This window comes from Pituophis catenifer, unplaced genomic scaffold (genome assembly GCF_029215685.1).
Source record: "Pituophis catenifer annectens isolate HBS135680 unplaced genomic scaffold, rPitCat1.0.hap2 SCAF_1, whole genome shotgun sequence".
NCBI lineage: Eukaryota > Metazoa > Chordata > Lepidosauria > Squamata > Colubridae > Pituophis > Pituophis catenifer.
Window position 1 is genome coordinate 340,371,707 of NW_027256881.1, and position 559,171 is coordinate 340,930,877.

The following is a 559,171-nucleotide window of genomic DNA, read 5'->3' on the forward strand; positions in this document are numbered from 1 at the left end:
GATAACGGAAGCGCATGCGCGGAAAAGCGGGCTGGTGAAAGATTTTATCTGCGCATGCGCTTCAGTTACCGCGCGCCCTCTGCTGGAGAACTGGTGCCCGGCGCGCATGCGCGGAAAGGGTACCGTTATTTTTTGAGGTTAGATTGACGGGATATATAAATACAATTAAATACGAAACCAGACTGTATGACGCATGACTAAATGTTATTCCTTTGCAACTTTTACGTGGAATATTTAAATATATTAACATTTGCATGTGTATTCTGCATTAATCGTCAATTTTATTTATAGCCAAATAGCTTCATTTTCCCAAGTTTTAATGTTTTTGACACGATAGTGCATTGCAGCTCTTAATAAATCGATCTTCCGAGTACTTCAAGTAAACTTAAAAGGTGCTCATAGCTACAGAACTACGTGTTTGTTTAAAGTGTCAAAACAAGGAAAACAAAGTTGAGGAATTTTTTAAAAAATACATGGTGTAGCTTGACACTCATTTTTCACAAAACATTGTCAGTATTTGCTTACCCAAGATTTAAATACAAATTTGCTGGTTAATAGGAATTACGTCATTTTTGTATGAATGACCAAAATTTGATCCAACCGAAAATGGAAAGGTCTTTACTGGGCTTGGATTTCAAAACAATGTGCTTTTGCTATGTCCCTCCTTTGGTGAATACTAAAATCGACTTTGATTTCTTTTGCAGAAAAGAAATGGCATCCGATGAGGGAAAATTATTTGTTGGTGGACTCAGTTTTGAAACCAATGAACAATCACTTGAGCAAGTGTTTTCTAAATATGGACAGATATCTGAAGGTAAAAAAAAAAGCCCTAATATCCTTACTTATACTGCTGGAACTTTATAGAAGATGGTTTCTCTTTTGAAAATCCAAGGGTGTTTAGCCATACAGAAATTTTGTTCTTATGGTAACATTTGTCACATGGAAATTTTATGAGAATAAAGTTAAACACACCTCCTCTTCTCTTCTCTATAGTTGTCGTTGTAAAAGACAGAGAAACACAGAGATCCAGAGGGTTTGGCTTTGTAACTTTTGAGAACATTGATGATGCAAAAGATGCAATGATGGCCATGAATGGGAAGGTGAGGAATTCTTACTCTCACTTTTAGCAAGCAAGGGAGACAACATTTTCTATGTTGAATAGATCCATAGACTTCGTGATTGGTTAATGTTTCATATTTACTATTGATTAAAAACCCTTTTTTAAATTACCACATAGATAATTTCTGTAGACACAGCAAGATTGATTCATAATCATTGTCATTTGATACGAAAACTGGTGTTAGTAAAAACTAATATTAACCTGCAGAAAAGAGGCTTGTGAACCACCCTGTTGATTTAAAGTTTCATTGTTTTTTAGTCTGTTGATGGCCGCCAGATCAGAGTTGATCAAGCAGGCAAGTCCTCTGAAAACCGGTCTCGTGGATATAGAGGGGGATCAGCTGGAGGCAGAGGCTTTTTCCGTGGAGGCCGAAGTAGAGGCCGTGGATTTTCTAGAGGTGAGGTTTTGTTTTCCAGTAATTTGTAGCATCTGATTTGGAGTTGGTTGAATTTATTTCAATGTTTGCATTGTTCTCTCTTCCAGGATCTGGAGACAGAGGTTATGGGGGCAGCAGATTTGAATCTAGAAGTGGGGGATACAGTGGATCCAGAGACTATTATGGAAGCAGGTAATGTACCTGACAAGTGAGATGCAGTGTAATCTGGAAGTCCTGCGTACTTTGTAGTTACTGACATGCTTAGTGAACCTGTTGCCTTCTTTCTGCCTTCCTTAGCAGAAGTCAAGGAAGCTATGGAGACAGGCCTTCCGGAGGATCCTATAGAGACAGTTATGACAGTTACGGTAAGTCTTAAGTCACGAGGGAAGGCGGATGTGCTGACATGGGAATGTATGGAGCCACTCTTGATCTTGCAGTGACAACTTTGGAAATACTTTAAGGTTTGCTTGGAGCTTTTGCTGGCAGCCTTTCTCTACCCGTGAGAGGCACCACTCCTTTGGCAGGCCCTAAGCACTTGTGCCACGGAAAAGCAAAAATCCTCATTTAATGCATGTGTAGCTCTAGTTGGATCCAAAGGCAAAGCATCCATAACTAGTTTTCTGAAGCTGAAAAGAACACCCAGAATCCTCAAGGCCAGAAGGAAAAAATACAAAATGGGTGGGACGAGATAGCAAGCTAGTGTTTGAAGTGCTTGGCAAACAAGTAGGGGAGGAAAAATTGCTGGAACTTGTCTGTGCTTCAGTGCCTTTACAACTCTGCCTGCTTCTTGTCCTCAGCTACACACAACGAATAAAAAACCTTCCTGGCTCAAGATCGTCCTTCCATTGGCTGTATTTATAAAGATTTTTGGAGCTTCGCTGAAATCGTTCTTGTGTAGTCATCTCCTTTGTATTCTCACTTTTGTAGTAAACTCGCAATTCTGATCTTGTGAATAACACAGCCTTGACAGCTTCTAATATGTAATGGTCTGTTCAGACTCAAAGAAAGCGTTGGGTTTTTCTCGAGTGTTTTAATTTTTTAAAGCACTTAAGATTTTAGTTCATTTGTGAGCAAAGGCGTGTATGTGTTTTAGTTTTTTTGTGTTTTTTTTAAAAAAGAAAAGACCGGAAGGTTTGGGGCCCCATATCTGTTTTTCATTTGAGCAAGAAAGGACCTTAATTGTTCAGTAGAAGCTGAGCAAGCTGTGAACTCTTTTTGTTTAGTCAATCGTTTTTGTTAAAAATTTAATCAACCTTTAGTGTAGCAAGGTACTGTAGCCTGGGTATGAATATTAAAAGGCAACCCACCTTGATATATCTAAAGAAATAATTTTGCTTGTATGTTCAACCTGCATTAAGAGACTTTAACTTGTATGCCATAAAATTTAACCCAGAGAGACTCCGCAGATTTTACTACCCAAAGGGTTCATTGGAAAAATGTTTGTTTCTATTGTCCTTTTTTTACTGAAAGAAAGTATGCCTAATTCAATTGTTGTAACTTTGAAGTGGTGAAAAAGGATTTCTTGTACAGTTTTCTTTGGCTTCACGAAGCCTATTAAAAGTCCATCTGAAAAAAAAATCTGCTCTTGAAATGTTACATCTTGCTGCACAACACAAGTCTGGATGAACGTTGAAACTGTACAATTAGATAGGAACGAAATAGTAAGTGGAAGGCTATAACTGAGGGAGAAAATCAGGCCCCACATTTCTTGTGAACAAAAATGTAAACAATCCTAATGCTGTACTTTATTAGGCCTAATGACATCAATCTGGCTGAGGATGAGTGAAACAAAAGTACTGGAAGGACCTCACAAATTTTACCCTTAAATCACTTAGCTTTGGCTGGAATTTGTTCCAACCTTTGAAAGAAATTAGATTTCACTCATTGCTATTTTAATATGCTATTAGCAGAGTAAGATGGGTAGCTCCATACTAATTAAAACAAAAACTATAGCTTATTAACTGAAAACCAGCCAAACATTTAGCTAGCCCATAATGGAGTCTCTTGTTAACTGGGTCAGCTGCCACTAGTCAGTGTTCCAAGGCCAAAAATTGTGACCTAATTTAGCTAGCTTTGTCGTTGCCTTTTAAGTTCTAAGAATTTTCTGCTAGCATATGGAAAACTGCAGTGCCTTGGCGAAAAAGAAGTGTTGTGCCTCCAACAGAGAGAACCTCTGAGACGAAAGCTGCTCTCTTGGCTAGTTCATATGTGGGGATAGTCCTGTAATTCGAGGTAACTCTTTTCCTCATGTCCGCATCCTTCCTCCTGTTGAGAGCTCATATATATATATATATATAATTTATTTTTGGAAAGCCTGTTAACCTATGTGAACCACATTTTTTTCTGCCAACCTTGTTCAGCTAAAGCATTTTTTAATTTTTTAAAATTCTTCCTTACGATGAGTCTTTGGCTTTTATGGCATAACTTTGCTGTGGGTCAGAAGGGGGCATACGTGCAGCCATCTCTTTGCCAGTAGAGTTAGATGAAAGATGGGGAGCTGATTTCTGCTCATCTCTGGAAATTCTTAAGATTAAGTCACGTAACCTTAATGTTCTTTGCCATCTTGTTTGCATTTTAACTTTTTCCCCATAGCCCACACTGTTCTTAAGCAGCCATTATCAACCGTGACTAACTGCTTTTTGAGGGATCAGGTGCCATTGGCCGGTCCGAGGGAAGCGTCTTGGAACAGTTGGCCCAAGCTGGGTTCTTGTGTTACCTTTGTGGAAACCCTTTGTAGGAAACGCTGCTTGTCTTTGTTGAAGGGTGGGCAGGGTAGAAATTGTAGCATTTGCTCGGTGGATACAATTTTTTGTAACACAAATTTGTCTTGGCAGGTTGATGGAAGAAACGGACACTTGAGCCGGAAATGGATGTTTCAACGCTGAGGACCAAAGTCTTTAACTGAAACCGTCAGCTTTGCACACAGGTATTGGTCTTGTGCAAGGTTTCTCTGGCTCCTTGGTTGCTATGGCAGAAAAACTACAGGAGTGGCTGCTTTTAGCTACCTTTAAAGGAAAAGCCCTCTTTAATTTCAATTCCAAAATTGAATTAATTCAAAATTAATTGAATCTAACAATGTAGAATCAGATTTTAATACTTTTTTGCTCAATCTTTCAGCTGCATGTTTCTTGGAAGAGGATGGAGGAGGATCATGACAATTCTGAAGGAAAACAGGATTGTGAATTAGAATGCTCTGAATGATCCAAGAGGACATGTACAGAACTTAATAAAACAATAGGGCTAAAAACTTGGGTGGTGTGAATGTTTATAATTGTGAGGATAATACTTTAAGATAAGACTGAAGAAATTCAGTCCTGTATTCCCTTTTTGCAGACCTGTCAAACTGGTGACCCACACAGGCCACGCCCATCCCGGCTCCACAAAGGCAAACATCACGAATATGGCCCGCGATGCAATCGGGTTTAATACCCCTGCCTTTTTGCATGAAAGCCAGCTGGGTAACTCCCTCAGCCCAATCCACCTCATCACCTAGGCTGGCTGTGAGAGAAATAGGAACATACGTTTGCCACTTTGAATTATTTACAAAGGTGTGTGTGTGTGGGGGATTAAATTATATATTTGGTACTAAGTAGAAATTGAACATACGTTGATAAGGGGGAGAGCAAATGAGTCCCACAAGTACCCTTTTTGCTTAGAGTTGACTATCTCCCAAATGAGACATGGCAAAATGCAGTTAGGTAGCCAGTTTTACAGTAATATCTTTCTCCCAGTTTAACATAAGCTAATGTATTGAAAGATTTACATATTAATACAGAATTAAGTCAGTGTTCTTGGTTTAGTTTATAACAACCTAGTACATTAAGTTGAAGTTACTTTTCATTGTTTATTTTCTGCAGAATAGTTAAGCATTCCTCAATTTACAGAGCTTTAGCTTTTTTTTAAAAAAAAAACATGTTCAAGTCACTCTCACACAGTGGTGGGTTCCTCCCGGTTCAGCTGAGCTGGTAGCGGTGATGATATGACGTCACCAAACCAGTTCTCTCTGTCCGGGAGCTGGGCCCTCCCACCTGCCCCCACATTATTCTTAACTTTTATTTCTTTTTTTAGCCCAGCTGATAGGTGCGGCAGAGTGGATTGCCGTACCACAGCTGGGCAGATTCCTAATGTGCTTGCGCTGCAATGGTACACAAAGCGCGTGCACGAAGAAAACCGGTAGTAAAGCCAGTTAGAACCCACCACTGCTCCCACATTTAATATAGAAAGCTTATCTTGTTTGTGGGAAGCCATAATAAGAAAGTACTGCTCAAAGACTGGCTTTGGAAGTATAGCATTCAGTTCCCCCCTCAACAGGTTGAGAAACAATTTTGGCAGCATATGAAATCAGTTATATGCTCCTTTAAACAAAGCTGGCTCAACCTAAATAATGGAGTTGAAGAACAGGTGGAGAAGCAGCCCATGAGGATCCTAGTTTGTCCCTGTGAAATGAGCTGCAGAGCTAAGTGTCCAACAGATGGGTGCCATGTCTGCAGCTTCTGAGGAAAGGTTATAGGAAATATGGCGGACTAGTTGGAGAGGGGGAAAACCCTTTCACCAGCAGATCAAACAAGCTGGCTTTCATGGGGTCAGGCTTTGTGGCTAGCTATAGCTTGCATAGTTTTGCAAAAATGCAGCTGAGCATTTCCATGAGGCTGTTGGTCTCATTGGTGCTTAAAGAATTACATAACTAGGTTTGGAATTGCAGGTTGATAAGGTAAACTTTTACTGATGAAAGAACAAGGTGTTCAGAGGCCCTCAACCTCCTGTGTAATGGGGTGCTTTGTCCCACTCCTGGATGCTTAGCAGTTCTCAAGCCAAGATTTAAGCCCGCTTGAAGCTGGCTTGGATGTGCAGTTTCTAAATGTTAATCTACAATAATCACCTGAAAAATTGCTGGTACCTTTAGATGACTAGTTGTAGAAAGGCAATCCTTGGATGGAGCTTCTATTTTCTTGCTTCTAAACAATGAAATTCCCTGCATAATATTAGTGGGGAAACCTCCCCGTTCTTAATTCTGCAGAATCTTTACATAAACATCTCGATTTCCTGTAGGACAGATGGGAGGATTATTGGGGCTTGTGTTAAAATATCTAAGGAGTTTGGAGCTTAGAAAAGCTAAATCTACCATAAACATGCATTACCCTATATTTTTAGCCTGCCAATCATTTAGCCCACTTAAATCCTACAAAAACATTTGCTATTTTTTTCAGCATGTTGAAAAACAAGATTTTTTTGTGTGGCTCCTCCATGGAAGGTTTTCCCAGTTTATACATGTGTCCAGAGATGACTGACCAATAATGGGCATCCAAGGGGATAAAGCACTTAAACAGGGTTTAGTAGCTTCTCCCATTCTAACTTGGTTCTTAGATGCCATTCTCCTGTATGGTTCCTGCAATCAATGCTGTGGGCTCCTTCAACAGATAGTTGTGTCCTTGCATATTTCAGTCGAGGCACATTGAGAACATAAATTTTCATCAAATAACTGACCATGCAGGTGTACATGTTCACAAAAACACATGAGACCAATAGTTGTCTACCACCTGTTTTATTCCCTGTTCTGGACAGGTGGGGTGGACTCCTGTCCAAATGCATCCTGTTGTACCAATTCTAATTTTCCAATTGCGCTTTGGAGTCCAGAAGCATCTTGATTCTGTTGCTGAAGCTTGGCAACTAAGATATGGCTTTCCAATTCCCAGAATTCCCCAGTCAGCATGGCTGATGGGAATTCTAGGAATTGAAGGCCATGTCCCATTAAAGCTGCCAAGTTTGAGAGTCGGTGCTGTGGATTGACGGGGAAGGAGCGTCCATGGACCTTTTGCAAGCCGTGGTGACCTTACTGGGCAAAATCCTGTCTTCCGTATCTCCATAAGAGCAAGGCTTCCAGTTAGGATAGGCCACATGTGAGTAGCAGAAATGGATTAATCCACTGGATCTCCACCTCCTGCAGCTACATCTCCCGAGAGAATTCACTTGGCACGTAAACTCATTTTCTCCCTTTTTTATTAGACCGAAGGCTAGATACAGGTAATGTAGTTATGACTCTTAATGGGTTTGTCCATCATGGTCATGAACTGAGTCGCCCATGTGACTGACTCAATTTTCTAAATGTTTTTGTGGCAGTTCAGCAAATCGCTGGTGATTAAGCGAAGCAATGGTTTGCTGTGGGTGTGGTTTTGCCAGAAACACATTTACTGCAGGGTTTTGGCAAAACCACACCCACAGCAAATCATCACTTTGAAATTGTCTTGTTTTTGGCAAAAACGTCATAAAACGTGGGATACTGCAAATGGCCGTAAATGTGTCCCAGTTTTAAGCACCGGAAGTGCGGGGTGTGACCATGGAAGGGGGACACCGTCAGAACTAACAGCACTGAAAAAAGTGACTTCTGACCGTTTTTCACACTTGCAGCCATTGCTGCATCCCCATGATCACGTGATCAAAATTCAAGCTCCAAACAAACCTTAAAATTCAGACGCTTTGGCAACTGGTTCCTATTTATGACGGCTGCAGTATCCCAGGGTCATGATTATCTGACAAGCAAAGTCATTGGGGAAGCCAGAGTGACTTAACAACGGTGTGGCTTACTTAAGAACTGCAGTGATTCACTTAACAACTGCGGCAAGAAAGATAATTAAATGGGGCAAAGTTCCACTTAAATGTCTCTGGAACAGAAATGTTGGGTTCGATTGTGGTTGTAAGTGGAGGACTACCCTGTGTCTTCCTCCATTGAGTACCAAACGCAACAATGGCAGTGAGATACTTATCCTTCCCAGCAGAGGGCGCTGTCTAGCAAGAGATACCATTTCTCTTGTTTTCTGTTCAGAAAAACCAGATGGTTAAGAGAATCCTTTAGCTGAGCTGGAAGAGACCTTGGAGGTCTTCTAGTCCAGCCCCCTGCTGAAGCAGGAAAACCTATACCAAGTGACTGACTGTAGACTTCTTAAAAACCTCCAGTGATGGAGCACCCACGATTTCTGGAGGCAAGCTGTTCCACTGGTTAATTGTCCTCACTGTTAGGAAGTTTCTCCTTAATTCCAGATTGCTTCTCTCTTTGGTTAGTTTCCAACCATTGTTTCTTGTCCTGCCCTCTGATGCTTTGGAGAATAATTTGACCCCCTCTTCTTTGTGGCAGTCCCTCAAATACTGGAACACTGTTACCATATCCCCCCCCCCCAGTCCTTTTCTCTAGACAGGCCAAGCCGAAATCCTGCAGCCGTTTTTCATATGGTTTAGTTTCCAGGCCTTTGATCATTTTAGTTGCTCTTCTCTGAACTTTTTCCCCAAAGTCTCAACATCTTTTTTTTTTTTTTTTTTGGTAATGCGGTGACCAACATTGGCATCCGGATGAACGAGAAACTTAATTCAGCCCTCTTGTGCGCTGGGTGCAAGAAATGAGATGTGAATTATTCCCGCACCAGGCAAAGTTTATTTTAACGGTTTTTTAATTTTTGTGATGGGTTTGTTTTAATATGGCTGTACACCGCCCTGAGTCCTTTGGGAGAAGGGCGGTATAGAAATGTAATAAAATAAATAAAATAAATAAAGGGGAAGGGGGTGGCTTGTGCCTCGCTTGAAGACGGTTTATGGTTTGCAGCTAGCCAGATTCACCTTCGGCGGATTGTTTTCCAACTTTTTGTGAAGCGACGTGGCCCCAACCATTGCCAAGCGCGAAAGATACCATTTTCGAGAAGAGATTTTTAAATTATCTGGATCAAAGCTGAACTTGTGGCCTTTTACATTGCTTTGTCTCCCAGTTTTGGTTGCTCCCTGGATTTTGGAAGTCTAAAATTGTTGCTTTTTCTGCTAGGCTTCAAGATTTCCCAACTTGAAGATGGGTGGACTTCAACTCCCAGAATTCTGGGAGTTGAAGTCCACCCATCTTCAAGCCGCCAAGATTGAGAAAACCTGCCGTAGGAGCTATTCTGAGCACGGAATCACCCTTTCCAGCGATGTGTGTTTTGCTTGAGAGAATCCGTTCCACGATTTTTCCTTTGGGACCGCTGCCTCTTTCTATTTTTGCCCATTGAAAACACCGGCGTATTTTCCATTCTGCCTCCCTCCCTCCCCCGGTATTCAAATGGTGCCGGTGGAGGCAGCAAATGGAAATTCTGACAAATTAACCGGAGGGTTTCTAAGCCCTTGCAGATTCCCTCTCTCAGATCTCTCCTTTTATTCCAGGCCAATGGGATTATTCGGGTCTTTCTGCAAAGAAAAATAAAACGAGGAGGAGGTACGGAGGGGTAAAATTTAAGCTTCCGCAGATCCTGCAACAAGAAAAAAGAAATCAAAACCCATCTCCTTTTTTAGTCAACAATAACGTATGCAAGAATGATACTGGCCTACCTTCCAGGACTGTTGTTATGGCATTCAAGAGAGAATTCTAATCGGCTCACAATAGCTTTTATTTATTATTCATTTGTATCCTACTTTTGTTATTTTTGAAAATAAACTCAAGGCGGCCAACATACCCAACACCTCTTCCTCCTCCTATTTTCTCCACAACAACAATCTGTGAGGCGGACTAGACAGAGAGAGATTGACTGGCTCTTTAGCTTCAATAGTTTGATATAACCTTCATTTTCCAAAGTCCTGATCCATAACAGATGCCAGGGACTAGTAACTTGGTTGGTCCCTAAATGGTAGCCTGTAGGCTATTTTTCAGAAGACTACAAATGAACTACGCTGATAGTTGTTGCCACATTTAACCTTGTTCGAAAGATCACTGGATATTCTTTCTGGGAATATCTGTTTTAATAGAATAATTTGTTTGATATCCCCATTTTGTCTGGTTTAATGGCCAAAGCTTCTCTAGCAGCCTGGCTCAAAGCCAATCTTGACTGATCTTGCAGCAAAAATGAATCGAATGGAGTTAGCATTAGGATGGGAGACCACCAGGAAATACAGAAATGTATAAAATAAAGCTTGGAAGTTTTTTTTTTTTTAAGGAACATAATTTGTGAAGGAAGGAGTAGCAACCATTTTCACGTGTTTTCTCTGGGAAAGTCCACACCTGCAATAACAGAACTGTTCATTTGTGTATCAAGAGTGGTCATGTGACTGGGTGGGCGTGACCAACTCAATGTCGCTCACATTGTGCCTCGCTGGCCTCTACTCGCCCCTCCCCTCCCAGCCACTCCTCGCCTGCCAGCCTGGGCTCCTTAGGGCCCCAACAGGAAGCAGTGGTTGGAGCTAAGCAGCCACCATGAGAAAGAGTTGGCAAAACAGCCCAGTTCAAATTGGATCTGACCGAGAAGGAGGCTCAGCAGAAGCACCTCACTGAGGACTAGGGGCATAGGTTTTCCAAGCAGAGGGAAGACCTGCGGGAGTGCAAGGCCAGGTACCAGCGCCTGGAGGCTTAGAGGGCTGAGATGGTCAGCCAGTTCCAGGCCATGAGGCAATCCCACTGGAACGAGGCCCTCCGGCTCTTTGCCACCAGCGGTGCTTCCCTCCACCCTTTGCCCAAAGCCCCACACCAGGAGGCTGAAGCAGACCCCAAGTCGGAATTTCTGCCCCCCTCCGACCCACACAAGAAGACCCCGAAGGGGAAGACTCTCTGCAGCAACACAAACGTTCATTGCACGTATCTGTCCCAGGGGCCGTAGTTTGAGGGCCCCTGATTTAGTGCAATATTAAAAAATGCAAATAATTTTTTCTGCAGACCACCAAAATTGTCTCACGGACCACCAATGGTCCACGGACCACCCGTTGGTGACCGCTATTCTAGTCCAACCCCCTGCTTAGGCAGGAAACCCTACATACTATTTCAGACAAATTTGTCCAAGATTTAAGGACTCCGGCCTCAGGCAAGGGGGTTGGCCTAGAAGATCTCCACGGTCCCTTCTGATCCTTTTGAGTGTAAACTTTCTAATCAAAGGGTAATCTGCGTTTACCCATCCCGATTGTCAAGTTTAGTTAGGAGCAAACTTGCTGGCGGTACTGCAAAACAGCCACCGGCCAGTTGATGGCGCCCAAGAGAGACTGAAACTCTTCTCCTGCCATCAGGCGGTGGAGCCCATCTTTGCAAATCGAGGCTCCTAAAAAAAAAAAAAAACAGCCACCATGATGCATTTCGGAGCACTCGGCAGCAGCCTCGGTTCTTTCTGCACGTTGCTCTAGAGCAGTGTTTCTCAACCTTGGAAGCTTGAAGATGGGTGGACTTCAACTCCCAGAATCCCCCAGCCAGCAACGCTGGCTGGGGGATTCTGGGAGTTGAAGTCCACCCATCTTCAAGCTTCCAAGGTTGAGAAACACTGCTCTAGAGGAGCCCACCTTTTGAAACCCAATCGTATTTATTGCAAAAAAAAAAAGGAGTCGATCTGGCTAAATGGGGGATCCAGTTCGCCCTGTTTGCCTAGGAAAGCGGGTAACACGGATCGGGATCTTCCCTGCCTGGCAGCCCTTCCTGGAAATCGGGCGATGCAACACGATCACAACAACACTTGGCCATTTTCAAAAATTGCCTTTTACATAACCCCCCCCCCTACCACCCCGCCCCTCCCCTTATTTAAATTTCCGTCCGGGCTTGGTCCAATCAGAAACGGCTCATCGTCTTTGAATGGCACCGCCGCCCCCGCGCCGCTCCCTCTCTCTCTCCCTCCCCTTCCTCCCCCCCACCACCCGCCTCTAGCTGTTGTATGAAAGTGTGGTCACGTGGCCCCCCCTCCGCGTTCTAAAGTGGGTGGGTCCCTGTTCATTCATAAATCCTCGGCCCCTCTTAAATCAAAATTAAGGTGTTCAAGAGAGACGGAAAGGGGGACTTCCTTCCCCAAGACATAAAAAAATAAATAAATAAATTGCAACCTCCGCCGCTTCGCTTTTGGATCGCGCAGGGATCCACGAATTCGGTGAGTCATTATTATTTTTTCCCCCTCTTCCCTTTCCTGTATCTTGTATTATTCTTATTATTCTTATTCATATTCTTATTCTTATTATTATTATTATTATTATTATTATTAAAGTTGGGGAGTTTGATTTGGATGTCCAAACCCGATTCTTGCAAACCCGATCATTCTCCCTTCTTTCTATTTTGCTGCTTTTCTCTGCTCTCCTTTTTGGGGAAGGGTGGGGGGGGAGATCTGTCATTTTCCTTCCTTTAAAAAAAAAAAAAATAGGGAGGGGGAAAAAAAAAACAACAACCCAGGATTTCTTGCCATTAAGAAATCCACCCCAATGGAATCGGGGAGTCGGGGTGGGTGAGAGAGGGAATATGGGGAGGGGGAGGTTTCCTCCTCGTTGCTTGGATTTTTTTTCTTCTTCTTTTAAGCTGCTTTTCTTGTATTTCCTTTGCTTGTTTGTTTCGTGGAGGGGGGGGTAGGTGGAGAAAAAGAGAGAGAGAGAGAGATCTGGCGCTTCTGTGAAATGGTGTGGCTGGAATTGGGGCGGGGGGAGGCGGTATATGTGTGTATAATTTGGAAATGGAGGGGGCGAAAGGAGATTTCCTTCTCTCCGGCTCCCTCCGCTTGCTTTTCTCCCCTTCTCCTCCTGTCGGATGGGATCATCGTGGGGCGGAGGGGCGTACGATCCCCTCTTATTTTATAAACCTATCCAACTTTTCTACCTCCTTCGATCCCTCCACGGGATCCAGTTAGGCGGGGGGGAAGAGAGTCCAGTGTGTGTTAAAATTGCATCTCGGGGGGGGGTCCCTCTTCCGAGGAGGAGGAGGAGGTGATGAAACCGATGAATAAATAATACGAATAATCCAATCGGCGAGGTTAACCTGTTCCAGGCGATGCCAGTGGTGGCGGGGGTGGAAAGGCGAAGGAGGGGTTGGGGTGGAGGGGAGGGGAGGGTTTTTTTTGCTGAGACTGGGATCCCTAACAGCGGATTCCCTTCCCCATCGCCAAAATGTTTAAAAACATCGATCGGTCCGGGAAAGCTTTAGCGAACGGCTTGAGGACTTTTTGGATCAGGCTTGGGCTTGGAGGGGATTGGTCTTTTTCTGGGCTGGGTTAGGGATTTATTTTATTTTTTTTAAAAAGTGAATGGACGCTTCGGTGTAGGTAGGAAATGAAGTTAATGCACCGATCGGGCTCCGAGTCTTACAACACACACCAGCCACGATCGGGTTTATATATTCCCTTTCTCCCTCCCTCCCTCCCTCGGGCAGGGATGGGATTGTGGGGAGGTGGGACACACGGGCAATCTGGGGTCGAAATTGCAGCTGTTGTGGGCGGCAGCTGTCCTGGGCGATCTTGAGGCGTGTTTACTCGGGAGTCAGCCTGGCACGATGGGACACCGGGTAGCCTATAGGTAGGGAGAGAGAAAAAAGGGAAACCGGGTTTAAGGTTTCCCTTTTATTGGAAATATTGGGGTTTGCTCACCTCCAACCCGCAGGATCGCCAATTCGGCCAAAGCCCAGCTGGGGAGATTTCCCTCCCTCCCCCTCTCCAGATTCCTCCATTCCCCCTGAGATCTTGTAATTGCTGTAACCCAGCATTTAATAGCTGCAAAAAAAGATCCTGCTTAGCAAATTCCCCTTTTGTTGCTGATAAAAAAAATCATACACATACATTTTGACTTGCTCTTTTTATGCATCCAGGGTGAAGTGAGCAGGAATGGAGGCTGGAAGGGGGGGGGGGGTCACAGATTAGTAACCCCTTTTTTTGCAGCCCCAGAGTCTTAAAAGAGCTCTGGTGGCTCAGCAGACTAAAGCACTGTTATTAACATCCATTTACATTTGCTGCCTGCAATTACTGCAAGTTCAAATCTCACCAGGCTCAAGGTTGACTCAGCCTTCCATCCTTTCTAAGGTGGGTAAAATGAGGACCCAGATTATGGGGGGCAATAAACTGACTTTATATAAATATACAAAAGGATGAAGGCTATTGCTTAACCATTGTAAACCGCCCTGAGTCTCCGGAGAAGGGCGACATATAAATCAAATTAAAAAACAACAACAACAACAAAAAACTCATCCATCCTTCCTTCCTTTATATCCATCCATCCATCCTTCCCTCTTCATTCTCTATTTATCATGTTAAGTCTATCTCTCTCTTTTTTTAATTATTTATTTATTCTGCTGGTCTTCCTGGGCAGCCTCGGCTTCCCCCACCCCCAATTAGAAATTGAAATTTTCACCAAGCATGATTAGGCATGCTTTAGTCAATTCTCTTCTCTTCGAGCCTCTGTGGTTAAGGGCAGTCTACCTGCCAGCACCAGAGTCCTGGGAAATGAGCAATATAAGGGGGACTTGCAAACTATATTCATGTAGACTTTTTCTAAAAATATTTGGCAATGATGGGAATAAGATGTGACAAGGCTTGTATGTTGATGATGATGCCGTATAATGAACTTTCTCCAGTAGAGGCTGCATTGAGTCATTTGAAAAAAAAACTTATTTTTTTTTTTTAAAGGGGGTGTTCTGTTTAGAAACGGTCTCCCTGCTTCTCCTGAGCAGATTCTGCTTTAAAGCAGGGGTCTCCAACCTTGGCAACTTTAAGCCAAGAATTCTGGGAGTTGAAGTCCTCCAGGCTTAAAGTTGCCAAGGTTGGAGACCCCTGATTTAAAGGACCATCTTCTCTCCTCCCCACAATTCTTGCCTCCAGGAAACCTAGCTGTCCCTTTAACTACTTGCATTCACATGGCCATGGCTAGCCATGCCTCTGTTGCCATTTTTACCTTCCCCGGACAGAGACCGAATTGCTCCCGTGGGAACAGAGGTGTTAAGAATCCGGTTTCTCCCCAGTGGGTGAAAGACTAGTCTCCTGCTTCTCCCTTGGACATCACCATGGAGATGTGAAATTCTTCCATCATCAGGGGAAGGAGGTCTTTTGCTCTTCACCTTACCTCTGTGGAAGAGGCTGGGCTGGCGAGGAAAGGATCCCTACCATTCTGGGCCTTTGAAAAATCCCTTTCAAAAAATGCTCCGATTCCCATGGCAAGAAAAGTCCCACGTATTTGGAATTGGCAGAGGGTGTGTGCCAAGTGGATAAAATTTAAATAAATAAAATAAAGCTTACTCCTGTGCAATGGCCTTGTGTAGAATTTCTGAATGGGGAGGGGGCCTCTTGAGATCATCCAGTCCAGCCCCAGCCGTCAGGTCTTCTGCATTTGAACCATGAATATTTTTGCAGGCTGCTTTGGTTATTCCCCCAGAGAAAGACTATGTAACCATTCAGGCGAAGGATGGGGATTTAAATAACTCCCCTTGGCTATCTCAGCTCAATCGTGCAATTCAGTTTAATGTGGTTTAGTTTCTATTTAATTTGTAGGGATAGTTCTATGGGGCTGATAACCTATAACATTCTGCACACGGATGCATCACTAGTGAAGGTAAAACCCTTCTTAAAAAGGAAAATAATTAAATTTGCCAATCTAAACCAGCACTACAGTCAAGCAATGGTGGTGTGTGTCCCTTCCTAAGATAGATTTGCAGGAGCTGGCCTGGTGGCTGAATTTTTACCCAAATAAACTTTTCTTAAACCAAAATACAAAGGTATTGTATTCACTACGGACTATATAACCCTTCGTAGCCTAGGCGGCTAAACAAATGAAAGGGCTGCCGCTAGCTTCCTTACCAAAGGAAGCTTGGAAGCATTTTCTCAAACAAACCCAGGGAAATCTTGCAGGGGGGGGGAGATTTTTAAAACATATTTGCCTATTGCTGTTGCAAATGGACCGGATAAATTATAATCCCTCTGCAGCCTTTTGTGTTTAAGCCTCTTTTCAGATGTTGATAAACCAATGCTAGCACCCTTCCTCAACTCCAGATGTGTTGGACTGCATTTCCCATAATGCCTAGCCGGCAGAGAAGATGGGAGCAGGGCTCCACTCCTGGAGGAGATCCTCCAGCCTTCCACCATAGAGTGAATACACTGGAAGCCAGAGGAGAAAAGGAAGGGAAGCTTAGAATCCACCACCTGTTTCAGGCAGTGCCTTGCACTGGTTTAATCTTTAAAATTTCATTTTCTCCCTTCTCCCGGGGGTGGGGGGGGGTGGGCAGCCCAGGCCTGGCCAGTCCATCCTTGTCACTGCAGCTTGGCTGAGCCCAGCGTGTCCCTCTCTACGGCATCTCCACCGCCACCCCGTCCTCCTCTTGCTCATTCTCTCTCGGCTGGTGGGTTCCTGTGAGTCACCTCTCACATGTGTGGGCTTTGGAAGGCCGCTGAGCTGGTGGCGTTTTGGGTTGCATTTTTAAAAGCGATGATGAGGAGTGGAGGATGAGTTCATTTCCATTCTGCGGGGTGGCTGGCCGAGTGGGTGGCAGCGGCTGAGTTTCAGCGGGTTCCTCAGCTGGGCTGTATATCCGAAAGAAGGCCGAAGGGAGAGGCAAGGGAAGGGCTTCTGTGGCTCTTCACGCCTGCTTGGATGCCTTCGGCTCCTAGGTAGCTGTTGCAAAGCAGGGAGGGGGAAAAGCAGAATAAGAAAGTGCAAGGGAGAAAAAAAACAACCCCAAACCTCAGAGAAAACAGATGCTCCCCTCACCTCTACCTGTTTTGGTCCCCGATCTTTCCCTTCTCGCCTCCTCCTTCTTCTTATCTCCCCGTTCTCCATCTTCCTCTTAAAACCAACCAACCAGAACGAAACCTTCTCCTTCCTTCTCCCATCACCACCGACAGCCCTTTCTCTCTCCTTTCCCAGCCGAATCTGGTGCTGCCAGGAAAGAAATCCAGCCACGGAGAAAAAAGGAACTGAGAGAGGAGAGACGAGACGCTTGGTCCATCTCCTCGGGCATCACCGGAAGACGAGGGACGTGAAGATGCTGTGAAGCCTGAGCAACCCATGGTGACTCTCTTCCCTCCCAAACATGTGAGCTGCAAGAAAGAACGAAACGAGAAGCAGGGATAAGAGCTGCGGGAGAGAGGGAGCGAAAAAAAAAAAAGAAAAGAGAAGAAAAAGACTGCAGTCCCGTCGTTGTTGTTCCTCCTTCTTCTCTTCAGCCCGCTTGGATTGATGTATATACATCTGCTTTTCACTCTTCTTCATTTTCCTGAGTCTGTTTTTTTAAAAAAACCCAACTACTAGTTTTGATTTATATGCCCAGCTACTCTGGCCACAAACAATGAGCGATGCGTTTACTTCATGGGCAAATACGACAACTGAAGGTGTGACGGTGAGTGTGCAGAGGCCAGGCCTGGGTGGGGAATGGGGTCCTTTTTGGGAGGGGGTGCATGCTCTCTCCTGCTCTTCCAATGTTGCCCCCCCCTCCCCTATTGCTTCTGTTTGGAGGCCGACTCAGGAGATGAGAGGCCCATTATTAGCAAGTTTGGCAAAACGTGTTTGTCTGCATGCATGCTCATGTATGTTGGAGGTCTTCCACCAGACACGTGTTTAGTCTCCTCACCCTCCCCATTGTGACAGATATTGTGGGGAAATGCTTTCATTAAAACAATATCACAGCTCCTCTGAGCATGCACCGAGCGGTTTTTTTTTTTCCCCCTCGCTGCCGCTCTTCTCCAATTTGACTTTTGTTCTTGGCCATCCTGGAGGAGGTTGATGGGAGTTGAAAACTTCTGGAAGGCGCGAGGCGGCCTGGCCTTGTATAACATTTGGGGGTTCAGGGGAGCACTGGGGGGGGTTATGATAGCTGTGATTGGGCAGGGCAGATTGGAGATTTCACTGCCTAAATATAAAAGACACCAAGGTGGGGTTGACAGCTCTGTGGTCCCAGAGTTGGCTTAAGTACCAATATCTTGAGAATATTTGTAGCTCAGGGCTGAACTGTGGGGTCCATGGAGCTATATCCTCCTACTACTGATAATGTTACATAGTTGGGTCATGAAATATCTGCAAGAAAACAACGAAGCTCAGAGAGCACCAGGGACCCCACAGTCCTCCTCCACTCCCTTCTAGCACTGATGACGTTACCTAGTTGGGTCACAAAATGTCTACAAGAAAAGAGCCAGCTGTGTGGGAGACCACCAAGGACCCCAATAGCTGTCTTAAGTCATGCTTCTAGGTTCAGCAGACTTGGGGGCAAGGAAGGGGGATACAGGGCTTAGGGTCAGCTGTCCGAGGGCAAGGCTGAAGAAACTTGTTCAGCTGTTACCCAGGATTGGTATTCACTGACTTTCCCCTACCGGTTTGCAAATGTGAGCGTGCCACTTCCTCACATGCGCACAATCTTCCGTGCATGCGCTTTGCTTGCGCGCACGCCTTCTGCCCGTGCGCCTGGCCTCAAAAACATGTCGAAATAAGACGGCATAGAGCCGAGGCAGGGGACGCTACCGGTTCGGGCGAACCAGTCCAAACCGGCTGAATGCCGCCTCTGCACATACCCCCCCCTTTCCCACCCACATACACAAAGGCCCAAATTGCACAGCAGAAGTTTGCTGGAGATGAGACGCTCAGTGGGGGAAAGCTAAATAGTCGGACACTTGCTTTGCACACTGAAAATCCTGGCCCCACTTCTGACAAATCTCCCTTTTTTCCAAAAGGATCGTGGTTAGAGGGGTCTGGAGACAGACCCTGCTCTGGGCAGAATAAAAGAAGCGCCAGAATGTCTTGAGATTCTGAATTGCTGAGCCAACATGGCAGCTGACAAGTGGCCAGGCCAGAGAGCCCAACAAGGCAGCTGCCTACGGACTCAGCCGTCAGCTGTCTCCCCTCCCACAGAGTGGGCTAGCCTTTCCCAACACAGAAAAACTCTCTTATCTCTTGGCAACTGCCACGCTCAGTTTATCCAATGGGGAGGAAGAGAACCGTGCCTCTTTGTCCCTTGCGATACATGGAAGGACTTCGACGAGTGATTACAGGTAGTCCTCCACTTACGACTGCAATTGGAGCCAAAATTTGTTAAGTGAGTTCGCCCCCGTTTTTACGAACGTTCTCGCCACGTTTTAAGTGAATCAACTGCCGTTCTTCAATACGGTTGTGAAGTGTGAATCTTGGTTTCCCCCATTGACTTTGCTTGTCAGACGGTCCCAAAAGGGGGGAACTCGCATGATTCCAGTCCAGTAGCAACCGTCATACATGCGAGTCAGTTACATCGGAATTTTGATTCCGTGACCCTGGGGAATCACGAAGTGTGAAAAATGGTCATAAGTCACCTGGTTTTTTTTCAGTGCTGTTGTAAAAGTTTGGTCACTAAATGAACTGTCGTAAAACGAGGATTACCTGTATTGCTTACGTTTTTGCCAGACTTAGGTCTTGATCTGGTAAAACCTGAAAGTTGTGTGAGCATTTAAGATGCTGCAGCAGGGGTGAAATTCAGCGGTTCTGACAGGTTCTGGAGAACCGGTAGCGGAAATTTTGATTAGTTCGGAGAATCGGCAAATGCCACCTCTGGCTGGCCCCAGAGTGGGGAGGGAATGGAGATTTTGCAATATCCTTCCCCCAGGAGGGGGGTGGGAATGGAGATTTTGCAGTATCCTTACCTGGCCACGCCCACCAAGCCACACCCACCAAGCCACGCCCACAGAACCGGTAGTAAAAAAAATGGATTTCACCACTGTGCTGCAGGCATTTGCATTTCTGCTAAAGGTGAAACTCTGGGAAGTCGTTTCAGAAGAGACACAAGTGTGAATTGGAGAGGCCAGGTTTAGTGTCTTATGTAGTTCAATATTCCTGCACCTGCTGAGGACTAGTTGATTGCCAAGCTAAAAACAGATGATGCTCCCATGGGGGAATATTTTATCTTAGCCTTTGATAGCTGAGTATTTGACTTGGCTTCTGCTGGGGATTTTGGAAACCTGGCTAGCAGAATCACAAGTTGGGCATTGGGACCTGGGAAAGGTGAGGTCAAAATATTTCCCTTTCCAACATTTCTGGATTAGAAAAGGCTCCTTCTCTTTGGATTTTGGCGGAAGAGCCCAAAATTAAAGAGGGAAAATGTTTCATGCTTGGAAACAATGCTTGTTCGGATGGAGACTGAACAAAGGGCGACTCTGTTTTAAACATCATATGACCTAAAATAGTGTTTTTTTTCAATTTTAGCAATGTTTGGACTTCAACTCCCAATTGTGGGAGTTGAAGTCCAAACATCTTAAAGTTGCCAAAGTTGAAAAAATGCTATCCTAGAGTGTTGAAAACCAACTGTTTGGGGGAAAAGAGTTACACAAATAGCCCTTGATTTACAACCATTCGTTTAGTGACCATTCAAAGTTATAGCGGAACTGAAAAAAAGTGACTTGTGACTAGTTTTCACATTTGCGACTGTTGCAGTATCCCTCATAGACACATGTTCAAAATTTGGGCACTTGGCAACTGACATACGGTAATAAATAAATTAACATTTGCAGGGTCACCTGATCACCCTTTGTAATAACCTTCCCAGCTGGTTTAAGCGAAGTCAATGAGGCAAGCCAGATTCGCTTAACGGCCTCATGATCCACTTGACAACGGCAGTTTTTTGCTTAGCAACTGTGGCAAATAAGTCGTAAAATGGGACAAGGCTCACTTAAAAACTGCCTTGCTTAGCCATGAAAATTTTGGGCACAATTGTCGTAAGTCGAGGACTAGCTGTAATCCACCTTTCTAGCGTTCATTGATGCGATTACCTTTTCTTTCTGATGCTCCCCCACTTATTTTTTTACTAATTGGCCCCACCCACAAACTTTAAAGCATTTTAGTCCTTAGTTTCACAAAAACAGGGTTTGGGAGGCCTGCAGAGTGCTCCTGGGGCCTGGGGAGGGCAAAAACCTTAGTCCCCGGCATCTATGTGCAGTTTCCCCAAATTTCCATGCGACTCTGCGACCTCCATTTAAGCTGAGGAATGATGGGAGCTGAAGTCCAGCTCCCAAAGACTGCATCATGTTGCAGAACGTGTTATTTATACACTTAACTTTAGAACAACACCACTGGGCAACTGATTCATATTTATGATGGTTGCAGTGTCCTGGGGGGGTCACGTGATCGCCTTTTGCAACCTTCTGACAAGCAAAGTCAATGGGGAAGCCAGATTCACTTAACAACCGTGTTACTAATTTAATAACTTCAGTGATTCACGTAACAAACGAGGCAAGAGAAGTCGCCAAACTCACTTTAAAAAAGTCTCGCTTAGCAATGTAAATTCTGCGCTCAGTTGTGGTCGGAAGTCAAGGACTACCTGTAGAGCAGTATTTCTCAAACTTGACAGTTTGAAGCTGTGTGGACTTCAACTCCCAGAATTCCCCAGCCAGGATGTTTTAAGATATGTGGACTTCACATCCTGGCTGAGGAATTCTGGGAGTTGAAGTCCACAAACCTTCAAGCGATTCACTTAACAATCGTGTTACTAACTTAAGAACCGCAGTGACTCACTTAACAATTGTGGCAAGAAAGGCTGCAAAATGGAGCAAAATTCACTTAACCTTAGCAACAGAAATGTTGGGCTCAATTGTGGTCGTACGTCGGGGATGTCTGTATGTTGCAGAACAGTGGTGGGTTCCTCCTGGTTCAGCCCGGTTCTCCCGAGCCGGTAGCGGTGACGATATGATGTCACCAAACCGGTTCTGCCCCCCGGCCACCCCCCCACATTATTCTTACCTTTTATTTGGTCCCACCCCCAATCTATTGCTGCCTCCTGAGTCCCAGATGATGACTAGAGGGAAAAAAACTGTTTAAACTCTTGCCGCGGGGCTTCAAAGGGCCGCCCTACAGCTGATCAGTGTTAAAAGCAAACAAATGAGTAGACCAGTGCCTGCAAAAATACATGAGTAGATCAGTGCCTGAAAAAAATAAATGGGTAGCTTGGTAGAACTCTGCAAGCAGTTAAAAGCCTGGTAGACCAGTACCTCTGCTAAATCCTAAAGAATTGTCACATGACCATCAAGCCACGCCCACAAAATAAGCCACGCCCACAGAACCGGTAGTAAAAAAATTTAGAACCCCCCCCTGTTGCAGAACCTTACAAAACTTTTACAAGCCTTCTAGTCACTTTGAAATACAATCCGCTTTTGGACAAACAGTATGAGTTTTGCAAAGAGATGTTTAATAAACAACAATAATGGATTTCTTTCTGCTTCTCTTTTTCTTGTCCCCATTTATCATCATCGTCCCCTCCCCTCCCATATCTTCCAGACGGTGCCTGGCGAAGTGAGCCCCCAGGACGGTTATGTGCTACTTCTTGTGCTTCTTTCGATCTTTATCGGGGGCACGTTGGTGCTGCTCTTTGGCGTCCTGATCGTCTGCCGGCGCTGCTGCGAAACAGACCAAAGGCACTCCAGGTATGGATGGGAATGGAAGGCTGGGGGATCCGGTGGCATGGGGAGGGTCTGTTTGGGGTAGGTAGGATATAGATCATTTTTTAAATGATTGACTGGGAGGGGGCCTTCTCTAGGTAGGGGCCATTCTGATGTATTGTGAGCAACACAGCAAGAATCTGCAGCCATGCTGACTAACGATTTTGGGAATTGCAACCAAACAGAGCCAGAAGGGAGAGGGTGAAAAAATATCCTGCCCTAAAACTATTAAAATTTCCTTCCTTCCTTCCTTCCTTCCTTCCTTCCTTCCTTCCTTCCTTCCTTCCTTCCTTCCTTCCTTCCTTTCCTTCCTTCCTTCCTTTCCTTCTTTCCTTCCTTCCTTCCTTCCCTCCTTTCCTTCTTTCCTTCCTTTCCTTCCTTCCTTCCTTTCCTTCTTTCCTTCCTTCCTTCCTTCCTTTCCTTCTTTCCTTCCTTCCTTCCTTTCCTTCCTTCCTTCTTTCCTTCCTTTCCTTCTTTCCTTCCTTCCTTCCTTCCCTTCCTTCCTTTCCATTCATTCATTCATTTATTTTCATCACCTCCAGGCAGCATCTGTATATTGTCCCTCCCTCTCAGCCCAAGAGCCAATCAGATGCTTTAGAGACCCAGGTTCTACTCCCCACTCAGCCATGGATGCTCATTGGCTGACCAGTCTCTCCGTTTCAGCCCGAGAGCCAATCATGTATAACAGGGAAGAGGCTGGACTAGGAGAGGGGAGACACAGGATCTAGGTCCGTGATGGCGAACCTATGGCACGCAAGCGTTGCCCTACCATAGTCCAGCACGCATGTGCGTGTTGGCCAGCTGATTTTCGGGCCTTCCGGGCCCACTGGAAGTCGGGAAATGGGATGTTTCCAAGCCTCCAGAGGGCCTCTGGGGGGGTGGGGGGAAGGCTGTTTTCTCCTTCCCCAGGCTCCTAGAAAGGCTCTGGAGCCTGGGGAGGGCAAAAAATGGACCTACCGGGCCCACCGGGCCATCACATGCCAAAAGTGGGGGGAGGTCATACGTGCATGCGTGGGGGGACGGGGCGCATTGAATTATGGGTGTGGGCACACGCGCATGCAACCCCCCCCCCCACACTACGCCCGCTTTTGACACGCAATAGCAAAAAGGTTAGCCATCACTGATCTAGGTCTTCCTCTCAGCTGCAAAAGCTCATTGGCTGACTTTGGACCAGTCCCTCCCTCTCAGCCCAAGAGCCATTCAAGTGTAGCAGAGTTCTCTGATATTCTGTTTTTCCCCACAATCACAATCCTGTGAAGTGGGTTGGGCTAAGAGAGAGAAATTGGCCTGAAGTCACCCAGCCAACCTTTATGCCTAAGGGAGGACTGGAACTCAGATCCTCTGGTTTCTAGTCCAACAACTTGAATCCTACTTACACCAAACTGGCTCTCATGATAAATTAACATTATTTCCAAGTTTCTGATTGGAGAAGGTCTGGACTAAGAGTGGGGAGACTTGGGTTCTAAACCCCGTGGAAGCTCATTGGCTGAATGTAGGCCTGTCCCTCCCTTTCAGCCCAACAGCCAATCAGATCTTTTTGGGGAGGAGCAGCACTAGGAGGGAGGAGACTGGAGTTCTATTCCTCACTCAGCCACAGCAGTTCATTGGTTGATTCTAGATCAGTCCCTTCCTCTCTGCTCAGGAGCCAATCAGGTCTAATGGGGAAGGGGCAGCACTAGGAGGGAGGAGACTTGGTGTTCTACTCCCCACTCAGCCACAGCAGTTCATTGGCTGATTTTAGATCAGTCCCTCCCTCTCTGCTCAGGAACCAATCAGGTCTAGTGGGGAAGGGGCTGGGCAACGGGGGGGGGGGGCGGAGACTCAGGTTCTAGCCCCTCTTCAGCCATAGAAATTTGAGGGAGATTCTGGACCAGTCCCTCCCTCTTAGGTTAAAGGAAAAAAATGAAAGAGGGTGGTGCTAAATATAGGTAGTCCTTGACTTATGACAGCTCACTTAGTGACCGTTCAAAGTTACAGCAGATCCTAAAAAAACTGCTTACAACCTGGATTTGAACTGCTGACAGCCACAGTCACATGACCATACTTTGAGTGCTTGGCAACTGACCCTCATATATTGTTTGCAGCATCCCATAATCACATGACTGCAATTTACAACATGTTTGCCAGAAACCAGTGTTCAATTCTAGTTTCTGGCAAAAAAACCCAAAAAACAATCCATAGTGAACAATGGATTCACTTAACGCCCATGGTGGGTTTAGTTAGCAACTACAGGTACTTCTCAATTTACAACAGTTTGTTCAGTGACGATTCAAAGTTACAACGGCAGTAGAAAAAGTGATTTATGATCGTATTTCACGCTTAACAACCGTTGCGGCATCCCCATGGTCACATGATCAAAATTTGGATTGCTTGGCAAACTGACTCATAGTTATGACAGTTGCAGTGTCCCGGGGTCATGTGATTCCCTTTTGCGACCTTCCGACAAGCAAAGTCAACGGGGAAGCCAGATTCACTTCACAACCGTGTTACTACCTTAACAAGTGCGGCGATTCATTTAACAACTGTGGCAAGAAAGATTGTAAAACGGGGCAAACTGGTTTAACAAAGGTCTCACTTAGCAAAAAGAAATGTAGGGCTCAATTGTGGTCGTAAATTGAGGACTATCTATATTTGGATGCTTATCTTGAGATGCTCAAACCAGGACAGATTTGTGCCTGTGTTTATAATATCTACATACTTTTTGGAGTATAAGATGCACTTTTTTTCCCCTCTAAAAGAGGATGGAAATGTTGGTGCGTTTTATACAGCCATTTTTGTCCTTCCGAAACCTCGCCCTTCTCATCCCATTTTTGGCAAAAACTGGCCCATTTTTCACAAAAAGGGAAGACACAGAGGGTTTGGGAGGCCTCCAGACTGGTCCTGGGGGCTGGGGAGGGCAAAAATGCAATGTGATGGGGATTTGGGAGGCCAAAAACGGGCCAAAAACCTCCCAAACCCCGCACGCGTTGTGTTTTTGCCTCCCCAGTCCCTAGAAGCAGTCTGCAGGCCTCTCAAACCCTCTGTGCATCTCGTTTTTGCAGGAAACGAGCCCATTTTTCACAAAAACAGGGTACGCAGAGGGTTTGGGAGGCCTGCAGAGTGCTCCTGGGGCCTGGGGAGGACCAAAACCGGACATGTGGAGTCCAAAAACTTTTTTTTTCCTTTAATTTCCTCTTCGAAATCTTGGTGCGTCTTATACTCCATTGCGTCTTACAGTCCAAAAAATACAGTATATCATCTTTTTCCTATTTTCAGAGCCAGCGATGACCCAGAAAAAACCAACACCACCTATCTGGATGATTCACAGCCGGCACAAGGTGAGGACATTAAGACCAACCCTCTCTGCTCCTATCAGGAATCTGATTTAAATCACTGTTGGTGGAAGCCCTTTTTATTTCAACACCTCCCACAAAGGGGAATGATGAAGTTTGAATCAAATGTTCTCTATGTCCCAGAGTGCGAGCAAACCAGAACATCAACTCCAATCAGTGATGGGATTCAAATAATTTAACAACTGGTTCTCTACCCTAATGACTGGCTGCGTGGGTGTGGCCATGGTGGGTGTGGCCAGGGTGTGTGACAGGCAGCATTCGGCCTCCTGCACCCCCCCTGAGAAAAAACAGGCCGTGGGGGGGGACGCACCGCTCCCCCCTGCGCCCTGTTTTGGGTCTAGTAGGCCTCCCTGCACTTATCTGGGAGCCAAAATGGGGCGTGTGAGGAGTCCTGGAAGGGGCGGGGCAATTTAACTACCGGTTCTCCCGAACCGGCCCGAACCAACTGAATTCCACCACTGACTCCGATTGTATCAGATATGTTCCTTATTTTTAAACTGAGGCAACTGGGAATTGCCAGTTTTCTGGGCACGTATAGGTAGTCCTCGAATTACAACCGTAATGGAGCCAACCCCTTCACAGTCATAAGTTGTGAAAGTCGTAAAATCAGTCATTCATGTGACGGGCCTGATTTTATGGCCTTTTTTTTTTTTTTTTTTTTTTGCAGCAGTCATAAAGCCAATAACGTGGTTGTAAAATGGTTCGCTATGGAGGTGCTTTGGCTAAAAACCGGAAGTGAAGGCGGATTATCAGCAAAACTATTGTAAAAGGTGGTCACATGACCCCGGGAAATGCAGCCTGGTTGCTAAGCGACCAATATTTGGTCATGGTCATGTGACTAGAAGAAGGGCCCTAATCGTTGAAATTTTGAATCCTTCTTATAAGTAGTCCCGGATTGGTCCGTTTTAACTTCAAATGGTTGCTTAGCAACCTGGCGTAACTTGAGAAGTTACAGGTAGTCCTCAATTTACAACCCTTCATTTCATGACAGTTCAAAGTGGCACTGAAAAAAAAGTGACCTATGACTGCATTTCACACTTACAACTTGTTCTGGCATTCTCAGGGTTGTTATGTGATCAGAATTCGGAAGCTTGACAAATGATTCATATTTATGACGGTCGCAGTGTCCCAGGGTCATGTGATTCCCTTTTGCGACCTTCTGACAAGCAAAGTCAATGGGGAACCCAGATTCGCTTAACAACCGGGTTACTAACTTAACAATTGCAATGATTCCCTCAACAACTGCGGCAAGAACGGTCGTAAAATGGGGGCAAAATTCACTTAAGTGTCTCACTGAGCAATGGAAATTTTGGGCTCCATTGTGGTTGTAAATTGAGGACTACCCATGTTTCTCTGTAGGGATAGAAGCAGGCTGCTGCCGCCACATATTCACACCTCCACTCTTCCCCTCCCCTTCCTCTTAGACATCACCATTAAAGTGGATGACCCAGAATGCATGTCCAGCTCCAGCTATCGAGATGCCGAGAGTGAGCGGTTTCTGTCTTCTGGCAGTGCCATGGGGCGGCGGGTGTCTTTCAATGAAGCTGCCCTGTTTGAGCAGAGCAAGAAAACGCAGGAGAAGGGAAGGAGGTGAGTCTCCAGGCTTGATCAGGAACCAGGAGGCTGTGCTGGGAGTTGGAGGTTCCACATCTGGGGGAAGGAAGGGGGAGCTGTGGTGTTGCATCTGAATAACAGAATAACAGAGTTGGAAGGGACCTTGAAGCAGGGGTGAAATGTTCCCGGTTCGGACCGGCTCGGGTGAGTAGGCAGTGATGGCGGCGGGCAGTTCGGAGAACCGGTAGCAAAAATCCCTGCCCCCATCCCCCATGCCCAGCTGAGCCGCGCGATCATCAGAGCTTTTTTTCTCTTTTAAATGTCTCTGACGATCCAAGCTCTGACGACCCCAGCTGAGTTGCCTGCTAATCGGTAGCAAAAATCCCTCCCCCTCCCCACCTCAGCTTGCTTACCTTAGCTGCTGGTCGCAACGCCTTGCTGTAATCCCTGCAATCCATAGCATCAGCAAGCAACTGAATCTCCCTGCCTGCAATCAAGCAGGCAGGGAGTTGTGGACTTCAACTCCCAGAATTCCTCAACCAGCAAAGCAAAGCTGGCTGAGGAATTCTGGGAGTTGAAGTCTACAAGTCTTAAAGTTGCCAAGGGTTAGGGTTAGGGTTAGAGACCCCTGTTCTATTGGGTAAGTTTTTTTCCCCTTTGGGAGCTTTAAAAAAATAGTTAATTGGGGGGTTTTTTTAGTTGTTCTTTTTTTAGACCTAGCCATTTAAAGTTTAGGAAGTTTTAAATTTAGCTGCTTTTATATAAAAATAAAAATAAATTAAAATAAAATAATATTTCTGCAGCTTTCTGAGATTTAGTGTGTTTCTGTAGTGTTTCACTCTAACTACACAAACACACAAAATTTCACAAAGCTGTATGTGGAATTTTGTGTGTGTGAAGTGTGAAAGTTGGTTTTTTGGGCTTTTTGTGGCTGTGTGAGGTTCCTGCTTGTTGCAGGGGCCATTTTGGGTCTAGCACAGCTGCTTTTATATTGTGGGTGAGCCAGTTGTGTTGTGTTGTGTTTTGTAGGTTAAAAAGGGCAAAGAAGTGACATTGACCTGGCCACGTCCACCTGACCAACAAGCCACGCCCTCCCAGTCACCTTACCACTAAGCCCCACCCATTAATTAAGCCACGCCCACAGAACCGGTAGCAAGAAATTTTAGATTTCACCCCTGCCTTGGAGGTCTTCTAGTCCAACCCCCTGCTGAAACAGGAGACCCTATACCGGGGTGGGTTCTGTGGCTGATGGGGGGACTAGAAACCGATCTCCCTGATCTATATCTGATTGGCTTTTGAACTGAGAGGGAGAGATTGGCCAAAGTCAGCCAATGAACTTCTGTCTAAGGAGGGACTAGAACTAGGCTCTCCCCGCTCCTGGTCCAGCACCTTCCCAACTATATCTGATTGGCTCTTGGAATGAGAGGGAGGGATTGGCACAAAATCAGCCAATGAGCTTCTATGTCAAAAGAGAGACTAGGACTGTAGTTGCAACACATTGAAAATGTGACTTATAACCATTTTTCACACTTACGACCATTGCAATATCCCCAGATGATCACATGATCAAAATGCAGTCTCTTGGCAACTGGCGTGTGTTTATGACAGTTGCCCTGTCCTGAGGTCATGTGAGAGCCAGGCTTCAAAAGAAATCCAGTTATTTATTAGGAGCTTCATGTCTGCACATTCCCAAGTGAAGCCAGCTCTGACCCTACATAATTTACGCTCCAATTATGACCCTGTTTCCCCCCTCCCCCCAGGGTGTGTCATCAATCACATTCGCCAACGGAGCGGGTTGTAGAGGTCACTCCCCTCCGGCTGCTGTAGGTAACCCTGAGATACAGCCTTGAGAGAGATAAGCATGGAATATGCATCTGTCTTTGGCTGCTGTGCCGTTTCCCCATCTCCCCTGGCCTATGGCAACTCGAGAGCAGGCCACGGATGCTTTGCGAGTTCACACCCAGATAGCTTCCAATGGGGAAAGCCAGATTCGCTTAATGACCACTTGATTCGTTTAACAACTCTGGCAATAAAAGTCATCAAATGGGGCAAAACTCACTTCACATCTGTGTTTCTTACCAATGAAAGTTTAGGGCTCAATCGTGGTCATAAGTCAAGGACTACCTGTACTCTTTTTTTTTTTTTTCTCCAGAAGCAAAATATGGGATGTGTTAAGATGTCTTCGGACTTTCTGCTTCATTGTGGGTTTTTTTCTGCTTTTCCTGTTAGGTACACTCTGACCGAGGGTGATTTCCATCATTTGAAGAACGCCCGTCTCAGCCATCTGCCCCTGCCACCCTCGGCTGCCCTTAAAATCATCACCATCCACGAGTGCGAAGCCAACGAGAACAGCGTCATGATGACTCCCCGCCTCCCACCTGCCAAGCCGAGCCTTGCCATTTTTCACGTGAGCCCCTCCTCATCCCTCCAGGGTATGGGGGTGGAACTGAATCAGGCTGGGAGGGATCAGTAGGTGGTATTCAGCTGGTTCAGACAGGTTCGCCCAAACCGGTAGCGGAAATCGCAGGTGGGTTAGTTAGTTATTTCATGATTTCTATTCTAATCTTTTTGTTTAAATTTATTTATTTATTTTATTTATTTATTGGTTCGATTTATATGCCGTCCTTCTCCGGAGACTCAGGGCGGCTTACAATGCGTTAAGCAATAGCTTCATACTTTTGTATATACCTGCTTAGTAGGGCTTTCGCCCCCCCCCCCCCAGCGGTGTTCTTTTTTATACAAAGTCAGCTTATTACCCCCACAAACCGGGTCCTCATTTTACCTACCTCGAAAGGATGGAAGGCTGAGTCAACCTTGAGCCTGGTGAGATTTGAACTTGCAGTAATTGCAGGCAGCTGGTGTTACTTAACAGTGCTTTAGTCTGCTGCGCCACCAAGGCTCTATTTAATTTATGTAAAACATTTTGCAGACAGCCTTTCAAGTGCAAAAGCTTTCCAAGGCATCTTACAGAAAGGAGTAATGGGTTACTTTTAAAAATACTGTCTGGTTGCAAAGAACACCTTAAAATTACTTAACGCAGATTAATACATAGCAATTGTAGTATTCACACAACGTGAGATGTTCACACAAGTAGCCAAGAGAGCTGTATGCTATATTAATAAATTAAACTGATTGGTAGGAATGCACGTAGCTAGACAGATAGATGCTAGATAGGTAGAGAGACAAAGAGATAATGGTAGGTTCAGCAGATAGAGAGATGATGCAGATAATGAGAGAGAGAGAGACAGAGAGAGAGAGAGACAGAGAGAGATTGAGAATTATACATACACACAAATACATATCAGGGGAAGTAGGCTAAAATACGTAAGCTTTATAAATTATTATTTATTAAATTTATAACCTGCCCACCTCACTACCCAAAGTCACTCTGTAATAAATTGTTATAAATAGAAGATGTGCATGTTGTAATTCAGTAGGAAACTGAAACTTCTGCATAACTGAAATGAAACCTGTCATATATATACACATACACATACACACACACATATACATATATATATACACGCATACATATACATACATATATATATATACACATACATAGAGAGACATCCATATACATATATATACCCATATACATATATACATGCATGCATACATACAAACAAACATACATACATATGTATATGTAGTCCTCAACGGAGCCCAAAATCTTTGTTGCTAAGAGAGACATTTTGCCCCATTTTATGACCTTTCTTGCCACAGTTGTTAAGTGAATCACTGCAAAAGTTAAGTTAGCAACATGGTTGTTAAGTGAATCTGGCTTCCCCATTGACTTTGCTTCTCGGAAGGTCTCAGAAGGGGATCGCAGGACCCCCAACACACTGCAACCATTATAAATACGGGTCAGTTACCAAGCATCCGAATTTTGATCTGCAATGATTGTAAATGTGAAAGTCACATTTTTCAGTGCCGTCGTAACTTCCAACGGTTACTAAATGAACTGCTGTAAGTCGAGGACTTCCTGTCTATATAATTGCATCCAATAGGAGCTTTACGTAAGAAAATACTTAAGATAAGTTTTATCGTGTTTCCAATGGAGAGTTAGGCTAGCAGACACTTTGCCCAGCAAATGGCTGAAAAGCTGGATTGATAGTTACTGGGTTATGCTTGGCCATCTTCCTCCTCCTCATCCTCCTCTTTGTCCTTCTCAACAGCCGAGTGGAAGCCCCCTGCCAAAGACGGCGCTGACCAGCCATGGGGGTCTGTGTTCGAGTTCAACGCTACCAGGGGACACTTTTAACTCCAGCGTTGAAGCTGCTTCCTCCGTTTCCTCTGACTCGGGCGAGGGAGTTGCGGTAGGTGAACCTAATACAGTGCAAAAGGCGGGCCGTATGAATTGCATATCCAGGTAGTCCTCGACTTACATCAGTTCATTTAATGACCACTCACAGTTAACAACGGCACTGGAAAAAGTGACTTATGACCGTTTTTCACAGTTACGAGATCCCCGTGGTGATGTGATCAGAATTCAGGGGCTTGGCAATTGGTTCGTATTTATGACGATTGCCTTGCCCCGGGGTCACATGATCCCCGTTTGCGACCTTCTGACAAGCACAGTCAATGGGGAAACCAGATTCATTTAATAACCACGTTACTAATTTAACGACCGCAGGGATTCCCTTAACAGCTGTGGCAAGAAAGGTCATAACATGGGGAAAAACCCACTTAACTAATTTCTCACTTAGCAACGTAAAATTTTGGGCTTCATTTGTTGGCATAAGTCAGGTCCTTGACTTACAATGATTCATTTAGTGACTTACGAAGTTACAACGGCACCGGAAAAAAAGTGACGTTTTGCACACTTATGACTGTTTTAGCATCTCCACGATCACATGATCAAAATTCAGACTTTGCTTAGCAACTGGCATGTATTTAGGACGGTTGCAGTGTCCTGGAGGTCACTTGGCGACCTCCTGACCAGCAAAGTCAATGGGGAAGCCAGATTCACTTAACAACCGTGTTACTCACTTAACGACTGTCGTGACTCACTTAACCGTGACAAGAAAGGTTGTCAAATGCACTGGTCAACTGGCATGTTTTTACGATGGTAAACCCGGGGTCATGTGATCGCCATTGGTAACCTTCCCAGATGGCTTCCGACAAACAAAGTCAGTGGGTGAAGCCGCATTCGCTTAACGACGGTGGTGATTTCCTTAACAACCGTGGCGAGAAAAGTGTCAGGGTTCCAAGTAACACACTCCCCCCAACGAAAGAAAACTCCGAAGCTTGAATTTCCTCAAAGTTACACTGACAAAAAGGTAGTAAAATTGTGTGCAACTCTCTTTAATGACTGCCTTAGTAATGGAAATTTTGGTCCCGATCGTGATCGTAAGTTGAGGATTGCCTGCATTGGAATGGGATACGGCGCTGGGCATGACTAACCCTTTCCTCTTCTCCATCCGCACAGACTGGCAGTGCAGTCAAGGCCGCCAAAGGAACCGCCATGGCTCCTCCACAGGAGCCCACCTCAGCACCTCCCCAGGGCACCGTCCTTCATTTCCTGACCCGCCTGCGCCGTCACGCTAGCCTGGAAGGAGCGAGTCCCTATTTCAGAATCAAGAAGTGGAAACTGGAAACCAGCCAGCGGGCATCCAGCCTGGACACGAGAGGTGGGTGTCTCTCCCTAAGTCTGCAAGTCAGAGTCCTAATATTGAATGCAGTGTATCTCAAACAGGGGTGCGGTGGCTCAGTGGCTAAGACGCTGAGCTTGTCGATCCAAAGGTTGGCAGCTCAGCAGTTCGAATCCCTAGTGCCGCGTAACGGGGTGAGCTCCCGTTACTTTTCCCGGCTTCTGCCAACCTAGCAGTTCGAAAGCACGTAAAAAATGCAAGTAGAAAAATAGGGACCACCTTCGGTGGAAGGTAACAGCGTTCCGTGCGCCTTTGGCGTTTAGTCATGCCGGCCACATGACCACGGAGATGTCTTCGGACAGCGCTGGCTCTTCGGTTTTGAAACAGAGATGAGCACTGCCCCCTAGAGTCAGGAACAACTAGCACATATACGCAAGGAGAACTTTTACCTTTACCCCAAGTTACAACTACCGTTGAACCCGAAATTTGTTGTTAAGTGAGGTTTGCCACATTTTACGACTTTTCCTTCCACTGTTGTCAAGAGAATCCCTGCAGTTGTGAAGTTAGAAATGTGGTTGTTAAGTGGATCTGACTTCCGCCTTGATTTTGCTTGTCAGAAGGTCACAACAGGGGATCACATGACCCCGGGACTCTGCAACCGTCATAAATACATGCCAGTTGCCTAGTAGTCCAAATTTTGATCATGTGACCATGGGTTGCTGCAACGGTCATAAGCAGAGGTTGTATTCAGCCGGTTCGGACCAGTTTGAGTGAACTGGTAGTGGAAGTTGCCCGCCCAGACTCTATGCTGTCCTATTTAGGCACATTTTTGAGGCTGGGCGCATGCGCGGAAGGCGCGTGCAAGCAAAGTGCATGTGTGACAGGCCAGGCACATGTACATGCTCACATTTTCAGTGCTCGGCGAACCGGTAGGTAAATTATATGAATCCCATCTTTGGTCATAAGTATGAAAAATGGTCAAAAGTCACTTTTTTCATTACCGTTGTAACTTTCAACAGTCACTAAACGAACGGCTGTAAGTCGAGGACTATCTATAATGCTGTCCAAAAGATTGCTGGTCCCTGAATTGAAACATGGAACAGGAGCACCTTGCACCTGGTACCCGTACTGCAGGGACAAACGGAGTCAGATATTTCAGTGCTTGAACGGAAGGAATCAAAACTCTGTGGGGACCTTGGTGCTCTCTGAGCTTGGTTGTTTTCTGGCAGACGTTTCCTGACCGAACTAGGTAACATCATCAGTGCTAGAAGGGAGAGGGGTTTGAAGAGTGGAGGAGAAGGAAGAGGAGGATTGTGGGGTCCTTGGTGCTCTCTGAGCTTGGTTATTTTCTTGCAGATGTTTCCTGACCCAACTAGGTAAAATGGTGCTGATCCATCAGCACTAAAATGGAGTAGTGTTTGCTCTTACTAGCACTGATAATGTTACCCAGTTGGGTCATGAAACATCTACATAAATATCACCATGGTCAGAGAACGCCAAGCACCCCTCATTTCAATCCCAAGCTACAAATATTCTCCTTTATCAATAAAAACTCCAACTCCAGGGGTTCTCGTAAGAAGGGGACAGGTTTTTTTCCCCACCTCTTTTTTCCAAAAATACCGAAACAAGTTTCAGAAAAACATGACTCCTGCCTACGCTTCAGCGCCCGTCTCTTCCTTCCCTCTGTTCAGGGTCCCCCAAGCGTCACCAGTTCCAGCGACAACGAGCTGCCAGTGAAAGCATGGACCAAGATCGCGATCCTCATCAGACGGACATTATCCAGTATATTGCCCGGACGGACGATGTGGTTTTCCGGCCCGTGGCTGGACCGTTCTTGCCTGCTCCGGCCAGTCCAACATTATCTCTCGGCAGGTATTTTTCAGTAGATAAGTGGGAAGGGGGCTGGCGTGGAGTGGAGTGTATGGAGGGCCCAGAGAATAAGAGCCGGATGGAGAAGCCTTCGGCAGCTCTGGAATGGAAAAACAAAATGAGAACGGAAGTTGTAGGAAGTCCTTGACTTGGGACCAGAATTTCTGTTGCTAAGTGATGTGTATAAAATAAAGGTAGCCCTCGACTTACGACCACAATTGAGCCCAAAATTTATGTTGTTAAGTGAGAAATTTGTTAAGTGAGTTTTGTCCCATTTTACGACTTTTCTTGCCACGCTTGTTAAGCGAATCACTGCAGTTGATTAGTTAGTAACCATGTTGTTAAGTGAATCTGGCTTTCCCATTGACTTTGCTTGTCAGAAGGTCACAGAAGGGGAGCCCATGACCCCCTGGGACACTGCAACCGTCATAAATGTGAGTTCAGTTGTCAAGCATTCACATGTAAATCATCATGATCATGGGGAATGCTAAAACGGTTGTAAGTGTGAAAAAACGGTCATAAGTCACTTTTTTCAGTAGTGTAACTTTGAACGGTCACTAAAATGAACGGTTGCAAGTCGAGGACTACCTGTAATAAGTAAAATAGATAGAGCGACTGTTGTTGTTGTTAAGTGAGTTTTACAGCCATTTTTGCACGGTTAAGTGAATCACTGCAGTTGTTAAATGAATCACCTGATCACTAAGCGAATCTGGCTTTACTGAGTTTGCTCGTCGGAAGCTGGCTGGGAAGGATGCAAATGGTCATCACATGTTTACCATGTTTACCATGTGGTAAGCTGCAGAAAGGAAGGAAGGAAGGAAGGAAGGAAGGAAGGAAGGAAGGAAGGAAGGAAGGAAGGAAGGAAGGAAGGAAGGAAGAAAAAAAGAAAGAAAGAAAGAAAGAAAGAAAGAAGGAAGGAAGGAAGGAAGGAAGGAAGGAAGGAAGGAAGGAAGAAAGAAAGAAAGAAAGAAAGAAAGAAAGAAAGAAAGAAAGAAAGAAAGAAAGAAAGAAAGAAAGAAAGAAAGAAAGAAAGAAAGAAAGAAAGAAAGAAAGAAAGATGCCAAGCACCTGATCATATGGCTGTGGGGAATACTACGATGATCGTAAAAGCAAGGACTGGTTGTAAGTCACTTTTTTCAGTGCCATCGTAACTTGGAACGGTCGCTCGCTACATGAGTATCCATAAATTGAGGACAGTCTGTACCTCCTTTTGGTGAAGGGGATAATACTCTTGTGGAATTCAACATTGGGAATTTTCCAATGAATCAATAAAAGCTGAAGGACGGGTCAGAGTCCTTGGTTATCTGCCTTGGACTGTTGGGGTGCCTTAACATGTTTTGAGGGCCCTCACAAAATGGCTGCCTACCAGCTCCGGCCGGTGAGTTTTTAAGTGCTGATGGCAGGAATTTTTCCTTCGCTCTGCACGTTGAGTTTGCTGAGGTCCGTCTTTTAAAGATCAAACAATATTTCAGCCCCTTCATTGTCCTAAATAATAGATGGACGTAAATGGGAAGCTATTTTAAACCAGTCTCTCTCTTCCGCAGCAAGTTCTCTCAAACCTTCGCCAAATGACTTTTATTTCCCGTCACCGTTGCCTAATTTTGAATTTTTTTAATTTTTTTTTTAATAACCGAAAATGCTTGGATCGAATCGGCTACGTACCTCAGAGTTTCTTTCCCCTCAGCTGAGCTGCTAGACCCGGGGAGCTATGATTGGAAAGCTAAGATTGTTTTGTTTCTTGGATAAAAACCTGAATAATGGATGAACGTGTAGTGACCAGATGCTTTACCTCTTCCTTGCTAATGTACTCTTAAAAAACCACCGCCATCACCACGTCATTTAAAAATAGATTTGGAGGCAATTATTTGCTTCCCACCCCCGCTTCTTCGCTTAAAAGGGAGGCCGAATCGGTTTGTCTCCGGATGACAGCTGGACTTCCAGATGAACAAAGAAAGGGAAAACAGACTGGATCAGGCCATCCGCTTATCGTCCAGTTTTCTCATCGTCCAATGTTGCACTGAAGCAATAGCAACAGCACTTAGTGTCAAACTCAAGTCTCAAACTCTGGCCCGACGGGTGCTTAGATCTGGCCCACAGGCCGCCTTAGAAACGGCAAAGGACCGGTCCGCAGTGCCTCTGCCAGCGAAAACGGAGCCTCCGCGGGCTGTGGGCGGACCTCCCGAGCTCCCATTTTCGCTAGCAGAGGGTTGCGGGAAGCTGTCGCAGCTGAAAACGGAGCTTGCAAAGGCCGCGAGTGGCCTCCCCACTCCCGTTTGCCAGCTTCTTTGCATCAAGCCGTCGCAGCCGAAAACGGAGCTCGGGAGCCTGTTTCCACTGGCAGAGCACTCGGGCCCCCACAGGTGCCCCCCAGGGGTGGGCTCTAAAATTTTTTACTACTGGTTCTGTGGGCGTGGCTTATTTTGTGGGCATGGTTTGATGGTCATGTGACAATTCTTTAGGATTTAGCAGAGGTACTGGTCTACCAGGCTTTTAACTGCTTGCAGAGCTGTACCGGTCTACCCATTTGTTTTTGGAGGCACCAGTCTACTCATTTGTTTTTGGAGGCATCGATCTACCCATTTGTTTTTCGAGCGCACTGGTCTACCACCACACTGCCTTTTAACACTGATCAGCTGTAGGGCGGCCTTTTGAAGCCCCACGGCAAGAGTTTAAACAGTTTTTTTCCTTCAAGCCGATCAGCTGGGTCTCAGGAGGCAGCGAATAGATTGCGGGTGAGACCAAATAAAAAGTAAGAATAACGCAGGGGAGGGGCGGGAGGGCCCAGCTCCCGAACAAACAGAACCGGTTCGGTGACGTCATATCGTCACCACTACCAGCTCGGCCAAACCGGGAGGAACCCACCACTGGTGCCCCCAACATGAGTGACATCAAGCTGGCCACACCTACCCTCCCCCCCCCGCCCCCAGCCAGGGCCAAACACAACCCTGGTGCAGCCCTCAATGAAATCAAGTTTGACACTCATGACTTAGACTTATACACCACTTCACAGTGCTTTTACAGCCCTCTCTAAGCAGTTTACAGAGTCAACCTATGGCCCCCCAACAACCTGGGTCCTCATTTTACCCACCTCGGAAGGATGGAAGGCTGAGCCAACCTTGAGCCGGTCAGGATCGAACTCCAGGCAGTGAGCAGAGTTAGCTTGCAATAGTGCATTCTAATCACTGCACTACCAGGGCTCTTGAGAGAGAGAAAGAGAGAAAAAGAGATTGTAGATAGACCAAAGATACAGATAGATAGGTAGATGATAGCAATAGCAGTTAGACTTATATACGGCTTCACAGTGCTTTACATCCCCGTCTAAGCAGAGTCAGCCCATTGCCCCCAACAACCTGGGTCCTCATTTTACCCACCTCGGAAGGATGGAAGGCTGAGCCAACCTTGAACCTGGTGAGATTCGAACTGCCAAATTGCAGGCAGCCGGCAGTCAGCAGAAGTTAGCCTGCAGTACTGCACTCTAACCACTGGGCCACTTTGAGCAGCTCACCAGCTTGGTCTCTTCCATTGCATCTTTTCAGCTACATCAACCGCCTCACTTTCAGGAGGTCCAACTTGTCCTCAACTTATGACCATTCTTTCAGCGACCGTTCAAAGTTACTGAAACCTGTCCTTGCACGTACACCAATGTCCCATCCCCACAGTCCTGAGATCAAAATTCAGGCATTTGACAACCGGCATAAATGTACAATGGTTGCAGCATCATGTGATCGCCATTTGTGACCTTCCCAGCCGGCTTCCGGCAAGCCAAGTCAACCATCATCTTGCCTTTTTTGGCCTCGGTGGATGTCGCTGGTCCTGGAGGTCCCGCCTTGAAAAAGATGTGCAAACATCTGAGAACGGAACTCGGCATAGATTCCTAGGAGCAGAAATCCACTAGATTTGGTTGGTCGTTTCATGGATTGTTTCATGGAAAAATGTTCCGGGCTCAGCATAATTTTCAAGGAATTCTTAGAAGTCTCAGCAATGTGTGGTCACTGACTTAAAGGATGCGCCAAGAATCATTTTGCACTCTCTCCTTCAATGTATCTCAACCTCAACAACTTTAAGATGCGCGGACTTCAACCCCCAGAATTCCCCAGCCAGCATCCCTATTGCTGGCTGGGGAATTCTGGGAGTTGAAGTCCACAAAGTTGCTGAGGTTGAGAAACACTATGTCAGAAATGCCATCATACGCTTGAGCTTCGCATTTTCTATCTGTCAGTCTGCCATGAACCATGGGGGAGAGGGAGCCGGATGGGGTGGGTGGAAAGGCAAATATTTTACCTCCCAGAGACACCCTCTCAAGGTCAAAGCCCTGGAAATGGAATCCAATGGCTCACCAACCAGTCCACCATTGAAGAGACTGTTCCCAAAACAAGTTATTCAAATACAATTGGACAAAAAAGGGACGAATGGAGGGGAGGAACTGGATGGGAGAAAGTTAACCGGGAAACTCTGGCGCGCGAACATCAGTTCTGGCTTTGCTATATTGTATTCCACTTGGCTTTTAGTAAAATGTACCTTTCAGCATGGAGTCAAGGGTTTTTCTTGGTCCAAGTTGGCGCAGGTATGACACACTGGTCATTATTATTGCACACTGGTGTGCAAAGAAAGAAATACTGTATCATTGTTAAAGGCAAAGTGTATTTTTTTTTCTGCTGTAGGTTAGAGTCTTCCGAACCACCCAGCCCCACCCCACCCGAGCCATTGGAACAGCAGCCCACCCCCCTTTATCATGACATCTGGAGCTTACGGGCATCGCTAGAAAAATGTGTTTCATCAGAGAAGGGCAACGACCAGGACTCGGCACCTAGTGATGGTGGGGACAGCGTTTCCTCGAGTGGTGGGCTACCCAGTTTCTCCTCCTCCTTGGCCGATGAGGCTGAAGCTGGAGAGGACAGGTCCTTGTCGAAACCCAAGCAAGACAGCGTTGAGATGGAAGCCGGGACCCGTAAACTCTTGCAGATGGATAGCGGCTATGCCTCCATTGAAGCCCCCAGTGGCCGAGTAGGAGAAGACCAGACGGCCTCGGAGAAACGTTTCTGCTTCACCAGCGCTGGACGCAAGGCCACCATCTTTGAGAGCTTTGAGGGACAGGAGCCAGAAGCAGAGGAGGAAGAGGAGGAGGAAGAGGAGGAAGCAGCTGGCGCCGTTGGAGGTCTCCTCCCTTCTAGTCCATTGCTCTGGGCACCGTATGGGCAGATGTTCCCTGCACGAGAATCCTTCCCTCGCCGGGACTACAGCATCGATGAAAAAACAGACGCGCTCTTCAACGCCTTTGTCCGCCACGACCCCCAATTCGATGAATCCCCCCTGCGGGCCAAACACCGCTCCCGGACCCATTTGAGGAAGCAATGGCAGCGTACCAAGCAGTACAGCGACCCAGGCGTCCGCTATCCCACAGCTTTGGAGAGGCACCGGACACCCCTGCGTCGGGGCGACAGCGTCAACTACCCCCTGGAAGGCCGCTACCACAGCACCCTGCCACGTATTGTCAGCTCTGGGGACGAGGAGGTGGCCTCACCCGCCGCAGAAACGGGGGAGAAGATCCAGGTGATTGAGGAAGAACCCCCGGAGGAAGCCAAAACGGGACCTGACCCGTACACCAGGGACTGTCTCGAAAGTGGTCAGTGTCCGGGGCTGGGCACAGAACTCCTGGACAAGATCGCAGGGGGGCTGGAGGACATGTTTTTCACACCCTTGAAAAAACCACGAGAGAGTCTAGAGTGTGTGGTGATGGTGGCCGCCCGGGCTTCCCCTGAGCATAGCCCCGAATAGTGGCAAAGGGAAGCACTGGGATGACCCTTTCTCTGTCTCGCCCCGGGGCTGGGGGGTGCCACGCAGGGCCTGCCAGCCAGCCGGGATGCAGGGTGCTCCAGGGGCTCGAGGGCGCGGAGCAAGATCAAGGAACGCCCTCCTGCTCTGTCAGCCTTCCGCTGTGTATCAGGAAGCCCCACCTGGAGGTCCCCTTGGGGGGTTGAGAAGGTCCAGGGCTGAAGACTTGGCCAGCGGAGATCCCTGTGTCTCCGGCCACAAGATGGAGCCCACCGAGGACCTGGGGAAACTCTGGCTGGATCCATCCATGCCTTTCCAGCAGGGCCCCAGAAGGTGGGTGGGGGGGAGCACATCCCAAGAAGGGAGACCTTCCCTTTTTTGGGGGGGGGGGTCCAAAGAGAGCAGGGTGTCCGCTGGAGAGCCGAAGGGCCTTCTCTTCCTTCTGGTTAGATCCAGGGGTGGGGACAAGGGAGAGCTCAACCGAATCTCTCCCCCATTTCGAAGCAGGTTTGCCAAAGTCGGCGTTATCTCTTGCACAGCCAGGAAGTTTTTAAGTTTTCAGGGGCTCGTTCTCGAGAATAATAATAATAATAATAAATAATAATAATAATAATAATAAGAGAAAACAGCCCCCAAATCTACCGGAGGCCTGACATACCTCACACTCTACGAGCTGGTTGTAGCAGATAATTTCAGCTCCTTCCACCTTTTTACCCCCCGTGCACACCTTTCTCTCTCTCTCTTTCTCTCTCTCTGGTTTTTTACAAGCAATAACCTGTCCTCCTCCCCCCCCACCACCACCGCCGGCAAAGCCATCTTTGCTCGAGGGAGGGGCCGGCTTCGCCTTCCAGGTGGGGCAGGAATCCCCTATCTCAGCCCACGGACGGACAGATGGATGTTTCTCCACCTTTTTGCATTGGTGTGATGTGTGGAAAAGTTTACATTTTCTCGAGTGGAGTGAATCTGCCACTTCCTGGATGGGGTGGGGCGGCGGGTGGGATGTGGGGGGGGTGGAGGCTGGTAGGGAACCCCTGAAACAAAGAACGCTGCTTGAAGGGTGAATAGCACAATTCTCCGTTTCTCTCTTTTTTCTCTCTCTCTCTCTCTCTCCGTTCCCTCCCACCCGCCTTTCTACCATTTTTGAAGGCTCATTTTTCACACTTTTCCAGCTGTTCCTTGGGGTGGGGTGGGGGTGTTTCTCCCCCGTGGTTCCATTTTTTTTTTTTCCATACCCTTCCTTCCATGGTTCACTCTGCATCATTCAACCTGTCCTGTTTTGGTCCACCTCGCAGGGCTATCGCTTGCTTTTTGGGGTTTTCTTGCTGCTTTGATAAAAAAAAAAAAAAAGAGAGGACTGGTCGCATTTTGGGATGATGGAGAAAACAGTGAGATCGAAACCCAATTTCTGGTCTTCTGGACGGGTTGAAAAAACAGGCAGAAGGCTCTGTGTTAGCAACCGGTTAACCCCTTTCTTAGGCTGAAGGTGAATATTATCGTTGCTTTTTGGTGGTAATGGGATTATTACTTAGCAGGTATACCCCGGTTTCTTTCTACCCCCCCCATTCTTGGTTATTCCTTATTCTACAAGTTCCCCTTCTCCATCTATATATGCAAAACAGGTGTTGCTTTTGAGTATTGTTATTATTTATTTCTGTGTGCGTGTGTTTTTCCCAGGGCAGGTATTCCTCTCGTGGCATCCTTTAAGCCAGGGGTCTCCAACCTTGGCGACTTTAAGCCTGGCGAACTTCCAACTCCCAGAATTCCCCAGCCAATGGCTGGGGAATTCTGGGAGTTGAAGTCCGCCAGGCTTAAAGTCGCCAAGGTTGGAGACTCCTGCTTTAAGCAAGGGCTGAGGAACCTTTCCTGTATTATTTATTTATTTATTTATTGGCATGGCTTTTTAATTTAATCCTGCCGGAGATTGGCGGGTGAGGGGCGAGTGCCGGGGGAGGGGGGAGAAGGAAAGAAAGGGGGGGTGGGTGGGTTTCATTGCTCCTATTTCCTTCGGACCTACCCTCCTTCCAAACCTCCTTTTCCTGTGGCAATCCGTAAAAAAAAAAGAAAAAAGAAAAAGGAAAATCCACTTTCAATCTTTTTCCATTGTTTTTTTTCCGCCACCCACCTTTGAATGCCACTCTTTTCTTCTTGTCTTTAGGCTTCAGATCTTTGCAAAGGTATTTTTTTCTCGTTTTTTGTTTTTTGTTTTTTTTAAAAAAATTGCATGTCAGGTAAAAAACAAAAAGGGAACGATGCGTTCCACTTCTCCAGTTTGGAATTGTGCGGGTCCAAAGCTGTTTTTTGAGGTGTGTGTGTGTGTGCGTGTGTGTAATTGATTTTGTAGACGAGTGCCACAACTGAGGGAAAACGAGGGGCTGAGCATGGAGCATGTGGGCGTTGGCACACGCATGTATGCCACGCTGACGTACAATTTCCTTCTGTTTCGAATCTGCCTCGGCTGTTACCCTCCTTTGCCAGGGGGCTCGGCTGAGGTAAGCACAAAGCCTCTGCCCACCCCAGCCCCCTCAACTCGACTGCCCCGTGGTGGCACACGAGACCCGCAAACCACAAACCTCTTTCGAAAATGGACTTGATTAAAAAAAAAAACCAAACATGTGCCAAGAAGTGGTGTCAGAGCACAAATTGCATTTGTCTGGGAGGGCCTGTGTGTATAGGGGGGGGGCACCTTGACCGCCATCTTACAGAGAGTTTAGCCAAGGGAAGAGGGTGCCCGCGGGTGTCATTTCCTGGGACTTTCTGCCCATCAACCAGGCCTCTGGTTCTGCTTTGCGTCCGTTTCTGTCGCTTCGAAGATGCCACGTGCTGAAAGAGCAGGAGGTCATCTGCTTTGGGAGCATTCATTTGATTCTAGGCAGCTATTTCGTTTTAGGTCCAAAAAAGGCACTTTTGGGAAACTGATGTAGTCCCTGTTTGCCACCCCCCAAGTAGGAACTGATTCTCTTTGGGAAGGGCTCTGAAGCCCATTTTGGAAATGAATCCAAGGCAGTGCACATATTCCCTTCCTTCAGGGGTGAAATGCTCCCGGTTCGGACCGGATCGCCCGATCCGGTAGCAGTGGAGGCGGGTGATTCGGAGAACCGGTAGCAAAAAATCCCTGCCACCCCACCCCCCCATGCCCAGCTGAGCCGCGCGATCATCAGTACGCTCGCACAGAGTGGGCCTCCTCAGGGTGCCGTCCGCCAAACAATCTCGGCTGGCGACCCCCAGGGGGAGAGCCTTCTCTGTGGCGGCGCCCACCCTCTGGAACAACCTCCCTCCAGAGATACGTACAATAACAGACCTCCGGATTTTTCGTCGGGCCCTGAAAACCTATTTATTTAAACTAGCTGGGCTGGCTTTAGTTAAATTTTAAATTGATTTTAAATTGGATTGTTTTAATTACGGCCAAAATATTTAATTATTTTAAACAGTTTTTAAATTTTGTATGTCTTGTTTTTACTTTGGCTGTTCACCGCCCTGAGTCCTATTTGGAGAAGGGCGGTATAGAAATTGAAACAAACAAACAAATAAATAAATAAATCAGAGGCTTTTTTTCTTTTAAATGGCTCTGACGATCCCAGCTGAGTTGCCTGATCGGCAGAGGATTTTTTAAAAAGCCTCTGCCGATCAGGCAACTCAGCTGGGATCGTCAGAGCCTTTTGAAAGCATTTTTTTACAACCTCTTCACCAAAGAGGTTGTAGAAAAAATGGTTTTAAAAGTTAAAAAAAAAAATTGGCCATGCCTACCAGTCACATTACCCCCCCCACCCCACCCCCTCACCAAGCCACGCCCACAGAATCGGTAGTAACAAATTTTAGATTTCACCACTGCCTGCCTTCCTGAGGACCCAGATGGTTGGGGGCAATATGCTGACTCTGTAAACCGCTTAGAAAGGGCTGTAAAAGCACTATGAAGCGGTATATAAGTCTAAGTGCTATTGCTATTTCCGCTGAGCCTTTGGGTGTACCTATCGGCATGGAAGCATTTAAAGGTGGTCCTTGACATATGACCATACAGGTAATCCTTGATTTACAACCATTCGTTTAGTGATCATTCAGTTACAAGAGCACTGAAAAAAGTGACTTATGACTGTTTTACACACTTCTGACTGTTGTAGACTTGTTGACCCCATGGTCAAATGATCAAAATCTGGACGCTTGGCAACTACATGTATTTTAATGACTGTCGCAGTGTCTCGGGCTCACGCGATCCCCTTTTGCAACCTTCTGACAAGCAAATCAACGGGGAAAGCCACACATTACAACTGCGTTCCTAACAGTTGCAGTGGTCTACTTAACAACGGTGGCAAGAGACGTCATAAAATGGGGCAAAACTCACTTAACAACTGCCTTGCTTAGCAATGACCATTTGGGGCTCGAAAGAATTACCTGTAATGGAGCCTGCCCGTTATAGTGGTATGTCATGACAGTTTTAAATCGGATTAGTCATTTGACTGATTCAGATTATAGACCTCGTTTTGCAGTGGTTATTAAACAAAGGTGTCGGTTGTAAGATGAATACCGTGTTTCTTAAGCGAGGCCATTGTTCACTGTGGTGTGGCTTTCCTCAAAACTGGAAGTAACTTCCTGTGGGTGGAGGTCCAACCTTTGGAACAGGGTTGTAGCTTCTTTTTTTTTCAGGCCAGTCATAATATTGAATGGTCACTAAGTGGCCGGCCATAAATTGAGGATTACCTGTACTTCTAAACCATAGGAATGGGGGACTTTTCTTAGAACTGTACAGGAGAATCTTTAGGGTGTGATCAGAAAATTTAAGATGGCGGCCACAGAGGTGGAGTTGAAATTCTGCCTGCTTTTGTATGGGTGTTGCGAATTTTTAGGAACACACATACTACAGACAGACCAACACGGGTGGAAAAATGCATGTTTCCAACAACATGGAAGAGCTGAAAATTTACCATCCGGTGCTCTCTTTTCAAGGGGGCTGGGAATTCTGGGTTTGGCAGTCCCAGATTAGGGAGCAAGTGCCTGAAATGGTTAGGAATGCAATTGCTTTTTTTAAAAAAATGGATTCATCTTGCCTCCTATATTATTTTGAGCGGCTCCTATTCATTTAGGTGGCTCAGTGGCTAAGACACTGAGCTTGTCGATCGAAAGGTCTGCAGTTCAGCGGTTCGAATCCCTAGTGTTGCGTAACAGGGTGAGCTCCCGTTACTTGTCCCAGCTTCTGCCAACCTAGCAGTTCGAAAGCACGTAAGAAAAAATGCAAGTAGAAAAATAGGGACCAACTTTGGTGGGAAGGTAACAGCGTTCCGTGCGCCTTTGGCGTTGACTCATGCTGGCCACATGACCACGGAGACATCTTCGGACAGCGCTGGCTCTTCGGCTTTGAAACAGAGATGAGCACCACCCCCTAGAGTCGGGAACGACTAGCACATATGTGCGAGGGGTACCTTTACCGTTACCTTTTAAATGAGCATAGGGTCACCTTTCTGGGCTCACCTGTGCAGGTTGGATTTGAAGTCATGGTCCCGCTTATTTTGCAGCACCTCCAAATAAATGGCACTTCGAAGTGTTGATTTTTCAACCTCTGCCACTTGACGATGGGTGGGGACTTCAATTCCCAGAATCCTGGGAGTTGAAGCCCCCCACCCATCTTTCAAGTGACCAGGGTTGAGGAACATTGTTTCGAAGGTGAATCACACCACCCTAAGGATCTCCCTTGCAGATCATTACACTTAGACCTTCCATTGCTGGATTTTGTTAAGTTCCTGAGCAGACCACTTTGCAAAACTTGCAAGCGGGACCTGGGCCTCTTTTTCTCCTTCTCATAGCTGGACATCCTAGTTTGTTGGGGCTCCAGCAGGGAGGCAGGTCAAGCTTTCCTAGGAAAGAAACATGGCTGGCTGCAGAAATGAGATTGAAAAACACCTGTGGTGTCTGGAGAAAGCAGGATTGGGCCTGTGGCCAACCACTGAACAAGCTCCACTCCATCCTGCATGGGTAAAAAATTCAGATTAAAGCACCTTGGATGATGGCTGCCCAGCCCACTAACACAGCCATAGCCATCTTGTCGGTGGGATATGGGTTTTCCTGTCCAACTGCTCTTGCTGCTAAGATTTATTTTTTTTAAAAAAATCTTTCATTGGCATCTCCGGTTTTTGTGACTTAAAGCCGTTGTTGCACCTCCCCCTATGGAGGATGAAGACCAGGTCTTGAACATCCAGCAGTTCGAATCCCTAGTACAGGTCTCTTGCGTGAGCAGGGGGTTGGACTAGATGACCTCCAAGGTCCCTTCCAACTCACTGTTACTGTTCTACAATGCTTTTTCCCAACCTTGTTAGCTTCGAGACCTGTGGACTTCAACTCCCAGAATTCCTCAGCCAGCCATGTTGCAGCAGCAATGGATGCAGGCTGGCGGAGGAATTCTGGGAGTTGAAGTCCGCACCTCTTCCAAGCGGGCCTGGTCGGCCTACCAGATAATCCTTCAAGGATTTGAAGAGGGCCGTTTCCCGTTTTCTTAGCTTTTGCTCATCTAGGCTACACTTTTCCTTCAATGAATAAAGAGTTTGGTGGGTTTTGTGAGGCCCATTACAATCATATCAAGCCATTACAAAAGGGGCAAGGCCTGTAAAGTGTGGTTTAAAAAACTCAAGATGGCGGCTATGGTAGTGCCATCAAAGCTCCAGATATTTGTGTGTGTTGTGCATATAAAGATCACTTTGATCGGACCATAATGGCCATCTTGACTTTTTTGACCCCACCCAGGACTTTCCTAAATAACTTCCTGTTATTATTTCTCATTTGGAATGTAGACTTCTGCTAAAGTTAGCCCAAGTCTGTCTTTCCTGGCATCCATATCATCCATTTTCTCATACTCCCATGGTCAACTAGTACCCTAAAATCTTTTTTCCCCCCACACATTCCATTACAAAACTGGGGCATCCCCCCCCCCCCCGTCTCTCTTCACTGGATTTTTTGCTTCCAAAGTGATAAAACTCTGCACTTGTGTTAACGTTCAATTGTTACTTTCAGCCCATTTCAATAAAACTCTCGAAATCCTTTTGAATTTTATTGCAGTCTTCTACTCTGTATGGGGGGGGGGGAAATCCTACTTGATTTGGGGTCGTTGGTCAATTGCATCTTGCCGTTTCAAATTGCGAGAGACACGACGGAAGACGTTGCTCGCCTTTTCAGCAAACTTTCCGAGTTTTAAAAGGTGCCGGAATGAAAAGATGGAAGATTCAAACTTGGACTAGATGACTTCCAAGGTCCCTTCCGACTGTTACTTCTGTTAAGCTTCATGGTGACCCAAATGTCTCTGAACATTTCATGCAGCTCTAATATATACTAATATATATTGATCAAGCTAACCTGGGGGTTGAAAAGACAGAAGCTGGGTTTATATACATACCATGCTTAACTATGGTTTGGTTAAGAGTTGGAATTGAACTTGAGGTAAAATGCATGAAACAAGAAGGAATGTGTGGAAGCAGGTCAGAGGGAGATCCAACCTAGAACTAAGGAGAAACTTCCTGACAGAACAATTAATCAGTGGCTTGGCCTTCAGAAGTTATGGGTGCTCCATCACTGGAGGTCTTCAAGAAAATATTGGACAACTCTTTGTCCAGGATGCTATAGGGTCCCCATATTGAGCAAGGGGGGTGGACTAGAAGACCTCTGAGGTCCCTTCTACCCATATGATTCTATGAGCCTATGGATGGAAGCTGCAAGACGTGACACCAAATGCGATTGGCCAGTTTGTGGTTCAGTGTCGTACTGACAGCACCACAAAATTCTCCTTTAAGATACGGATTTGCACAACATAAATCTTGCTCCTACTGTATAGTATGTTACTAGCACAAGGATGCAGGGATTCCTAAGGAGGAAAACATACCAGGATTTTGAAAATAGCAAACCTTCACTCAACTAATGTGATGGTCTGCTGCCAGACAACAATGGGTACCTGCTTAGGACGTTGCTGAGTTGAGGTTCACCATCCTTATGAATGATTTGGGAATACCAATTCTGTATATATACTGAGTTCAAGTACTCCTTAATAGTTTGTTCCAAACCTGCTGCCCAGATAACAGGAGATTGCAAAATTATGGGGAAGAGAAGCTCCCCCCTCCCCCAGATTGCATCTGGAAAAAGCTAGTAGAGATGCGTCTTCAGATCGCCCTGAAGATCTTGGTCCTTTGCAATGCTCAAGGGCAGGAGAAGACCTAGGTCCTAGGAGATAGAATTGGTAGGGAAGCAGGTACTTCTAGCTTCCTTCCATTTAAGAACTACTCAACAGGGATGCAGCCTGCTAAGAGACAGTTTCTATTTTCTACAGTTTCTCAACCGTGGCAAGTTGAAGACCTGTGGACTTCAACTCCCAGAATTCCTCAGCCAGCATGCTTTAAGACAGGGGTCTCCAACCTTGGCAACTTTTAAGCTTGGCAGACTTCAACTCCCAGAATTGCCCTGGCTGGGGAATTCTGGGAGTTGAAGTCCGCCAGGCTTAAACTTGCCAAGGTTGGAGACCCCTGCTTTAAGATGTGTGGGATTTCAACTCCCAGAATTCCTCAGCCAGCATGCTTTAAGATGTGTGGGACTTCAGGGAAACACTGTTTTAACTGCTTTTGCAAAAGGTTGAGTGTTAAGATGAATTTTGGGATTCCTTCCAGCTCTAGAATTATTAATTCACAATTCCAGGTAAACAGCTCCTTTCTCACACCTGCACTTTCTTCCTTTTAGTGACAGGAAAGTCTCCCCACAAAGCCGACACCGTAGAAGCCACGTCTCCATTGAATCTTTATTTTCTTTTTAAAAAAAAAGGAAAAAAAAAACCCAGAAAAGCACTTTTCCCTTTGCTCCAGCCCTTATAAACAGCATGCAGATTTTTTTTGTGTATGTGTGTGTGTGTGTTTTTATTCAGAACGGAATGGGGAGGCTGTTCCCCATGTTTTAATTTTAAAATACTCGTTTGGGTTCTTGTCCCTTCATCCCCGCCCTTTCAAACGCATCGTAACGGATAAAGAAGTCTATTGTGAAGGAAAAAAAATAAAAGGAAGGGACGGGGGACCAAAAAGCGAAAAATATCTCATATGTATATATATATCTATATATATCTATATATATATACACAGTCTCACACACACACACACACATAATATATATATATATATATATATATATATATATATATATATAATATAACAGTAGTCTACTACATAAAGTGCGTGTTGATGGCTTGCAAGTTTCCAAACACACCTGGGAAGGTAGAAAAAAGAGTTTGCATGAAGGACATCATTCTTTAAACAACCATTCACTGCCCCTTCCCCCATCACTGCTCCCCAATGCAACCCCATAGAAAGAGTCTGGGTATATCTGGGCCACACACAGCATCACAGTCAAAGGGGGAGTCTGGGCTCCCATCCGACAAACCAGAGTTAAGCCTCTTTTGGGGGGGGGGAGAGGTGGGGGAAGTTACGTGGAAGGAGGTCACAGGTGGGTGCAAGTCACCGTCCAATTTTTTTCCCCCTTGGGTTTGCCTCATTAAAAAGACCAAACAAAAGAAAAAAAAAGGGGGTAAAAAAGAACAATAAATCTCCCCTTCTCCTTCTTCTTGGTTTGATTGCAAGCTTGTTCTACAAGTGATTTGCTACAGGTGGGTGGGTAGAATAGAGGAGACTCGGATGGACGAGGCTGCTTTAGGGGCAGCAGACAATCTGGAACTCGGGCTGCAAAGAAGAAAGAAAGAAAGAAAAAACAAATTCAAGTTTAGAAGAACATTTCTTTTTACATCTTTTTTTTTAAAAAATTTGATTTATATGCCGCCCTTCTCCGGAGACTCAGGGCGGCTTACAATGCGTTAAGCAATAGCCTTCATACTTTTGTATATTTATACAAAGTCAGCTTATTGCCCCCACAAACTGGGTCCTCATTTCACCTACCTTAGAAAGGATGGAAGGCTGAGTCAACCTTGAGCCTGGTGAGATTCGAACTTAGAGTAATTGCAGACAGCTGGTGTTAATCACAATGCTATCAGTCTGCTGAGCCACCAGGCCCTTATCTCTATGGAGATTCCCAGTCATCCAGGTCACGGTTGTCTCCAAGGTGCTTTTATTTCAAGAGGCAACTGGACTTCCTTGGTTTTTTCTCTTCTCATCCAAGAAGCTTCTTCAGCTCTGGATGGATGGTGGGGAACGGAAGGATTTATACTTCCTTGCAGACAGCTGGTCATTTGCATCCTTTTTAGAGAGTCGTTGAGGCCACTTGGAGGTTTCTCTGTGTCCTCAACAACTCTCTAAAAGAATGCAAATGACCAGGGGTCTGCAAGGAGTATAAATTATTCTAGAATTCTGAGAGTTCTGGGAGTTGAAGTCGACCCATCTTCAAGCTGCCAAGGTTGAGAAACACTGCTTTAAGCAATTTAGACTAGCGGTTACCAACTGGTGCTCTGTGGACCACTGGTGGTCTGCGCGAAAATTTTGGTGGTCCGCAGAAAAATTATTTGAATTTTTTATATTGCACTAAATCAGGGGTCCTCAAACAACGGCCCCTAGGACTGATATGTGCAATGAACGTTTGTGTTGCTGCAAAGAGTCTCCCCCTTTGGGGTCTTCTTGTGTGGGTCAGAGAGGGCAGAAATTCCGACTTGGGGTCTGCTTCGGCCTCCTGGTGCCAGGGCTTTGGGTGAAGGCTGGAGGGAAGGGCCGCTGGTGGCAAGGAGCCGGAGGGCCTCGTTCCAGTGGGACTGCCTCATGGCCTGGAACTGGCTGACTGTCTCAGCCTGCTGAGTCTCCAGGCGCCGGTACCTGGCCTTGCACTCCCGGCGGTCTTCCCTCTGCTTGGAAAGCCTATGCTTGTAGTCCTCAGTGAGGTGCTTCTACTGAGCCTCTTTCTCGATCAGATCCAATTTGAACTGAGCTCTTTTGCCAACTCTTTCTCATGATGGCTGCTTAGCTCCAACAACTGCTTCCTGTTGGGGCCCTAAGGAGCCCGGGTGGGGAGGCGAGGAGTGGCTGGCAGGGGCTAGTAGAGGCTGGCGAAGTGCCCCTTGACATGAGTGACATTGATTTGGCCACGCCCACCCAGTCACATGACCACCTAGCCATGCCCACCCAGCCGGTCATTAAGTAGATCATATTAGTGGTCCGCGGGATTTAAAATTATGAATTTAGCAGTCCCTGAGGTCCGAAAGGTTGGTGACCCCTGGTTTAGACTAAAATGAGATTAAACTAAGGACAATGAAACCGAGGTTATCATTCGGCATGTTTAGCCTGGAGGAAACCGAGAGATGTCATGTCCGCATTTCTGAAGGGGAATAAAAAAAGAGGGTGTAAACCCTTGCTCTCTGTTCCGGTCAGTGGGGGCCGGGTCACATTGAAAGGGATTAAATTACGGGAGGAGGAATTCTAGTTAAGGATTAGGAGAAATTATGGCAAGACAAGCAGGTCCCTAGTCGGGAAGGTGGCTTAGGAGGGGTTCAAAGGGCTGGGAGGGCCCCTGAAAGATGCTTTCTACCTCTAGACAAAGATAAGAAAAAGCCGATAGGATGAATCCCAGATCAAAGCCAATCCAATTCGCCATTCTGATCTGGGGGACCCATTGAGTTGCTGAAGGGATGGAGGCAGAACGAGAGACATGGCAAGAAGGCAAGCTGAGAGAGGGAGAGAGAGGGGTGGGGGAGAGAGAGGGAAGGACAGAAAAGGAGAGAGGGAGGGGGAAAGGGAGAGAGAGGTAGGGAGAAATAGAGGGATAAAGAGAGAAAGTGAGGGAGAGGGAGTGAGAGGGAGAAAAAGAGGAAAAGAGAAGGTTAGGGAGAAGAAAAGGGAGAGAGGGAGGGGGAAAGGGAGAGAGAGGGAGGGAGAAATAGAGGGATAAAGAGAGAAAGTGAGGGAGAGGTAGTGAGAGGGAGAAAGTGAGGGAGAGAGAGAAGAGGGAGAGGGAAGGACTGGGAAAGAGTGGGAGGGAGAGGAAGGGGAGGGAGAGAGCGAGAGAAGGGAAGGGAGAGGAAGAGAGGGAGAGGGAAGGACAGAGAGGGAGAGAGGAAGGGGGAAAGGGAGAGAGAGGAAGGGAGAAATAGAGAGAGGGATAAAGAGAGATAGTGAGGGAGAGGGAGGGGGGAGAGAGAGAGAAGAGAGGAGCGAGAGGAGTGTGGGGGGAGAAGCACATTGGATTGAAGTGTGCAAATGTGTGCAAGGCCAGAATCCCGGGGGCGGAAAGACAGACGCAGGAGGAGATGGATAATAGGGGAAGGATGGGGGGGGTAGGGGGGGGAGAGGAGAGATGCGTTATGAAGTAGGAGAGTCAGAGATGGCTTTGAAAAAAAGCATCCAGGGAGGAAACTGCAACTGGAGGGTGGAAAAAAAAATCAAACGAACCAACATCGGCAGCCGCCAACAGCCAAGAAAGACCGCCCCCCCAGCCCCAGAGCTCTGACGCTGTTTGTAAAGGGGGCTCCCCCGTTGCCTCCCCCCTCCCGCACAGCAGGGGCAGGGATGGCGGCCCCACCAGACAGGAAACAGACCACCCACCCACACCCAGAAGCACCTGGGTCTTCCCAAACCTTTCTGTCTCATCGCTTTGGAATCCTTTTTATCTTCGAAAAAGAAAGAATTGTGTTTGTGTGTGTCTATGTTTGTGCGTGTGCCTGCAATGTTCAAAAGCCCTGGGGGAAAGATTAAACTCATATCCCCCACACAGGGCCGCATCTGTGGCAGCAAATCAAATTAAATCTTATTCTGTGGAGTTTCAGAGGAGAAATGCCCTTTTCCCCCTCATTCTGCATTAATAATAATAATAATAATAATAATAATAATAATAATAATAATAATAATAAAAGAGGGGGGGTGTGGGAGGTTAGCTGGATTCTCTACCCCAAGTGGGAGGGTTTTCTTTTCTTTTCTTTTCTCTTTTTTGTTTTGAAAAACAGGTTTATTTGTTTATTTATTTATTTATTTTATTTTATTTTATTTTATTTAATTCAATTTGTATACCGCCCTTCTCCTGGTGGACTCAGGGCGGTGCACAGCCAGAACTAAAACACATACCAATACGAAATTTAAAATTATTAAAAGAATTACATAAACTTTGGCCCAAATTTAAAACGATTCAAATTAAAACCCATTGACAATTTAAAAAGCTAAAAAACTAAAAAAGACTAAAGAAGGGGGGGGGGTTTTCACGCCAGCCCTGCTTGATGAAAAAGAAAAGTTTTCAGGGCACGGCGAAAGACCCAGAGATCCGATATCCTTCGTATCTCCGGGAGCAAATCGTTCCAGAGGGCAGGAGCTGCCACAGAGAAGGTCGACATTGCCTGGCCAACGGCACCCTGAGGAGTCCCTCTCTGTGGGAGCGTACTGGCCGGTGGGAGGCTATCGGCGGCAGAAGGCGGCCCCGCAAATACCCAGGTCCTATGCCATGGAGCGCTTTAAAGGTGGTAACCAACACCTTGAAACACACCTGGAAGACCACCGGAAGCCAATGCAGCTCACGCAGGAGAGGTGTCACATGGGAGCGCCCCCTCGCTCCCATAATCCCCCACGGGGCCGCATTCTGCAACAGTTGGAGCCTCCGGGTGCTCCTCAAGGGGAGCCCCATGTAGAGAGCATGGTTTAGCCTCCGGCCTGCCTGGCCTGACCTCTTGATCTGACATGGGGCAAATAAAATATTCAGAAAAGGAAAATGGGAAGCGGACTTCAGAGTTTAAAATTGGTGTTTCTCAACTTCGTGGACTTCGACTCCCAGAATTCCCAGGTCGAGAAACGCTGCCTTAAACACAAGTATCCTGTTGGGGTGTTTTTTTTTAGCAGGAATGTTGAATCTTAGCTCTACCACCAGTCTTTAGTCAGGGGTGATGGGATGGCCCTGGCACCAGAGTATTATTCCTGAACCGGGAGGGGGGGGGTATTTTGTGCAAAGCCAAGGAAAGGAGCGGCACAGGTGCCATGGATGGTCTGTGGTTCTCTCTTGCTGCAGCGGAGAAGGGGTACCCAGTCAGCCATGCCAGGTAGTCCAGACAAGAAGCAGGCCCAGATGTGCTAACTCTTAACTGTAAGTTTATGTTAACAGAATCTTACAAGTCTGAAAGTATCACACACACACACCCCCCGCCTATACAGTCCAAGAAACTAGGGAAGGTCCCTTCTGAGATGTTTTCATGCCTCTTTTCAGTGGTGAAATCCAATTTTTTTTTACTACCGGTTCTGTGGGCGTGGCTTCGTGGGTGTGGCAGGGGAAGGATACTGCAAAATCTCCATTCCCACCCCACTCCAGGGGAAGGATATTGCAAAATCTCCATTCCCACCCCAATCCAGGGGGAAGGATATTGCAAAATCTCCATTCCCACCCCACTCCAGGGGAAGGATACTGCAAAATCTCCATTCCCACCCCACTCCAGGGGGAAGGATACTGCAAAATCTCCATTCCCACCCCACTCCAGGGGGAAGGATACTGCAAAATCTCCATTCCCACCCCACTCCAGGGGGAAGGATACTGCAAAATCTCCATTTCCACCCCACTCCAGGGGGAAGGATACTGTAAAATCTCCATTCCCACCCCACTCTGGGGCCAGCCAGAGGTGGTATTTGCCGGTTCTCCGAAATGCTCAAAATTTCCGCTACCGGTTCTCCAGAACTTGTCAGAACCTGCTGGATTTCACCCCTCCCTCTTTTCCTTCTGGAGCAGTGTTGACGAACCTTTTCGACATCAAGTGCCGAAACAGGGGCACGATTGTGTGTGCTGGAAACCGGAAGAGCCGCGGCCCAGTGCGCATGTGTGCGCCAGGAAGATGATCTTCCGGTTTCCGGTGTGTGCATGCGCACTGGCCACCTGGTCTTCCGGTTTCTGGCATGCATGTATGCGCAAAGACCAGCTGGGCGGTGTGCATGCATGCCCTGGAAACCGGAAGATTATCTTCCTGGCGCGCACATGCACACAGGCGGCTGGTCTTCTGGTTTCAGGGCGCTCCAGCGTGCGTGAAGACCAGTTGCCTGGTGCGCCGGAACCCGGAAGAGCAACGGGCGACAGCTTGCGTCCCCGGAGAGATGGCTCTGCATATCCACTTTTGGCACGCGCACCATAGGTTCGCCATCACGCTTTTGGGTGCCTCTTATCTGACTGCTGCTTAGTCTGAATCTCTCTTCCACCCGTCTCCCAAGGTCCTTTGCTCATTCCATGAGGCTACTTATCTGCTGTCTCGGAGAAGATGGGAGTCACATTACGACACAAAATTTTCCTTCTGAAATTCTCCGTTAAGGGGCTAATTGGGATCCTGAAGCCCCCACAGAGGTTTAACCTTGTTTTAACCCCTTTGCAATCCTGATTCCCTAGCCCAGGGGTCCTCAAACTTTTTAAACAGGGGGCCAATTCACAGTCCCTCAGATTGTTCGGGGGGGGCAAAGACCAGCTGGGTGGGCGTGGTTAGGTGGTCATGTGACTGGGTGGGCATGGTCAATTTAGCCATCCAAACAATACAAACAAATTAAACTTTAATTTGTTATGCTGCTGAGGGTGGAAAGCAGGATAGTGAAGGGATGTGGTTGCCTTGGGGTATGTATGAGGGACTTCTGTTTGTGTGTGTGTGTGTGTGTGTGTGTGTGTGTGTGTGTGTGTGTCTCTCTCTCTCTCTCTCTCTCTCTCTCTCTCTCCCCCTCTCTTTTGCTCTCTGGAGGCCGGGGAGGAAAAAACGGGCCCATTTTTGGCCTCCAGAGGCCTCCGCATGTCCTGTTTTTGGCTTCCCCGGCCTCCAGAAGGCGGGTGGGAGCCAGTGTGTAAGCGGGCGATGCAGGCGGGGCAGCCTAGTGGTTCTGTGCAGGCCAAATTAATGGCTTCAGTGGGCTGTATCCGGCCCCTGGGTCGTAGTTTGAGGACCTCTGCCCTAGCCCGATTCAGATCTTAGCTCCACCCACTTTTGGGAACTAGGGAGAGTCTCTTCTGAGACGAATCCCACACCCATTTTCTCTCTGAGGGCTCAGCTGCCTCTTATCGGTTGTCTAATCTGCCAATCTTCATTCACTCATACCAATCTTTTATCTATTTATCGAACTGTATGCCGCCTGTCTTGCCAAAGGTGGCTCTCACTACAGATAGTCTTCGACATACAACCATTCGTTGAGTGACCGCTCAAAGTTACGACGGCGCTGAAAAAGGTGACTTCTGACTGGTTTTTTCACACTTAGGACCGTTGCAGCATCCTCGTGGTCACAATGATCACAATCCAGACGCTTAGCAACGGGTTCATATTTATAATGGTTGCAACGTCCCGGGGTTTGTGTGTGTGTGTGTGTGTCACGCGATTCCCTTTGGCGACCTTCCGACAAGCAAAGTCAACGGGGAAGCCGGATTCGCTTAACCACCGGGTTTACTAACTTAACAGCTGCAGGGTTTCACTTAACAACGGTGGCAAGAAAGGTCGTAAAATGGATGGCAAAACCTCACTTAATTTTCACCTAGCAACAGACATGTCGGGCTCCGTTGTGAGCGTATGTTGCGGACGACCCGTAGAGACGCCTCCCCTCCCTGCCGCAAATCGGCCTCCGAATGCTGAAATTATACGAACCATGGTGGGCAGTCCAGCCGGGGTCACTGCTGCTTGCAGGTCGAGAGTTTGCGGATCTTGCTGCTGGCGGAAGAGGTCTTGCGGGAAGGGTTGGAAGAGGCGCTGGCCCGCCGCTCGGCTTTCGTCTTGCTGACCAGCTGAGTGGACTCCGTCCCGTTCATGCAGACCGGTTTGGGCAGCCCCCTGGTGCAGCTCTGCCCGTTCTGCCTGGTCTCATTAGGCACCTGCCCTGGAAGGCACAAAGAAGAACTTTCCGGGTCAGTAGAGATAAAACAGGGACGTGGTGGCTCAGTGGCTAAGACACTCAGCTTGTCGATGGAAAGGTCGGCAGTTTGGCGGTTCGAATCCCTAGTGCTGTGTAATGGGGTGAGCTCCCGTTACTTGTCTCGGCTTCTGCCAACCTAGCAGTTCGAAAGCACGTAAGAAAAAATGCAAGTAGAAAAATAGGGACCACCTTTGGTGGGAAGGAAACAGCGTTCCGTGCGCCTTTGGCGTTTAGTCATGCCGGCCACATGACCACGGAGACGTCTTTGGACAGCGCTGGCTCTTCGGCTTTGAAAGGGAGATGAGCACCACCAGGGGTGAAATGCTCCCGGTTCGGACCGGATCGCCCGAACTGGTCTGAACGGCGGGCGGCGGGTGATTCGGAGAACTGATAGCAAAAATTCCTGCAGCTCCCCCCACACACCATGCCCAGCTGAACCGCAGGATCATCAGAGGCTTTTTTTTTTTACACTTTTAAAAGCATTTTTTCTACAACCTCTTCCGACGAAAAAAAAAAAGCCTCTGATGATTGCGTGGCTCAGCTGGGATCGTCAGAGGCTTTTCAAAGCATTTTTTTTCTGCAACTTCTTGGCCGAAGAGGTGGTAAAAAAAATGCTTTGAAAAGTTTCTGACGATCCCAGCTGAGTTGCCTGAGTGGCAGAGGCTTTTCAAAGCATTAGAAAAAATGCTTTGAAAAGTAAAAAAAAAACAAAAACAAGTTGGCCATGCCCACCCAGTCACATTACCCCCCCACCAAGCCACGCCCACAGATCCGGTAGTAACACATTTTACATTTCACCCCTGAGCACCACCACCTAGAGTCAGAAACGACTAGCACATATGTGCGAGGGGAATCTTTATATTTACAGATAAAACTCTGGCCCCTGAGCATGTACAGAAAGCCTTTGACCTTCCTCCTGAGTTGCCCCCCACTTGGAATTCTTTCGAGAGTGAGGGGCAAGGGAAGCGAACTGCCGCTTCCAAAACCCAAATCCCAAGTCGTTTTCAAAATATGACATGATTTATTGTGGAGAACGGCATTATTCTAATGAATGAAACAGGACACACAACATTTAGAACAGATCTAGAACAGAATAAATGAAATAATTAGGCAGGACAGTTCTATTACTTAAGAACGTGCATCATAATTGTGTATAATAATTTTAGAGAAAACGGGAGGGGGGTCTGTGGAACACATGATCACAGGGAGGGCATCTGAATCATGTCATAATATAAGTGACCTTTTGTAGGGCTCTGTTCTATGAATGGCCATTTAGTGATAGGTCCTAAGTCTTAACTTACAACAGTTAGTTTAGTGATCATTCAAAGTTACAACGGCACCGGAAAAAGTGACTTACGGCCATTTTTCACAGTTACGACCATTGCAATGGGCCCGTGGTGCTCAAAATTCAGGCGCTTGGCAGCCGATTCGTATTTATGACGGTCGCAGTGTCCCGTGATCCCTTCTGTTTTGCGACCTTCTGACAAGCAAAGTCAATAAGGAAGAGCCGGATTCGCTTAACAACCGGTCACTAATGGATCAACTGAGGTGATTCACTTAACAACCATGGCAAGAAAGGTCGTAAAATGGGGCAAAACCCACTGAACAGATGTTTCACTTAACAACAGAAAAGTTGGGCTCCATTGCGGCCGTAAGCCGAGGACTAACTGTACTGCTGTTTCTTCTGAAAAAGGATTAAAAATAGGCTGCCAATTTACCCAGTTTGGTGCCACCATCTGTGCAAGACATCATACCGTGAAGTAAGTTTAGATACTTCTTTATTCATCCCTTTTTATAACGCTATAGTTTATGTCATTATTTTACATGTTCTTATTTATCTTTAGATGATATACTCACTGTTTTTCTGTGATATATATATATATACATAGAAGCATGTTAACAGTTCTATTATTGGATGTTTTAAAGAGCTGGCCGTATGGCGGTAATAAACAATTTGACTTGGATTCCATCTGAAATATGCCACCTTACTTTGAAAACATGTACACAGAGGAGAAACACACTCAGGTGGGCACCTAATAACGGTAGTCCTCAATTTACGACCATAATGGAGGCTGCCCATCAGTTACGAAGTTACATGACCAACCAGATTTTACAAGGTTTTTGTTTTTGGTGGCAGTCGTTAATCAAAGGCTATCGTCGTTAAGCAAACAGATGGCTTGCTGTGGGTGTGGTTTTGCCGAAAACTGAAAGCAAGCACCAGATTGGGACAAAAATGACATCGTAAAACATAATCATGTGCAATCATGTGCAAATGGCCGTAAACAGAGCCCAGGTGCCGGATGCCTGAAATTCGGTTGTGTTACTGCAGTATGGGTGTGGGTGTTTGTCAGAATTTCAGATCCAGGTCATACGTAGCCCCCAGGTGGGTCTGTTGTAACTTTGAACACCGTATCTAAGCGTCTTCTTGCTGCTAGTCCCGTTTTCTCTTTCTTTCCTCCATTCCCAGCATCAATGCATTTTCCAGAGAGCATTATGGGCCCAAAGAAGGAGAGTTTGTCCCTGATCGTTTGTGCCTTGAGTGAGAATCCTGGGTTAATTTCTTCCAGGAGTTACTGGTTCGCTTTCTTGACTGTCCGGGAGATTCTCAAGAGCTTTCGCCAACATCAACATTCCAAAATGTTATTTTTTTTTTCTATATTGTTTTCTTCCGAGTCCAATTTTGCTTTAAGTTAAGAGTTTCCCTATAAATATCCCAACTTTATTTTATACAACTCTAGATGGCACAGGCGTTTCTGCCTACTTTACCCCCCACAATCCCAGGCTTAGGAAATGGGTTGGGCTCAGGGGTGAAATCCAGCAGGTTCTGATAGGTTCTGGGGAACCAGTAGCGGAAATTTTGAGCAGTTTGGAGAACCGGCAAATATCACATCTGGCTGGCACCAGAGTGGGGTAGGAATGGAGATTTTGCAATATCCTTCCCCCAGGAGTGGGGAGGGAATGGGGATTTTGCAATTCCATTCCATTCCCTTTCTTATTCTTATTTTCATATTCTATTCTAATTCTATTCCTGAATCTATCAGATCCCATCAGTGTCTATGTCTAGGTGCCACATTTTTGGCACCATCTGAAGAAGTTTAGAAAAGAGACACGATGAGGGACTAGAAGCAAGATTCAAGGAGCTGGAATTGTTGGGAACCTAAAAGATTGCTACTGCTTTATAATGCCTTGGTAAGATCACACTAAAAGGGGACGTGGTGGCTCAGTGGCTAAGACACTGAGCTTGTTGATCGAAAGGTCAGCAGTTCGGCGGTTCGAATCCCTAGTGCCGCGTAGCGGGGTGAGCTCCTGTGACTTGTCCAAAGACGCTTCTGTGGTCATAAGGCCGGCACAATTAAATGCCAAGGCACACAGAACGCTATTATCTTTCCACTGAAGTGGTATCTGTTTATCTACTTGCATTTGCATGGTTTCTAACTGCTAGGTGGGCAGGAGCTGGGGCAAGAACGGGCGCTCATCCTGTCCCACGGTACTTGGGTCTCGAACTGTGAGCCTTTTGGTTGACAAGCTCAGTTGTCTTAACCGCTAGATCAGGGGTGTCAAACTCAATTTCATTGAGGGCCACATCAGGGCTGTGGTTGACCTTGGGGGCGGGGCGGGGGGGCAGCAATTGGGTGGGCTTGGCCAACTTGATGCCATTCACTGGGTGTGGCCGACTGGGTGGGCGTGGCAAGCCTGAGGCCACTCCCCAAACTGCTGGCATGTTTCCTCGTCACATTGGGTAGACAGGGCCGAAGCGATGCGGGGTGGCCCCTTACATTTTCCAAGATGGCCCCGATCCGACCACATCGCGGGCCAGATTCGGCCTGCGGGCCTTGTGTTTGACAGCCCTGTGCTGGATCTTAGCCCTGCTTAATTAGGCCTACTCTTTGTAACCAACCCTGTGCTTCCACTTGTACAAATCTCTCCGGTTTATTACTGTGTGCTTCTGAGAGAGATTAACTCTGCCAGTAAAAGCAACAAGGAATCTCCCGCCTTCTAAAAACATATGTTTGCACTGGAAACTTGGTGATGCTCAGTTGGCTGGCTGGTTTTAAAAAAATCTCCATCCAGCTCCAAATTCCACATTCCTGCAGGGAAAATACGAGAAGAGCAGCGAGAGAAACTAGATAGAAGAAGATATCTCAGGTAAATGGGCACTAAAAAAAAAGGGTGAGGAGAACAAGCAGCAGAGAAAACGATCAAGAGCGGATGGGTTGAAGGGGAAAAAATGGCAAAGAAGCAATCCTTACACTGGAGGGATTTCTTCCAAGGAGTTTAACCCTTTGCTTGATGGAAGATATCCACTGAAGCTCCTTTTACCTTTGTTATAAGGTACCTGGAAGTTATGTTAATGCAGGGGTGTCCAACCAGGGGTGAAATGCTACCGGTTCGCACAGATTCGAGCGAACTGGTAGCGGCAAGTGGTTTGGAGAACCGGTAGCGGCGGCAGTGCGATGCTCCACCCACCCACCCAGACATTGTTACTTCCTGGTTTTAATCAGGAAGTAACCTGTTTTTTTACCCTCTGCGCATGCGTAGGCTTTGCGCATAGGGTCCAAAATTCCATGTGATGCACACACACACACTCGCTTCACTTGCGTGCACGCATGGCACGCACACTTCCAAACCGGTTGGGAAGGTAAGTAGACTTCACCCCTGTGTCCAATCCTGGCAAATTTAAGACCTGGGGATTTTAACTCTGAGAATTCTGGGAGTTGGAAATCCCAAATTTTAAAGTTTCCTAGGTTGGACACCCCTGCGTTCATCTCTTTAGGAGTCTGAAGGTATCAAGAAAAGTTCAAGAATGTAGGGTTTAAGAGTTTAGTTGGGTGACTAATCAATTCAAATAAAGAAGAAGGAATTCTTCCAAAGGGGGTTATTTTTTTCAGTTAGAGGACCATGGATAATCAGGCCGGTGACAGTGACGGACAGATGGACAACAACAGTAAATGTCAGTTGCCTCATCCATCCACCGCCTCCAACAACGAATGCAAGCTGAAAATCTGTACCAAAAAGATCTCAATTGTGAGTTAGGGGGGGAAAAACAACCACAAAAGAAATAATTACATTTCTCAGATTGAAGATTTGGGCACGGTATTACCTAGCTGACATCTGCTGTTGGTTTTTGGCAGCTTCTTTGCTAGGGTTTGACAGAAAAACAGAGCAAATGGGCTTTTGATTAGCCCATTTGATCAACAGGTTCAACGAAAATCAAGGTAGGTTTGCAACTCTCTGCTCGGTTTCTTAAAAACTACTGATCGAAGAGAATATTTGTAGCTCAGGGTTGAACTGTGGGGGTCCTTGGTTGTTGTCTTGCAAACGTTTTGTTACCCAACCAGATAACGTCATCACTGCTGGTGCTGGTAAGTAGTACTGATGATGTTTCCTAGTTGGGTAATGAAACGTCTGTTGTGGTTCGCCCGCATTTGCGGAGCTGGCAGCGGAGTCGGACAGTGAGGAGGCTGAGGAAGAACATGGGCCAGTCCTGGAGGCTGGGGAAGGCCCAGATGAGGGCTCTGTGTCAGAGGCAGAGATGCGGCCAGGGCCATCTGAGAGTGATGTACGAACTCCAGAGCCTTCAGAGGCTGACAGCAGAGAGGCAGAGGAACAGGAGGAGCCTGTTCCTAGTGCACGTATGAGAAGGGCTGCCAGAAGGCAAGAACAGCTAAAGCAAAAAGGACGACTCGGGAGTAAGGCCAAGAGATGATTGGCCCCTCCCATAAGGCTTAAAAGACCAGCAATGACTCTTGAGCTCTTTGTCGGAAAACAACGTTGATAGATTTGTTTCTTGTCTTGCTGCATTTATTTCTTGTCGGCGTCTTCTGCTTCTGAACTTTTGCTAAGAAAAGCCTTTGGCAGTTTGCCACAGTAGACCAAGGTTGGTGATAAGGCTGAAGAATTGTGTTATGAAGAATTTGTTTTGAATTAGTTTGGACTACGCTGAGAATGAGTTAATTCTCAGCTGTTCTAATAAAGTCTGTTTGTTTAGAACTGATTGCGTCTGATAATACCTACTTGGGCCTGGATCACAACAACATCTGCAAGAAAACAACCAAGCTTAGAGAGCACCAAGAGACCCCGTAATTCTTAAAAATCTATGAGGCAATTTCCAAAGGACACGTTTTTTGATCGCAGACTGTCGTTATAGGTTATAATCCTGACTAGGTTTTCTTTTGTCTTTTTTTCCAGCAAGCAGGCAGTTAAGAGATTTCTGTAGCTTTGTCATAAAAGCTGCTTGATTTAGTGTTGTTGTTTTTTTTTTTTGCTTTCCATTCTGTTTTTTTTTTTTTTTTTGTGTTAAACTCTGATTCACTCAGGATGGGTCCTTGTGACAGTGGCTGTGAGCTGGGCATGACGATGATGTCTTAACTCGCAGCTTAAGAGGTGGCGGTGGGAGTTCGTTTGCGTCCTCCGGCAAAATTAGACATAATCACATCATGTCCTTCCCTTTGGGCTGCTGGTGCTGAGTCACCGGACTTGAAAAGACCCGGGCGCACGTCGTGGTATTTTCTCTCGGCATGAAAATTACCTTGGCAGGATCAGCTCAGAAAGGGGGAGGAAAGTGCTGACGGTTGGTGGGGGGTGGGGGTGGGGAGGGCGAGCAAGGACCAAACAGGATTTCTGCATCGTTCTGGAGCGTGCAGGATCTCTTCGGGGGTTGCTGAGCTAAGCAACTGTCTTCCAAGAGGCTTGCTTGCGAAAACGTTAAACGCCTTCTGGAGGCCAGATAAAAGTGAGCCCAAAAAGTTGGTTCGTTTTGATGCCGTAGGGCTAATCCCGGTGGAAAATAAATCTCAGCTTTGCTGTAACGCACACTCACACACAAATCAGAACTATGTGCTTTTTAACCACAGCAGCACGGCAGGCAGTTGGGCAAGATCCTGCTGGCTTCTCACACTGCCCAGAAGTGTCCACTGCTCAGGGTCATTTGAAGGACGTTGATGGACGCTTTAAAAAAAAAAAGGGAGATTCGCCAATGCCTGCAGATCTGGGTTCAAAGATTTGCGAATGCTGTGGATAGCTGCTGATCTTTTATTTATTTCTATCTCACCTCTTTTGTTGTTACAAATAACAAAGTGGAGGACATATCCAACACACCTTTGTCTCTTTGTTTTCCCCACAACCAATATGTGAGATGAGTTGGACTGAGAGGGACTGGGAGGAGGAGGAGGAGGAGAAGGAGAAGAATGGGTGTAGGGTTTCCTAGCTAAGTGGAGGGTTGGACTAGAACAGTGGTCACCAACTGGTGGTCTGTGAGAAAATGTTGGTGGTCCCTAGAAAAATTATTTGCATTTTTTATATTGCACTACATACTATTTATCTTTTTAAAAATATCGTACTAATGGTCCGTGGGATTTAAAATTATGAATTTAGTGGTCCCTGAGATCTGAAAGGTTGGACTAGAAGACCTCCAAGATCCCTTCCAATTCTGTTATTCTATTCTATTCTAAGATGGGAGGAGGAGGAAGAAGAAGGAGGAGGAGGAGAAGGAGAAGAGCAGATTGGGCAAAAATAAAATCTAAATTAGACCTGGCTTTGATTATTTTCCTTGCCTCGGTCATGCATTCAACAATCTTCGCTTTCTGCTACGTTCAAATTTTCAGCACAATCACATTTTGGAGGAGGGTGGGGTTACCCAAAGCTTTGAGGGGTGGGGGCCTCTGCCCTGCACCCCTCCTAGGAGAAGCGGAGAAGGAGAGGTCCTGGATGAAAACCATCCTGGACCAATCCAACCCTTCCCACCCAGGATTGGGGGGGTGGGGGCAGAGCTTTTAACGCCCCACCGGAAGCATCAAGGCAAGCGCTCCGCAGCCTCCAGCCAAGCAACCTGATTTTTAAATCACCGTTTCAGGGCGAAAGGGACGAGATGAAAAGGAGGAGCAGCTCCCTCCTGAAGGGGCCCCTTCTTCCTCTCATCAATGGGAGGCTTAAAATGCCTCCCCCACACCATCCAGAGTCCACCTCCGCTGGTGACTCAACGCTCCTTCCCGCCCCCCTCCTTGTTCTCCTCCTTACGCAGCAGAGGCTGCCTGCTGTATGCGCAACTCTGGCAGAGAAAGCGATTGTGCACTGAGTGGAGGGGTAGGTGGGTGGAGGGGTGAGTGGGTGAAGGGAAAAATCTCTTACTTTTCAGAGTGCCTGAGACGCCTTTCTATGGGGAGATTTGGGGAAGGGGGGGAGCTTAGCTCCCCTTTGCTCCATAAAGCCCACCTACGGCAATTGGAATCGTGCCGCAGATAGCGTCTCTTCCATTCCGTACCTTGGTGTGCTCACCTTTTGCTTAAAACATTGGCACGTGCCCAGCTTTCACGATGCTAGAAAAACGTGAGTGTCCCGGTGACCGTATTTTTTTTGGGGGGGGGGATGATGCCCTGACAGGGTGCAAAGCAGGGATGAAATCCAAATTTTTTCCCCCTACCGGTTCTGTGGGCATGGCAGGGGAAGGCTACTGCAAAATCCCCATTCCCTTCCCACTCCTGGGGGAAGGATGCTGCAAAATCCTCATTCCCTTCCCACTCCTGGGGGAAGGATGTTGCAAAATCACCGTTCCCACCACACTCTGGGGCCAACCAGAGATGGTATTTGCCGGTTCTCCGAACTACTTACAATTTCCGCTACCGATTCTCCAGCACCTGTTAGAACCTGCTGGATTTCACCCCGGTACCAAGCATCATACGGGTTCATTCAATTTCCCTCATGCATTAAGAGCTCGGAATAAATCTGCCCACTGTTTAGTTCCAGGGGTGTCAAACTCAAGGTCCTTAGGCCCGTGGGGCCGCTCTGGAAACCGACCCACACTGCCAGTGAAAAAGGGCTCCTGAGCTCCGTCTTCGGTTGCAACAGCCTCCTGCAACCCTCTGCCAGTGAAAACGGAGGGTTGTAGGAGGCCGTTGCAGCCGAAAATGGAGCTCTGGAGCCCGTTTTCACTGGCAGAGTGCTCAGGCCACCACAGGTGCCAACATGTGTGACGTTGAGCTGGCCAACCCCCCCCCGGTCACCCCAAGGTCAAACACAAGCCTGATGTGGCCCTCAATGAAATCAAATTTGACACCCTTGTTTTTACTCCAACGCGTTCTTCTTTCTTACGGGAGATTCTGCAAATTGAATCATACTACTTGCACTTAAGACTTATATATGGTGCTGCTTCACAGTGCTTTACAGCCCTCCCTTAAGCGGTTTTACAAGTGGCAGCATCTGGCCCTCAACGATCTGGGTCCTCGTTTTACCGACCTCGGATGGATGGAAGGCTGAGTCAATCTTGAGCCGGTCAGGATCGAACTCCTGGCGGTGGGCAGAGTCAGCCTGCCATACTGCATTGTAACCACTGCGCCGCCCAGCGCTCTTTGAATCATCTGCAAATGGGCGATGGGCATCCGAACGATCAACTGGCAGGGCGCACCTGGCACCATTCATGGGTTAAAATGGCTGCCTTTTGAGACAGCACAGAGATAGCAATATATACCGCTTCACCTCCCTAAGCGGTTTACAGAGTCAGCCTATTGCCCTCAACAATCTGGGTCCTCATTTTACCGACCTCGGAAGGATGGAAGGCTGAGTCAACCTTGAGCCTGGTGAGAATCGAACTGCCAAATGGCAGGCAGCCAGCAGTCAGCAGACGTAGCCTGCAGTACTGCATTCTAACCACTGCGCCACCGTGGCTCATTCCTTTAACCTTGCAGCCAATGGGGCATCTCGACACCACGTAACTGGATGAGAAGTTAAGAGGATGAGGAAAATTAGCCAGAATGGGATATAAGCAGGGGTGAGTTCTACTTACCTTTACTACCGGTTCGCAACGGGAGCATGCGCGCTTCTGCACATGCGCAGAAGCTTCTCTGCTTGCGCAGATCGTCAATTATGACGTCCGGGCAGGTGGGCGGAGCCTCCCACCACTTTTACTACCGATTCTAAAGAACCGGACAGAACCGGGAGCAACTCAACACTGGATACAAGTACATATATACCAATTAAAGAGATTATTTGTAGCTCACAGTTGAACAGCGTGATCCTTGGTACTCTCTTTCGTGCAGACATTTCAATACCCAGCTAGGTAAACGCCAGCCTAACCAAGGAACCAACAAGAAGGACATTCCCACCAATACTGACAGGACAAGCCACATACTTGACTTACATCCATTCGGTTAGTTATGGTTTGAGTCACTACGGCACTGAAAAAAGTGACTTGTGGCTGTTTTTCATATTTAAGACCAGGGATGGGATTCAGCCGGTTCGGACTCGTTTGGGCGAACCGGTAGCTACGGCCAGCGGCTGGGCCCACCCGCCCCAGCGCTATCCCATCTTATACAATCGCCGTGTTTTTGATGCAGTGCAAAGTGAGCGATTCTGGGCAAATTGGTTGTTAAATTATGTGAAGCCTCCCTCTGCTTAAGACCATTTCAGCATCCCCATGGTCATGTGCTACAGGAATAAGAGCCTTGGTAGTACAGTGGTCTAAGGCACCCTGTTATTAAGCTGGTTATTAAGACCAGCTGCCAGCAATTACTGCAGGTTTGAATCTCGCCAAGGCTCAAGGTTGACTCAGCCTTCCATCCTTTCTAAGGTAGGTAAATTGAGGACCCAGTTTGTGGGGGCAATAAGCTGACTTTGTATAAATATACAAAAAGGATGAAGGCTATTGCTGAGCACATTGTAAACCGCCCTGAGTCTCCGAGAAGGGCGGCATATAAATCAAATTTAAAAAAAAGAAATTGGTATATCTAGTTCAGAGGTCTTCAAACTTGGCAGCTTTAAGACTTTTGGATTTCAACTCCCAGAAGTCTCCAGCCAGCAAAGCTGGCTGGAGAATTCTGAGAGTTGAAGTCCAAAAGTCTTAAAGCTGCCAAGTTTGAAGACCTCTGGTCCAGTTTAATAAAAAGAAGGACTAGGGGGTGACAAGATAGCACTGTTCCAATATTTGAGGTGCTGCCAGAAAGAAGAAGGGGTCAAGCTATTCTCCAAAGCACCTGAAGGCAGGACAAGAAGCAATGGGTGGAAACTAATCAAGGGCAGATCCAACCTAGGACCTAGAGAAATTTCCAGACAGTAAGCACAATAAATCAGTGGCAGATTTTAAAGAAGAGATTGGACAGGCTTGGTTTCAAATGGTATAGGGTCTCCTGCTTGAGAAGTGGGTTGAACTAGAAGACCTCCAGGGTCCCTTCCAACTCGGTTATTCTGATCATAATTTGGATGCTACGCAACCGGTTCATATGTTACACAGTTGAACAACTGCAGTGATTCACTTAACAACTATGGCAAGGAAGGTCATGAAATGGGGTAAAACTCACTTCACTTGCTTTGCTTTGCAGTGGAGATTTTGGGCTCAATCGTGGTTAAAAGTACCTGTATACAGAAAGAGCAAATCCCACTCTTTACTAACACTGATGATGTTATCTAGCTGGGTAATGAAACATCTGCAGGCAACACAACCAAGCTCAGGGAGCACCAAAGACCCCCACAGGCATCATTAGCAATGTCACCAAACTTAAGAGGACCCCTTAAGAAGACAGTTTCTCTCTTACACCCCACCGCATTCAAATTCGCTTGGCAGAACTGGGGAAGTCTGATGCAAGTTCAAATTTTACTTTTTTGCCCTTCTGGAGCCTAATTAATTCTGAATTAATCCTCACGAGTGCATATGATTAATCTTCCCGCCTGCAAATGTCATTTTTGTATGCTCCAACTCTGTTGCAATGAAAGAGAGTGTTCCATACAGAACTCACAGGCGGTAGCTGTCAATCAGGGCCTGAAGAGGAGCGGAGGACAAACGACTCTCACCTTTACAATTTATGCGGCTGCAAGAAGCTAGAAATGGCAGCTGCTACACAACCTTCTTCAGCTAAAAGGAAGCAAGGCAAGGAACCAACCTACTCAGTGGTGGGATTCAAAGAATTTAACAACCGGTTCTCTGCCCTAATGACTAGCTGGGTGGACGTGGCTATGGTGGGCATGGCCAGGGAGTGTGACAGGCAGCACTCGGCCTCCTGCACCCCCGGGAGCAAAAACGGGCTGGAGGGAGGACATGCTCCCGCCATGCTCCATTTTGGGCCTAGTAGGCCTCCCTGAAGCCTCCAAGGAGCAAAAACTAGCCATGGTGGAGCAGGCTGCATCCCCCCACGCCTTTTTTAGGCCTGGTAGGCCTCACTGCACTTACCTGGGAGCCAAAATGGGCTGCGTGGGGACTCCTGGAAGGGGAGGGGAGGGGCCAGCCAGAAATTTAACTACCGATTCGCCCGAACCGGCCGGAACCGGCTGAATCCCACCACTGAACCTACCCTTCTTCCATGTTCAATCTCGTCACGATAACACAGTAACTGGTCTCCCTTGCACAACCAGCACTGAAGCTTTTAGCTAGCAGCTGCTTTGGCGTAACATCTGATTTATAGTATTTCTGTACCTCTGCAATAATCATAGTCTGTAGTATATAGACAAGGAAAGACAACTATCTAGCAAGGGTTGCTCAAATTTGGTAATGTTAATATGTGTGGACTTCAGCTCCCAGAATTCCCCTGCCAGCATGAGCTGAACTCCACACATCTTAAAAAGTTGTAAAATTACTGAACTGGCAAATCCAGGTTTATTCAAAACTGATTCAAACTGTACCCATAAACACGTAGGTAGTTTGTCTTTGAATTAATGAAGGGTCTTAAATCCTGACTTTGATGGGGATACTCCTTGCTGGAAATGGTTGACTGGATAAGAAGACCTCAGACCCCCATGCTGTCCATCCCCTTGGTCTTAGCTCTTATGTAACTCTTTTTAGGTTTGTTTTATATTTATCTTGTTATCATTTGTAAACTGCCGAGTTGCCTTATGGGTGAGATAGAATACAATAGAATCACAGAGTTGGAAGGGACCTTGGAGGTCTTCTAGTCCAACCCCTGCTTAGGCAGGAAATCCTACACTTCAGACAAATGGTTATCCAATCTCTTCTTAAAAACCTCCAGTGTTGGAGCATTCACCAAAGAGCCTCAGTGGTGCAGCGGACTAAGTGCTGTTAAGTGCTAGCACTTAGCTGCCAGCTGTCTGCAATTACTCTAAGTTCAAATCTCACCAGGCTCAAGGTTGACTCAGCCTTCCATCCTTTCGAGGTAGGTAAATTGAGGACCCGGATTGTGGGGGCAATAAGCCAGCTTTGTATAGAACACCGCCGCTTAGCCCCCCCCCGAAAGCCCTAATAAGCAGGTATATATAAAAAGTATGCAGGCTATTGCTATAATGCAGTGGGTCTCAACCTTCCTAATGCCGCGACCCTTTAATACAGTTCCTCATGTTGTGGTGACCCCCAACCATAAAATTATTCCTAAAACCATTGAAAATATGTTTTCGGATGGTCTTAGGTGACCCCTGTGAAAGGGTCGTTCGACCCCCAAAGGGGTCCCGACCCATAGGTTGAGAACCACTGCTATAATGCATTGTAAGCTGCCCTGAGTCTACGGAGAAGGGCGGCATATAAATTGGACTAATAAATAAATTCACAACTTCTGGAGGCAAGCTGTTCCACTGATTAATTGAGCTGACAGGAAATTTCTCCTTAGTTCTAAGTTGCTTCTCTCCTAGATTAGTTTCCACCCATTGCTTCTTGTTTTACCCTCAGGTGCTTTGGAGAATAGTTTGACTCCCTCTTCTTTGTGGCAGCCCCTGAGATATTGGAAGACTGTTATCATGTCTTCCCTAGTCCTTCTTTTCATTAAACGAGACATACCCAGTTCCTGCAACCGTTCTTCATATGTTTTAGCCTCCAGTCCCCTCATCATCCTTGTTGTACTCCTTCCAGAGTCTCCACGTCTATGGGTGGCATATACATTTACTAAATAAATAATACAGAATAACAGAGTTGGAAGGGACCTTGGAGGTCTTCTAGTCCAGCCCCCTGCTCGAGCAGGAGACCCAATGCCATTTCAGACAAATGGCTTCCAATCTCATCTTGAAAACCTCCAGTGATGGAGCCCCCACAAGTTCTGGAAGCAAGCCATCCCACTGGTTAACAGTGGTTAACTGTGGAACGGTTAAAATTTCCTAACAGTTAACAGTGGTTAACTGTTAGGAAATTTCTCCTTAGTTGTAAGTTGGTTCTCTCTTTGAAAAGTTTCCATCTGTTACTTCTTCTCCTGCCCTCAGGTTCTTTGGAGAATAGGTTGACTCCCTGTTTCTCTGTGACAGCCCCTCAAATATTGGAAATCTAACAGGTGAAATAGAGTTATTTCAGGTAAAAAATTAAGGAAAGAGAAGTGGACAGATGCTTCCTACTGCTTTGTGTAAGAATGGACACCCTCCCCACTTCCCACAAAGCAGAATCTGTTTTAAATCCTAGAACGAAGAATAATGAAAATGAAAAATAATAATGTAACCACCATATTTTGCAAATCATGCTTCACGACAAAAGTTCCTAACCTTTTTGGATAAAAATGGGCACAGTTGGCATTTTAGCATACAACGTAGCCTCATCAATTGTGTCATCCCCCCCCAAAAAAAGACTTATAAAACACTTGCCAGCATACAAATCACCCGTTTTCTAGATGGCAAACTGGTGGAAATTGTTCCCGTCACCCCTGCTAAGACATTTACAAATGACTCTGGCCTTAATATATGCATACGGTGCATTCAGAAAGTATTCTGACCACCTTCACTTTTGTCAATTTTGTTATGCTGCAGCCAGATTCTCCAGTTGTTAAAATTCATGTTTTTCCCTCTCATTAATCTAGACTCAGTACCCCATAATGACATAGTGAAAACAGAATTTTAGAAATGTCTGTAAATTTATGTTTTAAAAACCCTGAAATATCACATTGGGTGTAAGTATTCAGACCCTTCACTCGGTACTTTGTTGAAGGAATTACAGCCTCAAGTCTTTTGGGGTATGAGGTGTCAAGCTTCGCACCCCTGGACTGGGGGATTTTATCTGCCATTCTTCCTTGCAAATCCTCTCGAGCTCAGTCAGGTTGCATGGCGACCATCAGTGGGCAGCCATTTTCAGGTCCCTTCAGAGATGTTCAATAGGGTTCAAGTCAGGGCTTGAATGGGCCACTCTAGAACATTCACAGAGTTGCCCCTACCTAATCCACTCCTGTGTTGTCTTGGCTGTGTGTTTAGGATCGTTGTCATATTGGAAAGTGAACCTTTGGCCCAATCTGAGGTCCTGAGGGCTGTGGAACAGGTTCATATCAGGGGGGAAATGCTACCGGTTCGGGCCGGTTCGCTTGAACCGGTAGTTAAAAAAAATGCTACTGGTTCGCCAAACCGCTAGTAAAAAAATGTAAAAAAAAAAAGTTCCAACGATCAACTGAGCAACACATGATCGTTGGAACTTTTTTTTTTTTTTTACTTTTTAAGCATTTTTTTACTACCCGTTCAGGCGAATAGGTAGTAAAAAAATGCTTTAATTTTTTTTTTTAAAAGGCTCAGATGATCGTGCAGCACAGCTGTGATCAGCTGTGATTTTAATAAACTTTTTTAAAGCATTTTTTTTACTACCTATCCACTGAACTGGTAGTAAAAAAATGCTTTAAAAAGGCTAAAAAAAAAAAAAGGTTCCCAAGATCACAGCTGTGCTGTGCGATCGTCGGAATCTTTTTTTTTACTTTTTAAAAGCATCTTTTACTACCTATTCGCTCGAACCGGTAGTAAAAAATTTTTAAAAAAAGTTTTTAAAAAGGTTCCCAAGATCGTGCACCACAGCTGATTCCCCCCCTCACTGTTCTACTTACCTTCCCAAGCCTCCTTTTGGCGTGTACTGTGCGCATTCGGTGCGAACTGCACAGCGCGTGCTAGGCGCGGCCAGCGAACCGGTAGCAAACCGGTTCAGATTTCACCACTGGTTCATATTCCTGTACTTTGCTCCATTTAGCTTTCCCTCGACCCTGACCAGTCCCCCCCGTCCCTGCTGCTGAAAAACACCCCCACAACCATGATGCTGCCACCATGCTTCACTGTTGGGATGATATTGGGCAGGGGATGAGCGGTGCCTGGTTTCCTCTGGACATAACGTTTAGAATTGAGGCCAAAACAGTTTAATTCTTGGTTTTAATCAGACCAGAGAATCTCGTTCCTCACAGTCTTGAGAGTCCTTCGGGTGCTTTTCTGCAAACTCCAAGCGGCCTTTCACGTGTTTTGCACTGAGGAGAAGCTTCCGTCTAACCACTCTGACAGAAAGCCCAGATCGGTGGACAGTTGCAGTGATAAATTGTCCTTCTGGAACTCTGTCCCATCTCCACACAGGATCTCTGGAGCGGAATCGGGAGTGACCCATCAGGTTCTCGGTCATCTCTTACCAAGCCCTTCTCCCCTGATTGCTCAGCTTGACCAGACAACCAGCTCTTGGAAGAGTCCTGGTTGGGCCAAAGTTCTTCCATGTGAGAATTATGGAGGCCACTGTGCTCTTAGGAACCTTCAGTGCAGCAGAAATTTTACTGTAGCCTTCCCCAGATCTGTGCCTTGCAATAATCCTGTCTCTGAGCTCTGCAAGCAGTTCCTTCGACCTCATGGCTTTTGCTCTGCTACAGTATGCATTGTCAGCTGTGAGGCCTTCTACAGCAGGGGGTCTCCAACCTTGGCAACTTTAAGCAGCCTGGAGGACTTCAAGTCCCAGAATTCCCCAGCCAGCTTTGCTTCAATTCTGGGAGTTGAAGTCCGCCAGGCTTAAAGTTGCCAAGGTTGGAGACCCCTGTTCTATAGAGAGGTATGTGCCTTTCCAAATCATGCCCAATCGTATTTAATTTACCTCCGATCAAGGTGTAGAAACATCTCAGCAACTATCAAGAGAAATGGGAGGCACCAGAGCTAAATTCCCTGTGTTGTTGCAAAGGGTCTGAATACTTATGCCAATGTGATATTTCAGGGTTGGTTTTTTTTTCTTTTTAATAAATTTATAGACATTTCTAAAATGCTCTTTTCACTTTTGTCATTATTGGGTACTGTGTAGATTAATGAGGGGGAAAAAAACAGAATTTCAACAACTGTAAAATCAGACTGCAGAACAAAACTGACAGAAGTGAAGGGGGTCTGAATACTTTCTGAATGCACTGTACATATTCCTGAGTAGATGGGCACACGTTTTCTAATAAGTCGCTATTTTTTAAAAAATTTCCTAAAACTCTTCCAAGATTTTGTGAAGTAGAGTGGTGTTCTAGGCTGGTACTCTGAATCATGCCACTTACCTTTAAGTTTTTATGGAAAGCAACTTTTTAAACATTTATAAAGTCGAAAAAGGAAGAGAACCGTTATAGTTTTAAGATGATGTGAGAACTCAGTCAAGCATGTGGTTTATTTCGACCGATAATCTAGTAGGAGGTGTTAACGCAAGTCATAAGACGGTCTTTTTGAGATCTGTTTTAGTCTGAAGTTCACTGGGTTAACCTTTCCCCCAAATTTCTGCAACCTCTCTCCAGCTAAACTCCTGGATCTCTCTTGCAGGGCAAGAGGAAACCAATGGCACCATCTATTTTCTTCTAGCAATATTTATCCTTCAAACCAGGGGTCTCCAACCTTGGCAACTTTAAGCCTAGAGGGCTTCAACTCCCAGAATTCCCCAGCCAGCTTTTCTGGGAGTTGAAGCCCTCTAGGCTTAAAGTTGCCAAGGTTGGAGACCCCTGCTTCAAACAATTTCCATTTTTGTTAAGGGTCTTGGTGGGATGAGAGCTGCTGTGCTCCTTGAGCTCCAAATGATTACCCCGGTGACCAAGTCACAGCTAAGCTACTTTAAAAAAAAAAAATAACGAAAGGAGAGACATTGGCAGGTTCTGTATTGTTCTAGTAGAGAGCAATACTATTTTGCACTGGTGAAGGACGAGCAGTTTTGGAACTGCTGTTTATTTGTTGAAACTCTGCCCCAGTTAAGGAGGGAGGAAGAATGGAGAGAGTTTTGTGGTCCGCTGACCTTCACCATTTAATTCTTCTTTCTAAGTCTCTTTTTAAGGCTGTGTGGGCTGGGAGATTTCTGCACCATGAGAAAAAATGGGAGAAGCTGGAAATCTAACAGGTAAAAAAATGGAGCCCTTTGTTCAAACTTTCCTATTAAAAAAAAACGAGGGCTCCGGTTGGAAAGAGAATGTATCTTTCCAAATAGATAGCTGTCTCCTACTGCTTTTTGTTAAGGGACACTGGAGATCTTCTAGTCCAACCCCTGCCCACTTCCCACACAAAAGACCCTGTTTTAAAGTAGTATCATAATTCAGACTGTGTAGGGCAGGGGTGTCAAACTCAAGGCCCGGAGGCCGGATCCGGACCGCGAAGTACTTAGATCTGGCCTGTGGGGCCGCCCTGGAAACAGCGAAGGACCGGCCTGCTATGCTTCTGCATCGGGCTCGGGCTCCTAAGCTCCATTTTTGGCTGCCAAGGCCTCCTGCAACCCTCTGCCAGTGAAAACGCACGCGGCCCTCCCGAGCTCCGTTTTCACTGGCAGAGGGTTGCAGGAGGTCGTGGCACAGTGGTGGGTTTCAAATTTTTTTACTACCAGTTCTGTGGGTGTGGCTTGGTGGGCATGGCAGGGGAAGGATACTGCAAAATCCCCATTTCCTCCCGATCAGCTGGGACTCAGGAGGCAGAGAATAGATGGGGACAGGGCCAGTCAGAGGTGGTATTTACCGATTCCCCGAACTACTCAAAATTTCCGCTACTGGTTCTCCAGAACTGGTCAGAACCTGCTGAAACCCACCCCTGCGGTGGCAGCCAAAAACAGAGCTTGGGAGCCCATTTTCGCTGGCAGAGCTCTCGGGCCACCACAGGCACCCCCGACAGGAGTGACGTCAAGCTGACCACACCCACCCTGACCCGTCCACCTCAGCCCCCCCGCCGAGGTCAAAACACAACCCTGATGCGGTCCTCAATGAAATCGAATTTGACACCCCTGGTGTAGGACGACAGAAAACCTGGGATGGAGTCAAGAGAGGAATCAATGTGGAGTCCTTATGTTCTCATAAAGGGTCTAGCTTGAACCCCGTTTGAATTCCGTTAACTCTTCTCTAGCACCAATTTTATGTTGAAAGTTGTCAAAACTCTTTATGCATAGGCCTGAGCAATAAAGGACCTTAATTGGAACTTAATGTGTGGGTGTCCTGATTCTTTGCGCCTGACAGATTGACACCGTGGCCTGCAAAATTTGCAGCAGCTCATTCAATGGACCAAAGCATTTCAGCTGTTCTCATCCAGTCTTTCTTGGAGGTTAAGAGCTCATCGTTCTTTGATGCTTGGATGAGTGAAATGGGAGTTTCCTTACACTCCTCAGATCTTGTCCTGCCTTTCCTTGATCCCACCCATCAAGGATCTGGTAAAGATTGTAATCTCCCCTTGGCTTCCAGGGACATATACCCTATTCCTTTGATTTCCCCGTCGTATTTTCCATAGTTGGATCACTTTCCTTTCAATCTGTCCCATTTTGCCTGTGCTCTTATGGAAATGGGATCTTAGGATACCAATGCAGAATTGTCCGGATTAGTACAGTTTAAAAAATGCTCCTGATAACTATCCCAAAGGTGCTGTTTCAAAAGGCATTTTCCTTGAAGATGTTTCGTTTCTGATCCAAGAAGTTTCTTCAGTTCTGAAAGGAAAAACGAGTCCAGTTGCCTTTTGAAAAAGCACCTTTGGGACAAGGTGACCGAGAATCTCCAATAACTATATGAAGATGCTTTAGGTAGATCGACTTTAGAACGATCTACCGACATCTTTCTACAGTTTAGGATAGAGATTTCTTCCCTTTCTGTACTTGCAGTTTCTTTTTTAAATGGAGAACAAAATGTTTTGGGGGTTAGCCCGTCGTTTCTTGTAGCCTCCATTAGGCTGCCAAAAAAAGAAAAAAGAAAAAGTGTGTTTTTAAGTCCTTTGTTACTCAAACTAAGCTTCTGGATAGGGAACAAGGTACTGTCATCTAATATAAAATCCCACCCCTGCTTTCTCTGGGAAGAGTTTGCAAGATAATTGATCTGTACTCAACTGAAAAAGCTTATAAAATGAAAGGCAGGTTTTTTAAAAAAAAAAAAAATTAAGAAAAGAGAAAAGACATTTATTTTGCTCTTCGAAACAAAGCTGACTTTACCAGGTCAGGAAAGGTTGTAAAAAGAATAGCTTTTCTCAAAAAAAAAATCCTTAACAAAACAGGGACACAATAGATAAGAGGTGTGTGGTTGTGTAGGTGGGATGGGAGAACTTTTAAGAGCTTGCGTTACCCAGGAGAAACGGCGGAAGAGGCATTCAAGCAAGCAAGAGAGGCTTGCAAAAACCATCTTCCCCGTAATTGCGCATCAAGCCCACTGACTGACAGTTCCCAACCGGCTTTGAACAGAGGCTGTCTGCATAAGCAGAGGATAATAGCAGCGATTAATGCTGCCACAATCATTTGTTGGGCCCACAAAGGGAACCGCACTTGCCTCCCTGCAACAGGCAGGCTGAGGGAGGCAGAAACTGTGCTGCTGCAGCCTTTGTAAGATCCAGAGGCGAGTTGGGGAAACAGGTCTGAAATACAGCCCTTTAAAAAAAATAATAATAATAAGTGTCTGCCATAAGATTTAGAGCAGAGGCCTTCAAACTTGGCAGCTTCAAGACTTGTGGACTTCAACTCCCAGAATTCTCCAGCCAGCTATGGAGAATTCTGGGAGTTGAAGTCCACAAGTCTTAAAGCTGCCAAATTTGAGGACTCCTGATTTGGAGCAATGTTTCTCAACCTTGGCAACTTTAGGATAGGTGGACTTCAACTCCCAGAATTCCCCAGCCAGCAACGCTGGCTGGGGAATTCTGGGAGTTGAAGTCCACCTATCCTAAAGTTGCCAAGGTTGAGAAATACCAGATTAGAATGCAACCCTCAATTCTGAGAGATCCAGAGGGCAACCAGGTTGGGGAAAAGGGTGTTGTGATGCCCCCCTTGGGCAGATAAGGCAATCTAACCATCTTGCCTCTTCCTTGCTTAACTTCTAACATCTTCTGGTGCCCAGTTAAGAAGCAGCAAGGAGGTTGCTCCTGGTGAAACCTGGCCAGCTAGGAACCTGACAAGGCACCCGCCCCAAACTCAGCTTCCTCTAACCAAGCTGGCCAAATGGACGATGTTTGGTCGGTGGCCCACTGGTTGGGAAGGGTACAACCTAGAGTAAAAGAAGGTGGCATAGGAGGGGAGAAAGAAGCGAGACGGTCGTTGCTGTCCCAGGCCACCTCATTCCCACCCAACTAACGGAGCTGCTTGGCAGCCCTTTCAAACAGGAGGTTTTAAAGGGCCTCCTTAGAAAACTGAACAACAACAATAACAAAAACCAAAAACCCGTGTAGATTCTGCATTTTCTCCTCGCTGGCTATGCAAGGGGAGCGTTTCTGAGTTTCGGGGTTACTTTACGGCCGCTCTCCTGGTCCTGGGTTCCCACTATGTTGAAACAGGGTTGAAGATTGGTCTTCTCCCTTTGTCAACCATACCAAGGAGGCCGTCGTGCCCTTACCTTTCCCGGAAAAAAGACAGGGGTTGCCGGGCCAAGAAAGTGTGCAGGTAAAAGATGGAAAACGGGGATCAAAGAATGACCAGGCAGATGCAAGGGAATGGTGAGGCATAACTGGGGTTCAGGAAGACTTGGGAGGCCACAACACGTGAGGGAGGCTGCTTTGATAAACTCCCAGTGTCAAAAGCATCCCTATTAAGCAGGGGGCTGGATGGGCCCCTTCCTGTGCCACCAAAGGCCGTGGTACAGATACCCCATCACAAGAAAACAGCCCAAGGTAGGTAGGCTTGGCCGTGCGCCCCCCACCTCCCACCCCTCAGTTGGAAGAGAAACAAGCCGTCCTGGATTCGTCCTGCTCTTTGTGCCCTCTCGGGGCATCTAAGCTAAGCTTCTCACTCCTTCCTTCCTCCACGCCGGGCAGCTGGTCGCAGTCTCCGAACAGGAATGCAAGCAATCCTTCCTGCTCTGTGCTGTCCTCCTCCTCCTCTCTAAGCCCTGCCTCGCCTTCACCTGGGAAAAGGCAACAGGGGAGCCATCAGCAGGGAAAAGGGAAAAGGAGACAGAGGCAGACTCAACGCTCCTGCTTAAGACAGGGCTGGCTGGGCCCCCCCCCACATGAGGCACCCCGTTTGTTTTTGCATCCCAGCTTTATTTTTTTCACAAATAACTGGCATATCCAACATACTTTCCTCCTATTTCCCCCCACAACAACCCTGTGAGGTGAGTTGGGCCGAGTGGTCCAAAGTCACCCAGCCAGTTTTCATGCCTAAGGCGGGACTAGAACTCACCATCTCCCTGTGATTGGCTCAAAGTAACCTAGCCAGCTTTCATGCCTAAGGCGGGACTAGAACTCACCATCTCCCTGTGACTGGCCCAAAGTCACCCAGCCATTTTCATGCCTAAGGCGGGACTAGAACTCACCATCTCCCTGTGATTGGCTCAAAGTAACCTAGCCAGCTTTCATGCCTAAGGCGGGACTAGAACTCACCATCTCCCAGTGACTGGCCCAAAGTCACCCAGCCATTTTCATGCCTAAGGCAGGACTAGAACTCACCATCTCCCTGTGACTGGCCCAAAGTCACCTAGCCAGCTTTCATGCCTAAGGTGGGACTAGAACTCACCATCTCCCAGTGACTGGCCCAAAGTCACCTAGCCAGCTTTCATGCCTAAGGTGGGACTAGAACTCACCATCTCCTGGTGATTGGCCCGAAGTCACCCAGCGGCTTTCAAGCCTAAGGTGGAACTAAAAGCCTCCTGTCTTCTGGTGACTGGCCCGAAATCACCCAGCTAGTTTTTACCTCTAAGGCAGGACTAGAACTCACCATCTCTCGCTTTGTAGCCTGGTGCCTTAACTACTAGGCCACTCCTTTCTGGATTTGGCACTCCTTTCTGGATTTGTGTGTGTTCATATATTATCTGGGTGTGTGTGTGTAATGAGAGGCAGGAAGGGGGTCTGCGTGGAAATCTAAGGGAAGGACATGGTCTTCAGGGCTTTTGACAGAGGGGGGGGGAATTGTTTTTAAAAGCAGGTTTGTAGAGGTGGTGCCCACTCTTGTTGTGAGCAATGCCAAACAATGTATCAGGAGTAAGAAGGTAAGGGTGAAAATGATGAAGGTGTGTGCTTGCAAGTCAATGTTCTGCTTAGCCCTTCATCTGTCCCATGGTAGTTAAAAGTGTGTTATGCCAAAGAATGGCAATGGCAATGGCTGGCTGGGGAATTCTGGGAGTTGAAGTCCACGCATCTTCAAGCTGTGAAGATTGGGAAACACTGGCTTAAAGGATAATCTTTCAAATTATGGGCAGTTTTCTAATACAGCCATGAATATTTTGTTCTTGTGATTTGATCACCATGATTCTATAATTGGGATTACAATCGTGTTAGACTTTTTTGCAGCTGCTTCACACTGCTGGCTCATGATCTTTAATAACACTCACACAGATCTTTGAACCCGTGACTTTAATGGAGTTAAGCTTGGTGAACCCTCCAGGTGTCTCCTTTAACATTAGTAACATCCAAAAGCAGAATCCGTAAGACGTTCTGCTTAGCCCTTCATCCGTCCCATGGTAGTTAAAAGTGTGTTACACCAAACGATGGCAATGGCTGGCTGGGGAATTCTGGGAATTGAAGTCCACGCATCTGAAAGTTGCCAAGGTTGGGAAATCTTGATATAACAGTTGACATTTTTCAGATCCAATTATTATGTCACCCAAAAGGTACCGTAAGTGCATAATTCTGCCCACTGTTTTTTTTTTTTTAAAACAAAGACCTGGATTGTTATAAGTATTTTATGTTAAGGTACAGAACACACATTAGGCACTATTAGACCATTTAAACCACACAACACAGGTGTCAAAACGCATTTTGAAATGCTCAAAGTCAAGTAAGATCTTCTCTTCCTACTTGCACTGCTAATTTCATGTTTAGAGTTCTCCCCCTTCCCTTGCGGGGGGGGGGAGTTGGGAAGCATTTTCTTCCCAACTCCCCCCCCCCACCACTTCTCTCTCTCTCCCCCCCCCCCAACCCCTCTCAAATAAGAGCTTGGCTGCCATTAGCAATTGTGGCCAGCAACAGAAGCAATTTACAGTGGGATGGAAACGTAACCTTAATGGGAAAATCGAAAATCTCCTGAATGCAGTGCGAACCCAGCTATTTTAGGAGCTTGGCTTCCAAAATAAACTTCAGAAAGGGTGGAGGAAAAAAGAGCTTCCAAAATCCGTGGGGGGAAATAACAAAGAAATAAAGCAACACAAGAATCTTTGCAGCCTCTCTCTAACCTCACGTCCTCCCAAATGGGTGGATATGGCAAATTGGAGAATTCCTCTTGTCTCGTGCAGGCCTGGAGCTGCACACACCAGACACCTCTGAATGAAACCAGGTGGAAGCCCCGTCCAAATCCAACCTGCCCTAGTCATCGCCATCTGAGACAGAATCCAGCAATAATAAGGTCTGTCACCCAAAGGCTGCCTAAGCTAAAATCCTTTCAACCGAGGGAGGGCGGTTTCTCCTCTGTCTGCGCTTCCAGCCTGGCTTTCCTAACGCCCAACCAAATCTATCTTCCTGTTGACTTAGGCATTACCAGATAGTCCCTCCTTCTGCGGAGAAAGGCTTCTGCATAAACAGACCCCAAGTTCAAGGCAAAAAAAAAGCACCATCAATTCAGACTGGATTGCCGGAGCATTCAACGCCAAGGTCTCGAGCGAACGAAGGAGCCGGTTAAAATACGGATCTGGAACCGCTTTTGGTTCTTTCAAAATTCCCAAGCAACGCACCCCTCAGCATCTATGCCAAACGGACAGAGATATAAAGGAACTCATTCTTACCCCTGTGCATTTTATTTAAAGGGGGGGGGGGCTTCCTTTTCTTGCCATCCTGTTGAAAAGAGGGAAAGGACACGCAGAGGAGGGCCCGATCCAGAAGTGGCTTCCTCTGATTTCTTCTGGCCACCCCAGCCCCCTTATATCCTAAATGGACAGCTGGGTTCCCCAAACGCCAAGATGACTATCTCTGCAGCTGTAAGCAAGCCCTCCTGGCTGATTTTGAGAGAAAGCCACAGGTAGCCCTCGACTTACAACAGTTCGTTTAGTGACGGTTCAAAATTACAATGGCATTGAAAAAATGTGACCCATGACCGTTGTTCACAGATGCAACCTTTGCAGCATCCCCATGATCACGTGATCGAAATTCAGATGCTTGGCAACCGGTTCATACTTATGACCGTTGGCTGTGACCTGGGGTCATGTGATCCCCTTTTGCGACCTTCTGACGAGCAAAGTCAATGGGGAAACCGCATTCGCTTAACAATCCTGTTAGTAACTTATCAACTGCAGTAATTCACTTAACAACTGTGGCAGGAAAAGTCATAAAGCGGAACAAAACCCATTTAACAATGTCTCGCTTAACAACAGAAATTTTGGACTCAATTGTGGTGGTAAGTCGAGGACTACCTGTATAAGGACTGCTTGACTTATGACAACTGGGACCAGAATTTCCATTGCTGTGCAAAACAGTTAAGTGAGCCAGACCTTCTTACAGCCTCTTTTTGCCACGGTCCTTAAGCGAGTCATTCTGGTTCTTAAGTGACTCATGTGGTCGTTAGCTGAATCCCGCTTCCCACAATGACTTTGCTTGTCGGAAGTAAGCAGGGAAGGTCCCGACTGGCTGTCACACGACCTAGGATGTCATGTGCAACTGTTGTAAATACATGCTGGTGGCTAAGCACCCGAATTTTGATCATGTGACAGTCCTAACTGTGAGGACTGTTCATAAGTCACTGTTTTCAGTGACCTGGTAACTCTGAACGGTCGCTAAATGAACGGTTGTAAGTCAAGGACTACCTGCACTTAAGGCGGAGACAGATCTACAGCCTCCTTTTTAAAACGGAGCCTGAGCAGGCTGATACAGCTGCACACAAAGTCTCAGGGGAATCCCAAGAAGAACCCATCAGCCCCCAAAAGGCTGCAAAACTAGAGAAATCACCAAGCTCGCTCTGCTCCACTTAGGCTCCTCTGGGCCACCGTCCCTGTTTGCTTCCAGCCCCAGCTGCCTTCCTTACCTGGCATGGTGAAGTCCTGAGTGTAAATGATCTCGTCCTCCAGGTAGTCATCCCTTAAGTCGTCGTCCTCCTCCTCGTTGTAACCATGGAGGTCTTCCAAGTAAGGCACCACCGTCATGCTCCTCCACCGATCCTTCGTCTCCGGGCTGGGCGGGATGGCGATGGGAGGCTCACACTGAGGGTGCTTTTTCCGAAACCAGCTAAAGGAAACCAAGGTTTTAGTGCTTTGGGACCAGGGACGTTTCACTGGTTTTCTGCAGGCCAGTGTAATCCTTAACCTTGGCCACTTTATGATGGGGTGGACTTCAACTCCCAGAATTCCCCAGCCGACTGACTTGTGCAAAATGTTCAATGGGCCCCTTGTTTTCTCCAAGTACATTCACAATGGCCTCGCTGGACTTGCGTGAAGACCCGCCCAAACTCTATTGTTGGTTAATGGCAAAAAGAAAGTCATTTTTCCCCCATCTATTCTCAGGGACTGGTCAGTAAGGCTCCGCTGAGAAGTTGAGGTTCACACAGACTGGTTTTCAAGTTGTTGCGTCTCCCCAAGGTAACTGAGCCAGCAGCCTTCACTGTCCACAACAATACAACATCACACTTCTTGGTGGAACAGATAACACAGAGAGGAATAAATGGCACCCTATTCTCAGTCGTAAATCAAAGACTACCTGTGTTGTGTGAATCCAAACACGTAGGATTCATTCAGCATTTCATTATAAGTAGTCCACAACTTACACCCACAATCAGGACCAGAATTTCAGTTGCCAAGCAAGGCGGTCGTTAAGCGACTTCAGGGGTGAAATGCTCCCGGATCAGTCCGGATCGCCCGGTCCGGTAGCGATCTTGTCTGGTGGTTCGACGATCCGGTAGCGATGGCGGAGCAAAGCTCCACCCACCCACACGGGTGTCATTACTTCCTGGTTTTAACCTTCTGCGCACACGCAGGTTTTGTGCATGCACAGGTCTGCACACGCATGTGACTTGTGCACGCGAGCGGAGTCAGTATACACACAGTGCATGTGCTTCCAAACCGGTAAGGAAGGTAAGATTTCACCCGAGTGACTTTGTCCAATTTTATGACTTTTTTTTTTTGCCATGGTTGTTAAGCGAATCACTGAAGCAAATCATATGGTCATTAAGTGAAACTGGTTTCTCTCTCCTGCCCCCCATTGATTTTGCTTGTAAGGAAGCCAGCTGGGAAGGTCGTAAATGGCGATCACATGACCCTGGGACGCTGCAACCATCGTAAATACCTGCTGATGGCCACGCACCTGGATTCTGATCATGTGACTGTGGGGATGCAGCAGAGGTTATAAGTGCATGGACCAGTTGCAAGTCACTTTTATCAGTGCCCGTCACTTCCACTTTCTTCACCGTTATGGTCCACTGTGGACCCCCATATCAGCTGAAATATCTGAGCTCACCCTGGAGCTCCGAAGTTCGCGTTATTCCACCGTGACGCTGACCACGCCCTCCCCGCACTTCCAACAGTCACTAAATGAATGGTTGTAAGTAGAGGACTCCTGCACCTGTATGAGTCAAGCAGTTATTTCATCTATGATGTTAACAAAGCAAATGGGCTCATCGAAGTTAAAATTTGTCCCAGCTCAGCATTTGAAAACCAGCCACTGTGTCCTGGGTCATTCATACCGTAATAGGTTTGTGCAGTGATTCAGGTTTGTGTATAGTAACACTAGTTGGCAACTCCTTAAAGAAGTTGCGGGTTTTTTTCCTGGGATTGTGTGTGGTGCCCACGGGAATGGCTGTTGATTGGTCCCGGAAGACAAACTTGGTTTAAAGAGGGGTCTACAGATGCTACAAGCATGTCTCTGTCCATACCCCTTCGAATCAGAAGCACTGCAGAGAGCTAAGTTATAAAGCAGACTTTACAAACCACAATAGTTAGGCGTGACTGCTAAGCCCAAGTTAAATTTCCTTGCTTCCTGCAATGTGAATACCTGGCCGATTTCCACCTAGGCCAGCTCTACCTACACTAGCAGGCAGCAGCTCCAAGAATTATTTCTATTGTCTTCTCAGTGAGACCTGAAACTCATACCTTCTGAGGACAAAATAAGCATCCACTAGAGAGCTACAATACCTCCTTTACAAAGCACTTCAATTTCAAAAAAGCCAAATCATTAAAAAATAACCCTGAAATTGATTTTTAAACCAATCAATTTTTGTTTTTGTTTTTAAAAAGAGTTATTAACAGTCATTCTCAACTAATTATACACAGCCCGGTCAAAAGGCTAAGATGAGCTGGGCAGTAAGAGTCAAAACACAGGAATTTGTTGCTCTATTTTAAATATTGGTCTTCTGGTTCTACATGTTGGAAGAGTTAAAAATAGGTTTGGATGAAAGTGGAACCCTGCAGAGTGATATTGATTTTGATACTCTAGGCAAAACATTTGCCTGTGGATCTTCGGGGGGAAGACAAGATGACGAGACGGAGGGAAACAGAGAGGAACTAATTGTAATTCAGGACAAGTAAGCACAGACAAACAATAAAGATTTATTTTTCTCCTCTATGGTTAGAAGAAGCAACTTAAACCAGGGGTCTCCAACCTTGGCAACTTTAAGACTTGTGGACTTCAACTCCCAGAGTTCCTCAGCCAGCCTTGCTAGTCTTAAAGTTGCCAAGGCTGGAGACCCCTGGCTTAAACCACATATTTGTTTTTTTTCAGAAACACCCCAAACTGTCTGCATTCACAACCTTGGAAGCGTTCTTGAGACTAAGTCGAGGACAGATACAGAAAATCCACTGAATTGGGACCACACAGTTTAATTGGAGCTTCATAAACGATGACAATAAACATCAGTTTGCATATGACATGCATAGTTCTTAGTATAAACTTGGCAACTAGCATGTATTTATAAAGGTTGCAGAATCCCGGGGGTCATGGGATCACCTTCTGCAACCTTCTGACCAGCAAAGTCAATGAGGAAGCCAGATTCACTTAATAACCGGGTTACTAACTTATCAACGGCAGTGATTCTCTTAACATCTGAGGTAAAAAAGGTCGCAAAACTCACTGAGCAACAGAAATGTTGGCTCAAATTATAGTCCTAAGTCAAGGACTATCTGCCAGGAACTGCTTATCAATGTAGGACAGGGGTCTCCAACCTTGCCAATTTTAAGACTTGTGGACTTTAATTCCCAGAATTCCTCAGCCAGCTTTGCCGGCTGAGGAACTCTGGGAGTTGAAGTCCACAAGTCTTAAAGTTGCCAAGGTTGGAGAGTGGAGACCCCTGATGTAGGAGCTGTATAAACAGATAAACAGCTGTCAGGATCTGTTTATCAATGTAGCTGTATATGCTTATCGATCAAGAGTGAAAGACCAACCCCTCAGAGGCTTTTCCAAGAAGCAAAATGCAACGGGACATCAATTTTAAAAATTAGACTCGTTTACTAACCGTCAACTGCTTTTGTTTTAATGGAGTGGGAAGGGAAGAGTTGCTTGCATTTTGTTCCCTTCCCCAAAGTGGCAAATGAACAGAGACATGACACACAGAGCTTCACAACATCAAACAGAAGAATTGGGGAGGGAGGGGGGAAAGAGGGGAAAAAGAAAAACCACATAAATGAGCACTCACTTGTGGTGCCTTATCTGTTGTATTGAAAACCTCTTGGCTGGGTCGTATTCAAGCATTCCTGGAAAGGAAGAAAAACAGAGTGGGAACTGGATTCAGCTGGAAACCGAGGCACAAACAACTGGTAAAAGGGGGGGGGGGCTCAAAGTCCTCTCGCTCCCTCCCCCACAAGGAACATGAAAGAGTGGCTAAGCTTGGAATTCTGGGAGACGTAGTTGGAACATATCTGATGGGTACCATTATTGGGGAGGGCGGCTCAATATACAGGAGCATCATCCAACAGGAATGAGCTTAAAAAGGTTCCAAGACCATTTCAAAACTTTTGGGTGGGGGGAAGAAGAGATAATGACATATGCTTCAAGAACCTTAGCTGTTCCCACCCCAAAACACAACTCTTTCTTTTAAAAAGCACCTGCTGGACCCAACCAGTCTCCCCAGGGGCTGTTTCTTCAACAAGTGGTATTTGGTGGTACATTCCTCCTGAATATGGGGGCTCTCCTCGGATGAGGAATCACCAAAAGACTAGGGGTGACATGACAGAGGTCTTCCGATATTTGAGGGGCTGCCACGAAGAAGAGGGGGGTCAACCTATTTTCCAAAGCACCAGAAGGCAGGACAAAAAAGAATGGATGGAAAGTAATCAAGGAGAGAAGCAACCTAGAACTACGGAGAACAATTAACCAGTGGAACAGCTTGCCTCCAGAAGTTGTGGGTGCTCCATCACTGGAGGCTTTTAAGAAGAGATTGGATAGCCATTTGTCTGAAATGGTATGTTTCCTGCCTGAGGAGAGGGTTGGACTAGAAGACCTCCAAGGTCTCTTCCAACTCTGTTAATCTGTTATTCTGAGTCCACTTAATCCCTTGACCAAGCCATCTGAGCCAACGACTATCACTCAGCCATTAAACTGCTTATATTGGTTCTTGACCACCCTGACAAAGAATGAAATGCCTCTTCTGAGTTTTCAAGATTCTGGAGGTACGCAGAGAGGGGATGAAGCCAGCTGGGGCACTTGGCAGACCTGGGTTAATTAAAATACCGCTGCTTTAAACTTGCCTTGCAGAACCAAGAAAAGAAGAAAATATGCTTTTCTCCCCCAGCAGGCCCAAAGTGGTTCAGAGGGCCAGCTAGTAAATGCCTGCTCATTCCATTAGCTCCCTTCTTTTCTATTTTTTTCCTGCAGCACTTCAACTGTTTGCAAAAGAGGCTTGACCGCGGGTGGTGATGGGGACAAAATAAACAAGTGGCTTAAGTGCTGTGCGAGGCCACCATTGGCTCTTAGCTGTCACAAGCTTTCTGTCCAGGAAGTCATGCATTCTTGCTCAGTAAGTAAGGTGTTTATCTTGTGGAAAACGTCCATGCTCGATTGCTTCAGTTTCCTAACTCACTAGAGGCAAATGCATTTTTGAGTCTGATGAACACGCTGTGTGTTCGCACTAAATTCTCCCTGAGGGCCATGCTGCCTGCGGGATATTGAGAGCAGAAGTCCATACATCTGAATAGAAGCTAAGCCTCTTTGGGGTCCCCAACAAAGATTTCTGATTGCTTTTTAAAGGAGAGAAGTTGCTGAGACCTTAGAACTGTGATGGCGAACCTATGGCACGCATGCCATCTTTCCGGGCACGCGAGGTGTTGCGCGCGCCCCAGCTAGTGTTTGGGCCTCCAGTGCGAATGCAAGCAATTCTGGGGACCCAGCCGGTCTTTGGAGCTCTCCTGTGCATGCGCATGTTTGCCCATGTGCGCAAAAGTACTTGTGCGCAGCGCGTGCATGCATAGATGGCGTTCGTGTGTGCATTGCGTGCGTGCAAACCACGTGCACGCACAGATGGTGTGATTGCACGTGGAGCACACAGGGAGGAGCTGCACATTAGCGCTGATAGCACATGCGTGCGCAAAGCGTGTGAAGCACCGTATCTGTTCGGCACTCGGTGAGTAAAAGGTTTGCCACCACTGCCCTAAAAAGAGTGCAGAGAAGAACAGCAGCAATAATAATAAGGGGTCTGGAGGCTAAATCGTACCGTGAATGGCTAAGGGAACTAGGTAGGTATGTTTAGCCTACAGAAGAGAAGGTGTAGGGGTGACAGGATAGCTGTCTTCTAGTACTGTCACAGTTAATTAATTAATTAATTAATTAATTAATTAATTAATTAATTATTAGATTTATATATCGTCCTACTCCCGAGGGACTCAGGGCGGTGAACAGCCAAGAGATAAAACACACAGAATTACAAAATTTAAAAATAGTATAAAAACCTAATTAAATAAATTTGGCCCAGAACAGATTAAAACAACCCTAAAATTTTAGACAAATTTAAAATTTATAATTAAAAAGGGAGGTTAGGCCAGGCCAGCCTGTTGGAATAAAAAGGTCTTGAGGGACCTTTACGCAGAAGGTGTGTAAATCCGGGATCCTCCGTATCTCTGGGGGGAGCTCATTCCAGATAGCAGGTGCCCCCACAGAGAAGGTTCTTAAAGAAAAGATTGACTTATTCTCCAAGCATCCGAAGGCAGGACGAGAAGTAATGGGTGGAAGATGATTAAAGGGAGATCCAACGTAAAATTAAGGAGAAATTTTCTGACAGTGAGAAGAATGAATGAGTGGGAAAATTTGCCTCCTGGAGTGGTGGGTGCGTCATTGCTGGAGGTTTTCAAGAAGAGACGGGACAACTATTTGTCCAGGGTGGAATGAGGACTCCTGTCTCGGGCAGGGAGTTGGAGTAGAAGACTTCCAAGGTTCCTTCCAGCCCTGTGATTCTATGAGAGAAGTTTGAATGACTGCCTGCTGTTACTGATCTCTTAATGCAGGGGTCTCCAACCTTGGCAACTTTGAAGACTTGTGGACTTCAACTCCCAGAACTCCTCGGCCAGCAAAACTGGCTGAGCAAAGCTGGCTGAGGAATTCTGGGAGTTGAAGTCCACAAGTCTTAAAGTTGCCAAGGTTGGAGACCCCTGTCTTAATGAACACAAGCAGCTGCACTATGATCAGTCAGCCGGGTTCAGCCAATGCACTTTTTTCCAATACATCAGATCAACTTGATCTGTTCCTAAGCCTTCAGCAGCAAAGGGTCCTTTCGTCAGTTGATTCTATAACCAAAGATGTCAGGATATGAACCAGAATCCAAAACAAAAACTCTACTACTGAGCCAAGGACTCTCATCTAGAATTACAGGATACTTACCTGGTACCTGTTTATCTGCTTAGTTCCCCACTTAGCCTAGTGTTCTTTTCTATATTTAAGTATTTCCCAACGTATCTAAAATCAGGTTGACTCTCTCAGACACACCTCTTCATTTAAAAGCTATTAGTGCTTACTTTGCTACTCTTCACAGACAGGTTCTGGCCTCTCCTTTCTCGGTTAAATTTTTACTGGCTATGCATAAATGACTTTAAATAGTAACCAGGGAAGCACAATTATGTTTTAGACTGGAAATGTTTTTTTTTTTTTTTAAAGATGTGCCATCGTTGCAAGGGGTCACCAGGACTTCATCGAAAAAACAGCATCCGATTTTCTCCAGGGCAATTAAAGCTTTGAGAAAATATTAGATTTGATCTCTGGCTAGCGAACTGGCCAAATATTTACCACGTAGGGAAGAAAACTGTTGCTAGCTCTTGCTTGTGGCGTCAGAAGCTTCCCACACATCTATTTGGCTGGGGAGAGGACTTTGATCTCCACCTTTGTTTCCACTCGACACACCTTTCATTATTGCAGTTTGTGCCACCCAAGGGGCTCCGGGTGAGGGGGCGCAACGAGCCTTCCCGAAACCCAGCACAGATGGCTGGATGGTTTGGCTCAGTTCCCTTTGCTCCAGGCCAGGCAAGGGAGAGTCGTAGACTGAAAAAAATGTGTTGGGGAGGGGGAGGAGAGAAAAGGTGGGAGGAGGAAGGGGAGAAAAGGAAAAGGAGGAAGAGGGGAGGAAAGGAATATGAGGGGGAGGAGGAGGGAGAAGAAGAGAAAAGGAGGAGGGAGAGAAAAGGAAGAGGAGGGGAGGAGGAGAAAAGGAGGTGGGGGAGGAGAAAAGCTGGGGGGAGGAGGGGGAGAAAAGAGGGAGGAGGAAGGGAGGAGGAGGAAAGGAAAATGAGGGGGGAGGAGGGAGAAAAAGAGAAAAGGAGGAGGGAAGAGGAGGGGAGAAAAGGAAGAGAAAGGGAGAAGGAGGAAAGGAAAAGGAGGAGGGGAGGAGGAGGAGGAAGAAGAAGAGAAGAAAAAAGGGGAGAGGAGGAGGGGAAGAAAAGGAAGGAGGAGTAGAAGGAAATGAGAAGGAGAGGAGGAGGAAGAAAAAAGAGGAGGAGGAAGAAAGGAAGAGGAGGAAGAGGAGGAAAGGAAAAGGAGGAGGAGCCCACTGCAGCAATTGGAAACTTGCATGCAGTAGCTTGCCAATCCATGCATGCACAATGTTAAGTTCACATAGGAAAAATAAGTGAAGGCTTCCCTTTCCGTTGGCCACATCTTCCCTTCGGAAGAAAACAAAGAAGTAATCTATCTAGCTCCTTCCTCTCACTGGCCACTCAGCTTCTTAGCTGGTACCACCGCTGAGGCCCAGAAGGGCTGCCTTGAAGGGCCCCTGGCTCACTTGCTTCTCGTGGCTGTTAGGGCCACCTTCAAGTATGCAGGTCACTACAACCACACGGAGGAAGAGGCTCCTTCATTGCTGGCTGGGGACTTCTGGGAGTTGAAGTCCACCCATCTTAAAGTTCACAAGGATGAGAAATGCTATTGTAACTGGAAGATGAACCAGGCCTGGATGGAAAAAGTGACTGAACAGTGTCACTCTCTGTGGCAAGAAGGAAGTGGGCCCAGCCAGGACATCTTACCCAAGACCAAGACCCCCAACGTGGACTCAACTTTGCCTAAAAGACAAGAAGGCCTCGAAATCTCGGAAGACTTTCACACTTTATTGTCTGACTGCTGCAGGTGGAATTGTACATGCAAACCGAACCCTATTCCCTAAATGGGGTGCATCAGGCTTCCTTGCTACTCTGTGCAATGGTTAAAGCCTGAGCCACGTTGGAAGTCCGAAACCTCTGCAGAGGAAAAGATGGGCTGCCCCTAGATGCAATGATTACGTGAAGCGAGGTTTTTTCTCTCACTCTCTTCCACAGGGCAAGGCCTGAGGGAGATTTGTAGGAATGCTCAGCGTGTCTGGAGGGACCATGAGGGAAGCCGAATTGTGGGTGAACACACCTCAGCTGCTGGACAGCTGAAAATGAAAACTGTCCTCTGGATGAAAGGAACGAGAGACATCTACTTGAGGTTTAGTGTTAGCCATTGCAATGGTTTGCCCTGTGACCAAAAGTTGGGATTCTGGAGAAGCAGGATAGAAAGAGTTTCTGAGGCTTTTGGAACTTGAGGGTTGGAGAAGATTCCTTACAATCCCATGCACAGCCAAGAAATGGTCCGTAGAGATTCTCAGTCATCCAGCTCATGGTTGTCCCAAAAGTGATTTTTTTTTCAGGAGGCAACTGGACTTCCTTGTTTTTTCTTTTGAAGACATCTCGCTTCTCATCCAAGAAACTTCTTCAGCTCCGACAGGATAGTGGGGAATGGAAGGGTTTATATTCCTTGCAGACAGCTGGTAATTGAGTAGGAATGGATTTCCAGAGGAAAAATGGCAGACTACAAGAACCAGAAGCACCACTCAGTGACTCTGAGGACACAGATAAGCCTCCAATTGCTTCAAGGACCCTCTAAAAGGATGCAAAAGACCAGCTGTCTGCAAAGAATACAAATCCTTCCATTCCCCACCATCCAGTCAGAGCTGAAAAAGCTTCCTGGATGAGAAGCAAAACATCTTCAAAAGAAAAAAACAAGGAAGTCCAGTTGCCTCCTGAAAAAAGTACCTTTGGGGCAGTCAAGAAATAGATATACAGGTAGTCCTCAACTTACAACAGTTTGTTTAGTGACCGTTCGAAGTGACGAAGGCACTGGAAAAAGTGACTTGTGACTGTTGCAAGCATCCCCGTGGGCGCACGGATCAAAATTCAGATACTTGGCAACTGACTTGTATTTACGACGGTTGCAGTGTCATGTGATCGCCTCCTATGACTTTCGGACAAGCAACGTCAATGGGGAAGCCGGATTCACTTCACAAACCGCGTTACTAACTGAACAACTGCGCTGATTCACTTAACAGGTGCAGCAAGAAAGGCCGTAAAATGGGGCAAAACTTGCTTAACAACTGTCTCCCTTAGCGACAGAAACTGTGGGCTGAATGGCGGTCATTAAGTCAAGGACTCAAATTATCCTAGCTTGGACACACGACAAGAAGACCCAGCTGTCTAGAGAAAGCTCTGATGCTAGGAAATAGGACAAGCAGCGGCAAAGTGGATGGACTTAAGTTTGGGGAAGCAATGGATCTACCATGGGAAAGATCTGAAGGACCAGGACTGGAGACACAGGATGCTCCCTTCAGAGTCCATGATGCTCAGAAAGATGGAAGAGAAGAGCATGACCAGTAACATGATGGATAGGTTTAACTACAATAGTGAAGGGTTCATCCTCAGGAGACATGAAGGGACAGCTTGGAGCCAACTTATCCTGGGGGAAAAAAAATCTATCAATATGGTTACTAAGGGCTGACCCTGTCTTGATAGCACATGATCAATCATTCAGAAGTGGAGTAATAAGGCCCAACATCACAAGGGATCCCTTGATTTAGAATTACAAAAGGATCTCTCTCTCTCTCCCTCCCTCCCTCACCCCCCCCCCCCCCGGATGATCGGTGAGCTTCTTGGCTGAAATTAAAGGCTATTTAACGCAGTTAATGTAAAACTTAGCATTTAACTAACTCAAAAGAGATTTGCATGGCATGCCCAGTCTAAGAAAGACTGTCGAGGCTCAACCACGGTTGTCACGCTTATGGGGAAAGGGTAAAAGAATGACTGCAGCACTTATGGTGCTGGTGACAGCTCACAGCTGAGCTCTGCAAGAGTTGCCAGCTCTCCCTTTCGACAATAATGGCAAACCTGCCCAGCCCAGAGAGCGATGGGAACTGGTGAGCTTAACAGCCTCACCCAAAGCTCAAGGCAAAGTCTCCTACTCAAAACAGGGCAAGGCCTTCCAGTTTGAGCTGGTTTTTTTAATCAGAGGGAGTGTTGGGGAAAGAAACGATCACGGCGGAGGGGGCTCTTGCAGCCTCTGCTTTCATTCTATGGGGAATTGGGGTGAGCTGGGGGAGATGGGGGAAGGGATATGTTTGCATTTTAAGACGCTGTTCACCGCCCCGACTCCTTCAGTCAAAATAAACCCGGTCTCTCGAACAAGAGATCGCTAGCAAAAAGCTCCAGCATAGCCTCATGTAACAATCTCAGCATATAAGAAGGTCACATCAAGGGAGGAGGGGAAGGGGGAAAAAAACCTACAGGAAATATATGCAGAGTCAAAAATAGCCATAACATAACTCGGATGGGATAAGTGGTAAAGGAAAGAGAAGTATCAGGGTCATCAGCGAAGGGAGGGAGAGGAAATAAACTGGCTCCTATTAAGAGCTGTTTGTAAGGTGGTTTTAATGCAGAGAGAATTTCAATTAGCCCATCATGCAGCGCCATCTACAGCTGTTTTTAGGGAAGTGCAGCTTCTTGATAAGAGGCACAGCCTTGTTCAGAAGGACAGAGCTATGGTCTACCACTAACATCAGTCCTCGACTTACGACTGCAATTGAACCCAGAATTATGGCTGTAAATCGTAGCAGTTGTTAAGTGGGTGAGGAGGCCACGCCCAGTTTTATAGCCTTTCTTGTAATGGTTGTTAAGTGAACACGGCAGCCATTATACAAACACGGCAGTTGTTAAATGAACGTCGCAGTCATTAAAGACAACCCATTTGTATCTGATGAGCTTTTTTGGGGGGGGGGTGAAAACTACAAGTAAATGCTGGCTTCTGGCAAAAAATAAAATTAAATAAAATTAAAAAATTTTTTTAAAGCATTAATCATGGTCACATGACTGGGGAAACACTGCAAATGGCCATAAATGCAGGCTGGTTGCCAAGTGGCCAAAATGTAAACATGTAAACGGGGGGGAGTGCAGGGGAAATGGGAACTTCAAAGCCAGTTCAATAAGTACAGGTAGTCCTCGACTTATGAGCACAATTGAGCCCAGAATTTCGGTTGCTTAAGTGAGAAATTTGTTAAGTGAGTTTTGACCCATTTCACGACTTTTCTTGCCGCATTTTTTAAGTGAATCACTGCAGTTGTTACAGTAGTCACACGCTTGTTAAGTGAACCTGGCTGCCCCACTGACTTTGCTTGTCAGACGGTCGCAAAAGGGGATCACATTTATTAATTCAATTTATTTATTTCTTTATTAATTCAATTTGTATGCCGCCCCTCTCCGAAGACTCAGGGCCGAAGACTCATGACCTCAGGACACTGCAACTGTCATAAATATGAATCAGTTGTCAAGCATCCAAATGTAAATCATGTGACCATGGGGATGCTGCAACGGTCATAAGTGTGAAAAATGGCCATAAGTCATTTTTTTCCAGCACCACTGTAACTCAGAATGGTCACTAAATGAACTGTTGTAAGACGAGGACTACCTGAGCTTTGGGGAGATCCGTTGTAACATCTAATAGGTGCCAAGCAACCGGTTATAAGTCGAGGGCTACCTGTATGTTTATGTTTGCTTCCTAGGAATCTCTGCAAATCCTTCCGAGGTGGGTAAAATGAGGACCTAGACTGTTGGGGGCAAGATGGTGACTCTGTAAACCGCTCAGAGAGGGGCTGTAAAAGCTCTGTAAAGCGGTATATAAGTCTAAGCGCTATTGCTATTGCTGTTTTCCATCAGACAAATATACCTCTATTCAGGGGTGAAATGCTCCCGCTTCGGACCGGATCGCCTGATCCGGTAGCGATGGAGGCGGGTGGTTTGGAGAACCGGTAGCAAAAATCCCTGCCCCCCCCATTCCCAGCTGAGCCACACAATCATCAGAGGCTTTTTTTTTTTTTACTTTTAAAAGCATTTTTTCTACAACCTCTTCGGCCGAAAAAATATTTTTAAAAGTAAAAAAAAAAAGCCTCTGATGATCGCACGGCTCAGCTGGGATTGTCAAAGGCTTTTAAAAGAAAAAAACCCTTTTTTTCTTTTAAATGCCTCTGATGATCCAAGCTGAGTTGCCTGATCGGCAGAGACTTTTTTTCTTTTAAATGCCCCTGACGATCAGGCAACTCAGCTGGGATCATCAGAGCCTTTTGAAAGCATTTTTTTTACAACCTCTTCGCCGAAGAGGTTGTAGAAAAAATGGTTTTAAAAGTTAAAAAAAAAAAAATTGGCCACCCCCACCCAGTCACATTACCCCACCACCACCAAGCCACGCCCACAGAACCAGTAGTAACAAATTTTAGATTTTACCACTGCCTCTATTACAATGGGAAGTAAATGCTGGCTTTCTGGCAAAAATGTCGTAAATTGGGATTACATGACCTCAGGAGCTGCAAACGGCCACAAACGTGGCTGGTTGCAGAGCTCTCAAAATGTGATCACATGACTGTGGGGTGGGGTGGGAGTCGGGGAAGCTACTGAAACTTTGGTACCGAGTGGCAGGTAGCTTTGGGAAGTCGTCGTGACTTCAAATGGTCACTAAGCGACCTGCTGTAAATCAAGGACTACCTTATCTGTCCCTGACAAAGGGAAACCTTTGGCCTCAGTTCTTGGAGGCTGAAGAGAAGCACATTCTGCCCTGCTAGCCAAAATGAAAAGCCGGCCTGCCTGTCTGACGGTGATGCTAACGTTTCTACATCGTTATCTGTTCTTCCTCAGCCTCCTTGTAAATTGATTGACTTATGGCCGGAAAGCAAACACTGACATAAATCTGCTAACAGAGTAAGAACAACCTGTGATCAGGCAGGAGCCTGTAAGAGAGACAGTAGCAATGAATAGACGTTACTTGCTTCTCCACCTAACTTATTTTTTTTCCCATGGTCCCATAATATGTTTATTATGCAACTCATCTGCTGCAATATTATACGTCTCCAGACACCTTAAAAACTACTTAAAAGGATTAAGCACCGAAAAACAAAATGAAGAGGTAAAATACAAAAGTTTATTAACTTAAATACATTAATAAAGTTTATTAACAGCCTAAATATAGTCTTGTATTCTTGTATGGACTGCACCAGTAGAGGCTAAACCATTTTCGTTGTATACATGATGTACAGTGATAATAAAGGCTTTGACTTTGACTTTAAATGCATTAATAAAGTTTATTAACAGCCTATTGTGACATTTGGATATTTTTTTTTCTCCCGAATTTAATTATTTTCAATGTTCTTTTACTAGTAAGGGGGAACAGAAGGGAATCGCTGAACTAATAGGAAGGCAACAGCTACTATCCCTGACACCGCTGGTATCCCAGTCTGGCCTCAAACTGGATCTCCCAAGGTATTTTAAAATACCACCAGCTTTACTCATTGAGGCTGATGGATGGAGTAGCTGAAACTCACACCGTGACTAAGTTGGGAATGATCTGATGAACTGGCCTCTTTCTACCAATGCCCTTTGGACACAGAAAGCGAGAACAGGGACTTATAGATTATGAGGGCAGAGGGAGTTTCTCCATAAAAATGTATGATTTTATGAAGCACTTACCTCTAAGCAAATCCGAAAGCGGAGGGCCACAATCCTCAGGGATTACGTAGTCTCCTTTTCCAATGTTTTCAAATAATTTATAAATATTATCTCCCTCAAAGGGATAAAGGCCTGTTGTAATATTGTACCTGCCGGGAGGGGGGGGGGGAGGCAGGGAGAGCAGAGAGAGTGGAAAGAAGAAATGATTAGATACATTTAAGAATTCTTCTCTGACCCAAATAGGCTTTTTCAAAGGCAACTGGACTTATTTTGCTTTTTGTTGTTGTTGTTGTTGTCTGCATCTCAAACTGAAGCACAAATGGTTCCTGTAGTCTGCAATTTTTTCTGGAAATCCGTTCATATTCCCGCACCATTCAAACGGTATTCATTCCAAAACACAAAGCTAAATGACTATGGAGATTCTCAGTCATCCAGGCCATGGTTGTCCCAAAGGTGACTTTTTCAAGAGGCCACTGGACTTTTTTTCTCTCCCTGAAGATGTTTCACTTCTCATCCAAGAAGCTTCTTCAGTTCTGAAGCAAAATGTGTTTAAGGAAAAAAAAAAGTCCAGGTGTCTTTTGAAAAAGCAACTTTGGGACAACCATAACCTGGATGACTGAGAATCTCCATAGACAACCCCTCTCTGAGGGAGATGGGTGATTAAGAAATATGAATGAATGAATGAATGAATGAATGAATGAATGAAGAAAGGAAAGGAAAGGAAAGGAAAGGAAAGGAAAGGAAAGGAAAGGAAAGGAAAGGAAAGGAAAGGAAGGAAGGAAGGAAGGAAGGAAGGAAGGAAGGAAGGAAGGAAGGAAGGAAGGAAGAAAGAAAGAAAGAAGGAAAGAAAGAAAAAAAGAAAGAAAGAAAGAAAGGAAGAAAGAAAGGAAGAAAGAAAGAGAGTTGGAGATCAACCATCCCAGTCCAAAGGAGAGTTAAGCAGGGAATTAGCCTGGACTCCCTACATAAACATAAGAGGCCAAGGTCTGACCAATATCCGAGTGCCTTAGTGTCCTATTGAGTCTTTTCCAGGCAAATGCTGCCAGGCTGGGGAGATTCCTGTATTATAGGCAGAGAACAACAAAGTAGCTAGTTTGAACTCTGCATGTATGGGTCTAGTTCCGTGATGGCGAACCTATGGCACGTGCGCCACAGGTGGCACGCGGAGCCATATTAGTGGGCATGCCAGCTCAGCTCTGGGGCGCATGTGCACGCCGGCCAGCTGATTTTCGGGCTTTCTGGGCCCACCAGAAGTAGGGAAACAGGCTGTTTCCTGCCTCTGGAGGGCCGGGGGTGTGTGGGGAAGGCCCGTTTTTCTTTCTTACCTAGCTCCAGATCCTCTCTATGCATCTGGGAAGGGCGAAAACAGCCTTTCCCACACCCTTGGAGGCCCTACGGAGGCTGAAAGGGTCCATTTCCCGACTCCCGGTGGGACAGGAAGTGATGTTTTTTCCTGTCCCCAGCCTCCAGACTCCTAGAGAGGCTCCTAGAGACTCCTAGAGAGGCTCCTAGAGACTCCTAGAGAGGCTCCTAGAGACTCTTAGAGAGGCTCCTAGAGACTCCTAGAGAGGTTTTGGAGGCTGGGGACAGCAAAAAATGTCACTTCCTGTCCCACCGAGAGTTGGGAAATGGGCCCTTTCAGCCTCTGTAGGGCCTCCAAGGGAGTGGGAAAGGCTGTTTTCGCCCTTCCCAGATGCATAGAGAGGATCTGGAACCAGGTAAGAAAGAAAAACGGGCCTATCAAGCCATCATGTGCCAGGAGCGGGGGTGGGTGGGGTTGCATTTGCGTGGGCACGTGCGCGCACGACCCTCCCCCGCCCCCCCCTCTCCTGGCATGCGATGGCAAAAAGGTTAGTCATCACTGGTCTAGTTGTTCCCGCCTACAGGTGGCTATCCTACTCGTTTGAAGATTGCAAATCCTCCTGAATACGCAGAGGATGCAGGCCTAGGAAAAAGTGAAACTGTACCCCTTGCTATAAAAAGCATGGAGCCTGCTACTGATGCCAAACGGATGAAATGTAGACATTGATATTCACAATGCAAGTTCCATTATTTTGCACTTGCACCATGATCTCGCATTCAAGTACCCAAAAGGTGAGATTGTATCACAATGCACGTTTTGTCTCTTGCGCCAGTTCTCCTAAACAGGACTCTGCCAGTCTGCTAGTCTGGCAGGCAGCCCTCTTTGATGACCAAATTCACACCTGCAAAAGCCTCGGCTCTGCCTTCCCTCAACTGATTATGCCTTACTTGGAACAAGAGGGGAGATGATTGGATAGCTCCAGATATCAATACAAGAGAATATTTATAGCTCAGGGTTGAACCATGGGGTCCTTGGTGCCCTCAGAGCTTGTTTACTTGGGACATTTCATTACCCAACTAGGTAACATCATCAGTGCTAGTGAGTGTGGCTGAATAGATCAGGGCTGTCAAACTCCCGGCTCGCGGGCCAGATACAGTACGTCACACACTGGCCATGCCCACGCCCAGTTTAGCAAAGGGGAAAAAAGTCCCTATCAGTGGTGGAATTCAAATTTTTTTTTACTACCGGTTCTGTGGGCATGGCTTAGTGGGGCATGGTGGGTGTGGCAGGGGAAGGATACTGCAAAATCTCCATTCCCACCCCGCTCCAGGGGAAGGATACTTCAAAATCCCCATTACCTCCCCACTCCTGGGGGAAGGGTATTGCAAAATCTCCATTCCCACCCCACTCTGGGGCCAGCCAGAGGTGGTATTTGCCAGTTATCCAAACTACTCAAAATTTCCGCTACCAGTTCTCCAGAACCTGTCAGAACCTGCTGAATAGCATCCCTGGTCCCAATGCATCATGTGACACTGCCGTGACAATGTGAGTTTGATACCTCTGGACTAGATGATGTTACCTAGTCAGGTAATGAAACATCTGCAAGAAAACAAACAAGCTCAGAGAGCACCAAGGAACCCAAGACTCCAGTTATGAGAGATCACCCTCTCGGTACCACCACCTCCATTTTCAATGGGTGGCCAGCAGTTGAATGACTCTTCCTATATTTATTTCTGTAGAGTGGGAGGCAGGCCATACAAGATGGGAAAAGAAGGCCCATCTACATAGTCATGCCCTTAGCATATTGATATGTATTAGAAGGGAGAACAAAGTTTCATACAAATCTGAAATCGATCTACGAATCTCTTCAGAACATTTGAAGGGTGAAGATAAACAGAGTATCGTTCTGGAACACAGGGGATATTCACAAAGGGACTGCCCCTTTAAATTATTACCCCTGGTTAGCAGCTCAAGGAGTCCCAATGGCTGATACCTTCACAACTGTCACAATCATTCTGCTGCTGACATTAAGGGCTTGGGTCCTGCTTGGCATTCCCATTTACTTACAGTGTGACACCTGCTGACCAAATGTCTACTTTGAAGCCAGAAAAGGTATCAAGGCCATTGGCAATTTCTGGAGGCTGAAAAGCTGGTGACCCCTGGCTGGTTCGGCACATGTCGTCCTCAGCAAATGGATGCAAGGCCTGTGGCAAGCAGATAAAAAAAAGAGGCATTGCTTTGAGGGTGAAGGCAGATGTCTTCAGCAGCAACTGGAAAATTGGGGGCAGCTGTGGGTTATTTTTTTTAAAAAAAATATTATTTCAGCAGCAGTCATGACATTGTTCAACTGGGCAATATCAAACTGTTTCAGTTTTTTAAAAAAGAAACATTAAAGGGGAGATTAGCATTTTAAGGGCAGTAAGCCTAACCCAAGAATAAACACATTTTGTTACTGAAAATCAGTGGGAAATTGAACAGCTAGTGTTCTGCAATTGACTACTGTGGTTCCCTTGTTCTATTTAGGGCAGGGTTGTCTTGACCTTGGCAACCTTAAGACGTGTGGACTTCAACTTACAGAGCCTGAGTGGCGCAGCAGACTAATGCTACTGTTAAAGGTAGTATTTAGCTTCCAGCTGTCTGCAATTACTGCGAGTTCAATTCTCACCAGGCTCAAGGTTGACTCAGCCTTCCATCCTTTCTAAGGTACGTAAAATGAGGACCCGGTTTGTGGGGGCAATAAGCTGACTTTGTATAAAATATACAAAAGTATGTAGGCTATTGCTTAATGCATTGTAAGCTGCCCTGAGTCTCCGGAGAAGGGCGGCATATAAATCAAAATAATAATAAAAAAAAAATTAAAAAAATTCCTCAGCCAGCCATCCTGGATGGGGAATTCTGGGAGTTGAAGTCCACAGGTCTTAAAGTTGCTAAGGTTGGGCACCCTTGATCTAGGGGGTTCTGAAGGCCCCATGCAGCCCCACTAACTACCGCAGCCTCCAAGGTGTAGACTGGGAGTAAAACTGAGTTTCTGCCTTACTCAGTAAAAAAAAAAAAAATGCTTCAGAGAAAGAATTAAGTGGTAAATACTTTAAAGCAATCAACACCCAACATCACCATGACCTTAGAAAAGGGATTTGCCTCGGTTTGCCCAAATTTCTTGGGTGCTGGCTTTCAAAACAAACTGCTTGATGACGGAAGACAGCTGCCAACTGAAAAGCTTCAGAAGTTTAAGAATGAACATTGGCAACTTTGTTCTTTTTAGTTTTTAGATATACTGCAATTCCCAAGCTTGCACCTATCAGGGTGGCTGGGATGGGAATTCTGGGAGTTATAGTCCACTCATCTTAAAAGTTGCTAAGGTTGAGAAACCCTGCTGTAAACGTTCAGGGAAATGAATGTACGGTATAAAATATGACTAATCCAAGATCCAACCAAGGGCCGAGCAATCTGAGACAGCCGGATGAAGGCCCACAGCAGTGGGTTATCTTAGAGTTCCAAAGCAACTATTCTAGGCAAATACTGACTTTAACCAAAAGAAAAAAGCCCCTGAATTTAAGATTATTTCCTGTCTTCTACCTCAGAGGGAAAAATAAGCAATATAGCACATAAAACAGAGGTCCCCAATCCCCAGGCCACGGCCCAATCCTGGGCCGTGAGCTGTTCAAAACTGGGCCGCCTGAAGTAGCGGCCCAGCACACACGCATTTTCCCTTGCGTGAGCAGGGGAGCACATGCATGCACGCTCCATTTGCAGGAGTGGGTACTCATGTGTGCCACTCGTGCAAATGGAGCTGCTCATGCAGAACCATCCCCTCCTTCTCCCTGCGCCGGTCCGTAGAGCTGGAAAAGTTGGGGAACTCTGGCATAGAGCAAATAGCAATTTGGCGTACAGCAACAGCTCTTAAGGCTTATAGAGCATTCCATCAGCCGAGGGCCCAGGGGAGGGGCGGGGGGGGTGGCGGTTATTATTAACGAGGATCTGGATCCGAGGGAGACCACTGTGCCTCAGATAGCCGGATGTGAGTCCCTCCTTGTGAGGTGGGGCCGTGGGGTTCAGATGGGCTTGTTGCTTACGTACCTGGCTCCCTGCCGCGTGGCAACAGCCCTTCCTGAGCTACTCGACGTGATAGCCACGGTGGCAGTAGATACACCCAGGCTTTTAGTCATGGGTGATTTCAACTTGCCATCTGTCGGTGAAACGTCTGAGGGTGGCTCGGGAGTTCATGGCTTCCATGACGGCCATGGACCTGACCCAGTTAGTTCATGGCCCTACTCACAGGGGAGGTCACACTCTGGATCTGATTTTTGTCTCTGGCCAGTGGTTGAGTGGTCTTGTTATAGGGGATATAGACATGGAACCCTTGTCATGGACTGACCACTCACTCCTTCGCCTAGATCTTCGAACCGCGACCCCTCGCCGCAGGGAGGCGGACCCAATTAGATGGATCCGCCCCAGGCGCCTGATGGATCCTGATAGGTTCCAGACGGAGCTTGGGCCATTTCCTGAGGATCTAGCACATGACTCGGCCGAGGACCTGGTAGCCGCCTGGGATCGGGCGGCTGGTGGGGCCTTGGACCGAGTTGTGCCTTTGCGGCCTCTGACCCGATGCCGATCCCGGGTGGCTCCTTGGTTTACTGAGGAGCTGAGGGAAATGAAGCGCCGGAAAAGACGCCTGGAGAGCGGTTGGAGGGCCAGTCTCGCTGAATCTGATCGAACACTGGTAAGGTCGCATATTAAGGCCTACCTAGTGGCGATAAAGACGGCAAAGTCTAACTACTTTTCCGCCTCTATTGCGTCATCAGGGAATCGTCCGGCCGCCCTGTTTAGGGTGACCCGCGCCCTGCTCCATCTGGGAGTGCGGGAGGATCCCTTAGAAGGCAGGGCGGAGGATTTCGGACAATACCTGTATGACAAAATCGCTCAGATCCGGGGGGATTTGGACTCTGACTGGGTAGATCAGGGCAGGGTGACGAGGAACAGTCTTGAGAATGTTATCTGGGAGGAGTTTGATGCTGTGACTCCCGATGATGTGGACAGGATTTTGGGGAGACTTAGTGCGGCCACATGTTTACTGGACCCGTGTCCCTCCTGGTTGGTACTGGCTTCCCGGGAGGTTACACGAGGCTGGCTCCAGGGCGTTATTAATGCTTCCTTGAGTGAGGGTCACTTCCCCGCTGCCCTGAAAGAGGCGGTGGTGAGGCCTCTCCTCAAGAAGCCGTCCCTGGATCCAGCAATATTGGCTAACTATCGTCCTGTCTCCAACCTTCGCTTCATTGCGAAGGTTGTTGAGAGTGTGGTCGCGCAACAGTTTCCACAATTCCTGGAGGAAACATCCTATCTGGATCCGTTCCAGTCAGGTTTCAGGTCTGGGCACAGCACGGAAACGGCATTGGTCGCGTTGGTCGATGATCTCTGGAGGGCTCGGGACAGGGGTTATTCCTCTGTTCTGGTCCTATTAGATCTCTCAGCGGCTTTTGATACCATCGACCATGGTATCATGCTGCACCGGCTGGAAGAGTTGGGGGTGGGAGGCACCGTGTTACGGTGGTTCTCCTCCTTTCTCTCCGACCGGTCGCAGTTTGTGTTGGCAGGGGGGCAGAGGTCGACCTCGAGGCCTCTCATTTGTGGAGTGCCGCAGGGATCGGTCCTCTCGCCCCTTCTGTTCAACATTTATGTGAAGCCACTGGGCGAGATCATCCGTGGCTTTGGGGTGAGATACCACCAGTACGCTGATGACACCCAGCTGTACATCTCCACCCCAGGCCACCCCAACAATGCCCTTGAAGTGATGTCCCAGTGCCTGGAGGCTGTGCGGATCTGGATGGGGAGGAACAGGCTCAGGCTCAACCCTTCCAAGACTGAGTGGCTGTGGCTCCCGGCATCCCGATATAGTCAGTTGACTCCATCACTGACTATTGGGGGCGAGTCTTTGGCCCCCACTGAAAGGGCTCGCAATCTGGGAGTCCTCCTGGATAGGCAGCTGTCTTTGGAGGAACATCTGACGGCTGTTACCAGGGGGACCTTTTATCAGGTTCGCCTGATTCGCCAGTTGCGGCCCTTTCTTGATCGGGATTCCCTGTGCACAGTCACTCACGCCCTCGTCACCTCTCGCCTTGACTACTGTAACGCTCTCTACATGGGGCTCCCCTTGAAGAGCACCCGGAGGCTCCAGCTGGTCCAGAATGCAGCAGCGCGGGTAGTGATGGGAGCAACATGGCGCTCCAATGTAACACCACTCCTGCGCGAGCTGCACTGGCTCCCGGTGGTCTTCCGGGTGCGCTTCAAGGTGTTGGTTATCACCTTTAAAGCGCTCCATGGCATAGGGCCTAGCTATCTCCGAGACCGCCTGCTGCTACCGATGACCTCCCATCGACCCGTGCGCTCCCACAGAGAGGGCCTCCTCAGGGTGCCATCAGCCAAACAATGTAGGCTGGTGGCCCCCAGGGGGAGGGCTTTCTCTGTGGGGGCTCCCACCCTCTGGAATCAGTTGCCCACGGAGATAAGAAGAATCCAGGACCTCAATGCCTTCCGTCGTTCCCTGAAAACCTATCTTTTTCAGCAAGCCGGGTTGGCTTAAGAAGAAATTTTTAAAATTTTTAAATCCTTTTAATTAGTCTGCGATTTTAATTTTTTGGGCCAAATTTTATATATATTTTTAAATGTTTTAATATTTGTATTCTATGTTTTTTATCTTGGCTGTACACCGCCCTGAGTCCTCAGGGAGAAGGGCGGTATATAAATTCGAAATTAAATTAAATTAAATTAAATTATACACCACTCCATTGTGTTTTATAGCACCCTCTGAGCAGTTTAGAGTCAGCCTATGGCCTCCAATAATCTGGGTCCTCATTTTATTGACCTTGGAAGGATGAAAGGCTTGAGTTGGTCAGAATCAAACTTCTGGTAATGGGCAGAGTTAGCTTGCATTACTGCACTTTAACCACTGACCTCCCATTTTAAATATCAGTGGTAAACTAACCTTCTTTTTAGTGGGTACTGCAGTCAGTTTGCAGCTAGCATGCTCTAAACCTGCATGAAATCCAATGGCCACCCCAGTTAGAACTGTGTCGTTCAAAAGAGCCACAATGCGATATTTCCAGGAAACCCATGTGCGTCCTGCACGGGTGGCACAGCAGTTAGAATGCAGTACCTGCAGGCTAAGTCAGCGCTCACTCCCAAGAGTTCAATCCTGACCGGCTCAAGGTTGACTCAGCCTTCCATTCTTCCGAGATCAGTAAAATAAGGACCCCAGATTGTTGGGGGCAATAGGCTGACTCTGTAAACTGCTGAGAAAGGGCTTTAAAGCACTGTGAAGCTGTATATAAGTCTAAGTGCAAGTGCTAGCACTATTACCTGTTCCTGCTATGGCTCCCTAGTAATTCAGAGGTGTTCTGAATTCAGTGGTGGGTTTCAAAAATTTTTTACTACCGATTCTGTGGGCGTGGGTGCAGCATGGCTTGGTGGGCGTGGCAGGGGAAGGATACTGTAAAATCCCCATTTCCTCCTGATCAGCTGGGACTCGGGAGGCAGAGAATAGATGGGGGCAGGGCCAGCCAGAGGTGGTATCTGCCGGTTCTCCAAACTACTCAAAATTTCGACTACCGGTTCTCCAGAACTGGTCAGAACTTGCTAAAACCCACCTCTGGTTCTGATCCCAGAGGAAGCATTTTAACTTGGATGACCAGTAGCCAAAGATAGTTTTGTCCACCATGAATTTGCCCAATCCCGTCTTAAAAGCCATCTGTTTCGATTAGCTATAGCAATTCATATCCAACATGGAAGTTCAAAAGCATACCTCTGCCACACCTAGATCTGATATCTTTAGAGTCCCATTGGTTGTTAGCAGGAGATTTCCCGGTTTGATATCTTTGTGTACGATGCCCTGGCTGTGCAGATATTCCAAGCCATCTATAAGTTGGCAAAAGTACCTGCATGAGGTATGAGGGGGAGGCAGAGGGAAAATGAGGTGGGAAAAAAAATTGAGTTTCTGGAGAGCAAGCACAGTGCAATATCTACGTTATTAAGCAGTTAGGGGTTATCAGCTGTGATTCAGTGTCTGATTCTGAACAAGAATCTTACAATGTTTGTGCCATATCAGGAACCTTGAAGTAGAACAGTTACTGAGAATTTATAGAATGATGCTTGCATTATGTCATGAGCTGTCAGTTTGGTATAGTGGTTAAGGCACCAGGCTAGAAGGTGGGAGACCACGCATTCAATCCTGCCTTAGCAAGGAGCTAGGTGACTTTGGGCCAATCACCAGGAGACAATGAGTTCTAGTCCCGCCGTAGGCATGAAAGCTGGCTAGGTGACTTTAGGCCAATCACCAGAAAATGGTGAGTTCTAGTCCTTCCTTAGGCATGAAAGCCAACTGGCTGACTTTGGGCCAATCACCAGGAGACGGTAAGTTCTAGTCCCTCCTTAGGCATGAAAGCCAATTGGATGACTTTAGGCCAATCACCAGGACATGGTGAGTTCTAGTCTTCCCTTAGGCATGAAAGTCAACTGGGTGACTTTGGGCCAGTCACTCTCTCTCCAAACTACTTCACAAGGGTTGTTGTTGTGGGGGAAACAGGATGAGAAGGCTGTGTTAAAATATGTTCATCATCTTGAGTTATATATATATATATAATTAACAGCAGGATACAAATAAAGCAATAAAACAACCACCTCGCCGAAAGCCAAGATGGCCTGGAAACTAAACTGGCTTAGATCCAGCCAATGCTTGAACCCAAGACTGTGTGGGAAGCATGTGGATTTTTCCTTCACTTCAACAAGAGAAGGGGGAAAAAAAACAGCCTGAACTGCAAGTAATAGTTAAGTTCCCCTTCTTGTGATGATCATGATGAACACAAACCACCAGTCCAGTTTCCCTATTTCAGGGGTCCCCAAACTTGGCGACTTTAAGATTTGTGGACTTCAATTCCATAGCATAGCTGGCTGGGGAATTCTGGGAGTTGAAGTCCACAAGTCTTAAAGTCGCCAAGTTTGGGGATCCCTGCCCCTATTTCCACGGTGAGGCGTCCCTCAGTGAATGGGATTTCTGAGTGATGGGAACTGGGAAGCATGTACGCTACTTACCCGTGCGCTTGAAAGACTGGAAATTTTTTGTCAGGGACGCTGTCCAACATCTCTTGCATGCCGCAGACACAATACTCCATCACCATATACGTGAGAAAGAGTTAAGGAAGTTCCTGGGGTGAGACTTAATAGAGAAAGTTGCCCTCCACTGGTTGACAGTGGAGGGCACTTCACTGTCAACCACTTCAAGTCTACACTAAACCGATTCCAGCTCAGAGGCAGGAGAACCATCTGTCCCAACACCTCCTCCACGGATCCATTTTTAACTGGAGGCGTTGTGATTGACACAAGAGACTTTCTGAATGCAAAGGAAGTACTCGACTTTGTAAATGAATTATGGACGCTCTCCAAATAGCCCAGGCCAAAGGAAGGGAACTACAGTAATCTTGAAAATATGTAAAGACTGCAAACGAAAAAAAAAAAAGACATGTCGAAGGGGAAGCATGTCTGGGAATTATAATCCTAATATATTGGAAGGTACAGTAGCTGGTTAGAGGAAACCAAAGATAAACAGTGCTAAGACTTAACATTATACAGGTAGTCCTTGACTTACAACCATTCATTTAGTGACCATACAAAGCTACAACGGCATTGAAAGAAGTTATTTATGACCATTTTTTCACATTTTTTTTTTTTTAATTTATATGCCACCCTTCTCTGGAGACTCAGGGCGGCTTACAATGCGTTAAGCAATAGCCTTCATCCTTTTGTATATTTATACAAAGTCAGCTTATTGCCCCCACAACTGGGTCCTCAATTTACCTACCTTAGAAAGGATGGAAGGCTGAGTCAACCTTGAGCCTTGTCGAGATTCGAACCTGCAGTAATTGCAGGCAGCTGGTCTTAATAACCAGCTTAATAACAGGGTGCCTTAGACCACTGTACTACCAAGGCTCTTTACATTTAATAACTGTTGCAGCATCCCCATGGTCACGTGATCAAAATTTGGGTGCTTGGCAACTGATTCGTATTTATGACGGGTGTAATGTGATGCGATCACTTTTTGAGACCTTCTGACAGTCAAAGTCAATGGGGAAGTCAGATTCACTTAACAACCGGGTTACTAACTGAACAACTGCAGTGATTCACTTAACCGCTGGGGCAAGAAAAGTCGTAAAATGGGGGCAAAACTCACTTAATAATTTAGCAACAGAAACTTTTAAGCTCAATCATGGCCGTAAATTGAGGCCTGCCTTTAATTATAATTTGTTCTGGGCTTTAAAAGTTGGTACAAGGAACAGACTTTCTTTATTTCTTTATCCATTATTAAGAGACAAAGCATTTTAAGGTCTCTACTGGGGCCGGGGAATGTCATGCTATCAGCGAATTAGAGGTTTTACCCCAGCGGTGGGATTCACTTGCCTTTCCTACATGTTCGCAAATGTGAACATGCACGCATCTGCCCATGCGCACAGCCTTCTGTGCATGCGCAGTGCTTGCACATTACGTCCGGGCAGGTGGGTGGGCGGAGCCTCCCACAGTCGCCGCTATCAGTTCATCCAATCCGGAGAGAACCGGCTGAATCTCACCACTGTTATACCCTCTCATTTAGCGATCATGTCCCATTCCAATGCTTTGATGGTCAAGTGCTGCTAATGAAGGCACAACACAGAGGGCCTGGTGGCTCAGCAGACTGATAGCATTGTGATTAACACCAGCTGCCTGCAATTAAAGTAAGATCGAATTCCGCCAGGCTCAAGGTTGACTCAGCCTTCCATCCTTTCTAAGGTAGGTAAATTGAGGACCCAGATTGTGGGGGCAATAAGCTGACTTTGTATAAATATACAAAAAGATGAAGTCTATTGCTTAACGCATTGTAAGCCGCCCTGAGTCTCCGGAGAAGGGCGGCATATAAATCAAATTTAAAAAAAAAAAAGAGACAAGAGACAGAGATGCCTGGAAGATTAACTGGTCACTCTCTCTTATTTTGCAGTGTCCTGGGCCTGACCCGTTATTTTCCCTTTATTTGACCCCTCACAGGATAGAGAGACTGCTTAAACAAGCTGCCTCTCCCTGAGCTGATTTTCTTCACAGCACAAGACTTCCCCTAAAGCAGAATGGGACAACTTGCTACAGCCAGCTTGCTGCGGCCAATTCACCACTGCTAATTTCCAATGGTCAGTCAACTCGTTGCGGGACAACTCAACATGGGCAACTTATCACTCAACTCATTGAATTCAACAATTCAATGTCATTATTTAAAATAATTTTTAAAATACGTTTATTTTTGTCATTCCCTTTTCATTTTGTCCCTCCTTCGGCATCCTTTCTTTAATGATTCTATTCCACTATTTCTTCGATATTAGTGTGATGCTTCTCCCGCAGCAAAGTGTCCTATGTTGAGTTGGTCCTGGCGAGTTGCCCCGCAGTGAGTTAGCCGTGTCGAATTGTCCACAGCAAGTTAGCTGCGACAAGTTGGCCGCAGTGAGTTGGCGATGGCGAGCTGGCCGTGGCAAATTGTGGTAGTTTAGAAACTCAGCTCCGTGACTTTAGTCGATTTGAACCCTCCTACCCTGATCAGATCTCAATTTTTTTTTTCCACATTGAAGGCTTTTGCTGTCAGGCACACGAAATTTGATTGCAAATGTGAGGACAGGTAGGAAAATGATTTTTTTTTTAAATTCCAGTTTATTACCGTCATATTGGCCACATCTGCAGCTGTTCGCAGCATCATGCGGTCATGTGACCGCATTTTGTTCTAGTTTCTCTGAAAATCAAAAATTATTTCCGCTGTGGAGTTGAAGTCTACACAAAGTTCCCGAGGTTGGAAAACATGGCCTTAGAAGGGCTCTGCTGTGTTTTTTAGATTTGGAGAAGAAGGTCTATCATCTGCTTTGCATGCAGAAGGTGGAGATTTGGCCCTGGACATCTGCCAGGATCTTAGATAGCAGAGGTGGAGAGAATCCCTGCCGTCACTCATAAACAATACTGAGTGACGGATGCCTGTCTGGTAGAAGGCATCTAACTGTGGAAAGATGAAAACATCATTAGAAACCAGAGAGAGGCATGTGGAAGTAAGGAAGACAAAAAACCAGGGAATCCAGAATTCAACAGGGGAACCCAAAGGAAGGATATATTTTTTGCTTCTCTTCATTGTACAACACGTCAACTAGCTGGATCACATTTTTGTGCCGCAACCGCCGTAGGAGTTGTATTTCCCTGGAAGGGGGGGAAAAAAAAGAGAGGAAAATGTATTGGTGAAGAGACGAACCCAGCCGAAAAAATACAGTAAACCTCTTGCTCTATGAATGAATTTGTTATGTTTTGAATTGCTTATTGTACAAAGAAACATATATAGGTAATCCTCGACTTACAACCATTCGTGTAATGACTGTTCAAAGTTACTAAACGGAATGGTTCCAACTCGAGGACTACTTGTATATGTTTCTCTGTACAATAAGCATTGAAAAACATGACTTATGACTGGTCCTTGCACTTACAACCAGTCCTTGCACTGATTTACTGTTGCAGCATCCCCATGGTCACGTGATCAAAACTGCACAGAAGTCTCTACAAAATTGTATTATAGAGCAGGGGTCTCCAACCTTGGCAACTTTAAGACTTGTGGACTTCAACTCCCAGAGTTCCTCAGCCAGCAAAGCTCAGCAAAGTGCACAAGTCTTAAAGTTGCCAAGGTTGGAGACCCCTGCTCTAGAGAAACATATATAGGTATCCCTCAACTTAGAACCATTCGTTTGGTGACCATTCAAAGTTAAAACAGAACTGAAAAAAGTGACTTATGATTGGTTCTCACATTTATGACTGTTTCAGCATCCTCATGGCCATACTTTGCCTCCCAGGATGTGAAAAACCTGGATCTCCTTCCAGGCAATTCCACCAGAATTAATGCTGCAGGACTGACTGCCAATGCAAATGACCGCAGCCAGTTGCATTTATTTGAACACCATCATAACGATGATCCTTCAGATAAACCTACAGGTAGTCCTCGACTTATAGCCAGCCATTTAGTGATCATGCAAAGTTACAATGGCACTGAAAAAAATGATTCATGACCTGTTTTTCACATTTCCAACCATGGCCCATGGTCACATGATAAAAATGCAGGTGTTGGGCAACCAGCTTGTATTTATGACAGTTGCAGCATCCCGAAGTCATGTGATGGCCATTTATGACCTTCCCAGTCAGCTCCTGACGAGCGAAGTCAATGGACTGGATTCCCTTAATGACCACACCACTCATTTAACAAGTGCAGTAATTCACTTAACAAACTGTGCAAAAAAGGTTGTAAAATTAGATGTGCCAGACTTAATAACCGCCTTGATTAGCAACAGAAATTCTGGCCTCAGTTGTGGTCATAAATCGAGGACTACCTGCAGTTTGCCAAGGTTTTGCTGTTGGAACACCGACGTGCTGTCTGCCTATCAAATACCGACCTCAAAGACCATGCAGCCAGTAATGCACTCCCTACCCTCCGAATTCCTCCCCAGAGCAAACAGTTTCAACACACATTTTTCTTTCACAGCCAATTTTATAGACACAAAAAAACAAAATACAAAAAAAAAGATGGAAAAATGTGGGATGATCATAAGAACATTCCCACAGCATAATCTATGAGTGGGGAAGAATGCTGCAGAAAAGGAGCCTCACTTAAAAACACCCATAATTATTGGCTGTCTGACTGCAGCCACAGGTTCCAAGGATACTGTGCAGATCGTAACTCTTGCTTTTAATACCATTATACAGTCATTATCAAGACAGAGGAAAGGATCTAATCTCTTGGCCCCGAAGCCATCTGTTTATGGACAACTCCAGCAACAGGAATGTCATCAGCCAGAGGTGCTTTTTCTAAAAGGCCACTGGACTTTCTTGATTTATTTATTTATTTTTAACATTTTGCTTCTCATCCAAGAAGGAAAACATTTAAAAAAAGTTTTCAAAGTGAAATGTTTTAAAAAACAAGGAAGTCCACTTGCCTTTTGGGAAAATCATGAACTGATTGGATGATTGAAACTCTCCATAGACATCAGCAGCCATATTTAGTCCAGATATGAGCAAAAGTCTTTGCTGGACCTGGACTGAAGAAATCTAGATTTTCACATATTTAATCCAACAGGAAGTTTGTTGAGTGACTTTGTCTGTGTGTTTGTCATATGTATCTAATCTCACTTAATAGGCAGAAAATGTTTTACAATGCAGGAGGCAGAGAGCTGTGTATGAATTTACTCTCATACCATAAATAGTTTAGAAGCAGCGAACTACATACAATTGGCTAATTCTATTTTAGCTGGTTGATTACTCATTCTTTTCTGCCTCTGTCACTTCAGTCTTCCAGTTGGCCCTGGCAGAGTCCCCGAATTCTAATCCAGCAGAGTTGTGTGAGGCAATCACACGTTCAAATATTTGAACGGGCAGATTAAGCATGGCTGAAGAAACACTTTCAGATTTGAGCCCCATGGCTTATCCACGGGGTTCAATGGAACAGGCGTTTGGCAAACTGCAGAGTTTCAGCCGAGCTGATCCTTAGTTGGGTGTTATGAAGGTAACACAACCTCATTCACAAAGTAACAGTCAGAAGAGGCTCTTTAGGTCACAGAGACTAACCCCCTCCTCTGTGCAGAAATCCTAGAGTGTCTAGCCTTTGCTAGGGCTAATCCAATGAAGGAGACGTCTTAATTTTGGTTTCACTGCTGAACTGCTCTTATTGTAGGAACTTTTTTTCCCTCAAAAGTCTCCCTTAAGAGATAGCTTAAATCTATTATTTTGGGTCCTCCAGTCTGTAACAATGGAGGTTTTCACTTTCTTCTATATGACATCCTTTCAGATACTGTTATACAGGTAGTCCTCAATTTACGACCACAATTGAGTCCAAAATTTCTGTTGCTAAGCAAAACAGTTGTTAAGCGAGTATTGCCCCATTTTGCGACCTTTCTTGCCACAGCAAGTTAAGTGAATCCCTGCAGTTGTTTAAGTTACTAACATGATTGTTAAGTGTATCTGGTTTCTCCCATTGACTTTGCTGGTCAGATGGTGGCAAAAGGGAACAATTGCAACCGTCGTAAGTATGAATCAGTTGCCAAGCATCTGAATTTTCATCATGTCATCATGGAGATGTTGCAATGGTCGTAAGTGTGAAAAACGGTCAAAAGTCACTTTTTTTTCAGTGCGATTGTAACTTTGAATGGTCACTGTTGTAAGTCGAGGATTATCTGTATTATACTTCAAAGACTATTATATCGTTTCCTCCCAGTCTTCACTTCTCAAGGTTAAGCATTCCCAATTCCTGCAACCTTTTTTTTTTACTTCTTCCTTCTCCTTCTTACTCCAAAACTGTTCTAATTCCTCTCATCCATCCATCCACCCACCCATCCACCCACCCACCTATCCACCCACCCACCTATCCACCCATCCATCCATCCACCCACTCACCTATCCACCCACCCACCTATCCACCTATCCATCCATCCACCCACCCCCACCCATCCACCCATCCATCCATCTATCCATTTATAGAATTTATATGCCTGCCTCACTCATATAATGATCCTAGGAGGTGCGGAAGAATCAATAAAAACAGACATAAAAACAAAAACGCTCTTCCCACCAATACCAAGTTTTGGCCTCAGATTGACTGGTCTGTAGTTTGCTGGAAGGTCCTTTTTCAAAGAGCAGGGACATCTGCTTTCCACCAGTCACCTAGCACTTCATCGGTTCTCCAGGACTTCTCAGAGACATAAAGATTTTGCCAGGCCAACTCGTTCACTCATTACCCTGGCATGGAATTCATCCAGACTTGGAGATTTAAATTCATTTCTTGATCCCATTTCTATTGGTCTCAACCCTCACTTTTCTCTTGATTATCTTGTTAGTGTTTCACCATTTTCACGGAGATGCTGCTATTCTTTTCATTATTATTATTATTATTATTATTATTATTATTATTTCAAACATATCTAACTGAGCCTTTTTGTTGTTGTTGGCATCGCTTGCTACCTCAGTACATTCCAAAATTGCTGTGACAGTCTGCATTCAGCCACGGCTTCTGCTGACTGTCCATGCAGACTCCCAAATAAATGGTTTGGGTTAGATAACTGATAAAAGAAGCTGAGATTAGGAATTATTTTAGTTTCTTTTAAGAAAATGCTTCATCGATGGTGAAGGTGAGAGACTGGCATTAGGGTAGAATCTTAACATCGCCCGAAGCAAGTCTGGTTTGAAGTGGGGACATTTTGATGGATGAGGTACAATGACTTTCAAAACCTCAGGCGGATCTAAATAATGGTGGCTATTGAAAAACTATCCTTTTAGTAAAGGGTAATGGTGACTGATGGACCTAAATTGAATTATTTTTTATTTACTTTAAAAGATGTGCATTGCTGCCCATCTTAAAACAACTCTGGGCAGCTCGCAGCAATAAAACTAAAAAACAAAACAAAACAATTAGTTGTATACTGCTGAAGCTTTAGTGTGGGTTCAAAACAGGCCTGGAAAAATTATTTGCTAAAGGGACATGTTTAGAGGGAAATCCAGAGGCAGATTCCTTAAAAACCAGATGAACTGTGGAACAAGACCCTATCTATCTATCTATCTATCTACCTACCTACCTACCTACCTACCTACCTCTCTCCCTACTTACCTCTCTCTCTGTCTATCGTATGGCATATCATACATTGGCTAGCAATATATATATTAACATTTCATCTAGATTAGTAGAACACAATAAAATATAAATGTTAAAAAAGACCTGTGTTTAAATACCAATGTCTAGGCCATCTAACCATTGAAGCACATCATTGTTTATATTTTAAAAAATCAGATACTGGACCGGTATATGCCCTCAGCCTTCAGCTGGTCACGATGTGATCTACAGTTTGATGTGGGACCCCCCAGTCACACTGAGGTGAAGATACTATGCCCCATTTATATACAAAGTCCCGGTAGACACCATGTGAGGTGCAAGTCCTATTCAGCATTGTTCATTGCTGACGTGACAAGATTCTGGTTCTTCTCTGTGACAGACACTCAAATCTAGAAGGATTATCATGTCATCCCTAGTCCTTCCCTTCATTAGACTTGACATGGCTAGCTCCCTCAGTTGTTCATCGTAAGGTTTAACTCCAGACCTCTGATCATCTCTGTTGCTCTTCTCTGCAATCTTTCTATGGTCTCAACAACTTTTTTGTATTGTGTGGCCAAACTGGATGCAGTCTTTCCAAATGTGGTCTTACCAGTGCAGTATAAAGCGGCACTCACACTTCACATGATCTTGATACTATCCCTCAGTAGATGTAACCCAAGCACTACCTCTGGAAGTTATGGGTGCTCCATCACTGGAGGTTTTCAAGAAGAGACTGGACAGCCATTTGTCCTGAATGGTATAAGGCAGGAATGTCAAACTCAAGGCCCATGGGCTAGATCCGGCCTGCGATGTGATCCAATCCAGCCCTTGTGGCTGTCCCAGTCTACCCAGTGCGAAGAAGAAAGTTCAGGCCACCATGGCTTCGGCTCGTCTACCCAATACGAAGAGGAAACATGCCAGCAGTTTGGGGAGTGGAGACAAGCTGGCCATGCCCACCCAGTCAGTCACACACCCCATCCCCCATCCCCACCCAGAGGTCAACCACAGCCCTGATGTGGCCCTCGATGAAATTGAGTTTGACACCCCTGGTATAAAGTCTCCTGCTTGTCCCTTTCCAACCCTGTTATTCTAAGTTCTACGTTCTATTTAATGCAGAAGGATCCTTTGGGAATTTGAAGATGCCAAAAGATAAAACATGCTATTAGCGAGAACAGAGAGAGGGCACCAGTAAATCCCTGACTTTTTTCTAAAATAGGAAGTAGGTAATTACTTGGTATTTAGAAACAGAACAGTACATGTAAGCATTAAAGCAACGTTATGGCTACCACGTACACAGTATATATAGATATACAGTTACAGAAACCTCAGTCTACGATATTCAATAAGGGAGAAAAATAAACTATCTGGCAAGGCAGTTTAAAAAGCTGAGCTGTTGCCTTCTCAGTATGCAAAGGGGGGTGGGGGGGGAGGGGGGGAAAGGCACCAATAAGCAATCTGCAGAGCTAGCCTGGGGAAGATGAAACTAGGTGACGGCATTGGGCTTTGATGTGCTTTCTTAGTAAGAGGAAGGGGGGGGAATCCAAAATAGATGTTTTTGCACTGTGTTTTTCATCAAATTCCACAGATTCACGAAAAACTGCAGTCATACTTGCATTTTTATGACATCTGGAGAATTCTGGGCTACCTTGTATACTCTTCTTTTGTGACCTGTCGGTCTTTCAGCCTCCAATATGTGTCCTCTGTTCATTTCAGAGTTCGATTAAATTAGTGTTTCCAAACTGTAGCAACTGTAAGATATGTGGACTTCAGCTCCCAGAATTCCCCAGCCAACATGGCTGGCTGGGGAATTCTGGGAGCTGAAGTCCACATAGCTTACAGTTGCTAGCTTTACTAAACCTATTGGCTTTTCTAACATATACACTGGAAGTCCACATGGCTGTAAGCATTACAACCTTTGAACAAACAAGCATTAGGCAACGAAAGCCACAAACATCATAAGCCAGTGCTCATTTTTTATTTTATAACAAAAACTACCACTTTCTATCAATCTTTATCGAAGTCAGCTGAGACAGTTGCCTCTAGTCTCAAGAAAACCGTTCTAATCACCTCATTGGTTGCTTGTCCATTTTTGCATTGTTCCCAACTCTGCAATATTTGGGGGGGGAGGGGGACAGAAGGTACAACCGGACACAATGTTTCCTGGTGTAGAAGCAACAAAAGGCTACTTTGTAGGATTTACTAGCTCTCCCCAACTTCTGACTATGCTAACCTAGATAAATACTTTACCACAGACAATGCAGATAGGAGTGAATCACCAAATTCCATGAGTCTTTTTATTATTTGGAGGGCACAGTTACCTCTCCCAGCCCTTAAGCATCCATCTCTTCTGCGATATTCCTTCTTCTCTCCTTAGAATTTCTTTCATTACAAGGCCATGACTGTTGTTTCTAAATCCCACCAGTAGGAAGTCTCTTCACATCCTCTAACTGTGACATAAAGGTGCCTTGGTAAGTAACCATCATTACAGAATGTTTCCTTATGACAGGGGTGTCAAACTCAAGGCCTGTGGGCCAAATCCGGCCCATGGGATGCTTAAGATCTGGCCCGCAGGGCCACCCTGGAAACAGCGAAGGACCAGCCTGTGGTGCCTCTGCCAGCGAAAACAGAGCTTGGGAAGGGGAGGCCGTCGCAGTTGAAAACGGAGCTCAGGAGCCAATTTTCGCTGGCAGAGCATTCGGGCCGCCACAGGTACCCCCAACAGAAGTGCCGTCAAGCTGGCCACGCCCCTGCCCCCGAAGTCAAACACAACCCTGTTGCAGCCCTCAATGAAATCTAGTTTGACACCCCTGCCTTATGATGTCTCCTTTGTTTCATTCCCTAGCCCACCACAACGGTGGCAGATACCCAAATTTCGTTGTTTCCTCTTCATCAAACACAAATCTTGTGTGAACAGTCCACAGAGCATGGTGACTCCTGAGGCTAGAATGCTGGGCTGATTATTGGCAGCCTTGTGTTTGAGATCTGTTGCTGCCGCAGGCAGGTTTGAGTTCCTGTCACACGCTCCAGCTCCCGCTGACCCAGTGGTTCAAAAGCGGGCGACCGCAAGATTAATGGGTACCATTTTACTCCATTCATGGAACCGCCCTTCACGACCCATTTCAGCTTGGGCTATGGGATAAGCTGAACATCTAGCTTTCAAAAGCAGCTGGGGGAAGAGGAAAAGCAGATTTGGAAGGACTAATTTCATAGAATCATAGGGCTGGAAGGGACCTTGGATATCTTCTAGTCCAATCTCCTGCCCAAGGCAGTAGTCCTTACACCATCCCAGACCATCTCTTCTTGAAAGCCTCCAGTGATGGAGCATCCACAACTCTGAGAGGCAAGCCGGTTCCATTGATTGATTGTTCTCACTGTTAGGAAATTCTTCCTTATTTCCAGATTCGATCTCCCTCTGACCTGCTTCCACCCTTTGCTTCTTTGTACTCCCTTAGGTGCTATTTTTCAATCAATGAAAAAGCTGCACTTGTTCAATTTACTCCATGATCCTAGGTACTCCATTGCCTTCCTATGTTAGAAACCTGCAGGCTGGGGCACCTTTCAATTGCTGAAGCTCATCCTGCATAGGTTTTAAAGGAACTCACCACCCAGTAGAGATTAGTCTGGATGCCAACTCTGGAGAAGAGGAGGAACTGGTTGTTTACCCACCAGAAACACAAGTCCATGTTTTTTTTTTTTATAAATGTGTTCCAGAACATATCAGAATAGCTCTTTTCTGGAACAGTGTAAAACCCATGCCTCTTTGAATACAGCTCTTGGTTGCAAATCAGGGGAAGATTTGACAGATAGCTAAATTGGCCACTCAAGATGTGAAGTAACTCAAGATGACACGCACTGAAGATGTTACCTAGCTGAGTAACGAAGTATCTACCTAATGGGTGGCAGAAAATGGTTAAGAGGAACACCTAAAGTCTCTTGCCTCTGGTTGTTAATTTCATGCACATTTGTCTTCCTTTTTTACCAATCATTACTTCTGCTGTCAGTTTCTGTTATCAGACCTTTATTGTATTTCCTTTCTTTGAATGGCTAAATATTCATCCCCCCCCCAATATCAGCTGAAGCAAACTGATGTGCTGTTCTGATGTCTTCTTCACAGACCACTATGAACCTGAATTTGCTGCAATATATGCAGAATGTTTTTCAGGTAGGAAGATAAAAAAATGCCACAAGCATTACAAGTCACAATAGCAAAATTCTTATCCATTCATTTTCACTTTTGTTTCCTAGCTCACTACCAGCAGAAAGGTTTTGGGGTTTGTTTGTTTTTTTAAATTTCTTCTTGTTCTCTTCTTAGGCTAACTCATTAGCCAAGGACCAACTCTTGATTTAGAGGGAAGCTAGTTAGAGGCTCTTTTTAAAATGCCTCTAACAAACTCCTGTGTAACTGTCTTTGTTTCAGTTCCTTCAGTTCTAGCCAGTTCCTTTGGCTGGAAAGAGAGGCTACATCAATTACCAGGGTTTCTATCTGGCACAATTGTGGCAACTGGCTTTAAAAAAAAATGGGCAATTGGTGACTTGGAAATAGTAGGCAGCCTTCTCAGCACAACACACACACACATACACACTTCCAAAACACCCCGAAGTGAGCAGGCCTCCAGAAGTTGTAGATGTTTTAATACTGGAGGTTCTTAAGAAGAGATTGGACAACTATTTGTCTGAAATGCTTGAGCAGGGGGTAGGACTAGAAGACCTCCAAGATCCCTTCCAATTCTGGTATTATTATTCTGAATGAAATGGTTGCCTTGAGGCTCATATTTCAAGTTCCTGAGTTTTTCCCTTTAAGAGGAAATCTTCAATTCATTTAATCTTCCTCCACAATGAGCAAACCTACCCGAATCCCACTTACTCTAATGACAGGACATTATTAACTGCTTCCCTGCAGGCCTCAGAAAAACAAATATATTACATTTTGGGCAATGGTTGGGAGAAAAAAATCCTCATCTTAAATGAGCTGACTTGCTCTGCAGGTGCTGATGACCTATTTTGTGCTTTTCCCTCTTCGCTGTATTATACTTTCATTATTTAGCAGAAAGTTTGAAGGTTTGTGAGAAAAGGACTACTCACAGTACACTATTTTTGAGAAATTCTGTTAATTCCATTTTTTTTTCTAAAACTGGTTGGTTAGGTTAGGTCTAGCAAATTTAGAGCGTTAGGTTGCAAGGGCTCGTGTTTCCATAGCCAGCCTAGCAAAGTGAGCTCTGAAAGTGTGTGTGTCATCTACATTTCCTATTTCTTAACCATCTCTCTCTCTCTCTCAGAATAACAGAATAACAGTTCGAAGGGACCTTGAAAGGTCTCAAGCAGAACAAGTCCACTCGTAGGTGACAATACCACCCACTAGAACATTCTGCCACCTGATCATCTACCCTTCAAGAGTCAATCCCATTCCAATCATCCACCAAAAGTCTTCACCCTGTGCTTTTTTTCTTACCCAGAGCAAGTCATAATTGAAAAGTAACCAGTGTGCCTCCTTCTCCTTTTTCAAGATACCTCAAGAACTTCAGTCAGAAAGTCATTGTGCCTCCTTTAGGGAACTAAATGGGGTATCAGCAAATAGATTTGGGATATAATCAAAGCTTATTTGAGGCAGCGTGATGCAGCCAGCTTTTAAGGAAGTGGGTGGCATGCCACCTCCAGTGTTCCCTGGAAAACAAAATGTGTTTGTCTTTCACCCAATTGAGAAGTTAGTGAGGAATCAACTACAGATCATCTTAGAGGAAATTCTAGATCACCTCTAGAAGGGTTCAGGCTTGGGCATGGGGCAGAAACTGCACTGACCACCTTGACACAGAACCTTTATTGGACCTAATAAGGTATTGCACCCATCTTGACTTCTCAGTGACATTTGATTCCCCTGAAAATGGCACCTTTCTGAATCACATTTAGTGCTCAAGGCACCATATTACAGTTGTTCCACTACCTAAATATTTTGTTCCAATCAGAGTACATGGAAGAAAAACTCTCCAGTCCATGGATAAACCAATATGGGGGCCCCACGTGGTTCAGTGCTGTCCCCCAGGTTATTTAATATCTACTTGAAACCATTAGTGGGGGTCATTTATTAGTTCAAGTTGTCATTAATATCTGGATTATATCCTGTAATAATTAATCAACACCTTGGGCCAAGTTCGAATCCCTAGTGCTGCATAACGGAGTGAGCTCCTGTTACTTGTCCCAGCATCTGCCAACCTAGCAGTTCAAAAGCACATAAAAAATGCAAGTAGAAAAATGGGGACCACCTTTGGTGGGAAGGTAACAGCGTTCCGTGCGCCTTTGGCATTTAGTCATGCCGGCCACGTGACCACGGAGACGTCTTTGGACAGTGCTGGCTCTTCGACTTTGAAACGGAGATGAGCACCGCCCCCTAAAGTTGGGAACAACTAGTACGTATGTGCGAGGGGAACCTTTACCTTTACCTTTTTGGGCCAAGCCAGAGACGCTGCACATTGACTTAACTGGTCTCTGGAGGCTGTGAGGACCTGGACAAGGCAAAACAAGCTCACGTTTAATCTTACTAAGGCAGTTACTATTGTATGCATCAATAGCAATTCTTGAAGGAGTTTGAAAAGAGGTTACTCAGGCAACAGTACCAGGCTGTGGCGAGGAGCCATTTTGGGTCGGTGCACCATTTACAAACTTCTGTGTAACCAGATGCCCTGATGACCAGTAACTCATACCTTAACCACCATTCAGATAGATTAATGAAACAGTCTCGTGGTTCTGCATTTGGAAAGCCCAGGGAAGCTGCTTTTTGTATACAATGATAATCGTAGCAGGACAATCCATAATCTGGAGTAAGAATTTTGAAGTCACAGCAATGATTGCTGGTAGGCTTCTGAGTCCATTTTTTTTCTTTTCTTTTTTTTTGGGGGGGGGGGGGCTTATTAAATGTTTTTAATAACCAGAAGTCATGTGAGGATGGGGAAGGGCATAGCATAAAGGAAACTATGGTACTAATATCCTAAATTCACAATCACCTTTCTAGTTAGGAACTTCAAGAGGGCAAGGAATGTAGCATCTACTTTAGTTCTGAAATACATCAAGTACAGAAATGAAGAGAACTTTGTATTTGGCATGGCAAATTGCTTTTCTAAATCAATAAGTACTATATTTTCTCACATTCATTCATCCATTTCCATTAATCGTACTTATGTAATTGTGGTATTATTCTACATATTTGTATTAAGAGTGTGTTCTTTCATTGTTTAGTTGTTCAGTGTTTTTGTGCGCCATTCTAATAATCACAATATTATTTAAAAGTATATAGTGATACCATCTTTCAACATCTAATCTTTACTATTACTTTTAGTATATTACATAAAAATATTTGGGCTAAATAGGAAAAGATGTAGACAGAGACAAAAACCCAAGGGAGGAGTTTGGGAGGCAAGTCAAAAAATGAATAAGAATTGAAATACTAAAGCGGGCAAGAGATGACGGTTAGAAAGGGAATGCTATTTAATATAAGATTGGCTTTATTGAGAGCTAGAATAGAGGTAGAAACAAGATCAAGGGGCTTCTGAGTCCATTTCAAAGTACCGGTTATGGCACACCACCAGGATACATCACGGAAAGCCTTGTCAGAATAGAATCCACTTGGTTCATTTATCTAGAGAAGCCCTGAAGATCACCTCTCGTTGAGGTATATGATGAGGAGGCCAGTTAGAAAGCATTCCAATAGTATCCAACTTTTAGTGTAGACTCACAGAGGAACCGATGGCTCCAACCATTCTTGCATTCGATAAGCAAGTGAGACCTATATTATTCCAATAAACGTTTGGCCCTTAGTTTTGTGCTCTTTTTATGTGCTCTAGTCTAACCCAACCTAGAAGTAAAGAGAAATTTCCTGACGGTTAGAACAATTAATTAGGGGAACAGCTTGACTCCGGAAGCTGTGGATGCTCCATCTCTGGAGGTTTTGAAGAAGACATTGGACAGCCATTTGTCTGAAATGGTGTAGGGCAAGGTTGTCAAACTCGATTTCATTGAGGGCACCATCAGGATTGTGTTTGACCTCAGGGGGGGCTGTGGCCAGGATGGGCATGGCCATCTTGACATCACGTGTGTCGGGGGTGCCTGTGGCGGCCCGAGTGCTTTGCCAGTGAAAATAGGTTCCCAAGCTCCGTTTTTGGCTGCGACAGCCTCTTGCAACCCTCTGCCAGCGAAAATGGAGCTTGGGAGGGCCCTCCCGAGCTCCATTTTCGCTGGCAGAGTCACCACGAGCTGGTCCTTCGCTGTTTCCAGACCAGCCCCATGGGCCTTGAGTTTGACACCCCTGGCATAGGGTCTCCTGCTTGAGCAGGGGGTGGACTAGAAGACCTCCAAGGTCCCTTCTAACTTCGTCATTCTGTTGTTGTTGTTTTTTTAAGTATAATGCCTTTAATATTATTGTTCCTTTTGCTGGTCCCTGCTCATGATCGTTTTAGATTAGGGCAGGTTTAAATGTTGAGAGAAAAAAACCCTGAATGAATAGGAGGACTCACACACAATTTATCCAATGCTCCTGCTTTCCAGAGACAGCCCTCTCTTGATTGAGAGTGCCTGCCAGAACTGCTGTGGCTCATGATGCCAGCGCTTGGCAATACTTCCTGCCTCCTTTTTCCCCCCACCCCTCTCTCTCTCTGACACACAAAGCACCTCTCCCCCCCCCTCTATTGTTCCACAAATTCAAAACAGGAAGAAAAGCTCAAGGCTTGTGTTAGCCAGGGAAACAGAACATTTAATCAGAGGACTTCATTGGAACAGGGAAAAAAGAGAGAGAGAGAAACTGAAGGGAAGCCTGCTGTTCCACCTACCCAAAGAACGAAAGCCGCACAACACCAGGGACACAGGATTCTTCCCGATGGCTTGCTCTCTTTCTAGGACATATCGTCCTACCTACTCTAAACCCCGGCTTTGCCTCCCAGGATGTGGAAAAACGGGCTCTCTTTCCAGGCCATTCCACCCGAATTAATGCTGCAGGACTGCTTATGTAGATAGTCCTCAACTTACGACCACAACTGAGCCCCAAATTTATGTTGTTCAGGGAGAATTTGTTAAGTGAGCTTTGCCCCATTTCACAACATTTCTTGCCACGGTTGCTAAGTGAATCACTGCAGTTGATAAGTTAGTAAGCTCGTTGTTAAGTGAATCTGGCTTCCCCATTGACTTTCCCTTGTCAAAAGGTCGCAAAAGGGGATCACGTGTCCCCGGGACATTGCAACTGTCATAAGTACGAACCGGCTGCCAAGCATCTGAATTTTGATCACGTGATCATGGGGATGCTGCAAAGGTTGTGACTGTGAAAAATGGTCATGTCACTTTTTTCAGTGCTGTTGTAACTTTGGTCACTATATGAGCTGTTGTAAGTCGAGGACTACCTGCATAAATAACTGCAGCCAATTGTATTTATACGAACGCTATCATAATGCTGATCCTTCAGATAATCATAAAGGTAGCCCTCGGCTTAAAACCATTCGTTTAGTGACTATTTGAAGTTAAAATGACACTGAAAAAAGTGACTTGTTTTTTCACACTTACAACCGTTGCAGCATCCCCAGTTGCTGACCAAAATTCGGATGCTTGGCAACGGGTTCATATTTATGACAGCTGCAATGCCCTGGGTCATGTGATCACCCCTTTGTGACCCTCTGACAAGCAAAGACAATGGGGAAGCCGGATTCACTTAACAACCGTGTTAGTAACTGAACAAGTGCAGTGATTCCCTTAGCAACGGTGGCAAGGAAGGTTTGCAAAACGGGGCAAAATTCACTTAACCAGCTGTCTTGCTTAGGAACAGAAATTTTGGGCTTCATTATGTTCTTAAGTCAAGGACTGCCTCTATTTGAAGGGCTGTCTTTTTCCCAGTCGTATCTGCCCAACTCACCAGAACAGGGATGCAGGAGGATGTTAGGAGTCCCCTCTCCTAAGGAGGTCCATCTCTATTGTGTCAAAACTACAAGAATCCCAGACATTTTCAAAAAGTTACACTGCTGTTTCTGAAATAGAATAGGAGTTGGAAGGGACCTTGGAGGTCATCTAGTCCAACCCCCTGCTTAGGCAGGAAACCCTACACCACTTCAGACAAATGGTTATCCAATCTCTTCTTTAAAATCTCCAGTGTTGGAGCATTTACAACTTCTGGAGGCAAGTTGTTCCACTGATTAATTGTTCTAAGGAAATTTCTCCTTAGTTCTAGGTTGAATCTCTCCTTGATTAATTTCCACCCATTGCTTCTTGTCCTGCCTTCAGGTGCTTTGGAGAATAGCTTGACTCCCTCTTCTTTGTGGCAGCCCCTGAGATATTGAAAGACTGCTATCATGTCACCCCTAGTCCTTCTTTTCATTAAACTAAACATATCCAGTTCCTGCAACCGTTCTTCATGTTTTAGCCTGAATGAATGACTCCGTTTATCACACCACCATTGGAGGATGATTCTCAAAGAAAAAAGTGTAGATGTAGGTGTAAGGAAGACAGTTGAATGTTATGCTCCCGTGAATGGTGTTAATTGAAGAACTAAATATGAATTGGGGAACAAAATGGACCATGTTTTGAATGTATGTGATTCAGCAGGCAAAATATTCTGCTAGGTGACTGAATAAACGGGAGGGAATGAGATAACAGAGTTTATAAACAGTTATAGAGTTGCCAGTTTCTAAAATGTGATTTATGGATTAATCATACATACAAAAGGCAACTGAATACATATTAATTTACAACCATTAGTGATTGGAAAAGGAATTTCTTTTAATATTCGTCATCATCGAAAGATGGTAGAAAGAAAAGGGGTTGTGAATGAGCGGGCGTATCATTTGCTGGCAGTGAATTTTGAAAAAAGAAAGAAAAGGAAAGAATAAAACGAAACTAAAAATAGAATGACTGCAGGAAGAGAAAGCATGAAAGAGGATTAAGAGGATAAACCATTGTGCCAAAAGAATGACTGGGAAGTGGATTTAAGGAAAGAGGATGTAGGAATTATGCAGAAGAGTAACAAAAATTCTACTGCAGAGAACCAAAAGAAGTGTTGTGAGGTTACGTTGAAAAAAAGATGCTTAATGGATCGATGAAACAAAGAGGGCTGAGAAGCAGTAAGAAAGCTTTTCAAGGCTGCTGCAAAAATTTAGGCGACAGAAAGGTAATTGCACAAAATATAGTCAAAGAGAGCAAGGGATGTTGAAGAAAAGCAGAATGATTTGGAGGAACTAAGATACTGCTTTAAAAATGGGTAAAAAGGGTTTAAACAAGGAGCCTTCAGCAGAGTGAATGGGATTAAAAATAAAAGTGATAAAATTATTCAGAGTGAAACTGAAGTGAGAGAAGGCTGGAAGGACTATTTCAGTGATCCGCTACAGCAAATGTAGTGATATGGAATTGAAACAAATACTCTAAATATTAATATCCAAGTTTTTTTAAAAAATAATGAAAAGTCAGAGATGCTGTGAGAATGTTAAAAATAGTAACAGCGGCCCAGGTTAGAAAGTATAAGTAGAGAAATGTTAAAATATAGACTGTAGTAGAGAGTCTTTGATTCCAGTGGGATAGAAATGTGTAAAATAAATAAATAAAAATACGGAATGTGATAAGAGTCAAGACTGACTTGACCACACCTTATCACAAGGTGACTAGACTGGACACCCAGTCACAGCCACAAAGAGAAATGTAACCTGAGTTAATGAGAAAACCATACAGCCATTAGTTTGCTGGGGAAAGTAAATGGCAAAATACTGACTGACTAGCAATAATTCACAAAAAAATGACAAACACAATGTAGTTTAATGCAAACCAGATTTTGACTTGTCAGAGTCACTAAGAAATTGATGAATGCGAGAAAGTTTACTGTACATTTTTAGATTTGGAGAAAGCTTTTAAGACAGTGAACAAGGGTTGAAACATGGAATGCTTTATGTGGAAATGAACTGAAAACTGGTTACTGGACATGTTTAAAGGGTGGTAAAGGATGACAGTAAATGCCATGTGTAATGAATGGCACAACACTAAGCAGAGTGTAAAACAAAGATGCTCCATGTTGCCTTGATTGATTAATGTGCTTATAAGTAATGCTTATGCTAAAATGTTAAAGGTGTGTCGGTTGGAGACATGACGGCACATGTAATTTTGCGCCTGGATAATGATATATTTTAGCTGAAAACTGCAAAGTTAAGTCTATGGTTCTGAAGCATAATATATCACACAATCAAGGCTGTTGTGTTTCACAGCCAAAATGGAGCCTATGACTGCTATATATAAGTGGCGAAAAATGAAAGCAAATAATTGAATGTATGCACCTTGGTAGAATATTTATCAAACGTGGGAAAATAGGCAGAGAAACTGTCAAGATGTGCAAATGCGGATAGAATAGTGAGGTCTGGGGTGAGGCATGCTTGTTGAGGAAAGCAAAAAGAGCTGGGTATACACATAGTTCTCAACTTACAACAGTTCATTTAGTGACCGTTCAAAGTTACGACACAGAAAAAAGTAAGTTATCGTTTTTCACAAGACCGTCGCAGCATCCGCATGGTCACGTGCTCAAAATTCAGCTGCTTGGCAACTGACTCATATTTATGACGGTTGCAGGATCGAGTCATGTGATCCCCTTTTGCGACCTTCTGACAAGCAAAGTCAGTGGGGAAACCAGATTCACTTAACCGTGTCACTAATATAACAACTGCAGTGATTCACTTAACAACTGTGGCAAGAAAGATCGTAAAATGGGGCAAAACTCACTTAATAAATGTCTCACTTAGCAATATAAATTCTGGGCTCAATTGTGGTCGTAAGTAGAGGACTACCTGTACTATACAAATAGACATTTGGCAATTCAATTTGATTTAAGTCTGGGGTATGACTAACTGACAGTCTAAGTAATAGATTAAATTGGGGGTGTTTGCTTGGCCAGCTCTCAGATTCTGGTTACCTACAAACGGCAGAATAATCGCATTATTTTTACCCATATGGATCTCCTGTTTAATCCCCTTTCTCACCTCTATCTGCTACACACACCTCACTTGCTCACCATAAACACTGTGGTCAGCTTCACACGCTATGCTGTGGGGCGATGCGCATCTTATGTGGTTGAAATACAGGAAATCAGAAGGAGAGGAGATGATCAAAATAAAACAATTCAGGGAAAACCTATTTCTGTATAGATAGGACACCTCACTTTTGGCTAAATTACACCACCCTCAGATATTTTTCTACCATTGACATTAATTCATTAACATGAACAGCCTATTTCTGCAAGAAGTATCTGCTTGTAAAATTCTGCAAGGGTTTTTTTATGCTGTATTTTTTTATTCAGCAACAACTGGACAAGCAAGAAGGCAAACTACATTCTTTCTGGTTCTGTAGCTAAAAGTTGGCAGGATAATAAAAGTAAGAGGTCATCTATTATCAAGACAATGGCGTTCTTAGGACACAAGGCCAGCTGAAATTAGGGGCCATTAGCATACAGGTAGTCTCAATTTACAATCATTTGTTTAAGCTGCCAGTTATGCAGGTACTGAAAAATTCTGGTCCTTGCACTTATGACCATCACACCATCACCCACAGCTACGGGATTGCAATTTGGGTGTTGGCAATTGGCTTGCATTTTACGACTGGTTGCAGTGTCCTATAGTCATGTGATCACCATTTGAGATCTTTTTGTCAGTTTCTGGCAGTTCAGTTTCTTACGATTGAAGCATTCGCTTAATAATTGCAGCATTCACTTAACAACCATTATAACAATGGTCGTAAAATCAAGTCCTATTTGACTTAGAAATGCAATGACTTACGACAACTTATGTAGTCTTAAGTCAAGGACTATCTGTAGAACCCTAATAGACATGCTGTCTTGCTGGACTGCTTTTCCATTCTGTCCATCATTTCCCTTACTTAAGCCCCCAAAGAGATTCCTGTATGAGTCAAGTTAAGGTTCAAATTTTTTTTTTTTTTTTAAAAAAGCAATTCACAAGATTATCTGGGTCCTGTGAGCCGAGTAAGCCGTGCAAGCTCATGAATAGAAAAAAAAGGCCCCCGTGGCTTCATAGAAATTAAGCAATATTCCCCGCAATGGAAATCAGCAGCAGTTCTTGAGAAATCTGAGTCAACATTGAGGGAAGAAGGGTATATTCTGTGTATTCAACAAGTAGCCCAAGCTATTTATGCTAAACTGCGATTGAGGGTGGGGGAACCAGAAACTGCAAGCAAAAGATAACTTATGAAGAAGCCTTTCTAGGAAATTTACCCAACATCCAATGGTTTCTAAAACGCAAAAACAGATCTTGTTTTTAAATCCTAATCTTGCCAAAATTACCAGTTCCCAATTTCAAAAGTAAAGGAGCAACATGAAGTTTCTGGAGTGTAGAGGTTTTCATGGATGGAAGAAATAATCAATAATAGCATTTAGCATAATCCTAGAAATTTCTGGTTCTGCTAACAACCAGTTACCCCTGAAACAACAGAATGAGGCAGCTTTTTTTTCTGACTAAACCAACTTTATTAAAAGCTTCCAGCTTTCATGCGCGTCAGAGATATATGTAAGTCAATGCAGAGAGTGAATCTGAGGCAGTGAGCTGCAGCATCTCATCAAAACTTTTAGTAAAACCGATTAGGTGCTATCAGACTCTTGATTTTTTGCTACCCAACTCTCTTTCCACAATCCCTCAAGGAACAGGAATATAGGAAGCAGCTTTATTTTTTCTCGATTATAAAATTTATTTGCCACCCATCTCAGGTCAAACAACTCTGGACTCAAGTCTAGCAGAGACTCCCTGGTTCCAAATCTCCCTGTTGAAGAATACATTACATCCTCCAAGGCTCCTTAGTGCTTTACAGCAGGGATCTCCAACCCTGGCAACTTTACAACTTGTGGACTTCAACTTGGAGTTGAAGTCCACAAGTCGTAAAGTTGCCAAGGTTGGAGACCCCTGTTTTATAGCATTCTATAAGCAGTTTTACGGAGTCCGCGTCTTGCCCCCAACAATCTGGGTCCTTGTTTTACCGACCTGGGAAGGATGGAAGGCTGAATCAACCTCTGGCCCTGACTCCAGACTATGGGGCAGGGTTATGTTTTCAAGTCTGCAGTGGTTTTTCTTCTCAAGCCCCAACCTTTCTAATTACTAAAATAGATTATACTGGTTAATTTTTTTCTGAAATGGCAATCAACCAATCTCCCTTGCTTTTCCTTCCCACCCACAGTGGAAATTCTGCTTCCTATTTGTTCACCGAAGATGCCTGAAAAATGGGAGTCTTTGGTTCAAGGAGGCCTAATGTGAAAGAAGAAAAAATCCTTTTGGAAAGGAAAGGAGAAAGGGAAAGGAGCAACTATTAATTAAAATACTTTGCTTGAGGGTTGACAGGTTGCTGAACAGCTGTACTGGAATCCGGGGTGCGGGGTGGGGGGGGGGAGGTAGGAAGGAAGGAGAGAGGGTTGAGATGCTATGCAAAAGATGGTGCTGCTAATGAAGGAGAGTATTTGTAGCTCAGGGTTGAACCATGCAGTCCTTGATGCTCTCTGAGATAGGTGCATTAAAAAAGGGGACTATAACACATATACACATATTTTCCTCCTTAGCTGAATGCTATCAGTTGTGGAGCCAACCAGCAACAGGGAGCCGCAGCAGAGGGATGAAAGAGCCACATGCGTCTCCAGAACCGCAGGTTGCTGACCCCTGCACTAGAATATAAATTGAGAGCAAACCCCATTCCTTGCTAGCACTGATGATGCTACCTAGTTAGGGTAATGAAACGTCTGCCAGAAAACCACCATTTTCTTTTTAAGTCTTGTTTGTTGTTTTTTATATTTTGGTGTTTTGTATTTTAACTTTTTTTTTATTAATATTAAAAATAGCTTTTTTAAAAAAAAAAGAATTCCTTTTGCCACAAAGGAGAGGGGGCCAACCTATTCTTCAAAGCACCTGAAGGTAGAAGAAGCAAGGGATGCAAACTAATCCAAGGAGAGAAGCAACTTAGAACTAAGGAGAAAATTCCTGATAGTGAGAACAATAGCCAGTGGAACAGCTTGCCTCCAGAAGTTGTGAATGCTCCAACACTGGAAGTTTTAAAGAAGAGACTAGACAGCCACTTATTCAGAATGGTCACTAAAAGACCTCTAAGATCCCTTCCAACTCTATTATTCTGAGGTCCAATGAGAGCTCTGCCACTGTTTCCTAAGGAAGGTCTTCTAGTCTAGGGGTCACCAACTGGTGGTCCATGGACCACTGGTGGTCCGCGAGAATATTTTGGTGGTCCACAGAAAAATTATTTGCATTTTTTATATTGCAATAAATCAGGGGTCCTTAAACTACGGCCCCTGGGCCGGATATGTACAATGAACGCTTGTGTTACTGCAGAGAGTCTCCCCCTTCGGGGTCTTCTTGTGTGGGTCGGAGGGGGGCAGAAATTCCGATTTGGGGTCTGCTTCAGCCTCCTGGTGTGGGGCTTTGGGCGAAAGCTGGAGGGAAGCGCAGCTGGTGGCGAAGAGCTGGAGGACCTTGTTCCAGTGGGACTGCATCATGGCCTGGAACTGACTGACCATCTCAGCCCATTGAGCCTCCAGGCGCCGGTACCTGGCCTTGCATTCCCGCAGGTCTTCCCTCTGCTTGGAAAGCCTATGCTTCTAGTCCTCAGTGAAGTGCTTCTGCTGAGCCTCCTTCTTGGCCAGATCCAATCTGAACTGAGCCAGCTGTTTTGCCAACTCTTTCTCGTGGTGGCTGCTTAGCTCCAACAACTGCTTCCTGTTGGGGCCCTAGATGGGTGGGGCGAGTAGAGGCCGGCGAGGCGCCCCTCGATGTGAGTGACATCCAATTGGCCATGTCCACTGAATCACATGACCACCTAGCCACGCCCACCCAGCCGGTCATTAGGCAGTTCATATTAGTGGTCCACGGGATTTAAAATTATGAATTTAGTGGTCCCCGAGGTCTGAAAGGTTGGTGACCCCTGTTCTAGTCAAGAAACTTCCCTTTTTCCGGCCTGTTCTTGCCGACAGGTTCACACAAGGATCCCTTCTTCTGTTTACTGTCACCATGACGAAGCAGGATGTAAGAATTTGGATCCCTGCCAACTGCAGCCAGATGGCCAAATCAGCAAGGCGGTGGGGGGGGGGGAGAGGGGAGAGAAAAGGGAAAATAAACCTTCCCTCATGCAGGGATTGGTGTCTCTGACCTAGCCGGAAAAGCTACACTCACCCTAGTTGACCTTGGTTGCGCTTACACATATCCAGCTCTAGAGTGGAGGAAAATGCCAGCTCTTCCCTTTGGGAAACATATTTATATCTTGATTTTGTTCCATTAAGTGTCCATCAAAATAGGCAAACAAATCTATTTAGCTTTGTAAGCTCTCAGACAACGTCTGGGGTTCTTGAAGCTTTATTAGGAATGACTTGAAAATGTATGAGTTTCTCAATTGATTGCCTCTCCGCTCAATTGATAAAAAGCAGAGAAAAACCACTCCAAAGGGGAAAAAAAATATTTTCATTGCACCTCTATGATGTAAACTATGAGGATGGTCCTTGGCAGGGGGGGGGGTTGGACTGGAGAAGATCTCCAAGCAGGGGTGGGCTGCTGGGGTTCGGGGAGAACCTCTAGCTAAGATTCTGTGCAGTTTGGAGAACCCCCAAACCCCACTCCTGGCTGGCCGTGCCCACCCCTCCCCTCCCCTGAGTCCCCACGTGGCCTGTTTTGGATTCAGATAAGTGCAGGGTGCACATGGAGGCTCGGGGAGGGCAAAAAACGGGCCCGTTTTCGGCTTCCAGAGGGCCTCTGGAGCCTGTTTTCACCCTCCCAGAGGCTCGAGGAAAGCCTCTGGAGCCCGGCAAGGGCAAAAACGCCCCACCACCCACTGTGATGCAGGAGGCCGACTAGGCCACGCCCACCATGGCCACACCCACCCAGCAATCAGGCAGAGAACCCTTTGCTAAAATTTTTGAAGCCTACCCCTGCCTCCAAGGTCCCTTCCAGCCCTAGGATTCTATGATTTGAGGAGGTAACAAAGTTCAGGAATGGGAAGGCTGGCCTTTCAAAGACTTTTTTCCACCAGGCATTTCTCAATGTCCAAAAAGCCAATTGCAGCAGGGAGACGCAGAGACTCATCTATTTTTAGGCAATTCAAACTTTGCCTACCGAAAGACAGCAAACATGGGATGTGGACACAAACCACCACATTTCATATGTGCTAGAAATAAGCACATTCTCTCCCCCCCCCCCACACACACCAATTGATCTGTGAGCTTGTTTTAATTCCGACTGGAATACAGACAGGTAGGTGAAAGGGGAGAAAAAGGTGGAGGTATTATTATTATTATTATTATTATTATTATTATTATTATTATTATTCTTGCACTGAGTTGCAAAATCTGCTCCAAAACAGGTGCCATGCTAGAAGAATTAAAAATTCACAGACACACAGGAAGTCCTCGACTTACAACAGTTCATTTAGTGACCATTCAAAGTTACAACAGCACTGGAAAAAGTGACTTATAAATGTGTTTCACACTTACAACCATTGCAGCGTCCCCATGGTCACACGATCAAAATTCAGATGCTTGTCAATTGGTTCATATTTATGACTGTTGCAGTGTCCCGGGGGTCATATGATCCCCTTTTGCAACTTTCTGGCAAACAAAGTCGACGGGGAAGCCAGATTCACTTCACAACCATGTTACTAACTTAAAAACATGCAATCATTCACCTAACAACTGTGGCAAGAAACATCATAAAATGGGGGCAAACTCACTCAACCAACGTTTCACTTAGCAACATAAATTTTGGGTTCAATTCTGGTCGTAACTCGAGGACTACATGTAATCCAGAGAACAGAGAAAACTGGAACGGCTGTTCAGTGAAGTGGCATGAGGCTGGAGTAAGATGGGAAACAACAGATGCCATGGTCTAAACTTAGCATAGCAGCAAGACACTTAAATTGGGCTCTTCCCAATACTTCCTCCTCCCCTCTCCTGGAAACTATGCCTTCCACTTTAGCATAAATAAATATACTGAACTGATCAACCACCCCGTATTAATTTGCCAAAATGATCAGCTTTCTTGGGGAGGGCCAAAAAGTCCAATGCAAAATAATTTGCCGAGCAGAAACACAAAAATAGATATCTTTTTTCCCTATACTTTTTTTTGTTAAAAAAAAAATCAAGACTGTAACATACACATTTCATTTGTTTTGGCAAAACCTATGAAATTAAAGCCTGAACAGATGGCCTACAATTATTTAAGAAGCCCACACTCCATGTATGTGATGTCACTATAATGAATTGAGGATGTGCAAAATGTTTTGACAGTGAACACGCTTGTTTCAAATGGTCTGTTTTGATCCAACTGGAAGAATTTCAAGACCTCAAGAGTTTCAAGACCGCTATTACCTCCCAATGCACGACATGACAACTGCCATTCACTAACATGTTACGGATAAGCACTGCTTCTCTCTTCCTGCCAGGCACAAGTGAAAGCTAGAAAGCAAGCTGCAGGTATGGTAGTTCCCAAAGGTGCTTTTTCAAGAGGCAACTGGACTTTCTGGTTTTTCTTTGAAAATGTTTCAGCTCTTCAGAGCTGAAGAAGCTTCTCAAATGAGATGCAAAAAGTTTTTGAAGAAAAAAACCAGAAAGTCCAGTTGCCTCTTGAAAAAGCACCTTTGGGACAACCATGACCTGGATGAATCTCCACAGACATCAAGCTACAGGTAGTGCTCAACTTACATTCGTTTAGCGACTGTTTGAAGTTACAAAGCCACTGAAAAAAGCAGCTTACAATGGGTCCTCGCGCTTATAACCACAGCAACTTCCTCACGATTATTGATCAAAATTCGCTCCCACAGAGAGGGCCTCCTCAGGGTGCCGTCGGCCAGACAATGTCGGCTGGCGACCCCCAGGGGGAAAGCCTTCTCTGTGGTGGCACCTACCCTCTGGAACAATCTACCCCCAGAGATACGAGTGATCCCAGACCTCCGGACTTTTCGTCGGGCCCTTAAAACCTACCTCTTTCAGTTAGCCGGGCTGTCCTGATTTTATGATGGGGTTTTTAAAATTTGAAATTGGTTTTAAATTGAAATGTTTTAATTATGGGCCAAATTATTTAATTATTTTAAATCTATTTTAACTTTTGTATATAGTATTTTACTTGGCTGTTCACCGCCCTGAGTCCGAAAGGAGAAGGGCGGTATAGAAATTTGAAAAATAAAAAAATAAAAAAAAATAAAAAATTTGGGCACTTGGCAACCTGCATGTACAGGTAGTCCTCGGCTTACAACAGTTCATTTAGTGACCATTTGAAGTTACAGCGGCACTGAAAAAAAGTGGCCACATCCAGCCCGGCCACCCGAGGTCAAACACAAGCCTGATGTGGCCCTCAATTAAATCGAGTTTGACACCTCTGGACTAAGGATATCCAAGTCAAAGTATTCAGACTTACTGGATGACTCTGAACCAGTCATTTTCTCTCACAACCTAGGGTTGTTGCTATTGTTGAAGTGAGGGTAATAGAAGAGGAAGTGTTTTGAATACTTTGAACTCCAGGCAGGAAAAAAAAAAGATACAGCAGGTATATAGATAAAAATAACTTAACTATATGTATGTATCAGTGATGTCATCAGGGGACAAGCTCAACCCCAAAGCCTAGTTTACTTTCCATATGTATTTTTTAAAATAAACTAGTTGGTGGAAATCCTGCTGGAGATTAGAAGGACGTAAAGAAGCCAATAATCATTCTCTTAAACCTATTAAATCCTAAATGGCCTTGGTTCATCATACCCTAGCTAGTACCCAACATGTAGCTAGTTCTGCTTTCAAGGGCCTCAGGGCATTCCATTATATGTTATTAGAAGAGCTGTGGTGGCACAGGGGTTAGAATGCAGTATTGCAGGTAAACTCTGCCCATTGTCAAGAGTTTGATTCTGACCGGCTCAAGGTTGACTCAGCCTTCCATCCTTCCAAGGTCGGTAAAATAAGGAACCAGATTGCTGGGGGCAATAAGCTGACTTTGTAAGAAACACCGCTTATGGGGGGGCCAAAAGCCCTAATAAGCAGGTATATACAAAAGAATGAAGGCTATTGCTGTAAGTGTATTGTAAGCCGCCCTGAATCTTCGGAGAAGGGCGGCATATAAATTGAACTAATAAATAAATAAATAAATAAATAAATAAATAAATAAATAAATAAATAAATAAATAAATAAATAAATGTGCTGACTCTGTAAACTGCTTTGAGACAGCTGTAAAGCACTATGAAGTGGTATATAAGTTTAAATGCTATTGCTATTAGTCAGTGATTTTTTCAGGATAGGTTTATACACCTATCATACTGAGACAGCAAAAAAACTGAGAATAAGCGGCCCCCAAAGTCATCCAGCCGGTTTTTTGTGCCTAAGGCAGAACTAGAACTCACAGTCGCCTGGTTTCTAGACTGGTGTTTCAGAGGAGGGTCTATATTTGTTTTTCTATCCAAGAAAACGAACAGCCAATTTAGGGTTTAGCACATGGGCATGTCTAATTCAGCCCTAGGTGGGAGGGCAGTATCCTTGAAGTGCAGATTTAAGTGATATGGGATTAGTGCGTCCAGTCTAGTGAGAGATGCCTTCATTACTGGGTGTTTACTGTTTTTGCCCAGTTACAATAAACACTTTCTTAATCTTCTTTGGTTATATTTTCCTCCTTCACCCCAGCACTACTCTAGACCTAGACAATAGATAGTGGTCAAATCAAGATATTGCTGCTGCTGCTTTTTTTTTTTTTTTCTTCATTCTTTGCTGGTTTAACATTGGGTCCTGAAATGTGGCTCTCAGAACATTTTGAACAGAAGTAATTGCTGGGTTTACAGCAGTAAGAAAGGGAAGGAATGTTCAGAAAAGCTGTTCTCTCTCAGCCTAACCCAACACACAGGGTTATTTTTGTAGGGAAAAGAGGAGGAATGAATATTAAATATGTTCACACCTTAAATTATAAAGTACAGGTAGTCCTCAACGTACAATTCATTTAGTGACCGTTCAAATGTACAACGGCATGGGAGAGAGACTTATGACCATTTTTCACACTTACAATCTATTGTAGCATCTCCATGGTCATGTGATCAGAATTCAGACCTTTGGTAACTGACTCATATTTATGACGGTTGCAGTGTCCCGAGGTCATGTGATCACCTTTTGAGACCTTCTGACAAGCAAAGTCAGTGGGGAAGCCAGATTCACTTAACAACCATTACTAACTTAACAACTGCCGTGATTCATTTAACAACTATAGCAAAAGCAGCCGTAAAATGGGGCAAAATTCACTTAACAAATGTGAATTAACTTAGCAACAGAAATTTTGGGCTCAATTGTGGTCTTAAGTTGACCTCTAATAAATGCAGAATAATATTAAAACAATCAACCCCCAAGCCATTTCTCTATAGACCACAAAGCATTCTTTATGCCAGGAAACAGACATTTCAGAAGAGAAATACAGCATAAGGTACCAGACGCATCCAACTAGTATTTCATGAAGTCTGTCCATCTTTGTGTCAGAAGAACCTACAAAGCTAACCGAAGGTAAAATCCTATTAATAGTTTATTTCTATTACATGTATTTTATCCAGAAGCAGAATTCCACTTAGCAATACTTATACAAATTAAGGCCACATTCAAATGAAGAGGCAACATTCATCAAATGTTTTAAATTCTGTAATTATCCTCAGTTAAAAAAAAGAAAAGAAGTTGGAAACAATAGCCTTCCCTTTGAGGAAACTGAGCTGAATGCTCTAACTAGATTCTTGATTTTTGAAGCAGGACAATGTTTCTCAGCCTTGACAACTTGAAGATATGTGAATATGTGGACTTCACAGCTTGCTGGGGAATTCTAGAAGTTGAAGTCACACTGACCTTTGGTAGAATATTCAGCACCAGCTCCTTAGTTACAGAGCTTCCCTCAGCTCTGTTCAAATTTAGAACTGCTGTTCTAGAACTATTTGATGACTACCCAAGAGTTCCCAGTAATCTTTTCCTTTATTTGCCATAAGGTTTATTTCCAAATGGAAACAGATTGTTCTGTTCAGGCCTGCATAAAACTAAAGCAACGAAGCCACACACCATTACAAAAAAACAAAACCAGGAAAGACAGGATATCCAGCAAATGTGTAAATACGTTTGAAAACCACTGACTTGATGGAGAAGTAGTTTTATGTGTCATTATGTGATGCTCCTGGATAGTGGGAGAAATGGGCAAGCGCACACATGTGAAGCTCCACTCGCGCGAGCGGGGAGCTGCTCACGCATGAATGAATGAACATGAATGGAGCAAGAAAGATAATAAAATGGGACAAAGTTCACTTAACAACTTTCTCACTTAGTAACAGAAATTTTGGGCTCAATTGTGGTTGTAAGTCGAGGAGTACGTGTATGAAAAATATAAGAAGTTTTGCACACCCTGCCCATTACCAATTATGGTGATTGCGTATCTCTGAGTTATCCATGTTAAGGAAGATAACAGGGTCAATACCCTCACCTATCCACCACACAAACACAGGAAACAGCCAACATTCTTGCTATCTGTCTGTATACACACGTCTGAAGGTCATCGGCCTTTGCTCAGCATAATCAACATGATACAGGCAGGAAAATTTCCCCCTCCACACTGAAATGATAAGCAGCTCCCCAAATGATTTTAGTTAATAACAGGAATTGCAGTTTGCTGATCTGTGCCCATTTTATTATTTTTTAGTGGCAGCCAGATGTTCAGACTGGATTTGACATTTTTATCCACCTATCAGTCCTTCCCAATGACCCGGGATAGGCAGATGTTGATCTGAGAGTGTTAGAGGTATTGAAGGGTATAGCTGTTGCAAGTCGAGATGCCTTTTGCAATCAACTGATGATTTTGTCAATGCCGATGGTGCTCAAGTGGAGTCTATGGCAATTCGCCATGGCCAACTCACTGCGGGACAAGAGTTACACTATCAAAGAAAAGGTGAAATAGAATCATTAAAGAAAGAATGCAAAAAGAGGGACAGAATGAAATGTGAATGGCAAAAATTAAAATATTTTTTTATTTTAAATAATTAAATAGAATTGTTAAATTGTCCTGCAGCAAGTTGTCCCGTGGCAAGTTGACCATGGTGAGTTGGCCGCAGCAAGTTGCTTTGGGATTGCACTCAAGGCGCCTATTATCTTCGAGACCGCCTTCTACCGCATAGCTCCCAGCGACCGGTAAGATCCCATAGAGTTGGTCTCCTCTGGGTCCCGTCAGCTAAACAATGCCGGCTGGCGGGCCCGAGGGGGAGGGCCTTCTCTGTGGCTGTCCCAGCTCTCTGGAACCAGTTACCTCCTGAGGTCCGGACCACCCCCACCCTATTGGCCTTCCGAAAAGCAGTGAAGACCTGGCTTTTCCAGCGGGCCTAGGGCCGTTGATCTCACTGTTACGATCTTGTGAGATCTGGCCATGAATGGTGTGAATGGGTTTTAATGTTTTAATGTTTAAATGTTTTTATAATGTTTTTTTTTTTAAATGCATTGTAAGCCGCCCTGAGTCTCCGGAGAAAGGCGGCATATAAATTGAACTAATTAAATTAAATTAGATTATTATTAGGACAGCATTTACTTTTTCTTTAACCATAGTTGTCCTATTTCTATTTGCAAGGCCTTATATTTTGTTATCTTTTCCAGTTCTTTCTCTTCTCTTCTGTTGTCTCCAGATACTGGCTTGTCCACTATCCACATTTTTTGTCTTTCTTATTGATAACTGTCTGGGGGTGGGTGGGTTATATGACAGATTCCTGTCTGCTTGAATTGTAAAGTCACAGAGCACTTTCACTTTTTCATTTTCTATCATCATCATCATCAAATTTATTTGCTGCCCATATTGCAGCTCAAGGCAATTCTGTGCTTAGCTGCATTTTTTTTTTCTTCCAATTCAATCATGTCCAATTTTCAGAGTGTATCCAGACAAGTCCCTGCAATTTTCTAGCAAGGCCCAAACTTCCAGTTTTATTTTAGTCTTCTGATAACAGGAGCAAGCCCCAGAGTGTCCCAAGCCCAAAGTACAGACACTTCCATTATGCTTGAAGAGCATCCTGATTGTTTGGTCGGTCTTAATTTAGGAAAACATGTTAGAAGGTTTTTTTTTTTAAAAAATACTAGCATCCACTTTCTTGCTGGGGAACAACAGGGAAGCTGTGTGACAGGGAAAAGGCTGCATTTACCCACAGTTAATTTTGGTAAGGAATAAAAGAGCCTAGTCACAGTCAAAAGCAGCACGTTTTGGGCAACCTGTACAGATCAGACTTTTCCAACGTATGCTGGACAACTATGCCCAGATTTCCTCTAGCCATGCTGGCTGGGATTTCTGGGAATTTATCTTTACTTGGATAAATTTTAACTGTTTTTAATCCGTGTTTTTATTCATGTATTCAAATGTTTCTTTATGATGTTATAAATCATCCAGAGTCACAAGTGAGATAGGTGGTGTAGAAATTTCATAAATAAATTCCAGATCCATTCACCCAGGTGACTGTCCTATAGAGCAGTGTAGTTCTCGACCTTGGCACTTTGAAGATGTGTGGACTCCAACTCCCAGAATTCCCCAGCCAGCAAGATGTCTACAGATCTTCCAGCTGCCACGGCTGAGAAACACTGTTGTAGGGCAAAGTTACCCCAGTGCTAGGTCTCTCTGCTTGGAAGTTCATATTACAGATTATAGTGGTGAAAAGGAAGGAGGTCTGGAAGTTAAGGATGGACCATAAGGTCTTCTGGGATCTCCCCAATGAGCAAGCTAAGCAATGGCATATCTTTTGCCTCTCTTCTAGAATTTTTGATCGAGAAAGCATGAATCTGTGGGATTCTGTTTCTAACTCAAGATTATCACCCTATCAAACCTCTGCAGAGCAAGCATAACGCACCCCAAGCGTTAAGCTTCAGTGTATGATGACCCTCACAAAATAGTTACAGACGATGAGGGTGGTTTTTTTTCATCAAGCAGGAAAAGAGAAGCAGCAGTAGCAGCAAGCTGCAGTCATAAAACTCAGAGCTTGCAGCAGACCATCAGTCAACTTGCTGTCTTGCTTTGAACCAATTAAAGATTGGTGAGGTTTATCAGACTGTGTAAAGGGAGGCCCTGAGTATCATTTGCAAAGGGCACCTTGCTCAGACACCTGAAGTCCTGGATAGATTAGTGTCTCTTCAACGAGCTTCCTTAGCTCAGGAATATGAGAAAATGCTAAGAGTTGCAAGCAAGTGTGATAGAAATAGCAGCATTCGTTTAATGATGGCAATTGGGACTGAGAATCCCATCGCCAAACGACGCAGTCATAAAACGCAATGCCACAGGACCGAGCCAACTTGCGGCGGCAGTTCTGGCCGTTGCGATTGTGGTTGTTAAGCACAACGTCACGTAATCGTCATTTGCAACCTCCTGCCAGCTTCCTCACTTGCCTTCGCTCCTTAGAAGTCATCAACAAAAGACACCAAAGGCAACTGCAGATTTCCCAATTACTTGTATAGGGATTATTCTCTATACTATTTACACGTTGTTTTGTACTTTCTGTTACGGATTGCACCAGAAACGCTAAACCAATTTCGTTGTATATATGATGTACAATGACAATAAAGGCTATACTACTGTGGGACGCTGCGACAGTTGTTATTACACGCTGGTGGTGTCACGCCCAAATCATCCCATAACTGCGAGGATACTGCAACGGCCACAATTTTGAGGACTGGCTGCAATTCTCCTCTTTCAATACTGTTGTAACTTTGAACGGCCGCTGAATAAATGGTTGTTAACGGATGATTACCTGTAGTTGAATGTCATTTGTGGGCAGCAGGATAAATGCAGCAGAGAATTTATGAGCGTTTAGATTTTACAAGAAAAATCAAAGGGGGAAGCCTACTGAGACTCAGGCACCATATATGTTTTATCATCAATGGCCCTGCCTATGGGGAGCCTTTCCAACAACCTCATGTGTCCTCTTGCAAAGTCAAACTCTTGTAGCTTTCTTCCACCTCTCTCTAGTCCTGGTGACTTTCTATTATTCCTCACTGCAAGTAAATCTCACAATTCCCCTTCTCTGTTAGAAAAGCCACTATACAGGTAGTCCTAAACTTACAACCACAATTTATGTTGCTAAGTGAAACATTGGTTAAGTGAGTTTTGCCCCACTTTATGACCTTTCTTGCCACGGTTAAGTGAATCACTGCAGTTGTTAAGTTAATAACACGGTTGTGAAGTGAATCCGGCTTCCCCATTGACATTGTCAGAAGGTCGCAAAAGGGAATCATATGATCCTGAGACACTACAACTGTGGTAAATATATGCAGTCGCCTGAATTTTGAACTTGTGGCCATGGGGATGTTGCAAAGGACGGAAGTGTGAAAAATGGTCACAAGTCAGGTTTTTTAGGCCATTGTAACTTCAAATGGTCACTAAGTGAACTGCTGAAAGTCGAGGACTGCCTGTACTACTCCAGCTACGTTGCTATCCATTAAAAACCAGGGAAATAGCTCTATGGTATTCTGAATCTCACAAACATTGGCAGTTGTAGTGGCAGCAGCCTTCTTTGCAACATGCTCCCTGGGTGAGCTGACCCCTAATGGTGCTGAACTATTTCCCAAGGGTAGGAAGAACGGAGCATGCCTCATTCCAGCTCTCTCCCACAAATTTAAAAAAAAAAAAAATAGGGGCAAGCTACAACCAGAGGCTACTAAATCAAAACAGCTGCTCTCCAACCTCAAGTCCCGAAGGCCAACTTTTGCATAGAGGGATTTGCAAAGAAGTTACATATGTGTAACACAAAAGGACAGATAGACACATATGGTACTTCTATACCAAGCTTAGCAAACTATGCTTTCAGAATACCTGGCCAATCAGATACTGTAGGATAGCCATGGTAGCAAAAAAAATCAGGAATCTGTAGCAACTTTTCCAATTCACAACTTTTATCTTTCATGGGCTGAGGCTGGCTTCATCAGATGTAAAGAGTGGCTAAGCATCAGTTTATTAAAGCTCACCATAAAAAGCTTATATCTTTTAATAACATTTGTCAAACCAGAAGAGGATACCAGACTCCTGATTTTGGGGGGGAATTCGAGTGAGCTGTGTTACACAAAATGTTTCTGAATATAGTTTTTTACAAACCTGTGTGTTTAACTTCTGGATGCCAATACAAGAACTTTGGAGAAAATCCAACCCATTGCTTGGGAACTATTGCTACAAAGAATACCTCAGCAATGTAAACCATGCAGCTAAAGCAAGCACCACCGATTTGTTTGAGTTTTTAGTCTACCACGGAAAGCAATTCCTAGAAAGGAGACCTTCACCCAGCTCAGGCCCGTGCACAGATTGCACCTATCTGGCGGAAGTAAACAGTGTCCTTATCATCACAAGATTAGACAATGTAATTTACATAGGCTGCCCTTGGAAGAAAATTCAGAAACTGCAATTAATGCAAATCACTACAGCATGCATGCTGGTGAGTAGTACTACCGCAAGGATATTGTATTTTGGGCACAGCACTGGCTTCCCATAGTTTTCCAGTGATGACTTTAGTCTAAAAAGACTTTTATTGTTTGCTTACTTCACATTTTAGGATTGCCCTAAAATGTGCATTTCATTCAGGATAGGGATATTTACCCATCTTCCATAGATTTAAAAGGGTTGGTAGCCCTGAGATAGGGACTTTTTAGAATAGCCACCACACTGTAGAAGGACCTGCTCTGAGAGACCCAGCTGGCAAACTTTTGGAAGACAGTACACAGGTAGTCCTCAACTTACCATATAACAGTTCATTTAGTGACCAAAGTTACAACAGCACTGAAAAAAAGTGACTTATGATCATTTTTCACACTACTATGCAGCATCCCCATAGTCATGTGATCAAAATTTGGATGCTTGGCAACTGGTTCATATTTATGACAGTTGCAGTGTCCCAGTGTCACATCATCCCCTTTTGCGACCTTCTGACAAGCAAAGTGAAGGGGAAGCCAGGTTCACTTAACCGTGTTACTAACTTAACAACTGCAGTGGAAATTCATTTAACAACTGTGGCAAGGAAGGTTGTAAAATGTGGCAAAATTCACTTAACAAATGTTCCACTTAGCAAAAGAAATTTTGGGGTCAAAATTTACAATTATACAATTCCTATATACAATTCCTAGTATATAGACTAAGGCTGAGATTTATGCTTTTAACCTTATGTTTGAATTGGATGTATTGTATTTTTAGGTTCATTTGTACTATTTACAGTTACAAGTTAGTTCAACAAGACAGTCATAAAACTAATAAATCAAGTCCAATAAAAAGCAATAATTTTAAAACAATGTAAAATTGCGCTGGTTTGAAATGCTAAACAAGCGCACGTTTTCAGTCCTCTCATTTCCTTGTATTATTTTCCAGTTATCACTGGAAAAGCTAGATTTTATTTATTCAGGATGTATCAAATAGATAGCATTGGAAAGTAAAACTGGAAAAAGTTGAGGGCAATCACCCTTCCATGATCAAACCACAAGACTTCTGGTCCAGGAAACACTGTGTTTTTAAGAAGAGATAAACATGGCAGCAGAAAAAAAACATTTCTATTTTCAAATTTTAATTTGGAACATGGATAACCTCATATTTCGTGAACTTTAGCAGCATTAGGGAACTGCATGCATGCAACCCAAGGGAGAGGCAGCATGTAGAGCCAGTATGCTGTAGTAGTTAAGATACTGGCCTAGAGACGGTTTGTTCTAGTCTCGCCTTAGGCATGAAAGCTGGCTGGGTATCTTAGGCCAGTCACTTTCTCTCAGCTTAACCCACCTCATAGGGTTGTTGTTGTTGTTGTTGTTATTGTTATTGTGAAAACAGAAGGAGGGAGTATTATATATATTTGCCACCTTGAGTTATTTATAAAAAATTAGATGGAATAAATATCAAGAGTAAATAAATTAAATATTTAGCTGTTCTTGGAATGCTAGTCAATAATGTCTTCTGGCATCCCTATCTTATTCATAATCTTTCCTCCCATTTTAGACACTCATGTCACTGACAGATGTTAATATTTAATATCACTCAGAAATCTTTCTGAACAAAACAAAAATCTAAAACCAACAACCACAAACTAATAATTGCTTCCACCCAACCCCTACCTCTAATAACTATTTCATAGGGGCCCCCCACTGAATATCTATACAATGTTCTCTGGCAGCAGCTTTTTCTCTCCTTCACATTTCACCTTTGCAGGTACAAATGTTACTTTGCAAATGTAACATGTAAAGAAATCCTCAGCAAGTATTTGTTAAGTACACGCAAACACTTACTTTTTAACATTAGCTTCTCCATTGGGGATCCGTCGCAGTTTCTTCTTCTTAAGGATTTTGACAGCTCTCCTACAGAGAGTTTCAGAGTCCAGCATCTCTTTGACCTTGCCGTAAGACCCTTCCCCAAGCAGGTCCCCCATCAGATATTTGCCTATGAGTTTGGCCCTTTTCCGCCGCGGCTGGTAGATCACTTCCGTAGAGTCAATCCGGTGGATGAACGTGTCCATGCCCACTGACATCAATTCACCTTCCACAAACATTCCCAACTGCTGAGGCTCCTCTAGATCCATCTTGGTTTTTTTCCCCTAAGCAAAAATGTGTTATAAATCCAGTTCCTGATATATCCAATACTTTTTTGTGCCCAAAATCTTTTGACTGGAAAAAAAAAAGTTTCGGTGGAGGCAAATAAGAATTTTCCAAAAGACTGTACAGTTTTAACTTAAAATGAAAAATAAAAACTTATGAGAACTTTTCCATCAACTTAGAGGGATCCTACAGAGATCCAGCACATTCCAATTTACAGTGCCTCTTTTAAAAGAGCATGCAGAGGGGGGGAGAAATCAATGCAGCTGTTTGCTCAATTTACACTTAGCTTTAACTTTTTGATCTTGTCCTGCTATTCCCAGTATTTGAAATCAGTTTGTCTTCCTTAGTAAGTCCAAACTATTTTTTTTCCTTGAGACCTAAGTCATCTTCAAAAGACTGTCCACGTTTGAAATCAAAATATCAGAATTGCTATTTTTTAGGGGTGTGCCATTGCTGAGCAAGAAACGACAGCTCCTGTTTCCGAAGTGTGGTGTGGAAAATCGAGACACGACTTCTGCTCTCACCACCAAGGTACAACTTGTGTGAAGGATCCTTTCAGCCGTTGGGAAGCTGAAACCAAGTCTCTTTAAAGAAATTTTCAATACTGATTTTAACTGCTTCTTTTTCACCCTTGACAAAGGTTCTAGGCCTTCTGTATCTAGTAAGGGGCATCCTTCAACCACCTGGGGTCTACCTGACACATGATGTGTCACCCCACTGCTTCAGGTATCAAGGCAGGCAGGCAGTGCAAACCTTACTCAGTTTTCCCAGAACTACGGACCCACCATAAAGGAGGCTGGATGTGATTAAGATATCTTGAACAACACTTCTTCAGATTAAGTAAATTCCCTGGAAAAGGGAAAGAACTTCTAAGTTTTTTTTTTTAATTTGGCAAAAATCTATACTTTAAAACCATCAATTCAGAAATCTAACTTCAGTAAGCACACTTCAAATTATTTATTAATACCTGGTTCTGGCCTTTCTTGCTGTTGGAAATAATAAGCTCCCCCTGTCACACACACACACACACACTTTTTAAGCTAAATATTAAAAAATGACCTCAATAGGCCTATCAAGAAGGCTATTCCTAGGTAACAATAAAAAGAAACCAGCTCCTACTCTTAACAGCTAGATTGTTCCCATAAATTCAGAAAGCAAGGCACATGTCAAACATGTGAGGAAAATGTAAGTAAATCGACCCTATCTTCTTTCTTGAATAAGGCTTTTTTCAGTGTCTTGTTACCTCCACCAATCAGATCAATATTAATACGAAAAGTTGCCCTTAAACAGGGCTTACCTTTCCCCAAGTTTAAGGCAGTGAGATATCTCTTTTTGCCATAACCCAACTTAGCAGGAAATATAACTGCCCTCTAAAAAAAAAAAAAATTCAATTAACGACTTTCTTTACAATTGAGTGGATGCCGTGGAAATCAGCAAAGTTCCTTACATCCAAAATGCACACTTAACTCTAAAGACCTCCTCCAAAGGAGAAAATTTAAAAAAAAAAAAGAAAACATCTGAGAAAATTTATAATACTTTTATCTGCTTGCAAAAGAGAGGTCCATTGAAGGAATTCTTAAAACTGAACATGTAAAAATAACAATTCGCTGCTTTTAAAAAAAAATCGCTCATTGCTATCCATCCCATTCAGAAAAGAAAGCAAGTTAAGCAAGGGGCTTTTTCGTTATAGTTTTCTCTTTCCAGGGAAAGGTTTGTCTCATTCAAGAAGGGTCATTAATAGGCATCTCCCACAAAAAAAAAAAGGAGGGGAATAATTGCAGATTTCCTCCCCTCCCTGCACACACACACACACAAGTGCCTACAACATATGAAATTGGAGGGCGAGTGAAAATATTTCCTGGCTAAGAAGGGTCTCTTTTTCCTCAAATTAAGGGGGCTCAATTTACAGACCACCCAAAAAAATCCCTTCTTTTACCTCAGCACACACATATACATACCGCCCACCTTTCCCAAATAAGCCCCCCCCCGACCTCCCTGTCACTCACTCGCCTCAACGACACGACAAGGACGGGCTTCTCCCCAATGTGGGGGTCCTCCCTAAAGGCTCCCCCTCACACACAACACACTTCAAGAAAGAGAAGGCCGCGACGTCTCACTCATCTGAGAGACAAGACAAGACAAGAGCCGGGAAAGGGAGCCGCTCTTCTCGTAGGCTTCCCCTCCAACGAGCCTACGGAGGAAAAGGGGTCGCCTCCCCACCTAGGTGCAGCGTTGGGGGTGGGGTGGGCTGTTTGCTCCCCTTCCGACCCCCAACGTCAAACCAACGTCGCCCTCTCCTTGCCTTCCAGCCGCCGCAGCTAACACGCCGCCGCCATTTTGTTTACCTCCCCCCCCTCTTGCCCCCCGCGCCCTCATTGACGCTCAACCGGCTCCTCCCTCGCGCATGCGCGCGCGACCAAAAAAATTAAAAAAAAGACGGAGCAGCGTCTCCTTCCCCTCGCCGCTCGTTCTTTTTTTTTTTTTCCACCCGGCCTTCGCCTCCCTCCTTCTCTGATTGGCTCGAAGGGGTCCTCTGAGGCGGTTCCCCTCGTCCGGAGGAGAGGGCGGTGACTGGAAGAAGGCGGGAAGGGGCGGGACTTGATCGAGGGAGGCGGAGCGCAGGGGGAAAATACCGGTCGGGAGGTGGGGTTGGAATGCAGTAATTGAGGGGGTTGTCATGGCGACGGAGGAGGCCGCCGCGCCGGAGATGCCTTCTCCAACCTTGTGCCCTCCGGATTAATCCTGTGGCCAGTAGGATTAGCAATATGGCGTCTGGACGATAAATTCGTGTGGATGGCAGTGTCATAAAGACAGGAGCACTGTGTTCACACTACTAGTTGAATCATAGTTTATCAAACTAGCCACCATTAGTTGGGTTCACACAGTGCACTAAACCTAAGCCAAAGCCAAACCACCATCTTTATGGCTCAATGTGTTGCAGCGGTATCGCAATTGAGATGGGAAAAAAAAACATTGTTCACACATCATGCTAAGTCTGGGAATCCTTAACTGCAGTTTATGGAAACAATGACACTTAACTGTGTTTGTATGATACACTAAAAGTAGCCATGTCCAACCTTAGCCCCTTTGAGACTTATGTACTTCAACTCCCAGAATTCCCCAGCCAGCTTGATGGGCTGGGGAATTCTGGGAGTTGAAGTTCTCAACACATAAAAGTGGCCAAAGTTGGACACCCCTGCACTAAACCATGAATGGTGGCTTCCCAAAGCCAGTGGTTGAAGTCACACAAAAGGCTGAACAAAATCTAGATTATGCTAAGTGTTCACAAAAGGAGATAGCACACTTACATTCGTATTTTATTTATTCATTTATTTTGGAAAAGTTAGGGAGCCGCCCATCTCACATATAGGGCATGACTCAGAGTGATGTCATGGTTGTAAAGCAAACACCTCAGTTGTTAAACAAAACTGGTCATAAAACAAGAACTGCCTGTAATCCTCAAGCCTAGCCTTTCATTTATTCTGTATACTTATGCAAGTGCCGAAAAAGTTGTGCGGAAATGTCGCAGGTGTGCGCGCTCATCAAGGTCGCACTCCGGAAAAGCCGAACTTCTGAGTTCTAGTGCGCATGTGTGCTTGACAATCAGCTGGCCGGTGCACATGCGCAGGCCTGTTTTCAGCACTGCCACGTACACGAAGGGATCATAGTCCGGAAAAGCCGAACTTCTGGGTTCTGGCATGCATGCGTGCCCGACAATCAGTTGGCCAGGGTGCATGCGCACACCGGTTTTCTGCACTGCCGCACATGCGAAGGACAGCTGATCGTCATGTGCGCACCAGAAACCCGGAAGACAAACAGGCAAGGCCGCGTGTGCCGGGCGACATGGCTTTGGGTGCCACTTTGGCCATGTGTACCATAGGTTCGCCATCATGGGTCTAGCTTGTGAGGATAGTTTATGGTTCAGTGAGTTGCAACACCACTAGAATTAGTGGGAGCCAGGCAGTATCCAAATGCAATAAATTAAATAAAAATAAGCAACATAAAAACTGGGCTTATTGTTAAACATGATTATGGAAACATGATTGTATTCACTATGAGCAAGTGTGATGTTCAGACAACTCATGCTCAGGGGTGAAATGCTCCCGGTTCAGACCGGATTGCCCGATCCGTTAGTGATGGAGGCGGGTGATTTGGAGAACCGGTAGCAAAAATCCCTGCCCCATTCCGCCCCCACATGCCCAGCTGAGCTCAGAGGCTTTTTTTTTTTTTTTTTTTTTACTTTTAAAGGCATTTTTTCTACAACCTCTTCGGCTGAAAAAAACCCTTTTTTTCTTTTAAATGCCTCTGACGATCCAAGCTGAGTTGCCTGATCGGCAGAGGCTTTTTAAAAAACTCAGCTTGGATCGTCAGAGGCATTTAAAAGAAAAAAAAACCCTTTTTTTCTTTTAAATGCCTCTGACGATCCCAGCTAAATTGCCTGATCGGCAGAGGCTTTTTAAAGCCTCTGCCAATCAGGCAGCTCAGCTGGGATCGTCAGAGCCTTTTGAAAGCATTTTGTTACAATCTCTTCGCCGAAGAGGTTGTAAAAAAAATGGTTTTAAAAGTAAAAAATAAAATAAAATTGGCCACGCCCACCCTGTCACATTACAACCCCCCACCAAGCCACGCCCACAGAACCAGTAGTAACAAATTTTAGATTTTACCACTGCTCATGCTTTATTGCTTGTGTGAAACCGAGCACTGAAATCTGTATGACGTAAGTACATTGTGATTAAGTTTAACCATGAGTTTGACTAATTCTTGGAAACATAACTTATTTGATTTCAATTACTTTTCAGATAATTAAGGATGGATGCACCCCTATCTACAGTGACCCTATCCCTTGGTGCTGCCAATATCAATTATCCACACTTTCTCCTTTTCAATTAATTATATCTGGTGTATTATCTGGTGGCATTTAAATTTGGAAATTTCATAATATTTTAACCTGCTCATTCTCGACTACTTTTTAAACACTTACCAATTTTTCATTACTGGCACATGATAGTTTTTTCACAGATGTTCCAGTAAATCATTTTGGCAATTATGTACTCGTTGTTTAGAATCACTTTGTGCAATCTTCTTGCACAAGCTGAAGTACTGTTTCTTCTGCTTCTTTGCACAATCTGCACTTTGAATCATTCGACTTTTTCCCCCTCAGTTCTGGCTTTGATGGCATTAATTCAAACAGCTTAGTCTTGCACAACCAATATCAAGCATTCACTTTCCTTTTTTTTGTTCCAGTTATAAACCATTGCCTTATAATTTTGTATTTTTTAATGATTAAAAATCATTATTGCGATTTGTCGCAGTCAGGCAAATGTTTAGGCTGGATTTGGCATTTTTATGCATCTATCAAATCTTGGCCAAGGACCTGAGATAGCCAGATGTTGTATGATGGTCTTAAAGTTCCCGTTGCAGGATGTCAGCTATTCCAAACAAAGCTGCCTTTTGCAATTGACTGATGGGGATTTTGTCAATGCCGATGGTGTTTGAGTGGTGTTCCTGTTGTTTTGGGATTACATCCAAACTGCCTATTACTATTGGTACAGGTAGTCCTCGATTTACGACCATAATTGAGCTTAAAATTGATGTTGCTCAATGAGAAATTTGTTAAGTGAGCTTTGTCCCATTTTACGACCTTCCTTGCCACAGTTGCTGAGTGAATCACTTCAGTTGATAAATTAGTAACACAGTTGTTAAGTGCATCTAGTTTTCCCATTGACTTTGCTTGTCAGAAGGTCGTAAAAGGGGATCACATGATCCCAGGACATTACAACCGTCATAAAGGTGAGTCAGCTGCCAAGCATCCGAATATAAATCATGTGACCATGGGGATGCTGCAATGGTCATAAGTGTGAAAAATGGCCACAAATCACATTTTTCAGTGCCAGTGTAACTTCGAAAGGTCACTTAATGAACTGTACTATCTTTGCTTTCTTTTACCATAGTCATTCTATTTGCAGGTCTTTGTATATTATGAATTTCCTCAGTTCTTCCTCTTCTCTTCTGCTGTCTCCTTGCACTGCCATATCCACTATTCAGAGTTTTTATCTTAACCATTTTTTTAAGCCTGGGGTATTATGTGGCTGGTGCTTGTCTGTTTGAAATCTAAGTCCCAGAGCCATTTAACTTATTTATTTTCCATTATTTTGTCTATTTTGTGGATCCACCAGTTCTTGCTGACAGATAAATAGTAATTTTTTTTGCAAATCTTTGGTCACCACATTACAAAAAAAGATGTTGAGACTTTGGACAAAGTGCAAAGAAGAGCAACTATGATGATTAAAGGCCTGGAGACTAAAACGTATGAAGAACAGTTGCAGGATTTGGGTATGGCTAGTCTAGAGAAAAGAAGGACTAGGGCGGATATGATAGCAGTACTCCAGTATTTGAGGGGCTGCCACAAAGACGAAGGGGTCAATTTATTTTCCAAAGCACCAAAAGGCAGGACAAGAAACTATGGATGGAAACTAATCAAGGGGAGACGCAACCTTGAATTAAGGAGAAACTTCCCTAACAGTGAGGACAATTAACCAGTGGAACAGCTTGCCTCCAGAAGTTGTGGCTGCTTCATCCCTGGAGGTTTTAAGAAGAGACTGGACAGTTCTTTATCTAAAATGGTATAGGTTCTCCTGCTTGAGCAGGGGGCTGGACTAGAAGACCTCCAAGGTCCCTTCCATCTCTATTCTGATTCTAATAGTATCTGCAATACTGGTAGTCCTCGACTTCATTTAGTGACTGCTCGAAGTTACAACAGCACTGAAAAAAAGTGACTTATGACCATTTTTCCCACTTATGACCATTGCAGCATCCACGTGGTCACATAATTTACATTGGGATGCTTGACAACTGATTCACATTTATGACAGTTGCAGTGTCCCAGAGTCATGCGATCCCCTTTTGCGACCTTCTGGCAAGCAAAGTCACTGGGGAAGCCAGGTTCACTTAACTAGCGTGTGACTACTTTAACAACTGCAGTGATTCACTTAAAAAAATGCGGCAAGAAAAGTCGTGAAATGAATCAAAACTCGCTTAACAAATTTCTCACTTAAGCAACAGAAATTCTGCACTCACTTCACAACCGTGTTACTAATTCAAGAACGGCAACTTTTCACTTAACAAATGTGGCAAGGAAAGTCGTCAGACGGGGCTCACAAAACTCAGTTAACAAATTTCTCACTTACTTAGCAGCATAAAATTTTGGACTCCATTGCGGTTGTAAGTTGAGGACTACCTCTACTTTGTCATGCTTATGGTCAGTCAGTATGGTCTTCCCACAGCGACTAAACACATGGTCCACTGTTCCTTCAGCTTCTTTGCAGAGGTGGCATTTGCTCTCCGTTGCTGTCTTCTTCTCTGGCTTTGCATGCATTTGTTCTTAAGGCTTGGTTTTGTGTAGCCAGAATTAGCTCCTCTGTCGCTTTCTTCAATTTTCCTGCTCTTAGTCATTGCCTGATTTATTATTATTATCATTCACTGCACAGTCAGCCAGATGTTTATTTTTTATTTTATTTATTTTATTTTATTTTTTATTTTTATATGCCACCCTTCTCCGGAGACTCAGGGTGGCTTACAATGCGTTAAGCAATAGCCTTCATACTTTTGTATATTTTATACAAAGTCAGCTTATTGCCCCCACAAACTGGGTCCTCATTTTACCTACCTTAGAAAGGATGGAAGGCTGAGTCGACCTTGAGCCTGGTGAGATTCGAACTCGCAGTAATTGCAGGCAGCTGGATGTTAAATGCTGCCTTAGTAGGAGGCAGTAGCCTCCTATGCCACTCAGGCTCTATAGACTATAGATTTGGCACAGAGGTGGGATTCACTTACCTTCCCTACTGGTTCCGAAATGTGAGTGCAAGCGCGCATGCGTAGTAGTGGTGCATTACATCCGGGCCGGTAGGCGGAGCCTCCCGCAGTCGCCACTACCGGTTCGTGCGATCCGGAGAGAACCGGCTGAATCCCACCACTGATTTGGCATTATTATTACAGTTTGTCACACAGCCAGCCAGATGTTCAGACAGGATTTGGCCAGAGGTGGGTTTCAGCAGGTTCTGACCAGTTCTGGAGCTCCGGTAGCGGAAATATTGAGTAGTTCAGAGAACCGGTAGTAAAAATTCTGACTGGCCCCACCGCCATCTATTCTCTGCCTCTCAAGTCCCAGCTGATCGGGAGGAAATGGCGATTTTGCAGTAACCTTCCCCTGGAGTGGGGAGGGAATGGAGATTTTACAGTATCCTTCCCCTGCCACACCCACCAAGCCACACCCACCAAGCCATGCCACACCCACCAAGCCACACCCAAAGAACCGGTAGTAAAAAAATTTGAAACCCACCACTGGATTTGGCATTATTGCGCCTGAAAAAGATGTTTAGGAGAAATTATTTCAAAATTAATCCCAGTTTGCCTATGAGAAATATTCCGTTCAATCCTCCAATTCAAAAAAAAAAAAAAGTAATCAGGAAAAAGAGGAAGAAGTACTACCTTTATGTCTGATGCCGAAAGCTGCTGTCAACCATAATACATATAAACCCCTTCCTTTTTCATATTCCTCTAACCTCTTTTCCTGATCTATAACCCTGAACACTAAATTTAGCAGGTGTGAAACCTCAGCAATGTGCCTGCCTTGCTTCAACTTGGTTTTTCAAAGATGCTTTTCTTGGGGCGGGGGGGGGAGGGCAGGGTGAAATCTACTTACCTTCCCTACCAGTTCGGAACTGCATGTGCTGCGTGCATCACATGCACGCGTGGACCCTGTGTGCACACACAAATCCTTCTGCGCATGCGCAGAGGGTAAAAAACAGGTTACTTCCTGGTTTTAACCAGGAAGTAACGACGACCGGGTGGGTAGGCGGAGCATTGCGCTGCCATCGCTACTGGTTCTCCGAACCACCCGCCAGCATTGTTACCGATTCGGCCGAACCGGTCTGAACCAGTAGCATTTCACCCCTGAGGGCAGGCAGTCTTCTTGTGGCTTTTTAATAACTGCCTGACTGGTGGGCTAAACCAGATTGGAAAAGGCAAGAAGGAATTTTTGTTTGATTAGGGTGAGCGAACACCTGCTCTTGATGCCACAAACTGTACAGATGTGCTCATGAATGCATTCATCCCCTTCCAGTGATTTAAAGCAGAGTTGAAAACAGAGGACCGAAGAATCCTAGGTGGGCAGATCCAGATTACAAAGCTCACTAAAATCTCTGGGAGGAGGTTTCGAAGTATTTCTAGCAGGAGTACCAGATTCTGTAACAGCTTTGTTCCCTAGGCCAGTGATGGCTAACCTTTTTGCCATCGCGTGCTGGCGGGGGGGAGTTTCTTTTAAATGCCTCTGACGATCCAAGCTGAGTTGCCTGATCGTCAGAGGCATTTAAAAGAAAAAAAGTATCTGCCGATCAGGCAACTCAGCTGGGATCATCAGAGCCTTTTGAAAACATTTTTTTACAACCTCTTAGCCGAAGAGGTTTTAGAAAAAATGGTTTTAAAAGTTAAAAAAAAAAAAAATTGGCCATGCCCACTCAGTCACATTACCCCTCCCCCCACCAAGCCACGCCCACAGAACCGGTAGTAACAAGATTTAGATTTCACCACTGCTCTCCGTGTACATAAAAGGAAAAAAAGAAAAAAGAAAAAAATACATTCACCAAGAATCATTAGATACAATACCTAGTGATAGTCAGCGGTTACCAATAGGCAATCAAATCAGGGGTGAAATGCTACTGGTTTGGACTGGTTCGCTCCAACCAGTAGTAATAAAAGCTACCAGTGCGGGTGAACTGGTAGTAAAAAAATGCTATTCCTATCGTATTTCCTATGATCAGCTGTGCCGCACGATTTATATTCGCTAGAAAGCAAGAAATCCTGCTTTCTAGCGAATCTAAATTGCGCGGCACGGCTGTTCCCTCCCCCCGCTGTTCTACTTATCTTAGAAAAGGCTTCTTAATCCTCCTTTTTCAGTGCTGCGCAGTAACGCCTGCTGTGCGCATGAATGTGGAGCACACATTTGACATGCACTGCACCTGCGCACACGCAGCGAACCAGTAGCAAAGCGAGCCGGTAGCAGATTTTGGAGCAATTCACCCCTGAATCAAATCATACTAGGAAACAAACAGAACAATATAAATCATAAAAATACACGCAAGATTGTTATAGTCATAAGTGGTAGGAGATAGGTAATAGGAAGGATGAGAACAATAATAGTAATACAGTTGTCAGCACTTCAAGCTGCAGTTACTCTAGTGCTGACATAAGAAGCAGAAACAGGCGTCTGGAAAGGGACGTTTGACTTTTCACCTACTTATTTTCCCTGGAGATAATATCCCCTAGGAGATGGGATGGGAGGGGGAAATTCCTTTGAGCTGGAGTAGATTAGGGGTAGAATGACTTTTTTAGCCTTTTAAATTGTCAATGGGTTTTAGTTTGGATGTTTTAAATTTTGGGCCAAAGTCATATAATTCTTTTAAAAATTTTACATTTTGTATTGGTATGTGTTTTAGTTCTGGCTGTGCACCGCCCTGAGTCTGCTAGGAGAAGGGCGGGATACAAATTGAATAAAATAAAAAATAAATAAATAAAGATGGCCAATGAGTGCAGGGGAATGGGGAACAGAAAGGGAGGGTTTTGGGGCTGGAAGTCAGTGTTGGCTTCGATGGGGTCGGGTTTAGAATGCCGTGCTTAATAAATATAAGTTTTTCTTCAAAGACTTTGTTTGAAATGCAATTTATTTGAGACGACCTCGAAATTTGACAACAGTCTTAGTAAATAGTTTGACAGTGGTGTGGAATTAGTTGTTGTTGTTGTTTTTTAATTAGATTTATTATAATACAATACAATACAATCAGTCCGACAGTGTTATTTTTCTACACAGGTTAGATTAAGTCTTCTTATACATTTTCATCGTAATATAACATAATTTACATATGCATCTTAATATTTATATTAACTTGTTATCTGTTCTTTATTCGATTGTCAATCCACCTGTTGTTAGTTGTTAAGCAGAGTGATGCCGTTCGGGAAAAAACTGTCCTTGTGTCTAGTTGTCCTAGTGTGCAGAGCATCTTTTTGAGGGTAGGAGTTGAAACAATTTATGTCCAGGATGTGAGGGGTCTGTAGCAGAGGTGGGTTCTACTTACCTTTACTACCGGTTTGCAACGAGGTGCATGCACAGAAGCGTTTTGATGATGTCGGGGTGATGGGCGGAGCCTCCCTCCGGTTTTACTACCGGTTCTATAGAACCGGTCCGAACCGGGGGCAACCCACGACTGGTCTGTAAATATTTTCACAGCCCTCTTTTTGACTCGTGCAATATACCGGTCCTCAAAAGGGAATCCATGTTTCACGGTGCCAAGGGAGGCAGAAAGATTTCCTGTCTGGGAAACCAGAACAATGTTTTGGTTTTCTCTGCCCTTTGAGTTGCACTGCAGATAATTTGAGTGAACAACAACAACAAAAAAAGTCCAGAAATATATATCACACCTCCTTTTGCATCCTGCTTACTGTACGTCAGGCACACACCACTAAGAGGCAGTCAAGACACGCAAGGACTAAGAACCAAGTCCACTGGGTTTTTTCTCTTGCAGAGGAGAAGAAAGGAGAATGGCCCTTGTCTCAGCGCTCTAATTTTTCTCCTGTATATGTCATCTCTTGGTCTTGCTGCCACTCCATCATTCTTTCTCTCCATCGTTTTCGAAAACCTGTCATCAAGAAAGTCCAGTTGCGTCCTAGAAAAGCACATTTGGGACCCTCTGTTGCAATGGTGGGTTTCAAAAAGTTTTACTACCAGTTATGTGGGTGTGGCTTGGTGGGCGTGGCAGGGGAAGGATACTGTAAAATCTCCATTCCCTCCCCACTCCAGGGGAAGGTTACTGCAAAATCCCCACTTCCTCCCGATCAGCTGGGACTTGGGAGGCAGAGAATAGATGGGGGCAGGGCAAGTCCGAGGTGGTATTTGCCGGTTCTCCAAACTATTCAAAATTTCCGCTACCGGTTCGCCAAAACTGGTCAGAACCTGCTGAAACTCACCTCTGCTCTGTTGATGCAGCCCAGGACTGCATTGTAAGGTGACCAACTTTTTTACAATGAGAAGGAGGAATATGTGTGTGTGTGCCGTGTCGTGTTTCGGTAAGAAGTAAACAAAGCCACTTGCGCGCGGCGCACTCTCTCAAAACAATTCTCCTGTGCGGAGCACATGCGTCTCATAATCACGTCTCGCCGCACTGTACCGAGCCTTGACGAATCGTCATGTCAAATACAAATACCTCACATCATACGCAATGGATCAGATTGGCATCGATAGAATACGGAGATTTACAGATTAGTCTTCAAATATTGAAAAGAAGGATATATAGGAGAGCACTTTTCGAGAGAGGACAGAACTTACAAAAGAAGGACTGTCCTCCCTAAAGGAGGAGATTGGTCACCTTATATTGGCTTTTTGGGCAGTTGGAGCACACTATTGGCTCATATTCTATTGATGGTCCAATTGGACACCAGATCCATGTCACTATGCTTTTGGACAGATGTGAGGCTTATTCATCTATATCTCAGAAGGCTTTGGAATTAAAGGACCCTGGAAATCCAAGCCTTGATATCTTTGTCTATCTTGATGTTAGTTTGACTTTCTGAAGACAAACTATTTTTATTTTATTTTATTTACAGATAGTTTTTGATGTTCGACCACCACTGGGATCAAAATTTCCATTGCTAAGCAAGGCAGTTGTTAAGTAAGCCGCGTCCCAATTTATAATTTTGTTTTGCCATGCTTGTTGAGCAAACTACTTAACAACTGCTATTAAGTGAATCAGGCGGTCATGAAGTAAATCTGGTTTCTCTCAACGACTGCTTGTTAGAAGCCAGCTGGGAAGGTGGCCAATGGCAATCATGCAACCCTGGGATGTGTCAACCTACATAATGGTTATCTACGGGACCGCCTACTACCACCAACAGCCTCCCACCGACCAGTACGCTCCCACAGAGAGGGGCTCCTCCAGGTGCCGTCGGCCAAACAATGTCGGCTGTCGGCCCCTAGGGGGAGAGCCTTCTCTGTGGGGGCACCGACGATCTGGAATGAGCTCCCCCCAGAGATACGGAGGATCCCGGATCTGCGCACCTTCCGCCGCGAGTTGAAGACGCTTTTATTTCATCAAGCGGGCCTCGCCTAAATTTTCTCCCTTTTAAATGAAAATTTTAAATTTTTAATTGTATTTTAAAATTATGGGTATTTTAAATTATGGGTATAAATTCAGCCAAATTTATTTAATCTATTTTATTCAATTTTAAATTTTGTATATTTATGTGTTTTATTTCATGGCTGTACACCGCCCTGAGTCCTTCGGGAGTAGGGCGGTATAGAAATTCAATAAATAAATAAATAAATAAATAAATAAAGACATGCCAGTTGCCCAAGTGCCCGAATTTTTTGATGCTGCAATGCTCAAAAGTGTCAGGAGGACTGGTTGCAAATCACAGTGCCGTTATAACTTTAAACGGTTGCTAAAGAAATGGTTATAAATGGAGGACCACCTGTGCATGTAGTCCTCGACTTAAAGCCACAATTGAGCCCACCGTTTCTGTTGCTAAGTTAAGTTTTACCCCTGTTTTATGACCTTTCTTGCCACAACTGTTAAGTGAATCCCTGCCGTTGTTACTAAGTTAGTAACACGGTTGTTAAGTGCATCCAGCTTCCCCATTGATTGACTTTGCTTGTCAGAAGGTCGCAAAAGGGGATCACGTGATCCCGGGACACTGCAACCGTCATAAATATAAGTCAGTGGTCAAAGCACTTGAATTTTGATCACGTGACCACGGGGATGCTAAAACAGTCGTAAGTGTGAAAATCGGCCCTAAGTCACTTTTTTCACCATGGTGGTTGTAATTTTGAACGGTTGCTAAATACATGATTGTAAGTCAAGAACAAAAGGGATGAGGTGGCTCAGCGGCTAAGACTGCTGAGTTTGTCGATCGAAAGGTTGGCAGTTCAGCGGTTCGAATCCCGAGCACCGCATAACGGGGTGAGCTCCCGTTACTTGTCCCAGCTTCTGCCAACCTAGCAGTTCGAAAGCAGGTAAAAAATGCAAGTGGAAAAACAGGGTCCACCTTTGGTGGGACGGTAACAGCGTTCCGTGCGCCTTTGGTGTTGAGTCATGCCGGCCACATGACCACGGAGACGTCTATGAACAGCGCTGGCTCTTCGGCTGTGAAACGGAGATAAGCACTGCCCCCTAGAGTCAGGAACAACTAGCACATACTTTACCTTTACCTTTAAGTCAAGAACAACCTGTATTACTTTTGTACACTGCTCGCACCATGGCCAGGCCGCAGAGCAACCTAAGAGAGGAATCAAACCAAAAGCTGCCTACAACAAACCACCTGGGAAATACTCTCATTTCCTGGAATCTGCTGGCACACCTGAAAAGCAATGCAATGGGTCTCCCCCGCCCCCCCGCCCAAAAAAAGCCTCCTTCATCATCTTCTTTTGGTGCCAAGGTGGCCTCTCGGCTTGGGTGATCCATTTTTGGCCTCTGATTGAAAGTTCTGGAAACTGCCCATGAGCGAACTGCTGGGAAATCTACCTTCCAGGGGTAAGCTGGTTCCCAGAAGAGGGGAGGGCTGGATTAACTGGACTTGGCCGGAGAGGGTGCAAACCGCCAGGAGGCAGGAGCTCAGCTGCAACGGCCTGCATCGGCTGCATCTGAACAAGATACTGCCACCCCCCCACCCCGCCTCCTGAGAGCCAGCCTGTCTGTCTCTTTCTGCTGGATATGGAGCCGGGACAAAAAAATATCTCGCCAGGCAGCTGCCTCTGCAAAAACAGAAGCCGGCTTGTAGGGCGAGCTAACCTTGCAGGCTGTCTTGGAAGAACCAAAAAATGAAAAGCGTCCTTTGGATCTAGTGCGGGGGATGATCCTCCCTTCTAGGATAAAAGGCTAGATGGACCGTGACATTTGATTTTCAGATTGCAGAATAAGGAAGGGACCTTGGAGGTCTTCTAATCCAACCCTTGCTCTAGCAGGAGATCCTATACCAGGGATCTGCAACCTTAAAACACTCAAAGAGCCATTTGGACGCGTTTCCCACAGAAAAGAAAACACCGGGAGCCACAAAACCTGGGTGGGCGTGGCCAACTTGACATCACTCACTCTCATCAGTCACATGATCCCCCCCCAACCATGCCTACCAGGGGTGGGTTCTAAATTTTTTTACTACCGGTTCTGTGGACGTGGCTTATTTTGTGGGTGTGGCTTGGAGGTCATGTGACTAGGTGGGCGTGGCTAACTGGTCAGAGTCATTTCTGGAAGGTCCTCGCACTTACAACCAGTCCTCGCACTTACGACCCGACTCATTTGTTTGCTTTTAACACTGATCAGCTGTAGGACGGCGCTTTGAAGCCCCGCGGCAAGAGTTTAAACAGTTTTTTTTCCCTCTAGTCATCAGCTGGGACTCAAGAGGCAGCAATAGATTGGGGGTGGGACCAAATAAAAGGTAAGAATAACATGGGTGGGGGGGTGGGAGGGCGGGGGGGGAGAACCGGTTTGGTGACGTCATATCGTCACCGCTACTGGCTCGGCCGAACCGGACCAAACCGGGAGGAACCCACCACTGCTACCCAGCCAATCATTAGGGCAGAGAACCGGTTGTTAAAAAACTGGGAACCACAAAACCCTTTTGACATCTCTCTCTCTCTCCCACTCCCTCCCCCCTCTCCTTTTTTCTTCCCCTCTTTCTCTGTATCTCTCTGTCTCTGCCCCAGCTGCTTCTCCATCCCGCGCCGTCACCCTTACCTTCTCAGGCCAGGCGAGGAGTGACTGGGAGGGGAGGACGAGGGGCGGGGCCAGCCAGTGGTGGGATCACCCCAGTGGTGAAATCCAAAATTTTTTACTACCGGTTCTGTGGGCGTGGTTTGGTGGGCATGATGTGGCTTGGTGGGCATGGCAGAGAAAGGATACTGCAAAATCTCCATTCCCACCCCACTCCTGGGGGAAGGATATTGCAAAATCTCCATTCCCACCCCACTCTGAGGCCAGCCAGAGATGGTATTTGCTGGTTCTCCGAACTACTCCGAACCTGCTGGATTTCACCCTGGATCACCCGACAGCAGAGAGCCCAAAGAGCTGCATGTGGCTCCGGAGCTGCAGGTTGCTGACACCCGCCCTATACCATTCTAGACAAATGGCTGTCCCATGTCTTCCTAAAAGCCTCCAGTGATGGAGCAGCCACAACGTCTGGAGGAAGCCATCCCCTCCCCCCCGATGAATTGTTCTCACAGTCAGGAAATTTCTCCTTAATTCAAGGTTGGATCTCTCTTTCACAAGTTTCCACCCGTTGCTTCCTGTCCTACCCTCTGGTGCTTTGGAGAATAGCTTGACTCCCTCTTCTTTGTGGCAGCCGCTGAGATATTGGAAGACTGCTGTCATGTCACCCCTAGTCCTTCTCTTCATTCAACTAGACCAGAGGTCAGAAACCTGCGGCTCTGGAGCTGCATGTGGCTCTTTCATCCCTCTGCTATGGCTCCCTGTCACTCAAAATATGCGTCACAACCAGGGGTGGGTTCTAAATTTTTTTACTACCGGTTCTGTGGGCGTGGCTTATTTTGTGGGTGTGGCTTGGAGGTCATGTGACTAGGTGGGCGTGGCTAGCTGGTCAGAGTCATTTCTGGAAGGTCCTCGCACTTACAACCAGTCCTCGCACTTACGACCCGACTCATTTGTTTGCTTTTAACACTGATCAGCTGTAGGGCGGCCCTTTGAAGCCCCACGGCAAGAGTTTAAACAGTTTTTTTCCCTCTAGTCATCAGCTGGGACTCAGGAGGCAGCAATAGATTGGGGGTGGGGCCAAATAAAAGGTAAGAATAACGTGGGTGGGTGGGGGGGATAACCGGTTCGGTGACGTCATATCGTCACCGCTACCGGCTCAGCCGAACCGGACCGAACCGGGAGGAACCCACCACTGGTCACAACCACCAATGTGCGTCACCCACCGGCACGCAATTTATTGACCTTTTCAAACCCCAGTAGGCCAACCATGGATAAATCCAAGAAAAGTTTCTGAAGAAAACATAACGTTTAATTCAACTACATCTGTTAGTTTTGTGGCCGCTCAAGAAATAGTCAGGCACAGGAAGGGTTTTGTGGCTCCCGGTGTTTTCTTTTCTGTGGGAAACAGGTACAAATGGCTCTTTGAGTGTTTAAGGTTGCAGACCCCTGAACTAGACGTACCCAATTTCTGCAACCGATCTTCGTATGTTTTAGCCTCCAGTCCCCATTATCTTTGTTGCTCTTTAAGATGGATTTTTATTTGTTTTATTTGTTTAACTAATGTAGCTGTTGGGTGCCAGGATTGCTTGTACAGGTAGTTCTTGACTGACTGACTGACTGACTGACTTAAAGCTGTGGTGGCCCAGTGGTTAGAATGCAGTACTGCAGGCTACTTCTACTGACTGCCAGCTGCCAGCCATTCGGCAGGTCAATTCTCACCGGCTCAAGGTTGACTCAGCCTTCCATCCTTCTGAGGTCAATAAAGTGAGGACCCAGATTGTTGGGGGCCATATAGGCTGACTCTGTAAACCACTTAGAGAGGGCTGTAAAAAACTGTGAAGCGCTAAATAAGTCTAAGTGCTATTGCTAAGTGTTACTTACTTACTTATTTAGTTATTTTAGAACATTTATATAACTGCCTATTCGCTCAGCAGAGACTCTAGCCGGCTTACAAATAGTAAAAACACAAAATAGGAAAAAAAACTAAATATAAAAAAAAGATAAAAAACAATAATCCCCACCCATCCATCCTGGCCACAGCCCATGATTAAATAAATTATGGGCTTATGACTTACAACTGGTCGCTTAGCAGATGTTCAAACCTAAGACAGACCCCCCCCACCCCCAAAAAGCTACTTGGGACCCACTTTTGAAGTTGAGATGTCAGTACCTCCCCTCACCCCCTGGTCATGTGACTGCAATTTGGATGCTTGGCAACTGGCCTACTGCCTTTACGACCATTTGCAATGACCTGTGGCCATGTGGCCATAATTTAGGACTGCTTTGCCAGAAACTAGGGTTTACTCCTGGTTTCTGGAAGTGTTTACTCCTGGCTTCTGGCAAAAATTGGCTGAGAGCAAACAATGGGTTGGCTTAACAATCATGACATTCATTTAACAACCAATGCATTTGTTTTAAGACTGAAGCGTTCTTTATATGATTGAGGCATTTGCTTAACGACTGCCGCAGTTGTAAATATGAGAAAGGGCCATAAGTCACTTTTTTAACGCCGTTGTAACTTTGAACGGTCACTAAATGAATGGCTGTCAGTTGAGGACTACCTGTACCTCAGGGAGAGGGCGGAGGGCAGATCATTCCAGAGAAGAGGCCTTGCAACTTCACTTATCGTCCATATTTGTGTTTTCCGTCCTCATTTATCCTCCCCGTATGACTCAGACGCCGGAATCTATTTCTAGCCTGCTGGCCCCTCCCTTTTATACAGTAGTCAATCCATATCGCTTCAGCTCTCATTCATGCCTGGCTGATCTGATCTGGTTTGTCACCCACAGATCTTATCTCTCCCTTTTCCACTTCATTCAACTGGCTTATATGTTTGTTTGTTTTCTGATGTATCCGACTCTCAATACCACAAAGTCTGTGTCAAGGTTCCGACAGATGCCCTAATTAAATCATGAGTCTCGAGCCAAGCTTCAAAAGAAATCCAGTTGTTTATTAGGAGCTTCATGTCTGCACGTTCCCAAGTGAAGCCAGCTCTTACCCTACGTAATTTACGCTCCAATTATGACCCTGTTTCCCCCCTCCCCCCAGGGTGTGTCATCAATCACATTCGCCAAGGGAGCAATTTCGTGGGTTGTAGAGATCACTCCCCTCAGCTGCTGTAGGTAACCCTGGGATACAGCCTTGAGAGAGATAAGCGTGGAATGTGCATCTGTATTTGGCTGCTGTGCCATTTCAAGAAATTTCTTGATGTTCTCGACAAAGGGAAATAATTGTAGCTCAGGGTTGAAATGAGGGGTCCTCGGTGCTCTCTGAGCTTGTTTCCTTGCAGACATTTCATTACCCAACTAGGTAATATCATCAAGACTAAGGATGTTATCTAATTTGGGTAATGAAAGTTTGCAAGAAAACAGCCGAGCTCACAAAGCACCAAAGACCCCTTAGAACAAGATCTTCATATCATCTAAATCTGGGGTCTCCAACCTTGGCAACTTTAAGACTTGTGGACTTCAACTCCCAGAGTTCCTCAGCCAGCTTTGCTTTGTTGGCTGAGGAACTCTGGGAGTTGAAGTCCACAAGTCTTAAAGTTGCCAAGGTTGGAGATCTTGGATCTAAACCAGTGTTTCTCAACCTTGGTGGCTTTAAGATGTGTGGACTTCAAGACTTGGTGGCTGAGGAATTCTGGGAGTTGAAGTCCATACATCTTAAAACCACCAAGGTTGAGAAACACAGATCTCAACATCTCCAGTTCAACCACCTTGAGATTACGGGAACAGCCAGCCAGGAAATAATTTCACCAAGCAGAAGTCACAATTTAGGATCAACAGGTAAAAGAGTTGTACTTTGACACCTGACACAATAATCTGGAAAGCACCTTTTCCCTGGTCTCCAATTTCCGGAGTACATATTGCTGGTACTTCCTATTTTTTTCTGTATGGCCCTACAGAAAATGCCCCATTTTTATAGAGCCGGGAGCTTCCTTATCTGGTTGCTAAATTTATGTTTATGTTTATTCTCTAAGATGAGCTGTTCCTCTCTTGTGGAAGAGAGAGAGATTCTGGGCGTCATTCTGGGCTCAATTATGGCCATAAATCAAGGACTATCTGTATGACAAAAAAAGTGAAGGGGAGCTAACCTTGACTCTCCCTCTCTACTAGGGATGACTCCAATTTGTACTCCATTTTAACTTCAGACTTGCGAGATTCTGTTGAAAGTCTTACATTAAAATAGAATTAGCTCATCTAGTCATGTTCCCTGCCTTGTTTACCTGAGAGGACTTACCTGTGGCAGTCCCAGCCCTCTGGAATGATCTCTCCACAGAGATTGATGTCCGTCCTTCCTTCCTTCCTTCCTTCCTTCCTTCCTTCCTTCCTTCCTTCCTTCCTCCCTTCCTCTCTCCCTCCTTCCACCCATTCTTTCTTTTCCTTCCTTCCCCTCCCTCCTTTCCTCCCATTCTTTCTCTTTCCTTTTTCTTGTTCTTTCTTTTCCTTTCTTCTTTCCTTCCTTCTCTCTCTCTCCCTCCCTCCTTCCTTCCACCCATTCTTTCTTTTCCTTCCTTCTCCTCCCTACCTCCCTTCCTCCCATTCTTTCTCTTTCCTTCTTCTTGTTCTTTCTTTCCCTTCCTCCCTCCCTCCCTCCCTCCCATTCTTTCTTTTCCTCTCTTCTCCTTCCTCCCTCCCTCCCATTCTTTCTCTTTCCTTCTTCTTGTTCTTTCTTTTTCTTCCTTCCTTCTCTCCCTCCTTCTTTCCTCCCATTCTTTCTTTTCCTTTCTTCTCCTCCCTCCCATTCATTCTCTTTACTTGTTTTTTCTTTTCCTTCCTTCCTTCTCTCCCTCCCTCCTTCCTTCCTTCCTCTCATTTTACTCCTTCCTTCTTTTCTTCCTCTTGTTCTTTCTTTTCCATCCATCCATCCATCCTTGTCCATCTCACTTTTACGTGACTCTAGGCAGGTTGCAATAAAATACATGAAATACACAATATAAAAATAAAATAAAATGAAACACAGAGCAACTGAATTTTATCCATTCAGGGCATTCCCACAGCCAGGGGACAGCTCTATCTCAGGGCCCCAGGCTTGAGCACAAAACCAGGTTTTTTAAGGCCTTATGAAAGGCCAAGAGGGAGGGGGCCAACCTAATATCAGGGGGAGGGTAATGTTCAAAAGTGTGGGCTCTGCCAGCCAGCACTCCTTAGTTGATGGTCCCTGAATTTTGATCATGTGACTACGGGGATGCTGCAATAGTCTTAAGTGTGAAAAACTTGTCAGTCACTTTTTTCAGAACTGTTGTAACTCTGAATGGTCACTAAATAAGCTATTGTAAGTCGAGAGCTCCCTGTAAGCAGGGGCGGCTGCTGGGGGTTCGCAGGGGTTCGTGAGAACCTCTAGCTAAGATTCTGTGCAGTTCAGAGAACCCCTAAATCCCACTCCTGGCTGGCCCTGCCTCCCCGCCCCTCCAGGGGTGAGTTCTACTTAACTTTACTACCAGTTTGCACCGTGCCTGCGCGCATGCGCAGATCACATATGGTGGCGTCCGGGTCAGTGGGCAGAGCCCCCCGCCGGTTTTACTTCCAGTTCTTGCGAACCGGTCCGAACCGGGGGCAACCCACCACTGCTCCCCTCCCAGGAGTCCCCACGCAGCCCATTTTGGGTGCAGGTAAGTGCAGGGCACGCACGGAGGCTCGGGGAGGGCAAAAAACGGGCCTACCGGAAGTTCGGGAAAGCCTTGTTTCCAGCCTCCAGAGGGCCTCCGGAGCCTGGGGAAACCATTTTCACCCTCCTAGAGGCTCGAGGAAAGCCTCCGGAGCCCGGGGAGGGCAAAAACGCACCCTCCACTGCTGTGGTCCAGGAGGCCGATTAGGCCACGTCCACCCTGGCCACGCCCATCCAGCAACTGGGCAGAGAACCCCTTGCTAAAAGTTTTGAAGCCCACCCCTGCCTGTAAGTATTGGATGCTGGAAATTATAAATTAAATTTAAGCAGGAACAGTGAAATAAGATCTTTTTAAAAAACAAACAAGCCAAGGAGTGTCTGCAAAGATGAAAGTGAAACTCCGTGGGTGATGACATGAGCCTCAGAGAAGGCAGAGAGACTTGACAGGCTTTGTCTGAAGGAGAGAAGACATCCGCAAAAAACAAACAAACCAGCGAAGGAATTCATAATCTCAGGTAAGCCTGCAACCTAAATGTGGATGAAGAGGCCCCTCAAATCCGAACAGGTAGGAAGTGGGTCTGGGTTGACTTTTGGTAAGGAGTTTTCAGTTCCCCGGTGGTTTCATAACAGCTGATAAAAATTATTCTTCCACGCCTGCTCTTTACTACAACCAGGTGCCGACAAAAAGGAGGGAGAGAGGGGGGCAGTGAGGTTGTGTGTTAAAAAATGGAGAGACCTGTTGTGTGTGACCGTGTCGGTCCTGAGTTTAGAAACATATGGATCTTAATTTTTTATTTTTTGCCTGTCACTTTTCTTCCCTAAGCTAGGATATTTTTAGACCTCAGATATGATCTCCGAGCTCGGTTCAAACCGTCGTGAAAATGCCTTAAGAGCAAATTTGACTCGAGATTTCCTAGAACTGAACTCAGGAGGGTTGGTTTGAAATGAACTTTCTTTTTCTCTTCTCCAGACCCAGAAATGGGAGGAGGCTACCAGAGCTACAGAAGGTGGCTGCTGTAGCCATCTTGCCTCAGTTTCTCTTTTGTTTTCACTTTTGGATCTTGCTAACGGTGCCGTAGTAGGTTTCACCGACGGATTTGAAGCTGCTCTGTTTTTAAGTACGGCACCTAAAATCCACCATCGCTCTTTTTTTTTAATTTTTTAATTATTGTTAAGAAATATTAAAATGTTTGGCACTTTTGGAACTATCAGCAGCTGCTAATAGTGACGGAGGGGTAGTCTCAGGCTGGGTGGCTCATCTAGCACTGGGATACGGTGCTCACATTTTGATGACGTGACAAGGGAGATGCTGTGTATGTTGTAAGTGCGAGGACCAGTCATAAAGTCCTTTTTTCACTACGGTTGTAACTGCAAATGGTCACTAAACGAAAGGTTGTCAGTTGAAAATTACTGTATGCTAGAAGAAAAGGTGCCTCTTGGTTTCTACGGTGTTTCCCCGAAAATGAGACCCAGTCTTATTTTCTTTTGGGCTCTGAAATAAGCACTAGGGTAGTGATGGCTAACCTTTTTGCCGTTGTGTGCCAAAAGCAGGGATACGGCGGGGGGGGTCATGTGCGTGCATACACCCATAATTCAATGCGCCCGCCCCCCGCGCATGTGCATGCTACCCTCCCGTGCTCCCTCCACTTTTGGCACGTGATGGCACAGTGGGCCCGGTAGGCCCGTTTTTTTGCCCTCCCCAGGCTCCAAAGGCTTTCTAGGCGCCTGGGGAGGGCAAAAACGGCCTTCCCCGCCCTCCTGGAGGCCCTCCGGATGCCGGAAACAGCCCGCTTCCCGACTTCCAGCGGGACTGGAAGGCCCGAAAATCAGTTGGCTGGAGCGTGCATGCATGCTGGAGCTGAGCTAGGGCAACGCTCGGGTGCCCACAGATATGGCTCTGCGTGCCATAGGTTTTCCATCATGGCACTAGGGCTTATTTTAGGGAATGTCTTATTTTTTCCCCCATGTATGGGAGGCCCACTTCTTCTGCTTGCTTATGGTGGGGCAGGAGGTTGTGTGGTGTGTCAGTGCTGCTGCTGTGAGGCAGGGAGTGGAGGTGCCCCATGCACCCCGCGCTGGCTTACCTCAGGGTTCCCGCATCCAGGCCACCCACATCCCGCTTTGCCTCATGGTGACGACTCTGGCAGCCTTGTCCAGCAGGATTCCACATAGCCGCTGGCTCACTTCTGCTTGCTCGCGGCCGCAACAGAGTAGAAGGCCGAGCGACATGCCAGTGCTGCGGCCAGGAGGCAATTGTCGGGGCATGGATGGTCTGGCTGTGGGGGCCTTGAGGTAAGCCAGTGTGGAACACGTGAGGTAGATCCATCCCCCCTCGCCTCACCTCATGTTGGCGGCATCGGAGCAACCAGACGGAATGGGTGGGTGGGTGGATGCACAGGCACTTAAGTAGGGTTTACTTTGGCGGCAGGGCTTATATTATGCGCATGCGTAAAAAACATGCTAAGGCTTACTTTCGGGATAGGTCTTATTTTGTGGAAAACAGGGTAGGAGTGAGTCCTAGTTTGCAGTCAAATATTTTGCTTTCTGTTAAGAGAATTATTTTTTCTGAGCTGGGCGTTGGGCGAACTTGAAGCTCTCTTACAGTTGATGCACTTGGTGTCCAGTTTCTCAATTTAGCCGTTCTCAGATGATGCTTCTGTTTTATTCATGAACTCCTGCCAGTTCTTCCAATTCACGAGGAAGTGTATTAGATGCAAATACAGGGAGTCCTCGACTTACAACAGTTCGCTTAATGACTGTTCGAAGTTACAACGGCACTGAAAAAAGTGACTATTTTTTCACACTTACGACCGTTGCAGCTTCCCCATGGTCGTGCGATTTACATTTGGAGGTTTGACCGCTGACTCACATTTATGACGGTTGCAGTGTCCTGGGGTTGTGCGATCCCCTTTTGCGACCTTCGGACAAGCAAAATCAATGGGGAAGCCAGATTCACTTAACAACCGTGTCACTAACTTAACAACTGCAGGGATTCACTTAACAAAATGTGGCAAGAAAAATGGCAAAATGGGGCAAAACTCACTTAGCAACATACATTTTGGGCTCAATTGTGGTCGTCAATTGAGGACTACTTGTACAGATAGTCCTTGACTTACAATCAGAATTGAACCCCAATTTTCCATTGCTAAGCAAGATAGCTATGAAGTGACTTTTGGCCCTGCTTTACCTTTCTTGCCACCGTTGTTAAAAGAGTCGCTGCCGTTGTTAAGAGGGTAACACAGTTGTTTAATGAATCTGGCTTCTCCATTAACTTTGCTTGTCAGAAGGTCGCAAAAGGTGATCACATGATCCCTGGGCTTGGCAACCAATCACCAAGCATCCAAATTTTGATCACGTGACCATGGGGATGTTGCAATGGTTGTAAGAGTGAAAAACTGTCATAACCGCAGAGGTGGTATTCAGCTGGTTCACACCAGTTCAGACGAACTGGTAGCGGCAATCCCAAGTGGGTCTGCCCTGCCCTGGCTCCAAGTCATGCTGTTTAGGCACGTTTTTGAAGCCGGGCACATGTGCAGAAGGTGCAGGAGCGAGCAAAGTACATGTGTGGAAGGCCATGTGCATGCACGGCGAACCGATGGTAAAGGTAAGTGAAACCCACTCCTGGATAAGCCCCCTTTTTAGTGCTGCTGTAAGTTTAAACAGTCACTAAATGAAAGGTTATAACTCAAGGACCAGCTGTATTATTCAAAAAGAAGTTCAGGAAGAGATAATATCTTCGGGTTGCAGCATTGGCCCCAGAACAAGGATGAAATCATCCTCCATACCCACAGTAGATAATAATTGTAGCTCAGGGTTAAACTCTTACCCATACATTTTGGGAGATCTTGTAACAAAGTGTGCTTTGCCCAAAGAGAGCCCGAGGTGGAAAGATAGATTAAAATATATTTATGGACACAAATAAGGCAAGGCAGATATTCTGAAAGAGGAGGGAAGCCACTTAGAAATGTAGAAAATCACCTCATATACTGTTCAAACATATTGTGTTAGGAGCGATTTGCCGCCAGATGATGTGGGTGCTCTTAACACTGGAGGCTTTTAAGAAGAGATTGAACAAGCATTTGTCTGAAATGGTATAGGGCAGGGGTGTCAAACTTGTGGCCTGTGGGTTAGATGTGTCATGCGCTGGCCATGCCCACCCCCAGTTTAGCAAAGGGGGGAGTCACAATACGTCACATGACGATGTGACGATGCACGTTTGACATCTCTGGTATAGTGTTTCCTGCTTGAGCAGAGGGTTAGACTAGAAGACCTCCAAGGTCCCTTCCGATTCTGTTATTCTCCTATTCTATTACTCTGAATGAGTTCTTTCATCACTTATCATTCGACACATCTAGTGATCTAGTGAGCACGCTCAGGAACTTTATGCGTAACATGCAGCATTTCCTAGCATCCCATAATATTCTTAGTATGATCTTGTTAATACTTGTCATATTCAGGAGGTGTTCTTCCCACATTATAATGATTTTGCGAGTTATTAAAGTTCAGATCTATGTATGATTCTTATCCTTGGCAGGTTTGAACCGGTTCTTATCAGATTCTACATTCGTCATGGAGAACTTGCTTTCTTAACTTCAAGGAACTCAAAATATTAATCAAAGACATCCCTAGTTACTGAAAACATTACTCAAAAAGCCTCTCCCCCTTTCCTGCTACCATCAAAACTGAGGAGTTGCTGGTGCTCTCTGAGCTTGGTTGTTTTCTTGCAGAAGTTTCATTATCCAATTATTTACGTTATCTATCTAGTACGTAGGCTCTAGTAAGTGTGATGGAATGGAATGGAATGGAATGGAATGGAATGGAATGGAATGGAATGGAATGGAATAGAATAGAATAGAATAGAATAGAATAGAATAGAATAGAATAGAATAGAATAGAATAGAATAGAATAGAATAGAATAACAGAGTTGGAAGGGACCTTGGAGGTCTTCTAGTTCAGCCCCTTGCCTAGGCAGGAAACCCTACACCACTTCAGACAAATGGTTATTCAACATCTTCTTAAAAACGTCCAGTGTTGGAGAATTCACAACTTCTGGAAGCAAGCTGTTCCACTGATTAATTGTTCTCTAATTGTCAGGAAATTTCTCCTTAGTTCTAAGTTGCTTCTCTCCTTGATTAGTTTCCACCCACTGCTTCTTGTCCTGCCCTCAGGTGCTTTGGAGAATAGCTTGACTCCCTCTTCTTTGTGGCAGCCCCTGAGATATTGGAAGACTGCTATCATGTCTCCCCTGGTCCTTCTTTTCATTAAACCCAGTTCCTGCAACCATTCTTCATATGTTTTAGCCTCCAGTCCCCTAATCATCTTTGTTGCTCTTCTCTGTATTCTTTATAGAGTCTCAACATCTTTTTTACATCGTGGCGACCAAAATGAAGTTTGCTCCTTTTATATAGAATTGCCATTGCAGTGTTGGTGGGGATGTGGTTTTCTCCTTGATTAAATTATTGTTTTCTGTTTGTGGAAACTAATCAAGAAAACTCATTTAGTTCCCTGTGTTGTCTAGATCTGGAAGAAGTGTTTTTTTTATTGTTCACTGTTTCTTCTGACTCACAGAGACAGAGAGAAATGTAGCTGCAAATAGCATTGCTTCCATTTTACACCATTAAAAAAAAACAAAACACAACTTTGGCGATTTTAAAATAGGTGGACTTCAAATCCCAGACTTCCCCAGCCAGTATTGCAGCCTGGGGGATTCTGGGAAGTGAAGTCCACAGATGTTAAAGTTGCCAAGTTTTGAGAAACATTGCTCTGCCTGGCTGCTAAGGGCTGACACTTAACTTGATGCCACATAATCAGTTGACCAATGTTATGTAAACCATGATTTATTCATTAGCAGTCTGTAGCCCTAATAAGGAACCTCAAACTTCCATAGGTTTCATTCCCAATCAATACAAGTTGTGCCCTGCATACTTTATTGGGAGCATTATATATCCTTGTAAGCTTTGCTGACATTGCTCATAACATTATTACTGCAAAGGTTGCGTGTATATAAATCACGCAATAAATCAACAGCATTTCTCAAACTCTCCCATTTTCTGGCAGCGCCCCGCCCTCTCCTCTCTAGCCCCGCCCCCAATGGTCTGATTTCCGCATTTCTCATGAAATCGGAAGCAAGGAGATTAAAAAAGAACGGACAAAGGTTACACATCGACGACCGGTTTCTATTCCGCGACGAGGTATTTAAAAAGAGCCGCTCTATCCACCTCTCGGTGGAGTGAGTCGATGCTCCGTCTTTCCCCCTTTAGACCTCCCGATCGCTCAGGGCATTTGACTATCGTTGCCCTATCCCCGTGAGGAAAAGTTTTTTTTTTCCCCTCTTTTGAGTAGGGAACTCCACTCATCCTGTCGATTGGGAACCGGGCGTCCGGGTTGCGCGTGTGCGTCAGCTGTGGACTCCCACCTTGGGAGCGCGCGCGCGCCTCTCATTGGAGAACCCGGGGCTACGTCCCTGCGTCAGCACCTCGGCGCTCAGGGGGGAGAACCGGAAGTCTTGTCGTAGTCATCGGGCTTTCCCCTTCGCCTCTCCCCCCCCCGGGCCGGAAGTCCAAGATGGCGGCCGCATACCCGGAAGTTGGTCAAGGCCGGAGCTGCCGCTGTCGAGCTCGAAGCCGGCAGCCTTAAGTCCGCCGCTGCTGCCGCCGCCGCCTCGGGGCTTTTGGTTCTCCCCCCACTTCCCGGCCGAGGGTCCCTGTTCGTGTGTTGGGGGAGAGCGCGAAGACCAGGTGAGCGGGACCCCCCTCCCTTCAGTGACCTCACGAGCCCCCTCCCACCGGAGCCCCCCCTCCCTCTTTCTGGATGACGGGGGTCCCTTCCCTCAGGAGAAGCCCCTCCTCCTAAGAGACCCCCCCTCTATCTGAGCCCCCCCTTTATCTGAGTTTCGGAGAAAGACCCTTTAGGGCCTCTGAAATTGGGGAGGGGGTTAATTAGCCCTGCGCCCCTCAACCTCCTCCTGGCTCGCCCCTTTTCTCTTGGCCGCTGCCCCCCCCGGCAAGATCCCGGGGGGAAGCCCCCCCCAAACACTTCATGAAGGGGTTCCACTCGGAGGCTTCTATCTCGTCCAGGCTGCCAGGGAAAGTCCCAGCAGCGAAAAGGAAGTTTTTTTTGGGGGGGGGGTCGGTTGCCCCCCCCTCCCCAAAAAAAAGAGTCGCTTTCCTTTAGTTCAACCTGTTAGCACGCTTTCAATCCCCTGCTCAAAAAGTTTGTGCGGGATTACAGTTCCCACCATCCCCACCCAGCATGGGAGGTGTAGTCCAACTCCCCCCCATATGTTTGTGTGGGAGGAGTGGAAGGAGATTGTGTCAATGTGTGGGGAGGGGAAGGCAAGCCAATGGTTTTTTGTTTTTTTTAGAAGGATCCAGTTCTTTGGGGGGCAAGGCTGGGAATATGTCTGGGATCCCCTAAGTGAGATTGGGAGTTCCTCCTGCCCTTCTTTGCCTCTTTCCCCTCCTCCCTTCCACTCCCTCTTTCCCCTCCTCCCTCCAGCAAGCCTCAAATTGGGGGAAGCGGACTCCCCCTTTCCCCTTCCCCCCCCCCCCCCGCTGCTCTTTGCTTCCGTCCTTCCTGTTGTCACCTCCTGGTTGACAGGGGCAAAAGTGAGTGGCAAAAGAAGCCCCTCTTCAAATCCCACATCACGACAAACTTTCATGAGGTTGTAAGAAGAGCAAAGAGTGCTGGATCAAGCTGATCCAGTCTTGGATTCTTCTGTTTCCAGATCTTTTGGCGAGGCCACCCTTCCTGTTCCAGCTCTTAACAACGGGAATGTGGAATATGTGGGCTGGGATATTAGAGTTAATGGAAAGCCAAAACGATTAGGCTGCCCTGAAAGCCAGCAGCTTTCCCACCTCGATGTCCGTCACTAGATTCTTTGTGCAATAGCAAATTCTGCGGTTTAGGACATTTTCTCTGGGGGTGGGGTGGGAGGAAACCCTCTTTTCATTCTTGACTCTCTCATCATGCAATGTGTTGGACAGCCCCGTTGGATTCTAGCTTGCCCAGGCAGGAATACTGTAGTACTTTCTGTCTCTCATTTACCTATCCTATTTTCCTCTCTTCCTGCTGCTGACTTCTGGGACCTTGAGGGTACATTTGCTTCCTCGTTCTTTCTTTCCCCTTCAGGTAGGTTTTAAGGGAAGGCTTTGGGGAAGCAGAGCCTTCTGTTCCTCTTCAACTTTCCCCAGCTTGGCACAGTCACAGTGTATTGGACTTGAAGGCAGGACAAGAAGCAATGGATGGAAACTAATCAAGAAGAGAAGCAACCTAGAACTAAGGAGAAATTTCCTGACAGTTAGAACAAATTGCCTCCAGAAGTTGTGGATGCTCCATCCCTGGATGTTTTTAAGAAGAGATTGGGAGACCATTTGTCTGAAATGGTATAGGTTTTCCTGCTTGAGCAGGGGTTGGACTAGAAGACCTCCAAAATCCCTTCCCACTCTGTTATTCTGAATTTCCCAGGATCCCTCTGTTCTTGGTTGCTGAGACATTCTGCTCATTATGGCCTCATTGTATTTAGAGGCTGCCTGGTTGAACTTTTTTACCTCTGTACTGTGCCAAATAAATTGATTTGATCTTCTTGAGGTTGCATTCCAGTTCAGTTGCCCTCTCTCAAATGTTCAAGTACCACAGTTTTCTGTGGAATCTTCCTTGTCTTCCCTTAGGATAATATGCTTTATACCACTTATTTAATGGTGTATAACTACGGTGCATCCTCTCTCTATCTGGAGGGCTGATTGTGATAAGACTCCCCTTCATCCTCAGATCTCTTGGGAAGGGAAGGAGATAATCTTTCTGGGTTACAACACCTCAAGGGGATGTTTGCTGAGATAATTGTGTGTGTGTGCTACGAGGACAGAAAGCATTTCCCCATTCCTGAACAGAGGTCTTTGCTCCACCTGATTGAAAGGATAAGGAAGTGAATGAAGCCATAGAGAACGGCGCCTTATCTTTGCTAGTTTCTCTCTTGCCTGTGTTTCACCCTTGAGGCTTATTCATTTTGGGAATAAGGGGTTTAATTGGATGAATTATGTGGGCAAGTTTCTTGAGTCTGCAGAAATAATTCTTCCTGCTTTTTCAAAGTTTAGTCCTGTCAAGTTCTTTTCAAAAGCAAAGAGAACAGTCCACTTTACTGCTGCTGCTGCTGCTGCTTTCTTTCTTTTTGCATGTTTGATTTTGTTTTCTTGTTTTTTTGCTGCTGGACTGGTGGTATCCAGATGTTGCTTGCTGAGTTACAGCATCCAGTAGACCCGGTTGGCGTGGCTAAAGTGACTAATGGCAAAGTCTGTTGGAAATCGTCACCCGGCGACAATTTAAAAAGGTCATCAATTTCTAACATATGGGATGGAAACCTTTGCTAAGGTGCTGGTGCCTCTGCTTTCCTACCTGGTTGCTGATTAAGGAGGAGACCATTTTCTGATGGAAGGCAATCAGGGCCACAACTTTTTTTCAAAAGAAAGGCTTGTCTCAAGAGGCATCGAAAAACTCCATGTTGCATCCTTGGCCTTGATTCATTGGCCTGATAGGTAGAAATGAGAACAGTTCTTCCTTCTTTTCCAGCACCTTCCAATTCATTACTGTTGGTTATTCTCTTGCACCCTATCAAAGGTGGAGATTTTACAGGTAGTCCTCGATTTACAACCATTCTGAGCCTCGGTGGTGCAGTGGTTAGAATGCAGTACTAAAATGAGGGTAAAATGAGGACCCAAATTGTTGGGGGCAAGAGGCTGACTCTGTAAACCGCTTAGAGAGGGCTGTAAAAGCACTGTGAAATGGCCTATAAGGGTACTATTGCTATTCGTTTAATGGCCGTTTGAAGTTACAACAGCACAGGAAAAAAAAGAAGGGACTTGCAGCATCCCCATGGTCATGTGATCAAAATTGACCGTTTTGATCAAAAGAAAAGAATATACAGTACTGTAAGTACTTTTGTTGCTACCGGTACATGGAAACCGCTTCTGGACTTTGTGCTTGGGGTGGGGTGGGGGAAAAAAAAGAAACTTTGATTTTGGGTTTTACTGATTAGATTGATTATTTGTTATAGAAACGGCTAGTTTATATTATTATGGAAAAGGAAAAAGTTGATGTTCGATATGAATGCTTTATTCTGCTGCAACAGAGGGAGTCGGAAGTCAAAGCCTTTTTCTTCTCTTTTCTCCCTCCCCTCCTCACTTTTCTTTCCTTTTCTCCTCCCCACTGTGTCCTACTATTTGCTTCTGTATTTTTGTATTTTACTCTATAATAATAAAATGTTTTATTGAAACAAAATATGCATTTCTGATGGTTGCAGTGCTCCAGGGGTCGTGCGATGATTCCCTTTTGCGTCCTTCTGACAAGCAAAAGTCAATGGGGAAGCCAGATTCACTTAAGAATAGGTTTACTAACTTAAACGCAGTGATTCACTTAAGAGCCATGGCAAAAAAAAAAAAGGGTCGTAAAATGGGTCAAAACTCACTTAACAGCTCCTTTGCTAAGCGACAGAAATTTTGGGCTCTGTTGTATGTCGAGGACTACCTATGTCGACTATGTATGTCGAGGACTACCTATACTGTGATCGTTAAGCAAACCGCTGTGAGCCGTTTTTGCCAAAAAACTTCGAAGTAAAACGCCAATGTTTGGTAAAAAAAAAAAACAGTCACATGACCGTCATAAAAGTGGTTGCATAACTGTGATGGCAAGGCAACCATTTGTAACTTCGAATCTGCGTCGTAAGTAACCCCCAAGGAGGTCTGCTGTAACTTTGGTTCACTAAATCAGGAGTCTCCAACCTTGGCAACTTTAAACCTGGCAGACTTCAACTCCCAGAATTCTGGGAGTTGAAGTCTGCCAGGCTTAAAGTTGCCAAGGTTGGAGACCCTTGCACCAAACCACTGGTCGTAAGGCGAGGACTATCTGGATTGGTTTACCTGTGTTTTCCCAATTTCAGATCCTTTTGTTTCTGTTTGACCCCTTTCTCCTTTTCAACACCCCCCCCCCAATCATTGTTGAGTTCCATTGAAAATCTCAGGGAATACCCAGGGTGAGTCACTTCCTGGAATCATATTGAGGTTGCCTAGGGCCAAGGGTGTGACTTTGGGCTCCCTCTGATATCTCACCTGTCTCATAAAGGAACCTTGGGTGGGGCAGCTGACTTTTGTTAGTTTTTTTTGCCCAGGTAACATCAGGGCGATGGAACTTAAGGCTCCGGGAAGGTGCGCCCTGGATGCTGACCTATTCCTCAGTTGCTTTGGTATGCTTTGGCGTGGGTAGCTCAGTTTTATTTATTAGCAAAATGAGAGGCACTGATGTTGCTCCAGTTTTGCCTCTTGGTTTGTAAATTCCCAGCATAAGGGGTATTGCGGTTCTGCTCTTAAATCTGTGTTAAGAGCATAAAATCAGGTTATGGTGGATTAGAACTAGTTACCGTAGTTTTCGGAGTATAAGACGCACCTTTCCCCCCACCCTAAAAGGGGGTGAAATTTAGGTGCATCTTATACACCCAATGTAGCCTCGCCCACCCTTTGGCCTCTGCCCCCCAGCAGTTACCTCCTTGCAAGCAAACAGCAAGAAAAAACAGCTCCTTTCAGCTTCAGCACAGCCTAATTAGCACAAGGTGATTGGATCGGCCTCCCGACTCTCAGCTGTTTTGCGCAGGGCTCTGCTGCTTGCTGCAAAGAGGTAAATTGCTGGAGCAGATTTTTTTTTTCCCTTGTGCTAATCATGTTATGCTGAAAATGAAAGTAAAGCAGGCTGTTTGCTGTTTGCTGCAAGGAGGCAAAATTGCTCAGAGGCAGAGGCAGAGGCAGATTTCTTTCTGTATATACTGTTATATATGCAGGTAGTCCTCGACTTAACAATAATTCGTTTAGGGATCGTTCCAAGTTACAACGGCCTTGAAAAAGTGAACGATGACCGTTTTTCACACTTAACGACCATCGCAGCATCTCCACAGTCACATGAACAAAATTCAGACGCTTGGCAGCTGACTCGTATTTATGACGATTGTAGTATCCCGTGGAATTGCGTGATCACTTTTTGTAACCTTCCGACAGGCAAAGTCGATGGCAAAGCCAGGTTCACTTAAAAACCGTGGTCACTAATTTTGACAACTGCAGTGTTTCACTTAACAACTGTTGCAAGGAGGGTTATGAAATGGGGCAAAATTCAAGTGTCTCACTTGGCAACAGAAATGTTGGGCTCAATTGTGGTAAGTTGAGGATTACTTGTACCATACTATGTTTCCAGCAACAGGCAGGCCACTATATCTTATTTTATTTCTACTTTATTATATTTTATTCAGTGGTGGGTTTCAAAATTTTTTACTACCGGTTCTGTGGGCGTGGCTTGGTGGGTGTGGCTCGGAGGGCGTGGCAGGGGAAAGATACTGTAAAATCTCAATTCCCTCCCCACTCCAGAGAAAGGATACTGTAAAATCTCCATTCCCTCCCCAATCCAGGTGAAGGATACTATAAAATCTCCATTCCCTCCCCACTCCAGGGGAAGGTTACTGCAAAATCCCCATTTTCTTCCGATCAGCTGGGACTTGGAAGGCAGAGAATAGATGGGGGCAGGGCCAGTCAGAATTTTTACTACCGATTCTCCAAACTACTCAAAATTTCCACTACGGGTTCTCCAGAACTGGTCAGAACATGCTGAAACCCTCTTCTGATTTTATTAGAGTTGTGTGCTGCCCATCTCGTCTAGAGGCGGCTCTGGGCGTTGCCTCTTAAATCGATCCATTAGATATCTAGCATTTTTCCCCCTCCTTTTCAATTTGGCACCAACTGTGCTGTTCAGTGGTTTCTAAAAACATTTGGCTGACCTCATCTATGCTCAGAAGCTAAATAGGGTCAGGCCTGGTTAGTGGTTGGAAGGGAGGCCATCAGAAAATGACCAACCAGTCGACTAGACTGTGAAATCAGGAAAAAAACATAACATCTTAAGAGAAAAAAACCCACATCTTACCAAAAAAAACAACAAAATCTCCAGGAATTGGATTGACTCATAGGAGACTTAAGAAAAAAGAAAAGGCAACCATTAATTTACCGATCTAGAACTGATCAGGATGCTCAGTTCAGCCTTTCTCGCCTTAATGGTTTTTTTGATGGTATGGAACAAAGCGAAGAAAGCGGTCGGAGAGCATGTGAGGGCCAGAAATGGAAAACAATGTGCTTTGGGCATCCCATATGATGTTTTGAAGGAGACCATGCAATTTGCCTGATGAAAAAAAAAAAAACAAGACTTCATTTGGATGTAGCTGGAAGTACTTTAATTTGGCTTCAACCGGTGAGTGGGTTATTAGATTCAATGGCCTAATGGTCTCTTTCCAGTTCTGTGGTTGGGTTCCTATGGCTAGCTTATCTTATTTTAGCCTAGTGCAGTATAGTGTGCTAGTCCAGATGGATAACATTAAGACTTGTGGACTTCAACTCCCAGAATTCCTCAGCCAGCTTGTCTTCAAAGTTACCAAGTTTGGAGACCCCTGGCCTAGTGTGTTGTATGAACCCAAAAGGTGACTTCACATTTCAGTATGTTGTGTGAATCCAGAAAATTCGCTTGACTGAACTATGATTGATTTAAATTTGGGTAAATGACTCATTTGGCTATTGAATTTACTTAGCACTTTTGGAAACGTTTGAATTGGGTTATTCAATTAAATCAATATTCTGAGTTCACACTAAACACTATAAGAGCCTTGGTGGCGCAGCAGACTAAAGTGCTGTTAAGTAGCACCAGCTGCCTGCAATTACTGCAAGTTCGAATCTCACCAGGCTCAAGGTTGACTCAGCCTTCCATCCTTCCGAGGTAGGTAAAATGAGGACCCGGATTGTGGGGGCAATAAGGTGACTTTGTATAAAAAAGAACACCGTTTGGGGGGTGCCGAAAGCCCTACTAAGCAGGTATATACAAAAGTATGAAGGCTATTGCTTAACGTATTGTAAGCCGCCCTGAGTCTCTGGAGAAGGGCGGCATATAAATTGAACAAACAAACAAACAAACAAACAAACAAACAAATAAATAAATAAATAAATAAAGTGGAGGTTACCACATGATTTCCTTCCTTCCTTCCTTCCTTCCTCCCTTCCTCCCTCCCTCCCTCCCTCCCTCCCTCCCTCCCAAGTTACCTAACCCAATTTTGTGCTTTTTCCTCTTTTTCTTCTACCTCAAAACCCAGTCCTAGAATATGTTTTAATTACAAAATTTAATTGTCCCAACACAGATCAGTACCTGACCAACCATATCTGGATCCAGAAGCTAAGTAGGGTCAGCCTTGGTTAGTGCTTGGATGGGCTACTACTAGTGAATATGATAGCTAAAACCTCGACCGGGGAGTCAAAATACCACACCCAAAGGCTGCAAAGACAAATGATTTTCATGCCAAGAAAAGTGTGGTTTTATCGGAGGAATCATGAGAAGTCAAGTTTGACTTGTGGGCATTTGTAGCTTTACTTCACTTTGAATGCAGTACTGTATCCTCCTAGTAGTTTTGGGAGATCATTCTAAGCTGTATATGGTAAATAAAACAATAGCTCACATCACATCCCCCGGAGTGCTCCATGGATGAAGTTGTCCGCAAAATCAAAAGCACCTTTTCCCAAATGGTGTGTCTTTCCCTGTTGGACTACAAGTCCCAAGATTTAGAAACATGGCCAATGCTCTCTCAGGCCCTTCTCACAATCACTCCACCTCCCGCCTTGACAACTACAATGGGCTCTACATGGAACTGCCCTTGAAAAATAGCCAAATGTTTCTATTGGTTCAAAATGCAGCAGCCCACAAGGGTTTTCTACAGGTAGTCCTCGACTTAACAACAGTTCATTCAGTGACCGTCCAAAGTTACAACGGCACTGGAAAAAAAATGACCCTTTTTCACACTAGCAACCGTTGTGGCATCTCACTGGTCATAGGATCAAATTTCAGATGCTTGGCAATTGACTCATATTTAGGACAGTTTGTAGCATCCCAGGGTCATGTCATCGCCTTTTGCCACATTCTGACGAGCAATGTCAGTGGGGAGACCTGGTTCACTGAACGACCGTCTTACTAACTTAACAACTGCAGCGGTTCACTGAACCACTGTGGCAAGAAAGGTGAAATGAGGCAAAATTCACTTAAAGCCTGAGTGGCGTAGGAGGCTAATGCCTCCTACTAAGGCAGTATTTAACATCCAGCTGCCTGCAATTACTGCGAGTTCAATTCTCACCAGGCTCAAGGTTGACTCAGCCTTCCATCCTTTCTAAGGTGGGTAAAATGAGGACCCGGTTTGTGGGGGCAATAAGCTGACTTTGTATAAAATATACAAATTATGAAGGCTATTGCTTAACGCATTGTAAGCCGCCCTGAGTCTCCGGAGAAGGGCGGCATATAAAAATAAATAAAAATAAAAATAAATAAAATAAATGTTTCCCTTAGCAATGGAAATATTGGGCTCCATTGTGGGTCGTAAGTCGAGGACTACCTGTACCAGTCTAGATTGCCAAACGTGTCCCCTCTTTTGCAGGAGCTGCATTGGCTGCTGACTCGCCTTTGGGTCCAATTTAAGGTGCTGGTTGCCATCTTTAAAACCCTACATAATATGGGGCCAAGTTATTTGAAGGACTTTCTTTTTCCTACTTACATCTACCTGGGACCCACCAGATTGGGGAGTCGGGATCTGTTACAGGTCCCCTTTTGTGGGCCCACAAGAAGTATTGTAGTAACTGCCCCCCCTCCCATGTATTGTATTGTGGTTTTATTTCTTTTTCTTTTTTTGAAAAAAGTTTTTTTTTATTTTTTTAAAACATAAACATAAAACAGATCTTTTCCAAAACGAAGCTTTGATCCGGTCACAAATTAATACATATCACTAACAGATCTTAATTTTCAATTAACACAACTTAATCTTTTACTCAGTTATTTCCCTAAATTCTATCTATTTAACTATGCCATTATCCCAAAAACCCGTTACTTAAATCTTAAATCCTAACCAAATATCATTCCATTTTTCTCTTTTCTGCTTAGATGGATATATTTTAACAATGTAAATCATTACAGTTATTGTAAGCATTTAAAATATATTTTAACCATTGTTCCCAATTTAATCATCTTCGTTACTTTACTATTAATCCTAACACAATCATTTCATTTTAATCATTTCATTTTTACTGTGGAACTCAGCATTGTCATCTTTGTTTCTGTTGTTGAATCCAACTCATTCATTTCAGTTTTACTATTAATCTCATCACATTCCTCCTTATTTTGGCTGTCCTACCCAGCATAATAATTTTTATTTTTTGGCTGTTAATCCCAGCATAGTCATTTTATTTTTACTGTTAAATCCAGCATCATTATCATTATCTTTGTTGTATTGTGATTCTATTTCTGTTACCCACTTCGAGTGCCTGTGAGTGAATTGGTTGGCCATGTAAATTTTCTTAAGACAGGTATGGTAATCCTCAACTCGCAATCACAATAGTGCCCAAAATTTCGGTTTGCCATTCGAGACAGTTTGCGAGTACTGCTCCATTTTACAATTTGTGTGTGTGTGAGTTTTGCTCCCAACTTTTCTTGCCGAATTGTTAAGTGGATCGTTGCATTTGCCAAGTTGGTGACACAGTTGTTAAGTGAACCTGGCTTCCCCATGGAATTTGCTTGTCGGAATGGTCGCAAAAAGGGGCTCACCTGACTCCAGGATAGTACAACCGTCGTAAATATGAGTCAGTTTGCCAAGCGTCTGAATTTGGATCCCATGACCACGGGGATGCAGCAATGGTGATAAGTGTGAAAAGCAGCATTGTCATTTTTGTCCTCAGTGCCGTTGTAACTTTGAATGTCACTAAACGAATAGTTGTAAGTGGAAGGACTGAAAATAAAGAGGACTTGTGTCCATCTTTTTAGATGGAGATGTTTCGTTTAAACACTGCACTGTTGAATTTATGTTCTACCAACAAAGAAGGGAGACTAGTATAGATCTATTTCAAGCTATTTAGCTCTCATCAGCTAGCCATACCCTTCTGGGATTCGAACCCGGGCCACTTGCATATGAGGTAGATGTGTTAACCTCTAAGCCACAGGCTCTCCTCACTTTGACGGCTCTACCAGGGGAAAGATTGTTTTTTATCAGGGCAACCTGACCTACCCAATTATGGGATGGAGCCGCTTTCGCCTTTCAGCCCCAATTGAGGAGCCTTTGCAGGCAATCGCTTTTGCAACCAACTATTTTTCTGTTAAATTTATGTTTTACTGACTAAGAAATAAAGGGAGACTAGTATAGATCTATTTGAAGCTATTTAGCTCTCATCAGCTAGACATACCCCAGTGTGGGATTCTACTGGTTCAGACCAGTTCGGGCGAATCGGTACTCTGACAATCAGCTGGGTCCGCCTGCCCGCCCCTGCGTTTTACTTACCTATATCTTCATAGCTGATGAGTGCAGCAGAGCGGATTGCCCCGCCTCAGCTGATTTACTTCCCTAGCACTAACGCGGAAGGTGATTTTTTTTGTTCAATTGCGTATGCGCATAGGGTGCATCTGGCGAAGCACGCGATCACCGAACCAGTTGTTAAACCAGTAGGATCCCACCACTGGCCATACCCTTTTGGGATTCGAACCCGGGCTACTTGCATATTAGGTAGACGTACCGTGTTTCCCCGAAAATAAGACCCTTATTTTGAACCCCGAAATAATCGCTTGGCCTTATTTTCCGGCAGGTCTTATTATTTTGGGGCGCGTGGAGCAAGACGGGGCTCCTCTTGCCGTCTTACCTGATTTCCAGCTCTGTCTCTCTAACTCTAACCAGAGGAACCGGCTGGGACTGGCTTCGCATGCGTTTAAATATTTTCGGGGTGGGCTTATTTTGGGGGGAGGGCTTATTTTAGCGCATGCGCTCAAAAGCCCGATTGGGCTTATTATCCGGGGAGGTCTTATTTTCAGGGAAACAGGGTATTCACCTCTGAGCCACAGGCTCTTCTCACTTTGTCGGCTATACCAGGGGAAAGATTAAGTGTTTTTTTTTTAAAAAATCAGGGTAACCTGCCTACCTAATTATGAGACGGAGCTTTCCGAAAGCGGAACAGTATGCGACATCTCGTAATTGGGCAGGTCAGGGTGCCCTGATAAAATACACTTAAAACACTGTTCCTGTTGCTTAGTAAGCCTGATATTCTTGTCTATGGAGATGCTCAGTCCTCCAGTCATGGTTGTGTCCAGAGGCCTTTTGAAAAAGCGCCTCCGGGACCTGTCAATTCTTATTAAAAGCGAGGCGCCGTTGGCGTTCTCCACGAAACATTTCTACAACCACAAGCCATCGCAGCCAACCCTTCTCAGACAGAGACGAGCCAAAGGAAGGGTTTACGCTGGCTTGAACCTCTCCTCCTCTCTTTTAGCCGTCAAACCGTCAGCCCTGCTGTTCTTGCCCCCGGCCTACGAGGATAGCAGAACCTGTGAATCTTGCTCGGCTTAGCCGCCGGCAAGGGCACGGAGGCATAGATAAATCAGCAAAACTTGGCAAGGATTATTTGGCCCTGGGGAGAAAAATCTTCTCTGCGTGACTGAGATTTGAATGTATGATTTTTTTCCCCCCCCAAATATTTCCTTTCGGTCCCATGGGGCAAAGATTTAAATGGGGGTGGTGGCAGGGAGCGGCTCGCAGGCTACCTCCCAGGAGATTTAGTTGTGCAATCGTGGCGTGCGTGCGTGCAAAGTCGGTCGACTCCGCAGAAATCCCAGACGCTTGCTTCTGAAACGGGGATTGGTGTTGTACAGGTAGTCCTCGAGTTACGACCACAATTGAGCCCAAAATTTCTGTTGTCAAGTGAGACGTTTGTTAAGTGAGTATTGCCCCATGTTAACGACCTTTCTTGCCACAGTCGTTAAGCACAGTTGTTAAAGCAACTGCAGTTGTTAAACACAGTTGTTAAGCAACTGCAATTGTGGCGTTAGTAACACGGTTGTTAAGTGAATCTGGCTTCTCTGTTGACTTGGCTTATCTGAAGGTCGCAAAAGGTAATCACATGACCCCGGGACACTGCAGCCGTCATAAATATGGGTCAGTTGCCAAGCATCTGAATTTTGATTGCAACAATTGTAAGTGTGAAAAAGGCTCAGAACTCACTTTTCTTCAGTGCCACTGTAAGTTCAAACGGTCACTAAATGAACTGTTGTAAGTTGAGGACTATCTGTACTGGATTCAGGGGTGTGTGGGTAGGGTGATTCACTTTCAGCAGAAGGGGAGGTTGTAGGTGCCCCCATTCCTCGACTGGAAGGCCTTGCTTGCAATCACTTACATTTTAGTCACTTCCTGGTTGGATTACTGCAGTTGAGCTTTATATGGGGCTGCCCTTGAAGACCACTCCAGTTTACAACTGGTCCACAAGCCAATGCAAGTAGTCCTTGACTTACAACCATTTGTTCAAGTGACAACCCGAAGTTACAGCACCACTGAGAAAAGTTGACTTAACGACCATTTTTCATGCGTAACGACCGTTTGTAGCATCCTCGTGGTCATGTGATCAAAATTGGGACGCTTGGCAACTGGCTTGTATTTATGACGGTTGCAGTGTCCCGGGGGGGTGTCACGTGATCCCCTTTTGCGGCCTTCTGGCCAGCAAAGTCATCAATGGGGGAAGTCAGATTCACTTAACAGTCGTGTGGCTAACTTAACAGCTGCACTGATTCACTTAACAACGGTAGCAAACAAGGTTGCAAAATGGGGCAAAGCTCCCTGATCCATTGTCTTGCTTGGCAGGGGAAAGTTTGGGCTCAGTTGTAGTCGTAAGTCGAGGATTACTTGTAACATACCCACACATGATTTAGTCTTCAACCCATGTTGTGTCTTTATTGCGTGAGCTGTGCAGGCTCCTAGTTTCCTTCCGGGTGCAATTCAAGGTGCTGGTATGGGGAATTCTTGGAGTTGAAGTCCACACATCTTAAAAGTTGAAATACAGGTAGTCCTTGCCTTCCAACAGTTCATTTAGTGATGATTCAAAGTTACAACGCTACCGAAAAATGTGACTTAGAACCAGTGGTGAAATGTAAAATTTGTTACTACAAATTTGTAGCCCACAAATTTTAGGGCGTGGCTTGGTGGCAGGGAGTAATATGACTGAGTGGGCGTGGCCAACTTTTTTTTTTTTACTTTTAAAACCATTTTTTCTACAACCTCTTTGGTTGAAGAGGTTGTAAAAAAATACTTTTAAAGCCTCTGACGATCCCAGCTGACTTGCCTGATCGGCAGAGGCTTTTTTTCCTTTTAAAAACATTTTTTCTATAACCTCTTCGGCCGAAGAGGTTGTAGAAAAAATGCTTTTTAAAGCCTCTGATGATCCCAGCTGAGCCACGCGATCATCAGAGGCTTTTTTTTTTTTACTTTTAAAAGCATTTTTTCGACTGAAGAGGTTGTAGAAAAAATGCTTTTAAAAATTAAAAAAAAGCCTCTGATGATTGCACGGCTCAGCTGGGCAATGTGGGGGGGGGGCAGGGATTTTTGCTACCGGTTCTCCGAACCACCTGCCTCCATTGCTACTGGATCAGGCAATCCGGTCTGAACCGGGAGGATTTCACCCCATCTATTGACCCATTTTTCACAGCTACAACAATCTTTGTAGCATCCCCAGGATCACGGGATCGAAATTCAGAAGCTTCATACTTACCGCCGTTACTGGGTCCCAAGGTCACGTGATCGCCCTTTTGTGACCCTTTTTGACAAGCAAAGTCTGAACGGGGAAGCCAGATTCACTTAACAACCGAGTTACTAACTTATCGACCGCAGCGATTCGCTTAACCAATGTGGCAAGGAAGATCAGAAAATGGGGGCAAAACTCTTGTAACAACAGAAATTTCAGGCTCAGTTGTGGTCATTAAGTTGAGGACTTACCCGTATTGAGAAATATGGTCAGAGGTGGTTTTTCTGATGCCCCTTCACTCCGATGGTCAAAGGTTGAGTCTTGCACACACTTTCTATTTAAATAACTGCTGTCTCATTGGCTTGGAGGTCTTCCCTTGGCCAAGGGGTCATGCTAGCTGCAGCAATACCACAGATAGGGCAGGGAAACCCGTTGTGTTCAGCTACCATTTTCGTCTGTGTTTCCTAAGAAATGAGGAACCTCCCTTCCTTCCTTCCAGCCAGTCAGTCAGTAGTTTTGTTGCTTTCTTCATCCCCTTTTCCTGTTGTTACTCAAAAGCCGGTACAGCAGCAACTGTTCAGAAGCTGAGAGGGCTCGGATCACATCGTGGTGGCTGCCATCTTGACTTTTTTTGACTCCCATCGGGATGTGGAGGGACAGCTCAAAACAGCCTAAGTGGTCTCCTTTCCTTCTGATCGGAGAGCACCAGGTAGCATGGTGCACGAAACATTTAGAATAGAATAGAATAACAAAGTTGGAAGGGATCTTGGAGGTCTTCTAGTCCAGCCCAGGCAGGAAACCCTACACCACTTCAGACAAATGGTTACCAACATCTTCTTAAAAACTTCCAGTGTTGGAGCATTTACAACTTCTGGTGGCAAGTTGTTCCACGGATTAATTGTTCTCACTGTCAGGAAATTTCTACTTAGTTCTAAATTGCTTCTCTCCCTGATTAGTTTCCACCCATTGAATAGAGAATAACAGAGTTGGAAGGGACCTTGGAGGTCTTCTAGTCCAGCCCCCTGCTTAGGCAGGAAACCCTACACTCAGGGTGGATAAAAATCAATGATTTTTTTTTAAAAAAATAAAAAAAAATCAGATTTTTTTATTTAAATCGGATTTTTTTGATTTAAATCGGATTTTTTTGATTATCAAATTTAAATTTTAATAAAATGCTTTTGAAGTAAAAATCCATCTAAAGATACTCTTCTATTTAAGATACATTAATAATTTAGTTTATTCAGCATGAAACGGAGCTTAGTTATGTAGCATGAGGCTGTATATTCTGTAATATTGGGACTGTCAGCGAATCAACAGCAGGTCAGAGGAGGAGCCGCTGCGGGACAGAGATGACAGTTGTTCTTTAAAAATTATGATTTAAATCGAGTTGATTTAAATCAAGCCTTTTTACTGGTGATTTAAATCATGATTTAAATCGTGATTTAAATCGACTTGATTTAAATCAAATCCACCCTGCCTACACTACTTCAGACAAATGGTTATCCAACCTCTTCTTAAAAACTTCCAGTGTTGGAGAATTCACAACTTCTGGTGGCAAGTTGTTCCACGGATTAATTGTTCTCACTGTCAGGAAATTTCTCCTTAGTTCTAAATTGCTTCTCTCCTTGATTAGTTTCTTGGTGTCTTTTAGCCTCTGCAAGTTGCAGTTTTGAAAAATGAACTGGGGTGGGTGGGATTAGAAGTCTAGCTTAAGTCTGATTTATCTAGTTGGCGATAAATTCTAAGCATCTTCCTTTCAGTTTTGTTCATTTTCTGCAAATTTTTAATGTCAGCATATTGGCGTATGTGTTAATTAGGTGGGGAAGTTCTTCTGGATTTATGCTGCTGATAAAAATGGCTTTCGATTGTTGGCAATTGATGTTAGGTTTCCTAGGAAGTTTGTGGTTTTTTCTGGAAATGGAGCCGTATGCTGAGGACGAGGGATTCATTTAAACGGCCTAGCCTTCTGGGTAGAGAACTGTAACGTAAGATCAATGATAGGCTATGTTGGCTCAAAAGTGGGAAAGGCCCTGGTTATCAGGGAGATAACCTGGGTTTTAGAGGTAAGCCTTGATTTACGACCACAATGGTCTCCCAAATTTCTGTTGCTAAGCAAGTCAATTGTTAAGAGAGTTTTGCCCCATTTCACAACCTTTCTTTAACAGATCAACAGAGTTGGAAGGGACCTTGTAGGTCATCTAGTCCAACCCCCCCGCCCAAGCAGGAGACCCTACACCATTTCTGCCAAATGACAGTCCAGTCTCTTCTTGAAAGCCTCCAGTGATGAGGCTCCCACAACTTCTGAAGGCAACTTCTGTTCCATGGATTGGTTGCTCTCACTGTCAGAAAATTTCTCCCTATTTCCAGGTTGAATATCTCTCCTTGTTCAGTTTCCATCCATTGTTTCTTGTCTGGCCTTCAGGTGTTTTGGGAAATAGCTTGACCCCCTCCTCTCTGTGGCAGCCCCTCAAATATTGGAAGACTGCTATCATGTCTCCCCTGGTCCTTCTCTTCACTAGACTAGCCATGCTCGGTTCCTGCAACCGTTCATCCTATGTTTTAGATGAATCCCCACAGTTGTTATGTTAGTAACAACGGTTGTCCAATGAATCTGGCTTCCCCATTGACTTTGCTTGTCGGAACGTCGCAAAAGGGGATCACATGACCCCTTCACACTTACAACCATCATACATATGAACCAGTTGTCAGGCATCCGGGTGCAAATCATGTGAGCAGGGGGACGCAGCAACGGTCGTAAGTGTGAAGAACGGTCCTCAGTCACTTTTTTTCCCAGTGCCACTGGAATTTCGAGCGGCCGCTAAACAAAATGGTCGCAAGTTGGGGACTACCTGTGCTATATTAGAACTCTGGGCCACATCGTGAAATGGGCTAATTGGTAGCCGGCTCAGAGTAGGAGGAGGAATTTCTGTCTTCAAATAATTAATTCAATGAAAGAGTAATATATCTTGGTCTTTTACCCAGTGGTGGCATTCAGCTGGTTCGGGTAAACTGGTAGTTAAATTGCTAGCTGGCCCCTCCCCGCCCTACCCCTTCCAGGAGTCTCCACGCACCCCATTTTGGCTCCCAGGTAAGCGCAAGGAGGCCTCCTAGGCCCAAGATGGTGCACGGGGCGGGGGGAGCGGCGTTCCCCCCCCGGGTCCATTTTTGCTCCCAGGGTGGTGCAGGAGGCCGAGTGCTGCCTGTCACACCCCCTGGCCACGCCCCCCTGGCCACGCCCCCCCTGGCCACGCCCACCCAGCCAGTCATTAGGGCAGAGAACCGGTTGTTAAATTATTTGAATCCCACCAAATTTGGGTTTTAAAAAAGAGAGGCAAATCTATGGAAGCCCTGTTTGGCAGTAGCCGGGTCTCTGTAACACAGCCAGCTGGAGTGTTTCTGCGGTTGTCAAATGAAAAGTTAGCGGTTGCCTCTCCTGGGACCTAGCATGAAGCTTCGAGAGGAAGTCATTTGAAGGGGGTTATGGTTTGCATGCTACCCAAATCAGTTTCTTATTTATTTCTCCGAAAAAGGGACCTTGCCCAAATAGGAGATTAGTTCCCCAACTGCTTAGAATAGAAAAAGGAGCCAGCAGTGAAATAAAGGCCTCCTCTGTCTGGTACTCCAACGAGTAGCTACTCTCCTATAGGTAGCATTCGGCTACCTCAGTATTTCCTCACGTTGGCAACTTTGAGATGGATTCTGGGAGTTGAGGTCCACACAACTCAAGATGGCCAAGGTTGAGGAATATTGGGCCGGATGGGGATGGGGATGGATTTGATTTATGTCAGGATCCAAGTCAGAGATGGACCTATAGACTGAACCAAGTGAATAGTTTAGAAGTAGGCCATACAGTAATTTGTCAATATAGCCAGTTTGGTGTAGTGATTAAGGCACCAGGCTAGAAACCAGGTGACTGTGAGTTTTAGTCCTGCCTTAGGTATGAAAGCTGGCTGGGTGACTTTGGACCAATCACCAGAAGACAGTGAATTCTAGTCCCGCCTCAGGCATGAAAGCCCACAGGGTGACTTTGGGCCAATCACCAGGAGACAGTGAATTGTAGTTCCGCCTCAGGTGTGAAAGCCCACAGGGTGACTTTGGGCCAATCACCAGGAGACGGTGAATTCTAGTCCCGCCTCAGGCATGAAAGCCTTTCTGGGTGAGTTTGGGCCAATCACCAGGAGACGGTGAATTCTAGTCCCGCCTCAGGCATGAAAGCCTTTCTGGGTGAGTTTGGGCCAATCACCAGGAGACGGTGAATTCTAGTCCCGCCTCAGGCGTGAAAGCCCACAGGGTGACTTTGGGCCAATCACCAGGAGACAGTGAATTGTAGTTCCGCCTCAGGTGTGAAAGCCCACAGGGTGACTTTGGGCCAATCACCAGGAGACAGTGAATTATAGTCCCGCCTCAGGTGTGAAAGCCCACAGGGTGACTTTGGGCCAATCACCAGGAGGCGGTGAATTCTAGTCCCGCCTCAGGCATGAAAGCCTTTCTGGGTGACTTTGGGCTAATCACCAGGAGACGGTGAATTCTAGTCCCGCCTCAGGCGTGAAAGCCCACTGGATGTCTTTGGGCCAATCACCAGGAGGCGGTGAATTCTAGTCCCGCCTCAGGCATGAAAGCCTTTCTGGGTGACTTTGGGCCAATCACCAGGAGGCGGTGAATTCTAGTCCCGCCTCAGGCATGAAAGCCTTTCTGGGTGACTTTGGGCCAATCACCAGGAGGCGGTGAATTCTAGTCCCGCCTCAGGCATGAAAGCCCACAGGGTGACTTTGGGCCAATCACCAGGAGCCGGTGAATTCAAGAGCCTTGGTAGTACAGTGGTCTAAGGCACCCTGTTATTAAGCTGGTTATTAAGACCAGCTGCCTGCAATTACTGCAGGTTCGAATCTCGCCAAGGCTCAAGGTTGACTCAGCCTTCCATCCTTTCTAAGGTAGGTGAAATGAGGACCCAGTTTGTGGGGGCAATAAGCTGACTTTGTATAAAAAATATACAAAAGGATGAAGGCTATTGCTGAGCACATTGTAAGCCGCCCTGAGTCTTCGGAGAAGGGCGGCATATAAATCAAATTAAAAAAAAAAAAATCTAGTCCCATTTTAGACATGAAAGCTGGCTGTGTAACTTTGGATTAGTCCCTCTCTCTCAGCCCAGCCCGCCTCTCAGGGTTGTTGTGGGGATATTTTCCTAGTTTGGAAGAAGATTTGTTGGATATGTTTGGCGCCTTGAGTTACTTGTGAAAATAATAAAGGCTGGATATATACAAGTGTGTGTGTGTGTGTGTTTGTGTGTGTGTGTAATATCCCAAGGATTCAGCAGTGTGTTCTTCTGTTGGGTGTTAAGCTAGAAATAGAGGCTGGTTCTCCAGAACCGAGGTGACTTTTTCTTGAATCCTGACTTTCATGCCTGAGGAGTTTCCCCCCACCCCCCCACCCCTCCTTTGGAGATTTACTTTTTCGGGGCTGCAGGCAGTCTCTTGTCTTAGTTTTGTGAAGAATGTCTCCTGCACACCTGGTCTTACAAAGGTGGAATTGTTTCTTGACCCGGCAAGGCGTGAGGCATGCCTTCAATTAAATGCTTTATATAATGTTCTCCCCCTTTGGGGCCAGCGGCTTTTGGACATCAGAAATCCTCGTCTTACGGCCATAATTGAGCCCCAAATTGATGTTGGTAAGCGAAACACTTGTTAAGTGAGTTTTTCCCCCATTTTACACATTTTCTTGCCACCGTTGTTAAGTGAATCATTGCATTTGTTAAGTTAGCCACACGGTTCTTAAGTGAACCTGGCTTCCCCGTTGACTTTGCTCGTCAGAAGGTCGCCAAAGCGGATCGCACGACCCCACTGCAACCGTCATAAATACGAAGCCGTTGCCAGGCGTCTCGTCTGAATTTTGATCCTGTGACCATGGGGATGCTGCAACGGTCGTAGGTGTGAAAAACGGTCATAAGTCGCTTTTTTCAGCTCCATTGTAATTCTGAACGGTCACTAAGTCGAGGACTACTTGTAATTTCAAGAGTGCAGCAAAGCACGTTGGCAAAGCAGAGGTAGTCAGAAAGGAAACAAGGAAGAATTGGAAGAATTCTTGGAAGAAGACGGCCGACGATGGAATTAATCTTCCTTGCCTGAAGCAAATTGGAAAAATTTCCCCTATCAGAACTGTAGATTGAGCTGGAGGGACAAATTATCTGCAGGGTAGGGATTTCAGCTCACCCATCTACAGATAATCCTTGGCTTACAACCATTCGTTTAGAGATTGTTCAACATGACAACAGCACTAAAAAAATGTGCTGATTTATGACTGATAAATCAGTCTATTGTGACTGATTTTCGCACTTTAGGACCGTTGCAGCATCCCTGTGGTAACGCGATGAAAAATTAGATGCTTGGCAACTGGCATGTACTTATGACTGTCCACTGTCCTTGGGGTCACAAGATCCCCTTTTGTGACCTTCTGACAAGCAAAGCCAACGGGGAAGCCAGATTCACTTAACAGCCGTGTCACTAACTTAACAAGTGCAGTTCCCTTTATATATGTGGCAAGAAAGGTCGAAAAGGTAGGGCAAATCTCACTTAACAACTATCTTGCTTAGCAACGAAGGTTTTGGGCTCCATTGTGGTCGTAAGTCAAGGACAACCTGCAGGGGGCACTTTGCAATAGAAATGTTACCATTCAATCTCTGGCAGAATTTCCCAATTGATGGGAAAACATCCCATCGTCCTCGGCCCCCCAGATTTATCCACCCAGTTGGGTGGATAATTGTGGGGGGGGCCGAGGAAGATGACCCATCTAGACCGACAGTGAATCACATTTCATATGTGAAGGAAGGAATTGCTTGCCATCCTCAAAATTCAGAGCCTCAAAATTCAGATTACATTCCCACCGTTTAGACCAGGGGTGTCAACTCAAATCCTGTGAGCCGGATCCGGGCTGCGGGGTGCTTAGATCTGGCCAAGGGTGGGCTTCAAAAATTTTAGCAAGGGGTTCTTTGCCCAATTGCTGGATGGGCGTGGCCATGGTAGGTGTGGCCTAGTCGACCTCCTGCACCACGGCAGGGGCATACGTTTTTGCCCTCCCCGGGCTCCAAAGTCTTTCCTCGAGCCTCTGGTAGGGTGAAAACAGCCTCCCCAGGCTCCGGAGGCCCGCTGAAGAACTTCCCTTCCCAAACTTCCGGTAGGCCCGTTTTTCGCCTTCCCTGAGCCTCTGCGTGCACCCTGCAGTTATCTGCATCCAAAACAGGCCACGTGGGGACTCCTGGGAGGGGTGAGGTAGGCAGGGCCAGCCAGGAGCAGGATTTGGGGGTTCTTCGAACTGCACAGAAGCTTAGCTAAAGCCCACCCCTGGATTTGGCCGACAGAGCTGCCCTGGAAACAGCGAAGGACCAGCCTGCAGTGCCTCTGCCAGCAAAAATGGAGCTCGGGAGGGCAGCGTGTGGCCCTCCCGAGCTCCGTTTTTCCTGGCAGAGGGTTGCAGGAGGCTGTCACAGCCGAAAATGGAGCTTGGGAGCCCATTTTCACTGGCAGAGCTCTAGGCTCACCACAGGCACCCTCGACAGGAGTGACATCAAGCTGGCCACGCCGCCGCTGGCCACAGCTCCCCCTCCGGTCCCCCAAGATCAAACATAGCCCTGATGTGGCCCTCAATGAATTAGAGTTTGACACCCCGGCAGGGTGGATTTGATTTAAATCGAGTTGATTTAAATCACGATTTAAATCATGATTTAAATCACTAGTAAAAAGGCTTGATTTAAATCAACTCGATTTAAATCATAATCTTTAAAGAGCAACTGTCATCTCTGCTACTCCTTTGACCCACTGTTGACTCACCGATAGTCCCAGTGTTGCAGAATATACAGCCTCATGCTACATAACTAAGCTCCATTTCATGCTGAATGAACTAAATTACTTACGTATCTTAAATAGAAAACTATCTTACGATAGATTTTTACCCCAAAAGTTTTTTATTAAAATAAATTTGATAAAAATCAAAAAAATCCGACTTAAATAAAAAAAATCTGATTTTTTTGATTTTTTTTTAAAAAAACATTGATTTTTATCTACCCTGCACCCCGGTTTAGACCGAATCTCTGTCCACCCTCGTGTTTTCCAGCAAAGAAAACCGAAATCCCACTTAGAATAATGCTGTGGTAAGAAAAACTCAGTGCTGGGAAAAATGTATCAGCAGTTCAATTTTTTCTTGCCGGTCCTGTTTTCGTTCTTTCTTGGCCAAAAACGCTGCCTTGTTTTGCAATACCAAATGATGTTGTTATTTTTCTGGCTTGGTGGTCACAAGAAAGCACAGGGCTCTTCAACTTCATCCTTGGGCTCTGGAAGTGTTTTTGGTTCTTGGGGGAATGACGCAGAAGCTGCAGCTTGTATAAAATTCAGCGGGTCATGGGCAGCATCTGGAATTCAGAGAATCCTAGATCTAAAAAGTTGCTGCCAGGACAGAAAAAAAAATCATGGCGAAGTTCAGATCAGGACATTTAAAACTCTGGAAATGCACAACTTTGTGGTGCTGAGTGGCACATAGTTTTTGGTTGCTCTATCTTAACAACTGCCAGCCCTGGATGAAGCAGAGCCGAGACTAGGCTGACTAACTAGGCTGAGCTAAGGCAAATATATATATATATATATATATTATTCATCAAAATTATGTATTTAGCAGATTTAAACACCGCCCATCCCACTGTCCAAATGACTCGTGAAAATGGAAGTTTCGTTTACTTTACATTTGTGTGTAAGCCAAGTTACATGAATTCAGTACATGATGATTCCCATTAGTGCAATGATTTTATATCTCCTTAGATTTATTATTTATTGTTTTGGAGGTCTCGGGGATGATTAGGTGCCCAAGCCTTAAATAAATTGAGACCCAATTATTCCTTCCATGTATTTTATCTGCCTGGGTATTAAAGTTTGCTGTAGGAAATATCTTCATCCCACATTGGAAATTAACATTTTTTTCTGTAAACATGGCACCCTTAATTTAGAGTGCCTTCTTCCACTGTTCGTATATAGGTTAGACTTGGACTCGGAATAACTTTATTATCACTTTGAATGTACACTAATCGGCATACATTAAAATGAAATTACATTGCATTCAGCCCTCCCCCCGCTTTTGGCATGGTGGGCCCAGAAGGCCTGTTTTTCTTTCCCGAGGCTTCAGAGGTTTTCTAGTTTAATTTTAGTTTAGTTTAGTTTATTTGATTTGTATACCGCCCTACTCCCGAAGGACTCAGGGCGGTGAACAGACAAGCAATAAAATACATAAATACACAAAATTTAAAAACCAGATAAAATCAAATTAAATCATTTTGGCCCGGACAGATTAAAACACCCCAATAATTTAAAAACAGATTAAAATTTACATATTAAAAGAGGGAGGAGATTAGGCCAAGCCCGCTTGATGGAATAAAAAGGTCTTCACAGCGCGGCGGAAGGTGCACAGATCTGGGATTCTCCGTATCTCTGGGGGGAGCTCATTCCAGACGGTAGGTGCCCCCACAGAGAAGGCTCTCCCCCTAGGGGCCGCCAGCCGACACTGTTTGTCTAGGAGCCTAGGGAGGGCGAAAACGGACTTCCCCACCCCCCGGAGGCCCTCCGGAGGCCAGAAACAGCCCGTAAGGGCCAAAAATCAGCTGGCCGGCCCGCGCATGCGCACTGGAGCTGAGCTAGGGCAACGCTCGCGTGCCCACAGATATGGCTCCGCGTGCCACCTGTGTCACAGCCCTACTCCACTTTTGACAGATGGCAGTCCAGTCTCTTCTTGAAAACTTCCAGTGATGAAGCTCCCACAACTTCTGAAGGCAACTTCTGCTCCATGGGTTGATTGTTCTCACGGTCAGAAAGTTTCTCCTTATTTCCAGGTTGAATTTCTCTCCTTGATCAGTTTCCATCCATTATTCCTTGTCTGGCCTTCAGGTGGTTTGGAAAACAGCTTGAATCCACCACCCCCTCTCTGTGGCAGCCCCTCAAATATTGGAAGACTGCTATCATATCTCCTCTGGTCCTTCTCTTCACTAGACCAGCCATGCCCAGTTCCTGCAACGGTTCATCGTATATTTTAGCCTCCAGTCCCCTAATCATCTTGGTTGCTCTTCTCTGCACTTTTTCTAGAGTCTCAACATCTTTTTTTTATAGTGTGATGACCAAAACTGGATGCAGCATTCTAAGTGTGGTCTTACTAAGGCTTGATAGAGTGGTATTAGTACTCCCCTTGATCTTGATTGTATCTCTCTGTCTAGTATACATGTACATGGCGAGAGAAACAAATCTTGCAAGTTTACCAGATGGATGGCATAGTCACCATCCATTTGGTAGTTGCCGACTTACAACCATTCACTTAGTGACTGATCGAAGTTACAATAGCCATAGCCCTTAGGTTTACAGTATATACCGCTTCACAGTGCTTTACAACCCTCTCTAAGCAATGATGTAACTTACATCATAAGTAACTTACGATTGTTTTTCACACTTACGACCGTTGCAGCATCCCTGTGGTCGTGTCACTTGGCAACTGACTCATAGTTACGACGGTTGCAGTATCCTGCGGTCATGTGATCCCCTTTTGCGACCTTCTGACGAGCAAAGTCAACGGGGAACCAGATTTCACTTTACAACGGTGCTGCTAACTTCACAACTGCAGTGATTCACTTAACAACTGCAGCCAGAAGGTCGTAAAATGGGGCAAAACTCACTTAACAAATGTCTCACTTACCAACAGAAATGTTTTGGGGCGCGGTCATGGTGGTAAGCCGATAACCGTTCATTTAGCAACCGATCGGTGCTGGAAAAAGTGACTTCTGGCCAGTTTTCACACTTACGACGGTTGCAGAATCCTCATGGTCACATGATCAAAACTTCGGTGTGTTGCATCTGGCGTGTATTTATGACAGTTGCATTGTCCCGGATTCATGTGATCACCTTTTGCAACCTTTCCAGCCAGTTTCAGTCATTGTAGGAGAAGCCAGATTTGCTTAACAACTGCATGATTCGCTTAACCGCTGCAGTGATTCGCTTAACAACTGTGGCAAAAAAAAAAAGGTTGCAAAATGTGGCACAACTCCCTTATCAACTGCCTTGTTTGGCAGCAGAAATGTTGGGCTCAGCAGTGGTCATATGTCAAGGACTACCTGTATTTAGGTTAAAATCAGGGGTGGGTTCTAAATTTTTTTTACTACCGGTTCTGTGGGCGTGGCTTATTTTGTGGGCGTGGCTTGATGGTCATGTGACAATTCTTTAGGATTTAGCAGAGCTACTGGTCTACCAGGCTTTTAACTGCTTGCAGAGCTGTACCGGTCTACCCATTTGTTTTCGGAGGCACCGGTCTACCCATTTCTTTTTGGAGGCACCAGTCTACCCATTTATATTTTGCAGGAATCGGTCCACTCATTTGTTTTTGGAGGCACCGGTCTACCACCACACTGCCTTTTAACCACTGATCAGCTGTAGGGCGGCCCTTTGAAGCCCCGTGGCAGTTTTTAAACAGCTTTTTCCTTCTAGCCGATCAGCTGGGACTCAGGAGGCAGCAATAGATTGGGGGCAGGGCCAAATAAAAATAAAAATAATGCGGGGGGGTGGGGGGGCAGAACCGGTTCGGTGATGTCATATCGTCACCGCTACCAGCTCAGCAGAACCGGGCCGAACTAGGAGGAACCCACCACTGGTTAAAATGGATTTCAGTTTTGGGCCGGGTTATATTCGTACAAACCTTTTGAGTCACTTTGAGCGCTGCCTAATGCTCTTGGTTTAATTTGGCAACAGGGTTGTTTTATTGATTGGACCCCACCTTGGAAATGTAGGAGATAAAGCAGTGATGATGTATTCCAGTGTTTCTCAACCTTAGCAATAGCATTTAAGACTTATATACCGCTTTACAGTGTTTTACAGCCCTCTCTAAGCGGTTTACAGAGTCAGCCTCTTGCCCCCAACAATTTGGGTCCTCGTTTTACCCACCTCGGAAGGATGGAAGGCTGAGTCAACTTTGAGCCTGGTAGGATTTGAAGTGCCAAATTGCAGGCAGTCGGCAGAAATAGCCTGCAGTACTGCACTCTAACCACTGCGCCACCGAGGCTCATTAAGATGGGTGGACTTCAACTCCCAGAAGTCTGTAGAGACTCTCAGTCATCCAGGTCACGGTTGTCCCAAAGGCTCTTTTTTTCAGGAGGCAACTGGACTTTCTTGTTTTTTCTTTGAAGACGTTTCGCTTCTCATCCAAGAAGCTTCTTCAGCTCTGACTGGATGGAGGGGAATGGAAGGATTTATATTCCTTGCAGCCAGCTGGTCATTTGCATCCTTTCAGAGCACAGCTGGCTGGGAAATTCTGGGAATTGAAGTCCGCCCATCCTAAAGGCGCTAAGGTTGAGAAACACTGTACTCAAAGGAAGTAAACAACTACGAAGGCTAGATTTTTCTTTTGCAAGTTTAAATTTCTAGGAAGCTGCATTTCCTAACTTTGCAGCGCATTTTGCAAGGCTGCTGTGCTCTTACTGCCAGATCATTTGCAAAGCGCTGGTCAGAGCTACCGCTAGCAAGAAGAGAACTGATACCTTGAAGTCCGTGACAGACTGCAAGAAATCCTCAGCTTATGACCACAATGAGCCCACAATTTTCAGTGCTAAGCAAGACTATGATGACCTTTCTTGTCATAGTTGTTAAGCGAGTCACTGCACTTGTTAAGTCAGTGACAGGATTGTGAAGTGAATCTGGCTTCTCCATTGACTTTGCTTGTCAGAAGGTCACAAAAGGGACATGACCCCGGGACACTTGCGACGGTCATAAATATGAGTCAGTTGCCAAGTGTCTGAATTTTGATCATGCGAATGATCAAATGGGGATGCTGCAACGGTCATAAGAGTGAAAAACAGTCATAAGTCACTTTTTAAAATGCCGTGGTAACTTCAAATGGTCACAAAATGAGTGGTTGTAAATCAAGGACTACCTATATCCCTTCCGCCCTGCTGTGATGGGGCCATCTCTGCGGGCATGCAAGCCTACACCCTGGTCAGCTCCAGTGCGCATGCCTGTGGACCTGCCGCAGGCCAGCTGATTTTTGGGTCTCTGCTGGGAGACACATGTGCATGCACGGGGGGGTGGGTGGGGGGGTGGTGCAGCACCCCCCCTACGCCCCATTTTTAGTTCCAGGAGGCTTCAGGGAGGCCTGCTAGCATCAAAATGGTGGCTCAGCAGACTAAGCATTGTGATTAACACCAGCTGTCTGCAATGACTGTAAGTTCGAATCTTCCCAGGCTCAAGGTTGACTCAGCCTTCCATCCTTTCTAAGGTAGGTTAAATGAGGACCCAGATTGTCGGGGCAATAAGCTGACTTTGTATAAAATATACAAAAAGTATGAAGGCTATTGCTTAACGCATTGTAAGCCGCCCTGCGTCTCCGGAGAAGGGCGGCATATAAATCAAATTAAAAATAATAATAATAAAAAAATGGTCGTATGCGCATGCGCGGGGTGGGTGGGGAACACGGGGGGTCATGCACCCATGTGTGGGGAGCGGGGGGCCGTGCACGCATATGCAGGTGGGTGGGCCCTGCGGGGGGACATTGCATTATGGGTGTCGGCAAAAGCGTGCGCGCTATTGCACGCACTTGCGCACCTTTGGCACCCGAGGAAAAAAAGGTTCGCCATCACAGGCCTATAAGATTTTGTCTCACCTGAGATTATCACACTAGCCCAGGGATGGCCAACCTTTTTGCCATCGCGTGCCAAAAGCTGGGGGAGTGCGGGGTGGTCTCCGGGCGCGTGCCCACACCCATAATTCTATGTGCCCTACCCCCCCATGCATGCGCGTGCAACCTCCCCATGCTTCCCCCACTTTTGGCATGTGATGGCCTGGTGGGCCTGGTAGGCCCGTTTTTTGCCCTCCCCAGGCTCCAGAGTCTTTCTAGGAGCCTGGGGAGGGCAAAAACAGCCTTCCCCACCACTCTGGAGCCCGGAAAACACTTCCGGTGGGCCCAGAAGACCCAAAGTGCATGCGTGCTGGAGCTGAGCTAAGGCAATGCTCATGTGCCCACCAATATGGCTTGGCGTGCCACCTGTGGCACGCGTGCCATAGTTTCGCTATCACGGCACTAGCCCTTAAATATAAGCATAGCTCCTGTTTGTTTGGTTATTTTGGGGGGGGGAACCATGATGAATTGGACAGTCTGTGTCTTGCCTTTTTGGCCGTCCCACTCACGAAGGGCTGCTTCTGCATTTGTTAGTCTTTTATTCTTTTTTTTTTTTTACTTTGCCACTTTGGAAACAGAAGTTTGGAGGAGGAAGTTAGAGCTGAAAAGCAGCAGAGCTGAAAAGTTATCCATCTGTGTCGCTTTATTAGGAATTTGCGAGTAGCTGCTTCCTCCTGCGAGTAGGTGAGTGGGCAGCAGTGCGGAGTTCTTGAGAAGCTGGGTGCTGGGGTTGACACTCACATCCGTGTATGGCAGGGTTCCCCAAACTTGGCCACTTTAAGATGCATGGACTTCATCTGTCTCCATCTGTGCAAAATGATCAGGCGTCGTTTTTTTTCCCCAGTGCCGTTGCAACTTTGAACCGTCACTAAACGGACTGTTGTAATAAGTCGAGGACTACCTGTATTCCATTCAATTTGTTTCATTCAATTACTTTTATTACGGGGTGACCACGTTTTCGTCGAAATTATGGCAACTCTGGATTGACTTTCATTATTTGGTTATTATTGGCCGCGGTTCCATTGAAATTATTTATTTATTTATTTATTTTATTTTATTTTGAATTTGTATACCGCCCTTCTCCCTGAGGACTCAGGGCGGTGAACAGCCAAGTAAAAACATCAAGTACAAATATTAAAATACAGTTAAAATATACATATATAAATTTGGCCCCATTAGCTTTTTGGTTTGGTGAATTGTCCTGCGGCGTGTTGACTGCGGCGAATTGGCCGTGGCGAATTGTCCCACTTCTGGTTTATGATGCCCTATCGCCTTGATGGCGAACCTATGGCACGCGTGCCACAGGTGGCACGCGTAGCCATATCAGTGGGCACCCCAGCGCGCATGCCAGCTGATTTTCGGGCCTTCTGGGCCCATCAGAAGTAGGAAAACAGGCTTTTTCCTGCCTCCAGAGGGCCTGGAGTGGGTGGGGAAGGCCCGTTTTTCTTTCTCACCTGGATCCAAATCCTCTTTATGCATCTGGGGAGGGCGAAAACAGCCTTCCCCATCCCTCCAGAGATCCTCCGGAGGCCCGAAATGGCCCACATAGAATTATGGGTGTGGGCATACATGTGCGCGAACCTCCCCCGCCCCCCCTTCCTGGCACGCGATGACAAAAAGCTTAGCCATCACTGCTGTATCGTGTCACTTTTTTGCTGCATGTGCAGAAGCTGTAAAAATGTCTTTAATTCATTTCTCAAAGGTAGTCAAACAGAACGGGGCTGGAATTGACCTCGGAGGTCTTCTAGTCCAGCCCCCTGCTCAAGCAGGAGACCCTTTATCATTTCAGACAAGTGGCTGTCTAGACTCTTCTTAAAAATCTCCAATGATGAAGCGCCCACAACTTCTAGTGGCAAGCTGTTCCACTGGTTAATTGTCCTCACTGTTAAGAAGTTTCTCCTCAATTCCAGGTTGCTTTTCTCCTTGATTAGTTTCCATCCGTTGCTTCTTTTCCTGCCCTCTGGTTCTTTAGAAAATAAGTTTACTTCCTCCTCTTTGTGGCAGCCCCTCACATACTGAAATACTGCTATCATGTCCACCCCCTTGTCCTTCTTGTCTCTAGACTGGCCATACGCAATTCCTGCAGTTCAGTGGTGGGATTCAAATTTTTTTACTACTGGTTCGGTGGGTGTGGCTTGGTGGGCATGGCAAGGGAAGGATACTGCAAAATCTCCATTCCCTCCCCACTCCAGGGGAAGGATATTGTAAAATCTCCATTCCCACCCCACTCTAGGGGAAGGATACTGTAAAGTCTCGATTCCCTCCCCACTCCAGGGGAAGGATACTGTAAAGTCTCCATTCCCACCCCACTCCAGGGGAAGGATACTGTAAAATCTCCATTCCCACCGGACTCCAGGAGAAGGATACTGTAAAGTCTCCATTCCCTCCCCACTCCAGGGGAAGGATACTGTAAAGTCTCCATTCCCACCCTACTCCAGGGGAAGGATACTGTAAAATCTCCATTCCCACCGCACTCCAGGGGAAGGATACTGTAAAGTCTCCATTCCCACCCCACTCCAGGGGAAGGATACTGTAAAATCTCCATTCCCACCGCACTCCAGGGGAAGGATACTGTAAAGTCTCCATTCCCTCCCCACTCCAGGGGAAGGATACTGTAAAGTCTCCATTCCCACCCTACTCCAGGGGAAGGATACTGTAAAATCTCCATTCCCACCGCACTCCAGGGGAAGGATACTGTAAAATCTCCATTCCCACCGCACTCCAGGGGAAGGATACTGTAAAGTCTCCATTCCCACCCCACTCCAGGGGAAGGATACTGTAAAATCTCCATTCCCACCGCACTCCAGGGCAAGGATACTATAAAGGATTTTGTGCAATTCCTGCACGATAAAGTCGCTCGGATTCGGGATGGCTTGGACTCCGATTGGATGAGTCCACGGGAGGAGACGAGGGCAGGTCTTGAAAATGTTATCTGGGAGGAGTTTGAGCCTGTGGCTCCCGAGGATGTGGACAGGGTTCTGGGTAAGATTAGTGCCGCCATGTGTTTATTGGACCCGTGTCCCTCCTGGTTGGTACTGGCCTCCCGGGAGGTTACACGAGGCTGGCTCCAGGGGATTATAACTGTTTCTTTGAGCGAGGGTGCCTTTCCTGCCGCCTTGAAAGAGGCGGTAGTGAGGCCCCTCCTCAAGAAGCCTTCCCTGGACCCAGCTGAATTAGCCAACTATCGTCCGGTCTCCAACCTTCGTTTTGTGGCGAAGGTTGTTGAGAGCGTGGTGGCACGACAGCTTCCCCGACACCTGGATGAAGCTATCTATCTGGACCCGTGCCAGTCGGGCTTCAGGCAGGGGCACAGCACAGAAACGGCATTGGTCGCGTTGGTGGATGATCTCTGGAGGGCTCGGGACAGGGGTTGTTCCTCTGTCCTAGTCCTATTAGATCTCTCAGCGGCTTTTGATACCATCGACCATGGTATCATGCTGCGGTGGTTGAGGGGGTTAGGAATAGGGGGCACCGTTCTGCGGTGGTTCTCCTCCTTCCTCTCCGACCGCTCGCAGTTCGTGTTGGCAGGGGGGCAGGGGTCGACCTCGAGGCATCTCGCATGGGGAGTGCCGCAAGGGTCGGTCCTCTCGCCCCTCCTGTTCAACATTTATGTGAAGCCACTGGGTGAGATCATCCGTGGTTTTGGGGTGAAGTGTCACCTGTACGCTGACGACACTCAGCTGTACATCTCCAACCCCAGACCACCCCAACGATGCCCTTGATGTGATGTCTCGCTGCCTGGAGGCCGTGCGGGTCTGGATGGGGAGGAACAGGCTCAGACTCAACCCTTCCAAGACCGAGTGGTTGTGGCTTCTGGTGTCCCGATATAGTCAGCAGGTGCCATCGCTGACTATTGGGGGTGAATCTTTGCCCCCCACAGAGAGGGCTCGCAATCTGGGTGTCCTCCTGGACGCACGGCTGTCTTTAGAAGAACATATGACGGCCGTGGCCAGGGGGGCCTTTTATCAGGTTCGCCTGATTTGCCAGTTGCAGCCCTTTCTGGATCGGGACGCCCTGCACACAGTCACTCATGCCCTTGTCACCTCCCGGTTGGACTATTGCAATGCTCTCTAGATGGGGCTCCCCTTGAAGAGCACTCGGAGGCTCCAACTGGTCCAGAATGCAGCCGCGCGGGTGGTTATGGGTACAACCCATTGCGCCCACGTGACACCCCTCCTGCGCGAGCTGCACTGGCTCCCAGTGATCTTCCGGGTGCGATTCAAGGTGTTGGTTACCACCTTTAAAGCGCTCCATGGCATAGGACCCGGGTACCTTCGAGACCGTCTTCTGCCACCAATAGCCTCCCACAGGCCAGTTCGCTCCCACAGAGAGGGTCTCCTCAGGGTGCCATCAGCCAAGTCATGTCGGCTGGCGACACCCAGGGGGAGGGCCTTCTCTGTGGGAGCCCCAGCCCTGTGGAATGAACTGCCCCCGGAAATTCGTAAGATTTCTGACCTCCGGGTATTTCGCTGCGCACTCAAGACCCTATTGTTCCGCCAGGCTGGGTTAGCAACATAATTTTTAATTGGAAGATTTAAATTTTGGGGGTTTTTAAATTAAGCCAAATTCATTTAATACTTTTAAATTATTTTAAATTGATGTTTATTCTGTTTTTAAATAGGCTGTACACCGCCCTGAGTCCTTTGGGAGAAGGGCGGTATAGAAATAAAATTATTATTATTATTATTATTATTATTATTATTATTATTATTATTATTATTGTTGTTGTTGTTGTCTCCATTCCCACCCCGCTCCAGGGGAAGGATACTGTAAAATCTCCATTCCCTCCCCACTCCAGGGGAAGGATACTGTAAAGTCTCCATTCCCACCCCACTCCAGGGGAAGGATACTGTAAAGTCTCCATTCCCACCCCACTCCAGGGGAAGGATACTGTAAAGTCTCCATTCCCACCCCACTCCAGGGGAAGGATACTCTAAAATCCCCATTCCCACCCCACTCCAGGGGAAGGATACTGTAAAATCCCCATTCCCTCCCCATGAGATGTATAGGCTGCTGTTACTCTGGACGGCTTAATAAATAAATGTATATGTACATCAGTGGTAGGTTTCAAAATTTTTTGCTACCGGTTCTGTGGGTTTGGCTTGGTGGGCGTGGCATGGCTTGGTGGGCATGGCTTGGTGGGCATGGCAGGGGAAGGATATTGTAAAATCCCCATTCCCTCCCCAATCCAGGGGAAGGTTACTGCAAAATCCCCATTTCCTCCCGATCATCTGGGACTCGGGAGGCAGAGAATAGATGGGGGCGGGGCCAGTCAGAGGTAGTATTTACAGGTTCTCCGAACTACTCAAAATTTCCGCTACCGTTTCTCCAGAACCGGTCAGAACCTGCTGAAATCCACCTCTGCGGCAGTTATGTTTTTGTCTCTAAGACTTTAATCATCCTAGTTGCTCTTCTTTGCACTTTTTCCAAAGTCTCACCATCTTTTTTGTAATGTGGTGACCAAAACTGGATGCAGGATTCCAGGTGTGGCTTTACGAAGGCTTTATAAAGCGGTACTAATACTTCATGTCTTTTTGATTCTCTGTTTCTCTTTATACAGCGAAGGATTGTATTAGTGTTTTGGCTGCTGCCGCACACGGCTGGCTCATGTTTAAGTGAGTGTCCATTGCAGGGGTGGTTTCTAAAATTTTTTACTACTGTTTTTGTGGGCGTGGCTTATTTTGTGGGCGTGGTTTGATGGTCATGTGACAAGCAATTCTTTAGGCTTTTAACCGCTTGCAGAGCCATACCGGTCCACCCATTTGTTTTTGGAGCGCACTGGTCTACCACCACTCTGCTTTTTACCGCTGATCAGCTTTGAAGCGCCGCAGCAAGAGTTTAAACAGTTTTTTGACGCTCTGCCACCATCGAGAACATCGGAAACCGCTTTCAGGCAGCTTGGCCTCAATTGCCAATCTACCACCACCGAGCGGTTTACAAGGAGTGGATCGGTTCTAGCCGATCAGTTGTGAGGCTTCTTGGCTTCTCAATTTAAAGCGACGGTGTCTTTTTTTTTTTTTTCTTCTTCTCTTCTTTGTCAAGTGAGCCCTGATTTTTTCCTTCTAGCCGATCAGCTGGGACTCGGGAGGCAGCAAATAGATTGGGGGCTGGGCCAGGCAGAGGTGGCATTTACCGGTTCTCCGAACTACTCAAAATTTCCACTATCGGAGAAAGGGTAACAGGATTTGAGATAGTAAAGAAGGTTAAATATTTAGGGGTTTATATTATGACCACAAATATGAAACTATATCAGCACAATTATGAACCGTTGTGGCAAAAAATACAGAAAGAGATGGAAAAGTGGAAAAAATTACAATTGTCTTTGCTGGGAAGGATAGCGGCAGTAAAAATGAATGTCTTACCGAGGTTTTTATTTTTTTTTTCAAATGATACCTATACTTAAAAAAGATGAAAATTTGAAGGAATGGCAGAAGGGCATAAGTAAGTTTGTGTGGGCAGGGAAGAAACCGAGAGTAAATCAAAAGATAATGCAAAATACACGAGAAAGAGGAGGTTTTAAAATGCCCAATTTAAGATTGTATTACGAAGCCGCTGCCCTCTCAGCAGTTACTGATTGGATAAATTTAACGGAGGAAAGGATATTAAACATTGAAGGATATGGTCTGGTCTACAGCTGGCATGCTTATTTATTGTATGATAAGAAAATAGATAAGACTTTTAAAAGTCATATATTAAGGAATGCTTTATTGCGTGTCTGGAAGAAGTATCAATACAAATTAAATGATAAGTTACCAATATGGACAGTACCCAGACACGCGATAGAGAATATAAATGTAGAGCAAAAACAAGATAAGATTACATATAAAGAACTCCTTTATAAAGAAGGAGTTAGATTACAACTAAAATCTATGGAACAATTAAGAGAAGAAGGAATAATTAGAACTTGGTTTCAGTATGGACAGCTGCAGGCCAGATAGGGAGAAGATCAGAAAACTGGTATTTTGCAACAGGATGAGAACTTGATAAAACAAATAAGAGATAAAAGTCAAATGCATATAAAAAGGTTGTATAATGTATTAGTGGAAATAGATTCAGAAACAGAGCTAGTCAAGGATTGTATGATAAAATGGGCACAAAATATAGGAGAACCAATAATGATGGAAACATGGGAAAAGATATGGGTTAGAAATGTAAGATTTACACAAGGCCAAAATTTAAGAGAGAACTTTTATAAAATGTTTTATAGATGGCATTTCGATCCAAAAAAACTAGCCTGTATGTATCCAAATTTACAACCTAAATGTTGGAGATGTGAGTGTGAAGATGCTACGTATTTTCATATATGGTGGACATGTAAAAAAATTAAGGCTTTTTGGATAAAAATATGGTGGATTATTCAAAATATTTTAAAGAAAAAGATCAAATTTACACCACAGCTTTTTTTGTTGGGAATAGTTACAGATTGTACTGTGACAGAGACTAAGTTGGTCTTAAATTTAATAACAGCAGCCAGGCTACTGGTGGCACAGTATTGGAAGAAAGAAGACCCACCTACTATTGAGGAATGGACATTAAAAGTCGCGCATCCATTATATGGATTATAAATTTAAAGTTATTGTCTTTTTTTTTCTTTTTATAAAATGGAATGTATACATAGATATATGTATATTTTAGTAGAGTGGGCAGTGGTTCATATTTAGAATTGTAGTGCATGGTAATTTTACGGGAAATTGGGTTGAAATAGGTTAGCTTACTGATTGATTAGTTTAAGAAAAAGGATTTTTAAGCCATATATTTAGGGGAGTGGAGGAATTGGATAGAATCGAATAAATGTTAAATTTGGATGTGGGGAGAAGGCTGCTTTGAAATGTTATATTATTATATATAAAAGATTAAATGTTATGTTGTTGTAATAATATACTATAAGTTTGGGGGAGGAGAAAAAGGGCAGATTATTGCGAGAATGGGGGTTATAAGAATATTATGCTAAGGGTCAGTATTTTGAGGAGGGAGTAAGGGAATGCTAAAATATTAAGTATTTAGTTATGAATTAGCTTAATGTTGTGAAGAAGTCACAGGGGGGGGACGGGTGGTGAGGGGGGGTTAGGGAAGAGGGGGGGAAAAAGGGGGAAAAAAAAACTTGTATTTGAAAACTTTTTCAATAAAAAAAAAAAAAAAAGTCGCGCATCTGGCAGAGATGGCAAACATTTCATCATATCTCAAAGACCACTCAAACGAAAGATATATATCGGAATGGAAAAGATGGATTGACTATATTCAAAACAAGTACCAGACTAAGAAGTTTCATATAGCTTATGAATGAAACATTCTTAATTTTTTAGTTTATGTTTATAGTGTTTTGAGTTATAAGGAGTTAAAGACCTAGGGAGAATTGGAAGTCAACAAATTGTTAGCATATTTTAGTTTTATGTTTGTGAATGCTATACCCTGTGCTTGTTCTGGGAAGTCTAGGGAGGGGGGTGGGGGGAAGGGGAGGGGAAGGGTGGATGGGTGGGTAAGGGGGGTGGGAGGGGGTGAGGGGTGGGAGAGGGAGAAAATGTTTGTATCTTTTATAAAACTTTTCAATTAAAAAAAAAAAATTCCACTATCGGTTCGCAAGAACCGGGGAGAACCGGTAGCAACCCACCACTGCTCCATTGGGACTCCAATGTCCCCTCTCACAGTTACTGTTTGTGAGCCAGGTTTCGCCTAATCTGTACTTGTACCCACTCTAAAATCTAACATAGCTGCACCTCTGGGAGATGAAAAATAGAGTTTTCCTCCTCCGAAATTGTGACTGCCCCCCATGCCTTTGATGGCATAATTTACTGAGGATCTCTCTCTCCCTCCCTCCCTCCCTCTCCCCCTCCCCAAGACTGCTCCGAGCTCTCTGCGGCCAAACCTCTGCAGCCATTTGTCAGAGTCAGCCAAAAGTTTTATCAATGCAGCTAATTAAATGCTGCCTCTTCAAAGAACCGCTCCTGCCGGTTTAAATGCGCCCTGGGTAATTGGATACGGCCCCAAAGGGATTGTATTTCGGTGTCATAATGGAAATATTTCGCAGGGAAGCGTTGGTTAATGGTTAGGATGCTGGGTCAGCAGAGTTTTAGCTGTGCGCCGGCTGCAGGGTTCTTCAGTTCAATTTCAGTTCCTTACCCAAACTAGCTAACATCATTAGCACTGATGACATTACCTACGGTAATTTGGGTAATGAAACATCTGCAAGAAAACAAGCAAGCTCGGAGAGCACCAAGGACCTCTCCTGTCAACCCTGAGCTGCAGATATTCTCCTTTTTAAATTTCAATTCAGAATAGAGCTGGAAGGGACCTTGGAGGTCCTCTAGTCCAGCCCCCTGCTCAAGCAGGAGACCCTATACCCGGGGTCTGCAACCTTAAACACTCAAAGAGCCATTTGGACCCGTTTCCCACAGAAAAGAAAACACCGGGAGCCACAAAACCCTTCCCGTGCCTGACTAATTCTTGAGCAGCCACAAAACTAGCATATGTAGTTGAATTAAACGTTCTGTTTTCTTCTGAAACTTTTCTTTTCTTGGATTTATCTATGATTGGCCTACCGGGGGTTGAAAAGCTCAATAAATTGTGTGCCGGCAGGTGTCGCACATTGGCGGTTGTGACGCATATTTTGAATGACAGGGAGCTGCAGCATAGGGATGAAAGAGCCACGTGTGGCTCCAGAGCCGCAGGTTGCTGACCCCTGCCCTATACCATTTCAGACAAGTGACTCTCCAGTCTCTTTTTAAAAACCTCCAGTGATGAAGCACCCACAACTTCTGAAGGCAAGCTGTTCCACTGGTTAATTGTCCTCACTGTTAAGAAGGTTTTCCTTAATTCCAGGTTGCTTCTGTCCTTGATTAGTTTCCATCCATTGTTTCTGGTTTTGCCTTCAGGTGCTCTGGAGAATAATTTGACCCCCTCTTCTTTAGGGCAGCCCCTCAAATACTGAAATACTGCTATCAAGTCACCCCTAGTCCTTCTTTTCTCTAGACTAGACTTACCCAAATCCTGCAACCGTTCTTCATATGTTATAGTTTCCAGGCCTTTAATTATCATAGTTGCTCTTCTTTGCACTTTTTCCAAAGTCTCAACATCTTTTTTGTAATGTGGTGACCAAAACTGGATGCAGGATTCCAGGTGTGGTCTTACCAAGGCTTTATAAAGCGGTACTAATACTTCATCTCAGTGGTGGCACTCAGCTGGTTTTATCAGGTTCGGGCGAATCGGTAGCAGTGGTGGCAGGAGGCTCCACTAAACATGTTCTTTAAATTTTTGTCTCCAAGCCTTTAATCATCTTAGTTGCTCTTCTTTGCACTTTTTCCCCAAAGTCTCAACATCTTTTTTGTAGTGTGGTGACCAAAACTGGATGCAGGATTCCGGGTGTGGCCTTACGAAGGCTTTATAAAGCAGTTCTTGAGCTGATGTGACTTCACTCTCCTTTGAAGGAGCCTCACGGATAGTTCAGCAGCCAGTTTTGGGTTGGAGATTGTGTGGGGGAGAGAGGGTTCTCAGACTCAGTCCTTGATTTATAGCCATTCCGTTAGTGACCATTCCAAGTTACAATGGCACTGAAATAAATGACGAATAGAATAGAATAGAGTAGAGTAGAGTAGAGTAGAGTAGAGTAGAGTGAGTAGAATAGAATAGAGTAGAGTAGAGTAGAGTAGAGTGAGTAGAATAGAATAGAGTAGAGTAGAGTAGAGTAGAGTAGAGTAGAGTGAGTAGAATAGAATAGAATAGAGTAGAGTAGAGTAGAGTAGAGTAGAGTGAGTAGAATAGAATAGAATAGAATAGAATAGAATAGAATAGAATAGAATAGAATTTTTTATTGGCCAAGTGTGATTGGACACACAAGGAATTTGTCTTGGTGCATATGCTCTCGGAGTACATAAAAGAAAAGATATGTTCCTCAAGAATCATAAGGTACAATACTTAATGGTAGTCATAGGGTACAAATAAGCAATCAGGAAACAATATCAATATAAATTGTAAGGATACAAGCAACAAAATTACAGTCATACAGTCATAAGTGGAAGGAGATGGGTGGTGGGAACAATGAGAAGATTAATAGGAGTGCAGACTTAGTAAATAGTTTGGCAGTGTTGAGGGAATTATTTTTTAGCAGAGTAATGGAATTTGGGGAAAAACTGTTCTTGTGTCTAGTTGTTCTGGTGTGCAGTGCTCTATAGTGTCGTTTTGAAGGTAGGAGTGGAAACAGTTTATGTCCAGGATGTGAGGGGTCTGTAAATATTTTCACAGCCCTCTGTTTGACTTGTGCAGTCTACAGGTCCTCAATGGAAGGCAGGTTGGTAGCCATTGTTTTTTCTGGAGTTCTAATTATCCTCTGAAGTCTGTGTCTGTCTTGTTGGGTTGTAGAAACTTATGACCCTTTTTTTTTTTGCCCAACAGCTTCCCTGTTGTCATGTGATCAAAATTCATAAGCTTGGCAAGTGTCCTGTACTTACGACGGAGGCAGTGTCCCCGGTGGTCACATAATCCCCTTTTGCGACCTTCTGACAAGCCAAGTCGGTAGGGAAGCCAGATTCACCTCAAAACCATCTTATAACTTAACTGCAGAGGTGTTAAATTCTTCACAGAATTTAACAATCGGTTCGCCCAGAATCGAAAATGGGAGCACGCCTTGCGCACAAGCGCGCTGCCTCAAAAACACGGTGATTGTATAGGATGGGATAGCTTCTCTCGCGCATGCCCCTTATACACATGCATGCTGCGTTAAAAACACCGATTGTGTAAGACGGGATAGCGCCGGGGCAGGCGGGCGGGCCTAGCCCCTGCCGGTAACTACCCTGTTTCCCCCAAAATAAGACATCCCCTGATAATAAGCCCAATCAGGCTTTTGAGCGCATGGCAATAAAGCCAAGCGCTTATTTCAGGGTTCAAAAAAATAGAAGACAGGGTCTTATTTTCGGGGAAACACGGTACCGGTTTGCCCGAACCAGTCAGAAACCGGCTGAATCCCACCCCTGCTTAACTGTGGTGATTCACTTAAGATCTGTGTCAAGAAAGGTGGTAAAATGGGGGCTTAACAACCATCTTGCTTGGCAATGGAAAGTTTGGGCTCAATTTGTGGTCGTTAAGTTGAGGACCACCTGTACCGTTTTCTTCCCCTCTTTGAATCTCTCCACGTGGGCTGTTCAGCCCTTCCTGACCCGATGGTCTCCGAGGGCATTGATATTGTTTGAAATTCTGCTTTACAGTCCTAAAACAACTGGGAATAAATCTTCCTTGGCACTCGAGCTAATCTGCATTACATATTTCTTCCTGCTGCAGGCTTCAGAATTCCAAGAATTTGACTTTTCATCAGGGCCCGGAATTAAGAAAATAATCAAGGTCTTGGCTTTAAAAATAGGAGAACTCAGAAGCTCTTGGTTGCAGCTTGTAGGTCAGAGGAGAGTCGATAGCGGTGGACCCAGGACGAGTGAAAATATTTTGGGGCTTCTAGACTTTGTAATACTGGAAGAAAATTGGTCTTGTTTCCTTTTCAGAGTATTGTTGTGCTGTTCGGAACAGTAAACGGAATACTGACTGAGTAAATTGCAAAATCTGTAAGTTTGGCAGGGTGCAGAACTGTGGTGGGTTTGAAATTTTTTTACTACCGGTTCTGTGGGCGTGGCTTAGTGGGAGTGGCATGGCATGGCATGGCTTGGTGGCAGGGGAAGGTTACTGCAAAATCCCCATTTCCTTCCGATCAGCTGGGTTTCGGGAGGCAGAGAATAGATGGGAGCAAGGCCAGTGGTATTTACCGGTTCTCAAAATCAGTCAATAAATTACTGTGGCTAACAGAATCTAGAACCCGAGTCCCCTTGTTCCTAGACCGGCCGCTTCTCCATTGTACCCGATTGGCTCTTGGGCTGAGAGAGGGAGGGACTGTTCAAATTCAGGCAATGAACCTCTGTGCCTGAAAAGAGATTATAGGTCAGGGATGGCGAGTCAGGCCAGTTTTCGGCACTGCCGTGTGAGCGAACGGATCGCGCTCCGGAAAAGCCAAACTTTCGGATTCTGGCGCGCATGTGCACCTGACAATCAGCTGGCGGGCATGCATGCACACACTGGTTTTTGGCACTGCCGTGCGTGGAAAGGACCAGCTGATATTTGCGCACGCATATACACCAGAAACCCAGAAGACAAACAGGCAAGGCTGTGCGTGCCGGGCAACATGGCTTTGCATGCCACTTTGGGCACGTGTGCCATAGGTTCGCCATCACGGGTATAGGGGTTTCCTGCCTTAGCAGGGGGTTGAACTAGAAGACTTCCAAGGTCCCTTCCAACCATATTATTCTGTTTTTCATTACACCTGATGACAACTATTCTTGGAAGTGCCCCCCAGTTCTCAGAAAGGTTTGGAGGCCACACAAAATGGGTGTGCTCTCTTGTGGCCACTGGAAAGTGAAATATGTAAAGAATTGTCTCTCTTTTCTTTGTGTGTGTGTGTGTGTACAGTGGTGGGTTCCTCCCGGTTTGGCCCAGTTTTCCCGAGCCGGTAGCGGTGACGATATGATGTCAGCGAACCGGTTCTGCCCGCGCTCCCCCCACCCCCCGCGTTATTCTTACCTTTTATTCGGCCCCACCCCCAATCTATTGCTGCCTCCTGAATCCCAGCTGATGGCTAGAGGGAAAAAACCTGTTTAAACTCTTGTCGCGGGGCTTCAAAGGGCCGCCCTACAGCTGATCAGAGTTAAAAGAAAACAAATGAGTAGACCGGTGTCTGCAAAAATACATGAGTAGATCAGTGCCTGCAAAAATAAATGAGTAGACCAGTGCCTGCAAAAATACAAGAGTAGATCAGTGCCTGCAAAAATAAATGGGTAGACCAGTGCCTGCAAAAATAAATGGGTAGACCAGTGCCTGCAAAAATACAAAAGTAGATCAGTGCCTGCAAAAATAAATGGGTAGACCAGTGCCTGCAAAAATACAAGAGTAGATCAGTGCCTGCAAAAATAAATGGGTAGACCAGTGCCTGCAAAAATACAAGAGTAGATCGGTGCCTGCAAAAATAAATGGGTAGACAGGGGCCTCTAAAAACAAATGGGTAGACTGGTACAGCTCTGCAAGCAGTTAAAAGCCTGGTAGACCAGTACCTCTGCTAAATCCTAAAGGATTGTCACATGACCATCAAGCCACACCCACAAGATAAGCCGCGCCCACAAAACCGGTAGTAAAAAAATTTAGAACCCACCCCTGTGTGTGTGTATGTGTGTGTGTGAGAGAGAGAGGGAGGGAGGGAGGGGGAGAGTGAAAAAGAGAAAGAGACCATTCACACAAAACCACCCCGTCTCCACCCACAATCCCGCCAATCTGCAAAGCCAGAAAGTTTGGGGACTGCTGTCCTAAGGAATTCATGATGAAACTGAATGTGAAAACAAGATGGCAAAAAAAAAACAGGAAATCCGTAGAAGGCCAATCTTCATAAATATGAATCAGTTGCCAAGCTGTGACCATGGGGACACTGCAAGGGTTGTTCAGTGTGAAAAAACAGTCATAAGTCACTTTTTCCAGTCCTGCTGTAACTCAAGGACTACCTACTTAACGACCACAATGGAGGCCAACATTTCTGTTGCTAAGTGAGGCATTTGTTCAGTGAGTTTTGCCCCCATTTTACAACCTTTCTTGCCACGGTTGTTTAAGAGAATCGCTGCAGTTCTTAAATTAGTCACACGGTTGTTAAGTGAATCTGGCTTCCCCTTTGATTTTGCTGGCCGGAAGGTCGCAAAAGGAGATCACGTGACCCTGGGACGCTGCGACCGTCATAAATATGAGTCAGTCGACAAGCATCTAAATTTTGATCACATGACCAATGGGGGATGCGGCAGCGGTCGTAAGCGTGAAAACTGGTCATAAGTCACTTTTTTCAGTGCCGTTGTAACTTCGAACGGTCACTAAACGAACTGCTATAAATCGAGATCTACTTGTACCCAAATTTTCTAATACACAATCCTGTAGAAAGCAATCAGATAAAGAAGCAGTTCTCCGCCGCCTGCTGGGAGTTATAATTAGGCAATTAAAAAAACATCCCCTATTCGCAGCTCTCAAAAAGACCCAGCCTTTTATTGCTCGTCATCCTTTATTTATCGCAACGAATGTAAAATTAGCGGTCGCTTGCGGGAAAGCGAACGAGATACCAGAAAACCAAAAACGAGAAAGAAGCAGCCGCCGCCGCGCAGGGCAGCTGAAAAAAAAACTGACGTGAAGCTATTGGCACATCGCTGGATCCTTCTGGTTTTCGCCCACCCCACAATTTCTAAGTCTTAAGTAAGCAGTTCTGCTCCCTACCCCCCACCCCCACCCCCTCCTGTTTTCCCAAGTTTGTAACCGCATTTGATAGGAAATCTAGAGCCGGCGATTCCGGTAAGAGCTGCAAAGGACGAGCTTCACTTACTTACGGTTTCACGGAGGGTAACTTATTATTACGGAGGAGAGAAAATCAATAAAGGAGACGGAGAGTAACCTTCTTCTGCATTAGCTTGCTGTCCCTACAGCTGGGAGCAGTTAGGGTTTTCACTGGAGGGCTCTGACCAATAAGTAAAAGCCAGTCTAGAAGGGGTTAGGGTTAGGGGGTGTGTTTGGGGGGGCAACAATGGTGATTGAGAGATGTCCAGTGTTTAATTTAATTTAATTTAATTAATCATATTTCTACGCCGCCCAACTCCCAAGGGACTCTGGGCAATTTACAACAAAAATAATACAAACAATGAACATAATTTAAAAAAAAAAACATTATAAAAGCATTTTAAAAACATTAAAAGCCCATGCACGCCATCCATGGCCGGATCTCGCAAGATTGGACAGCGAGATCAACGGTCCCAGGCCTGCCGGAAAAGCCAGGTCTTCACCGCTTTCCGGAAGGCCAATAGGGTGGGGGTAGTCCGGATCTCAGGAGGTAATTGGTTCCAGAGAGCTGGGGCAGCCACAGAGAAGGCCCTCCCCCGCGGGCCCGCCAGCCGGCATTGTTTAGCTGACGGGACCCGGAGGAGACCAACTCTGTGGGATCTTACCGGTCGCTGGGAGCTATGCGGTAGAAGGTGGTCTCAAAGATAACCTGGCCCTGAGCCATGTAGGGCTTTAAAGGTAATAACCAACACCTTGAATTGTGACCGGAGACCAATAGGGAGCCAGTGCAGCTTGCGGAGAATTGGTGTAATGTGGGTTTGATGGGCGGTTGTCTGAATCAATGTGCTGAGCACATTGTAAGCCGCCCTGAGTCTCCGGAGAAGGGCGGCATATAAATCAAATTAAAAAAAAAAAAATCCGTAGTCTGCAACTCATTCTGGTTCCAGCAGTGATAGGATTCCAATTTTTTACTATCAGTTCTGTGGGTGTGGCTTGGTGGGCGTGGCTTGGTGGGCGTGGCAGGGGAAGGATACTATAAAATCTCCATTCCCACCCCACTCCAGCAGAAGGATACTGTAAAATCTCCATTCCCTCCCCACTCCAGGGGAAGGTTACTGCAAAATCCCCATTTCCTCCCGATCAGCTGGGATTCGGGAGGCAGAGAATAGATGGGAGCAGGGCCAGTCAGAGGTGGTATTTACCAGTTTTCCGAACTACTCAAATTTTTCGCTACCGGTTCTCCAGAACTGGTCAGAACCTGCTGAACCCCACCTCTGGGTTCCAAGGACCGGTTTCGGAAGAAAAATTGCCTTCCACGGACTTGGGTGGGTGGGAAATGGTTTCATTGTGCACAACCCAGAACCCCCCCGCACAGGCACAGATGAAGCTTCACTCATTCGCCTGTTGCTTCTGTGACCTGGTTCCCAAGAGGCTACGGACTGGTACTGGCCCATGGCTCAGGGGTTGGAGAGCCCTGATTGGGAACCCCAAGCAAGGAGAGAAGCAACCTGAAATGAAGGAGAAACTTCCTAACGGCGATGACAATTAACCAGTAGAACAGCTTGCCTTCAGAAGCTGTGGGTGCCGCTTCATTACTGGAGGTTTTTTGTTTTTTTTTTTAATTTGATTTATATGCCGCCCTTCTCCAGAGACTCCGGAGACTCAGGGCGGCTTACAATGCGTTAAGCAATAGCCTTCATTCTTTTGTATATTTATACATAGTCAGCTTATTGCCCCCACAATCTGGGTCCTCATTTCACCTACCTTAGAAAGGATGGAAGGCTGAGTCAACCTTGAGCCTTGGCGAGATTCGAACCTGCAGTAATTGCAGGCATCTGGTCTTAATAACCAGCTTAATAACAGGGTGCCTTAGACCACTGTACTACCAAGGCTTTAAGAAGGGACTGGACCGGGGGGGTCAAATTCAAGGCCCGTGGGGTGCTTAGATCTGGCTGTTGGGGCCGCCCTGCAAACAGCAAAGGACTGGCCTTTTACTGGCCCTCCCGAGCTCTATTTTTGCTGGCAGAGGGCTGCAGGAAGCCGTCGCAGCCGAAAACAGAGCCCAGATCACAGGTGGCCCCGATACGAGTAACGTTGAGCTGGCCACGCCCACCCTGGCCATGCCCCCCCCACCTTCCCCAAGGTCGAACACAACCCTGATGCATTCTCTCCCGGGGTCATGTGAGTAGCATCTGTATACGTGTGTGTGTGTGTGTGTGTGTGTATGTATATATATATATATATATATTTGTTTTCTCAGGTTTTCACGGGTGTTTGTATGTAGGACTTTGGTTATTCGGGTCTTCTCCCACGTAAAATTGGAAGTGTCTTGGCGACGTTTCGACGAAGTCTCATTCGTCATCTTCAGGCTGGTGTTCTCGGCTTCGTGCTTCCTGGAATATATATATATTTTCTTACTTCTTCATAGGATTTATGTGTGTTTTTCCTCTAGCCAGGTTTTTCCTACCTAACCAGAACCAGAACCGTGAGGAAAAAGGTCATAAAATGGGGCAAAACTCACTTAACTGCCTTGCCTAGCAAACTGAAATTTTGGGTTCAAATGTGGTCATAAGTCAAGGACTACCTATACCCGTGATGGCGAACCTATGGCACGCATGCCACAGGTGGCACACGAAGCCATATCTGTGGGCACACGAGCGTTGTCCTAGCTCAGCTCCAGCACGCATGCATGCGCCGGCCAGCTGATTTTCAGGCCTGCCGGAAGTCGGGAAATGAACTGTTTCCGGCCTCCAGAGGGCCTCCATGGGGGGTGGGGAAGGCTGTTTTCGCCCTCCCCAGGCTCCAAGAAAGCCTCTGGAGCTTGGGGAGGGCAAAAAACAGGCCTACCGGGCCCACCTGTAACCTTTTTGCCGTTGGGTGCCAAAAACGGGGGGAGTCCCGGGGGTCGTGCGCGCATGTGCGGGGGGGGGCAGGGTGCAGGGTGGGCATTGAATTATGGGTGTGGGCACACGTGACCCACCCTGTGCACTTTTGGCACGTGACCTCAAAAATGTTAGCCATCACAGCCCTATACCATTACAAACCACAGAGGCACCATAACTAAAGATCAGAAAGCCTGGCCTAAATCTAAAACTGTACAGTATCTAAAATAAAGGAAATTCTTTGGGATTATGCTCCTCAGCACCAAGGTCAGAATAAAAGAATAACAGAGTTGGAAGGGTCCTTGGAGGCCTTCTAGTCCAACCCTGTTCAAGCAGGAAACCCTACACCAGGGATGGCTAACCTTTTTGCTGTTGCATGCCAAAAGCGGGTGGAGTGCGTGTGTGTGTGTCATGTGCGTTTGTGACCACACCAATAATTCAATCCCCCCAGTACCCTGCCCCCCGCGCATACGCAAGCAATCTTCCCCTGCGCTGCCCCCACTTTTGGCACGCATCAGCAAAAAGGTTACCAGTGTGTCCAGAAGGCCTGTTTTTCACCCTCCCCAGGCTCCAAAGGCTCTCTTGGAGCCTGGGGAGAATAAACCTTTAAAGCGCTCCATGGCTTAAGACCTGGCTATCTACAAGACCGCATTCTGCCACCGATTGCCTCCCACCGACCGGTACGCTCCCACAGAGAGGGCCTCCTCAGGGTGCCGTCAGCCAAACAATGTAGACTGGCGACCCCCAGGGGGAGAGCCTTCTCTGTGGGGGGCCCTGCCCTCTGGAATGAATTGCCCCCGGACATACGAAGGATCCCCGACCTCCGCGCCTTCCGTCGTGCGGTGAAGACCCTGTTATTCCAGCAAGCCGCTCTGATGGGATAAATGATTTTAATTTGGTTTTAATGGGGGTTTAAAATTGGTTTTAAAATGAGAGTTTTAAATTCGGCCTATGATTTAATTATTTTAATCTGCTTTTAAATTCTATTTTGTACATTGTTTTATTATGGCTGTTCACCGCCCTGAGTCCTTCGGGAGAAGGGCGGTATATAAATTAAATAAATTAAATAAATAAATAAATAAATAAATAAATAAATAAATAATAAAAACTGCCTTCCCCACCCCCCCGAGACCCTCCGGAGGCCGGAAACGGTTTGTTTTCCGACTTCCGGTGGGCCCAGAAGGCCCGTTTTTCACCCTTCCCAAGCTCCAGAGGCTTTCTTGGAGCCTGGGGAGGGTAAAAACAGCCATTCCCCCCCCACACACACACGGAGGCAGGAAATGGTCTGTTTCCCAACTTCCGGTGGGCCAGGAAGGCCCGATCAGCTGGCCAGCGCACGCATGCACGCTGGAGCTGAGCTAGGTCAGCGCTCGCGTGCCCACAGATATGGCTCTGCGTGCCACTTCTGATACGCGTGCCATAGGTTCGCCATCACGGCCCTACATCGTCCCACACAAATGGTTGTCCAAGCTCCTCTTAAAACCCTCCGGTGATGGAGCACTCACAACTTTGGGAGGCAAGTCGTTCCACCGATTAATTGTCCTCACCATCAGGAAGTTTCTTCTTAATTCCAGGTTGCTTCTCTCCTTGATTAGTTTCCACCCATTGCTTCTTGTCCTGCCCTCAGGTGCTTTGGAAAAAAAGTTGACCCATTCTTCTTTGTGGCAGCCCCTCCAAAATTGGAAGACTGCTATCATGCCACCCCTAGTCCTTCTTTTCATTAAACCAGACAGTGTTGGTGAACACTGGCCTGTCATCCAAAATGTCATGGCTCTGTCATCTCTGACACACATGTCATAGGTTTGCCAATATTGATCGGATTGCGAATTTGGAAATTATCCTGGGAGAAGTGTTTAAGAAGTTGCTTACATATTAATTGCTAAGAAAACATGATGGATGTATCCATGAAAAGTCAAGCTCAGTTTGTAGAAATCTTTTAAAAAAGAAAAAAACAGCTGTCATTTTTTTGCCAAGTATTTGGCAATTTCTGGTCAAAAGGGGATTTATTCAAGAAAATGTTCCAAATAATTTTATTTTTATTTTTTAAATAATGCTACAATTGGAAGCAATTTTGTGAATGTTTGATGCATACAGTTGAGATCATTTTTTCTTTTATTTCCAGTAGAAGAGACTGCAGTTATGTTGGATTTCTTGGAAATTTTTTCCAATGTCCTCAATGGTCTGGAATCTAAATTAAGCATTATTGATGCCTTTTTTTTTTTTAGTAAAATAACTTGAAAATTACGCCAGATTAATTTTGTTTGCTACACAAACAGCTTAACTTTTCTTCCTTTAGCCCACAGTATTTCTAAGAATACTAGAAATACTAGGAATATTTTTCATTCAAATTAAATGACATGCGCTAAATGAGTTTCAAATAGCTCAGCAAATCAAGATTTATTTGGAAATTGTAGCGGTTTCAATGTATTATTTCAGTTAAACAAATGCTATTTTGAAAAGTTGCCAAAGTCATTATTTCCCTTTGTGATATATTTTAGATGGGAGAAAATGATACTTTGGGATTCAGCCAGTTCGCACCTTTTAGGAAGAACCGGTTGTTAACTTTCTAAGCAGTTCGGAGAACCGGTTGTTGGAAGAAATCTTATTTTGTTTTTTTCCACTTTATACAGGGCTAATCCTGTAAGGAAGGCAGGAAGGAAACATTCTGGTGTTGTTTCTAGCCTAATCTTTTTTGCCCTGCTTACAGAAACTGCCTCTCTGGTTAACCCTTATTACATTGTAACAGCTAAGTTGAAGCGCCCATCGACGTGAGTGACGTTGAGTTGGCCAAGCCCACACGGTCACATGACCATTGAGCCACGCTTACCCATCTGGCCATTAGGGCAGAGAACCGGTTGTTAAATTATTTGAATCCCACCACTGCATATAACTCTTAGTACAGGTCGTCCTCGACTTACAACGGTTCATTTAGTGACAGTTCAAAGTTACAACGGCACTGAAAAAAGATGTCCGCTTTTCACACTTACGACCATTGCGGCATCCACATGGTCACGTGATCAGATGCTTGGCAACTGACCCGTATTTATGACGGACTGCCTGCACATTTGCTCTGTTCCTAATCTTTTCCCTTTCTTTTTTTCCCCCTCAGGATATGTTGCAGAGGGAAGGGCCGAGATAAGGGATCTCCTTGGACCTCCAGAGACTGACCGGCTTCCGATTCCTCCATGAAGCAGCACAAAGCCTGATGCCCACTTTGCCCCTCACCATGGACAGGGGGAGGAGTTACCACCCGCCATGTACACACCAGCAGCCCGGCAATACACTGTATAGGACACCCACCCTTCAAACCCAGCTTGGCTTGCCCACCACTGAGGTGAGTGTCCCTGGGAGATGAGACCTCAGATACAAGGGATTTAGCCACAGGTCAGCCTTTCTTAGATTACCCCTCACCACAAGACTTGGTTCACCTCTTGCACTAAGTCCTAATTTGCTTAGTCTTGATTTAGCTGGATGCCTATGTTACGCTAAGCCATAAACCGTGGTTTACAAGCCACAGCCATTCAGGTTCACACATTATGCCGGTGTTTCTTAATCCTGGACACTTTTAGATGGGTGGACTTCAATTCCCAGAATTCCTCAGCCAGGAGTGTTTCTTGACCTTGGCCCCTTTGAAATAGGTGGACTTCAATTCCCAGAATTCCTCAGCCAGGAGTGTTTGTCAATCTTGGCCCCTTTGAAATAGGTGGACTTCAATTCCCAGAATTCCTCAGCCAGGAGTGTTTGTCAATCTTTGCCCCTTTCAAATAGGTGGACTTCAATTCCCAGAATTCCTCAGCCAGCCACCCCCTCTGAAAGTGGCCAAGATTGACAAACATTGAATTATATTCACCCTTCAAACCCAGTTTTGCTTACGGCATTGTGTACCCAGTCAGCATTACCTTCTAATACTACATTTACACTCCTGAGATCAACTGGTTTGATTCTTCATGTCAGCAACAACAGACCAATCTAGGATTTCCATCAAGATGTCCTAATCTTGACTAGAAGGTTTTTTGCCATCCTTTCGATTTCCTGCTACTTACTTTGCTTTGCTCTATTTTATTTGGCTTACTTTCTAGACATGTCCATTTTCACCAGTAGTCCTTTTGCTTTTATTGGCTTTTGGGCCTGCTTTTAGTGATGGTGATAGTTATCCTTTCCCCATTCCCCACACTTTTGGCCTGTTGCCATCACTGTAGGAGGAGACAATGATTGGCTAAAAACTCAAGAGGAATTTGGGAAGGGGCATCTTTTCCAATGAACAGGTTCATTTTCATGAGGTGCAGCTGATTTATTTATTTCATTTTTATCCTACCCGTGCTATTTTTATAATTAACTCAAGGCAGCAAAACTAAAACTAAATGAAACTAAAACTCCTAAAACTCCTTCCTCCTTCTATTTTCCCCACAACAACAACTCTGTAAGGTGTGTTGGGCTGAGAGAGGGGGACTGGCCCAAAGTCACCCAGATGGCTTTCATGCCTAAAGTGGGATTAGAACTCATTGTCTCCTGTTGATTGATCCAAGGCCACGCAATTGACTTCCATGCCTAAGGCAGGACTAGAACTCACTGTCTCTTGGTTTCTTGTCAGGTGTCTTAGTCACTAGACCAGTGTATCTCAACCTCGGTAGCTTGAAGATGGGTGAACTTCCAACTCCCAGAATCCCCCAGCCAGCGCTGCTGGCTGGGGGATTCTGGGAGTTGAAGTCCACCCATCTTCAAGCTACCAAGGTTGAGATACACTGAACTAGACAAAGTGGCTCTCAAATTTATGCACAAAAGCACATGCCTTTTAATGAAAACAGCTTTCCAATTCCAATCTCTTCTTTAAAACCTCCAGTGATGGAGCCCCCACAACTTCTGGAGGCAAGTCATTCCACTGATTAATTGTTCTCACTGTCAAAAAATTTCTCCTTAGTTCTAAATTGCTTCTCTCCTTGATTAGTTTCCACCCATTGCTTCTTGTTCTACCCTCAAGTGCTTTGAAGAATAGCTTGACTCCCTCTTCTTTGTGGCAGCCCCTGAGATATTGGAAGACTGCTATCCTGTCTCCCCTAGTCCTTCTTTTCATTAAACTAGACATACCCAGTTCCTGCAACCGCTTTTCATATGTTTTAGCCTCCAGTCCCCAAATCATCTTGGTTGCTCTTCTCTGCACTCTTTCTAGAGTCTCAACATCCTTTTTACATCGTGGCGACCAAAACTGGATGCAACATTCCCAATGTGGTCTTACTGAGCTGTTATAAAGTGGTATTAACTACTTCTATTCTGTTATTCTGTTACAGACACAAGAGTTTTATTAGTATACAGATTTAATCAAGGAGAGGACGGTTAGACGGATCTGTGCTTGAGTAGCATTTATTAGAATTCTTTTTAGCAGAGTAAATTCTAAGTCATTAAACTGAAATTACAGGCTCAAGAGGAAATTTAAAAAGGGAATTCGCTGCTTCCCATATTTCCATGTTTGGGGAAGCAGCACCAGTTCTGCGTTCCATAATGGTGTTCTTTATTTACGGTTTGGCTTGTTTATGAGATGTATAGGCTGCTGTTACTCTGGATGGCTTATTAAATAAATGTATATGTATATCAGTGGTAGGTTTAAAAAATTTTTACTACCGGTTCTGTGGGTTTGGCTTGGTGGGCGTGGCATGGCAGGGGAAGGATACTGTAAAATCTCCATTCCCTCCCCAATCTAGGGGAAGGTTACTGCAAAATCCCCATTTCCTCCCGATCAGCTGGGACTTGGGAGGCAGAGAATAGATGGGGTCGGGGCCAGTCAGAATTTTTACTACCGGTTCTCCGAACTACTCAAAATTTCCGCTACCGGTTCTCCAGAACTGGTCAGAACCTGCTGAAACCCACCTCTGATGTATATGGTCGCCCAACTCACTTACAGTGTCTCTGGGCGGCTTACAGAATTAACCTCCCCCAATGCAAAACCACCTTACCCTGGTGTCCCCAGGCCTGCTGTCAAAATCATGTCTTGAGGATTTTTTGAAAGGTTTGCTTACCAATCATGGCAAGAATGGTCCTAAAACAGGGTGCAACTCACTTAAGAATCGCTTTGCTAGCAATGGAAATTCTGTGGTCGCTAAGTGGAGGATTAACTGCACTGGTGAAATAAAGGGGGATCTTCTGTAACAAAGGACTTTGATTTATCATGCTTTGCTCTACATTCTGCTGTTGCTGTTTCATTCTTTGCTCCCAGTTGCAAGTAGATACTCAGTAACCCTTGTAAATTGAGTACCTACGTAGTTAAGTTTATTTATAAAATTTATTGGCCGCCCATCTTACCATGAGGTAACTCTGGGCGGTTTACAGACATACATACTGTACACATTAAAACCTAAATAAAACCAAACATTGATCGAGTATATATGTATGTATGTATGTTATTTATTTAGTTATTTATAAAATTTTTATTGGCTGCCCATCTTATTATGAGATAACTTTGGGAAAAGATATAAAAATGCATACACATTAAAACCTAAATAAATTAAAACCAAAGTTTGCCTGCCTGTCTATTTTTAGATAGATAGATAGATAGATAGATAGATAGATAGATAGATAGATAGATAGATAGATGATAGATAGATAGATAGATGATAGATAGATGATAGATAGATAGATAAATGATAGATAGATAGATGATAGATAGATAGACAGATAGATAGATAGATGATAGATAGATAGATAGATAGATAGATAGATAGATAATGATAGATAGATGATAGATAGATGATAGATAGATAGATAAATGATAGATAGATAGATGATAGATAGATGATAGATAGATAGATAGATGATAGATAGATAGATAGATGATAGATAGATGATAGATAGATAGATAAATGATAGATAGATAGATGATAGATAGATGATAGATAGATAGATAGATAGATGATAGATAGATAGATAGATAGATAGATGATAGATAGATAGATAGATAGATAGATAGATAAATGATAGATAGATAGATAGATAGATGATAGATAAATGATAGATAGATAGATAGATAATGATAGATAGATAGATGATAGATAGATGATAGATAGATAGATAAATGATAGATAGATAGATGATAGATAGATGATAGATAGATAGATAGATGATAGATAGATAGATAGATGATAGATAGATGATAGATAGATAGATAAATGATAGATAGATAGATGATAGATAGATGATAGATAGATAGATAGATAGATGATAGATAGATAGATAGATAGATAGATGATAGATAGATAGATAGATAGATAGATAAATGATAGATAGATAGATAGATAGATGATAGATAAATGATAGATAGATAGATGATAGATAAATGATAGATAGATAGATGATAGATAGATGATAGATAGATAGATAGATAGATAGATAGATAGATAGATAGATAGATAGATAGGCTGGGCAGCCAATAAATTACACACACATACCCTGTTTCCCCAAAAATAAGACATCCCCTGATAATAAACCCAATCAGGCTTTTGAGCACATGGGCTAAAATAAGCCCTCCCTGAAAATAAGCCCTCCCCGAAAATATTTAAACGCATGCGCAGCCAGTCCCTGCCATTTCCTATGGTTTCCTCCACGCGCCCCAAAATAATGAGACCTCCCCAAAAATAAGGCCAAGCACTTATTTCGGGGTTCAAAAAATATAAGACAGGGGTGTGTGTGTGTGTGTGTGTGTGTGTGTGTGTGTGTGTGTGTTTGTTTGTTTATTTATTTATTTATTTATTTATTGGTTCGATTTATACACCGCCCTTTTCCGGAGACTCAGGGCGGCTTACAATGCATTAAGCAATAGCCTTCATACTTTTGTATATACCTGCTTAGTAGGGCTTTCCCCCCCCCCCCCCAAGCGGTGTTCTTTTTTATACAAAGTCAGCTTATTGCCCCCACAAACCGGGTCCTCATTTTACCTACCTTAGAAAGGATGGAAGGCTGAGTCAACCTTGAGCCTGGCGAGATTTGAACTTGCAGTAATTGCAGGCAGCTGGTGTTACTTAACAGTGCTTTAGTCTGCTGCGCCACAAAGGCTCTTATACATATACATATACATATACATATACATATACGTATACGTATACATATACATATACATATACATATACATATACATATACATATACATATACATACATACATACATACATACATATATATATATATATATATATATATAATGGTATATATATATATATATATATATAATGGTTTACAGACATAAAAATACATACACATTAAAACCTAAATAAATTAAAACTGAAGATTGATTGATTATTTATTTATTTATTTGCCGCTCATCATACCATGAGGTAACTCTTGAGTGGTTTACAGACATAAAAAGTACATACACTTCAAAATCTAAATAAACTAAAGCCAAAGATTAAAGTGAAGGATATGTGGGGAAGGTGAGGATGGAATTGGGGGCGGAGGGGGGGAAAGAGGGGGGGAATCTGTTATTATTCAATCAACCTCCTCCATTGTGCTATTCCCCCACTGGAGCCCCAGGCCAACTGGCAGAGCCAGGCCTTTAGGCCCTTATGAGAGGATGGGGGGGGGGCAACCTCACATTGTGGGGGGAGCAAGATGTTCCAGAAGGCAGTAGCCACAGCAGAGAAGGCCCTGCTCCTGGACTCCGGCAGCTGGAATAATTGGGCTGACGGAACCCATAGCATGCCTTTTCTGCCAGCCCGGGTGGGATGGGCCAGTCCTAGTGGGGGGAGTTTTTGTGATTTTCTTCTCCCCAATTTTTTTTTTAATATTTCTCTGCAAACTTCTGGCTGCTTTCAATGCTTCTCTTGCTTCTCAGAAACATTGCTTCTGCATCACGTATTTGTCCTTGAATTATCAACTACGGATACTGCAGTTGGAGTCTGAAAAGGCTTTGAAAGTTCCTGAACGTACCGCACGTATTTTGAAACCTGCTTTGTCGTTCTGCAGAATTCTGCTTCCGGCTGCTGGAGTTCATCCCTGTTTGCACCTCCTTCGTATTCAGCACCATTTTTCCTGAATGAAAACCAGTAAGTGCATTTGTGGGAGATCGTAAAAAAACTACAGAAGAGAGCCGGAAGGGAACTGGGAGGTCTTCTAGTCTAACCCACTGCTCAAGCTAGGAAATGATCAGGGCTGCATGCTAGTTTGGGAAATTAAGAAAAAAAAAAAATCAAAACAACCCCAGAAGGAAAACAGTTGTCAAAATTTGTGTTGATATACAAAAATCAAAATGGCTCGGGATCATTTTGAATGATAAATAAATAAAAACCAGGCCTAAAAGATAAAGAAATAGAGCATCTTATTTCCACAGTGGTACCTTGGTACAGGTAGTCCTCGACTTACAGCAGTTCATTTGGTGACCGCTCCAAGTTACAACATGGCTGAAAGAAGTGACTTAAGACCATTTTTCACACTTGCAACCGCTGCAGCGTCCCCAGGGTCATGGGATCAAAATTCGGATGCTTGGCAACCGGTTCATAATTTATGAGGATCGCAGCGTCCCAGGGTCATGGGATCCCCCTTTTGCCACCTTCTGACAAGTCAGTGGGGAAGCCAGATTCAGTTAACAACTAAGGTTGTAAAATGGGGCAAAATCCACTTAACACCTGTCTCGAATCTAAATCCAGATTCTGGTAACTAATTGATACCATCTAGATCAGCTGGAAGGGACACGGTGGCTCAGCGGCTAAGACACTCAGCTTGTCGATCGAAAGGTCGGCAGTTCAGCGGTTCGAAACCCTAGTGCCACGGAACAGGGTGAACTCCCGTTACTTGTCCCAGCTCCTGCCAACTTAGCAGTTCGAAAGCATGTAAAAAATGCAAGTAGAAGAATAGGGGCCACCTTTGGTGGGAAGGTAACAGTGTTCCGGGCACCTTTGGCGTTGAGTCGTGCTGGCCACATGACCACGGAGACGTCTTCGGACAGCGCTGACAGAAACGGAGATGAGCACAGTCCCCCCAGAGTCGGGAACGACTAGCACATATGTGCAAGGGGAACCTTTACCTTTACCTAGATCAGCTGGGATAATGAGATCTCTTTTTCCTTTCTGTCCGTAATCATTCAAAGATTAATTCTGAATCTTTTCAAGCATCCCTTGTCAATGCTAGCGAAATACAGTCATCCTTTTTTGAAACATTCAGGTAGTCCACGACTTACAACAGTTTATTTATTTATTTATTTATTATTTATTAATTCAATTTGTATACCGCCCCTCTCCAAAGACTCAGGGCGGCTCACAATGCATTTAAAATCATTATAAAAAACATTTAAGAATTAAAAACATTAAAACTCATTCACACCATTCATGGCCTGATCTCGCCAGATCGCAAGAGCTCATTTAATGACCGTTTAAAGTTACAATGGCACTGAAAGAAGGAGCTGGTGACTATTTTTCACACTTACGACCATTGCAGCATCCCCATGGGTCGCCTGATCAAAATTGTCCTGGGGGTGTGTGTCACGTGATCGCCTTTTGTGACTTTTGACAAGCAAAGTCAATGGGGAATCCAGATTCACTTAACAACCATGTTGCTGACTTACCCACTGCTGTGATTCATTTAACAACTGTGGCAAGAAAGGTCGCAAAATGGGGCCAATATCACTTAACCAATGTCTCAGCAACAGAACATGTTGGCCTCAATTGTGGTCGTACATCGAGGACTACCTTTACTTAATTGCTTTGAAACGGATCGAATTTGATGCTCAACGCATTTTGACACAAAAACTTCGTCCTGATACTCCTCGTTTGTTTGATACGCAACGCAAAATCTAGAATTTGTCGATGTCGGCTGCCTTGTGACTCGCTATATTATTCCTTATGGGAAAAGACTTATTTGGTACTCCTTGTTTTTGGTACTCATTGCATCTCCTGAAACCAATTAAGGATGAGTACCGAGGTATCACTGTATAAAGATTTTCTTGCAGGAATCTTATGTAGGGAGATACAATCCAGTAATAAATGTCTATGGAGATTCTCAATCATCCAGGTCATGGTTGTCGCAAGAGGCAACTGGACTTTCGTGGTTTTTCTTTGAAGACATTTCGCTTCTCATCCAAGAAGCTTCTTCTGTTCTGCCTTCAGTCTTCAGCACTGAAGAAGCTTCTTGGATGAGAAGCGAAATGTCTTCAAAGAAAAGCGACAAAATCCAGGTGCCTCTTGAAAAAGCACCTTTGCTACAATCCAGTAATAAGCATGCTATATGTAGGAAGATATAATCCCTATGTGTTTATATAGTCCTCGACCTATGGCCGTTCATTCAGTGACAGTCCGAAGCTGGATGATTGGGAGTTATAACTAATGGGAGTTATAACTAATTATTGGACTTCCAGCTGTCCCGAACCCCCATCGTTACATGATTGTGACCTGGGCACTTGTCAAGTGGCTCACACTTAAATCAATGGAGCCTTGATAGTACAGTGGTTTAGTGCACCCTGTTATTAACACAGCTGCCTGCAATTTCTGCTGGTTTGAATCTCTCCAAGGCTCAAGGTTGACTCAGCCTTCCATCCTTTCTAAGGTAGGTGAAATGAGGACCCAGTTTGTGGGGGCAATAAGCTGACTTTGTATAAAATATACAAAAGAATGAAGGCTATTGCTTAACGCATTGTAAGCCGCCCTGAGTCTCCGGAGAAGGGCGGCATATAAATCAAATTAAAAAAATAAATAAAAAAAAATGGGGAAGCCATCAGAAAAGGCCAGGAATTGCTTGGATAAGTCTTCCTCACCCATGCACCCTCTCCCAGCTCCTGTGTACTCATGCCATGCCAGCCATTCAAGCACTCCTCCATACCTTTTTTGAGCCTTGCTACACCTCTCTCGCACCCTAGTGCACCCTCCCCAGCCAACCCGTGTACCCCACTCCAGCCAGCCACAACCACTTGCCAGCTTGCTGGTGTGGGACTTGCAATTTCCTGCTGGCTTCCCCACTGACTCGGTTGTGGGAAGCTGACAGGAAGCTGCCTTCCTTAACAACTATAGGTAATTCTCAACTTACGACCACAATTAAAAATTCCCTTTTTATGACCCTGTAATCCCTTAATTCGGGCTAGAGTCAGGGTGACCGAATGGAGCTGAGCATCTCCTGACCGGATGTCCTTCCTGACGCCATGTGATGTTCACAGCAGATGTTTTTTTCTTTGTGCCCTGGGAGAGGAACTGTGGTTTGGATGTTGTGGTTCTCTGCTAGTCAAGCATCCAGAGATGAGTCCAATCATGGCCCAGACTAATTATAGGTAACCCTCGGGTTACGACCACAATTGGTCCTAAAATTTATGTTGCTAAGTGAAACATTTGTTAAGTGAGTTTTGCTCCATTTTACGACTTTTCTTGCCAAATTGTTCAGTGGATCATTGCATTTGTTAAGTTAGTAAGACAGTTGTTAAGTGAATCTGGCTTCCCCATTGAGTTTGCTGCTCAGAAGGTCACAAAAAATGATCGTGTGACCCCCGGGACATTGCAACCATCATAAATACGAACCAGTTGCCAAACGTCTGAATTTTGATCATGTGACAATGCTGCAATGGTCATATAAGTGTGAAAAATGACCCTTTTTGGTGCCGTTGTAACTTTGAATGGTCACTAAATGAACTGTTGTAAATCGAGGACTTCCCAGGCAAGACAATGCTTGTTAATCCTGCTTCATTTCTCTAAGCCTACACTTTGAGCAATGTTTTTCAACTTTGGCCCCATTAAGATTGGTGGACTTCAACTCCCAGAATTCCCCAGGCAGCCATGCTGCCTGGGGAATTCTGGGAGTTGAAGTCCACCCATGCTATTGCAACCTTCCCAAAGAGACCTGTTCAGCAGATCCCAATTTATCTTTCGGGTAAACTGCTGAAAACAGTTGATAATCCAGCTAGCCGACACAAGACCAGCAACAGAACAGCTTCTCGTGTCTTTTGAACTCGGCACCGCTTGAAAAGAGTTTGCAAACGGTGCTTTTCCATCTAGGTCTGGGCATTGGGAGGCAGAGACGAAAGAAAGGCTTCAGTGCGGCAGCCTCAGCTCTATTTGCAGCTGGAGAGCTGCAGCGGACACCGCCTATGCTTGGAACAGAGCGTATAGGTCGTTTTTTCTCCAAGAGTATTACTGTAAATCCTACTTTCTGAACCCTCTTGGGGGTTGATAAGAGAGGTTCCTCTTCTACTTACTCCTACTACTTCTGTTTGCTGCGTATTGAGTAGCAGATGGTGGATGAAGGTTATTGATTAGGATTCAATCCTCCCTTTTCTCTCCCGTGGCTGTTCTCACCTGGCTTTGCTCAATGCCAGCGGTAGGGCTTAACGTAACCTCGGATTCCTTTGGCGCAGGTCGAGGATTCGGAACTCTGCACTACAGGCAGTCCTCGACTTACGACCGCAATTGAGTGAGCCCACGTTTCTGTGGTTGAGCGAGACATTTGTTAAAAGTTCTGTTGCTAAGTGGGACGTTTGTTAATAGCAATAGCACTTAGATTTATACACCACTTCACAGTGCTTTACAGCCTTCTCTAAGCGGTTTACAGCAGGGGTCCCCAACCTTTTGGACCTCACGGACCACTAAATTCATAATTTTAAATCCCGCGGACCACTAATGTGATCTGCCTAATGACCGGCTGGGTGGGCATGGCAAGGTGGTCATGTGACTGGGTGGGTGTGGCCAACTCGATGTCACTCACGTCAAGGGACGCCTTGCCAGGCTCTACTCGCCGCTCCTTGCCTCCCCGCCCGGGCTCCTTAGGGCCCCAACAGGAAGCAGTTCTTGGAGCTAAGCAGCCACCACAAGAAAGAGCTGGCAAAACAGCTCAGTTCAAATTGGATCTGGCTGAGAAGGAGGCTCAGCAGAAGCCCCTCACTGAAGACTAGGAGCATAGGCTTTCCAAGCAGAGGGAAGACCTGCGGGAGGGCAAGGCCAGGTACAGGTGCCTAGAGGCTCAGCAGGCTGAGATGGTCAGCCAATTTCCAGGTCATGATGTAGTCCAATTGGAACGAGGCCCTCCAGCCAATGGTGGGATTCAGCTGGTTCACACAGGTTCGGTAGAACCGGTAGCTAACTTTTTGTGCAGTTTGGTGAACTGGCTGAATAGCGTGCCTCGCCATGCCTGGCCCCGCCTCGCTTCACCCCTCCCCACCCAGCCACTCTTCGCCTCACCGCCCACCTGCTCGCCTGGCCACCTGGCCGCTCGCCCGGCTGGGTGGCGGGGCGAGTAGCTGGGCGTGACAAGGAATGGCTGGGAGGGGAGGGGAGAGGCGGGGCCGGGCCGGGTATGGCGAGGAGAGACTGGGCGAAGTGAGGTGCCCCTCAATGTGAGTGATGTCAAATTGGCCACACCCACCCAGTCACATGACCACCCAGCCACTTCTACCCAGCCGGTCATTAGGGCAGAGAACCGGTTGTTAAATTATCTGAATCCCACCACTGTCTCCGGCTCTTCGCTACCAGTGGCACTTCCCTCCAGCCTTTGCCCAAAGCCCTGGCACCAGGAGGCCGAAGCATATCCCAAGTCAGAATTTCTGCCCCCCTCTGACCCACACAAGAAGACCCCGAAGGGGGAGACTCTCTGCAGCAACGTTCATTGCATGTATCCAGCCCATGGGCCAAGGTTTGAGGACCCCTGTTTTAGTGCAATATAAAAAATGCAAATAATTTTTTTGCGGACCACCAAAATTTTGTTGGTGACCGCTGGTTTACAGAGTCAGCCTATTGCTCCCAACAATCCGGGTCCTCATTTTACCGACCTCGGAAGGATGGAAGGCTGAGTCAACCTTGAGCCTGGTGAGACTCGGACTGCGAAACTGCAGGCATCCGGGAGTCAGCTGACGTAGCCTGCAGTACTGCATTCTAACCACTGTGCCACCACGGCTCAGTTAAGTGAGTTTTGCCCCCCTTTTATGACCTTTATTGCCACCGTTGTTAAGTGAATCACTGCAGTGGATAATTTATTTATTTATTTATTAGTCGCATGTCTATGCCGCCCAACTCCCTAGGGACTCTGGGCGGCTTACAGCAAAAAAACAATGCGAACAATATCCCGTAAAAAATTATTTAAAAGAACATTAAAAACCCATACACTCCATTCCATGGCCGGGTCTCGCAAGATCGCCGTAGCGAGATCAACGGCCCCAGGCCTGCCGGAAAAGCCAGGTCTTCACCGCTTTCCGGAAGGCCAATAGGGTGGGGGTGGTCCGGACCTCAGGAGGTAACTGGTTCCAGAGAGCTGGGGCAGCCACAGAGAAGGCCCTCCCCCACGGGCCCGCCAGCCGGCATTGTTTAGCTGACGGGACCCGGAGGAGACCAACTCTGTGGGATCTTACCGGTCGATGGGAGCTGTGCAGTAGAAGGCAGTCTCGAAGATAGCCTGGCCCTGAGCCATGTAGGGCTTTAAAGGTAATAACCAACACCTTGAATTGCATCCGGAGACCGATAGGGAGCCAGTGCAGCTCACGGAGAATTGGTGTAATATGGGTGTATCTAGGTGCACCCACAATAGCTCGCATGGCTGCATTCTGGACCAACTGTAGTCTCCAAACACTCTTCAAGGGTAGCCCCATGTAGAGCGCGTTGCAATAATCCAACTGTGAGGTGACAAGGGCATGAGTGACTGTGAGGAGAGCCTCCTGATCCAAGTAGGATTGCAATTGGTGCACCAGGTGAACCTGTGCAAAGGTCCCCCTAGCCACAGCTTGTTCTGTCCCCGTCCCACACACGCATCCCCACAGACGGCCTGGAGTTAATAAGCCACACGACAAAGTCTTTGAAGATAAAGCTGGCAGCAACCCAGTGGCTAGCTGCCAATTCAGACTTTACTCACACAAAACAAAGATTAGACTGCAAGCATTCCCATAAAGCAGGCAAAGTTTCAGCAATACAAGGATTAGTCCAAATGCAGTCCGACAAGGCAGGCAGAAGTCCAGTAACGCAGAGATCATGGATTATTTCTAGTATTTGCTCGTCACAAACTGAACCGGCCACCACACCCACATTTATACCCTGTGGGGTGTGGTCCAGTGACTCAGCTAATCTCTGGCACACCTTCCCTTCTGCTGCGCACGCTTCTCCCTGCGCCGCTGTCGAGGATCCAGCCAGCACTTATCTCCTTCGTCGCTGTCCACCTGTGGCTGCGGGGACGTGCTTGGCTCTGGGCCTATCTCTTGGCCTTCGGTGTCCTCCGGAGGCATTGCCAGAGAGGAGGGTCCTGGAGAGGGAGGCCTTGCCAACTCCTCTCCCTCACTCTCAGAGTCTGCATCTGTCGATAGCCCAGGCTCAGGCAACGGAGCCACAACACTGCTGTCAGATGTTGTTCCAATCTTAGCTGTGAGTCCAGGAGAACACCTAGATTGCGAGCCCGTTCTGAGGGGGACAAGTTAGTAACCCGGTTGTTAAGTGGCTTCCCCGTTGATTTTGCTTCTCAAAAGGTTGCAAAATGGGGACCATGTGACCTCGGCACACAGCAACAGTCATAAGTATGAACCAGTTACCAAGCATCTGACTTTTCATCACACGGCCATGGGGATGCTGCAAAGGTCGTAAGTGTGAACAATGGCCATAAGTCACTTTTTTCAGTGCCGTTGTAACTTTGGACGGTCACTAAGCAACCTGCTTGTAAATCGAGGACTACCTATAGGGCAGTCCTCAACTTACAACCATTTGTTTAGCCGTCATTCGAAGTTACAACGGGACTGAAAAAGGTGACTTAAAATCAGTCTTTGCACTTAACAACCCAAGTTCAGGTGATCAAAATCCGGGTGCTTGGAAACCAGCATGCCAAATAAAACACAGACAATCCTCAGTTTATGACCCACAATTGAGCCCAACAGTGTCTGTTTTATAAGCAAGAGGGTTATAGTGTGAATTTTGTTCCCTATCGCAACCTTTCATGCCACAGTCGTTAAATGAATTCCTGCAGTTGTTAAATTAGTAACACGGTTGTTAAGTGAATCTGACTTCCCCATTGACTTTTCTTGCCAGAAGGTTGCCAAAAGGGGATGATATGATTCCAGACACTGTAACCGTCATAAATATGAACCAGTTGCCAAGTGTCCGAATTTTGATCACATGACCATGGGGATGCGACATTGGTCATGAGCATGAAAAACAGTCATAAGTCACTTTTTTTTAGTGCTGTTTTAACTTTTGACGGTCACTAAACGAATGGTTGTAAGACGAGGATTATTTGTATGAGAACATAATATATAACAATCATCCCTCATCCCAGTGGTGAAATCTAAAATTTGTTACTATTGGTTCTGCGGGCGTGGCTTGGTAGGGGGGGGTAATGTGACTGGGTGGGCGTGGCCAATGTTTTTTTTTAAAAAACCTTTAAAACCATTTTTTCTACAACCTCTTCGGTGAAGAGATTGTAAAAAAAAAATGCTTTCAAAAGCCTCTGACGATCCCAGCTGAGTTGCCTGATCAGCAGAGGCTTTTTTTTTTTTTTACTTTTAAAAGCAATTTTTCGGCCGAAGAGGTTGTAGAAAAAATGCTTTTAAAAGTTAAAAAAAAAGCCTCTGATGATTATGTGGCTCAGCTGGGCATGGGGGGGGGCAGGGATTTTTGTTACCGGTTCTCCGAACCACCCGCCTCCATCGCTACTGGATCGGGCGATCCGGTCCGAACTGGGAGCATTTCACCCCTGCCTCATCCTCATTTTAGCTATTGTCTATCCACTGCAGGATGAAGGCCTCTTCTTCATACTTCCAACCAATACGGTCCTGAGCTTTCTTTTGCCAATTGGGCCCGCAATACAGTTAGTCCTTGACTTATGACCACAACTGAGCCCAGAATTCATGTTGCTAAGTGAGACATTTGTTAAGTGAGTTTTGCCCCATTTTACGACTCTTCTTGTCTTGCCACCTTTGTTAAGTGAATCACTGCAGTTGTTAAATCAGTAACAACTTCCCCCTTGACTTCGCTTGTCGGAAGGTCGCAAAAAGGGATCACGTGACACACACCCCACCCCCCACCCCCGGGACACTGCAAACCGTCACAAATGTGAACCAGTTGTCAAGCATCTGAATGCAAATCACGTGACCACGGGGGACGCTGCAGTGTGAAAAGGGCTCCTAAGTCACTTCTTTCGGTGCCGTTGTAACTTCGAACGGTCACTGAACGAATTGTCGTAAGTCGAGGACTACCTGTTTTTTGCTGACGTCAAGAAGGTTAAAAACATTTAAGAAGTAAAATGCGAAAACCAGTGGCGGGTTTCAAAAATTTTTTACTACCGGTTCTCTGGGTGTGGCTTGGTGGGTAGGGCAGGGCATGGCTTGGTGGGCGTGGCTTAATGGGTGTGGCAGGGGAATAATACTGTAAAATCTCCATTCTCACCTCACTCCCGGGGAAGGATACTGCAAAATACCCATTTCCTCCTAATCAGCTGGGACTTGGGAAGCAGAGAATAGAGGGAGGTGGGGCCAGTCAGAACTTTTACTACCGGTTCTGTGGGTGTGGCTTGGTTGGCGTGGCATGGCTTGGTGGGCGTGGCTTGGTGGGTGTGGCATTCTCACCCCACTCCCGGGGAAGGATACTGCAAAATCCTTGGTAGCCTTGGTAGTACAGTGGTTTAATGCACCCTGTAATTAACACAGCTGCCTGCAATTTCTGCAGGTTCGAATCTTACCAGGCTCAAGGTTGACTCAGCCTTCCATCCTTTCTAAGGTAGGTTAAATGAGGACCCAGTTTGTGGGGGCAATAAGCTGACTTTGTATAAATATACAAAAGGATGAAGGCTATTGCTTAACGCATTGTAAGACACCCTAAGTCTCCGGAGAAGGGCGGCATATAAATTAAAGCCAAAAAAAAAAATAAAAAAAAAATACCCATTTCCTCCCAATCAGCTGGGACTCGGGAGGCAGAGAATAGAGGGGGGCGGGGCCAGTCAGAACTTTTACTACCAGTTCTGTGGGTGTGGCTTGGTGGGCGTGGCATGGCTTGGTGGGCGTGGCTTGGTGGGTGTGGCAGGGGAAGGATACTGTAAAATCCCCATTTCCTCCCAATCAGCTGGGATCGGGAGGCAGAGAATAGATGGGGGCAAGGCCAGTCAGAATTTTTACTACCAGTTCTCTGAACTACTCAAAATTTCCGCTACCAGTTCTTCAGAACCGGCTGAAACCCAGCTCTGACGAAAACCCACAGAGAGCGTAGATCAAACAGGTTCTTCCTGCACTTCTCCTGGCTGCGTTGGGAATCCCGGCCGGCTCGAGGAGAGAGAGAGAGAGAGAGAGCTAAACACATTTTCATAAATCGATCCGCCCTGGTTTTAGGGTCCTGTCTCTTCGGGCTTGGAACCCCGAACACAGGAGCAGTTTCTCCAGCAGGCCAGCTGTGGGGATGCACCAGCCTTCCTGCAGGGGTCCCCACATGCTCTCAGCCGCTCTGCAGGATGTAAGCTTTGGCGCCCTGCCTGGCCTTTTGTGGCTCAGCCCGTCCCATAGCAGCGCGCGGCCGTCCTTTTACTGGAAAGATGAGGCATCTGAACCGGGGACGTTCCCACCAGCCAGGCTGGGAGAGTAAAAGCAAAACTTAAGGTGGTGCCATGTGTCAAGCTTTGTGGGCAGAGGTTTCGGCCGAGCAGACTCACTCTTTCGACGGAGAGGATTTTAAAGGGTGGAAAGCCGGCGTCAGTGTCCTCCTCCTTATCGTGGCTTCAGCGCCCCCCCCCTCCGCCCGCTCTCCAGGATGTGAACTGGCGACTGCTTATCCTGCTTTGCGTAAGCCGAGGGGGCGGCTTTGTGTGCGTGCGTCTCTCCCTTATTGAAGGAGGACTCTTCAGGTGGCTGGTCCTCACCGTTGCCTGGAGGCGGAACTCATGAGTGTGTGCTTAGGCGACGGATGTGTGGGCAGGAAATCTAAAAAGTGAGGAACCTTAACACAGATCTTGTGGATCTAATGAAGCCCAGGCCACTTCTTTGACCCCCCCGCAACCAGATTTAATATTGAATTTATTTATTTATTTATTTATTTATTTATTTATTTATTTATTTATTTATTTATTTATTTATTTATTTATTAGTTCGATTTATATGCCGCCCTTCTCCGGAGACTCAGGGCGGCTTACAATGCATTAAGCAATAGCCTTCATACTTTTGTATATACCTGCTTAGTAGGGCTTTTTCGGGGGCCCCTAAGCGGTGTTCTTTTTTATACAAAGTCAGCTTATTGCCCCCACAATCCGGGTCCTCATTTTACCTACCTCAGAAGGATGGAAGGCTGAGTCAACCTTGAGCCTGGTGAGATTTGAACTTGCAGTAATTGCAGGCAGCTGGCAACTAAGTGCTACTTTAACAGCACTTAGTCCACTGCGCCACCAAGGCTCTAATCTTGAAGACTTGGCCTGCATTTATCCGGCTCTCAAGTTAAGCACCCGAGGGTTTAAAGGAGAGATAGGTTGTCCAACATACCCACTTCCTCCTTTGTCCTCAACTTACAACAGTTGGTTTAGTGACCATTCAAGGGGACTGAAAAAGCGACTTATGACTGTTTTTCACAACTATGACCTTGGCAGCGTCCTGTGATCAAAATTGAGACGCTTGGCAACCGGTTCATACTTAACGATGGTTGCAGACTTCCAAGGTCACGTGATCCTCTTTGGCCGCCTTCTGATAAGCGAAATCCATGGGGGTCCCCCGATTCACTTAACAACCGGGTTGCTAAGTTATCAACTGCAGTGATTCACTTAAGAACCGAGACGAGAAAGGACCGTAAAATGGGACAACGCTCAACAAATATCTCACTTAACAACAAAAATTTGGGGCTCAATTGTGGTCAGGAGTCGAATTTTGCTCCATTTTACGACCTCTTTGCCACAGTTGTTAAGTGAATCCCTGCAGCTGTTAAGTTAGTAACACGGTTGTTAAGTGAGTCTAGCTTCCCCGTTGATTTTGCTGGTCAGAAGGTCTCAAAAGGAGATCACATGAGCCCAGGACACTATAACGGTCATAAATGTGAGTCAGTTGCCAAGCGTCTGAATTTTGATTATGTGACTATGGGGATGTTGCAACAATCAAGTGTGAAAAATGGTCACAGGTTACTTTTTTCAGTGCCATTAGCCGTCACTAAATGAACTGTTGTAAGTCGAGGACTATCTGAAATGCCAGTGTGCAGGCTCCTGAATTTTGATCATGTGAACGTGGGGATGCTGCAATATTCATAAGTTCAAGGATGGGTCATAAGTCATTTTTTTTCCAGTGCTGTTTAATTTTGAACGGTCGCTGAATGAATGTTTGTAAGTCGAGGACTACCTGTAAAGTTTCGGCGAATGTAAATCCAGATTCTGATAATTAACTCACTGATACCATCCAGATCAGCTGGGATCTCTTTTTCCTTCCTGTCTGTAATCAGTCAGATGCTTTCCCTTTCAAGGGTGAGGACTAGCCTCTTGGTGAGTACGTAATTGCAAGCGACCAAAGCAATGGTACCTAGTAATTTCAAACTTCTGGAGAGCTGCTGATTGTGGGTAGAATGTAAGGGTAGAATCAGGTCATCTAAAACTTTTGGGGGCATTTGGGTAGTGATGTGCCAAAATATTTAAATGCGGTATCCTTCCAAGCATTCATTGTCAGTGCTAGTGAAATATAGTCACCCTTTTTTTTACACCCAGGTAGTCCTCGATTTATAACAGTTCATTTAGCGACCGTTCAAAGTTACAATGGCACTGAAAAAAGGGACTTATGACCATTTTTCACATTTATGACAGTTGCAGCCTCCCCATGGTCGCGTGATCAAAATTCAGACGCTTGGCAACTGACTCATATTTATGACGGTTGCAGTCTCCCGGGGTCACATGATCCCCTTTTGCGACCTTCCGACAAGCAAAGTCCACGGGGAACCCAGATTCACTTAACAACCGTGTTGCTGACTTACCCTCTGCTGTGATTCGCTTAACAACTGTGGCCAGAAATGGGGCAAATATCACTTAACCAATGTCTCCCTTAGCAAGGGAAATTTTGGGCTCCATTGTGGTCGCAAGTCGAGGACCACCTGTATAATATACATATAGAAAGGCGTAGTTCTTAGATACGTAAATTTGGCTGTTTCTTATTTATTTTTCACTTTTGATTGTGGCTTTGTGTTCCTTGTTTTTCCACTTTATTTTCTCTTTTGCTCTATTGGTTTGTTTTGTTTAGTTTTGTTTAAATAAAAGCCCCACTCCACCCCTGTTCTGAAGCAGGGGTGGGTTCTAAATTTTTTTACTACCGGTTCTGTGGGTGTGGCTTATTTTGTGGGTGTGGCTTGATGGTCATGTGACAATTCTTTAGGATTTAGCAGAGGTACTGGTCTACCAGGCTTTTAACTGCTTGCAGAGCTGTACCGGAGCTGTACCAGAGCTGTCTACTCAGTGGTGGGTTCCTCCCGGTTCGGTCCGGTTCGGCTGAGCCGGTAGCGGTGACAATATGACATCACCGAACTGGTTCTCCCCCCCCCCCGGCCCTCCCAGCCCCCTATGTTATTCTTACCTTTTATTTGGTCCCACCCCCAATCTATTGCTGCCTCCTGAGTCCCAGCTGATGACTAGAGGGAAAAAAACTGTTTAAACTCTTGCCGCGGGGCTTCAAAGGGCCGCCCTACAGCTGATCAGTGTTAAAAGCAAACAAATGAGTTGGGTCGTAAGTGCGAGGACTGGTCGTAAGTGCGAGGACCTTCCAGAAATGACTCTGACCAGCTAGCCACGCCCACCTAGTCACATGACCTCCAAGCCACACCCACAAAATAAGCCACGCCCACAGAACCGGTAGTAAAAAAATTTAGAACCCACCCCTGGGTCTACTCATTTGTTCTTGGAGGGACTGGTCTACCACCACGCTGCCTTTTACCACTGATCAGCTGTAGGGAGGCCCTTTGAAGCCCTGCAAGAGTTTAAACAGTTTTTTTCCTTCCAGCCAATCAGCTGGGACTCAGGAGCCAGCAATAGATTGGGGGTGGGGCCAAATAAAAGGTAAGAATAACGGGAGGGGAGTGGGGAGAGCAGAACCGGTTCGGTGACGTCATATCGTCACCGCTACCGGCTCGGCCGAACCGGGAGGAACCCACCACTGCTCTGCAGTCACAGGGCAAAGCGCTTTCAAAACGAAGTCTCCGATCCGATAATACTTTCCGTTCCTTTACAGGCAATATTTTAATGCCCCTTCGAATTTCTACACCAATTCCACCAACGGGCAGCTCTTCTCGGATCCCAACTTCGCACCTCAAGGCCTTGCTGATTTCTTACCCAGAAATGGCGACTTCGCTCAGGTAAGGAAGGCCAAACTTTTTTTTTTTTCTTTTGCGAAGGCGAAGCTTTGCAGGTAGTCCTCGACTTACGGCCATTCGCTTAGTGACCGTTTGAAGTTAAAACAGCGCTGAAAAACTAACCATGACTGATTCTTGCAGCATCCACCCCACGGTCAGGTGATCAAAAATTCAGTACGCTTGGCAACTGCTTCATATTTATGACGGTTGCAGTGCCCTGGAGTCACCTTCTATTGTAAATGCTCCAACGCTGGAAGTTTTTAAGAAGAGATTGGATAACCATTTGTCTGAAATGCTATGGGGTTTCCTGCCTAAGCAGCGGGTGGGACTAGATGACCTCTAAGGTGCCTTTCAGCTCTGTTATTCTAATAACATAAACCATTAATCTCTCCTGTAACCTTCCAAGCTGGCTTCCGAGAAGCAAAATCAATGGGGGAAATTGGATTCCCTAAACCGCCGTGTGATTCATTTAAGTGCATTTGTTCGCTTAACAACTATAGGACAAAAGGTTGTAAAACGAGGCAAAGCTCACTTAACAACTGCCTTGCTTAGCCATGGAAATTTGGGGCTCCCTTGTGGTCATAAGTCGAGGACTACCTGTAGTTACATTGCTGTTTTGTAAAAAAAAAAAAAAAAATCTACAAAATGCACCAGAACCCAGTCAATAGGTTCTGCTCTACCTAAAAATTTGATGCTGATGAAAATCAGGGATTTCAAGAGGAGCTGCTTCCTGTCATTTTCTGAGACTTACCTATTACATTGCCTAATTCAGGGGTCAGCAACCTGCGGCTCTGGAGCCGCATGTGGCTCTTTCACCCCTCTGCTGCGGCTCCCTGTCACTCAAATTATGTGTCACAACCGCCAATGTGTGACACCCGCTGGCATGCGATTTACTGAGCTTTTCAACCCCCGGTAGGCCAACCATGGATCAATCCAAGAAAAGAAAAGTTTCAGAAGAAAACAGAATGTTTAATTCAACTACATATGTTAGTTTTGTGGCCGCGCAAGAAATAGTCAGGCACGGGAAGGGTTTTGTGGCTCCTGGTGTTTTCTTTTCTGTGGGAAACGGGTCCAAATGGCTCTTTGGATGTTTAAGGTTGCAGATCCCTGGCCTAATTTATATAAAGGTAGTTCTTGAGTTATGACTGTAATGGAGCCTGCCCATCACTGTCATAACCTGTGACAGTTGGAAAATCATGGGACTGGCCCAATTTTACTAGCTTGTTTGCAGCAGCTGGTCATTAAGTGAACACTGTGCTCGTTAAACAAACACAGCGGTCGTTAAAACCAACGAGTAATTTGGTAATGGGCATTGTTTTAATCTGGAAATAGCAGTAGCAATAGCACTTAGACCAGTGATGGCTAACCTTTTTGCCTTCGTGTGCCAAAAGCAGGAGGAGCACGGGGGGGTCACACCCACGTGTGCCCACACCCATAATTCAGTACGCCTTGCCCCCATGCGCATGTACGCGCGACACCCCTGCGTTTTCCCCGCTTTTGGCATGCGATGGCACGGTGGGCCCAGTAGGCCCGTTTTTTTGCCCTCCCCAGGCTCCAGAGGCTTTCTTGGAGCCTGGGGAGGGCAAAAACAGCCTTCCCTACCCCCTCCGGAGGCTCTCAGAGGCTGGAAATAGCCTGTTTGCCGACTTCCGGTGGGCCCGGAAGGCCCAAAAATCAGCTGACCAGCACATACCTGCGTGCCAGAGCTGAACTAGGGCAACGCTCACGTGCCCACCGATATGGCTCTGCGTGCCACCTGTGGCACGTGTGCCATAGGTTCGCCATCACGGACTTAGACTTTACAGTGCTTTACAGTGCTTTTACCGCCCTCTCTAAGCAGTTTACAGAGTCAGCCTATTGCCCCCAGCAACCTGGGTCCTCATTTTACTGACCTCGGGAAGGATGAAAGGCTGAGTCAACCTTGAACCTGGTGGGATTTTAACTGCCGAATTGCAGGCAGCAGAAGTAGCCTGCATTACTGCACTCTATCCACTGCGCCACCGCAGCTCATAAATGTTGGTATTCGGCAAAAACAGAGTTACATGACTGCGAGTTGCTACAAACAGCCATAAATGTGAGCGGCTGTTGGAAGTTTGAATTTGGATCTTGGGTAATTCCCCCCAGGTAGCTCTGTCAAAACATCAATGGGTCGCTAAGCAAACCATTGTAAGTCAAGGACTACCTGTAGAGAAAAATAACTTCTATTGGTTTTTTTTACTTGAGCCTGAGGTTTCTCACTGGGAGTCTGGTGATCTCACTGGTCTTTTGCTTTGACACTTATGAATGAACAGGCAGATTTGAGGGTGTGTAACCAATTACCTGGAAGCAATTAAAGCTCGCTTAATTGTAAGCTGCGGATCAGGGCACCGGTCCAAGGAAAACAAGGGCCTTACCGTTAACAGCTTGTCTTTTGAATGATTTATGCTGTTATCGGGAGAGCTGATATAATCCTTGTAGGACAGGGAAGGGATAGCCCAGTTTTCCTTGCCCCACCACTTTTCAACAATCCCAGACATCTACAGGTCTTCGATTAGTGACTGCCTCGTTTAGCAACCATTCACAATTACGCCGAAAAAGTAACTTTCCAACCAACCCCTCACGTTGACCATCTGTGCAGGTTGGAAAGGAAAGCAAAGCAAAATGGAATTAAAACCTTAAGCCACGGTCACAGTTTCATTTAGTGACTGCTTTGCGTCATGACCAAGTTGCTCGTCCCAATTATAGTCACTAAATGAGAACTACTATGTTTCTCCGAAAATAAGACCGGGTCTTATTTATTTATTTATTTATTTATTTATTTATTTTATTGTTTAAATTTGTATACCGCCCTTCTCCCGAAGGACTCAGGGTGGTGAACAGCCAAAATTAAAATATATACAATATAAAATTTAAAATAATTTAAAAACAGAATTAAATCGAATTGGTTTCCCAAAAATTAAAACCCATTACCCTTAAAATAACCCATTAAAATTTTAAGCCAGCCCAGCTTGCTGAAATAGGAAAGTCTTCAAAGCTCGACGGAAGGTCCGGAGGTCCGGGATCAGTCGCATTCCTGGGGGTAGCTCGTTCCAGAGGGCGGGTGCCCCCACAGAGAAGGCTCTCCCCCTGGGGGTCATCAGTCGACATTGCTTGATCAATGGCACCCTGAGGAGGCCCTCTCTGTGGGAGCGAATTGGCCGGTGGGAGGTTATCAGTGGCAGAAGGTGGTCTCGTAAATAACCGGACCCTAAGCCATGGAGCGCTTTAAAGGTGAGAACCAATACCTTGAAGCGCACCCGGAAGACCAAAATTAAATTAATTATATTAATTTTTGCTCCAACATATGCATTAGGGTTTATTTTCTGGTTAGGTCTTATTTTGGGGAAAATACGGTACTAAATGCATCCATCTGGCTGACAATCTTAACTCGGATTTATTTGGGGGGTAGGGCTTATATTACGAGCATCCTGAAAAATCATGCTAAGACCTATTTTCCTAAGTTTGGTCTTATTTTCAGGGAAACAGGGTATCTATATGTTAATTCTAGGAATAGCATAAATCAGAGGTGTCAAACTTGATTTCATTGAGGGCTGCATCAGGGTTGTGTTTAACCTTGGGGGGGGCAGTGTGTGTGGCAAGCGGGGGCATGGCTAGCTTGATGTCACTCGTGTAGGGGGCATCTCTGGTGGCCTGAGAGCTCTGTCACCAAAAACGGGCTCCCGAGCTCTGTTTTCAGCTGCGAAGGCCTCCTGCAACCTTCTGCCAGGGAAAACAGAGCTCCCATTTTCACTGGCAGAGGTACCGCGGGCCGGTCCTTCGCTGTTTCTGCGGGTCAGATCTAAGCACCCCGCAGGCCAGATCCGGCCCACCGGCCTTGAGTTTCACACCCCTGTGATAAATGTTCTAGTATGCATGTGTGCTATTACACTATCTTGTTTCATCTATTTCATATTTTCCGGCACGAATATGAGAAAATAGACCAGGGTGTAGATCAGGGGTGGGCAAATGTGGCCCTTTTACAACCTGTGGACTTCAACTCGCAGAATTCCTGAGACAGCCAAGCTGGCTCAGGAATTCTGGGAGTTGAAGTCCACAGGTCGTGAAGGGGCCATATTTGCCCACCCCTGATCTAGATATGTTATGGTGATTTGGATTGCCTTTTATTTATTGTTTATTTTTATCCCACCTTTATTAATGTATAAGTAACTCAAGGCGGCGAATATACATAACATTCTTTCTTCCTCCTCTTTTCCCCCCACAACAACAATCCTGTGAGGTGGGTTGGGCTGGGAGAGAGTGACTGTCCCCAAATCAACCAGCCAGCTTTCACTCCTAAGGCGAGACTAGAACTCACCATCTCCTGGTGACTGGCCTAAACATATCCAGCCGGCTTTCATGCCTAAAACAGAACTATAACTTACCTTCTCCTGGTGATTGGTGCAAACACCCCCAGCCTGCTTTTGTCCTGTCACCTGGTGATTTACCCAAAAGTCACCCATCTGGCTTTTAAGCCTAAAATGGGACTAGAACTCACCGTCTCCTGGTGATTGGCCCAAAGTCCCCCAGCCAGCTAAAGTGGGACCAAAACTCACAATTTCCTGCTTTGTAGCCTGGTGCCTTAACTACGGTAACTAGACCAAACTGGCACTCTGAATGTATATTACAAAGACGTATATAATATCTTTTTCATATTCTTCTGTAACCAAGCTCCAACTTCCCCAGGCAGTCTGGGGAATCCACCGACCCACAAACCCGTCTCTAAAGAAATCCTTACAGTTTTCCAGATTTTAGTTCTCATCCTGTCCTCTGGAATATTTTATTTATTTATTATTTTATTTTATTAAAGTTCCTGACTGCCCGTCTTACGACAAGATCCCTCTGGGCAATTTAACAAAATTAAAAAGATAAAATTTTTTTACAAAACCTATAGACCAGTGTTTCTCAACCTTGGTAGCTTGAAGATGGGTGGACTTCAACTCCCAGAATCCCCTAGCCAGCAGCGCTGGCTGGGGGATTCTGGGAGTTGAAGTCCACCCATCTTCAAGCTACCAAGGTTGAGAAACACTGCTATAGACAATAAGAACAAAATAATAATTTTAAAAAATGGATGTTGATTTCTTTGTTCTCCTGTATGATCCACCATCAGGCGCTCTCTCTGAAGGAATTCCTGTTTGGCTTAAAATGCACTTCCTTCCATCTAGAATCCATGGGGATGGACGATTCAAAATTGGAAGTTTTCTTTTTTGGTCTTTGAGCTTCAACTGCTGTCTGGGTAGAGCTGGGGTCTCTTAAACGGTTGGAGTATGTTTCTCAAGTGTTGTGATCTGACAAACAGGAACCTGACACTTCAAAAGTGACCTGTGCAATTGGCTGATGCAATCACGGAGAAACAAGCTATGGCTTCCCGTAACACTGTAGTGGGTAGACTGGGGGGAGGGAGGGCATGTATTTGTTCTGCCTTGCCTAGATCCTGCTTGTAAATTCCTTAACCTTTCAGAAATGTTGACCTCCAGATGGATTGAACCAATGCTTTTCAAGTATGGCCACTTTAAAACGCCTGGACTTCAACTCCCAGAATTCCTCAGTAAGCCACGCTGGTTGAAAAGTCCTGGGATTTGAAGTCCACACATTTAGTGGCCAAAATAACAGACAGACAGAATATCAAGAGTTGGAAGGGACCTTGGAGGACTTCTAGTCCAACCCCCTGCTCAGGCAGGAGACCCTATATCCGTGATGGCGAACCTATGGCACGCGTGCCACTGGTGGCACACAGAGCCATATCGGTGGGCACGTGAGCGTTGCCCTAGTTCAGCTCTGGCACGCAGGTATGTGCCAGTCAGCTGATTTTTGGGCCTTCCGGGCCCACCGGAAGTCGGCAAACAGGCTATTTCCAGCCTCTGAGAGCCTCTGGAGGGGGGTGGGGAAGGCTGTTTTTGCCCTCCCCAGGCTCCAAGAAAGCCTCTGGAGCCTGGGGAGGGCGAAAAAACGGGCCTACTGGGCCCACCGTGCCATCACATGCCAAAAGCGGGGAAAGCGCTGGGGTGTCGCGCGCGCATGTGCGTGGGGGCAAGGCGTACTGAATTATGGGTGTGGGCACACGTGGGTGTGACCCCCCCCTGTGCTCCTCCCACTTTTGGCACACGAAGGCAAAAAGGTTAGCCATCACTGCCCTATATCATTTCAGTCAAATGGTTGTCCAATCTCTTCTTCAAAACCTTCAGTGTTGGAGCATTCACAACTTCTGGAGGCAAGTCGTTCCACTTATTAATTGTTCTCACTGTCAGGAAATTTCTCCTTAGTTCTAGGTTGCTTCTCTCCTTGATTAGTTACCTTATTGGAGAAGCTTAAGATGTGACGACTGTGGGTTTTTTTCCCCCCTGATTTTACAAGGCCTTTTCTGGGAATCTGACATTCTCATTTTGCTATTAATGCTCAGTATTCTCTCTCTCTTTTTAGCCTGGCGGTTTGCTGAATTGATCATTTTTCCTCCCACTAAGAGTGCTCTGGATTGGTCTTCCCTAACTTGATCAAATATATCCCAAAGGTGCTTTTTCAAGAGGCAACTGGACTTTCTGTTTTTTTCTTTGAAGACGTGTTTCGCTTCTCATCCGAGAAGCTTCTTCAGCTCTCTTGGATTAGAAGCGAAACATTTTTAGAATAACAGAGTTGGGAGGGACCTTGTAGGTCTTCTAGTCCAACCCCCTGCTTAAGCAGGAAACCCTACACGACTTCAGACAAATGGTTATCCAATATCTTCTTAAAAACGTCCAGTGTTGGAGAATTCACAACTTCTGGAGGCAAGTTGTTCCACTGGTTAATTGTTCTCACTGTCAGGAAATTTCTCCTTAGTTCTAAATTGCTTCTCTCCTTGATTAGTTTCCACCCATTGCTTCTTGTCCTGCCTTCAGGTGCTTTGGAGAATAGCTTGACTCCCTCTTCTTTGTGGCAGCCCCTGAGATATTGGAAGACTGCTATCATGTCTCCCCTAGTCCTTCTCTTTATACCCAGTTCCTGCAACCGTTCTTCATATGTTTTATCCTCCAGTCCCCTAATCATCTTTGTTGCTCTTCTCTGCGCTCTTTTTAGAGTCTCCACATCTTGTTTTCATCGTGGCAATCAAAACTGAATGTAGTATTCCAAGTGTGGCCTTACCAAGGCTTTATAAAGTGGTATTAACACTTCATCTGATCGTGATTCTAAGATCATCTTCAAAGAAAAAACACAAAGTCCAGTTGCCTCTGGAAAAAGCACCTTTGGGACAACCATGACCTGGATGACTGAGAATCTCCATAGACAAAATATATTCTGCCAGTTTCTAGCTTGCGTGGTGAAAAGCTAGCAGGAATTGGACTTCCAGTCCCATCATCCCCACCAGTAGCTGTGCAGCCTGAGGGGATTGGAAGCGGCCTTGGTCCAATGCAAGGCAGAGAAAGCTGATGTTGTTATAGCCCAGTGATTGTTCTTGTCTCCCTTTTTGGGGGGGCTCGGGAGGAATCTGTTCCACCTGACCCCAACATTATTTTCCTCGTTAGCTGATCTGCTAAAATTGGCACAATGTTCCTGATCGTCATCACTTTATTTTTGACCAGGTCTATTTGGTGCGATGATGATTAATCCCCAGACTCATGTACATTTCGGCTGTAGATTTTGTTGGTTGAGATAAATTTGGGTTTACAGAACGTCTTTCGACTTACAACCCAAAATTGAGCCCAAAATTTCCATTGCTGAGTGAATTTTGTTAAGTTGTTAACTGAATTTTGCCCCATTTTATGACCTTTCTTGCCACAGTTGTTAAGTGAATCACTGCAATTGTTAAATGAGTAATGCGGTTGTTAAGTGAATCTGACTTCCCCTTTGACTTCGCTTGTGAGAAGGTCACAATAGGGGATCGCATGACCCCAGGAACACTGCAACTGTCCTAAATACATGCCAGTCGCCAAGCGTCCAAATTGTGATCACGTGAGCATCCCCAAGGTCATAAGTGCGAAAAATGGTCACAAGTCACTTTATTCAGTGCTTTTGTAACTTCGAACCAGTAGTTGGTTTCAATTAAGTTTGCTACCAGTTCGCTCATGTCCGCGTGTTTGTAATGTTTCTGTGCATGTGCAGAAGCCTCCGGGTGGGTGGGCAGAGCTTCCCGCCGCTGCCGTTACAGGTTCGCACGAACCGGGGCAAACCGGTAGCAACCCACCACTGCTTTGAACAGTCACTAAACGAATGGGTGTAAGTCGAGAACTACCTGCATTTATTTTACCTAAGTAACAGTAAGAACTAAATAGGAAACCACTCTCCCCCACTGCATTTTGAGGGTTTGCTAAGCTTATTTGTCAAAACTGGGCCAGTTCCCTCCATTTTTCTGTCCGGAGGGCCTTCTGAGGCAAGGGCCCTGTAGCAGAGTCCCTCACGCTTCCTAGTGCAAGTTCTCTTCATTTTTGTCCCATTTTTGACAATACAGCTAGTCCTCAGCCACAAGTGAGCCCAACATTCCTGTTGCTAAGTGAGAAATTTGTTAAGTGGCGTTTATTTATTTATTTATTTATTTATTTATTTATTTATTTATTTATTTATTTATTTATTTATTTATTTATTTATTTATTTTATTAGATTTCTATACCGCCCTACTCCCGAAGGACTCAGGGCGGTGAACAGCCACAGGATAAAACACATAAACACAAAAATTTAAAATAGAATAAAAACGAATTAAATAATTTGGCTGAGACAAATTTAAAATACCCCATAATTTAAAAAAACAAATTAAAATTTACATTTAAAAAGGGAAGAAGATTTAGGCCAGGCCTCATTCTACGACCTTTCTTTCCACAGTTGTCTATGGCAGGGGTCTCCAACCTTGGCAACTTGGCAAAGCTGGCTGGGGAATTCTGGGAGTTGAAGTCCGCCAAGTTTAAAGTTGCCAAGGTTGGAGACCCCTGGTCTATGGAGATTCTCAGTCCTCCAGGTCATGGTTGTCCCACAGGTGCTTTTTCAAGAGTTGAAGAAGAAGTTCTGAAGAAGAGCTGAAGAAGCTTCTCGGCCTTCAAAGAAAAACCAAGAAAGTCCAAGTTGTCTCTTGAAAAAGCACCTTTGGGGTCTTGCCACCGTTGTTCAGTGAACCACTGCAGTCATGAAATTAGTATCAGGGTTGTTAAGTGAACCTGGCTTCCCCCTTGACTTTGCTTGTCAGAAGGTCGCAAAGGGGGATCACATGACCCTGGGACGCTGCAACCGTCATAACTGTGAGTCAGTTGCCAAGCGGTTGAATTTTGATCACATGACCAGGGGGCTGCTTGCAACGGTCATAATTGTGAGAAACGGTCATAGGTCACTTTTTTGGGTGATCTTTGAACCGTCACTAAGTAAAAACTGTTATAAGTTGAGGACTATCTGCTCTAGCTTAGAAACACCTGCAAGGATCCTTATTCCCACTGACTTACTCAGATTCTACTCCTAGATGGCAGCTGCCTTGGCTGCAGAATTGCTTTCTGAATCATAAGTTATTTTGCAAACATAGCATAAGAAGTTAAAGATAACTCTTGCTGGCCAAAAACCCCCCATGCTGCTCCTAGCGGTAGTCATGACTGTGGTCGATTATGGGAAGAGGTGTGAGCATTGGTGGCGGAGGGCTTCTGAGAATATGTACAGTGGACCTCTTACCCCTGAATGATTCAAGTCAGATGTCGGAGCCAGGATTTTCAAGAAAATATGTTCCTTACCACCTATCCTACCAATGATCAGGTTCAGGGTTCTCTCCTGAACTTTTAAGTTAAAATTAATTCAATTAAATTAGGAATTGCTATTTTTATGTATGCTCAAAGATGTCCTACCCGCTGTGAACTGAGCAGTATGGTCTTCACCATGTTTTCAGTCCCAAATTCCTCCCTCCCTCTCTCCTTCCCTCCCTCCCTCCCTCCCTCTTTCTGTCTGTCTGTCTGTCTGTCTTTCTGTCTGTCTTCCTTCCTTCCTCCCTCCCTCGCTTCCTTCCTTCCTTTCTTTTGTCTGTCTGTCTGTCTGTCTGTCTTTCTGTCTTCCTTCCTTCCTTCCTTCCTTCCTTCCTTCCTTCCTTCCTTCCTTCCTTCCTTCCTTCCTCCCTCCCTCCCTCCCTCCCTCCCTCCCTCCCTTCCTTTTGTCTGTCTGTCTTTCTGTCTTCCTTCCTTCCTTCCTTCTTTCTTTCCTTCCTTCCTTCCTTCCTTCCTTCCTTCCTTCCTTCCTTCCTTCCTTTCCTTCCTTCCTTTTTTCTCCTAACTGCCAAATTTCAACCTTGTATAGGTTGTAAATGCTGACCCCAAAACACATTTTTCTCAAGATAGGTTTAGGCAGGATGCTAGCTATTAATCCATAATTTACAGGTAGTCCTCGACGTATGACCACAGTTGAGCCCCCAAGTTTCTTTCACTAAGTGAGACATTTGTTAAGTGAGCTTTGGCCCATTTTACCACCTTTCTTGCTGCAGTCGTTAAGTGAATCCCTGCAGTTTTTTAAGTTAGTAACACGGTTGTTAAATGAATCTGGCTTCCCCATTGACTTTCCTGTCAGAAAGTTTGCAAAAGGTGATCACAGGACCCCTGGAGACCGCAACCATCATAAATATGAGTCAGTGGCCAAGCGTCTGGATTCTGATTATGAGATATGGGGATGCTACAATGATCATAAATGTGAAAAAGGGTCATAAAGGGTCATAAAGTCCCTTTTTTCCAGTGCCATTATAACTAAACGTACTGTTGTAAATTGTGGATTGTCTGTTTTGGCTATTGTCAAATTGTACTTATCATGAGAAAGTAAAGGCAGTCCTTGACTTACAACAGTTCATTTAGTGACCGTTCAAAGTTAGAACGGCAATGAAAAAAGTGACTTACGACCGTTTTCACACTTACGACCTTTGCAGCATTCCCATGATCATGTGATCAGATTTCAGATGCTTAGCAACTGACTCATGTTGCTGACTCATGACAGTTGCAGGGTCACGTGGTCAACTTTTGCGACCTCCTGACAAGCAAAGTCCACGGAGAACCCAGATTCACTTAACAACCGTGCTGCTGACTTACCCACTGCTGTGATTCACTTAAAAGCCAAAGGGTTACTAACTCTGCAGGGATTCACTTAACAACTGTGACGAAGTCAACTCCACACCAAAACTTGCCAGAACTGGCAAGCTGAGCATGAATCGGCCTTCAAACCTATCAAAGTTTGGGCCTTCATTCGGCCCACCGCAGTACAGACTTTTCTGGGTTACCTCTAATTCCCTTTGCGCTTTAATTTAGATGTGGAAAAGTTTGCTGAGTTACAGGGAATTCTGGGAGTTGGAAGTCCACGCATCTTAAAAGTTGCTAAGGTTAAGAAACACGCTGGATTAGACATTAGGAGGAACTTGACTGGAAGAGCTGTTTATAAAAATAAAAAATAAAAAAAAAATTAGTGGAACATGTTACCGCTTGCATTGGTTTCTTCCCCTTTACTGGAGCTTTTCTTTTTTCGCAGTTTAACATTTAATTGAGTTATAAAATACTGTAAAATACAAAATGCAAAAGTAAATGGAAAAGCAGTGGGGAGGAAAATGGGGAAGAGAGGTGAGGAAGGATAAGGGAAAAAGGAAAGGAAAGGAAACATTGACTTCCGACTCTCTCTGTTGCAGTAAAAGAAGGCATTAACATCAAATCACAACTTTTTGCTTTTTTTTTTCATAACAATATGAACCAGCCCTTTCTGTAAAGATCTATCAATCTACTCGGTAAAACCCAAAATCAAAGTTTCACTCTTTTCCACTTCAAGCAATGAAGTTCAGAAGTGGCCCTTTACTGCAGCTTTTCAAAGAGATGCTGGATCGTAATCTGTTTGAGGTTGGTGTAGGCAGTATTGCTCAATCTTGGCAATTTGAAGATGTGTGGACTTCAATTCCCAGAATTCTCCTGCCAGTGGGACAATTCTGGGAGTTCACCCATCTTCTAACTTGAGAAAGGTTGAGAAAGCTTACTATAGGGGGTTGAATTGATGACCTCTTAGGTCCCTCCTATGATTCTATAAAATCTGGAGGACACCACGTTGAGGTAACTTCCTGTTTATAAGTGGAAATAAATCCAAAATTGAATGTAGGGCGTCTGTATTTTGCACCCCTTCAAACAGAGCAATTTTATACCTAATCCAATAATTTTTCCGAGCAGGGATTTTTCTAGCCTGGTTTGAAAGTATTGCAAAGATACTGGTGGTTTTGCATCCAAAGAAGACAAAGAACCCAAAACAGTCCTTTGTAAAGATCCTAACATTTTTGTAAAAGTTTTTTTTAAAAAAATGTACTCTTTGATTATAGCCGATGGCTTTTCGACTTTAAACACAGCAGAGATAATCCTGCTTTTACAAGCTCCTTTTTTATGAGGGAAGTTGATCTCATGCCAAGGTTACACAATGCCCGGCTATACACGCCCCCAAAGGAATAGGACCCCAGGCAAAATAAGTTATTTAAATTATTTTCCTGTATTGTTAAATGAAATTCCAAGGAAAATATGCGGGTAGTCCTTGACTTAAAGGTAAAGGCAAAGGTTCCTCTCGCACATATGTGCTAGTCGTTCCCGACTCTAGGGGGCAGTGCTCATTTCCGTTTCAAAGCTGAATAGTCAGCATTGTCCGAAGACGTCTCCGTGGTCATGTGGCCGGCATGACTAAACGCCAAAGGCGCAGGGAACGCTGTTCCCTTCCCACCAAAGGTGGCCCCTATTTTTCTACTTGCATTTTTTACATACTTTCGAACTGCTAGGTTGGCAGAAGCTGGGACAAGTCATGGGAGCTCACTCTGTTATGCAGCACTCGGGATTCGAACCGCTGAACTGCCAACTTTTCTGATCGACAAGCTCAGCGTCTTAGCCACTGAGCCACTGTGTCCCTAGTCCTTGACTTACAACAGTTCATTTAGTGACCGTTCAAAGTTACAACAGCACTGAAAAAAGACCCTTTTTCACACTTATGACGTAGCATCCTCTTCGTCACAGGATAAAAATTCGAACGCTTGGCAACTGATTCGTATTTATGATGGTTGCAGTGTCCCCGTGGCCATGTGACCTTCTGACGAGCAAAGTCAGTGGGGAAGCCAGATTCACTTAACAACCTTGTGACTAATTTAACATCTGCAGTGATTCGCTTAACAACGGTGGCAAGTAAGGTTGTAAAATGGGGCAAAACTCACTTCACAAATATTGCACTTGCCAACAGAAATGTTGGGCTCCATTGTTGGTCGTAAGTCGGGGACTACCTGCAGTCAGTATGGTGACATACTCAATTTTCTTCTTTTGTCTGATTAAAAATCAGAACTGCAGGTCTCTGGAGTTATTTCCAAGGTGGTGATCATATTCAACTCCGGCGCCTGAGCTTAAGAATTTGTGGTTCACTAGAAAACCTGACTTATAACTTAAAAAAATATATTGCCCCATGCTGTTAGAGCAGTGTTTCACAACCTTGGTAGCTTGAAGATGGGTGGACTTCAACTCCCAGAATCCCCCAGCCAGCGCTGCTGGCTGGGGGATTCTGGGAGTTGAAGTCCACCCATCTTCAAGCTACCAAGGTTGAGAAACACTGTGTTAGAGCATAATGATTCAACCTTAGCAACTTTGAGACCTCTGGAACTTCAACTCCCAGAATTCCCTAGTCAGGCTGGAGAATTCTGGGAATTGAAGTCCCCAGCTGCCAAGGCAGAGCTATTTGTTTGTACACGTTCGTGGCTCATGCAAAACGATGCCCCATCATTTCTCTTCTGCAGTTATTGGAACCATTAATCACAAACCACACACTTTTTTCTTTCCTTTTTTTTTTTTTTAAAGTTCCTTTGTTCCGCTTTAGGTTCACCGAGGACTCAAACTCAGGTTAATTCAGGTCAGGGCACGCTGCTACCTCCCTTCGGGGTCCGGGTGCGAGGGACTCCTAGCTCCATGTGACACGGTTTTGAATTCTGCACCTCGTGGGTTTTTTTTTTTTTTTTAGTCTGGTTTCTCTTTCGGTCAGCTTTTCGGCAAGCCTCGTGACCCTTCTAATTTTAACCTTTGATGCTAGTTTGCTGGGGTGGGTGGGTGGGGAAAATGTCTGAACCAAATAAAGGAGGGGGAGAAAACCCCCGAATTTTAGGAAGCCAAGAACTCCAGAGTTCTTATGGCAAAAAGGAGAGAAGGGAGCAGCTGGGATTGGTGGAGCTGGTGGAGAAGGGGGACAAACTTTCTGTCTTTTTTTTAAAATTATTTTTTAATTCCAGCCCTTGGGTGCATATCTGCCGTGTTTACAGTGGCTCTGTGGTTTAAATTACACAGCAGTACAGTAATTCTGTGCTCATTGCCAGTAATTTCACTGACTTACCAAGCAAGCTTTATTTCCTGAAAATCAGGCGGGCAAGGCTTTTAGAGGAAGAAAGCGCCCGTCCCCTTGATGACTAAACCAATCACTACCAGCAGAGAATTTGCTTCTTTTTTTTTCTCTCTCTCTCTCTTTTAGTGGTGGTGGTGGTGAGAAGAGAAGAACCGGCTTTCTCCCAACATTGCTTGACATTAGATTCTTCTCTTCCTCCTCCTTCTCCTCCACTGCCACCATTTCCTCCTCCGTCTCCCTCCTATAAGATCCCATTCTCGGCGTGTCTTCTCTCTTTTTCGAAATTCATGCCAGATTTTCACCCTCCGTGGCTCTTTCGGGGCTGGACCCTGACACGCGAGCTGTCATGAGTCTAGCTTTGGCAACCTTCACAGTAGGAAACGTCCGCTTAGCCACTTTGCCGGAGTCCAGCCTGCTGCGTCGGTTTTCGTTGCATGCCGGCTTAACATGTCCCAGGTGCAGTTCTGGCTCAAGTACGCTTCGCTCTTCAAGGTAATTTTTTTCGACCTTCCCTGTTGAAGGAAGAAGGATGGCCGTGGATGTGTGTGCACATGTTTTGGGGTTTTTTTTGGTCTTTTCCTTTGAAGAGGGGTAGGTTGGAGGGGAAACGCAGGTGGTGGTGGCGGGCAGGTGGTGAAGCTCTGAATTCTCCGTTCACTTTGTTTCCTTGACAAATGGCAGGTTGGGTTGCCTTGCTGTGGCCAAGGTCTCCGGTGCTTTGCAGGAGAGGCGTCAACGGTCAAATGTTCGAAGGAAAAGACAGGGAGAGTTTTCTGCATAGGGGTTGTGTTTTTTTTTTTTGCCCAGTGGTTTTTATTTGGTAAAGAAAGTCCCAGAGAAAAACATGGCTTTTTGGTTCTGAAAAAGTTAAGCCAGCTTGGTTTGTTTTCTGAAATATTTTCCCCCTGGAGCTAGGATTAAGGGAAACTCTGCATCGGAGAAAAGGGCACGAAATGCTGGTTGTTTGCTTCTCTGCCTTCTATGGATTTAGATTAAGGTCTTCTCCCCCAAAATTGCAGGGACTCTTCAAAGGTTCTTCCATGTGTGATGGGTAGAAGAGGAAGCTTAGCCAGGAAATTGGAATGATTGGAAATGAGAACGTTTGTAAAAATACCCTCAACTTCAGTTTTCCTTTCTTGAAAACTCTTGCCTATATAAAGTCAGTATACTAGTATATTAGAGCTTTTTTATATTTCTCTTTCTCTTTATTTGCCATCATTGAATGAAAGGTTTGATGCCAATAAATTATTCTCCTTTTAAGTCCTTTTGTTGCTGCTCTAGATTAGTGGGGTGTGCTTATATCTAGAGCACCATTTCAGGTATATATCCGTGCCAAAACTCTGATTGAAATAACACAGAACCCTAGTGACATATCGTACAGTTGGGTGTCATAAAAAAACTGGATGCCAATCCTTGTTTTTTCCCTACCTCTTAGCCTGGTCCACCTTACAAGACCGTTGTGAGAATAAAATAGGATCTCTTGCTGCATGCATTGGATAAAAAGGATGAGAACTATAAAAATTGGACAGAAGGATTTTGATCTCGAAATACTTAGTTAAAGCAGTGGTTCTCAATCTGGGGGGTCTGCTGATCCCTGGGGTGGGGGCGCAATCATGTCACAGGAGGTTCACAAATTGTTTGTAAATTCCGGTGCTTTAAATTTTGAGTTAAGTCTTGGGGTTCCGTGGCCACAAAAGGTATTTAAAAGGGATCCATGATGAAGAAAAAGTTAAGAACCCCTTGAATTAAAGCATCACTTGGAAGGTCTCTCTTTTTATTAAAAAATAAATAAACAGCGTAAAACAAAAGCAGATGAATTAGCTGATGAATTATTCTGTCTTCCAGTGAGAAGCCTTAAAGATGGTTTTAGAGAAAGCAGATTAAAAAGATTAAAAGTTGAGCAGAGAAGCCGGTCCTCTTAATTTAGGCTAACTTTGATTAAATTTCTATTAAAATGATGCAGGGCTTAAATTTGCTTAGATCCGGAGGAGGAGAAAGGCACGATCAAAAGGCATACTTTATTTTTTATTTATTCTTTGTTCCCTGGAGATTTACATAATTAACAGGATAAGGGCGATTATGTTTAATAGCTGCTTGAAGTTTCTCTCTGGCCGCGAGCAGCACAGAAGTATTGTTAAGTTTCTAGCACACATTGGAAAACTAATTGGCTATTGAATGTTGATCTCCACCCTGCGTCTTTCTTAAAGCCCTTGAAACAGGTGCTGGCTCCGAATCTCTGTGAAATATGCAACTGGCATTGGGAAGAATGTCTTTAACTAAGAATCTCCTAATATAAAATTATTTCAATCATTTGGCTCGACCACATAGCTCCGGAAAGGCCTTGGCAGTAGAGAATGGAAATGTGATTTTTCACACCTCAACATCTTCCCTGGTTAATAACAAGTTTCCAAATTGCTCACCGATTTCATATGCACCCCTGAATTTTTTTGAGCCAGAAACTTGGCATGCCCGGTTTTAGCCAAGTTTCTTCTACAGTGTTTCGTCAAGCTTTGTCAGGCTGCAGTCTGTCTGGGATGGGTAAAAAAATAGGAAGTTGTCTGGAGTGGGAAGCAGCCAGGCAGCACTTTTCAAGGAAGAATTTAAAACACGGCCCCTTTTTTCCACTTCCCCAAAATGCCCCCTTTCCTGAATTTCCCTCCTAGTTCTGTTTTTTTCAACCTGGAGCATCCGATTATGGTGTTCTTGTTGTGACTAGCGACCGCTTTGTTCTTGGAAAGCAGTGCCGACAAAGGTGAATTCCATGTGAATTTATTCTTAGGATGCTTTTGATGTGGCTTCCTTGCAGCCTCACGGATTTCATGCAATGGAGTATACAGTATGTAGGGCTTTCTACATCACTAGGGTCTTAAATACAAGAGGAATAGAATAGAATAGAAAAACAGTTGGAAGGGACCTTGGAGGTCTTCTAGTCCCACCCCATGCTTAGGCAGGAAACCCTACACTACTTCAGACAAATGGTTGTCCAACATCTTCTTAAAAACTTCCAGTGTTGGAGCATTCACAACTTCTGGAGGCAAGTGGTTCCACTGGTTAATTGTTCTCACTGTCAGGAAATTTCTCCTTAGTTCTAGGTTGCTTCTCTCCTTGATTAGTTTCCACCCATTGAATGTAGAATAACAGAGTTGGAAAGGACCTTGGAGGTCTTCTAGTCCAGCCCTCTGAAATTTCTCCTTAGTTCTCAGTTGCTTCTCTCCTTGATTAGTTTCTTGGTGTCTTGTAGGCTCTGCAAGTTGCAGTTGTGAAAAATGAACTGGGGGGAGTGGGTGGGAATTAGAAGTCTAATTTAAGTCTGATTTATCTAGTTGGCGATAAATTCTAAGTATCTTCCTTCCTGAATTGCTCATTTTCTGCAAATTTTTAATGTCAGCGTATTGGCGTATGTGTTAATTAGGTGGGGAAGTTCTTTTGGATTTATGCTGCTGATAAAAATGGCTTTCGATTGATTGATTGATTGATTGACCCTAACCCTGACTAGGTGGCTCAGTGGCTAAGACACTGAGCTTGTCGATTAGAAAGGTTGGCAGTTCGGCAGTTCGAATCCCTAGTACAGGTCTCCTGCGTGAGCAGGGGGTTGGACTAGATGATTCCACCCTTATGACAGGAGACTTATCTATTTGTTGGTTTGTTCGTTTGTTCGTTATTTATTTATTCCGCCCTTATGACAGATAGTCCACGACTTACAACCAGAATTGATCCCAAAGTTTCTGTAGCCAAGCGAGACATTGGTTCTCTGAATTTTGCCACATTCTATGACCTTTCTTGCCGCAGCTGTTAAGTGTATCCGTGCAGCTATTAAGTCAGTAACGTGGTTGTGAAGTGAATCTGGCTTCCCCATTGACTTTGCAAAAGGGGGATCACGTGACCCAGGGACGCTGCAACCGTCATAAATATGAACCACTTGCCAAACGTTCAAATTTTAATCACGTGACCATAGGGATGCTGCAATGATTGTTCAGTGTGAAAAAAATGGTCATAAGTCCCTTTTTTCCAGTGCTGTTGTAACTTCGAACGGTCACAAAATAAATAGTTGTAAGTTGAGGACAGAGGGACGCGTTGGCTCAGTGGCTAAGACGCTGAGCTTGTCGATTGAAAGGTCGGCAGTTCGGCGGTTCGAATCCCTAATGCCGCGTAACGGGGTGAGCTCCCCTTACTTGTCCCGGCTTCTGCCAACCTAGCAGTTCGAAAGCACATAAAAAGTGCAAGTAGAAAAATGGGGACCACCTTTGGTGGGAAGGTAACAGCGTTCCGTGCACCTTTGGCGTTTAGTCATGCCGGCCACATGACCACGGAGACGTCTTCGGGCAGTGCTGGCTCTTCGGCTTTGAAACAGAGATGAGCACCGCCCCCTAGAGTCAGGAACGACTAGCACGTATGCGCAAGGAGAACCTTTACCTTTAAGTTGAAGACTACCTGTATACACCATTCATAGCCATTACCCTATTCCCTTTGGGAGTAAGGAACGTGATGCCAAGCCACAAGGAATAGAATGGAATGGGAGAGGGAGAGGGAAGGATAGGAATAGGATAGGATAAGATAGGGTGGGGTGGGATGGGATGGAAAGGAATAGGAATAGGAATAGGAATAGGAAAAGGAATAGGAAAAGGAAAAGGAAAAGGAATAGGAATAGGAAAAGGAATAGGAATAGGAATAGGAATAGGAATAGGAATAGAATAATAGAGTTGGAAGGGACCTTGAAGATCTTCTAGTCTAACCCCCTGCTTAGGCAGGAAACCCTACACCACTTCAGACAAATGGTTATCCAACATCTTCTTAAAAACTTCCAGTGTTGGAGCATTCACACCTTCTGCAGGCAAGTTGTTCCACTGATTCATTGTTTTCACTGTCAGGAAATTTCTTCTTAGTTTTAGGTTGTTTCTCTCCCTGATTAAGGAAAAATAGAAAAGAGCAAGCCAAATTAACTCATGAGAAAAAGATAAGGAAATATAGCTAAATTTGCCATATGCTATACTCACCTCTGTTTTTTTAAGGTCTTATCATCAACAACCTAAAATTGGATCCAAGCCAATTCTTTCATGGCAGACACTTCATATCCGCATCCATTGATTTTTTTTTTTTAACCTATGTCTTCTCATTTTAGCCCATTTGCATTCAAGTTTTTTTTTTATATTTATCCTGGAATAGCCAACTCTTCTTTCAATAAAACAAAATTGGCAATAGCGCGCTGTTAAACTTACCCAATTTAGCTTTATGTTTCCACAAACATCATCACTTGCCAGAAATCGCACGCTATCCGCTGTCTTCCTGTTTGTATTTTTTAAAAATTTCTTCATCCATCCTCCTGTCTTTAATAAACCTTCCACCAAGGCTACCCAGATTCATTTTCTGAATTTATTTGTAATTTTAACCTTTACAACTCCTCACTTGTGTGAGACTCAACAGTTAACATGGATGTTTTTTTTCCCCCCATTCAGTTGTGCTCAATTCTTGAAGTGTACCTGGACAAGTCCCTTCTGGTTTCTTGGAAAGGTTTTTGTAGAAGTGGTCTTCCATTGCCTCCTACTCAGGGCTGAGAGAGACTGGCTGGCTCAAGGTCACCCAACTAGTTTTCATGTCTAAGGCAGGACTAGAACTCACAGTCTCCTGGTGATTGGTGCAAAATCACCTAACTGGTTTTCATGTCTAAGGCAGGACTAGAACTCACTGTCTCCTGGTGATTGGTCCAAAGTTAGCCAGCTGCTTTTCATGCTTAAGGTGGGGCTAGAATTCACCATCTTCTAGTGATTTGCCCACCCAGTCAGCTTTCAGATCTTAAGGCAGGACTAGAACTCACAGTCTCCTGGTAATTGGTGCAAAATCACCCAACTAGTTTTCATGTCTAAGGCAGGACTAGAACTCACAGTCTCCTTGTGATTGGTGCAAAATCATCCAACCGGTTTTCATGTTTCAGACAGGACTAGAACTCACAGTCTCCTGATGATTGGCTTAGCAGCCTTTCATGACTATGGCAGGACTAGAACTCACAGTCTCCCAGTTTCTAGCCTGGTATCTTAACCATTACCCCAAACTGGCTCTCTTAACATGCATTAAAACAGTAGAACTAACAACAATAACAACAACAACGTTCCAGTGGCTCCAGAGCAGTGTTTGTCAACCTCAGCAACTTTAATATGTGTGAACTACAACTCCCAGAATTCCCCAGTCAGCCTTACTGGTTGGCGAATCCTGGAAATTGAAATCCACACTTCTTTAAAGTTGTTGAAGTTGGTTAGCACTGCTTACAGCAGGAGGGAAAAAAAGAGTGAAAGAATTGCAATTTTAGTATTTGCTTGCTGCAGAACGATCCTTATTAAGAGAGGGAATACAGCATTAATTATTACAGTCTTTATTTGTAAATGTAGTTATTTATTTATTTATTCGATTTATATATTTTATATAGCCACATATTCAGCACACAACTCAGGGCAGCGTACATCACTAAAAATATTAATAATACTCACTTCACTGAATTATAAATCCCTTGAAAATATACCAAACTGGCATTGTATATGTTGTTTTTTTAAATAAGGGTTTTCCATGCTTTCCAGCAGAATAATCCTCTCATTCCTTCTTTGGAAGAATCACAAATTAAATTAATCCTAACTAAATAAATTACATTAAACTAAAAACAAATAATTAAACTCCGCATCCTTTTGACCTTCTGTAAAGGCCTTAAAACCTGGCTCTTCTGATTGGCCTGAAGCCCAGACAGGTGGGGCATAGGTCTAGTGGATTAGAAGATCCCACCTCCTCTCTATTGTATATCCTTCCTACCATGTTCGCTATTTCTTTATTAATGTGCATTTACTATCTTACAGTTTTAATTCTTTTACAGTATCGTTTTATTGTAAGCCGCCCAGAGTCGCAGGACAGCAAAATAGGCAGCGAATAAATTTAAATAAATAAATAAATTCTCGGAGTATGTTTCCACCTCATGAATAACCCCATAAAAAAACTAAATCAGATGTGGAGTTTAGCTTTGTGCCACATCCGAAATTTGGGTTTTCTTATCTGTAGAACGATCAATAACTTACTGGCTGATCTCACATACCACTTACAGTTTATCGCTTTGTTAGTGAACAACTGCATGAATGGAGTGTGTTCAGTTTAATGTCCAGTGACGATAATTACCCGTACCTTTCATTGTTCTCCTACTTTCTCTATATTTCTTGATCATATTCCTATGTCTGAATTTTGATTACATGACCATGGGGGTGCTGCAACCGTCATAAGTGTGAAAAACGGTCATAAGTCACTTTTTACGGAGCTGTTGTAACCTCAAGCGGTCACTAAACAAATTGTTGTAAATACAGGTACTCCTCGACTTACAGTAGTCCATTTAGTGACCCCTCAAAGTTACAGTGAACGACATCGTCATTCAATGAATTTGGCTTTCCCCCCATTGTCTTTGCTTGTTGGAAACCAACTGGGAAAGTCACAAACAGTGATCACATGACCCTGGGATTACTGCAACCATTATAAATATAGATTAGATTAGATTAGATTAGATTAGATTAGATTAGATTAGATTAGATTAGATTAGATTTCTTTATTGGCCAATTGTGATTGGACACACAAGGAATTTGTCTTTGGTGCATATGCTCTTGGTGTACATAAAAAGAGAAGATACCGTATTTTCTGGCGTATAAGACAACTGGGCGTATAAGACGACTCCCGACTTTTCCTGTTAAAATATAGGGTTTGGGCTATACTCGCCGTATAAGACTACCCCTCTTCCAACACACACCAAATAAAAATTAAAAAACATCAACTGGCTCACCCACAATGTAAAAGCAGCTGTGCTAGACCCAAAATGGCCCCTGCAATAAGCAGGAATCTCACACAGCCACAAAAAGCCCAAAAACCCAACTTTCACACTTTACACACACAAAATTCCACATACAGCTTTGTGAGATTTTGTGTGTTTGTGTAGTTAGAGTGAAACACTACAGAAACACACTAAATCTCAAAAAGTTGCACAAATATTATTTTATTTTATTTTATTTTTATTTTTATATGAAAGCTAAATTTAAAACTTCCTAAACTTTAAATGGCTAGGTGTAAAAAAGAACAACTAAAAAAAACCCCCAATTAACTATTTTTTTTAAAGCTCCCAAAGGGGGAAAAAACTTACCCAATAGAACAGGGGTCTCCAACCTTGGCAACTTTAAGACTTGTAGACTTCAACTCCCAGAATTCCTCAGCCAGCTTTACTTTGCTGGCTGAGGAATTCTGGGAGTTGAAGTCCACAACTCACTGCCTGCTTGATTGCAGGCAGGGAGTTGCTTGCTGATGGAATGGATTCAGGCAAGCGAAGCAAGGCAAGCGTTGCGACTAGCAGCTAAGGTAAGCAAGCTGGAGGGGGAAAACTTTTTTTCCTTTTACATGGCTCTGGCGATCCCAGCTGAGTTGCCTGATTAGCAGGCAACTCAGCTGGGATGGTCAGAGCTTGGCTCGTCAGAGCCTTTCGGACTGGTATGCCTGGTTACAGGAGAATGACACCCGGCATATAAGACAACCTCTGACTTTTGAGAAGATTTTCATGTGTTAAAAAGTCATCTTATACGACGGAAAATACGGTACATTCGTCAAGAATCATAAGGTACAACACTTAATGATAGTCATAGGGTACAAATAAGCAATCAGGAAACAATATCAATATAAATCGTAAGGATACAAGCAACAAAATTACAGTCATACAGTCGTAAGTGGGAGGAGATGGATGGTGGGAACGATGAGAAGATTAATAGTGCAGACTTAGTAAATAGTTTGACAGTGTTGAGGGAATTATTTGTTTAGCAGAGTGATGGCGTTTGGAAAAAACTGTTCTTGTGTCTCGTTGTTCTGGTGTGCAGTGCTCTATAGCGTCGTTTTGAAGGCAGGAGTTGAAACAGTTTATGTCCAGGATGTGAGGGGTCTGTAAATATTTTTGACTTGTGCAGTATACAGGTCCTCAATGGAAGGCAGGTTTGTAGAAATGGTTTTTTCTGCAGTTCTAATTATCCTCTGAAGTCTGTGTCTGTCTTGTTGGGTTGCAGAGCCAAACCAGACAGTTATAGAGATGCAGATGACAGACTCAATAATTCCTCTGTAGAACTGGATCAGCAGTTCCTTGGGCAGTTTGAGCTTCCTGAGTTGGCGCAGAAAGAACATTCTTTGTTGTGCTTTTTTGATGATGTTTTTGATGTTAGGTGTCCATTTTAGGTCTTGAGATATGATATATGCAATACCAGTAGCACTTAAGATTTATATACCGCTTCATAGTGCTTTACAGCATTCTATAAGTAGTTTACAGAGTCAGCATATTGCCCTCAACAATCTGGGTCCTCATTTTACCGACCTCGGAAGGATGGAAAGCTGAGTCAACCTTGAGCCGGTCAGAATCGAACTGCTAGCAGTCGGCAGAGTTTGCCTGCAATATTGCATTCTAACCACGGCGCCATCGTGGCTCCTATATATATTTATTTATATGTAATACTGGTGTGTGTAATATTTATGTATTATAAGTTTATGTGCTCAAAGTTTGATCATGTGAACATAGGGATACTGCAATTGTTGTAGTGCGAGAACTGGTCATAAGTCAACTTTTTCAGTGCCATTGTAACTTCGGTTGCTAAACGGATGGTCTTAAGTCGAGGACTATTTGTATTTCCCTCCCTTTTAATAGCAGATTTATATGAAAAAGGGTTGGGCGACCCAATTACAGGAAATTTCAACTACATTCAGAAATTGTTTCATTTCTCCACATGGGTGTCTGCATCTTATCATTGACATAACAAACCCTCGCTTGGTGGGGATAATACATTTTTGTATAATCGGTTACAGACAGCCATCCTGCAAATTGACATTTCTTGGCACTTCCGGCCCTAAATTTACTCTCTCAGCAGAAATAGAGGAAATTTGAAAATAGAGGAAATTTGAAAAATCTGGCCTTGCGGTACTGTGTGTGCCAAATATTCTTTTGCTCTTTACTTCGTGATGGTCAAAAGACCAGCAGATTAAAAGATTAACCTACCAACACATGCAAGTGTGATCATACATTCAGGACAAATGCATCCAAAATAGTATAATAGAAATGATTGCCTATTATTTCAAAAAGCCCAAAACAGCCTCAGGGTTCTTTTAATAATTGCATCAACCAAAACAATCTTAGGATTCTTCTATTGCAGCGTCTCAACCTGAAAGCACAAGGATTTATATGCTATTATTCCAGGATCCCTGAATTTTTGTATTTCCAAGGATCCTGGGACCAATTGGGTTTAGTGTTTAAGGCACCTGGGCTTGAAACCAGGAGACTGTGAGTTCTAGTCCTGCTTTAGGCATGAAAGTCAGCTTGGTGACTCTGAGCCAATCACCAGGAGTCTGTGATTCTAGTCCCGCCTAAGGCATGAAAGACAGCTCGGTGACTCTGAGCCAATCACCAGGAGTCTGTAAATTCTAGTCCCGCCTAAGGCATGAAAGCCAGCTCGGTGACTCTGAGCCAATCACCAGGAGTCTGTAAATTCTAGTCCCGCCTAAGGCATGAAAGACAGCTCGGTGACTCTGAGCCAATCACCAGGAGTCTGTGAGTTCTAGTCCCGCCTTAAGCATGAAAGCCAGCTCAGTGACTTCGGGCCAGTTCCTTTCTCTCAGCTCAACCCACCTCACAGGGTTGTTGTGGGCAAAACAGAAGGAGGAAAGAATATTATGTGTATTCTCCACCTTGAGTTATTTACAAAAATAATAAAGATGGGATATATACAAACAAACAAACAAACAACAAATGATTTTTTTAGTCACTTTTTAGACTTTTTTAGTTGGATTCATCCTAAAATGAATGAATTTTTTTCTTTGGAGACCTTAAACTGGGAAATGGAGACCAGTAATAAAATTGTATTTAACTTTCGTAAACCTCTGAAGACCTACCTATCTCCAGAGCTTTGGGTGAGGCAGCTGGTGATGATGTGGTTGGTTTTTTTTTGAGAAGGAGTTATTTTTTAACTGGGCTGTCATGAGTTTACGAGAGACTGCTGTGAGTCGGTCAGCTCTATAAATCATTAATAAAATAAGAATAAGGTCTCCAGAGTTGCTTTGCAGAGTGAGATGGGTGACATATGCATTTAATAAATAAATAAATTTGCCGTTAAGGCTCCAGAAAGTGGGTTCGAAGCTACCCAGATCCATGGTGGCTGTAATGATGGAATAACATCCTACAAAGAACCAGACCGTGTATTCCTCTTTCTTATTTGTTTAGCGTCTGTTCAAAATTAAAACGGCACTGAAAAAAGGTCCTCGTACTTAAGAACATCCCAAAAGTGCTTTTTCAAAAGGCAGCTGGACTTACTGTTTTCTTCCTTGAAGACGTTTCGCTTCTCATCCAAGAAGCTTCTTCAGAACTGAGAAGTTATAAAAGTCTCCCTTTTAGAGAATAATTTCAGTCATGCCGTTCTTTACTCACTTAGTCAGAAATAAACAACACTGAACACTGGAGAACTTGCTTTTGGGTAGACAATAGACAGAACTCCATTGTACCCTTCTCATTCTCACAATCTACTTTATAAAAATAACATAGGAGGAGTGTATTTTAATTGGTGCTGATTTGCCAAGTAATTCTCTTACGCAGTTCTTGTTAACTTCTTCTTGGATGAGAAGCAAAATGTCTCCCAAGGAAAAACAAAAAGAGTCCAGTTGCCTTTTGAAAAATCACCTTTGGAACAACTGTGACCTGGATGATTGAGAATCTCAATAGGTATGGCACCATTCCCACAATTAGAATGGAAATGGGGATGGGGATGGGGATGCGGATACGGATAGGATAGGATAGGATAGGATAGGATAGAAAATAGAATAGGATAGAGAATAGAATTAGAATTAGAATTAGAATGGAATGGAATGGAATGGAATGGAATGGAATGGAATGGAATAGAATAGAATAACGGAGTTGGAAGGGACCTTGGAGGTCTTCTAGTCCAGCCCCCTGCCCAGGCAGGAAACCCTACATCACTTCAGACACATGGTTATCCAGCATCTTCTTAAAAATTTCCAGTGTTGGAGCATTCACAACTTCTGGAGGCAAAGTTGTTCCACTGATTAATTGTTCTCACTGTCAGGAAATTTCTCCATAGTTCTAAGTTGCAATCATATAATCAAAATGTAGGTGCGTGGCAACAGGCATGTATTCACGATTGCGGTATCCTGGAGCCATGTGATTACCATTTGCCGTCTTCCCAGCCGGTTTCTGACAAGCAAAGTCAATGGGGGAAAATTGACGTTCGCTTAACAACCATATGATTCACTCAACAACTGCAGTGATTTACCTAATAACCGTGGCAAAAAAAACATTCTTAAAATTGGACACAGCTCACTGAAGCAGCGCCTTGCTTAGCAATGGAAATTCTGTTCCCCAATAATGGTCGTAAGTTGAGGACTACCTATAAGTCCTGGTGCTGAGAAAAAATATCAGTTGCAGTTTTGCAAGAGCTGGCTGTCAATCAAAGCAAATGTGATTGCAGTGAACAGTCTCAGGAAAGGATCCCAGTTCCAGAGTGAAGAAACTGTTTCAATTTACATTAAGAAATTCTGACTGTGGCTGTGTTAGTGATCCCGTATCTGGTGTCATTTTGTCAGGTGTTAAATTCCAGTGAAGGTGATTTATTCTTCATACCTGTACACAGGGACCTACAGGCAGTCCTCAACTTACAACCACAATTGAGTTCAAAATTTCTGTCGCAAAGCGAAACATTTCTTAAGTGAGTTTTGCCCCATTTTACGATCTTGGTTGCTCCCGTGGATAATTGAATCCCTGCAGTTATTAAGTTAAGCACACGGTCGTTAAGCGAATCTGGCTTCCCCCATTGACTTTGCTTGTCAGAAGGTCACAAAAGGGGATCACATGACAACCCCGGGACACGGCAAGCGTCATAAATACAAGTCGGTTGCCAAGCATCTGAATTTTGATCACGTAACCCCCCTCCCCCCCCGGATGCTACAAATGGTCGTTAAGTGTAAAAAAAAAAAAATGGTCACAAGTCACTTTTTTCAGTGCCACTGTAACTTTGTTTGGTCACTAAACAAACTGCTGTAAGTCGAAGACTACCTGTAGTCCACTAAATTGGTGCTAAATAAAAGTGAACGGAATTCAAGATGGATAGAACTTGATAGAACATTTGTGAGAACGTAAAGATTCCAGGCTGATCACTCTCTTGATTCCACCCCTGTCTGTCCTACTGTACACATTTTCTTCACTTGACAAGATTTTTTAATTTTGATTTGATTTATTTGTACCCCGCCTTTATTATTTTTACAAATGACTCAAGGCAGCAGTCATATCCAACACACCTTCCTCCCCCTCTTTTCCCCACAACCACCACTCTGTGAGGTGTGTTGGGCTCACCCAGCCGGCTTTCATAGCTAAGATATGACTCGAACTCACTGTCTTCTCTTTCTGGCCTGGTGCCTTAACTACTAGACCAGACTGCCTCAATGACTAGTGGTTTCGTGCCAGGAGAGGTGCTTTGAACTAGGGACAAGGTTACGTCTAGAATTCACCGTTAGCCCTCAAACTAATTGTGTGGCTTCGGTTTGTTCGCATTAAGCTTAATGGAGCTTAAGCCCTCAAGCTAAATTTGTTTAAGCCACCAAGCTAATTTGGCTGCTTTAATTCGTTTACATTTTATAGCTATTGATTCACACCATTCTGCCTCAGCTTTTCTGCTCTGCCTACCTTATCTGGGGTCAGAGGTGGGTTTCAGCCGGTTCTGACCAGTTCTGGAGAACCGGTAGCGGAAATTTCGCCTTGCGCACAGTCACTCACGCCCTTGTCACTTCCCGACTGGACTACTGCAATGCTCTCTACATGGGGCTCCCCTTGAAAAGCACCCGGAGGCTCCAACTGGTCCAGAATGCGGCCGCGCGGGTGGTTATGGGCGCAACTCGTTGTGCCCACGTGACACCCCTCCTGCGCGAGCTGCACTGGCTCCCAGTGGTCTTCCGGGTGCGATTCAAGGTGTTGGTTACCACCTTCAAAGCGCTCCATGGCATTGGACCTGGGTACCTTCGAGACCGTCTTCTGCCACCAGTAGCCTCCCACCGGCCAGTTTGCTCCCACAGAGAGGGCCTCCTCAGGGTGCCATCGGCCAAATTATGTCAACTGGCGACACCCAGGGGGAGGGCCTTCTCTGTGTGAGCCCCTGCCCTTTGGAATGAACTGCCCCCAGAAATTCGTAAAATCTCTGATCTCCGTGTGTTTCGCTGTGCCCTCAAAACCATGTTGTTCCACCAGGCTGGGCTAAATGTAAAGATTTTAATTGGTTTTAAATGGGATTTTAAATTTGGGGTTTTATAAATTGGGCCTATTATTTAATAATTTTAATTATTTTTAATTTTGTCTGTCTTTGTGTTTTTAATTAGGCTGTACACTGCCCTGAGTCCTTCGGGAGAAGGGCGGTATAGAAATAAAATTAATAAATTAATAATAAATTAATAATAAATTTTGAGTAGTTCGGAAAACCGGTAGTAAAAATTCTGACTGGCCCTGCCCTCATCTATTCTCTGCCTCCCGAGTCCCAGCTGATTGGGAGGAAATGGGGATTTTGCAGTAACCTTCCCCTGCCACGCCCACCAAGCCACGCCCACCAAGACACACCACGCCCACCAAGACACACCCACGGAACCAGCAGTAAAAAAATTTGAAACCCACCACTGTCCGGGGTGTGTTTTGTGTATGGGCTCATAGGCATATTCAACTCCCAAATAGACTATAGACATGGCTGAGTTTCACTTACCTTTACCACCGGTTTACCCCGTGACGAGCACGCTTGCTTCACGCATGCGCTTTGCTCGCTCGCGCGCCTTCCGTGCATGCGTCTGGTCTCTTAGGAATGGGGCGAGGTCAACAGTAGACAGTTTTAGGTTAAAGTTTTGGGGGTTTTGGGATGAGATCCCTGTTGTAGACAATGCCTTTGCTTTCATCCAGGAAATGTGACTGGAGCATAATCAAATGTGGTCGGTGGTTTGTTCCCTGCTCACAATCCATTAGAGGCCAATATTTATTATTCAGCTAAATAAATCACTACAAATAAAAAACCAATAGCAACGTCAGGGATTAACGTTCCCCAGCCAGGTTTCGTTTAAGGTGATAGAAAGTAAAAGGGTAAACAGGTGTAAACAGGGTTGTGTAGAGTAATTGAAAAATATCAAGCTAGGTCTGATTTCTAGATGCTATAAATCAGGGGTCTCCAACCTTGGCAACTTTACGACTTGTGGACTTCAACTCCCAGAATTCCTCAGGCTGAGGAATTCTGGGAGTTGAAGTCCACAAGTCGTAAAGTTGCCAAGGTTGGAGACCTCTGCTATAAATCACTCACCTTTCTGCTTCAGGAATGTTCCAGGGATACGGGTAATCCTCATGCTGCTGTAACGAATGATGGGTAACGCTGGTTTGTTTGTTTTTCTACTAACCCTCCAGGATTCTGCATACCTCAATGAACTCTCCAACCATTCCCTCTTCTCCTCCCCCGCTGACTCCCTCTCGGATATTGCCGATGCTCAGGAATTCCTGCCTGCTGACAGCCTCAACCAGGTGCCAACGATATGGGACGTCAACGTCAATGTGCCACAGCAGAACCATATGGAGGTCAGCCCCTGATCTCTCTCTTTTTCTTTTTTCTATTGTTTTTTCTGTTGCTTTTTCTTTTTTGTGTTTGCTTTCTCTCTCCTTCTCCTCTTTCTCTTTCTCTCTTTCTCTTTCTCTCTTTTTCTTTCTCTTTTTCTCTCTCTCTTTCTCTTCTCTTTTTCTCTCTCTCTTTCTCCTCTCTTTCCCTCCCTCCCTCCCTCCGTCTCTTTCTCTCTCTCTTTTTCTTTTTCTTCTTCTTTCTCTTTCTGGTCGCCACAATGTAAAAAAAAAAGTTGAGACTCTAGAAAGAGTGCAGAGAAGAGCAACAAAGATGATTAGGGGAACTGAAGGCTAAAACATATGAAGAACGGTTGCAGGAACTGGGTATGTCTAGTTTAATGAAGAGAAGGACTAGGGGAGACATGATAGGAGTCTTCCAATATCTCAGGGGCTGCCACAAAGAAGAGGGAGTCAAACTATTCTCCAAAGCACCTGGGGGGAGGAAAAGAAGCAATGGGTGGAAACTAATCAAGGAGAGAAGCAACTTAGAGCTAAGGAGAAATTTCCTGACAGAACAATTAATCAGTGGAACAACTTGCTTCCAGAAGTTGTGGATGCTCCATCACTGGAGGTTTTTAAGAAAAGATTGCACAAACATTTGTCTGAAGTGGTGTAGGTTTTCCTGCCTAAGCAGGGGGTCGGACTAGAAGACCTCCAAGGTCCCTTCCAACTCTGTTATTCTAATTCTAATTCTCTCTCTCTCTCTCTCTCTCTCTCTCTCTCTCTTTCTTTTTCAGAATAGAACAGAACGGAATAGGGAAGGGACCTTCAAGGTCTTCTAGTACAACCCTCTGCTCAGGCAGGAAAACCTACACAATTGGAGACAAGTGTCTGTCCAATCTCATCTTAAAAGCCTCCAGTGTTGAAGCACCCACAACTTCTGGAGGCAATTAATCATTCTACTGGTTAATTGTTTTCACTGTCAGGAAATTCCTCCTTAGTTCTAGGTTGCTTCTCTCCTTGATTAGTTCCCATCCGTTGCTTCTTGTCCTGCCTTCTGATGATTTGGAAAATAAGTTGACCCCATGTCTCTTTCTCTGTCTCCCTCCCTCCTCCCCCCCCCAACCTGGTGTTGGATTCTCTTCCTCGGTTTTGTAATTGTAACATGTACAATTACCATAATCGTACTGTAATACGATATTGTGAAGAGTACACTTAGTCTTGAAAGAAACAATCATAGAGCTGCATCTTCCAGTCCAAACTCCTGCTGATTTTGGGCCAGTCACTCTTATCTCTGCCCAGCCCACCCAACAGGGTGCTTGTCAGGGGTGGGTTCTACTTACCTTGACTACCAGTTCGCAAACGGGATCTGCATGCGCAGATTGCTGATGATGACATCTGGGGCGGTGGGCGGAGCCTCGTGCTTGTCAGACCTCCGCTGCGGGCCTGTGCCAGTAGGAAAGAAAACGCTACAAGCAGCTTTCAGTTGCTTCAATCGTTTAATTCTTTGAACAGCCCCGTCATCGATAGGTGAACTTGAGCGCAATGCACGCAAAGTCGGCGTTGGGAGCGGCTGCTTCCCAACGCCTTTTAAATCCGCGCGCCAGCCCAGCAACGCCCTTCCGGGTATGACCTTCTCAGCGCATGCGTGGAAAGGACCATCTGACAGCGCAACCGATGTGCGGGACAGCAGAAGCCTAGAGAACCTCCCCCCGGCCGCTGGGTGACCGCCCGCCTAATGAGTAAACACCCCCCTCCACCATGTGAATAATAGAACCAACCGCCACCTCCCCCCTGTCTTCTCGCTGCTGTGGTTGAGCGCCAGGTTCTTTTTCGCCGCTACAGCAGGCTGTGTCGAGAGGAGCTAGTTTTACTACCGGTTCTTGCGAACCGGTCCGAACCGGGGGCAACCCACCACTGGTGTTTGTTGTGGAAAAAAATAGGAGGAGGAAGGAGTATTCGGTATATCCACCGCCTTGAATTACTTTCACAAAATAATAAAAGCAGGATAGAAATAAGTAAATAAATAAATAAAAACAGAAATGAATTATTTTCTTGAAAATCTCCAGTGAGATTTGCTGACTTGGTAAACCGCTTAGAGAGGGCTGTAAAGCACTGTAGAATAGAATAGAATAGAATAGAATAGAATAGAATAGAATAGAATAGAATAGAATAGAATAGAATAGAATAGAATAGAATAGAATAGAATAGAATAGAATAGAATAGAATAGAATAGAATAGAATAGAATAGAATAACAGAGTTGGAAGGGACCTTGGAGGTCTTCTAGTCCAGCGCCCTGCCCAGGCAGGAAACCCTACATCACTTCAGACAAATGGTTATCCAACCTCTTCTTAAAAACTTCCAGTGTTGGAGCATTCACAACTTCTGGAGGCAAAGTTGTTCCACTGATTAATTGTTCTCACTGTCAGGAAATTTCTCCATAGTTCTAAGTTGCAATCATATAATCAAAATGTAGGTGCGTGGCAACAGGCATGTATTCACGATTGCGGTATCCTGGAGTCATGTGATTACCATTTGCCGTCTTCCCAGCCGGTTTCTGACAAGCAAAGTCAATGGGGAAAAGTCCAGTTCGCTTAACGACCATATGATTCACTCAACAACTGCAGTGATTTACCTAACAATCATGGCAAAAAACATTCTTAAAATTGGACACGGTGTGATTGGAATTTGTCTTGGTGCATACGCTCTCAGTGTACATAAAGGAAAAGATACGTTCATCAAGAATCATAAGGTACAACACTTAATGATAGTCATAGGGTACAAATAAGCAATCAGGAAACAATATCAATATAAATCGTAAGGATACAAGCCACAAAGTTAGTCAAACAGTCATAAGTGGGAGGAGATGGGTAATAGGAATGATGAGAAGATTAATAGTAATGCAGACTTAGTAAATAGTTTGACAGTGTTGAGGGAATTATTTGTTTAGCAGAGTGATGGCGTTCAGGAAAAAACTATTCTTGTGTAAAGCAGTATGTAAGTCCAAGTGCTATTCCTTTTAGTTGTTATTATTTATTTTACAAATAACTCAAGATAGCAAACATATCCATCTAAGGATATGTTTTTTTTACAAAAATAAGGATATGGGTTTTTTTTAATTTTTACAAATAACTCAAGATAGCAAACATATCCATAAGGAGAATCCAAGACATCGGTGCCTTCCGCCGTGCCCTTAAAACTTTCTTTTTTCAGCAAGCCGGGCTGGCTTAACATATTTTTTAACACATTTTTAATTTTTTAATTGGTTTGTTATCTTAAATCGGGGCCAAATTAATATATATCCTTTTAATTGTTTTTTAATGTTTGTATTGTATGTTTTTATCTGGCTGTACACCGCCCTGAGTCCCTCGAGAGAAGGTGCGGTATATAAATTCGAAATAAAATAAAATAAAATAAATAAATCTTCCTCCTATTATGTCCCCCACAACAACAATCCTGTGAGGCGAGTTAGGCTGACAGAGCATGATTGGGTCAAGGTCATCTAGCTCAGTGGTCCCCAACCCCCGGTCCGCGGACCGGTGCCGGGCCGTGGAGTACCTGGCACCGGGCCGCGCAGCGGCCGGGGGACATGAACACTGCAGCGCAAAGGCTCCTGGGCCGTGCGCAATGGGCCGTGCGCAAAAGCTCCTGGGCCGTGCCCCCACCCCTGCGCGCGCTCAGCGGGCCGCGGCGATAAAAAGGTTGGGGACCACTGATCTAGCTGGCTTTCATGCCTTAAGGTGGGACTAGAACTCCTAGCCTCCTAATGATTGGCCCAAGGTCACCCAACCGGTTTCATGCTTAAGGCAGGACTAAAATTCATAGTCTCCTGGTGATTGGCCCAAAGTCCCCCGGCCAGTTTTCATATGTAAGGCAGGATTAGAACTCGCAATCACCTGCTTTCTAACCTGGTGCCTTAACCCAGGGGTGAAATGCTCCCGGTTCGGATCGGATTGCCCGATCCGGTAGCAATGGTGGCGGGTAGTTTGGAGAACCGGTAGCAAAAATCCCTGCCCCCCCCCTCCCCATGCCCAGCTAAGCCGCGTGATCATCAGAGGCTTTTTTTTTTTTTTACTTTTAAAAGCATTTTTTCTACAACCTCTTCGGCCGAAAAAACACTTTTAAAAGAAAAAAAAAAGCCTTTGATGATCGCGTGGCTCAGCCTCGTCAGAGGCTCTTAAAAGCAAGTTTTTCTCTGCAACCTCTTCGGCCGAAGGGGTTGTCGAAAAAATAATGCCTTTAAAAGCCTCTGAGGATCCCAGCTGAGTTGCCTGATCGTCAGAGGCTTTTAAAAGCAATTTTTTTTCTGCAACCTCTTAAGGTTGTAGAAAAAATGCTTTTAAAAGTAAAAAAAAAAAAAAGTTGCCACGCCCACCCAGTCACATTACCCACCACCACCACCAAGCCACGCCCACAGAACCAATAGTAACAAATTTTACATTTCACCACTGCCTTAACCACTAAAATCCAAACTGGCTTAATAGCTCTCAGAATCAGGAAATTCATCATGATTTCAAATTTGGAGATCTCCCTTGGTAAAAGCTTCCATTCTTGGAATCAGATACATTTTCTTTCCATAAATGCTTGAAATATTGCCCTGTTTGTTGAGAAAAAAACCCTGCCTTCTATTCAAAAATCAATCTTAAGATTGCCGACACAGCGATCCTTTAATTTGGGGAGGGGGCTCTGTCCATGTGAGGCTGTAGGGTGATTAGCCAACCGATTGAATGCTGCTAGGCAGAATAAAACATCAACAGCTGGATTACCTGTAAATTTGGAGTTCGTCAGCCTTGAAAATACGCAAAACTTCCCCTACTTTGCTGTCCAACTTCCTGCTGGTAATTGTGACTCAGACTTCCAGTAATGGAAGAGAGATTGTAAAAATGTTTTTTTTTTTTTGAAAAAAAAAAAAGGGAAATAATTACAGTATGTTTGTGCTTTTAGGGTTTATCCAGATTTCGGTTCAGTTTCAGGAATGCATTTTTATGCTTTTATAGATAATCTTCATCTGGTTATAAAAGTTGAAGAAGAATTTTTGAAAAAAGGCTTTTTAAAAAAACTCTAGCAATTGTGGGGCTGTTTTTTGTTTTTTGGGCAGTGTTGCTTCAAACTTAAAAACTACTGTGTGGTTTTGATTACTCAAAGCAACAATGGATGAATTTATAGTTACCGGACCCTTTTTCTTGTATTTGTGGTTAGATGCACACGCTTCCTCTTAAATATAGATAGTCCTCGAATTACAACCATTTATTTAGTGACAGTTCAAAGTTACAGTGGCATTGAAAAAAAGTGACTTACGACCATTTTTCACACTTGTGACCATTTACAGCATCCTCTTGGTTACGTGATCAAAATTCGGATGTGTGGCCCACACACATTAAATGATAAATTGCTATATTTCTAAGATCAGAGACAAGATTTAAATTTGAATAAATAAACGTAAGGAAGTTTTAGAAATGGAAATAATTTTGAAATATAAACATGTTTGAACTGTATTGTTACTAGTGAGGATTTAGGGTAAGAATTGTGAAATGTATTATGAGGTACTAATTGAATTAAGATTTAAGGAGGGTTAATCGAAGGGTAATTGTTTTGATTAGATAAATATGAGTAAACTTTTTCTAAGAAGGTATTGGTTGAGATATGTGAGTTAAGATTAAGAAATAAGTTATGGCAAAATAGAATATATAAAATGTTGTTAAAGATGACAAAAAATTGAACAAATTGATGACCGGATCAAAGCTCTGTTCCAAAAAGATGTAATTTGTGTATTGGGGGAAAAAAATAAAAAAAACAACTTTTTGCAAAAAAAAAAAATCAGATGTGTGGCAACTGACTCATATTTATGACGGTTGCACTGTTTTGGTGGCTCCCTAGGTGGCTCAGTGGCTAAGACGCTGAGCTTGTTGATCAGAAAGGTCGGCGGTTCGAATCCCTAGCATAGGTTTCCTGTGTGAGCAGGGGGTTGGGCTAGATGACCTCCAAGATCCCTTCCAACTCTGCTACTGCTTATCCCCAATTGCACATTAACATGTGTTATAAATAGCATGAATAGAGAACAATAAAGTGAGCATCTGAATGAGAGAATATTCAAATCTCTTCCGGTGCCAACATAAAAAAAAAAAAAATCCCATTTCCAAGAAGCATAAAAGTAGACATAAAAGTAAGATGGGTTGCAATTTATTTATCTAATTTACTTACCCTCTCCCCCGCTTTTAGAAATGTGACTCTGGGCTGTGCACAATAAAACAAGCAATTAAAATACTCTAAAACAACCCTCAGAACCAATTAAACAATAAATATAAACAAGGCCCCAGGAGGGAGGATATGTCAGAGTCTTCTGCATTGGGCAATTTAACATGCAATGCAAGAGGAAGAATGGAGGGGGAAAGAAGAGGAAGGGAAAAAAGAGATTGGTGGCAGCAACCCCCCCTGTTGATAAGTAGAGAGAGATTACCGGTACATTCTTGATATTCTTCTCTTTGGTCAAATGCTGGAGAGGAAAAAGTTGTGGATTCTTGGCAATGTAGATATCCCAGGGCTGTTGACATTTGGAGCCTGTGTGTTAATCCTGATTGGACAGAGTACAAGAAAGCAAATCCTTCTACAATATTGTCCACCTGGCAGATGGTGGGTCTTCCCCTTGTCAGGATTACGCCTACAGAAATTGAACAAATGAATGAATCAATGAACAAATGAATGAATTTATATAGTACCCAGAGTTGCAATAAGCAGGATAGATAGAAAGATAGATAGATAGATGGATGGATGGATGGATGGATGGATGGATGGAAGGTAGATAGATAGATAGATAGATAGATAGATAGATAGATAGATAGATAGATGATTGATAGATAGATGATAGATAGATAGATAGATAGATAGATAGATAGATAGATAGATAGATAGATAGCAGTAGCAATAGGAATAGCAAATAGCACTTAGACTTATATACCACTTCACAGAGCTTTTTACAGCCCTCTCTAAGCGGTTTACAGAGTCAGCCTCTTGGCCCCAATAATCTGGGTCCTCATTATACCGACCTCAGAAGGATGGAAGGCTGAGTCAACCTTGAGCCTGGTGAGATTCGAACTGTCAAACTGCTGGCAGCCAATGATTAGCAGAAGTAGCCTGCAGTACTGCACTCTAACCACTATGCCACCACGGATGGATGGATGGATGGATGGATGATATAGATAGATAGATAGATAGATAGATAGATAGATAGATAGATAGATAGATAGATAGAAATAGAAAGAAAGAAAGAAAGAAATAGAAAGAGAAAGATAGAGATAGAAAAAAAGAAAGAGATAGAAAGAAAGAGATAGATAAAAATAGAAAGAGATAGATAGATAAAAAGAGATAAAAAGATAGAGATAGATAGATAGATAGATAGAGAGAGAGAGAGAGAGAGAGAGAGAGAGTTTCTCCATTGGAATGAGCAACAAACCTATACCTTCCTTCTCCTCAGGGCAATCAAGAATCAAGCAATCGATCAATTGATCAACCAAAATCTATAGGTGCGCATTTATTTATTTATTAAGTTGATATGCTGCCCATTTCACCATCAGGAGCAACTCTAAAATTTTCCAGCCAAATAACAATTAGCGATTAGTGTTCAACCACTAGTTCATTCAGCCTTTTGCTGGGATGCTCTCAGGACTCCTAGGAACTCTTGGGAGGTTTTATTTTTTTTTTTTAAAACCTTGCCTAAAAGTTCTAGGGGTACATATGTGCCTTTCTGCCCTCAGAACAGCTATAGCACCTCCAGATATCCAACTGAAATAGACAATCACAAAAGTGGCAATAGAATAGGATAGGATAGGACAGGACAGGACAGGACAGGACAGGACAGGACAAAATTCTTTATTGGCCAAGTGTGATTGGACACACAAGGAATTTGTCTTTGGTACATACGCTCTCAGTGTACATAAGGAGAATAAAATACATTCATCAAGAATAATAAGGTACAACACTTAGTGATAGTCGTAGGGAACAAATAAGCAATCAAATCATATTAGGAAACAAATAAAAACAATATAATTGAAAGATACAAGCAACATGGTTATAGTAATAAGTGGGAAGAGTTAGATACTAGTAAGGAAGAGAAGAATAATAGTAATAAAGTCTTAGTAAATTATCTGACAGTGTTGTGGGAATTAGTTGTTAAGCAGAGCGATGGCATTCGGGGAAAAACTGTCCTTGTGTCTAGTTGACACAATGAGAAAAAAATCCAGCAAAGGAGTGTTAGAAACCCTCATTTCTCAATCTAGGGGTCTCTGGTACCTTCCCATCCACTGGTTAACATGATTAGCTTCTGCACCCCAATGAGGTTGGCTGGGATTTGCTCTTAACATGGTTCTAATTTCCATATTTCTTTTTCCGTTCAGGTCTTGCCTCCTGATTTGGAAAATCTAGAAGGCTTACAGGGAATAGAAAATCACATCACTGCCACTCAGGACATCCCTCGTCTTTCAAGCATTCAGGTAATAAAGGTAATAAAGACAGGGCAATCATTATCACAGGTAGTCCTTGACTTACAATAATTCATTTAGTGACCTTTTTTTTTTTTTTTAATTTGATTTATATGCCGCCCTTCTCCGAAGACTCAGGGCGGCTTACAATGTGCTCAGCAATAGCCTTCATCCTTTTGTATATTTATACAAAGTCAGCTTATTGCCCCCACAACTGGGTCCTCAATTTACCTACCTTAGAAAGGATGGAAGGCTGAGTCAACCTTGAGCCTTGGCAAGATTCGAACCCTGCAGTAATTGCAGGCAGCTGGTCTTAATAACCAACTTAATAACAGGGTGCCTTAAACCCCTGTACTACCAAGGCTCTTGAAGTTTGAAGTTACAACAGCACCGAAAAAAATGACTTGTGATTGTTTTTCACACTTAACAACCATGGTAGCGTTCCCATGATCAAAATTCAGACACTTGGCAACTGACTCATATTTATGACGGTTGCAGTGTCCCGGGTCATGTGACCACAAGCAAAATCAATGGGGGAAGCCAGACTCACTTAACAACCATGTTACTTAATAACTGCAGTGATTCACTTAACAAGGGAACGTGGCAAGGGAGGTCGTAAAATGTGGCAAAACTCACGTAACTAATGTCTTGCTTAGCAACGGAAAATTTGGGCTCCATTATGGTCTTAAGTCGAGGACTACCTGTATTATGGTTGAATGCATAGTCTGCCAGATCCAGATTGATTGCATTTGGCATTTTTATTCATCTTTGGAGTTCTTCCCAAGGACCTGAAATAGCCAGATATGGATATTTGATGGTGTTAAATGTCTCATCGCAGGATCTAAGCCGGGGTGAAATCTAAAATTTGTTACTACCTGTTCTGTGGCGTGGCTTGGTGGGTGGATGGGGGTAATGTGACTGGGTGGGCATGGCCAACTTTTTTTTTTTTTTTACTTTTAAAAGTAAAAAAGATTGTAGAAACAATGCTTTTAAAAGCCTCTGACAATCCCAGCTGAGCCGCACGAACTTCAGAGGCTTTTCTTTTTACTTTTAAAAGCATTTTTCCGGCTGAAGAGGTTGTAGAAAAAATTCTTTTACAAGGAAAAAAAAACAGCCTCTGATGATCGCGCAGCTCAGCTGGGCATGGAGGGGGGGGGCGCAGTGATTTTTGCTACCCGTTCTCCGAACCACCCGCCGCCATCGCTACTGGATTGGGCGATCTGGTCCGAACCGGGAGCATTTCACCCCTGATCTAAGCTGTTCGAAGTAAAGCTGCCTTTTGCAATTGACTGATGGGGTTTTTGTCAATGCCGATGGCTGCAGTCTATAAGAGGGAATAAATGAAGAATAGAAAAGAGACATGGCAAGGCAAAGCAAAGGATTACGTGGGCAGCACACACAAACACACACACACAATTGAAGGCCAAGGAAATAACAAAAAGAACTGGCAATTGTTAAGAGCAGGAAAGTTGAAGAAAGAGAGCAGAGAGGCTAATTCTGGCTGCCAAAGACCAAGCCTTAACAAGAAATGCACACAAAGCCAGTTGAATCGAGAAGACAGCAACAGATAGCAAGTACTGCCGTTGCAAACTTACTTGATTAGCAGCTGCAAGGAGATCACACAGACCGACTGCAGACAATGGCCTGACAAACTAGCCACAATGGGTGCATTGGAAGATCCGCAGGAAATTTACCTGCAAGCAGTGGTGGGTTTCAACTGGTGTTACCACCAGTTTGCATCATGCATGCGCTCCATGAAAGCACAGTGTATTACAGAACAGCTGAGACATGGCAATCCACTCTGCCGCGCCTTTCAGCTGGGCTAAAAACGGCCAAATATAAGGTATGTGTAATGCAGAGGCGGGTGGGAGGGCCAATGTAACAATCAGAGAGAACCGGTTCGCTCTCAGCTCACCATCATCGCTACTGGCTAGCCCGAACCGGGCCGAACCGGTAGAAACTCACCACTGCCTGCAAGGAAGAACTATGGGACCACAAAAATAGAGGAAGTAATAGAAAATGAAGAAGTTAAAGTGCTGTGGGAGCTTAGAATGCAAATAGAGAAGTACCTGCCACACAACAAACACACCAGACTTAACAATCGTTGAGAAGAAGGACAAAAACAGTCTGGATAGTGGACCGCAGCAGATAGTGGACATGTAGACAGCAGAAGAGAAGAGAAAAAAACTGGAGAAAAATCAGAAAATATAAAGATATGCAAATAGAAAATAAAATGATGTAAGTTTATTGTGGCCATTAATCAGCAAATCGAAATACAACGGTGGCAAAAGAAAGCAAAGGTAGTGATCGGCGCCTTGTGCGCAGTCCCAAAACTCCTGGAGCGCTGTTTGAACACCATCGGCATTGACAAAATCCCCCTCAGTCAATTGCAAAAGGCAGCTTGACTTGGAACAGCTTACATCCGACAACAATACCTTTCACACCATAATATATATCATATTACGATATATCTATATATATAAAAGCAAAAACCACTCACGCATTAATCACGAAATCTCCAGAACCGTAAAGCCTACAAACTTGAAATTTGCCACGTATCTTTCTCTTGGCTCCTAGGTCTGTGATGGCGAACCTATGGCACGGGTGCCACAGGTGGCACGCAGAGCCATATCGGTGGGCACGCGAGCTCAGCTCCGGCACGTATGCATGCGCCAGCCAGCTGATTTTCAGGACTTCTGGGCCTACCAGGAGTCAGGAAACACACTGTTTCCAGCCTCCGGAGGGCCTCTGGGGGGCTGGGGAAGGCTGTTTTTGCCCTCCCCAGGCTCCTAGAAAGGCTCTGGAGCCTGGGGAGAGCAAAAAAACGGGCCTACCGGGCCCACCATGCCATCATGTGCCAAAAGTGGGGGGAGCACAAGGGGGCAGCAGGGCACATAGAATTATGGATGTGGGCATGCGTGTGACTCCACCACACTCCCCCCCCGCTTTTGGCACACGATGGCAAAAAGGTTAGCCATCACTGTCCTAGGTGCTCACTAAGAAAGGATTTTTCGAAATGATCATCAGAGCATTAGTATTTCATATATTATTATAACATGCTCTGATGCTAGTATAATATATAATAACAACTGCCTATCCCAGATGCTTGGGAAGGACTCCGAAAACAGACCCACCCGAATAATACGCCCAACCCTAATTTTTTGGGGATGGCCCTAATATTACTCCTACCCCGAAAATTGGCCTGGGGGGATGGGCGTGGCCAGGGGAGGGGGGCAACTGTCTGGCTGCAGCTGCAGCCCACTGGCCGCGCAAATACCGCTTTTGCCCTTCTCTTTCTGGGCACAGTGCTTCTACTTGTTGGGCCGCTTCTCCAAAGCCGGCAGCTCTGCGGCCAGCTGCTTTGATTTTTCCCTCTTTTTGGGAGGGGAACGGGAGGCATTTTGGCAAACGGAAGGAAAATGGGGAGGGGTTTTTTCCTGCCTGCCATCCTTCCCTCAGTCTGTGCTGAGATTGAGGAATGGATGGCAGGCAGGAAAATTCCCCTCCCCATTTTCCTCCCATTCGTCAAAAAGCCTCCATTCCAAACACTGAAGGTTCGGAATGGAGGCGACGGTGCGTGCACGGCGCGTCCAGCTCACCAAGTCTGGCCTGCTGCACCTCAAAAAAAGTAAGACCTCTTTGAAAATAAGCCCAAGTGCTTATTGTCAAGTGTAAAAGAAAATAAGACTCAGTCTTATTTTCTGAGAAACACGGTAATAGTAATAATAGTAATAATAATAATAATAATAATAGAAGAAGCATATTTCCTTCTTGATTCTGAGATTTGATCCAGCCCACATTTTTACTCACTTCCTGATTTTGTTATGAGAAATAATGATATTTCCAGTTTCTTAATAGAAGTCAAGACTTTTCAACAATAGGTTTCCTGGTGCTTTGGCTTATACCGTTCAGAGAGTAATAACTACATCACGTGTATTCTTTCCCACTTCCTATATTTTGTTAAAAGCCCATGAACATGTGTTTTAAAACCAACAGCTGCCGAGACATTAATATTTTGTAGAGAATCTAATTTAAATAATGTCAGGCATGAACAATTAGGTCCACCTGTGAAGGTTTCAATTTCAAGCCCACATACAGGAATCTCCTCGGACTAACAGTTTGCACCTGTGTAAAACTAGGTAAGATTCAAAGGCAATCAAGGGACATTGGACTTTGTCTTCTTGTGACTATGTAGAGACTCTAAACCTGTGATGGCCAACCTATGGCACGCGTAGCCATATCGGTGGGCACGCAAGCTCAGCTCCGGCTCGCATATGAGCGCCGGCCAGCTGATTTTCGGGCCTTCTGGGCCCATCTGGGTCCACAGACCGTTTCCGGCCTCCGGGGGGCTGGGGAAGGCCATTTTCACCCTCAGACTCCTAGAAAGGCTCTGGAGCCTGGGGGGAGAGAGAAACGGGCCTACCGGGCCCTCACGTGCCAGGAGTGGGGGGAGTGTGTGTGTGTGGGGGGGGTCCCGCAGGCATGCATGGGGGCAGGGCACATAGAATTATGGGTGTGGGCATACACACACATGACACACACACATCCGCACTCCCCCCGCTCCTGGCACGCGATGGTAAAAAGGTTATCCATCGCTGCTCTAAGATAATTTCCCTCTTGACTCCACTCCCTCTCAATCTCTCTCTAAATCCCTCCTGTATCTTCACCTCTGATTCTGGGAGTATCACTAATGGATCACACACCTGCTCTGTTGCCACTTTGCTACTCGCCTGTCTGACATTTCTGTTTTTTCATTCCATTTCAGTCCCAAACTCAGGTAGAAGAGGAAGAGGAGGGTGACGATGACGAAACAGAAGAACTGGGTCATACAGAGACGTACGCCGATTATATCCCTTCCAAATGTGAGTGGGTCAACCCCAGGCATTTTCTCTTTTTATATATATATATATATATATATGTGTGTGTGTGTGTGTGTGTGTGTGTGTGTGTGTGTGTGTGTATTGGTTTTCTCTGTACATTCAACATGTGCTTAATGAATGGCATACTGTCTGAGTCCAATCGTTTACTTCTTAAATTCCTAATTTCTACCCCTGTAGTCCAACCATTGATAAAACAAGTCCCAAGTTTGAAAATTTTCCGTGTCTTCTTTTTCTTTTAACTTCAGTGTTAATCTGTCCCATTTCTGCACCGTGCAATATTTTTTTTTATTATATCTTCTTCCGTAGGTGTTTCCTCGCTTTTCCAATGTTGTGCACATTACAATTCTTGCTGCTGTTAGAACAGTGTAGTATCAAATATACATTCCCCTTTATCATATATTTCTGGTATTATGCCTAACGAAAATAGTTCTGGCTTAAAATCCCAGGCATTTTCTTATGTGGGTAGTCCAGTCTTCCCCAGCTTAGTGCTCCCAGATCTATTAGACTTCATTTCCCAGAATCCTCAAGCAGCAAAGCTGTGGCAATTTTAAGGAAGGGAAATTAATTAATTAATTAATTAATTAATTAATTAATTAATTAATTAATTTTTCAGATTTCTATTCCGCCCTTCTCCTTTCGAACTCAGGGCAGTGAACAGCCAAAGTTAAACATTTGTACACAAAAGTTAAAATAGATTTAAAATAATTAAATAAAGTTTGGCCCATAATTTAAAACATTTCAATTCAAAACCAATATAAATTTTAAAAACCCACCATAAAATCAGGACAGCCTGGCTAACTGAAAAAAATAGGTTTTAAGGGCCCGACGAAAAGTCCGGAGGTGTGGGATCACTCGAATCTCTGGGGGTAGATTGTTCCAGAGAGTAGGTGCCACCATAGAGAAGGCTCTCCCCCTGGGGGTCGCCAGCCGACATTGTCTGGCCGATGGCACCCTGAGGAGGCCCTCTCTGTGGGAGCGAACTGGCCAGTGGGAGGCAATTGGTGGCAGAAGACGGTACCGTAAGTACCCTGGCCCTAAGCCATGGAGCGCTTTAAAGGTGATCACCAACACCTTGAAGCACATCCGGAAGTCCACCGGAAGCCAATGCAGCTCGCACAGGAGAGGAATTAAAGAATTTAATTTAATCTTTAGATTAGAATTTAATCTTTCTAGAGCAAAGATTCCCAATCTTGGCCACGTTAAGACACATGGACTGTAACTCCCAGAATTCCCCAGCCAGCCATGAAGTCTTTGTATCTTAAAGTGGCCAAGGTTGGGAAACCTTCTAAGCAACCAATGGAAGGCAAGGGCAATGTTGCGTCGTTCAACTTCCTGACTCTGCAAATATTTGAAGCCTAAACTGTGTGGGTGGTAGTGGGTGGGGCAGGTTGTGTGAGTAGGAAATCCCCCAGAACTCCTCACAACCAAATCACCATTTCCCTCTTAGCGTATCTGTAAACAGGATAACCATAAGTGCTTCCTTGGTTTCAACATGATAGCAGCATAACAAGGGACAACAAAACCAGTGACTCAGTCACAACCTGTTTTGGAGAGCCTACATGTTCCTTGATTAAGATTCTTTACTTTGGACTCTGCATTGAGCCGAAGGTTGGACTGGACAGCTGCAGGAATTCCTTTCCATCGGCAGGATTTGGTGATGCAGGGAAGTAGATTCGGGGGTCAAGGAGAGACCTGCATCTCATTCCGTCCCACGCGATGAGCCTTTGAGTAGACTCCTACGTTGGGCACAGTCAAGAGTGTGGCTTGCATGAATTTGACCCTGGCATATTGTGTGAAACTAGTCATTTTGCCCCTTGCGAGATGTGGGGTTATGGCAAAGATGGACAACATGGGAAGGTTGGTGGAAGGAAGGCAGAATGGCTTTCAGGTCTTCCGTGGACATCACTGGGAGTGGTGGGACTGAATTTTATGGACCCAATTTTGGAGGGAGAACTAGTTTAGGGTAGCAGTACTAGCTTTTTGGAGCTAGTATCAATATGCAATAGCACTTAGACATATATATATATAACTTCACAGGGCTTTTACAGCCCTCTCTTAGTGGTTTACAGAGTCAGCCTCTTGCCCCCAACAATTTGGGTCCTCATTTTACCAACCTCGGAAGGGATGGAAAGCCGAGTCAACCTTGAGCCGGTCAGGATCGAACTGCTGGCAATCGGCAGAGTTAGTCTACAATACTGCATTCTAAGCACTGCCTACCAGGGCTCCTGATGAGCTACACTGCTCATTTCCTCACTTTTCTCTCTCTCTCACACACACACACGATTTAGTGTAATGCTTGAATAAAGCTTTTGACTCAAGAGGTGGGGGTTTGTTGAGATTCGTATTTGGGGTTTTATTTCTGTAAACCATCTGTAGTCACTGCGAATGAGTTCAGGCAGCCACATAAGCTGCCAAGGGGTGATTTTCTTCATCTGGAAGGGGGAGGGATTGAGGAGGGCTAAAATCTGAGGTCAAAATTTAGCAGATTTTCCCTGTGCAAAGCAGCCATGGATGAGGTGGAAAATACTCTTTAATCCCTGACTTCCTGATTTGGTAAACTCCTGCCTCCTCCTGTCTTAGATCATTGTTTGTCTTCTGGGCACGACTGAAGAGGCTGTTGACTCTTGCAGTTAATGCCCTGGCTAGCAGTTATGGAGAAACCATTGATAACCCTTAGGAGATTCGAAGGCTCAGAATAGGGCAATTAACAACAGCAGAGACTATCTCTGACTGGAAGAGATTGTTGTGGTCCGCCCGCAGCCGAGTCGGACAGTGAGGAGGCCAAGGAAGAACATGGGCCAGTCCTGGAGGCTGGGGAAGGCCCGGATGAGGACTCTGTGTCGGAGGCAGAGATGGGGCCAGGGCCATCGAGGAGTGATGTGCAGACTTCGGAGCCTCCAGAGGCTGACAGTAGAGAGGCAGAGGAACAGGAGGAGCCTGTTCCTAGTGCACGTATGAGAAGAACTGCCAGAAGGCAGGAGCAGCTAAAGCAGAGAGGACGACTCGGGAGTAGGGCCAAGAGATGATTGGTCCCTCCCTTAAGGCTTAAAAGACCAGCAATGGCTCTTGGCCTCTTTGCCGGAAAACAGGGTTGAAAGACTTGCTTCTTGTTTCACTGTATTCATTTCTTGTCGGCGTCTTCTGCTTCTGAAGTTTTGCCAAGAAAAGCCTTTGGCAGTTTGCCTACTTATCCCAAGGTCAGGTGATAAACTGAGGAACGATATTTTGAAGAATTTGCTTTAATTTAGTTTGGACTACGCTGAGAATGAGTTAATTCTCAGCTGTTCTAATAAAGTCTGTTTTCGAACTGTTTGTATTTAATACTAACTACTTGGGCCTGGGTCACAACAGCAATGGTGGCCAGAGATCAATTCAAAATGGACAGTGATTAATATAATATATATATATATATATATATATAGTTACTGCAAAAGACCCCTCACATAAGCCTGATGATGGCAGATGAGATTCTGTCGAAACGTCGCTTCTACCCATTTAGGGATATGTTCACAATTACACGGGAAGAACTGTACACACACACACACACACACACACATATATATACATTAATATACATGAATGAAACCTGGCTAAGGGCCCCAAATTCCCCCCTCAAATACGGTTTTAATTGAATTGTTGGCTTGTATGGTCTAATATGGCCTTTGATCCTTGCAGAGAACTTAAAGTTTCTCCAGAGAAGCTGAGAAACATTCGAAGGGTTGACACTTGTCTTTTTGCTTTGTCTTAAAGCGAAAATTGGGAAGCAGCATCCTGACCGAGTGGTAGAAACCAGCACGCTTTCCAGCGTCCCTCCTCCAGATATCACCTACGTCCTCTCTCTCCCCGAATCGATTGGCGAAAACGGGTTGCTCTCTGCGCTGCAACTGGAAGCTATCATTTACGCCTGCCAGGTACACACACGAAGTGGGTTTGGGGCGGGATTTACAGTAACAGAGTTGGAAGGGACCTTGGAAGTCATCTAGTCCAACCCCCTGCTCACGCAGGAGACCTGTACTAGAGGGATTCGAACCGCTGAACTGCCGACCTTTCTGGTCGACAAGCTCAGTGTCTTAGTCACTGAGCTACCTAGTCAGGATTGATGAAACACGGCTAAGACGGGTTGTAAGCTTCCGAGCGGCTGGAAGCCGCTCCTGTAGTGCCTCTTCACTCGATTCCTACATTGGGTTCCTTTCTGCTGGGATTTCTAGGAACACGAAAACTTGCTTCCCAACGGGCAGAGAGCCGGATTCCTGATAGGAGACGGTGCAGGCGTAGGGAAGGGCCGGACCATTGCAGGGATCATCTATGAAAATTATCTGAAGGGAAGGAAGAAGGCTCTGTGGTGAGTGATCACGTCCCTGCGTTCTGTTTTAAAGCTCTCAGAAATTGCATCTCTTTTCTGTATTCCTTTCCCAGTGTATAGGGTCCTCAAGGCTAAGGCCCCAACTTAGTTCAGGAAAGAGAATTTGAGTAGCCGTTCTATAATATGAGTTATTATAGATTCTCTCTCTCTCTTACATTCAGTTGCATCCGATACTCTTTGTTTGCCATTGTCTCCTTCCTAAGGCTTCCTAAGGCTGATTGACCCAAAATCCCCCAATTGGCTTTCATGCCTAAGGTATCATAGCTCCAACCGATGCCCTAATTAACTAACGAGCCTCGAGCCAAGCTTCAAAAGAAATCCAGTTATTAGGAGCTGTTTCAAGTGAAGCCAACTCTGACCCCACGTAATTTATGGCCCAATCTTGACCCTATTTCCCCCCCCCCCCCAAGGCTGTGTCATCAGTCACATTTGCCAAGGAGCAAGAGATCACTCCCCTCTGGCCACTGTTGGTAACCCTGGGAGACAGCCTTGAGAGAGAGATGTCTGGAATGTGGATCCCCCTTGCCTATGGCAACTCGAGAGCAGGCAAGAGATGCTTTGCGAGTTGACATAAGGTGAGACTAGAACTCATGTCTCCTGGTAGTTGGCCCAAAGTCACCCAGCTGGCTTTTATGCCTAAAATGGGACTAGAACTCAGTTTCTTTGTTTCTAGCCTTAACCACTACACAAAATCCCCCCCCCCCCCAAAATTGTAATTTGCTTCCTTAGTAGGTCTGACAGAGAATTATTGGTCTAAGATCACCTGGCTAGCTTCATACGTAAGACAAGACTAGAACTCACTGTTTCCTCCTGAGTTCTAGCCTGCTACCTTAACTGCTACACCAAACTGTATCAAGAAGAAATAGATAGACCGAAGATAGATAGATACCATGTTTTCCCGAAAATAAGACCCTGCCTTATATTTTTTTGAACCCCAAAATAAGCGCTTGGCCTTATTTTCAGGGAGGTCTTATTATTTTGGGGCGCGTGGAGCAAGATGGAACTCCTTTTGCCATCTTACCTGATTCCCAGCACTGTGTTTAAATATTTTCAGGGAGGGCTTATTTTTGGGAGGAAGCTTATTTTAGTGCATGTGCTCAAAAGCCCGATTGGGCTTATTATCAGGAGATGAGCCGAGGTGGCGCAGTGGTTAGAGTGCAGTACTGCAGCTACTTCAGCTGACTGCTAGTTCAGCAGATCAGCGGATCAAATCTCACCGGCTCAAGGTTGACTCAGCTTTCCATCCTTCCGAGGTGGGTAAAATGAGGACCCAGATTGTTGGGGGCAATATGCTAATTAGTCTTTGGTGTAAGCCTCCCAGAGTCCTTGGAGAGTGGGCGGCATAGAAATATGAATAATAAGAAATAATAATAATAATAATGTCTTATTTTAGGGGATAGATAGATAGATAGATAATGATGAAGAAGACGAAGAGGAGGAAAGAAAGAAAGAAAAAGAAAGAAAGAAGAAAAGTGAGTGAGTGAGGAGGAGGAAGGAAGGTAAAAGGCAAGAAGGAAGAGAGGAAAGAAAGAAAGAATATGATAATATATAAAGTATGATAATATATCTGATACCTTTGGAATATCATTCCTCCTGTGGTCAAATTGGCCCCAACTTTGATGACCTTCCAGTTCGAACAGTGTACCTCTAGACAGCTCACCAGAAACAAACAAATTTACTCAATCAATCATAACCACAACAAAAAACTCATTTGCCACCGGCCTTGTATTCCAACCAATTTTTCCGACTTTCTTGCAACCCCGCTGAAATTGTGATGTCGAATCCTTGAGGACGACTGACGAGATTTCTTATTAGAGTCTGCTGGGAGACTAAAGAGATAAGAGGCATTAAACCCTCAAATAAGGGTTGGGGGCACCCAGAGCTAGCAAAAGGGCTCAGGAACTCTGCCAGTTGTTTCTCTCCCCGCCCCCCCCGCCCCCGTAATATCCCAGCTGCCTCCAGCTGTTGAAGTGATGTTTTTAAAAAGGAGTTTCCAGCCACAGACGGATAATATTGTGAGTGAGAAGGAGGTTCTCTAAGTTTCATAAAATAAATACAGGTAATCCTCTACTTGCGACAGTTCATTTAGTGATGGTTCAAAGTTACAATGGCACTGAAAAAAAGTGACTTAGTTAGGACCGTTTCCCACACTTACGACCTTTGCAGCATCCCCCCATGGTCACGTGATCAAAATTCAGATCGTTTCTATTTATGACGGTTCTGGTATCCTGGGGGTCATGTGATTCCCCCCTTTTGCGACCTTCTGATAAACCAAGCCAAGGGGGAAGCCAGATTCACTTAAGAACCGTGTGTTCCTAACTGAACAACTGCAATGATTCACTTAACAACTCTGGCAAGAAGGGCCATAAAACGGGGGGCAAAATTCATTTAACAACGTAGCCACAGAAATTTTGGGGCTCAGTTGTAAGTCGAGGACTGGCTGTAAATGAAAGTATGGTATTTGAGAGGCCAGTCAAGCGGCTTCCTTTATAAAACCTCTCCCCCCTGTTCTTTTTGGCTCTTCCGCTCATCCACCCCACCCCTCCTTTCCAGGTTCAGCGTCTCAAATGATCTGAAATACGATGCCGAGAGGGACCTGAAGGATATCGATGCGCCTAACCTCCCTGTCCATGCTTTAAACAAGGTGGGTTTTTCCCCCCCTTTTGCTTCCTTTCTGTTCCCCCCACCCCCACCCCACCCTACCCCATGGGGAAAGTTGAGCGGGAGCACTGAGAACTCGGCACAAGAGATTCTGCATTTGCCCATATTTATCCCTGTTATGTTTGTTTATGATAAATAGATAGTTTCATTTAAAGGAAATTGAGATAATCACAGGCTCTCTTGAGTTTGGATGTTTTATTTGTGTTTTGGTGCTAAGCCTTTGAGAATATCTAAGCCTGTTCTAAGCCTTTGAGAATATCATAGATTGGATGGCATTGCATAGTTATTGAGAGAAAGAGAGAAAAATGCCCCTTCCTTCCTTCTTTCCTTCCTTCCTTCCTTTCTTCCTTCCTTCCTTCTTTCACTCACTCATTCACTCACTCACTAACTCACTCACTCCTTCTCTTCCTTTCTCCCTTTCCTTCCTTCACTCCTTCCCTCTCCCCTTCCTTCCTTCCTTCCCTTCTCTCCCTTCCTCCTTCTCTTCTTCTCTCCCCTCTCCTCCCTTCCTCCCTTCCTCCCTCCCTCCCTCCCTTCCTTCCTTCCTTCCTTCCTTCCTTCACTCACTAACTCACTCACTCACTCTCACTCCTTCCCTCCCTCCCTCCCTCCCTCTCCTTCCTTCCCTCCCTCCCTTCTTCTCTTCCTCTCTCCCTCTCCTCCCTCCCTTCCTTCCTTCACTCCTTCACTCCTTTCCTCTCCTCCATCTCCTTCCTCCCTCCCTCCCTCCCTCCCTCCCCGTCCTTCTTTCTTTCCTTCCTTCTTTCCCTCCCTCCTTCCCTCATTCTGAGTGTTGATATCCACACATTTTAAAGTTGCCAAGGTTGGCCTGGATTGTCCGGAGTCACCTTTGATTTCTCTGCCTTGCCGGGAATTCTGGGAGCTGTACTCTGTATACATCTTAAAATTGCCAAGGCTGAGAAAGCATTTCCTGCACAGAGTGAGAAAGCCCAAATGCCCGACTGTGAGGAAGGAAAGTTCAACTATTCATTTTTGCAGACGTTCACCCAGACTGGGTCACCAATAGCCCTGCATTAAATATGTCAGTGTGTTTGCCTGGCTGGGGAATTCTGGGAGTTGAAGTCCACCTGCCTTAAAGTTGCCAAGGTTAAGGAAACACTGAAATATGTCATCCATGATCCACCCCACCCCCCACCCCGAAGGACCTCGGTTAATTTACGTGGGCTGCATTTCTGTGTCTAAAATGTCAGCATTGTGAAAACCTCTCTCTCTCTCTCTCTCTCTCTCTCTCTATCTCTCTCTATCTCTCTCTCTCTCTCTTTTGCATTTTTAAAAATCTTTTTCTGATGTAGATTAAATACGGTGACACGGCTACCTCGGAGGGGATTTTATTCGCCACTTACTCCGCCTTGATCGGTGAAAGCCAAGCGGGCGGCCAGCACAGGACCAGGTTGAACCAGATTCTGGATTGGTGCAAGGACGATTTTGATGGTGTTGTATCCTAACAGAAATAAAACAGCCGGACTCTGTAGGTTTTGAGGCCTTGGCTAATACACAGGCTGCAGGTGGCCCTCGATTTACCACCATTTGTTTCCTGATAGTTAGAACAATTAATCAGAGGAACGACTTGCCTGCAGAAGTTGTGAATGCTCCAACACTAGGAATTTTTAAGAAGAAATTAGATAATCATTTGTCTGAAGTGGTGTAGGGTTTCCTGCCTAAGCAGGGGGTTGGACTAGAAGACCTCCAAGGTCCCTTCCAACTCTGTTATTCTCTTCTCTTCTAAACCTAAACTCAGTGATCATTTGAAGTTACAACAGCACTGAAAATAGTGACTGATGACCATTTTTCACACTTAACACCCATTGCAGCCATCCACGTGGTCACATGATCAAAATTCAGATGCTTAGCAACTGTCTCCTATTTATGACTGTTGCAGTGTCCCAGGTCACGCGATCCCCCTTTGCGACCATCTGACAAGCAAAGCCAATGGGGAAGCCAGATTCACTTAACAACCGGGTTTCTAACTTAAACAACAGTGATTCCCTTAAAAACTGTGGCCAGAAAGGTCGTAAAATGTGACAAAACTCACTTAAGAACTGTCTCGCTTAGCAACAGAAATTTGGGGCTCAATTATAGTTGTAAGTCAAGAACTATCTGTACTTTGGCCCTCCTTTTGGCACCTTACAGATTATAAGTGTTGGATTTATCGACTGCTTTAACTTTTTCTTATTGCTTTACAACGGGGGGTAGTTTTTTCCGTCCCGAACTCAAATCGGGCTATTTGTACTTTTGTGGCTGGATGCCATCTTGACTTTTTTGACCACATCTGCAGGCAGCCCTGCCCAGGATCGTGATTTACTCTCCTCTCCCTTGCCTTCAGAACTGGGGGTTTTTTTGTCATAAACCCCCTTCCTCTGTGTGCCAGGATCCCTCCATCCTTTTTGAACTGTTTCCCCTTAACGAGCCTTCCGCTCTCAGATTGTGTTCGACGAATGCCACAAAGCCAAAAATGCCAGCTCTACCAAGATGGGCAAAGCAGTATTGGACCTGCAGAAAAACCTGCCTCAGGCGAGAGTCGTCTACGCCAGTGCCACAGGTGAACGATGCGCATCGTGCTGAGCACATTTGCAGGGAGGAGTCTATAGCCAGTGTATCCTCTCTGGGCAGCACCAAATCGAGACGTATTGACACTTGGGGGTAAACTATTTCTGGATGTCAAAGCTCCATTCCTAACTCTACTAGGGCAGCATGAACCTAGCTGGAGAAGGCCAGCTTCATCCACCATTTCTCTTCCACACAAGCTTCTTGTTTAACACACCTTTTTCCCAAGTTTGTGTAGCCAGGCTAGCTCTGAACTTCCGTTTCTGGGGAACAAAGGATGTTGTTGTGTGGACCTGAAGTTAGGAGGAATAGATAGATAGGTAGGTAGGTAGAATGATAGGGAGAGAGGGAGGGAGGGAGAGAGAAAGAAAGAGAAAGAAAGAAAGAGAGACAAAGAAAAAGAGAGAGAGAGAAAGAGAGAGAAAGAAAGAGAAAGAGAGAGAGACAAAGAAAAAGAGAGAGAGAAAGAGAGAGAGAGAAAGAAAGAAAGAAAGAGGGAAACAAAGAAAAAAGAGAAAGAAAGAAAGCGAGAGAGACAAAGAAAGAAAGAAAGACAAAGAAAAAAGAGAGAAAGAAAAAGAGACAAAGAAAAAGAGAGAGAGAGAAAGAGAGAAAGAAAGAGAGATAATAGACAGACAGATAGATAGACAGACAGACAGACAGACAGACAGACAGACAGACAGACAGATAGGAATAGATTATAGATACAGATAGGTAGATAGATGATAGAGGTAGGTAGGCAGGCAGGCAGGCAGACACAGATGAGAGGAGAGGAGTTTCTCAAACTCAGCAACTTATTGTGGACTCCTCACTCCCAGAATTCCTCAGCTAGCATGAGAGTAGGTTGAAAGGATGTCCACACATCTTAAAGATGCCGAGATTGAAAAATGGAGGGAGGGAGGGAGGGGGAGTAGGGGATGGATGGATGGTTGGAAAAGATAGATAGATAGATAGATAGATAGATAGATAGATAGATAGATAGATAGATAGATAGATAGATAGATAGATAGATAGATAGAGGGAGGAGGGAGGGAGGGAGAGATGGACTGATCCACTGAAATAATGCATCTAACAATTCCTTCTCCAATCCAACCCACCGGCCTGTCTTTTTCTTCGGCAGGTGCCTCTGAGCCAAAGAATATGATTTACATGAGTCGGCTGGGGATATGGGGAGAAGGCACCCCCTTTCGCTCCTTTGAAGACTTCCTCCATGCCATTGAAAAGAGGTAAAGCTGCATCTGGTTATCACAGAACCCCAGAGTTTGGGGGGGGGATCTCCTGGAGCACCTCTAGCAGATGACACCTCCCCCCCTCCTTCCTCTATTTCAAGACCTCTAGTGAAAGAGAAGTCCCCAGTTCATGAGGCAGCCTGTTCCATTGGCCCAACAGTTCCTCTTGATGTTTGGTCTGAATGGCCTCCCTTGTAGGTAATGCCTCTGGGGCAGTGGTGGGATTCAAATAATTTAACAACCAGTTCTCTGCCCTAATGATCGGCTGGGTGGGCGTGGCATGGTGGGCGAGGCCATGGGGGTATGACAGGCAGCAGTCGGCCTCCTGCACTCCCCTGGGAGCAAAAACAGGCCGTGGGAGGAGGGGGTGGAATGCACCGCCCCATGCACCCTATTTTGGGCCTAGGAGGCCTCCCTGCACTTACCTGGGAACCAAATGGGGCGCGTGGGGACTCCTGGAAGGGGAGGGGAGGGGCCAGCCACCAATTTAACTACCGGTTTACCCAAACCGGCTGAATCCCACCACTGCTCTGGAGCATTAAAAATAAACCCACTGCATTTTCCATCTGACAATTTTTTTAGATTTGAATGCTAAAACTGACCCAAGCTCTCTTTTCAACCTGGACAAGGATATTATTTTGACCTAACTTCACCTATCTCCACCAACATTTTATCAGGCTGCAAACGCTGTTGCAGTTGTTTGTGTGGCCTTATCTTTGTTTGATCTGTTTGACTTGTGTGTCTGGCCTTTGACAGGCGTGGGAGTTTTATACCTAGCCATGTATTTTTCTAACAAACATTGACGTCACTCTCTATCTCAAAATTCTGCTTGTAGTGTTTATTCCGATTTGATTATCTTCTTTTGGGGAAAAAGGGCTTATAAATATGAATGAATGAATGAAAGAATGAATGAACGGTCTTGTGGTGGTGATGGAAAATCCGCAGCTCCAAAGGTCATCTGTATCTCTTGTCTTCCTCCTCCGCAGAGGTGTTGGGGCAATGGAGATCGTTGCCATGGATATGAAAGTGAATGGGATGTACATCGCTCGACAGCTCAGCTTTTCTGGAGTCACTTTCCGGATAGAAGAAATCCCACTGGACGCAGCATATAAGGACGTGTACAACAAGGCAGCGAAGCTGGTAAGCTTTTATGCTTCGGGGCTGTCTGATATAGCTGGACTCATTTGCTTGAGCCACCTGGAATCTATGGTCAGCTGATTTCTATAGACAGGAATAGGAACAGGAATAGGAATAGGAATAGGATGGCGGAGTTGATAGCAGATGTACTTCAACAAGACAAACAGGCGATAATTAGAGAGTTGGACGACGTATATAGGGTCCAGACAAATTATGCAAGAAGGAACAAGCTCCCTAGGGAAGTACATGTCCGCTTTGCAAGGAAAAAAGTAAAAGACATTCTATACAACATGACAAGAGAGGAACAGATAACGTATCGAGAAAAAGAAATAATAATCCTAAAACAGATACCAAGAAGAGTTCGGGAGATGAGAAAGGGATATAGATTTCTAGCAGCACAATTGAATAAAAGAAATATACTATTCAGGTGGCTCCTTCCAGAAGGGATGCTAATAACCTGGCAAGGAAGAAAAATTAAAATAGAGAGCCTGAGTATAGCACAAGACTTCCTTGACCAGTTGAGAGGTGTGGAAGAAGAGCAGGGTACATTAAAAATACATTCACCAAGAATCATAAAATATAACTCTTAGTGCAGAGGTGTCAAACTCAAGACCCAGGGGCCGGATCCAGTCTGTGGGGTGCTTAGATCTGGCCCGCAGGGCCACCCTTGAAACAACGAAGGACCGCCGTGCGGTGCCTCTGCCACAGGCGGCCCTCCCAAGCTCTGTTTTCGCTGGCATAGGGTTGCAGGAGGCCGTCGCAGCCGGAACAGAGATTGGGAGCCCATTTTCGCTGACAGAGCGCTTGGGACACCATAAGCGCCGACACGAGTGACATCGAGCTGGCCACGCCCCCCCCCCCAGCCCCCCAAGGTCAAACAGAACCCTGATGCAAATCGAGTTTGACATCCCTGAGTTAGTGATAGTCATAGGATACTAAATAAGCAATCAAATCATACTAGGAAACTAAATAAAACAATATAAATCATAAAGCTACAAGCAACAAGATTATAGTCATGAGGAGATAGGTAATAGAAAGGAAGATAAGAGTAATAGTAATACAATCTTGGTAAATAGTTTAACAGTGTTGTGGGAATTTGTTGTTTAGCAGAGTGATGGAATTCAGGGAAAAACTGTCCTTGTGTCTAGGGTAGGAATTGAAACAGTTTATGTCCCGGATGCGAGGGGTCTGTAAATATTTTCACAGCCCTCTTTTTAATTCATGCAATATACAGGTCCTCAGTGGAAGGCAGGTTGGTAGCCATTGTTTTTTCTGCAGTTCTACCTATCCTCTGAAGTCTGTGTCTGTCTTGTTGGGTTGCAGAGCCAAACCAGACAGTTATAGAGGTGCAGATGACAGACTCAATAATTCCTCTGTAGAACTGGATCAGCAGCTCCTTGGGCAGTTTGAGCTTCCTGAGTTGGCGCAGAAAGAACCTTCTTTGTTGTGCTTTTTCGATGACGTTTTTGATGTTGGGTGTCCATTTTAGGTCGTGGGTTTTGTAACACTGTTGAACTGGCCTTCCTTGAAGCTCCTCTATTTTGCTAGGTGCAGGGATCTCTTGCTTAAGCAGGGGGTTGGACTAGAAGACCTCCAAGGTCCCTTCCAACTCAGTTACTCTGTTGTAGAGCTACCACTGTAGCTGGTTTGGAAGAGGGGAGCCCAGGGAATGGACCCCCTCAGTGTCTCTTGGGTCCCTCATTGGGGTTTTGGGACAGTGTGGCATAATGGTTGGAGAAGGAGCCGTGAGATCTGGGTCCAAATCTCTGCTTAGCCCCAGAAACCCTCAAAGGGAACTTTTGGGCCAGACCCTCCCTCTCAGCCCAAGAACCAATGAAGCATAGTTGGGGAAAAGGCTGTCTGGGAGGAGGGAGATCCAGACTCTACTCTGGTGCAGAAGCTCATTGGCTGACCTGGGGCCAGTCCCTCCCATTTAGCCAGGAACTAGGAGAGGGAAAATCTAGTTTCTCCGCCCCTTCCTCCCTTAGCCGTGGAAACTCATTGGCTGACTCTGGGCCGGCCCCTCCCTCCCAGCCCAGGAGCCAATCAGGTATATAGGGGGGAAAAAAATCTAATTTTTTTCCCCTAAATAAATAAAATAATAAAATAAATAATAAAAAGATGGATTAGGAGTGGGAGGACCCAGATTCTAATCCCTCCTCAAATACAGAAGCTCATTGGCTGATTTTGGGCCAGTCCCTCCCCTCTGGGTAGCCAGTATAGTGAAGAAGGAGAGGAACGGTCCAGATCCTTGTGCTCCTCTCAAACTCATTGGCTGACTCTGGGCTGGATCCTCCCTCTCAGCCCAAGAACCAATCAGATATATAGGACAAAAAAGATAGATTAGGAGTGGGAGGGGCCAGTTTCTAATCCCTCCTCAGACATGGAAGCTCATTGGCTGGTTTTGGGCCGGTCCCTCCCCTCTCACAGGGTTAGATCTACTAAATAAAATCCTGAAAATGCTGTTATAACTGCTAAATAAAACATTCTCTCTCCCCCTCCCCCCCTTCTCGGCAGTGGGCAGAAGCCCTGGTGGTTTTCCAAAAGGCTGCGGACCTCATTGGCCTGGAGTCCCGGAAGTCTCTCTGGGGTCAGTTCTGGGGGGCTCACCAGCGCTTCTTCAAGTACCTCTGCATTGCTGCCAAAGTCCGGCGTCTGGTGGAGCTGGCCAAGGAGGAGCTCAGCAAGGGCAAGGTGAGGAAGGAGAACTTAGGAGCCTGCCCTTTCCTTTAGCTCTGCCTCTGATCGTTCATGAATGTGAGCGAGAAGAACGAGAGCAGATTTTCTTTGAATTGACCATTCAAATATTCTCCTTTTCCTCTTCTTCCTCCTTTTCCTTTTCCTTCTCTTCCTTTCCTCTTTCTTCTTCTTCCTCCTTTTCCTTTCCCTTCTCACTTCTTCCTCCTCATCGTACTTCTCCTCCTCCTCGCCTTCCTCCTCCTTTACCTCCTTCCCATTTCCCTTCTCCCCTTCCTCTTCCTCCACTCTCTCCTTTTACTCCCCCTTCTCATTCTTCTTCTCTTTCCGTCTCCCCTCTTCCTCCTTCTCCACCTCTCTTCCTCCTTCTCTTTTTCCTCTTCCTCCTTTTCCTTCTCATTCTCCTTTCCCTCCCTCCTCCTCTTCTTTCTCTTCCTTCTCCTCCTCTCCTCTTTCTTCCTCTGCCTTCTTCCTTCTCCCTGTCCTTTTCCTTTTCCTTCTCACTTCTTCCTCCTCATCTTACTTCTCCTCTCCCCTTCCTCCGCCTTTACCTCCTTCCCATTTCCTTTCTCCCCTTCCTCTTCCTCCTCTGTCTCCTTTTCCTCCTCCTCCTCCTCCTTCTCTTTCCCTCCCCCCTCTTCCTCCTTCTCCTCCACCTCTCTTCCTCCTTCTCCTTTTCCTCTTCTTCCTCCTTTTCCTTCTCATTCTCCTTTCCCTCCCTCCTCCTCCTCTTCCTCTTCCTTCTCACTTCTTCCTCCTCATCTTACTTCTCCTCCTCCTCCCTCTTCCTTTACCTCCTTCCCATTTCCCTTCTCCCCTTCCTCTTCCTCCTCTGTCTCCTTTTCCTCCTCCTCCTCCTCCTCCTCCTCCTCCTCCTCCTCCTTCTCCTTCTCTTTCCCTTCCCCCTCTTCCTCTTTCTCCTCCACCTCTCTTCCTCCTTCTCCTTTTCCTCTTCTTCCTCCTATTCCTTCTCATTCTCCTTTCCCTCCCTCCTCCTCTTCCTTTTCCTCCTCTTCCTTCTCTTCTCCTCTTTCTTTCTCTTCCTCCTCCTCTTCTTTTCCTTCTCACTTCTTTCTCCTCATCTTACTTCTCCTCCTCCTCCTCCTCCCTCTTCCTTTACCTCCTTCCCATTTCCCTTCTCCCTTTCCTCTTCCTCCTCTGTCTCCTTTTCCTCCTCCTCCTTCTCCTCCACTCTTCCTCCATCACTTTCGATTCCTGAGTTTTATCAGCCAGTTCTGTTCCACATCTTGATGTTTGTTCTTTTCCACATGCTGCCCATCCTTGGTCTCATTTCTGCCCGGCTTGCCTTCCGCAGTGCGTGGTGATCGGGTTGCAGTCAACGGGGGAAGCGCGCACCCGGGAAGTTCTGGACGAGAACGAAGGGCACCTGAACTGCTTTGTGTCGGCAGCCGAGTGAGTTTTTCATTGGGAGGATGCACATTTTGTAAATTCTAGCACCGTCCCGGCCCAAGATGTTGGGGCTATAACCCCCAAAATTCTGCAGAAAGCACGGAGGGAACCCCGAAGGTCACTGCTCCGTTGCATTCTGATAAAGGCAGGCATCTATGGACGTTACCCTTCATGCGGCTTTAAGAATTGCCCCCAGAGATACGTATGATCCCCAACCTACGTACCTTTCGCCATGCCCTTAAGATTTTACTGTTTGAACAGGCTGGGCTGGCTTAAATAACGAATTTTAATGGGTGTTTTAGGTTTTTGGTTTTTAATATACGGGCCAAATTATTTAATATGTTTTAAACTGTTTTTAAATTTTCTGGAGATGTTGTCTTTTTATTGTGGCTGTGCACCGCCCTGAGTCCCTCGGGCGAAGGGCGGTATAAAAATTCAAATAATAAATAAAATAAATAAATAAGAAACCCGGAACGTCCTTTCCATCATTGGCATTCTCAGAGAAGCTGCCCTTCCTTTTGGTCTTTTATTGGCATCCATGGAAATGCAATCAATTGGCTGCCCTAGAGATTCTCAACCTCTGCAACTTCTGTCTGAAACAAGCCGCTAAGCTCAGGCCACGCCATTCCCACAGCCACCTCATTTTGGTGTGTTTTTTTTTTTTTCTTTTTCTTTTCTGAGTGTGTGTGCTCACTGCTTTCTCCATGACCTACCGTGCATTTGGGGAGGTGGGGATAAAGATGGGAGACATCTCAAGGGCATTTCCCCCCCCTTCCCCAAAAGCTCTGTCATCAACATTGAGTCCATCCCACCACAACCCTCTTTCCCCTCCCCCTCCTCCCTTTGCATTGTTTAGTCCTTTCCTATCTGGTCTTGTGAAGACTCCTGTCTGTAGCCAAGCAAGAAGGACAAAGCATAAAGGTTGCCTAATTTGGAAGAGAGTACGTCGTTGTCCGTCCTTCTCATCAGCTGCTTGCTTATATAGGGCCTTACATCAGGGGTGAACCTACTGGAAGTACCAGAAGTCTGAAAACAGGCCAATTTCTGGCCTCCGAAGTCTGGGGAGGGCGAAAACACACCCTCCCCCTTGGTGGTTCAGGAGGCCGAGTAGGCCACGCCCACCATGCCCCCCCCCCCAGCACCTGGGCAGAGAACCAGTTGCTAAAATTTCTGAATCCCACCCCTGCCCACAATGCCTATATATCATAGGCAGGACTGCAAAAAACAAATGCACACTTATTTTTGAAAGAGTAATGGCTACCGATTTTCGTGCGGCTAAACAAATGCAAGTTCAAGACTTCGGAACCCTTTATTTTGCAAAATTAAAAAAAACCCTGTCCCTCCTCTGCAGCGCTGAGCCTCCTTTAGGTTGTTCTGTTTTAAGCTTTGATTTTTTCTCTGTGCCTTTTTTTGTTGTTGATGTTCATTTTCAAGTGAGCAGTTCGGTGTCCTGGGCAGCTAGAATAAAAATATCCCCTCTTAACTTTCAGAGGCGTCTTCCTTTCACTAATTCGGAAGCACTTTCCTTCAACCAAACGAAAAAGAGAAAGAGGAAGTATCAATAAAAGAAAACGTAAGATCCTTCTTATCCTCACCCCCTCACCCCTTTCCCCCCTTAAACAAAATCCTGATATCTCGGACCTTCTGCGGGGCACCTGCAGTTTGTATCCTGTTCTCTCCCTCCTCATCCTGTCCCCATTTTCCCCCCATTCCTCCATTTTGCTCTTCCAAGTTTCTTTTCTTTTTCACTGTTTTTTACTTTCTAGCTGTTTCATCCCTTCATTCGCGGCCAGGGCTTGTTCTAGGTCTGCTGTGCTTTTCACATTCACACAATTTCTGGCACGTTTTCCCATCTAATCCTGGCTTGTAGTCTCCCTTCCTCCTGACCCAGGGGGTGAAGAACCTGTCATGTCCCAAAAGTTTCTGATTTATGGGTAGTCCTTGACTTAACGACTTTTAATTGGGACCAGCATTTTCATTGCTTAAGGAAGGCAGTGGTTAAGTGAGTTTGCACCCAATTTTATAATGCTTTTTTTTTTGCTGTGGTTGTTAAGTGAGTCACTGCAGTCATTAAATGAATCCGACTTCCCCCATTGTCACTAACCGGCTGGGAAGGTGAACAGTTGGAGCCTCAACCATCATAACTACATGCCGGTAGCCAAGTTCCCAAATTTGGATCGTGTGACTGTGGGGATGCTGCAATGGTCATAAGTGTGAGCACTGGTCATAATTTGCTTTTTTTCCCCCCAGCACCGTCATAACTCCAAATAATCGCTAAATAAATGGTCATAAGTGGAGGACTTAAAAACAGCATAGACTGGTGATGTCACCAGCAAGTTGGCTCAAAGGAGATTTTCTGTTAGTGTATTAAAAATCATAATTTGGTCACACCATCTGCAGAAAACCCACTCAAAATGGACAGGGGCTCCAAGCGTCGCTTGGGCCTCAGGTTCTCCATCCCTGCCTTGATTGGAAACACTGTCCTGAATGTTCCTTTTTCCCCCCTGCTTTTTTGGATGTTCCCCCCCCCCCCCCCAAAAAAAAGGAAAGGGAAAAAAACCTCCATTCAGCTTATAGCAAAAATTGGTAGCTTTCGCTCCTTCTCTTTGAGGGAATCGCCCCGTGTTTCGCCTGTGCTGCTCCATTTTTCAGCTGCTTAGGCAATTAATATAGAAAATCCTCGCATACCGACTGCCTAGTTCCGTGATCATTCGAAGTTATGATGGGGCTGAAAAAGTAGATTTACAATCGGTCCTCAAATTCGTGGCTATGGCAGAATCCCTGCGGTCAGGGGGTTGCCCTTTGGGTGCTTAGCAACCAATGCACATCAACAACAGTTGCCGTGTCCTACGGTCCCACGATTTCCATTTGCAACCCTCACTGCTGGCTTCCGACAAGCATAGTCAATGGGGAAGCCAGCGGGAAGCCTCAGGTCACAGTCACATGACATCACGTTTAAGAGCTGCGGCCAGAATAGATGCAAGTTGGCCACAGTCACATGACATTTCAATTAGTGACGGAGTTGCTGGTCCCAGTTGTGGTTGGTAAGTGAGGACTGCTTTAATTCTTGTACACGCAGTGGCAAGATACTACAGAGAGCTAAGAAGCAGCATTAACATAAATATGTAACCGTAAGAGAGGCGAGAGCCAATCTGGTAGAGTGGTTAAGGGATTGGGTTAGAAACCAGGAGACCCTGAGTTCTAGTCCTGCCTTAGGCATGAAACCCAGGGTGGATAAAAATCAATGATTTTTTTAAAAAAAATCATTTTTTTTTTGACTTTTTTGATTTAAATCGGATTTTTTTGATTTAAATCGGATTTTTTTTATTTTTATCGAATTTATTTTAATAAAAAACTTTTGGGGTAAAAATCTATCGTAAGATAGTTTTCTATTTAAGATACATAAATAATTTAGTTTATTCAGCATGAAATGGAGCTTAGTTATGTAGCATGAGGCTGTATATTCTGCAACACTGGGACTATCGGTGAGTCAACAGTGGGTCAAAGGAGTAGCAGAGATGACAGTTGCTCTTTAAAAGTTATGATTTAAATCGAGTTGATTTAAATCAAGCCTTTTTACTAGTGATTTAAATTATGATTTAAATTGTGATTTAAATCAACTCGATTTAAATCAGATCCACCCTGATGAAAGCCAACTGGGAGATTTTCAGCCAATCACCAGGAGAGAATGAGGTCTCGTCCCATTTAGGCACAAGAGCCAGTTGTGTGATTTTGAGCCAATCACCAGGAGACAGTGAGTTCTAGTCCCGCCTTAGGCACAAAAGCCAGCTGGGTGATTTTGAGCCAATCACCAGGAGACAGTGAGTTCTAGTCCCGCCTTAGGCACAAAAGCCAGCTGGGTGATTTTGAGCCAATCACAAGGTGATCATGAGTTCTAGTCCCGCCTTAGGCAGAAAAGCCAGCTTGGGTGGCCTTGGGCCTATCCCTCCCAGGAAAACTGCAGCCGAGAATCAGGCACGATTGAGCAGAAAGAAAAAAATAAAGAAGACGAATAATTTCAGTTCAAGAACCAGTACCTTGGGGTGAACGTTGGATTAGATCCTAGTTTTTCTATCTTCAATCATCCAACTTTTGTCTGGCAGCTTCGTGGACTTGATAACGCCCTGTCCAAAACGATGCAGCCAAAGCGCAGGTTTTCTCGTCTCCGTTGCTAAGCCTTGCAAATTGCACTGCTTCTCCCTGCCTTCCTTCTGCATCTGTCTAAAGCCAGTGTTTTTCAACATCAGGGGTGTCAAACTCAATTTCATTGAGGGCCGCATCAGGGTTGTGTTTGACCTCGGAAGGACGGGTGTGGGTGGGTATTGGTGGGGGTGGCCAGTTCGACGGAGGCCATCACAGCTGAAAACAGGGCTCGGGGGGGCGCACACGCCCCCGCCCCTCCAAGCTCTGTTTTTGCTGGCAGAGGCACCATGAGCCGGTCCTTTTACTGTTTCTAGGCTGGATCTGGCCCGTGGGCCTTGGGTTTGACATCTCTGCTTACCGTGAACAACTTTAAGATGGGTGGACTTCAAATCCCAGAATTCTTCAGTCAGTGTGCTGACTGGGGAATTCTGGGAGTCGAAGTCCACTCGTCTGGAAAGTTGCTCAGGTTGAGAAGCTCCGATCTGAATTGAATTGGCCTTTCAATCCTTCCTGGGATTTTTTGGTTCTTTTTTCCTCCCCTCCAGTAAAGCAGAGAGTCCGAGGCCTTAACAAAGTGATGCGAATCGCCCACGACCACTACAGCGGTAGCAACGACATCATCAAGATCAGCTCCGAGAGCAGCACGGATTCTGAGCCAGGTTTGGAGAGTGATTTCAATTCCTCTCCGGAGTCCCTGGTGGAAATGGAGGACGTGGCCAGCAGATACAAACCCATCAATGGCGCCATGTGTAATGATCCAAGTAAGTGGGATCCCAAACACGACAAGCTGGGGGGTTTGGGAGAACCTCTAACTAAGATTCTGTGCAGTTTGGAGAATCCCCAAATCCCACTCCAAAGCACCTGAAGGCAGGATAAGAAGCAATGGATGGAAAGTAATCAAGGAAAGAAGCAACTGAGAACTAAGGAGAAATTTCCTGACAGTGAGAACAATTAATCAGTGGAAGAGCTTGCCTCCAGAAGTTGTGGGTGCTTCCATCACTGGAAGTTTTTAAGAAGAGACTGGGCAACCATTTGTCTGAAATGGTATAGGGCAGTGATGGCTAACCTTTTTGCCATCGCATGCCAGGAAGGGGTGGGGTGGGGGAGGTTTGCCCATGCGTGTGCCCACACCCATAATTCTATGTGCCCCGCCACGCACATGCAAGCGTGACCCCCCCTTCCCCCCCACACTCCTGGCACGCCCATTTTTCTTTCTCACCTGACTCCAGATCCTTTTTATGCATCTGGGGAGGGCGAAAACAGCCTTCCCCACCCCCTCGGAGGCCGGAAGTTGAGAAACGGGCTGTTTCAGGCCTCCGTGGGGGTGGGAAAGGCTGTTTTCGCCCTCCCCAGATGCATAGAGAGGATCTGGAGCCAGGGAGAAAGAAAAATGGGCCTTCCCCCCCCCAGGCCCTCTTCTGGTGGGCCCAAAAGGGCCGAAAATCAGCTGACAGAGCTGAGCTGGCGTGCCAGGCAACATGACTCCGCATGCCACCTGTGGCACGCGTGCCATAGGTTCGCCATCACGGGTATAGGGTTTCCTGCCAAAGCAGGAGTTTGGACTAGAAGACCTCCAAGGCCCCTTCCAACTCTTCTCTTCTACTCTACTCTACTCTACTCTACTCTACTCTACTCTACTCTACTCTACTCTACTCTACTCTACTCTACTCTACTCATCCTACAACTGATGCAAGCCACAAGGCTACCATTGCCCTACTCCGCCTTCCTGTTTTCCTCTCTCCGAAAAGAGAAGAAGAGCTACAATCTCTTTCTCTTCCCCTTTACAGTTGGCCTATATTGGCCGAACCACCAAAAGGAGATGAACGGATCAGGGACTCCGGAATGCGTGGAGAGCATGAAGCAGGAACTGCTGTCTCAAGTGAAGGAATTGGGCAAAGAGCTACCTCTTAACACTTTGGACGAGCTGATCGACTACTTTGGAGGCCCAGAAAAAGTAGCAGAGGTAAAACATTAGGGACCAGAGAAAGGGGAAGCATCACAAAAGGATTTTTGACTTCTATGCCTCACAAAATCAAATCACACTCAGATGGCCTATGCCATGAGTCTCCAAAGTTGGCCACTTTAAGACTTGTGGACTTCAACTCCCAGAATTCCTGAGCCAGCTATGGCTGTCTGAGGAATTCTGGGAGTTGAAGTCCACAAGAATGGCTGGCTGAGGAATTCTGGGAGTTGAAGTCCACAAGTCTTAAAGTGGCCAACTTGGAGACCCCTGACCCGTATGTTTGATATATAAAGGCATTAGAGACGGTGCAGAATTAGCATTGCTTCAGAGAGAAGTTATTTTGTGGGGTTCTTGGTGCACTCTGAGCTTGGTCGTTTCCTTGCAGACATTTCATGACCCGGCTAGGTTACATCATCAGCGCTAGGGAGAGGTTTGCTTCCTATTTATATGCTGTAACTGGCTCTGCCAAGGTTGTTGATCAGTTCGTCTCCATTTAAAGTTAAGCTTTCCTCTATTTCAGCTTTTGGCAGAGCCGCCCCATTTAAAATCAACTGGGAGAAAGTGTGAGAGCAGAGACTCGTACAGAGATAGATCAGGCACCCACCTTCATAGGAAGGAGCCATGAACTTAGTGACTCCACTCATTTGTTTCAAAAGCAACCTTACCTTCTTGAGATCCGGGGTTCAGGATCTCCTTCATGAAAGAGAATCTGGGGAAATCCTTGTCTGAAAAGATCATCTTGGTCTTAGCTATTTGTTTGTTTGTTTGTTTAAATTTCTATGCCACCCATCTCCTTTACAAGGATCTAGGACTGTGATGGCGAACCTATGGCACATGTGCCACAGGTGGCACGTGGAGCCATATCGGTGGGCACGCGAGCTCAGCTCTGGCACACATGTGCACACTGGCTAGCTGATTTTCGGGCCTTTGGATCCACTGGAAATCAGCAAATAGGCCATTTCCAGCCTCCGGAGGGCCTCCAGGGGGGTGGGGAAGGCCATTTTCGCCCTCCCCAGGCTCCTGGAAAGGCTCTGGAGCCTGGGGAGGGTGAAAAACAGGCCTACCGGGCCCGCCATGCCATCACATGCCAAAAGCGAGGGAAGTGCGGGGGGGGGTGTCACACACACATGCGCGAGGCGGGGCGCATAGAATTATGGGTGTGGGCACGCACAGCGCGCAACCCCCCTGCGCTCCCCCGTCTTTTGGCACGTGATGGCAAAAACGTTAGCCATCACTGATCTAGGACAGGAGTGTCAAACTCAGTTTCATTGAGAGCCACATCAGGGTTGTGTTTGAACCTCTTGGGGCCAGGGTGGGCGCAGGTCACTTGTGTCAGGGGCGCCTGTGGTGGCCCGAGCACTCTGCCAGCGAAAACGGGCTTCCGAGCTCCATTTTCAGCTGTCATGGCCTCCTGCAACCCTCTGCGAGCGAAAACGGAGCTCAGGAGGGCTGCCTGCGGCCCTCCCAAGCTCCATTTTCTCTGGCAGAGGCACCACAGGCCGGTCCTTCACTGTTTCCAGGGTGGCCTCATGGGCCAGATCTAACAACCCCATGGGCTGGATCCACCCCCCACCTCCAGGCCTTGACTTTGACACATCTAGGATCTAGGACACACCTAGGATCTAGGACAACTCGCCACGGCCAACTCGCTGAGTTGTCACTAAGAGTTACACTAACATCGAAGAAATGGCGGAATAGAATCATGAAAGAAAGGATGCCAAAGGAGGGACAAAATGAGATGCGAACGACAGAAATGAAAACGTATTTTTAAAATTATTTTAAATAATTGAATTGCTGAATGGCCCCATGGCAAATTGTCCCGTAGCGAATTGGCGACAGTTGAGTTGTCCATGGCATGTTGACTGCGGCGAGTTGTCCCCTTGCACCCTTGCAGGGTGACTCTGGCCGGCTACGCTTTTCTCAGGGAGAGATAGATAAAATAGATTCAATTAATTAATTAGATACGATTTGCCCATCTGAAATAACGTGATTTGGGGCGGCTAACCGTTCAAAGCGAAATAAAAACCGTAAGCAAAAGTATACACAATGCCATCAAAGAGCAGCCACGCCTCACAGACGTCCACACAGCCACAAAACAGGATCAACTCCCGTGTCCCCTTTTCCCTCTCGGACAGATGACCGGGCGGAAGGGACGAGTCGTGCGGAGGCCCGGTGGCTCCGTGGTGTTTGAATCGCGAGCTGAGCAAGGCCTTTCGATCGACCACGTGAACCTCAAGGAGAAGGAGCGTTTCATGAATGGAGACAAAGTGAGTGCTGGTGGGGGGCGGGGGGGGGGGGCTGCCCAGGGGGGCTGCCCAGGAATGGGATGGGGAGGGACCCCACCTTGCCAGAGTCATGAGAGGCATTGGACCCCTCTATGTTTTGACCTCGAGCTCCCCATGGCTGGAGAAGATCAAAGAAGCAGTGGTTTCTCTTGAGTGCTCATGCAGGCTTAATGCAGGTAGTCCTCACTTAAGGACCGATCGCTCAGAGATTGTTAGAAGTCGATAGAGGAAAATATTTGTAGCTCAGGGTTGAATTGAAACGAGGGGTCCTTGGTGCTCTGTGAGCTTGGTGGCTTTCGTGCAGACCCAGCTAGGTATCATTGGGACCTAGGCTTACTGAGTCATTACAATACACAATTAGTCCCAAACAAACCTATTTTATTGTAACAGCTGAGAATTACGCTCATTCCCAGCTTAGCCCAAATTAATTCCAAAACAAGTCCTTCGGAAGAAGTCCTTTGGGATAATCACCAACCTTTATCTTCTTTGACACCCTGCCAAAGGCCTTACTTGGCAAAGCCCCACGAAGTTCAGAAACAAACAAGAGACGCCGACTGGAAACAGAGTTAGCAACGTTGCTTTCCTGCAAAAAGGCCCAAATGCCTCTGTTTCTCTTTTAAGCCTTATGGGAGGGGCCACTCATCTCCTGGCCTTATTCCTGAGTCATCCCTTTTGCTTTAGCTGCTCTTGCCTTTTGGCAGCTCTGTGCATGTGTGCACTAGGAACAGGCTCCTCCTGTTCCTCTGCCTCTCTGCTGTCCGACTCTGGAGGCTCCGGAGTCCACGCATCACTCTCAGATGGCCCTGGCCCCATCTCTGCCTCCGATGCAGAGCCCTCATCCGAGCCTTCCCCAGACTCCAGGACTGGCCCATGTTCCTCCCCAGCCTCCTCACTGTCTGACTCCGCTGCCAGCTCCTCAACAGGTAGCATCATCAGTGCTAGTAGGGAGTGGGGTTTGGTCTCAATTTATACTCTAGTGGCTTGCCCTGTCAGTGTTGGTGGGGGTGGTTTTGGCGGTTCCTTGATTAGGCAGTTGTGTACTGTGGGACCCTTGGCACTCTCTGAGCTTGGTTGTTTTCTTGCAGGCATTTCACTACCCAACTAGGTAACATTATCAGTTTATATTCTAGTGGTATTGATGGGAGTGGTCTTGGCAGTTCCTTGATTGGGCTGTTTACTATTAGCTTGTTTGGCAGTTCCTCGATTGGGGTATTAGTATATGAGCCACGGTGGCACAATGGTTAGAGTGCTGTACTGCAGGCTACTTATGCTGACCGCCAGCTGCCTGCAATTTGGCAGTTCAAATCTCACCAGGCTCAAAATTGACTCAGCCTCCTTATCCCCCCCTTTGCAAACGATTCAACTCCACTTTCCATTTGAAAATGCACACTCCCCCCTGCCCGACGTAGCTCGCAGGGCAGGGGTTGAGCCAACTTGCTTGAAAACATTAAGGAGGCTGCCATGTTCCAAAAATCCAGCTGAGAAAATTGACTCTCTTCTCTCTCTCTCTGTCTCTCTCTTAGCTCGTAGCAATAATCTCAGAGGCCTCCAGCTCAGGGATTTCTCTCCAAGCAGACAGACGGGTAAAGAATCAGAAACGGCGGGTCCACATGACGCTGGAATTGCCCTGGAGTGCTGACCGAGCCATACAGCAGTTTGGTAAGACACTCAAGCCAGCTTTGGTGTCTCCTGTAGGAATGTCCAGAAGTAGGAAATCTAGTGTAGCAAAAAGAAAGACTAGGGGAGACATGATAGCAGTTGTTGTGACCCTGACTCCCGAGCCTGTCCTAACAGAGGAAGAGTACTCAGAAGGTGATGGGGAGGAACTGATAAGGCCTCCCTCTCCAGGACCCTCCTCTCTGGCAATGCCTCTGGTTCCATCCGAAGGCCAAGAGGAACAGCCTGGGATATGCCAGGAGGAAAGCATATCGGAACAACAACAGATAGGGAGCGAGGATGATGAATCCTGGCTTGATCCCAGGCAGCGTCGGAGGGAGAAGCGTGCGCAGCAAAGAAAGAGGCATGGGAGGGCCAGAGATTGAGCTGAGTCACTGAGCCACACCCCACAAGGGATAAAAGTGGGTGTGATTGCTCTTCAGGCTTTGTGACGGTCAAAGTTAAAAACCTGAGAGTCACATCGCGTTACCTGAAATTTGGCTTGTGCATATTTGGATTGGACCTTGGCAAACTATTGCTTCGTGGATTGCTTTTTGCTACTGAATCGGACTGAGGATAAACTCTCTCTTGCTTACTGTGAGTGAAAACTGACTTGGCAGCATTTCACAGTTTACTACCAAAACTCTTCATCTGCATGGGTGATGCTGTCTGTCATAAGATGCTAAGTCTGATTGCTTAATAAAATCTTGGCAGGCGTGCCTGGTTGTGTGTTTGCCTGTGTGGGGAAGGGGGACAGAACAGCAGTCTTCCAGTATCTCAGGGGCTGCCACAAAGAAAAGAGAGTCAAGCTACCGTATTTTTCGGTGTATAAGACGCTCAGGACTATAAGACGCACCTACCTTTTTTGGTGAGGAAAACAAGAAAAAGAAATCTGCCTCTGCCTCCCAGCAATTTTGCCTCATTGCAGCAAACAGCAAAGCTGGATTGTGCTGTGGGATGGTCCATTCACAACATATGAAGAACGGCTGCAGGATTTGGGTTTGGCTAATCAAAAGAAAAGAAGAATTAGGGGTGACATGATAGCAGTCTTCCAGTATTTGAGGGGCTGCCCCAAAGAAGAGGGGGTCAAATTATTCTCCAAAGCACCAGAGGGCAGGACAAGAAACAATGGTTGGAAGCAAATCAAAGAGAGAAGCAACCGGGAATTCAGGAGAAACAATTAACCACTGGAATGAGTTGCCTTCAGAAACTGTGGGTGCTCCATCACTGGAGGTTTCTAAGAAGAGATTGGACAACCATTTGTCTGAAATGGTACATGGTTTCCTGCTTGAGCAGGAGGTTGGACTAGAAGACCTCCAAGGTCCCTTCCAACTCTGTTATTCTGAGGCAGATGAAGAACGGTTGCAGGAATTGGATATGTCTCGTCTAGTGAAAAGAAGGACTAAGGATGACATGATAGCAGTCTTCCAGTATTTGAGGGGCTGCCACGAAAAAGAGAGGGTCAAAATTATTTTCCAAAGCAGGCAAGATAAGAAACAACGGATGGAAACTAATCAAGGGGAGAAGCAACCTGGAATTAAGGAGAAACTTCCTAATGGTGAGGACAGTTAGCCGGTGGAACAGCTTGCCTCCAGAAATCATGGGCGCTCCATCACTGGAGGTTTCTAAGAAGAGACCGGACAGTCACTTGTCGGAAATAGTATAGGCAGAGGGCTGGACTAGAAGACCTCCAAGGTCCCTTCCAGCTAATTGATTCTACTCAATCTGCTTTATCCTTCCAGGCCGCACGCATCGTTCCAACCAGGTGTCTGCTCCAGAGTACATTTTTCTCATCTCCGAACTGGCTGGCGAGAGACGGTTTGCATCCATTGTGGCGAAACGCTTAGAAAGCCTTGTAAGTTACTCTCTTTCCCTGCCTAAAACCCTTAAGAAAAGTCACCGTTTTCAACCTCCTGCTCTGTTCCCTTTGAGAGAGAATAATTTTGAGCCTATTTTACGGGGGGGGGGGGGGTGTCTAGGACAACTCACTCATTGCAGTCAACTCAGCATAGCCAACTGGCCTCAGCCGACTCATCATGGCCAATCTGCCACGGGGCAATTCCGTGCGTAATAGCTCCATGCGATCGATGTTATCTTCCACTGTTTCTTCGACATTAATTTCCATTTTTTGTCGATGGAAATAATGTCAAAGAAACATTTATCACATTGAGTTGAAATGCAAGGGCCTTGGTGGCGCAGCAGACTAAAGCACTGTTAAGTAACACCAGCTGCCTGCAATTACTGCAAGTTCAACTCTCACCAGGCTCAAGGTTGACTCAGCCTTCCATCCTTCCGAGGTAGGTAAAATGAGGACCCGGATTGTGGGGGCAATAAGCTGACTTTGTATAAAAAAGAACACCGCTGGGGGGGCCCGAAAGCCCTACTAAGCAGGTATATACAAAAGTAAGACGGCTATTGCTTAACGCATTATAAGCCGCCCTGAGTCTCCGGAGAAGGGCAGCATATAAATTGAACCAATAAATAAATAAATAAATGTCCGTGGTGAGTTGGACCGCGGCAAGTTGGCCCATTCCGGTTTACAGGGGCTTGTAAAAGTTTTTATCTGGGAAACGTCTTTTATTTCTTAAATTTCTATGCCAGCCGTGTCACTTAGTGCAGCAATTCTAGGTGGCTTACAAAGTAACAGAAAGTTAAAAAGTGCAAAAAAAAAAAAAAAAACACCCACCAATTAAAATTAGTTTAAAAGAGTTAATAATCAAGTTGATGGAAGTCTGTAGAGATTCTCAGTCATCCAAGTCATGGTTGTCCGAAGGGCGCCCTTTTTTTTTTTTTTTTTTTAAGAAAAAAAACCAGAGGTGGGTTTGAGTTCTGACCAGTTCTGGAGAACCGGTAGTGGAAATTTTGAGTAGTTCAGAGAACCAGTAGTAAAAATTCTGACTGGCCCTGCCCTCATCTATTCTCTGCCTCCCAAGTCCCAGCTGATCAGGAGGAAATGGGGATTTTACAGTATCCTTCCCCTGCCACGCCCACAGAACCAGTAGTAAAAAATTTTGAAACCCACCACTGAAAATAACCCCAAGAAAGTCCAGTTGCTTCCTGAAAAAAGCACCTTTAGGACAACCATGACCTGGATGACTGAGAATCTCTACAGACTTTTAGCTATATCAGCGATGGCTAACCTTTTTGCCATCGCGTGCCAGGAGAGGGGGGGGTGGGGGAGGGTCACGGCGCACGTGCCCACGCGCATGCGCGCGCAACCCTCCTTCCCCCCCCCTCCTAGAGAGGAGCCTCTCTAGGAGTCTCTGGAGGCTGGGGACAGCAAAAAAGTCACTTCCTCTCCCACCGGGAGTTGGGAAATGGGCCCTTTCAGCCTCCGTAGGGCCTCCAAGGGAGTGGGAAAGTCTGTTTTCGCCCTTCCCAGATAAATAGAGAGGATCTGGAGCCAGGTAAGAAAGAAAAACGGGCCTTGCCCACCCACCCACCCCAGGCCCTCCAGAGGCAGGAAACAGCCTGTTTCCCTACTTCTAGTGGGCCCAGAAGGCCCGAAAATCAGCTGGCTGGCGTGCGCATACGCCCCAGAGCTGAGCTGGCGTGCCCACTAATATGGCTCCACGTGCCACTTGTGGCATGCGTGCCATAGGTTCGCCATCACGGAGCTATACAATTTGGGATGGACACCCTTCGAATGGTGTGGGAGTTGGAATGGATCTCCTTGCAATGGAAAAAATTGCAAACTACAGGAACCAGAAGCACTACTCAGGTGACCCTGAGGACACAGATAAACCGCCAAGTGGCCTCAGCGACCCTCTAAAAGGATGCAAATGGTCTAGCTCAGGAGCAGGATGTGAGAGACGCAATCCCCCCCCCCTTTTTTTTGATCCACCTCCAGCTGCTGACCTTATAAGAAATGCTCTCTTCAAACATATAACTCTCATTTGTTTATCCTTTCTAGTCAATTAACAAGAATGACTATTCTATTTTCTTTTATTTATTAAATTGATATGCCGCCTATCTCACCATCGAGTGATTCTGGGAGGCTCACAACATCATAAAGCAACAATGTGAAACAATTAGAATGCGAAAAACTTCTTTTTTTAAAAAAAAATAATTTTTATTACAATTTTCCTTTACACAACTCTAGTACATAATCAACAGACAATGTCATTTTTATATACTTCGGATTAACATTCCATACAATATATACATTATATACATTTGATATCTAATCCTCAATTGCCTTATGTATATTTTATTTCTATTATCTATCCAGGTGTACCATGTTTCTCAAACCGCATAAAATTCCGAATCATCTTTTTCGTTTAGTTTTAGGGTCAGTTTATCCATTTCGGCACATTCATATATCTTCTGAATAATCAATCCCTCTGGTGGTGTATTGCGTTCCTTCCAGTATTGCATGAACGCAATTCTTGCCGCTGTTAATATGTGTAGAATCAAATATCTTATCTTTCTATCGAATTTTGTTTTCAGTATTCCCAGGAGGAATGTTTCTGGGTTTAATTCTATTCGACATTTTATTAGCTCTTGTAGCCATCCTTGTATCTTAGTCCAGTACTTTTTCGCTTCAGGACATAGCCACCAAGCATGAAGGAAGGTACCTTGACGATGGTTACATTTCCAACATTTTGGGCTTAGCTTCAAGTACATTTTAGCCAGCCTTGCTGGGGCAAGGTGCTAGCGGTAGAGCATTTTATACTGATTTTCCTTATAAGCAGCTGATTTTGTTACAGTGTAATTTTTGTTCCAAATTCTTTCCCAATCGTCTAAAGCAGGGGTCTCCAGTCTTGGCCGCTTTAAGACTTGTGGACTTCAACTCCCACAAAGCTGGTCGAGGAATTCTGGGAGTTGAAGTCCACAAGTCTTAAAGTTGCCAAGATTGGAGCCCCCTGGTCTAAAGCATGTGAAAAACATCTAACATTAAAAATTAACCATGTAAGAAAGAAACCAACGGGGTGAGAAGTGAGACTAGCCCTTAAATGATTTGGGTTTTTCCGATAGAAAATTACTCCAAGAGCAGATAGTCAAGCTGGGCTCTTAATTGTGTTAGCAAAACGTAGAATAAGCCACGGCGAAACACAAACTGCTGTTGTGTCCAGTGTCATGTGTGACCTTCTCTTTACCACAGGGTGCCTTAACTCACGGTGACCGAAGAGCGACTGAATCCCGGGACCTCAGCAAATACAACTTTGAGAATAAGGTGAGGTTCAGTGCTGGGTTTCCAATATTCTTACCACCGGTTTGCATGCGCGCGCACCTTCCACACCTGTGTCCAGCCTTCCGTGCATGCACTTTGCTCACTCAACGCGCCTTCCTGGCCTCAAAAACATGCCTAAATAGGACCTCATAGAGTAGGGGCGTGTGGGCAGGCCCACCCGCGATCTCCGCTACCGGTTTTCCCGAACTGGCTGAATACCACCTCTGGTGAGGTTATGCCTGAAGGTCTCCCAAAACTTCCGCCTTTCAGTAAAATCTGTTAGTTAGAAAAGGTGCTGTGGATTTGTATTTTTTGCTTTTATTTTTTATGGCATCCGGGACGTGGGGTTTTTTTTTGTTCTCAAGGAGAGCATTTCAAGCAGATGCGCGAGGTGGAAAAATACAGCTAGTGCCTTATTTTCTTCGGGTAAAATGAGGACAGATGTTTGAGCCTTAAAATGTGCAATTTTTGATGCTCTGAGCTTGGTTTTTTGCTTGCATTACCCAACAAACTGCAGGTCATCCTCGAATTACGACCACAATTGAGCCCATCTTTTCTCTTGCTAAGCGAAACTTTTGATAACTGAGTTTTGCCCCATTTTACGACCTTTCTTGCCGTAGTTGTTGAGTCAATTACTGCCAGTTGTGAAATTAGTAACACGATTGTTCCCCATTGACTTTGCTTGTCAGAAGGTCGTAAAAGGGGGATCACATGATCCCAGGACGGATCAACCTTCCTAAATACGAGCCGTTGCCAAGCCTCCGTATTTTGTTCGTGCAAACATGGGAATGCTGCCATGGTCGTAAGTGTGAAAAACGGTCATAAGTCACTTTTTTCAGTGACGACGTAACTTCAAATGGTCACTTAAATGTATTGTTGTAAGTTGAGGACTACCTGTAATGTCATCAGTGCTAGAAGGGAGTGTGGACTTTGTGTTTGTATATACAGATAGTCCTCAAATTATGATCATGTTGCATTAAGTTAATAGAATAGAATAGAATTTTTTATTGGCCGAGTGTGATTGGACACACAAGGAATTTGTCTTGGTGCATACGCTCTCAGTTACATAAAAGAAAAGATACGTTCATCAAGAATCATAAGGTTAATACTTAATACTTAATAATTAATTAATAATTATATTATAAAATAATAATAAAAATAATAATTAAATAATAATTAATACTTAATAACACTTAATGATAGTCATAGGTACAAATAAGCAATCAGGAAACAATATCAATATAAATTGTAAGGATACAAGTAACAAAATTACAGTCATAAATTAGTTGTTAAGGGATTCGTGCGATCATTAAGCGAAACCGGCTTCCTCCTTTGATTTTATTTTTCGGAAAGCTGGCTGGGAAGTTCACAAATGGCCATTGTATGACCCTGGGAAGCTGCAACGGTCATAAATGCATGCTCTTTGCCATGCACCCAAATTTTAATCATGTGACTGCATGGATGCTGCAGTGGTTGTAAGTGCAAGGAACGGTTGTAAATCACTTTTTTCATTGCCACTGTAACCTCAGTCACTAAAGAAATGGTTGTAAGTCAAGGAATCTCCGTATTAGCTTGCACATCTCCACCAAAATTGGCAGGGAAAGCCACTAGAGACAGTCCTTGTCTTATAACAGTGCATTGAGTGACTGTTCGAAGTTAGAATGGCAGTAAAAAAAGCGACTTATTACCATTTTTCACACTTATGACTGTTGCATCATCCCCACGGCCACATGATCAGAATCCAGCCACTTGGCAACTGATTCATAATTATGACAGTCCCAGGGTCACATGATCCTTTTCTGCAGGGGTGGAATGTAAAATGTCTTACTACAGGTTCTGTGGGCTTGGTGGGGGGGAGGGTAATGTGACTGGGTGGGCATGGCCAACTTTTTTTTTTTTTTAAGCTTTTCAAAGCATTTTTTCTAATGCTAGGCAACTCAGCTGGGATCGTCAGAGACTTTTCAAAGCATTTTTTTACCACCTCTTCGGCCAAGAGGTTGCAGAAAAAAATGCTTTGAAAAGCTTCTGAGGATCCCAGCTGAGCCGCGCGATCATCAGAGGCTTTTTTTTTACTTTTAAAAGCATTTTTTCGTCGGAAGAGGTTGTAGAAAAAATGCTTTTAAAAGTAAAAAAAAAAAAGCCTCGATCATGTGACTCAACTGAGCATGATGAGGGGGCGCAGGGATTTTTGCTACCGGTTCTCTGAACCACCCACCGCCATCGCTATTGGATCAGGCGATCCGGTCCGAACCAGGAGCATTTCACCCCTGGTTTTCTGTGACCTTCTAATAAGCCAAGCCAATGGTGGATCCAAATTCACTGAATAACAGCAGTGATTCACTTAACAACAGTGGCAAGAACGGTTGTAAAATGCCGGCAAAAACTCACTTAAGACCTGTCTCGCTCAGCAACAGAAATCTTGGACTCCATTATGGTTGTAACTCCAGGACTACCTGTATTTATAATAGGGGTGGGTTTCACTTACCTTCACTACCGGTTTGCAATGGGAGTGCGTGTGTGCGCGCACCAGTGGTGGGTTGCTACCGGTAGCGGCGGGTGGCTCCGCCCACCCGCCTGGACATCATCAAATACGATCTGCGTATGCGCAGAAGCGGCGTGTGCACAAGCGAACTGGTAGCAAACATAAGTGAAACCGACCCCTGGCGGGCACGTGCTCACTTCGCTTACGCACGGCGCTTCTGCAACATGCGCAGAAGCTTCTGTGCATGCGCAGAGTGTCCATGATGACATCTGGGCAGGTGGGCGGAGCCTCCCACCGCTGTTAACTACTGGTTCACAAGAACCGGACCGAACCTGTAGCAACCTGTAGGTTAGAGTGCTGTACTGCAGCTACTTCAGCTGACTGCTAGTTCAGCAGATCAGCAGATCAAATCTCACCGGCTCAAGATTGACTCAGCCTTCCATCCTTCCAAGGTGGGTAAAATGAGGACCCAGATTGTTGGGGGCAATAGGCTATTTAGTATACTGTCGATTGTTGTAAGCCGCCCAGAGTCCTCAGAGAGTGGGCGGCATAGAAATATGATTAATAAAATAAAATAAATAAATAAACCCACCACTGATTTATAAGCAGGTAGCAAACCCCTCATTCCCCTTACACTGATGATGTTACCTAGGGGGGTAATGAAACGCCTGCAAGCAAACAACCAGGCTCAGAGACCCCCCAAGGATGCCACGGAACGTAGGGTGGCTGAGCAGGGGACGTAGTTGATTTCCTTAATGTGACTCGCATCTAGCTAGGATGCTCTTTACCTGTGTAGGGCCTAGATTTTTGATGCCTTTCTCTGCCTCTCCCCAGTATGGAATCAGAGCCCTCGATAAAGTCCTGCGCACCATCTTCCAACAGACTGAGAGCAAAGTCCCTGTGCCAAAGATTTATCAAGAAGGAGATGCGGCTTTTTTCAGTGGTAAGCAAGGAGGGGGCGGACTACAACGTTAATAAAGACAAGGACAGTGCTGATCTTTAGCTACAGGGAAGGATGTGAGTTTATAAAGCTTTTGGATGGTTCCCAGTTTGAAATCCAGCAGATCCCCACCATCGAATCAAAAACGTAACCTTGGAGAAGGAATTCAGAGGTCATTGCAATGGAAACCTATCAAGGAGAGAAGCAACCTGAAACTAAGGAGAAATTTCCTAACACAGAGAACAATTAATCAGCAGCTTTAACAATTAATGGAGCAGCTTGCCTCCAGAAGTTGTGGGTGCTTTAACATTGGACAACCACTTGTCTCTGGAATCACATAGGCCAGGGCAGTGGTGAAATCTAAAATTTGTTACTACCGGTTCTGCGGGCGTGGCTTAGTGGGGGGGTGGGTAATGTGACTGGGTGGGCGTGGCCAATTTTTTTTACTTTTAAAACCATTTTTTACATGTAAAACCATGTAAAAAAAATGTTTTCGAAAGGCTCTGACGATCCCAGCTGAGTTGCCTGATCGGCAGAGGGTTTTTAAAAAAACTTTTTTTTCTTTTAAATGGCTCTGATGATCCCAGCAACTGAGTTGCCTGATCGGCAGGCAACTCAGCTGGGATCGTCAGAGCTTGGATCGTCAGAGGCATTTAAAAGAAAAAAAAAAACCTCTGATGATTGCCCGGCTCAGCTGGGCATGGGGGGGGGGGCGGGGGCAGGGATTTTTGCTACTGGTTCTCCGAACTGCCCGCCGCCATCGCTACCTACTCGCCCGAGCCGGTCCAAACCGGGAGCGTTTCACCCCTGATATAGGGTCTCCTGCTTGAGCAGGGGGTTGGACTAGACGACCTCCAAAGTCCTTTCCAACTCCTGTTATCCTGTATTCTGTATCCCATGCCGTATCTGAGGATTTTGCAATTGGAGGCCACTATCTGCTAGAATACATGCAGCCCAAATAAATGTATTTTGTTTCTGTTTGTAGGGAAAGATGGTTCTGCTGTCAAAAAGCTGTGATTTTTTTTTTTTTTTTTTTTAATTTGATTTATATGCCGCCCTTCTCCGGAGACTCAGGGCGGCTTACAATGCGTTAAGCAATAGCCTTCATTCTTTTGTATATTTTATACAAAGTCAGCTTATTGCCCCCACAAACTGGGTCCTCATTTCACCTACCTTAGAAAGGATGGAAGGCTGAGTCAACCTTGAGCCTTGGAGAGATTCGAACCAGCAGAAATTGCAGGCAGCTGTGTTAATAACAGGGTGCACTAAACCCCCGTACTATCAAGGCTGATTGCCCCCCCACCCCCCTCAAAATATTTCTTCCCCATTTCAGCCACACAAGTACATGAAATTTGGGGACTACTAGACGCAATTGAGGATTCCAGTGGTTAAATGGTTAATTAGAAACTCTGAGGGTTAGTCAAGCATAGCTCCCCAAACCAATGGCATCTGTTCCCTTGCAAAATCCTTGAATTTGCGGCCCTTTCTTGATCGGGATTCCCTGTACACAGTCACCCATGCCCTCGTCACCTCGCGCCTGGACTACTGCAATGCTCTCTACATGGGGCTCCCCTTGAAGAGCACCCGGAGGCTCCAACTGGTCCAGAATGAGGCCGCGTGGGTAGTCACGGGAGCCGCATGGCGCTCCCATACAACACCTCTCCTGCGTGAGCTGCACTGGCTCCCAGTGGTCTTCCGGGTGCGCTTCAAGGTGTTGGTTACCACCTTTAAAGCGCTCCGTGGCATAGGACCTAGTTATCTTCGAGACCGCCTGCTGCTACCGACGACCTCCCAGCGACCTGTGCGCTCCCACAGAGAGGGCCTCCTCGGGGTGCCATCAGCCAAACAATGTAGGCTGGTGACCCCCAGGGGGAGGGCCTTCTCTGTGGGGGCACCTACCCTCTGGAATCAGCTGCCCCCAGAGATAAGGAGAATCCAAGACCTCGGTGCCTTCCGCCGTGCCCTTAAAACTTTCTTTTTTCAGCAAGCCGGGCTGGCTTAACATATTTTTTAACATATTTTTTAAATATTTTTAATTGGTTTGTTATTTTAAATTGGGGCCAAATTAATATATATCCCTTTAATTGTTTTTTAATGTTTGTATTGTATGTTTTTATCTGGCTGTACACCGCCCTGAGTCCCTCGGGAGAAGGTGCGGTATATAAATTCGAAATAAAATAAAAAATAAAATAAAAATTGATTGAACTAATCAAGGAAAGAAACAACCTGCAATTCAGGAGAAACTTCCTAACAGTGAGGACAATTAACCAAGAGGAACAGCTTTGCCTCCAGAAAGTTGTGGGTGATCGAGCACTGGAGACTTTTAAGAAAAGACTGGACAGCCATTTGTTCGGAATGATTATAGGATCTCCGGCTTGAGCAGGGGGCTGGACTAGAAGACCTCCAAGACCCCTTCCAGCTCTATTCCGATTCTGATTCTGATTGAGACTTGATTGAACACTCTCGCTTGGGTTGTGAGGCCGTTTTTAAAAGCGCTGCATTATAGTTAATCCACAGGGAAGTCGATTCAATGTGTCTGATCGATTTACCTGCTTTCCATCTGTTAAAATAAATTTCCGGGTTTTCTTAGAAATGAAGCAGTCCCTCCTCTCCGTGGGAATCTCTTGCAAGGAGATGCGATACGGCTTCATGACCATGGAGAAAGGTAAGCTACACACACCCTTTCTCTCAGTTTACTCGCCTATCTTCTGTTCTACACGGTGTTGTGGCCCGTCAGTGGCCAGCGGATTTGAACAGTGAGGAGGTTGGGGAGGAACATGGGCCAGTCCTGATGAGGGTACTGCATCAGAGGCAGAGAAGGGGCCAGAGCCGTATGCAAGTTATCAGCTGCTTTTGGAGTCGGACATCAGTGAGGCAGATGAACAGCTGGAGCCTGTTCCCAGTGTGTGCATGCACAGAGTTGCCAGACGAAGGGAACCGCTAAAGAACAAGGGTCGACTCAGGAGTAAGGCCACAGGTGGATGATGAATGGCCCCTCCCAGAGGGAATAAAAGAGGAGCAAAAGGGGGAGTGGAGTTTGCAGGAGACAATTAGTTCATTGCTGGCCACTCTCTAAGCGTGATAAAGGTCGGTAATTGTGAGTTATCTTGAAAGACTTTGCTGGAGAGGAATTCACTGTAAATTAAATAAAAGGGTTTTTTTGTTGGGACGAGGACTCGGCTTTTTGCTGCTGGGGAAACTTAGGTCAGAAGACATGGCTCATGGTTCTCCTCAGCCTGCAGTATGAGTCAAGGGAACATTATAATGAACTTTCGTTTGATTATAAATCATCTCCAGTTCTTTGTGGAAACTCAACTCACTCTTTCGTATAGGTAGAAAAAAAAATTCTGACTCTTCGGTTCTCCCGTGGTTTGAAACAAAACCTGGACAGGACTTCGAGTGAGAAGACTTGCAAGCTCAATTGCAGTGTTGATCACAAATTTGGAGGGCAAACCTTTGTTCAGAGGCTCTATCTTTCGTTACTCTTAGTTTAGGCATCTGATACAGATTGTTCTCAACTTACAACCGTTCGTTTAGTGTCCGTTCAAAGTAACAACGGCACTGAAAAAAGTGACTTATGGCCCGTTTTCACATTTACCACCGTTGCGGCATCCCTGCAGTCACTTGATCTAAATTCAGACCCTTGGCAACTGACTCATTTTATTTATTTATTTATTTATTTATTTATTTATTTATTTATTTATTTATTTATTTATTTATTTATTTATTTATTTATTTATTTATTTATTTATTTATTTATTTATTTATTTATTTATTTATTTATTTATTTATTTATTTATTTATTTATTTATTTATTTATTTATTTATTTATTTATTTATTTATTTATTTATTTATTTATTTATTTATTTATTTGCATTTCTATGCCGCCCAAGGGACTCTGGGCGGCTTACAACAAAGAATAAAACAATGCAAACAATCCCATAAAAAATGTTAAAAAGAAAATCATTAAAACTTTAAAAACATTAAAACACATGCACTCCTATTCGTGGCCGGGTCACGCAAGATCGTTATAATGAGATCAATGGCTCAATCCTGCCGGAAGAGCCAGGTCTTCACCGCTTTCCGGAAGGCCAATAGGGTGGGGATGGTCCGGATCTCAGGAGGTAACTGGTTCCAGAGAGCTGGGGCAGCCACAGAGAAGGCCCTCCCCCGCGGGCCCGCCAGCCGGCATTGTTTAGCTGACGGGACCCGGAGGAGACCGACTCTGTGGGATCTTACTGGTCGCTAGGAGCTATGCGGTAGAAGGCGGTCTCGAAGATAGCCTGGCCCTGAGCCATATAGGGCTATAAAGGTAATGACCAACACCTTGAATTGCACCTGAAGACCAATAGGGAGCCAGTGCAGCTCGCGGAGTATTGGTGTAATGTGGGTGTATCTAGGCCAATACACAATATTATAATTATTTATTGGATTTGTATGCCGCTCTTCTCCTGAAGGACTCAGGGCGGCTCACAACAATAAGAAACAGAGAATACAGCCGAAGAGGTTGTAGAAAAAAATGCTTTTAAAAGGCTCTGACGATCCCAGCTGAGCCGCACAATCGTCAGAGGCTTTTTTAAAAAAAAACTTTTAAAAGCATTTTTTGGGCGGAAGAGGTTGTTAAAAAAATGCTTTTAAAAATTAAAAAACAGCCTCTGATGATCGCGCGGCTCAGCTGGGCATGGGGGGGGGGGGCACAGGGATTTTTGCTATCGGTTCTCCGAACCACCTGCCGCCATCGCTACCGAACCGGAAGCATTTCACCCCTGCTCTGCTCGCGCAGCTTAGAAAATGTGGCTAAATAGATGGCATAGTGCCGGGGCTGGCCCGGGCCCACTCGCAGGTCGCCGCTACCGGTTTGCCACTACCAGTTTGCCCGAACCGGCTGAATACCACCACTGTTTCTGAGTCAGGAAACTGGTGTCCAAGACGAACTAAACGCATGACGTCCTTTTCTCTGTTTGTTTGTTTATTTCACTCACAGACTGTTCCATCACCAAGTTCCTAAATCGCATGTTGGGCCTGGAGGTTGACAAACAGAATCTGCTCTTCCAGTACTTCAACGACACTTTCGACTACCTGATCGAACGGGACAAGAAAGATGGCAAATACGACATGGGGATTCTGGGTAAGCAGGAGGCTCACCCCGAGTTGGCAACCCCCGCTGGCGTGTTGTACTCCTGGTTAGAGAGATTTATGAAATGAATTAGTAACTTAATGAGAGTCCGCGGTCTTCCTTCCTTCCCATCGTGGTGATCAGTCAAGTAAGAAAGTAAGAAAAAAATAATTTTCCATATCCAGAAAGTATTGGGTAGAGACTTAAAATATTCTTCTTGGGCCTTGTGTCAGAACTGGGAATTTCTATGAACAGCGTTTTTCAACCTTAGCTGCTTAAAGAAGTGTGGACTTCAAATCTCATGATTCCCTCTGCCAGCCTTGCAGAGAATGACTGGCCCAAAGTCACCTCGCTGGCTTTCATGCCTAAAGTGAGACTAGAACTCACAGTCACCTGGTTTCTAGGCCAGCACCTAGTAATTATTATAACTCTACATTAAAGGCCTGGAGACTAAAACTTATGAAGAACGGTTGCAGGATTTAGGTGCGGCTAGGCTACAGAAAAGAAGGACTGGGGTGACATGGTAACAATATTCCAATATTTGAGGGGCTGCCACAAAGAAGAGGGGGTCAACTTATTTTGCAAAGCACCAGAGGGCAGGACAAGAAGCAATGGATGGAAACTAATCAAAGAGAGAAACAACCTGGAATTAAGGAGAAATTTCCTAACAGCGAGGACAAATAACCAGAGGAACAGCTTTCCACCAGAAGTTGTGGGTGCTCCATCACTGGAGGTTTTCAAGAAAAGACTGAAAAGCCACCTGTCTGAAATGATAGAGGGCAGTGATGACTAACCTTTTTGCCATCGCGTGCCAGGAGAGGGAGGGGCGGGGGAGGGTCACGGCGCACGTGCCCACATGCATGTGCACGCAACCCCCCTTCCCCCCCCCTCCTAGAGAGGAGCCTCTCTAGGAGCCTCTCTAGGAGTCTCTGGAGGCTGGGGACAGCAAGTCACTTCCTGTCCCACCGGGAGTCAGGAAATGGGCTCTTTCAGCCTCCGTAGGGCCTCCAAGGGAGTGGGAAAGTCTGTTTTCGCCCTTCCCAGATAAATAGAGAGGATCTGGAGCCAGGTAAGAAAGAAAAACGGGCCTTGCCCACCCACCCACCCCAGGCCCTCCAGAGGCAGGAAACAGCCTGTTTCCCTACTTCTGGTGGGCCCAGAAGGCCCGAAAATCAGCTGGCCGGTGTGCGCATGCGCCCCAGAGCTGAGCTAGCATGCCCACTAATATGGCTCCGTGTGCCACCTGTGGCACGCGTGCCATAGGTTCGCCATCACGGATATAGGGTCTCCTGCTTGAGCAGAGGGCTGGACTAGAAGACCTCCAAGGTCCCTTCCAGCTCTATTCTTAATTGAATTGAACCTTGCCTATTTTATGATGTCCCATAAATCAGATTACTTGGCGAAAAGCGGTGGACTCTCAATTTTTGAATTTGCAGCCCCACCTACACCGCAACATTACACAACTACAAGACTGGGCAATGAAAGGGGAGATGCAACAATGGTCATACATGCGCATGTCGGGGGAGGGAGAGAAAAGTTAGGAGAGATTCCCATCTGCATATTTTTTTATGAGCTCCATCCAACCTGAGGTATCACCCTCCACATTCTCACCGCCTTCTCCATTCCTCAGACTTGGCTCCGGGCATTGATGAAATCTACGAGGAGAGCAAAGAGATTTTCCTAACGCCAGGCCACCCACAAGATGGCCAGGTGGTCTTTTACAAGGTAAGACTTTGCAAGAGGGTTCACGAACCTCTTTTTGGTAATGGTCCACCTTTGCTTCTTCTGACTTGGCTGCCTCTTACAAGCCTCAGGCTGGAATTTTCCTAGCTTTGCCTAGTGGAGATGCCACTGGATCGGCACTCTTCTACATCGATGCTTCTCAATCTTAGCAATTCTAAGATGTGTGGACTTCAACTTCCAGAATTCCCTTGCAAGGCTGGCTGGGGAATTCTGGGAGTTGAAGTCCATATATCTTAGAATTGCTAAGGTTGAGAAACACTGTTCCACATGCAAAGCCTACTGACCTAGGCTTCCCAAAAGCATGAAGCCGACTCCTTGTCCCGATAAAACCTCTTTTATTTAGTTTAAAGGGAATTCCTCTCCAGCAAACTGCCAGCCAACCATCTTTCATGAGATTTCAAAACTTACAGACCTTTATCAGGCTTGGAGAGCTGCCAGGCTGATATCTTCTAAACACCAGGATGTAGCAGACACTACTTGGCAAGAAGTCAGGAACAGATCTTCACTCTAATGAATTGAACTAATTGTCTCCTGCAAACTCCCCTCCCCTTTCGCTCCTCTTTATTCCCTAGGGAAGAGGCCATTCACCTGTGGCTTTACTCCTGAGTTGACCCTTGTTCCTTAGCTGTTCCCTTCTCCTGGCAGCTCTGCGCATGCGCACACTGGGAACAGGCCCCAGCTATTCTTCTTCCCCACTGAGATCCGACTCCGAAGGCAGCTGATAACTGTCGGACGGCCCTGGCTCCCTCTCTGCCTCCGACGCAGAGCACTCATCAGAGACTTCCCCAGACTCCAGGACTGGCCCATGTTCCTCCCCAGTCTCCTCACTATCTGAGTCTGTCACCAGCTCCACTGGCGGGCCACAACACTAGTGACAAAATATTTTGAGCTCACAATAACAAAAAAGTATTCCAAACTGAAACCAAGAAGGCCTCTTGTCTGTTTTCTCATGCTTTGTACAATTTCGTAGATCTCTCATAACTGTTTTAAACTTTCTTGGCCCTGGGACGCTGCAACAATGATAAATACAATGCTGGTTGCCAAGCGCCCAAATTTTGATCATATGACCATGGGGACGCTGCCACAGTTATAAGTGTGATGACCGGCCATAAGTCATTATTTTTAAGTGCAGTTGTAATTTTGCTAGGGAAATGGCCATGAGTCAAAAGCTACCTGTACTCTAAACAGCTTCTTTGCTTATTTCGGTCCCATCTTTAGATCAGCGTGGACAGAGGGTTGAAGTGGGAGGAGGCCTATGAGAAGTCACTTCATCTGACGGGCCCTAATGATGGATTCTACCTGTCCCACAAGGTAAGAAAAATTGGTGGGGATGTGGGGGGGGGGGTTCCTGATGGAAATTTTGGGGTGATCGTTTTTCCACAAGGGGAGAGGTTGGGAAGGATCTTGATCAGAAGTGAAAATCTTCCCTTAGTTATTCTGCTAAAGGGCTTGGAGAAGGAGGTTATTCTGGCAAATATTCCATTCCATACCATACCCATTTTTTTAAAAAAAAATTGATTTATATGCCGCCCTTCTCCAGAGACTCAGGGCAGCTTACAATGCGTTAAGCAATAGCCTTCATACTTTTGTATATTTATACAAAGTCAGCTTATTGCCCCCACAAACTGAGTCCTCAATTTACCTACCTTAGAAAGGATGGAAGGCTGAGTCAACCTTGAGCCTGGCGGGATTCGATCTTTAATTGCAGACAGCTGGTGTTAAATTACAGAGCTCTGTCTGTAGAGCTATCCATTAGTCTCAAGCAGAAGTTTTATTGTTAGTCACCTATGTTACAAGAATCTCACCAGACAATCTCGTCCCTTGGGAACGATCAGATAAGATTTAAGGGATTGTGGGGAAGGTCAAGCCCATGCCATTTTCTGCAGTGCAAGGACTCTAAGCTTCACCCCTCTTAATACTTCCCTCTACTTTAGCTGAAGATTCTACTATTTACTCTCTGCCTCAAGCCACTTTGGATTGTGTGGTGATACTGCTTCAGACTTGCTATCCGTTACCTATTACCTGATCAATGCCAGCTTTTTATTGTCCATGTGTTGAGCTCATTCAGCTATGTGTGACTCCCAAGTTCCTAATCTTTAGTACCTAGTTTTGGGGAGCACCACTCTCTCTCCCCCAGTCTCCAAACCAGGTGTTGGCAACCTTAAACACTCAAAATGTCAACTTGCAAAGCTTTCAAGTTGCCATGAGTAGGAGGGAGGGAGAACTGATAGAGCTGATTGATTTCCCTAACTGAAGTGCATTCCATACATTCTTCCTGACCGCAATCAGAACGAGGGTGTTGGATTTCACAGCCAGCCAAAGTGGTTAACTGGAGAATGTCATTTATGACATGGCCAGAGAGGAGGGGAGAGACAGGGTCATAGGGGAACGTAAATCTACATGGGATTAGTTCTAACTGCATCCGAATATTGCCGAAATGGAGCTCCTGACTGTATTTCTTTTGAAGTTCGGCTCATGGCTCATGAATTAATTAGGGCATCTTTCGGAAACTTCACACAAAGAGCCACAAAGGCCCTAACTGGAAGCCCCCCCATTTAATTCTGTAGCCAACCAGGAGTCCGGTTCCCCCCACTATAATGTCTCCTCCTAGCGTGACATCCTTTTTCCTCTACCTATCCTAACCGAAAGCCCTATCAATTGTGGAACTGACTGGCGACAGGGAGCCGCAGCAGAGGGATGAAAGAGCCACATGCGGCTCCAGAGCTGCAGGTTGCCGACTTCTGCCCTAAACTAACTCTGAGCGCTCTGCCCCCCTGCAGGTTCGAGGCAACAAATACATTTGCCTCCTAGCCGAACAGACCCGTGGGAAATACTTTACCCTCTACAAGCCGAACATCGGGAAGCAGAGCCAGCCGGAGACCATGGACAGCCTTTTTAAGAAGTACCAGCCGGTAAGGCCCAGGATGAAGCCGTGGCGGTTCTGACCGCAGATCCATTTTTTTTTCTCCTCCGCCAATCCTTGACGGTTCCTTCTCGCTGGTCTTTCCTGCAGGTGTCGCCAGCGGATGCTCAGCCCCACTGGGAGAGCAGTTACGACTTCTCCCTGAAGCACTGCAACCACGCCGTATGGTAAGTCACCTTCAAGGGTTGCTCCAAAGACAGAAACATCGAGAAAACACAGGCATTCTAGTTTTTTAGAGGGACAATGAAGAAGACAGGCAGGGGTGCCCGTTGCCAGATTGTTAGGCCAGGGTGGACGCCCTTCTGATGACGGTGTTGATAGAGTCATAATGTTTACAGATAGTCCTCAATGTCCGACCCTTTGCTTAATTTAATTAATTAGTTAGTTAATGAATGAATTCAAAATTACAACAGTGCTGGAAAAAAAAATGATTTAAACCATCCCAGTGTCCCTGCGGTGACGATCAAAATAGGTGGCTTGGCAACTAGCATATACAGGAAATCCTCCCGTTATGACAGCAATGGAGCCTGCCCATTATTGTGGGAAGTCGAGATGAATGTTAAATGAGCCACGTCATTAACGACTCCCCCATATCATTTTTTAAAAAAATTTGATTTATATGCCGCCCTTCTCCGGAGACTCAGGGCGGCTTACAATGCGTTAAGCAATATCCTTCATACTTTTGTATATTTATACAAAGTCAGCTTATTGCCCCCACAATCTGGGTCCTCAATTTACCTACCTTAGAGAGGATGGAAGGCTGAGTCAACCTTGAGCCTGGTGAGATTCGAACTTGCAGTAATTGCAGACAGCTGGTGTTAATCACAGTGCTATTAGTCTGCTGAGCCACCAGGCCCAGCAGACCTCCAATGCATTCGTTAAACGAATACATGGAGTGTTAAGTGTGTGTGGGGTGCCTTGGGGATGCGTGCCTTGGGCCTCCCAAGCCCACCCCCCTCATGATAACACGTACTCCACTTCTGACCCCTTGGTGTCCCCACAGCCACTTCGGCATCCTCTGCCCCTCACAACCGCTCCCTTACCTTGCGAAGATCTGCAGAGCTCAGAGGGTGAAGGAAACGTGTTCTGACCCAGATCCCCAATCACAACAAACCCTCTCTACTTAATCACCGATTCCTTTATTAGGAACACCCTGGCAAAAAGTCTCTCTCTCACCGCTGGCTAACAAGTCCGTCCATCCGGAAGATGGATGGTTGTCTGCCACATCTATTCATCTCCGTGCCCTGCCTTTTACCCCCAGAGCTAGGGTGGGACTCTGCTAGCAGTGGTGGCTCTTTCTTCCCAAGGACTGGTCTATAGATTTCCACTGCTCTTCTCCTCTGCCTTCTGTGCATCCGCACATCAGGCACTGGACCCAGCTGTTCCTCCTCTTCCTCATCAGCCACCTCCAGACCTGGGGGCTGTTGACTCTCCATCTGAGGGCTGACAGACAGCCCAGGTACCGCCTCTGTCTCTCTCTCTCTCTGCCAGCTCCCTTCTCTCTCCCCCCCTCTGAGCTCTCAAGTTGCCTTGATGCTGGCCCTGACTCCCACACCTCTTTCTCCTCCTCTGATTCAGCTGCTGGAGGGGCCGGCCACAACAGAAGGGAAGGAGAGCAGGAAGAAAGCAGCGTCTTTTTCGATACAGCCACCCATTCAGCATAGCCACACGATGAGGGAGGTGGCGTGAAAAGAGGGATCAGCCTAGAATCCCTGCATAGCCAGAAACGAACTAAGCCCAACCCCTCCTTGAGTGCTGTTGACTCTTATTTAACTCTAAGCAGGTGCCAACTCTTAAGTTGAGAAGATTCTTGTGCGAAGGCTACAGCAATAAATCAGTTTAATTGCAGATTCACCTATGGACATGAATTTTTGCACCTGACAGTGTGTTTTCTTTCTTGTGTTTTCTTTTCTTCCCCCCCCCCACATCCCCCAACCTTCCCTATTAATAACACCCACCCACCCCCAGGAACAGGAACTGCAAAGTTGTCCAGGAAGGAAAGGAATGTTTCCAAGGCACGCGTTTACGCCACTATTACATGCTTTGCGGGGCCCTATTGCGCGTCTGGACCAAAATCGCTAGCATCATGTCTAACATCACCAACACCAGCTACCTGCAGATCGTCCGCCTCAAGACCAAAGAGAAGAAAAAGCAAGTTGGTGAGTGGCCAACCGAAGCTGGGGCCAAAAGGGTGGCATCGCCTCCATCCCAGATCCTGACAATCAATTGCCAGATCTGGAAGGGGCCCCTAAAGGCCATGGAAGCCAGGTTGAGAGATGGCGGGGAGGCAGAGAAAGGGATGGAAAAGAGAGCAGCCAATTAACAGCAAAAACAGCCTTACCAACAGTTCATTTAGGGACTGTTGGAAGCTACAAGGGCACTGAAAAAAGTGATTTATGACCATTGCAGCATCCCCATGGTCACATGCTCAAAATTCAGACACTTGGCAACTGACTCATATTTATGACGATTGCAATGTCCCGGGGTCACGGGATCACCTTTTGCGCCCTTCTGACCAGCAAAGTCAATGGGGAAACCAGATTCACTTAACAACCGTGTGACTAACTTAACTGCAGTGATTCAGTTAACAACCGTGGCAAGAAAAGTTGAAAAATGGAGCAAAAACTCACTTAAAGTTCTCACTTTGCCTCAGAAATTGTGGTGGTAAGTTGAGGACTACCTGGGAAACAAACTAATACAAGACTTAAACAAGACTTAAATATGGCTGTAAGTCATTTTTCATTTTCAATGGCCTTGTAACTTCGAACAGGCACGAAACGATTGTAAGTTACAACTAAACAGTTGTAAATTGAAGACTGTCTGTTTTTCCCATGTTCTCCCCTCATTCCTCACTGACCGACTTCCCTTCCTTTCTCTGTAACCCGGATCCTGGGAGCCTCATCCTCCCATCGAGGTCACGGGAATCTAAGCCACGATTACGTCCTCATCGTTGGAGTCCCGCGGAGGTGGGCGAGCGGGGTTGGAGCGGTCTCACCTCCTGCCGAAAATTGACTCGGTACGTTTTTATCCCTTCTGCAGGGATCAAGATACCGGAGAATTGCGTCCATCAGGTGCTGAAGGAGCTGAAGCAGATGGACGAGAACGTCAAACTTAAACAGAAGCAGATTCAAGCCATGAGGGCCGCCGTCGTGCCCAGCCAGCCCTACTCGCAGCTCATTCCACCGTTGGACCTTAGTCAGCCTGCAGGATTTCTCTCTGCCCAGCACTCTTCTTTGACGCAGGACGAGGTCTGGGACCTGACCAGCCCATCCGCGGAAGACCTTCCGGACTTCTGGACGCACCCATCTCCTCCTCCTCCTCCTCCTCCTCCTGCGATGCACCCCCCGCTGCCCCCGGCCCCCTCCCAGTTCAACTTCCACCCTCCCTACGACAGCACGGGGTTGGTGGGCAGCCTGGCGCTCAGCGGCTCCCCTTCCCAGCACGAACCCATGGCCCCGACGCCAGCCCTCCCTCTCCCCCTGGCGGACAGTTTCTCCCCGGCCAGCCTGAACTTCCGAGAACTCTTGGAGGAGATGATGCTGAACCCTCACGGTTTGGGGGGCGAGAACAGCGAGCAGGAGCGCCAGAGTGTCATCCAGTTCAGCGGGCCCCTCTCCAACCTCTTTGATGCCAGCTGAGTTGGGTGGGGTGGGGCGTGGGATGTTTTTAATCCTGGGTTGGAATGGACCACTTCAAAAAAACAAAAGGGGTGGGCGGAGAGAAATCTAGTTCAGGGGTCTCCAACCTTGGCAACTTTGAGACTTGTGGACTTCAACTCCCAGAGTCCCTCAGCCAGCAAAGCTGGCTGAGGGACTCTGGGAGTTGAAGTCCACAAGTCTCAAAGTTGCCAAGGTTGGAGACTCCTGCGTCTAGTTAACAGAAACAAAGTTTATTTATATATAATATACAGTCAAGCCTGTACTAATTTTTTTATATGTATGTATAGAGAGATATGTACAAAGGGGGGTTCTGGGAGAGGATAAATGGGGGGGCAATAATGCCGACATACCGGGGGAATTGGGCACTTTAGAAAAACGGCTGCTTGCCAGCTTCGTTATCCGCCTGTCGCTTCTCAGCCCCAAACTTTTGTGTTTCTGGGCTACCCAGCAAAAAAAAACTACTGACTTTGGAAAGTGAGAATCATAGAACGGATGTATGAATGAATGTGTATATATATATATATATATATATATATATGTATGTATGTATGTATGTATGTATGTATGTATGAATACATACATATGTGTGTGTGTGTGTGTATATATATATATACACACATATATACATACACTGAAAATATATATATATATATGTAGGTCTTTGGTTATTCGGGTCTTCTCCCACGTAAAATTGAAGGTTTCTTGGCGACGTTTCGACGAAGTCTCATTCGTCATCTTCAGGCTAGTGTTCTCGGCTTCGTGCTTCCAGGAGCAAATGGAAGCACGAAGCCGAGAACACCAGCCTGAAGATGACGAATGAGACTTCGTCGAAACGTCGCCAAGAAACCTTCAATTTTACGTGGGAGAAGACCCGAATAACCAAAGACCTACATACAAACACCCGCGAAAACCTGAGAAAACATATATATATATATATATATATATATATATATATATATATATATATATATATATTCAGGCATAGATACCCATACGTGTACAGGTAGTCCTTGACTTACAACACTTCTTTTATTGACCATTTCCAAGTTACAATGACACTGAAAAAAGTGACTTAGAACCGTTTTTCCATTTTTCACACTTATGACCGTTGTATCCAGCCCCACGGTCCTGGGATCAAAATTCAGGCCCTTGGCTGTTGACTCCTATTTATGACGGTTGCAGTGTCCCGGGGTTGTCACGCGTGATCCCCTTTTGCAACCTTCTGACGAAGCAAAGTCGGGGGGGGGCAAACCCAGATTTCCCTTTAACCGCAGTTTGACTCATTTAACAAACTGCTTTGATTCAGTTAACAACTGTGGCCAGAAAGGTCGCAGAAGGTCAGCAAACTCACTTAACAAAAAGTTTTCACTTCGCCACAGAAGTTTGGGGCTCCGCTGTGGTCGTAAGCCGAGGACTGCCTGTATCCCTTGTACCTGATTTGTCAAAAGAAGTCAAGTGACGGTCCAAAGGGTGGTGGGGGGGGGGTGGGGAAACTTTCTCAAAGTCCTTGGTTTGATTTTTTTTTTTTTTTTTTAATTTTGCACAAATGGAAAATGTTGCACAATCAGATTAGCGATAAATTCTCAGCTCCAGGGGGTCCTCAATCTACGACCATTCGTTTACCAATCACACGTTTGGGATCTGATCCTTTTTGGCAACCGGCCCCTGTTTTTCAAGCCTTGGGCGCTTTTGCCATGTGCAACCCTTCCCAGGGGGTGGTCAAATCAGGAGCGACTCACTGAATGACCTCTTTGCTTTAGTGACGGATGCCCTGTGGTCGTAAGTCAAGGACTACGTCACTGCTCTGCTGGGTGGTGGGCCTTGAAAATTTCTGATTCTCACAGAAAGCCAGTTTTCAATGCGCCATGTATTTATTGGGGGGGTGGGGGGAGAGATTTATAAACCAAATCTAGAGCTGCAGACACCCAGTGGGGTTTCTCCTCACCCGTTCCCATGTGCCTAGAAGGAGCGTTGAAATCATGCGCCCCTTTTCTGCAGTCAAACCCTTTTTTTGGGGTTCCAAGGCTCGAGAAAGGGTGTCTGTGCATTTTGTGTAGCCCAACCCCTCTTTTAAAAAGTCTTTATTTTTTATTGAAGGGGAGCAGTGAGGTGTGACAATCCCAGAGCTCAACACCAAGTGCTTAAAACGAAGGAGGGGGTTCAATTATGGTTTTAATAAGCCCAACTTGAGAAGGCGACACAGATAGTCCTCGACTTACAACAGTTCAGTTAATGACCGTTCAAAGAACAGCACTGAAAAAAGGGACTGATGACTGTTTTTTTTCACAGTTATAACCTCTAGCATCCCGCACGATCATGTGATCAAAATTCACTCGTATTTATGACGGTTGCAGTGTCCTGGGGGGGGGGGGTCATGTGATCCCCTTTTGCGACCTTCTAACCAGCAAAGGTAACAGAGAAGCCAGATTCGCTTAACAGCCAGGTTACTAACTTTATCAACTGCGGTGATTCATGTAACGACTGTGGCAAGGAAGGTCGTAAAATGGGGCAAAACTCACTTAACAGATGTCTCACTTAGCAGCGGAAATTTTGGGCTCTGTTGTGGTCATAAGTCGAGGACCACCTGTATTTAGCCAGATAAAGGGGGTTGAGAAACACTCTGGAATTCAGCTCCCCAAAGTCAAATATTTCTGTTTTCCTTCCAGTTTTGCAGGTAGTCCTCGTTTTACAACCATTCGCTCAGTGAAAAAAGTAACTTATGAGTCCGTTTGTCACCCTTAACGATGCTGCAGCATAACCCGCAGGTCATGTGATGATCAGATTTGAGATGATTGGCAACTGGCTCTGTTTATGACAGCGTCTTGGGAATTACGTGATCCCCTTTCGTGACCAGCAGAAGTCAGCGGGGAAGCCAAATTCACTTAACAACCGGGTTGCTAATTTAACAACCGCAGCGATTCACTTAACAACTGTGGCAAGAAAGTTCGTAAAAAGGAGCAGTGGGAATTAACTGTTCTCTTTTTTTCCCCTGCCCTGGTAAAATTTAGGAAAACATGTTTCCACTCCACCCCATTTGCAAAGGCTGAGATTTTTTTTAAAGGCACCACTTTTTGAGTTTTCTTGCTTGTGAGAAATGGCCGTTGAAAGTGGTCTTATGTTTAATCTCCCACACTTTTTTCTTCCAGCCCCTCTAGTTTTTTTGCTTTTTTTTTTTTAACTCTTCCCCGTTGCCGAGTTGCTCAAGAGAGCAAAGGCCGAATCTCCTGGCTTTCAGCCTCATCCTACGACGGCAGGAAAATCGGTAGGCGGGTGGGCAGAGGTGGGAGCAGTTTAAGGCAACCCGGTTCATTTCATGGCTAAACCAGCTTGCTCCCCATTTCAAAATTCAGGGTATAACATTGCGGAGCTTGCTAGCTCCAAAAGTGATGGCTTATTATGGTCCTATACAAAAGATTTTTATTTTAAAAGGCAGAGCCCTTCTTGATTGCACATACCCAGTGTTGAAATTCCTCTTGTGTTTTGGTACGAAAGTAGTTTGTTCCAGTAGTGCCAATTCCTCAGCGTGTCGCTCTAGTCTAGGAGTTTGCAACGACGTCCACTGTACGCCTTGTGGACTTCAACTCCCAGAATTCCTGATCACATGACCGCTGGGATACATGGCTGGCTCAGGAATTCTGGGAGATGAAGTCCACAGGGCGTAAATGTGCCGCGATTGCACACCTCTGCGCCAAGATGTCCTTCCTTGCCTTGGTGCCCTTCCCTTCCCCCTATCACAGCAAAAAAAAAAACCCACACCGGTGGGAATGTGAGATGCTTCTCAACAGCTGGCAGGCTGCCCTAAGAATCTTAAGGACTCCTTTGTCTGTTTCTGCTGCAAATATTTTCCTTTTTTTTTTTTGGCTCATAGCTGCTGCTGTTGCTACTACCAGACCAAATTCTCTTCCATCCTTGGCATTAAAACTTCGTACAAGTTTCCTAAATTATTGGATATCGTCCCAAACTCCTCTTTGCAATGCAAAGGGTTCCAGATTTTCCTCGCTTTCTCCAAAATCGGCATAAATCTGCCCCAAAAGGAACATGGTTTTCGTCTGGGGACAAACTAATCACACATTTCACTACAGATAGCCTTCGATTTTACGACCACAATGGAGCTTTTCCCATCATGGTTGTAAATCGTGTCAGTCATAAAATGGGTCAGTGTGTGAACATCCTGATTTTACGAGCTTTTTTTTTTTTTTTTTTTTGCCAGTGGTCATTAAGCGAACGCAACGGTCCTAAAGTGGCCACCGTGGTCATTAAGCGAGTGTAACAGTCATAAAGCAAACCAACGATCTTCTATGGGCCTAGCTTTGCCGAAAACCGATTTTTCCCCTCAGCAAAACACAGTCACATGATCGCAAGACTGCAAATGGCCTCAAATGCAAATGAAATCCGGTCATCTGACTGCAGGGGAGGCAACCGTCGGATCTTCAGATCTGGGTCATAAGTAGCCCCCCCCCCCAATAGTTCCATCATGACTTTGAATGGTTGCTCAGCGAACGGTCATAAGCCGAGGACTACCTGTATCGGTGGGTGGGAGGGCTCTAACATACATTTCAGCAGGCATTTCGCTGGGCCTCGGCCTAGCCAGTTACGTCCAGAGAAATTTCAACTGTTATCTTACCTTTAAAAAAGGATTCCTTGTATAGGAAAGAAAGTTTCATTTTCTTGGATAATTCTTGCCGTTCAGCTCTTTTGTACTTTCTTAAAAACTAGTTAAATCTTTTAAACCAGGGGTCTCCAAGCTTGGCAACTGGAAGCCTGGCGGACTTCAACTCCCAGAATTCCCCAGCCAGCTGGGGAATTCTGGGAGTTGAAGTCCGCCAGGCTTCCAGTTGCCAAGCTTGGAGACCCCTGGTTTAAACTATCTAGCATGGCAGTTATCAAATGACACAAGAGTAAGCTCTGAGTTTCTTCCCATGAAGCTGAACACTTTTGTGCAGTTTACACACACACATACACACACAAAACCGTATCCCTACCACACATTGCTGGTACAACTGTGTGAGGGATACAAATTTCTAAATAGCCAAGAACCAAAATTAAGAATATTTTTTTTAACAGAATAACAAGAGTTGGAAGGGACCTTGGAGGTCTTCGAGTCCAACCCCCTGCTCTTCTTGCCCCCAACCCACAAGTGTTTAAATCAAGTTATTTAAGCATCGCTGCTGGCTGGGGAATTCTGGGAGTTGGACGTCTCCACATGTCTTAAACTTGCTTTAAACTTTAAAAGCTGCTTTTAGATCTTTTACCTGCTTAGCATTTTTTTTGGTCCTGATGACTTATTTTCCCTTGAAAATAACAATTGGAAAGAGCAGGAAAAATCAGGAAACTATGCAAAATCGCTTGAGGACAGAGATGATTCGAAACCCCTGAACTAACCACAAACACCCCCAGTAGGATTTAAAAATGTAATAGCCATAATAAACCCAGTTAGTTCGATTGGAGGTTTTGCTGGCCCACGAGCAGCCAGAGAATTTTTTTAAAAAGCCTTACGACTCAGGAAAGATTTTAAGATGTTTTGAGTGCCTCCTGTCCTCTTTGCTATTCCACCTCAAAATAATGCTTTCTTCGTGATTTTCAGAATGCTAGGTGGCTCTTTCACATTCAGCGAAGAAGGAAAAAAATGCAATTTTTCTTCTTGCTTTCTCGGAAAAGTGGCTAATAAAGCCGATGAGCCCCCCCCCCCCGAGGACATCCATCCCATTTCCCTCAAATGGCCTGTCTCCATTTTTGTCAGGAAGAAAAAAAAAAAAGATGATGTCATAGCTACTTTTTGATTAAATTATTATGTTGTTTGTTCTATTGATTGTATTTTGTAAATGGGAAAAAAAACAGCCCCTTTTTCTTCCTTCCCCCCCCAACCCCCCTCCCCCCCGTGGCACTTTTTAACCGATTTCGATGACTCCTGGTTTTGTTTTTTTTTCCTATGCATATTTATAATGAATTGAAAAAAAAATGTATATATGTAAAAAGTGGGGGAGGATTCTTTCCTTTTTCGCTGTTGAACAATGTGCCTTTTGACTAATGATTTCAGGATTTTGTACTTGCATCAGAAGGATTAAAATATTGGCATTTCAGTTGAATGAAGAAATGAAAGGTTTTTGTATGTACGTGGGTGGGGTGGCAGGGAGGGAGAGAGGAAGAATGGAGGGAGGAAGGAAGGGAGGAAGGATAGGAGGGAGGGAGGGAGGAGAAAAAGGGATTGGAAGAGGAGTGAGGTGGGACGGAGGGAGGGAGGGGAAGAGGAGGAAGGCAAAGAAGGAAGGAGAAAGAATGAGAAAGGTAGATAGGTAGATCAAAGGAAGGAAGAATAGGGAGGGAAGGAGAAAAGGATTGGAAGAGGAGGGAGGGAGAGAGGAAGGCAAGAAAGGAAGGAGAAAGAATGAGGAGAAAGGTAGGTAGGTAAGTAGATCGAAGGAAGGAAGGAAGGAAGGAAGGAAGGAAAAATAGGAAAAAGGGATTGGAAGAGGAGGGAGGGAGAGGAAGAGAAGGAAGACAAGAAAATATGGAGAAAGGTAGGTAGGTAGATAGGTAGATCAAAGGAAAGAAGGAAAAATAGGGAGGAGAAAAGGATTGGAAGAGGAGGGGGGATGAGAAGGAAGACAAGAAAGGAGAAAATATGGAGAAAGGTAGGTAGATCGAAGGAAGGAGGGAAGAATAGGGAGAGAAGAAGGAGAAAAGGTTTGGAAGAGGAGGAAGGGAGGGAGAGAAAAGGCAAGAAAGGAAGGAGAAAGAATGAGAGAGGTAGGTAGATCGAAGGAAGGAAGGAAGGAAAAAAATAGGGAGGAGAAAAAGGGAGAGGAAGAGAAGGAAAACAAAGGAGAAAATATGGAGAAAGGTAGGTAGGTAGGTAGATCGAAGGAAAGGGTGGAAGCTGTTAAAGAGAGATCCAACCTAGAATTAAGGAGAAATGCTTTGACTGTGAGAACAATCAATCGATGGAATAACTTGCCCTCTGGACTTGTGGGGGCTCCATCCCTGGAGGTTTTCAAAAATACGCTAGACAACTACTTGACTGGGCTGGTATACAAGGTCTCCTGCCTTGGACAGGGGGTTGGACTAGAAGACCTCCAAGGTCCCTTCCGGCCCTCCCATTCCATGTAATATGCAGTTTTCTGCAGGCCCGTGTTCAGACACGGAAGACCTTCCTTGTGCACAAAAAACAGAGCAGTCAGAATGATTGGCATGCGGAGTGTTTCTCAACGGATTTTTTTTCCAGCGGCAGAGGTAGTCCTCACCTTACAACCATTAAATTTATTCCCGCTTTGCATTCATGCTAAGGAATCCCCACCTTGGGACTTAGTTCCTACTTAGTTTGCTCCTTTTCTGCCAAAGTAAATCTTCCCTTCAATTTTGATCGTTTACTCGTAAGGCATTCTTAAAACTTCACTTAATTGTTTACATGAAAGCATTCCTCCCCTTGAGCCCTCACTAGAGTCAAAAGGGCAGGAGAGAGATCTGAATTAAGTTCTCATCCGGTCTTGGCATCGTATTTCTTGTTTGCTCTTGCACTGGCACGTTGCATGTTAATAATGTCTGTTACGGAGAAATCAGGGGGCACCGCAAGGCAACACAAATTAGCTGGAGCTGAACTGGGACACTCTGACAGCTGTCAAATTCCAACTCCCAGTGGTGCTAAAAGTAAAGCTTCAATGAAGAAATAGAGAGCCAGTTTGGTCTAACCTTTTTGCCGTCACGTGCCAAAAGTGGGGGGAGCATCGGGAGGTCACCCACGTGTGTGCCCACACCCATAAGTCAATGCGCCCCACCCCAGCGCATGCACGTCCCCCTGCTTTTGGCATGTGATGGCACGGTGGGCCTTGTAGGCCCATTTTTTCACCCTTTCCAGGCTCCAGAGGCTTTCTAGGAGCCTGTGGAGGGTGAAGGGTGAAAACGGCCTTCCCCACCCCCGCGGAGGCCCGCCGGAGGCCGGAAACAGCCCATTTCCCAATTTCTGGTGGGTCCGAAAGGCCCAAAAATCAGCTGGCTGGCGCACACATGTGCGCTGGAACTGAGCTACAGCAATGCTCGCGTGCCCACTGATACGACTCCGTGTGCCATCTGTGGTACCCATGCCATAGGTTCGCCATCACAGGTCTAGTGCTTAAGGCACCAGGCTAGAAAGTGAAAGACAGGCGAGACTTAGTCCTGCTTTAGGCATGAAAGCTAGCTGTGAGATTTTGGGCCAATCACCAGGAGATAAAGAGCTCTAGTCCCGCCTTAGGCATGAAATCTGGCTAGGTGATTTTGGGTTAATCACCAGCGGACTGCGAGTTCTAGTCCTACTTTAGGCATGAAAGCTAGCTGGGAGATTTTGGGCCAATCACCAGGAGATAAGGAGTTCTAGTCCCGCCTTAGGCATGAAATCTGGCTAGGTGAGTTTAGGCAGATCACCAGCTGACTGTGAGTTCTAGTCCCACTTTAGGCATGAAAGCTGGCTGGGAGATTTTGGGCCAATCACCAGGAGATAAGGAGTTCTAGTCCTGCCTTAGGCATGGAAGTTGGCAGGGTGACTTTGGGCCACTCAATCTCTCAGCCCAACCCACCTCACAGCAACCCACCTGTTGCGGGAAGAATAGAAGGATAGGTTTGCCCGCTTGAGTTATTTGTAAAAAATAAAGGTGGGATACAAATAAAAGAAAATAAAAATAACTTTTGGAGAACCTGAAGTTGCCCCAACTCTCCCAAGGCTAACAAATGAAATTAATTTCCACTTCCCATCCCGACAGCACAGGTCTAACTGTCTTCACCTGCAGATCGCAGGTAGCTTTGCACTTCTAAAATGGCTGCCTCCCTCACCCCCCTTCCCTCAGCCCAAGCCTCATAGAGAGCTCTTACACATAAACCTCAAGACACCGGATCTGCTGAAGAAAAAAAAACATCTTTATTTGTACAAGATGGAAGGTGCGGCCTGGGGTGCAAATACAGACATTCCCGCTAGCCTCCCGTGTGAACTTGTGCCAAATCTCTCAGACCCGCCTCACCAAATAGGCTTGGCTTGAAGGCAGACCGTCATCCTGGCAAAATTCACAGGTAAACCAGAGGAACGCTGGTGGAACACAGCCAGGGTGGCAAGAGGCAGGCGGGGCTTACAGGAATCGGAGCAGGTCCTTTTCCATCGTCTGCAGAAGACGAAACAAGAGAAAACAACAGGGTGGGTGTGAGGTGGCTGCATCTGGCCAGGATTTATACTCTTAATACTCAATATACTATACTTCATATTACAACAGCAGCAAGACTCTTATTTGCCCAGAATTGGAAACAAGAAAACATGCCAACAAACGCAATGATAATAAAGAAAAGTCCTCGATTGTGCGGAAATGGATAAATTTACCATGGAGCTTAAAGACAGAGAGGAATCAGAGAATTACAAGAGTTGGAATATGTGGTATCAATGGCTTCAAACGAGATGTAAAATTGATGCATGAAGATGATATAGAAAGTACGTTACATTGAAAATTATATATATTTACTCCATGGAGATTCTCAGTCATCCAGGTCAGGATCAGGGTGGATTTGATTTAAATCGAGTTGATTTAAATCACAATTTAAATCATGATTTAAATCACTAGTAAAAAGGCTTGATTTAGATCAACTCGATTTAAATCATAATTTTTAAAGAGCAACTGTCATCTCTGCTACTCCTTTGACCCACTGTTGACTCACCGATAGTCCCAGTGTTGCAGAATATACAGCCTCATGCTACATAACTAAGCTCCATTTCATGCTGAATAAACTAAATTATTTATGTATCTTAAATAGAAAACTATCTTACTTATTTATTTATTTATTTATTTATTTATTTATTTATTTATTTATTTATTTATTTATTTATTATATTTCTATACCGCCTTTCTCCCGTAGGACTCAAGGCGGTGTACAGTCAAGAAAAATATAGACACACAAACATCATAAAATTGCTAATTAAAATTGTTACTTAGTTTGGTCAATTAAATAAAACCCAGAATTAGATAACATTTAAAAAATCATTTGCATGTTTGTATGTTTAGCCCTGCCTGTTGGAACATCAGGGTCTTGAGGGCACGGCGGAAAGCACGGAGATCAGGGATATTCCGTATCTCCGGGGGCAGTTCATTCCAAAGGGTTGGAGCCCCCACAGAGAAGGCCCTCCCCCTGGGAGTCGCCAGTCGACATAATTTGACTGACGGTACCCTGAGTAGTCCCTCCCTGTGAGAACGAACTGGTCGGTGGGAGGCTATTGGTGGCAAAAGACGGTCTCGTAGGTACCCAGGTCCTAAGCCATGGAGCGCTTTAAAGGTGATAACTAACACCTTGAATCGCACCCGGAAGACCACCGGGAGCCAGTGCAGCTCGCGTAGGAGAGGTGTTACATGAGCGTAATGAGCTGCGCCCATAATCACCCGCGCGGCTACGTTCTGGACCAGTTGGAGCCTCCGGGTGCTTTTCAAGGGGAGCCCCATGTAGAGAGCATTACAGTAGTCCATACGGGAGGTAACTAGGGCATGAGTGACCGTGCGCAAGGCGTCCCGATCCAGAAAGGGACGCAACTGGCGGATCAGGCGAACCTGATAAAAGGCACCCCTGGCCACGGCCGTCAAATGATCTTCTAAAGATAACCGTGAATCCAGGAGGACACCCAAGTTGCGGGCCCTCTCTGTGGGGAGCAAGATCTCATCCCCTATTGTCAGTGATGGTACCAGCTGACTATACCGGGACGCCGGAAGCCACAGCCACTCGGTCTTGGAGGGGTTGAGTCTGAGCTTGTTTCTCCCCATCCAGATCCGCACGGCCTCCAGGCAACGGGACATCACAGCAAGGGCATCATTGGGGTGGTCTGGGGTGGAGATGTATAGCTGTGTGTCATCAGCATACTGATGAACACTCACCCCAAAACCACGGATGATCTCACCTAGCGGTTTTACATAAATGTTGAACAGAAGGGGTGAGAGGACTGACCCTTGCGGCACCCCACAAATAAGGTGCCTCGAGGTCGACCTCTGCCCCCCTGCCAACACAAACTGCGAACGGTCAGAGAGGAAGGAGGAGAACCACCGAAGAACAGTGCCCCCTATTCCTAACCCCTCCAGCCGGTGCAGTAAGATACCATGGTCGATGGTATCAAAAGCCGCTGAGAGATCTAATAGGACCAGGATAGAGGTCCTACGATAGATTTTTACCCCAAAAGTTTTTTATTAAAATAAATTCGATAAAAATCAAAAAAATCCGATTTAAATCAAAATATCTGATTTAAATTTAAAAAATCTGATTTTTTTGACTTTTTTAAAAAAAATCATTGATTTTTATCCACCCTGGTCAGGATTGTCTCAAAGGTGCTTTTTCAAAAGGCAACCGGCCTATGGGGTTTTTTTTCCCCCTTGAGCGAGAAGAAAACATTTCGCTTCTCATCCAAGAAGCTTCATCGGTTCTTGATGAAGATGAGAAGCAAAACGTCTTCTTCCTCAAGGGGGAGAAAAACATAGGCCGGCTGCCTTTTGAAAAAAACACTGGAGACCGTCTCAAAGATGACACGCTGCAACATTTCACGTGACACACCAGCGTTCACCAGCACCCAACGATTATTCTCCAAAGCCACGGATCGTTGTCGTGATTTTTCGGGAGCTGTGGAGGCCAGGCAAGACGGCCGTGCTCTCGAACGGCCTCCGAGAGGCTACAAAAATTGTGCAAGAACGGTGTGTGCTTTTGCAGGTTTCAGAGGCCTCAGACGGGCGTTCCTCTGAAGCGGCTTCAAGAACCTCGTGCAACCCGGAGCAGCCTCAGGTAGGGCTGCAGGAGGCTGTCAGTAGACGGAGAACCCCATGCAGGTAAGTAGCGCATGGCACATCCTGGGAAGTGCTGCACCGCGGGGGCAAATGCATCCAGAAGGTTTCTTGGGGAATTGTGCAAGGTGGCCTTTTTGGGTGGCAGCAGTAGGATGTAAACCGCTTAGAGAGGGCTATAAAGTACTATGAAGCAGTATAAGAAGTCTAAGTACTATTGCTATTGGGCTGACATTGGGACCTAAGCATTGACCGTATTCAGCTGGTTCTATCCGGTTCGCCCGAACCAGTAGGGGCGACTGTGAGATGCTCCGGCCACCCGTGCAGACGTCATGACGTCCCATTTTTCCACATTTTCGAGGCTCTGTGCATGCGCGGAAGGCCTTGCGCGCACACACACACACACATTTGCGAACCGGTAGGGAAGGTAAGTGAATAGCACTCCTGTCCTTCAAGCCTTGGCAATGCACCGAGTGCCACCGTTCAGAGTGGTCTAAATGGGGGGCTGGGGCAGATAGAGAATTGTTTGTCATTTGTTGGAAGGAGAGGTAAATGAGATGCCAGCAGAGTTAAATCGGACACGTTATGGTTTTTTTGACCATGCCAAGCCCAAAAGGTTTGTCATTGCTGCCCTCCTGTTAGCAGCCATTGGATCAAAAACAGCCTTCTGGCAGTCACACTTGGGGAAGGTGTGTGTTTTGCATCCACACTAAACACCGCTTTACGTTATTGAACGAAGCACAGTTTGATTTGCACAGTGTTTCAGGCAGCGGTGGGATGCTGCCGGTTTAAAAAACTGCGTGCGTGGTTTTACAAATACTAACCTTCTGTGTTACCACTTGGGAGTAACACAGCTGAGCTGCGGCAATCCGCTCTGCCGTGCCAATCAGCTGGTAAGATAAAGGTAAGTAAAGCGCAGGGGCAGGTGGGCAAGCTGACCTGATCATTGGAGCGAACTGGTTCGCTCCTAGCTGATCATCGGCGCTACAGATTTGCCCGAACCGGTAGAATCCCATCCCTGGTTTCAGGCCATTGGTGTTTTTTTTTCTGCATGAGTGGTCTCCTTCTGGGTTGGGATTACAACTGGGTTGGATTCTCCCACCTCCAGATAAGCCACGGTTTTCAACACACCCTGGCTGGGTTTAGCATGGTGTGCGAACCACCTAACTCGGCATTGTGGCCAGATACTCAGGCTGAGCTGGGCCAACTCTGCAACTGGACAATGTCTCAGAGGTTCTTGGGACAGACTCAATAGGTGGCCTAAAAAGCCCAAATATCCCAGTCGAAACATCTGGCTGACTGCACAACCGACCGTAATAATATGCAGAACTTACAAATGGGTCATCCATGGGACTGAATCGCTTGACCACCTGCCCTTCCCTGTTGATCAGGAACTGCAAGGGGAAAAGGAGAGGAGTTTTTTTCTGAACAAAAAGTTGACGACAGACAGTAGTCCTCGACTTACAACAATTGAGCCCCACCATTTTCACTGCTAAGCAGGGTAGTTGTTAAGTGAATTTTGCCCCGTTTTTGTTTACAAGTTTTAATAAAAATTACATATCCAAAAAAAAAAAAAAGAGTTGAAGGTACTCACCTTGCTAAAATTCCACTTTATAGCACTAGGGAGAAAGAAAGAAAAAACATAATTTAGCTCTAAAGGTTAGTGTTTTATTTCTAGTGTTTCACTCAAAACCGTCCTGTGCTAAACCACACTAAAGCCAAGATCAGGGATCAGCAACCCACGGCTCTGGAGCCACATGTGGCTCTTTCATCCCTCTGCTGTGGCTCGTCGCCAGTTGACTCCACAATTGATAGGGCTTTTGGTTAGGACAGGTAGAGGAAAAAGGACGCAGCGCTCGGAGGAGACTCTATGGTGGGGGAACGAGACTTCCGGTCAGCAGAGGAAAAAGGTGCCGTGCTAGGAGGAGACTCTATGGTGGAGGAACTGGACTTCCGGTCAGCTCCAGAATTGAATGGGGGGCTTCCGGTTAGGACCTTTGTGGCTCTTTGACCGTTTAAGGTTGCTGACCCTGGCCAAGATGAATAGTGGCTGGCATCTCTCGCCAGTAAGAGGGCCTGTTTGAAAATGGGGTCAAAATCAAAGAAACACAATGGCCCATTTGTTTGTTCCATTTTTTTCCTCCCAGAGTCCAAAAAAAAAACCCTATTGTATTTTCTTCAAACCAGCCACCATCCGGACTAGCGGCTTAGCTTTTTGAAAGCAGAGTTGGAATGTGACACAGAAAAATGCCATCGCAAAAGTACAACACAGCAGTAGTAGTCCTGGTGCGAAACACCATAATGCCAGCCGACACAGTCTTCTAAAGAGCTGAAAGCCAACACACTCAACTGGGAAAAGCAGGAATAACAACAACAATACTAACAACAATATTAATAACATCTGTAGTACATTTTTAAAATGATCAGCTGACTGACTTTCATGTTTAATGAATAAGAGATAATAATAATAAAAATAATAAAACCACACACTCCAGAAAGGGAGAGAAAAAGAGTAATTTTGGAAGTTAAACCAAAGTTATTAAACCTTCAAATAATTACAACAGGCTGGCTGGGGAATTCTGGGAGTTGAAGTCCACCACGGATTGAAGTTGTCAAGTTCTAAAAACACTTGTTTTAGACCTTTATTTTAACTAAAAATAAATCAATAAGTGGGTGTGGTGTATCAGCTATGCCCATTTTCAGAGACTTTTTCAGAATTGGGGGCAGCGAGAACTCACTTTCCCAGAGTGCCTCTGCCTTTGGGCTGGTGTTTTAGCCACTTCCAGAGAGGATGAGCATTATCCCCATTGACTTCAATCTTGCTAAACATGTCGAATTTCACCCCGTAGGTTTCAGCAAATGCTTTAATTTCTTCCTCGGTACCGGGCTCCTATTAAAAACAAAAACAAAAGGGAGACAGATGGTTTTTAAGATGGTTAAAACGATCTTAAAACAGTTGTCCCTAGCATTCAGTCTGTTTTAAGTTGCAGATCCAGATGTTTTTGAACTGCGTTCGCTCACTGTTTACAGCGAAAACCTATCAATGCATGATGTAAGGAAGGTCTGAAGATTGTTTTAGCTAGCTTGTCATAGATTCTTGGCCATTTTTCCATTCCTAGTCCAGCATCCCATTACGTCCACTAGCTGTCTCCTCTCTGGAGACTAGGATTTGGGCCTCCCCAGCCCTAGTCCAGCCCCTCCCCCACTATTCGATTGGCTGTTGGATTGGGAGGAAGGGACTGGCTCAAAGTCAACCAATGAGCTTCTTTCTGCACCTGAGGCAGGACTAGAACCTGGGTCTGCCCACACCTCATCCAGGCCTTCCATATTACTCTTGATTGGCTCTTGGGCGGAGAGGGAGGGATTGACCAAAATTCAGCCAATGGGATTTCATGGCTGAGGGGGATAAAACCTGGGTCTCCCACTCCTTTTTCCAGTCTCTTCTGCGCTGTGCCTGATTGGCTCTTTGGCTGGGATGGACAGACTGGCCCAAATTCAGCCAATCAGCTTCCATTGCTAAGGGAGACAAGCACCTGGGTATCCTCACTCCTAGTCCATCACTTTCCCCACTATGTTATGCTGGCTCTCCTTAGCGCACCATGGATAAATCCAAGAAAAGTTTCAGAAGAAAACAGAACGTTTAATTCGACTACATATGCTAGTTTTGTGGCCGCTCAAGAAATAGTCAAGCATGAGAAGGGTTTTGTGGCTCCCGGTGTTTTCTTTTCTGTGGGAAATGGGTCCAAATGGCTCTTTGAGTGTTTAAGGTTGCAGACCCCTCCCTTAGAGGATAATTAGGGAGGAGGAGGAGGAGGAGAGGTGGGGAGGAGGATCATTTCAGTGTGACATTAACACACACACACACACACAATAACAGCCCCCCTCTCCCTTTCCTACCTGCTTGCCAAACTGGTTGCAGGGGAAGGCTAGAATGCGTAAACCTCTCTCAGCGTATCTACTATACAGTTCGACAAACTGAGTGTAGTTTACGTCAGTCTTGCCTCATTGCGTCGCCACGTTGGTGATGATGCAGACCATGCCCCTGGAGAGACACACAAACGCAATAAGAGAGACGGTCACAGGTAGTCCTCGACGTACGACCGCAGCTGAGCTCAACATTTCCGCTGTTAAGCGAGACAAGTGGTGGAGTGAATTTTGGCGCCATTTTACGAGCTTCCTTGCCTCGGCTGTTAAGGGAATCCCTGCAGTGGTTAAGTTAGTGAAAACGCTTGTTTAACTGAATCTGGCTTCCCTAACTGACTTAGCTTGTCAGAAGGCCGCGAAATGGGATCACATGATCCCGGAACACTGCGACCGTCATAAATATGACTCTCTTGCCAAGCAGCTGAATTTCGATCATGTGACCATGGAGTCGTAATGCAACAGGCGTAAATGTGAAAAACAGCCGTAAGTCGCTTTTTCGGTGCCATCGTAACTTCGAATGGTCGCTAAATGAACTGTGGTAAGTCAAGGACTACCTGTCCTTGGAAGGGCCACCCGAAATTCCAGGCACGCTGACTGGGGTCTAAACCTTCCTTCCCAGAATCGTACTTAATTTTTCCACTAGCTGCAGTTCTGCATGCGATCACATGACCACAAGGGGTGGTGGGCATTGGAATCAGGTTAAGTACCATCAGACAGGTATGGTGGAAAAGTCAAGGACTATTGGTACCATGTTTCCCTGAAAATAAGACCCTGTCTTATATTTTTTTGAACCCTGAAATAAATGCTTGGCCTTATTTTGGGGGAGGTCTTATTATTTTGGGGCGCGTGGAGCAAGACGGGGCTCCTCTTGCCGTCTTACCTGATTTCCAGCTCTGCTTTTAAATATTTTCGGGGAGGGCTTATTTTCCGGGGGGGGGGGGGGTTATTTTAGCGCATGCGCTCATATACCCGATTGGGCTTATTATCAGGGGATGTCTTATTTGGGGGGAAACAGGGTATACCAGGAGTGTCCAACTTTGGCCGCTTTTTAAGACTAGTGCACTTCAACTCCTAGAATTCCCATGGCTGGCTGGGGAATTCTGGGAGTTGAAGTCCACACATCTTAAAGTCAGTAAGCTTGGACACATCTGCTGTACCTACTGCTCGATTACAAATTGTTAAACACATTGAAAAATGAAGAACGCCAAAACCACGACAGCAGAGCAAATCAACCCCAGATGGGAACAACTTGCCTGTATTTCTCCAGCGAGACATCGTTGCCGTCGATATCCAGCGCGTGGAAGTCGTAGATCGACTTGGCCGACTGCCAATCAAACTTCTGAGCACACTGCAGGGAAGAAATATAGGGGAGGGGGGGGGAAATCAGCGAAAAGTGAATGGAGCGCATATCCCTTCTTGTCAGGCCCAAAAAACCAAGAACGACACGCAGAGTGGGGGAGGGTCACATGTTTTATGCCAAGCCCCAAACAAGCCACTTTTGAATCAAACCATGATTTAGCATCAAATACAAACTCAGATTCGGTGCCCCACGTCTTGTGGCCCGCCAGCGGCCAACGGAGCTGGCAACAGAGTCAGACAGCGAGGAGGTTGGGGATGAACATGGGCCAGTCCTGGGGGCTGGGGAAAGCTCGGACGAGAGCTCTGCATCGGAGGCAGAGAGGGAGGTAGACAGCAGTGAGGCAGAGAAACAGCTGGAGCCTGTTCCCAGTGTGCCCATGCGCAGAGCTGCCAGAAGACAAGAACAACTCAGAAAGTAGGGTCGACTCGGGAGTAAAGCCACACCTTGGAGGTGATTGGCCCCTCCCATAGGAAACAAAAGAGGAAAAAGGCGAAAGATTTATACGATCTGAAGAGAAACCAGAGTATCAAATTAGATAGGAAATTTTTTCGGGAACTTAACTCTATTATCAGGAAATTTATTTGGGGAGGGAAGAAACCGAGGATTGCAATTAGGAGTTTACAGGACAAAAAAGATAGAGGTGGTCTTGGACTCCCAATTTGGGAAACCTACCACAAAGCGGCAATCTTAGTTTGGTTAAAAGAATGGGCAACCCTGGGAAACAAGAGAATTTTGATACTGGAAGGGTACGACCTCCAGGAGGGTTGGCATGCCTAGCTCTGGGAAACAGGGAAAAGAACAAAAACACATTTCCACAAACATAAAGTAAGGGACACGTTAATGTCAATATGGGGAGAAATTAGGAAAAAACAATATACTAAAGTCCCCAGATGGCTATCTATGATGGAGGCGATAATATACCCCAACATCCTGGAATTAGTCAAAACAGTAAAACATAAAGAGATACTAGATGGGGCAGGGAATCTCAAAACAATGGAACAATTGAAAGAACAGGGCATCCATATCGAATGGTGGACATATGCACAAATCCAATCACGATGTAAGAAAGATAAAGAGCAATATGGTATAGAGATAGGCAGCAATGGGTTTGACAAGATATGGATGGGCACGGACAATTAATTGTTGGCCAAATTATATAATTATCTGGTGGAGTATGATTTGATAGAGGAGGTGGTTAAGGACCCAATGCTAGCATGGGCTAAAAATATCGGACAAACCATTAATCTGGATAAGTGGGATCAAATTTGGAATAACAATCTTAAAATGACTAGGGCAACAACTTATAAAGAAAACCAATACAAGATGATTTATAGGTGGCACTTGGCACCAGCCAGGATCGCTAAAATTTATCCAAATCTGAGTCCAAACTGTTGGAAGTGTGACCACCAGCAGGGTACCTTTTACCATTGCTGGTGGACCTGTCCACGAGCCAAAGAATTTTGGAGGATGATATGCAAATGGTTGTCGGAAATAATAGGAGATACCATTGAATTAGAACCAAAAATATTTCCCCTGGGAATCTTGAAGACAGAAATTGCAAGAAAGAAGAAGTACATATAATAACAGCAGCGAGAATCTCCTTCGCTCAACACTGGAAAGAGAAAAAGCTACCACCCAAAGAGCAGGTAATTGGGAAGATAATGGAATGCGCTGAAATGAACAAACTGACGTTAGAAATCAATGAAAGAGAGGAAACTGACTACTATAGCGTGTGGGATATGTGGTATGAGTGGTTAGAGAAAAGAAAATCGAAGTGAAGTGTAAGAGAGTTAAAGGTCAATCAGATGATTAATTAAATGGGTATATTGAAATGAGCTGTACTACAGGCAGTAGGAAGAAAATGGAATGTGATATAAGTAAGAACTCCTACGAGTAGTACCTTTTTAAGCTAAGATAATTAGGTAATACCATGTAAATAATATGTAAATATTAAGTATATGTATATGTATGCGTTTATTAACACCATGACACCGGAAAGGTGGAATTGTATTATAATTTTCTAACAATAAAAACTTATTAAAAAAAAGGAACAAAAGAGGAAAGAATGGGGAGGGGGCTTTTGCGGGAAACAATTCATCCATTCAGTAGTTTCAAGAGAGGAAAAGTTCTGTTCGTGACTCTAAGAGACTCTGTGCCAAGTTTTGCCTTGTTTGGAAACAAGATACATGGCAGCTTGCCAAGCGAGATAAGGTCTGTGTTGATAAATATTCCTTTGAAAAACTGTTTGGACAAACCTTGCTGACTGTGAATGAATGGGCGGGGCCAATTCCCTCAAAAGGCCCACGTAACATTGTTGCTCTAAAACAGGGGTCCCCAAACTTGGCAGCTTTAAGACCTGTGGACTTCAACTCCCAGAATCCCCCAGCCACCATGCTGGCTAAGGAATTCTGGGAGTTGAAGTCCACAAATTTTAAAACTCGCCAAGCTTCACCGATATTGCTTTAAGGTACAGGGCCTTTTTGTACAGTAGATTCACAAAGACAGTTTATTTCGCATGAGAAACTTTTGAAGAGGGTTGCTGCTAGTTTCGTTATGAGGTTATTCATTACCTCACTCAACAGAGGACAGGAAACAAAAGTTTTATTTGAAAGAATAAGGGAAGCATTACTTCTGTAAGGGGAAACCCCGCAAAAAGGATGGAAAATACCCCAAAGCAAAATGGTGAGATAACAAATTGCAATGAGCGATGCTAATTAAGTCAAATTGCAATGAGCAATGCTAATTAAGTCTTTAAATCTGAAATCTAATCCTATGTAACAAAAAGGGAAAGAATGCTTAGGCTGGCGAGATCGGCTGTGGCTTTTAGAAGAAGTGCGTGCACAGGTAGTCCTTGACTTATGACTATCCGGTTAGCGACCGTTCAAAGTTAACAATGGCACTGGAAAAAAGTGACTTATGACCGTTTTTCACTTACGACCATGGCAGCGTCCCCGTGATCACATGATCAAAATTTAGACGCTGGCTCGTATTTATGACGGTTGCAGTGCCCTGGAGTCACACGATCCTCCTTTTGCGACCTTCTGACAAGCAAAGTCAACAGGGAGCCAGATTCACTTAACAAGCATGTTACTAATTTAACACTTCAGTGTTTCATTTAACAATTGTGGCAAGGCAGCTTGTAAAATGGGGCAAATCTCATTTAACAACTGTTGCTTGGTAATGGGAATTCTGGGCTCAGTTGGGGTCGTACGTCGAGGGCGACCTGTACATTTCATTGAGTCTTTCTCCTTCTGTGTCTCTGAGTGTGCACAATAATCTTGTCCTTTTGTTGTTGTTGTTAGATTGACACCTGTCATTAGCAAGATCTGCCTGCAGAGATAGCAAGGGCGGATACTACTTGGGAACAATATATATATATTATATCTTGTATCTTGTCTAAGGAAGCTGTAAGCTATAAACAGACATGGTTAGAGACATCAAAACACTGACATCTCAGCTCTGGCTGTTGCAGCCAAGATGGCTTATGAGTTGCTCTTTTTGGGGTGTCCCATGAGTGACCCAACTAGCAAAGGTTGATCAATTGTCCTGTTCCCAATAGAATCCGATTAAGTTATGCAATTGTTTTTCATCTGTATCTTTGCACGGGCTTTCAAAATTTGTAAGTAAACATTTTTTAAGAAAAATGGATATCATGGCTGGTTTCACGGGTGACATTAAGCCTATAATATAATGTTTCTCAATCTTGACAACTTTAAAACGACTGGACTTCAACTTCCATAATTCTGGGAATTAAAGTCCAGTCATCTTAAAGTTGCCACGATTGAGAAAAACAGGCGATAGGGTAGGGTAGGGTAGGGTAGGGTAGGGTAGGGTAGGGTAGGGTAGGGTAGGGTAGAGTAGAATAGAATAGAATAGAATAGAATAGAATAGAATAGAATAGAATAGAATAGAATAGAATAGAATAGAATAGAATAGAATAGAATAGAATAGAATAGAATACTTTGTCACTTTAAATGTACACTAATCAGCATAAATTAAAATGAAATTTCATTGCATTCAGCTCTCAAAAGTTAACCATTGTGCATATACCCACATACACACACATGTATGACACAGAAAAACATCACAGTCTACAGGTAGTCCTTGACTTACAACAGTTCGCTTAGTGACTGTTCAAAGTTACAACTGCACTGAAAAAAGTGCCTTTTGACTTTTTTTACATTTATGACCCCTCCTCATAGTCTCGTGATTTACATTCGGATGCTTGACATCTGACTCACATTTATGACGGTTGCAGTGTGCCGGGGTCACGTGATCCTTTTGCGACTTTCTGACAAGCAAAGTCAACGGGGAAGCCAGATTCACTTAACAACTGTGTTTTTCACAACTGCAGTGATTCACTTAACGACCCGTGGCAGGAAAAGTCATAAAGTGGGACAAAGCTCACTTAACGAATTTCTCACTTAGCAACATACATTTTGGGCTCCATTGTGGTTGTAAATTGAGGACTACCTGTAGTTCAAATGTATACATATACATGGCAAAAAAAAAAAAAAGAATCCTGCAAATTTACCAGAAGGATGACATAGTAGACAAAGTTGTTACAGAATCTGATAGTCCTGCTAGAAATACTTTGAAACCTCCTCCCAGAGGGGAGCAACAGAAACAGATCATAAAGTGGGAGTGTAGGATCTCTAACAATGCTTTGAGCTCTAAGCACATAGCGCTTATAAGCAGTATCCTGAATGACAGGAAGACTATAATCTTCTCCACTGTCCTCACCACTCTCTGTATGGACTTTCTATCTGAGCTGCTGCTGCCACCAAACCAAACAATGATGCAGTTTGTTAAAACGCTCTCAGTCATGCATCTGTAAAAAGTGGTCAGGACAGGAGGAGAAATATGTGCTCTCCTCATCGTGACGCAGGAAATGCAGACGCTGGTTTGCACGCTTCACTAAGGATGACGTGTGAAGAAACCAAGTCAGATTATAACATATATTACATATTATAACTGGATGGGGTGCTGTCATTGGGGCAAATTTTGGTGGTGAGGTCATAAAAACCCTTCCTGCGTGTTCAAGCCAACCACTTGGCACCTTTATAAGGTGTGCCAGCCACAGCATCAGCTTTTATAAATTAGAATGTATCCTGTTTCAGAAATTAAGATGGACTGAGTCATGGTATTAAGGGGAGCTTTCATTCCTCAAATTTTATTAAAAGCCGTCTGCTTTCCTGGGCTACAGAGGCCTGGAGGAGCTAAAGTGATGTAAGATTTACATTGGGTTGAGGCTGGGGGGGGGTGGGGATTTAGGGAAGACAGAGAAGTTGTATAGCTACAGTGAGGATACATATAATAACTAACTTTTAATAAATAGAGTTAGTCCTGGACTAATGTGCCCAGTGGAGTCAAAATTTCCATTGCTAAGCAAGACAGTTGTGAAATGGAGTTTTGCCCCATTTTACCACCTTGTCACAGTTGTTAAGCGAGTCACTGCAGTTGTCAACTCAGTAACATGGTTATTAAGTGAATCTGGCTTCCCCATTGACTTCGTCAGAAGGTTGCAAAAGGGGATCATGTGACTCCGGGACACTGCAACCGTCATAAACAGGAAGTCCCGTTCCGGTGTCCCGCGCAAGAAAACCCAGCAACACAAGTTGATGTTAGATTGTTTATCTGGGAACGCGGACCCGGCACGAAGCGACCAGCCAAAAGAAATCAAAGTTTGGGCTACTGTGGTTAGCTCACCTGCCCCTTATATTGTGCCCCAGTTCCCCTGTGTACATACACCGACAGCTTAGACGGCCCCGCAGTTCGGCCATGCCCCTAGCCACCCATCCCGGCTCATCCTGCTGCCGCCAACGCTTCAACAATCAGCAGTTTTCCTGAGCCGACGAACAGCTGTTTTCCACTGAGCTGGGTACAGCTAGTCAGGCGGCAGCTTCGTGGATGCAGGAGCGGTCAGCCAGTCAAAGTTTGGGGCTCTCTCGCCAGGTGGCATTCTGTGGACGATGGAGCGAGGCAATGCAGGTCTCTTGGGTGGTGGCTCCACTCCTCCCCCACTCCCCCGAATGGCAGCCCCGGCCCGTCTGGCGGTCCAGGACTGACATAGGAATCAGTTGTCAAGCAGCTGGATTTTGATCATGTGACCCTGGGGATGCTGCAATGGTCATAAGTGTGAAAACGGTCATAAGTCGCCTTTTTCAGTGCTGCTGTAACTTCAAACCAGGGTGGATAAAAATCAATGATTTTTTTAAAAAAATCAAAAAAATAGGATTTTTTTGATTTAGATCGAATTTATTTTAATAAAAAACTTTTGGGGTAAAAATCTATCGTAAGATAGTTTTCTATTTAAGATACATAAATAATTTAGTTTATTCAGCATGAAATGGAGCTTAGCTATGTAGCATGAGGCTGTATATTCTGCCACACTGGGACTATCGGTGAGTCAACAGTGGGTCAAAGGAGTAGCAGAGATGACGGTTGCTCTTTAAAAATTATGATTTAAATCGAGTTGATTTAAATCAAGCCTTTTTACTAGTGATTTAAATCATTTAAATTGTGATTTAGATCAACTCGATTTAAATCAAATCCACCCTGCTTCAAACGGTCACTAAACAATTAATTTTAAGTCGAGGACTACCTGTAACCTATATAATAAGCTGATTAATAATTATTTACCCTGTTCCCCCCCAAAATAAGACACCCCCTGATAATAAGCCCAATCGTGCTTTTGAGAGCATGGCAATAAGGCCAAGCGCTTATTTCAGGGTTCAAAAAAATATAACACATGGTCTTATTTTCGGGGAAACACGGTATTTTATTAACCTCTTAGTAAGCTCACAAACACCAGCAGATTTCAGGGTGATCTCCAAATCAGGAGGAATATGGTAGCACTATCTAACAAAGATTACGAAAAGGCATGTCGTTAAGTTTTTTAATAATAGAAGTTTAATCTGGAAAGATAAGTCCTTGATTTACCAACATTTAATTAGTGACTATCCAAAGTTGCAACTGACCCATAACCAGTTCCCACACTTATGATCATTGCAACATCTTCACAATCTGCAAAATTCAGATTGCTCAGCAACTGACTCGTATTTATGACAGTTGCAGTGTCCCGGGATCATGTGATCAACTCTGGCAACCTTCTGACCAGCATAGTCAAGGGGGGAGCCAGATTCACTTAACAACCATGTTACTAACTTAACAAGTGCAGTGATTCACTTAACAACGGGGGCAAGCAAAGTTGCAAAATGGCTTCTGACGAGCAAAGTCAATGAGGGAGGCCGGATTCGCTTAATGACCCTGTGAGTCCCTGCCGGGATTTGCTTAACAATCGTGGCACAAAAGGGTTGTAAAAATGGGGCGCAACTCACTTAATAACACCCCGCTTAGCAACTGAAATTCTAGTCCCAATTGTGGTCAGTCAAGGACTCCTTGTAGCTTAGCCAGTGTTTCACAACTAAGATGTGTGATCTTCAACACACTGACTGGGGAATTCTGGCAGCCAAAGTCCATAGATCTGAAGAACTGATCAAGCTGAGAAAGACTGTTCTAAACTAACCCAAGTTATCTCAGAAGGCCTCAACAAGCATAACTAGATTTTAATGCAGATTAGTTGCTAATCAAGAAGGTACCATACCTGGAACCTGCCTCCCACGTAACATGCCTCTGTGTGCCACAACACCCTCTCCTTCCCTTCCCCTCCCTGCCAATTTAAATTCAACATCCCTCCTTGGATGAAGTGAGCATCGGCAGCCTATAAAAGCCCTGTGGACATACATACATACATACATACATACATAAAACCTTTCTTGCCACGGATTTGGGCCTGCCACACTAAGACCCAAGTTCTCCTCCTACAAACCCCTGGCCAGGATTTTACATTGCCATTTAAGTGGAAAGTTACTGTCAGACGACAACAAAAAAGCCCACACTACACAACCTCTGCTACCCTACACATCCCCTTCACAATCTGTTTTCCTTGCTACCTTCTGGAAGGAGGTTTCGTGGTATCCAAAGCAGAACATCTGGATTCGGCCGCAGTTCTGTGCCATATAGCATCAACCTTGTGAACTCTCAAGCTTCCTCTTTCCATTACGTATTCAAAATGGACAGTGATTTATATATATATGTCTCTGTGTCTCTGTCTCTGTCTTTGTCTTTCTCTCTCTCTCTGTGTCTGTCTATCTATCTATCTATCTATCTATCTATCTATCTATCTATCTATGTCTATCTGTCTGTCTATCTATCTATGTCTCTATCTATGTCTGTCTATCTATGTCTCTATCTATGTCTGTCTGTCTATGTCTGTTTATGTCTATCTATCATCAATCTATCTATGTCTGTCTGTCTATGTCTATCTGTTTATGTCTATCTATCATCAATCTATCTATGTCTGTCTGTCTGTCTGTCTATCTATCTAAATGAATAGAGTAGAGTAAACAGAAATAATAGAAATAGAAATAGAATAGAATAGGAGCTGGAAGGGACCTTGGAGGTCTGCTAGTCCAACCTCCTGCTCAAGCAGAAGCTATACCATTCACACATACACACACACACACTCTGCTCACTGATGGAAAGACCCTTCCTGCAGGGTCTTTCCTGGTGTCTCAAAGTTTCCTGGCTGTCCGATGCAAGGAACAGCACTCCCAGATCTGGACTCATATGAAGGAACACAACCACACATTTGATTTTCAAGAAGCTGAGGTTATTCCCCATGATAGGACTAAAGGAGGACGCCTACTAAAAGAAGTCTGGTTCTCCAATAACAATTCTATTAACAGGCATATAATCAAACTGCCACCGGCCTACCAGGCTTTGAGACACCAGGAAAGACCCTGCAGGAGGAACAGAGACAGCTTTCCATCAGTGAGCAGAGACTAAAGGCACCCCCCCCCCCCACCTCTGGGCATGCAGACTCAGCCTGTGAAGGCATAGTTAGTCCTGACCAAACACAGAGCAACCCGCGTTGTCTCAAACTGTAACAGATAGGATTAATGAGAAACAAACCTGGCCGACCACAAGGTCACAGATAAGGCAGCAAATTGCCATGGCTGACAGGCTAACATCATCCCCCACTGATAAGCAAGCTAGGAGGGAGGAAACAGTAGGAATCAAGCCTCCATCATCCAGCATGACGGCAGCAAAAACAACACAGCTGATTACAAGTGGGAGACGGCTGGAAGGGCCGATTACACGCAAAAGGGCCAAATTGATTAATGGCATATAAAGGCAGAGATCTCTGTAATGGTAGTTTAATACTCTGACAATGTCAGCAGATGGCTGACGAAAGCTTAGTAAAATAAAATTTTAATTCTTTTAAAATTTTAAGTTCCGGAGTTCGCAGTATGTCTGCTTCTTTCTTTACCAATATACTTGGAACTCGTATTTTTAGAATATATAATATATATATATATATATTATATATTATAATGCAAAAAATTAAAATCTCGGGTGTTCTCCCGCGTCATTGTAAATAAGTTGGTTGAAATGTTTAAAATTCTGGTTAAAATCCCAGCTAAAATCTTCTAAAAATACTTACAGAGCACTCTGCAAGGTCCTTTAAACCCTCAGCTAAAATCCTACCAGTGACTTTAAAAGTTTTTCTTATAGCAACGTTTCGACAGGCTCACAACCCTGTCATCTTCAGGCTCTTGTTTCGTTTAGAAGCTCTATGGGTTCTCCCCATAGAAAAACTTTTAAAGTCACTGGTAGGATTTTAGCTGAGGTTTTAAAGGACCTTGCAGAATGCTCTGTAAGGATTTTTAGAAGATTTTAGCTGGGATTTTAACCAGAATTTTAAACATTTTAACCAACTTATTTACAGTGACGCGGGAAAACACCCGAGATTTTAATTTTTTGCATATGCACACCCGCGAAAACTTAAGAAGACAAATATATATTTAGATAGATAGATAGATAGATAGATAGATAGATAGATAGATAGATAGATAGATATAGATATAGATATACATATAGATAGATATAATATGTGTATATTTGTGTTATGTATCTGTATGGATATATACTTTCTTTTGAGAGCAGGCAACAGAATTTCATTTTTAATGTGTGCGCCAGTGTGCTCACAGTAAAAACTGACAATAAAGGTTATCTTATCTTAGTTAATCTCCGTTTTTATCTTCGTTAGATCCCAGGGACTCTAGCAATTGATAAAGAAGCATATCTGTAGCTTGAAATGAGAGTCCTTGGTGCTCGAAGTTCATAAACTCTGATCTAGGTCATATACTGCAGCTAGTTACAAGCTGGTTAAGCTGGCTACATTATGCTGATTTTCCACGCCCACAAAGCCTAGGTTTACAAAATACAACCAGGTTTATCCTCTAAAACAAACAAGCCATATTATGGTTTAGCAGTGGGGGAAAGGCAGCCCTTTGCAAGCGTTTTGAAACTCCAGCCAGCAGGATTAATGGCCAGGGATTACGAGGTCAAAACAGCTTAACAGCACCAGGCTGGCCTTCCCCTAGCGCCGGCCAGCTGGTCTTATGGTTTCTGGTGCTCCGGCTCACACGGAGATCAGCTGGCTGGCACGCATGTGCACGCTGGAAACCAGAAGACCAGCTGGCGATGGCGCGGATGCCCACAGAGATGGGCATGCGTGCCATAGGTTCGCCATCATGGTTATATGGGGATTCTGGAGAGAACTGTGTTGATACAAGATTGTGGGGGCAATAAGCTGACTTTGTATAAAAAAGAACACCGCTTAGGGGGGCCCGAAAGCCCTACTAAGCAGGTATATACAAAAGTATGAAGGCTATTGCTTAACGCATTGTAAGCTGCCCTGAGTCTCCGGATAAATCGAAAAAGAAAGAAAGAAAGAAAGAAAGAAAGAAAGAAAGAAAGAAAGAAAGAAAGAAAGAAAGAAAGAAAGAAAGAAAGAAAGAAAGAAACTTTTCTTATCCAGTTTTGGATAAACAAAGCATCAATTTTGAATTTGGATTTTATACTTTTATACACAAATAGTCCTTGATTTACAACAGTTTATTTAATGACCGTTTGCAGCTATGGTACAACAGCACTGAAAAAAGTGACTTATGATTGTTTTTCACACTTACGACCCTTGCAGCATCCCCGTGGTCACATGATGAAAATTCAGATGCTTGGCAACCGATTCATATTTATGACGGTTGCTTGACGTGTCCTGAGGGGGTCATGTGATCATCTCTTGTGACTTTCTCACAAGCAAAGTCAATGAAGAAACCAGATTCACTTAACCACCGTGCTACTAAGAGCTACAGCGGTTCACTTAACAACCGGGGCAAGAAAAGTCATACAATGGGACCAAACTCACTTAACAACTGTCTCACTTAGCAACGGAAAATTTTGGCCTCAATTGTGGTCGTAAATCGAGGACTACCTGCTCTTTTCCTGGGCTGGGGGACTTAAGACCAGAATTAGTTGCGTGCAAATCGCGCAAAACATTTGACTAGAAATAAGGGAATTTCTGATGCTATTTAAAAAATGCTTCCTACTCCGAATTTCCTATAGCTTTGGCTCCTTAATTCTAGGTTGTTTCTCTCTTTGATTAGTTTCCATCCATGTGAAGCAGAAATGCAAGTTAATTCCCTTCCCAGCCCCTTTCCTCTAATCTGTGCCTGCTTTCTCATCACAATCACATGAGCCAAGACTTTGCGGAGTCATACTGCTCTCCCAACAACAGCAGATCTGTTTCACGAGCCTCTGATTATGATGCAATTAGCAGGACAAAGGGGACAGAGAACAACGGATTGCGCCAGAAGGGAGACTTTGGATTTCAATTTTTATAGCCCAAATCTATTAATCCACAATAAACCAGGGTCAAACAAGACAGAAGCCCTGGCACTGGTGATTTGTTCAGCTCTTCCCATTGGCCTCCAGAGGAAACTAGGTTGAAAACGATGCTGTATATTTTTTTTTTGAATTGCATTTCTGCATTGCAGGCAAAGAGCAAGGGAGAAGATGAGGTTGCTTTCCCACAACCTTCACCCAGAAGAAAATAAATATATATTGCACCCAAAAGAGAGGGGGGGGATGAGTATACCCATGTATTCCTCATCCAGAAGTTGCTTTATTTTTCCTGGAGTTTAAAACAAAACCAGTTTTGCTAGAATTTTTGTTTTTTTGTGGAAACAGATTCAGAAGTGCTTGGAAGCTTTAAACAATAAAAACAGCTCAGAAAAGCTTTTATGTTTTTAGGACCAAGAGAAGCAGCAGGGCCAGACACTGTACTCAGTTAGCTTGCAGTGCAGGTAGTCCTCAATTTATGATACAATGCCTATTTAAATGTTCATAATAATTGTAACAACTTGAACACTTTTTACTTAAGCAATTGAAACAATACATGATTATGATTTACAAACAAAAATTACTTAATTGGTGTTTATATGAATGGTATGGTTAAATAAATAGAATTATTGGGAAATTGTATTAAATAATTAAATGTTAAATTGCATATTTTTAGACTAGAGATAAGATTTAAATTTAATAAAGTAATAATGGAATAAAGATTTAATGAGCATTACATAAAGTAATAAATGTAAGGAAATTTTAGAAATGGAAATAATTTTGAAATATAAGCATGTCTTTACTGTATTATTAATAGTGAGGATTTAGGGTAAGAACTGTGAAATGTATTATGAGGTATTAATTGAATTAGGATTTAAGGTGGGTTAATAGAAGGGTAATTGTCTTAAGTAAATTTGAGAACTTTTTTTTAAAGATGGTATTAATTGAGATAGGTGATTTAAGATTAAGAGATGTTAAGTGTTATGGCAAAATAGAATAGATAAAATTGTGTTAAAGATGACAAAAAATTGTACAAATTGATGACCGGATCAAAGCTCTGTTCCAAAAAGATGTAATTTGTGTTTGAAAAAAATTAAAAAAATTTTTTAAAAAAACTTATGATACAATACCGTATTTTCCCGAAAATAAGACCCTGTCTTATATTTTTTTGAACCCTGAAATAAGCGCTTGGCCTTATTGCCACCCGCTCAAAAGCCCGATTGGGTTTATTATCAGAGGATGTCTTATTTTGGGGGGAACAGGATAGAACCCAACATTTCTGTTGCTAAGTGAGAGAGTTAAGTGAATTTTGCCCCATTTTGCCCCTCCTTGCCATAGTTGTGCAGTGAATTCCAGCAGTTGTTAAGTGAGTCACATGGTTGTTAAGTGAATCTGGCTTCCCCAGTCACACTGCTTGTCAGAAGGTGGCAGAGGAGGATCACATGACTCTGGGACACTGCAAATAAATACGTCCCAGTTGCCTAGCACCCTAATTTTGATCATGCGACTGTGGGATGCTGCAATGGCCGTGTGAAAAATGATCACAAATCCCCGTTTTCTGTGCAGTTGTATCTTGAAACAGTCACTAAACAAATGGTTGTAAATTGAAGGTTACTTGTACTCACTTCTACAAGCTGTAATATGAAGCAATTTTTTTTAAAATACATAATTACAGCTATTAGCCATTAATGGTCAAATGGCTCTTAATTTGTCATATTTGGAAATGCTGGGATTTTCCCCGGTTGGGAGGGTCAGAATATGAAAAAAAAATTAATTTGCTGCATCTGAGTGTAAACCTGAAATCCCAATTATGTTTAATGTTTATAAATTAACTCAGAGCTTCATGTTAACATCAAAAGGAAAGCTAGAAATATTCCTGAAAATGTCTCGCTTTAATCTTGGCAGGAATACTGCTGACCTTTTCCCTTCTCCAACCAACCCCCCCATCCCTAAATGTACTGAGGCTGCAAACTCTTCAGCATTTGGCCTACATGGCATCTTCTGGCAGAACCACACAATCTTTTCCCAGCCCATGGCATATAGGGGGAGGATATAATCCTGACTCAAAGAGCTGCTTTTGTGTAGTTCTAATGTTTACTTAAGGTGGAGCAAAGCAACAACTTAATTGTGTTAAGTGGAATCCTTGGTGCTCTCTGAGCTTGGCTGATTATTGCTTTCTACTTGATTGTTTGTTTGGTGTTAAACCCGGCTTATCTGGGTATTGACTTTTTGTTCTCTGGTCTTTTTCTTCTCCTCAGGGTTTTTATTAGGATCTCTTGAATGCTGTAGAAAGGCAATTTAACTTGTTTACTTTCTCTAACCAAGGGACAACCAAGGAGAAACCCACCCCCACCAATATGGGCAGACTACTATATAAAAACAGGGAACAAATCCCCCACTCACTTGCATGAATGCTGTTAACTAGTTGGGTAACTAATAAATACTGACAGGGCAAGCCGCTAGAATATAAATTGGGAGCAAACCCCTCTCCCTACTAGCACTGATGTTGTTACCTAGTTGGGTAATTAAATGTCTGCAAGGAAATCACCAAGCTCAGAGAGCACCAAGGACCCCACAGTTCAACCCTGAGGCGCAGATATTTTTTTCCCCATTGCGTGTAAGTTTTCACAAAAGGCAGCCTTGAGTAACAGTGGCTTTTTTTTGACTACTGAACGCAACACTTAATTGCTTTCACCTGGAAGTCAGCAGCTCAGGGAAGTTTCAAAACAGATTCTTATCAACTTGTAAGCATATATAGCATATGTATAGGCACGATAGGATAACTAGCTCAGACTGCACTTCCAAATTCAGAAGCTCTCCTTTTGGGGTATAAAATTCATTATTAGTAAAGAAACAGTTTGGTCTACAGAATCAGGCTGTCAAAGGAGAAGACACAAAGCTTTTCAGAAGATTTTTCTAGATTACAAAGGGACAAAGTTGTGAAGTAGGCAGGCTCTTTAAACAGTAGGCACTTCAGTCCTACTGGAAGAGTATCTGTAGGATCATCGTAGGCTTCAGAAGAGTTGTGAAGTCCTGATTTATCTAACTAGGCTTAGGGGGCAAAGCAATGAGGATTTACAAATCTAGTTCTCTGCGTTTTTGTTACTTCTGTTTTAATCATCTGCGGAGATTCTCCATCATTCAGATTATAGTTGATCCAAAAGGCAACTGGACTTTCTTGGGGTTTTTCCCCATTGAAAATGTTTCCCTTCTCGTCCAAGAAGTTTCTTCACAACTTCTTGAATGAGAAACAAAACGTTTTCAAAGGAAAAAAACAAAACCTCAAGTCCTGTTGTCTTTTGGAAAAACACCTTTGGCATATTCCGTTTTAATTTGTGGTATTTTATTTTTATTTAAGAGAATTTCTATGGCTACCCACTAACTCAGGGACTTCTCCTAGAATTGCTTGGATGACTTGCACAGTTGATAGATTGTTTAATAAATATAAGGCATGAAAGAGTGTCTGTTATGGGACACTGACTCTGAGCAGAGGCTCAGTAGATTCCGTCGTTTTGGCCCTTATCCCTAACTAAAATTTTAAAAACCAACTTGCCCAAACATATTTAAATGCATTTTGCACAGGTGTATTTTACTTTATTCTACCCCAAGGGCTCAATGCAGCCACTCAGCTGCAGCTGTTTTTTCATCTAAGAACAATTCTCTAAGGAGCTCCAATAACCCCAGATCACTGTTTTAAGATAAACAATTAAGAGTATAATTTTATCTCTGAAAGGCATCTGAAGACATCCATTTAAAATTACAACCACCTGCTCTGGGAAGGAGTAGCTTTCCGTTTCATGATCCTTCTATAATGAAATTTATACCCTAAAAGCATTACTTTACCCCAGTTGGGGCAGGCAAGCAGCTCTAGAAAAGCAGTAGCCCTAAAGCCCAAATACAGGTAAATCCTCACTTTACAGCAGTTCATTTAGTGACCATTCAAAGTTACAACACTGAAAAAAGTGACCTAGGAGCATTTTTCACACCTACGAGCTTTCTAGCAGCCCCATGATCAAAATTCAAGATGCTTGGCAATTGCTTCACACTTATGACCATTGCTGGGTCCCCAAAGTCACCCAATCCCCCTTTGCAAGCTTTTGACAAGCAAAAGCAATGGGGAAGCCGGATTCACTTAACAACCATGTGACTCACTTATCAACGGCAGTGATTCACTTAACAACTGGGGCACCAAAGGTCGTAAAATGGGGCAACACTCATTTAACAAGGGTCTCACTTAAGAGAAATGTTGGCCTCAATTGTGGTCATACATCGAGGACTATCTGCCCACCCAAAGTATTATAGGGGGAAAAAAAACATGGTTTCTGCCCTATTTTCAAAGAGTTCTTGGGAATTAAGGTTTAAGTCACCTGCAAAGAAGACCTTTGCTGCATTAAATCACCCCAGGCACTCCCAAAACAATAAAAACAATCCCCAAAAGCCATACCATTGTTAACAAAAATGAATAAAAATTCCTATTTCCCTAGCCTAGGGCAATACTTTCTCCTCCATCCATATGCCATTTTACTGGCCTCCAGCCTCGTCCTACTCTAATATTTTGGGGAAAATTATGTTCATTGGAAGAGAAGTTCTAAAAGCGACAACCTCAAAGGGATTAGAGGGAAAGTCCTCCCAGGGGCTCTAAAAAAAGGAGATTATATGGGTCCTCCAAGGAGACCCAAGGTAGCCCCCTTGAGGGCGACCGCTCTATGATCCGACCATAGAGAACACCGCCAATGACTAGAGCGTCCTCGACGGGAGACCCACTCCCGCTGGCAACTTACCATCACTCTTGTGAGGCCGCGCCCTACCAAGAACCCACAAAGGAGCGTCTTAGAAGCGAAACGCCGCAAACTCATCTCATCTGCAGGTCTCTCCGCTCCTCCTTTAATCTGGCCTTCACACCCCTCCGCCTCCCCGCCAGAGCCAATCACAAGATGGCTCCTCCTCGTTGGCCGCGCCCAGCCCCACCGGTCGAGAACGCCTCTCGAAAGCCTTTTGACCAATGGGAGGAGGCTGGAGGGCGGGGTTGCGTGCCGCAACAGAGGGGCTGGTGCCGCCCTCCTTCTCTGGCTTCTTCGAACACGGTCGTCAATTGGCTGAGGCCTACCGTGATTGCCAGCTCAGCGAGCTAATCCGAAAGAACTACATCCCAACTGCTTTGGTCCAGCCGTTAGGCAGCGCGAGCGCGTTTAGTTTAAGCCGTCTGGTGGCTGCCAAAATGCGCTCATCCGCTAGATGGCAGTAGAACTCTCTCTCTCTCTCTCTCTGACCCAGCATTTTTTTTTCATTCAAAATGTGATAGGCTTAATTATATATCAAAAAATTATCCCATAAGGTACTTCAGGCAAGAAGGCGGAAGATTATTCTTTATTAAATATATATTGCTGCCTATTCGCCCATGGCGACTCAAGGCGGCTTACAGAATGTAAAAACCACATTTACAAACAGTAAAACTAATTAAAAAATCAAATAAATTCATGTAATAAAATCACACACACCCCACCTCCCGCCCCAGCGACAGCCGATCACATGAGCCATTTAATGGGCTCCATCCCACTCTGGGTTCCTCTTTGCCATTTGCTAAAGCAGCAAAAATTTCCAAGAACCTAACAATCAGAGGTAATGAATGAACAGAGAGGTAAAGCAAGTGCTAGAGAGGTTTGTTGAGGATTGGAAAACCATAAGATAAGGGAAGTGGCTATTTTTACACCCTATCTCAGTGATGGCAAACCTTTTTGGCACCTGAGTGCCCAAACTGTACACACGCTGGAGTGCCAGAAACCCCAAGACCAGCTGGCCTGTTTTTTGGTCGTTTTTAGCCAGGAAATGGCCAAGAAAACTACCTGTTTTTTGGCCTTTTTCGGGCCATTTTCAGGCCCTTTTTCAGACTGTTTTTCAGGCCATTTTTCGGGCTAAAAGCAGCCCAGAAAATGATCTGGAAAACAGCCTAGGTTTTTTGGCCTTTTTCGGGCCATTTTCAGGCTCTTTTTTGGGCCATTTTCAGGCCGTTTTTCAGGCCAAAAGCAGCCTGGAAAAGGATCTGGAAAACAACCTGTTTTTTGTCCTTTTTCGGGCCGTTCTCAGGCCCTTTTTTGGGCTGTTTTTCAGGCCAAAAGCAGCCTGGAAAATAATCTGGAAAACGGCCTGTTTTTTTGGCCTTTTTCAGGCCATTTTCAGGCCCTTTTTTGGGCTGTTTTTCAGGCCGTTTTCAGGCTGTTTTTCGGGCCAAAAGCAGCCCAGAAAATGATCTGGAAAACAGCCTGGATTTTGGCTTTTTTGGGGCCATTTTCCTGTGTTCTGGTGCCCACGAAGACCAGTTGGCTGGAAACCAGAAGAGCAGCTGGTGACAACGTGTGTGCCCACAGAAAGGGCTCTGCGTGCCACCTCTTCACCATCACGGCCTTATATGCTGGTCAAAAATATTTAGATGTGACAATGTTGGAAGAAATATCCTTCTGGGTTCCGCTCCAAATGGGGAAACAGACACTGGAAACATGGAGACTGCTTGGAAAGATGGTTTAATGGTGGACAGGAGCACATGGCTTGAGTTCCTGAACAGAAAAGGGGGCAGATACAGTAAATCCTCGGGTTTTTATGCTCTCTCTGGCTCTGCATTTCTTGGGGCCCCGAAAGAGTATCCTGATTGGTTGTCAGACTCCCAGGGGGTGGGGGTCTTAGCTAGCCTTGCTGGCTGATGGTCACATGTGCTTCCCAGGTCACATGTGGTGAGTTTCTGCTGCTATTGCGTAGAGGGCTAATCCTATCTTTGTTGGATCTTTGGCAATTCCTACTATGGCTCTGAAGGAGGCAGATCTTTGTTATGTAGAATAGACTGGCCCAGGCCTTAATGGCCCATTGACAAAGGGTGGGAAGGTGGGAGCTGCTTTGTCTGTAAAATATGCTTCTCCATTTCTCATCCAAGGAAATATTATATTCTGCCTTTTTCATATTTCCTAAAATATTTCACTCTTCCAGGAAAGGGGTGGGTGCTAACTTCCTACAACAACAAAATTAACACCTGGAGCCAAGGTGTGTGTAGTACCTTCCCAGAAGTTCAGTCTATTATCTGAGCATGATTTAGTGGCTTCTATACTCTTAATTAATTGTACTTGTATACATCATCCTTGTTAATTACCAAAATTGCCCAAAGTCATTCAATTAGCAGTCTTATTAGAACAAAATAGCAATAGCACTTAGACTTCCGTACACTTATATTATATACCTTGCCATAGTACTGTAGGAAGAAAAATTCCTGGTTCAAGCCAGGAATAAAATGGAGGCTGATTGGAAAGAAAGTCGGTTTATTGATGAACAGAAACACCAACAAACAGAACCATGTGATTCTGGGACAGATGACAAAATGGAGTTGAGAGTGGGTGGGTGTTATGCCTTCTGGATTCCTATGGGGTCATGTAGAGATCATGGCTGGCTCTACAGGCAAAAGGGGAAATGCAAATCCTAGGTGTTTGTCTGAGCTAATTTTGTCTTGCCTAATTGTGTTGCTTATCTGGAATTTCTATCTGACCCAGTCTTTCTAAATAGATTACCAAAACTGCATTTCTAAAAGGTGGCCTCCTCAGTTTCTGCTTGGGGCAGGGAGACCGGTGCTGGTTTCTGCCTCCCTTAATTTTTTCCCCCCATTTCTCTTTAGAAATTTTTTTCCCCCATTTCTCTTTAGAAATATTCTATCCTGCCTTTTTAATATTCCCCGAAATATTTAATTCTCTAGGTGGGTGGGTGGGTGGGTGCTGACTTTCCACAGTACTTTACAGCTCCTTCTAAGCGGTTTACAGAGTCAGCATATTGCCCCCAACAATCTGGGTCTTCATTTTACTGACCTCGGGAAGATGGAAAGCTGAGTAAACCTTGAGCTGATGAGGATTGAACTGCTGGCTGTGGGCAGAGTTAGCCTGCAATACTGCAGTCTAACCACTGCGCCACCATGGCTAAAGTAAGATTAAGTTCATAGGCAGTACTACCCTAGCCTTTCTTCTGGAGGTGGTCAATTGGCCAAGGATATTTTAAACTTAAAGTAAAAAGGTTCAAAGGCTACTTAATGAACCTATTAGTTAAACAACGTATTTCTTTAGGAACAGCATTCCACATAAGATGAACAGAAATGGAAATACAGAATTAAAATTGAATATAGAACCAAATCCACATCCAAAGAGGAGGAAAAAGATACATATAAGATTCCCTGTTTTTTCTTCCATGGTGCTAATACCGTATACAGGTAGTCCTCGACTTACAACCATTAATTTAGTGATGATTCAAAGTTACGACACTGAAAAAAGTGAGTTATGACCATTTTTCACACTTATGACTGTTGCAGCATCCCCATGGTCATGTGATTCACATTCAGATGCTTGACAACTGACTCACATTTATGGTGGCTGCAGTGTCCTAGGATCACGTGATCCCCTTTTGCAATCTTCTGACAAGCAAAGTCAATGGGGAAGCTAGATTCACTTAATAACCGTGTTACTAATTTAACAACTGCAGTGATCCACTTAACAAATGTGGCAAGAAAAGTCGTAAAAGGGGGCAAAACTCACTTAACAAATTTTTCACTTAGCAATGTAAGAAGTTAGCACCCACCCCTTTCCTAGAAGAATGAAATATTTTAGGAAATATTAAAAAGGCAGAATATTATGTTTCCCTGGATGAGAAATGGAGAAGCATATTTTAAAGACGAAGCAGCTCCCACCTTCTTCCCCCATCCCCAACCTTTGTCAATGGGCCACAGGCAGAAACTCAATTCCCTCCCATTTTTGTCAATGGACCATCATCTGCAACACAATAGGACCCATCTAGCAACAGAAACAAATACAATAGAACCCATCTAGCAACAGAAACTCACCACATGGCACCTGGGAAGATTACATCAGACAGCAAGGCTAGCTAAGACCCCCACCTCCTGGGAGTCTGACAACCAATCAAGATACTCTTTCGGGGCCCCAGGAAGTTCAAAGCCAGAGAGGGCATAAAACCCGGGGACTCGCTGCATCTTGCCCTTTTTTGTTCAGGAACTCAAACCATGTGATCCTGTCCACCATTAAACCATCTTTCCAAGCAGTCTCCATGTTTCCAGTGTCTTTTTCCCCACTTGGAACTGAATCCAGAAGGATATTTCTTCTAACAGCAACATAAATGTTGGGCTCAATTGTGGTCGTAAATTGAGGACTACCTGTATAGGATTGGGAGGATAATCAGAATAATTGGCAGCCAGTTTGTTCAGGTATTTAAGGCACCAGGCTGGAAAGTCAGAGCGTTTGAATTAAAGTGCCGCCTTAGGCATGAAAGCTGGCTGGGTGATTTTGGGTCAGTCCTCTCTCAGCCAAGCTACCTCACAGGGCTGTTGTTGTAGTGAGGAGGAAAGGAAGGTGTGTTGATATGTTTGCCCCCTTGAATTATTTGTAAAAATAATGTTGGAATACAAATGAATAAAATAATATTTTAAGGGGAAGTGGTTGAACTTTTTAAAGGGAAGAGTCCTATCTGCTTTTTAAAGTAATTTTCCAATTTTTGTGGTTGACTTTGTATTGCTTTTATATTTTAATGTTAATATTTGTCGTTTTAATGTAATGATTTCCATTCTCTTTTTTTATCTGGTAAGCTGCCTACTAGAGTACTTGATAGCGAGATGAACAGCATATAAATTTAATAAATAAATAATAGCTGTCAGACTCACAGCTGTATAAATTTAATTTATATTTAAATTAATTTAATCTGTAATTTAATCTGATTAAATCGCTACCACTTTATTTAGACTTTCCAAACCCTATAAAAATAAAAACTTCTATAAAATCCCACCATTTAATGGTATTAAATTAATTATGATTTGTAGTGATTTTTTAGAAAACTGCCTATGATTCATATGACCCCCTTATTCTCCGTAAAAGTCTCTGAGCTGCTTACAAACGAAAAGGAGAAAAAAAAAAGCTGGATTTGAACCTCGCTATGGATGACCGAGGCAACAGCCCTCTCTTCTTTTTTTCGTATCTCTAGGTCCTCGCCATGCCTCCAAGGATTGGTCGTTTCCAATCCTATCCCGGCCACTCGAGCGGAGGCCCCATTGGGTGGCGAGAGAACCACAGAGACGAGTCCTCCTCGCCTGTGCAGAGCGCCGCGCCTGCGCAGTAAAGGGGTGGATAACCATGCGTGCTCTCCCGGGCAGGCGGTAAAATGTAGAGGGCACCGGGGTGGAACCGATGCTGAACCTGCAAGGGCCGCTGCGGTGGGGCAAAGGTCAGTGTTGGTCCCTGTGGGGCGGGGGTGGGTGGGAAGTATCGAATTGGGGAGGGGGGGGAAAGAAGGGCACTTTGCCCTACTGGAGGTGGATGGATTTGAACTCGCCACCCTTTCCCCTCTTGGGGGGGGAGAGGGAGTAATAGGGTCACATCTATGCCCACCTTGAAATTTGGATACCTTCCCTGGCCTCGTAAATTGACAGCCTTTGGCCGATTGGGTTGGCTTGGTTTGGTGCTTGAACGGGAGACCACCAGGAGAGCCACGAAGGCTGCCTTGCAAAAAAGGAAGTTGAATTTGACGCCTCGGGATTCAGCCACACGCGCCTGTGTTGATGCTGAGAAACTTGCCCGCATGCAAGATGAAGGGATCAAGAGGCTCAAGGGAGATCTTGCCTGTTATTTGATCTCCCTAGTTGCAGGTAGTCCTTGACTTGCGACCACAATTGAGGCTAAAATTGCTTTGCAGCACCGTCGTTAAGTGAGTTTTTCCCCATTGTGCGACCTTTCTTGCCATAGTTGATAACTGAATCGCTGCGATTGTTAAGGGTAGTAACATGGTTGTTAAGTGAATCTGACTTCCACATTGAATTTACTTGTCAAAAGGTCGCAAAAGATGATCACACAACCCCGGGACACTGCACCTGTTATAAATACATGCCAGGTGCCAAGGGTCCAAATGTTGATCTTGTGACCATGGGGATGCTGCAATGGTCATTAAGTGTGAAAAACGGTAATAAGTCAGTTTTTTCAATGCTGTTGTAATTTCAAACTGTCACTAAAGGAATGCTTTGTAAGTCGAGGACTACCTATATTTGTTTCCATAATTCCCAATGAAATCCATTGCTTTCTCTAATGAGGAAAGGTATAAGACCCTGTATTTCCGCCCCTAACATTAGTACTAGTATATAAATTTCATAAAAATAAATAGATGAATAAACTTAACTTTTTATTTTATTTTAATTGGTGTATTATATTGTTGTTTTAGATATAATCTTGTCAGTGAAAGCTGCAACAGCTACGTTTGTAGAGTATCCTAAATTTGGTTTGGATTTCTCTTAGGATTTGGGTTGCATATTGGATGAGATGTTTCATCATCTAGAAAAGCAGACATGAATATGGCCATTAAGAAGATGTTTCACCTTCTTAATGAAATAGGAAGGAATTTATCCCCCATTCCCTCTAAAGCAGGGGTCTGCAATCTTAAACACTCAAAAAGAGCCATTTGGACCTGTTTCCCACAGAAAAAAAAAAACACCAGGAGCCACAAAACTAGCATATGTAGTTGAATTAAACATTCTGTTTTCTTCTGAAACTTAACTTTTCTGGGATTTATCCATGGTCGGCCTACTGGGGGTTGAAAAGCTTAATAAATCGCATGCCGGCGCATTGGCGGTTGTGACGCATATTTTGAGTGACAGAGAGCCACAGCAGAAGGGTGAAAGAGCCACATGCGGCTCCAGAGCCACAGGTTGCTGACCCCTGCTCTAAAGGTTGGGGAAAGGGTAAAGTAATGGACAAAAGTGCTCATCCTTGATTTTCTGTCTTACGTATTAAGAACCTCTTCAATTTTCGGAGTGGCAACCCCAACCAGATTAAACAGCCTTGAGCTCAATTTTGAAAAAAACAGTTTTGCCAGATATGAAATTGTTTCTTTGTAGTTCAGAAGAGCCCATGTTACTCCTTTTCCATTGCTTGCTTTGTCAAGTTTATATACTTCCCTTCCCTACTAACCTGAAACGTGCAGATGGAACAATTGGGTTGATTGCACATCTGTAACATCCAGAGACAGAGGTTCTCAGGATGATAGATAGTAAAGGCCTTACAAAACCCAAAATTATGTAAACCAGTGCTTCTCAACCTCTGGTCCGGGGTGCCCTGAGGGGGTCACACGATGTCATCACAGGGTTTACCAAGCCTTGAAATGTTATGATTTAAAACTTGGTGGTCTGTGGCCATGATCTGTGGCCACAAAAGGTATTTAAAGGGGGGTCCGTGGTGAAGAAAAAGGTTGAGAACCACTGATGCAAACAATATAAAAATCCACACTGAAGCTAGAATAATGGATAAATAAAAACATCGAGCAGCGATACTTACTGTACCAATACTGTATCTTCTGAAATTATATGGGAGAGAGAGGAAGGATGGAGGAAGGAAGGAAGGGAGACAGGAAGTGATGAGAGAGGAAGAAGGGAGAAAGAGAGGAAGTGGAGAAAAGGAGAGAGGAAGGAAGGGGAGAAGAAAGAGAAGAAGGGAAGAGACGAGAAAGGAAAGGAAGGAAGGAAGGAAATCCAATTACAGTAAAGCAGTAACAAACCTTTGGGTTTTTTGAAACACTGATAAGAGTTTCTCAAATGCTTTGGAAAATAAAACAAATGATATCAGCGATAGACCATTGCATAGGCACCAGTGGAATTCATTTATTTATTTACTTATTTCTTGAATTTATATTGCTGCCTATTAGACGCTGAGTTTGTTGATCGAAAGGTTGGCAGTTTAGCGGTTCGAATCCCTAGTGCTGCGTAACGGGGTGAGCTCCCGTGACTTGTCCTAGCTTCTGCCAACCTAGCAGTTCGAAAGCATGTTAAAAATGCAAGTAGAAAAGTAGGGACCAACTTTGGTGGGAAGGTAACAGCGTTCCGTGCACCTTCGGCGTTGAGTCATGCCAGCCACATGACCACGGAGAAGTCTTCGGACAGCGCTGGCTCTTCGGCTTTGAAACTGAGATGAGCACCGCCCCTTAGAGTCAGGAACGACTAGCACATATGTGCGTGGGGAATCTTTACCTTTACTATTCGCCCATGGTGACTCATTATGTTGTGGAGGGTGTTTTACAACTGGAGGATCCCTGCTTCTCTCGGGTAACTGCTTTGCTCCTAGGCTCCACTGCCTGGGAAGTCAAGAGGTAAGAAATGATGGCACTTGGGAACCAATTCCCATAACGATCAGCCTTCTCTCATTTTCAGGGAGCCTCCGTGTTGGGATGAGATGTTATTCGACCAGGGTGAAAGAAGAAAGCAGGAAACTATGGTTACATGAGCAGGTGGAGCTGTTGGAAGGTAAGCCAACAAATCAGGATAAAAATAAACGTGTGTGCAGATATTTATGCCCGGTTTGTATTCAGACCTGGATGTCTACATGTTTGATGTATCGATTGCAGTGATTTGTACGCTTGCATTGGGAGTAACTCTTGAGTATCTTAAAAGGAATGCAGGTAGTCCTCAACTTACGGCCACAATTGAGCCCCAACATGTCTGTTGCTAACGAGACAGTTGCTAGGTGCGTTTTGCCCCATTTTATGACTTTCCTTGCTACAGTTGTTTTTTTTAGCATTTAGCATTTTTTATTTCATTATATAAAATGCAAAATAAAATAAAATAGGAAATGAAGGGAGGGAAAGGGAATGGGGGATGGAATGGAATGGAGTGGAGTGGAATGGAATGGAATGGAATAGAATTTTATTGGCCAAGTGTGATTGGACACACAAGGAATTTGTCTTTGGTGCATATTGCTGAGCACATTGTAAGCCGCCCTGAGTCTTCGGAGAAGGGCGGCATATAAATCAAATTAAAAAAAAAAAAATGCTCTCGGTGTACATAAAAGAAATGATACGTTCATCAAGAATCATAAGGTACAACACTTAATGATAGTCATAGGGTACAAATAATCGAATCATACTAGGAAACAATATAAATCGTAAGGATACAAGCAACAAAATTACAGTCATAAGTGGGAGGAGATGGGTGATAGGAATGACGAGAAGATTAATAGTAATGCAGACTTAGTGAATAGTTTAATTTAATTTAATTTAATTTCCAATTTATATACCGCCCTTCTCCCTGAGGACTCAGGGCGGTGTACAGCCAAGATAAAAAACATAGAATACAAATATTAAAAAACATTTAAAAATATATATAAATTTTGACCCGAAAGTTAAGAAATCACAGACTGATTAAAAGAATTTAAAATTTCTTCTTAAGCCAACCCGGCTTGCTGGAAAAGATGGGTTTTAAGGGAATGACGGAAGGCATTGAGGTCATGGATTCTCCTTATCTCAGGGGGCAACTGATTCCAGAGGGTAGGAGCCCCCACCGAGAAGGCCCTCCCCCTGGGGGTCACCAGCCTACATTGTTTGGCTGATGGCACCCTGAGGAGGCCCTCTCTGTGGGAGCGCACGGGTCGATGGGAGGTCGTTGGTAGCAGCAGGCGGTCTCGCAGATAGCTAGGCCCTATGCCATGGAGCACTTTAAAGGTGATAACCAACATCTTGAAGCAGACCCAGAAGACCACCGGGAGCCAGTGCAGCTCGCGCAGGAGCGGTGTTACATGGGAGCGCCATGTTGCTCCCATCACTACCTGCGCTGCTGCATTCTGGACCAGCTGGAGCCTCCGGGTGCTCTTCAAGGGGAGCCCCATGTAGAGATCATTGCAGTAGTCAAGGCGAGAGGTGACGAGGGCGTGAGTGACTGTGCACAAGGAATCCCGATCGAGAAAGGGCCGCAACTGGCGAATCAGGCGAACCTGATAGAAGGTCCCTCTGGTAACAGCCATCAGATGTTCCTCCAAAGACAGCTGCCTATCCAGGAGGACTCCCAGATTGCGAGTCCTTTCAGTAGGGGCCAAAGACTCGCCCCCAATAGTCAGTGATGGAGTCAACTGACTATATCGGGATGCCGGGAGCCACAGCCACTCAGTCTTGGAAGGGTTGAGCTTGAGCCTGTTCCTCCCCAACCAGATCCTCATCCAGTGCCTCCCACCCCCAACTCTTCCAGCCGGTGCAGCATGATACCATGGTCGATGGTATCAAAAGCCACTGAGAGATCTAACAGGACCAGGACAGAGGAACAACCTCTGTCCCGAGCCCTCCAGAGATCATCAACCAACGCGACCAATGCCGTTTCCGTGCTGTGCCCAGACCTGAAACCCGACTGGAACGGATCTAGATAGGATGTTTCCTCCAGGAATTGCGGAAACTGTCGCGCGACCACACTCTCAACAACCTTCGCAATAAAGCGAAGGTTGGAGACAGGACGATAGTTAGCCAATATTGCCGGATCCAGGGACGACTTCTTGAGGAGAGGCTTCACCACCGCCTCTTTCAGGGCAGCGGGGAAGTGACCCTCACTCAGCGAAGCATTAATAACGCCCTGGAGCCAGCCTTGTGTAACCTCCCGGGAAGCCAGTACCAACCAGGAGGGACATGGGTCCAGTAAACATTGGCCACACTAAGTCTCCCCAAAATCCTATCCACATCATCGGGCGTCACAGCATCAAACTCCTCCCAGATAACATTCTCAAGACTATTCCTCATCACCCTGCCCTGATCTACACAGTTGGAGTCCAAATTCCCCCGGATCTGAGCGATTTTGTCATACAGGTATTGTCCGAAATCCTCCGCCCTGCCTTCTAAGGGATCCTCCCGCACTCCCGGATGGAGCAGGGAGCGGGTCACCCTAAACAGGGCGGCCAGACGATTCCCTGATGACGCAATAGAGGCGGAAAAGTAATTAAACTTTGCCGTCTTTATCGCCACTAGGTAGGCCTTAATATGTGACCTTACCAGTGTTCGATCAGATTCAGCGAGACTGGCCCTCCAACCGCTCTCCAGGCGTCTTTTCCGGCGCTTCATTTCCTTCAGCTCCTCAGTAAACCAAGGAGCCGCACGGAATCGGCACCGGGTCAGAGGCCGCAAAGGCACAACTCGGTCCAAGGCCCCACCAGTCGCCCGATCCCAGGCGGCTACCAGGTCCTCGGCCGAGTCATGTGCTAGATCCTCAGGAAATGGCCCAAGCTCCGTCTGGAACCTATCAGGATCCATCAGGCGCCTGGGGCGGATCCATCTAATTGGGTCCGCCTCCCTGCGGCGAGGAGTCGCGGTTCGAAGATCTAGGCGAAGGAGTGAGTGGTCAGTCCATGAGAAGGGTTCCATGTCTATGTCCCCTATAACAAGACCACTCAACCACTGGCCAGAGACAAAAATCAAGTCCAGAGTGTGACCTCCCCTGTGAGTAGGGCCATGAACTAACTGGGTCAGGTCCATGGCCGTCATGGAAGCCATGAACTCCCGAGCCACCTCAGACGTTTCACGAACGGATGGCAAGTTGAAATCACCCATGACTAAAAGCCTGGGTGTATCTACTGCCACCATGGCTATCACGTCGAGTAGCTCAGGTAGGGCTGCTGCCACGTGGCAGGGAGCCAGGTATGTAAGCAACAAGCCCATCTGACAGTTTGACAGTGTTAAGGGAATTGTTTGTTTAGCAGAGTGATGGCATTTGGGAAAAAACTGTTCTTGTGTCTAGTTGTTCTGGTGTGCAGTGCTCTATAGAGTTGTTTTGAGGGTAGGAGTTGAAACAGTTTATGTCCAGGATGCGAAGGGTCCGTAAATATTTTCACAGCCCTCTTTTTGACTTGTGCAGTATACAGGTCCTCCATGGAAGGCAGGTTGGTAGCCATTGTTTTTTCTGCAGTTCTAATTATCCTCTGAAGTCTGTGTCTGTCTTGCTGGGTTGCAGAGAAAAGGGGGTGTGAAATACAAGGGGGAAGAGAAAAAGAAAGAAAAGGGGGCATTGACTTCCAAAATTATTTAATCTTTTTAAATTGTTTTTAAATTTTATATGTTGTGTTTTTACCGTGGCTGTTCACCGCCCTGAGTCCTGTTGGAGAAGGGCGGTATACAAATTAAATTAAATTAAATTAAATAAATAAATAAATAAATAAATAAATAAATAAATAAATAAATAAATAAATAAATAAACTCTTCCTAGCACAGTGCAAAATAAACACACTGCAGCCTCAACCTTTTGCTTCTATCTATTAATACATAACTAGCCATTTCTATAGCACCAAATCTTTCTAATCAACAAAATCAAGATCAGAGTTTTATTTTTTTTCTTCACAAGCACAAATTCCAGAAGTGATGTCCAAATAAGAACACGTTTTCCTCTTTAAGTAAAATAATCAGTTTAACCATTCCTGCTTTATCTTCCTTGCTATGGAAATATTGTGCATTTCTATTTGCACCTAGCAATCTTTGGGAACTGTCACCATTTTTATTTATAAAATTTATTATATTCTTTCAAATTGTTTGGTCTTATTGAAAAAAAAAAAGATAGGGGCTTTTTTTTTCTTTCACCCTCCTCTTTCCTTCAAAGTGCTAAACTTTTTTTTTAAAGCATTTTTTTTTAAAAAATCTTTCTAATACAACTTATTCTTTGACTTTAACATAGTCAACAGCTTTAAACTTCAGCCCTTCAAACTACCCTAATAGAATTATAATTATTTTTTCTTTTATAAATATCCTTTTTAACATACAGAGTTTTTCTTTAAATTGGTACATCATTTTCTTTAATGTTCTCTTGATTCAGGTACTCTCAAATACAGTTTGCATTTGTATCTTGCCACCGTTGTTAAGTAAATCAGTGCAATTGTGAAGTTAGTCACACGGTTGTTAAGTGAATCTGGCTTCCCCGTTGACTTTGCTTGTCAGAAGGTCGCAAAAGGGGATCACATGACCTTGGGAACACTGTAACCATCATAAATAGGAACCAGGTGGCTCAGGAATTCTGGGAGTTGAAGTCCACAAGTCATAAAAGGGCCATGGTTCCCTAGCACCCCTGCTTTATATCACTGACACATATCCCTGTTTCTGTTTAGTCTACACCAGGGGTCAGCAACCTGCGGCTCCGGAGCCACAGACGGCTCTTTGGGCCCTCTGCTGTGGCTCCCTGTCAGGTGATCCCACCACTGGCTGGCCCCACCCCTCGCCCTCCCCTCCCAGTCACTCCTCGCCTGAGAAGGTAAGGGCGACAGTGTGGGATGGAGAAGCGGCCAGGGCAGAGACAGGGAGATACAGAGAGAGGGGGAGAGAGAGAGACATAGAGAGATACAGAGAGAGAGGGAGAGAGGGGGGCAGAGAGGGAGGGAGGGGAGAGAGAGAGAGATGTCAAAAGGATTTTGTGGTTCCCAGTGTTTTTTAACAACTGGTTCTCTGCCCTAATGACCAGCTGGGTAGGCGTGGCTAGGGGGAGTCATGTGACTGGTGGAAGTGAGTGACATCGAGTTGGCCATGCCCACCCAGGTTTTGTGGCTCCCGGTGTTTTCTTTTCTGTGGGAAACGGGTCCAAATGGCTCTTTGAGTATTTAAGGTTGCAGACCCATGGCCTACACCATTAGAGATCATTTATTGTGTTCTGTTTCCTCCCACCCCCCAGTATTGAAAGCTAGAGTGAAGCAACTCCGGGCTGATAATGAACCGGACATCCTGAAGCCCAAGATCGAAGTATGCCAGATCCAGAAATTCAGTTACTTTCCAGGTGCCCAGGTGCAGAAGACTGCCGCACCCCAAACATCTCAGGGCAAGCCCGTCGTCCCAACGGATGAAGCCGCCCACGTCCTCAAAGCGAATGCCTGGAAGGCGAAAGTGAAGATGGAAAAACAAGCCAGTAAAATGAAGCGTTGGGACGTGGATACCAGAACCTTAGAAGCCATCCTCTCTTCTAAAACTCTGGTGGAAAAAGCTGTTAAAGGCTCCCCGAAATCTGTCAGGCAACCTACAGCGGATGGCTCCGAAGCACAATCGGACTGCAAAATGGCCTTGACAGGGATCCGGGTCTGGGACAGAAATCAGCCTCCCGTTTCTTCTGCTGTCCAGGCCTCGGCTGAGCCTGTGCCGATGCTTAACGGGAGGTTGCTTCCAGAAATGAAAATCTTCCAGGATGACATTCGGATGACCATTTTAGCCTACATGGACACTTCCCTGTTCAAGGGCCAGAAGAGGAAAGCCTTACAATGTTTGTTATATTTCCACAATACCCCGGGGCTGAAGAAGTTTCTGACTTCACAGATGTTCAGTCTCCTCATGTGTCATTACGCCAAGCAGGTATTTTTATTATTATTATTATTATTATTATTGTTGTTGTTGTTGTTGTTGTTGTTGTTGTTGTTGTTGTTGCTCTTTTACTGATACATACTGTCAGACTTAACCCAACTTGGTTCATTAGGAAAGAAACACCCTCGACTCCGTTTGTAGCGAAAAGGTTAACTTTTACTAATAGCCAAGTGGTTATAGGGAGCAAAGCCGGATCTAAGAATTCGCGCACGAATATTCCCTAGTTAAGTTTCCCTTCCCTTGTTCCACTCCCCAGTCACATTCGAAGATGATGGTTTGGTAACTGTCCCTGAAACGATTGGGCAGGTGTTGCATTCCATTTTTCAGGCCTTTGGGATGTCTTGGGAAGGCACGAAGGATCACTGTCGGTTTCCCCCCATATCTCCCTCCCCCCATGACTTATGGCAGACTGACATCTAGCGAAACATAGCGAGTGAAGGATGGCAGTTCTGACACACACCCAGAAAAACCGTCCAGGGAGGTTGTGGCTACAGGTATCTTCAACATACGGCCATAGTTAAGGTTATCATTTCTGTTGCTCAGCATGGTGGTGGTTAAGGGAATCGCCCCTAATTTTACGACTTTTTTGCCACGGTGGTTAAGCGAATCACTGTAGCTGTTAAGTGAATCATGCCGTTGTTAAGCGAATCCAGCTTCCCCCATTGACCGAGCTTGTCGGGAGCCAGCTGAGAAAGTTGGTGATCACAGGATGTCCCAAAGTCATGGGTATCAAACGCTTGGCATCATGTTGCTGTCTCACAACGTTTTGCGATGTTTTGATTTATATGCCGCCCTTCTCTGGAGACTCAGGGCAGCTTACAATGCGTTAAGCAATAGCCTTCATACTTTTGTATATATTTATACAAAGTCAGCTTATTGCCCCTACAAACTGGGTCCTCAATTTACCTACCTGAGAAAGGATGGAAGGCTGAGTCAACCTTGAGCCTGGTGAGATTCGAACTTACAGTAATTGCAGACAGCTGGTGTTAATCACAATGCTATCAGTCTGCTGAGCCACCAGGCCCTTTTGCCCTTTTTCCCATTTGCAGAGCTGGGAGTGGCCTGCGTGTGACGCATCCAGCCCACAGTCCGCCAGTTTGACATCCCTGCTCTACCCTGTTTCCCCGAAAATAAGACATCCCCTGATAATAAGCCCAGTCGGGCTTTTGAGCGCATGCGCTAAAATAAGCCTCCCCCCCTGAAAATAAGCCCTCCCCAAAAATATTTAAACGCAGAGCTGGAAATCAGGTAAGATGGCAAGAGGAGCCCCATCTTGCTCCACGCACCCCAAAATAATAAGACCTCCCTGAAAATAAGGCCTAGCGCTTATTTGGGGGTTCAAAAAAAATATAAGACAGGGTCTTATTTTCGGGGAAACATGGTAGGATGTCGCCATCTTCATAAATGCAATACAATGCCAGTTGACATGCACCCCGATTTTGATCATGGGGATGCTGCAGTGGTTGTAAGTTTTGAGGGACCGGTCGTAAGTCGCCTTTTTCAGTGCCGTTGTTTCACTAAACGAACGGCTGTAAATTGAGGACTTCCTGTATGCCGTCCTGGGGGAGGAATTTGAATCCGGATCCCCTGAGCTGAACATTTGTTGCGTTTGAGCCAGCTTGGCCACCGTTAACGGAAGGAAGGGAAGGTCATTCCAACTAGTCAAAGGCCAGCCTGTTTAGGGTGGGGTGGGGGGAAAATTTGCCATCCCCCTTGCCCCAGGAGGAGTGAGAATGGAGGGTGTGGGTCATAGAGCGTTGCAGTGGGGAGAGCCGGGTTGTCATCCCTGCTCAACCATACATCTTGGGACGTTACCATCACACCTGTAGCTTTTTGCTTGGGATGGTGAAATATAGGGAGTCCTTGATTTACAACAGTTCGCTCCATGACCGTTCAAAGTTACAACACCCCTGAAAAAAGTGACTGATGACCATTTTTTCACACTTATGGTTACAGGTAGTCCTCGACTTTCAACCAGGGGTGAAATGCTCCCGGTTTGGACCGGATCAGCCAATCTGGTAGTGATGGCGGCAGGTGATTCGGAGAACCGGTAGCAAAAATCCCTCCCCATGCCCACCCGGTCTCCCGCTTGCGGCTTCTTTAAAAAAATGCTTTTTAAAGGTTAAAAAAAAAAAGCATTTTTTTTACAACCTATTCGGCTGAATAGGTTGTAAAAAAATACTTTTAAAAGTAAAAAAAAATCATGTGCCACAGATTTCACCACTGCTTTCAACAGTACATTTAGCACCTGTTCAAAGTTACAATGGCACTGAAAAATGTGACTTGCGACCATTGTTCAAAGTTGCGACCTTTGCATCATTCCCTACGGTCACGTGATCAGAATGCAGACGCTTGGCAGCGGGTTCATATTTATGACGGTGGCCGTGTCCCAGGGGTCACGAGATCCCCTTTTGCAACCTTCTGACAAGCAAGGTCGATGGGCTAAACAAATAGAAATTTGGGCTCGGTTGTCGTCGTAAGTTGAGGACTCCTTGCATTGCAGCATCCCCACGGTCTCGTGTCAGAATTGGAACGCTTGGCAAATGGCTCGGATTTATGACGGTTGCAGGGTCCCAGAGCCATCCGATTCCTTTTTATGACCTTCCAACGAGCAAAGTCAATGGGGAAGCCAGATTGACTTAATAATCTTGTTGCTGACTTAACAGCCGCGGTGATTCATTTGACAAAGGTGGGAAGGAAGATTGTAAAATGGGGCAGAACTCAATAACTGTCTTGCTTAGCAGTGAAGTTAAGCAGTTAGCAGTTAAGAGCCTTGGTGGTGCAGTGGACTATAGTGCTGTTAACTTAGCTGCCAGCTGCCTGCAATTACTGCGAGTTCAAGTCTCACCAGGCTCAAGGTTGACTCAGCTTTCCATCCTTTCGAGGTAGGTAAAACGAGGATCCAGATTGTGGGGGCAATAAGCTGACTTTGCATAAAAAAGAACACCGCTTAGGGGGGGCCCAAAAGCCCTACTAAGCAGGTATATACAGAAGTATGAAGGCTATTGCTTAAAAGCATTGTAAGCCGTCCTGAGTCTCCGGAGAAGGGCAGCATATAAATTGAACCAATAAATAAATAAATAAATAAAATGTTGGGTTCAGTTGTGATTGTAAGACAAGGATTACTTGTATGCAGTATGAATTAATTGTTTTTGTGTGTGTGTGCTTGAGATATATAGATTATGTGTGTACGTAGAATATAAAGAGAATATAAAGTTAATGTCCATTTATATATAGGCAGCATACATAAATTATACGCCTTTATATGCAGCGTGTATAGGTAGACCGCAATTGAGCCCCAGATTTTTGTTGCTAAGCGAAACGGTTGTTAAGTGAGGTTTGTTCCATTTTTCATCCTTTCTTGCCACAGTTGTTAAGTGAATCATTGCAGTTAAGTTAGTAACAGGGTTGTTAAGTGAATCCGGCTTGCCCATTGAGTTTGCTTGTCAGAGGGTCGCAAAAGGTGGTCGCATGACCCTGGGACAGTGCATCCGTCATAAATGCGAATCAGTTGCCAAGCATTTGCAAGAGCTGAGATGGCGCAGTAATTAGAGTGCAGTACTACAGGCTACTGCCGGCTGCCTGCAATTTGGCAGTTCAAATCTCACCAGGCTCAAGGTTGACTCAGCCTTCCGTCCTTCCGAGGTGGGTAAAATGAGGACCCAGATTGTTGGGGGCAAGAGGCTGACTCGGTAAACTGCTTAGAGAGGGCTGTAAAGGCATTGTGAAGCGGTATATAAGTCATAAGTCCTATTGCTTCTTGAATGAGAAACGAAATGTCTTCAAAGAAAAACCAGAGAGTCCAGTTGCCTCTTGAAAAAAAAACACCTTTGGGACAACCTCCGTAGACATATGCACACAGACACACAATTTGCATGTGTCTGTGTCTGTGTTATACAGCTCCAATGTGTTAGTTGCCTTCTTTTAGGCTGCCCTCCTTAGAAGTCTTCAAGGCAAACTGCTTTCTGGTCTTGTGATGAAAACCCTAAGAAGGAAAAAGAAAAACAAAAGCAGAGCACTAGAGGCACAGCTGCCAGAAAGGCTCCGCTTGGCAGCCACTCCTGCACTCTGCCTCATTTCCATGGAAGACTAATAGCGGCTTAGGCATAATCTTAGAACAGGGAGGTCCAACTTTGGTAACTTTCAGACTTGCCGACTTCAACTCCCAGAATTCCCTAGCCAGCCATGCCATAAATCTTGTTAATTGTAGCTAAATGCTTCCGGGGTAACCTTTTTGGGTCATGTTTCTGGGTCCACCCAACAAGCTAATCCCCAATAGAGTTTAATGTGTTATATAAATTGGGGCTATTGAGTGTTTTCAATTTTATTTCAAGAAGCAGAACTCCCATTTTGTATTCTGGTTCTTTTTAAGGGATGGGGGAGGGGGGTAGATAGGATTAGCTGGTTTGAGTCTGTGGTTGCAATTCATTCCTGTTTCCTTCTCTGCTTAGGGTGCGCTGAAGAAAATTGGCTGGCTGTTTTCCATGCTGGAGGAAAATAACCTCAAGCCGAATCAGGATTGTTATATGGCTGTGCTAAATTGCATGGGTCGAATCAAAACCGAACCCCATATCATTTCAAGGTAAGGAGCTGCGATGCTTTTAAATAGTGTTTCTCCACCTTGCCCATTTTAAGGTATGTACCCAGAGTTTCCTCAGCCAGCATGGCTGGCTAGGGAATCCTGGGAGTTGAAGTCCACACACCTTCAATCTCTGTCAAAGTTGAGAAACATTTCCTCTTAGAAGTAGGACAGTCTTGAGATGCTGTTCCGGTTTGAATTGGGGCTGGGGAGTGGGAGGGACATAGAATAACAGAGTTGGAAGGGACATTGGAGGTCTTCTAGTCCAATAATATAAAAAGAAAAAAATTGCACTCTAGCTATGTAACTCTGAAGATGATACAGATCACCAAATTAGGAGGCAGTCTTTCCCTGAATACAGATCATCCTCAAGTTACGACCACGATTGGGATGAAAATTTCCATTCTTAAGCAAGGCAGTTGTTAAGTGAGTCATCCCTGACTTTACAACCTTTTTTGGCATGACTGTTAAGGTTTAGGTTAGGTTTAGATTTATTAAATTTGTATACCGCCCTTCTCCCGAAGGACTCAGGGCGGTGAACAGCCAAGATTAAAATACATGCAATATAAAAATTAAAATAAATTAAAACAGAATTAAATCAAATTGGCTTCCCAAAATTTAAAACCCTTTGCCCATAAAATAACCCATTAAAATTTTAAGCCAGCCCGGCTTGCTGAAATAGGAAGGTCTTCACAGCTCGACGGAAAGTACGGAGGTCCGGGATCAGTCGTATTCCTGGGGGTAGCTCGTTCCAGAGGGCGGGTGCCCCCACAGAGAAGGCTCTCCCCCTGGGGGTCATCAGTCGACATTGCTTGGCCGACGGCACCCTGAGGAGGCCCTCTCTGTGGGAGCAGATTGGCCGGTGGGAGGTTATCGGTGGCAGAAAGTGGTCTCGTAAATACCCGGGCCCTAAGCCATGGAGCGCTTTAAAGATGAGAACCAATACCTTGAAGCGCACCCAGAAGACCACCGGGAGCCAGTGCAGCTCACGCAGGAGAGGTGTTACATGGGAGTGCCATGTCGCCCCCATAATAACCCGTGCGTCCGCATTCTGGACCAGCTGGAGCCTCCGGGTGCTCCTCAAGGGGAGCCCCATGTAGAGAGCATTGCGGTAGTCCAGGCGAGAGCAGCAAATTGCTGCTGTTGCTAAGTGAATCATGCAGTCATTAAGCAAACCCAGCTTCCCCCATTGACTTTGGCTGTCGGAAGCCACCTGAGAAGGTTGCAGATGGTGATCATGGGACTCGGGGATGCTGCAACCATCATAAACACATGCCGGTTGTCAAGTGCCTGAATTTTGAACATGTGACTGTAGCGATGCTGCGACGGTTGTAAGTGTGAGAACCGACCAACTTTGAACGATCACTAAGCAGATGGCTATGAGCCAGCAGCGTGCGGCAGCAGCCGAAAAAGCCAAATACGATCCTTGGTTGCATAAACCAAGAGATATAGAATCAATATCAAGTAAAGTATTAGTACCACTTTATAAAACTTTAGTAAGGCCATATCTGGAATCCTGCATCCAGTTTTGGTCACCACGTTACAAAAAAAGATGTTGAGACTGGATATAATGCAGAGAAGAGCAACTAGGATGCCTGGAAACTATAACATATGCAGGAACTGGGTATGGCCAGTCTAGAGAAAAGAAGGACTAGGCGTGACATGGTATTCTAGTATTTGAGAGGCTGCCACAAAGAAGAGGGGGTCATTTTCCAAAGCACCAGAAGGCAAGACAAGAAGCAATAGATGGAAACTAATCAAGGAGTTAAGGAGAAACTTCCTAATAATGAGAACAATTAACCAGTGGAATAGCTTGCCTCTAGAAGTTGTGGGTGCTCCATCACTGGTGGTTTTTAAGAAGAGATTGGACAGCCACTTGAATTGGACTAGAAGACCTGCAAGATCCCTTCCAATTCTATTCTGATTGATTGACTACCTGTACCATCTAATGGGGAATGGTGAGAGGTGTCTCCAGACCAAGCGAGCATCAGGTTAACCTCTGACAACCTGCAGTGCTGACAGAGAACGACTGAGATGCCATGGAAGCAATTCTCAAAGAGAAAACGCCGTTCCATAGTTGAAATGCCGCAGAAAACCTACTCAGCGTTTGAATCCTGTTACAAAAGATCAGCGTACATAAATGGTCTAGATAAAAAGTACAGTCGCAAGCATCTGGCGAGATAAATCACTTGCACCAGCCCATAACTGAAATGCTACTGTCCTCTGGTCAACCTTCTATCCTTTAATCTTAGGATAATCGTAGAACGTCAAGGAGGGTATTTATGTGGATGCTAGGAGTCGAAACCACTTGATAGAGCATAATCAATCATAGACTGTGGGATGAGGGGAATGAATGTTATTTTAAACTACGGTCAGAGAAGCTGTGATAGTGGAGAAACCAAAGCATATCTCAAATGCTTCCTTGGGAGATATTGTAGCCACTCACCACAAACATTGATTGATTGATTGATTGATTGATTGATTGATTGATTGATTGTGTCAGCCATCCCAACTTGTTCAACTAGAAAAGAAAGACATTCGAATCCGTTATTAGTGAATGTACACTTTACCGTATTTTTCGGAGTATAAGACGCACTGGTCTATAAGACGCACCTACCTTTTTTGGTGAGGAAAAGAAGAAAAATAAATCTGGCTCTGCCTCTGAGCAATTTTGCCTCATTACAGCAAACAGCCTGCTTTACTTTCATTTTCATTTTCAGCATAGCTTGATTAGCACAAGGGAAAAAAATCTGCTCCAGCACTTTACCTCTTTGCAGCAAGCAGCAGAGCCCTGCGCAAAACAGCTGAGAGCAAAACAGCTGAGAGTCGGGAGGCCGATCCAATCAGCTTGTGCTAATTAGGATGTGCTAAAGCTGAAAGGAGCTGTTTTTTCTTGCTGTTTGCTGCAAGGAGGTAACTGCTGGGAAGCAGAGGCCAAAGGGTGGGGGCCACAGGCCAAAGGACGGGGCTACATTTAAGATGCACCTAAATTAGGTGTATAAGATGCACCTAAATTTTCACCCCCTTTAAGGGGGGGGAAAGGTGTGTCTTATACTCTGAAAAATACGGTAAGTTGTTTCAATGTAGCAAAGCCAGATCTGAGTTTTCGTGCCAAAGCCTCTGATTAACATCTTCCCATCTATCCCCCCTGGTTATCTCCAACTGTCCAATTACATTCAAACAAATTGTTTTGGTAACAGTCCCTGGCTTGATGGGCTGGGTGGTGCTGTGTTCCATGGTGTGACCTTGGACCAGCAACTCTGGACGGCACAAGTAGTTTTGATTCCTTTTATGTTAGCAATGCTGGTGCAGCAGGATGGCAGTCCTGACAGATTGATTGATTAATTGTGCACCCTCAAGTGATATTGACTCTTGGCAATCACATAAATTGATGTTCTCCAGGATAATCAAATCCCAACCGATCACCCCTGTAAATCAACTCCACCCCTCTTATTGCTGCTCGTCTTTTTCTTCCCTTTCCTTCCATCTTTCCCAACTTCTCATGGAAGTTTATGATGCATTCAAAGTAGGATAATTTTGAGCCTGGAGATGGGTGCCTCGGACGAGAGAAGTTTGGAATGATTTATTCTGTGGTCCATTGGGTTGCTTCCTTCTCTGTCTGTGGGATTCTCAAGAACCTCCTTGCCTCTAGAAATTGTGGGTGCTCCATCACTGGAGGTTTTTGAGAAGAGATTGGACAGCCATTTGTCTGAAATGGTAGAGGTTCTCCTGCTTGGGCAGGGGGTTAGCCTAGAAGACTTCCAAGTCTTCTGACCTAGGCTTCCTTAGAAAGTATAAAGCACAATCTTAGTCCCTCAAAACCTCTTTTTATTTATACGGCTGTAAATTACTTCCATTTACAGTCCGCAAGGCTTGATAAACAGTCTTTCAGAGGAAGGTTATCGACACCCACCTATCTCACGTGAAACGCTGCCAGAGAGCTAATTTCCAGACGCAGGGCAAGGCCAAACTTGGCACAGAGTCACAAACAGAAGTTTCAAATCTTGAATGGGCCAGATGAACTAATTGCTTCCTGCAAAAGCTCACGTCCCATTCGCTTCTCTTTGATGTCTTATGGGAGGGGCCAATCATCTCCAAGCCTTACTTCCAAGTCGACCCTGTTTCCTTAATTGTTCCTGTCTCCTGGCAGCTCTGCGCATGCGCACACTGGGAACAGGCTCACGTTGCCTCACTGATGTCAGACTCCGGAGACTCCGGAGGCAGCAAAGAATTACCAGATGGCCTTGGCCCCCTCTCTGCTTTGACTCAGAGCCATCTTCCGAGCCTTCCCCAGACTCCAGGACTGGCCCACGTTCCTCCCCAACGTCCTCACTGTTCGAATCTGCTGCCAGCTCTGCTGGCCACTGGCGGGCCACCACAGTTTGTTCCAACTCTTATTATTCTGTTATACTCCACAATATCATTGTTCAAAAGCGTCAACATTCTTTCTGTCCTGCTACTGCGGACTTCAACTTGCTACCATAGAGTGGTACCATAGAGTATCACAGAGAAAACCGCAGGATGTTGATCTTTACGACAATCATTCTGCCAACGAATCCATCCAATGCTCTTGATCTAACTTCAAATACCATCTGCTGAGGATGATGGGAGATCTTATTAGCAAGCTATGCCAAGGAGTTTCCTTAGTCTAGATCAGTGTTTCTCAACCCTGGCATGTGGCGTGTGGACTTCAACTCCCAGAATTCCCTAGCCAGCCATGGCATTGGAAAACAGTGACTTAACGACCAGTCCTTACACTTACGACCATTGCAACATACCCACAGTCACATGATTAAAATTCAGATCCTTGGCAACTGGCATGTTTTTTACGAGGGTTGCAGCATCCTGAGATCATGCGACTGCCGTTTGCAACCTTCGACAAGCAACATCCGTGGGGGATGTCACGTTCACTTCATGACTGCATGATTCTCTTAACATCTGCGGTGATTCGCTTACCAACCATAGCGAGAAAGGTCATAAAACTGGGCACAAGTCACTTAGCAAAACCACCTTTGTTTAGCAATGACAATTGTGGTCATAACTTGAGGAATATCTGTATCTGTGCCCTTAGCCTCCTGTGTAAGCCGTCCTCGACTTGCGATCACCGTTGAGTCCCAAATTTCTGTGGCTGAGCAAGACAGTTGTTAACGAAGTTGTGTCCCGTTTTATGACCTTCCTTGCCGCTGTTGTCAAGTGAATCACTGCAGCAGTTAAGTTGTTAAGTGAACCTGGCTTCCCCGTTGACTTTGCTTGTCAGAAGGTCACAAAAGGGGATCACGTGACCCCGGGACACTGCAACCGTCATAAATACGAGTCAGTTGCCAAGTGTCTGAATTCTGATCAGGTGACCACGGAGATGCAGCAATGGTCGTAAGTGTGAAAAACGGTCATAAGTCAGTTTTTCCAGTGCCTTTGAAATTTCCAACCGTCACTAAACGGATGGTTGTAAGTCAAGAACGACTTGCTCAGGCTCTCCTCTCTCCAACAGATGCATTGAGCAGCTGGAAAGTGAGGGCTTCTCCTTGCAAAGCTTCTTCAAGGATTCCACGTACGAAGACAATGAAGTCATGATGATCCTGAGGGCCATCCAGACGGTCAAGCCAGACTTCCAGCCGGAATTCTTTTCCCCTCCAACCTCCACGATCCCACTACTGGAAAAATTCTACAAGAAGGTAAAATTGAAGCCCTCGCTACCTCCCAGGTGGTTTATTTGATAAAGCCTGTTTCCCCCCACCCCCCGATTCCCCCACCCCCTCCCCATGCCATCCCTCTGCTAAACACCTGATTCTCACAGCACTGTCTTAGGCCTAAAGATATTTACCCATGTAATGGAGCTGTGTTGCTACCACTTTGTTGTTTGTATGTACATTGAGAGCTTATGCACCGGAGACAATTCCTTGCATGTCCAATCCTATCCCATCCCATCCCATCCCATCCCATCCCATCCCATCCCATCCCATCCCATCCCATCCCACTCCATTCTGTCCTTCATTCCAATATTCTATTCTATTCCATTCCATTCCATTCCATTCCAACTCTACTCTTATTCCTTATTCTACTCAACTCTACTCTACTCCTATTCCTTATTCTATTCTATTCTATTCCATCCCACTCCATTCTATTCTTCATTCCAATATTCTATTCTATTCTGTTCTATTCTATTCTATTCCATCCCATCCCATCCCATTCCACTTCATTCTATTTTTCATTCCAATATTCTATTCTATTCTATGCTATGCTATGCTATGCTATGCTATTCAATTCCATTCCATCCCATCCCATCCCATCCCACCCCACCCCACCCCAATCCACTCCATTCTATTCTTCATTCCAATATTCTATTCTATTCTATTCTATTCTATTCTATTCTATTCTATTCTATTCTATTCTACTCTACTCTACTCTACTCTACTCTACTCTACTCTACTCTACTCTACTCTACTCTACTCTACTCTATTCTATTCTATTCTATTTCATCTCGTCCTACCCCACTCCACTCCACTCCACTCCACATTTTATTCCACCCCACTACATCCCATACTACCCTGTTTCCCCCAAAATAAGACATCCCCTGATAATAAGCCCAATTGGGCTTTTGAGCACATGGCAATAAGGCCAAGCGCTTATTTCAGGGTTCAAAAAAATATAAGACAGGGTCTTATTTTCGGGGAAACACGGTATACCATTTGTGTCTTTGCGTTGTATCCCATCTTCAATTAGGAGTAAAATCTCCTTCTCTACATGTTGCCTTGCAGTGGGGTGTTATTGGCCAGGAATTAAACTTGACTTGGGGGCATATTTTTCTTAAAAAAAATAAATAAACAAGCAGGATTTGCCTTCCTTCAGCTGAGGCATTTTTATTTTATTTTATTTTATGCCTTTAATTCTGAGCCTTTCCTCTGTCAAACTCACGCATAACCCCAAGTGCCCTGGTGTGTTTTTTTTCTGGCTCATCTCCACCACATGACCGTCATCTCTTCCTCACGCCTGAGCGAAACACATTTCAAATAACCTAGCCAGGGGTTGGGAACTATGGCAACTTTACAGCCTGTGGACTTCAACTCCCAGAATTCCTGAACCGGCTGCACTGGCTGGGGAATTCTGGGAGTTGAATTCATCCAGTATAATATAGTATGGTATGGTATGGTATGGTATGGTATGGTATGGTATGGTATGGTATGGAATGGAATGGAATGGAATGGAATGGAACCCACCACCCAGGGTGGATAAAAATCAATGATTTTTTTAAAAAAATCAAAAAAATTTGATTTTTTTTAATTTAAATCGGATTTTTTTGATTTTTATCGAATTTATTTTAATAAAAAACTTTTGGGGTAAAAATCTATCGTAAGATAGTTTTCTATTTAAGATACATAAATAATTTAGTTTATTCAGCATGAAATGGAGCTTAGTTATGTAGCATGAGGCTGTATATTCTGCAACACTGGGACTATCGGTGAGTCAACAGTGGGTCAAAGGAGTAGCAGAGATGACAGTTGCTCTTTAAAAATTATGATTTAAATCGAGTTGATTTAAATCAAGCCTTTTTACTAGCGATTTAAATCTTGATTTAAATTGTGATTTAAATCAACTCGATTTAAATCAAATCCACCCTGCCACTACCCACTTTACGGTATGTTTCTGTTGCTCCCCTGTGGGAGGAGGTTTCAAAATATTTCTAGCAGGACTACCAGATTCTGTAACAGCTTTGTTTCCTATGCCATCCGTCTGGTAAACTCACCAGATTCATTTTTCTCGCCATGTGTATGTATATATGTATACACATCCAAACTACACTGTGTTGTTTCTCTTCGTCATATAATATATGTGAATATATGCATAATATTTATATATATACCCTGTTTCCCCCAAAATAAGACACCCCCTGATAATAAGCCCAATTGGGCTTTTGAGCGTGTGGCAATAAGGCCAAGTGCTTATCTCAGGGTTCAAAAAAATATAAGACAGGGTCTTATTTTCGGGGAAACACGGTGTATGTATATGTATGTATGTATGTATGTATGTATGTATGCATGTATATATGTATTTCTCTTTAGCCAGGTTCTACCTACGTAAACCAAGATATTATGCAGCCCTAGTTCAGTGAAACCACAATTCACTAGTTTCTGGGCTTTTTTTCTTCTGGCAGCCAGCAGACTCTTTGCTGCCCATTGGGAGACTAAGATAGATAAAAAAAGCCCAGAAACTAGTGAATTGTGATTTCACTGAACTAGGGCTGCATAATATCTTGGTTTACGTAGGTAGAACCTGGCTAAAGAGAAATAAACATAAAACCTACGAAAAAGAAAGAAAAACAAATATGTATATACATATATATTTGTCATGTTTAGGTAGTGTATGTTGGAAGTGGTGACCTTTTCAGAGCTGTATGCGATGAAATTTTATTTTAATGTATGCCGATTAGTGTACATTTAAAATGACAAAGTTATTCTAAGTTCTAAGTCTAAAGTTTAAGGACTACAGGTATCCCTGAGACATCATCACGGATTTCTTCCTCTTTACTTTCCCCTCAGAAGAAGTCCATTTCTTACAGCAAGCTCAATTTCACAGCAGAAGAGCTGCAGCAACGGTTCCGAAAACAATACAACTCGGAGACGTCCGACAGGGTCACGGTTGAGTCAGTGGAAGCCACTAAACCTATCACAGCTACAACTATCAAAGCGGTAAAGTTAATTCCTGAGGAGAAAGTTGCATTTCCGGCCAGAATAAAAAGGGAAGGGATAAATACAGGAAGTCCTCAAGTTACAACCATAATGGAACCTGCCCATCATGGTTGTAACGTGTGACATATTATGACCTTTTTTTTGTGGCAGCCGTTAAGCAAACCAGTGCTTCACTATGGGCACGGTTTTGCCAAAAACTGAACGTGGATGCCGGTTTTCGGCAAACCCGTTTGTAAAATACAGTCAGGTATCTGTGGAATGCTGCAAACAGTCGTAAATGTGGCCCAGTTGCCAAGCGCCCGAAGTGTGTCACATGCCCACTGGACGCTCTGACCGTCAGCATTTCAAATCTGGGTTGTAAGTACCCCTCAGGTAGGTCCATTGGAACTTCAAACAATCGCTAAGCAACCAGTCGTAAATTGAAAACTATTTGTCCATCAAGGATGGTTGCAGGAATTGGATATTAGCCATGGTGGCGCAGTGGTGAGAATGCAGTATTGCAGGCTAATTCTGCTGACTGCCAGCAGTTCGATCCTCACGACTCAAGGTTGACTCAGCCTTCCATCCTTCCTAGGTGGGTAAAATGAGGACCCAGATTGTCAGGGGCAATATACTGACTCTGTAAACTGCTTAGAGAGGGCTTATAAAAGCACTGTGAAGCGGTATGTAAGTGCTATTACTATGTGTAGTTCAAGTGTGCAAAACCCTGTGCTCACTTAATCTAGTCTAGTGGAAAGAAGGACCAGGGGTGACATGTTAGCAGCCCCTCCAATATTTAAGGGGCTGCCACAAAGAAGAGGGAGGGTCAGCCTATTATCCAAAGCACCTGAAGGCAGGACAAGAAGCAACAGATGGAAACCAATCAAGAAGAGAAGCAACCTAGAATTAAGGAGGAATTTCCTGACAGTGAAAATAAAAAATAAATCAGTGGAACAATTTGCCTCCAGAAGTTGTGGGTTCCACCCAACAACTTTTCAAGGAGGTTTTCAAGGAGAATTTGGACAATTTGTCTGAAATGGTGGAGAGTCTCCTGCCAGAGCAGGGGGTTGGACTAGAAGACCTCCATAGTCCCTTCCAACTCTGGTATTCTGTTATGTTTCCAAGGCAGTGCCTTGATATGATGGTTGGGCAATTCTCCGAGTTGGTCAGGTTTTAGTAGCAGATCGTCAGTTATTGAAATCAAGTAACAGCTACAGGGTGGCCTTTATCCAGGAGTGGGCCATTAATTTTCCAAAGGGGGTACCTGAGAAACTGGGACTGTTGTGGAGGGCCACTGCCGCTCCCCTCCCCACCCCCATTACCCCGCTACTGCCCACTTACTAACCATAAGAAAATCAGGTATGACTCACTTAATGACCACATCACTTAGCAAGCGAGATTCTGGTCCCAGTTGTAGTCATAAATCAAAGACTTCCTGTACAGTTAATAATCTTTTCTATTCTCATCCATTTCCACAGAGGGAAATTTTGAGCAAGATTCGTTCTCAATGGGAGGCAACTTTGCTTCACAACCTGTCGAAGCTCAAGAAGCAAGAGAACATTTGGCGTACGTCCAAACTAGATGTCTATCCGTTTCTTTGTGTGCTGACCGAAAAGGAATATGTAGATCTTATGATGCAGGTAAGTTGTGTTATACTGGTAGAAAGAGAACATTTGTAACTGTTTCTGCCCCAGCTCCGGATTCCCAAGGATTGTGACACACACCAACAGTCCTTATCAAAGTTATAACGTACCAAGAATAAATAAAGTCCGGCAAAGGTTGGCAACCAGCCCAGAAAACAAGATACAATAAGACACTCACTCTCCAAAATGCTCTGTAATAATTACACGTTGTTTCCAGCAAGAAATTACTAACTGCATGCGACTTAAATAGGCTAAGGGAGTGGCCAATTATCCTCAAATCTTACTCTCAAGGAGATCTCCTCCTCCTGAGTAGCCACTCCTGCCTTTTGGCAACCCTGCGTGCTCGAGCATTGAGGAGAGGCTCCTCCACTTCGCTCTTTCCACTGGAAGGAGCCTCTGGAGGTTTTGAAGGCCCTGGCTGAGTCTCTGCTTCTGACACCACATCCTCTTCAGCCTCGTCGCTGTCCGACGCGAGCGCCGGCTGCGCAGGCTGCTGGCACGACCCCACACCAGCCTCCTCGTCAGGATTAGCCACGATCCGCACAGGCCGTTGGCGGGCCACAACAGTAACTCAGGGCTGAAATGTGGTGTCCTTGGTGCTCTCTGAGCTTGGTTGTTTTCTTGCAGACATTTCATGACCCAACTAGGTAATATCATCAGTGCTAGAAGGGAGAGGGGTTTGCAGAGAGGAGCAGGAGGAGGACTGTGGGGTCATTGGTGCTTTCTGAGCTTGGTTGTTTTCTTGCAGACGTTCCATGACCCAACTAGGTAACATTGTCAGTGCTAGAAGGAGTGAGGTTTGCTCTTTGTTTATACAGGTAGTCCTCGACTTACGAATGTTCATTTAGTGACCATTCGAAGTTACAACAGCACTGAAAAAAGTGACTTATTCTTATGACCATTTTCACACTTGTGACCATTGCAGCATCCGCACAGTCATGGGAATAAAATTCGGATGCTTGCCAACTGATTCATATTGATGACATTTGCTGTATCCCAAGTTCATGGGATCCCCTTTTGCAAGCTTCTGACAAGCAAAGTCACCGGGGAAACTAGATTCACTTTAACAACCGAGTTCATAATTTTGTTAAGTGATTTCATATAACAAAAGTGGCAAGAAAAGTCGTAAAATGGGGCAAAACTCACTTAACAAATTTCTCTCACCTAACAATATAAATTTTGGGCTCAGTTGTGGTCATACGTCGAGGACTTACCTGTATATAGCGGCTTGTTGCTTCTGAGTGTCGGTGGGAGTGTTCTTGAATAAATTGTGTTAGTTGCCCCTGCTATTGCCGAGGTGGCACAGAGCCGAGGTGGCGCAGTGGTTAGAGTGCAATACTGCAGGCTACTTCAGCTGACCTCTAGCTGCAGTTTGGCAATCCAAATCTCACCAGGCTCAAGGTTGACTGAGCCTTCCATCCTTCCGAGATTGGTAAAATGGAGACCCAGATTGTTGGGAGCAATATACTGACTCTCTAAACCACTTAGAGAAGGCTGTAAAAGCACTGTAAAGTGGTATATAAGTGCTAAGTAGATAGGGTGGAGGAAGGGAAGGGAAGGGAAGGGAAGGAAGGAAGGAAGGAAGGAAGGAAGGAAGGAAGGAAGGAAGGAAGGAAGGAAGGAAGGAAGGCCCGTGGTGGCACAATGGTGAGAATGCAGTATTGCAGGGTCACTCTGCCCACTGCCAGGAGTTTGATCCTGACAAACTCAAGATTGACTCAGCCTTCCATCCTTCCGAGGTGGGTAAAATGAGGACCCAGATTGTTGGGGGGGACAATAGGCTGACTGTAAACCACTTAGAGAGGGCTGTAAAAGCAGCATGAATATATAAGTATATTCATTATATATAATTATATATGGTATATAAGTCGACATGCTATTTCTATTGCTATTGCTAAATAATAAAAACACTAAGTAATAAAGTAAAACTGAAGCAAACGTAGAACGATGCCTCTTACCTTTTTTAAATTAAACTTAAAATTGCTACAGGTCTGCATCTTGAGTCTCTTAAGTTGTCTTTGTTTTATCTTGCCTTCTTTACAGACGGTTTTCAGCCTGCCAGCCCTTGGGGAATGTGTCAGCATCTTAGCGAAGGATCTGGGTACCAGAATCTACAATAAATACACCATTCTTAGAAAAAGCTGTACCATTTCGGAGGACAATTTTGAGAAGACCTATGATAGCTACGTCAAACTTTTGGCCAGTGATAATCAGGTAGCCAACTTCAGTTGCCTTAGGTGACACCTTTAACTAAAGCATCTCTAGTTTCTGGATTGACCACTTTCCTGAGAGGATTTTTTTGGGTTCCAACAGCTCAGGGCTATTTTGAGCCAAAACTATCCTGTTTTCCCGAAAATAAGACAACCCCTGATAATAAGCCCAATTGGGCTTTTGAGCGCATGCACTAAAATAAACCTCCCCCCCCCCCGAAAATAAGCCCTCCCCAAAAATATTTAACTACAGAACTGGAAACCAGGTAAGACGGCATTTTGCTCCACACGCCCCAAAATAATAAGACCTCCCCAAAAATAAGGCCAAGCGTTTATTTCGGGGTTCAAAAAAATATAAGACAGGGTCTTATTTTCAGGGAAACATGGTAGAATTTTCAGAGTTCCTTTCTAAGGTTGATTTAGAGGAGATGTTTTCAATTTTTTTCAACTCATGGAACCTGTTAGTTTTTTTTTTTTTAAAGTATCCTGAAAACTGAACAAGAAGCACTAGTGATTAGAAAATTGGCAATATAATGTAAATTAAAACTATTTACAGATAGTCCTCGATTTTCAACCGCAATTGAGCCCAAAATTTATGTTGTTAAGTGAGTTTTGCCCCATTTTACAACCTTTCTTGCCAACGTTGTTAAGTGAATCCCTGCTGATTATAAATTAGTAACACAGTTGTTAAGTGAGTCACTTTTCTCCCATTGACTTTGCTTGTCCAGAAAGTCGCAAAAGGTGATCCAATGACCGTGGGACAAAGCAACAGTCATAAGTATGAACCAGTTGCCAAGCATCTGAATTTTGAATTTTGATCATGGGGATGATCCAAAGGTCATAAATGTGAAAAATGGTCATAGGTCACTTTTTTCAGTGCTGTTCTAATTTTGAGCCATCACTAAATGGCAATAGCACTTAGACTTATATACCGCTTCACAGTGCTTTCCAACCCTCTCTAAGCGGTTTACAGAGTCAGCCTCATTGCCCCCAACAACCTGGCTCATTTTACCCACCTCGGAAGGATGGAAGGCTGAGTCAGCCTTGAGCCTGGTGAGATTTGAACTGCCAACTTGCAGGCAGCCGGCAGTCAGCAGAAGTAGCCTGCAGTACTGCATTCTAACCACTGCGCTACCGCAGTTCTTAACAGAAGTGTTGTAAGTTGAGGACTACCTGTAATGTTAAATACAACATTTCATATTTACAAACCCACAAAAAATTAAACGGGTATTTTAGGTTGTTGTAGAGGTTAAGGTGTTAACCAAACAATTCCAGTTGATTAAAGTGCCAACCTAGCAGTTTGAAAGCATGCAAATGCGAGTAGATAAATAGGTACCACTTTGGTGGGGAAGGTCACAGCGCTCTGTGATGTCACGCTGGCCACATGACTGTGGAAATGTCTTCAGACCACGCTGGCTCAATGGCCTTAACAGAGAAGAACACCGTTCCCTAGAGTCAGCCACGACTAGCAGGGTAAAATCCGCAGGGACTCTTCATAGCAATAGCACTTAGACTTATATACTGCTTTACAGCCCTTCTCGAAGCAGTTTACAGAGTCAGCCTGCTGCCCCCAACAATCTGGGTTCTCATTTTACTGACTTCAGAAGAACGGAAGGCTGTGCCAACCTTGAGCTTGGTGAGATTCGATCTGCCAAATTGCAGGCGGCCGGCAGTCAGCAGAAGTAGCCTGCAGTACTGCATTCTAACCACTGTGCTACCACGGCTCTTACATTGCATAAGAGCTAAGACCAAGGAGATGGACGACACCAAGGGCGAAGGCTTCTTATCCCGCCAACCATCTCCAGCAAGTTCAGTGAGCAGTGCAGCGGGTGAATCCAAACAGGTTCAGGTAGAGAGAGCCGCGGTGGGCGCAGTGGTTAGAATGCACTATTGCAGGCTGACTCTGCCCACAGCCCGGAGTTCGATTCTCACCGGTTGACTCAACCTTCCATCGTTCCGAGATAGGTAAAATGAGCCCACAGCCCGGAGTTCGATTCTCACCGGTTGACTCAACCTTCCATCGTTCCGAGATAGGTAAAATGAGCAGCCAGATTGTTGGAGGCAAGACTGGCGGCCCCCAGGGGGAGAGCCTTCTCTGTGGGGGGCACCTACTATCTGGAACGAGCTCCCCCCGGAGATACGGAGGATCCCGGATCTACGCACCTTCCGCCGCGCTCTCAAGACCGTTTTATTTCACGAGGCTGGTTTGGCCTAACCTCTTCCATTCTCTTTTTAATGTCAATTTTAATTTGTTCTTAACCTGGGGTTTTAAATTTGTCTTGGGCTAAATTGATTTAATTCGATTTTACTTCTGCTCTTAAATTTTTGTATTCTATGTGTTTTATCCTGTGCCTGTTCACCGCCCTGAGTCCTTCGGGAGTAGGGCGGTATACAAATAAAATAAAATAAAATAAAATAAAAAAATAAATAAATAAGACACTGCCATTTGTAAACCGCTTAAGAGAGGGCCGTAAAGCACTGTGAAGCGGTACGTAAGTCTTAAGTGCTATTGCAAGTGCGATCGGCCTCCGGAATGTAAACTTCACCCTGTTCCTTGCCTCTGCAGGTGAATCATTATTTGCCACGGGAATATTGGGAGAAGCTGAGAGCAGAGGCGGGTTATAGCCCTTCCTTGATATCCAAGCAAGTCATCTGGCCCCCAAGCCTGTTGATTCAGCTGGGTTTTCAGCTGATAGAACTGATGGTCCAAACTCTCAAGCTGGACAACAGCCTGCTGCCTTCGCTCCCCAAGACGTCCGTCATTCCTGTTCTGTATCACGTCTATTCTTTCCGCGGAACCAAGCAGGTGAGCAACTCGGGACGACTGGTCAAGTGTGCAAAACCCCGAGGCACCTATGTTCACTTAGTCTAGTCTAGTGGAAAGAAGGACCAGGGGTGACATGATAGCGGTCTTGCAATATCTGAGGGGCTGCTACAAAGACGAGGGGAGTCAAGCTATTCTCCAAAGCACCTGAAGGCAGGACAAGAAGCAATGGGTGGAAACTAATCAAGGAGAGAAGCAACCTAGAACTAAGGAGAAATTTCCTGACAGAACAATTAACTAGTGCCATGATGGCGAACCTATGGCATGGGTGCCAGAGGTGGCACGCAGCGCCCTCTCTGATGGCACGTGAGCCATCACACCAGTTCAGCGCTGCTGTGCATGCGTGCACGCCTCTGTTCTGTCCCCGCCCCACACACGCACCCCCACAGACGGCCCGGAGTTAATAAGCCACACGACAAAGTCTTTGAAGATACAGCTGGCAGCAACCCAGTGGCTAGCTGCCAATTCAGACTTTACTCACACAAAACAAAGATTAGACTGCAAGCATTTCGATAAAGCAGGCAAAGTTTCAGCAATACAAGGATAGGTCCAAATGCAGTCCGACAAGGCAGGCAGAAGTCCAGTAACGCAGAGATCATGGATTATTTCTAGTTTTTGCTCGTCACAAACTGAACCAGCCACCACACCCACATTTATACCCTGTGGGGTGTGGTCCAGTGACTCAGCTAATCTCTGGCACGCCTTCCCCTCTGCTGCGCATGCTTCTCCCTGCGCTACTGTCGAGGATCCAGCCAGCACTTATGTCCTTCGTCGCTGTCCACCTGTGGCTGCGGGGACGTGCTTGGCTCTGGGCCTATCTCTTGGCCTTGGGTGTCCTCCGGAGGCATTGCCAGAGAGGAGGGTCCTGGAGAGGGAGGCCTTGCCAACTCCTCTCCCTCACTCTCAGAGTCTGCATCTGTCGATAGCCCAGGCTCAGGCAACGGAGCCACAACACTCTCCCACCGGCCAACTGGTCTTCAGGTCTCTGCTGCACATGTGCAGAGGGGGCACATGTGGGGAACCACATGTGTGGGGGCAGGGCACATGTACAAGGGTGCGCGCATGCGTGGGGTAGTGGTGCACAGGCAGGGGCCATGCATGGGCAGGGGGCATGCGTGGGGGGCGGTCATGTGCACAAGGGTGTGCGCATGCGTGGGGTAGTGGTACGCATGCAGGGGCTGTATATGCATGCGCGGGGCATGTGCCCGGAGGGGTGCACACATTGCATTTTGGGGGTTCAGGCACGCGTGCTTTGGGCACTTGGTCCGGAAAAGGTTAGCCATCACTGAACTAGTGGAACAACTTGCCTCCAGAAGTTGTGGTTGCTCCAACACTGGAGGTTTTTAAGAAGAGATTGGACAACCATTTCTCTGAAATGGAATAGGGCAGTGATGGCTAACCTTTTTGCTGTCGCATGCCAAAAGCAGGGGGAGCGCGGGGGAGGTCGCACACATGTGCCTACACCCATAATTCAATGCGCCTTGCCCACCCACGCATGCGCGCACGACTCCCCAGTGCTCCCTCCACTTTTGGCACGCAATGGTACAGTGGGCCACGTAGGCCCGTTTTTTCGCCCTCCCCAGGCTCCAGAGGCTTTCTAAGAGCCTGAGGAGGGCGAAAACAGCCTTCCCCACCCCTCCAGAGGCCAGAAATGGCCTGTTTCCTGACTTCCGGTGTGCCCAGAATGCCCAAAAATCAGCTGGCCAGCATGCACATGCGCGCTGGAGCTGAGCTAGGGCAACGCTCGTGTGCCCACAGATATGGGTCCATGTGCCACCTGTGGCACGCGTGCCATAGGTTCGCCATCACAGGAATAGGGTCTCCTGCTTGAGCCGGGGGTTGGACTAGAGGACCTTCAAGATCCCTTCCAACTCAGTTATTCTGGAAAGATTTCTGTAAAGCCAGGGAATTTGCCAAAGGTAGCCTGCCTTTCCTTTTTAACAGGGCCCAGGAGAGCCCCAAAATGGTAGCATGCTTTTTCCAGGTAGCCCTTGACTTACAACCATTTGTTTAGTGTCCGTTCAAAGTCACAAAAACACTGGGGGGGGGAAGTGACTTATGACTGGGTTTTCACACTTACCACCGTTGCAGCATTCCCCCCCCCCCCGGTGGTCATTTGATCAAGATTCGGTCACTTCGCCTCTACGTTCACTAAACGAATGGTCGTAAGTCATGGACGACCTTGTAGTATTAAAGAGGATAGCTTTTTCTTTCTTTCTTTTTTTAAATAAAAAAAAAAACTTCTTTATTTTCCTTTTGCAGATAGGCTTCATTAAACCTCACTCTATCCTGATCCGGATTCTCCAGGAGGCTTGGGAGACGACCCTCACCTTCGACTCGTTCATCCTCCCCATGCAGTGTCCCCCCGTGCCCTGGGTCTCTTCCCACTTCGGGGCCTACACTCTTTCTCCCGTCAAGCTGATGCGATGCCAAGACGGGGTAGTCCAGCACGAGCTGCTTTTGGACGAGTGCCCTCACGACCATCTCTGCTTGGTCCTGGACGCGCTGAACTTTCTGGGCAACTGCCCTTGGAAAGTCAACCAACCCGTATTGGATGTGATCATCTCCATCTTCAACGATAAAGGCGATGAGAAGTTGGACATCCCACCGCCGCCATCTTGGGAGGCCAAAGAGCTTGCCAAGCAGCTGGCCGAGAGTGCGCCGATGTCCCGGATGGCTCTCAAATGGAAAATGGCCCAGTGCCGTAAGAAAACCAGGGAGACCTACAGCTTGCGAATGGACATGCTCTATAAGCTGTCCATCGCCAAGCATATGAAAGATGAGGTTTTCTGGTTCCCTCACAACCTGGATTTCCGCGGGAGGACATACCCGTGTCCCCCTCACTTCAACCACCTGGGGGGCGACTTCACTCGGGGGATTCTCCTCTTTGCGGAGGGGAAGCCCCTTGGATCACGCGGCCTGGATTGGCTGAAGATCCACCTGGTCAACCTGACGGGGCTGAGGAAGAAGGACTGTCTGAGGGGGAGGTTGTCCTACGCCAATCACATCATGCCGGACATCTTGGATTCGGCAGACAATCCGCTAACGGTATACATTCAGTGGAGGCGCCATGTTTTGGGGAAGCGTTGCCCTTCTCGGGCACTTTGTGGGTTACAGGGGGTGGGCAGCTTGTGGGAGGGCTGGGGGCAATTAATCCGTGGAATGACTGGCCTCCAGAAATTGGGTGTGAACATGTGTAGAGGAAGGTCGCTAGTGAAGGGGGAAAACGTCAATGGTGAAGCTATGCAAGCAGAATTGGGATTATGACATTTCTTGTTCTTGGGAGATAGTTTGTGGGTTCTTTCTTTCATCCCTTCCTTCCTTCCTTCCTCTCTTCCTCTCCTACTTGCTACCTCTTGCCCTGCCCTGCCCTGCCCTGCCCTCACCCCCCCTCCATTCTTCCCTCTTCCTTCCTTATTCTCCTACCCTTCTTCTCTTCTGATCTCTCCTTCATCCCTTCCTTCCTTGCTTGCTTTCTTCCTCTTCTTCCCTCCTGTCTCTCTCACCTCTTTTTTTCTCTTCTCCCCTTCCTTCCTTTCTCCCCTACTTTCTCTTCTCTTCTCTTCTCTTCTCTTCTCTTCTCTTCTCTTCTCTTCTCTTCTCTTCTCTTCTCTTCTCTTCTCTTCTCTTCTCTTCTCTGCCCTGCCCTGCCCTGCCCTGCCCTTCCCTTCCCTTCCCTTCCCTTCCCTTCCCTTCCCTTCCCTTCCCTTCCCTTCTCCCTTCTCTTCTCTTCTCTTCTCTTCTCTTCTCTTCTCTTCTCTTCTCTTCTCTTCTCTTCTCTTCTCTTCTCTTCTCTTCTCTTCTCTTCTCTTCTTCCCTTCCCTTCCCTTCCCTTCCCTTCCCTTCCCTTCCCTTGTCTTCCCTCCCTCCGTTCCTTCCTTCCTTCTGCTACAGAGCTTGCATTGGAGTGTTTGCATATTTTTTTAACTGCAAAATGGTAGGTGGCAGCATTACTATTTTGGACAAATGCAACAGGGCTTTGTACAGTTGTAAAAGTGGTGTTTGTTGGCCACCCACAATCACAGAAACTGGCTTTCGTGGTTAAGGATTTTCAGATCCAGTTTGCATCAAGGTAGTAGTATACAATAAATTATTCATTCAGCCTTATTTTATATGTATTTTTTTTTAATTTTACTGTTTTATAACCTGTCTAACAGGGAAAAAAATGGATGGGATATGTGGAAAGTGTTTCAGAAGGAGACCTCTTTAGTTGTCCAGAAAGTATTGGTAGTTCCAGACTTAGACCAAAATTGAGCCAAATTTCTGTCACTAAGTGTTGCTAAGCAAGACAGTTGTTAAGTGAGTTTTGTCCCGTTCTATGACTTTTCTTGCCATAGTTGTTAAGTGAATCACTTCAGATGTTTAGTAACAGGGTTGTTAAGTGATTCTGGCCTCCCCATTGACTTTGCTTGTCAGGAGGGGGATCACGTGACTCAGGAGCACTGCGACCGTCATAAATACGAATCAGTTGCCAAGCGTCTGAATTTCGATCACGTGACTATGGGCGTGCTGCAGGGTTAGGGTCATAAATGTGAAAAACGGTCATAGGTTAGTTTTTTTTGGTGCCATTGTAATTTTGGTCATTAAACAAACAGTTGTAAGCTGAGGACTACCTGTAACCCTGTCTCTATCGCTTAGGAACAGCAGTTTTGGGCGTCGTGGTTGCATTCAGCTTGTTTCTCCTCAGAATGGCTGACCACAGTGGCAAAGGGGGGTAAATAATTTTATAATTTTAAACCGGTTCCTTTACTCTAGGCCCGTGATGGCGAACCTATGGCACGCGTGCTACAGGTGGCACATGGAGCCATATTGGTGGGCACGCGAGCTCAGCTCCATTTTTGGGCCTTCTGGGCCCACCAGAAGTAGGAAAACAGGCTGTTTCCGGCCTCCAGTGGGCCTCGGGGGAGTGGGGAAGGCCGCTTTTGCCCTCCCCAGGCTCCTAGAAAGGCTCTGGAGCCTGGGGGGAGCAAAAAACAGGCCTTCCGGTCCCACCAGAAGTCGGCAAATGGGCCATTTCCAGCCTCCAGGGGTTGGGGAAGGCCGTTTTCACCCTCCCCAGACTCCTAGAAATGCTCTGGAACCTGCGGAGGGCAAAAAACGGGCCCACCGTGCCATCGCATGCCAAAAGCGGGGGGAGTGGGGGTGGGTCGTGCATGCATGCATGGGAGGGCAGGGTGCATAGAATTATGGGTGTGGGCACGCATGCGCGCAACCCCCCCCCCCCCCCGCACTCCCCCTGCTTTTGGCACGTGATGGCAAAAAGGTTAGCCATCACTGCTCTAGGCTCTCTCAAAACTGAATCCCTCTCGATCCCCCGGGCCTGTTGTCGCTTTTCTTAAGGAGAAGCTGCGCCATTAACATTATAGAGATAGTCCTCAACTTACAACGGTTTGTTTAGCGACCATTGGAAGTTACAACAGCACTGAAAAAAATGACTTATGACCGTTTTTTCACGGTCCATTCTTACGACCATTGCAGCATCCCCACAGTCACGTGATCAAAATGTGCCCGCTTGGCAACTGGCTCGTATTTATGACTGTCGCAGTGTTCCGGGCTCATGTGATCCCCTCTTGCGACCTTCTGTCGAGCAAAGTCAATGGGGGAAGCCAGATTCACTTAACAACCGTGTTACTAATCTAATGACTGCAGTGATTCACTTAACAAACGTGGCAAGTGAAGTCGTCAAATGGGACAAAATTCACTGAAAAAAATACCTCGCTTAGCAATGTAAATGCTGGGCTCCGCTGTGGTCGTAAGTCGAGGACTACCTGTAGAGCGGTGTTTCTCAAACTTGACAGCTTGAAGCTGTGTGGACTTCAATTCCCAGAATTCTCCAGCTTTAGGATATGTGGAGTTCACATCCTGGCTGAGGAATTCTGGGAGTTGAAGTCCATGCACCTTCAAGTTGCGTTGAGAAATCCTGATACAGGTAGTCCTCAACTTACAACCATTCTTTTAGTGACCGTTCAAAGTTACAACGGAACTGAAAAAGTGACTTATGACCAGTTGCAGCATTTAACGACCCAATGGTCAGGTGATTAAAATTCAGGTGCTTGGCAATTGGCATGTACTTATGACGGTTGCACTGTCATGTGATCACTTTAACCCTCCCAGCCGGCTTCCAATAAGCAAAGTCAATGGGGGTGAAGGCCGATTCACTTAACGACCACATGATTCCCTTAACTGCAGCGATTCTCTTAACAACCATGGCAAATAAAGGTCGTAAAATGGGACTCATTTAACATCTGCTTTGCTTAGCAACAGAAATTTTGGACTCAGTTGTGATGGTTAAATCAAGGACCTCCTGTAGTTTGTTCAGACACATGAATTTCTTTATTATTGATTTTTTTTTAAGTGTAAACTGCCCATTGGTCGTTCTGGACTCTGTCAACTGATGATAGAATAGAATAGAATTTTTAATTGGCCAAGTGGGATTGGACACACAAGGAATTTGTCTTGGTGCATATGCTCTCAGTGTACATAAAAAGAGAAGATACATTCGTCAAGAATCATAAGGTACAACACTTAATGAAAGTCGTAGGGAACAAATAAGCAATTGAATCATACTAGGAAACAACCAATATAAACCGTAAGGATATCAGCCACAAGGTTACAGTCATAAGTGGGAGGAGATGGGTGAAAGGAACGATGAGAAGATTAATAGTAATGCAGACTTAGTGAATAGTTTGACAGTGTTGAGTGATGGCGTTCGGGGGGAAACTGCCCTTGTGTCTAGTTGTTCTGGTGTGCAGTGCTCTAAAGCGTCATTTTGATGGTAGGGGTTGAAAGAGTTTATTTTTATTTATTTATTTTATTTAGACTTCTATACCGCTTCATAGTGCTTTACAGCCCTCTCTAAGCAGTTTACAAAGTTAGCACATAGCATATTGCATATTATGCATATCTCCGTGTATTTCGCTGTGCCCTCAAAACCTTGTTGTTCCGCCAGGCTGGGCTATCAATGTAAAGATTTTAATTGGTTTTAAATGGGATTTTAAATTTGAGGGTTTTATAAATTGGGCCTATTATTTAATAATTTTAATAATTTTTAAATTTTGTCTGTCTTTGTGTTTTTAATTAGGCTGTACACCGCCCTGAGTCCTTCGGGAGAAGGGCGGTATAGAAATAAAATTAATAAATAAATAAATATTAGCATATTGCATTAGAATATTGCCCCCAACAATTTGGGTCCTCATTTTACCCACCTTGTAAGGATGGAAGGCTGAGTCAACCTTGAGTTGTCCAGGATGCGAAGGGTCCGTAAATATTTTCACAGCCCTCTGTTTGACTCGTGCAGTATACAGGTCCTCCATGGAAGGCAGGTTGGTAGCCATTGTTTTTTCTGCAGTTCTAATTATCCTCTGAAGTCTGTGTCTGTCTTGTTGGGTTGCAGAACCAAACCGGACAGTTATAGAGGTGCAGATGATAGACTCAATAATTCCTCTGTAGAACTGGATCAGCAGCTCCTTGGGCTGTTTGAGCTTCCCGAGTTGATGATGATGATGACGACGATGAAGTTGGTGATGCCCTCTTGCTTTCCTGTTACCGTTTCCCAGCTTGTCCTTCCTTGAAGTCTCGTGGCTACAAGTACCGAACCTGCCGATTCTTCCCTGCAGTCCTATTTCAAGTTTGCTTTTCTTTCTCTGGTAACAGGGCAAGAGGTGGTGGATGGACACCGATGAACCGTGGCAAGTTTTGGCGTGTTCCATGGAGATTGCGAAGGCTGTGCGGTCACCCAAACCTTCTGAATACATCTCCCATTTTCCTGTTCATCAGGTAGAGTGCCTTGTGTGCTTGGAGATCTTTTTCTCCTTTGTTTTACACCGGGGCAAGCGATGATGTGAACCCCAAGAGGCTTTGAGGCAGCACCTGGATGATGATGATGATTTAAATTTGTTTGCCACCCATCTCGACACACGACGACTCTAGGCGGTATTTATTAATTAAAACATTATTTCATTCCAGATTCCAGATTTCGTTGGACTACACGCAGTGTTTCCCAAACTTGACTCTTTGAAGATGTATGGACTTCAACTCCCAGAATTCCTCAACCAGGCATACTATTCCTCAACCAGGCATACTGGCTGGGGAATTCTGGGAGTTGAAGTCCATGCATCTTAAAATAGCCAAGTTTGGGAAACACTGGACTACAGGAAATGTAATTAAAATATAAGTAGTCCTCGACTTAGGACAGTCATTGGGCCGGGAAGTCATGCCGGTTGTTTAGCGGGTCACCCTATTGACCAAGCTTGAGTTTTTATTACCGTATTTTTCAGACTATAAGACGCACCGGAGTATAAGACGCACCAAGATTTTGAAGAGGAAAACAAGAGAAAAAAAAGTTTTTGGCTTCCATGCGTCCGATTTTTGCCCTCCCCAGCCCCCAGGAGCACTCTGCAGGCCTCCCAAACCCACTGTGCGTCCTGTTTTTGCAGAAAGCGGGCCCGTTTTTGGCAAAATGGGATGCGCGGGGCTGGGTTTTGGGAGGCCAAACATGGCCGTATTTGGTCTATAAGTCGCACCCTCTTTTGGGGGGGCAAAAGTGCATCTTATACTCCGAAAAGTACAGTACCTTTAATGCGCTGGTTGTTAAGCAAATGTTGCAGTCAACAAGTGAACGCCACAGTCCTTAAGTGAACCCGTTATCCACAAAAGGTGTTTTTTGTTGGGAATTGGAAGTAAACACCAGTTTCTGCCTCCCAAAAATGTAAATAGCGCCCAATGGGCAATCACATGACCATGAGGGTGGGGTGCTTGACTCATAACTTTGAATCGGAGTTGTAAGTAACCTTGAGGAGAACTGTCGTAACTTCAGAGTCGCTAAGTGACAGGTCGTAAGTAAAGGACTATCTGCGGTCACTTTCCTTTTGTTTGTTTCTTTCCCTGTTTTGCTCTTCTTGCGTCAGAATACAGATAGTCCCCGACTTACAATGCTTCGTTCAGTGACCGTTCAAAATTAACAACGGCGTTGAAAAAAGCGACTTCTTTTTTTAATCAAACTTTTTTGATTGGTTTATCAAAAGATAAAATAGAGAAAAGTGACTTATTTTTTTATCAAACTTTTTTTATTGGTTTATCGAAATATAAAATACGAAGAAATTCAAAAAAGTAATAGAAAACCAGGAGGAGGGGAGGAAAAAAGGGAAAAAAAAGTTATGGTGTAAAGAAAGAAAGGGAAAGAAAAAGGCATCAACCTTTGACTCTCTTTAGCACAGAAGATAACAACATTACAACCACAACTTTTTACTTTTACACAACGGTAGGTACAAGCCATTTCTGTAACAATAAACCTATCTCATTAGCAAAAACAAAAATCAAAGTTTCATATATATTTTTTCATCGCAAGCACAAAATCCGGAAGCAATTTCAAAATGGAAAAACAAGCGATTTATGAGCATTTTTCACAGGTGCCACCTTTGCGGCGTCCCCATGATCACGTGATCAAAATTCAGACAATTTGGAAACAGGCATATAATAAATCCCTCTTTTGTGTCGTAGGGGGAGGTCACCCACAACGTTGCATAGACTGGTGGGCAATGAGACTTACAGTAATGGCCGAAATTGTGGAAACCTTTTGAGAAAAAGTGTGTTTTCTAAAGCTAGCTAATAACACCACTTTTTTTTTCTCGAGTAGTACCATAAAGTTATATATCAATGGAAAGATAATTTAGTCAAGAATGTAATGCAATCACTTTTATGAAGGATTTGCTACGGTATTAGACTAGCAGTTACAGTATAAAGGAGAAAAGTGAAACGTGTAGAAAAAACGAGATACACAAAAATGATCACCATGTCAGTTAATACTTAGTTGGGTAACCTTTAGCATGAATGACGGCCTTACAACGTCTTCCCATGGAGTGAACCAAATCTTTTAGTTCTGCAGCTGTTATAATGTGAAACCAAGATTGAAGGATTGCTTCTATTAACTGGGTTTTATTGCTGGGTCGCTTCTGATTAGCAAGTTTCTTTAGTCGGCGCCATAGATTTTCAATTGGATTAAGGTCTGGGCTATTTCCAGGCCATTCCAGCAGTGGAATATTGATTATCTTGAAACTCAAAAAAAAAAAAAAAAAAGTGGTGTTATTAGCCATCAAACTTCAAAAATACACTTTTCTCACAATTTTGGCCACTACTGTATACACTAGATCAGTGTTTCTCAACCTTAGCCGCTGGACGATGTGTGGACTTCAACTCCCAGCAGAGCTGGCTGGGGAATTCTGGGAGTTGAAGTCCACACATCGTCCAGCGGCCAAGGTTGAGAAACACTGCACTAGATTGCAATGAATACAAATTTGAATGGTGCAATACAGTCTTCGCATACTGACCCTACTTGGGGCCGAGAACTCCTATCACTATGGGATGTGATCAAAGGCGCCACGTCATATCACCATGATGATTTATGACAACAGTGATGGGTGGCATACAAGCTTAATATATAATAATTTTAATTATGCATTATGTCTAATTTTATTTAATTATATTATTAATAATTATTAATAATTATTAATAATAACAAACCATTAGGTGCTGATCCCAGGGTCCCCACTGTAGAGCTTGCTGGGTTTTATGATTCAAGATAGGATTTAGCATAATTTGCGACTCCCAACCGAGATGTCTTTGGGAGGGGTTTTTGGGTGGGGAGTCAAGATGCCACTTTATCCAAAGTCTACTGTTGTTTCCAAATTGCTGGCATTGGCTAATTCTCTCCGACGAACTTTTCCTCTCCTCAGGATGGTTCATGCAATGGGCTTCAGCATTACGCCGCACTCGGGCGCGACGTTCTTGGCGCCTACTCCGTCAATCTCGCCCCGTCTGCACGTCCTCAGGATGTCTACACTTCAGTGTCTCAGCAGGTGAGGCTGTGGCTCGGTGGGAAAAGCTGCTGGCATAAGCACCTTCGTCCTTCTTTCATCCTTAACCCTACATTAAACTTTCATCCTACCCCTTCTTTCATCCTAACCCTACATTAAATTTCTGAAGAGCGTAACTTCAGCGGTATGTACGGGTAATCCTCGACTTACAACCATTCGTTTAGTGGCCATTCGAAGTGATCATCATGATCGTCATGTGATCATCTTTTATGACCTTCTGACAAGCAAAGTCAACGGGGAAGCCACATTCACTTAACAACCGTATTACTAACTTAACAACTGCAGTGATGCACTTGGCAACGGTGGCAAAAAAGGGGGTTCTGACCCAGCTGTCCAAAAACGACAAACCCTCTGAAGTTAATTCAAGAATTCCTTTATTAGGAGCGCCAGCAGCCCCAGCAAAAAGTTTCTCTCTCACCACAGGCTAACAAGTCCGTCCATCCATCCGGGAGATGAATAGTTCTCTGCCAAATCTGTTCATCTCCACCCCCTGCCTTTTATCCCCAGAGCTAGGATGGGGCTTCGCTAGCAGCAGTGGCTCTTCCGTCCTGAGGACCGGCCCATAGATTTCCACTGCTCTCCTCTCCTCTGCCTTCTGTGCATCCGGGCGTCAGGCACTGGATCCAGCTGTTCCTCCTCATCCTCATCAGCCATCTCCAGACCTGGGGGCTGTTGACTCTCCATCTGAGGGCTGATGGACAGCCCAGGCTCCACCACTCTCTCTCTCTCTCTCTGCCAGCTCCATTCCCTCTTCCCCCTCGGAGCTCTCAGGTTGCCTTGATGGTGGCCCTGACTCCCATGCCTCCTCCTCTTCTTCTGATTCGGCTGCTGGAGGGGATGGCAGCCCACAGGCCACAACAACGACTGAAGAAAAAGTGACTTAGGACCATTTTTCACCCTTACGACCGTTGCAGCACCCCCCACAGTCACGTGATCAAAATTCAGACATTTGGCAACTGGCTCATATTTATGACGGTCGCAGAGTCCCTGAGTCGTGTGTTCTCCTTTTGCCACCTTCTATAAGCAAAGTCAATGGGGAAGCCAGATTCGTATAACCGCCAATCACCTGCAAGTGATTCGCTTAACAGCTGTGGCAAAAAAAGGTCGTAAAACAGGGCAAGATTCACTTAACAACTGTCTTACTTAGCAATAGAAAGTTTGGGCTCAATTGTGGCCGTAAGTCACCTTTACTGTAGAGGAGTAAATCCACTGGCATCTTGCAGAAGGACTAGAAAGCAGCAGGGAGCCTCCATAATCAGGAATGGTTTATCTCCAGATTTCCAGGCTGTTGTAATATATTAGCAACAGCAACGGCCTTTGAGTTTTTCGAAGCTTTCTGGAATCAAAGGTCCATAGCACAGTTGAAACAGGTGGTAGGACTCCTTTTTGGTGGTTCACAGATTGCATCCGTTGTCCTACTGTTGACAAATGCTTAAGCAGTGGGTTGGACTAAAAGGCCTCCAAGGTCCCTTCCAGCTCTTGTTATTCTATTATTCAAACAGAGCAGCAAAATGGAGTTCCTAGAATGAATATATTTTTCTGGGGCTCCTCTAGGATTTTGCCTCGTTGGTGATACCACCAACTAGCTGCATAGAATAGTCTTCTATTCATTTTTCATGCCTGCTCACTCACACAACATAGCTAGCTAGGAAAGAGCTAATTTAACCCCAAACAGTCTGGATTCTGTAAAAGTACGTTATTATCTTTTGCCTGTTCTGCCCACTTGTAAAATAGACCTGTTTTATGACCCATTATGACAATGGGCAGGGCATTATGACTGTACAGGTAGTCATCGGCTGACTGCCTCAATTGCGTCCAAAATTTCTACTGCCGAGACATTCCTTGAGTGGGTTTTGCCCCATTTTACAGCCTTTCTTGCCGTACAGCGGTTAAGCGAAGCGCTGCCGTTGATAAGTTAGTCACACGGTTGTTAAGTGAATCCGGCTTCCCCAGTGACTTTGCTTGTCAGAAGGTCCCAAAAGGGGATCATGTGACCCCGGGACTCTGCAACCGTCATCAGTTTGAGTCAGTTGTCAAGCTTCTGAATTTTGATCACATGACTGGGGGATGCAGCAACGGTCGTAAATGTGAAAAATGGTCATAAGTTGCTTTTTTCAATGGCGTCGTAACTTTGAACGGTCACTAAATAAACTTGCAAGTCGAGGGCCACCTGTATGTCGAGAATTACTTGGGTTTATATATATAACTATTAATCTCCTCATCGTTCCTATCACCCATCTTCTCCCACTTATGACCATATGACTGTAACCTTGTTGCTGGTATCCTTAAGATTTATATTGACTGTTTTCCTATGACTATCATTAAGTGTTGTACCTTATGATTCTTGACGAATGTATCTTTTCTTTTATGTACACTGAGAGCGTCTGCACCAAAGACAAATTCCTTGTGTGTCCAATCACACTTGGCCAATAAAGAATTCTATTCTATTATGTTCTGTTCTGTTCTGTTCTATTCTATTCTATTCTATTCTATTCTATTCTATTCTATTCTATTCTATTCTATTCTATTCATGTAAGATAGATAGATAGATAGATAGATAGATAGATAGATAGATAGATAATCTATCTTTTTTTTTTTTTCCTTTTTCGTAGGCTTTTATGTGCATATTCTTTCTAGCCAGGTTTTACCTACGTAAACTTAGTTGTTCTACAGCCCTAGGTTCTGTGAAATCTCATTCACAAGTTTCTGGGCCTTTTTTCTGCTGACAAACTGCAACTCTGTGTTGCTCTCTGGGAGACTCAGATAGCTATTTCTGCCTCTTAAGGCGTCTTCGGTGAGCCACACCCACTTCTCATATATATTCTTATATATATATATATATATATATATATATATATATGTAGGTCTTTGGTTATTCGGGTCTTCTCCCACGTAAAATTGAAGGTTTCTTGGCGACGTTTCGACGAAGTCTCATTCGTCATCTTCAGGCTGGTGTTCTCGGCTTCGTGCTCCTGGAAGCACGAAGCCGAGAACACCAGCCTGAAGATGACGAATGAGACTTCGTCGAAACGTCGCCAAGAAACCTTCAATTTTACGTGGGAGAAGACCCGAATAACCAAAGACCTACATACAAACACCCGCGAAAACCTGAGAAAACATATATATATATATATATATATATATATATATATATATATATATATATATATATATATATATATATATATATATATATATATATAAAACATCTATTAACAAGGGACAGGCTACAACAATTGAGCCTCCCTTGTGCATGTCGGGCATTGCTTCAGCCAACGCAAGAATCAAGAATCAAGTAAAGGTAAAGATTAAAAGAGCAGCCCCGAAAAAGTAAAAATTAAAATTAAAAAAAAAGATGAATGAAAAATAATGGAAATGACTGTACGTGTAAATGTATTTATGAAAAATAAAAATAAAAACTTTATTAAAAAAAAAAAATCAAGATCCCTGGTCCTCAGAGCCTGCTTAGAAGCATCTCCCATCTGCTGCCATTTTATCCTCATTGCTTTCCCTAACGTAGGTGGAGATATCTCGGAAGAAAGACGCAGAAAATGGACTCAGAATTGCTCAGGTCCTGGATGGCCACGTTACTCGGAAGGTGGTGAAGCAAACAGTAATGACAGTTGTCTACGGAGTCACCCAGTACGGGGGGCGCCTCCAGATAGAAAAACAGCTCAAGGAGATCGAAAACTTCCCGAAGGCAAGTATTCTTCTCCCCCGCCCCCCGAAACAAAGAGTAACAAAGCCCAGTGTCCTGGGCTTCAGGGAGCTCCTCTCCTCTTTCTCAACCTCAGCAACATTTAAGATGAGCGGACTTCAATTCCCAGAATTCATTGCTTTCAAAAGTGAAAGTTTAACCCTAAATGTTGCAACCAAGATCAGAACCCAGATTTTTGAACAGCGGTGACTTTCCAGAGAAAAACATTACATCACAGCCGCTACGAACAGATTGCAGTGAGGTGGGTTCCTCTCCCGCTCTGGGTAATAACCATAGAGAAAGTTTAAAAAAAAACAACAGCAACTAAAGGAAGAGAGGAGGGGTGCCTAGAGTGGCTTTGTTTTTGCAGGGCCTTCTAGGATTACGTCTCTGTGTCAGAAGGGAGAAGGGATCATTAATTCCTCCTCTTAAGCCCAATAAGCCAATATGGCTGATCACAGTTGATTATTTTGACCTCAGATAGTTCCCCAGTGATTTGGGAATGACAATAACCCATTAATCAGAGTGAGCTGACTGGTCAGTTATGTTGGTTAGGTTATTAGTATAATATGCGTTCAGGTCCTCCTTGACTTACAACCATTCATTTAGTGACCATTCAGAGTTGCAAGGGCACTGAAAAACAGGCCAGTCCTCACACTTAACAATCCACACAGTATCCCCACAGTCATGTGATCAAATTTTGGTTGCTTGGCATCCAGTAAGTATATTTGCACCATCTGGGGGGGTCACATGATCGTCATTTACGACTTTCCAAGCCGGCTTCTGGCAAGCAAAGACAATGAGAAAAACTGGATTGGCTTAAAGACCACACGATTCATTTAACTGCGGTGATTTGCTTAACGACCATAGTAAAAAAAGGTGGTAAAATTGGGTGTGACTCACTTAACAACGCACCTTGCTTAACAACATCAATTCTATTCTCAGTCGTGTCCTTAAGTTGAGGACTGCTTATATACCCATTACTCAATATCAGTGGTGCTTAGACTTAAATACCGCTTTAAAGCCCTCTCTAAGCGGTTTACAGAGTCAGCACATTGCCCCCAATAATCTGAGTCCTTATTTTACTGACCTGGGAAGGATGGAAGGTTGAGCTGGTCAGAATCGAACTCTTGCCAGTGGGCAGAGTCAGCCTGCAATACTGCAGTCTAATCACTATACCACCACATCTCTCATAAGCATATCATGTGAACACAGCCATGCATTCTTCTTACTTTCTGAACCATTCTTTTTTAAATTTCTCGCTGAAGTTTTTATCTGCTTGCTTTGATGAATGGACAATTGAGTAGGTCAATTGTCTTTTCTGTAGATCGGGGGGCCCCAACCTCTGATCCATGGATCGGCACCAGTCTGCGGCATGTCAGCAACTGGGCCACACAAAGAAGTGAAGCCCCATCTTTGGGATGCAGACAGCGAACAAAACCATGCCCCCTCCGGTCCACTGAAAAACCTTTCTCCATAAAACCGTTCCCTGGTGCCCAAAAGATTGTGGGACACTGCAATAGATAGTCTGGAGAGGGGGTTCTTAAATTGCCTGGTGGGCAGCTGGTTTTAATAGATTAGATCAGAGCTGGGGAATTATGGCCCCTCTGTGACTTGTGGACTTCAACTCCCAGAATTCCTGAGCCAGCCCTACCCCTGGATTAGATAAACTGATGTTTTGAGAGTGCTGTGGTGGCACAGTGGATAGAATGCAGTATTGCAGACTGACTCTGCTCATTGCCAGGAGTTCGATCCTGACCGGCTCAAGATTGACTCAGCCTTCCATCTTTCCGAGGTCGGTAAAATGAGAACCCAGATTGTTGGGGGCAATGTGCTGACTGTGTAAACCGCTTAGAGAAGGTTGTAAAGCACTGTGAAGCGGTATATAAGTCTTAAGTGCTAGGGAGGGAGGGAAGGAAGGAAGGAAAGAAGGAAGGACCGTAGGACCATGGTGGCACAGTGGTGAAAATGCAGTATTGCAGACTGACTCTGCTCACTGCCAGGAGTTTGATCTTGATCGGCTCAAGGTTGACTCAGCCTTCCATCCTTCCGAGGTGGGTAAAATGAGGACCCGGATTGTTAGGGGCAATGTGCTGACTATGTAAACTGCTTAGAGAAGGTTGTAAAGCACTATGAAGCAATATATAAGTCTTAAGTGCTAGGGAGGGAGGGAGGGAGGGAGGGAGGGAAGGAAGGAAGGAAGGAAGGAAGGAAGGAAGGAAGGAAGGAAGGAAGGAAGGACGGAACGTGGTGCACAGTGGTATGCAGTATTGCAGACTGACTCTGCTCCAGTGGTGGGTTGGTCCCGGTTCGCACCGGTTCGCAAGAACTGGTAGTAAAAAATTTATAGTAGTTCGGAGAACCGGTAATAACATTGGCTGGCCATGCCCCCGAACCAGTCCCCGGTCCGGTCGCTGCTCGCTTACCCCACCCACCTCATCAGAGGGTGTTTTTTTTTTTTTTTTTTTTACTTTTAAAAGCATTTTTTTCTGCAACTTCTTCGGCCGAAGAGGCTGTAGGGAAAAAAAATGCCTTTAAAAGCCTCTGGCGATCCCAGCTGAATTGCCTGATCGTCAGAGGCTTCTAAAAGGTTGTAGAAAAAATGCTTTTAAAAGTTTTTTTTTAAAAAAAAAGTTGGCCATGCCCACTTAGTCACATTACACCCCCCCCCAAGCCATGCCCACAAAATAAGCCACACCCATAGAACCGGTAGTAAAAAAATTTAGAACCCACCCCCGCTCTGCTCACTACCAGAAGTTCAATCCTGACCGGCTCAAGGTTGACTCAGCCTTCCATCTTTCCGAGGTCCCAGATTGTTGGGGTCCATAGACTGACTCTGTAAACAGCTTAGAGAGGGTTGTAAAGCACTGTATGTAAGTCTATATGTCTATAAGTCTAAGCATAACTATAAGTATATAAGTCTACGTGCTATTGCTATTGCATTGCTTTTCTACAGTTCTTATGGAATCTTTTTCTCGGCTTCTAGGAGGATGTTTGGCAAGCTTCCAAATATCTCGTCCGGCTAGTCTTTCAAAGCCTTTCCGAAATGTTTTCCGGGTCTCGGGAAATTCAGGTAAAACTCATGATTGCAATTTAAAGGAACTTGCTTGCTCCTTTTTCCTTCTTTTAGTCTCACGCTCTCTGGCCTGGTGCAAGCGCCACGCTAAAACGATTTAAGAGTTTAATGCTGGTTTACAGGTAGCCCTCGACTTACAACCATTCATTTAGCGATTGTTTGAAGTTGCAACGGCACTGAAAAAACAATAACATGGCCGTTTTTTACACTTTGGACTGTTGTAGCATCCGCGTGGTCATGTGATCAAAATTTGGATGCTTGGCAACTGGCATGTACGTAGGACAGTTGCAGTGTCCCGGGGTCATGTGATCCCCTTTTGCGATTGTCTGACAATCAAAATCAATGGGGAAGCTGGATTTACTTTACAACTGTGCTACTAACTTAACAACTGCGGTGATTCCCTTAACCACTTTGGCCAGAAAAGTCATAAAATGGGGCAAAACTCACTTAACAACCGTCGTGCTTAGCAGCTGAAATTTTGAGCTCAATTTGTGGTTGAAAATCAAGGACTACTTGTATTTCAATAAATCAAAATCCTTTGGTTTTGCAGAAACTACTAGCAAGAGGGAGACAAACTTTGGAGGATCAGAGATTGCATTTGTTGTGGGGCCCCAGTAGTGAAGTGATGATAACAGTAGTCAGAATTTATGTTTTGTGGGGGATAGGCAGTTGGGTAGAGTTGTTTATTTATTATTATGTTATCTTTAATCCTGCCTTGATTATTGTTTATAAATAATTCGTGGTGAAGAACATACCTAATACTTCTTCCTCCTCCTGTTTCCCCCACAACAACCCTGTGAGGTAGATTAGGCTGGCAGAGAGTGACCGGCCCAAAATCACCCAGTTGGCTTTCATATCCACCGAGCCTGCTCTCATTCCTAAGGCAGGACTAGAACTCACCGTCTCCTGGTGATTGGCCCAAAGTCACCAAGCCTGCTCTCATTCCTAAGGCAGGACTAGAACTCACCGTCTCCTGGTGATTGGCCCAAAGTCACCAAGCCTGCTCTCATTCCTAAGGAAGGACTAGAATTCACCGTCTCCTGGTGATTGGCCAAAAGTCACCAAGCCTGCTCTCATTTCTAAGGCAGGACTAGAACTCACCATCTCCTGGTGATTGGCCCAAAGTCACCAAGCCTATTCTCATTCCTGAGGCAGGACTAGAACTCGCCATCTCCTGGTGATTAGCCCAAAGTCACACAGCCGGCTTTTGTGCCTAAGGCAGGACTGTAATTCACTGTCTCCCACTTTCTTGAGCCGTGGTGGCCCAGTGGTTAGAGTGCAGTACTGCAGGCTACTTCTGCTGACTGCCGGCTGCCAGTAGTTTGGCATTCGATTCTCACCCACTCAAGGTTGACTCAGCCTTCCATCCTTCCGAGGTCGGTAAAATGAGGACCCAGATTATTGGGGGCAAGATGCTAATTCTGTAAATCACTTAGAGAAGGTTTTAAACCACTGTGAAGTAGTATTTAAGTCTTAAGTGCTATTGGTGTTGCTATTCTATCCTGGTGCTATTTAGCACTGGATCAAAGTGGCTCTTAACGTGTTATAATAACTGACGCGTTTGGGGTACAGTTCCCAGACTTCTTAACTCACATAGCTAACAGGGTGCTGGTGGGGGAATTCAAAGCTGTAGGCATCTCTGAAGAGGCAGAGACCGCATGGTGGAAACCTTCTTGCCTCTCACCCTCCCGAAATTCCGAATATAGCAATAGCAATAGCATTTAGACTTACCGTATTTTTCAGAGTATAAAGACACACCTTTCCCCCCCCCTAAAAGGGGGTGAAAATTTAGGTGCGTCTTATACACCGAATGTAGCTCCGCCCACCCACTGGCCCCCACCCTTTGGCTTCTGCCTTGCAGCACTTACCTCCTTGCAAGCAAACAGCAAGAAAAAACAGTTCCTTTCAGCTTCAGCACAGCCTAATTAGTACAAGTTGATTGTATCTGCCTCCCGACTCTCAGCTGATTTGCTCTCAGCTGTTTTGTGCAGGGCTCTGCTGCAGGCAAAAAAACTGCTGGAGCAGATTTTTTTCCCCCTTGTGCTAATTAAGCTCTGCTGAAAACGAAACTGAAAGTAAAGCAGGCTGTTTGCTGCAAGGAAGCAAAATTGCTCAGAGACACAGGCAGAGGGAGATTTCTTTTTCTTTGTTTCCTCACCAAAAATGGTAGGTGTGTCTTATATTCCGGTGCGTCTTATACTCCAAAAAATACGGTATATACAGCTTCCGCAGCTCTTGGTTCCTTTCCTAAGCTGTTTCCACTCCACCCCACTCTCTGCTTCAAACTGTCTAGTTCACCAACTCTTTTGGTCTTACAGAACTGGCTGACCGAAAGTGCCTGGCTGATTTCCAAGACCGGCCAGACGGTGGAGTGGGTGACGCCGCTGGGACTGCCCATCATTCAGCCTTATCATAACAAGAAATCCATGTTGGTAAGAACTCTCTAGGATATTTGCTTATGTCACTCAAAGCTCAGAATCCACAGGTGCGCTCCGTGGGAGGTGTTAATTCCAAACTACTGGCCATCTTCGACTTACGACCATTCGCTTAGAGACCGTTCGAAGTTACAACGGCAGTGGAAAAAGACCCGTCCTCACACTTAAGACTGTTGCAGCATCTCCACAGTCATGTTATCAACATTTGGGCCCTTGCCATCTGGCACGTCTTTACAATACAGGTAGTCCTCGACTTACAACGGTTTGCTTAGCGACTGTTCAAAGTTACAGTGGCACTGAAAAAAGTCACTTACGACCGTTTTTCACACTGATGACCATTTCCCATGATTTATTATTTATTTATTTATTCATATTTCTATGCCGCCCACTCTCCAAGGATTCTGGGTGGCTTACACCAAAGACAATATACTAAATAGCCTATTGCCCCCAACAATCTGGGTCCTCATTTTACCCACCTCGGAAGGATGGAAGGCTGAGTCAACCTTGAGCCGGTGAGATTTGATCCGCTGATCTGCTGAACTAGCAGTCAGCTGAAGTAGCTGCAGTACTGCACCCTAACCACTGTGCCACCTCGGCTCCATTTATATTCAGATGGTTGACAACTGACTCACATTTATGACCGTTGCAGTGTCCCGGGGTCACATGATCCCCTTTTGCGACCTTCTGACGAGCAAAGTCAACGGGAAAGCTGAATTTACTTAACAGCTTAACAACTGCAGTGATTCATTTAACAAATGTGGCAAGAAAAATCGTAAAAGGGGGCAAAACTCACTTGATAAATGTCTCGCTTCACATCATAAATTTTGAGCTCAATTATGGTCGTAAATCGAGAACTATTTGTAGTTGCCGCATTCTGGGGTCATGAGATCACCCTTTGCAACTATTCCAAGGGGCTGCTGACAAGCAAAGTCAATGGGAGAAGCTGGATTTGCTCACGGCTGCATGATTCGTTTAACATTCATATAGCAGTGATTCATATAACAACTGTAGGAAAAAAAAGGGTCATAAAATCAGGCTTGACTCAATTAACAACTGCTTTCCTTAGCAATGGAAATTCTGGTCCCCAATTGTGGATGTAAGTCGAGGACAACCTATACAGTCCCAAAAAGACTTAAACCTTTGGTTTAAATCAGAAAATTCCTGGTTGGGCTGCAGAAGAGATCTTGGGGATTAGAGTCTTCCATATTTTTGATTATTACGATTTTTGCAAATCACCTTGGCTCAATCTGTAATAATCCAACAGGAATGAAGTTACCAATGAGAGAGGATTAACTCCTTTTCCTTCTCCCTCCCATCCTCCATCTCTGTCTTTTCTCCTCCTCCTCCATCTCCTTTCTTTTCCTCTTTCTCTGCTCCTCCAGTCTTCTTTTTCCTTCTCCCTCCCTCTCCTCCTCTTCTTTTCTAGTCCTCCTCCTCTTTCACTTCTCCTCTTCTCATTCCTTCTTTTTCTTTATCCCTCCCTCCCATCCTCCTCCTCTTCTCCTCTTCCTCCTTCTCCTCCATCCTCCTTTTCTTCCTCTTCTCCCCTTCCCCTTTCTCCTCCTCCATCTTACTTATCTCCTCTTCCTCCTCCTCCTCTTCCTTTTCTTCTCCTATTCCTGTATCATCTTTTCCTCTTCCCCTCCTCCTCCCTTTTTCCTCCTCCTCCTTCTCTTCCCCTCCTTTTGCTTCTCCTTCCTTCCCCTCTTCTCTCCTCCTTCAAACAGAGGCAGGAAACAGAAAGCTGAGGCCAGATGAAATGTGGGCGCTGGGGTTTTTCTGGGGTGTGAGGGAGCCTCACACCCCAGAAGGGAGGAGGGGAGAGTGGTGGCATGACTCAGCATTTTGCAGTGCTGGAAGGTATGAGTCAGCCATTGAGGGGAGGATGACTCAGCGGACAGGACAGCCAAGAGGGATTTTGCCAGGAGGAGCAAACAGCTGCTGAAGCTTCAGGAAGAAAGAGTGAAATTTTGTCTTGCCCATGGGGTGAGGTTTTTTTTTTGTTTTGTTTTTTTTGGTATTTATTTTTTGTTTTCTTCTCCATCCTTTCAAATATACAAACCCATACACATTGCACAAGCTCAGCCTCTTCCGACCTCTTTCTAAAAAGAAATAGTGGTTGTTGGTTTTTGTAAAGAAATCAGAGCTGGTTAAACGGAGGGCCACTGAATTTATTTGCTGTGGTTACTTCTTACTTCCCCTCCCCCCCCCCCCCAATCCATTTCTCTGGACCAGTATTTCTCAGCCTTGGCCCCTTTAAGATGGGTGGACTTCAACTCCCAGAATTCCATGCTGGGATTTACACTGTGTTTGTCTCAGTTGCCCTGAAGCAGGGGTGGGCAAATATGGCTCTTTTACAACCTGCGGACTTCAACTCCCAGAATTCCTGAGCCAGCTTGGCTGTCTCAGGAATTCTGGGAGTTGAAGTCCACAGGTTGTAAAAGAGCCATATTTGCCCACCCCTGCCCTGAAAAACAGACGGACCTTATGCTCTGGCCTCTTTCAGAGGAGCAGGGGGCAGCCAGCTCCACCTGCTGGTCAGAGGAGCTGCAGCTACACAACGCTTTGAGGAATCGACACCCGAGTTTGCTTTTTTTTTCTCCCCCTCTCCCATCCTTCTTCCTCCCATTCTCTTTTATATCATGTCCTTAAGATTGCAGAGGAATTGACTTTGTAATGATCTATCCCAGAGGTCAGCAGCCTGCGGCTCTGGAGCCGCATGTGGCTCTTTCACCCCTCTGCTGCGGCTCCCTGTCACTCAAAATAGGCGTCACAAGCACCAATGTGCAACACCCGCTAGCACGCAATTTATTGAGCTTTTCAACCCCTGATAGGCCAACTATGGATAAATGCAAGAAAAGAGAAGTTTCAGAAGAAAACAGAACATTAATTCAACTACATATGTTAGTTTTGTGGCCGCTCAAGAAATAGTCAGGCACGGGACGGGTTTTGTGGCTCCCGGTGTTTTCTTTTTTGTGGGAAATGGGTCCAAATGGCTCTTTGAGTGTTTAAGGTTGCAGACCCCTGACCTATCCTTAAATTATACGTGTGTGTCAGAGAGAGCGAGAGAGCAAACCCCTCTCCCTTTTGGCACTGATGATGTTACCTAGTTGGGTAATGAGACGTCTGCAAAAAAACCAACCAAGCTCAGAGGATACCAACCAAGACTGAATGATGTTTGCCTGTTGTCAAGGCATCATCGCACAGGACATACAGGAGAAAAATTTTGGGAGCAAAAAGCTTTCAAAACACACCCCTTTTGGAGGTCCCAATGCTTTTGTTTTGTGCCAAGCTGCTTCCAGTTTGAAATTGTTGTTTTGAGAAGAAGATAGGTCAGTTGTTATCATTTTGGAAGTGTTTTTTTTTTTTTTTAAATACTCAAAATGGAGTGTTTCAAAAACTTTGGGAAAGAGGCAGCTCTGCTTCAGTTGTTTCAGACCCGAAGCAAACTATTTTTGCACTTGAGACCGGTTTTGAAATGTGTTGACAGGCACGTCCCAAAGGCACTTTTGCCAAAAGGTAACTGGATTTTGTTGGGTTTTTTTTTTTCTTCATTCTTTGAAAACATTTCGCTTCTCACCCAGGAAGCTTTTTCAGTTCTAACTGAGTTTTGGGGAATGGAAAGATTTATAGCCTCCTTATATCCTTCCTATTTATAACAGAATAACAGAGTGGGAAGGGACCTTGAAGGTCTTGTAGTCCAACCCCCTGCTCAAGCAGGAAAACCCTACACCACTTCAGACAAATGGTTATCCAACATCATCTTAAAAACTTCCAGTGTTGGAGCATTCACAACTTCTGCAGGCAAGTTGTTCCACTGGTTAATTGTTCTGTCAGAAAATTTCTCCTTAGTTCTAGGTTGCTTCTCTCCTTGGTTAATTTCCACCCATTGCTTCTTTGTTCTGCCCTCAGTTGCTTTGGAGAATTGCTTGACTCCCTCTTCTTTGTGGCAGCCCCTGAGATATTAGAACACTGGTATCATGTCCCACCAGTCCTTCTTTTCCTTAAACGAGACATAACCCAATTCCTGTAATTGTTCTTCATATGTTTTAGCCTCCAGTCCCATAAACATCTTTGTTGCTCTTCTCTGTACTCTTTCTAGAGTCTCAACATCTTTTTTATATTGAGGTGACCAAATCTGGATGCAGGATTCCAAGTCTGGTTTTATCAAGGCATTGTAAAGTGGTACTAGCACTTCATGTGGCCTTGATTCTATCCCTCTGTTAATGCAGCCTAGAAACTAATATTTGTTTCCAATTTCCTGCAAAAAACACCCCATAGTAAATAATGGATTCACTTAGTGACCACGGCAGTCCCTTAACAATGCTTAACCACCACAAAACAGGTCATAAAATTGAGCACTTTCACATGGTGACCTGCTTAACAACCATCACGCGACCAAAATTTTACACTCAGTTACGGTAGTACCGGTAAATCAAGATCTAACTGTGTATGGGTGCATCCCGTTAGTTAGCACAAATTGTACTCTGATTGGGTAATTAGAGATAAATACTCTGAAAATCACTCTTGATCCTGGTGCTCTTCTCTGTGTTGACTTCCAGGAATACTTCTTTTAATCAAAATTGCTTTTTTTCTCTCTCTTCCCATCCAGGTAAAGGGTGACTTGCAGAGCCTCCATTTAAAATCAAACTACAACGTGGGCCAGTGAGTATCTCTCTGAAGTAAACACTTTTCTTTAAAGTCCAGAGTGGGAAATCTGAGTGGCAGGACAAGAAGCAACGGATGGAAACTAATCAAGGAGAGAACCAACCTAGAACTAAAGAGGAATTTTCTGACAGTTAGAACAATTAATCAGTGGAACAACTTGCCTCCAGAAGTTGTAAATGCTCCAACACTGGAAGTTTTTAAGAAGAGATTGGATAACCATTTGTCTGAAGTTGTGTAGGGTTTCCTGCCTAAGCAGGGGGTTGGACTAGAAGACCTCTATGGTCTCTTCCAACTTTATTATTCTGTTATACTGTTAAGATCCAGTTGTCTTTAATTCCAGCTGGCACAGTCTAGGAGGAGCCTCTATGGTTATTTGCACCCTCCTCCAATTTAAAAAGAAAATGCCATTGATCAGATATGCTTAATGAGTTGGGAGGTTATTTCTTTTTTTCAAATTGTTCAAACCCTGATTTTGAAATAGGAAATGTACATTTTATTTGTTTATTAGATTTAGAGCGGTATGGTGGTGGCATAGTGCTGAAAATGCTCACCTCCCGCTCAGAAGGTGGAGAGTTCAATTCCAGGCAAGGGGCAGATGTTTCTCTATCAGAGTGCAAAATGAAAATATCTGCTGCGAATCCCGCATAGTCGTCAGGAAGGGCATCCGGGCAGTAAACGCTCACCTCCATTCAGTCGCCCCAACTCCATTCTGAATAAAGGGATTACAGGGTCGTAAAAAGGGAATTTTGTTTGTTTATTAGATTTGTTTACAAAACCAAAACATATATTGATTTACTTATTAGTTTGCAACTCCAAAATATTTGTTTGTTAGAGTTGTTTGCAAATCCAAAACATTTATTTATTAAACTGTTTTCCTGTTATTTATTTATTTAACTGTCCATCTCTTGTCAAAGGTTTAACTTTATATGTGAAATCAATTTATGTGTTCCCTACCTGGTATCAGATGGGGCAACTGAAGAGTTAACCTTACTTTCTCCAGCAATATTGATTGATTGATTGATTGATTGATTGATTGATTGATTGATTGGATTTGTCTAGCCCCCCATCTCAAACCAGTGACTGTGGCGAGCAATCATACATCGAATTCTTTGGGTTCTCCATGATAAAGCCTGTGTACAGTGTTTTTCAATCTTGGCCCCTTTAAGAGCACATTGTAAGCCGCCCTGAGTCTTCGGAGAAGGGCGGCATATAAATCAAATTAAAAAAAAAAAAAAAAAAAAAAAGAGAGAGTTCAATTCCCAGAATTCCCCAGCCAGCATGGAATTCTGGGAGTTGAAGTCCAGAAGTCTTCAAGTGGCCAAGTTGGGAGAGCCCTGGGCTAGATTAACAGGATTGATTTGATTGAAATGTTGGTAGCTATTACAGATGGGTCTTGATTAGGGTGAGTAAGGTGGGTCTGGAATTCAAAAGCTGCTCTCCTCTGCCTTACCTACAGGAAGCCAAACACAAGAAAACAGAAAAACGCCTTCCCGCCCAACTTCATCCATTCTCTGGATTCCAGCCACATGATGTTGACGGCTCTGCATTGTCAAAAGTAAGAAGGCCGAGAATGGGTGATAAGGATATTCTTGTCTCATAACCGATGTTGTGGGTTATTGAGCAGAGTACCTTTTGAGTTTTCGCACGAAAGCGATTGAGAATGATTGTGGATAATAACGGTTCACAAACAAACTGGGTTTTGATAATATTTTACTTTTAGGGAAAAGCAAAAATCATAGTCCAAAAACATTCCAAGTCATACACATATAAAATGAGATAAAGATCAGTCCAGGGATATTTTCTAGTATAAAGTCTTCTTACCAGTTGTAGAAAAATACAATAAAACAGATCTTCTTTAGTTTCATTCAGGAACACAGTTCAATATAAAAACAGTCAATAAATAGTAGAAAAGCAATAAATAGCCATGATCAAAGCAATGATCATGCAGAGAGATCAAAAAGAGTTACTCCTTAAGTACATTGGCTACAGAGCTCAGCCAATCAGGATGCAGGATGATGCAACACAGTTTTTAAAGCTACATAATACTTTTAGCTACAAACACACAATGTTGGTTTATATATTTCCTGACCAACCAGTTGGGCAATAACAATTTCCTAACAATGGGGAATTGGGGGGGGGGGGGAGGTGTACCCTGTATGTCCATTTTTTAAAAAATTGTCCTGCATAGTACAGGTAGTCCTCTATTTACGACCACAATTGAGCCCAAAATTTCTCAGTGAGACATTTGTTAAGAGAGCTTCGCCCCGTTTTACGACCTTTCGTGCCACAGCGGTTAAGGGAACCGCTGCAGTGGTTAAGTTAGTAACCCGGTGGTTAAGTCAATCTGGCTTCCTTGTTGACTTTGCTTGTCAGAAGGTCACAAAAGGGGATCACGTGAGCCCAGGACTCTGCAACCGTCGTAACTATGAGCCGTGTGAATTTTGATGACGTGACCATGGGGATGCTGCAACCGTCGTGTGAGAGAAACTGTCATAAGTCACATTTTTCAGTGCAGTTGTCCCTTCAAATGGTCACTAAACGAACTGTTGTAAGTCAAGGATTACCTGTGTTTATGTATACAGGTAGTCCTTGACTTACGACCGGTCTCTTAGCAACCATTTGAAGTTCCCATTAACTCCAAAATTGAGACTTATGGTTCCAATATACAGCCACACACCCCAGACATGGTCAATATCCAGCATGTGACTTTTGATCATGTGACCATGGGAATGCTGTAAGGGTCATAAATGCGGAAACTAGTCATAAGTCACTTTTTTCAGTGCTGTTGTAACTTCAAACGGTTACTAAATGAATGGTTGTAAGTCGAGGACGGCCTGTAAATTCTGCACTGAACGTTGGGGGGTGGACTTGATGACCTCTGAGTACATTCAAATTCTGTATTGTTTCATTGGCTGGGCCCAATTCCTTCTCTTATTATCTTAACTACTGTTCAAATTTCCCCCTTGCCTTGCCTCTTTTTACTCGCAGTCAGTAAGCGAAGTTGAAGCTTGCCCACAGCAATTCTGCTTCCAGTTACAGGTAGTCCTCGACTTACAACAGTTCGTTTAATGGCCATTCAAATTTATACGAGCACCGAAAAAAGTGACTTATGACCATTTTTCACACTTAGGACCGTTGCAGCTTCCCCACAGTCACATTTGGATGCTTAACAACTGGCTCACCTTTATGACCCTGGGTCTTCAGAGTGGGGCGGCATATAAATTGAATAAATAAATAATGACAGTTAACAGTGTCCCGGGGTCATGTGACACACACACCCCTTTTGCAACCTTCTGACAAGCAAAGTCAACGGGGAAACCAGATTCACTTAACAACCGTGTTACTGATTTAACATCTGCAGTGATCCACTTAACAACCATGGCAAGAAAAGCCGTAAAATGGGACAAAGCTCAATTAACATATTTCTCACTTAGCAACATAAATTCTGGGCTCAATTGTGGTCGTAAGTCGAGGGCTACCTGTGTGATCTGGCACTTCTGGAACATGAGCTGTCATTTCCTTTCACATTTACCATCCATATTTTTCCCCCTCCTAAAAGAAGAATTAAGAGCAGGATTTTGAAGGGGAAAAAAAAAATAGCAATCCTTTACAGTATATACCAGGGGTGTCAAACTCATGGCCTGTGGGCCAGATCCAACCCGTGGGGTACTTAAATCTGGCCCGCGGGGCCGGCCTTGAAATATCAAAGGACCGGCCTGCAGTGCCTCTTCCGGCCCCCGTGTGCCCTGTTTTTGGCCTCCAGCAGCACTCTGCTGTCCAAAAAGGGCCATGCAGAGGCCCCACGAGGCCCCACACAGCCCGTGTTTGGCCTCCCCGGCCTTCAGAAGCACTCTGCAGTCCAAAAAAGGGCCGTGCGGAGTCCCCGCGAGGCCCCACACAGCCCGTTTTTTGGCCTCCCCGGCCTCCAGAAGCACTCTGCTGGCCAAAAATGGGCCGTGTGGAGGCCAACGAGGAGAACTACAATGCTGATCCGGCCCTTGAAGAAATCCAGTTTGACACCCTTAGTATATACCAGTGATGGCTAACCTTTTCCGGACCAAGTGCCCAAAGCGCACCCGAACCCTGAAAATGCATTGCGCAGGCAGCTCCCGCGCATGCTCCCCACCCCCCTGTGCATGCACGTGCGGCCCTTCCATGTGCGCCCCATGCATGTGGATGTGCCCCCCCCACGTGCACCCCACGCATGTGCGGCAGAGACCTTAAGACCAGCTGGCTGGAGGGAGGCGCGCGCGCATTCACGGCAGAACTGAGTTGGGGGGACGGCTTGCCTGCCCACAGAGAGGGCGCTGCGTGCCACCTCTGGCAGACGTGCCATAGTTCGCCATCACGGGTAAATACCATCCGAGCAAAACAGCAGCCTAAATAGGCATTGCATATAAACATAGAAAAGACTGCAAGATCCGTGACCGGCCTTTGGCAAAACAATTTGCCTGAAAAAGCTGATAAAAGGGCGTTCAGTAGCAATTCATTTCAATAATGAATTTCCACGCTTATCAAGCGTGTCTGTCTGCAGCTAGCAATAGCTTGTTCAGGGAAGTTCAGTTGCCAACTCATCTGCTTGTTTTTGCTTTCGGCTTATTTTGAAACATTTAAAAAAGAAATAACTGCATAAAATGTAAAAAAAATAATGAGAAAAGACATATGGGTAGCCCTCGACCTATGAACACCTTATGAAGAGCCTTGGTGGCGCAGCAGACTAAAGTGCTGTTAAGTAGCACCAGCTGCCTGCAATTACTGCAAGTTCAAATCTCACCAGGCTCAAGGTTGACTCAGCCTTCCATCCTTCCGAGGTAGGTAAAATGAGGAGCCGGATTGTGGGGCCAATAAGCTGACTTTGTATAAAAAAGAACACCCCTTAGAGTGGGCCGAAAGCCCTACTAAGCAGGTATATACAAAAGTATGAAGGCTATTGCTTAACGCATTGTACGCCGCCCTGAGTCTCCGGAAAAGGGCGGCATATAAATCGAACCAATAAATAAATAAGAAAGAAAGAGAGAGAGAGAGAGAGAGAGAGAGAGAGAGAGAAAGAAAGAAGAAAGAAAGAAAGAAAGAAAGAAAGAAAGAAAGAAAGAAAGAAAGAAAGAAAGAAAGAAAGAAAGAAAGAAAGAAAGCATTGTAAGCCACCCTGAGTCTCCGGAAAAGGGCGGCATATAAATCGAACCAATAAAATAAAATAAATAAATAAAATAAATAAACACTGTTGGGATCAGAATTTCCCAGACAGTTGTAAACTGATTTGCCCTCAGTTTTTATGACCTTTTTTTCCATGGTCGGTAAGAGAATCACTGCAGTTGTTACGAGAATCAGGCGGTTGTTAAATGAATCCAGCTTCCTCCATTTACTTTGCTTAAGGTAGCAAATGATGATCACATGACTCCGGGACGATGTAACCATCATAAATGCATGCTGGTTGCCGAGCAACCAAATTTTGATCATGTGACACTGAGGGTCATAAGTGTGGCCCACTTGTAACTCACGTTTTTCAGTGCCGTTGTAACTTCAAATGGTCACTAAATGAATGATGATAAGTCATCCCAGTAGCCGTATTAGCTGGAAAATAAAATATCAATAAGCACTTTATAGGTCTCATAAAACCTAGGTTCCTCAACTACGACCACAATTGAGCCCAAAATTTCTGTTGTTCAGTGAAACATTGGCTAAGTGAGTCTTGTCTCATTTTATGACCTTTCTAACCAGCGTTGTTAAGTGAAACCAGTGCAGTTGATAAATTAATAACTCGGTTATTAAGTGAATCTGGCTTCCCTGTTGACTTTACTTGTCGGAAGGTCGCAAAAGGGGATCACACGACCTCAGGACACTGCAACCGTCATAAATGCGAGTCAGTTGTCAACCATCTGAATGTAAATCATGTGACCGTGAGGATGCCGCACCGGTCATAAGTGTGAAAAACGGTCGTAAGTTACTTTGTTCAGTGCCGTCGTAACTTTGAACGGTCACTAAACGAACTGGTAAATTGAGGACAACCTGTATTTGCTGGAAAATTAAATATCAATAGGCACTTTGTAAGTCTCATAAAATTTAGAATCCATTATTTCATTGATCAGATAATAGACTATATCAAATGAAAATCATCCTATCACCTTGAGAAACAATTGAAAATCACTACACCACCATCAACAGGGACATTCATATTGATGCCACCATGTTTATCGTTATGTAAAATAAATTCCACCGATCTTATGAAAAGAAAGAAAAAGGACAAGAAAACATTTAAAGATACTAAAAACAATTCGTCGAAACTAAGTTCTAAATCTCACCCAGAGGTGAAATCCAGCAGGTTCTGACAGGTTCTGGAGAACCGGTAGCGGAAATTTTGACTAGTTCGGAGAACCGGCAAATACCACCTCTAGCTGGCCCCAGAGTGGGATGGGAATGGGGATTTTGCAGTATCCTTCCCCTGTCACGCCCACCAAGCCACACCCACAGAACTGGTAGTAAAAAAAAATTGGATTTGACCACTGATCTCACCCCATTGTACCTGACTGGTAACTACATCAAATTATTGATAAACACTGACATTGTTTCTGGATATATCAAATATTTCTCCCTTAAAAATTGTTCTCTAAATGTATAATTTTGCCTTATAGGGTGAAATTCATCTGCTTCTCTTCTTTTTCAGGGCCGGGCTAACTTTCGTCTCTGTGCATGACTGTTTCTGGACACACGCAGCCACGGTGGACTTAATGAATAAGGTAAGAAGAATGCCACCCAAACACCTGTCGCTGTATCCTGCCTTGGTCTGAGGTGTTATTTTTCAGAGTTGGCGACTCCAAGATGGTGGACTTCCAATTCCCAGAATTCCCCAGCCAGCATGCTTGCTTATTTACAATGGTACCTTGGTACTCAACTGCTTTGGAACTCAACAAATTTGGTACTCAACGCATTTTGATGCGGACATTTTGTCCCGGTACTCATCGTTTGGTACTCAACACATCAGCTAGACCAGGGGTGTCAAACTCGATTTGATTGAGGGCCACATCAGGGATGAGTTTGACCTCAGGGAACTGAGGGGCATGGCCAGCTCGACATCACTCAAGGTTCCGTTTTCGGCCATGATGGCCTCCTGCAGCTCTCTGCCAGAGAAAACGGAGCCTGATGGGGCCGCATGCTGCCTCCTCGAGCTCCGTTTTCATTGGCAGAGGGCTGCAGGAGACTGTCACAGCCGAAAATGGAGCCCAGGCGAGTTGCACGTGGCCGCCCCAAGCTCCGTTTTTGCTGGCAGAGGGCTGCAGGAGGCCGTCACAGCCAAAAATGGAGCAGCCCTCCTGACGGCCATTTTCGCTGGCAGAAGCACCGCGGGCCAGTCCTTCGTTGTTTCCAGGGCGGCACCGCAGGCCGGATCTGGCCCACAAGCCTTGAGTCTGACAGTCCTGAGCTAGACCTTGTCAGTGTCGGCTGACTTGTGACTCACTACATTATTCCTTATGGGATAATTTGCAATGCATTGTTTTTGCCCAAACGGAGCTTTCAAGGGGCAGATTCGCCCCTCGCAAGCTGCCTTTCGGCCAGTAACGTGCAGGACAAATGTTGCAGAGACTCTGTGGTTATTCGTAAGAGCGAACAACTGCCGTGGTGCTGCAAGATTTGTAGTTTTGGGCCTTGTTCCCAAAAGGGCAGTGATGGCGAACCTTTTTTTCCTTGGGTGCCAAAAGCGTGCGCGCATGCCGACTCTCATAATGCAAGGACACCCCCCCCCACGCATGCACGCACAACCCCCCTCCCGCACTCCCCCAGCGCATGCACACGCGATCCCCGTTTTAGTGCTAGCAGGCCTCCCTGAAGCCTCCTGGAACCAAAAATGGGTGGAGGGGCGCTGCACCCCCCACGCATGGACGTGTGACCCTCTCACCCCCATGCATGCATTTGCGTCTCCCAGCAGACACCCAAAAATCAACTGGCCGGTGGGAGGCGCGCGGGCATGCATAGTGGAGCTGACATGGGCATCGGCTCACGTGCCCACAGTTCCACCTTTGGCACATGTGCCATAGATTCGCCATCACGCCGCTAGGGGGCACTTATCATTTAACTTCGAACGTTCGCTAAGGGAATGCTCGTAACCCAAGGATTACCTGTATTCCAGGTGTGGTCATATTAGGGTATTACAAAGTGGTTCTCTTTATAAAGGATGTTGCAACCATTCTAAATAATTGACGGCTGCCAAGTGCCCAAATTTGGATCACATGGTCATGGGGCTGCTCCAATGGCTGTAAGTGCAAGGACCAGTTGCAAATTACTTTTTTCAGTGCTGTTTTAACTTGGAACTGTCATTAAATGAACTGTCGTAAGTCGAGGACTGCCTGTCCTCTGCATGTTTCAGGAAGGATGTTTAAGTGATTTGTTCTCTGAATCCTAGATATGCCGCGAACAATTTGTAGCACTACACAGCCAGCCCATCCTGGAAGACCTTTCGAAATTCATGTTGCAGAAATACTGTCCCAACACCACGTAAGTTCTCTGGACCTTTTGGGGTGTTTATGTTCTCTTTACGGGCCATTTGACTTCGCTCGTTTAGAAGGTTGCAAAAGGGGAGCATGTGACCCCGGGACACCGCAACCGTCATAAATGTGAGTTCAGTTGTCCAGCGGCCGAATGTAAATCACGTGATCATCAGGGCGTGTTCTGGCCTGTCGGCCACGGCCCCTCCAGCAGCCGAATCAGAGGAGGAGGAGGCATGGGAGTCAGTGTCAGCATCAAGGCAACCTGAGAGCTTCGAGGGGGAAGAGGGAATGGAGATGGCAGAGAGAGAGAGGCAGAGCCCGGGCCGTCCGTCAGCCCTCAGATGGAGAGTCAACAGCCCCCAGGTCAGGAGGTGGCTGATGAGGAAGAGGAGGAACAGCTGGGTCCAGTGCCTGATGCCTGGATGTGCAAAAGTCAGAGGAGAGGAGAGCAGTGGAAATCTATGGGCCGGTCCTTGGGACCAAAGAGCCACCGCTACTAGCGAAGCCCCACCCTAGCTCTGGGGATAAAAGGCAGGGGGCGGAGATGAATAGATGTGGCAGACAACTATTCATCTCCCTGCCGGACTGACTTGTTAGCCTGCGGTGAGAGAGAAACTTTTTGCCGGGGCTGCTGGCGCTCCTAATAAAGGAATCATTGATTTAACCGCAGAGGGTTTGTCGTCTTCAGGGAACTGGGTCAGAACAGTTTGCTGCAACGGTCATAAGTGTGAAAAATGGTCATAGAGTCACTTCTTTCAGCGCTGTTGTAACTTCGAATGGTCGCTAAACAGACCTTTGTAAATCAAGGGCTTCCTGTATAATCTCACTCCACTTTGCTCCAGAGTAAATCTTACTGGAAACAGGAAAGCTTATTCCATATTGCTTTTAGAGTTTTAGTGTCATTTTGCCTGTAAAAGAAGAGGAGGAACTCCATTTTAAGATGATGCTTGCCCTCTGCAGTTTTTATAAGCATTTAGGGGTAGTTCTTTTATTTTTTATTAATTTTTTATTATTTTATTATTATTAATTTTATTTTTATACCGCCCTTCTCCCGAAGGACTCAGGGCGGTATACAACCTAATTAAAAGCACAAAGACAGACAAAATTTAAAAATAATTAAAATTATTAAATAATAGGCCCAATTTATAAAACCCCAAATTTAAAATCCCATTTAAAACCAATTAAAATCTTTACATTGATAGCCCAGCCTGACGGAACAACATGGTTTTGAGGGCACAGCGGAATACACGGAGATCAGAGATTTTACGAATTTCTGGGGGCAGTTCATTCCAAAGGGCAGGGGCTCCCACAGAGAAGGCCCTCCCCCTGGATGTCGCCAGCCGACATAGTTTGGCTGATGGCACCCTGAGGAGACCCTCTCTGTGGGAGCGAACTGGCCGGTGGGAGGCTACTGGTGGCAGAAGACGGTCTCAAAGGTATCCAGGTCCAATGCCATGGAGCGCTTGACTTACGACGCTTCTTGACTTACGACCGGTCACTTAGTGACCGAAGTTGCGACTTATCTATAAAAAGGGAGTTACGACATAATTATGAGGGTCTGACAACTGGACTTCACACCTCACCCTTGCAGTCATGTGAATACATTTTGAGTGCTTGCCAACCCCACCGCATTTACGGCTGTTATACTGTCCTGCGGTCAAGCCACTGTCTTTGATGAAGTTTTTGCTGAAACTGCCTGTTTCTAGGTTCGATGGGAACCGATTACCGTATTTTTTGGAGTATAAGACGCACCTTTTCCCCCCAAAAAGAGGGTGAAAATCTGGATGCGTCTTATACGCCGAATGTAGCCCCGCCCGGCTTCTCAAAGGGAGGTTTCAGAGACTGAAAAAAACCTCAGAAATGAAGCTTCAGAAAAAAAGCCTCCGAAACAGCTTTAGAAAATAAGCCTCTGAAACTTCATTTCAGAGGCTTTTTTTTCTGAAGCTCTGTTTTGGAGACTTTCAGAAGCAGAAAAAAAAGTTTTTTCTGAAACAGAGTTTCAGAAGTTTCAGAGGCTGAAAAAAAAAGCAAGGCACACAGATCACAACCAAGGAACCCGTTGCTAAAATTCACTTCTGGGAACAGCTGATTGGGGGTATTCCGGGAGGCCAATCACCCGCCAATCAGCTTTTTTCTTATTTTCCTCCCCAAAAACTAAGGTGCGTCTTATACTCCGAAAAATACGGTATTTATCCATGAGGTTGAGGGAAAGTGGCACTGAGTTCCTCTTTGGTTGACTTGTTCCTTTGTCTCCCAAAGAATATCTGAAAGTGATATAAAGAAGAAGAGTCAGCAAGCTGTCCAGGCCAGGATCCAGGAGCTGAAAGATTTACTGCCTAAAATTCCCAAGAAAGGTAAGACTCAAAAGCCCCCTTGATTTGTGAGACCAGGTATTCAGGGGATTCTAAGGGAAGGCTATGCAAATCCTTGATGGATGTCCCTGCTTAATCGTTTTAAAGAGGAAAACTTTATCAGTTGAAGGCAATATTTGTAGCTCAGGGTTGAAATGGGGGGTCCTTGGTGCTCTCTGAGCTTGGTTGTTTCCTTGCAGATGTTTCATTACCCAACTAGTCAGTTTTCCAGTGCTGTTGTAACTTTGAACAGTCACTAAACAAATAGCCGTAAGTCAAGGACTGCCTCTGCCGGTAGTCCCTGACTTACAACAATTCATTTAGTGACTGTTGGAAGTTAGGCCACCGAAAAAGTGACATGACTTATTTTCACACTTCTGACCCTCACAGCCACATGATCAAAACTCAAGATGCTTGGCAACCAACTCGTATTTATGACGGTTGCAGTGTCCACGGGGGTCACGCAATCCCCTTTTGCGACCTTCTGACAAGCTGAGTCAATGGGGAAGCTGGATTCACTTAACAGCCATAACGCTAACTTAAAAAATGCAGTGACTCACTTAACGACCGGGAAAGGTCATCAGATAGGGCCCAAATTCACTTAAACAAATGTGTCACTTTACAACAGAAATGTTGGGCTTAATTGTGGTTGTAAGGCAAGGACTCCCCGTATGGGAATATCAGGGGTAATGTCCTCTCAAGCGAATGCGATGAACCTTCGTTAACTTCTTTTGCAAAATGTTCATTTGGTGAGTTGATGGAGTTTTAGGAGCAGGTCGGGTGTCAAAAACCAGGTGATTGAAGTTCCGTGGTGGCCAAGATTGGTGAAAATTGACGGAACTCTATTCTCATTGTTTCGCGGTGCGACATGCATAAGAAACTGTATTTTAAGCCTAAAATAGCTTTACCACTGAACAGACTCCGCAGCCAGCTGTGCTCACATGCATGACGCCTCCCCCTCTTACAGCCTACACACACACACACACACACACACACACACACACACACACAATGTTAATCGTGACTCGAATGATGCTCCTCTCCAGCTGTACAATAGCAAGATTCAGCCTGGTGATGCAATGAGTCATTGGCTTACCTCCAGTTGCTAAATTCCTTGGTCCAAGCCCATTGGCTTCTTCCATGCATTAAGACTGAACTGATTGCGTTGTTCTAGGAGCAGTTGCCTGAACCCACAACCAGAGCCTTTGGGCTGATATTTGTTTTAGAATAGAATAGAGCTGGAAGGGACCTCGGAGCAGGGGTGAAATGCTACCGGTTCGCTCCGGTTCGGGGAAACCGGTAGTAAAAAAAAAGCTATCAGTTATTTCCGACGATCAGCTGTGCCGTGGGGTTTAGCTTTGCTACAAAGCAGGAAATCCTGCTTTCTAGCAATGCTAAATTGCACAGCACAGCAGATCCCCCCCCCCTCGCTGTTCTACTTACCTTGCCAAGCCTTCTTTTGGTGCGTACTGTGCGTGCGCGGCCAGCAAACCGGTTCGGATTTCACCACTGCCTCCGAGGTCTTCTAGTCCAGCCCTCTGCTCAAGCAGGAGAGCCTATACCATTTCAGCCAAGTGACTGTCCAGTCTCTTCTTAAAAACCTCCAGTGATGGAGAACCCACAACTTCTGGAGGCAGGTAGTTCCACTGCTTAATTATTCTCATTATTAGGAAGGTTTTCCTTAATTCCAGGTTCCTTCTCTCCTTGGTTAGTTTCCAACCATTGTATACTAATCACTGTAACAATTATACTTAGTATAGTCCATTACTATTCAGATGCTTACAATACTGCACTCTACAGCAGGTGTGTCAAACTGGATTTCTTCGAGGGCTGGATCAGCTTTGTAGGTCTCTATCGGCCGGGGGTGGGGGGGAGATGGGATGGGCGCTTCCTGCAGCACCCTGGACTGCCTCCTGCAGCACCCTGCCAGCCAAAATGGGGCGCGTGGAGGCCGCAAGCAGCCCTCACCCACACCATTTTGACTGCCAGAATGTTGCAGGAGGCCGTCCAGGCCAAAAACGGGGTGCAGGGGGCTGCGTGCGCCCCCCGTGACCAGTTTTGGCTACCAGAGGCACTGCGGGCCAGTCCTTTGCTATTTCCACGCCGACCCCATGGGCCCACAGGCCAGATTTAAACACCCTGCGGGCCAGATCCAACCTGTGGGCCTTGAGTGTGACACTCCTGCTCTACAGCAATACTACAGGTGGCTCATGGACTTGAAGAGCGCAAAGGAATACAGCTCACTCCAGGAATTGTTCTACAGTGGAGAAAAGAAAACAACTCCAGTTAAATAGACTGCCCTGCAAAGAGAGTTAGACCCATGCTAATATCTCTAAAAATTCATTCTGAGCCAGTGTTATTTCAACGTCCAATCTTATCTTTTTTTTTTTTTTAAGATCCAGATTTCTGAAAATAGGTTAGGAAGGGTGACATCAGAGATGGGAGGTCAAAGGAACTGAAGAAGATGCAGGAAGCCGGCTTTCATGTCTAAGATGGGACTAGAACTCAGTCTCCTGGTGATTGGGCCAGAATCACCCAACTGGCATTCATGTCTAAGATGGGACTAGAACTCACAGTCTCCTGGTGATTGGCCCAAAGTCACCCAGTTAACTTTTTAGCCTAAGGTAGAACTAGAACTCACTGTCTCCTGGTGATTTACCCAACTTCACCCAGCTAACTTTTTTGCCTAAAGTGGGACTAGAACTCACTGTCTCCTGGTGATTGGCCCAACCTCATCTATCCAGCTTTCATGCCTAAGGTGATTTGACCAAAGTCACCCAGCCAGTTTTCATGCCTAAAGTAGAACTCCCAGTTTTCTGGTGATTGGCCCAAAGTTACCCAGCTATCTTTCTTGCCTAAGGTGACACTAGAACTCCCAGTCTCGTGATGATTGGCCCAATCTCACCCACCTGGGTTTCATGCCTAAGGCAGGACTAGAACTCACCGTCTCCTGGTTTCTAGGCCATCACCTTAACCACTAGGACCAACTGAGTCTCATATATATAGTAAAAGGTCCAAATTTCCTTTCAAGCTCTTTGCCCATCAAACATAAGAAAAATAATTCTGGCTCCATTTTCATATTTATTTTAAGCATCTCTGGAATCAGGATAAAACTCTTATCCCAAAATTTCTCCTTTTGAACGAGAAACGGTGCACCCAAAGGTATACAACCCTTAGCTTGCGTTGCAGTTGATCTCAGCATAATATTTTGGTTCACCTGGGCATCAAACTCGTTCGGTTTGGGCCTGATGCCATATGATTTACCAGTTTTACCAACTGGCCATGCCATGCTGCTCTCGTCACTCTTGTTTGCATTCTCTGCCAAACCTGCCTTTGGCAGGGAAACTGCTTCTCGGGGTGTTCCAAGGACCATCTCCCCCAGCCCTGTGGCATTAAAGAAAACCATGGGAGCCTTGTTATTTGAGAGACAATGTTGGTGCCCTCCCAAGTACATCCTGTGCGGTCCCAGGGGTACCCCTGTTGGCAGACATGTACCCACCTGCGGAGAGAATCCAAGGCTCACAGCCACGATCTGTCACTTCCATTGTTTTTGGTCCCTGTTGGAGACAAAGCTGAGACTCTTAAGTAGCTTTCCCCACTCCAGGCCTTGAAGTTTAAATGAGCATCCTCTTAGTGTTCATCCTAGGATACCTTTATATTAAGCAAAGAAAAAACCCAGAAAGAATTAACACTTTTTCAGGCAAAGAAATTTTATTAAAAACCCTGAGCTTTCGAAAGCTGAATAAAATTTTATCTTGTAGGTAGTTCTTTGATTACAGTTGAACCCCACATTTTCATTGCTAAGTGAGACAGTTGTTAAGTGTGTTTTGCCCCATTTTATGACCTTTCTTGCCACAGTTGTTAAGTGAATCACTGCAGTTGTTAAACTAGTAACATAGTTAAGTGAATCTGGCTTCCTCATTGACTTTGCTTGTCAGAAGGTCGCAAAAAGGGATTGTGCGACCCCTGGACGCAACGTTATGAGTCACTTGCCAAGCATCTGAATTTTGATCGTATGGCCATGGAGATGTTGCAACTGTCGTAAGTGTGAAAAACGGTCCTAAGTCACTTTTTCAGTGCCCTTGTAACTTCAAACAGTCACTAAATGAAGTGTTGCAAGTCGAGGACTCTCGGTATGGGCCGCGGATTGTCCATTTCCGCTGTTAATTAAACCACAAATTGTTCTCGACTTACCACTGTAATTGAGCCCAGAATTACAGTCGTAAGTCATGCTAGCCATTAAGCAGATCGTTTTTGCGTCCAACTTTACGAGCTTTTTTGCAGCAGTCATTAAGCGAAGATGTTCCCAACCAGTATACCTTCTTTTCTTTTTTTTTCCCTAATCTCTCCTTTTCTTCCCATCAGGTGACTTCAAATTAGAGAAGGTGAAGAGATCAGTCTACTTTTTCAACTGATTCTGCAAGATCGTCTGCATTCGTATCCGGCAGACGGACATAAGGAGCAGTTTCCCGTGTCTCTTCAGTCTCTCTGAATGGGACTGAAAACGTACTTGATTCCTTAAATTTGGTCCCTCTCTCTGGGCTTCTGGAGGGAGTCAGACTGGCAAGGAATTCCTTCCCCACGAAGGAGGTGGAATCACATCACCCCCAAAACCTGTGGTTTTTAGAGAAAAATAAGGTAGATGTGTCTAACGATGCAAACAGCGTCTTTCTCCCTAAATTGTCTGGAGAAGGGCCTCAGTTTGGCCTTCCTGTCTCTTCTGGAAGGAAAAAAAAATGGTTCATATTTGTTTTCCCACTCGGGAATCCTGGGTTACTGAATCCACCAAGACTGCATTCTTCCCCGCTGTTTTTTTTTTTTAAATTTATGCACTTTGTTTCTGTTGAGGGGGCTGGACTTGCCAGCCCTCCCCCATCCACCCCGGTAATTTCCTCTAGCAATTGCAAATAAAGTAAATATTTGAAATTTAAGCTGAGCTTTTTGATCGTCTTTTTAGGTTTTGCTACGAGGGAGGTGGGGCGGTATGTAAGCTTAAGAAAAAGTCTTCGGCTGCAAAATGCTGGTCACGATACAAAAAAGATGCCAAGACTTAGAAAAAGTGCAAAGAAGAGCAACGAAGATGATGAGGGCTCTGGAGGCTAAATCATATCATGAACGGTGGTAGGAGCTAAGTATGTCTGCCTATCAAAGGGGAGGATTAGAGGTGACACGATAACTGTCTTCCAGTACTTGAGGGTCCCAAAGGTGCTTTTTCTGGAGGCAACTGGACTTTCTTGTTTTTTCTTTGAAGACGTTTCGCTTCTAATCCAAGAAGCTTCTTCAGCTCTGACAGGATAGTGGGGAATGGAAGGATTTCTATTCCTTGCAGACAGCTGGTCATTTGCATCCTTTTAGAGAGTCTTTGAGGCCACCTGGAGGTTTATCTGTGTCCTCGGGGTCACCTGAGTGGTGCTTCTGGTTCCTACTTACCTTTACTACTGGTTCGCAGTGGGGCCGTGCATGTGCAGAAGTGTTCTGATGACATCGGGGTTGGTGGGCAGAGCCTCCCAGTTTACTATAGAACCGGAGCGAACCGGGGGCAATCCCCACCACTGTTCGCACCACTCCAGAAATTTCCTGACAATGAGAACAATTAATCAATGGAGCAGCTTGCCTCCCAAAGTTATGGTTGCTCCATCCCTGGAGGTTTTCAAAAATAAACTGGACAACCACTTTGACCAATACAGTACAATCTCCTGCCTCGAGCAGCGGGTCGGACTAGAAGACCTCTGAGGTCCCTTCCAGCCCCATGATTTGATGTGCTAAGGAGGCTGCTACAAGCTTGTGTTATTGCCTTCTGTTTGGGCTTCCCCATTGCCTGGTCTTGGGCCTTTCGAAGGTCAGTCAAGGGTTGATGCATCTCTGCAACAGCGCAACAAAAGCCTACCTCTGGTAAGTCAGCACACATTTCTGTGCCTCTTTCTAAAGAGGATAGTTTTCCTGCAGGGAGAAATGGTGATATTTTATGCTTTTGATATTCAAATGGTAACCTTTTCTTGAAGGAAGAAGTATGAGAGACCTTCTCTTTGTAAGGCGCAGTGATGAAGTGTGCTTCACCAAACGCATGCTTGGAAAATGTGGCCTATCTGTTAGATAAAAGAAGAACAGAGTTGGACGGGACCTTGGAGGTCTTCTAGTCCAACCCCCTGCTCAGGTAGGAAATCCTATACCAAGGTTCTCCAACTTTAAGATTTGTGGACTTCAACTCTCAGTTGCTGGCTGGAGAATTCTGGGAGTTGAAGTCACAAATCTTAAAAGTTGCCAAGGTTGGAAATCCCTGTCCTATATCATTTCAGACAAATGATTTGTGGGCCTCCAGATGTTGACTCCGCCATTCCAAAATCCAAACCATAGTACAAGTAATCCTCAATCTACAACCAAATTTGGGACCAGAATTTCCAAGGCCGTTGTTAAGTGAGCTGTCCCGATTTTACGACCTTTCTGGCCATGATGGTTAAGCGAATCACTGCAGATGTTGAATGAATCCTGTTAAAAGTGAATCCGGCTTCCCCACTGGTTTTGTTTGTCCGAATGTCACAAAAGGCGATCACGTGACCCCCGGGACACTGCAGCTGTCATAAATATGAGCCAATTGCCAAGCGTTTGAATTTTGATCACGTGACCATGGGGATGCTGCAGTGGCCGTGTGAAAAACGGTCATAACGCACTTTTTTCAGTGCCACTGTAATTTTGAAAGGTCACTAATCAAATGACTGCCTGTAATACTTTAAGGCAGAAAGCAAAAACTCCCTTTCTGACGGGCATGCCCCGATGTGAAGACAGCATCCATATGTTCTCGGTAGACTTTGAAATTTAGCAGATTTGGAAAAGACCCATTTGGATTCCATTTTTATTTATCAACATCTTCTTTTAATGACCCCATAATCCCTTACGGGGTGAAGTCTGGGCAACTGAATGGAGCTGAGTGTTTACAGGCTGGATGCCCTTCCTGTCGCCAATGCGGAGTTACATTCAACAGATATATTCTCATTCTGCCCAGAGAGGGAAATATCTGCCTCCACCTAGGATCGAACTCACAGCCTCCTGATTGCGAAGCGAGAACTCCACCTCTAGGTCTTTCCATTTTTATTTATGCTGAGGAGAATTTTGTTACTGTGGTTTCATACCCCTAAATTCTCTCTACCTGTCTCTCTTGATTCAGCAGGGTCTAAATTTAGAATGCATCTGTTTAAAGGAAACGCCCATTTGTTTGGGGAAATGAAATGATTTGAATGAGTGTATCTTTCATACCATAATTAGATTTTACATGCAATTTTTTTTTTTTTCAAAATAAAAATTCAGCTGCTGCTACAGCGGTAAAGGCTTCTTCGTTGGCTTTCTCCACAAGGGCCCACGGCTTAAAAGCATTTTAATTACATATAGAAGCTCAGCTTCCTAATACCGTTATACTCTCTATCTCTGCCAGTTGCTCGAATTCCTACAGCGTGACCAAAAAAAAAACCAGGATGGGGAGCAGGTACTTGCCAGTTGTTTATGAATTTTTTTAAAAAAATCCATAGAGCTTTTTGACTCCCCGAAGAGAATCTGAAAGGCGATCAGCAAATGTAACAACTAAGGTAATATAAGACTCAATTGGATTGAGAGGGGGAATCAAGCTATTCTCCAAAGCACCTGAAGGCAGAACAAGAAGCGATGGATGGAAATTAATCAAGGAGAGATTCAACCTAGAACGAAGGAGAAATTTCCTGTTAGTGAGAACAATCAGTGGAACAGCTTGCCTTTAGAAATTATGGTTGCTCCAACATGGGAGATTTTTAAGAAGAAACAGAACAGCCACTTGTCTGGAATAGGATAGGGGTTAGACTAGAAGACCTCCAAGGTCCTTTCCAGCTGTTATTCTGTATTCGAGGCAATCAATCTATTGATCTACCTCCCAGAATCACTACAGACATCGGTGTGGGAAGAAGAGGATAGCAAATCCTATCTGTATGTCATCAGGAGTTCCTAGCGGCAATGACCGGGTGAAAATTGAACGATTAAAAATACATGCTGTTGATGCGGCTATATAAGATTTATTGGCACTGTATATTAATGCATTAATCTAGCCCTAGATTAAAGCAATATATATATTGCTTTAAAGGCACTTGTCTCAAGTATCTTGCCATCCATAGGTCTTAGCAGACGAGAATTCTGGGGGTTCATAAATGAAATACAGAAAAGAAACAGAACTGGGATTTTAAAAAAAGAGAGAATTTATTTCAGAGCTAGTTTATACTTGAGTATTGAAGTCTTTCCTGAACTATTATTCCTATAAAGAATAATCTGTCATCACATCCGGTGGTGGCAAGTTCCTCCAATTATCTTGCTGAGGAGGGGGGGCAAAGCAGTGTTTCTCAACGTTAGCAATTTTAACTCCTAGAATTCCCCAGCCAGAATTCTGGGAGTTCAAATCCACCTACGTTAAAGTGCCATGGTTGAGAAACAGTGGGTTAGAGTTTCCTTTTGTAAGTCCAAGACCACAGCCGATTACTCACTCATAGAGATGGTCAGGAAGATCATGCTTTGGGGGGTTGGACTGGATGACCTCTACGTTTCCTTCCTGCGGCTCCAAAATCATCAATCTCTTTTACCTGCTTGCTGACACTTGTGCTTTCTAAATGAAATCCCTGCAGATTCAGCGATCTCTACCCCACTTCGATCAGAGACCCTGGCCCTCTCTGCATCACCAACAAAAACAATCTCTGTTTCTCACACACACTCATACAGTCACAACCGCCCCAGCCCCCCTACCTTCCTTGTCATTCGCCTCATTATCCACTAGACGCCTGGCTGAAACATGCACGGGGGAAGACACACACTGCCCAAGGAAAGGCAGACAGTGGACGTGCCGAGCAAAGACAAACAGATCCACTGCACTGCATATGCTACTCGCAATTTAATGTGTCTTTTTCCCACACAGAAGGAGGTTGTGGGAACCAGAGCCTGCTTAGCAATGGCTGTTTGGAAGTGAAATTAAGCCAGAGGGAAACCAAACTGTTAGCACAACGTGGTAGAATTCACTGTCACAAAATGCAAGTTCGGAGGGGAGATTATCTAAAGAAGAGCAACTAAGGTGATTAAAGGCCTAGAGACAAAAAAAACATATGAAGAACAGTTGTAGGAACTGGGGATGGTCAGTCTGGAGAAAAGAAAGTGTAGGGGTGACATGATAGCAGTATTTGAGAGGCTGCCACAAAGAGGAGGGGGTCAATTTATTTTCCAAAGCACCAGAGGACAGGACAAGAAGCAATGGATGGAAACTAACCAAGGAGAGAAGCAACCTGGAATTGAGGAGAAACTTCCTAACAGTGAGGACAACCGGTGGAACATTTTGCCTCCAGAAGTTGTGGGTGCTCCAACGCTGGACATTTTTAAGAAGAGACTTGGCAGCTACTTGTCTCAAATTGTATAGGGCCTCCTGCAGGAACATGGGCTGGACTAGAAGACCTCCGAGGTCCCTTCCAGCTCTATTCTAATTAATTAATTAAAATCTTATATATATCCTATGCAATCTAATCAGGCTTGAATTTGAGCATAAGAGGATTCTGTCTGGAATGGGAACTTTTATGTCCATTTGCCTGCAATTAATTAATTAATTAATTTGTCAAGCATATATAAGATAACAGGTAAAAGTATAAACATAATTTGAATACATGAAAAGAATCAGCTAAATAAAAGTGGGGAACCTGATCTTCAGAGCTGCCTATAGTTTGTAAGTCTCCTCCTTATACAGGTAGTCCTTGACTTATGATCACAATTAAGCCCCCAATTTTTATTGCTAAGCAAGATGGTTGTTAAATGGATCCGGGGGCATTGTCATAAATACAGGCCAGTTGCCAAACGCTCAAAATTGATTAATGCAGCTAATGTATTTTTCCTGGCAGCTAAAAGCCAACTATAAGTCCTCAACTTACAACCATTCATTTAGTGACCGTTCAAAATTGCACTGAAAAAAAGTGACTTATAACCAGTTTTCACACTTACAACAACACTTATATTGTAAATACAATATACAAAACCTGCAACCAATCTTGGGGAATAACTTCAGTTGTACTATCTGTAAAGTAGGAATTAAAGCGGAGATAAAATAAGAAAGTTCTGTGTGATTCTAAACATAGTAATATTTTGGGAAATATGTAAACAAGAATAGAAACAAGAATAATGAAAACCGACACTTTTCCAAAATATATTAGTGCCTTAAAGCTGACTTCCCTTTCGTTCTTTTTACTTTAAAATGAGAAAATGACTTCCCATTTGCATTTTAAATTTAGCTGAATTCCATCTTGGGTTTTCAGAGTATTATGGGCTGTGACATTAACACAATTCTCATTTGTCATCCCTGGGGCTGTCTAAATGAAAAGAGAAGGCAACCATTTTTTCCCCCTCCTGGGGAGATATTAGCCAAGGCCTAAAAAGTCCACCACACTTTCCGAGTGCAAGGATGGTATATTCCCTAAATTTGATCTGATGTTCATTTGCTCTCTGCGAACTTAATCTAATTTACCACCTTGCTATTTTGAGCACTGGAGTTTCACTTTGGAACAAGGAAGAAACAGGCAATTTCTGAATCTTTCCTTAGTTTGGCTGTGGATGATAGATGTGGCAGTCCAAACCTGGGTAATGCTTTTAGGTTAATTGAACCAAGATGATCCTTTAGTACCTGAAGAAAAGAGTTCTCTTTATTCCTAATGAGTAATCATGGTTAGTCAGCCTTTTAAGCCATGGGAACGACTTGCCTCAAGAAGTTATGAGTGTTTCATCACTGGAGGTTTTTAAGAAGAGATTGGACAGCCATTTGTCTGAAATGCTACACAATCTCCTGTTTGAGCAGGGAGGGTTGGACTAGAAGACCTCCAAGGTCCCTTCCAACTTTGTTATTCAATTACAGGTAGTCCTCAAGTTACAACAGTTCATTTAGTGATCGTTCGAAATTATAACGGCACTGAAAAAAATAATTTATGACTGTTTTTCACACAATCTGTTGCAGCATCCCCATGGTCACATGACTAAAATCCAGATGTTTGGCATCTGACTTATGTTCATGACGGTTGCCGTGTCTTGGGGTCATGTAATCATGTTTTGTGACCTTCTGACAAGCAAAGTCAATGTGGAAAACCAGATTCACTCAACAGCTGTGTTATTAACTTTACAACTGCAGTGATTCACTTAACAACTGTGGCAAAAAAGGTCATAAAATGGGGCAAAAGTCCTTAACAACTACCTTGCTTAGCAACAGAAATTTAGGGCTCAACTGTGATCATAAATCAAGGACTACCTGCATTTGGGGAAATTGTGTTTTCATTTTTCTTCTTTCCATTCTTGTTGATATATTTCCACAAATATCACTTTTTAACCTTCATTCTTTCTTCTTCTGGCTGGCTCCTTTTATCCCCGCAATTTTATATCATTTATTTATTTATTCCCTTAACACATATCTATAGCCATCCATCCTTCAGACCACTCCCAATCAAATCATTTTAACAACTGTAATTAAAATACAAAACATAATTGTGTTGCCATCTGTTTTTCCCTTCCTCTTCCTGCCTATTTTTCAGCAATTTCTTCCTGCTTCCTGTCCTTTCTAATATGTTCCTGCCCTTTATAGAAGAGCCTCTAAAAATCTTGTCTGATACATACAATGGTATGTATGAATGACCTTGGGAGGCAGGAGGAACAACCACAGCCTAGCAACCATCACACAAAAGGTCCCTCAGCCCCCCAGAAGGAAAAGGGAGGTGGGAAGCATCTCATAGCGTCCGTCCCCTGTTTTCTGAAAAGCAATAGTCAAAGAGAGGAGAAGTGTTTTCACACGGGCAAGATGCTGTAAATTGAAATTGTAAACCTTACAATAAAGCTCGAGTTAGTATGCCAGCTTTCTGTTTCTTGTCTGGACTCCCTCAAAGGCCGGCCTGCCTGCCTTTTGGAGGTCATTACACAACTGCCTTTAATGTGATTGGGAATACCATTAAAGGCAGATATGCTCCAATCCGGCATTTATATGTGTGTTTTGCATGTTTTGGTTTTGCATTGTTCTTCTATTTGGCGATCTTTTTATTGATTTGCTGCTGTTATTGATCACACATTGAGTGTGTGACCCGAACAGGTGGCTGTATAAATAGTTTCAATAAACAACTGAAAGGGAAGCCTCCTTGTATTTTCCTCTCATCCTTTTTTTCCTTCTGGCACTTCCTCCCTGCCATTTCTTTTTCCCCTCAACCTCTCCTGTCCCCCCCCCACTTCTTCCTCCTGCTGTTCTCTCTCTGTCCGTTGCATCTGCCTTTCCCTTCTCTCAATCCTTCCCTCACTTTCTAGAGCTCCTTTCCACGCCTATCCTCCATGCCTTCTTCCTTCCCCCCCACTCATCGCCTCTTCTGTCTTTCTCAGCATTTCCCCCCCTCCCCACTCCCAGGGGAGGAGGGTGTCTCCCAAGAGATGCAGGCCTCAGCTCCCCTGCGCTCCCCCATCATTCAGGCTGGGGCCAAAGCTGGCTCCCCATGGACTAAAACTTCGTTCTGGGGCGAACCATGAGGAAGCCAAAGAGGGGACATGCTGAGCTGGCCTCCCCAGAGGCTGCCTCTTGGCATCTTTGACCTTCTTGTGCCCTCCCCGTCTCCCCCCTCTTTCTTTCTTCCCTCTCCTCTCTGGGGCCTTCTTTTCCCTTTAGAGTTGCCCACTCCCCCCTCTGCCCCCTCCCTCCCTCCCTCCCTTCCTACCCCTCCCATCCCACCTTTTCCCCCTCATCCCCTCTCCCTCAACTGCTTCTCTCCCTCCCACTCTCCCCACCTCTCCTCCCCCTCCCACCTTTTCCCCTGCATCCCTTCAGTTGACCCCTCCCTCCCTTTCCTTCCTGCTCCTCCCTCTCTGCCCCCTCCCTTCCCCTCTCATCTCCTCTCCCACCTTTTCCCTCTCATCCCCCATCAATTTCCCCCTCATCTCCCCTCCCTCAAGTGCTTCTCTCCTTCCCCTCCATCTCCCTCTCCCCTCTTCTCTCCTCCCTTTTTTCCCCTCATCCCCCCTTAGTTGCCCCCTCCCTTCCCCTCCCTCAAGTGCTTCTCTCCTTCCCCTCCATCTCCCTCTCCCCTCTTCTCTCCTCCCTTTTTTCCCCTCATCCCCCCTCAGTTGCCCCCTCCCCTCCCCTCCCTCAAGTGCTTCTCTCCTTCCCCTCCATCTCCCTCTCCCCTCTTCTCTCCTCCCTTTTTTCCCCTCATCCCCCCTTAGTTGCCCCCTCCCTTCCCCTCCCTCAAGTGCTTCTCTCCTTCCCCTCCATCTCCCTCTCCCCTCTTCTCTCCTCCCTTTTTTCCCCTCATCCCCCCTTAGTTGCCCCCTCCCTTCCCCTCCCTCAAGTGCTTCTCTCCTTCCCCTCCATCTCCCTCTCCCCTCTTCTCTCCTCCCTTTTTTCCCCTCATCCCCCCTCAGTTGCCCCCTCCCTTCCCCTCCCTCAAGTGCTTCTCTCCTTCCCCTCCATCTCCCTCTCCCCTCTTCTCTCCTCCCTTTTTTCCCCTCATCCCCCCTTAGTTGCCCCCTCCCTTCCCCTCCCTCAAGTGCTTCTCTCCTTCCCCTCCATCTCCCTCTCCCCTCTTCTCTCCTCCCTTTTTTCCCCTCATCCCCCCTCAGTTGCCCCCTCCCCTCCCCTCCCTCAAGTGCTTCTCTCCTTCCCCTCCATCTCCCTCTCCCCTCTTCTCTCCTCCCTTTTTCCCCTCATCCCCCCTTAGTTGCCCCCTCCCTTCCCCTCCCTCAAGTGCTTCTCTCCTTCCCCTCCATCTCCCTCTCCCCTCTTCTCTCCTCCCTTTTTTCCCCTCATCCCCCCTTAGTTGCCCCCTCCCCTCCCCTCCCTCAAGTGCTTCTCTCCTTCCCCTCCCTCTCCCTCTCCCCTCTTCTCTCCTCCCTTTTTTCCCCTCATCCCCCCTCAGTTGCCCCCTCCCCTCCCCTCCCTCAAGTGCTTCTCTCCTTCCCCTCCATCTCCCTCTCCCCTCTTCTCTCCTCCCTTTTTTCCCCTCATCCCCCCTCAGTTGCCCCCTCATCTCCCCTCCCTCAAGTGCTTCTCTCCCTCCCCTCCCCTCTTCCTACTCCTCCCTCCCTCCTCCTCCCCTCCTCTCCCACCTTTTCCCTCTCATCCCCCATCAATTGCCCACTCAATCTCCCCTCCCTTGATTCTCTCCTTCCTTCCCTCCCCTTCCCCCCTCATTTGTCCTCTCATCTCCCCTCCCTCAAGTGCTTCTCTCCTCCCCCCCTCCCCCAATCTCTTCCCCCTTTCTTTTTTCCCTCATCCACCCTCAGTTGCCCCCTCATCTCCCCTTCCTCAAGTGCTTCTCTTCCTCCCCTCCCCTTTCCTTCCTCCTCCTCCCCTCCTCTCCCACCTTTTCCCTCCTCCCCCCCCAGTTGCCCCCTCATCTCCCCTTCCTCAAGTGCTTCTCTTCCTCCCCTCCCCTTTCCTTCCTCCTCCTCCCTCCCTCCCTCCTCCTCCCCTCCTCTCCCACCTTTTCCCTCTCACCCCTCCCTCAGTTGCCCCCTCATCTCCCCTTCCTCAAGTGATTTTCTCCTTCCCCTCCCCTCCCTTTCCCCCCTCCCCCTCAGTTGCCCCCTCATCTCCCCTTCCTCAAGTGCTTATCTCCCACCCCTCCCCTCCTTTCCTTCCTCCTCCTCCCTCCCTCCTCCTCCCCTATCCCACCTTTTCCCTCCCACCCCTCCCTCAGTTGCCCCCTCATCTCCCCTCCCTCAAGTGATTTTCTCCTTCCCCTCCCCTCCCTTTTCCCCCCTCCCCCTCAGTTGCCCCCTCATCTCCCCTCCCTCAAGTGCTTCTCTCCCACCCCTCCCCTCCTTTCCTTCCTCCTCCTCCCTCCCTCCCTCCTCTTCCCCTCCTATCCCACCTTTTCCCTCCCACCCCTCCCTCAGTTGCCCCCTCATCTCCCCTCCCTCAAGTGATTTTCTCCTTCCCCTCCCCTCCCTTTTCCCCCCTCTCCCCCAGTTGCCCCCTCATCTCCCCTTCCTCAAGTGCTTCTCTCCCTCCCCTCCCCTTCTTTCCTTCCTCCTCCTCCCTCCCTCCCTCCTCCTCCCCTCCTATCCCACCTTTTCCCTCCCACCCCCCCTCAGTTGCCCCCTCATCTCCCCTCCCTCAAGTGCTTCTCTCCCTCCCCTCCCCTCCTTTCCTTCCTCCTCCTCCCTCCCTCCCTCCTCCCCTCCTATCCCACCTTTTCCCTCCCACCCCCCCTCAGTTGCCCCATCTCCCCTCCCTCAAGTGCTTCTCCCCTTGACCTTTGACTCCTCCCCCTCTCTGCTTCTTCTCCCCCTCCCCCTCCCCCTGCTCCTCAGCCCCTCCCCTCCGGACTGCTTGAGCTCCACCTCTGCCGCTGCCGCCGCCGCCGCTGCCGCATCCCGGCGCGCAACCGGCTGCTTGTGTTGGGGCGCCTTCAGGTCCAGCATGCGGACGGGCGGCAGCGTCTCCGGCGGTGGCGGCGGCGGTGGCGGTGGCGGGACGGCCGCGACCACTGCAGCACCGCCGGGGGTCTCCGCCGCCGCCCCGGGCCCGGCGTCTTCGGGGGCTTCGCCGTCTCAGGAGGAGGGCGCCAAGGGGACGCTGCTCTCGCTGCAGCGCGGGTGCACCATGAGCGGCCGCGCCGGCAAAGGGGGCTCCCCCAACGGGGAGTGCCGCCGCGGGGACGAAGAGGGTCCCGACCCGCCGCCCTCGCAGCCCAAGGTCTCCTTCTCCTGCAGCACCGAGGGAGGCGGCGGAGGGTCCCCGAAGGCGGCCGAGGAAGGCGCCACCGGTGAAGCCGAGGCGGGGCCGGGCGTCGGCGATCCCCGCGGCAGCCAGACGACTTTCATGCAGCGGCAGTTCAGCGCGATGCTCCAGCCGGGCGTCAACAAGTTCTCGCTGCGGATGTTCGGCTCGCAGAAGGCGGTGGAGCGAGAGCAGGAGAGGGTCAAGTCCGCCGGCGCTTGGATCATCCACCCGTACAGCGACTTCAGGCGAGCCTCGGGGGCAGCGACCGCAGGAGGGGAGGGAGGGAGGGGGGGAGATGGAAGTGGGGGGGGGAGGAAGACTAAAAGAATGGCCTGCCCTGATTTCAGACCAGAAAGAGAACTTCTCCCGAGGAGAAGTTTAACCTTTGGCCTTTCACAAGTAGAAGAATCCAATAGGCTGGAAGGGACCTCAGAGGTCTTCTAGTCTAACCCCCTGCTCAAGGCAGGCAGGAGGCCTTATATTGCATCCCGCTCAAAGACAGGTAGTCCTCAACATACGACCGCCGTTGAGCCCAACGTTTTTATGTTGCTGCTGGAGAAATGTGTTAAGTGAGTTTTGCCCCGGTTGTATGACTCTTTTTTGGGGGGGCCATGGTCGTTAAGCGAATCACTGTGGTTGTTAAATGAGTAAGACGGTTCTGAAGTGAATCTGGTTCCCCCCTCCACCCCACCCCCCCGTTGACTTTGCTTGTCAGTGGGTCGTCAAAAGCGATCACGTGACGCCGGGACTCTGCAACTGTCACAAATGTGAGTCAGTTGTCAAGCATCTGAAGGTAAATCACGTGACCGTGGGGATGCCACAACGGTCCTATGCGTGAAAAAAAAGTGCCTTTCTCAGTGCCGTTATAACTTTGAATGGTCACTAAAACAAATGGTTGTAAGTCGAGGACTACCTGTAGTGGCAGCAGCTTTGGAATTTTCTGATCTTGCCCTTAAGGGAATGACCTCTTCCCTCCCTCCTGTGGGATGTCTGGAGTTGGGGGAGGCCAGAGCTGAAAACTTGAGGCAGGATCAAATATAGCTACCCGGCTTCAAAAAAAGAGGAGAATCCAGATTGACAGCCTGATATTGCATCTCCCCTTGGTTTGCCGCTAAGGGCAAGAGCCCGCCGAGGGACCTCAGTTGCAGCAGGCATCCATCAAATCAATGCACCGTCTCCCTCTGGGCATGGAGTGTGACAGGGGAAAAATTCAAGTAAATCTGTGCCATCCGGATGGGGCAAAGCAGAATTGTTGAGAAATTGGGGAGAAAAACGGGGGTCAATCTGTTGTGGGAAGGAAGTGTAGAAAAAGCTCTAGATTTCCGGCCAGCGCAACTTCGGGGTTGGGGGGGTGAAAAATGCAAAGGAGGAAAAGGACTATTGAGGCAAAACAGTGACAGTGGGTGGGAGAAGTAGGAAAGAAAGAGAAAACACTTGGGGATGTGATGGGTTCCAGAAGGACAAAGCAGATGGATTCCTTGGACAAAAGGAAGGGGAAAAAAAATCTGTAGAGATTCTCAGTCATCCAGGTCATGGTTGTCCCAAAGGTGCTTTTTTTCAGGAGGCAACTGGACTTTCTTGTTTTTTCTTTGAAGACGTTTCGCTTCTCATCCAAGAAGCTTCTTCAGCTCTGAGTGGATGGTGGGGAATGGAAGGATTTATACTCAATGGACCAGCTGTCTGCAAGGAATGTAAATCCTTCCATTCCCTACTATCCTGTCAGATCTGAAGAAGCTTCTTGGATGAGGAGTAAAACGTAAAATGAGGAGCCTGGATAGCTCAACAGACTAAAAAAGCCTGTTATTAACATTCAGCTGTCTGCAATTATTGCAAGTTCGAATGTCACCAGGCTCAAGGTTGACTCAGCCTTCCATCCTTTCTAAGGTAGGTAAATTGAGGACCCAGTTTGTGGGGGCAATAAGCTGACTTTGTATAAAATATACAAAAAGTATGAAGGCTATTGCTTAACGCATTGTAAGCTGTCCTGAGTCTCCGGAGAAGGGCGGCATATAAATCTAATTTTTTTAAAAAAAAAAAGTCTTCAAAGAAAAAACAAGAAAGTCCCTTTGCCTTTGGGAGAAGGGAAAAAAATGTATTTCTTTATTAGGAAGACAGTTGCACTGGTTTATCATGCCGGCTGTTTTCCTTCTAATGGATGTTTAGGCAAGGGTTTAAAGCTTGTTGCTTTGCCCAAATCTTTTTCAAGTGATCGTTTTAATTTGTAATTTGCATTTCGGGACTATTGTACGTGGTCAATGTTGCTTCCATAAAGAGGGCTTGGTTATTTCTTCAGGGAGCGGGCAGCTTATGGGCTTTCTAAATAAATTATAGATACAGGTTTTCAGAGCGACTTTGAACTATTCCTGTGGTTGTTTTATTACAAGCCAAGAATGAAAGAAAATAGCTGTCAGGACATCTAACTGGTGTTTGGGACAAGTAATAGAGCAGCCTTGAATGCATTAAAGCTTTTATCTCTAAAGGAACTTGAGATTTCTTAATTGGGATTGCAAAAGGTCAGGATCAGATTCACAATAGTAATTCAAGGGATGAATCAGAATAGAACTGGAAGGGATTTTGGAGGTCCTCTAGTCCAGCCCCTGCTCAAGCAGGAGATCCCATACCATTTCAAACAAGTGACTGTCTAATCCAGAGGTCTTCAAACTTGGCAGCTTTAAGACTTGTGGATTTCAACTCCCAGAATTCTCCAGCCAGCATAGCTACGCTATGGGAGTTGAAGTCCACAAGTCCACAAGTCTTAAAGCTGCCATGTTTGAGGACCCCTGGTCTACTCTCTTCTTAAAAACCTCAAATGATGAAGCACCCACAACCTCTGGAGGCAAGAAGTTCCACTGGTTAAATGTTCTCACTGTTGGGAAGTTTCTCTTTAATTCCAGGTTGCTTTCCTTTTTTAAAAAATTTTTTATTTATTTTTTAATTTGATTTATATGCTTGATTAGTTCCCACCCATTGTTTCTTGTCCTGCCTTCAGGTGCTTTGGAAAATAAATTGACCCCCCTCATCTTTGTGGCAGCCCCTCAAATACTGGAATACTGCTATCATGTCCCCCCTAGTCCTTTTTTTCTCTAGACTAGCCATTCCCAAATCCTGCAACCGTTCTTCATATGTTATAGTCTCCAGACCTTTAATCACCATAGTTGCTCTTCTTTGCACTTTTTCCAAAGTCTCAACATCTTTTTTGTAATGTGGTGACCAAAACTGGATGCAGGATTCCAGGTGTGGTCTTACCAAGGCTTTATAAAGCGGTACTAATACTTCATCTCAGTGGTGGTACTCAGCTGGTTTTATCAGGTTCGGGCGAATCGGTAGCAGTGGCGGTGGGAGGCTCCGCCCACCCGCCCGGACGTCATCACGTCCTGTTTTTGACGCTCTGCGCATGCACTCACATTTACGAACCGGTAGTGAAGGTAAGTGAATACCACCCCTGCTTCACTTGATTTTGATTCTATGCCTGTTTATATAACCAAGGATTGTATTAGCTTTTTTGGCTGCCGCCGCACACTACTAGCTCATGTTTAAGACTCCAAGGTCTCTCTCACAGTTACTGTTTTTGAGCCAGGTTATATTCTTAGGATCAAGGCATGTTCAAATGCAAGTTTTACTTCCAGAGCTATTTACTAACTTGGAATGCATTTCTATCATTCCAAACATGCTGTTGTATAGTTTGGTTTTGGTTTCATGTATTGCATTAAACCACGGTTTATTTTATTGAATGACCCCCCGCTGAGCTGGCTTCCCGAAACAACTAACCCATAAATCATAGATGGCAGGCATGTTAGAGTAGAGCCAAACTACTGTCATGTGGCCCAGGATGGCAGGTGAATACAGTAGGAAACTTAAAAGAGCATAAATCCAGATACCGGTAGGGTTAAAAAGAGATTTTTTAAGAAATTCCATTTTGAACTCACGGTTGTGAATTTATGGGAGACAGAAAATTCTTGAGTTCCTGCCAGTTATCCTGATAGCTAGATTGCAGTCAATCTTTTGAGCAGGGCTACCGTATGCCATAAATCTTGGGCATTAAGCTTGTTCTTTGTTGCTGAGTAGCGGACTTATTCACCGTGAATCAAACCTCAATTGGTAAGGTTTATGCCACAAGCATTCAACCGAAGTAAAAAATAACCTTATGGCATCTTAAAAATCAACACATATATACCAAAGTGCCTCTTTCAGGTGCTGCTGAACCTCCCAAGGTCCTGGGAATTCTGGGAGCCAGCACAGAATTGGATTGGAAAAAAGTTTTGGGATACTGTAGTTAAGATGTTAATCTGGCTGGGGAATTCTGGGAGTTGAAGTCCACAAGTTGCCAAATTTGGAAACTCCTGCTTTTAAGTGATTCTAGGGAAGCATTTTTAGCTGCTGATGTTAACAGTTTCTGAAGTTAGTCAGAAAGGAAACCTGAGGATTTTTTCCCCCAAGCCATATCTGGGGAAGTGAACACTGTACAAAAAGAGTTTATGACTATTGTCCTCAGTTCAATTTTAGTCTGGGAAATGTTAAGCTTTGGCTTGTCCTGTGTTTTTTCTGGCAAGGGTTTGGGGTTTGTCGTTGCCTGTTCATTCTTTTCAGGGCTGGGAGCAAAGAACGGGCCCAAAGTCACTCAGTTAGCTTTCATGCTTCAGGAGGGACTAGAACTCACAATCTCCTGGTGATTGATCCAAATTCCCTCATCTGTCTTTCATGGCTAAGACAGGACTAGAAGTCACCATCTCCGGGTGATTGGCCCAAAGTCATCCAGCCAGTTTTTTTGTGTCTAAGGCAGAGCTAGAACTCACCGTCCCCTAGTATTTAGCCTGGTGCCTTCACCAAACTGTCTCCCTGCAGAAAGTTTACCTGCTTTTTTTTCCCCAGGTGCTAAATGCCCCTTTTGTCCAACTGAGCCTGTTGGCTGGGATTTTTACAAACTGAAGCTCTGTGCAAACAGAACTATGTTGGTTAGAATTCCTGTACTACAGCTCAATTCTTCCCTTCATGGAGCTGCCTCTTGGGTGTGTTGGCAATGGTGCCCACCCCTCAAAGGCCACGTTGCCAATTGACTGGCAAAGAACTATGGGAGAAGTAGTTCAATCCTTTGGAGGCAGGGTAGGTGGGAAGGGTTGAAGTCTGTTTTCTGTTTGAAGCTGGAAATGTTAAGGTCGGTACAAGGTGACTTAATGGGATTGGGTGGGAATAAACGTGAAACTTAACTCTTTCAATGGAGTTTTGTTGCTGGGGTGGGGGGGGTGGAGGGAGGATGTTAATTAAACCGTTTTAAATGACAGTCTGAGCGGACACTGGGAAAAGCTGGTTTGATGCAACTTTCAAATCAAATCTTTATTACTGTCATAGACCAGCATATTAATGCAGCTTTAATGTTTTAGTTATTATTGAATTATTGAAGTTGTTATTGATAGTTTTATCATTATGATACACTGGAATACTGAGAAGGCAACATCAGAAAAGGTAGACCTCATTTTGTGACCACTATTGAGAGCAGAACTTCCATCACTAGGAAATGTGGTTGTTAAATGAGTCACACCCAATGTTATGCCTTTTTTTCCCCCATAGTCATTAAGTGAATCACTCTGAATTTGGCTTCCTTGTTTGATTTTCCTTGTTGGAAGCCCTCCGCCCCCCAAGAAGGTTGCATGTAGCAATCACGTGATGCTGCAATCATTGTAGATACCTATTGGTTGCCAAGCACCCAAATTATTATCACATAACTGTGGGATGCTGTGATGGTCATTAGTGCTAAGGATCAGTCACAACTTACTTTTTCCAGCACCGCTGTAATTTTGAACAGAAATTAAACAAATGGTCATAAGTCAAGGACTACCTGTAACCATCAGGGCTTATTTTGGGCAATGGGTCACATCAGGTGACTTTCTCAAAGTGTCCTTCGAGAAGTACAGGTATTCCTCGACATACGACCACAATTGAGCCCAACATTTCTGTTGTGAAGCGAGACATTTGTTAAATGAGTGTTGCCCCATTTTACGACCTTTGGTGCCCCAGTTGTTAAGCGAGTCACTGCAGTTGATAAGTTAGTAACTCGATTGTTAAGTGAATCAGATTTTCCCCATTGACTTTGCTTGTCAGAAGTCACAAAAGGGGATCACATGACCCTGGGACACTGCCACGGTCATAAATCTGAGTCAGTGGCCAAGCGTCTGAATTTTGATGGCGTGACTATGGGGATGCTGCAAAGGCTGTAAGTAATTGTGAAAAACGGTCGTAAGTCACTTTTTTCAGTGCCATTGTAACTTTGAACGGTCACTAAGCAAGCTATTGTAAATCAAGGACTACCTGTATCGGATCCTAACTAGTATAATTTGCATCAAATAGAGCTGGAGACCATCAGAGGTTCGAACGAAATCAGCAAGATTGAAATTGAAGTTCACAGCCTTTGAACTACAGGTAGTCCTTGGGTTTTAACAGTTGATTTACTAATCTTTCGAAATTACAACAGCACTGAAAAAAAATGACTTATGACCAGTGTTCACACTTACGACCATTGCAGCATCCCCATGGGCATGTGATCAAAATTCAGGTGCTTGGCAACTGGCGTGTATTTATGACGGTTTCACTGTCTTGGGGTCACATGATCCCCATTTGTCACCTTCCCAGCTGGCTTCCGAAAAATCAAATGGGGGAGGGGAGCCAGATTTGCTTAACAACGGCATGATTCACTTAAGACAGGGGTCTGCAACCTTAAACACTCAAAGAGCCATTTGGACCCGTTTCCCACAGAAAAGAAAACACCGGGAGCCACAAAAACCCTTCCTGTGCCTGACTATTTCTTGAGCAACCACAAATCTAGCATATGTAGTTGAATTAAACGTTCTGTTTTCTTCTGAAACTTTTCTTTTCTTGGATTTATCTATGGTTGGAGTCAAAAAGCTCAATAAATCGCATGCTAGTGAGTGTCGCACATTGGTGCTTGTGAAACATATTTTGAGTGACAGGGAGCCGCAGCGGAGGGGTGAAAGAGCCACATGCGGCTCCAGAGCCGCAGGTTGCTGACCCCTGACTTAAGAGTTGCAGTGATTTGCTTAAAGGCAAAGAAAGGTCGTAAAAGGAGGCACAACTCACTTAACAACTGTCTCGCTTAGCAGTGGAAACTTTGGACTCAATTGTGGTCATAAGTCAAGGACTCTCTATACCTATGTTAACATGACATATACTCTCTAAAGTGTCTCTCAGCCCATCCCACCTCACAGGGTTGTTTTTGTGGGGCAAATGGGAGGAGGAAGGAGTATTAGGTACGTTCACCTCCTCGAGCGAAAATAAGTCTAATGAATAAACCTGAATTAACCAAACACAGTGTTATTTCCTTCCCCAGGCTAAAAAACCTCAACCGCCAGTCTAGGTTAGCACTTTGGATGCATCCCATCTTAATTCATGCAAAAACCCATCCAATAATTGCACTCAGAATACGGTAATTTCAGGCAAGCTTAAATCTGGTTAAGCACTCAATTCACTCAATGGAGACCTGATAGCATTTGCCATTTATCAGCGGATTGCCGATAAACAAAATACAATAGGTTAAAAAAACCTGATTGTTTTACAAGTGTTTTAGAAATGTATAAATGCTTCAGTAATTTTTGCATTAGATACCGGTAGGTATATATAGAATTATAACTTTTACTGCTGAGATGTACAATATACTATGTGCTATATATTACTGATACAATGTTTGTTTGTTTTTTTCTTTGTTACATCTTACTTGGTTGTTAAAGCACTTTTTTGTGTTTTTTTCCCCTCTTTGACCATGAATGTATGTCTATCATAATTATCTTTATATTGGTCCTTTTTTATTTTTTATTTTTTTGTGTTACTTTTTAAAAGCATGAACTAAATAAATTAATTTTAAAAATCTGATTAAGCACTTTGGTAGTAGTTATGAGATACCCAATAAGTGCTGGGGAATGTGGATGTGCAGATATTGCTATACTATACTTAGAGTAATTTAGGACAGATTGGGATTTGGTTGAATGCTGAGCACTCTTTCCATTTTTTTTCTTTCTTTCTTTCTTTCTTTCTTTCTTTCTTTCTTTCTTTCTTTCTTTCTTTCTTTCTTTCTTTTTCTTTCTTTCTCTATCTATCTCAACCATATATCTCTATCTATCTATCTATCTATCTATCTATCTATCTATCTATCTATCCCATCCATATCTATTTCTTTCTTTTTCTTCTTCTTCTTTTCCTCCTCCTCCTCCTTCTATTTATCTATTCCATCCATACTGTATCTCTATCTCTATATCCATCCATCTGTCCGTCCATATCTATCTATCTATCTATCTATCTATCTATCTATCTATCTATCTATCTATCTATCTACCACATTTCTACATCACCCTTTTCACATAAGCAATTCTGTGCGATTTACAAACAACATAATAAAATCATGTTTAAAAAAGGTTAGAAGCACAGAAAAAATTAAAAAATCAAGGTAATTTAAACAAATGGGGTGTGTGCGTGCTACATCTGCAGAATTTGCGAATACTTCCTCGTAAAATTCTGGTCATGCCCTCTGTTGAGACGTGGGTTATCACTTGGGGCAGTAAAGTACCTGCATTGAAAAAAACGGAAAAGTGGACGAATATCTGGATATAGTTTGTTCTGTAACTTGTTTCAAGAGTCTAAACTGGGATGTCTGTGAAAGGAATGCAGAGTTCAACAGGGTACCAGGTTTTCCCAGCAGCAGCGAAATCTTAGTAGCAATAAAAAAAGAAAAATCCTAATTTCCCAGTGCTTCATCTTTGCCATTCTATTTTCTTTTTCTTTTTTTCCTAATTAGCGGGTTTGTGCCTAGGAGAATATTTTATCCCGAACGTTTGGCGATACTTGCGTAAACTTCAGGGGCCTGTTAGTGACATAACTCAGGCTGGCTGCTCGTGCAGAGTACAGGAGCCAAAAATATCCCAAATGTGCCAGCTTGGAGAAGTTGGGAAGAGTTTGGAACAGTTGTGGAGCCAGGACCAGCTGACTGACCTTGGATAATAATAATAAGGGAGAAAATGCAGGCTGTTTTTTTTAGGAAACCTTCAGAAATGGAGAGTGGGAAGTGGGCAAGCCATGGCCTTGATTAGCTGCCGAATAAAGTTACAATGCTTCTTCTTTTTTTTAATGACAGAAAGCACAATAGGGTCAGAGGTCTAAGAACCGTGTGCTTCCTCCCCTCCGAGCCCCCCCCATTCCCAATTGCAAACCTGCTCCCCACTGTCATCTGGCTATGGGATTGGGGGGTGAGGGGAAATCATTGCAACCACCCTAGGGGGAAGGGGGATTATCCTCTCCGTCCCTCTCTCGTTCTGCAAAATTTTCAGCGGCTTCCATGATCCTGGGTTGCAAAGCATCCCTGGTGGATTGCAGTGCAGCCTTTGAGAGGGACGGGGTGGTAGTGCCCCTTTTAAGGGAGAAAAAAAGGAGGAATCCATTTTGATGTGGCCTTGAAAGCAAGGACATTCCTCCTCCCCCTTTTTTCCCCCCTTTCCATCCTTAGAAGGTGACAGAGCTGAGAGGCGGGAGGAATAATGAGTAAGTCTTTTGCTGCAAAGCAAATCAGAATTGGGGGGGAAGGAAGCTTGGCCTTGCTGTGAGTTTTGGGAGAAGAGCCATCAGCAAAGGATGGTTTGTTCCAAAATCTATCTATCTATCTATCTATCTATCTATCTATCTATCTATCTATCTATCTATCTATCTCTTCCTTTTTTCTTTCTCTCTCCCTCTTCATCTCTCTCTCTCCTTTCTTTTTCTCTGTCTCCTTGTGTGTGTCTCTCTTCCTCTCTCATCTCTCTGTATCTCTTCTCCCCTCCCCCCTCCCCTCCTCCCCTCCCCTCCCCCTGTCTTTCTCTTCCTCTCTTCTCTCTCTCCTCCCTGCTCCTCTCCTCTTCCCTCCTTTCTCCTCTTCCCTCCCTCTCTGTCTTTCTCTTCCTTTCTTTTCTCTCTCTCTTCATCTCTCTCCTTTCTTTTCCTCTGTCTCCTTGTGTGTGTCTCTCTTCCTCTCTTATCTCTCTGTATCTCTCTTCTCCCCTCCCCTCCTCTCCTCCCCTCCCATCTTTCTCTTCCTCTCTTCTCTCTCCTCCCTGCTCCTCCCCTCCCCTCCTTTCTCCTCTTCCCTCTCTCTCTGTCTTTCTCTTCCTTTCCTCTCTCTTCATCTCTCTCTCCTTTCTTTTCCTCTGTCTTCTTGTGTGTGTCTCTCTTCCTCTCTGTATCTCTCTCTGTATCTCTCTTCTCCTCTCCCCTCCCCTATGCACTCCTCTCCTTCCCTCCCCTGTCTTTCTCTTCCTCTCTTCTCTCTCTCCTCCCTACTGCTCTCCTCTTCTCCCCTCCTCTCTCCTCTTCTCTCCCTGTTTTCTCTTCCTTTCCTCTCTCTCTCTCTCTTCGTCTCCCTCTCCTTTCTTTTTCTCTGCCTCCTTGTGTGTGTCTCTCTTCCTCTCTCATCTCTCTGTATCTCTCTTCTTCCCTCCCCTCTCCCCTCCTCCCCTCCCCTCCTTTCTCCTCTTCCCTCCCTCTCTGTCTTTCTCTTCCTTTCCTCTCTCTCTCTCCTTTCTTTTTCTGTCTCCTTGTGTGTGTCTCTCTTCCTCTCTGTATCTCTCTTCCTCTCTCTCCCCTTCTCCTCTCTTCCCCTCTTCCCTCCCCTGCCCTCCCCCTGTCTTTCTCTTCCTCTCTTCTCTCTCTCTTCTCTCTGTTCCTCTCCTCTTCTTCCCACCCTCCCTCTCTGTCTTTCTCTTCCTCCCCTCTCTCCCCCTCCTTCCTTTTCCCCATCTTAAATTCTTCTCAACTATCTGTAAGTCAGGTTGGGTGCAGTTGGATTGACGGTTTTGATTGCCTCGGTTGCTATTTCTGTAGCAAAGGTACAGATGCCAAAAGGAGCTGATGTAAGTTGGCTGCACTTTCAGCCGCAGCCGCTGTGTTTTCGTGATGGCAGGGATGCGGGGGGGAGAGGATTCTCCCAGGCCGGTGCAAGGAGCCCTCCCCTGACAGTCACAACTGGGATCAGAACTTCCGTTGCTAAGCAAGGCAGCTGTTAAGAGAATTGCATTTGATTTTATACCCTTTTTTTGCCACCGTGTTAAGCGAATCGCTGCAATTACAGGTGGCCCTCGACTTACAACCACAATTGAGCCCAACATTTCTGTTTTTAAGTGAGACATTTGTTAAGTGAGTTTTGCCCCATTTTACAACCTTTTTTTGCTATCGTTGTTAAGTGAATCATTGCAGTTCCTAAGTTAGTGACACAATTGTTGAGTGAATCTGACTTCCCCGTTGACTTTGCTTGTCAGAAGGTTGCAAAAGGGGATCATGTGATTCCGGGACACTGCATCCGTCATAAGTGTGAACCACTTGCCAAGCGTTTTGATCACGTGACCATGGGGATGCTCTAAAGGTCGCAAGTGTGAAAAATGGTCATGTCACTTTTTTCCAGCACCGTTATAACTTTGAATGGCCCCTAAATGAACTGCTGTAAGTCAAGGACTGCTGTAATAGGTGGTCATTAAGTGAATCCTGCTTCCCCCGTTGTCTTTATTTGTCAGAAACCAGCTGGGAAGGTCGCAAAGGAGGATCACATAACCCGAGGACATTGCAACCGTCATAAATTCATGCCAGTTGCCAAGCACCTGAATGGGGATTGCGTGAACATGGCAACGCTGCAACAGTCATAAGTGTGAGGAGCGATCCTGTCACTTTTTCAAGTGCTGTTGTAACTTTGAACAGTGACTAAACCAAATGGCTGTAAGTCTGGTTACTATCTGTAACCAGCCCTAAAATCTTGGGAAAGGTCAAAGATTTGACTCAGCCTGGCTCATATATTTCTTTATTTATTAAATTTATATGCTGCCCAGCTCACGGTTCTGGGCAATTATACCCTTTTTTTTTGGACAAGTTTTATTAGTTCCCTATCCAATACACACCCGCATATTTTTTGAAACAGAGCATTGACCATATCATATCATATCATATCATATCATATATACAATTTATCATATCCAAATATATTTTACTTTGTTACCGTTTCTGCCAAAGTTTTCTTTTTCCATATTTGTTAATCAATTTTTGATTTTTTCGTTTCTTATTTTTATAAACAGAATCTTCTTTCACCCTCAAATTCTATTTTTCCCATTCTTTTTTATTATAATTTTTTTTATTATAGTTCCAAAAAAAAATCAAAAACAAATGTATAATAATTTTTCTATCACAGTGTAACATCGCCATTTTTTTCCATTCTTAATCACGTTACATTCTCCTTTAATTTTTTAAATAGTTCATTCTTTATCTTGATATATTTAAACGTGTTTGGGGATGCCTTTCTTCCATTTCATCTTTTTTGTTTTACAGCAGTCTTTCTTCTCTTCCTCTTACTCTCCCTCCCTTCTTTCATCCTTTCTACCTTCTTCTTTCCTCTTCTCCTATTCCTTCTCTACTTCCCTTCCCTTTCCCCCCCTCCTCCTTTCCTCCCCTCTATCTAACCTTCTCTCCTACTCTTATTTCCCTTTCCTATCTTCCTCTCTTCTTCCCTTTCTTCTGCTCCTCTTCTGCAATCATACCCTTTAACCAGAAAAAATGAGGTATGGAGTCAGTTCAAGGGGGCTGCCCCCCCAGTTCTCTGAACCTTTGGGGTCCCCCCCCCTTGTATTCTTCATCACCCCCCACTGTGCATCCTCTGTGCCTTGAATTTTGGGATCCTAAGCAGGATATTTTGCCTCTGGGGCTGATATTATCTGCCAAGGTTATTTGGCTGCTACAAGAGCCTGTAGTACAGTGGACTAAAGCACCTTTATTAACATCTGCTGCTTGCAATTACTGCAAGTTCAAATCTCACCAGGCTCAAGGTTAACTCAGCCTTCCATCCTTTCAAAGGTAGGTAAAATGAGGACCCAGATTGTGGGGGCAATAAGCTGACTTTGTATAAATATACAAAAGTATGAAGGCTATTGCTTAACGCATTGTAAGCCGCCCTGAGTCTCCGGAGAAGGGCGGCATATAAATTAAAGCAAAAAAAAAAAAAAAAACCCATCTCTGCCTTCCAGATTTAAAGATTGCCAGTTTCGGAAAGAGGCCACGGCAAACCACTTCTAAATTGGTGCCAAGAGAATGGTGTGGATTTGTCCATAAAATCAACCTTGAGTCCAGACAGGCTTTTAAAATTGTGGGTTTTTAAAAAATAAATAAATAAATAAACAGAGACAATTTTAAAAGAAATGAGTATGGATTCTTAGTTAGGTCAAAAACGATGAGTTGGTGTGCCTACCTCATAGGGTTGTTGTGTGAGTAAATAAACCATAGTTCCTCCCTTCAGAAAAGAATGGCCAATAGTCACATTTCCTACTGATAAGAAGAGAGACGATGGTGGTTAAATTTCCTTCAATCTTCTTCCTTTTAGACATGAGGTAAACTAGCTTTTTATTTCTTTGAAACGGATGTCAAAACACGGGATCAAGAATGCTCTTCCTTAATATTAATTTAGTATTGGGAGGCGGAGGTGTATGACTTCAAGATAGGCATAGCCAATGTTTCTCAACTTTACAAGTTTAAGACACGTGGACTTCAACTCCCAGAATTCCCCAGCCAGCCATGTGGGCAGGGGAATTCTGGGAGGTGAAGTCCACACATCTTAAACTTGCTAAGTTTGAGAACAATGGACACAGCTATTCATCTCAACCCTGCATTCAGACAGGTCCAAGATTCAACTATGAAGAGTGGTCATTTTCAAAGGAAAAAAGGATTTATTTTCTGTTGCCCTAGAGCAGGGGTCTACAATCTTAAACACTCAAAGAGCCATTTGGACCCATTTTCCAGAGAAAAGAAAACACCGGGAGCCACAAAACCCTTTTCGTGCCTGACTATTTTTTGAACGGCCACAAATCTAGCATATGTAGTCAAATTAAACGTTCTGTTTTCTTCTGAAACTTTTCTTTTTTTGGATTTACCCATGGTTGGCCTACTGGGAGTTGAAAAGCTCAATAAATCGTGTGCCGGCGGGTGTCACACATTGGCGATTGTGACGCATATTTTGAGTGTCAGGGAGCCACAGCAGAGGGGTGAAAGAGCCATGTGCGGCTCCAGAGCCGCAAGTTGCTGACCCCTGCCCTAGAGGGGTAAAACTAAAAAGGACACCCAGGCTAGGCATCTGAAAGAACTTTCTGACTGTACAAGCCAATGGAACTGTCTGCCACATGAAACAGCAAGTTTTCCTTCGCTGGAGAAGCTATAGTGCAGTGTTTCTTAAACTTTTTTTTTTCTCTCTCTCAGGATACTTTCCCACTTTTAAAAATGATGGAGGACTCCAATGGAGTTTTGGTTTGAATGGGTTACATTTATGAATAATGTATCAAATGTAAAAGTATTAAAAATTAAAATGGATGCATTCAACACTGCTGCTGCTTCCCACTATGGTCGGATGGGATTTTAATGTTATTTTTCCATATAGGCTGGCAGGTTATTTTGATTTTGTAGACCTCTGTGAGGGTGGTGGGGGATATACAGGGACCACATATTAAGGGGCATGGCTCTAGTCTAGTGGATCCCACACTGGATAGGGCTGGACTAAATGATCTCTAAGATCTCATCCAGTTCTGAGTTTCTTTGACTTGATGCTGTTTGCTGTACTGCAAACAAAAGATCACCTTTTGTAGCTCAGAGTTGAACTGTGGGATCTCTGGTGCTCTCTGAGCTTGGTTCTTTCTTGCAGATGTTTCACTACCCAACTATATAACATCATCAGTTTGTTTTTGTTTTTTTTTAATTTGATTTATATGCCACCCTTCTCCGGGCGGCTTACAATGCGTTAAGCAATAGCCTTCATACTTTTGTATATTTATACAAAGTCAGCTTATTGCCCCCACAATCTGGGTCCTCATTTAACCTACTTGAGAAAGGATGGAAGGCTGAGTCAACCTTGAGCCTGGCAAGATTCGAACCTGCAGTAATTGCAGGCAGCTGTGTTAATAACAGGGTGCTTTAAACCACTGTACTACCAAGGTGCTATCAGTGTTAGTAGGAAGTGGAGTTTGCTCAATATTTATAAACAAGTGTCTTTCCTGCCGTGTTGATGGAAATGACGTTTATTTCTTGGTCGTTCCTTGATTAGGCTGTTGTTCACTATTTGATTGTTTGTCTGAGCAAGCCACTGTATATAAACAGAGAGCAAACCCCAAACTCCCTTCTAGCCCTGAAGATGTTACCTATTAGGTTAATTAAACGGCTTCAAGAAAACAACTAAGCTCAGAGAGCACCAAGGAGACCACAAACGAGAAATCCTATTTATGCAATCAGTGTGCCTGATGCAGGACCCAGAAATCACTCCAAGACATATGCCAAGCCCACGCTTTAAATATTACGCTTCCTTCTCCTTAAGTTTGGAGCTAACAGATTCTTCGTTTTTTTACAGCCTTAGGAAATGGAAGATACTCGCTTTATTTTTTCAGTGGGATCTGCTTGGCTGGGCTTTCTGTCTTCTTGTCCCCTTGCAAGACAAGAAGGTGGGGGGAAAAAATCCAGCCACGTTGTAGAAGTTGCTCACTTTTTATCCTCGGGGAAGAGATCATGGTTTAATTTTAAAACCTTGGTTATTTTTTTGTGGCTGTCCTCGAGAGTCACATCTGTAAAATGGGCTGGGGAAGGGAGAACCCTTCCAGTTGGCCACATTTGAGAAATGTTGGGTGCATTTGGCTTTGTTTGCTCTTTCGGTTTATGAAACTGGAGGTTTTGAAGAGGAGATTGGGCAACCATTTGTCTGAAATGGTATAGGACAGTGATGGCGAACCTTTTTGGCACCGAGTGCCCAAACCGGAATGCATGTACATGCACATCCATGTATGCGCGCCAGAGTGCAGGAAACCCAAAGACCAGGTGGCTGCCGTGCACATGCCTGGGTTTAAGCCATTTTCCAGGCCGTTTTCCGGGCTGTTTTCCGGGCGTTTTCGGGGCGGTTTTGGGCTGTTTTCCGGGCTGAAAATGGCTGGAAAAAGGCCTAGAAAACAGCCTGAAAAATGGCCTGGTTTTTTGGCCATTTTTCAGGCCATTTTCTGGTGCTCTGGTGCCCGTGAAGACCAGCTGGCATGCCGGAAACCAGAAGATCAGCTGGCGATGGCACACGTGCCCACAGAGAGGGCTCTGCATGCCACCTCTGGCACGTGTGCCATAGGTTCACCATCATGGGTATAGGACAGTGATGGCTAACCTTTTTGCTGTCGCGTGCCAAAAGCGGGGGGGAAGCAGGGGGGTTGCATGTGGGCATTCCCACACCCACAATTCAATGCACCCCACCCCCCACGCATCTGTGCACGACCCCCCCGTGTTTTCCCCGCTTTTGGCACGTGATGGCACGGTGGGCCAGGTAGGCCCGTTTTTTCGCCCTCCCCAGGCTCCAGAGGCTTTCTTGGAGCCTGGGGAGGGTGAAAATGGCCTTCCCACCCCCACCCCCACCCCCCCGAGGCCCTCCAGAGGCTGGAAACAGCCCATTTCCCAACTTCCGGTGAGACTGGAAGGCCTGAAAATCAGCTGGCTGGCGTGCACATGCGCGCTGGAGCTGAGCTAGGGCAACAGTCGCATGCCCACAGATATGGCTCCGCGTGCCACAGGTGGCACGCGTGCCATAGGTTTGCCATCACGGGTATAGGATCTCCTGCTTCAGCAGGGGGCTGGACTAGAAGACCTCCAAGCTCCCTTCCAGCTCTATTCTGATTGATTGACTGAAAAACAAACCCCAGTGTTTGGGCCTGCAGATACTTGTTGGCAGCCTTGAAAGCATCTATTGATGTTTTATTGACATTTTTGGAAAGACAGGAGATGCCTGATTTGGATGGGCACAGCTTTTCATGGAAACGGCTTTCTCACAGAGATCTCTTATGCAACGAACAGAATGCCTTTTCTCTTTTTGTTTTTTTTTTTAAAATATTACTGGCTGTCATTCTTGTATCAGTGGCTTCCACCAGTGTGTGATGGTTGTAGGAATGACTTTGGGAGACTGGAAAAACAGACACCGCCAAGGGGAAAGTCAGATAAGAAACAGCTTAGCCCCGCAGTTGGATAACAGGCAGGGCAACAGGCTCAGAAGGCACCCTCCCTAGTTTCTTCGGCTGTAAAGGAGAGGGTGGGAAAATTGTATTTTCAGACTTGCAGGGTTCTATTAATGTAGATTGTCAATTCACAAAGCATCCCTGGCCTGCTCTTGAGTTGCCATAGGCAAGGGGGGATGGGAAACAGATGAAGTAGCAGCCACAGACAGGAGCACATTCCAGACATATCTTTCTCAAGGCTGTCTCCCAGGGTTACTGACAGCGGCTGGAGGGGAGTGGTCTCTACAACCCGCGAAATTGTTCCGTTGGCAAATGTGATTGATGACACACCCTGGGGGGAGGGGGGAAACAGGGTCATGATTAGGGCCGTAAATTATGTGGTGTCAGAGTTGGCTTCATTTGGGTACTGCCGACATGGAGCTCTTAATAAATAACTGGATTTCTTTTAAAGCTTGGCTCGAGGCTCATGATGTACAGTAATTAGGGCATCTGTTGGAACCCTGACAGTATCCTTACAATACAGGCACTCCTCGACTTACAACAGTTTACTTAGTGATAGTTCACTAAGTGAACCATTTTCAGTGATGGTTACAATATCATCGAAAAAAAGTGACTTATGACCATTTTTCACATTTAAGACCATTGCAGCATCCCCATGGTCACATGATCAAAATTTGAATGCTGGGCAGCTGGTTCATATTTATGACGGTGGCAATGTCCTGGGGTCATGTGATCACTTTGTGAGCTTTTGACAAGCAAAGTCAATGGGGAAGCCAGATTCACTTAATAACCCTGTTACAGGTAGTCCTGAACTTACAATCACAGTGTATGTTGTTAACTGAGAAATTTGTTAAGTGAGTTTTGCCCGATTTTCTTGCCACATTTGTTAAGTGAATCACTGAAGTTGTTAAATTAGTAATATGGTTGTTAAGTGATTTTGGCTTCTTTGCTTGTCAGAAGGTCGCAAAAGGTGATCACATGACCCCAGGATATTGCAACCGTCATAAATATGAACCAAGTTGTTAAGCATCCAAATGAAAATCGCTTGACCAGGGGGATGTTGCAATGGTCGCAAGTGTGAAAAATGGTCATAAGTCACTTTTTCCAGTGCCGTTGTAACTTTGAACAGTCACTAAACACTTCTTGTAAGTCAAGGACTTACCTGTACTAATTTAACAGCCACAGTGATTCGCTTAACAACTGTGGCAAGAAAAGTCGGAAAATGGGGCAAAATTCACTTTGCAACTGTCTCTCTTAGCCACTAAGATTTTGGGCTCCATTGTGGTCGTATGTTGAGGACTACTTATAAAATAGAATTAGCTCATCTGAGGCCTGTTCCTATCTGCTTTACCCCACAAGGCTGACAAATGTCCCCTACGATAGAGTGTGATTTTTTTTTCTTCTTCTTTATTTCTTTATTTTTGCTTTTATCCTAACCAAACTTGCTGTCAATCAGCTTCTCTCTCCCTCTCTCTCTCTCCAGCCTCCTTTGCTATTATCGTAGGGGTTGAAAAGATTATCTTCAAGTAAGTAACGAATAGGACAAGGGAAGCTCTTTTTAAAAAAAACGATCCTGTCTCTCTCCCTCGATGTAAAGATGAACAGATTGAGGATTTAGGCCGGGGAGAGATTGTACCATTCGAAATGGACAGATTTGAAAAGTGACACATTTGTGAGAAGCATAAGGAGTCATTTTTGGTAGTATTTGTTGGCTCCGGGAAGCTAAAGTAATCTTTACGAAATCCTACCAAATGACGAATGGCAGCTGAAGTTGTTGGCATTTGTTGGAAATCCACAGTCTCTCAAATGTGACTAAAATGAAACTCTCTGTAGCCATGGTCAGTGGTGAAGGATGCTCCAGCCCTTCATCTTTGCCCTTGCCCTAAAGCAGAAGTGGGCAACTATGGCCCTTTTATGAGTTGTGGACTTCAATTCCCAGAATTCCTGAGTTAACATGGCTGACTCAGGAATTCTGGGAGTTGAAGTCCACAAGTCATAAAAGGAGCATAGTTCCCCACCCCTGCCCTAAAGCTTCAGAGGGTGCAATGCTAAGGAAGGAACCATTGGTGGTGATTCTGACACTATTGCTAGGAAGACACACAGACACACACACATGCACGTGCGCACACACACACATACTCACACTCACACTCCACAGATGACATTAATCCTCTTTGTCACATGTTGTTCCTTCTGACTGGCTGGGCTTTTCCACAACAGTGGTTCACCCTAGCCTAGACTGAAGGACAGGAGTAGATGAGAATGGATAGTGCACCAGTTGGGGGACAGCAGTGAGAGGATCTTCTGGTGGCGATGGTGACCAAGTGAGGGACTTTGGTGGTGAAGGTCACCAGTTGGGGACATAAATGGTTTGAGAATTCATGGTTGACCAGTTGAAGGACACGAGTGGGAGGATTCTCTGGTGGCCGTGGTGATCAATTGGAGGACAGGAGTGGTGGAGAATTGGTGGTTGACCAACTGGGTGACAGGGATGGAGGATTCCTTTGGTGGTGAAGGTCACCAGTTGGGGGACAAAAATGGTTTGAGAATTCATGGTTGACCAGTTGAGGGACACGAGTGGGAGGATCCTCTGGTGGCTGTGTTGATCAATTGGAGGACTGGAGTGGTGGAGAATTGGTGGTTGACCAACTGGGTGACAGGGATGGAGGATTCCTTTGGTGGTGAAGGTCACCAGTTGGGGGACAAAAATGGTTTGAGAATTCATGGTTGACCAGTTGAGGGACACGAGTGGGAGGATCCTCTGGTGGCTGTGTTGATCAATTGGAGGACGAGTGGTGGAGAATTGGTGGTTGACCAACTGGGTGACAGGGATGGAGGATTCCTTTGGTGGTGAAGGTCACCAGTTGGGGGACAAAAATGGTTTGAGAATTCATGGTTGACCAGTTGAGGGACACGAGTGGGAGGATCCTCTGGTGGCCATGGTGATCAATTGGAGGACAGGAGTGGTGGAGAATTGGTGGTTGACCAACTGGGTGACAGGGATGGAGGATTCCTTTGGTGGTGAAGGTCACCAGTTGGGGGACAAAAATGGTTTGAGAATTCATGGTTGGCCAGTTGAGGGACACGAGTGGGAGGATCCTCTGGTGGCTGTGTTGATCAATTGGAGGACAGGAGTGGTGGAGAATTGGTGGTTGACCAACTGGGTGACAGGGATGGAGGATTCCTTTGGTGGTGAAGGTCACCAGTTGGGGGACAAAAATGGTTTGAGAATTCATGGTTGACCAGTTGAGGGACACGAGTGGGAGGATCCTCTGGTGGCCGTGTTGATCAATTGGAGGACAGGAGTGGTGGAGAATTGGTGGTTGACCAACTGAGTGACAGGGATGGACAATTCCTTTGGTGGTGAAGGTCACCTGTTGGGTGGTTGAGAATTCATGGTTGACCAGTTGAGGGACAGGAGTAGTTGAGAATTGGTGGTTAACCACTTGGAGGACAAGGATGCAATCTTCTGGTGGGCCTGGTCACAAATCGGGGGTCAGGAGTGGTAGTTGACCAATTGGGCAACAGAGGATGGTGGAAATCTTCTGTAGTGAAAGTCACCAATCAGGAGTGGTTGAAAATATAGTGGTTGACCAATTAGAGGACAGGGATGGGGGCGTGGTCTGGTAGCCAAGGCCACCAACTGGGGGACAGAAGCATCTGAGATCCCATTGCACCGTGGGTCAGGGCTGTTGGAAGAGGGCTGCCTTTCTTCTCCCTTCCCACTTTCTCTGACTTTCTCATTGTTACCCAGTTTCCTTCCCTCCCTTCTTGAGGCACTTATATTAGGGCTCAGTTTACATTGTTCATGTTTTCCCTCCTCAGCCTGACAGGTATTGTTAATTTTCAGCAGCTAAGGTCAGAAGATCCTCCCTGATATTTTCCCAGGAACTGCAATTAGCTGATGAATGTTTGGAGAAAAGAAACGAACACAGGCCTTGAGGGAAGAAAGGAGGGCCTGGGTGAGAACTGAATATTTTTAGCTGGAATGGTAAATCACAGAACCCCAGACTCAGAAGGGGTCCCAAAGAGCATCTAATCCAACCCTCTACAAAATCAGTTAAATCGGTATTTCCCAACCCTGAGCCATTTTAAGATGTGTGGACTTCAACTCCCAGAATACCCCAGCCAGCGTTGCTGGCTGGGGTATTCTGGGAGTTGAAGTCCACACATCTTAAAATGGCTCAGGGTTGGGAATGCTGAATTAAATCTTTATTGAAAAGTGGCCGTGCAACCTTGTGATCTTCCCAGGCAGCTTCCAACCAGCAAAATGATTAGGGGAAGGCAGATTCACTTAACGACCGGTGATTTCCTTAAGGACTGCATGATTCGCTTAACAACCACAGAGGTTCTACAGTGGTCTTAAGTGCAAGGATTGATTGGAAGCCCCCTTTTTTTCCAGTATTGTTGAAGCTCTGAAAAGTCACCAAAAAGGTCATAAATCAAGGACTACCTGTACTACCATCATGAAGGTGGCTTGAGATTAAAATAAATTTGAATTAACAATAGTTAGGTTCCCAGATAAGAAACTGCTTTAAATCAAGCCGGATTGACAGAGTTATCATATTGCATTAAGCTGTAATATGCTTAGTGTAGCCCTGGCTTGTCAAAAACCGATTTCCTGTGATTTACAACCACAGCTTATGATTAATGTGCTATCTGCACCCAGATAACAGTGGTTCATTCAGCACACTATGATGAAATTGTGGCTCAGCTAATTGTCTGAATTCACTGAAACACACAAGTAATTAAACGCAGCTAACTGAATCATTTCCCATGTATTTATTAATAATTCTCCTATCAGTTAAAAACAAATCTACTTTTGTGTGGCTTCTTGAAAGATGCTTGGAGAGGTTGGCCAAGTCCATATAGAAAAAGCCAAATCTATACAGGTAGTCTTCAACATACAATAGTTCATTTAGTGACCGTTCAAAGTTACAACGGCCTGGGCGCGGCAGGCCGGGAGTGCAGTTTCCCGCGGAGAGCACCGCGCCATAGAGGCGGCAGGGCAGAGTGGCAAGCGCGCGGGGCAGGCCGGGTACGCCTCTCCTTCCTCCTGCACCTTCCTTCCTCCTCCTCTTCCTCCTCGGGCCGCCATGTCCATCGGGATGCCACTCAAGGTGCTGCACGAGGCCGAGGGGCACATCGTCACCTGCGAGACCAACACGGGCGACGTCTACCATGGGAAGCTCATCGAGGCCGAGGAAAACATGAACTGCCAGATGTCCAACATCACAGTGACTTACCGCGATGGGCGCGTGGCGCAGCTGGAGCAGGTCTACATCCGCGGCACCAAGATCCGCTTCCTGATCCTGTCCGACATGCTGAAGAACGCGCCAGTGCTGAAGAGCATGAAGAACGAGAACAGGGCTCAGGCGCCGGGCACCAGGTGCAGCAAGGCCGCCATCCTCAAGGTGCAGGTGGCTACAAGAGGAAGGAGACAAGGAATGGGACGTGGCAACATTTTCCAGAAGCGCCGGTAACTTGGGATTAAACCCTGCTTTGCTGAAAAGAAAAGTGTGCTAATTGTACTTGTGTGTACAATTGTGTGTATAAATATGTTTTTTACAAAATAGGAAGAGAAAAAAAAAGTTACAACCGCACTGAAAAAAGTGACTTTCATTTTTCACACAACTTTGCAGCATCCTCACGGTCACGTGATCGAAATTCAGATGTTTGGCAACTGATTCGTATTTATGACGATTGCTGTGTCCTGTGGTCATACGATGATCCCCTTTTGCAATCTTCTGATGAGCAAAGTCAATCGGGAACCCAGATTCATTTAACAACTGGGCTATGAGCAGGGGTGAAATGTAAAATTTGTTACTACCGGTTCTGTGGGCGTGCCTTGGTGGTGGTGGGGGTAATGTGACTGGGTGGGTGTGGCTTATTGCTGATGAATTTTTAATGTGGTATCTCCGTTGTCTACCAACTTGATGAATTAATCAAGAACAAACAAGAAACATAAAAACTTCCATTCCATCAGAACCCAGATCCTAGTTGTGGCTTGGCCAACAAACGAAGAAGAGTAAACTGGGAAGATTCACGAAAGGAGAACACACTGGTGGTTAAGGCGCCAGGATAAAGAGAAAGAGACTGTGAGTTCAAGTCCTGCCTTAGTCATGAAAAATGGGATGGGTGACTTTGGGCCAATCATCAGGAGACAGTGAGTTCTAGTCCCGCCTTAAGCCTGAAAGCTGGCTGGGTGACTTTGGGTCAGTCCCTCTCTCTCTCAGCCTGACCCACCTCACAGGATTGTTGTGGGGAAAATAGGAGGAAGGTGTATTGGATATGTTCACTCCTATTTGTCGAAATAGGAGAGCCTTGGTAGTACAGTCGTCTAAAGCACCCTGTTATTAAGAACAGCTGCCTGCAGTTACTGCAGGTTCGAATCTCACCAAGGCTCAAGGTTGACTCAGCCTTCCATCCTTTCTAAGGTAGGTAAATTGAGGACCCAGTATGTGGGGGCAATAAGCTGACTTTGTATAAATATACAAAAGGATGAAGGCTATTGCTTAGCGCATTGTAGGCTGCCCTGAGTCTCCGGAGAAGGGCGGCATATAAATCAAATAAAAAAATAAAATAAAATAAAATAAAACGGGAGAAAAAAATAAAATAATAAAATAAAATAATAAAATAAAATAAAATAAAATAACGGAGCCGAACAGGATTAGGTTGACTCCATTGCACGAATCAAATTATCTATTTCTGGTCAACAAACCAGGCATTTTGGCTTGCAGTTGTCATATCTAGCCCAACATAAGTGACAGCAGGCTACAATGGAGAAAACAGACTCTCCGGAAGCAGAGTAATATTATTAAGCAGGCCTCAACTATCAGTAGCTGCCCCTTTGCAGCTCATTGTTTTTGGAATCTGAGCAGCATAACGGCATCAGGGATGTTCTTCATTCCTGCTCTTTAAAATAAATAAATAAATAAATAAAATCAGCATCCGTGTTGCTGCAGTCATTCAGAATCTTTACAGCGAGTAGCCTTGCTCAGACCCAGCATGGATTCAGGAGCTGTCGTTCTGTCTCTCCCCAGGACTTAACCTTGCCTGCCAAATGCAGCAAATTTAAACATTACAGGGGGGAAAAAACCTCACGGCATTATGAGCAAGCTGAATAGATTAAGCAAGTATTATCATGCAGCAAGCTCTAAATCCAATTTGAAAGGGAAAAGGAGGGAGGGGATTCGGTTATCAAGGCTTCCTTGAAAGGATGCGACTGTAGGATTTTCAAGAGCATGTAAATAAAAGAAGATGATTCAGCCCTATTTGATGCAGGAATTGTAAAAACAGGAACATTTCTATAAAGATGGCCATGCTGCTTCTTCGTATCCACTTTCAGGTTCTGCAGAATGCAAAGATCTCCAGGTAATTGATTCAGTTAGCGAAGTCTTCTGCTGGTTAAAATATTTCCCCTGACAACGATATATAATCTTTCCCACAACCCATCTTCAGCACCAGAGGTCAAAGGTTTGTCCTCTCTTTTATGATGACCTTTTACAGCTGTGTTTTTTCCAAACTTGGTCACTTTTTAAGAGGGATGGACTTCAATTCTCAGAATTCCTCAGCTATGCTGGCTGGGGAATTCTGGCAGTTGAAGTCCACCCCTCTTAAAAAGTGACCAAGTTTGAAAAACATTGCTTTAGCCACTTGTTTGAAATAGTATAGGGACTCCTACTTGGGCAGGGAGTTGGACTAGACTAGAGGATCTCCAAGGTCCCTTCCATCTCTATTCTGATTAATTGTGAAGACCAGCGCTCCAAGGATTAAAGTCTAAAACAAAATAGATCAGTTATAGTGGTGAAATGAAGCTTTGGCCACCGTTAATCATATTTGTGACATTGTCCCATCCTCATGGTCCTTAAAGGGAAAGAAAAGCTTTCAGAAGAATAAACAGCCATGTAGTAATTAGAAATTATTGAAACACCAGAGTATTTTATTTGATCCTGTGTGCATCTGTGGAGCAGATAAGAAGGCAGGAGGAAGGTGTCACTGTCGGGGTTCCAAGTAACACCTCCAACGAAAGAAAACTCCAAGCCTAGAAGTTCCTCAAAGTTCCATTTTATTAGAGATGTCACATTGGCACATCTGGGAAAACCCGAATCTGAAAGCTTCCAGGTTTTCCCCACCCAAAGGAAAGTCCAAGTCCCTGCCCAGCATCCACATGTCCATCACATGGTACAATCAAAGCACCCTCCCAACTGGAGATGCCTCCCAGTTCTAGCCGTCCAGGTGCAGGGCAAGATGTCCTTGACACTCTGAGAAAGGAATGTTATTATAACTATCACCCTAGCTCCATACAATCCCCCCTCCCAGTTTCCCACAGCAGTAAATGTGGCAGGCCTGAGGAAGATCCAACGGAAAAGATGGCTTCCAGGCCTGACAGTCTCAAATACACGCATACCTCTCTGCCAGTGGGCGAAGCAAGTTTTCGGTCCCTCCTTCGGTGCTTTAAACGTTTTATTTGTCTGCAGCCTCAGCGTGATAGCTCTTATCCTTCCCAAGTTAATTTTAGAAAGTGCACCTTTGTCGATTGGAAGAGTTTCTCTGCTCAGATGTCTTCTGAACTTCCTTGGCAAGCTTTTAACACATAGATTTGTGTTCCATTAGGCTGGGCTGCTACAAATAGGGCCTACAGAGAGATGTTATGTTAGACTTGGAGCCCATTTGCCCAGCAGATTTGACAACTTGTAGCTCACAAAGAGTCACAAAAGCGTCTTCACAGAGGCTGGTTCATCGAATTCCCCCTGCCACGGTTTCTCTCATTCTACCTGAATCTTACCAATGAAGGACAATTTTATCACCTCGGAAGCAAAACTTTTATACTGTATGTTTCAGGGTATAAGACGTACCTTTTTCCCCCCAAAAAGAGGGTAAAAATCTGGGTGCGTCTTATACTCCGAATGTAGCCCCGCCCAGCTTCCCAAACGGAGGTTTCAGAGACTGAAAAAAGCAGAAAAGAAGCTTCAGAAAAGAAGCCCCCAAACAGAGCTTCAGAGGCTTTTTTTCTGAAGCTGTTTCGGAGACTTTCAGAGGCAGGAAAAAAGGTTTTTTCTGAAACCGAGTTTCAGAAGTTTCAGAGGCAGGAAAAAAAGCAAGGCACAGAGCTCACAACCAAGGAACCTGTTGCTAAAATTCACCTCTGGGAACAGCTGATTGGGGGTATTCCGGGAGGCCCATCCACCTGCCAATCAGCTTTTTTCTTATTTTCCTCCCCAAAAACTAAGGTACGTCTTATACTCCAAAAAATACGGTATATTGGCAGAAAACTCATATCATTATATCTGTCATAGCTTCCCCCTGTAGACAAATTGTCCTTGACTTACAACTGTAGTCGAGCCCAAAATGTCCGTTGCAGGGGCAGTTGTTAAGTTGAACTGTGCCTCATTTTATAACCCTTTTGGCCTCAGTTTTCAAGCGAATCACTGCCGTCGTTACGTGAATCACACATTGTTAAGTGAATCTGGCTCCCCCCATTGATTTTGTTTGTCAGAAAACGGCTGAGAAGGTTACAAATAGGGATCACATGACCCCAAAGCAGTGCAACTGTGGTAAATGCCAAAGGTGCTTTTTCAAGAGGCAACTGGACTTTCTGGTTTTTCTTTGAAGACATTTCGCTTCTCATCCAAGAAGCTTCTTCAGAGTTGAAGAAGCTTCTTGGATAAGAAGCGAAATGACAATAGGCTGACTCTGTAAACCGCTTAGAGAGTGCTGTAAAGCACTGTGAAGAGGTATATAAGTCTAAGTGCTATTACTATTTGTTGTATTCTTGGACCAAAAAAAAAAAAAAAAAGGCAGGCCTCTTCTAAAACGGTTACAATGCCTTCTGAAGTGGTTTCAGCAGGGAGCTGGGGAATTCTGGGAGTTGAAGTCCACCTTTCTTAAAGGGGTTGAGGTTGAAGTCCACAAGTCTTAAATTGGCCAAGTTTGCAGACCCCTGACGTGATCGATCTCTGGTTACATCCTGTCCTTGAGTTAGCTACAGTGTTCTTAGTTAGGAGAAATATTTCCCTCTTGAGATGTGGGGTTTAGTATGGGAATGTTCTGATAAAGCTTACCCCTGGTCTCTGACCTACAAGGATGCATCCTTTGAGTCTCAGTGTGACCATTAAACAGCCCTATCCATTCAACAAGTGATCAGAGGTGGGTTTCAGCAGGTTCTGACCAGTTCTGGAGAACCGGTAGCGGAAATTTTGAGTAGTTCGGAGAACCTGTAAATACTACCTCTGACTGGCCCCGCCCCCATCTATCCTCTGCCTCCCGAGTCCCAGCTGATCGGGAGGAAATGGGGATTTTTCAGGAACCTTCCCCTGGATTGGGGACGGAATGGGGATTTTGCAGTAACCTTCCCCTGGATTGGGGAGGGAATGGAGATTTTATAGTATCCTTCCCCTGCCACGCCCACCAAGCCATGCCACACCCATCAAGCCACACCCACAGAACCGATAGTAAAAAAAATTTGAAACCCACCACTGGAACTGATGTTCCCCACAGTAGAAATGTAAATTATGTTTGCTGAACACCCGAACAAATTAGCCATCAACCACATTGCAGGATTTGGGTTTGGCCATCTTAGAGAAAAGAAGGACTAGAGGGGACATGATAGCAGTATTCCAGTATTTGAGTGGCTGCCAGAAAGAGGGGAGGGGTCAACCTATTCTCCACACACCAAAAGGACGGACAAGAAGCAATGGGTGGAAACTAATCAAGGAGAGAAGCAACCTGGAATTGAGGAGAAACTTCCTAACAGTGGGGACAAATAACCAATGGAACAGTTTGCCTTCAGATGTTGTGGTGCTTCATTGCTGGAGGTTTGTAAGAAGAGACTGGACAGCTACTTGTCTCAAATTGTATAGGGCCTCCTGCTTGAGCAGGGGTTGGACTAGAAGACCTCCAAGGTCCCTTCCAACTCTGTTATTCTATTCATTGGTGGATCCAGAGAATCCATTTCTTCTGAATTCTCTTTTGCATTTGAACATTGGAACAACTTTTTGAGATGGACTGGGTAACTAAAGACAATATGTGGCAGCCAGACCCAAATCTTACTAGGGACTAGAAGGAAAGAAAGAAAGAAAGCGGATAATTTTTTGATCATGATCTTTGTCCTATGGAACGTGTTGATGAGTTTCAACCTTGGCTACTTTAATATGAGTGAACTTCAACTCCCAGAATTCCCCAGATAGTCATGCTGGCTAGGGAATTCTGGGAGTTGAAGTCCATCCATCTTAAAGTTGTTGAGATTGAGATACTCTGTGTGTATATCAGTTTGCATTTATTGTTGTAAATGCCTCTTTTAAATGGTTGCAATGCCTTCTGAAGTGGCTTCCTCATGGTGCTGGGGAATTCTGGGAGTTGAAATCCACCTTTCTTAAAGGGGCCACAGTTGAGAAATATTGCCATGCTGTAAGTAGGGATAAAGCCACCATCTTCAATTCCATGCCTGAATGAAGTTTCTAAGTTGGGGCTTGCTGCTGCTGCTTTAAATTCAAGATTGCTGTTTGTTCTTTGTTCTACTCACATTGTCTGCTAAATGACATGATTGATATATCGGTAAGGAACCAAGTGTGTTGTGTTGGCTGCTGTGATAGGATATGCATTAAATGTTGGCTTAACAAGACTTTTTAAACACATCCATCTTCTAGCCCCATTTTAGCTGCTCAGAAGAGGGGGGGGTGGGGAAAATCTGGGGAATGAACCTGAATTATTTCCCATGCTCCACAACGGTCTCTATGCACGAACAGGCTATCTGTCCCACAATGCAGCACCATTCGCTGGTAGCGGAGTAATGCAAGGGAAGATTGCACTTAGATGCAAATTTGTGTGTCATTTCTAATCTCCAGAGCTCCAGAGTGGTTCCAAGAAACTCCAGGGAGCCGAATAGGAGTTGAAGGATTGTTTTCAATGCTTCTTGAACACTCTGGAGAATGTTTAAAATGGGTAGTTAGCTGCTTTGTGTCAGAAATTTATCATGATAAAGGGAGCCTTTATGCATACAACATGGAGCCTGGTATGCAGGAGTCCTTGACTTATGAGCACGATTGAGCCCAAAATTTCTATTGCTAAGTGAGACAGTTGTTAAGTGAGTTTTGCACCCATTTTACGACCTCTCTTACCATCGTTGTTAAGCGAATCACTGCTGTTATTAAGTTAGGTCACACGGTTGTTCAGTGAAGCTGGCTTCCTTATTGACTTTGCTTATCAGAAGGTTGCAAAAGGGGATCACATAACATTGCAACCGTCATAAATATGAGTCAGTTGCCAAGCGCCTGAATTTTGATCATGTGACCATGGAGATGCAACGGTCATAAGGGTGAAAAACGGTTCTAAATGAGTTTTTTTTCGCTGTCGTGACTTTGAACGGTCATTAAACCCACTCTTGTAAGTTGAGAACTACCTGTACTATGATTCTGTTTTGGTTTCAAAATCATAAGTTGTCCTCATCTTACGACTGTTTGTTTAACAACGGTTCAGAGTTACGATCTTGCTGAAAAATGTGAGTTATGACCGTTCCTTACAACCGTTGCAGTGTCCCCTCTGATCATGCGATCAAAATTTGGAACCTTGGGAACTAGCATGTACAGGTAGTCCTCAACTTAGGACCACAGTTGAGCCCAAAATTTCTTTTCCTAAGCTGTTGTTAAGTGAGTTTTCTCCCCATGGGGAAAAAGCTGTCATAAATACTGCCAGTTGGCAAGTGCCCAAATTTTGATCAGATGACCAAGGGGATGCTGCAGTGGTCGTATCTGTGAAAAATGGTCATAAGCCACTTTTTTCAGTACCATTTTAATTTTGAACTTTCACTAGATGAATGTTTGTAAGTCAAGGACTGTCTGTATTTCTGGCAGTTGTGCTGGCTGGGGAATTTTGGGAGTTGAAGTCCATAGTCTTAAAGTGATCTACACCCATGCTGTAGATCAGTGTTTCTCAACCTCGATAGCTTTAAGATGTGTGGACTTCAATTCCCAGAATTCCCCAGCCAGCATGGCTGGCTGGGGAATTCTGGGAGTTGGAGTTCAGAGATTGTACATTTGCCCAAGGTTGAGAAAAAGTGCTGTAGATGAAGTGGACATGGGAGCACTGATCAATACTATTGTTTCTTTTTAGTATAATCACACACCTTTTCTCTTTCTTTCTCTTTTTCCTTTGCTGTTGTTCTTTGTGAGTGTCATTTGTCCCCCCCTCCCCGTTCCCCCCTCTTCCCCCATTAAGCTGAAGCTAGAGAGAAAGTGTGCATGGCTACAGTTTGGAGATTTAAAAAAAAAATCCAGTAGCATCCTAAGGAATTGGGTTAGGCTTCCCAAATCTACAAACATGGTCTTGATCAGCTGATTTGCACAGAGAAGTTGGGGAACATGGACTTTCCCAAAAGTCTCTAGAGATTCTCAGTCATCCAGGTCATCGTTGTCCCAAAGGTGCTTTTTTCAGGAGGCAACTGGACTTTCTGTTTTTTTTTTCTTTTGAAGACATTTCGCTTCTCATCCAAGAAGCTTCTTCAGCTCTGACTGGATGGAGGGGAATTTATATTCTTTGCAGACAAAGCTGGTCATTTGCATCCTTTTTAGAGAGTTTTTGAGGCCACCTGGAGATTTATCTGTGTCTTCAGGGTCACCTAAGTAGTGTTCCTGGTTCTTGTAGTCTGCATGGAAGCAAAACATCTTCAAAAGAAAATCAAGAAAGTCCAGTTGCCTCCTGAAAAAGCACCTTTGGAACATGGACTTCGCATTTTTCTAAACTCATCTTTGTGTTCTGTATTTAGAAGTCTGGGGAAACTCACTTCCCTTAAATAAATGAGGGGCTTCGCTCAGTGTTTCCCAGGCCTGGCAACTTTAAGGCATGTGGACCTAAAGAATTAACTCCCAGAATTCCTCATGCCAATGAAGCATACTCAACTCTTGTAAAAAAAAATAAACCAAGGCTCTGGTCCTCATGGTTTCGAACAAAGGCAACTGCCTTAATTGAGCCAAAGCACCGTTCTGTTGGGCTCGGCATTATCAGGAATAATTGGTGAGGTTCTTCAGAATATGAAAAGGGGTCAAAAATGCCTGCAAATTGAAGCTGGAAGCATCTGCATTGGAACAAGGACGATATCATTGAGGGATGACTTCATTAGCTGAGGCACATTTCATTTTTACTGCGTGAAACATTTTGAGTTTGAACTGTCTTGAGCTCAGTATGAGCTGTTCCAATAAACGGGAGATGTTCTGAGCTTGTTCAGGCCGTGTTAAGCTTGGGCATTTTTGTTAAAGTCGGAACAGCCTGTTTCAGAGCCCCCGTGATTGTTCCATTAGTCACTTTGCACCTTTTTCCAATAATGGCTCCTTTTGAAAAACTCAACAGATCAAATTGCACCCAATTTGTACGCTGGTTTCTTGACCTCCTTGTTAAGTGAAGGAAATAAAATTAAAAGGTATACCATGCAGAGAGCCAACAGAGTACGAGCTTTGGATTCACCCAAATTTCACATTTAATGGAATAACAGAGTTGGAAGGGACCTTGAAGGTCTTCTAGTCCAACCCCCTGCTCAAGCAGGAGACCCTGGCCTATACCATTTCAGACAAATAGTTGTCCAATCTCTTCTTATAAACCTCCAGTGTTGGAGCACTCACAACTTCTGGAGGCAAGTTGTTCCATTGATTAATTGTTCTAATGTCAGTAAATTTCTCCTTAGTTCTAGGTTGCTTCTCTCCTTGATTAGTTTCCACCCATTGCTTCTTGTCCTGCCTTCAGGTGCTTTGGAGAATAGCTTGACTCCCTCTTCTTTGGGGCAACCCCTGAGATATTGGTAAACTGCTATCATGTCTCCCCTAGTCCTTCTTTCCATTAAACTAGACATATCCAGTTCCTGCAACCCTTCTTCATATGTTTTAGCCTCCAGTCCCCTAATCATCTTTGTTGCTCTTCCCTGCACTCTTTCTAGAGTCTCCACATCTTTTTATATCATGGCGACCAAAACTGGATGCAACGTTCCAAGTGTGTGGTCTTATTACGGGATTAGAAAGTGGCATTAACACGTCGTGTGATCTTCTTTTATTTTTAATCGCTTTTCTTTTTACATACTCAAAAAGGTCCCCCCCCCTTGGTTGATGCATTATTTATAGGATTTGGAATGATCCGTTTGCATGTTCATGACTTGGACAGTGGTCCTTCGTGGTTAACTTTAACCCATATATGCCACCCAGAATCCCTGCTGTGAGATAAATTACCTAAATAAAATAAATGCACCATAAATGGTGTCATGTAGTTGAGATTCTCTTGAATTCAGCTCTGCTCCTGGTGGCTTCATGGACACATCCATGTCGTTTAATGGACCATATAGTATGGAAGTAGTTTGGCCATGTATTTTTTCTGGGATTGATTTTCAACATCCAGTCTACCCTAGGCTTTCTTGGTGGTGACCCATCCAACTACTAAGCAAGCTGGACTCGCTCAAGTACTGACATGTTTAGCTTTACATAGGATGGAGAAAAGGTTGGAACAGAGAGCCAGTTTGGTCTAGGCACCACTTTAGAACCTGGGAGACTGTGAGTTCTAGTTCCACCTTGGGCACGAAAGCCATCGAGGTCAGTGGTGAAATCCATTTTTTTTTACTACCAGTTCTGTGGGCGTAGCTTGGTGGGCATGGCAGGGAAGAATACTGCAAAATCTCCATTCCCACCCCACTCTGGGGCCAGCCAGAGGTGGTATTTGCCGGTTCTTTTTTTTTTTTTTTTTTTGCTTTAATTTATATGCCGCCCTTCTCTGGAGACTCAGGGCGGCTTACAATGCGTTAAGCAATAGCCTTCATACTTTCGTATATTTTATACAAAGTCAGCTTATTGCCCCCACAAACTGGGTCCTCATTTCACCTACCTTTGAAAGGCTGAGTCAACCTTTTTTTTTTTTTTTTTGATTTATATGCCGCCCTTCTCCGGAGACTCAGGGCGGTTTACAATGTGCTAAGCAATAACCTTGAGCCTGGTGAGATTTGAACTTGCAGTAATTGCAGGCAGTTGATGTTAATAACAGTGCTTTAGTCCACTGTACTACAGGCTCTTATATTGGTTCTCCAAACTACTCAAAATTTCCACTACCGGTTCTATGAACTACTCAAAATTTCTGCTACCGGTTCTCCAGAACCTGTCAGAACCTGCTGGATTTCACCCCTGATCTAGGTGTCTTTGGACTAGTTCCTCTCTCACTGGATTCCACCTCACAGTGTTGTTGCTGTGGAGAAAATAGGAGGAAGGAGTATTGTGTATGTTCATCACCTTGAGTTATTTATAGAAACTGTTTGAGTTATTTATAGAAACTGTTTATATTTATAGAAACCGTTTATTGTTTATAGAAACTGTTTATTGTTTATAGAAACAATAAAGGCAGAATATATATATATATATATATATATATATATATATATATATATATATATATATACATACATATCTTTCCAACCAAGACAGTCCTGATCTTTCTTTTGCCAATTGGGGCTGCCATTCTTGCTGATGTCATCGATCCATCTTGTTTTAGGTTTCTTCCGTGGGCACTTTTGATCTAGTGCAGGGATGAGCAATTGTGGCTCTTTTACAACCTGTGGACTTCAACTCCCAGAATTCCTGAGACATCTTGGCTGTCTCAGGAATTCTGGGAGTTGAAGTCCACAAGTTGTAAAAGAGCCACAATTGTTCACCCCTAATCTAGTGGGATCCATTTTATGACTGCCTTAGCCCACCTGCCATCAGTCCTTCTTGCTATGTGACCAGCCCGTTTCCATTTCAATTCTTATACTCTCTTGATGATATCGTATACTTCGGTTTGTTCTCTAATCCGTGTGCAAGTCTTTCTATCTTGTCTTGTAATTCCAAGTCCGTGGCTGTCATCCTGCAGTGGATAGACAATGCTAAAATGATGATGATGACATATACATACATGTACACACATACATGTGTGTGTATGTGTTTGTATGACCAAAATCAGGAGACTTAACATTTAAACCATCATCTGTGGCTTTCAGTTGATCATTGTCCCTCTCTCCTTCACAAGGAAGATGCCTACCCAAAATAATTGAGGGAACATTATCCTAATCTCTTTGGAAAAACAGGATAAGAACATAATTAGCCTCTAATCATCACATAATTCTTTATCAAAGTAAGCAAATCATAGAAAGGGACTAAAAATGGCAAGGCATGGAAATTAAAGGTATGCCGTAAAGTGGGGTGGGGGGAGAGAGAGAAAATTTAAGTACTAGTGTCACCTCCTGTGTGTGACTCTGCATATTTATCTATTCTTACAAACCATCCTTGTTTCCATCTCACCTTCCCCCTACCCTACTTCATTCTTTGCCTTTTGTTCTTTTAAATTTCCATCTCTTTCTAAAGATCTTATCAGAATAACTGAATATCAGAGTTGGAAGGGACCTTGGAGGACTACTAGTCCAACCCCTTGCTCAGGCAGGAGACCCTATGCCATTTCAGACAATCTCTTCTTAAAAACCTCCAGTGTTGGAGCACCCACAACTGCTGGAGGCAAGTCGTTCCACTGGTTTAATTGCTCTCACTGGCTAAAAATTTTTCCTGAGTTCTAGATCAGGGATCTCCAACCTTGGCAACTTTAAGACTTGTGGACTTCAACCAGCTTTGCTGGCTGAGGAACTCTAGGAGTTGAAGTCCACAAGTCTTAAAGTTGCCAAGGTTGGAGACCCCTGGTCTAGACTATGTCTCTCCTTGATTAGTTCTTGTCAGTTCTTAATCTGCTCTTTTCTCTTGACTCATGTCTCTTCCTTCAAATAAATAAGCACAAAATGTAATCACAATATGTAAGGAGTTGAAGTCCACAAGTCTTAAAGTTGCCAAGGTTGGAGATCCCTGTTCTAGACTATGTCTCTCCTTGATTAGTTCTTGTCAGTTCTTAATCTGCTCCTTTCTCTTGACTCATGTCTCTTCCTTTAAATAAATAAGCACAATTTATAATCAACCCATATTCATTGAATGCCCATTCTCAACCATTTCATAAATATCCCATTTTCATTGGCATTCCGGTTGCTTTTATGTTTCTCCTAAGTTACCCCATTCTCGCTTCCAGACAACTGAGTGGAAACATGCACTTACAGCAATTTTTGCTTCATTCCATAAACATTTATTCTTTGCAACATATTGCATACTCCTAACTACTCTTCTGTCAATATATATATATATATATATATATATATATATATATATATATATATATATATATATATGTCTTAGAATTTTGCATTAAAAAAGGCATTCAACCAAGGTACACAGTTTTTTTTTTTTTGCTAGTTTTGCTACTCCATTTTCCCTATCAGACACAACAGCCCTTGGTCTTTGATATATTACTTTCTAACTCCATTCTCCTTGTTGCATCATACAATCTTTCTAAAGTTCGCTGCAAATTATATGGGTTCATAGCCAACAATATGCCACTGTCAGTATGTTTTATGTCATCAGTCAACCCACTTCTAAGCAATCTTTACATGTTTATCTGTCAATAAATTAAGCATTCAAGAAAAAAATATCACATCCTTGGCTTAATTCCCAGCTCAATGCTTTCTAAGCATTCCGTTTATTTCCATTCATGATTTACTTCGATTATATCCTGTTCTTACTGCATTCAGCAACTGAAGTTCAACTCTATATTCACATAAAACATTCCAATTTCATTCAGGCCTATTCACTGTATCAAGTATTATCTGTAAATCACCAAAGGATAAACGTTCATTTCTATATCTTCATAGCATCCTGTGGGGTGTGTGTGTGTGTGTTAGAAAACTGTATATACCTCCAATTTAGAACTGTCCTCATTTAGTGACTGCCTCATTTAGCATTCACCTCACTTAGCGACCATTTCACTTAGCAACCTTATGCCTGATGAAAAAAAAATAATTTTACAACCAATCCTCACATTTATGACCTTCACAGGTCTGTAAAACAAAGGAAAGCTGAAGTAAGATCATAAGCACAGTCATGAGCAATTTCTTTGTTTAGCGACCAAATTGCCTGTCCCAATTGTGGTCACTAAATGAGGACTAGTGAGATACAAGTAGCAGTACTTTGCCTCCTGGGATAGACTCTAGATTAGTTACCTTAGCTTGCACAGAGTAGCCTGAGTGTGCACTGCAATGTTAGAACACCTCTAATGGATAAATTCCGGTGAAGTGTATTAAAAAATGGTAATTTATCATTCAGGAAAAACTAGGACGGTGTCAACAAATAAATAGATTTTAATGGTTTCCGTTTGGCTGCAAGCTGTTTTGCAGATCATTTTGAGGGCAAAAAATTGGAGCAGACACACACACAAAAAAATGACCTCCATAAATGTTTGGAAAAGAAACTGGTGTTTGTATGCCGTTGAAATCTCTCCTGTGCAAATTGGTTTTTCTCCTGCTTGTTACTTCAACGTGAAGAGACGGAGCTGTCTGTGGTGCTGGAAACGGGCGAACCTCTTTTTCCCGGCAACGTCAGGCTACAATGCATTTTCTTCAGCTTGGTGACCTCCAAATACATTAAAGGACACTTGTCAGAATTCCAGAGAGTTGGTAATGAAAGCAATAGGTGTCCTCTATTATTGCTGTCCAGAAGATCATGTGGCAGAATGTCACCAAACGTGAAGAGACTGCATAACCTTTTTTTTTCTTCTAATAGAACAGCAATAGCACTTAGACTTATATACCGCTTCATAGTGCTTTACAGCCCTTTCTAAGTGATTTATAGAGTCAGCATATTGCCCTGAAAAATTGGCAAAAATGTTTAAAGACAAGTCAGCTAAATGTTGGAAATGCCATCAAATACCAGGATCTTATTATCATATGTGGTGGACATGTTCAGAAGCTAGAGTTTATTGGAACAGAATTAAGATTTGGTTAGAGGAAATGACCCAACAACATATTGATTTAAAACTGGAGCTGTTCCTACTGGGTATCCTACCAGAGAAAATTAGTAAAGAAAATGTATATTTGATTATTCATATAATAACTGCAGCGAGGATAGTATTTGCGCAAAGGTGGAAAGTGGAGAAAATCCCGTTGGAAGGGGAAGTAATTAAAAAAATTTTAGACTGCAGAAATGAATAGATTAACCTTGATGATTAAAGAGAGAGAAGATACGGAATATTTTAAGATATGGGGGAAATTTTATGATTGGATAGAAAAGAGAAACAGATAAAGATTTTGATAACAAAATAGGAGAATATTATATTAAATGTATTTGGAGGGAAATATTGTAAAAGAGAAATGGAAATTATAAGGGAAGAAATGAAGATAGGAGGAGTAATCAAAAAGAAGAAGTAGTTACTGAAGAAACACCGAAATGACACACGGACGGATTGATTTATTATGTGTTTGTGTAAAAAAATAAAAAAACATTTTTACAAAAAAAAAAAGAGAGCATATTGCCCTAAAACAATCTGGGTCCTCATTTTACCGACCTCAGAAGGATGGAAGGCTGAGTCAACCTTGAGCAGGTCAGAATCGAACTCCCAACAGTGAGCAGCAAGTTAGCCTGCAGTTCTGCATTCTAACCACTGCACCACCACGGAATGTAGTTACAGAATATTTGCAACTCAAGGTGGGTGATGTTATTCAGCTGGGTAATGAAACATCTGCAAAAAAAAAAAACAAGCTCAGAGAGCACCAAGGACCCCATAGTTTTTCTTCTTACTCCCTTCTTTGTGTGTGCATGCATGCAAGAGAAGGAAAAAAGACAAGACGACAACAAAGCCTTGGTAGTACAGTGGTCTAAAGCACCCTGTTATTAAGACCAGCTGCCTGCAATTACTGCAGGTTCGAATCTCGCCAAGGCTCAAGGTTGACTCAGCCTTCCATCCTTTCTAAGGTAGGTAAAATGAGGACCCAGATTGTGGGGGGCAATAAGCTGACTTTGTATAAATATACAAAAGGATGAAGGCTATTGCTTAGCGCATTGTAAGCCACCCTGAGTCTCCGGAGAAGGGTGGCATATAAATCAAATTTAAAAAAAAAAAAATCCTAAGCTTTAAACCAGGTTAATGGAGAATGGCTATTCAGTGTTTAGTACCCAAACAGGTTAGATGGTGGCATACTGTGAAGTTGCTGCTGTGCACAACTGTCGGACCAATGACCAGATTCCTGCCACAGTCAGAACCAAATTACCCAGCTTCATTTTAGTCTAATCTAGCACATTGTGCGAACCTAGCTGGAAAATGAATGACGGTTTAGTTGAATTAGGAAGAAACTCCACTTTATCTGTTTTTATTTTTATTTTTTATTTTATTTTCAATTTATATACCGCCCTTCTCCCTGAGGACTCAGGGCGGTGCACAGCCAGAATTAAAAACATGAAATACAAATATTAAAAACAATTAAAATCTATATAAATTTGGCCCAAAATTTAGAAAACCACAAACCAATTAAACATTTAAAAATTTTAAAAAATTTCTTCCTAAGCCAGCCCGGCTTGCTGGAAAAAGTGGGTTTTAAGGGCACGGTGGAAGGCACTGAGGTCTTGGATTCTCCTTATCTCAGGGGGCAGCTGATTCCAGAGGGTAGGTGCCCCCACAGAGAAGGCTCTCCCCCTGGGGGTCACCAGCCTACATTGTTTGGCTGATGGCACCCTGAGGAGGCCCTCTCTATGGGAGCGCACGGGTCGCTGGGAGGTTGTCGGTAGCAGCAGGCGGTCTCGAAGATAGCTAGGCCCTATGCCCTATGTTCATTTTCCACCAAAAGTTGTAGCAAGCACTTAACTTCTGTGAATTGAGAATTGCATTCACACAACAAGAGATGACCTCTTCAACATGCAGCAAAGTTGATAAGGAGTTTGGAGGCTAAATGATATGATGAATGACTAAGGGGACTAAATCTGTTCAGCCTAACAAAGAGAAGATGCTAGGCTAGGGTGATAGCCTTCCCATATTTGGAGGGCTGCCACAGGGACGAGGGGGTCGATTTATTCTCCATAGCACCAGAAGGCAGGACAAGAAACAATGAGTGGAAGCACATCAGATCCAACCTAGAAATAAGAAAGAATCTCCTGAGAGTAAGAACTATTAAGCAATGGAACAGCTTGCCTTCTGGAGTTGTGGGTTCTCCATTGCTGGAGGCTTTCAAGAAAAGTGGACAGTCTTTTGTCCAGGGTGATATAAGGACTCCTCCCTTGAGCAGGGTATTGGACTAGAACTTCTCTGTGGGGGTACCCACCCTCTGTGGGGCACCCACTATCTGGAATGAGCTCGCCCCAGAGATACGGAGGATCCCGGATCTGCGCACTTTCCGCTGTGCTCTTAAGACCCTCCTATTCCAGCAAGCCGGCCTGGCCTAATTTTCTCCCCTTTCTTTTAAATTCTTAAATTGAAATTTTAATTTGTTTTAAATTATTGGGATTTTTAATTGTTCGGGCTAAATTATTTAATTTGGTTTTAATTATGTTTCTAACTTTTGTATTTATTGTATTTTATTCTGTGCCTGTTCACCGCCCTGAGTCCTTCGGGAGTAGGGTGGTATACAAATTTAATAAAACATAAACATAAAACATCAAACAGGGGTCTGCAACCTTAAAAATTCAAAGAACCATTTGGACCCATTTCCCACAGAAAAGAAAACACCGGGAGCCACAAAACCCTTCCCGTGCCTGACGATTTCTTGAGCGGCCACAAAACTAGCATATGTAGTTGAATTAAACATTTTGTTTTGTTCTGAAACTTTTCTTTTCTTGGATTTATCTATGGTTGGCCTACCGGGGGTTGAAAAGCTCAATAAATTGCATGCTAGTGAGTGTCGCACATTGGTGGTTGTGAGGCATATTTTGAGTGACAGGGAGCCACAGCAGAGGAGTGAAAGAGCCACATGCGGCTCCAGAGCCGCAGGTTGCTGACCCCTGGACTAGAAGATCTCCAAGGTCTCTTCCATCCCTACCAGTCTTCAGAGCTCTGCTGTCCAAGGTTGCAATTTGTATCCTTTGGCACCTTATTGTACACTTGCTCTCCAAAATGAGGAATGGTGACAGAATCCAAAATCAATGACATTACTAGCAGTTGCCAAAGTAGAAATGGTGGTAGTGCTGGCAGGAAGGCCTTGCAGATCATGGAATTTGGCACCATCTGGTACAGTAGCCTTCCCTAGTTTGGGTAGCCTCCAGATATGCTAAGGCAATAAGATCCAGAATTGCCAGCCAATCTGAAATTACACCGGTGTAGAATTTGGGAAATTAGAGAAGATTGGAACACAACCAAGAATCAGAGAAGAGGGTATAATGGTAGCATGAAAATTTGAAATTGGTCACATCCTAGATTAGTGTACAAAGGTGCTTTTTCAAGAGACTTCCTTGTTTTTCTTTGAAAATGTTTCGCCTCTCATCTTGATGGGAAGCGAAACTTCAAGAAAAAACAAAGGAAGTCCGGTTGCCTCTTGAAAAAGCACCTTTGGGACAACCATGACCTGGATGACTGAGAATCTCCATAGACATCCTAGAGCCCTGGTGGCGAACCTATGGCATGTGTGCCAGAGGTGGCACACAGAGCCCTCTCTGTGGGCACACATGCCATTACCCCAGCCCAGCTCCATCAGGTTTCTCCGGGGAAAGAGAGGGAAAGAGCCTCTCTAAGAGCCTTGGTGGTGCAGTGGACTAAAGTGCTGTTAAAGTAGCACTTAGTTGCCAGCTGCCTGCAATACAGCCTCGGTGGTGCAGGGGACTAAACTGCTGTTAAGTGCTAGCGCTTAGCTGCCAGCTGCCTGCAATTACTGCGAGTTCGAATCTCACCAGACTCAAGGTTGACTCAGCCTTCCATCCTTCCAAGGTAGGTAAAATGAGGACCCGGATTGTGGGGGCAATAAGCTGACTTTGTATAAAAAAGAACACCACTTGTGGGGGGCCAAAAGCCCTACTAAGCAGGTATATACAAAAGTATGAAGGCTATTGCTTAACACATTGTAAGCCACCCTGAGTTTACGGAGAAGGGCAGCATATAAATCGAACCAATAAATAAATAAATAAATAAATAAATAAATAAATAAATAAATAAACAAACAATAAATAAAGAGGGAGGGAGGGAGAGGGAAAGAGAGAGGGAAAGAGAGAGAGAAACATAAAGAGGGAAAGAGAAAAAGAGAGGGAGGGAAAGAGAGAAAGGGGAAAAGAGAGAAAGAGAGGGAGGGAAAGAAATGATATTACAAAAGTTTTTCTTTTTATTGTTTTATTGTTGCTAAACGTAATATTTCAAAAGCAGAAAAAAAGGGGGGCATAAAAGTCCATTTATCATGTTTTTCTTAGAACAATGAGCTGAACTCTGCCTTGTTTATCATTATTTTAGGTAGTAAAACCTCAGTATTCAGGTTAAATTGCCGTGTTGGCACTTGGCGATAAATAAGTGGGTTTTGGGTTGAGGTTTGGGCACTAGAGACCTTTTTGGTCTCTAAAAGGTTCGCCATCTCTGTCCTAGAGTCTAGACCAGTGTTTCTCAATCTTGGTAGCTTGAAGATGGGTGGACTTCAACTTCCAGAATCCCCCAGCCAGCAGCGCTGGCTGGGGGATTCTGGGAGTTGAAGTCCACCCATCTTCAAGCTTCCAAGGTTGAGAAACACTGGTCTAGACCGTCCTGGCTGGGGAATTCTGGGAGCTGAAGTCCACCCAACTTAAAGTATCCAAGATTGAGAAACACTATCTTAGGCACACAGGCACAAGTGCTCAGATCCTGCTTTGGTGTTGTTACTCTGCCCGAACAAGCAACTTATTTCTATTCTCCTTTTCCTCCCTACATCCTCAAACTTAACAACTAGGGTGCCACATTTGCACAGGGTTCTTTGTGTGTGCTCAGCAGGTAGGCGTACCTGGATCATCTTATCTCAGCCAGAAGCCACGCAGGATTGGATCTAGATAGCTTGTTTCATTTATTTTATTAATAAAGAGCTGTTGTGGTGCAGTATTTACCATGCGGTATTGCAGGCTGATTCTGCCAACTGCCAGAAGTTCAATTCTAACTGGCTCAAAGGTTGACTCAGCCTTCCATCCTTCTGAGGTCGATAAAATGAGGACCCAGATTGTTGGGGGCAATGTGCTGACTCTCTAAAACTGCTTAGAGAAGGCTGTAAAGCACTGTGAAGTGGTATATAAATCCAGGGGTGAAATCCAAAATTTTTTCCTATCGGTTCTGTGGGCATGGCTTGATGGGCGTGGCAGGGGAAGGATACTGCAAAATCTCCATTCCCTCCACTCCTGGAGGAAGGATGTTGCAAAATCTCCATTCCCTCCCCTCCTGGAGGAAGGATGTTGCAAAATCTCCATTCCCACCCCACTCTAGGGCCAGCCAGAGGTGGTATTTGCCGGTTTTCCAAACTACTCAAAATTTCTGCTACCGGTTCTCCAGAACCTGTTAGAACCTGCTGGATTTCACCCCTGTATAAGTCCTATTGCTATTTATTTTATTAAACCTATCTGCCACTTGTATCGCCTAGAGGTGTCTCTAAGTGACTTATAATCATAAAAACAAGATAGGATATTAAAGGAACAAATACTGACACTAAAATTGTTCTTGGATGGGAGACCAGCAAATACTTAAGATGTACTCTTGACACCCTGTTAAGAAGCTGTGCTAAGAAGCAAAGATTGTCCCCTACAACTTCCTTGAGTCACGCTTGACTTGGGGATTTCAAGTTTTTACCTTAAATGGTGGTAACTTTGCTTGCACTGGCAAAACCACACCTAGAATACTGCATCCAATTTTTGGTTACTGTGATATAAAAAAGATGTTGGGACTCTAGAAAGAGTGTAGAGAAGAGCAACAAAGGCGATTAGGGGACTGGAGGCTAAAACATATGAAGAACGGTTGCACGAATTGGGTATGTATAATTTAATGAAATGGGGATGGGGTGGCTCAGTGGCTAAGATGCTGAGCTTGTCGATCGAAAGGTCAGCAGTTCGAATCCCTAGTGCCGCGTAACGGGGTGAGCTCCCTTGTCCCAGCTTTGAAACGGAGATGAGCACCGCCCCCTAGAGTCGGGAACGACTAGCACATATGTACGAGGGGAACCTTTACCTTTAGCATAATTTAATGAAAAGAAGGACTAGGGGTGGCACGTTAGCAGTCTTCCAATATTTGAGGGGCTCTCACAAAAAAGAGAGGTCAACCTATTCTTCCAAGCACTGAAGGCAGGACAAGAAACTATGGATGAAAACTTATCAAGGAAAGAAGCAACTTAGAACTAAGGAGAAATTTCCTGACAGTGAGAACAATTAACCAGTGGAACGACTGGCCTCCAGAAGTTCTGGGTGCTCCAACACTGGAAGTTTTTAAGAAGAGACTGGACAACCATTAGTTGGGAATGGTACAGGTTTCCTGCTTGAGCAAGGGGTTGGACTGGAACAGTGGTCCCCAACCCCCGGTCCGCGGACCGGTGCCGGGCCGTGGAGTACCTGGCACCGGGCCGCGCAGCGGCCGGGGGACATGAACGCTGCAGCGCAAAGGCTCCTGGGCCGTGCGCAATGGGCCGTGCGCAAAAGCTCCTGGGCCGTGCCCCCAGCCCTGCGCGCGCTCAGCGGGCCGCGGCGATAAAAAGGTTGGGGACCACTGGACTGGAAGACCTCCAGGGTCCCCTCCAAGCCCATTATTCTGTATCCTGTAACTCAAGATATCTGCTGTAAGTGTCTAAAAGCAGCATTGGCAATTTGGCCACTGGTATGTCGTCTCCCGCCACTTTTTGGCCTTGGGAGTTGAATCCTCTGGGTTTCCTTGAGGCTTTGACTGGCAGCCTGGCTTTAATAAGGAGAGCCAAGAATCTTTTCCTCCTTCCCCCAAACCCTCTGCTTTAAGTGTCCTATTTTTATTTTCCTGAAATCTATATTCTGCTTCATGAGTCTGTGATGCATCTCTCTTTTCTCCTGGAGAAACGAACGCCGGTTGGGAAGAACCCAGCGAGTAGCACAACAAAACACGAAAGGTTTCTCAGCGGGTTTGAGATGTTTTGTCCCTAACCTTAAGGGAGATGCATTTTTAATAGGAAATAAATTGGTCGTTTAGGCTCCTGTTGCCAACACTTTTCTGCTCCTTTGAGTCCTGGCTTCCATCCTTCGTGGCTTACAGAACAAGACTGGGCAGCCGCTCTTCAGTTTTCCCCGTCTTCTTCTGGAGCCAAGTGCTTGTGGGGGTTTGGGGGTCATCAGAACAGTTACGTTTCCTGCCTGGTCTTCTGGGCTCCCTTTGTTTGCTGATAATAGATTCGAAAGTGGGCAAACCTAAAATCTCTGGGGAATCACGCTAAGTCTTTAGGACGGGTGCAGTTTTTGCCTGGCAGATCTTTAGAGCCCAAACACTGGTAGATTATTTTGCATGTTCTTTATTATCTTGCCACATGGCTGGCTGTATTCCTTCCTCTCTCCCTTCTCCCATCCATCTTTTACCTCCCTCTCTCTCATCCATTTCTTCTCTTCCTCTCATCTCTTTCTTTCCTTCCTCCCATCTCTTTCCTCCCTCCCTCCATTTCTTCCCTCCCATTTCCTTCCTTTCTCTCTCCCTCTCACCCTCCCTCCCACTTCCTTTCTTTCTCCCTTTCTCCTCTCTCCTTCCCATGTCTTTCCTTCCTCCCATCTCTTTCCTCCCTTCCTACATTTCCTCTCTCTCTCTCCTTCCCTCCGTCCCATCTCCTCCTTTCCTCCCATCTCCTCCCTCCCACTTCCTTTCTTTCTTCCTCCCTCCTGTCCTCTCTCCCTCCCATCTCTTTCCTTCCTCCTGTCTCTTTCCTTTCATTTCCTCTCTCCCTCCCATCTCCTTCTTTCCTTCCATCTCCTCCCTCCCTCCAACTTTCTTTCTTTCTTCCTCCCTCCCTCCTTCCCTCCATTTCCTCCCTCCCTCCATCTCTTTCTTTCCTTCCTCCCATCTTTCCTCTCTTCCTCCGTCCCTCCCTTCTTTCCTTCAATCTCCTCTCCTTCCTTTCCATTTCCTTCCTTTCCATCTCCCTCTCACCCTCCCTCCCATCTCCTTCTTTCCTTCCATGTCCTCCCTCCCTCCCACTTCCTTCCTTCCTTTCTTCCTTCCTTCCTCCCTCCCTCCCTCCCTCCCTCCCTCTGGTGCATTCCCCCAGTGGTCTGTCAAACCCCAGCCTGTCTTTTTCATTCATTCTGTTATCTGCAGCAATATATCTAAATGCCCGAAAGAAGCTGAGCTGGACAAATCAGGCTTAGTTTAAAGAAGGGAACGAGCTGTAGTTTGCAGCAACCCAAGGACAATTTGCAACCATGACAGGTGACTCTTCAAAGAGCTTCTGACTTTTTCTTTTGATCTGCTGCAATGGGAGATATTAAGTGACTCCTTGGGACCGGCTCATGTTTCTTTTCAGAACGAGGCAGGGAGAGCAGAAAAGGAAGACAAAAAAGGAGAGTGCAAAACCTGTAGATTGGTGATAGTCAAATTCTGACTATGCTGGCACTGCTTGCTGGAATTGTCTGCAGCGCCTCAGTTTTCCTCATCTGTGAAATGACACCCAAGGCAAGCATTGCAGAGGCTCAGTACAAAACCTCCTAACTTAGAACAGGGATAGACAATATTTGAGGGGCTTAGTGTGCCAGTTCAAAACTTTGCGACATTTCATCTCTTTAATTCTAAGAATTTCTGTTGTACAAGCTCAGGTTACATTTTGTCATCAGGAAAGGGCTGAGGGGACAAGAAAAATGGAGGGAAACGAATCAAGGAGAGAAGCAACCTAGAATTAAGGAGAAACTTCCTAACAGTGAGGAGAATTAACCAGTAGAACAGGTTGACTCCAGAAGTTGTGAGTGCTCCATCACTGGAGATTTTTAAGAAGAAACTGGACAGTCTCTTGTCTGAAATGGTATAGGGTCTCCTGCTTCAGCAGGGGGCTGGACTAGAAGACCTCCAAGGTCCCTTCCAGCTTGATTCTGATTCTGAGGATATAATCTCACAGAGGCTTTTTGCAATATGTCCCCTTCCCAGTTCAGAGGGGGAACCCCCCCCCCTGTAAAATGTAAAAGAGAACATGACAAATCTTGGTAAAGTGAAACTTTTTTTAGATTTTTGTGTATGTGTGTGTGTGGAAAAGATACATTGAGGATTCTTTTTCCTCCCAGTCTCCCGAAACGGATTGATTTTGCATACAAAAAATCAGCACAGAATCCACCAGAAGAGGGAAGAGCCGAGATATTGCACTGGAATTTGGACTGGAGAAGCATGCCACTCTCCTCGCTTACTGACAGAGGAAAAATAATGAAAACTGAAGGAATCGAGACGCCCTATGAAAGTAACAAGACTCTGGATGAAGGTGATCCCTGCAAATACATTGCAAATTCTTCAAACTGACCACGTCAAGCACACAGAAGCCAAGAAAATGGTCACATCACGAGAATGAAGAAGATCTTAACTCTCAAACTCAGTGGAGGACATGCCTTTAAGGCAATTAACACCTGAGTAATTCCACTTATTAGATATACACACAGCTGGAATAATGGACTGGACTCAAGCAGAACTAAAAGCCCTGGATAAGAAGGCCGGAAAAAATAGTGACAATGAATCATACTCTTCAACCATGCAGAGACGTTGACAGATTCTACTTACGCAGAAAATAGGTGGGCGTGGAATATTGCAGACAGTTGAAGAATTAAAAAGGGAATTGGAAGAATATCTGAAGGACAGTGAAGGAGATGCACTGAAGTTACTACATTTATGAAGGCTGACCAAGTACTGAAGAAACCAAACAGAGCTACATGAATGACCAAATGAAGAATAGAAAAGAAACATGCTCCAAGGTGAAGTATTACATGGTCAGGACATAAAAAACCCAGTGTCAAGTTTCCTAAAGATGCCCTAATTAATTCATGAGCCATGATCCAAACTTCAAAGGAAATATAGTGATTTATTAGGAGCACCATTCCGGCAATACTTGGATGCAGTCAGGACTGATCCCATGTAGATTTACGTTCCCCTATGACCCTGTCTCTCTCCTCCCTGGCCATGTCATAAATCACATTCTCCAATTAACCACTTTGGCTGGCTGTGAAACCTAACACCCTCCTTCTGATTGCGGTCAGAAAAATGTATGGAATTCACTTCAGTTCCCCCTCCCTCCTGCTCATGGCAACTTGAAAGCTTTGCAAGTTGACACCCAGAATTGAGAAGACAGCAAATAGCTTTACAACAATCTGTAAGCGGTTTACAGAGTCAGCCTATTGCCCCCAACAATCTGGGTCCTCATTTTACTGATCTCGGAAGGATGGAAAGCTGAACCAACGTTGAGCCTGTCAGGATCGAACTGCTGGCAGTGGGAATGCAGAATACTGCATCTTAACCCTTGAGTGGCGTGGTGGCCTAGCGGTGAAGAAACTCGCTTCTTACTCAAAAGGTTGAGTTCGGTCTTCGGTAGAGGCAGATATTTCTCTCCTAGGGCGCAAAGAAAAAAATACCTGCTGTGAACTCAGTGTGGCATCAGGAAAGGCATCCGGCCAGTAAATGCTCAGCTGCATCTACTCGGCCCAACTCTACCTTGAATTAAGAGATTACAGGGTCGTAAAAAGGGAGTTACTGCATTCTAGCCTCTGTGCCACGATGGCTCCTATGGCCCTCATCAGAGGCCAATGCTTCCTCTGCAAAGAAGTTGAAGAAATAATGGGCCACCTGGTTAGCTACTGCAAAGAAGATCATGCAGACTGACTACAAACAATGGCACGGCAAAGTAGCAACAACGGTGCATTGGAAGATCTGTGAGAAATGCCATTGGCCTGCAAGCAAATAGACAAAGTAATAGAAAACAAAGAAACTAAAGTGCTTAGAATTCAAAAATAGGCACCGGCCACAAAACAACCCAGGAATAACAGTTGTGGATAAGACAAAAAATCCTGGACAGTGGACGTGGCAGGACCTGAAGACAGCAGAAGAGAAGAGAAAGAACTGGAAGGGGAAAAAAAACACCACAAAATACAGAGACCTGCAAATAGAAGCAAAATGACTGTGGCGAAAGAAAGCAAAGGTGGTACCAAAAGGGATAATAGGTACAATCCCAAAACAACTGGAGCACCACTTGCACCACCATCGGCATTGACAAAATCCCCATCACTCAATTGCAAAAGCTGAGACTCAGAGCAGCTTATATACTACAACGGGACCTTCAACATCATCAAACAAACAACACCTGTCTATCTCAGGTCCTTGGGAAGGACTCAGTAGGTGGATAAAAATGGCAAACCCACTCTAAACATCTAGTTGAATGTGCAACTCACCATAATATTAAAAAATTAACAACAAAGCTGCAACATGCCTTTATTTCCATCACTGGGTAGAACGTAGAGTAGAGTAGAGTAGAGTAGAATGGAATGGAATGAGTTGGAAGGGACCTTGGGGGTCTTCTAGTCCAGTGGTCCCCAACCTTTTTATCGCCGCGGACCAATCAGCCTTTGATAATTTTACTGTGGCCCGCTGAGCGCGCGCAGGGGTGGGGGCTTTGGGCCACACGTGCGTACCTGCGCGGGGCTCTCTTCCCTGGAGCCTTTGCGCACGGCCCAGGAGCTTTTGCGCACGGCCCAGGAGCTTTTGCGCACGGCCCAGGAGCCTTTGCGCTGCAGCGTTCATGTCCCCCGGCCGCTGCGCGGCCCGGTGCCAGGTACTCCACAGCCCGGCACCGGTCCGCGGACCGGGGGTTGGGGACCACTGTTCTAGTCCAACCCTCTGCTCAACCAGAAAAACCCTACATCATTTCAGACAAAGGGTCTCTTCTTAAAAACTTCCAGTGTTTGAGCATTCACAACTTCTGTTACAAGTAGTCCTCGATTTACAACCAAAATTAAGGTCAAAATTTCTGTTACTGAGCGAGATGGTTGTTAAGTGAGATTTGCCCCAGTTTACGACCTTTCTTGCCACAGTTGATGAGTGAAGCGTGCAGTTGGCAAGTTAGTAACATGGTTGTTAAGTAAATCTGGCTTCCCCATTGACTTTGCTTGACAGAAGGTCGCAAAAGGGGATCACACGACCCCGGGACACTGTGGCCGTCATTAATATGAGCCAGTTGCCAAGCGTCTAAATTTTGATCACGAGACCATTGGGCACACTGCAACGGTCGTAAGTGTGAAAAATAGTCAGAAGTCCATAGTTGCTTAAACAAACATCCATGTTTGTTAACTAATTTGGCTAAACAAAATATATATATTTTAAGAAACTTAGACTGTCAGCCCAGCCTACACATAAAAAACTTAAATACTGTCCTCTGTAGCTCACTCGTCATCTTCATCTTCTTCTTTGTTCATAATCTGGAAAAGAAAAACAAGCTTTCCTGCTTTATCGGGTCCCAAACAATTTCTCAATTTAGAATGAATGAGTTCAAAGGAAGAGAATATTCTTTCAACGCCTGCAGAAGAAGCTACTGCTGTTAAAAGTGAAATCATTACTTGAACAGTTTCTAAATCCAAGTGCTTAAGTGACTTCCACCAGTTCACTGGTGTGACTTTCTTTAAAATATCTTCAGCAAACATATATTTCTTGAATGGTTCCCCCTTAGCGTTGAAGTTTATTATAGTTGGCATTACAGATGGATGATTGCTGGATACCCATGTCATAGCTAACTCCTCTTCCTCAGCACTTAAGTTTTGACTCTGATACTGGATATTGACAATATTTGCCAAAAAATGAGCTGGAGACAGTACTTGTCCCATTCATTTTTTTAATGCTTGTAATTTAATTCTGTCCATGTGTAGTTCTGTTTTTAAGTGTTCACTCAGTTCCTTCCAAATTTCAACAGCATCAGCAATAAAACAGCTATTTTTCTGTATTTTGTTGAAAGCTTCAGAGATGGGTTTCAGGATGCTCAACATATGTTCAACATTTCTCTTAAGTCCAATGTTGAGGATTTTGGCCATGACAGTGCCATCTATTTTATCTCGATTTTCTTCACAAACTGTCATCAGAATAGGCCAGTTCTTGATATACTGCTCAAAACAGTCCACCACAGAGTTCCATCTTAGATCTTGTGGGAGCGTTAGCTTGGTTCCACCCATCCTTTTCAGAGCTGCTGCAGCAAAATGATTGTTACGGAAGTATTTAGTAATTTCAACAACATTAGTCTTTATTTCTGGAACACTTAAGTCTTTGGCTAAGAGTGCAGCAAATGAGCACTGCAACCATATGTTATTAGCTTTGTATTCCCTTCCTGCTCTTCTAAATTTCTTCTCATCTTGGATACATTTGCAGCATTGTCTGTGACCAAACTGCATACTAGACATTTGAATTTTTGTTCACATGTTATTATAGCTTTTACTGCCACTTCTTGTAAGTATTCTGCTGTGTGTGCATTTCTTGATATATCAATTGTTTCGGCAAGGAAGACTTTCCCTTCTTCTGTTGTTATACAAGCACATACAATAGGATCATTGTGGACATTACTCCACCCATCAATACTTAGGTTAACAATTCTACCCTCCAGAGCTGTTGCACATTGCTCCATTTCTCTGTCATACACTTTATCCAGCAGTTTCCCTGCAACATCTGCTCTGCTGGGTGGACTGTATCCTGGTCTCTGTGACTGAACCATATTAATGAAATGTGGGTTCTCAGTCAGATGGAAAGAAGAGTTCGTTGCATAAACAAACTGGGCAATTTTTTCATCAATTAACTCTTTTTCTAATCTGCTAGTTTTTATCACAAACGTATCTATGGTGGTTCCAGGAGGGAAGGGTTTTTTCTTTCTTTTAGGTGATAGTGATTTGTGGCTGTGGGTGTCTGATGATGATGATGCTAATGAAGCACTATCCTGGATGGATAACTCTGAAACTGTAGAACAGGAGGATGGTGATCTTGAAGGTGGATAGTTTCCAGAATCCATGAATTCCCCTAAACAAAAAAGTCAATGCTGTTATTTTATTGTTTATACAATTTCTGCTTATTGTACACAGCACTGCCCCAAAAGGAATATTTGCTTTTCTTCATAACTGTACCAAATGACAGTAACATGCAGTAATAATAAGAAATATAATTTTGCTCAAACATGACAGTTCAAGGCAGTCTTTAGAAATATGATTCAATAAAAACGTTTACCAACCTGAAGATCCTGCCTGTTCAAATGTGTTTCTTTAGTCATCTTCATCACAGCACTTCTCATGATGTTGCCTCATTCGGGCCACCAGGCTTTGCATTTCTTTGTTGCAGTGTTTGCAGTTTGCACGCATGCCTGCCTTACCGATAGGTAAAGGAACTTCATTAAAATATTGCCAAACTGAGTTTCTTTTACGGCCTGCTGCCATTATAGGTTTTTTCCTCCAAGGAAAGAATGTGATAAACCTCAGGTCATACACACAAAAAGATCCAAAGACTTGTCTGTCTGTGGCTGTGCAGTATTATGCTCAAAAAGTTTCACTTTCATTTTGTACTGCTTGTCTGCTTTCCTCTTCCTCCTCACACTTAGTTTCACTTTCTTCTTGTGCAGATCTATTCCACTCCAAACAATCAGAAAATATTGTTTCTATTCTATTCACTGAACTTCTTGAAACTTAGCACTGAAGGGGTTGATTCTGTATTCATAAGTTTGTAGAACAATAGGATTAAGGTCTTTTTCTCAACTCTGTTCATGTTATAACATTTTTGCTGTGAAGAAGAGGCATGTGATCTCTGCTGAGTCAAATTCAGTTTTGAGAACTGCAAAAGTAAACCAAGCATCTGTGATAATATATTGTAGGCAGAGAAACTGCCCAATAATCTTATAAAAACCTCTGGAAGAGCATAACATTGTGAATGGATTAATGGAATTTATTTACCAAAAAAATTAAACATATACAGCCTTATTCTACATAATTAAAAAACTAATCTTTGTTTCATGATGGAATAACCTTTGGATGGTAATATATTTTCCTCAAAAAGCATTTTATTTAAAAAAATCCGATTTAAATAAAAAAATCCAATTTAAATAAAAAAAATCCGATTTAAATCAAAAAAATCTGATTTTTTAAAAAAAAATCATTAATTTTTATCCACCCTGGTGGCTTGGTGGACATGGCTTGGGCATGGCAAGGGAAGGATATTGTAAAATCTCCATTCCCTCCCCAATCCAGGGGAAGGTTACTACAAAATCCCCATTCCCTCCCAATCAGCTGGGACTCGGGAGGCAGAGAATAGATGGGGGCGGGGCCAGTCAGGATTTTTACTACCGGTTCTCCGAACTACTCAAAATTTCCGCTACCGGTTCTCCAGAACTGGTCAAAACCTGCTGAAACCCACCTTTGATCCTTCCCCCAGGAGTGGGGAGGGAATGGGGATTTTGCAGTATCCTTCCCCTGCCACACCCACCAAGCCTCGCCCACAGAACCGGTAGTAAAAAAATTTGGATTTCACCACTGCTTCAAACAGTCACTAAATGAATTACTATAAGTCAAGGACTACTTGGCTACCTGTAGCTATTGGGGTCATCTGAAAGGTATCCAGGACCCATCGCAGCAGTCCCCAAATCCTAATCTCTCTGAGATGATTGGCCGTTACAAGAATTTTCCCATTCCACAGGCAATCACTACAGGAAATCAAAGATGGCCGCTTCTCTTTATGGGCTCCAGGCAAATATTTTATGCCCAACAGAGAAACAAACGGGAACAGCGATGGTGGGGGGTAAATAGAAAAACCACAACCCACAGTTATTTCAACTGTGCACATTTTTTTTCAGCACCAACAACGGTGTCAGTTTATTGCAAAAAAAGAGCAAGCCAATACCACACACACACACACAAAATAAAATTAAAAACTGGCGGGGAAATAAATTTTCCTTTCCTGCAGAAATAAAAGATGATCTTATTATAAATGGCAGTGGGAGGGCAGTAGCCAAAAAAAAAAAAAAAAAAAAGTCAGGGAATAAATAAATTATCATCTGTCTCTCGGCTTCCTCTGATTCGTCCATGTTTGTATTATGCGCCTCTTGGGGTGGATTGAGGACAAGGGAGGAACTCTTGTTATTTTTATTTTTGATTCTTTTTATAAAAAAAAAAAATCTGGTTGACAAATTGTAGAGCGACGCACGGAAGCCGTGGCTAAACTGGAACTCAAAAACCTTGGCTATCTGCTTTTGACCTTGCAGGCTTCTGGAGAAGGTCACCCAGGCTTCCAGCGGGAGGGAGAAATGGAACAGGATTCTGAAAATATACTTCCTATTTTTGTGTGTGTTTGAGAGAGAGAGAGGGAGAGAGAGAGGGAGGAGGGAAGGGAAGGGATTCAGGTTTTTGCATTCCTCCTCTGCAAATCATCCATGGTAGTTTTGACCCCATAAGGTTTTTCTATGTTGTGAGCTGCTGTCATCTCTAGGATGACCGATATACCGGGGTTGATTTTATTTTAAATTTCTGCAGTTCAACATTTTGATAAGAAGCTTAGCCGTCATGTATATCTCTGAACTTCTAGATAGAGTGTCCCAAGTCTTCTCTTTTCCTTTTTAATAAAAAAAAAAAAAAAAGGAAGGATCTGGGTTTTAAGAACCTTCAAAGATACCAACAGAAGAGCATATCGGTGGCTTGGGGTTGAACAGTGGAGTCCTTGGGGCTCCCTGAGCTTAGTTTTCCTGCAGGTGTTTCATTACCAAACTAGGTAACAACATCCATGCTAGAAGGAAGTGGGATTTGCAGGGAGGAGGGAAGGACTGAGGAGGTGGAGGACTGTGGGCTCCTTGGTGCTCTCTCAGCTTGTTTGTTTCCTTGCAGACGTTTCATTACCTGACTAGGTAACATCATCAGTGCTGGAAGGGAGTGGGGTTTGCTCTCAGTTTATATACAAGTGGCTTGCTCTGATTTACCAAGGACAGAGAGCACCAAGGACCTTGAAGGAGGAGGAGGAGGAGGAGGAGGAGGAGGAGGAGGAGGAGGAGGAGGAGGAGGAGGAGGAGAATAAACAGAAGATGGCTGCAAACTTCAGTACATTGACCAGTTTGAGCAGCTTGTGGGAACTCCCTGACTGGAGGTTTTTAAGACGAGATTGGACAGCCATTTGTCTGCAATAGTATTATTTATTTTATTTATTTATTTATTTTATTCAATTTGTATACCGCCCTTTTCCTAGTGGACTCAGGGCGGTGCACAGCCAAAACTAAAACACATAACAATACAAAATTTAAAATTATTAAAAGAATTATATACTTTGGCCCAATTTTACAACAATTCGAATTAAAACCCATTGACAGATTAAAAGCTAAACAACTAAAAAACTAAAAAAAAAAGGGGGGGGGGTTCACGCCAGCCCTGCTTGATGGAAAAGAAAAGTTTTCAGGGCACGGCGAAAGACCAGTATAATGTTTCCTGCTTGAGGAAGGGGTTGGACTAGAGGACCTCCAAGGTCCCTATAGAACAGGGCTTCCCAACCAGGGGTGCAAGTAGATATTCCAGGGGGCGCGAAAACCTGGGTTTAAAAGTTTCAAAATTATAGTGTATATGCATATAATCAGAGCAGAGGTGGGTTTCAGCAGGTTCTGACCAGTTCTGGAGAACTGGTAGTGGAAATTTTGAGTAGTTCGGAGAACCGGTAGTAAAAATTCTGACTGGCCCCGCCCTCATCAATTCTCTGCCTCCCAAGTCCCAGCTATTGGGAGGAAATGGGGATTTTGCAGTAACCTTCCCCTGGAGTGGGGTGGGAATGGAGATTTTACAGTATCTTTCCCCTGCCCCACCCACCAAGCCACGTCCACCAAGCCATGCCACACCCACCAAGCCACACCCACAGAACCGGTAGTAAAAAATTTTGAAACCTACCACTGAATCAGAGGTGGGTTTCAGCAAGTTCTGACCAGTTCTGGAGAACCGGTAGTGAAAATTTTGAGTAGTTTGGAGAATCGGTAAATACCACCTCTGACTGACCCTACCCCCATCTATTCTCTGTCTCCCGAGTCCCAGCTGATCGGGAGGGAACGGAGTTTTTACAGTATTTTTCCCTTGCCATGCCCAACAAGCCACGGCCATAGAACCAGTAGTAAAAAAAATTGAATCCCACCACTACATATTTATTTTTGTAAGGGGTGCAAGAATATATCAGAAGCTTTCTAGGGGTGTGGGGTATGGAAAAAGTTGGGAACCCCTGCTATAGAATATTCTATGTTCTAACACAAAGCATAAACCAGCATTCTTAAGTTGCACAGAAAACCCACCTAGATCCTCTTGAAAAAAAGCAAACTTTAGGTAAATGCAGACCAAATTTAATATACTATCTGAATGCATCCACTCAATGTCTTAAGGTTGTGGTGAGCAAACGTTGACCTATAGCTGTGATGGCGAACCTATGGCACGCGTGCCACAGGTGGCACACGGAGCGATATCAGTGGGCACACGAGCTCAGTTCTGGCATACACGTGCGCGCTGGCCAGCTGATTTTTGGGCCTTCTGGGCCCACCAGAAGTCATGAAACACACTGTTTCCAGCCTCCGAGGCCCTTGGGGGCGTGGAGAAGGCCCGTTTTTTGTTCTCCCCAGACTCCAGAGCCTTTCTAGGAGCCTGGGGAGGCCTGAAACAGCATGTTTCCCAACTGGGGAGAGCGAAAAACAGGCCTATTGGGCCCACAATGGCATTGCGTGCCAAAAGCGGGGTGAGCGTGGAGGAGGTGTTGCACGCATTCACCGGGGGGGGGCGTAGAATTATGGATGTGGGCATGTGTGTGTGTGAACCCCCCTGTGCTCCCCACACTTTTGGCACGCGATGGCAAAAAGGTTAGCCATCACTGACCTATGGCTTGCTCCGATGTTCTCCCTTGTCTTGATTCCCATGTTCTTCCTTTCATTCCAGGTTCTACTGGGACTTCACCATGTTGCTTTTCATGGTGGGCAACCTGATCATCATTCCCGTCGGCATCACCTTCTTCAAAGAGGAGACCACAGCTCCCTGGATCGTCTTCAACGTGGTGTCGGACACCTTCTTCCTCATGGACCTGGTTATGAACTTCCGGACGGGCATCGTCATCGAAGACAATACGGAGATCATTCTGGATCCCGAGCGGATCAAGAAGAAGTACTTGAAGACCTGGTTTGTGGTGGACTTTGTCTCCTCCATTCCTGTGGATTATATCTTCCTCATTGTGGAGAAGGGCATGGATTCCGAGATGTACAAGACCGCTCGCGCCTTGCGCATCGTCCGCTTCACCAAAATTTTGAGTCTCCTGCGGCTACTACGTCTCTCCCGTCTAATCCGCTACATTCACCAGTGGGAAGAGGTAAGAGCCATGCTTGAAGCTGCGAGAGATCCATCATGGATGAAATTTTCACAGAGCCTTCCAAGGAGTGCCTATTGCGATTTGGGGGCATTTAAAAAAAAAAAGAGAGAAGCGTCCCATTATTTATAGAAGAGAATATTTGTAGCTGTTGATTTTTTATTTATTTATTTATTTATATTTAAATTTATATACCGCCCTTCTCCCGAACGACTCAGGGCGGTGAACAGCCAAAAGTAAAAAAACAGAATACAGAAATTTAAAAGCAATTTAAAATATATTAAACAATTTGGCCCAACAATTAAAATACCCCATTTAAAATTAAAATTAAAACAATTGGAGAAGTTAGGCCAGCCCGGCTTGTTGAAATAAAAAAGTCTTGAGGGCCCGGCGGAAAGTACGTAAATCCGGAATCGTCCGTATGTCCGGGGGGAGCTCGTTCCAGAGGGCAGGTGCTCCCACAGAGAAAGCTCTCCCCCTGGGGGCTGCCAGTCGACATTGTATGACCGACGGCACCCCAGGGAGCCCCTCTCTGTGGGAGCGTACTGGCCGGTGGGAGGCCCTTGGTGGCAGAAGGCTTTCTGGTTTTCTTGCAGAGGTGCCATTACTGCACTGATGCTGTTACCTAGTTGGGTAATGAAATGCCTGGAAGAAAAACACCAAGTTCAGAGAGCACCAAGGACCCAACATCCCCCCCACTCCTTTTTTTTTTTTTTTTGAGTTGAGAGTCCTATTTGGAATTTGACAGGCATGAAGATGGGCATGTTCCCCACATGGCCACCCCGGTAGGTATGGCCATTCGAACATGGATTGATTGGAGCAGTGTTTCTCAACTTGACAACTTTTAAGATGTGTGGACTTCAACTCCCAGAAGTCCCAAGCCAACTATAAGATGCATGAACTTCAGCTCTCAGAATTCCAACTATAGATGGGTGGACTTCAACTCCCAGGATGCCTAAACCAAGATTAAGATGGATGGACTTCAACTCCCAGAATTCCCATGCCAACCTTAAGATGTGTGGACTTCCATCATGCTAGCTGGGGAATTCTGGGAGTTGAAGTCCACACATCTTAAAAGTGGTCAAGGTTGAAAAACACTGTACTAGAAGAATCCTCACAGCTAGGATGCTAAATCACTTCAATGGGATATTTTGGGGAGCCCAAGACATTGCTAAAAAATCTGCGCAATGGGAGAACCTGGGGTCTTTGTTTTCAACAGCTCCACTTGCTATTTCTTTATTTTTCTTCAAAATATCTTTTTTTTAAAAAAAAAAGAGGCCTGGCTTTAATGTTCATTCATCACTATGCTCCTAGTCCTGTTGAGAAGTTTATCTTTAAAAACCGTCTCATTTCAAGAAAGCGTGTGAGTTGAGTGTACAGTATGTCGAACTTGGTGAAACAAAGATGCAAGGAAAAGATTGGTCGTGCAAAAAAGCAGGAGTTAGGAAGCGCCTTTTCAAACTAACTTTAATGATGTTAAAAAGCCTTTAGGTTTTTGAAAGCCACCATTGCAATAACATTGGTGAGTCTGAAAAGGTGCTCACCAATTCTTTCCGAATTGTTTATTACTACTGACTGAAGTCGTTCGCATCTTCCAGTCCGTCCCCTTTTGTCAAAAGATGCTTCAAAAGATCTGAGTCTCCAAAGGATGCAGTGGACGGGCAAAGAGAACGGAACAGAATAACAGAGTTGGAAGGGACCTTGGAGGTCTTCTAGTCCAACCCCCTGCTCACGCAGGAGACCCCGGCCTATACCATTTCAGACAAATGGCTGTCCAATATCTTCTTTAAAAAACCTCCAGTGATGGCGCACCCACAACAATAGAGGCTTGACCTATTCTCCAAAGCACCTGAAAGCAGGACATGGACATGGACATGGACATGGACATGGACATGGACATGGACATGGACATAATAGAATAGAATAGAATAGAATAGAATAGAATAGAACAGAACAGAACAGAACAGAACAGAACAGAACAGAACAGAACAGAACAGAACAGAACAGAATTCTTTATTAGCCAAGTGTGATTGGACACACAAGGAATTTGTCTTTGGTGCATATGCTCTCAGTGTACATAAAAAGAAAAGATACATTCATCAAGAATCCTAAGGTACAACACTTAATGATAATCATAGGGTACAAATAAGCAATCAAATCATATTAGGAAACAGTCTATATAAATTGTAAGGATACAAGCAACAAGGTTACAGTCATAAGTGGGAGGAGATGGGTGATAGGAACGATGAGAAGATTAATAGTAATGCAGACTTAGTGAATAGTTTGACAGTGTTGAGGGAATTATTTGTTTAGCAGAGTGATGGCGTTCGGGGAAAAAACTGTCCTTGTGTCTAGTTGTTCTGGTGTGCGGTGCTTTATAGCGTCGTTTTGAGGGTAGGAGTTGAAACAATTTATGTCCAGGATGTGAGGGGTCTGTAAATATTTTCACAGCAACATGAAGCAACGGATGGAAACTAATCAAGGAGAGAAGCAACCTAGAACTAAGGAGAAATTTCCTGACAGCGAGAACAATTAATCAGTGGAACCAGCTTGCCTCCAGAAGTTGTGGGGCCTCCATCACTGGAGGTTTTCAAGAAGAGATTGGACACCCATTTGTCTGGAATGATAGAGAATCTCCTGTTTGAGCAGGAGGTTGGACTAGAAGACCTCCAAGGTCCCTTCCCACTTTATTTATTTAGCATATGGTAAATACATGGACTTATAGTAGTTCAAATGTTAATGTCCAGTCCATCCAGCCATTTAAGGACTGGATGGTCTATGTTGGAAAAAAAACAGACATTGGGCTGGTGTAAGCCCTTCCAACTGTTATTCTGTTATTCCTGCAACTGCCATCATGCCCAGCTGTCAAAAGTAAAACAATGCCTGAGTTTGGAAGCTAAGCAGGGTTGGACTGGGGTTGGACTTGGATGGGAAGGAAATCCCAGGTTAGGCTAGGAAATATAAATTAACCAAATAACCATCCAAGCCACCCATACCACAAGAAATCAATACCAAATTGGAACTGCCCATCATTTTCTTATTTTTGCTAAATACTACCGGCGTACAGGTAGTGCTCGAATTATAACCAACATTTGAGCCCCAGTTTCTGCTGCTAAGCAAGGTGGTTGTTAAGTGATTTGCGCCTGATTTTACAATTTTCTTTTTTTGCCACGGTTGTTAAGCAAATCACTGCAGTTGTTAAGTGAGTCACATCGTTAAGCAAATCTAGCTTCCCCCATTGACTTTGTTGTTGGAAGCCGACTGGTAAAGTCACAAATGGCGATCACGTAACTCCAGGATGCTGCAACTATTGTAAATACATACCCGTTGCCAAGCATTGGAATTTTGATTGTGTGACCTTGGGGAATCTGTGATGGTCATAAATGTGAGGACCAGTCATAAGTCACTTTTTTCAGTGCCATTGTAACGTCGAACGGTGTCTAAACAAATGGTTGTAAGTTGAGGACTGTCAGGATCCAGCTAGTTGCCAGATATACGTAATCCTCAATTTACGACCATAATTAGGACAGGAATCCTGCTCCTAAGTCACTGGCAGTCGTAAATCGAGGCACCGCATGTCCAAACTTTTTCGACCATTTTTTACAGCACTCGTTAAGCAAATCTCCCAGTCGTAAGTCCGAATCCACTCTCCCAAGATTTGGACCACCTGGCCCTGGCTGAAGGATGTGTGAGCTGAGGTTTGTGGCAGTTTGGGGATTTAGCCAGCTTTATAATGCAGAGAAGGGTTTAAGGCCTCCCTTAACAGGCTCAGATTGGGGGAATATGACTAAGTGATTGAACTTAGTGGGTTACTCGCTATAGGTAATCCTCGACTTACCACAATAGGGACTGGGAAATTCGTCATTAAGCGGTACAGTCATTAAGCGAGGCATCGGGGGATCGCGTCTAATTTTACAGTCTTTTTGTTGTAATGGTCATTAAATGAGACATCGCAGGATGACTGACGACTTCAGCTTCCCCAGCTGACTTTGCTTCTCCACTCTTCCCTTCCCCTCCCCTCTCTCCCTCCCCTCTCTTTTTCCCTTCCCTTCTTTTTCCTCCCCTCTTCTATCTCTTCAGGTTTCATCTCCTCTTCCCTCCTCTTCCCTCTCCCCTACTTTCTCCCCCTCCCCCTTCTCTCCCCTCCTCTCTCCTCCCTTCTGCTGTCTCTTCTCCCCTCATCTCTTCTCCCCTCCCCTCCCCACTCTTTCTCCCACCCCCCTGGCCCCCCTTCTTTTCTTTCCTGTCCTCCCCTTTCCTGCCTCTTCCAGCCTTATCTCCTCTCCCCTATTCTCCCCTCCCCTCCCTCTCCCCTCCCTCCCACTTCTGCCGAATCTTCTTGTCTCTTCTTGCCTCATCTCCCCTCCCCTTCCCTAGTCTCCTCTCTCCCCTACTCTTTTCCCCTTCCCTAGTCTCCCTTCTCTTGTCTCTTCTGTCTCATCTCCCCTCCCCTCTTCCCTTCCCCCTCCCCTCTCCCCTTCCCCCTCCCCTCTTTCCCCCCACTCCCTCTCCTCTCCTCTCTCCTCTTTTTTATTCTCTCTCCTCCCCTCTCTCTCCTCTCCCCTCCCCTCCTTCTGCTCTCTCTTCTTACCCCTCTCCCCTCCCCTTCTCTTTCTCCCTCTCTCTTCCTCTCCCTCCTCTCCCCCCTCTCTTCTTCTCTCTTCCCTTCCACTCCCTTCCTTCCCAAAATGCACTCTTACATTTCAACTGCACGAAAGCTCATCTGCCCCCATTCCACTTCATTTTTTTTTCAACCGAAGTTGAAACAGATTTAAAACAGATTTTTTTTAAAAAAAAAATGATGGGAATACTGTTAACTATTCACCTGTCAGCAAGACTCCAATTTTAACTATTCAGATATCGCTGCACAAATTATAGCTTGCATTAATGGTTAAGATAAAACCAAGTTCAGCAGATTGCTTTTGAGTTAAAATTACTTTTAATTAAAGGGAACAGGAAGGAAGGAAGAGGGGAAGAAAGCAAGGGATGCTTTAAAAGGGAGAAAAGAGAAGCAAAAGGAGAGATTTGAGGAGCAAGTTCCAAAGACTGAAAAGGTGCCCTCTCTTGCACCAACGCATCCCTGGCATATGGTAACCCACATCCTTCGCCCACAACCCCACTGACTCTCAACAGATTTTACTATTTATTTAATTTACCTAGCCCGCTTCCCCCCATCCATCTCACAAGAGTGGCAGCCTACAATAAAATACATACTTGATTTACGACCACAACGGTGCCCAGAATTTATGTTGCTAAGTGAAACAATTTGTTAAGTGAGTTTTCTCCCATTTTACGACTTTTCTTGCCACAATTGTTAAGTGAATCACAGCAGTTGTTAAATTAGTAACACGGTTGTTAAGTAAATCCGGCTTCCCCATTGACTTCGCTTGGCAGGCGGTCGCAAAAGGGGATCCCGTGACACACCCCCCCCCCCACCCTCAGGACATTGCAACCGTCGTAAATATAAACCAGTCATCAGGCATTCGAATGCAAATCACGTCACCAACGGGGATGCTTGCAACGGTTCCTAAGTGTGAAAAATAGCCAAAGGTCATTTGTTTCAGTGCCGTTGTAGCTTTGAACGGTCACTAAACAAACTGTTGTAACTCGAGGACTTCCCGTAGAGGGGAACAAAATGCATCCTATGTCATAAAAACAGAGCGGCAGCCGTAAGCACCATTTTCCTTGAAACTCCTTGTTTTGTTTTGTTTTTTAAAAAGGTTTCCATAATTGGGGAGGCTGCTCCCTGCAGAAGCCAGAAAACCTCTCACTGAACTGGTTCTGTCATCACCAGATTTTCCAGGAAATGCGGCTTTCAGAAAATTGGTCTTTTTTTTTCTGCAAGGTGCAATGACCTTCTGTTAGTAACACAAAAAAGAAAAAAAGTGTGTTTTCTGTGCAGAATTTCTACACGGAAAGAGCTGGCTGGCTGCTGAGCTTAAAACGGGGGGAAAAAAAGCAGTTGTAACACCGGTAAATTGAAAGAAAAGTGGAGAGGAATCGGGCAATTTTAACCCTAGCAAGATGAGATTTGCTGGGGGTGGGTGGACAAGAGAGCCTTCCTGCATGTATACAGGCAGTCCTCGACTTACGACAGTTCATTTAGTGACCAAAGTTACAACAGCACTGAAAAAAAAGTGACTTATGGCCATTTTTTTCATACTTGTGACTGTTGTAGCCTTTCCAGGGTCAAAATTTGGACGCTTGGCAAGTGCTTCATATTTATGACCACTGCAGTGTCCCAGGGTCATGCGATCACCTTCCGAACAAGCCAAGTCAGGGGTGTCAAACTCGAGGCCTGTGGGCCAAATCTGACCCGTGGGCTCACCCTGGAAACAGCAACGGACCAGCCCACGGTGCCTCTGCCAGCGCAAATGGAGCTCCGTTTTTGCTGGCAGAAGGCTGCAGGAGATCGTCGCAGCCAAAAGTGGAGCCTCGATGAGTGACATCGAGCTGGTCAGCCCCCCCTCGCCCCCCTTCAGCCCCTCCAAGATCAAACACAACCCTGACGCGGCCCTTGATGAAATCAAGTTTGACATCCCAGAGCCAAGTCAACAGGGAAGCCAGCTGGATTCACTTAACTGTTGTGTGTGTCTGTTGTGTGGATGTTTGGGTGGTTTAGGGGTGGGGAATTTGTGGTGGATGGGGATTGTTATGTGTGTTGGACCTGGTCTTTGGGTGTTAAGTGGATTTCGTTGTATGGGTATACTGTGTATACATGTACAATGACAATAAAGTTATTATTATTATTTACTTTATTCATTAAACATGAAACTCAGACAACTGAGTTTTTATTATTTATTATATTATTACTATTATCTTTATTCATTAAATATGAAACTCAAGTCAACTGAACATTCAAAAATGCATCACAAATACCATTGACTGGTGCTAATGGTTGATACGGGTTGCTGCCACCATCCTAGGTATCAACCAAGTACCTTCTTAAGATGTACGTTGTTCCAAGTAGAGCAGTTTTTAGCAGTTCCGCTGGTGTTATTGCAGGAAGCTGCAATTTGCCAATGTATGTTATAAAATTCTTAGACATGGTACTAAGTGCCCCGATGACAATCGGTATTACTGTTATATGTTTCATCCATAGCCGTGTAGTTTCGATGGCCAGGTCGTTGTTGTTGTTGTTGTTGTTGTTGTTGTTGTTGTTGTTGTTGTTATTATTTAATCTTTAGTGAAATTCACAGCCTTTGAGGCTGGTTAATATCTCAGCAGCTCGAGTCCTAACTAAGGACCTAGGAACTATTAAGATATCGTCGCAGGATGTAAACTGTTCTGAGTAAAGTGGTTTTTTGTAGAGTCAAAATGTTCAAGTCCTGTAAATTTAGAATTTCTAAATAGCGAGGTAGCCCTTTGGGTATTGCTCCAAGGGCTCCAATTATAATCGGGACAACAATATATTATTATTATTATTATTATTATTATTATTATTATTATTATTATTATTATTATTAGCAAAAGCTCACTTAGCAACTGCCTTGCTTAGCAACAGGAATTTGGGGCTCAACTGAGTTAGTAAGCCGAGAAATACCTATACACATCTGACCGTATATGGCTTGTGATTTCCTAATTGACATCACGAGGCTCCTTCTGAAGGCTTTGAGAATCTGTGATGTTGATCCTGATGGAGAGAGCCTGGCAGGTGCGTGTGAATTTAGGGGAATTGGCAAACTTGTGACAGTTGTGGAATTTTAATAACAGGGGTTCAAAACAGCTGCTGGGAGGGAGGTTTGCTTACTCAGAAAAAGATTGCTATAAAATAGGATTTTTAAAAATCCATCCAAGGCAATGGAGATGGAGAGAAATTCTCCACGTTGCTGCCATCTAGTGGTAGGATTGAGGTTTTTCAGCTAGGTGCGGTTTGCAAACCTTGAGCTGTTTTGCCAACAACTACTAGTTAGGTGATCTTCAATACAGGGAGTCCTCGACTTACGGCCATAATTGAGCCCAGAATTTCTGTTGCTAAGTGAGACATTTGTTAAGCGAGTTTTGTCCCATTTGACGACGTTTCTTGCCACGGTTGTTAAGTGAATCACTGCAGATGTTTAGTTAATACGATTGTACAGGGAGTCCTCGACTTAACAACCACAACTGAGCCCAGAATTTCTGTTGCTAAGTGAGACACTTGTTAAGGGAGATTTGTCTCATTTTACAGCCTTTCTCACCACAGTCGTTAAGTGAATCACTGCCGTTATTAAATTAATACCATGGTTGCTAAGTGAATCTGGCTTCCCTGTTGATTTTGGTTTTCAGATGGTCGCAAAAGGGGATCACATGACCCCCAGGATACTGCAACTGTCATAAATATGAGTCAGTTGCCAAGCATCTGAATTTCGATCACATGACCATGGGGATGCCGCAACAGTCATAAGTGTGAAAAATGGTCATATTTTTTCAGTGCCTTTGTAACTTCGGTTGCTAACTGAATGGTCGTAAATCGAGGAATACCTGTATCATTGTGCAAGATCTGGGGGTGCCTGGGAAACCCATGGCAAACTCTGCAAGAAAGAACAAATAATCAAATCGCTGTCAAGAGTAATAAAGCACCCAAATTACACAGCCAAAACAGCACAGTTGCTTCTTCAGTGAAGCCCCCGATAGGGTCCAGTCAATCGAAAGAAACATTTTGTGCTTGCAGCTGCCTTATAAAGGTGATAAATTATAATTATAGGAAGTTAATGTGTCAATATACAGCGGCAGATGTAAATCTGCAGGGAATATTTTTTTCATTCCCCTAGGAGAGTCAAAAAAAAAGGGGGGGGATGAAAATGCAAATCGAAAATAAGAAGCAAAATAAGGAAAGGAAATGTTGGTTTTCATTGTCTATTTTTACTTTCGGAGAACCTTTGTACTTTAGCATCATATGCTTGAGATCAATTGTTGACATTTTTACTGTTAGCTGATATCCCTTCTCCATCCACTGAGTCAATAAATCAGAGGGTTAGAACTGAGCTTTCCCCATTTATCATCTTGCATGAATTTAACTGCTGGGTAGAAAGATTGTAAAATTGCACCGTTCAATGGTTATTCCCAGCCTTTAGCAAAGTTTTCAACCGTTGGCAGTAGAGTTTAATTGGCCATAGATCTTGCTACTGGGAACTGGCTTTTTCTTTAAAATATATAAATATATCTTTGGGCTCTTGAGTTTCTCTACCGATAGTCCTTGATTTATGACCACGGTTGGGACTGTCGCTCAGTCAGGTGGTCATTGAATGAGTTGCACCTGATTTAATGACCTATTTTGCCAAGGTCATTCAGTGAATCCAGAAGAAGAATATTTAGTAAATTAGAAAAATTAAAATTAGAGATTATATGTCTACAAAAAGTTCATATTAAGAGACAACATAAATATCTATTGGAGCAAAAGAAATTGGGAATACTATATACAACACTTGCCAGTCAAAGTAAAAGAGGTGACATTGTCTCCTAAGTCACTTTTTTCAGCACAGTCATAAATTTAAGTTTGTTAAAGCGATAGTCGTAAGTGGAGGACTATTTGCACATGTGGTTTTTTTTCTCTAAGACATGATCCTGGAAGTGGGGTGCTCTTTTTTTTTTCCAACCACATATAAGTAGTCCTCCACTTACAACAGTTCACTTAGTGGCCATCTGAAGTTACAATGGCAATGAAAAAAAAATGACATGAACGTTTTTCACACTTACGACCGTTGTAGCATCTATCATGGTCACGTGATCAAAATTCAGACATTGGACAACTGTTTCATATTTATGACGGTTGCAGCATCCTGGGTAACATGATCCCCTTTTGCGACCTTCTGATGAGCAAAGTCAATGGGGAAGCCAGATTCACTTAAAAACCATGTTGCTATAACAACTGCAACAGTTCACTTAACGACGGTGGCAAGAAAGGTCGTAAAACGGGGCCAAAAATCGCTGTCTCACTTAGGCAGCAGAAATTTTGGTCTTGACTATTGTCATAAGTCGAGGACTGTCGGTATCCAGGTGGGCCAATGGCTCAATAAGATTCTCATCCGAAGATCCTGGATTTGAAATTCTCTACTCATCTTGCATAGATGGCCGCCTGCCGTGTGTGAACGTGCTTTGAATTTCTCCAGGCAGCTTTAGGAGGCCGAAGAGAATTTTTTTTTTCCGCCTCTGAATCACTTGAGGTGACCAGTTCAAATTTGGTCTCAGCTTCTGCGTAGGAAGGTAAACAAGCTTTTTTCCGATGGGGATTGGTGAGCAAGCTGCAGATGGAGGATTGTAACAACTCTCCGGTTCCCATTCTTTTTAATTTGTCGCAGAGCTTACAAATTACGCCACTAAATTAATGGCAGCATTATTTATTTTTCCCCATTGAAAACAAGAACTTGTTAGCTTCAGCCTTCGAGGCATGGGGGGGTTCCTTGCTTTGAAAATGCTTCAGTTCCTTATTAGTATCCTCCGGTTTAAAAAAAAAAAAAAAGCAAAATAAAATTTCTCTCGTCGTTTCCGTTTTAGGGGACATTTTACAATATTTTAATGAGATTTACAAGTTGCTCCTCGGAAGAGGCTTCCGTGCATGGCGCAGACAGAGCTTTCCGTGTCCTGGGTAGACCAGAGACGGTGACAGAAGGAATGCAAAATGCATTATCATTGTGCATCAGTGTGGCGAGTCATTTCCACTTTTAAGTGCCTATTGTCTTACCTCCTTGCAGGAATAAATAAGGGCATTGCATTAAATCATAATACTGTTTATTTTGGATTTTAAAAAGATTTAAAATCTGAGAATCTGTTTAGCCTGTGCAGGGGTGTCAAACTCGAGGCCCGGGGGCCGGATCCAACCCGCTGGGGTACTTAGATCTGGCCCGCGGGGCTGCCCTGGAAACAGCCAAGGACTGGCCCGTGGTGCTTTTGCCAACGAAAACAGGCTCCAGAGCTCCGTTTTTGGCTGCTGCGGCCTCCTGTGACCCTCTGGCAGTGAAAACGGAGCTCAGAAGGGCCGCACGCGGTGCCTGTTTTCGCTGGCAGAACGCTTGGGCCACCACAGGTACCCTTGACAAGAGTGACATCGAGTTGGCCACACCCACCCCGGCCCCCCGAGGTCAAACACAACCCTGATATGGCCCGCAGTGAAATCGAGTTTGACACCCCTGGTCTTGTGGTTAAGGCACCCAGCTAGAAACCCGGAAACTCTGAATTCTAGTCCCACCTTAAGCATGAAAACTGGCTGGGTGACTTTGAGCCAATCACCAGGAGACAGTGAGTTCTAGTCCCACCTTAGGCATGAAAGCTAGGTGGGTGACTTTAAGACAATCACTAGGTGATGGTTTAGTTCCGCCTCAGGCATGAAAGATGGTTGAGTGACTTTGGACCAATCACCAGGAGACAGTGAGTTCTAGTCCCACCTTAGGCATGAAAGCTGGCTGGGTGACTTTAAGCCAATCACTAGGAGACGGTGAGTTCTAGTCCTGCCTTAGGCATGAAAGCTGGCTGGGTGATTTTAAGCCAATCACCAGGAGACAGTGAGTTCTTGTCCTGCTTTAGGCATGAAAGATGGTTAGGTGACTTTGGACCAATCACCAGGAGACGGTGAGTTCTAGTCCTGCCTTAGGCATGAAAGCTGGCTGGGTGACTTTAAGACAATCACTAGGAGACTGTGAGTTCTTGTCCTGCTTTAGGCATGAAAGATGGTTAGGTGACTTTGGACCAATCACCAGGAGACGGTGAGTTCTAGTCCTGCCTTAGGCATGAAAGCCAGTTGAGTGACTTTGGGCCAGTCCTTCTCTCTCATCTCAATCAACCTCACAAGGTGATTGTTGTGGACAAAATAGGTGGAGGAAGGAATATTAGATATGTTCCCTACCTTGAGTTTATTATTTTTTATAAAATATATAATAAATAATATATGGAACCAATATAGAAGCAATAAATAAATAACTTATTTTTGATACAAATTTTGTTTGTAGCAGCAGTGCCTTGCTAATCCTACAAGTAATAACTATGGTTATTTCTGGCTAGTTAAAACTTGGGTGAAAATCCACCAGAAACGGAGAGGATAAAATATGTGGAATCTGGATTTATAATTGTTGGAAAGGAAATCAGAAGCCATTCCTTTATATCTTTTTTTTTCTTTTATTTTTTATCAACATTCTCTTTATTTTTTTCTTTCATTTTTTTTTTCTTTAAATTTGAACTCTTCATTCTATAATTTTTTTAAAATAATTAAAAATCCAGTTTCGGTTCTCACCTAGACTGGAAAATATAGAAAAAAGAAATCTGAGCACAAGCCAATCCCAGATCTTCCCCATCATGGTATCAAACAAATGACATGAAATCCTCCAGAGCAAAGTTTGGCTTAGAGAAATAACAGAATAACAGATTTGGAAGGGACCTTGGAGGTCATCTAGTCCAGGGGTCTGCAACCTTAAATACTCAAAGAGCCATTTGGACCCGTTTCCCACAGAAAAGAAAACACCGGGAGCCACAAAACCTGGGTGGGTGTGGCCAACTCGATGTCACTCACTTCCACCAGTCACATGACCACCCCCCAGCCATGCCTACGTAGCTGGTCATTAGGGCAGAGAACCAGTTGTTAAAAAACACCGGGAACCACACAATCCTTTTGACATATCTCTCTCTCTTCTCCCTCCCTCTCTCGCTCCCTCTCTCCCCCTCTCTCTGTATCTCTCTGTTTCTGCCCTGGCCGCTTCTCCATCCCCCGCCATCACCCTTACCTTCTCAGGCCAGGCAAGGAGTGACTGGGAGGGGAGGGCGAGGGGCGGGGCCAGCCTGTGGTGGGATCACCTGAAGGGGAACCACAGCAGCGGGCCCAAAGAGCTACATGTGGCTCCGGAACCACAGGTTGCTGACCCCTGTTCTAATTTAATCCTCTGCTCCGGCAGGAAACCCTATATCATTTCAGACAAATGGTTGTCCAATCACTTCTTAAAAACTTCCCGTGTTGGAGCATTCACAACTTCTGGAGGCAAATCGTTCTACTGATTAATTGTTCTCACTGTCAGGAAATTTCTCCTTAGTTCTAAGTTGCTTCTTTCCTTGCTTAGTTTCCACCCATTGCTTCTTATCCTGCCTTCGGGTGCTTTGGAGAATAGGTTGACTCCCTCTTCTTTGTGGCAGCCCCTGAGATATTGGAAGACTGCTATCCTGTCTCCCCTAGTCCTTCTTTTCATTAAACTAAAGGAGAAAAATTGATTTTTCTTCAAACCCAAATTTGGGGTTAAAAACAAAAAAAGGAAGAAGCGTTTGGAAACCCTACCCCTTCCTTTCTGTTAATACCACCTAATTCCTGACTTCCACACTAGTGTGACCCTTGCAATTTAAATAAAGAAATAAGAATGCTTCGTAGCATCCTATCCTTCATCCTATTCTTGGGCCATAATATTAATTTATAATTATAAGGTGAGGTCCTTGATACTCTCTCTGCTTGGTTGTTTGCCTGAGGATGTTTCATTGCCTGATTAGGTAATATCATCAATGCTAGTGAGGATGCACAGAAATTATAATAACAATTCATTAAACCTGTATGAAATCTGGTTGGCTCAGTAATCAAAGAAATCACAATAAAATCAATTTAAAAAAACAAAGATAAAAATGGCAGGTACAGCCTCACTCTCCCCTGCCAAAGATGGGTGAATAATTGACAAAATGTCATCACATTCTCATAATGTGCCAAATTCCAGATGTAGTCCTTGATATTCCTAGTTATTAGGATCAATAGAATTTGTAAAGGATCTATTTGGGAAAGATGCATTTGAGAAGCCTGAATGGAGAGCATTGGGAACTGCCCCCAAGATCAGAGGCAGTAACAATAACAGATTTGGAAGTCACCTTGAAGATCATCTAGTCCAGGGGTCAGCAACCTGCAGCTCTGGAGCCGCATGTGGCTCTTTCATCCCTCTGCTGCGGCTCTCTGTCACTCAAAGTATGCATCACAACCGCCAATGTGTGATACCCGCTGGCACGCAATTTATTGAGCTTTTCACCCCTATAGGCCAACCATGGATAAATCCAAGAAAAGAAAAGTTTCAGAAGAAAACAGAACGTTTAATTCAACTACATATGCTAGTTTTGTGGCCGCGCAAGAAATAGTCAGGCACGGGAAGGGTTTTGTGGCTCCCGGTGTTTTCTTTTCTGTGGGAAACGGGTCCAAATGGCTCTTTGAGTGTTTAACGTTGCAGACCCCTGGTCTAGTCCAACCCCCTCAGGTGCTTTGGTAAATAAATTGGCCCCCCTCTTCCATATGGCAGCCCTTCAAACATTAAAAGACTGCTATCACATCGCCTCGGTTCTTTTTTTCAGCAGATTAGTCTAGGTAAAGGTAAAGGTTCCCCTTGCATATATGTGCTAGTCATTCCTGACTCTAGGGGGCGGTGCTCATCTCCGTTTCAAAGCTGAAGTGCCAGCGCTGTCCGAAGACATCTCCGTGGTCATGTGGCCGGCATGACTCAATGCCAAAGGCGCACGGAACGCTGTTCCCTTCCCACCAAAGGTGGTCCCTATTTTTCTACTTGCATTTTTTACCTGCTTTCAAACTGCTAGGTTGACAGAAGCTGGGACAAGTAACGGGAGCTCACGCCGTTACCCGGCACTTGGGATTCGAACTGCTGAACTGCCGACCTTTCGATCGACAAGCTCAGCGTCTTAGCCACTGAGCCACCGTGTCCCTCTATTAGGAATTAGGTATGTCCAGACTAGTCTAGACATGCCTATTTCCTGCAACCGTCCTTCATATGTTACAGCTTCCAGGCCTCTAATCATCCTTGTTGCTCTTCTCTGCACTCTTTCCAGAGTCTCAACATCTTTTTTGTATTGGGTGACCAAAATTGGATGCAGCATTCTAGGTATGATCTTACTAGGGCTTTATAAAACAATACAGGTAGTCCTTGATTTACAACAGTTCATTTAGTGACCATTCGAAGTTACAACAGCACTGAAAAAAAACACTTATGACCGTTTTTCAGAAGTGTGAGCATTGTAGCATCCCCATGGTCATGTGATCTAAATTCAGACGTTTGGCCACCGGTTCCTATTTATGACCATTGGTGTGTCCCAAGGTCATGGGATCCCCTTTTCTGACTTGATAAGAAAGTCAGTAGGGAAAACAGATTCACTTAACAACTGAGTTACCAGTTAACCGACTGCAGTGATTCACTTCACAATTGGAGCAAGAAAGGTCATAGAATGGGACAAAACTCACTCAACAAATGTCTCCCTTAACAACAGAAATTTTGGGTTCCATTGTGTTCGTAAGTCAAGGACTACATTAATATTGACTTATTTTTCTGACTCCTAACAGCAACCTCTTGAATAACATTCAACCACCAGACTGCTCTGCAGCATCTCACGTTCTCCAACATGGGGATTCTTTGCAATTTAACTCATTTTTCTGTTTGGCAGATATTCCACATGACGTATGACCTGGCCAGCGCTGTGATGCGAATCATCAATCTCATTGGGATGATGCTCCTTCTTTGCCACTGGGATGGCTGCCTCCAGTTCCTCGTTCCGATGCTGCAGGATTTCCCTATTGACTGCTGGGTCTCCATCAACGGCATGGTGGTAAGTCATAAGGAAACAGGCAACGGGGAGTCCTGATTGCTGCAGGAGTCCTCCTCCTCCTCCTCATCTTCTCCTTCTCCTCCTCCTCCTCCTTCTCATTCCTCTTCCTCCTCTCCTTCTCCTTCCTCCTTTTCTTCTTCCTCCTCCTCTTCTTCTTCTTCTTCTTCTCCTCCTCCTTCTCATTCCTCTTCCTCCTCTCCTTCTCCTTCCTCTTTCTCTTCTTCTTCCTCTTCTACTTCCTCCTCCTCTTCTTCTTCCTCTTCCTCCTCCTCCTCCTCTCCTTTTCCTTCTTCTTCTCCTCCTCCTCCTTCTCATTCCTCTTCCTCCTCTCCTTCTCCGTCCTCCTTCTCTTCTTCTTCTCCTTCCTCTTCTTCTTCCTCCTCTTCCTCCTCCTCCTCTTCTTCTTCTCCTTCTTCTTCTTCTCCTCCTCCTCCTTCTCATTCCTCTTCCTCCTTTCCTTCTCCTTCCTCCTTCTCTTCTTCTTCTCCTTCCTCTTCTTCTTCCTCCTCTTCCTCTTCCTCCTCCTCCTCTCCTTCTCCTCCTCCTTCTCCTCCTCCTTCTCATTCCTCTTCCTCCTCTCCTTCTCCTTCCTCCTCCTCTTCTTCCGCCTCTCCTTCTCCTTCCTCCTTTTCTTCTTCCTCCTCCTCTTCTTTTTCTTCTTCTTCTCCTCCTCCTCCTTCTCATTCCTCTTCCTCCTCTCCTTCTCCTTCCTCTTTCTCTTCTTCTTCCTCTTCTACTTCCTCCTCCTCTTCTTCCTCTTCCTCGTCCTCCTCCTCTCCTTTTCCTTCTTCTCCTCCTCCTTCTCATTCCTCTTCCTCCTCTCCTTCTCCTTCCTCTTTCTCTTCTTCGTCCTCTTCTACTTCCTCCTCCTCCTCCTTCTTCTTCTTCTTCCTCTTCCTCGTCCTCCTCCTCTCCTTTTCCTTCTTCTCCTCCTCCTCCTCCTCCTTCTCATTCCTCTTCCTCCTCTCCTTCTCCTTCCTCCTCCTCTTCTTCTTCTTCTTCTTCTTCCTCCTCTTCCTCTTCCTCCTCCTCCTCTTCTTCTTCTTCCTTCTTCTTCCTCTTCTTCTTCCTCTTCCTCCTCCTCCTCCCCTTCTTCTTCTTCTTCCTCTTCCCCCTCCCCTCCTCCTCCTCCTCATTATTGTTGTTATTATTATTATTATTATTAACCTTCCCAGAGGGCGTCCAACAAGCAAAGTCAATGGGGAAAGGCGGATTCGCTTAATGATTGCAATGATTCATTTAACGACCATTGCAAAAAAAGGTCAAACTCTGCCTCAATTGTGGTTGTAAGTCAAGGACTATCTGTAGGTTGCAGCATTTATAACTTCACACAGCCAGGCACTCCACAAGCAATTCCATCAACAGACACATTGGCCGACAAGCAGCCTTTGGAGCTCTCAGAATCCAGTTCAACCACACAGCCAACCAGAGACGGCACCGACCCTCAACTGACCCACATAACCGCTCCCCCCCAATGACCCTTACCTGATATAACCTCCCTATCCCAAGACCCATCACAAGACTCTCATTGATGATTCACACCTGACCCATCACAAGACCCTCACTTGACACACCCACACCTGAAGAACACCGACCCTGACATCCCCTAAACTCCACTGAAGACGTTACCAGCAAGCCCGGTAACAAAACGTTCGGAAACCAACCTACAAGCTCAGAGAATGAACCTTCGCCCTCATCCTACACCCAAGCGTCAGATATTCACCACTATTGCAATCTTTCTTTATACATGAAAGCCGGGTGACTTTGGGACAATCACCTGGAGACTGTGAGTTCTAGTCCTGCCTTACAAATGAACCAGTTGGGTAATTTTGGGCCAATCACCAGGAGACTGAGAGTTCTAGTCCCATCTTAGACATGAACCAGTTGGGTGACTTCGGGCCAATCACCAGGAGACTGTGAGTTCTAGTCCCATCTTAGACATGAACGCCAATTAGATGATTTTGGGCCAATCACCAGGAGACTGTGAGTTCTAGTCCTATCTTAGATATGAAAGCCAGTTGGATGACTTTGGGCCAATCACCAGGAGACTGTGAGTTCTAGTCCTGCCTTAGACATGAAAGCCAGCAGGATGATTTTGGGCCAATCACCAGGAGACTGTGAGTTCTAGTCCCGCCTTAGACATGAAAGCCAGCAGGATGATTTTTGGCCAATCACCAGGTGACTGTGAGTTCTAGTCCCATCTTAGACATTAAAGCCAATTGGGTGACTTTGGGCCAATCACCAGGAGACTGTGAGTTCTAGTCCCATCTTAGATATGAAAGCCGGCTTCCTGCATCTTCTTCAGTTCCTTTGACCTCCCATCTCTGATGTCACCCTTCCTAACCTATTTTCAGAAATCTGGATCTTTAAAAAAAAAAAAAGATAGATTGGACGTTGATATAACACTGGCTCAGAATGAATTTTTAGAGATACGAGCATGGGTCTAATTCCCTTTGCAGGGCAGTCTATTTAACTGGAGTTGTTTTCATTTCTCCCCTGTAGAACGATTCCTGGAGTGAGCTGTATTCCTTTGCGCTCTTCAAATCCATGAGCCACATGCTTTGCATCGGATACGGGCGCCAGGCGCCGGAAAGCATGACTGACATCTGGCTGACGATGCTGAGCATGATTGTGGGCGCGACGTGCTACGCCATGTTCATCGGCCATGCCACAGCCCTCATCCAGTCTCTGGATTCCTCTCGGCGCCAGTATCAAGAAAAGGTACGAGAGGTTTGGGGAGCGATCTGCTTTTTTTAAGTAATTTCTTTCATTTCCCCCCTTTTTTCCTTCTCGTTCCTTTTTCTTTCCCAATCTGTATTTTTTTTTCCTTCTATTCAGTCGTGTCCTATTCTCAGATACTGCCTGGACGCATGTATTCTAGACAAAGATTTTCAAAAATGGTTTGCCATTGCCTTCTTCTTAGGATTGAAAAAGAGTGACTGGCCCAAGGACACCCAGCCTAGAGCGGGGGGTGGGGGGTGGGGGTGTCTCCAAACATGGCAACTTTAAGGCTTGTGGACTTCAATTCCCAGAATTCCTCAGCCAGCCATGCTGAGAAATCCTGGGAGTTGAAGTCCACAAGTCTTAAAAGTTGCCAAGTTTGAAGGCTCCTGGCCTAGAGAACAATCGGATAAAGGAAGAGGAGGAGGAGCCCAAAGCTGCTAACAAGCAGAAAAACAAACTCAGAAAGGAACCTCCCTAACTATATCAGGCTCTAAAAAGAGATTGTGGGAGATTTGTACTTTCAGATTTGAAAGATTCTGTTAATGTAGTTTAAAAATAAAGTAGAATTGGATCATCTGGTCGTATTTCCTGTCTGCTCAACCTGGGAAGGCTGACGTTTGGTAATACTCTGCATAATATTTTTTTTTCTTATCCTTATCTTTTTAATTAGTAGTCATTGTTCCCCTTTTCACTTGGATGGCCCATAGATTAAAATATTCTTTTTTCCCCCTAGAGGTTTGAGTAGAAGTAATCCTCAATGTACGACCACAATTGAGCTCAAAATTCCAACTGCTAAGCAAGACAGTTGTGGATTTTTGCCCCAGTTACAACTTTTCTAGCCACCGCTGTTGAGTGAATCGCCGCAGACGTTAAGTTAGTGAAACGGTTGTTAGGTGAATCTGGCTTCCCCATTGACTTTGCTTGCCAGAAGGGCACCAGAGCTGATCCCATGACCTTGGGACACTGCCACCGTCATTAATATAAGTCAGTTGCCAGGCATCTGAATTTTGATCACGTGACTAAGCGGTCATGTGATCAAATGGTTATAAGTCACTTTTTTCAGTGCCATTGTAACTTCGACTGGTCCCTAAACGAATGGTTGTAAGCCAAGGTCTACCTGTATTTTGGATTCCAACTCATGTCATCTGATTTGGCCTCTTGTTTTCCCTTTTTTTAGAATAGCTACTTTTCTCTGTCTTTAGTGTTTTAGGGCAAACTTCTTTTTCTGAGTCTGCTCCCTTTCTCCATGGCCCCTGAGCAGCCACGTGTTTCCCGAAAATAAGACCCTGTCTTATAGTTTTTTGAACCCCGAAATAAGTGCTTGGCCTTATTTTCAGGTTGGTCTTATTATTTTGGGGCGCGTGGATCAAGATGGGGCTCCTCCTGCCATCTTACCTGATTTCCAGCTCTGCATTTAAATATTTTCGTGGAGGGCTTATTTTCGGGGGGAGGCTTATTTTAGTGCATGCGCTCAAAAGCCTGATTGGGCTTATTATCAGGGGATGTCTTATTTGGGGGGAAACAGGGTAGCTCTTGCCAGCTGTGATGCAATAGAACAGGGGTGTCAAACTCAATTTCATTGAGGGCCGCATCAGGGCTGTGGTTGACCTCAGGGGGTAGGGCTGACTGGGTGGGTGTGGCCAGCTGGGTGGGTGTGGCCATCTTGATGCCATTCCCCAAACTGCTGGCATGTTTCCTCTTTGCATTGGGTAGACTGGGCAGAAGCAACACTGGCCGGCCCCTTACATTGTCCAGGATGGCCCCATGGACTGGATCCGACCACATTGCAGGCTGGATCCAGCCCACAGGCCTTGTGTTTGACACCCCTGCAATAGATTCATCTCTGACTTGCTTTGATTTCCCTTTCCTTTGGATTCCTGAAATGAGACCTTCTGCTTAAGCTCTCCCAGTTAATTTCTCCTCCACCTTCTGCCTCCTGCAGTACAAACAAGTGGAACAGTACATGTCCTTCCACAAACTCCCAGCTGACTTCCGGCAAAAGATCCATGACTACTATGAACATCGCTACCAGGGCAAAATGTTTGATGAGGACAGCATCCTAGAGGAACTGAACGAGCCACTGCGAGAGGTAAGCCTCATACACACACCAAAAGGGAAAGGTGGACAAGCAAGGGGTGGATCTTGGGTGAAGGTCTTCATTGTCCAATAGCGGAATTTAACAGAATAACAGAGTTGGAACGGATCTGGGAAATCTTCTAGTCCAACCCCCTGCTCAAGCAGGAAACCCTATACCATTTAGGACAAATGGTTGTCCTATTTGTTCTTAAAAACCTCCAGTGTTGGAGCATTCACAACTTCTGGAGACAAGTTGTTTCCCTGATTAATTTTTCTCACCGTTAGGAAATTTCTCCTTAGTTCTAGGTTGATTCTCTCTTTGATTAGTTTCCATCCGTTGTTTCTTATTCTTCTATCAGGTGCTCTGGAGAATAGATTGACACCCCCCCTCTTCTTTGTGGCAGCCCCTGAGATATTGGAACACTGGTATCATGTCACCCCTAGTCCTTCTCTTCATTAGACTAGACATATCCAATTCCTGCAACCATTCATCAGACTAGACTTGAAAATGGAACCTTTATATCTTGAGGTAGCCTGCCTTAGGCAACCTTGAAAGACCATTTCATGGGTTAATCTCTTTCTGGGGTCTGCTATCTAAGGCTGATTGGTCTAAATCAGTGTTTTTGAAACTTGGCAATGATAAGATCTATGAACTTTCAATTCCCAGAATTCCCCAGTCAGCAGTAACTTCTTGGAGCTGAAGTCCACACAACTTAAAATTACAAGATTGGGAAACACTGATTAAAGATTCCAACTTCCTGCCTTAAAAGTACGCCATACTTCAAAAAAAACAGGGAGACAAACAAAAGTTGGAGCCCACCCATTCTTAAGATGACTTGAAAGTTCCCCCAAAACAGCACTGTGTCCTATTAATGAGCAGTTGTTTTCTCTTCACCCAAAGGAACATTTAAGAAAAAGCTATTTTTGCGTAAATCATTTTTGTTGTGTCTGTCGCTCTCCAGGAGATTGTCAACTTCAACTGTCGCAAACTGGTCGCCTCCATGCCACTCTTTGCCAACGCCGACCCCAATTTTGTCACGGCCATGCTTACCAAACTGAGATTCGAAGTCTTTCAACCAGGGGACTACATCATCAGAGAAGGCACCATCGGGAAAAAGATGTACTTCATTCAACATGGGGTGGTCAGTGTCCTCACAAAAGGCAATAAAGAGATGAAGCTTTCAGATGGCTCCTACTTTGGAGGTGAGATAAATCAAGGCCTTCTTCATTCATATTTGTGGCATTCTAAGGCACAGGGACAGGTTTCCTTCCTAAAATGAGGGTCCCTTGGCATTTGGAGAACATAAGTTTGGTTCCAGAGGTGGGATTCTACCGGTTCGGACCAGTTCGGGAGAATCGGTAGCTCCGACGATCAGCTGGGAGCGAACTAGTTCGGTCCGACAATCAGCTGTGCCTGCCTGCCCGCCCCTGCGCTTTAATCACCTTTATCTTCGCAGCTGATTAGCATGGCAGAGCGGATTGCTGCGCCTCAGCTGTTTTAATTCCCTAGCACTAACACGGAAGGTGATTTTTCGTTCAACTGTGCATGCGCGCATCTGTTACAGGCATGCACAAAGCACGCAATCACCAAACCGGTTGTTAAACCAGAAGGATCCCACCGCTGTTTGGTTCACTTTCAAAATGGCTTCCACAGAAGACACTAGACCGTTCCCAAAATGGCTGTCAGGATAGGCATGAGCAGGTCCCAAACTGTCCAGAAGACAAAATAGCCCCAAAGAATTTTTTTTTAATCTTCGGGTTAAGGAAAGAAAAAGAAAAGAACTGAATTTAAAATTGTGGTATTTATAGTAACCAGCTTCACTGGAAATAGTTGAAGGAAAAAAAGACAAGGTGGGATCCAGTAGATATCTTTGTGAAGGACAGGAAGAAGTTGGGTTTAACCTCACAAAGAATCAGTGGTGAAATGTAAAATTTGTTACTACCAGTTCTATGGGTGTGGCTTGGTGGGGGGGTGTAATGTGACTGGGTGGGTATGGCCAACTTTTTTTTTTAACTTTTAAAAGCATTTTTTCTACAACCTCTTCAGCTGAAGAGATTGTAAAAAAAATGCTTTTAAAAGGCTCTGATGACCCCAGCTGAGTTGCCTCATCGGCAGAGGCTTTTTTTTCTTTTAAAAGCATTTTTTCTACAACCTCTTCAGCCACAGAGGTTGTAGAAAAAATGCTTTTAAAAGTAAAAAAAAAAAGCCTTTGATGATTGCACGGCTCAGCTGGCGCAGGGATTTTTGGTACCGGTTCTCCGAACCACCCGCCGCCATCACTACTGGATCGGGCGATCCGGTCCGAACCGGGAGCATTTCACCTCTGCAAAGAATGTATATATTCTTCTATCATTAAGGGGGAAATCGTTTAGAATCCAGTTTTGGGATTCAGTTGATTTTTTCATCTTTTCTCCAGAGATTTGCCTCCTGACCAGAGGGCGTCGAACTGCGAGTGTCCGTGCGGATACCTATTGCCGCTTGTATTCCCTCTCAGTGGACAATTTTAATGAGGTCCTAGAGGAATACCCCATGATGAGGCGGGCTTTTGAAACGGTTGCTCTGGATCGCCTGGATCGCATTGGTACGTAGGAAGAATTGGCATGGGGAGGGAAGGGTAGGGGCTGATGGGCCGCAGTGTCCCAGTTGAAAACACTGGGGAAAAAAAGACATCCAGGTTTTATTTGGAAGGTATGAACTGCATGTTAAGAGGAATGGGTAGTCCTCAACTTAAGACCACAATTGAGCCCCAAATTTCTGCTGCTAAGTGAGACCTTTGTTAAGTGAGTTTTCCCCCTTTTTAAAAACTTTCTTGCCACCATTGTTAAGTGAATTGCAGCAGTTGTTAAATTAGTAACACCGTTGTTAATTTATTAGGACTTCCCCAGTGACTTTGCTTGTCAGAAGGTCGCAAAAGGGGATCCCATGACCCCAGAACACTGCAACCGTCATAAGTACAAGTCAGTTGCCAAAAGTCTGAATTGATTACACAATCACGGGGATGCTGTAACAGTTGTAAGTGTGGTTTTCAATGGTGGTGTAACTTTAGTCACTAAACGAATGTTTCTAAGTTGAGGACTAACTGCATTCAAGATATTTCGAGGTTTTGCAGGATACTACAAACAGCCGTAAATGCAGCCCAGGTGGCGAGAGTCCAAAGTGTGGGCGTGTGACTTGGGAGCAACCGTTGGAACTTTGAAACTGGGTTGTAAGTTCTCCCTCTCCCCGGTAGATCCATCCTAACTTTTAACAGTCACTAAGCGACTGGTCATGAGTCAAGACTATCTGACATAAGACATAAGACTATCTGTAGTTTTCCATGGGTATGGGAAGTGCTATGCAAGGGTGTCAGTGTGCTTGGGTGTCTATGAAGATTCTCAGTAATCTAGGTCACAGTTGTCCCTAAGGTGCTTTTTCCAAAGGCAATTGGGCTTTCTTTGTTTTTACTTGAAAACGTTTCGCTTCTCAATCCAAGAAACTTCCTCAGTTCTGACTGAATGGTGGAGAATGGAAAGATTTATGTTCCTTGCAGTCATCTGGTCATTAGCACTCTCTCTGAGGATTCTCCTTTCAGCAGTTCCCCGAAGGCACAGACAAACCTCCAAGTGGCCTCAACGACTCTCAGAGAGAGTGCTAACGACCAGATGACTGCAAAGAATACAAATCCTTCACCATCATTCACTCAGAACTGAAGAAGCTCCTTGGACGAGAAGCGAAATGTCTCCAAGGACAAAACAAAAGAAAGTCCAGTTGCCTTTTGAAAAAGCACCTTTGGAAGATTGGACTTGGATGCAAGGAAATCACGACTTCTACTCTTCTCTTGCAGGCAAGAAGAACTCCATTCTCCTGCACAAGGTGCAGCACGACCTCAATTCAGGCGTCTTCAACAACCAGGAGAACGAGATCATCCAGGAGATTGTCAAGTACGACCGGGAGATGGTTCAACAGACCGAGTTCCAACAACAAACCGCCATGTATACCCCAGCTCAGCCCCAGGTCACCTCAGCGATCGCCACCCTCCAGCAGGCCGTGGCAATGAGCTTCTGCCCGCAGATGGCCAGCCCGCTGGTCGGCCCAATCAGCCTCGGCTCCCCACGGATGGTCCGCCGGCTCCAGTACCAAGGAGGTCTCCCCGGAGCCTTCTCCATCTCGCCAGCCTTGCTTCAACAGCATCACCAACAGCAGCAGCTGAACCTACAACAACAGCAGCAGCAACAGCAACAAATGGGTGGCCCGATGTTCCAGAACATGCCGCGGCCCCCGCAGCCGAATGTCCCACTCCAGCAGCAGCCCCCACCTCCCCAACCTCCGCTGGTTGCTTCCGCCGGCCCCTTCCCCTCCGTAGTGTCCAGTTCCTCTTCCCAAAGCCCTCACGCCAGCCGGACGTTCCCTTACGGGGGTGCCAAGGGTCAGTCGGGGTCCCAGCTCTCGCTAACTCAGCAGAAGCCGCCCGGTTCGCCGCAGCGGCTGGCGGCTCACAAGAGCACCCAGGCTCTTCACACAAGCAGTCTCAGCCAGGAGACTCGGCCTCTTTCGGCCTCCCAACCCTCCCTTCCCCACGGCGTTCCTCAGACGCCGAGCCAGAGCCCGCCGTCTTCGGCTCACGAGTCCAACGCTTCGCTCGCCACAGGGCAGGGGGCCTCGCCGTCATCGCCGGCCACTTCGACCCAGAATGCCGGTAACACCCCACCAGCCACATTGCGGCCGGCGCCCCGGGCGCCCCACCAGATGACCATGGCTGCCGCGTATCCTGGGACAGCTGCCTCGGGCATTCAACAGGACCCGGGCAGTGCCCGCAAGGATTCCATTATTAGCGCCCCCGATACGGACTCAGCAAAGTCTAGGCTTCCGTCCAATTTGTGACCCTCGATTTAATCTGCAGGTGGGGGGGCGTCTGGTAGTGCTGGGAGGGTAGGACTCCCCCCACCCCCTCACCCTAGCTGTGGGGCAGCATGAACTGGCAAGGGGGAAGTTCTGCGGCACCCCTCTTGGCTCTCTTTCTGTCATGCTGACCATCACTTGCTCTGCAATACTAGCGGGGAAGGAGCGCCCCAGATCCGTGCAGTCGTGTGCTTAACCAGGTGGGGCTGGGGCACATGGGATCTGGTGTCAGGGAAGTTCGGCGGGACTTCTGCCTCTGGAGGGAGGAGCGATGCGTGTGGAGTGGGGTTTTTTTTTCCTAGCCAGGAGACAGGGTGCCAGAGACGTAGGAGCCGCTCGTCCCATCTTCTTCCTCACCAAAGTTTGGCTCCTGTCTGGCTGTCATCTTCATCCCGCCTTGCCCCGCTGTGTCCATTCCGTGGAAAGCCATATCTAGATTCTCATGCAATTTAATCCAGTGTGTGTAAAATATATACATACTTATATATATATATATACATATATATAAAATACCGAGAGAAAAATTATATATATTTAGGAGTTAAACTGCATACGCAATGCCTTATACGCCACGCTCCGTGCTGAACCCAAAGGGGAAGAGACCTGTTGAGGAGACGTTGAGGAAGGACGGTGTGGAACGATGTCGATTCTTTCAGGCCGACTTTTGCTTATCCCTAGAACAGTGTTTCTTAACCTTGGTTGTTTTAAACCGTGTGGACTTCAACTCCCAGAATTCCCCAGCCAGCATTTTGTGGACTTCAACTCCCAGAATTCCCCAGCCAGCATAGGAAAGTCAGCAGGTGGAATTCTGGGAATTGAAGTCCACAAATGCTTAGTTGGGGAATTCTGGGAGCTGAAGTCCAGACAACTTAAACTAGGTGCAATCTGAAACGCTGCAATAGAGGACCAAAAGTGTGTTGGAGCTCAGGATTAAAGCCGCCATTTTGTGGAGTTCTATTTGTTTCACACTCGTTTCTATTAAGTGACGGATCAGTTTGCATTTTGCTTCCCTGGAGTAGTCACTTACAGGTAGTCCTCCACTTACGAATATTTGTACAGTGACTTGTGACCCGTCCCTGACATTATGACCTACCTTACATCATCCCCAGAGTCATGGGATTGCTATTCAGGCGCTTGGCAATCAGCTCCCGTTTATGAGGATTGCGGCATCTTGCGATTACGTGATTCGATTTACAACCTTCCCAGATGGCTTCTGACAAGCAAAGACAATTGGGGAACCTGGATTCCTTGCCCGACTGCAGTAAAAATACTAAAAAAAAAAAAAAAAAAAAAGGATCCGGTGACATGATGACTCACTTAATGACCGCATCGCTTTGTGGTCGTAAGTTGAGGACTGTAACTTTTTTTTTCCTTCCTTTTCCCTATGGTGCCTTCTTCTGTGGGTCCTGTCTTTCACTTGGGGGATTGGGGTAGAGTTACAAAGATCATTAATCACAAATCCCCTGCCTTTCGGTTGCTTTCAGAAGTTGTGGGAGCTCCATCACTGGAAGCTTTCAAGAAGACACTGGACTGCCATCTCTCAGAAATGGTGTAGGATCTCCTGCTTGAGCTGGGGGTTGGACTAGATGACCTGCAAGGTCCCTTCCAACAATCTGTTCGATCAATTAGTGAGACCCAGAAAAGCAACTGTGGATATCTTTAGTTAAGAGGTTTTCTCATTAACAACGAAGGAAATTTGCTTTCTGCAGCTCCTTGGATGGGCCTGTGGCTCCCTTGCATTGCTCTGGTGATCATTTTGAGGATTAGCGTTGTTTTTTAAGCATTAGACCTGCTTCCCCCCACCCAGCAAGCTATGGCTTGGCCTGAGAAGGAGGGACAGCCCCAAAAGCGACCAGTGAGTTTCGGTGGTGGCTGACAGGGTGCAGGAACCAGAATCTCTCTCCATTCCCTAGTCTAGCACCACTACACCACACAGCCACCAAACCAGCCTTAGGCAGAATTGTCCTGTCTTTTCGTTTTCCAGGGTCTGGGAAAGCACTCGGCCAGGCTTCTCCCTATGAAATAATGCCCCATTTGGTCTGTGGTCTAATTGTGCCCCTCTTTACCACTTGATGCGCCATTGTAGGGGGGGAATTGAGAGGATTCAGTAACGGAGATTGTATGGTTGGAGTGCAGTCACACAGGCTGTAATTCTCCAGGGATTCCCACCAGGTGGTAAAGAGTTGTATATATTGGCTCACCCATTTTGCACAGGTAGCCCTTGACTTATAACCACAATGGAGCCCAAAATTTGATTAGGGGAACTGAAGGCTAAAACATAGGAAGAACGGTGGCAGGAACTGGGTATGTCTAGTTTAATGAAAAGAAGGACCAGGGGAGACATGGTAGCAGTGTTCGAATATCTCAGGGGCTGCCACAAAGAAGAGGGAGTCCAGCTATTCTCCAAAGCCCCTGAGGGCAGGACAAGAAGCAATGGGTGGAAAGTAATCAAGGAGAGAAGCAACTTAGAACTAAGGAGAAACTTCCTGACAGTGAGAACAATTAATCAGTGGAACAACTTGCCTCCATAAATTGTGGGTGCTTCCATCACTGGAGCTTTTTAAGATTGGAGAACCATTTGTCTGGAATGGTATAGAATTTCCTGTCTAGAAGATCTCCGAGGACCCTTCCAGCTCTTATTATTCTGTTATTTCTAAGAAAGATAGTTGTTAAGAGAGTTTTGCCCCACATTACGGCTTTTCTTGCCACAGTTGTTAAGTGAATCACAGCAGTTGTTATGTTAGTAGCACGCCAAGCGTCCATATTTTGATCATGTGGGATGCCACAGTGGTCATAAGGGTGAAAAAGGGTCATAAGTCACTTTTTTTCAGCGCAACTATAACTTTAAATGGTCACTAAATGAATGGTGTAAGCCGAGGACTACCTGCATTGCAAAACAGCCACTAGTTGAAGTAAAGAAATAAGAAATTTTTTATTTACCTCCCAGAGTCCAGTGGATTCTGAGTAGTATGTAAAAAAAAATATTTATTTCTTGGGTGCAGCCAGTGGCTGCCTACTTTTTTGGGATAGCCAGTAATTTTTAAATAATAATACAGGTCGTCCTCTTTTAGCGACCGCCATTAGGACAAACAGTTTGGGTTATTAAGCAAACCGGACTAAGTAAAACCGGCCGTGTTTATCATCTTGTTCAGCTTTGCTTTGTTTTACAGACCTCCGCAAGTCGTAATATCGAGGATTGGTTGTAAAGATACTTTTTCATCTCAGTTGTAACCGCAAGTGGTCGGTAAGCGAGGCAGTCGCGAAATGAGAACTCATTTCTCTTTGCTGCTCGGAATGGCTTTCTGGGTTTAAGCATCAGGTGCTGGAACAGATTTTTTCCCAGATTCCTAGAGAGTCCTGTTCGTTTTGGCAGCTTTACTCTCGGCAAAACTTTGAGGAAGGGGGACTCCATTAAGCAGCCCTAAAACTTGAACCTGGAAGGATAGGAAACCCCAACTTTTGCAGGCAATTCTCGACTTACAACAGCTCATTTAGTGACCCTTCAAAGTCACCACAGAACTGCAAAAAGTGACTTGCGACCATTTTTCACACTTGTGACCATTGCATCATCCTTATCATCGTCACATTTATCAATTGAGACACTTGGCAACTGACTCATATTTGTGACGGTTGCAGTGTCCCGGGGTCATGTGATGGGGAAGCCAGATTCACTTAACAACCGTGCTACTAACTTAACTTCAGTGGTTCACTTAATAGCTGTGGACAGAAAAGTCGTAATGTGGGCCCCGATTCACTTAACAACTGTTTTCACTTAGCAACATAAATTTGGGGCTCAATCGTGGTTGTAAATTGAGGACTATCAATACAGAATCAAACTCTTCATTTTTTTCCCCTCCCGCAATGGTAATCATCATCATGGATGCCTCTGTGTTTAGAAGCAGTCTCACTTCTGAATATTACTTATTTGACAATCTTTCACAAGTGACCCATTTGAACAATTTCTGAGGCGAGTGCATGAGCAATCCACACTTGCCCTAAAGGTAGTCCTCATTTAGGGACTGCCTCGTTTTGTGGCTGTATGCCATTTTCATTGATGGTGATGAAAAAGTAACTTTGCAACCATTTGCAACCTTTGTGGGATTGTAGAAGTGGAAGTATGGTCTCAAGTATAAGCACGTTTTCCCCTTAGCTGCTGTTTTGCTTAACAGCCAATTTATCAATCCCAGTTGTGGTTGCTAAATGAGGATGACCCATACAGAAACGATACAAATAGGCTGTTCCTTTCACACACATACAACCTTGGAGGGAGCTTTTCCAGAAGTATCTGATTTGATTGCCAAGACAGCTTTTTTTTTTTTTAAGGTTCTTGCAGAAAAAAGTTTTGATAAATCTCAGTCTGTTTTGGAAGCCATCAGAATGGCTGTATTATGCGGGCCTCGACTTACAACCATTCGTTTAGTGACCGTTCAAGATTACAACAGCACTGAAAAAAGTGACTTGTGACGGTTCTTTTGCAGCATCCCCATGGTTCACATGATAGAAATTCAGATAATTGGCAAGTGGCTCCTCTTTATGACGGTCACAGTGTCCCGGGATTATGTGATCCACTTTTTGCAACCTTTTGACAAGCAAAGTCAATGTGGAAGCCAGATTCACTTAACAATTGTGTGACTCACTTAACAAGTACAGTGATTCACTTAACAACCATGGCAAGAAAGATTGTAAAAAGGGGCAAAAGCCATTTAACAAAGGAAACTTTGGGCTCAGTTGTGGTTGTAAGTCGAGGACTACCTGTATTTGAATGGACGCCCAAATGTCCTATCCAGTTCCTCGCTGCTGCTCTAAAAATGGCGGGAGCAGAGAAAAGATGTGTGAGAATAAGTTGACACAATCAATGAGGAACGGAGGGAATTTTCTCCCCTTCCTCCTCCTCTTATAACTTTAGATTTAAAAAAATGTTACGGGAATATTTCAGATACAAAATGGAAAGTCTAACAGCCCTCGGCCTCCATGCAGAAAACCTGTCACATTAAATAGGGGCAGGAGGCGGAAAATCCTTTGAGGCAAAGTTTGCAATAACCTTAATTTTTGATTTGCTCAAAAATACAGCCTCTGCAAAAAAAAGAGAAGAAAAATAAGTCCAAATAACTGATGGGAGAGAGCCAAATTAATTGTGCAGCAATAATGGGTAGTAGTTAATCCTGGCTTAAGCTTTTGAGTTTTGCATCAGGGATATGGGCAAGGGAGAAAAATCAGGATGTTGCGTAAGACGGCAAGGGGGATTTATATAAGTGTGTGGAGGAAGTTTACTCATCGAATCAATGTTTATGGCAATCCGTCTCACTATTGTAATTCTGGATGGTGAATAAGAAATTAGCAGACAAAACAATTCAGTGAATTATAGGGAAATTACATTCTCAGCGAGAGAATGTATTAATATATTACATGCTAGAGAGCCCAAAAAATTATCTTGACAGTCAGTGAAAAAACAGCCACAAATCAGCCAGATAGATAGATGGATGGATGGATGGATGGATGGATGGATAGATAGATAGATAGATAGATAGATAGATAGATAGATAGATAGATGATAGATAGAACAAACGAACAAGGGAACAATGAATGACCTATCAATAGATAGATAGTAGAAAGTGTTAGATGATTAGGTAGATGGGTGGATAGATAGATGGGTGGATGGATGGATGGATGGGTGGGTGGATGGATGGATGGATGGATAGATAGATAGATAGATAGATAGATGATAGATAAATAGATAAATAGATAAATAGAAAATAGATATAGTTTGGATGGGTGGACGGATGGATGGATGGAGTACATAGATATACGGTAGATAGAAGAAGAGAGGGAGAGAAAGTGGGTGGATGGATGGATGGATGGATAGATTGGATAGAAAGATAGGTGAGATAGTTCCTTAGTAGTCAGTCCTTGGTAGTTCCTTAACAGTAGACAAATCAACAAGTAGAAAACAATATCCTTGTCAAGGAACAACAAAGAAGGAAGCCATATCTCCGCCAAGCTGGCAGAGTAAGTTACTGTATATAAGGAGGGAGCAAACCCCACTCCCTTCTAGCACTGATGATGTTACCTAGTTGGATAATGGAATGTCTCCAAGCAAACAGCCAAGCTCAAAGACACCAAGGACTCCACAGAGAAGGCACATCTCCTGGGTCCCATAAAATGATGTCACTTATCGAAGGGGCCTAGCCGCTGCGTTCTGGTGGGGTGAAACAATTGGGGGGCAGGTGGGTTCCTCAAATTCAGCACCTTGAATTACCCTCGGGAGTTAATGGAACACCAGAACTGCTTGTGCCAGTGGATTTTGGCACAATTGCAACTTTCACAGTCTCCAAGGGTCGCCTCATATAAAGTGCATTCCAGTAGTCAAAGTGGTGGTTAATCAAGACCAGAGTCATTTATTTGCTTATTTATTTTAGATTTCTATGGCTGCCCATCCAGTCCAGGCGGCCAAAACACAACTACATTGTACCCTTCAGGAAAAATCACTCGTACGACTCGTAGTTTCCAGATTCTTCACGTTCCGTTTTGCGTATTCTTCTCCGATTCGGTTCCAGGTCCCCTCATTTTCTCTATTCCCCTCCTGGAGCTCACAAGGAATCCAAATCGGGGTTTCCTCGATTCGCCCTATGCTCTACGAAATCCCCTCTTTGCTAGTCATTCCGTACTCCGGGTCCATTTGACACGAATCTTACATTGGGAGGATTGTACCAGAAACGGCAAAGAAGCCACAGTTAAACCTCCTTCCTGCTTCTCTTGTATTATCTCTTCCCCCCCCCCCCCCGCCATTTTCCCTCAAGAAAAAGGCGCCTCATTGGACAGGCATGCGAATTAAAAGTCTTCCCAGGATGTGGGAGGGAAAAGAGATCTATTTATTTATGAAAGGGTTCTATTTTTCCAATGACTTTCCCTTAAAAAGATTTTATATATATATATGTATATGTATATGTATATGTATATATATATATATATATATATGTATGTATGTATGTATGTATGTATGTATATGTATATATTATTCTCCCAAGAACTCTAGAGGTGGGCTTAGCTGAGGGACGAGCCTCTTTCTCAGGTTTTTTTTCATCAATTTGGGAGTTGTGTAGTGCAATAAATTAATCCAGTGTTTCTTAAGCATTTGTAAGATGGGTAGACTTCAATTCCCAGAATTCCCCAGCCAGCAAAGCTGGCTGGGGAATTCTGGGAGTTGAAGTCTACACCCTCTTAGAGTGCACAAGGTTGTTAAATCATAGTATCCCCTTGCGTTATTTTTTGGGGGGGATCTGGAAGGAAACAGGCCATTGGCAGTTGTGTGGCAATACTCGCATCCCTTGCACACATACAAACACATACACAAACACACACACACCCAACCAGGGAGGAAGCAAAATGGCGGTTCTGTAGGATCGCCCCCCCACCCCCCCCCTTCTCGGAGTTGTAGTCATGCCATGGCTGCTTTCGTGCAAGACCCTCTGTGTGCTTTCGGTCATCCGTTCGGGCCTTGCACTTTGCTCTCCGAATTCTGTGTGCCTGTATGATTCCTATGGGTGTGCATTTGGTGTGCAAATGTTCTACTACTACTCTGTGTTCTACTATTCCGCAGCTTTGGAATCGCGAGTGTGGTTTTGTAAGTGGAATGGGGGAGTGGGGGGGTTTGTGCATATATTATCCGGATATGAGAGAAGATTTATTATTGATGGAATTTATTTATTTATTAAACTTATAAAGCCTCCGCCCCTCCCATCTCACCGTCCACTGACTCTGCGGGAGCCTTGCAACGTCATAAAAGCACAATATCAATCCATTAAAACCTTTAAAAAAAAACATTAAAAGGTATAAAGAGTCAAGACATGCTGTTAAAGGCTGAGCGAAGAGAAGTGGACTATTTTTCTCTGATGTTTTTGGCTGGGCCTTTGCTGGACCAAGGAGCTGTGCTGGCCACAGTGTCCATAATGATGGGTTGGGACAGAGAAATGCATGGGGTTAAGGGGAAAAAAAAATAGATTTCGTTTGAATTTTAAATGTCATTAAATTTCATGTAGAAGGAAAAGCAAGAGTGGGCTTGGAGCTGAGCCAAACTGGGAAATACAGCTAGTCCTCGACTTTACAACAGTTCATTTAGTGACCATTCGAAGTTACCATGGCACTGAAAAAAGTGATTTACAACCGTTTTTCACACAAGCGTTGCAGGATTCCCATTGCCCCATGATCCAAATTCAGCTGCTTGGCAACTGACTCATATTTATGACGGTTGCCATATCCTGGGGTCATGTGGGAAAGCAAAGTCAGCGGGGAAGCCAGATTCACTTAACAACCGTGGGACTAACTTAACAACTGGAGTGATTCACTTAATAGCTGTGCCAAGAAAGGTCGTAAAATGGGGCAAAACTCACTTAACAAACGTCTTGCTTAGCCACAGAAATGTTATGGGTCAGTTGTGGTTGTTAAGTTGAGGATTACCTGTACACAAAGGCTCACTGGAGATTTTTAAAAAATAGATTGGATAACTATTTCACTGGGATGATATAAGGACTTTTAATGGGGTTGGACTGGATGACCTCCAAGGTCCCTTCCAGCCTATGATTCTTCAATGTTCTGTGAATCCATCCACGTTTTCTCTGCAACAAAACAGAAGGGATTCGCCATTGCCTCCAACCAAGATTTATTTTTTTTCAACTTCTAGTCTAGTCCATCAAGTCCGATTTTCTGCTTTTGTGTTTTTTTGAGTTGTGTCATCCGGCGTGTTTATTCCCATGTCTTTAATCCATTTTTTCAGCCACAAGTTTTTTTGCTGAGGATTCTGCTCTCGAAGCTGCGCTCAAATGCCCAATGCCCTGAAGCCACAGATTCTGGGTTTTCTTGTCTAAAGGGATGTTATTTTCTTGCTATTCATACAAATTTCGTCACTTGGAATGCATTTAGCATTTTGCAAACACCAGAAAAATTATTCAAATCTAGATCTCGGCGGATGAAGCTGATCCGTCTGAATCCAATCCTCCCATCCCCGACAGCCAAGTGCTTCCATCTTCCAGCTAATAATAATTATGATCATTTATTGAATTCATATGTCGCCTGGCTGCCAGCCACTCTGAGTGGTTTAGGAATTGTTGAAAAGGTTTAAAAACAAGAAATAGTGCAACAAAACCACAACATAAAGGAACAGGGTTGGCAAAGATACATGGATGGGAACAAGGAAAAAAGAAGAGGTGCCTGCATCTTCATTTATCTTCTTACACATAGTCCTCAATTTACAACCATTCACTTAGTGACCAAAGTTACAACGGCACTGAAAAAAATGACTTACGACCGGTTTTCACACTTATGACTGTTGTGGCTTCCCCACGGTGACCCACAATCCAGACTCTTGGCCACTGGCTCATGTTTATGACGGTCACAGTGTCCCGGGATCACGCGATCCCCTTTTGCGACTTTCTTGACCAGCAAAGTCTACGGGGAAGCCAGGTTGACTTAACAACCTAACTTAAAACAACTGCAGTGATTCACTTAACAGCTGTGGCAAAAAAAAAAAAATGAGGCCAAACTCATTTAACAGCTGTCTTGCTTTGCAACGGAAATGTTGGGCTCAATTGTGTTTGTAAGTCGAGGACAATCTGTATTTGCGGAGTGAAATAACCAGTGATGGGATTCAGCCAGTTCGCACCTATTCCGGAGAACCGGTTGTTAACTTTCTAAGCAGTCGGAGAACCGGTTGTTGGAAGAAATCTTATTTTGGTTTTTTCCATTTTGCAGGGCTAATCCTGTAAGGAAGGCAGGAAGGAAACACTCTGGTGGTGTTTCTAGCCTAATCTTTATTGCCCTGCTTACAGAAACTGCCTCTCTGCTTAACCCTTGTTACATTGTAACAGCTAAGGCGAAGCGCCCATTGACATGAGTGACGTTGAGTTGGTCACGCCCACACGGTCACATGACCACTGAGCCACGCCTACCCAGCTGGTCATTAGGGCAGAGAACTGGTTGTTAAATTATTTGAATCCCACCACTGGAAATAACCCAGTGTGGCTAAAGAGGAGCTTCCAGTGTGCTGGAAGCTCACTTTTGAGATTGGGGGCGGGGGGGGGGCAGGTTTGTGATGTAAGGACACACAAAATGTCCCAGTGTAAATCTGAGAGATTGTGTGCCAAAATGCAGGTTTTGCACAACGTCGGGACGCAAGGAGCGGACTGGACAAAAGCAGAGTCTCAAAAAAAGGCCTGCAATTCCCCTAACGAAAAGTATTTTAAAAATATATTTATTGATTAGATTTGTATTCTAACTTTTCTACCCGGGGGCACAAGAAGGCAGCGTCCATTTGCTTCCTCCTCTTTTTTTCCCCATACAACAACTCTGTGAGGTAGGCTGGGCGGAGAGAGAGAGGCGCCAGACCAAACTCACCTCCCTGAACCTCCCGGGGGGGGGGGGGGCGAGGGTGGATTTGAACTCGGGTCTTCCCACTTCTAATCCAGCCTGAAAAAAAATCAATAAAAAATCCTAACAGATGGCCAGCCTGAATCTCACCCTTTCATAGAAGATAAGACTTGGAGATCAACTTGTGGTGAGCCTGGAAGAGACACTTTCTTGTAAGAGCAACTTTTTGGAGCACACAAAATCAGATTTGAGACTTCGGTCAGCTTCCGGAGATGGGCGGCGTGGGGGGGGGAAGAGGTGAGAAGAGATAGCAACTGGAAACCACTTACAAATCTGGAGAATGGGTTGAATCTCTCTACGTATTAGGCTGGTTTAAGCTTCATCCCAAACGGGGTTCGCTTTTGGGGAGCAACTGTTGTTTTCGCACCTACAACTCAAGCTTATGTGTGGGAATCATGGATTTTAAAAAAAAACAAATTCAGCTTTCTAAGTCCCCCGTCCCCCACCCCAAAATGAGGCTTATTTTGGAAATGTTAAATTCTGTGTTTTGCTTTCTCCTGGAATTGGATTTTGAATGTTGGCCGGGTGTCCCCCCACCCACTTCCACCCCACCCCTCGTGTTCCTCCCCGTGTTATATGCTCTGCCCATTTGGCCTTCCAGCCTGCTGGGGAAAGGGATCGTATTTCTCTTTCCTAAATATTTTTTCTACCCGTGGAAAGGGAAGGATGGAGGACGGACAGCTGCGTCCGGCGGCTGCAGACCGCCGATCTGATCTCTTTTATGGGAAACCAAATTAAAAGTCCTTGTCTTCGGCAGCCCCCTCCTGTGCGCTTGTGTCCGTTGTTATGTTGACTGTACAAACGATAATGGAGGATGACTTTAAGTGACCAAATGTTGGGGTGGTTGAGCAGTGGGGCTCCGGCTCCCCCAAACCGGCTGCTTTCTGTCCTGGAAAGTGATTTGTTCATCTGGACTCATCTTACGTAATAAACATGACCAAGCTGAATGATGTATGATAGTGTGATCTTTCATTCTTCCTAACCAAGAGGGCGGGATCCAGAAAGGGTATTCCCCCGTTTCTAGAAAAAAATGCTCCCTCTCTGGTCTTCAATGTCCAGGCACTCCTCAACTTACAACAGTTCACTTAGGGACTAATTCGATGTTATAACGGCACGGAAAGAAGTGAGTTAGGACTATTTTTCACACTTGCGGCTGTTTCAGCATCCCAAGGATCAGAGGTGGGTTTCAGCAGGTTCTGACCAGTTCTGGAAAACCAGTAGCAGAAATTTTAAGTAGTTCGGAGAACCGGTAGTAAAAATTCTGACTGGCCCCGCCCCCATCTATTTTCTGCCTCCCGAGTCCCAGCTGATTGGGAGGAAATGGGGATTTTGCAGTAACCTTCCCCTGGAGTGGGGAGGGAATGGAGATTTTGCAGTAACCTTCCCCTGCCATGCCCACCAAGCCACACTCACAGAACCAGTAGTAAAATTTTTTGTAACCCATTACTGCCAAGGTCACATTTACATCCGGATGCTTGACAGCTAACTCACATTTATGATTGTTGCAATGTCCCGGGGTCACATAAATCCCTTTTTACGACCTTCTGGCAAGCAAAGTCAACAGAGAAACCAGATTCACTTTGCAACCGTGTGACTAATTGAACAACTTACAGGGATTCACTTAACAAATGTGGCAAGGAAAGTCGTAAGACGGTGCAAAATTCGCTTAACAAATTTCTCACTTAGCAACATAAATTTTGGGCTCAGTTGTGGTCGTAAGTTGAGGACTACCTGTATTAACAGGTACCTCAACTTACAACTAATCATTTAGTGAACATTTGAAGTTACAAGAACACTAAAGGTGACTTATGACAGTTTTTTCACGCAATCCTTGTAGCATTTGGATCATGTGATCCAAATTGGCAACTAGCATGTATTTATGACGGTTTCGGTGTCCCGGGGTCACGTGATCAACTTTGCAACTTTCTGACAAGCTAAGAAGTCAATGGGGAAACCAGATTCACTGTAACCGTGTAACTAACTAACCACAGTGATTCACTTAACAATTGTGGCAAGGAAGGTCGTGAAATGGAGCAAAGCTCACTTAACGACTGTCTAGCTTAGCAACAGAAATGTGGGGCTCAATGGTGGTCGTAACTTGAGGACTACTACTTGCATTGCCAAAGGCCAATTCGCCTCACAAGGTTTTTGTTGTGGGGAAAATAAGAGGAGGAAGTTGCATTGGATACGGAGTTATTTGTAAAAATAATAAAGCTGGGATACTATTGTGGCTGGCCAGCGGATCTGGCAGCAGATTCGGACAGTGAGGAGGTTGGGGAGGAACATGGGCCAGACCTGGAGTCTGGGGAAGGCTCTGAGGAGGGCTCTGTGTCGGAGGCAGAGAGGGAGCCAGGGCCGTCCGACAGTTATCAGCTGCCTTCGGAGTCGGATCTCAGTGGGGCAGAAGAACAGCTGGAGCCTGTTCCCAGTGTGCACATGCGCAGAGCTGCCAGGAGAAGGGAACAGCTAAAGAACAAGGGTCGACTCAGGAGTAAAGCCACAGGTGGACAGTGAATGGGCCCCTCCCAGAGGGAATAAAAGAGGAGCGAAAGGGGAGGGGAGTTTGCAGGAGACAATTAGTTCAATTCATTAGAGTGAAGATCTGTTCCTGACTTCTTGCCAAGTAATTGCTGCTACATCCTGGCGTTTGGAAGATAATTGGCCAATTTTGGCAGCTCTCCAAGCCTGATAAAGGTTTGTAAGTTGTGAAATCTCAAGAAAGACTGTTGGCTGTTGACTTTGCTGGAGAGGAATTCCCTTTAACCTAAATAAAAGGGGTTTTATCGGGACAAGGAGTCGGCTTCGTGCCAGGTCAGAACAGATACAAGGAAACAAACCAGGGGTCGGGTTCTACTTACCTTTACTACCGGTTTGCAACGGGGCCGTACGCGCACTCTTCTGCACATGCGCACAAGCATTTTGGTGACGTTGGGGTCGGTGGGCGGGGCCTCCCGCCAGTTTTACTATCGGTTCTATAGAATCGGTGCGAACCGGGGGCGACCCACCACTGAAACAAACCACCTGCGCCAGATCTCCTCCCTGGCCCCCTACGCTATCTTGCACACCTGGTGTTTGATGCACAAGAAGTCAGCCATTAAATGAGGTTGCCACAAGGGGGAGAGGGAGGACTGGAGGGAGGCAGAAACCCAGGCCTATCGGGTGGGTGGGGGGGGGGAGGAATTTTGCTTGGTTAATGAAAAATACAAGCAACCCTTTAATTATCAACATCTACCTGACCACAGTGTAACCGCCTAAGGAAGATGCATCTCTGGGGAACGGCCGTTGTTATTTCCATTTGCAAAATAAGCGATCCGGATTTGGCTGAGTTATGGACCCTCCAAATGGGCCATCTGGCTTGGAGACCGAAAAGCTGCAATCAGTTCAAGGAGCAGATTGTCCCAGATGGTCTCCGAACATCTGCGACGTGGCTTTGTGCCAGGCCCTCGTTGGCATGCCAAAGATGTCCTCTGCCGCCGAGTTTCAGTCCTTCGTGGATGCCTCAACGCTGATAGTTTTAAGTTTTTAGGAAGAGTCTGAATTGGTAAGGGATTTCCTCAGTGATGAAATCCATTTTTTTTTTACTACCGGTTCTGTTGGCGTGGCTTGGTGGGCATGGCAGGGGAAGGATATTGCTAAATCTCCATTCCCTCCTTACTCAAGGGGAAGGATATTGCAAAATCCCCATTCCCTCCCCACTCCTGGGAGAAGGGTATTGCAAAATCTCCATTCCCTCCCCACTCCTGGGGGAAGGATGTTGCAAAATCTCCGTTCCCAAATCTCCATTTCCTCCCCATTCCTAGGGGGAAGGGTATTGTAAAATCCCCATTCCCTCCCCACTCCTGGGGGAAGGGTATTGCAAAATCTCCATTTCCTCCCTACTCCTGGGAGAAGGATGTTCCAAAATCTCCATTCCCTCCCCACTCCTAAGGGGATGATATTGCAAAATCTCCATTCCCTCCCCACTCCTAGGGGAAGGATATTGCAAAATCTCATTCCCTCCCCACTCCTAGGGGAAGGATATTGCAAAATCTCCATTCCCAAATCTCCATTTCCTCCCCATTCCTAGGGGGAAGGGTATTGTAAAAACCCCATTCCCTCCCCACTCCTGGGGGAAGGATATTGCAAAATCCCCATTCCCTCCCCACTCCTGGGGGAAGGATATTGCAAAATCTCCATTCCCACCCCACTCTGGGGCCAGCCAGAGGTGGCATTTGCCGGTTCTCCAAACTACTCAAAATTTCCGCTACTGGTTCTATGAACTACTCAAAATTTCCGCTACCGGTTCTCCAGAACCTGTCAGAACCTGCTGGATTTCACCCCTGATTTCCTGCCTGATTGGGGATGGGTGGCGCTGGAGGGTTGGACTAGAAGACCTCCAAGGTACCCTTCCAACTCTGATCTTCTGTTATTCCTCCCGAATCCTTCCAGCTGTTCCAAGCAACAGAGAATAGCTGATAAAAGAGGTGCTGAGGATTTAGCTCACAGGTGGGTTTCAGCAGGTTCTGACCAGTTCTGGAGAACCGGTAGCGGAAATTTTGAGTAGTTTGAAGAACCTGTAAATACCACCTCTGACTGGCCCCACCCCCATCTATTCCCGAGTCCCAGGTGATCAGGAGGAAATGGGGATTTTGCAGTAACCTTCCCCTGGATCGGGGTGGATAAAAATGCCAAATTCCAGTCTCAACACCTGGCTGACTGTGGAGGAGGCAAAAGGAGGCGGCAAAGAGGAAGAAGCCCTTGGAGGTGAAAATCGTGTTGACCTCCCAATTGGGGATGAAATTTCCTAGGAAGTCGCAGCCAAGCTGGGTAAGGAGTGCACTCAAAGCTGAGCCAGCCCTTCCTTGTGTGAGGGCAGCGACGTGCTGCATTTAACAGTAGCAGAGTTGGAAGGGACCTTGGAGGTCATCTAGTCCAACCCCCTGCTCACGTAGGAGGCCTATAGTAGGGATTCGAACCGTCGAACTGCTGACCTTTCTCTGAGTCACCGGTGAACATGCTTTGAGAAGCGACTGCCTCTTCCTAGCTCAGCGCCCAGAGTTTCTTTTCCCCACGTTGTTCGGCAGTGTTCCAGTGGGGACCAATGAATTAGAGGAGGGGGCAAGAGAGAGAGAGAGAGAGAGAGAGAGAGAGAGATGGAGGGAGGGATGGAGGGAGGGGGAGAGAGAGAGAGAGAGAGAGAGAGAGGGAGCAGGAATTTGCATGGCAGGACTGTTAACGCTAAGGGCAGCGAGACACACCTTAAGTTTATTCGTTATTTATTAAGAAAATGTATATGGCTGCCCAATTCACTGGGTGGCTTACATAAATAAAACCCCAAATACCAAACCCAATAGCTCCACAGCCACCTTGGAGGTCTTCTAGTCCAGCCCCCTGCCTCAATCAGGAGACCGTAGACCAGGGGTGAAATCCAGCAGGTTCTGGAGAACTGGTAGCGGAAATTTTGAGTAGTTCGGAGAACTGGCAAATACCACCTCTGGCTGGCCCCAGAGTGGGGTGGGAATGTTGTGGATTTAATAAGATCAACACAACTTTTGGGTTAATCAGAGACAATTTGTATATTGCGCAATAGGTTCAAAGCTCTGTACATGAAGCGTTGAACAAAGACAGAAATTAGGTACAATGGTTTTATACCCTTCTAGACAAAGGATTCTGTTAACTCAGCAATTCATATGGTCATATACATTTGTCATTTTTAATTGACATTTCCTAATTACTGAGTTTCTTTGCAAAACAGTTATAATTCTTTTTGTAGATTACTGAAGCATAGACTCAAATCATCTTCTGATGATAGACAGCTTTTAACTCATGTGGATCCCCTTGACCTAACCAACCTTTAAGCTGTATGTCATTAGAATGTTCCTTTCTTCTGACAACTTAGAGGCCTCTTAGAGGAACCAAAAGGATTTTGGCTGAGTTTGTACTTTTTCCAACCGGATGCATTGCTTTTTAGAATAGAGTGAATAGAAAGTTATCCAGTGGTCATCTATCAGAGCCCGCTTCATTTACATTAGGAATGGAGATTTTGCAATATCCTTCCCCTGGAGTGGGGTGGGAATGGAGATTTTGCAGTATCCTTCGCCTGGAGAGGGGTGGGAATGGAGATTTTGCAGTATCTTTCTCCTGCCACGCCCACCAAGCCACACCATGCCCACCAAGCCACGCCCACAGAACCAGTAGTAAAAAAATTTGGATTTCACCACTGCCATAGACCTATACCATTTGAGACAAGTGACTGTCTAGTCTCTTCTTAAAACCTCCAGTGATGGAGCACCCCTGATTTCTGGTGGCAAGCTGTTCCACTGGTTAATTGTCCTCACTGTTAGGAAGTTTCTCCTCAATTCCAGGTTGTTTCTCTCCTTGGTTAGTTTCCATCTGTTGTTTTTTGTCCTGCCTTCAAGTGCTTTGGAAAATAAGTTGACCACCTCCCCTTTGGGGCAGCCTTTCAAATACTGGAATACTGCTACTATGTCTCCCCTAGTCCTTTTTTTCCTCTAGACTGGCCAAACCCCAAAAAAGAGAGATTGAAAGAAGCATTTAGTATTTTTTCATTGATCACAGATTGGCCCATGTAAATGTTCATGTACAGCCAGCAGATCTGGGATGTCTTTCTTTCTCTCTGTCCCTCCCCTTCTCTTTTATTCCCTTGAATGAAAGATGCAAAGTGGGAGGAGGGAAAAGAAAGAAAGGACAAAAAAAAAAAAGAGAGAGAGAGAAGAGAAAAACAAAGAATATAACAAAAGCTGCATCTATCCTGACTCTCTGCTGCCATCTTGTGGCGCCTGGATTTTTCTGGCCCAAATTTTACAAATAACCTAAAATGGCAAACAAATCTAACAGACCCATTTCCTATTTTCCTCACAACAAAAAGGAGTTTTGAGGAAGGTTGCACTGAGAGTGACTGGCTAAGGTGGGACTAGAAGTCACTGTCTCCTGGTTTCTGGCCTGGTGCCTCAATCACTAGACCAGTGATGGCTAACTTTTTTGCCATCGCGTGCCAGGAGCGGGGGGGGGGGAGAGGTTGCACGCATTCATGGCCACACCCATAATTCTATGCATGCCACCCCTGCACATGCACTTGTGACACCCCTGCTCCCCCCCTTCCTGGCATGCGATGGCCCGGTGGGACCATTTTTCTCTCTCCCCAGGCTCCAGAGCCTTCCTAGGAGCTTGGGGAGGGCGAAAACAGCTTTCCTCATCCCCCTGGAGGCGCTCCAGAGGCCGGAAATGGCCCATTTGCCGACTTCCAGTCCCACCAGAAGTTGGCAAACAGGTCATTTCCGGCCTCCAGAGGGCCTCCGGGGCGGGGGGTGGAAGGCCGTTTTCGCCCTCCTCAAGCTCCTACAAAGACTCTGGAGCCTGGGGGGAGAGAAAAATGGGCTTTCCTCACCCCCTATTTCCCTATTTCCGGTGGGCCCAGAAGGCCCAAAAATCAATGTGCCGGAGCTGAGCTTGGGTGCCCACAGATATGGTTATGTGTGCCACCTGTAGCATGCGTGCCATAGGTTCGCCATTACGGCACTAGACCAAACCAGTTCTCATCCATCTTGTTTAGTCTTCAAGCCTAAAGGAATAATAAAAGGGCTTAACACACCCTTTTGGATTACACTCCAAAAACTCACATAAGAGACTAAATCTGGATCCAGGCAAAGAAAGATCAAATTTTAAAATGGGTCCGTCTCTAGCTTGGAGGGAAAAATCCAGGAAAAAAAAATCCCCCTAGTTCTTTTCTATGAGGGTTAGATCCTGCTTAATTCCAGTTTGTAGGAAGAAAAATATAATCTGGTTCCGAGATTAGAAAAAAAAATCAATGGAGGCTGGCTACAAGGAAAGAAGGTCTCTTGTTTATTTGGTTTATTTGGTTTATTTGGCTATTGGCATCTTCTATCTGGGAAAGATTGTGGGTTGAAGCTCGGCTCATCTTGGAATCAACAGATTCTTTCTGATCTAGAAAAAAAAAATACTTGTCCTGCTGTTCTGCCCCAGCTACTGACCCCAAAGAACGCAGCACACACAAAGTTTGTACAAAACTTAATTTACTAAAATAACTCAGTCTTTTTCAAAACAAAGGCTGTTAAACTTTCTTAACAGCCTACAAGAAACCAAAGATAAAGTAATCACAATCTTACGAAGGTTGGCAGAAAGCCCAGAAGCAATTTGCAGAGAATCCAGACGCGAAGGAGAATGAACTAAAGTTGTTCCCTACAAATTGCTTCAGTCAGCGTTCCTTCTTAAATAGGCTAAGGGAGTGGCCAATTGGCCCCAAGCCTTACTCTCGAGGAGACCTCCTCCTGAGGAGCCACTTTTGGCAGCTCTGCATGCCCGTGCATCAAGAAGAGGCTTCTCCTCTTCGTCCTCTTCACTTAAGGGAGTTTCTGGAGGTTCTGAAGGCCCTGGCTGAATCACCGCCTCTGGCACCACATCTTCTCCAGCCTCCTCACTGTCTGACTCCAGTGCCAGCTGCACAGGCTACTGGCGCAGCACCACACCAGCCTCCTCATTGTCAGAATCAGCTACAATCCGCACAGGCCACTGACAGGCCACACCACCTTTAACTTTAACTTTTATTTAATTTGTATACCGCCCTTCTCCCGAAGGACTCAGGGCAGTGAACAGCCAACAATAAAATACATACATACAAAATTTTAAAAACAGAACTAAAATCAAATTAAATAATTTGGCCCAGACAGATTAAAACCTCAATCAATTTAAAACAGTTTTAAACTTTGAAAATTAAAAGATATTGAATATATTAAAATTGTTTAAAAATTGTTTAAAAAGAGGGAGAAAGTTAGGCCAGGCCCACCTGGTGAAATAAAAAGGTCTTTAGAGCGCGGTGGAAGGTGCACAGATCCGGGATCCTCCGTATCTCCGGGGGGAGCTCGTTCTAGATACTAGGTGCCCCCACAGAGAAGGCTCTCCTCCTGGGGGCCGCGAGTCAACATTGTTTGGCCGACGGCACCCGGAGGAGCCCCTCTCTATGAGAGCGTACCGGCCAGTGGGAGGTTATTGGTGGTAGTAGGCGGCCCCGCAAGTACCCAGGTCCTGAGCCATGGAGCGCTCTAAAGGTGGTAACCAAAACCTTGAAGCGCACCCGGAAGACCACCAGGAGCCAGTGCAGCTCGCGCAGGAGAGGTGTTACATGGGAGCGCCACGTCGCTCCCATCACCACCCGCGCGGCCGCACTCTGCGCCAGTTGGAGCCTCCGGATGCTCCTCAAGGGGAGCCCCATGTAGAGAGCGTTACAATAGTCCAGGCGGGAGGTGACGAGGGCATGAGTGACTGTGCGTAACACCTGCATACCATTCGCCGTCAGCCTGATGGAGATGCAAGACTAGATTGAAAAAGAGGGGGGAACGGTGTGTGTGTGTGTGTGTGTGTACGTGTGCAATTTTGGAAATAGATCGCTATCCCCAGGGAATTACTCCCAACCTTTCTGAATGACACAAGTAGGAACAGTAATTCCCTAGTGGTGGCTATTGACCAGGGACAGTCAATAAAGCTGCTTCACGCCATGGAAAAACCAATGCTATAGCAACATATAAGCACCCTAGTAACTGATGCACTGGGTTGCAAAGAGTTGGCAGATCAATGCCGTTTTATTTTATACCAACTGTTCCTGTTCAGTGAGGCCAGAATTGGTCTCTTCTTTCCGTCTTTATTGCTTTCAAAAATAAGTCACTTTATTTTCACGAGCCTGAAATTTGGAAACACCCCGGTTTCAGGGTCCTACTCAATAGTGGAAGGAACACCACTTAGAGATTCCTCTCTGGGTGATGGGAATAAATCGAGCAGGAGCTTGAGAAGATTTGGCTTTCAAATTCTTGAGGGGGGGATGTATTTCAGCTCTTGAACACAGGGCCAGCAGGGGAAAAACACAGAGACCATTATGGAACGTGTGAGCTGTGTCAGGGATGAAATCCAGCAGGTTCTGGAGAACCGGTAGCGGAAATTTTGAGTAGTTCGGAGATACTACTCAATACCACCTCTGGCTGGCCCCAGAGTGAGGTGGGAATGGAGATTTTGCAGTAACCTTCCCCCAGGAGTTGGGTAGGAATGGAGATTTTGCAGTATCCTTCCCCTGCCACGCCTACCAAGCCACACCCACAAAACCGGTAGTAAAAAAAATGTGGATTTCACCACGGAGCTGCGTAATGTTCAGTGGAAATTAAAATGTTCCCTTGTTGAGGCATTTGAAATCCTGGACCAGGGCTTCCTTCCTTGCCTGGTTATCGGTCTGTGTGGCAAAATCCAGACGTGGTTTATAGAAGTGAAAAAAAAAAAAAAAACCTCTCTTGCAAATACCAATTTTGCTTCATGCTATTTGCTACCGTGTTTCCCCGAAAAATAAGATCAGGTCTTTTATATTTTTTTTTGCCACCAAAGGAGGCACCAGGTCTTATTTCCTGGGGAGGGGGGGGAAGGATGTCGTCCACTGACTCACCTCACTTGCGTGAGTTGCCCCCCGCCTCCTTTTTACTGTCAAGAGGCTTTTGAGAATAACTTCTGTGGCCGGCAAGGCCTTCAGGAAAGCCTTGCTGGCTGCAGAAGAAATGGGCTGGCAGGCAGGCGTCAGGGTGTGAGGCCTGGCTGCAACTATCCGAAGATAACTAATAGGGCACTTCCACCCCCCTCATACCCACCCGAGCTTTAATTTTTACCTGTGCACCCTGGAGTGGGTGAGGTCTTAATTAGGGTTTATTTTGGGGGTAGGGCTTATATTAGGCGCACGTGTAAAAATCAAGCTGGGACGTACTTTCGGAGTAGGCCGTATTTTCGGGGAAACACGGTAGATCCCAAAGGCGTTTTTTTCAGGAGGCAACTGGACTTTCTTGTTTTTCTTTTGAAGACATTTCACTTCTCATCCAAGAGGCTTCTTTAGCTCTGACTGGATGGGAAGGGAATGGAAGGATTTATATTCCTTGGAGACAGCTGGTCATTTGCATCCTTTTAGAGTGCCGTTGAGGCCACTTGGAGGTTTGCCTGTGTCCTCGGGGCCACCTGAGTGGTGCAAATGGGTGTGGAGCTTTCTTGGCTGCAGGATGTTTGCTGCCCTGGGTCTCTTCCCTGTTGAAGTCAGGCGCAGGCCGTTGGGGATGACTGTGTTGGCTGCATCTCAGACTGAAGCGCAAATGGTTCCTGCAGTCTGCAATTTTAGATAAACCTCCAAGTAGCCTCAACGACTCTCTCAAAGGATGCAAATGACCAGCTGTCTGCAAGGAATATAAATCCTTTTGTTCCCCACCATCCGGTCAAGAGCTGAAGAAGCTTCTCGGATGAGAAGCGAAACGTCTTCAAAATAAAAAGAAGCAAGTCCAGTTGCCTCCTGAAAAAAAGCACCTTTGGGACAACCGTGACTTGGATGACCAAGAATCTCCATAGGTATTTGCTAGATGCAAAGAGGAAAAAAAAAATGCTTTGGACTGTGTTGTCATCAAATCTTAAAATTTACCCAAAGCTGGCGACACCAGGACTAGATAGAAATAAATCCCATTAGAAATGTCCAACCTTGGACATTAGAACTACATTAGAAATGTCCAACCTTGGCAACTTTAAGACTTGAGGACTTCAACTCCCAGAATTCCCCAGCCAGCATTGCTGGCTGGGGAATTCTGGGAGTTGAAGTCCACAAGTCTTAAAGTTGCCAAGGTCAGGGATCCAAGCAATAGACCCATAGCAAGCAAAACTCCGAGGCAAGTAGATTCCTCAAAGAATAGCTTTATTGGATATATCATATTGGCACAGATCTGGTGAAAACCGACTCTGAGGTAAAAGTTTTGTCACTTTCTCAAAACAATCAGTCACATGATCCAATCAAGGCGCCTGCTTTGTTGCCTGGTGACATCACTCCTCCTTCCTCTGACCAGGCGTGAGACTGTCCTTGGTTCCCGAGAGAAAGTATTTTGTTTTGGCTACAAAATCCCAGCTACCTAAAATCCCCCCCCTCCCTCTCCCTCAGCTCCACTGAGGTAACACTGAAGCTTCTAAAATGGCTTCAGCGAGGTTATCTACAGGGTTGACAGCCAAGGTTGGAGACACCTCTGGTCTACATCCAGCGTTTTTTGTCACTAAAACTCCACCAGTCGTTAACCGAGAAACACAGATTTAACAATGTGAATATTATCTCTGCATTCTCCGTGTGTGTTTTGGGCCAACTGCAGCGAAGACGAGAGCTATGTTCAAACTCTTGGCAGGTTTTACAATTTGACTGCAGGGGGCAGAGCTGCATAGAATAAATAATCCAAGTTTGTCCTTTTGACCTGGTTCTTCCTGGTTTGTTTTGCTCTCTCTTCAAGCACCCAGGCACTGTTGTTGTGTTACAGAAAACATTAAGCAAACCTTGAACCCTGGAAGGCTGCCAGAGGGTAACGAACCATGCAAAGGGAAGCTGTCCGTCTTCTGAACTAATTTTCACCAGAATAAACTTCCTCCATCTCTTATAAAAAGAGAAATGGCCTCTCAAATGGCTCATTTAATCTGAATAAATTGGATGATTCAGAATAACAGCTTCAGGCACTAAGCGCCCAGCATTTCTTGGGTATGCAAAAATATATATATCTCAGGCGGTATAAAATACAAAATCCCAGTGTCATTTTATAGAAAAGTTGGGGTGTGTTTGTGTGGGATTGTAAGCACCTATAGGTAGTCCCCAACTTACAACATTCACTTAGTGACAGTTTGAAATTGCAATGGCAGTGAAAAAAGGGACACGTCAGTTTTCACACATAAAAGACCGTTGCAGTACCCCCATGGTCATGTGATCAAAATTCGGACGCTTGGCAATTGGTTATATTCATGACAGTTGCAGTGTCATGCGGCCACACGATCCTCTTTGGCAACTTTCTGGCAAGCAACGTCAGTAGAGCAAGCCAGATTCATTTAATAACTGAGTGACTCACTTAACGGTGACAAAAAGGGTCATAAAACTGGCCACGACTCACTTAACAGCCTTGCATAGCGATGGGAGTTCTTGTTCCAATGGCGATTGTAGTTTGAGGACTATGTGTCTTCTCTGAGGCATTTGCTCTAGGGCAGTGTTTCTCAAGCTTGGTAGCTTGAAGATGGGTGGACTTCCACTCCCAGAATCCCCCAGCCAGCAGCGCTGGCTGGGGGAAGTCCATCCCAGGAGTGGAAGTCTACCCATCTTCAAGCTACCAAGCTTGAGAAACACTGCTCTAGGGATATTTTCACTTTTCTTCTTTATACTGTAACTGCTAATCTAATAGCAAATCCTTCGTAAAAGTTATTGCATTACATTCTTGATTCAATTATCTTTTAACAAGATAAATTTTGGGCTCAATTGTGGCCGTATGTCGAGGATTACCTTGTACCTTCAAGGGTCCCCATAGAGCAGCAACTCAACACCTCCTTCTTCCTTTGCCTGCCCTTCCTTATCAACCTCCGTCCCAGCCTCACCTGTTGCAAGGTAACACTTCTCGAGCAGGGTTTCCCAACGTTGTCAACTTTTAAGACGGGAGGGGGGAGACGGGGGACGGACACTTCAACTCAGGGGTGAAATGCTCCCGGTTCGGACCGGATCGCCCGATCCGGTAGCAATGGAGGCAGATGGTTCGGAGAACCGGTAGCAAAAATCCCTGCGCCGCCCCCCCCCATTGTCCCCCCCCCAAAAAGCCTCTGATGATCGCGCGGCTCAGCTGGGATCATCAGAGTCTTTTAAAAGCATTTTTTCTACCACCTCTTCGGCTG

The 559,171-nt window shown here is 45.0% G+C and overlaps 7 protein-coding genes and 1 pseudogene across 14 annotated transcripts in view; 6 read left to right on the forward strand and 2 right to left on the reverse strand.

Moving 5' to 3' along the window:
* CIRBP (cold inducible RNA binding protein) overlaps positions 1-4,743 on the forward strand; it is a 5,126-nt gene extending 383 nt beyond the window's left edge. Inside the window, exons 2-9 of one of the 5 annotated variants that reach the window (XM_070944359.1) lie at positions 705-814; positions 994-1,100; positions 1,379-1,517; positions 1,604-1,688; positions 1,794-1,861; positions 2,294-3,728; positions 4,331-4,422; positions 4,614-4,743. In XM_070944359.1, the coding sequence (XP_070800460.1) occupies positions 712-814; positions 994-1,100; positions 1,379-1,517; positions 1,604-1,688; positions 1,794-1,861; positions 2,294-2,310 (519 nt within the window). In that variant the 5' untranslated portion in view covers positions 705-711 and the 3' untranslated portion in view covers positions 2,311-3,728; positions 4,331-4,422; positions 4,614-4,743. Of the gene's footprint in view, positions 1-704; positions 815-993; positions 1,101-1,378; positions 1,518-1,603; positions 1,689-1,793; positions 1,862-2,293; positions 4,423-4,613 lie in introns of all 5 variants that reach the window. The other 4 variants (XM_070944350.1, XM_070944368.1, XM_070944364.1 and 1 more) reach the window with 4 other exon arrangements.
* A 12,750-nt stretch (positions 4,744-17,493) lies between these two features.
* On the forward strand, positions 17,494-40,715 carry CBARP (CACN subunit beta associated regulatory protein). The gene is made up of 9 exons (XM_070931861.1): positions 17,494-17,544; positions 22,431-22,576; positions 25,847-25,908; positions 27,348-27,513; positions 29,707-29,884; positions 31,656-31,796; positions 32,909-33,110; positions 34,763-34,943; positions 39,602-40,715. Exons 1-9 carry the CDS (start codon positions 17,494-17,496, stop codon positions 40,713-40,715), a joined length of 2,241 nt encoding a protein of 746 aa, XP_070787962.1.
* Positions 40,716-49,852: 9,137 nt separating this feature from the next.
* On the reverse strand, positions 49,853-148,424 carry STK11 (serine/threonine kinase 11). 4 transcript variants are annotated; one of them, XM_070944383.1, is made up of 10 exons: positions 145,796-148,424; positions 111,059-111,142; positions 107,984-108,073; positions 106,698-106,830; positions 100,970-101,106; positions 97,621-97,748; positions 87,045-87,102; positions 83,451-83,650; positions 57,223-57,451; positions 49,853-50,398 (listed from the first exon to the last, which is right to left on the reverse strand). In XM_070944383.1, exons 1-9 carry the CDS (start codon positions 146,083-146,085, stop codon positions 57,246-57,248), a joined length of 1,326 nt encoding a protein of 441 aa, XP_070800484.1. In that variant the 5' UTR covers positions 146,086-148,424; the 3' UTR covers positions 49,853-50,398; positions 57,223-57,245. The 4 variants fall into 4 exon arrangements, with proteins under 4 accessions (XP_070800484.1, XP_070800493.1, XP_070800499.1 ...); XM_070944392.1 differs by lacking the exons at positions 49,853-50,398; positions 57,223-57,451 and adding an exon at positions 79,199-79,407; XM_070944398.1 differs by lacking the exons at positions 49,853-50,398; positions 57,223-57,451 and adding an exon at positions 80,854-81,034.
* Positions 148,425-174,095: 25,671 nt separating this feature from the next.
* SBNO2 (strawberry notch homolog 2) lies at positions 174,096-334,666 on the forward strand. Its single transcript, XM_070931866.1, has 32 exons — positions 174,096-174,195; positions 223,036-223,260; positions 228,873-228,952; positions 243,007-243,130; positions 272,904-273,071; positions 281,442-281,546; positions 286,291-286,387; positions 290,156-290,316; positions 290,614-290,747; positions 293,322-293,412; positions 294,743-294,886; positions 295,872-295,989; positions 297,115-297,220; positions 298,210-298,363; positions 300,878-301,054; positions 302,373-302,470; positions 303,958-304,040; positions 307,156-307,371; positions 308,398-308,573; positions 310,709-310,840; positions 312,382-312,517; positions 314,257-314,369; positions 317,619-317,690; positions 321,004-321,112; positions 323,700-323,774; positions 326,095-326,238; positions 327,857-327,951; positions 329,188-329,280; positions 330,750-330,881; positions 330,983-331,059; positions 332,861-333,051; positions 333,932-334,666. Exons 2-32 carry the CDS (start codon positions 223,132-223,134, stop codon positions 334,528-334,530), a joined length of 4,329 nt encoding a protein of 1,442 aa, XP_070787967.1. The 5' UTR covers positions 174,096-174,195; positions 223,036-223,131; the 3' UTR covers positions 334,531-334,666.
* An 8,750-nt stretch (positions 334,667-343,416) lies between these two features.
* Positions 343,417-368,244, reverse strand: GPX4 (glutathione peroxidase 4). The gene is made up of 7 exons (XM_070931863.1): positions 368,127-368,244; positions 351,491-351,585; positions 350,211-350,355; positions 349,052-349,203; positions 347,908-347,932; positions 347,648-347,707; positions 343,417-343,676 (listed from the first exon to the last, which is right to left on the reverse strand). The coding sequence occupies exons 1-7, from the start codon at positions 368,199-368,201 to the stop codon at positions 343,644-343,646; spliced, it is 585 nt and encodes a 194-aa protein (XP_070787964.1). The 5' UTR covers positions 368,202-368,244; the 3' UTR covers positions 343,417-343,643.
* Positions 368,245-373,501: 5,257 nt separating this feature from the next.
* Positions 373,502-442,796, forward strand: POLRMT (RNA polymerase mitochondrial). The gene is made up of 21 exons (XM_070944414.1): positions 373,502-373,593; positions 376,559-376,651; positions 381,806-382,473; positions 386,934-387,064; positions 392,550-392,733; positions 395,596-395,745; positions 397,203-397,364; positions 399,411-399,581; positions 402,144-402,383; positions 404,664-405,449; positions 410,055-410,177; positions 413,132-413,254; positions 416,793-416,972; positions 419,956-420,042; positions 422,364-422,477; positions 427,093-427,145; positions 428,605-428,703; positions 433,810-433,882; positions 435,544-435,635; positions 437,888-437,982; positions 442,345-442,796. The coding sequence occupies exons 1-21, from the start codon at positions 373,557-373,559 to the stop codon at positions 442,392-442,394; spliced, it is 3,711 nt and encodes a 1,236-aa protein (XP_070800515.1). The 5' UTR covers positions 373,502-373,556; the 3' UTR covers positions 442,395-442,796.
* Positions 442,797-453,580: 10,784 nt separating this feature from the next.
* On the forward strand, positions 453,581-535,030 carry HCN2 (hyperpolarization activated cyclic nucleotide gated potassium and sodium channel 2). Its single transcript, XM_070931867.1, has 8 exons — positions 453,581-453,945; positions 509,415-509,838; positions 525,208-525,369; positions 527,872-528,090; positions 530,036-530,182; positions 531,132-531,372; positions 532,587-532,751; positions 533,994-535,030. The coding sequence occupies exons 1-8, from the start codon at positions 453,581-453,583 to the stop codon at positions 535,028-535,030; spliced, it is 2,760 nt and encodes a 919-aa protein (XP_070787968.1).
* LOC139308353 (small nuclear ribonucleoprotein Sm D3 pseudogene) lies at positions 475,818-476,204 on the forward strand (annotated as a pseudogene).
* Positions 535,031-559,171: the final 24,141 nt, after the last annotated feature.

What these genes read in the sequence shown, in the direction of transcription:
- CBARP (XM_070931861.1), top strand. Translation starts at nt 17,494, where the DNA reads ATGAGCGATGCGTTTACTTCATGGGCAAATACGACAACTGAAGGTGTG. An exon ending in ACAGACCAAAGGCACTCCAG is followed by an intron (nt 22,577 to 25,846) that starts GTATGGATGGGA and finishes TCCTATTTTCAG; the next exon opens with AGCCAGCGATGACCCAGAAA. An exon ending in CGAGCCTTGCCATTTTTCAC is followed by an intron (nt 29,885 to 31,655) that starts GTGAGCCCCTCC and finishes CCTTCTCAACAG; the next exon opens with CCGAGTGGAAGCCCCCTGCC.
- STK11 (XM_070944383.1), bottom strand. Translation starts at nt 146,085, where the DNA reads ATGGATCTAGAGGAGCCTCAGCAGTTGGGAATGTTTGTGGAAGGTGAA. An exon ending in CAACAGATAAGGCACCACAA is followed by an intron (nt 83,651 to 87,044) that starts GTGAGTGCTCAT and finishes GGTTTCCTTTAG; the next exon opens with CTGGTTTCGGAAAAAGCACC. An exon ending in TCAGGACTTCACCATGCCAG is followed by an intron (nt 57,452 to 83,450) that starts GTAAGGAAGGCA and finishes TGTGCCTTCCAG; the next exon opens with GGCAGGTGCCTAATGAGACC.
- SBNO2 (XM_070931866.1), top strand. Translation starts at nt 223,132, where the DNA reads ATGCCCACTTTGCCCCTCACCATGGACAGGGGGAGGAGTTACCACCCG. An exon ending in CGAAACGCTTAGAAAGCCTT is followed by an intron (nt 314,370 to 317,618) that starts GTAAGTTACTCT and finishes TCTTTACCACAG; the next exon opens with GGTGCCTTAACTCACGGTGA. An exon ending in AATACAACTTTGAGAATAAG is followed by an intron (nt 317,691 to 321,003) that starts GTGAGGTTCAGT and finishes GCCTCTCCCCAG; the next exon opens with TATGGAATCAGAGCCCTCGA.
- POLRMT (XM_070944414.1), top strand. Translation starts at nt 373,557, where the DNA reads ATGCTGAACCTGCAAGGGCCGCTGCGGTGGGGCAAAG. An exon ending in ACACTTCAGTGTCTCAGCAG is followed by an intron (nt 413,255 to 416,792) that starts GTGAGGCTGTGG and finishes TCCCTAACGTAG; the next exon opens with GTGGAGATATCTCGGAAGAA. An exon ending in ATAACAAGAAATCCATGTTG is followed by an intron (nt 422,478 to 427,092) that starts GTAAGAACTCTC and finishes CTTCCCATCCAG; the next exon opens with GTAAAGGGTGACTTGCAGAG.
- HCN2 (XM_070931867.1), top strand. Translation starts at nt 453,581, where the DNA reads ATGAGCGGCCGCGCCGGCAAAGGGGGCTCCCCCAACGGGGAGTGCCGC. An exon ending in TCTCCATCAACGGCATGGTG is followed by an intron (nt 525,370 to 527,871) that starts GTAAGTCATAAG and finishes TCTCCCCTGTAG; the next exon opens with AACGATTCCTGGAGTGAGCT. An exon ending in GGATCGCCTGGATCGCATTG is followed by an intron (nt 532,752 to 533,993) that starts GTACGTAGGAAG and finishes CTTCTCTTGCAG; the next exon opens with GCAAGAAGAACTCCATTCTC.